We start from the raw sequence: 576,716 nt of genomic DNA on the forward strand, positions 1-576,716 counted from the left end.
AAATAAATAGTGGGAGATAAAGATTGGCAAGTCTGCCTTTGTGGCAGTGCTGTGTGTGGCATCTGTCTCTCATTGTGTGCCACAGAAAACCTAATGTGTAATACTGGGCCATTTTTTTTTTAATTCTCCCTGAAAAAAAAAATAGTGGGAGATAAAGATTGGCAAGTCTGCCTCTGTGCCAGTGCTGTGTGTGGTATCTGTCTCTCATTGTGTGCCACAGAAAACCTAGTGTGTAAAACTGGGCCATTTTTTTTTAATTCTCCCTGAAAAAAAAAAAATAAATAGTGGGAGAAAAAGATTGGCAAGTCTGCCTCTGTGCCAGTGCTGTGTGTGGCATCTGTCTCCCATTGTGTGCCACAGAAAACCTAGTGTGTAAAACTGGGCCATTTTTTTTTTAATTCTCCCTGAAAAAAAAAATAGTGGGAGAAAAAGATTGGCAAGTCTGCCTCTGTGCCAGTGCTGTGTGTGGCATCTGTCTCTCATTGTGTGACACAGAAAACATAGTGTGTAATACTGGGCCATTTTTTTTTTTAAATTCTCCCTGAAAAAAATAACAGTAAATAGTGGGAGATAAAGATTGGCAAGTCTGCCTCTGTGGCAGTGCTGTGTGTGGCATCTGTCTCTCATTGTGTGCCACAGAAAACCTAGTGTGTATTACTGGGCCATTTTTTTTTAATTCTCCCTGAAAAAAATAAATAAATAGTGGGAGATAAAGACTGGCAAGTCTGCCTCTCTGCCAGTGCTGTGTGTGGCATCTGTCTCTCATTGTGTGCCACAGAAAACCTAATGTGTAATACTGGGCCATGGTTTTTTTTTTTATTCTCCCTGAAAAAAAAATAGTGGGAGATAAAGATTGGCAAGTCTGCCTCTGTGCCAGTGCTGTGTGTGGCATCTGTCTCTCATTGTGTGCCACAGAAAACAGTGTGTAATACTGGGCCATTTTTTTTTTAATTCTCCCTGAAAAAAATAACAATAAATAGTGGGAGATAAAGATTGGCAAGTCTGCCTCTGTGCCAGTGCTGTGTGTGGCATCTGTGTCTCATTGTGTGCCACAGAAAACATAGTGTGTAATACTGGGCCAATTTTTTTTTTTATTCTCCCTGAAAAAAAAAAAAATAAATAGTGGGAGATAAAGATTGGCAAGTCTGCCTCTGTCCCAGTGCTGTGTGTGGCATCTGTCTCTCATTGTGTGCCACAGAAAACCTAGTGTGTAATACAGGGCCATTTTTTTTTAATTCTCCCTGAAAAAAAAAATAGTGGGAGATAAAGATTGGCAAGTCTGCCTCTGTGCCAGTGCTGTGTGTGGCATCTGTCTCTCATTGTGTGCCACAGAAAACCTAGTGTGTAATACTGGGCCATTTTTTTTTATTTCTCCCTGAAAAAAAAAAAAATAAATAGTGGGAGATAAAGATTGGCAAGTCTGCCTCTGTCCCAGTGCTGTGTGTGGCATCTGTCTCTCATTGTGTGCCACAGAAAACCTAGTGTGTAATACAGGGCCATTTTTTTTTAATTCTCCCTGAAAAAAAAAATAGTGGGAGATAAAGATTGGCAAGTCTGCCTCTGTGCCAGTGCTGTGTGTGGCATCTGTCTCTCATTGTGTGCCACAGAAAACCTAGTGTGTAATACTGGGCCATTTTTTTTTATTTCTCCCTGAAAAAAAAAAATAAATAGTGGGAGATAAAGACTGGCAAGTCTGCCTCTGTGCCAGTGCTGTGTGTGGCATCTGTCTCTCATTGTGTGCCACAGAAAACCTAATGTGTAATACTGGGCCATTTTTTTTAATTCTCCCTGAAAAAAAAATAAATAGTGGGAGATAAAGATTGGCAAGTCTGCCTCTGTGCCAGTGCTGTGTGTGGCATCTGTCTCTCATTGTGTGCCACAGAAAACCTAGTGTGTAATACTGGGCCATTTTTTTTTATTTCTCCCTGAAAATAAATAAATAAATAGTGGGAGATACAGACTGGCAAGTCTGCCTCTGTGCCAGTGCTGTGTGTGGCATCTGTCTCTCATTGTGTGCCACAGAAAACCTAATGTGTAATACTGGGCCATTTTTTTAAAATTCTCACTGAAAAAAAAATAAATAGTGGGAGATAAAGATTGGGAAGTCTGCCTCTGTGCCAGTGCTGTGTGTGGCATCTGTCTCTCATTGTGTGCCACAGAAAACCTAGTGTGTTATATTGGGCCATTTTTTTTTTATTCTCCCTGAAAAAAATAAATAAATAGTGGGAGATAAAGATTGGCAAGTCTGCCTCTGTGGCAGTGCTGTGTGTGGCATCTGTCTCTCATTGTGTGCCACAGAAAACCTAGTGTGTAATACTGGGCCATTTTTTTTTAATTCTCCCTGAAAAAAAGTAGTGGGAGATAAAGATTGGCAAGTCTGCCTCTGTGCCAGTGCTGTGTGTGGCATCTGTCTCTCATTGTGTGCCACAGAAAACCTAGTGTGTATTACTGGGCCATTTTTTTTTAATTCTCCCTGAAAAAAAAAAAATAAATAGTGGGAGATAAAGACTGGCAAGTCTGCCTCTGTGCCAGTGCTGTGTGTGGCATCTGTCTCTCATTGTGTGCCACAGAAAACCTAATGTGTAATACTGGGCCATGGTTTTTTTTTTTAATTTTCCCTGAAAAAAAAAATAGTGGGAGATAAAGATTGGCAAGTCTGCCTCTGTGCCAGTGCTGTGTGTGGCATCTGTCTCTCATTGTGTGCCACAGAAAACCTAGTGTGTAAAACTGGGCCATTTTTTTTTTATTCTCCCTGAAAAAAAAAAAAATAAATAGTGGGAGAAAAAGATTGGCAAGTCTGCCTCTGTGCCAGTGCTGTGTGTGGCATCTGTCTCTCATTGTGTGCCACAGAAAACCTAGTGTGTATTACTGGGCCTTTTTTTTTAATTCTCCCTGAAAAAAAATAAATAAATAGTGGGAGATAAAGACTGGCAAGTCTGCCTCTGTGCCAGTGCTGTGTGTGGCATCTGTCTCTCATTGTGTGCCACAGAAAACCTAATGTGTAATACTGGGCCATGTTTTTTTTTAATTCTCCCTGAAAAAAAAAAATAGTGGGAGATAAAGATTGGCAAGTCTGCCTCTGTGCCAGTGCTGTGTGTGGCATCTGTCTCTCATTGTGTGCCACAGAAAACATAGTGTGTAATACTGGGCCAATTTTTTTTTTAATTATCCCTGAAAAAAATAAATAAATAGTGGGAGATAAAGATTGGCAAGTCTGCCTCTGTGCCAGTGCTGTGTGTGGCATCTGTCTCTCATTGTGTGCCACAGAAAACCTAGTGTGTAAAACTGGACCATTTTTTTTTTAATTCTCCCTGAAAAAAAATAAATAAATAGTGGGAGATAAAGATTGGCAAGACTGCCTCTGTGCCAGTGCTGCGTGTGGCATCTGTCTCTCATTGTGTGCCACAGAAAACCTAGTGTGTAATACTGGGCCATTTTTTTTTTATTCTCCCTGAAAAAAAAATAGTGGGAGATAAAGATTGGCAAGTCTGCCTCTGTGCCAGTGCTGTGTGTGGCATCTGTCTCTCACTGTGTGCCACAGAAAACATAGTGTGTAATACTGGGCCATTTTTTTTTAATTCTCCCTGAAAAAAAAAATAGTGGGAGATAAAGATTGGCAAGTCTGCCTCTGTGCCAGTGCTGTGTGTGGCATCTGTCTCTCATTGTGTGCCACAGAAAACATAGTGTGTAATACTGGGCCATTTTTTTTTAATTCTCCCTGAAAAAAATAACAATAAATAGTGGGAGATAAAGATTGGCAAGTCTGCCTCTGTGCCAGTGCTGTGTGGGGCATCTGTCTCTCATTGTGTGCCACAGAAAACCTAGTGTGTATCACTGGGCCATTTTTTTTTTTAATTCTCCCTGAAAAAAAAATGAATAAATAGTGGGAGATAAAGATTGGCAAGTCTGTCTCTGTGCCAGTGCTGTGTGTGGCATCTGTCTCTCATTTTGTGCCACAGAAAACCTAGTGTGTAACACTGGGCCATTTTTTTTTTTTAATTCTCCCTGAAAAAAAATAAATAAATAGTGGGAGATAAAGATTGGCAAGTCTGCCTCTGTGCCAGTGCTGTGTGTGGGATCTGTCTCTCATTGTGTGCCACAGAAAACCTAGTGAGTAATACTGGGCCATTTTTTTTTTAATTCTCCCTGAAAAAAAAAAACAGTGGGAGATAAAGATTGGCAAGTCTGCCTCTGTGCCAGTGCTGTGTGTGGCATCTGTCTCCCATTGTGTGCCACAGAAAACCTAGTGTGTAAAACTGGGCCATTTTTTTTTAATTCTCCCTGAAAAAAAAAAAAATAGTGGGAGAAAAAGATTGGCAAGTCTGCCTCTGTGCCAGTGCTGTGTGTGGCATCTGTCTCTCATTGTGTGACACAGAAAACATAGTGTGTAATACTGGGCCATTTTTTTTTAAAATTCTCCCTGAAAAAAATAACAATAAATAGTGGGAGATAAAGATTGGCAAGTCTGCCTCTGTGCCAGTGCTGTGTGTGGCATCTGTCTCTCATTGTGTGCCACAGAAAACCTAGTGGGTATCACTGGGCCATTTTTTTTTTAATTCTCCCTGAAGAAAAATAAATAAATAGTGGGAGATGAAGATTGGCAAGTCTGTCTCTGTGCCAGTGCTGTGTGTGGCATCTGTCTCTCATTTTGTGCCACAGAAAACCTAGTGTGTAACACTGGGCCATTTTTTTTTTTAATTCTCCCTGAAAAAAAAAAATAAATAGTGGGAGATAAAGATTGGCAAGTCTGCCTCTGTGCCAGTGCTGTGTGTGGCATCTGTCTCTCATTGTGTGCCACAGAAAACCTAGTGTTTAATACTGGGCCATTTTTTTTTTTAATTCTCCCTGAAAAAAAAAATAAATAGTGGGAGATAAAGATTGGCAAGTCTGCCTCTGTGCCAGTGCTGTGTGTGGCATCTGTCTCTCATAGTGTGCCACAGAAAACCTAGTGTGTAATACTGGGCCATTTTTTTTTTAATTCTCCCTGAAAAAAAAAAATAGTGGGAGATAAAGATTGGCAAGTCTGCCTCTGTGCCAGTGCTGTGTGTGGCATCTGTCTCTCATTGTGTGCCACAGAAAACCTAGTGTGTAATACTGGGCCATTTTTTTTTTTAATTCTCCCTGAAAAAAAAAATAGTGGGAGATAAAGATTGGCAAGTCTGCCTCTGTGCCAGTGCTGTGTGTGGCATCTGTCTCTCATTGTGTGACACAGAAAACATAGTGTGTAATACTGGGCCATTTTTTTAAATTCTCCCTGAAAAAAATAACAATAAATAGTGGGAGATAAAGATTGGCAAGTCTGCCTCTGTGCCAGTGCTGTGTGTGGCATCTGTCTCTCATTGTGTGCCACAGAAAACCTAGTGTGTATCACTGGGCCATTTTTTTTTTTAATTCTCCCTGAAAAAAAATAAATAAATAGTGGGAGATGAAGATTGGCAAGTCTGTCTCTGTGCCAGTGCTGTGTGTGGCATCTGTCTCTCATTTTGTGCCACAGAAAACCTAGTGTGTAACACTGGGCCATTTTTTTTAATTCTCCCTGAAAAAAAAAAAATAAATAGTGGGAGATAAAGATTGGCAAGTCTGCCTCTGTGCCAGTGCTGTGTGTGGCATCTGTCTCTCATTGTGTGCCACAGAAAACCTAGTGTGTAACACTGGGCCATTTTTTTTTAATTCTCCCTGAAAAAAAATAAAATTTGTGGGAGATAAAGATTGGCAAGTCTGCCTCTGTGCCAGTGCTGTGTGTGGCATCTGTCTCTCATTGTGTGCCACAGAAAACCTAGTGTTTAATACTGGGCCATTTTTTTTTTTATTCTCCCTGAAAAAAAATAAATAAATAGTGGGAGATAAAGATTGGCAAGTCTGCCTCTGTGCCAGTGCTGTGTGTGGCATCTGTCTCTCATTGTGTGCCACAGAAAACCTAATGTGTAATACTGGGCCATTTTTTTTTAATTCTCCCTGAAAAAAAAAAATAGTGGGAGATAAAGATTGGCAAGTCTGCCTCTGTGCCAGTGCTGTGTGTGGCATCTGTCTCTCATAGTGTGCCACAGAAAACCTAGTGTGTAATACAGGGCCATTTTTTTTTTTAATTCTACCTGAAAATAAATAAATAAATAGTGGGAGATAAAGATTGGCAAGTCTGCCTCTGTGGCAGTGCTGTGTGTGGCATCTGTCTCTCATTGTGTGCCACAGAAAACCTAGTGTGTAACACTGGGCCATTTTTTTTTTAATTCTCCCTGAAAAAAAAAATAGTGGGAGATAAAGATTGGCAAATCTGCCTCTGTGCCAGTGCTGTGTGTGGCATCTGTCTCTCATTGTGTGCCACAGAAAACCTAGTGTGTAACACTGGGCCATTTTTTTTTAATTCTCACCGAAAAAAAAAAAAAATTGTGGGAGATAAAGATTGGCAAGTCTGCTTCTGTGCCAGTGCTGTGTGTGGCATCTGTCTCTCATTGTGTGCCACAGAAAACCTAGTGTGTAACACTGGGCCATTTTTTTTTTAATTCTCCCTGAAAAAAAATAAATAAATAGTGGGAGATAAAGATTGGCAAGTCTGCCTCTGTGGCAGTGCTGTGTGTGGCATCTGTCTCTCATTGTGTGCCACAGAAAACCTAATGTGTAATACTTGGCCATTTTTTTTTTAATTCTCCCTGAAAAAAAAAAATAGTGGGAGATAAAGATTGGCAAGTCTGCCTCTGTGCCAGTGCTGTGTGTGGCATCTGTCTCTCATTGTGTTGCACAGAAAACCTAGTGTGTAAAACTGGGCCATTTTTTTTAATTCTCCCTGAAAAAAAAAATAAATAGTGGGAGAAAAAGATTGGCAAGTCTGCCTCTGTGCCAGTGCTGTGTGTGGCATCTGTCTCTCATTGTGTGCCACAGAAAACCTAGTGTGTATTACTGGGCCATTTTTTTTTAATTCTCCCTGAAAAAAATAAATAAATAGTGGGAGATAAAGACTGGCAAGTCTGCCTCTGTGCCAGTGCTGTGTGTGGCATCTGTCTCTCATTGTGTGCCACAGAAAACCTAATGTGTAATACTGGGCCATGGTTTTTTTTTTTTATTCTCCCTGAAAAAAAAATAGTGGGAGATAAAGATTGGCAAGTCTGCCTCTGTGCCAGTGCTGTGTGTGGCATCTGTGTCTCATTGTGTGCCACAGAAAACATAGTGTGTAATACTGGGCCAATTTTTTTTTTAATTCTCCCTGAAAAAAATAAATAAATAGTGGGAGATAAAGATTGGCAAGTCTGCCTCTGTGCCAGTGCTGTGTGTGGCATCTGTGTCTCATTGTGTGCCACAGAAAACCTAGTGTGTATCACTGGGCCATTTTTTTTTTAATTCTCCCTGAAAAAAAATGAATAAATAGTGGGAGATAAAGATTGGCAAGTCTGTCTCTGTGCCAGTGCTGTGTGTGACATCTGTCTCTCATTTTGTGCCACAGAAAACCTAGTGTGTAACACTGGGCCATTTTTTTTTTAATTCTCCCTGAAAAAAAAATAAAAATATTGGGAGATAAAGATTGGCAAGTCTGCCTCTGTGCCAGTGCTGTGTGTGGCATCTGTCTCTCATTGTGTGCCACAGAAAACCTAGTGTGTAGTGTTGAGCGATACCGTCCGATACTTGAAAGTATCGGTATCGGAAAGTATCGGCCGATACCGGCAAAATATCGGATCCAATCCGATACCGATACCCGATACCAATACAAGTCAATGGGACTCAGGTATCGGACGGTATTCCTGATGGTTCCCAGGGTCTGAAGGAGAGGAAACTCTCCTTCAGGCCCTGGGAACCATATAAATGTGTAAAAGAAAGAATTAAAATAAAAAAAATCGCTATACTCACCTGTCCGACGCAGCCGGGACCTCGGCGATTGTAAGCGGCAGCGTTGTTTCTTTAAAATTCGCGCTTTTACTTGCTTACGTGAATTCCCGGCTTCTGATTGGTCAGGGCGGCCATGTTGCCGGGACTCGGACCAATCACAGCAAGCCGTGACGAAATTACGTCACGGCTTGCTGTGATTGGTCCGCGTCCCGGCAATATGGCGCCGTGACCAATCACAAGCCGTGACGTCACGGGAGGCTGGACACGCGCGCTTTTCAAAATAAGCGCGTGTCCAGCCTCCCGTGACGTCACGGCTTGTGATTGGTTAATGGCGGCCATGTTCCTGGGACGCGGACCAATCACAGCAAGCCGTGACGTAATTTCGTCACGGCTTGCTGTGATTGGTCCGCATCCCGGCAATATGGCGCCGTGACCAATCACAGGCCGTGACGTCACGGGAGGCTGGACACGCGCGCTTTTCAAAATAAGCGCGTGTCCAGCCTCCCGTGACGTCACGGCTTGTGATTGGTTAATGGCGGCCATGTTGCCGGGACGCGGACCAATCACAGCAAGCCGTGACGTAATTTCGTCACGGCTTGCTGTGATTGGTCCGCGTCCCGGCAACATGGCCGCCCTGACCAATCAGAAGCCGGGAATTCACGTAAGCAAGTAAAAGCGCGAATTTTAAACAAACAACGCTGCCGGTTCCTTCGCTGAGGTCCCGGCTGCGTCGGAGAGGTGAGTATAGCGATTTTTTTTATTTTAATTCTTTCTTTTACACCTTTTTACATTAATGTTGTTTCGATACCGATATCCGATATTACAAAAATATCGGATCTCGGTATCGGAAATTCCGATACAGCAAGTATCGGCCGATACCCGATACTTGCAGCATCGGAATGCTCAACACTACTAGTGTGTAATACAGGGCCATTTTTTTTTTAATTCTCCCTGAAAAAAAAAATAGTGGGAGATAAAGATTGGCAAGTCTGCCTCTGTGCCAGTGCTGTGTGTGGCATCTGTCTCTCATTGTGTGCCACAGAAAACCTAGTGTGTAATACTGGGCCATTTTTATTTATTTCTCCCTGAAAAAAAAAAAATAAATAGTGGGAGATAAAGACTGGCAAGTCTGCCTCTGTGCCAGTGCTGTGTGTGGAATCTGTCTCTCATTGTGTGACACAGAAAACATAGTGTGTAATACTGGGCCATTTTTTTTTAAATTCTCCCTGAAAAAAAATAACAATAAATAGTGGGAGATAAAGATTGGCAAGTCTGCCTCTGTGCCAGTGCTGTGTGTGGTGTCTGTCTCTCATTGTGTGCCACAGAAAACCTAGTGTGTATCACTGGGCCATTTTTTTTTTAAATTCTCCCTGAAAAAAAATAAATAAATAGTGGGAGATGAAGATTGGCAAGTCTGTCTCTGTGCCAGTGCTGTGTGTGGCATCTGTCTCTCATTTTGTGCCACTGAAAACCTAGTGTGTAACACTGGGCCATTTTTTTTTAATTCTCCCTGAAAAAAAATAAATAAATAGTGGGAGATAAAGATTGGCAAGTCTGCCTCTGTGCCAGTGCTGTGTGTGGCATCTGTCTCTCATTGTGTGCCACAGAAAACCTAGTGTGTAAAACTGGGCCATTTTTTTTTTTAATTCTCCCTGAAAAAAAATAAAATTTGTGGGAGATAAAGATTGGCAAGTCTGCCTCTGTGCCAGTGCTGTGTGTGGCATCTGTCTCTCATAGTGTGCCACAGAAAACCTAGTGTGTAATACAGGGCCATTTTTTTTTTAATTCTCCCTGAAATTAAATAAATAAATAGTGGGAGATAAAGATTGGCAAGTCTGCCTCTGTGGCAGTGCTGTGTGTGGCATTTGTCTCTCATTGTGTGCCACAGAAAACCTAGTGTGTAACACTGGGCCATTTTTTTTTTAATTCTCCCTGAAAAAAAAAAATAGTGGGAGATAAAGATTGGCAAGTCTGCCTCTGTGCCAGTGCTGTGTGTGGCATCTGTCTCTCATTGTGTGCCACAGAAAACCTAGTGTGTAACACTGGGCCATTTTTTTTTAATTCTCCCTGAAAAAAAATAAATAAATAGTGGGAGATAAAGATTGGCAAGTCTGCCTCTGTGGCAGTGCTGTGTGTGGCATCTGTCTCTCATTGTGTGCCACAGAAAACCTAATGTGTAATACTGGGCCATTTTTTTTTTAATTCTCCCTGAAAAAAAAAATAGTGGGAGATAAAGATTGGCAAGTCTGCCTCTGTGCCAGTGCTGTGTGTGGCATCTGTCTCTCATTGTGTGCCACAGAAAACCTAGTGTGTAAAACTGGGCCATTTTTTTTTAATTCTCCCTGAAAAAAAAAAAATAGTGGGAGAAAAAGATTGGCAAGTCTGCCTCTGTGCCAGTGCTGTGTGTGGCATCTGTCTCTCATTGTGTGCCACAGAAAACCTAGTGTGTATTACTGGGCTATTTTTTTTTTAATTCTCCCTGAAAAAAATAAATAAATAGTGGGAGATAAAGACTGGCAAGTCTGCCTCTGTGCCAGTGCTGTGTGTGGCATCTGTCTCTCATTGTGTGCCACAGAAAACCTAATGTGTAATACTGGGCCATGGTTGTTTTTTTTTATTCTCCCTGAAAAAAAAATAGTGGGAGATAAAGATTGGCAAGTCTGCCTCTGTGCCAGTGCTGTGTGTGGCATCTGTCTCTCATTGTGTGCCACAGAAAACATAGTGTGTAATACTGGGCCATTTTTTTTTAATTCTCCCTGAAAAAAATAACAATAAATAGTGGGAGATAAAGATTGGCAAGTCTGCCTCTGTGCCAGTGCTGTGTGTTGCATCTGTGTCTCATTGTGTGCCACAGAAAGCATAGTGTGTAATACTGGGCCAATTTTTTTTAATTCTCCCTGAAAAAAATAAATAAATAGTGAGAGATAAAGATTGGCAAGTCTGCCTCTGTGCCAGTGCTGTGTGTGACATCTGTCTCTCATTTTGTGCCACAGAAAACCTAGTGTGTAACACTGGGCCATTTTTTTTTTAATTCTCCCTGAAAAAAAATAAATAAATAGTGGGAGATAAAGATTGGCAAGTCTGCCTCTGTGCCAGTGCTGTGTGTGGCATCTGTCTCTCATTGTGTGCCACAGAAAACCTAGTGTGTAATACAGGGCCATTTTTTTTTTAATTCTCCCTGAAAAAAAAATAGTGGGAGATAAAGATTGGCAAGTCTGCCTCTGTGCCAGTGCTGTGTGTGGCATCTGTCTCTCATTGTGTGCCACAGAAAACCTAGTGTGTAACACTGGGCCATTTTTATTTATTTCTCCCTGAAAAAAAAAAAATAAATAGTGGGAGATAAAGACTGGCAAGTCTGCCTCTGTGCCAGTGCTGTGTGTGGCATCTGTCTCTCATTGTGTGCCACAGAAAACCTAGTGTGTAATACAGGGCCATTTTTTTTTAATTCTCCCTGAAAAAAAAAATAGTGGGAGATAAAGATTGGCAAGTCTGCCTCTGTGCCAGTGCTGTGTGTGGCATCTGTCTCTCACTGTGTGCCACAGAAAACCTAGTGTGTAATACTGGGCCATTTTTATTTATTTCTCCCTGAAAAAAAATAAATAAATAGTGGGAGATAAAGACTGGCAAGTCTGCCTCTGTGCCAGTGCTGTGTGTGGCATCTGTCTCTCATTGTGTGCCACAGAAAACCTAGTGTGTATTACTGGGCCATTTTTTTTTAATTCTCCCTGAAAAAAATAAATAAATAGTGGGAGATAAAGACTGGCAAGTCTGCCTCTGTGCCAGTGCTGTGTGTGGCATCTGTCTCTCATTGTGTGCCACAGAAAACCTAATGTGTAATACTGGGCCATGGTTTTTTTTTTTATTCTCCCTGAAAAAAAAATAGTGGGAGATAAAGATTGGCAAGTCTGCCTCTGTGCCAGTGCTGTGTGTGGCATCTGTCTCTCATTGTGTGCCACAGAAAACAGTGTGTAATACTGGGCCATTTTTTTTTTAATTCTCCCTGAAAAAAATAACAATAAATAGTGGGAGATAAAGATTGGCAAGTCTGCCTCTGTGCCAGTGCTGTGTGTGGCATCTGTGTCTCATTGTGTGCCACAGAAAACATAGTGTGTAATACTGGGCCAATTTTTTTTTTTATTCTCCCTGAAAAAAAAAAAAATAAATAGTGGGAGATAAAGATTGGCAAGTCTGCCTCTGTCCCAGTGCTGTGTGTGGCATCTGTCTCTCATTGTGTGCCACAGAAAACCTAGTGTGTAATACAGGGCCATTTTTTTTTAATTCTCCCTGAAAAAAAAAATAGTGGGAGATAAAGATTGGCAAGTCTGCCTCTGTGCCAGTGCTGTGTGTGGCATCTGTCTCTCATTGTGTGCCACAGAAAACCTAGTGTGTAATACTGGGCCATTTTTTTTTATTTCTCCCTGAAAAAAAATAAATAAATAGTGGGAGATAAAGACTGGCAAGTCTGCCTCTGTGCCAGTGCTGTGTGTGGCATCTGTCTCTCATTGTGTGCCACAGAAAACCTAATGTGTAATACTGGGCCATTTTTTTTAATTCTCCCTGAAAAAAAAATAAATAGTGGGAGATAAAGATTGGCAAGTCTGCCTCTGTGCCAGTGCTGTGTGTGGCATCTGTGTCTCATTGTGTGCCACAGAAAACATAGTGTGTAATACTGGGCCAATCCTTTTTTTAATTCTCCCTGAAAAAAATAAATAAATAGTGGGAGATAAAGATTGGCAAGTCTGCCTCTGTGCCAGTGCTGTGTGTGGCATCTGTCTCTCATTGTGTGCCACAGAAAACCTAGTGTGTAATACTGGGCCATTTTTTTTTATTTCTCCCTGAAAATAAATAAATAAATAGTGGGAGATACAGACTGGCAAGTCTGCCTCTGTGCCAGTGCTGTGTGTGGCATCTGTCTCTCATTGTGTGCCACAGAAAACCTAATGTGTAATACTGGGCCATTTTTTTAAAATTCTCACTGAAAAAAAAATAAATAGTGGGAGATAAAGATTGGGAAGTCTGCCTCTGTGCCAGTGCTGTGTGTGGCATCTGTCTCTCATTGTGTGCCACAGAAAACCTAGTGTGTTATATTGGGCCATTTTTTTTTTATTCTCCCTGAAAAAATAAATAAATAGTGGGAGATAAAGATTGGCAAGTCTGCCTCTGTGGCAGTGCTGTGTGTGGCATCTGTCTCTCATTGTGTGCCACAGAAAACCTAGTGTGTAATACTGGGCCATTTTTTTTTAATTCTCCCTGAAAAAAAGTAGTGGGAGATAAAGATTGGCAAGTCTGCCTCTGTGCCAGTGCTGTGTGTGGCATCTGTCTCTCATTGTGTGCCACAGAAAACCTAGTGTGTATTACTGGGCCATTTTTTTTTAATTCTCCCTGAAAAAAAAAAAAAAAATAGTGGGAGATAAAGACTGGCAAGTCTGCCTCTGTGCCAGTGCTGTGTGTGGCATCTGTCTCTCATTGTGTGCCACAGAAAACCTAATGTGTAATACTGGGCCATGGTTTTTTTTTTTAATTTTCCCTGAAAAAAAAAATAGTGGGAGATAAAGATTGGCAAGTCTGCCTCTGTGCCAGTGCTGTGTGTGGCATCTGTCTCTCATTGTGTGCCACAGAAAACCTAGTGTGTAAAACTGGGCCATTTTTTTTTTATTCTCCCTGAAAAAAAAAAAAATAAATAGTGGGAGAAAAAGATTGGCAAGTCTGCCTCTGTGCCAGTGCTGTGTGTGGCATCTGTCTCTCATTGTGTGCCACAGAAAACCTAGTGTGTATTACTGGGCCTTTTTTTTAATTCTCCCTGAAAAAAAATAAATAAATAGTGGGAGATAAAGACTGGCAAGTCTGCCTCTGTGCCAGTGCTGTGTGTGGCATCTGTCTCTCATTGTGTGCCACAGAAAACCTAATGTGTAATACTGGGCCATGTTTTTTTTTAATTCTCCCTGAAAAAAAAAATAGTGGGAGATAAAGATTGGCAAGTCTGCCTCTGTGCCAGTGCTGTGTGTGGCATCTGTCTCTCATTGTGTGCCACAGAAAACATAGTGTGTAATACTGGGCCAATTTTTTTTTAATTATCCCTGAAAAAAATAAATAAATAGTGGGAGATAAAGATTGGCAAGTCTGCCTCTGTGCCAGTGCTGTGTGTGGCATCTGTCTCTCATTGTGTGCCACAGAAAACCTAGTGTGTAAAACTGGACCATTTTTTTTTAATTCTCCCTGAAAAAAAATAAATAAATAGTGGGAGATAAAGATTGGCAAGTCTGCCTCTGTGCCAGTGCTGCGTGTGGCATCTGTCTCTCATTGTGTGCCACAGAAAACCTAGTGTGTAATACTGGGCCATTTTTTTTTTATTCTCCCTGAAAAAAAAATAGTGGGAGATAAAGATTGGCAAGTCTGCCTCTGTGCCAGTGCTGTGTGTGGCATCTGTCTCTCACTGTGTGCCACAGAAAACATAGTGTGTAATACTGGGCCATTTTTTTTTAATTCTCCCTGAAAAAAAAAATAGTGGGAGATAAAGATTGGCAAGTCTGCCTCTGTGCCAGTGCTGTGTGTGGCATCTGTCTCTCATTGTGTGCCACAGAAAACATAGTGTGTAATACTGGGCCATTTTTTTTTAATTCTCCCTGAAAAAAATAACAATAAATAGTGGGAGATAAAGATTGGCAAGTCTGCCTCTGTGCCAGTGCTGTGTGGGGCATCTGTCTCTCATTGTGTGCCACAGAAAACCTAGTGTGTATCACTGGGCCATTTTTTTTTTAATTCTCCCTGAAAAAAAAATGAATAAATAGTGGGAGATAAAGATTGGCAAGTCTGTCTCTGTGCCAGTGCTGTGTGTGGCATCTGTCTCTCATTTTGTGCCACAGAAAACCTAGTGTGTAACACTGGGCCATTTTTTTAATTAATTCTCCCTGAAAAAAAATAAATAAATAGTGGGAGATAAAGATTGGCAAGTCTGCCTCTGTGCCAGTGCTGTGTGTGGGATCTGTCTCTCATTGTGTGCCACAGAAAACCTAGTGAGTAATACTGGGCCATTTTTTTTTTAATTCTCCCTGAAAAAAAAAAACAGTGGGAGATAAAGATTGGCAAGTCTGCCTCTGTGCCAGTGCTGTGTGTGGCATCTGTCTCCCATTGTGTGCCACAGAAAACCTAGTGTGTAAAACTGGGCCATTTTTTTTAAATTCTCCCTGAAAAAAAAAAAAAAATAGTGGGAGAAAAAGATTGGCAAGTCTGCCTCTGTGCCAGTGCTGTGTGTGGCATCTGTCTCTCATTGTGTGCCACAGAAAACCTAGTGGGTATCACTGGGCCATTTTTTTTTTAATTCTCCCTGAAGAAAAATAAATAAATAGTGGGAGATGAAGATTGGCAAGTCTGTCTCTGTGCCAGTGCTGTGTGTGGCATCTGTCTCTCATTTTGTGCCACAGAAAACCTAGTGTGTAACACTGGGCCATTTTTTTTTTTTATTCTCCCTGAAAAAAAAAAATAAATAGTGGGAGATAAAGATTGGCAAGTCTGCCTCTGTGCCAGTGCTGTGTGTGGCATCTGTCTCTCATTGTGTGCCACAGAAAACCTAGTGTTTAATACTGGGCCATTTTTTTTTTTAATTCTCCCTGAAAAAAAAAATAAATAGTGGGAGATAAAGATTGGCAAGTCTGCCTCTGTGCCAGTGCTGTGTGTGGCATCTGTCTCTCATAGTGTGCCACAGAAAACCTAGTGTGTAATACTGGGCCATTTTTTTTTTAATTCTCCCTGAAAAAAAAAAATAGTGGGAGATAAAGATTGGCAAGTCTGCCTCTGTGCCAGTGCTGTGTGTGGCATCTGTCTCTCATTGTGTGCCACAGAAAACCTAGTGTGTAATACTGGGCCTTTTTTTTTTTTAATTCTCCCTGAAAAAAAAAATAGTGGGAGATAAAGATTGGCAAGTCTGCCTCTGTGCCAGTGCTGTGTGTGGCATCTGTCTCTCATTGTGTGACACAGAAAACATAGTGTGTAATACTGGGCCATTTTTTTAAATTCTCCCTGAAAAAAATAACAATAAATAGTGGGAGATAAAGATTGGCAAGTCTGCCTCTGTGCCAGTGCTGTGTGTGGCATCTGTCTCTCATTGTGTGCCACAGAAAACCTAGTGTGTATCACTGGGCCATTTTTTTTTTTAATTCTCCCTGAAAAAAAATAAATAAATAGTGGGAGATGAAGATTGGCAAGTCTGTCTCTGTGCCAGTGCTGTGTGTGGCATCTGTCTCTCATTTTGTGCCACAGAAAACCTAGTGTGTAACACTGGGCCATTTTTTTTAATTCTCCCTGAAAAAAAATAAATAAATAGTGGGAGATAAAGATTGGCAAGTCTGCCTCTGTGCCAGTGCTGTGTGTGGCATCTGTCTCTCATTGTGTGCCACAGAAAACCTAGTGTGTAACACTGGGCCATTTTTTTTTAATTCTCCCTGAAAAAAAATAAAATTTGTGGGAGATAAAGATTGGCAAGTCTGCCTCTGTGCCAGTGCTGTGTGTGGCATCTGTCTCTCATTGTGTGCCACAGAAAACCTAGTGTTTAATACTGGGCCATTTTTTTTTTTATTCTCCCTGAAAAAAAATAAATAAATAGTGGGAGATAAAGATTGGCAAGTCTGCCTCTGTGCCAGTGCTGTGTGTGGCATCTGTCTCTCATTGTGTGCCACAGAAAACCTAATGTGTAATACTGGGCCATTTTTTTTTAATTCTCCCTGAAAAAAAAAAATAGTGGGAGATAAAGATTGGCAAGTCTGCCTCTGTGCCAGTGCTGTGTGTGGCATCTGTCTCTCATAGTGTGCCACAGAAAACCTAGTGTGTAATACAGGGCCTTTTTTTTTTTTAATTCTACCTGAAAATAAATAAATAAATAGTGGGAGATAAAGATTGGCAAGTCTGCCTCTGTGGCAGTGCTGTGTGTGGCATCTGTCTCTCATTGTGTGCCACAGAAAACCTAGTGTGTAACACTGGGCCATTTTTTTTTTAATTCTCCCTGAAAAAAAAAATAGTGGGAGATAAAGATTGGCAAATCTGCCTCTGTGCCAGTGCTGTGTGTGGCATCTGTCTCTCATTGTGTGCCACAGAAAACCTAGTGTGTAACACTGGGCCATTTTTTTTTAATTCTCACCGAAAAAAAAAAAAAATTGTGGGAGATAAAGATTGGCAAGTCTGCTTCTGTGCCAGTGCTGTGTGTGGCATCTGTCTCTCATTGTGTGCCACAGAAAACCTAGTGTGTAACACTGGGCCATTTTTTTTTTAATTCTCCCTGAAAAAAAATAAATAAATAGTGGGAGATAAAGATTGGCAAGTCTGCCTCTGTGGCAGTGCTGTGTGTGGCATCTGTCTCTCATTGTGTGCCACAGAAAACCTAATGTGTAATACTGGGCCATTTTTTTTTTAATTCTCCCTGAAAAAAAAAAATAGTGGGAGATAAAGATTGGCAAGTCTGCCTCTGTGCCAGTGCTGTGTGTGGCATCTGTCTCTCATTGTGTGCCACAGAAAACCTAGTGTGTAAAACTGGGCCATTTTTTTTTAATTCTCCCTGAAAAAAAAAATAAATAGTGGGAGAAAAAGATTGGCAAGTCTGCCTCTGTGCCAGTGCTGTGTGTGGCATCTGTCTCTCATTGTGTGCCACAGAAAACCTAGTGTGTATTACTGGGCCATTTTTTTTTAATTCTCCCTGAAAAAAATAAATAAATAGTGGGAGATAAAGACTGGCAAGTCTGCCTCTGTGCCAGTGCTGTGTGTGGCATCTGTCTCTCATTGTGTGCCACAGAAAACCTAATGTGTAATACTGGGCCATGGTTTTTTTTTTTTATTCTCCCTGAAAAAAAAATAGTGGGAGATAAAGATTGGCAAGTCTGCCTCTGTGCCAGTGCTGTGTGTGGCATCTGTGTCTCATTGTGTGCCACAGAAAACATAGTGTGTAATACTGGGCCAATTTTTTTTTTAATTCTCCCTGAAAAAAATAAATAAATAGTGGGAGATAAAGATTGGCAAGTCTGCCTCTGTGCCAGTGCTGTGTGTGGCATCTGTGTCTCATTGTGTGCCACAGAAAACCTAGTGTGTATCACTGGGCCATTTTTTTTTTAATTCTCCCTGAAAAAAAATGAATAAATAGTGGGAGATAAAGATTGGCAAGTCTGTCTCTGTGCCAGTGCTGTGTGTGGCATCTGTCTCTCATTGTGTGCCACAGAAAACCTAATGTGTAATACTGGGCCATTTTTTTTTAATTCTCCCTGAAAAAAAAAAATAGTGGGAGATAAAGATTGGCAAGTCTGCCTCTGTGCCAGTGCTGTGTGTGGCATCTGTCTCTCATAGTGTGCCACAGAAAACCTAGTGTGTAATACAGGGCCTTTTTTTTTTTTAATTCTACCTGAAAATAAATAAATAAATAGTGGGAGATAAAGATTGGCAAGTCTGCCTCTGTGGCAGTGCTGTGTGTGGCATCTGTCTCTCATTGTGTGCCACAGAAAACCTAGTGTGTAACACTGGGCCATTTTTTTTTTAATTCTCCCTGAAAAAAAAAATAGTGGGAGATAAAGATTGGCAAATCTGCCTCTGTGCCAGTGCTGTGTGTGGCATCTGTCTCTCATTGTGTGCCACAGAAAACCTAGTGTGTAACACTGGGCCATTTTTTTTTAATTCTCACCGAAAAAAAAAAAAAATTGTGGGAGATAAAGATTGGCAAGTCTGCTTCTGTGCCAGTGCTGTGTGTGGCATCTGTCTCTCATTGTGTGCCACAGAAAACCTAGTGTGTAACACTGGGCCATTTTTTTTTTAATTCTCCCTGAAAAAAAATAAATAAATAGTGGGAGATAAAGATTGGCAAGTCTGCCTCTGTGGCAGTGCTGTGTGTGGCATCTGTCTCTCATTGTGTGCCACAGAAAACCTAATGTGTAATACTGGGCCATTTTTTTTTAATTCTCCCTGAAAAAAAAAAATAGTGGGAGATAAAGATTGGCAAGTCTGCCTCTGTGCCAGTGCTGTGTGTGGCATCTGTCTCTCATTGTGTGCCACAGAAAACCTAGTGTGTAAAACTGGGCCATTTTTTTTTAATTCTCCCTGAAAAAAAAAATAAATAGTGGGAGAAAAAGATTGGCAAGTCTGCCTCTGTGCCAGTGCTGTGTGTGGCATCTGTCTCTCATTGTGTGCCACAGAAAACCTAGTGTGTATTACTGGGCCATTTTTTTTTAATTCTCCCTGAAAAAAATAAATAAATAGTGGGAGATAAAGACTGGCAAGTCTGCCTCTGTGCCAGTGCTGTGTGTGGCATCTGTGTCTCATTGTGTGCCACAGAAAACCTAGTGTGTATCACTGGGCCATTTTTTTTTTAATTCTCCCTGAAAAAAAATGAATAAATAGTGGGAGATAAAGATTGGCAAGTCTGTCTCTGTGCCAGTGCTGTGTGTGGCATCTGTCTCTCATTGTGTGCCACAGAAAACCTAATGTGTAATACTGGGCCATTTTTTTTTAATTCTCCCTGAAAAAAAAAATAGTGGGAGATAAAGATTGGCAAGTCTGCCTCTGTGCCAGTGCTGTGTGTGGCATCTGTCTCTCATAGTGTGCCACAGAAAACCTAGTGTGTAATACAGGGCCTTTTTTTTTTTTAATTCTACCTGAAAATAAATAAATAAATAGTGGGAGATAAAGATTGGCAAGTCTGCCTCTGTGGCAGTGCTGTGTGTGGCATCTGTCTCTCATTGTGTGCCACAGAAAACCTAGTGTGTAACACTGGGCCATTTTTTTTTTAATTCTCCCTGAAAAAAAAAATAGTGGGAGATAAAGATTGGCAAATCTGCCTCTGTGCCAGTGCTGTGTGTGGCATCTGTCTCTCATTGTGTGCCACAGAAAACCTAGTGTGTAACACTGGGCCATTTTTTTTTAATTCTCACCGAAAAAAAAAAAAAATTGTGGGAGATAAAGATTGGCAAGTCTGCTTCTGTGCCAGTGCTGTGTGTGGCATCTGTCTCTCATTGTGTGCCACAGAAAACCTAGTGTGTAACACTGGGCCATTTTTTTTTTAATTCTCCCTGAAAAAAAATAAATAAATAGTGGGAGATAAAGATTGGCAAGTCTGCCTCTGTGGCAGTGCTGTGTGTGGCATCTGTCTCTCATTGTGTGCCACAGAAAACCTAATGTGTAATACTGGGCCATTTTTTTTTTAATTCTCCCTGAAAAAAAAAAATAGTGGGAGATAAAGATTGGCAAGTCTGCCTCTGTGCCAGTGCTGTGTGTGGCATCTGTCTCTCATTGTGTGCCACAGAAAACCTAGTGTGTAAAACTGGGCCATTTTTTTTTAATTCTCCCTGAAAAAAAAAATAAATAGTGGGAGAAAAAGATTGGCAAGTCTGCCTCTGTGCCAGTGCTGTGTGTGGCATCTGTCTCTCATTGTGTGCCACAGAAAACCTAGTGTGTATTACTGGGCCATTTTTTTTTAATTCTCCCTGAAAAAAATAAATAAATAGTGGGAGATAAAGACTGGCAAGTCTGCCTCTGTGCCAGTGCTGTGTGTGGCATCTGTCTCTCATTGTGTGCCACAGAAAACCTAATGTGTAATACTGGGCCATGGTTTTTTTTTTTTATTCTCCCTGAAAAAAAAATAGTGGGAGATAAAGATTGGCAAGTCTGCCTCTGTGCCAGTGCTGTGTGTGGCATCTGTGTCTCATTGTGTGCCACAGAAAACATAGTGTGTAATACTGGGCCAATTTTTTTTTTAATTCTCCCTGAAAAAAATAAATAAATAGTGGGAGATAAAGATTGGCAAGTCTGCCTCTGTGCCAGTGCTGTGTGTGGCATCTGTGTCTCATTGTGTGCCACAGAAAACCTAGTGTGTATCACTGGGCCATTTTTTTTTTAATTCTCCCTGAAAAAAAATGAATAAATAGTGGGAGATAAAGATTGGCAAGTCTGTCTCTGTGCCAGTGCTGTGTGTGACATCTGTCTCTCATTTTGTGCCACAGAAAACCTAGTGTGTAACACTGGGCCATTTTTTTTTTAATTCTCCCTGAAAAAAAAATAAAAATATTGGGAGATAAAGATTGGCAAGTCTGCCTCTGTGCCAGTGCTGTGTGTGGCATCTGTCTCTCATTGTGTGCCACAGAAAACCTAGTGTGTAATACAGGGCCATTTTTTTTTTAATTCTCCCTGAAAAAAAAAATAGTGGGAGATAAAGATTGGCAAGTCTGCCTCTGTGCCAGTGCTGTGTGTGGCATCTGTCTCTCATTGTGTGCCACAGAAAACCTAGTGTGTAATACTGGGCCATTTTTATTTATTTCTCCCTGAAAAAAAAAAAATAAATAGTGGGAGATAAAGACTGGCAAGTCTGCCTCTGTGCCAGTGCTGTGTGTGGAATCTGTCTCTCATTGTGTGACACAGAAAACATAGTGTGTAATACTGGGCCATTTTTTTTTAAATTCTCCCTGAAAAAAAATAACAATAAATAGTGGGAGATAAAGATTGGCAAGTCTGCCTCTGTGCCAGTGCTGTGTGTGGCGTCTGTCTCTCATTGTGTGCCACAGAAAACCTAGTGTGTATCACTGGGCCATTTTTTTTTTAAATTCTCCCTGAAAAAAAATAAATAAATAGTGGGAGATGAAGATTGGCAAGTCTGTCTCTGTGCCAGTGCTGTGTGTGGCATCTGTCTCTCATTTTGTGCCACTGAAAACCTAGTGTGTAACACTGGGCCATTTTTTTTTAATTCTCCCTGAAAAAAAATAAATAAATAGTGGGAGATAAAGATTGGCAAGTCTGCCTCTGTGCCAGTGCTGTGTGTGGCATCTGTCTCTCATTGTGTGCCACAGAAAACCTAGTGTGTAACACTGGGCCATTTTTTTTTTTAATTCTCCCTGAAAAAAAAATAAAATTTGTGGGAGATAAAGATTGGCAAGTCTGCCTCTGTGCCAGTGCTGTGTGTGGCATCTGTCTCTCATAGTGTGCCACAGAAAACCTAGTGTGTAATACAGGGCCATTTTTTTTTTAATTCTCCCTGAAATTAAATAAATAAATAGTGGGAGATAAAGATTGGCAAGTCTGCCTCTGTGGCAGTGCTGTGTGTGGCATTTGTCTCTCATTGTGTGCCACAGAAAACCTAGTGTGTAACACTGGGCCATTTTTTTTTTAATTCTCCCTGAAAAAAAAAAATAGTGGGAGATAAAGATTGGCAAGTCTGCCTCTGTGCCAGTGCTGTGTGTGGCATCTGTCTCTCATTGTGTGCCACAGAAAACCTAGTGTGTAACACTGGGCCATTTTTTTTTAATTCTCCCTGAAAAAAAATAAATAAATAGTGGGAGATAAAGATTGGCAAGTCTGCCTCTGTGGCAGTGCTGTGTGTGGCATCTGTCTCTCATTGTGTGCCACAGAAAACCTAATGTGTAATACTGGGCCATTTTTTTTTTAATTCTCCCTGAAAAAAAAAATAGTGGGAGATAAAGATTGGCAAGTCTGCCTCTGTGCCAGTGCTGTGTGTGGCATCTGTCTCTCATTGTGTGCCACAGAAAACCTAGTGTGTAAAACTGGGCCATTTTTTTTTAATTCTCCCTGAAAAAAAAAAAATAGTGGGAGAAAAAGATTGGCAAGTCTGCCTCTGTGCCAGTGCTGTGTGTGGCATCTGTCTCTCATTGTGTGCCACAGAAAACCTAGTGTGTATTACTGGGCTATTTTTTTTTTAATTCTCCCTGAAAAAAATAAATAAATAGTGGGAGATAAAGACTGGCAAGTCTGCCTCTGTGCCAGTGCTGTGTGTGGCATCTGTCTCTCATTGTGTGCCACAGAAAACCTAATGTGTAATACTGGGCCATGGTTGTTTTTTTTTATTCTCCCTGAAAAAAAAATAGTGGGAGATAAAGATTGGCAAGTCTGCCTCTGTGCCAGTGCTGTGTGTGGCATCTGTCTCTCATTGTGTGCCACAGAAAACATAGTGTGTAATACTGGGCCATTTTTTTTTAATTCTCCCTGAAAAAAATAACAATAAATAGTGGGAGATAAAGATTGGCAAGTCTGCCTCTGTGCCAGTGCTGTGTGTTGCATCTGTGTCTCATTGTGTGCCACAGAAAGCATAGTGTGTAATACTGGGCCAATTTTTTTTAATTCTCCCTGAAAAAAATAAATAAATAGTGAGAGATAAAGATTGGCAAGTCTGCCTCTGTGCCAGTGCTGTGTGTGACATCTGTCTCTCATTTTGTGCCACAGAAAACCTAGTGTGTAACACTGGGCCATTTTTTTTTTAATTCTCCCTGAAAAAAAATAAATAAATAGTGGGAGATAAAGATTGGCAAGTCTGCCTCTGTGCCAGTGCTGTGTGTGGCATCTGTCTCTCATTGTGTGCCACAGAAAACCTAGTGTGTAATACAGGGCCATTTTTTTTTTAATTCTCCCTGAAAAAAAATAGTGGGAGATAAAGATTGGCAAGTCTGCCTCTGTGCCAGTGCTGTGTGTGGCATCTGTCTCTCATTGTGTGCCACAGAAAACCTAGTGTGTAAAACTGGGCCATTTTTTTTTAATTCTCCCTGAAAAAAAAAAAAATAGTGGGAGAAAAAGATTGGCAAGTCTGCCTCTGTGCCAGTGCTGTGTGTGGCATCTGTCTCTCATTGTGTGCCACAGAAAACCTAGTGTGTATTACTGGGCTATTTTTTTTTTAATTCTCCCTGAAAAAAATAAATAAATAGTGGGAGATAAAGACTGGCAAGTCTGCCTCTGTGCCAGTGCTGTGTGTGGCATCTGTCTCTCATTGTGTGCCACAGAAAACCTAATGTGTAATACTGGGCCATGGTTGTTTTTTTTTATTCTCCCTGAAAAAAAAATAGTGGGAGATAAAGATTGGCAAGTCTGCCTCTGTGCCAGTGCTGTGTGTGGCATCTGTCTCTCATTGTGTGCCACAGAAAACATAGTGTGTAATACTGGGCCATTTTTTTTTAATTCTCCCTGAAAAAAATAACAATAAATAGTGGGAGATAAAGATTGGCAAGTCTGCCTCTGTGCCAGTGCTGTGTGTTGCATCTGTGTCTCATTGTGTGCCACAGAAAGCATAGTGTGTAATACTGGGCCAATTTTTTTTAATTCTCCCTGAAAAAAATAAATAAATAGTGAGAGATAAAGATTGGCAAGTCTGCCTCTGTGCCAGTGCTGTGTGTGACATCTGTCTCTCATTTTGTGCCACAGAAAACCTAGTGTGTAACACTGGGCCATTTTTTTTTTAATTCTCCCTGAAAAAAAATAAATAAATAGTGGGAGATAAAGATTGGCAAGTCTGCCTCTGTGCCAGTGCTGTGTGTGGCATCTGTCTCTCATTGTGTGCCACAGAAAACCTAGTGTGTAATACAGGGCCATTTTTTTTTTAATTCTCCCTGAAAAAAAATAGTGGGAGATAAAGATTGGCAAGTCTGCCTCTGTGCCAGTGCTGTGTGTGGCATCTGTCTCTCATTGTGTGCCACAGAAAACCTAGTGTGTAACACTGGGCCATTTTTATTTATTTCTCCCTGAAAAAAAAAAAATAAATAGTGGGAGATAAAGACTGGCAAGTCTGCCTCTGTGCCAGTGCTGTGTGTGGCATCTGTCTCTCATTGTGTGCCACAGAAAACCTAGTGTGTAATACAGGGCCATTTTTTTTTAATTCTCCCTGAAAAAAAAAATAGTGGGAGATAAAGATTGGCAAGTCTGCCTCTGTGCCAGTGCTGTGTGTGGCATCTGTCTCTCATTGTGTGCCACAGAAAACCTAGTGTGTAATACTGGGCCATTTTTATTTATTTCTCCCTGAAAAAAAATAAATAAATAGTGGGAGATAAAGACTGGCAAGTCTGCCTCTGTGCCAGTGCTGTGTGTGGCATCTGTCTCTCATTGTGTGCCACAGAAAACCTAGTGTGTAATACTGGGCCATTTTTTTTTTAATTCTCCCTGAAAAAAAAAATAGTGGGAGATAAAGATTGGCAACTCTGCCTCTGTGCCAGTGCTGTGTGTGGAATCTGTCTCTCATTGTGTGACACAGAAAACATAGTGTGTAATACTGGGCCATTTTTTTTTAAATTCTCCCTGAAAAAAATAACAATAAATAGTGGGAGATAAAGATTGGCAAGTCTGCCTCTGTGCCAGTGCTGTGTGTGGCGTCTGTCTCTCATTGTGTGCCACAGAAAACCTAGTGTGTATCACTGGGCCATTTTTTTTTTAATTCTCCCTGAAAAAAAATAAATAAATATTGGGAGATGAAGATTGGCAAGTCTGTCTCTGTGCCAGTGCTGTGTGTGGCATCTGTCTCTCATTTTGTGCCACAGAAAACCTAGTGTGTAACACTGGGCCATTTTTTTTTAATTCTCCCTGAAAAAAAATAAATAAATAGTGGGAGATAAAGATTGGCAAGTCTGCCTCTGTGCCAGTGCTGTGTGTGGCATCTGTCTCTCATTGTGTGCCACAGAAAACCTAGTGTGTAACACTGGGCCATTTTTTTTTTTAATTCTCCCTGAAAAAAAAATAAAATTTGTGGGAGATAAAGATTGGCAAGTCTGCCTCTGTGCCAGTGCTGTGTGTGGCATCTGTCTCTCATTGTGTGCCACAGAAAACCTAGTGTTTAATACTGGGCCATTTTTTTTTAATTCTCCCTGAAAAAAAAAAATAGTGGGAGATAAAGATTGGCAAGTCTGCCTCTGTGCCAGTGCTGTGTGTGGCATCTGTCTCTCATTGTGTGCCACAGAAAACCTAGTGTGTAATACTGGGCCATTTTTATTTATTTCTCCCTGAAAAAAAATAAATAAATAGTGGGAGATAAAGACTGGCAAGTCTGCCTCTGTGCCAGTGCTGTGTGTGGCATCTGTCTCTCATTGTGTGCCACAGAAAACCTAGTGTGTAATACTGGGCCATTTTTTTTTTAATTCTCCCTGAAAAAAAAAATAGTGGGAGATAAAGATTGGCAACTCTGCCTCTGTGCCAGTGCTGTGTGTGGAATCTGTCTCTCATTGTGTGACACAGAAAACATAGTGTGTAATACTGGGCCATTTTTTTTTAAATTCTCCCTGAAAAAAATAACAATAAATAGTGGGAGATAAAGATTGGCAAGTCTGCCTCTGTGCCAGTGCTGTGTGTGGCGTCTGTCTCTCATTGTGTGCCACAGAAAACCTAGTGTGTATCACTGGGCCATTTTTTTTTTAATTCTCCCTGAAAAAAAATAAATAAATAGTGGGAGATAAAGATTGGCAAGTCTGCCTCTGTGCCAGTGCTGTGTGTGGCATCTGTCTCTCATTGTGTGCCACAGAAAACCTAGTGTGTAATACAGGGCCATTTTTTTTTTAATTCTCCCTGAAAAAAAAATAGTGGGAGATAAAGATTGGCAAGTCTGCCTCTGTGCCAGTGCTGTGTGTGGCATCTGTCTCTCATTGTGTGCCACAGAAAACCTAGTGTGTAACACTGGGCCATTTTTATTTATTTCTCCCTGAAAAAAATAAAATAAATAGTGGGAGATAAAGACTGGCAAGTCTGCCTCTGTGCCAGTGCTGTGTGTGGCATCTGTCTCTCATTGTGTGCCACAGAAAACCTAGTGTGTAATACAGGGCCATTTTTTTTTAATTCTCCCTGAAAAAAAAAATAGTGGGAGATAAAGATTGGCAAGTCTGCCTCTGTGCCAGTGCTGTGTGTGGCATCTGTCTCTCATTGTGTGCCACAGAAAACCTAGTGTGTAATACTGGGCCATTTTTATTTATTTCTCCCTGAAAAAAAATAAATAAATAGTGGGAGATAAAGACTGGCAAGTCTGCCTCTGTGCCAGTGCTGTGTGTGGCATCTGTCTCTCATTGTGTGCCACAGAAAACCTAGTGTGTAATACTGGGCCATTTTTTTTTTAATTCTCCCTGAAAAAAAAAATAGTGGGAGATAAAGATTGGCAACTCTGCCTCTGTGCCAGTGCTGTGTGTGGAATCTGTCTCTCATTGTGTGACACAGAAAACATAGTGTGTAATACTGGGCCATTTTTTTTTAAATTCTCCCTGAAAAAAATAACAATAAATAGTGGGAGATAAAGATTGGCAAGTCTGCCTCTGTGCCAGTGCTGTGTGTGGCGTCTGTCTCTCATTGTGTGCCACAGAAAACCTAGTGTGTATCACTGGGCCATTTTTTTTTTAATTCTCCCTGAAAAAAAATAAATAAATATTGGGAGATGAAGATTGGCAAGTCTGTCTCTGTGCCAGTGCTGTGTGTGGCATCTGTCTCTCATTTTGTGCCACAGAAAACCTAGTGTGTAACACTGGGCCATTTTTTTTTAATTCTCCCTGAAAAAAAATAAATAAATAGTGGGAGATAAAGATTGGCAAGTCTGCCTCTGTGCCAGTGCTGTGTGTGGCATCTGTCTCTCATTGTGTGCCACAGAAAACCTAGTGTGTAACACTGGGCCATTTTTTTTTTAATTCTCCCTGAAAAAAAAATAAAATTTGTGGGAGATAAAGATTGGCAAGTCTGCCTCTGTGCCAGTGCTGTGTGTGGCATCTGTCTCTCATTGTGTGCCACAGAAAACCTAGTGTTTAATACTGGGCCATATTTTTTTTTAATTCTCCCTGAAAAAAAAAAATAGTGGGAGATAAAGATTGGCAAGTCTGCCTCTGTGCCAGTGCTGTGTGTGGCATCTGTCTCTCATTGTGTGCCACAGAAAACCTAGTGTGTAATACTGGGCCATTTTTATTTATTTCTCCCTGAAAAAAAATAAATAAATAGTGGGAGATAAAGACTGGCAAGTCTGCCTCTGTGCCAGTGCTGTGTGTGGCATCTGTCTCTCATTGTGTGCCACAGAAAACCTAGTGTGTAATACTGGGCCATTTTTTTTTTTTAATTCTCCCTGAAAAAAAAAATAGTGGGAGATAAAGATTGGCAACTCTGCCTCTGTGCCAGTGCTGTGTGTGGAATCTGTCTCTCATTGTGTGACACAGAAAACATAGTGTGTAATACTGGGCCATTTTTTTTTAAATTCTCCCTGAAAAAAATAACAATAAATAGTGGGAGATAAAGATTGGCAAGTCTGCCTCTGTGCCAGTGCTGTGTGTGGCGTCTGTCTCTCATTGTGTGCCACAGAAAACCTAGTGTGTATCACTGGGCCATTTTTTTTTTTAATTCTCCCTGAAAAAAAATAAATAAATAGTGGGAGATGAAGATTGGCAAGTCTGTCTCTGTGCCAGTGCTGTGTGTGTCATCTGTCTCTCATTTTGTGCCACAGAAAACCTAGTGTGTAACACTGGGCCATTTTTTTTTAATTCTCCCTGAAAAAAAATAAATAAATAGTGGGAGATAAAGATTGGCAAGTCTGCCTCTGTGCCAGTGCTGTGTGTGGCATCTGTCTCTCATTGTGTGCCACAGAAAACCTAGTGTGTAACACTGGGCCATTTTTTTTTTTAATTCTCCCTGAAAAAAAATAAAATTTGTGGGAGATAAAGATTGGCAAGTCTGCCTCTGTGCCAGTGCTGTGTGTGGCATCTGTCTCTCATTATGTGCCACAGAAAACCTAGTGTTTAATACTGGGCCATTTTTTTTTTTAATTCTCCCTGAAAAAAAATAAATAAATAGTGGGAGATAAAGATTGGCAAGTCTGCCTCTGTGGCAGTGCTGTGTGTGGCATCTGTCTCTCATTGTGTGCCACAGAAAACCTAGTGTGTAACACTGGGCCATTTTTTTTTTAATTCTCCCTGAAAAAAAAAAATAGTGGGAGATAAAGATTGGCAAGTCTGCCTCTGTGCCAGTGCTGTGTGTGGCATCTGTCTCTCATTGTGTGCCACAGAAAACCTAGTGTGTAACACTGGGCCATTTTTTTTTAATTCTCCCTGAAAAAAAATAAATAAATAGTGGGAGATAAAGATTGGCAAGTCTGCCTCTGTGGCAGTGCTGTGTGTGGCATCTGTCTCTCATTGTGTGCCACAGAAAACCTAATGTGTAATACTGGGCCATTTTTTTTTAATTCTCCCTGAAAAAAAAAATAGTGGGAGATAAAGATTGGCAAGTCTGCCTTTGTGCCAGTGCTGTGTGTGGCATCTGTCTCTCATTGTGTGCCACAGAAAACCTAGTGTGTAAAACTGGGCCATTTTTTTTTTAATTCTCCCTGAAAAAAATAAAAAATAAATAGTGGGAGAAAAAGATTGGCAAGTCTGCCTCTGTGCCAGTGCTGTGTGTGGCATCTGTCTCTCATTGTGTGCCACAGAAAACCTAGTGTGTAATACTGGGCCATTTTTTTTTTAATTCTCCCTGAAAAAAAAAATAGTGGGAGATAAAGATTGGCAAGTCTGCCTCTGTGCCAGTGCTGTGTGTGGCATCTGTCTCTCATTGTGTGCCACAGAAAACCTAGTGTGTAAAACTGGGCCATTTTTTTTTTAATTCTCCCTGAAAAAAAAAAAATAAATAGTGGGAGAAAAAGATTGGCAAGTCTGCCTCTGTGCCAGTGCTGTGTGTGGCATCTGTCTCTCATTGTGTGCCACAGAAAACCTAGTGTGTAAAACTGGGCCATTTTTTTTTAATTCTCCCTGAAAAAAAAAAATAAATAGTGGGAGAAAAAGATTGGCAAGTCTGCCTCTGTGCCAGTGCTGTGTGTGGCATCTGTCTCTCATTGTGTGCCACAGAAAACATAGTGTGTAAAACTGGGCCATTTTTTTTTTAATTCTCCCTGAAAAAAAAAAATAAATAGTGGGAGAAAAAGATTGGCAAGTCTGCCTCTGTGCCAGTGCTGTGTGTGGCATCTGTCTCTCATTGTGTGCCACAGAAAACCTAGTGTGTAAAACTGGGCCATTTTTTTTTTAATTCTCCCTGAAAAAAAAAATAAATAGTGGGAGAAAAAGATTGGCAAGTCTGCCTCTGTGCCAGTGCTGTGTGTGGCATCTGTCTCTCATTGTGTGCCACAGAAAACCTAGTGTGTAATACTGGGCCATTTTTTTTTTAATTCTCCCTGAAAAAAAAAATAGTGGGAGATAAAGATTGGCAACTCTGCCTCTGTGCCAGTGCTGTGTGTGGAATCTGTCTCTCATTGTGTGACACAGAAAACATAGTGTGTAATACTGGGCCATTTTTTTTTAAATTCTCCCTGAAAAAAATAACAATAAATAGTGGGAGATAAAGATTGGCAAGTCTGCCTCTGTGCCAGTGCTGTGTGTGGCGTCTGTCTCTCATTGTGTGCCACAGAAAACCTAGTGTGTATCACTGGGCCATTTTTTTTTTAATTCTCCCTGAAAAAAAAAAATAAATAGTGGGAGATGAAGATTGGCAAGTCTGTCTCTGTGCCAGTGCTGTGTGTGGCATCTGTCTCTCATTTTGTGCCACAGAAAACCTAGTGTGTAACACTGGGCCATTTTTTTTTAATTCTCCCTGAAAAAAAAAAAATAAATAGTGGGAGATAAAGATTGGCAAGTCTGCCTCTGTGCCAGTGCTGTGTGTGGCATCTGTCTCTCATTGTGTGCCACAGAAAACCTAGTGTGTAACACTGGGCCATTTTTTTTTTAATTCTCCCTGAAAAAAAAAAAAAATTTGTGGGAGATAAAGATTGGCAAGTCTGCCTCTGTGCCAGTGCTGTGTGTGGCATCTGTCTCTCATTGTGTGCCACAGAAAACCTAGTGTTTAATACTGGGCCATTTTTTTTTTAATTCTCCCTGAAAAAAAATAAATAAATAGTGGGAGATAAAGATTGGCAAGTCTGCCTCTGTGCCAGTGCTGTGTGTGGCATATGTCTCTCATTGTGTGCCACAGAAAACCTAATGTGTAATACTGGGCCATTTTTTTTTAATTCTCCCTGAAAAAAAAAATAGTGGGAGATAAAGATTGGCAAGTCTGCCTCTGTGCCAGTGCTGTGTGTGGCATCTGTCTCTCATAGTGTGCCACAGAAAACCTAGTGTGTAATACAGGGCCATTTTTTTTTAATTCTCCCTGAAAATAAATAAATAAATAGTGGGAGATAAAGATTGGCAAGTCTGCCTCTGTGGCAGTGCTGTGTGTGGCATCTGTCTCTCATTGTGTGCCACAGAAAACCTAGTGTGTAAAACTGGGCCATTTTTTTTTAATTCTCCCTGAAAAAAATAAAAAATAAATAGTGGGAGAAAAAGATTGGCAAGTCTGCCTCTGTGCCAGTGCTGTGTGTGGCATCTGTCTCTCATTGTGTGCCACAGAAAACCTAGTGTGTAATACTGGGCCATTTTTTTTTTAATTCTCCCTGAAAAAAAAAATAGTGGGAGATAAAGATTGGCAAGTCTGCCTCTGTGCCAGTGCTGTGTGTGGCATCTGTCTCTCATTGTGTGCCACAGAAAACCTAGTGTGTAAAACTGGGCCATTTTTTTTTTAATTCTCCCTGAAAAAAAAAAAATAAATAGTGGGAGAAAAAGATTGGCAAGTCTGCCTCTGTGCCAGTGCTGTGTGTGGCATCTGTCTCTCATTGTGTGCCACAGAAAACCTAGTGTGTAAAACTGGGCCATTTTTTTTTAATTCTCCCTGAAAAAAAAAAATAAATAGTGGGAGAAAAAGATTGGCAAGTCTGCCTCTGTGCCAGTGCTGTGTGTGGCATCTGTCTCTCATTGTGTGCCACAGAAAACATAGTGTGTAAAACTGGGCCATTTTTTTTTAAATTCTCCCTGAAAAAAATAACAATAAATAGTGGGAGATAAAGATTGGCAAGTCTGCCTCTGTGCCAGTGCTGTGTGTGGCGTCTGTCTCTCATTGTGTGCCACAGAAAACCTAGTGTGTATCACTGGGCCATTTTTTTTTTAATTCTCCCTGAAAAAAAAAAATAAATAGTGGGAGATGAAGATTGGCAAGTCTGTCTCTGTGCCAGTGCTGTGTGTGGCATCTGTCTCTCATTTTGTGCCACAGAAAACCTAGTGTGTAACACTGGGCCATTTTTTTTTAATTCTCCCTGAAAAAAAATAAATAAATAGTGGGAGATAAAGATTGGCAAGTCTGCCTCTGTGCCAGTGCTGTGTGTGGCATCTGTCTCTCATTGTGTGCCACAGAAAACCTAGTGTGTAACACTGGGCCATTTTTTTTTTAATTCTCCCTGAAAAAAAAAAAAAATTTGTGGGAGATAAAGATTGGCAAGTCTGCCTCTGTGCCAGTGCTGTGTGTGGCATCTGTCTCTCATTGTGTGCCACAGAAAACCTAGTGTTTAATACTGGGCCATTTTTTTTTAATTCTCCCTGAAAAAAAATAAATAAATAGTGGGAGATAAAGATTGGCAAGTCTGCCTCTGTGCCAGTGCTGTGTGTGGCATATGTCTCTCATTGTGTGCCACAGAAAACCTAATGTGTAATACTGGGCCATTTTTTTTTAATTCTCCCTGAAAAAAAAAATAGTGGGAGATAAAGATTGGCAAGTCTGCCTCTGTGCCAGTGCTGTGTGTGGCATCTGTCTCTCATAGTGTGCCACAGAAAACCTAGTGTGTAATACAGGGCCATTTTTTTTTAATTCTCCCTGAAAATAAATAAATAAATAGTGGGAGATAAAGATTGGCAAGTCTGCCTCTGTGGCAGTGCTGTGTGTGGCATCTGTCTCTCATTGTGTGCCACAGAAAACCTAGTGTGTAACACTGGGCCATTTTTTTTTTAATTCTCCCTGAAAAAAAAAATAGTGGGAGATAAAGATTGGCAAGTCTGCCTCTGTGCCAGTGCTGTGTGTGGCATCTGTCTCTCATTGTGTGCCACAGAAAACCTAGTGTGTAACAGTGGGCCATTTTTTTTTAATTCTCCCTGAAAAAAAATAAATAAATAGTGGGAGATAAAGATTGGCAAGTCTGCCTCTGTGCCAGTGCTGTGTGTGGCATCTGTCTCTCATTGTGTGCCACAGAAAACCTAGTGTGTATTACTGGGCCATTTTTTTTTTAATTCTCCCTGAAAAAAATAAATAAATAGTGGGAGATAAAGACTGGCAAGTCTGCCTCTGTGCCAGTGCTGTGTGTGGCATCTGTCTCTCATTGTGTGCCACAGAAAACCTAATGTGTAATACTGGGCCATGGGTTTTTTTTTTTTATTCTCCCTGAAAAAAAATTAGTGGGAGATAAAGATTGGCAAGTCTGCCTCTGTGCCAGTGCTGTGTGTGGCATCTGTCTCTCATTGTGTGCCACAGAAAACATAGTGTGTAATACTGGGCCATTTTTTTTTAATTCTGCCTGAAAAAAATAACAATAAATAGTGGGAGATAAAGATTGGCAAGTCTGCCTCTGTGCCAGTGCTGTGTGTGGCATCTGTGTCTCATTGTGTGCCACAGAAAACATAGTGTGTAATACTGGGCCAATTTTTTTTTTAATTCTCCCTGAAAAAAATAAATAAATAGTGGGAGATAAAGATTGGCAAGTCTGCCTCTGTGCCAGTGCTGTGTGTGGCATCTGTGTCTCATTGTGTGCCACAGAAAACCTAGTGTGTATCACTGGGCCATTTTTTTTTTAATTCTCCCTGAAAAAAAATGAATAAATAGTGGGAGATAAAGATTGGCAAGTCTGTCTCTGTGCCAGTGCTGTGTGTGACATCTGTCTCTCATTTTGTGCCACAGAAAACCTAGTGTGTAACACTGGGCCATTTTTTTTTAATTCTCCCTGAAAAAAAATAAATAAATAGTGGGAGATAAAGATTGGCAAGTCTGCCTCTGTGCCAGTGCTGTGTGTGGCATCTGTCTCTCATTGTGTGCCACAGAAAACCTAGTGTGTAATACAGGGCCATTTTTTTTTTAATTCTCCCTGAAAAAAAAAATAGTGGGAGATAAAGATTGGCAAGTCTGCCTCTGTGCCAGTGCTGTGTGTGGCATCTGTCTCTCATTGTGTGCCACAGAAAACCTAGTGTGTAATACTGGGCCATTTTTATTTATTTCTCCCTGAAAAAAAATAAATAAATAGTGGGAGATAAAGATTGGCAAGTCTGCCTCTGTGCCAGTGCTGTGTGTGGCATCTGTCTCTCATTGTGTGCCACAGAAAACCTAATGTCTAATACTGGGCCATTTTTTTTTAATTCTCCCTGAAAAAAAAATAAATAGTGGGAGATAAAGATTGGCAAGTCTGCCTCTGTGCCAGTGCTGTGTGTGGCATCTGTGTCTCATTGTGTGCCACAGAAAACATAGTGTGTAATACTGGGCCAATCCTTTTTTTAATTCTCCCTGAAAAAAATAAATAAATAGTGGGAGATAAAGATTGGCAAGTCTGCCTCTGTGCCAGTGCTGTGTGTGGCATCTGTCTCTCATTGTGTGCCACAGAAAACCTAGTGTGTAATACTGGGCCATTTTTTTTAATTTCTCCCTGAAAATAAATAAATAAATAGTGGGAGATAAAGACTGGCAAGTCTGCCTCTGTGCCCGTGCTGTGTGTGGCATCTGTCTCTCATTGTGTGCCACAGAAAACCTAATGTGTAATACTGGGCCATTTTTTTTTAATTCTCACTGAAAAAAAAAATAAATAGTGGGAGATAAAGATTGGGAAGTCTGCCTCTGTGCCAGTGCTGTGTGTGGCATCTGTCTCTCATTGTGTGCCACAGAAAACCTAGTGTGTTATATTGGGCCATTTTTTTTTTTTTATTCTCCCTGAAAAAAATAAATAAATAGTGGGAGATAAAGATTGGCAAGTCTGCCTCTGTGCCAGTGCTGTGTGTGGCATCTGTCTCTCATTGTGTGCCACAGAAAACCTAGTGTGTAATACTGGGCCATTTTTTTTTAATTCTCCCTGAAAAAAAAATAGTGGGAGATAAAGATTGGCAAGTCTGCCTCTGTGCCAGTGCTGTGTGTGGCATCTGTCTCTCATTGTGTGCCACAGAAAACCTAGTGTGTATCACTGGGCCATTTTTTTTAATTCTCCCTGAAAAAAATAAATAAATAGTGGGAGATGAAGATTGGCAAGTCTGTCTCTGTGTCAGTGCTGTGTGTGGCATCTGTCTCTCATTTTGTGCCACAGAAAGCCTAGTGTGTAACACTGGGCCATTTTTTTTTTAATTCTCCCTGAAAAAATAAATAAATAGTGGGAGATAAAGATTGGCAAGTCTGCCTCTGTGCCAGTGCTGTGTGTGGCATCTGTGTCTCATTGTGTGCCACAGAAAACCTAGTGTGTATCACTGGGCCATTTTTTTTTAATTCTCCCTGAAAAAAAATGAATAAATAGTGGGAGATAAAGATTGGCAAATCTGTCTCTGTGCCAGTGCTGTGTGTGGCATCTGTCTCTCATTTTGTGCCACAGAAAACCTAGTGTGTAATACAGGGCCATTTTTTTTTTAATTCTCCCTGAAAAAAAAAATAGTGGGAGATAAAGATTGGCAAGTCTGCCTCTGTGCCAGTGCTGTGTGTGGCATCTGTCTCTCATTGTGTGCCACAGAAAACCTAGTGTGTAATACTGGGCCATTTTTATTTATTTCTCCCTGAAAAAAAATAAATAAATAGTGGGAGATAAAGACTGGCAAGTCTGCCTCTGTGCCAGTGCTGTGTGTGGCATCTGTCTCTCATTGTGTGCCACAGAAAACCTAATGTGTAATACTGGGCCATTTTTTTTTAATTCTCCCTGAAAAAAAAATAAATAGTGGGAGATAAAGATTGGCAAGTCTGCCTCTGTGCCAGTGCTGTGTGTGGCATCTGTGTCTCATTGTGTGCCACAGAAAACATAGTGTGTAATACTGGGCCAATCCTTTTTTTAATTCTCCCTGAAAAATATAAATAAATAGTGGGAGATAAAGATTGGCAAGTCTGCCTCTGTGCCAGTGCTGTGTGTGGCATCTGTCTCTCATTGTGTGCCACAGAAAACCTAGTGTGTAATACTGGGCCATTTTTTTTTATTTCTCCCTGAAAATAAATAAATAAATAGTGGGAGATAAAGACTGGCAAGTCTGCCTCTGTGCCAGTGCTGTGTGCGGCATCTGTGTCTCATTGTGTGCCACAGAAAACATAGTGTGTAATACTGGGCCAATCCTTTTTTTAATTCTCCCTGAAAAAAATAAATAAATAGTGGGAGATAAAGATTGGCAAGTCTGCCTCTGTGCCAGTGCTGTGTGTGGCATCTGTCTCTCATTGTGTGCCACAGAAAACCTAGTGTGTAATACTGGGCCATTTTTTTTTATTTCTCCCTGAAAATAAATAAATAAATAGTGGGAGATAAAGACTGGCAAGTCTGCCTCTGTGCCAGTGCTGTGTGTGGCATCTGTCTCTCATTGTGTGCCACAGAAAACCTAATGTGTAATACTGGGCCATTTTTTTTTAATTCTCACTGAAAAAAAAAATAAATAGTGGGAGATAAAGATTGGGAAGTCTGCCTCTGTGCCAGTGCTGTGTGTGGCATCTGTCTCTCATTGTGTGCCACAGAAAACCTAGTGTGTTATATTGGGCCATTTTTTTTTTTTTTATTCTCCCTGAAAAAAATAAATAAATAGTGGGAGATAAAGATTGGCAAGTCTGCCTCTGTGCCAGTGCTGTGTGTGGCATCTGTCTCTCATTGTGTGCCACAGAAAACCTAGTGTGTAATACTGGGCCATTTTTTTTTAATTCTCCCTGAAAAAAAAATAGTGGGAGATAAAGATTGGCAAGTCTGCCTCTGTGCCAGTGCTGTGTGTGGCATCTGTCTCTCATTGTGTGCCACAGAAAACCTAGTGTGTATTACTGGGCCATTTTTTTTTTAATTCTCCCTGAAAAAAATAAATAAATAGTGGGAGATGAAGATTGGCAAGTCTGTCTCTGTGTCAGTGCTGTGTGTGGCATCTGTCTCTCATTTTGTGCCACAGAAAGCCTAGTGTGTAACACTGGGCCATTTGTTTTTTTTAATTCTCCCTGAAAAAATAAATAAATAGTGGGAGATAAAGATTGGCAAGTCTGCCTCTGTGCCAGTGCTGTGTGTGGCATCTGTGTCTCATTGTGTGCCACAGAAAAACTAGTGTGTATCACTGGGCCATTTTTTTTTAATTCTCCCTGAAAAAAAATGAATAAATAGTGGGAGATAAAGATTGGCAAGTCTGTCTCTGTGCCAGTGCTGTGTGTGGCATCTGTCTCTCATTTTGTGCCACAGAAAACCTAGTGTGTAATACAGGGCCATTTTTTTTAAAATTCTCCCTGAAAAAAAAAATAGTGGGAGATAAAGATTGGCAAGTCTGCCTCTGTGCCAGTGCTGTGTGTGGCATCTGTCTCTCATTGTGTGCCACAGAAAACCTAGTGTGTAATACTGGGCCATTTTTATTTATTTCTCCCTGAAAAAAAATAAATAAATAGTGGGAGATAAAGACTGGCAAGTCTGCCTCTGTGCCAGTGCTGTGTGTGGCATCTGTCTCTCATTGTGTGGCACAGAAAACCTAATGTGTAATACTGGGCCATTTTTTTTTAATTCTCCCTGAAAAAAAAATAAATAGTGGGAGATAAAGATTGGCAAGTCTGCCTCTGTGCCAGTGCTGTGTGTGGCATCTGTGTCTCATTGTGTGCCACAGAAAACATAGTGTGTAATACTGGGCCAATCCTTTTTTTAATTCTCCCTGAAAAATATAAATAAATAGTGGGAGATAAAGATTGGCAAGTCTGCCTCTGTGCCAGTGCTGTGTGTGGCATCTGTCTCTCATTGTGTGCCACAGAAAACCTAGTGTGTAATACTGGGCCATTTTTTTTTATTTCTCCCTGAAAATAAATAAATAAATAGTGGGAGATAAAGACTGGCAAGTCTGCCTCTGTGCCAGTGCTGTGTGTGGCATCTGTGTCTCATTGTGTGCCACAGAAAACATAGTGTGTAATACTGGGCCAATCCTTTTTTTAATTCTCCCTGAAAAAAATAAATAAATAGTGGGAGATAAAGATTGGCAAGTCTGCCTCTGTGCCAGTGCTGTGTGTGGCATCTGTCTCTCATTGTGTGCCACAGAAAACCTAGTGTGTAATACTGGGCCATTTTTTTTTATTTCTCCCTGAAAATAAATAAATAAATAGTGGGAGATAAAGACTGGCAAGTCTGCCTCTGTGCCAGTGCTGTGTGTGGCATCTGTCTCTCATTGTGTGCCACAGAAAACCTAATGTGTAATACTGGGCCATTTTTTTTTAATTCTCACTGAAAAAAAAAATAAATAGTGGGAGATAAAGATTGGGAAGTCTGCCTCTGTGCCAGTGCTGTGTGTGGCATCTGTCTCTCATTGTGTGCCACAGAAAACCTAGTGTGTTATATTGGGCCATTTTTTTTTTTTTTATTCTCCCTGAAAAAAATAAATAAATAGTGGGAGATAAAGATTGGCAAGTCTGCCTCTGTGCCAGTGCTGTGTGTGGCATCTGTCTCTCATTGTGTGCCACAGAAAACCTAGTGTGTAATACTGGGCCATTTTTTTTTAATTCTCCCTGAAAAAAAAATAGTGGGAGATAAAGATTGGCAAGTCTGCCTCTGTGCCAGTGCTGTGTGTGGCATCTGTCTCTCATTGTGTGCCACAGAAAACCTAGTGTGTATTACTGGGCCATTTTTTTTTAAATTCTCCCTGAAAAAAATAAATAAATAGTGGGAGATGAAGATTGGCAAGTCTGTCTCTGTGTCAGTGCTGTGTGTGGCATCTGTCTCTCATTTTGTGCCACAGAAAGCCTAGTGTGTAACACTGGGCCATTTTTTTTTTAATTCTCCCTGAAAAAATAAATAAATAGTGGGAGATAAAGATTGGCAAGTCTGCCTCTGTGCCAGTGCTGTGTGTGGCATCTGTGTCTCATTGTGTGCCACAGAAAACCTAGTGTGTATCACTGGGCCATTTTTTTTTAATTCTCCCTGAAAAAAAATGAATAAATAGTGGGAGATAAAGATTGGCAAGTCTGTCTCTGTGCCAGTGCTGTGTGTGGCATCTGTCTCTCATTTTGTGCCACAGAAAACCTAGTGTGTAACACTGGGCCATTTTTTTTTAATTCTCCCTGAAAAAAAATAAATAAATAGTGGGAGATAAAGATTGGCAAGTCTGCCTCTGTGCCAGTGCTGTGTGTGGCATCTGTCTCTCATTGTGTGCCACAGAAAACCTAGTGTGTAATACAGGGCCATTTTTTTTTAATTCTCCCTGAAAAAAAAAATAGTGGGAGATAAAGATTGGCAAGTCTGCCTCTGTGCCAGTGCTGTGTGTGGCATCTGTCTCTCATTGTGTGCCACAGAAAACCTAGTGTGTAATACTGGGCCATTTTTATTTATTTCTCCCTGAAAAAAAATAAATAAATAGTGGGAGATAAAGACTGGCAAGTCTGCCTCTGTGCCAGTGCTGTGTGTGGCATCTGTCTCTCATTGTGTGCCACAGAAAACCTAATGTGTAATACTGGGCCATTTTTTTTTAATTCTCCCTGAAAAAAAAATAAATAGTGGGAGATAAAGATTGGCAAGTCTGCCTCTGTGCCAGTGCTGTGTGTGGCATCTGTGTCTCATTGTGTGCCACAGAAAACATAGTGTGTAATACTGGGCCAATCCTTTTTTTAATTCTCCCTGAAAAATATAAATAAATAGTGGGAGATAAAGATTGGCAAGTCTGCCTCTGTGCCAGTGCTGTGTGTGGCATCTGTCTCTCATTGTGTGCCACAGAAAACCTAGTGTGTAATACTGGGCCATTTTTTTTTATTTCTCCCTGAAAATAAATAAATAAATAGTGGGAGATAAAGACTGGCAAGTCTGCCTCTGTGCCAGTGCTGTGTGTGGCATCTGTCTCTCATTGTGTGCCACAGAAAACCTAATGTGTAATACTGGGCCATTTTTTTTAATTCTCACTGAAAAAAAAAATAAATAGTGGGAGATAAAGATTGGGAAGTCTGCCTCTGTGCCAGTGCTGTGTGTGGCATCTGTCTCTCATTGTGTGCCACAGAAAACCTAGTGTGTTATATTGGGCCATTTTTTTTTTTTTATTCTCCCTGAAAAAAATAAATAAATAGTGGGAGATAAAGATTGGCAAGTCTGCCTCTGTGCCAGTGCTGTGTGTGGCATCTGTCTCTCATTGTGTGCCACAGAAAACCTAGTGTGTAATACTGGGCCGTTTTTTTTTTAATTCTCCCTGAAAAAAAAATAGTGGGAGATAAAGATTGGCAAGTCTGCCTCTGTGCCAGTGCTGTGTGTGGCATCTGTCTCTCATTGTGTGCCACAGAAAACCTAGTGTGTATCACTGGGCCATTTTTTTTTTAATTCTCCCTGAAAAAAATAAATAAATAGTGGGAGATGAAGATTGGCAAGTCTGTCTCTGTGCCAGTGCTGTGTGTGGCATCTGTCTCTCATTTTGTGCCACAGAAAGCCTAGTGTGTAACACTGGGCCATTTTTTTTTAAATTCTCCCTGAAAAAAAAAATAAATAGTGGGAGATAAAGACTGGCAAGTCTGCCTCTGTGCCAGTGCTGTGTGTGGCAACTGTCTCTCATTGTGTGCCACAGAAAACCTAATGTGTAATACTGGGCCATGGTTTTTTTTTTAATTCTCCCTGAAAAAAAAAATAGTGGGAGATAAAGATTGGCAAGTCTGCCTCTGTGCCAGTGCTGTGTGTGGCATCTGTCTCTCATTGTGTGCCACAGAAAACCTAGTGTGTATCACTGGGCCATTTTTTTTTTAAATTCTCCCTGAAAAAAATAAATAAATAGTGGGAGATAAAGATTGGCAAGTCTGCCTCTGTGCCAGTGTTGTGTGTGGCATCTGTATCTCATTGTGTGCCACAGAAAACCTAGTGTGTAATACTGGGCCATTTTTTTTTTAATTCTCCCTGAAAAAAAAATAGTGGTAGATAAAGATTGGCAAGTCTGCCTCTGTGCCAGTGCTGTGTGTGGCATCTGTCTCTCATTGTGTGCCACATTAAACCTAATGTGTATCACTGGGCCATTTTTTTTTAAATTCTCCCTGAAAAAAAATGAATAAATAGTGGGAGATAAAGATTGGCAAGTCTGCCTCTGTGGCAGTGCTGTGTGTGGCATCTGTCTCTCATTGTGTGCCACAGAAAACCTAGTGTGTAATACAGGGCCATTTTTTTTTAATTCTCCCTGAAAATAAATAAATAAATAGTGGGAGATAAAGATTGGCAAGTCTGCCTCTGTGGCAGTGCTGTGTGTGGCATCTGTCTCTCATTGTGTGCCACAGAAAACCTAGTGTGTAACACTGGGCCATTTTTTTTTTAATTCTCCCTGAAAAAAAAAATAGTGGGAGATAAAGATTGGCAAGTCTGCCTCTGTGCCAGTGCTGTGTGTGGCATCTGTCTCTCATTGTGTGCCACAGAAAACCTAGTGTGTAACACTGGGCCATTTTTTTTTAATTCTCCCTGAAAAAAAATAAATAAATAGTGGGAGATAAAGATTGGCAAGTCTGCCTCTGTGGCAGTGCTGTGTGTGGCATCTGTCTCTCATTGTGTGCCACAGAAAACCTAATGTGTAATACTGGGCCATTTTTTTTTAATTCTCCCTGAAAAAAAAATAGTGGGAGATAAAGATTGGCAAGTCTGCCTCTGTGCCAGTGCTGTGTGTGGCATCTGTCTCTCATTGTGTGCCACAGAAAACCTATTGTGTAAAACTGGGCCATTTTTTTTTAATTCTCCCTGAAAAAAAAAAAATAAATAGTGGGAGAAAAAGATTGGCAAGTCTGCCTCTGTGCCAGTGCTGTGTGTGGCATCTGTCTCTCATTGTGTGCCACAGAAAACCTAGTGTGTATTACTGGGCCATTTTTTTTTAAATTCTCCCTGAAAAAAATAAATAAATAGTGGGAGATAAAGACTGGCAAGTCTGCCTCTGTGCCAGTGCTGTGTGTGGCATCTGTCTCTCATTGTGTGCCACAGAAAACCTAGTGTGTAATACTGGGCCATTTTTATTTATTTCTCCCTGAAAAAAAATAAATAAATAGTGGGAGATAAAGAGTGGCAAGTCTGCCTCTGTGCCAGTGCTGTGTGTGGCATCTGTCTCTCATTGTGTGCCACAGAAAACCTAATGTCTAATACTGGGCCATTTTTTTTTAATTCTCCCTGAAAAAAAAATAAATAGTGGGAGATAAAGATTGGCAAGTCTGCCTCTGTGCCAGTGCTGTGTGTGGCATCTGTGTCTCATAGTGTGCCACAGAAAACATAGTGTGTAATACTGGGCCAATCCTTTTTTTAATTCTCCCTGAAAAAAATAAATAAATAGTGGGAGATAAAGATTGGCAAGTCTGCCTCTGTGCCAGTGCTGTGTGTGGCATCTGTCTCTCATTGTGTGCCACAGAAAACCTAGTGTGTAATACTGGGCCATTTTTTTTTATTTCTCCCTGAAAATAAATAAATAGTGGGAGATAAAGACTGGCAAGTCTGCCTCTGTGCCAGTGCTGTGTGTGGCATCTGTCTCTCATTGTGTGCCACAGAAAACCTAATGTGTAATACTGGGCCATTTTTTTTTAATTCTCACTGAAAAAAAAAATAAATAGTGGGAGATAAAGATTGGGAAGTCTGCCTCTGTGCCAGTGCTGTGTGTGGCATATGTCTCTCATTGTGTGCCACAGAAAACCTAGTGTGTTATATTGGGCCATTTTTTTTTTTTTATTCTCCCTGAAAAAAATAAATAAATAGTGGGAGATAAAGATTGGCAAGTCTGCCTCTGTGCCAGTGCTGTGTGTGGCATCTGTCTCTCATTGTGTGCCACAGAAAACCTAGTGTGTAATACTGGGCCATTTTTTTTTAATTCTCCCTGAAAAAAAATAGTGGGAGATAAAGATTGGCAAGTCTGCCTCTGTGCCAGTGCTGTGTGTGGCATCTGTCTCTCATTGTGTGCCACAGAAAACCTAGTGTGTATCACTGGGCCATTTTTTTTTAATTCTCCCTGAAAAAAATAAATAAATAGTGGGAGATGAAGATTGGCAAGTCTGTCTCTGTGCCAGTGCTGTGTGTGGCATCTGTCTCTCATTTTGTGCCACAGAAAGCCTAGTGTGTAACACTGGGCCATTTTTTTTTTTAATTCTCCCTGAAAAAATAAATAAATAGTGGGAGATAAAGATTGGCAAGTCTGCCTCTGTGCCAGTGCTGTGTGTGGCATCTGTGTCTCATTGTGTGCCACAGAAAACCTAGTGTGTATCACTGGGCCATTTTTTTTTTAATTCTCCCTGAAAAAAAATGAATAAATAGTGGGAGATAAAGAGTGGCAAGTCTGTCTCTGTGCCAGTGCTGTGTGTGGCATCTGTCTCTCATTTTGTGCCACAGAAAACCTAGTGTGTAACACTGGGCCATTTTTTTTTTTAATTCTCCCTGAAAAAAAAATAAATAAATAGTGGGAGATAAAGATTGGCAAGTCTGCCTCTGTGCCAGTGCTGTGTGTGGCATCTGTCTCTCATTGTGTGCCACAGAAAACCTAGTGTGTAATACAGGGCCTTTTTTTTCTAATTCTCCCTGAAAAAAAAAATAGTGGGAGATAAAGATTGGCAAGTCTGCCTCTGTGCCAGTGCTGTGTGTGGCATCTGTCTCTCATTGTGTGCCACAGAAAACCTAGTGTGTAATACTGGGCCATTTTTATTTATTTCTCCCTGAAAAAAAAAAAATAAATAGTGGGAGATAAAGACTGGCAAGTCTGCCTCTGTGCCAGTGCTGTGTGTGGCATCTGTCTCTCATTGTGTGCCACAGAAAACCTAATGTGTAATACTGGGCCATTTTTTTTTAATTCTCCCTGAAAAAAAAATAAATAGTGGGAGATAAAGATTGGCAAGTCTGCCTCTGTGCCAGTGCTGTGTGTGGCATCTGTGTCTCATTGTGTGCCACAGAAAACATAGTGTGTAATACTGGGCCAATCCTTTTTTTAATTCTCCCTGAAAAAATAAATAAATAGTGGGAGATAAAGATTGGCAAGTCTGCCTCTGTGCCAGTGCTGTGTGTGGCATCTGTCTCTCATTGTGTGCCACAGAAAACCTAGTGTGTAATACTGGGCCATTTTTTTTTATTTCTCCCTGAAAATAAATAAATAAATAGTGGGAGATAAAGACTGGCAAGTCTGCCTCTCTGCCAGTGCTGTGTGTGGCATCTGTCTCTCATTGTGTGCCACAGAAAACCTAATGTGTAATACTGGGCCATTTTTTTTTAATTCTCACTGAAAAAAAAAATAAATAGTGGGAGATAAAGATTGGGAAGTCTGCCTCTGTGCCAGTGCTGTGTGTGGCATCTGTCTCTCATTGTGTGCCACAGAAAACCTAGTGTGTTATATTGGGCCATTTTTTTTTTAATTCTCCCTGAAAAAAATAAATAAATAGTGGGAGATAAAGATTGGCAAGTCTGCCTCTGTGCCAGTGCTGTGTGTGGCATCTGTCTCTCATTGTGTGCCACAGAAAACCTAGTGTGTATCACTGGGCCATTTTTTTTTTAATTCTCCCTGAAAAAAATAAATAAATAGTGGGAGATGAAGATTGGCAAGTCTGTCTCTGTGCCAGTGCTGTGTGTGGCATCTGTCTCTCATTTTGTGCCACAGAAAGCCTAGTGTGTAACACTGGGCCATTTTTTTTTTAAATTCTCCCTGAAAAAATAAATAAATAGTGGGAGATAAAGACTGGCAAGTCTGCCTCTGTGCCAGTGCTGTGTGTGGCAACTGTCTCTCATTGTGTGCCACAGAAAACCTAATGTGTAATACTGGGCCATGGTTTTTTTTTTTAATTCTCCCTGAAAAAAAAAAAAATAGTGGGAGATAAAGATTGGCAAGTCTGCCTCTGTGCCAGTGCTGTGTGTGGCATCTGTCTCTCATTGTGTGCCACAGAAAACCTAGTGTGTATCACTGGGCCATTTTTTTTTTAAATTCTCCCTGAAAAAAAAAAATAAATAGTGGGAGATAAAGATTGGCAAGTCTGCCTCTGTGCCAGTGTTGTGTGTGGCATCTGTCTCTCATTGTGTGCCACAGAAAACCTAGTGTGTAATACTGGGCCATTTTTTTTTTAATTCTCCCTGAAAAAAAATAAATAAATAGTGGGAGATAAAGACTGGCAAGTCTGCCTCTGTGCCAGTGCTGTGTGTGGCATCTGTCTCTCATTGTGTGCCACAGAAAACCTAATGTGTAATACTGGGCCATTTTTTTTAATTCTCACTGAAAAAAAAATAAATAGTGGGAGATAAAGATTGGGAAGTCTGCCTCTGTGCCAGTGCTGTGTGTGGCATCTGTCTCTCATTGTGTGCCACAGAAAACCTAGTGTGTTATATTGGGCCATTTTTTTTTTTTTATTCTCCCTGAAAAAAATAAATAAATAGTGGGAGATAAAGATTGGCAAGTCTGCCTCTGTGCCAGTGCTGTGTGTGGCATCTGTCTCTCATTGTGTGCCACAGAAAACCTAGTGTGTAATACTGGGCCGTTTTTTTTTAATTCTCCCTGAAAAAAAAATAGTGGGAGATAAAGATTGGCAAGTCTGCCTCTGTGCCAGTGCTGTGTGTGGCATCTGTCTCTCATTGTGTGCCACAGAAAACCTAGTGTGTATCACTGGGCCATTTTTTTTTTAATTCTCCCTGAAAAAAATAAATAAATAGTGGGAGATGAAGATTGGCAAGTCTGTCTCTGTGCCAGTGCTGTGTGTGGCATCTGTCTCTCATTTTGTGCCACAGAAAGCCTAGTGTGTAACACTGGGCCATTTTTTTTTAAATTCTCCCTGAAAAAAAAAATAAATAGTGGGAGATAAAGACTGGCAAGTCTGCCTCTGTGCCAGTGCTGTGTGTGGCAACTGTCTCTCATTGTGTGCCACAGAAAACCTAATGTGTAATACTGGGCCATGTTTTTTTTTTTAATTCTCCCTGAAAAAAAAAATAGTGGGAGATAAAGATTGGCAAGTCTGCCTCTGTGCCAGTGCTGTGTGTGGCATCTGTCTCTCATTGTGTGCCACAGAAAACCTAGTGTGTATCACTGGGCCATTTTTTTTTTAAATTCTCCCTGAAAAAAATAAATAAATAGTGGGAGATAAAGATTGGCAAGTCTGCCTCTGTGCCAGTGTTGTGTGTGGCATCTGTATCTCATTGTGTGCCACAGAAAACCTAGTGTGTAATACTGGGCCATTTTTTTTTTTAATTCTCCCTGAAAAAAAAATAGTGGTAGATAAAGATTGGCAAGTCTGCCTCTGTGCCAGTGCTGTGTGTGGCATCTGTCTCTCATTGTGTGCCACATTAAACCTAATGTGTATCACTGGGCCATTTTTTTTTAAATTCTCCCTGAAAAAAAATGAATAAATAGTGGGAGATAAAGATTGGCAAGTCTGCCTCTGTGGCAGTGCTGTGTGTGGCATCTGTCTCTCATTGTGTGCCACAGAAAACCTAGTGTGTAATACAGGGCCATTTTTTTTTAATTCTCCCTGAAAATAAATAAATAAATAGTGGGAGATAAAGATTGGCAAGTCTGCCTCTGTGGCAGTGCTGTGTGTGGCATCTGTCTCTCATTGTGTGCCACAGAAAACCTAGTGTGTAACACTGGGCCATTTTTTTTTTAATTCTCCCTGAAAAAAAAAAATAGTGGGAGATAAAGATTGGCAAGTCTGCCTCTGTGCCAGTGCTGTGTGTGGCATCTGTCTCTCATTGTGTGCCACAGAAAACCTAGTGTGTAACACTGGGCCATTTTTTTTTAATTCTCCCTGAAAAAAAATAAATAAATAGTGGGAGATAAAGATTGGCAAGTCTGCCTCTGTGGCAGTGCTGTGTGTGGCATCTGTCTCTCATTGTGTGCCACAGAAAACCTAATGTGTAATACTGGGCCATTTTTTTTTAATTCTCCCTGAAAAAAAAATAGTGGGAGATAAAGATTGGCAAGTCTGCCTCTGTGCCAGTGCTGTGTGTGGCATCTGTCTCTCATTGTGTGCCACAGAAAACCTATTGTGTAAAACTGGGCCATTTTTTTTTAATTCTCCCTGAAAAAAAAAAATAAATAGTGGGAGAAAAAGATTGGCAAGTCTGCCTCTGTGCCAGTGCTGTGTGTGGCATCTGTCTCTCATTGTGTGCCACAGAAAACCTAGTGTGTATTACTGGGCCATTTTTTTTTAAATTCTCCCTGAAAAAAATAAATAAATAGTGGGAGATAAAGACTGGCAAGTCTGCCTCTGTGCCAGTGCTGTGTGTGGCATCTGTCTCTCATTGTGTGCCACAGAAAACCTAGTGTGTAATACTGGGCCATTTTTATTTATTTCTCCCTGAAAAAAAATAAATAAATAGTGGGAGATAAAGATTGGCAAGTCTGCCTCTGTGGCAGTGCTGTGTGTGGCATCTGTCTCTCATTGTGTGCCACAGAAAACCTAGTGTGTAACACTGGGCCATTTTTTTTTTAATTCTCCCTGAAAAAAAAAAATAGTGGGAGATAAAGATTGGCAAGTCTGCCTCTGTGCCAGTGCTGTGTGTGGCATCTGTCTCTCATTGTGTGCCACAGAAAACCTAGTGTGTATCACTGGGCCATTTTTTTTTTAAATTCTCCCTGAAAAAAATAAATAAATAGTGGGAGATAAAGATTGGCAAGTCTGCCTCTGTGCCAGTGTTGTGTGTGGCATCTGTATCTCATTGTGTGCCACAGAAAACCTAGTGTGTAATACTGGGCCATTTTTTTTTTTAATTCTCCCTGAAAAAAAAATAGTGGTAGATAAAGATTGGCAAGTCTGCCTCTGTGCCAGTGCTGTGTGTGGCATCTGTCTCTCATTGTGTGCCACATTAAACCTAATGTGTATCACTGGGCCATTTTTTTTTAAATTCTCCCTGAAAAAAAATGAATAAATAGTGGGAGATAAAGATTGGCAAGTCTGCCTCTGTGGCAGTGCTGTGTGTGGCATCTGTCTCTCATTGTGTGCCACAGAAAACCTAGTGTGTAATACAGGGCCATTTTTTTTTAATTCTCCCTGAAAATAAATAAATAAATAGTGGGAGATAAAGATTGGCAAGTCTGCCTCTGTGGCAGTGCTGTGTGTGGCATCTGTCTCTCATTGTGTGCCACAGAAAACCTAGTGTGTAACACTGGGCCATTTTTTTTTTAATTCTCCCTGAAAAAAAAAAATAGTGGGAGATAAAGATTGGCAAGTCTGCCTCTGTGCCAGTGCTGTGTGTGGCATCTGTCTCTCATTGTGTGCCACAGAAAACCTAGTGTGTAACACTGGGCCATTTTTTTTTAATTCTCCCTGAAAAAAAATAAATAAATAGTGGGAGATAAAGATTGGCAAGTCTGCCTCTGTGGCAGTGCTGTGTGTGGCATCTGTCTCTCATTGTGTGCCACAGAAAACCTAATGTGTAATACTGGGCCATTTTTTTTTAATTCTCCCTGAAAAAAAAATAGTGGGAGATAAAGATTGGCAAGTCTGCCTCTGTGCCAGTGCTGTGTGTGGCATCTGTCTCTCATTGTGTGCCACAGAAAACCTATTGTGTAAAACTGGGCCATTTTTTTTTAATTCTCCCTGAAAAAAAAAAATAAATAGTGGGAGAAAAAGATTGGCAAGTCTGCCTCTGTGCCAGTGCTGTGTGTGGCATCTGTCTCTCATTGTGTGCCACAGAAAACCTAGTGTGTATTACTGGGCCATTTTTTTTTAAATTCTCCCTGAAAAAAATAAATAAATAGTGGGAGATAAAGACTGGCAAGTCTGCCTCTGTGCCAGTGCTGTGTGTGGCATCTGTCTCTCATTGTGTGCCACAGAAAACCTAGTGTGTAATACTGGGCCATTTTTATTTATTTCTCCCTGAAAAAAAATAAATAAATAGTGGGAGATAAAGAGTGGCAAGTCTGCCTCTGTGCCAGTGCTGTGTGTGGCATCTGTCTCTCATTGTGTGCCACAGAAAACCTAATGTCTAATACTGGGCCATTTTTTTTTAATTCTCCCTGAAAAAAAAATAAATAGTGGGAGATAAAGATTGGCAAGTCTGCCTCTGTGCCAGTGCTGTGTGTGGCATCTGTGTCTCATAGTGTGCCACAGAAAACATAGTGTGTAATACTGGGCCAATCCTTTTTTTAATTCTCCCTGAAAAAAATAAATAAATAGTGGGAGATAAAGATTGGCAAGTCTGCCTCTGTGCCAGTGCTGTGTGTGGCATCTGTCTCTCATTGTGTGCCACAGAAAACCTAGTGTGTAATACTGGGCCATTTTTTTTTATTTCTCCCTGAAAATAAATAAATAGTGGGAGATAAAGACTGGCAAGTCTGCCTCTGTGCCAGTGCTGTGTGTGGCATCTGTCTCTCATTGTGTGCCACAGAAAACCTAATGTGTAATACTGGGCCATTTTTTTTTAATTCTCACTGAAAAAAAAAATAAATAGTGGGAGATAAAGATTGGGAAGTCTGCCTCTGTGCCAGTGCTGTGTGTGGCATATGTCTCTCATTGTGTGCCACAGAAAACCTAGTGTGTTATATTGGGCCATTTTTTTTTTTTTATTCTCCCTGAAAAAAATAAATAAATAGTGGGAGATAAAGATTGGCAAGTCTGCCTCTGTGCCAGTGCTGTGTGTGGCATCTGTCTCTCATTGTGTGCCACAGAAAACCTAGTGTGTAATACTGGGCCGTTTTTTTTTAATTCTCCCTGAAAAAAAAATAGTGGGAGATAAAGATTGGCAAGTCTGCCTCTGTGCCAGTGCTGTGTGTGGCATCTGTCTCTCATTGTGTGCCACAGAAAACCTAGTGTGTATCACTGGGCCATTTTTTTTTTAATTCTCCCTGAAAAAAATAAATAAATAGTGGGAGATGAAGATTGGCAAGTCTGTCTCTGTGCCAGTGCTGTGTGTGGCATCTGTCTCTCATTTTGTGCCACAGAAAGCCTAGTGTGTAACACTGGGCCATTTTTTTTTAAATTCTCCCTGAAAAAAAAAATAAATAGTGGGAGATAAAGACTGGCAAGTCTGCCTCTGTGCCAGTGCTGTGTGTGGCAACTGTCTCTCATTGTGTGCCACAGAAAACCTAATGTGTAATACTGGGCCATGGTTTTTTTTTTAATTCTCCCTGAAAAAAAAAATAGTGGGAGATAAAGATTGGCAAGTCTGCCTCTGTGCCAGTGCTGTGTGTGGCATCTGTCTCTCATTGTGTGCCACAGAAAACCTAGTGTGTATCACTGGGCCATTTTTTTTTTAAATTCTCCCTGAAAAAAATAAATAAATAGTGGGAGATAAAGATTGGCAAGTCTGCCTCTGTGCCAGTGTTGTGTGTGGCATCTGTATCTCATTGTGTGCCACAGAAAACCTAGTGTGTAATACTGGGCCATTTTTTTTTTTAATTCTCCCTGAAAAAAAAATAGTGGTAGATAAAGATTGGCAAGTCTGCCTCTGTGCCAGTGCTGTGTGTGGCATCTGTCTCTCATTGTGTGCCACATTAAACCTAATGTGTATCACTGGGCCATTTTTTTTTAAATTCTCCCTGAAAAAAAATGAATAAATAGTGGGAGATAAAGATTGGCAAGTCTGCCTCTGTGGCAGTGCTGTGTGTGGCATCTGTCTCTCATTGTGTGCCACAGAAAACCTAGTGTGTAATACAGGGCCATTTTTTTTAATTCTCCCTGAAAATAAATAAATAAATAGTGGGAGATAAAGATTGGCAAGTCTGCCTCTGTGGCAGTGCTGTGTGTGGCATCTGTCTCTCATTGTGTGCCACAGAAAACCTAGTGTGTAACACTGGGCCATTTTTTTTTTAATTCTCCCTGAAAAAAAAAAATAGTGGGAGATAAAGATTGGCAAGTCTGCCTCTGTGCCAGTGCTGTGTGTGGCATCTGTCTCTCATTGTGTGCCACAGAAAACCTAGTGTGTAACACTGGGCCATTTTTTTTTAATTCTCCCTGAAAAAAAATAAATAAATAGTGGGAGATAAAGATTGGCAAGTCTGCCTCTGTGGCAGTGCTGTGTGTGGCATCTGTCTCTCATTGTGTGCCACAGAAAACCTAATGTGTAATACTGGGCCATTTTTTTTTAATTCTCCCTGAAAAAAAAATAGTGGGAGATAAAGATTGGCAAGTCTGCCTCTGTGCCAGTGCTGTGTGTGGCATCTGTCTCTCATTGTGTGCCACAGAAAACCTATTGTGTAAAACTGGGCCATTTTTTTTTAATTCTCCCTGAAAAAAAAAAATAAATAGTGGGAGAAAAAGATTGGCAAGTCTGCCTCTGTGCCAGTGCTGTGTGTGGCATCTGTCTCTCATTGTGTGCCACAGAAAACCTAGTGTGTATTACTGGGCCATTTTTTTTTAAATTCTCCCTGAAAAAAATAAATAAATAGTGGGAGATAAAGACTGGCAAGTCTGCCTCTGTGCCAGTGCTGTGTGTGGCATCTGTCTCTCATTGTGTGCCACAGAAAACCTAGTGTGTAATACTGGGCCATTTTTATTTATTTCTCCCTGAAAAAAAATAAATAAATAGTGGGAGATAAAGAGTGGCAAGTCTGCCTCTGTGCCAGTGCTGTGTGTGGCATCTGTCTCTCATTGTGTGCCACAGAAAACCTAATGTCTAATACTGGGCCATTTTTTTTTAATTCTCCCTGAAAAAAAAATAAATAGTGGGAGATAAAGATTGGCAAGTCTGCCTCTGTGCCAGTGCTGTGTGTGGCATCTGTGTCTCATAGTGTGCCACAGAAAACATAGTGTGTAATACTGGGCCAATCCTTTTTTTAATTCTCCCTGAAAAAAATAAATAAATAGTGGGAGATAAAGATTGGCAAGTCTGCCTCTGTGCCAGTGCTGTGTGTGGCATCTGTCTCTCATTGTGTGCCACAGAAAACCTAGTGTGTAATACTGGGCCATTTTTTTTTATTTCTCCCTGAAAATAAATAAATAGTGGGAGATAAAGACTGGCAAGTCTGCCTCTGTGCCAGTGCTGTGTGTGGCATCTGTCTCTCATTGTGTGCCACAGAAAACCTAATGTGTAATACTGGGCCATTTTTTTTTAATTCTCCCTGAAAAAAAAATAGTGGGAGATAAAGATTGGCAAGTCTGCCTCTGTGCCAGTGCTGTGTGTGGCATCTGTCTCTCATTGTGTGCCACAGAAAACCTATTGTGTAAAACTGGGCCATTTTTTTTTAATTCTCCCTGAAAAAAAAAAAATAAATAGTGGGAGAAAAAGATTGGCAAGTCTGCCTCTGTGCCAGTGCTGTGTGTGGCATCTGTCTCTCATTGTGTGCCACAGAAAACCTAGTGTGTATTACTGGGCCATTTTTTTTTAAATTCTCCCTGAAAAAAATAAATAAATAGTGGGAGATAAAGACTGGCAAGTCTGCCTCTGTGCCAGTGCTGTGTGTGGCATCTGTCTCTCATTGTGTGCCACAGAAAACCTAGTGTGTAATACTGGGCCATTTTTATTTATTTCTCCCTGAAAAAAAATAAATAAATAGTGGGAGATAAAGAGTGGCAAGTCTGCCTCTGTGCCAGTGCTGTGTGTGGCATCTGTCTCTCATTGTGTGCCACAGAAAACCTAATGTCTAATACTGGGCCATTTTTTTTTAATTCTCCCTGAAAAAAAAATAAATAGTGGGAGATAAAGATTGGCAAGTCTGCCTCTGTGCCAGTGCTGTGTGTGGCATCTGTGTCTCATAGTGTGCCACAGAAAACATAGTGTGTAATACTGGGCCAATCCTTTTTTTAATTCTCCCTGAAAAAAATAAATAAATAGTGGGAGATAAAGATTGGCAAGTCTGCCTCTGTGCCAGTGCTGTGTGTGGCATCTGTCTCTCATTGTGTGCCACAGAAAACCTAGTGTGTAATACTGGGCCATTTTTTTTTAATTCTCCCTGAAAAAAAAATAGTGGGAGATAAAGATTGGCAAGTCTGCCTCTGTGCCAGTGCTGTGTGTGGCATCTGTGTCTCATAGTGTGCCACAGAAAACATAGTGTGTAATACTGGGCCAATCCTTTTTTTATTTCTCCCTGAAAAAAATAAATAAATAGTGGGAGATAAAGATTGGCAAGTCTGCCTCTGTGCCAGTGCTGTGTGTGGCATCTGTCTCTCATTGTGTGCCACAGAAAACCTAGTGTGTAATACTGGGCCATTTTTATTTATTTCTCCCTGAAAAAAATAAATAAATAGTGGGAGATAAAGAGTGGCAAGTCTGCCTCTGTGCCAGTGCTGTGTGTGGCATCTGTCTCTCATTGTGTGCCACATTAAACCTAATGTGTATCACTGGGCCATTTTTTTTTAAATTCTCCCTGAAAAAAATGAATAAATAGTGGGAGATAAAGATTGGCAAGTCTGCCTCTGTGGCAGTGCTGTGTGTGGCATCTGTCTCTCATTGTGTGCCACAGAAAACCTAGTGTGTAATACAGGGCCATTTTTTTTTAATTCTCCCTGAAAATAAATAAATAAATAGTGGGAGATAAAGATTGGCAAGTCTGCCTCTGTGGCAGTGCTGTGTGTGGCATCTGTCTCTCATTGTGTGCCACAGAAAACCTAGTGTGTAACACTGGGCCATTTTTTTTTTAATTCTCCCTGAAAAAAAAAAAAATAGTGGGAGATAAAGATTGGCAAGTCTGCCTCTGTGCCAGTGCTGTGTGTGGCATCTGTCTCTCATTGTGTGCCACAGAAAACCTAGTGTGTAACACTGGGCCATTTTTTTTTAATTCTCCCTGAAAAAAAATAAATAAATAGTGGGAGATAAAGATTGGCAAGTCTGCCTCTGTGGCAGTGCTGTGTGTGGCATCTGTCTCTCATTGTGTGCCACAGAAAACCTAATGTGTAACACTGGGCCATTTTTTTTTTAATTCTCCCTGAAAAAAAAAAATAGTGGGAGATAAAGTTTGGCAAGTCTGCCTCTGTGCCAGTGCTGTGTGTGGCATCTGTCTCTCATTGTGTGCCACAGAAAACCTAGTGTGTAATACTGGGCCATTTTTATTTATTTCTCCCTGAAAAAAAATAAATAAATAGTGGGAGATAAAGACTGGCAAGTCTGCCTCTGTGCCAGTGCTGTGTGTGGCATCTGTCTCTCATTGTGTGCCACAGAAAACCTAATGTGTAATACTGGGCCATTTTTTTTTAATTCTCCCTGAAAAAAAAATAAATAGTGGGAGATAAAGATTGGCAAGTCTGCCTCTGTGCCAGTGCTGTGTGTGGCATCTGTGTCTCATTGTGTGCCACAGAAAACATAGTGTGTAATACTGGGCCAATCCTTTTTTTAATTCTCCCTGAAAAAATAAATAAATAGTGGGAGATAAAGATTGGCAAGTCTGCCTCTGTGCCAGTGCTGTGTGTGGCATCTGTCTCTCATTGTGTGCCACAGAAAACCTAGTGTGTAATACTGGGCCATTTTTTTTTATTTCTCCCTGAAAATAAATAAATAAATAGTGGGAGATAAAGACTGGCAAGTCTGCCTCTGTGCCAGTGCTGTGTGTGGCATCTGTCTCTCATTGTGTGCCACAGAAAACCTAATGTGTAATACTGGGCCATTTTTTTTTAATTCTCACTGAAAAAAAAAATAAATAGTGGGAGATAAAGATTGGGAAGTCTGCCTCTGTGCCAGTGCTGTGTGTGGCATCTGTCTCTCATTGTGTGCCACAGAAAACCTAGTGTGTTATATTGGGCCATTTTTTTTTTAATTCTCCCTGAAAAAAATAAATAAATAGTGGGAGATAAAGATTGGCAAGTCTGCCTCTGTGCCAGTGCTGTGTGTGGCATCTGTCTCTCATTGTGTGCCACAGAAAACCTAGTGTGTATCACTGGGCCATTTTTTTTTTAATTCTCCCTGAAAAAAATAAATAAATAGTGGGAGATGAAGATTGGCAAGTCTGTCTCTGTGCCAGTGCTGTGTGTGGCATCTGTCTCTCATTTTGTGCCACAGAAAGCCTAGTGTGTAACACTGGGCCATTTTTTTTTTAAATTCTCCCTGAAAAAATAAATAAATAGTGGGAGATAAAGACTGGCAAGTCTGCCTCTGTGCCAGTGCTGTGTGTGGCAACTGTCTCTCATTGTGTGCCACAGAAAACCTAATGTGTAATACTGGGCCATGGTTTTTTTTTTTAATTCTCCCTGAAAAAAAAAAAAATAGTGGGAGATAAAGATTGGCAAGTCTGCCTCTGTGCCAGTGCTGTGTGTGGCATCTGTCTCTCATTGTGTGCCACAGAAAACCTAGTGTGTATCACTGGGCCATTTTTTTTTTAAATTCTCCCTGAAAAAAATAAATAAATAGTGGGAGATAAAGATTGGCAAGTCTGCCTCTGTGCCAGTGTTGTGTGTGGCATCTGTCTCTCATTGTGTGCCACAGAAAACCTAGTGTGTAATACTGGGCCATTTTTTTTTTAATTCTCCCTGAAAAAAAATAAATAAATAGTGGGAGATAAAGACTGGCAAGTCTGCCTCTGTGCCAGTGCTGTGTGTGGCATCTGTCTCTCATTGTGTGCCACAGAAAACCTAATGTGTAATACTGGGCCATTTTTTTTAATTCTCACTGAAAAAAAAAATAAATAGTGGGAGATAAAGATTGGGAAGTCTGCCTCTGTGCCAGTGCTGTGTGTGGCATCTGTCTCTCATTGTGTGCCACAGAAAACCTAGTGTGTTATATTGGGCCATTTTTTTTTTTTTATTCTCCCTGAAAAAAATAAATAAATAGTGGGAGATAAAGATTGGCAAGTCTGCCTCTGTGCCAGTGCTGTGTGTGGCATCTGTCTCTCATTGTGTGCCACAGAAAACCTAGTGTGTAATACTGGGCCGTTTTTTTTTAATTCTCCCTGAAAAAAAAATAGTGGGAGATAAAGATTGGCAAGTCTGCCTCTGTGCCAGTGCTGTGTGTGGCATCTGTCTCTCATTGTGTGCCACAGAAAACCTAGTGTGTATCACTGGGCCATTTTTTTTTTAATTCTCCCTGAAAAAAATAAATAAATAGTGGGAGATGAAGATTGGCAAGTCTGTCTCTGTGCCAGTGCTGTGTGTGGCATCTGTCTCTCATTTTGTGCCACAGAAAGCCTAGTGTGTAACACTGGGCCATTTTTTTTTAAATTCTCCCTGAAAAAAAAAATAAATAGTGGGAGATAAAGACTGGCAAGTCTGCCTCTGTGCCAGTGCTGTGTGTGGCAACTGTCTCTCATTGTGTGCCACAGAAAACCTAATGTGTAATACTGGGCCATGGTTTTTTTTTTAATTCTCCCTGAAAAAAAAAATAGTGGGAGATAAAGATTGGCAAGTCTGCCTCTGTGCCAGTGCTGTGTGTGGCATCTGTCTCTCATTGTGTGCCACAGAAAACCTAGTGTGTATCACTGGGCCATTTTTTTTTTAAATTCTCCCTGAAAAAAATAAATAAATAGTGGGAGATAAAGATTGGCAAGTCTGCCTCTGTGCCAGTGTTGTGTGTGGCATCTGTATCTCATTGTGTGCCACAGAAAACCTAGTGTGTAATACTGGGCCATTTTTTTTTTTAATTCTCCCTGAAAAAAAAATAGTGGTAGATAAAGATTGGCAAGTCTGCCTCTGTGCCAGTGCTGTGTGTGGCATCTGTCTCTCATTGTGTGCCACATTAAACCTAATGTGTATCACTGGGCCATTTTTTTTTAAATTCTCCCTGAAAAAAAATGAATAAATAGTGGGAGATAAAGATTGGCAAGTCTGCCTCTGTGGCAGTGCTGTGTGTGGCATCTGTCTCTCATTGTGTGCCACAGAAAACCTAGTGTGTAATACAGGGCCATTTTTTTTTAATTCTCCCTGAAAATAAATAAATAAATAGTGGGAGATAAAGATTGGCAAGTCTGCCTCTGTGGCAGTGCTGTGTGTGGCATCTGTCTCTCATTGTGTGCCACAGAAAACCTAGTGTGTAACACTGGGCCATTTTTTTTTTAATTCTCCCTGAAAAAAAAAAAATAGTGGGAGATAAAGATTGGCAAGTCTGCCTCTGTGCCAGTGCTGTGTGTGGCATCTGTCTCTCATTGTGTGCCACAGAAAACCTAGTGTGTAACACTGGGCCATTTTTTTTTAATTCTCCCTGAAAAAAAATAAATAAATAGTGGGAGATAAAGATTGGCAAGTCTGCCTCTGTGGCAGTGCTGTGTGTGGCATCTGTCTCTCATTGTGTGCCACAGAAAACCTAATGTGTAATACTGGGCCATTTTTTTTTAATTCTCCCTGAAAAAAAAATAGTGGGAGATAAAGATTGGCAAGTCTGCCTCTGTGCCAGTGCTGTGTGTGGCATCTGTCTCTCATTGTGTGCCACAGAAAACCTATTGTGTAAAACTGGGCCATTTTTTTTTAATTCTCCCTGAAAAAAAAAAATAAATAGTGGGAGAAAAAGATTGGCAAGTCTGCCTCTGTGCCAGTGCTGTGTGTGGCATCTGTCTCTCATTGTGTGCCACAGAAAACCTAGTGTGTATTACTGGGCCATTTTTTTTTAAATTCTCCCTGAAAAAAATAAATAAATAGTGGGAGATAAAGAGTGGCAAGTCTGCCTCTGTGCCAGTGCTGTGTGTGGCATCTGTCTCTCATTGTGTGCCACAGAAAACCTAATGTCTAATACTGGGCCATTTTTTTTTAATTCTCCCTGAAAAAAAAATAAATAGTGGGAGATAAAGATTGGCAAGTCTGCCTCTGTGCCAGTGCTGTGTGTGGCATCTGTGTCTCATAGTGTGCCACAGAAAACATAGTGTGTAATACTGGGCCAATCCTTTTTTTAATTCTCCCTGAAAAAAATAAATAAATAGTGGGAGATAAAGATTGGCAAGTCTGCCTCTGTGCCAGTGCTGTGTGTGGCATCTGTCTCTCATTGTGTGCCACAGAAAACCTAGTGTGTAATACTGGGCCATTTTTTTTTATTTCTCCCTGAAAATAAATAAATAGTGGGAGATAAAGACTGGCAAGTCTGCCTCTGTGCCAGTGCTGTGTGTGGCATCTGTCTCTCATTGTGTGCCACAGAAAACCTAATGTGTAATACTGGGCCATTTTTTTTTAATTCTCACTGAAAAAATAAATAAATAGTGGGAGATAAAGATTGGGAAGTCTGCCTCTGTGCCAGTGCTGTGTGTGGCATATGTCTCTCATTGTGTGCCACAGAAAACCTAGTGTGTTATATTGGGCCATTTTTTTTTTTTATTCTCCCTGAAAAAAATAAATAAATAGTGGGAGATAAAGATTGGCAAGTCTGCCTCTGTGCCAGTGCTGTGTGTGGCATCTGTCTCTCATTGTGTGCCACAGAAAACCTAGTGTGTAATACTGGGCCATTTTTTTTTAATTCTCCCTGAAAAAAAATAGTGGGAGATAAAGATTGGCAAGTCTGCCTCTGTGCCAGTGCTGTGTGTGGCATCTGTCTCTCATTGTGTGCCACAGAAAACCTAGTGTGTATCACTGGGCCATTTTTTTTTAATTCTCCCTGAAAAAAATAAATAAATAGTGGGAGATGAAGATTGGCAAGTCTGTCTCTGTGCCAGTGCTGTGTGTGGCATCTGTCTCTCATTTTGTGCCACAGAAAGCCTAGTGTGTAACACTGGGCCATTTTTTTTTTAAATTCTCCCTGAAAAAATAAATAAATAGTGGGAGATAAAGACTGGCAAGTCTGCCTCTGTGCCAGTGCTGTGTGTGGCAACTGTCTCTCATTGTGTGCCACAGAAAACCTAATGTGTAATACTGGGCCATGGTTTTTTTTTTTAATTCTCCCTGAAAAAAAAAAAAATAGTGGGAGATAAAGATTGGCAAGTCTGCCTCTGTGCCAGTGCTGTGTGTGGCATCTGTCTCTCATTGTGTGCCACAGAAAACCTAGTGTGTATCACTGGGCCATTTTTTTTTTAAATTCTCCCTGAAAAAAATAAATAAATAGTGGGAGATAAAGATTGGCAAGTCTGCCTCTGTGCCAGTGTTGTGTGTGGCATCTGTCTCTCATTGTGTGCCACAGAAAACCTAGTGTGTAATACTGGGCCATTGTTTTTTTAATTCTCCCTGAAAAAAAATAAATAAATAGTGGGAGATAAAGACTGGCAAGTCTGCCTCTGTGCCAGTGCTGTGTGTGGCATCTGTCTCTCATTGTGTGCCACAGAAAACCTAATGTGTAATACTGGGCCATTTTTTTTAATTCTCACTGAAAAAAAAAATAAATAGTGGGAGATAAAGATTGGGAAGTCTGCCTCTGTGCCAGTGCTGTGTGTGGCATCTGTCTCTCATTGTGTGCCACAGAAAACCTAGTGTGTTATATTGGGCCATTTTTTTTTTTTTATTCTCCCTGAAAAAAATAAATAAATAGTGGGAGATAAAGATTGGCAAGTCTGCCTCTGTGCCAGTGCTGTGTGTGGCATCTGTCTCTCATTGTGTGCCACAGAAAACCTAGTGTGTAATACTGGGCCGTTTTTTTTAATTCTCCCTGAAAAAAAAATAGTGGGAGATAAAGATTGGCAAGTCTGCCTCTGTGCCAGTGCTGTGTGTGGCATCTGTCTCTCATTGTGTGCCACAGAAAACCTAGTGTGTATCACTGGGCCATTTTTTTTTTAATTCTCCCTGAAAAAAATAAATAAATAGTGGGAGATGAAGATTGGCAAGTCTGTCTCTGTGCCAGTGCTGTGTGTGGCATCTGTCTCTCATTTTGTGCCACAGAAAGCCTAGTGTGTAACACTGGGCCATTTTTTTTTAAATTCTCCCTGAAAAAAAAAATAAATAGTGGGAGATAAAGACTGGCAAGTCTGCCTCTGTGCCAGTGCTGTGTGTGGCAACTGTCTCTCATTGTGTGCCACAGAAAACCTAATGTGTAATACTGGGCCATGGTTTTTTTTTTAGTTCTCCCTGAAAAAAAAAATAGTGGGAGATAAAGATTGGCAAGTCTGCCTCTGTGCCAGTGCTGTGTGTGGCATCTGTCTCTCATTGTGTGCCACAGAAAACCTAGTGTGTATCACTGGGCCATTTTTTTTTTAAATTCTCCCTGAAAAAAATAAATAAATAGTGGGAGATAAAGATTGGCAAGTCTGCCTCTGTGCCAGTGTTGTGTGTGGCATCTGTATCTCATTGTGTGCCACAGAAAACCTAGTGTGTCATACTGGGCCATTTTTTTTTTTAATTCTCCCTGAAAAAAAAATAGTGGTAGATAAAGATTGGCAAGTCTGCCTCTGTGCCAGTGCTGTGTGTGGCATCTGTCTCTCATTGTGTGCCACATTAAACCTAATGTGTATCACTGGGCCATTTTTTTTTAAATTCTCCCTGAAAAAAAATGAATAAATAGTGGGAGATAAAGATTGGCAAGTCTGCCTCTGTGGCAGTGCTGTGTGTGGCATCTGTCTCTCATTGTGTGCCACAGAAAACCTAGTGTGTAATACAGGGCCATTTTTTTTTAATTCTCCCTGAAAATAAATAAATAAATAGTGGGAGATAAAGATTGGCAAGTCTGCCTCTGTGGCAGTGCTGTGTGTGGCATCTGTCTCTCATTGTGTGCCACAGAAAACCTAGTGTGTATCACTGGGCCATTTTTTTTTTAATTCTCCCTGAAAAAAAAAATAGTGGGAGATAAAGATTGGCAAGTCTGCCTCTGTGCCAGTGCTGTGTGTGGCATCTGTCTCTCATTGTGTGCCACAGAAAACCTAGTGTGTAACACTGGGCCATTTTTTTTTAATTCTCCCTGAAAAAAAATAAATAAATAGTGGGAGATAAAGATTGGCAAGTCTGCCTCTGTGGCAGTGCTGTGTGTGGCATCTGTCTCTCATTGTGTGCCACAGAAAACCTAATGTGTAATACTGGGCCATTTTTTTTTAATTCTCCCTGAAAAAAAAATAGTGGGAGATAAAGATTGGCAAGTCTGCCTCTGTGCCAGTGCTGTGTGTGGCATCTGTCTCTCATTGTGTGCCACAGAAAACCTATTGTGTAAAACTGGGCCATTTTTTTTTAATTCTCCCTGAAAAAAAAAAATAAATAGTGGGAGAAAAAGATTGGCAAGTCTGCCTCTGTGCCAGTGCTGTGTGTGGCATCTGTCTCTCATTGTGTGCCACAGAAAACCTAGTGTGTATTACTGGGCCATTTTTTTTTAAATTCTCCCTGAAAAAAATAAATAAATAGTGGGAGATAAAGAGTGGCAAGTCTGCCTCTGTGCCAGTGCTGTGTGTGGCATCTGTCTCTCATTGTGTGCCACAGAAAACCTAATGTCTAATACTGGGCCATTTTTTTTTAATTCTCCCTGAAAAAAAAATAAATAGTGGGAGATAAAGATTGGCAAGTCTGCCTCTGTGCCAGTGCTGTGTGTGGCATCTGTGTCTCATAGTGTGCCACAGAAAACATAGTGTGTAATACTGGGCCAATCCTTTTTTTAATTCTCCCTGAAAAAAATAAATAAATAGTGGGAGATAAAGATTGGCAAGTCTGCCTCTGTGCCAGTGCTGTGTGTGGCATCTGTCTCTCATTGTGTGCCACAGAAAACCTAGTGTGTAATACTGGGCCATTTTTTTTTATTTCTCCCTGAAAATAAATAAATAGTGGGAGATAAAGACTGGCAAGTCTGCCTCTGTGCCAGTGCTGTGTGTGGCATCTGTCTCTCATTGTGTGCCACAGAAAACCTAATGTGTAATACTGGGCCATTTTTTTTTAATTCTCACTGAAAAAAAAAATAAATAGTGGGAGATAAAGATTGGGAAGTCTGCCTCTGTGCCAGTGCTGTGTGTGGCATATGTCTCTCATTGTGTGCCACAGAAAACCTAGTGTGTTATATTGGGCCATTTTTTTTTTTTTATTCTCCCTGAAAAAAATAAATAAATAGTGGGAGATAAAGATTGGCAAGTCTGCCTCTGTGCCAGTGCTGTGTGTGGCATCTGTCTCTCATTGTGTGCCACAGAAAACCTAGTGTGTAATACTGGGCCATTTTTTTTTAATTCTCCCTGAAAAAAAATAGTGGGAGATAAAGATTGGCAAGTCTGCCTCTGTGCCAGTGCTGTGTGTGGCATCTGTCTCTCATTGTGTGCCACAGAAAACCTAGTGTGTATCACTGGGCCATTTTTTTTTAATTCTCCCTGAAAAAAATAAATAAATAGTGGGAGATGAAGATTGGCAAGTCTGTCTCTGTGCCAGTGCTGTGTGTGGCATCTGTCTCTCATTTTGTGCCACAGAAAGCCTAGTGTGTAACACTGGGCCATTTTTTTTTTTAATTCTCCCTGAAAAAATAAATAAATAGTGGGAGATAAAGATTGGCAAGTCTGCCTCTGTGCCAGTGCTGTGTGTGGCATCTGTGTCTCATTGTGTGCCACAGAAAACCTAGTGTGTATCACTGGGCCATTTTTTTTTTAATTCTCCCTGAAAAAAAATGAATAAATAGTGGGAGATAAAGAGTGGCAAGTCTGTCTCTGTGCCAGTGCTGTGTGTGGCATCTGTCTCTCATTTTGTGCCACAGAAAACCTAGTGTGTAACACTGGGCCATTTTTTTTTTTAATTCTCCCTGAAAAAAAAATAAATAAATAGTGGGAGATAAAGATTGGCAAGTCTGCCTCTGTGCCAGTGCTGTGTGTGGCATCTGTCTCTCATTGTGTGCCACAGAAAACCTAGTGTGTAATACAGGGCCATTTTTTTTCTAATTCTCCCTGAAAAAAAAAATAGTGGGAGATAAAGATTGGCAAGTCTGCCTCTGTGCCAGTGCTGTGTGTGGCATCTGTCTCTCATTGTGTGCCACAGAAAACCTAGTGTGTAATACTGGGCCATTTTTATTTATTTCTCCCTGAAAAAAAAAAAATAAATAGTGGGAGATAAAGACTGGCAAGTCTGCCTCTGTGCCAGTGCTGTGTGTGGCATCTGTCTCTCATTGTGTGCCACAGAAAACCTAATGTGTAATACTGGGCCATTTTTTTTTAATTCTCCCTGAAAAAAAAATAAATAGTGGGAGATAAAGATTGGCAAGTCTGCCTCTGTGCCAGTGCTGTGTGTGGCATCTGTGTCTCATTGTGTGCCACAGAAAACATAGTGTGTAATACTGGGCCAATCCTTTTTTTAATTCTCCCTGAAAAAATAAATAAATAGTGGGAGATAAAGATTGGCAAGTCTGCCTCTGTGCCAGTGCTGTGTGTGGCATCTGTCTCTCATTGTGTGCCACAGAAAACCTAGTGTGTAATACTGGGCCATTTTTTTTTATTTCTCCCTGAAAATAAATAAATAAATAGTGGGAGATAAAGACTGGCAAGTCTGCCTCTGTGCCAGTGCTGTGTGTGGCATCTGTCTCTCATTGTGTGCCACAGAAAACCTAATGTGTAATACTGGGCCATTTTTTTTTAATTCTCACTGAAAAAAAAAATAAATAGTGGGAGATAAAGATTGGGAAGTCTGCCTCTGTGCCAGTGCTGTGTGTGGCATCTGTCTCTCATTGTGTGCCACAGAAAACCTAGTGTGTTATATTGGGCCATTTTTTTTTTAATTCTCCCTGAAAAAAATAAATAAATAGTGGGAGATAAAGATTGGCAAGTCTGCCTCTGTGCCAGTGCTGTGTGTGGCATCTGTCTCTCATTGTGTGCCACAGAAAACCTAGTGTGTATCACTGGGCCATTTTTTTTTTAATTCTCCCTGAAAAAAATAAATAAATAGTGGGAGATGAAGATTGGCAAGTCTGTCTCTGTGCCAGTGCTGTGTGTGGCATCTGTCTCTCATTTTGTGCCACAGAAAGCCTAGTGTGTAACACTGGGCCATTTTTTTTTTAAATTCTCCCTGAAAAAATAAATAAATAGTGGGAGATAAAGACTGGCAAGTCTGCCTCTGTGCCAGTGCTGTGTGTGGCAACTGTCTCTCATTGTGTGCCACAGAAAACCTAATGTGTAATACTGGGCCATGGTTTTTTTTTTTAATTCTCCCTGAAAAAAAAAAAAATAGTGGGAGATAAAGATTGGCAAGTCTGCCTCTGTGCCAGTGCTGTGTGTGGCATCTGTCTCTCATTGTGTGCCACAGAAAACCTAGTGTGTATCACTGGGCCATTTTTTTTTTAAATTCTCCCTGAAAAAAATAAATAAATAGTGGGAGATAAAGATTGGCAAGTCTGCCTCTGTGCCAGTGTTGTGTGTGGCATCTGTCTCTCATTGTGTGCCACAGAAAACCTAGTGTGTAATACTGGGCCATTTTTTTTTTAATTCTCCCTGAAAAAAAAATAGTGGTAGATAAAGATTGGCAAGTCTGCCTCTGTGCCAGTGCTGTGTGTGGCATATGTCTCTCATTGTGTGCCACAGAAAACATAGTGTGTAATACTGGGCCATTTTTTTTTAATTCTCCCTGAAAAAAATAACAATAAATAGTGGGAGATAAAGATTGGCAAGTCTGCCTCTGTGCCAGTGCTGTGTGTGGCATCTGTCTCTCATTGTGTGCCACATTAAACCTAATGTGTATCACTGGGCCATTTTTTTTTTTAATTCTCCCTGAAAAAAAATGAATAAATAGTGGGAGATAAAGATTGGCAAGTCTGCCTCTGTGGCAGTGCTGTGTGTGGCATCTGTCTCTCATTGTGTGCCACAGAAAACCTAGTGTGTAATACAGGGCCATTTTTTTTTTAATTCTCCCTGAAAATAAATAAATAAATAGTGGGAGATAAAGATTGGCAAGTCTGCCTCTGTGGCAGTGCTGTGTGTGGCATCTGTCTCTCATTGTGTGCCACAGAAAACCTAGTGTGTAACACTGGGCCATTTTTTTTTTAATTCTCCCTGAAAAAAAAAAATAGTGGGAGATAAAGATTGGCAAGTCTGCCTCTGTGCCAGTGCTGTGTGTGGCATCTGTCTCTCATTGTGTGCCACAGAAAACCTAGTGTGTAACACTGGGCCATTTTTTTTAATTCTCCCTGAAAAAAATAAATAAATAGTGGGAGATAAAGATTGGCAAGTCTGCCTCTGTGGCAGTGCTGTGTGTGGCATCTGTCTCTCATTGTGTGCCACAGAAAACCTAATGTGTAATACTGGGCCATTTTTTTTTTAATTCTCCCTGAAAAAAAAAATAGTGGGAGATAAAGATTGGCAAGTCTGCCTCTGTGCCAGTGCTGTGTGTGGCATCTGTCTCTCATTGTGTGCCACAGAAAACCTAGTGTGTAAAACTGGGCCATTTTTTTTTTAATTCTCCCTGAAAAAAAATAAATAAATAGTGGGAGAAAAAGATTGGCAAGTCTGCCTCTGTGCCAGTGCTGTGTGTGGCATCTGTCTCTCATTGTGTGCCACAGAAAACCTAGTGTGTATTACTGGGCCATTTTTTTTTTAATTCTCCCTGAAAAAAATAAATAACTAGTGGGAGATAAAGACTGGCAAGTCTGCCTCTGTGCCAGTGCTGTGTGTGGCATCTGTCTCTCATTGTGTGCCACAGAAAACCTAATGTGTAATACTGGGCCATGTTTTTTTTTTTTTATTCTCCCTGAAAAAAAAATAGTGGGAGATAAAGATTGGCAAGTCTGCCTCTGTGCCAGTGCTGTGTGTGGCATCTGTCTCTCATTGTGTGCCACAGAAAACATAGTGTGTAATACTGGGCCATTTTTATTTATTTCTCCCTTAAAAAAAATAAATAAATAGTGGGAGATAAAGAGTGGCAAGTCTGCCTCTGTGCCAGTGCTGTGTGTGGCATCTGTCTCTCATTGTGTGCCACAGAAAACCTAATGTCTAATACTGGGCCATTTTTTTTAAATTCTCCCTGAAAAAAAAATAAATAGTGGGAGATAAAGATTGGCAAGTCTGCCTCTGTGCCAGTGCTGTGTGTGGCATCTGTGTCTCATTGTGTGCCACAGAAAACATAGTGTGTAATACTGGGCCAATCCTTTTTTTAATTCTCCCTGAAAAAAAATAAATAAATAGTGGGAGATAAAGATTGGCAAGTCTGCCTCTGTGCCAGTGCTGTGTGTGGCATCTGTCTCTCATTGTGTGCCACAGAAAACCTAGTGTGTAATACTGGGCCATTTTTTTTTATTTCTCCCTGAAAATAAATAAATAAATAGTGGGAGATAAAGACTGGCAAGTCTGCCTCTGTGCCAGTGCTGTGTGTGGCATCTGTCTCTCATTGTGTGCCACAGAAAACCTAATGTGTAATACTGGGCCATTTTTTTTTAATTCTCACTGAAAAAAAAAATAAATAGTGGGAGATAAAGATTGGGAAGTCTGCCTCTGTGCCAGTGCTGTGTGTGGCATCTGTCTCTCATTGTGTGCCACAGAAAACCTAGTGTGTGATATTGGGCCATTTTTTTTTTTTTTATTCTCCCTGAAAAAAATAAATAAATAGTGGGAGATAAAGATTGGCAAGTCTGCCTCTGTGCCAGTGCTGTGTGTGGCATCTGTCTCTCATTGTGTGCCACAGAAAACCTAGTGTGTAATACTGGGCAATTTTTTTTAATTCTCCCTGAAAAAAAATAGTGGGAGATAAAGATTGGCAAGTCTGCCTCTGTGCCAGTGCTGTGTGTGGCATCTGTCTCTCATTTTGTGCCACAGAAAACCTAGTGTGTAACACTGGGCCATTTTTTTTTAATTCTCCCTGAAAAAAAATAAATAAATAGTGGGAGATAAAGATTGGCAAGTCTGCCTCTGTGCCAGTGCTGTGTGTGGCATCTGTCTCTCATTGTGTGCCACAGAAAACCTAGTGTGTAATACAGGGCCATTTTTTTTTTAATTCTCCCTGAAAAAAAAAATAGTGGGAGATAAAGATTGGCCAGTCTGCCTCTGTGGCAGTGCTGTGTGTGGCATCTGTCTCTCATTGTGTGCCACAGAAAACCTAGTGTGTAACACTGGGCCATTTTTTTTTTAATTCTCCCTGAAAAAAAAAAATAGTGGGAGATAAAGATTGGCAAGTCTGCCTCTGTGCCAGTGCTGTGTGTGGCATCTGTCTCTCATTGTGTGCCACAGAAAACCTAGTGTGTAACACTGGGCCATTTTTTTTAATTCTCCCTGAAAAAAATAAATAAATAGTGGGAGATAAAGATTGGCAAGTCTGCCTCTGTGGCAGTGCTGTGTGTGGCATCTGTCTCTCATTGTGTGCCACAGAAAACCTAATGTGTAATACTGGGCCATTTTTTTTTTAATTCTCCCTGAAAAAAAAAATAGTGGGAGATAAAGATTGGCAAGTCTGCCTCTGTGCCAGTGCTGTGTGTGGCATCTGTCTCTCATTGTGTGCCACAGAAAACCTAGTGTGTAAAACTGGGCCATTTTTTTTTTAATTCTCCCTGAAAAAAAATAAATAAATAGTGGGAGAAAAAGATTGGCAAGTCTGCCTCTGTGCCAGTGCTGTGTGTGGCATCTGTCTCTCATTGTGTGCCACAGAAAACCTAGTGTGTATTACTGGGCCATTTTTTTTTTAATTCTCCCTGAAAAAAATAAATAACTAGTGGGAGATAAAGACTGGCAAGTCTGCCTCTGTGCCAGTGCTGTGTGTGGCATCTGTCTCTCATTGTGTGCCACAGAAAACCTAATGTGTAATACTGGGCCATGTTTTTTTTTTTTTATTCTCCCTGAAAAAAAAATAGTGGGAGATAAAGATTGGCAAGTCTGCCTCTGTGCCAGTGCTGTGTGTGGCATCTGTCTCTCATTGTGTGCCACAGAAAACATAGTGTGTAATACTGGGCCATTTTTATTTATTTCTCCCTTAAAAAAAATAAATAAATAGTGGGAGATAAAGAGTGGCAAGTCTGCCTCTGTGCCAGTGCTGTGTGTGGCATCTGTCTCTCATTGTGTGCCACAGAAAACCTAATGTCTAATACTGGGCCATTTTTTTTAAATTCTCCCTGAAAAAAAAATAAATAGTGGGAGATAAAGATTGGCAAGTCTGCCTCTGTGCCAGTGCTGTGTGTGGCATCTGTGTCTCATTGTGTGCCACAGAAAACATAGTGTGTAATACTGGGCCAATCCTTTTTTTAATTCTCCCTGAAAAAAATAAATAAATAGTGGGAGATAAAGATTGGCAAGTCTGCCTCTGTGCCAGTGCTGTGTGTGGCATCTGTCTCTCATTGTGTGCCACAGAAAACCTAGTGTGTAATACTGGGCCATTTTTTTTTATTTCTCCCTGAAAATAAATAAATAAATAGTGGGAGATAAAGACTGGCAAGTCTGCCTCTGTGCCAGTGCTGTGTGTGGCATCTGTCTCTCATTGTGTGCCACAGAAAACCTAATGTGTAATACTGGGCCATTTTTTTTTAATTCTCACTGAAAAAAAAAATAAATAGTGGGAGATAAAGATTGGGAAGTCTGCCTCTGTGCCAGTGCTGTGTGTGGCATCTGTCTCTCATTGTGTGCCACAGAAAACCTAGTGTGTGATATTGGGCCATTTTTTTTTTTTTTATTCTCCCTGAAAAAAATAAATAAATAGTGGGAGATAAAGATTGGCAAGTCTGCCTCTGTGCCAGTGCTGTGTGTGGCATCTGTCTCTCATTGTGTGCCACAGAAAACCTAGTGTGTAATACTGGGCAATTTTTTTTAATTCTCCCTGAAAAAAAATAGTGGGAGATAAAGATTGGCAAGTCTGCCTCTGTGCCAGTGCTGTGTGTGGCATCTGTCTCTCATTTTGTGCCACAGAAAACCTAGTGTGTAACACTGGGCCATTTTTTTTTAATTCTCCCTGAAAAAAAATAAATAAATAGTGGGAGATAAAGATTGGCAAGTCTGCCTCTGTGCCAGTGCTGTGTGTGGCATCTGTCTCTCATTGTGTGCCACAGAAAACCTAGTGTGTAATACAGGGCCATTTTTTTTTTAATTCTCCCTGAAAAAAAAAATAGTGGGAGATAAAGATTGGCCAGTCTGCCTCTGTGCCAGTGCTGTGTGTGGCATCTGTCTCTCATTGTGTGCCACAGAAAACCTAGTGTGTAATACTGGGCCATTTTTATTTATTTCTCCCTGAAAAAAAAAAAATAAATAGTGGGAGATAAAGACTGGCAAGTCTGCCTCTGTGCCAGTGCTGTGTGTGGCATCTGTCTCTCATTGTGTGCCACAGAAAACCTAATGTGTAATACTGGGCCATTTTTTTTTAATTCTCCCTGAAAAAAAAATAAATAGTGGGAGATAAAGATTGGCAAGTCTGCCTCTGTGCCAGTGCTGTGTGTGGCATCTGTGTCTCATTGTGTGCCACAGAAAACATAGTGTGTAATACTGGGCCAATCCTTTTTTTAATTCTCCCTGAAAAAAATAAATAAATAGTGGGAGATAAAGATTGGCAAGTCTGCCTCTGTGCCAGTGCTGTGTGTGGCATCTGTCTCTCATTGTGTGCCACAGAAAACCTAGTGTGTAATACTGGGCCATTTTTTTTATTTCTCCCTGAAAATAAATAAATAAATAGTGGGAGATAAAGACTGGCAAGTCTGCCTCTGTGCCAGTGCTGTGTGTGGCATCTGTCTCTCATTGTGTGCCACAGAAAACCTAATGTGTAATACTGGGCCATTTTTTTTTAATTCTCACTGAAAAAAAAAATAAATAGTGGGAGATAAAGATTGGGAAGTCTGCCTCTGTGCCAGTGCTGTGTGTGGCATCTGTCTCTCATTGTGTGCCACAGAAAACCTAGTGTGTTATATTGGGCCATTTTTTTTTTTTTATTCTCCCTGAAAAAAATAAATAAATAGTGGGAGATAAAGATTGGCAAGTCTGCCTCTGTGCCAGTGCTGTGTGTGGCATCTGTCTCTCATTGTGTGCCACAGAAAACCTAGTGTGTAATACTGGGCCATTTTTTTTTAATTCTCCCTGAAAAAAAAATAGTGGGAGATAAAGATTGGCAAGTCTGCCTCTGTGCCAGTGCTGTGTGTGGCATCTGTCTCTCATTGTGTGCCACAGAAAACCTAGTGTGTATCACTGGGCCATTTTTTTTTTAATTCTCCCTGAAAAAAATAAATAAATAGTGGGAGATGAAGATTGGCAAGTCTGTCTCTGTGCCAGTGCTGTGTGTGGCATCTGTCTCTCATTTTGTGCCACAGAAAGCCTAGTGTGTAACACTGGGCCATTTTTTTTTAAATTCTCCCTGAAAAAAAAAAAAATAGTGGGAGATAAAGACTGGCAAGTCTGCCTCTGTGCCAGTGCTGTGTGTGGCAACTGTCTCTCATTGTGTGCCACAGAAAACCTAATGTGTAATACTGGGCCATGGTTTTTTTTTTAATTCTCCCTGAAAAAAAAAATAGTGGGAGATAAAGATTGGCAAGTCTGCCTCTGTGCCAGTGCTGTGTGTGGCATCTGTCTCTCATTGTGTGCCACAGAAAACCTAGTGTGTATCACTGGGCCATTTTTTTTTTAAATTCTCCCTGAAAAAAATAAATAAATAGTGGGAGATAAAGATTGGCAAGTCTGCCTCTGTGCCAGTGTTGTGTGTGGCATCTGTCTCTCATTGTGTGCCACAGAAAACCTAGTGTGTAATACTGGGCCATTTTTTTTTTAATTCTCCCTGAAAAAAAAATAGTGGTAGATAAAGATTGGCAAGTCTGCCTCTGTGCCAGTGCTGTGTGTGGCATCTGTCTCTCATTGTGTGCCACAGAAAACATAGTGTGTAATACTGGGCCATTTTTTTTTAATTCTCCCTGAAAAAAATAACAATAAATAGTGGGAGATAAAGATTGGCAAGTCTGCCTCTGTGCCAGTGCTGTGTGTGGCATCTGTCTCTCATTGTGTGCCACATTAAACCTAATGTGTATCACTGGGCCATTTTTTTTTTTAATTCTCCCTGAAAAAAAATGAATAAATAGTGGGAGATAAAGATTGGCAAGTCTGTCTCTGTGCCAGTGCTGTGTGTGGCATCTGTCTCTCATTTTGTGCCACAGAAAACCTAGTGTGTAACACTCGGCCATTTTTTTTTTAATTCTCCCTGAAAAAAAAAAAAATAGTGGGAGATAAAGATTGGCAAGTCTGCCTCTGTGCCAGTGCTGTGTGTGGCATCTGTCTCTCATTGTGTGCCACAGAAAACCTAGTGTGTAATACTGGGCCATTTTTTTTTATTTCTCCCTGAAAATAAATAAATAAATAGTGGGAGATAAAGACTGGCAAGTCTGCCTCTGTGCCAGTGCTGTGTGTGGCATCTGTCTCTCATTGTGTGCCACAGAAAACCTAGTGTGTTATATTGGGCCATTTTTTTTTTTTTATTCTCCCTGAAAAAAATAAATAAATAGTGGGAGATAAAGATTGGCAAGTCTGCCTCTGTGCCAGTGCTGTGTGTGGCATCTGTCTCTCATTGTGTGCCACAGAAAACCTAGTGTGTAATACTGGGCCATTTTTTTTTAATTCTCCCTGAAAAAAAAATAGTGGGAGATAAAGATTGGCAAGTCTGCCTCTGTGCCAGTGCTGTGTGTGGCATCTGTCTCTCATTGTGTGCCACAGAAAACCTAGTGTGTATCACTGGGCCATTTTTTTTTTTAATTCTCCCTGAAAAAAATAAATAAATAGTGGGAGATGAAGATTGGCAAGTCTGTCTCTGTGCCAGTGCTGTGTGTGGCATCTGTCTCTCATTTTGTGCCACAGAAAGCCTAGTGTGTAACACTGGGCCATTTTTTTTTTTAATTCTCCCTGAAAAAATAAATAAATAGTGGGAGATAAAGATTGGCAAGTCTGCCTCTGTGCCAGTGCTGTGTGTGGCATCTGTCTCTCATTGTGTGCCACAGAAAACCTAGTGTGTAATACTGGGCCATTTTTTTTTAAATTCTCCCTGAAAAAAAAAATAGTGGTAGATAAAGATTGGCAAGTCTGCCTCTGTGGCAGTGCTGTGTGTGGCATCTGTCTCTCATTGTGTGCCACAGAAAACCTAGTGTGTATTACTGGGCCATTTTTTTTTAAATTCTCCCTGAAAAAAAAAATAAATAGTGGGAGATAAAGACTGGCAAGTCTGCCTCTGTGCCAGTGCTGTGTGTGGCATCTGTCTCTCATTGTGTGCCACAGAAAACCTAATGTGTAATACTGGGCCATGGTTTTTTTTTTTAATTCTCCCTGAAAAAAAAAAATAGTGGGAGATAAAGATTGGCAAGTCTGCCTCTGTGCCAGTGCTGTGTGTGGCATCTGTCTCTCATTGTGTGCCACAGAAAACCTAGTGTGTATCACTGGGCCATTTTTTTTTTAATTCTCCCTGAAAAAAATAAATAAATAGTGGGAGATAAAGATTGGCAAGTCTGCCTCTGTGCCAGTGCTGTGTGTGGCATTTGTCTCTCATTGTGTGCCACAGAAAACCTAGTGTGTAATACTGGGCAATTTTTTTTTTAATTCTCCCTGAAAAAAAAATAGTGGGAGATAAAGATTGGCAAGTCTGCCTCTGTGCCAGTGCTGTGTGTGGCATCTGTCTCTCATTTTGTGCCACAGAAAACATAGTGTGTAATACTGGGCCATTTTTTTTTAATTCTCCCTGAAAAAAATAACAATAAATAGTGGGAGATAAAGATTGGCAAGTCTGCCTCTGTGCCAGTGCTGTGTGTGGCATCTGTCTCTCATTGTGTGCCACAGAAAACCTAGTGTGTATCACTGGGCCATTTTTTTTTAATTCTCCCTGAAAAAAAATGAATAAATAGTGGGAGATAAAGATTGGCAAGTCTGTCTCTGTGCCAGTGCTGTGTGTGGCATCTGTCTCTCATTTTGTGCCACAGAAAACCTAGTGTGTAACACTGGGCCATTTTTTTTTTAATTCTCCCTGAAAAAAAATAAATAAATAGTGGGAGATAAAGACTGGCAAGTCTGCCTCTGTGCCAGTGCTGTGTGTGGCATCTGTCTCTCATTGTGTGCCACAGAAAACCTAATGTGTAATACTGGGCCATTTTTTTTTAATTCTCCCTGAAAAAAAAAAATAGTGGGAGATAAAGATTGGCAAGTCTGCCTTTGTGCCAGTGCTGTGTGTGGCATCTGTCTCTCATTGTGTGCCACAGAAAACCTAGTGTGTAATACTGGGCCATTTTTTTTTATTTCTCCCTGAAAATAAATAAATAAATAGTGGGAGATAAAGACTGGCAAGTCTGCCTCTGTGCCAGTGCTGTGTGTGGCATCTGTCTCTCATTGTGTGCCACAGAAAACATAGTGTGTAATACTGGGCCAATTTTTTTTTAATTCTCCCTGAAAAAAATAAATAAATAGTGGGAGATAAAGATTGGCAAGTCTGCCTCTGTGCCAGTGCTGTGTGTGGCATTTGTCTCTCATTGTGTGCCACAGAAAACCTAGTGTGTAATACTGGGCAATTTTTTTTTTAATTCTCCCTGAAAAAAAAATAGTGGGAGATAAAGATTGGCAAGTCTGCCTCTGTGCCAGTGCTGTGTGTGGCATCTGTCTCTCATTTTGTGCCACAGAAAACATAGTGTGTAATACTGGGCCATTTTTTTTTAATTCTCCCTGAAAAAAATAACAATAAATAGTGGGAGATAAAGATTGGCAAGTCTGCCTCTGTGCCAGTGCTGTGTGTGGCATCTGTCTCTCATTGTGTGCCACAGAAAACCTAGTGTGTATCACTGGGCCATTTTTTTTTAATTCTCCCTGAAAAAAAATGAATAAATAGTGGGAGATAAAGATTGGCAAGTCTGTCTCTGTGCCAGTGCTGTGTGTGGCATCTGTCTCTCATTTTGTGCCACAGAAAACCTAGTGTGTAACACTGGGCCATTTTTTTTTTAATTCTCCCTGAAAAAAAATAAATAAATAGTGGGAGATAAAGACTGGCAAGTCTGCCTCTGTGCCAGTGCTGTGTGTGGCATCTGTCTCTCATTGTGTGCCACAGAAAACCTAATGTGTAATACTGGGCCATTTTTTTTTAATTCTCCCTGAAAAAAAAAAATAGTGGGAGATAAAGATTGGCAAGTCTGCCTTTGTGCCAGTGATGTGTGTGGCATCTGTCTCTCATTGTGTGCCACAGAAAACCTAGTGTGTAATACTGGGCCATTTTTTTTTATTTCTCCCTGAAAATAAATAAATAAATAGTGGGAGATAAAGACTGGCAAGTCTGCCTCTGTGCCAGTGCTGTGTGTGGCATCTGTCTCTCATTGTGTGCCACAGAAAACCTAGTGTGTTATATTGGGCCATTTTTTTTTTTTATTCTCCCTGAAAAAAATAAATAAATAGTGGGAGATAAAGATTGGCAAGTCTGCCTCTGTGCCAGTGCTGTGTGTGGCATCTGTCTCTCATTGTGTGCCACAGAAAACCTAGTGTGTATCACTGGGCCATTTTTTTTTTTAATTCTCCCTGAAAAAAATAAATAAATAGTGGGAGATGAAGATTGGCAAGTCTGTCTCTGTGCCAGTGCTGTGTGTGGCATCTGTCTCTCATTTTGTGCCACAGAAAGCCTAGTGTGTAACACTGGGCCATTTTTTTTTTTAATTCTCCCTGAAAAAATAAATAAATAGTGGGAGATAAAGATTGGCAAGTCTGCCTCTGTGCCAGTGCTGTGTGTGGCATCTGTCTCTCATTGTGTGCCACAGAAAACCTAGTGTGTAATACTGGGCCATTTTTTTTTAAATTCTCCCTGAAAAAAAAAATAGTGGTAGATAAAGATTGGCAAGTCTGCCTCTGTGGCAGTGCTGTGTGTGGCATCTGTCTCTCATTGTGTGCCACAGAAAACCTAGTGTGTATTACTGGGCCATTTTTTTTAAATTCTCCCTGAAAAAAAAAATAAATAGTGGGAGATAAAGACTGGCAAGTCTGCCTCTGTGCCAGTGCTGTGTGTGGCATCTGTCTCTCATTGTGTGCCACAGAAAACCTAATGTGTAATACTGGGCCATGGTTTTTTTTTTTAATTCTCCCTGAAAAAAAAAAATAGTGGGAGATAAAGATTGGCAAGTCTGCCTCTGTGCCAGTGCTGTGTGTGGCATCTGTCTCTCATTGTGTGCCACAGAAAACATAGTGTGTAATACTGGGCCAATTTTTTTTTAATTCTCCCTGAAAAAAATAAATAAATAGTGGGAGATAAAGATTGGCAAGTCTGCCTCTGTGCCAGTGCTGTGTGTGGCATTTGTCTCTCATTGTGTGCCACAGAAAACCTAGTGTGTAATACTGGGCAATTTTTTTTTTAATTCTCCCTGAAAAAAAAATAGTGGGAGATAAAGATTGGCAAGTCTGCCTCTGTGCCAGTGCTGTGTGTGGCATCTGTCTCTCATTTTGTGCCACAGAAAACATAGTGTGTAATACTGGGCCATTTTTTTTTAATTCTCCCTGAAAAAAATAACAATAAATAGTGGGAGATAAAGATTGGCAAGTCTGCCTCTGTGCCAGTGCTGTGTGTGGCATCTGTCTCTCATTTTGTGCCACAGAAAACCTAGTGTGTAACACTGGGCCATTTTTTTTTTAATTCTCCCTGAAAAAAAATAAATAAATAGTGGGAGATAAAGACTGGCAAGTCTGCCTCTGTGCCAGTGCTGTGTGTGGCATCTGTCTCTCATTGTGTGCCACAGAAAACCTAATGTGTAATACTGGGCCATTTTTTTTTAATTCTCCCTGAAAAAAAAAAATAGTGGGAGATAAAGATTGGCAAGTCTGCCTTTGTGCCAGTGCTGTGTGTGGCATCTGTGTCTCATTGTGTGCCACAGAAAACATAGTGTGTAATACTGGGCCAATTTTTTTTTAATTCTCCCTGAAAAAAATAAATAAATAGTGGGAGATAAAGATTGGCAAGTCTGCCTCTGTGCCAGTGCTGTGTGTGGCATCTGTCTCTCATTGTGTGCCACAGAAAACCTAGTGTGTAATACTGGGCCATTTTTTTTTTATTACTCCCTGAAAATAAATAAATAAATAGTGGGAGATAAAGACTGGCAAGTCTGCCTCTGTGCCAGTGCTGTGTGTGGCATCTGTCTCTCATTGTGTGCCACAGAAAACCTAATGTGTAATACTGGGCCATTTTTTTTTAATTCTCACTGAAAAAAAAATAAATAGTGGGAGATAAAGATTGGGAAGTCTGCCTCTGTGCCAGTGCTGTGTGTGGCATCTGACCTCTCATTGTGTGCCACAGAAAACCTAGTGTGTAATACTGGGCCATTTCTTTTTTATTTCTCCCTGAAAAAAAATAAATAAATAGTGGGAGATAAAGACTGGCAAGTCTGCCTCTGTGCCAGTGCTGTGTGTGGCATCTGTCTCTCATTGTGTGCCACAGAAAACCTAATGTGTAATACTGGGCCATTTTTTTTTAATTCTCCCTGAAAAAAAATAAATAGTGGGAGATAAAGACTGGCAAGTCTGCCTCTGTGCCAGTGCTGTGTGTGGCATCTGTCTCTCATTGTGTGCCACAGAAAACCTAATGTGTAATACTGGGCCATTTTTTTTTAATTCTCCCTGAAAAAAAAAAATAGTGGGAGATAAAGATTGGCAAGTCTGCCTTTGTGCCAGTGCTGTGTGTGGCATCTGTGTCTCATTGTGTGCCACAGAAAACATAGTGTGTAATACTGGGCCAATTTTTTTTTATTTCTCCCTGAAAATAAATAAATAAATAGTGGGAGATAAAGACTGGCAAGTCTGCCTCTGTGCCAGTGCTGTGTGTGGCATCTGTCTCTCATTGTGTGCCACAGAAAACCTAATGTGTAATACTGGGCCATTTTTTTTTAATTCTCACTGAAAAAAAAAATAAATAGTGGGAGATAAAGATTGGGAAGTCTGCCTCTGTGCCAGTGCTGTGTGTGGCATCTGTCTCTCATTGTGTGCCACAGAAAACCTAGTGTGTGATATTGGGCCATTTTTTTTTTTTTATTCTCCCTGAAAAAAATAAATAAATAGTGGGAGATAAAGATTGGCAAGTCTGCCTCTGTGCCAGTGCTGTGTGTGGCATCTGTCTCTCATTGTGTGCCACAGAAAACCTAGTGTGTAAAACTGGGCCATTTTTTTTAATTCTCCCTGAGAAAAAATAGTGGGAGATAAAGATTGGCAAGTCTGCCTCTGTGCCAGTGCTGTGTGTGGCATCTGTCTCTCATTTTGTGCCACAGAAAACCTAGTGTGTAACACTGGGCCATTTTTTTTTTAATTCTCCCTGAAAAAAAATAAATAAATAGTGGGAGATAAAGATTGGCAAGTCTGCCTCTGTGCCAGTGCTGTGTGTGGCATCTGTGTCTCATTGTGTGCCACAGAAAGCCTAGTGTGTAATACTGGGCCATTTTTTTTTTATTTCTCCCTGAAAATAAATAAATAAATAGTGGGAGATAAAGACTGGCAAGTCTGCCTCTGTGCCAGTGCTGTGTGTGGCATCTGTCTCTCATTGTGTGCCACAGAAAACCTAATGTGTAATACTGGGCCATTTTTTTTTAATTCTCACTGAAAAAAAAAATAAATAGTGGGAGATAAAGATTGGGAAGTCTGCCTCTGTGCCAGTGCTGTGTGTGGCATCTGTCTCTCATTGTGTGCCACAGAAAACCTAGTGTGTGATATTGGGCCATTTTTTTTTTTTTATTCTCCCTGAAAAAAATAAATAAATAGTGGGAGATAAAGATTGGCAAGTCTGCCTCTGTGCCAGTGCTGTGTGTGGCATCTGTCTCTCATTGTGTGCCACAGAAAACCTAGTGTGTAAAACTGGGCCATTTTTTTTAATTCTCCCTGAGAAAAAATAGTGGGAGATAAAGATTGGCAAGTCTGCCTCTGTGCCAGTGCTGTGTGTGGCATCTGTCTCTCATTTTGTGCCACAGAAAACCTAGTGTGTAACACTGGGCCATTTTTTTTTTAATTCTCCCTGAAAAAAAATAAATAAATAGTGGGAGATAAAGATTGGCAAGTCTGCCTCTGTGCCAGTGCTGTGTGTGGCATCTGTCTCTCATTGTGTGCCACAGAAAACCTAGTGTGTAATACAGGGCCATTTTTTTTTTAATTCTCCCTGAAAAAAAAAATAGTGGGAGATAAAGATTGGCAAGTCTGCCTCTGTGCCAGTGCTGTGTGTGGCATCTGTCTCTCATTGTGTGCCACAGAAAACCTAGTGTGTAATACTGGGCCATTTTTATTTATTTCTCCCTGAAAAAAAATAAATAAATAGTGGGAGATAAAGACTGGCAAGTCTGCCTCTGTGCCAGTGCTGTGTGTGGCATCTGTCTCTCATTGTGTGCCACAGAAAACCTAATGTGTAATACTGGGCCATTTTTTTTAATTCTCCCTGAAAAAAAAATAAATAGTGGGAGATAAAGATTGGCAAGTCTGCCTCTGTGCCAGTGCTGTGTGTGGCATCTGTGTCTCATTGTGTGCCACAGAAAACATAGTGTGTAATACTGGGCCAATCCTTTTTTTAATTCTCCCTGAAAAAAATAAATAAATAGTGGGAGATAAAGATTGGCAAGTCTGCCTCTGTGCCAGTGCTGTGTGTGGCATCTGTCTCTCATTGTGTGCCACAGAAAACCTAGTGTGTAATACTGGGCCATTTTTTTTATTTCTCCCTGAAAATAAATAAATAAATAGTGGGAGATAAAGACTGGCAAGTCTGCCTCTGTGCCAGTGCTGTGTGTGGCATCTGTCTCTCATTGTGTGCCACAGAAAACCTAATGTGTAATACTGGGCCATTTTTTTTTAATTCTCACTGAAAAAAAAAAAAAAATAGTGGGAGATAAAGATTGGGAAGTCTGCCTCTGTGCCAGTGCTGTGTGTGGCATCTGTCTCTCATTGTGTGCCACAGAAAACCTAGTGTGTTATATTGGGCCATTTTTTTTTTTTATTCTCCCTGAAAAAAATAAATAAATAGTGGGAGATAAAGATTGGCAAGTCTGCCTCTGTGCCAGTGCTGTGTGTGGCATCTGTCTCTCATTGTGTGCCACAGAAAACCTAGTGTGTAATACTGGGCCATTTTTTTTTAATTCTCCCTGAAAAAAAAATAGTGGGAGATAAAGATTGGCAAGTCTGCCTCTGTGCCAGTGCTGTGTGTGGCATCTGTCTCTCATTGTGTGCCACAGAAAACCTAGTGTGTATCACTGGGCCATTTTTTTTTTAATTCTCCCTGAAAAAAATAAATAAATAGTGGGAGATGAAGATTGGCAAGTCTGTCTCTGTGCCAGTGCTGTGTGTGGCATCTGTCTCTCATTTTGTGCCACAGAAAGCCTAGTGTGTAACACTGGGCCATTTTTTTTTTAAATTCTCCCTGAAAAAAAAAATAAATAGTGGGAGATAAAGACTGGCAAGTCTGCCTCTGTGCCAGTGCTGTGTGTGGCAACTGTCTCTCATTGTGTGCCACAGAAAACCTAATGTGTAATACTGGGCCATGTGTTGTGAATTTGGATTCTGGGCTCCCCCGGTGGCTACTGGTGGAATTGAACTGGTGTCTTCATCTTCTCTGTTCACCTGTTCCCATCAAGATGTGGGAGTCGCTATATAGCCTTGCTGCTCTGTTAGTTGCTTGCCGGTCAACAATGTTATCAGAAGCCTCTCTGTGCTTGTTCCTGCTCCTAGACAACTACTAGATAAGTTGGACTCTTGTCCATGTTTGTTTTTGCATTTTTGTTCCAGTTCACAGCTGTAGTTTCGTTACTGTGTCTGGAAAGCTCTTGTGAACAGGAATTGCCACTCTGGTGTTATGAGTTAATGCCAGAGTTTTAAAGTAATTTCTGGATGGTGTTTTGATAGGGTTTTCAGCTGACCATGAAAGTGTCCTTTCTGTCTTCTGCTATGTAGTAAGTGGACCTCAAATTTGCTAAACCTATTTTCATACTACGTTTGTTATTTCATCTTGATTCACCGCCAATACATGTGGGGGGCCTCTGTCTCCTTTCGGGGTATTTCTCTAGAGGTGAGCTAGGACTAATATTTTCCTCTGCTAGCTTTATTTAGTCCTCCGGCTGGTGCTGGGCATCTAGAATCAACGTAGGCATGCTACCCGGCCACTGCTAGTTGTGCGTTAGGTTTAGTTCATGGTCAGCTCAGTTTCCATCTTCCAAGAGCTAGTTCCTATATATGCTGATGCTATGATCTCTTGCCATTGAGATCATGACAGTTTGACCGGCCCACTAAAGGGTTAAAATCCTTGGCTGAGAAAGGAGAGAAATAAGTAGTCTGCTGATATTTTTTTTTTTTTTTCTCTCTCTCTTTGAATGGCTCTGTGTTCACCTGTTTGCAATGGATCTTCAGAGTGTAACTGCAGGTTTGAATAATCTCGCCACGAAGGTACAAAATTTGCAAGATTTTGTTTGTCATGCACCTGTATCTGAGCCGAGAATTCCTTTGCCGGAATTTTTCTCGGGGAATAGATCTGGGTTTCAGAATTTTCGAAATAATTGCAAATTATTTTTGTCCCTGAAATCTCGCTCTGCCGGAGATCCTGCACAGCAGGTCAGGATTGTGATTTCCTTGCTCCGGGGCGACCCTCAAGACTGGGCTTTTTCATTGACACCAGGGGATCCTGCGTTGCTCAATGTGGATGCGTTTTTTCTGGCCTTGGGGTTGCTTTATGACGAACCTCATTTGGAGCTTCAGGCAGAAAAAACTTTGATGTCCCTATCTCAGGGGCAAGATGAAGCGGAAATTTACTGCCAAAGATTCCGTAAATGGTCTGTGCTTACTCAGTGGAATGAGTGCGCCCTGGCGGCGACTTTCAGAGAGGGTCTCTCTGATGCCATTAAGGATGTTATGGTGGGGTTCCCTGTGCCTGCGGGTCTGAATGAGTCCATGACAATGGCTATTCAGATCGATAGGCGTTTGCGGGAGCGCAAACCAGTGCACCATCTGGCGGTGTCCACTGAGAAATCGCCAGAGAGTATGCAGTGTGATAGAATTCTGTCCCGAAGCGAGCGGCAGAATTTTAGACGGAAAAATGGGTTGTGTTTCTATTGTGGTGATTCTACTCATGTTATATCAGCATGCTCTAAGCGCACTAAGAAGCTTGGTAAATCTGTTTCCATTTGCACCTTACCGTCTAAGTTTATTCTATCTGTGACCCTGATTTGCTCTTTGTCATCTATTACCACGGACGCCTATGTCGACTCTGGCGCCGCTTTGAGTCTTATGGATTGGTCCTTTGCCAAACGCTGTGGGTATGATTTAGAGCCTTTGGAGACTCCTATTCCTCTGAAGGGGATTGACTCCACCCCATTGGCTAATAATAAACCACAATACTGGACACAAGTAACTATGCGTATTAATCCGGATCACCAGGAGATTATTCGCTTTCTGGTGCTGTATAATCTACATGATGATTTGGTGCTAGGATTGCCTTGGCTGCAATCTCACAACCCAGTCCTCGACTGGAAAGCTATGTCTGTGTTGAGCTGGGGATGTAAGGGGGCTCATGGGGATGTACCTGTGGTTTCCATTTCATCATCTATTCCCTCTGAAATTCCTGAGTTCCTGTCTGACTATCGTGACGTCTTTGAAGAATCCAAGCTTGGTTCGTTACCTCCGCACCGAGAGTGCGATTGTGCCATAGATTTAATCCCGGGTAGTAAATACCCAAAGGGTCGTTTATTTAATCTGTCTGTGCCTGAACATGCTGCTATGCGTGAATATATAAAGGAGTCCTTGGAAAAGGGACATATTCGTCCATCGTCATCTCCCTTAGGAGCCGGTTTTTTCTTTGTGTCAAAAAAAGACGGCTCTTTGAGACCATGTATTGATTATCGGCTTTTGAATAAAATCACTGTTAAATATCAATACCCATTGCCGTTGCTGACTGATTTGTTTGCTCGCATAAAGGGGGCCAAGTGGTTCTCTAAGATTGACCTTCGTGGGGCGTATAATTTGGTGCGAATCAGGCAGGGGGATGAGTGGAAAACCGCATTTAATACGCCCGAGGGCCACTTTGAGTATTTAGTGATGCCTTTTGGTCTTTCAAATGCTCCGTCAGTTTTCCAGTCCTTTATGCATGATATTTTTCGCGATTATTTGGATAAATTTATGATTGTGTATCTGGATGATATTCTGATTTTTTCTGATGACTGGGACTCTCATGTCCAGCAAGTCAGGAGGGTTTTTCAGGTTTTGCGGTCTAATTCTTTGTGTGTGAAGGGTTCTAAGTGTGTTTTTGGGGTACAGAGGATTTCCTTTTTGGGATATATTTTTTCCCCCTCTTCCATTGAAATGGATCCTGTCAAGGTTCAAGCTATTTGTGATTGGATGCAGCCCTCTTCTCTTAAGAGTCTTCAGAAATTTTTGGGCTTTGCTAACTTTTATCGTCGATTTATTGCTGGTTTTTCGGATATTGCTAAGCCATTGACCGATTTGACTAAGAAGGGTGCTGATGTTGCTGATTGGTCCCCTGATGCTGTGGAGGCCTTTCGGGAGCTTAAGCGCCGTTTTTCCTCTGCCCCTGTGTTGCGTCAGCCTGATGTTGCTCTACCTTTTCAGGTTGAGGTCGACGCTTCTGAGATCGGAGCTGGGGCAGTGTTGTCGCAGAAAAGTTCTGACTGCTCCGTGATTAGGCCTTGTGCCTTCTTTTCCCGTAAATTTTCGCCCGCTGAGCGGAATTATGATGTTGGGAATCGGGAGCTTTTGGCCATGAAGTGGGCTTTTGAGGAGTGGCGCCATTGGCTTGAGGGGGCCAGACATCAGGTGGTGGTATTGACTGACCACAAAAATTTGATTTATCTTGAGACCGCCAGGCGCCTGAATCCTAGACAGGCGCGCTGGTCATTATTTTTCTCTCGGTTTAATTTTGTGGTGTCATTCCTACCGGGTTCTAAGAATGTTAAGGCGGATGCCCTTTCTAGGAGTTTTGAGCCTGACTCGCCTGGTAACTCTGAGCCCACAGGTATCCTTAAGGATGGAGTGGTATTGTCAGCCGTTTCTCCAGACCTGCGGCGGGCCTTGCAGGAGTTTCAGGCGGATAGACCTGATCGTTGCCCACCTGATAAACTGTTTGTTCCTGATGATTGGACCAGTAGAGTCATCTCTGAGGTTCATTCTTCTGCGTTGGCAGGTCATCCTGGCATTTTTGGTACCAGGGATTTGGTGGCAAGGTCCTTCTGGTGGCCTTCCCTGTCACGAGATGTGCGAGGCTTTGTGCAGTCTTGTGACGTTTGTGCTCGGGCCAAGCCTTGTTGTTCTCGGGCTAGTGGATTGTTGTTGCCCTTGCCTATTCCTAAGAGGCCTTGGACGCACATCTCGATGGATTTTATTTCAGATCTGCCTGTTTCTCAGAAGATGTCTGTCATCTGGGTGGTGTGTGACCGTTTCTCTAAGATGGTCCATTTGGTTCCTCTGCCCAAGTTGCCTTCTTCTTCCGAGTTGGTTCCTCTGTTTTTTCAAAATGTTGTTCGTTTGCATGGTATTCCTGAGAATATCGTTTCTGACAGAGGGACCCAATTCGTGTCTAGATTTTGGCGGGCATTCTGTGCTAGGATGGGCATAGATTTATCTTTTTCGTCCGCTTTCCATCCTCAGACGAATGGCCAGACCGAGCGGATTAATCAGACCCTGGAGACATATCTGAGGTGTTTTGTGTCTGCTGACCAGGATGATTGGGTTGCTTTTTTGCCATTGGCGGAGTTTGCTCTCAATAATCGGGCCAGCTCTGCCACTTTGGTGTCCCCGTTTTTCTGTAATTCGGGGTTTCATCCTCGATTTTCCTCTGGTCAGGTGGAATCTTCAGATTGTCCTGGAGTGGATGCTGTGGTGGAGAGATTGCATCAGATCTGGGGGCAGGTGGTGGACAATTTGAGGTTGTCCCAGGAGAAGACTCAGCTTTTTGCCAACCGCCACCGTCGTGTTGGTCCTCGGCTTTGTGTTGGGGATTTGGTGTGGTTGTCTTCTCGTTTTGTCCCTATGAGGGTCTCTTCTCCTAAGTTTAAGCCTCGGTTCATCGGCCCATATAAGATATTGGAGATTCTTAACCCTGTTTCCTTCCGTTTGGACCTCCCTGCATCCTTTTCTATTCATAACGTTTTTCATCGGTCATTATTGCGCAGGTATGAGGTACCGGTTGTGCCTTCCGTTGAGCCTCCTGCTCCGGTGTTAGTTGAGGGTGAGTTGGAGTACGTTGTGGAGAAAATCTTAGACTCTCGTGTTTCCAGACGGAGACTCCAGTATCTGGTCAAGTGGAAGGGATACGGCCAGGAGGATAATTCTTGGGTGAATGCATCTGATGTTCATGCCTCTGATCTGGTTCGTACCTTTCATAGGGCCCATCCTGATCGCCCTGGTGGTTCTGGTGAGGGTTCGGTGCCCCCTCCTTGAGGGGGGGTACTGTTGTGAATTTGGATTCTGGGCTCCCCCGGTGGCTACTGGTGGAATTGAACTGGTGTCTTCATCTTCTCTGTTCACCTGTTCCCATCAAGATGTGGGAGTCGCTTTATAGCCTTGCTGCTCTGTTAGTTGCTTGCCGGTCAACAATGTTATCAGAAGCCTCTCTGTGCTTGTTCCTGCTCCTAGACAACTACTAGATAAGTTGGACTCTTGTCCATGTTTGTTTTTGCATTTTTGTTCCAGTTCACAGCTGTAGTTTCGTTACTGTGTCTGGAAAGCTCTTGTGAACAGGAATTGCCACTCTGGTGTTATGAGTTAATGCCAGAGTTTTAAAGTAATTTCTGGATGGTGTTTTGATAGGGTTTTCAGCTGACCATGAAAGTGTCCTTTCTGTCTTCTGCTATGTAGTAAGTGGACCTCAAATTTGCTAAACCTATTTTCATACTACGTTTGTTATTTCATCTTGATTCACCGCCAATACATGTGGGGGGCCTCTGTCTCCTTTCGGGGTATTTCTCTAGAGGTGAGCTAGGACTAATATTTTCCTCTGCTAGCTTTATTTAGTCCTCCGGCTGGTGCTGGGCATCTAGAATCAACGTAGGCATGCTACCCGGCCACTGCTAGTTGTGCATTAGGTTTAGTTCATGGTCAGCTCAGTTTCCATCTTCCAAGAGCTAGTTCCTATATATGCTGATGCTATGATCTCTTGCCATTGAGATCATGACAGCCATGGTTTTTTTTTTAATTCTCCCTGAAAAAAAAAATAGTGGGAGATAAAGATTGGCAAGTCTGCCTCTGTGCCAGTGCTGTGTGTGGCATCTGTCTCTCATTGTGTGCCACAGAAAACCTAGTGTGTATCACTGGGCCATTTTTTTTTAAATTCTCCCTGAAAAAAATAAATAAATAGTGGGAGATAAAGATTGGCAAGTCTGCCTCTGTGCCAGTGTTGTGTGTGGCATCTGTCTTTCATTGTGTGCCACAGAAAACCTAGTGTGTAATACTGGGCCATTTTTTTTTTAATTCTCCCTGAAAAAAAAATAGTGGTAGATAAAGATTGGCAAGTCTGCCTCTGTGCCAGTGCTGTGTGTGGCATCTGTCTCTCATTGTGTGCCACAGAAAACATAGTGTGTAATACTGGGCCATTTTTTTTTAATTCTCCCTGAAAAAAATAACAATAAATAGTGGGAGATAAAGATTGGCAAGTCTGCCTCTGTGCCAGTGCTGTGTGTGGCATCTGTCTCTCATTGTGTGCCACATTAAACCTAATGTGTATCACTGGGCCATTTTTTTTTTAATTCTCCCTGAAAAAAAATGAATAAATAGTGGGAGATAAAGATTGGCAAGTCTGTCTCTGTGCCAGTGCTGTGTGTGGCATCTGTCTCTCATTTTGTGCCACAGAAAACCTAGTGTGTAACACTGGGCCATTTTTTTTTTAATTCTCCCTGAAAAAAAAAAATAGTGGGAGATAAAGATTGGCAAGTCTGCCTCTGTGCCAGTGCTGTGTGTGGCATCTGTCTCTCATTGTGTGCCACAGAAAACCTAGTGTGTAATACTGGGCCATTTTTTTTTATTTCTCCCTGAAAATAAATAAATAAATAGTGGGAGATAAAGACTGGCAAGTCTGCCTCTGTGCCAGTGCTGTGTGTGGCATCTGTCTCTCATTGTGTGCCACAGAAAACCTAGTGTGTTATATTGGGCCATTTTTTTTTTTTTTATTCTCCCTGAAAAAAATAAATAAATAGTGGGAGATAAAGATTGGCAAGTCTGCCTCTGTGCCAGTGCTGTGTGTGGCATCTGTCTCTCATTGTGTGCCACAGAAAACCTAGTGTGTAATACTGGGCCATTTTTTTTTAATTCTCCCTGAAAAAAAAATAGTGGGAGATAAAGATTGGCAAGTCTGCCTCTGTGCCAGTGCTGTGTGTGGCATCTGTCTCTCATTGTGTGCCACAGAAAACCTAGTGTGTATCACTGGGCCATTTTTTTTTTAATTCTCCCTGAAAAAAATAAATAAATAGTGGGAGATGAAGATTGGCAAGTCTGTCTCTGTGCCAGTGCTGTGTGTGGCATCTGTCTCTCATTTTGTGCCACAGAAAGCCTAGTGTGTAACACTGGGCCATTTTTTTTTTAATTCTCCCTGAAAAAATAAATAAATAGTGGGAGATAAAGATTGGCAAGTCTGCCTCTGTGCCAGTGCTGTGTGTGGCATCTGTCTCTCATTGTGTGCCACAGAAAACCTAGCGTGTAATACTGGGCCATTTTTTTTAAATTCTCCCTGAAAAAAAAAATAGTGGTAGATAAAGATTGGCAAGTCTGCCTCTGTGGCAGTGCTGTGTGTGGCATCTGTCTCTCATTGTGTGCCACAGAAAACCTAGTGTGTATTACTGGGCCATTTTTTTTAAAATTCTCCCTGAAAAAAAAAATAAATAGTGGGAGATAAAGACTGGCAAGTCTGCCTCTGTGCCAGTGCTGTGTGTGGCATCTGTCTCTCATTGTGTGCCACAGAAAACCTAATGTGTAATACTGGGCCATGGTTTTTTTTTTTAATTCTCCCTGAAAAAAAAAAATAGTGGGAGATAAAGATTGGCAAGTCTGCCTCTGTGCCAGTGCTGTGTGTGGCATCTGTCTCTCATTGTGTGCCACAGAAAACATAGTGTGTAATACTGGGCCAATTTTTTTTTAATTCTCCCTGAAAAAAATAAATAAATAGTGGGAGATAAAGATTGGCAAGTCTGCCTCTGTGCCAGTGCTGTGTGTGGCATTTGTCTCTCATTGTGTGCCACAGAAAACCTAGTGTGTAATACTGGGCCATTTTTTTTTTAATTCTCCCTGAAAAAAAAATAGTGGGAGATAAAGATTGGCAAGTCTGCCTCTGTGCCAGTGCTGTGTGTGGCATCTGTCTCTCATTGTGTGCCACAGAAAACATAGTGTGTAATACTGGGCCATTTTTTTTTAATTCTCCCTGAAAAAAATAACAATAAATAGTGGGAGATAAAGATTGGCAAGTCTGCCTCTGTGCCAGTGCTGTGTGTGGCATCTGTCTCTCATTGTGTGCCACAGAAAACCTAGTGTGTATCACTGGGCCATTTTTTTTTAATTCTTCCGAAAAAAAATGAATAAATAGTGGGAGATAAAGATTGGCAAGTCTGTCTCTGTGCCAGTGCTGTGTGTGGCATCTGTCTCTCATTTTGTGCCACAGAAAACCTAGTGTGTAACACTGGGCCATTTTTTTTTTAATTCTCCCTGAAAAAAAATAAATAAATAGTGGGAGATAAAGACTGGCAAGTCTGCCTCTGTGCCAGTGCTGTGTGTGGCATCTGTCTCTCATTGTGTGCCACAGAAAACCTAATGTGTAATACTGGGCCATTTTTTTTTAATTCTCCCTGAAAAAAAAAAATAGTGGGAGATAAAGATTGGCAAGTCTGCCTTTGTGCCAGTGCTGTGTGTGGCATCTGTGTCTCATTGTGTGCCACAGAAAACATAGTGTGTAATACTGGGCCAATTTTTTTTTTATTCTCCCTGAAAAAAATAAATAAATAGTGGGAGATAAAGATTGGCAAGTCTGCCTCTGTGCCAGTGCTGTGTGTGGCATCTGTCTCTCATTGTGTGCCACAGAAAACCTAGTGTGTAATACTGGGCCATTTTTTTTTTTATTACTCCCTGAAAATAAATAAATAAATAGTGGGAGATAAAGACTGGCAAGTCTGCCTCTGTGCCAGTGCTGTGTGTGGCATCTGTCTCTCATTGTGTGCCACAGAAAACCTAATGTGTAATACTGGGCCATTTTTTTTTAATTCTCACTGAAAAAAAAAATAAATAGTGGGAGATAAAGATTGGGAAGTCTGCCTCTGTGCCAGTGCTGTGTGTGGCATCTGTCTCTCATTGTGTGCCACAGAAAACCTAGTGTGTAATACTGGGCCATTTTTTTTTTAATTCTCCCTGAAAAAAAATAAATAAATAGTGGGAGATAAAGACTGGCAAGTCTGCCTCTGTGCCAGTGCTGTGTGTGGCATCTGTCTCTCATTGTGTGCCACAGAAAACCTAATGTGTAATACTGGGCCATTTTTTTTTAATTCTCCCTGAAAAAAAATAAATAGTGGGAGATAAAGACTGGCAAGTCTGCCTCTGTGCCAGTGCTGTGTGTGGCATCTGTCTCTCATTGTGTGCCACAGAAAACCTAATGTGTAATACTGGGCCATTTTTTTTTAATTCTCCCTGAAAAAAAAAAATAGTGGGAGATAAAGATTGGCAAGTCTGCCTTTGTGCCAGTGCTGTGTGTGGCATCTGTGTCTCATTGTGTGCCACAGAAAACATAGTGTGTAATACTGGGCCAATTTTTTTTTTAATTCTCCCTGAAAAAAATAAATAAATAGTGGGAGATAAAGATTGGCAAGTCTGCCTCTGTGCCAGTGCTGTGTGTGGCATCTGTCTCTCATTGTGTGCCACAGAAAACCTAGTGTGTAATACTGGGCCATTTTTTTTTTATTTCTCCCTGAAAATAAATAAATAAATAGTGGGAGATAAAGACTGGCAAGTCTGCCTCTGTGCCAGTGCTGTGTGTGGCATCTGTCTCTCATTGTGTGCCACAGAAAACCTAATGTGTAATACTGGGCCATTTTTTTTTAATTCTCACTGAAAAAAAAAATAAATAGTGGGAGATAAAGATTGGGAAGTCTGCCACTGTGCCAGTACTGTGTGTGGCATCTGTCTCTCATTGTGTGCCACAGAAAACCTAGTGTGTTATATTGGGCCATTTTTTTTTTAATTCTCCCTGAAAAAAAAAATAAATAGTGGGAGATAAAGATTGGCAAGTCTGCCTCTGTGCCAGTGCTGTGTGTGGCATCTGTCTCTCATTGTGTGCCACAGAAAACCTAGTGTGTAATACTGGGCCATTTTTTTTAATTCTCCCTGAAAAAAAAATAGTGGGAGAAAAAGATTGGCAAGTCTGCCTCTGTGCCAGTGCTGTGTGTGGCATCTGTCTCTCATTGTGTGCCACAGAAAACCTAGTGTGTATCACTGGGCCATTTTTTTTTTAAATTCTCCCTGAAAAAAATAAATAAATAGTGGGAGATAAAGATTGGCAAGTCTGCCTCTGTGCCAGTGCTGTGTGTGGCATCTGTCTCTCATTGTGTGCCACAGAAAACCTAGTGTGTAATACTGGGCCATTTTTTTTTTAATTCTCCCTGAAAAAAAAATAGTGGTAGATAAAGATTGGCAAGTCTGCCTCTGTGCCAGTGCTGTGTGTGGCATCTGTCTCTCATTGTGTGCCACAGAAAACATAGTGTGTAATACTGGGCCATTTTTTTTTAATTCTCCCTGAAAAAAATAACAATAAATAGTGGGAGATAAAGATTGGCAAGTCTGCCTCTGTGCCAGTGCTGTGTGTGGCATCTGTCTCTCATTGTGTGCCACATTAAACCTAATGTGTATCACTGGGCCATTTTTTTTTTTAATTCTCCCTGAAAAAAAATGAATAAATAGTGGGAGATAAAGATTGGCAAGTCTGTCTCTGTGCCAGTGCTGTGTGTGGCATCTGTCTCTCATTTTGTGCCACAGAAAACCTAGTGTGTAACACTGGGCCATTTTTTTTTTATTTCTCCCTGAAAAAAAATAAATAAATAGTGGGAGATAAAGACTGGCAAGTCTGCCTCTGTGCCAGTGCTGTGTGTGGCATCTGTCTCTCATTGTGTGCCACAGAAAACCTAATGTGTAATACTGGGCCATTTTTTTTAATTCTCCCGGAAAAAAAAAATAAATAGTGGGAGATAAAGATTGGCAAGTCTGCCTCTGTGCCAGTGCTGTGTGTGGCATCTGTCTCTCATTGTGTGCCACAGAAAACATAGTGTGTAATACTGGGCCAATTTTTTTTTTAATTCTCCCTGAAAAAAATAAATAAATAGTGGGAGATAAAGATTGGCAAGTCTGCCTCTGTGCCAGTGCTGTGTGTGGCATCTGTCTCTCATTGTGTGCCACAGAAAACCTAGTGTGTAATACTGGGCCATTTTTTTTTTTATTTCTCCCTGAAAAAAAATAATTAAATAGTGGGAGATAAAGACTGGCAAGTCTGCCTCTGTGCCAGTGCTGTGTGTGGCATCTGTCTCTCATTGTGTGCCACAGAAAACCTAGTGTGTAATACTGGGCCATTTTTTTTTAATTCTCCCTGAAAAAACATAAAAAAAATAGTGGGAGATAAAGATTGGCAAGTCTGCCTCTGTGCCAGTGCTGTGTGTGGCATCTGTCTCTCATTGTGTGCCACAGAAAAACTAGTGTGTTATATTGGGCCACTTTTTTTTTTTTATTCTCCCTGAAAAAAATAAATAAATAGTGGGAGATAAAGATTGGCAAGTCTGCCTCTGTGCCAGTGCTGTGTGTGGCATCTGTCTCTCATTGTGTGCCACAGAAAACCTAGTGTGTAATACTGGGCCATTTTTTTTTTAATTCTCCCTGAAAAAAAAAAAAGAATTAGTGGGAGATAAAGATTGGCAAGTCTGCCTCTGTGCCAGTGCTGTGTGTGGCATCTGTCTCTCATTGTGTGCCACAGAAAACCTAGTGTGTAATACTGGGCCATTTTTTTTTTAATTCTCCCTGAAAAAAAAAATAAATAGTGGGAGATAAAGATTGGCAAGTCTGCCTCTGTGCCAGTGCTGTGTGTGGCATCTGTCTCTCATTGTGTGCCACAGAAAACCTAGTGTGTAATACTGGGCCATTTTTTTTTAAATTCTCCCTGAAAAAAAAAATAGTGGGAGATAAAGATTGGCAAGTCTGCCTCTGTGCCAGTGCTGTGTGTGGCATCAGTCTCTCATTGTGTGACACAGAAAACATAGTGTGTAATACTGAGCCATTTTTTTTTTAATTCTCCCTGAAAAAAAATAACAATAAATAGTGGGAGATAAAGATTGGCAAGTCTGCCTCTGTGCCAGTGCTGTGTGTGGCATCTGTCTCTCATTGTGTGCCACAGAAAACCTAGTGTGTATCACTGGGCCATTTTTTTTTAATTCTTCCGAAAAAAAATGAATAAATAGTGGGAGATAAAGATTGGCAAGTCTGTCTCTGTGCCAGTGCTGTGTGTGGCATCTGTCTCTCATTTTGTGCCACAGAAAACCTAGTGTGTAACACTGGGCCATTTTTTTTTTAATTCTCCCTGAAAAAAAATAAATAAATAGTGGGAGATAAAGACTGGCAAGTCTGCCTCTGTGCCAGTGCTGTGTGTGGCATCTGTCTCTCATTGTGTGCCACAGAAAACCTAATGTGTAATACTGGGCCATTTTTTTTTAATTCTCCCTGAAAAAAAAAAATAGTGGGAGATAAAGATTGGCAAGTCTGCCTTTGTGCCAGTGCTGTGTGTGGCATCTGTGTCTCATTGTGTGCCACAGAAAACATAGTGTGTAATACTGGGCCAATTTTTTTTTTATTCTCCCTGAAAAAAATAAATAAATAGTGGGAGATAAAGATTGGCAAGTCTGCCTCTGTGCCAGTGCTGTGTGTGGCATCTGTCTCTCATTGTGTGCCACAGAAAACCTAGTGTGTAATACTGGGCCATTTTTTTTTTTATTACTCCCTGAAAATAAATAAATAAATAGTGGGAGATAAAGACTGGCAAGTCTGCCTCTGTGCCAGTGCTGTGTGTGGCATCTGTCTCTCATTGTGTGCCACAGAAAACCTAATGTGTAATACTGGGCCATTTTTTTTTAATTCTCACTGAAAAAAAAAATAAATAGTGGGAGATAAAGATTGGGAAGTCTGCCTCTGTGCCAGTGCTGTGTGTGGCATCTGTCTCTCATTGTGTGCCACAGAAAACCTAGTGTGTAATACTGGGCCATTTTTTTTTTAATTCTCCCTGAAAAAAAATAAATAAATAGTGGGAGATAAAGACTGGCAAGTCTGCCTCTGTGCCAGTGCTGTGTGTGGCATCTGTCTCTCATTGTGTGCCACAGAAAACCTAATGTGTAATACTGGGCCATTTTTTTTTAATTCTCCCTGAAAAAAAATAAATAGTGGGAGATAAAGACTGGCAAGTCTGCCTCTGTGCCAGTGCTGTGTGTGGCATCTGTCTCTCATTGTGTGCCACAGAAAACCTAATGTGTAATACTGGGCCATTTTTTTTTAATTCTCCCTGAAAAAAAAAAATAGTGGGAGATAAAGATTGGCAAGTCTGCCTTTGTGCCAGTGCTGTGTGTGGCATCTGTGTCTCATTGTGTGCCACAGAAAACATAGTGTGTAATACTGGGCCAATTTTTTTTTTAATTCTCCCTGAAAAAAATAAATAAATAGTGGGAGATAAAGATTGGCAAGTCTGCCTCTGTGCCAGTGCTGTGTGTGGCATCTGTCTCTCATTGTGTGCCACAGAAAACCTAGTGTGTAATACTGGGCCATTTTTTTTTTATTTCTCCCTGAAAATAAATAAATAAATAGTGGGAGATAAAGACTGGCAAGTCTGCCTCTGTGCCAGTGCTGTGTGTGGCATCTGTCTCTCATTGTGTGCCACAGAAAACCTAATGTGTAATACTGGGCCATTTTTTTTTAATTCTCACTGAAAAAAAAAATAAATAGTGGGAGATAAAGATTGGGAAGTCTGCCACTGTGCCAGTACTGTGTGTGGCATCTGTCTCTCATTGTGTGCCACAGAAAACCTAGTGTGTTATATTGGGCCATTTTTTTTTTAATTCTCCCTGAAAAAAAAAATAAATAGTGGGAGATAAAGATTGGCAAGTCTGCCTCTGTGCCAGTGCTGTGTGTGGCATCTGTCTCTCATTGTGTGCCACAGAAAACCTAGTGTGTAATACTGGGCCATTTTTTTTAATTCTCCCTGAAAAAAAAATAGTGGGAGAAAAAGATTGGCAAGTCTGCCTCTGTGCCAGTGCTGTGTGTGGCATCTGTCTCTCATTGTGTGCCACAGAAAACCTAGTGTGTATCACTGGGCCATTTTTTTTTTAAATTCTCCCTGAAAAAAATAAATAAATAGTGGGAGATAAAGATTGGCAAGTCTGCCTCTGTGCCAGTGCTGTGTGTGGCATCTGTCTCTCATTGTGTGCCACAGAAAACCTAGTGTGTAATACTGGGCCATTTTTTTTTTAATTCTCCCTGAAAAAAAAATAGTGGTAGATAAAGATTGGCAAGTCTGCCTCTGTGCCAGTGCTGTGTGTGGCATCTGTCTCTCATTGTGTGCCACAGAAAACATAGTGTGTAATACTGGGCCATTTTTTTTTAATTCTCCCTGAAAAAAATAACAATAAATAGTGGGAGATAAAGATTGGCAAGTCTGCCTCTGTGCCAGTGCTGTGTGTGGCATCTGTCTCTCATTGTGTGCCACATTAAACCTAATGTGTATCACTGGGCCATTTTTTTTTTTAATTCTCCCTGAAAAAAAATGAATAAATAGTGGGAGATAAAGATTGGCAAGTCTGTCTCTGTGCCAGTGCTGTGTGTGGCATCTGTCTCTCATTTTGTGCCACAGAAAACCTAGTGTGTAACACTGGGCCATTTTTTTTTTAATTCTCCCTGAAAAAAAAAAAATAGTGGGAGATAAAGATTGGCAAGTCTGCCTCTGTGCCAGTGCTGTGTGTGGCATCTGTCTCTCATTGTGTGCCACGGAAAACCTAGTGTGTAAAACTGGGCCATTTTTTTTTAAATTCTCCATGAAAAAAAAATAAAAATAGTGGGAGAAAAAGATTGGCAAGTATGCCTCTGTGCCAGTGCTGTGTGTGGCATCTGCCTCTCATTGAGTGCCACACAAAACCTAGTGTGTAATACTGGGCCATTTTTTTTTTATTTCTCCCTGAAAAAAAATAAATAAATAGTGGGAGATAAAGACTGGCAAGTCTGCCTCTGTGCCAGTGCTGTGTGTGGCATCTGTCTCTCATTGTGTGCCACAGAAAACCTAATGTGTAATACTGGGCCATTTTTTTTTAATTCTCCCTGAAAAAAAATAAATAGTGGGAGATAAAGATTGGCAAGTCTGCCTCTGTGCCAGTGCTGTGTGTGGCATCTGTCTCTCATTGTGTGCCACAGAAAACATAGTGTGTAATACTGGGCCAATTTTTTTTTTAATTCTCCCTGAAAAAAATAAATAAATAGTGGGAGATAAAGATTGGCAAGTCTGCCTCTGTGCCAGTGCTGTGTGTGGCATCTGTCTCTCATTGTGTGCCACAGAAAACCTAGTGTGTAATACTGGGCCATTTTTTTTTAATTCTCCCTGAAAAAATAAATAGTAGTAGATAAAGATTGGCAAGTCTGCCTCTGTGCCAGTGCTGTGTGTGGCATCTGTCTCTCATTGTGTGCCACAGAAAACATAGTGTGTAATACTGGGCCATTTTTTTTTTAATTCTCCCTGAAAAAAATAACAATAAATAGTGGGAGATAAAGATTGGCAAGTCTGCCTCTGTGCCAGTGCTGTGTGTGGCATCTGTCTCTCATTGTGTGCCACAGAAAACCTAATGTGTATCACTGGGCCATTTTTTTTTAATTCTCCCTGAAAAAAAAAATAGTGGGAGAAAAAGATTGGCAAGTCTGCCTTTGTGCCAGTGCTGTGTTTGGCATCTGTCTCTCATTGAGTGCCACACAAAATCTAGTGTGTAATACTGGGCCATTTTTTTTTTATTTCTCCCTGAAAAAAAATAAATAAATAGTGGGAGATAAAGACTGGCAAGTCTGCCTCTGTGCCAGTGCTGTGTGTGGCATCTGTCTCTCATTGTGTGCCACAGAAAACCTAATGTGTAATACTGGGCCATTTTTTTTAATTCTCCCGGAAAAAAAAAATAAATAGTGGGAGATAAAGATTGGCAAGTCTGCCTCTGTGCCAGTGCTGTGTGTGGCATCTGTCTCTCATTGTGTGCCACAGAAAACATAGTGTGTAATACTGGGCCAATTTTTTTTTTAATTCTCCCTGAAAAAAATAAATAAATAGTGGGAGATAAAGATTGGCAAGTCTGCCTCTGTGCCAGTGCTGTGTGTGGCATCTGTCTCTCATTGTGTGCCACAGAAAACCTAGTGTGTAATACTGGGCCATTTTTTTTTTTATTTCTCCCTGAAAAAAAATAATTAAATAGTGGGAGATAAAGACTGGCAAGTCTGCCTCTGTGCCAGTGCTGTGTGTGGCATCTGTCTCTCATTGTGTGCCACAGAAAACCTAGTGTGTAATACTGGGCCATTTTTTTTTAATTCTCCCTGAAAAAACATAAAAAAATAGTGGGAGATAAAGATTGGCAAGTCTGCCTCTGTGCCAGTGCTGTGTGTGGCATCTGTCTCTCATTGTGTGCCACAGAAAAACTAGTGTGTTATATTGGGCCACTTTTTTTTTTTTATTCTCCCTGAAAAAAATAAATAAATAGTGGGAGATAAAGATTGGCAAGTCTGCCTCTGTGCCAGTGCTGTGTGTGGCATCTGTCTCTCATTGTGTGCCACAGAAAACCTAGTGTGTAATACTGGGCCATTTTTTTTTTAATTCTCCCTGAAAAAAAAAAAAGAATTAGTGGGAGATAAAGATTGGCAAGTCTGCCTCTGTGCCAGTGCTGTGTGTGGCATCTGTCTCTCATTGTGTGCCACAGAAAACCTAGTGTGTAATACTGGGCCATTTTTTTTTTAATTCTCCCTGAAAAAAAAAATAAATAGTGGGAGATAAAGATTGGCAAGTCTGCCTCTGTGCCAGTGCTGTGTGTGGCATCTGTCTCTCATTGTGTGCCACAGAAAACCTAGTGTGTAATACTGGGCCATTTTTTTTTAAATTCTCCCTGAAAAAAAAAATAGTGGGAGATAAAGATTGGCAAGTCTGCCTCTGTGCCAGTGCTGTGTGTGGCATCAGTCTCTCATTGTGTGACACAGAAAACATAGTGTGTAATACTGAGCCATTTTTTTTTTAATTCTCCCTGAAAAAAAATAACAATAAATAGTGGGAGATAAAGATTGGCAAGTCTGCCTCTGTGCCAGTGCTGTGTGTGGCATCTGTCTCTCATTGTGTGCCACAGAAAACCTAGTGTGTATCACTGGGCCATTTTTTTTTTTAATTCTCCCTGAAAAAAAAAAAATAAATAGTGGGAGATGAAGATTGACAAGTCTGTCTCTGTGCCAGTGCTGTGTGTGGCATCTGTCTCTCATTTTGTGCCACAGAAAACCTAGTGTGTAACACTGGGCCATTTTTTTTTTTAATTCTCCCTGAAAAAATATAAATAAATAGTGAAAGATAAAGACTGGCAAGTCTGCCTCTGTGCCAGTGCTGTGTGTGGCATCTGTCTCTCATTGTGTGCCACAGAAAACCTAGTGTGTAATACTGGGCCATTTTTTTTTAATTCTCCCTGAAAAAAAATAAATAAATAGTGGGAGATAAAGATTGGCAAGTCTGCCTCTGTGCCAGTGCTGTGTGTGGCATCTGTCTCTCATTGTGTGCCACAGAAAACCTAGTGTGTAATACTGGGCCATTTTTTTTTAAATTCTCCCTGAAAAAAAAAATAGTGGGAGATAAAGATTGGCAAGTCTGCCTCTGTGCCAGTGCTGTGTGTGGCATCAGTCTCTCATTGTGTGACACAGAAAACATAGTGTGTAATACTGAGCCATTTTTTTTTTAATTCTCCCTGAAAAAAAATAACAATAAATAGTGGGAGATAAAGATTGGCAAGTCTGCCTCTGTGCCAGTGCTGTGTGTGGCATCTGTCTCTCATTGTGTGCCACAGAAAACCTAGTGTGTATCACTGGGCCATTTTTTTTTTTAATTCTCCCTGAAAAAAAAAAAAATAAATAGTGGGAGATGAAGATTGACAAGTCTGTCTCTGTGCCAGTGCTGTGTGTGGCATCTGTCTCTCATTTTGTGCCACAGAAAACCTAGTGTGTAACACTGGGCCATTTTTTTTTTAATTCTCCCTGAAAAAATATAAATAAATAGTGAAAGATAAAGACTGGCAAGTCTGCCTCTGTGCCAGTGCTGTGTGTGGCATCTGTCTCTCATTGTGTGCCACAGAAAACCTAGTGTGTAATACTGGGCCATTTTTTTTTAATTCTCCCTGAAAAAAAATAAATAAATAGTGGGAGATAAAGATTGTCAAGTCTGCCTCTGTGCCAGTGCTGTGTGTGGCATCTGTCTCTCATTGTGTGCCACAGAAAACCTAGTGTGTAATACTGGGTCATTTTTTTTTAATTCTCCCTGAAAAAACATAAATAAATAGTGGGAGATAAAGATTGGCAAGTCTGCCTCTGTGCCAGTGCTGTGTGTGGCATCTGTCTCTCATTGTGTGCCACAGAAAACCTAGTGTGTAATACTGGGCCATTTTTTTTTAAATTCTCCCTGAAAAAAAAAATAGTGGGAGATAAAGATTGGCAAGTCTGCCTCTGTGCCAGTGCTGTGTGTGGCATCAGTCTCTCATTGTGTGACACAGAAAACATAGTGTGTAATACTGGGCCATTTTTTTTTTAATTCTCCCTGAAAAATATAACAATAAATAGTGGGAGATAAAGATTGGCAAGTCTGCCTCTGTGCCAGTGCTGTGTGTGGCATCTGTCTCTCATTGTGTGCCACAGAAAACCTAGTGTGTATCACTGGGCCATTTTTTTTTAATTCTCCCTGAAAAAAAATAAATAAATAGTGGGAGATGAAGATTGACAAGTCTGTCTCTGTGCCAGTGCTGTGTGTGGCATCTGTCTCTCATTTTGTGCCACAGAAAACCTAGTGTGTAACACTGGGCCATTTTTTTTTTAATTCTCCCTGAAAAAATATAAATAAATAGTGGGAGATAAAGATTGGCAAGTCTGCTTCTGTGCCAGTGCTGTGTGTGGCATCTGTCTCTCATTGTTTGCCACAGAAAACCTAGTGTGTAACACTGGGCCATTTTTTTTTAATTCTCCCTGAAAAAAAAAAATAAATAGTGGGAGATAAAGATTGGCAAGTCTGCCTCTGTGCCAGTGCTGTGTGTGGCATCTGTCTCTCATTGTGTGCCACAGAAAACCTAGTGTGTAATACTGGGCCATTTTTTTTAATTCTCCCTGAAAAAAAATAAATAAATAGTGGGAGATAAAGATTGGCAAGTCTGCCTCTGTGCCAGTGCTGTGTGTGGCATCTGTCTCTCATTGTGTGCCACAGAAAACCTAGTGTGTAATACTGGGCCATTTTTTTTTAATTCTCCCTGAAAAAAACATAAATAAATAGTGGGAGATAAAGATTGGCAAGTCTGCCTCTGTGCCAGTGCTGTGTGTGGCATCTGTCTCTCATTGTGTGCCACAGAAAAACTAGTGTGTTATATTGGGCCATTTTTTTTTTTTAATTCTCCCTGAAAAAAATAAATAAATAGTGGGAGATAAAGATTGGCAAGTCTGCCTCTGTGCCAGTGCTGTGTGTGGCATCTGTCTCTCATTGTGTGCCACAGAAAACCTAGTGTGTAATACTGGGCCATTTTTTTTTTTAATTCTCCCTGAAAAAAAAAAAAGAAATAGTGGGAGATAAAGATTGGCAAGTCTGCCTCTGTGCCAGTGCTGTGTGTGGCATCTGTCTCTCATTGTGTGCCACAGAAAAACTAGTGTGTAATACTGGGCCATTTTTTTTTAAATTCTCCCTGAAAAAAAAAATAGTGGGAGATAAAGATTGGCAAGTCTGCCTCTGTGCCAGTGCTGTGTGTGGCATCAGTCTCTCATTGTGTGACACAGAAAACATAGTGTGTAATACTGGGCCATTTTTTTTTTAATTCTCCCTGAAAAAAATAACAATAAATAGTGGGAGATAAAGATTGGCAAGTCTGCCTCTGTGCCAGTGCTGTGTGTGGCATCTGTCTCTCATTGTGTGCCACAGAAAACCTAGTGTGTATCACTGGGCCATTTTTTTTTTAATTCTCCCTGAAAAAATAAATAAATAAATAGTGGGAGATGAAGATTGACAAGTCTGTCTCTGTGCCAGTGCTGTGTGTGGCATCTGTCTCTCATTGTGTGCCACAGAAAACCTAGTGTGTATCACTGGGCCATTTTTTTTTAATTCTCCCTGAAAAAAAATAAATAAATAGTGGGAGATGAAGATTGACAAGGCTGTCTCTGTGCCAGTGCTGTGTGTGGCATCTGTCTCTCATTTTGTGCCATAGAAAACCTAGTGTGTAACACTGGGCCATTTTTTTTTTAATTCTCCCTGAAAAAATATAAATAAATAGTGGGAGATAAAGATTGGCAAGTCTGCCTCTGTGCCAGTGCTGTGTGTGGCATCTGTCTCTCATTGTTTGCCACAGAAAACCTAGTGTGTAACACTGGGCCATTTTTTTTTAATTCTCCCTGAAAAAAAAAAATAAATAGTGGGAGATAAAGATTGGCAAGTCTGCCTCTGTGCCAGTGCTGTGTGTGGCATCTGTCTCTCATTGTGTGCCACAGAAAACCTAGTGTGTAATACTGGGCCATTTTTTTTAATTCTCCCTGAAAAAAAAAAAATAAATAGTGGGAGATAAAGATTGGCAAGTCTGCCTCTGTGCCAGTGCTGTGTGTGGCATCTGTCTCTCATTGTGTGCCACAGAAAACCTAGTGTGTAATACTGGGCCATTTTTTTTTTAATTCTCCCTGAAAAAACATAAATAAATAGTGGGAGATAAAGATTGGCAAGTCTGCCTCTGTGCCAGTGCTGTGTGTGGCATCTGTCTCTCATTGTGTGCCACAGAAAAACTAGTGTGTTATATTGGGCCACTTTTTTTTTTTTAATTCTCCCTGAAAAAAATAAATAAATAGTGGGAGATAAAGATTGGCAAGTCTGCCTCTGTGCCAGTGCTGTGTGTGGCATCTGTCTCTCATTGTGTGCCACAGAAAACCTAGTGTGTAATACTGGGCCATTTTTTTTTTAATTCTCCCTGAAAAAAAAAAAAGAAATAGTGGGAGATAAAGATTGGCAAGTCTGCCTCTGTGCCAGTGCTGTGTGTGGCATCTGTCTCTCATTGTGTGCCACAGAAAACCTAGTGTGTAATACTGGGCCATTTTTTTTTAAATTCTCCCTGAAAAAAAAAATAGTGGGAGATAAAGATTGGCAAGTCTGCCTCTGTGCCAGTGCTGTGTGTGGCATCAGTCTCTCATTGTGTGACACAGAAAACATAGTGTGTAATACTGGGCCATTTTTTTTTTAATTCTCCCTGAAAAAAATAACAATAAATAGTGGGAGATAAAGATTGGCAAGTCTGCCTCTGTGCCAGTGCTGTGTGTGGCATCTGTCTCTCATTGTGTGCCACAGAAAACCTAGTGTGTATCACTGGGCCATTTTTTTTTTTAATTCTCCCTGAAAAAATAAATAAATAAATAGTGGGAGATGAAGATTGACAAGTCTGTCTCTGTGCCAGTGCTGTGTGTGGCATCTGTCTCTCATTGTTTGCCACAGAAAACCTAGTGTGTAACACTGGGCCATTTTTTTTTAATTCTCCCTGAAAAAAAAAATAAATAGTGGGAGATAAAGATTGGCAAGTCTGCCTCTGTGCCAGTGCTGTGTGTGGCATCTGTCTCTCATTGTGTGCCACAGAAAACCTAGTGTGTAATACTGGGCCATTTTTTTTTAATTCTCCCTGAAAAAAATAAATAAATAGTGGGAGATAAAGATTGGCAAGTCTGCCTCTGTGCCAGTGCTGTGTGTGGCATCTGTCTCTCATTGTGTGCCACAGAAAACCTAGTGTGTAATACTGGGCCATTTTTTTTTTAATTCTCCCTGACAAAAAAAAAAGAATTAGTGGGAGATAAAGATTGGCAAGTCTGCCTCTGTGCCAGTGCTGTGTGTGGCATCTGTCTCTCATTGTGTGCCACAGAAAACCTAGTGTGTAATACTGGGCCATTTTTTTTTTAATTCTCCCTGAAAAAAAAAAATAAATAGTGGGAGATAAAGATTGGCAAGTCTGCCTCTGTGCCAGTGCTGTGTGTGGCATCTGTCTCTCATTGTGTGCCACAGAAAACCTAGTGTGTAATACTGGGCCATTTTTTTTTAAATTCTCCCTGAAAAAAAAAATAGTAGGAGATAAAGATTGGCAAGTCTGCCTCTGTGCCAGTGCTGTGTGTGGCATCAGTCTCTCATTGTGTGACACAGAAAACATAGTGTGTAATACTGAGCCATTTTTTTTTTAATTCTCCCTGAAAAAAAATAACAATAAATAGTGGGAGATAAAGATTGGCAAGTCTGCCTCTGTGCCAGTGCTGTGTGTGGCATCTGTCTCTCATTGTGTGCCACAGAAAACCAAGTGTGTATCACTGGGCCATTTTTTTTTTTAATTCTCCCTGAAAAAAAAAAAAAATAAATAGTGGGAGATGAAGATTGACAAGTCTGTCTCTGTGCCAGTGCTGTGTGTGGCATCTGTCTCTTATTTTGTGCCACAGAAAACCTAGTGTGTAACACTGGGCCATTTTTTTTTTAATTCTCCCTGAAAAAATATAAATAAATAGTGAAAGATAAAGACTGGCAAGTCTGCCTCTGTGCCAGTGCTGTGTGTGGCATCTGTCTCTCATTGTTTGCCACAGAAAACCTAGTGTGTAACACTGGGCCATTTTTTTTTAATTCTCCCTGAAAAAAAAATAAATAGTGGGAGATAAAGATTGGCAAGTCTGCCTCTGTGCCAGTGCTGTGTGTGGCATCTGTCTCTCATTGTGTGCCACAGAAAACCTAGTGTGTAATACTGGGCCATTTTTTTTGAATTCTCCCTGAAAAAAAAAAAATAAATAGTGGGAGATAAAGATTGTCAAGTCTGCCTCTGTGCCAGTGCTGTGTGTGGCATCTGTCTCTCATTGTGTGCCACAGAAAACCTAGTGTGTAATACTGGGTCATTTTTTTTTAATTCTCCCTGAAAAAACATAAATAAATAGTGGGAGATAAAGATTGGCAAGATTTCCTCTGTGCCAGTGCTGTGTGTGGCATCTGTCTCTCATTGTGTGCCACAGAAAACCTAGTGTGTAATACTGGGCCATTTTTTTTTAAAATTCTCCCTGAAAAAAAAAATAGTGGGAGATAAAGATTGGCAAGTCTGCCTCTGTGCCAGTGCTGTGTGTGGCATCAGTCTCTCATTGTGTGACACAGAAAACCTAGTGTGTAATACTGGGCCATTTTTTTTTTAAATTCTCCCTGAAAAAAAAAAAGAAATAGTGGGAGATAAAGATTGGCAAGTCTGCCTCTGTGCCAGTGCTGTGTGTGGCATCTGTCTCTCATTGTGTGCCACAGAAAACCTAGTGTGTAATACTGGGCCATTTTTTTTTAAATTCTCCCTGAAAAAAAAAATAGTGGGAGATAAAGATTGGCAAGTCTGCCTCTGTGCCAGTGCTGTGTGTGGCATCAGTCTCTCATTGTGTGACACAGAAAACATAGTGTGTAATACTGGGCCATTTTTTTTTTAATTCTCCCTGAAAAAAGTAACAATAAATAGTGGGAGATAAAGATTGGCAAGTCTGCCTCTGTGCCAGTGCTGTGTGTGGCATCTGTCTCTCATTGTGTGCCACAGAAAACCTAGTGTGTATCACTGGGCCATTTTTTTTTTTTAATTCTCCCTGAAAAAATAAATAAATAAATAGTGGGAGATGAAGATTGACAAGTCTGTCTCTGTGCCAGTGCTGTGTGTGGCATCTGTCTCTCATTGTTTGCCACAGAAAACCTAGTGTGTAACACTGGGCCATTTTTTTTTTTAATTCTCCCTGAAAAAATATAAATAAATAGTGAAAGATAAAGACTGGCAAGTCTGCCTCTGTGCCAGTGCTGTGTGTGGCATCTGTCTCTCATTGTTTGCCACAGAAAACCTAGTGTGTAACACTGGGCCATTTTTTTTTAATTCTCCCTGAAAAAAAAATAAATAGTGGGAGATAAAGATTGGCAAGTCTGCCTCTGTGCCAGTGCTGTGTGTGGCATCTGTCTCTCATTGTGTGCCACAGAAAACCTAGTGTGTAATACTGGGCCATTTTTTTTGAATTCTCCCTGAAAAAAAAAAATAAATAGTGGGAGATAAAGATTGTCAAGTCTGCCTCTGTGCCAGTGCTGTGTGTGGCATCTGTCTCTCATTGTGTGCCACAGAAAACCTAGTGTGTAATACTGGGTCATTTTTTTTTAATTCTCCCTGAAAAAACAAAAATAAATAGTGGGAGATAAAGATTGGCAAGTCTGCCTCTGTGCCAGTGCTGTGTGTGGCATCTGTCTCTCATTGTGTGCCACAGAAAACCTAGTGTGTAATACTGGGCCATTTTTTTTAAAAATTCTCCCTGAAAAAAAAAATAGTGGGAGATAAAGATTGGCAAGTCTGCCTCTGTGCCAGTGCTGTGTGTGGCATCAGTCTCTCATTGTGTGACACAGAAAACATAGTGTGTAATACTGGGCCATTTTTTTTTTAATTCTCCCTGAAAAAAATAACAATAAATAGTGGGAGATAAAGATTGGCAAGTCTGCCTCTGTGCCAGTGCTGTGTGTGGCATCTGTCTCTCATTGTGTGCCACAGAAAACCTAGTGTGTATCACTGGGCCATTTTTTTTTAATTCTCCCTGAAAAAATATAAATAAATAGTGGGAGATGAAGATTGACAAGTCTGTCTCTGTGCCAGTGCTGTGTGTGGCATCTGTCTCTCATTTTGTGCCACAGAAAACCTAGTGTGTAACACTGGGCCATTTTTTTTTAATTCTCCCTGAAAAAATATAAATAAATAGTGGGAGATAAAGATTGGCAAGTCTGCCTCTGTGCCAGTGCTGTGTGTGGCATCTGTCTCTCATTGTTTGCCACAGAAATCTTAGTGTGTAACACTGGGCCATTTTTTTTTAATTCTCCCTGAAAAAAAAAAATAAATAGTGGGAGATAAAGATTGGCAAGTCTGCCTCTGTGCCAGTGCTGTGTGTGGCATCTGTCTCTCATTGTGTGCCACAGAAAACCTAGTGTGTATTACTGGGCCATTTTTTTTAATTCTCCCTGAAAAAAAATAAATAAATAGTGGGAGATAAAGATTGGCAAGTCTGCCTCTGTGCCAGTGCTGTGTGTGGCATCTGTCTCTCATTGTGTGCCACAGAAAACCTAGTGTGTAATACTGGGCCATTTTTTTTTAATTCTCCCTGAAAAAACATAAATAAATAGTGGGAGATAAAGATTGGCAAGTCTGCCTCTGTGCCAGTGCTGTGTGTGGCATCTGTCTCTCATTGTGTGCCACAGAAAAACTAGTGTGTTATATTGGGCCACTTTTTTTTTTTTAATTCTCCCTGAAAAAAATAAATAAATAGTGGGAGATAAAGATTGGCAAGTCTGCCTCTGTGCCAGTGCTGTGTGTGGCATCTGTCTCTCATTGTGTGCCACAGAAAACCTAGTGTGTAATACTGGGCCATTTTTTTTTTAAATTCTCCCTGAAAAAAAAAAAAGAAATAGTGGGAGATAAAGATTGGCAAGTCTGCCTCTGTGCCAGTGCTGTGTGTGGCATCTGTCTCTCATTGTGTGCCACAGAAAACCTAGTGTGTAATACTGGGCCATTTTTTTTTAAATTCTCCCTGAAAAAAAAAATAGTGGGAGATAAAGATTGGCAAGTCTGCCTCTGTGCCAGTGCTGTGTGTGGCATCAGTCTCTCATTGTGTGACACAGAAAACATAGTGTGTAATACTGGGCCATTTTTTTTTTAATTCTCCCTGAAAAAAGTAACAATAAATAGTGGGAGATAAAGATTGGCAAGTCTGCCTCTGTGCCAGTGCTGTGTGTGGCATCTGTCTCTCATTGTGTGCCACAGAAAACCTAGTGTGTATCACTGGGCCATTTTTTTTTTTTAATTCTCCCTGAAAAAATAAATAAATAAATAGTGGGAGATGAAGATTGACAAGTCTGTCTCTGTGCCAGTGCTGTGTGTGGCATCTGTCTCTCATTGTTTGCCACAGAAAACCTAGTGTGTAACACTGGGCCATTTTTTTTTAATTCTCCCTGAAAAAAAAAATAAATAGTGGGAGATAAAGATTGGCAAGTCTGCCTCTGTGCCACTGCTGTGTGTGGCATCTGTCTCTCATTGTGTGCCACAGAAAACCTAGTGTGTAATACTGGGCCATTTTTTTTTAATTCTCCCTGAAAAAAAATAAATAAATAGTGTGAGATAAAGATTGGCAAGTCTGCCTCTGTGCCAGTGCTGTGTGTGGCATCTGTCTCTCATTGTGTGCCACAGAAAACCTAGTGTGTAATACTGGGCCATTTTTTTTTAATTCTCCCTGAAAAAACATAAATAAATAGTGGGAGATAAAGATTGGCAAGTCTGCCTCTGTGCCAGTGCTGTGTGTGGCATCTGTCTCTCATTGTGTGCCACAGAAAAACTAGTGTGTTATATTGGGCCACTTTTTTTTTTTTTATTCTCCCTGAAAAAAATAAATAAATAGTGGGAGATAAAGATTGGCAAGTCTGCCTCTGTGCCAGTGCTGTGTGTGGCATCTGTCTCTCATTGTGTGCCACAGAAAACCTAGTGTGTAATACTGGGCCATTTTTTTTTTTAATTCTCCCTGAAAAAAAAAAAAAGAAATAGTGGGAGATAAAGATTGGCAAGTCTGCCTCTGTGCCAGTGCTGTGTGTGGCATCTGTCTCTCATTGTGTGCCACAGAAAACCTAGTGTGTTATATTGGGCCACTTTTTTTTTCTTATTCTCCCTGAAAAAAATAAATAAATAGTGGGAGATAAAGATTGGCAAGTCTGCCTCTGTGCCAGTGCTGTGTGTGGCATCTGTCTCTCATTGTGTGCCACAGAAAACCTAGTGTGTAAAACTGGGCCATTTTTTTTTTAATTCTCCCTGAAAAAAAAAAAAGAAATAGTGGGAGATAAAGATTGGCAAGTCTGCCTCTGTCCCAGTGCTGTGTGTGGCATCTGTCTCTCATTGTGTGCCACAGAAAACCTAGTGTGTAATACTGGGCCATTTTTTTTTAAATTCTCCCTGAAAAAAAAAAATAGTGGGAGATAAAGATTGGCAAGTCTGCCTCTGTGCCAGTGCTGTGTGTGGCATCTGTCTCTCATTGTGTGCCACAGAAAACCTAGTGTGTAATACTGAGCCATTTTTTTTAATTCTCCCTGAAAAAACATAAATAAATAGTGGGAGATAAAGATTGGCAAGTCTGCCTCTGTGCCAGTGCTGTGTGTGGCATCTGTCTCTCATTGTGTGCCACAGAAAACCTAGTGTGTAATACTGGGCCATTTTTTTTAAATTCTCCCTGAAAAAAATAAATGCATAGTGGGAGATAAAGATTAGCAAGTCTGCCTCTGTGCCAGTGCTGTGTGTGGCATCTGTCTCTCATTGTGTGCCACAGAAAACCTAGTGTGTAATACTGGGCAATTTTTTTTAATTCTCCCTGAAAAAAATAAATAAATAGTGGGAGATAAAGATTGGCAAGTCTGCCTCTGTGCCAGTGCTGTGTGTGGCATCTGTCTCTCATTGTGTGCCACAGAAAACCTAGTGTGTAATACTGGGCCATTTTTTTTAATTTTCCCTGAAAAAAAAAAATAGTGGGAGATAAAGATTGGCAAGCCTGCCTCTGTGCCAGTGCTGTGTGTGGCATCTGTCTCTCATTGTGTGCCACAGAAAACCTAGTGTGTAATACTGGGCCATTTTTTTTTAATTCTCCCTGAAAAAAAAAATAGTGGGAGATAAAGATTGGCAAGTCTGCCTCTGTGCCAGTGCTGTGTGTGGCATCTGTCTCTCATTGTGTGCCACAGAAAACCTAGTGTGTAATACTGGGCCATTTTTTATAATTCTCACTGAAAAAAAAAATAAATAGTGGGAGATAAAGATTGGCAAGTCTGCCTCTGTGCCAGTGCTGTGTGTGGCATCTGTCTCTCATTGTGTGCCACAGAAAACCTAGTGTGTGATACTGGGCCATTTTTTTTTAATTCTCCCTGAAAAAAAAATAGTGGGAGATAAAGATTGGCAAGTCTGCCTCTGTGCCAGTGCTGTGCGTGGCATCTGTCTCTCATTGTGTGCCACAGAAAACCTAGTGTGTAATACTGGGCCATTTTTTTTTTAATTCTCCCTGAAAAAAAAATAAATAGTGGGAGATAAAGATTGGAAAGTCTGCCTCTGTGCCAGTGCTGTGTGTGGCATCTGTCTCATTGTGTGCCACAAAAAACCTAGTGTGTAATACTGTTCCATTTTTTTTTTTAATTCTGCCTGAAAAAAATAAATAATTAGTGGGAGATAAAGATTGGCAAGTCTGCCTCTGTGCCAGTGCTGTGTGTGGCATCTGTCTCTCATTGTGTGCCACAGAAAACCTAGTGTGTAATACTGGGCCATTTTTTTTAATTCTCCCTGAAAAAAAAAAAAATAGTGGGAGATAAAGATTGGCAAGTCTGCCTCTGTGCCAGTGCTGTGTGTGGCATCTGTCTCTCATAGTGTGCCACAGAAAACCTAGTGTGTAATACTGGGCCATTTTTTTTTTTAATTCTCCCTGAAAAAAAAAATAGTGGGAGATAAAGATTGGCAAGTCTGCCTCTGTGCCAGTGCTGTGTGTGGCATCTGTCTCTCATTGTGTGCCACAGAAAAACTAGTGTGTTATATTGGGCCACTTTTTTTTTTTTATTCTCCCTGAAAAAAATAAATAAATAGTGGGAGATAAAGAATGGCAAGTCTGCCTCTGTGCCAGTGCTGTGTGTGGCATCTGTCTCTCATTGTGTGCCACAGAAAACCTAGTGTGTAATACTGGGCCATTTTTTTTTTAATTCTCCCTGAAAAAAAAAAAAGAAATAGTGGGAGATAAAGATTGGCAAGTCTGCCTCTGTGCCAGTGCTGTGTGTGGCATCTGTCTCTCATTGTGTGCCACAGAAAACCTAGTGTGTTATATTGGGCCACTTTTTTTTTTCTTATTCTCCCTGAAAAAAATAAGTAAATTGTGGGAGATAAAGATTGGCAAGTCTGCCTCTGTGCCAGTGCTGTGTGTGGCATCTGTCTCTCATTGTGTGCCACAGAAAACCTAGTGTGTAAAACTGGGCCATTTTTTTTTTAATTCCCCCTGAAAAAAAAAAGAAATAGTGGGAGATAAAGATTGGCAAGTCTGCCTCTGTGCCAGTGCTGTGTGTGGCATCTGTCTCTCATAGTGTGCCACAGAAAACCTAGTGTGTAATACTGGGACATTTTTTTTTCAATTCTCCCTAAAAAAAAAAAATAGTGGGAGATAAAGATTGGCAAGTCTGCCTCTGTGCCAGTGCTGTGTGTGGCATCTGTCTCTCATTGTGTGCCACAGAAAACCTAGTGTGTAATACTGGGCCATTTTTTTTTTAATTCTCCCTGAAAAAAAAATAGTGGGAGATAAAGATTGGCAAGTCTGCCTCTGTGCCAGTGCTGTGTGTGGCATCTGTCTCTCATTGTGTGCCACAGAAAAACTAGTGTGTTATATTGGGCCACTTTTTTTTTTTATTCTCCCTGAAAAAAATAAATAAATAGTGGGAGATAAAGAATGGCAAGTCTGCCTCTGTGCCAGTGCTGTGTGTGGCATCTGTCTCTCATTGTGTGCCACAGAAAACCTAGTGTGTAATACTGGGCCATTTTTTTTTTAATTCTCCCTGAAAAAAAAAAAAGAAATAGTTGGAGATAAAGATTGGCAAGTCTGCCTCTGTGCCAGTGCTGTGTGTGGCATCTGTCTCTCATTGTGTGCCACAGAAAACCTAGTGTGTTATATTGGGCCACTTTTTTTTTTCTTATTCTCCCTGAAAAAAATAAGTAAATTGTGGGAGATAAAGATTGGCAAGTCTGCCTCTGTGCCAGTGCTGTGTGTGGCATCTGTCTCTCATTGTGTGCCACAGAAAACCTAGTGTGTAAAACTGGGCCATTTTTTTTTAATTCCCCCTGAAAAAAAAAAGAAATAGTGGGAGATAAAGATTGGCAAGTCTGCCTCTGTGCCAGTGCTGTTTGTGGCATCTGTCTCTCATTGTGTGCCACAGAAAACCTAGTGTGTAATACTGGGCCATTTTTTTTAAAATTCTCCCTGAAAAAAAAAATAGTGGGAGATAAAGATTGGCAAGTCTGCCTCTGTGCCAGTGCTGTGTGTGGCATCAGTCTCTCATTGTGTGACACAGAAAACATAGTGTGTAACACTGGGCCATTTTTTTTTAATTCTCCCTGAAAAAAAAAATAAATAGTGGGAGATAAAGATTGGCAAGTCTGCCTCTGTGCCAGTGCTGTGTGTGGCATCTGTCTCTCATTGTGTGCCACAGAAAACCTAGTGTGTAATACTGGGCCATTTTTTTTTAATTCTCCCTGAAAAAAAAAATAGTGGGAGATAAAGATTGGCAAGTCTGTCTCTGTGCCACTGCTGTGTGTGGCATCTGTCTCTCATTTTGTGCCACAGAAAACCTAGTGTGTAACACTGGGCCATTTTTTTTTTAATTCTCCCTGAAAAAATATAAATAAATAGTGAAAGATAAAGACTGGCAAGTCTGCCTCTGTGAGAGTGCTGTGTGTGGCATCTGTCTCTCATTGTGTACCACAGAAAACCTAGTGTGTAACACTGGGCCATTTTTTTTTAATTCTCCCTGAAAAAAAAAAAAATAGTGGGAGATAAAGATTGGCAAGTCTGCCTCTGTGCCAGTGCTGTGTGTGGCATCTGTCTCTCATTGTGTGCCACAGAAAACCTAGTGTGTAATACTGGGCCATTTTTTTTTGATTCTCCCTGAAAAAAAATAAATAAATAGTGGGAGATAAAGATTGGCAAGTCTGCCTCTGTGCCAGTGCTGTGTGTGGCATCTGTCTCTCATTGTGTGCCACAGAAAACCTAGTGTGTAATACTGGGCCATTTTTTTTTAATTCTCCCTGAAAAAACATAAATAAATAGTGGGAGATAAAGATTGGCAAGTCTGCCTCTGTGCCAGTGCTGTGTGTGGCATCTGTCTCTCATTGTGTGCCACAGAAAAATTAGTGTGTTATATTGGGCCACTTTTTTTTTTATTCTCCCTGAAAAAAATAAATAAATAGTGGGAGATAAAGATTGGCAAGTCTGCCTCTGTGCCAGTGCTGTGTGTGGCATCTGTCTCTCATTGTGTGCCACAGAAAACCTAGTGTGTAATACTGGGCCATTTTTTTTTTTAATTCTCCCTGAAAAAAAAAATAGTGGGAGATAAAGATTGGCAAGTCTGCCTCTGTGCCAGTGCTGTGTGTGGCATCTGTCTCTCATTGTGTGCCACAGAAAAACTAGTGTGTTATATTGGGCCACTTTTTTTTTTTTATTCTCCCTGAAAAAAATAAATAAATAGTGGGAGATAAAGAATGGCAAGTCTGCCTCTGTGCCAGTGCTGTGTGTGGCATCTGTCTCTCATTGTGTGCCACAGAAAACCTAGTGTGTAATACTGGGCCATTTTTTTTTTAATTCTCCCTGAAAAAAAAAAAAGAAATAGTGGGAGATAAAGATTGGCAAGTCTGCCTCTGTGCCAGTGCTGTGTGTGGCATCTGTCTCTCATTGTGTGCCACAGAAAACCTAGTGTGTTATATTGGGCCACTTTTTTTTTTCTTATTCTCCCTGAAAAAAATAAGTAAATTGTGGGAGATAAAGATTGGCAAGTCTGCCTCTGTGCCAGTGCTGTGTGTGGCATCTGTCTCTCATTGTGTGCCACAGAAAACCTAGTGTGTAAAACTGGGCCATTTTTTTTTTAATTCCCCCTGAAAAAAAAAAGAAATAGTGGGAGATAAAGATTGGCAAGTCTGCCTCTGTGCCAGTGCTGTGTGTGGCATCTGTCTCTCATAGTGTGCCACAGAAAACCTAGTGTGTAATACTGGGACATTTTTTTTTCAATTCTCCCTAAAAAAAAAAAATAGTGGGAGATAAAGATTGGCAAGTCTGCCTCTGTGCCAGTGCTGTGTGTGGCATCTGTCTCTCATTGTGTGCCACAGAAAACCTAGTGTGTAATACTGGGCCATTTTTTTTTTAATTCTCCCTGAAAAAAAAATAGTGGGAGATAAAGATTGGCAAGTCTGCCTCTGTGCCAGTGCTGTGTGTGGCATCTGTCTCTCATTGTGTGCCACAGAAAAACTAGTGTGTTATATTGGGCCACTTTTTTTTTTTATTCTCCCTGAAAAAAATAAATAAATAGTGGGAGATAAAGAATGGCAAGTCTGCCTCTGTGCCAGTGCTGTGTGTGGCATCTGTCTCTCATTGTGTGCCACAGAAAACCTAGTGTGTAATACTGGGCCATTTTTTTTTTAATTCTCCCTGAAAAAAAAAAAAGAAATAGTTGGAGATAAAGATTGGCAAGTCTGCCTCTGTGCCAGTGCTGTGTGTGGCATCTGTCTCTCATTGTGTGCCACAGAAAACCTAGTGTGTTATATTGGGCCACTTTTTTTTTTCTTATTCTCCCTGAAAAAAATAAGTAAATTGTGGGAGATAAAGATTGGCAAGTCTGCCTCTGTGCCAGTGCTGTGTGTGGCATCTGTCTCTCATTGTGTGCCACAGAAAACCTAGTGTGTAAAACTGGGCCATTTTTTTTTTAATTCCCCCTGAAAAAAAAAAGAAATAGTGGGAGATAAAGATTGGCAAGTCTGCCTCTGTGCCAGTGCTGTTTGTGGCATCTGTCTCTCATTGTGTGCCACAGAAAACCTAGTGTGTAATACTGGGCCATTTTTTTTAAAATTCTCCCTGAAAAAAAAAATAGTGGGAGATAAAGATTGGCAAGTCTGCCTCTGTGCCAGTGCTGTGTGTGGCATCAGTCTCTCATTGTGTGACACAGAAAACATAGTGTGTAACACTGGGCCATTTTTTTTTAATTCTCCCTGAAAAAAAAAATAAATAGTGGGAGATAAAGATTGGCAAGTCTGCCTCTGTGCCAGTGCTGTGTGTGGCATCTGTCTCTCATTGTGTGCCACAGAAAACCTAGTGTGTAATACTGGGCCATTTTTTTTTAATTCTCCCTGAAAAAAAAAATAGTGGGAGATAAAGATTGGCAAGTCTGTCTCTGTGCCACTGCTGTGTGTGGCATCTGTCTCTCATTTTGTGCCACAGAAAACCTAGTGTGTAACACTGGGCCATTTTTTTTTTAATTCTCCCTGAAAAAATATAAATAAATAGTGAAAGATAAAGACTGGCAAGTCTGCCTCTGTGAGAGTGCTGTGTGTGGCATCTGTCTCTCATTGTGTACCACAGAAAACCTAGTGTGTAACACTGGGCCATTTTTTTTTAATTCTCCCTGAAAAAAAAAAAAATAGTGGGAGATAAAGATTGGCAAGTCTGCCTCTGTGCCAGTGCTGTGTGTGGCATCTGTCTCTCATTGTGTGCCACAGAAAACCTAGTGTGTAATACTGGGCCATTTTTTTTTGATTCTCCCTGAAAAAAAATAAATAAATAGTGGGAGATAAAGATTGGCAAGTCTGCCTCTGTGCCAGTGCTGTGTGTGGCATCTGTCTCTCATTGTGTGCCACAGAAAACCTAGTGTGTAATACTGGGCCATTTTTTTTTAATTCTCCCTGAAAAAACATAAATAAATAGTGGGAGATAAAGATTGGCAAGTCTGCCTCTGTGCCAGTGCTGTGTGTGGCATCTGTCTCTCATTGTGTGCCACAGAAAAATTAGTGTGTTATATTGGGCCACTTTTTTTTTTATTCTCCCTGAAAAAAATAAATAAATAGTGGGAGATAAAGATTGGCAAGTCTGCCTCTGTGCCAGTGCTGTGTGTGGCATCTGTCTCTCATTGTGTGCCACAGAAAACCTAGTGTGTAATACTGGGCCATTTTTTTTTTAATTCTCCCTGAAAAAAAAAAAAGAAATAGTGGGAGATAAAGATTGGCAAGTCTGCCTCTGTGCCAGTGCTGTGTGTGGCATCTGTCTCTCATCGTGTGCCACAGAAAACCTAGTGTGTTATATTGGGCCACTTTTTTTTTCTTATTCTCCCTGAAAAAAATAAATAAATAGTGGGAGATAAAGATTGGCAAGTCTGCCTCTGTGCCAGTGCTGTGTGTGGCATCTGTCTCTCATTGTGTGCCACAGAAAACCTAGTGTGTAAAACTGGGCCATTTTTTTTTTTAATTCTCCCTGAAAAAAAAAAAGAAATTGTGGGAGATAAAGATTGGCAAGTCTGCCTCTGTCCCAGTGCTGTGTGTGGCTTCTGTCTCTCATTGTGTGCCTCAGAAAACCTAGTGTGTAATACTGGGCCATTTTTTTTAAATTCTCCCTGAAAAAAAAATAGTGGGAGATAAAGATTGGCAAGTCTGTCTCTGTGCCAGTGCTGTGTGTGGCATCTGTCTCTCATTTTGTGCCACAGAAACCTAGTGTGTAACACTGGGCCAAATTTTTTTTAATTCTCCCTGAAAAAATATAAATAAATAGTGAAAGATAAAGACTGGCAAGTCTGCCTCTGTGCCAGTGCTGTGTGTGGCATCTGTCTCTCATTGTGTGCCACAGAAAACCTAGTGTGTAACACTGGGCCATTTTTTTTTAATTCTCCCTGAAAAAAATGAATAAATAGTGGGAGATAAAGATTGGCAAGTCTGCCTCTGTGCCAGTGCTGTGTGTGGCATCTGTCTCTCATTGTGTGCCACAGAAAACCTAGTGTGTAATACTGGGCCATTTTTTTTTAATTCTCCCTGAAAAAAAAAATAAATAGTGGGAGATAAAGATTGGCAAGTCTGCCTCTGTGCCAGTGCTGTGTGTGGCATCTGTCTCATTGTGTGCCACAGAAAACCTAGTGTGTAATACTGGGCCATTTTTTTTTAATTCTCCCTGAAAAAACATAAATAAATAGTGGGAGATAAAGATTGGCAACTCTGCCTCTGTGCCAGTGCTGTGTGTGGCATCTGTCTCTCATTGTGTGCCACAGAAAACCTAGTGTGTAATACTGGGCCATTTTTTTTTAATTCTCCCTGAAAAAAAAAAAAAAAATAGTGGTAGATAAAGATTGGCAAGTCTGCCTCTGTGCCAGTGCTGTGTGTGGCATCTGTCTCTCATTGTGTGCCACAGAAAACCTAGTGTGTAATACTGGGCCATTTTTTGTTTAATTCTCCCTGAAAAAACATAAATAAATAGTGGGAGATAAAGATCGGCAAGTCTGCCTCTGTGCCAGTGCTGTGTGTGGCATCTGTCTCTCATTGTGTGCCACAGAAAACCTAGTGTGTAATACTGGGCCTTTTTTTTTTTTAATTCTCCCTGAAAAAAAAATAAATAGTGGGAGATAAAGATTGGCAAGTCTGCCTCTGTGCCAGTGCTGTTTGTGGCATCTGTCTCTCATAGTGTGCTGTTGTGATCCGCTTTTTGGCTCCCCTGGTGGTGGCTGGTGGTACTGGAGACTTGTGTGTGCTTTTCTGCCTCAGCTCACCTGCTTCCATCAGTTTTGGGAGTTCCCTATTTAGCCTTGCTCTCCAGTCACTTCCTTGCCGGTCATCATTGTAACCTGAGTCATTCAGTTGCATGTTCCTGCTACTAGTCTGCTGATCAGCTAAGTGGACTCTTGTCCTTATTGTTTTGTTTTTCTTGTCCAGTTTACAGTTTTGTCATTTCCTGTTACTGGAAGCTCCTGAGGACTGAAATTGCCACTCCTGTGTCATGAGTTGACACAGGAGTCTTAACCCCTTCCCGACCTTTGACGCATACGCTGCGTCATGAAAGTCTGTGCCTTCCCGACCTATGACGCAGCGTATGCGTCATGGAGGGATCGCGTCCCTGCAGATCGGGTGAAGGGGTTAACTCCCATTTTACCCGATCTGCAGAGACAGGGGGAGTGGTGCTTCAGCCCAGGGGGGGTGGCTTCACCCCCCTGTGGCTACGATCGCTCTGATTGGCTGTTGAAAGTGAAACTGCCAATCAGAGCGATTTGTAATATTTCACCTAAAAAACTGGTGAAATATTACAATCCAGCCATGGCCGATGCTGCAATATCATCGGCCATGGCTGAAGTGACCACCCCCCACCCCACCGATCGCCCCCCCAGTGCTCCGGTGCGTGGTCCATTCCCCTCCGTCCTGTGCTCCGCTGCCCCGTGCTCCTGCCCGCTCCCCCGTCCTGCTGTCCGCTCCCCCCGTCCTCCGATCACCCCCCCTGTGCTCAGATCCACCCCCCCACCACCCCTTCATACTTACCGATCCTCCCGGTGTCCGGCCGTCTCCTCGCTGGGCGCCGCCATCTTCCAAAATGGCGGGCGCATGCTCAGTACGCCCGCCGGCCGGCAGATTCCTTACAGGTACATTTTGATCGCTGTGGTAGGTTCTACCACAGCGATCAAAATAAAAAAAATAATAAATAAACCCCCCCCTTTATCACCCCCATAGATAGGGACAATAATAAAATAAAGAAAATATATATATTTTTTTTTCCACTAGGGTTAGGGTTAGAACTAGGGTTAGGGTTAGAACTAGGGTTAGGGTTACGGGTAGGGTTAGGGTTATGGCATGTGCGGATTTGGCAGCGGATCCGCAGCGGATCGGCCGCAGATCTGCAGCGGATCGGCCGCGGATCCGCAGCGGATCGGCCGCGGATCCGCAGCGGATCGGCCGCGGATCCGCAGCGGATCGGCCGCGGATCCGCAGCGGATTGGCCGCTGCGAATTCGTAGCAATTTTCCATCAGGTTTACAGTACCGTGTACACCTATGGAAAACCAAATCCGCTGTGCCCATAATGCGGAAAATTCCGTGCAGAAACGCTGCGTTGTATTTTCCACAGCATGTCAATTCTTTGTGCGGATTCCGCAGCGTTTTACACCTGTTCCTCAATAGGAATCCGCAGGTGAAATCCGCACAAAAAAACACTGGAAATCTGCTGTAAATCCGCAGGTAAAACGCAGTGCCTTTTACTTGCAGATTTTTCAAAAGTCGTGCGGAAAAATCTCACACGAATCCGCTACGTGGGCACATACCCTTAGGGTTAGGGTTGGAATTAGGGCTAGGGTTGGAATTAGGGTTACGGGTGTGTTGGGGTTAGGGTTGTGGTTAGGGGTGTGTTGGGGTTAGGGTTGGGATTAGGGTTATGGCTACAGTTGGGATTAGGGTTAGGGGTGTGTTGGGGTTAGTGTTGAAGTTAGAAATGAGGGGTTTCCACTGTTTAGGCACATCAGGGGTCTCCAAACGCAACATGGCGCCACCATTGATTCCAGCCAATCTTGCATTCAAAAAGTCAAATGGTGCTCCCTCCCTTCCAAGCCCCGACGTGTGCCCAAACAGTGGTTTACCCCCACATTTGGGGTACCAGCGTACTCAGGACAAACTGGGCAACAACTGTTGGGGTCCAATTTCTCCTGTTACCCTTGCAAAAATAAAAAATTACTTGCTAAGACATAATTTTTGAGGAAAGAAGAATGATTTTTTATTTTCACGGCTCTGCGTTGTAAACTTCTGTGAAGCACTTGGGGGTTGAACGTGCTCATCACACATCTAGATAAGTTCCTTGGGGGGTCTAGTTTCCAAAATGGGGTCACTTGTGGGGTGTTTCTACTGTTTAGGCACATCAGGGGCTCTGCAAATGCAACGTGACGCCCGCAGACCATTCCATCAAAGTCTGCATTTCAAATGTCACTACTTCCCTTCCGAGCCCTGACGTGCGCCCAAACAGTGGTTTACCCCCACATATGGGGTATCACTGTACTCACAACAAACTGGGCAACAAACATTGGGGCCCAATTTCTCCTGTTACCCTTGTGAAAATAAAAAATTGCTTGCTAAAACATCTTTTTTGAGGAAAGAAAAATGATTTTTTATTTTCACGGCTCTGCGTTGTAAACTTCTGTGAAGCACTTGGGGGTTGAATGTGCTCATCACACATCTAGATCAGTTCCTTGGGGGGTCTAGTTTCCAAAATGGGGTCACTTGTGGGGTGTTTCTACTGTTTAGGCACATCAGGGGCTCTGCAAATGCAACGTGACGCCAGCAGACCATTCCATCAAAGTCTGCATTCCATAACGTCACTACTTCCCTTCCGAACCCCGACGTGTGCCAAAACAGTGGTTTACCCCCACATATGGGGTATCAGCGTACTCAGGAGAAACTGGACAACAACTTTTGGGGTCCAATTTCTCCTGTTACCCTTGCAAAAATAAAAAATTCTGGGCTAAAAAAATATTTTTGAGGAAAGGAAACACATTTATTATTTTCACGGCTCTGCGTTATAAACTTCTGCGAAGCACTTGGGGGTTCAAAGTGCTCACCACACATCTAGATTAGTTCCTTGGGAGGTCTAGTTTCCAAAATGGGGTCACTTGTTAGGGAGCTCCAATGTTTAGGCACACAGGGGCTCTCCAAACGTGACATGGTGTCCGCTAATGATTGGAGCTAATTTTCCATTCAAAAAGCCAAATGGCGTGCCTTCCCTTCCGAGCCCTGCCGTGTGCCCAAACAGTGGTTTACCCCCACATATGGGGTATCATCGTACTCAGGACAAACTGGACAACAACATTTGGGGTCCAATTTCTCCTATTACCCTTGGAAAATTAAAAAATCCTGGGCTAAAAATCATTTTTGAGGAAAGAAAAATTATTTTTTATTTTCACGGCTCTGCGTTATAAACTTCTGTGAAGCATCTGGGGGTTATAAGTGCTCACTATGCATCTAGATAAGTTCCTTGGGGGGTCTAGTTTCCAAAATGGGGTCACGTGTAGGGGAGCTCCAATGTTTAGGCACACAGGGGCTCTCCAAACGCGACATGGTGTTCGCTAACGATTGGAGCTAATTTTCCATTCAAAAAGTCAAATGGCACGCCTCCCCTTCCGAGCCTTGCCGTGCACCCAAACAGTGGTTTACCCCCACATATGAGGTATCAACATACTCAGCAGAAATTGCCCAACAAATTTTAGGATCCATTTTATCCTGTTGCCCATGTGAAAATGAAAAAATTGAGGCTAAAAGAAATTTTGTGTGAAAAAAAAGTACTTTTTCATTTTTACGGATCAATTTGTGAAGCACCTGAGAGTTTAAAGTGCTCACTATGCTTCTAGATAAGTTCCTTGGGGGGTCTACTTTCCAAAATGGGGTCACTTGTGGGAGCGCTCCAATGTTTAGGCACACGGGGGCTCTCCAAACGTGACATGGTCTCTGCTAGCGATGGAGATCATTTTTCATTCAAAAAGTCAAATGGCGCTCCTTCCCTTCCGAGCCTTACCATGTGCCCAAACAGTGGTTTACCCCCACATGTGAGGTATCAGTGTACTCAGGAGAAATTGTCCAACAAATTTTAGGATCCATTTTATCCTGTTGCCCATGTGAAAATGAAAAAATTGAGGCTAAAATAATTTTTTTGTGAAAAAAAAGTACTGTTTCATTTTTACGGATCAATTTGTGAAGCACCTGGGGGTTTAAAGTGCTCACTATGCTTCTAGATAAGTTCCTTGGGGGGTCTAGTTTCCAAAATGGGGTCACTTGTGGGGGAGCTCCAATGTTTAGGCACACGGGGGCTCTCCAAATGCGACATGGTGTCCGCTAAAGATTGGAGCCAATTTTTCATTCAAAAAGTCAAATGGCGCTCCTTTCCTTCCAAGCCCTGCCGTATGCCCAAACAGTGGTTTACCCCCACATATGAGGTATCAGCGTACTCAGGACAAATTGGACAACATCGTTCGTGGTCCAGTTTTTCCTTTTACCCTTGGGAAAATAAAAAAATTGTTGCTAAAAGATCATTTTTGTGACTAAAAAGTTAAATGTTCATTTTTTCCTTCCATGTTGCTTCTGCTGCTGTGAAACACCTGAAGGGTTAATAAACTTCTTGAATGTGGTTCTGAGCACCTTGAGGGGTGCAGTTTTTAGAATGGTGTCACTTTGGGGTATTTTCAGCCATATAGAACCCTCAAACTGACTTCAAATGTGAGGTGGTCCCTAAAAAAAATGGTTTTGTAAATTTTGTTGTAAAAATGAGAAATCACTGGTCAAATTTTAACCCTTATAACTTCCTAGCAAAAAAAAAATTTGTTTCCAAAATTGTGCTGATGTAAAGTAGACATGTGAGAAATGTTATTTATTAACTGTTTTGTGTCACATACCTCTCTGGTTTAACAGAATAAAAATTAAAAATGTGAAAATTGCGAAATTTTCAAAATTTTCGCCAAATTTTCGTTTTTTTCACAAATAAACTCAGAAATTATCGACCTAAATTTACCACTATCATGAAGCCCAATATGTCACGAAAAAACAATCTCAGAATCGCTAGGATCCGTTGAAGCGTTCCTGAGTTATTACCTCATAAAGGGACACTGGTCAGAATTTCAAAAAACGGCAAGGTCATTAAGGCCAAAATAGGCTGGGTCATGAAGGGGTTAAAGTAATTTCAGGATGGGTTTTTTTGAAAGGGTTTTTCAGCTGACCGTGAAGTCCTCTTTTGTATCCTTCCTCTATCTAGTAAGTGGACCTCACTTTGCTAAATCTACCTTCATACTGTGTATGTCTTTTCCTCTGAACTCACCGTTAATATACGTGGGGGCTACTATCATCTTTGGGGAATTTCTCTAGAGGTAAGCCAGGTCTGTTCCTTCCTCTTCCAGGCGTAGTTAGTTCTTCGGCTGGCGCATGGCATCTAGGCAGCCGTAGGAATGCTTCCTGGCTACTGTTACTTGTGTGGTAGATTTAGTTTCCATCACCCGAGAGCTAGTCTGTTATTTTTGTGTTTCTGATGTTCCCATGCCATTGGGGAATCATGACAGTGTGCCACAGAAAACCTAGTGTGTAATACTGGGCCATTTTTTTTTTTTAATTCTCCCTGAAAAAAATAAAATAAATAGTGGGAGATAAAGATTGGCAAGTCTGCCTCTGTGCCAGTGCTGTGTGTGGCATCTGTCTCTCATTGTGTGCCACAGAAAACCTAGTGTGTAGTGTTGAGCATTCCGATACCGCAAGTATCGGGTATCGGCCGATACTTGCGGTATCGGAATTCCGATACCGGGATTCCGATACTTGCCGCGTATCGGATACCGGAATCGGAAGTTCTAAGATTCAAAAAGCAGAAATTCAGCCAATGAGATTGATTCCAAGTGTGGGCACATCCTGTTTAGCATGGAGGGCATGAAACTACTGGCAAGGCTGTGATTGGCTGGTGTAATGATGTCATGATGCAGTTTAAAAGTCGCTGGCGCCATTTTGCGATCACTCTGCTGTGAATTCAGTTAGTGACAGGACGCTGTTTGCTGACTGAGGGACAGTTTAGAGATAGCGATTTGCTTCTTTGTGCTTTCCAAAGGCTAATTTAGCAACCGCTGTGTTCACCTACTATTCACCTTGCTTTTGCCTTGTAGCGCTGTTTTCACAGCGATCTGCAGGGTCTGTGTGTGTGTGTGTGTGAGTGCAGCCCAGTCTCCAGTCTGAGTGCAGCCACATAGGCCATCCATAGTTGGTTGTATTCAGTTCAGGGAGGGTGGTTCATTGCCTCATACTGTTCCTTTTTTTTTTTTTTTCCCAAGTAGTGTAGTCTGCTGCTAATTTATTCAAAAAAATCCTATTAGTGTCTTTCCACCCGTCTCCAGCTAATTTGTGGAAAAACACTACATAGGATAAAGTAGAGGAGGGTTTTTGGGCCTTGCAGCGCCGTTTACGGCTGTCTGCACGGTCTCCGTGTGACTGCAGCTCGCCCTGTAATCTGTGAGCAGCTGTAGCCTGGTTGTCTCCAGCTCAGGGTTTTTCACTGCGTCATACCGCCAAATCAATTTTCTTTTTTTTCAAAGTAGTGTAGTCTGCTGCTAATTAATTTTAAAAAATCCTATTAGTGTCTTTCCACCCGTCTCCAGCTAATTTGTGGAAAAACACTACATAGGATAAAGTAGAGGAGGGTTTTTGGGCCTTGCAGCGCCGTTTACGGCTGTCTGCACGGTCTCCGTGTGACTGCAGCTCGCCCTGTAATCTGTGAGCAGCTGTAGCCTGGTTGTCTCCAGCTCAGGGTTTTTCACTGCGTCATACCGCCAAATCAATTTTCTTTTTTTTCAAAGTAGTGTAGTCTGCTGCTAATTAATTTTAAAAAATCCTATTAGTGTCTTTCCACCCGTCTCCAGCTAATTTGTGGAAAAACACTACATAGGATAAAGTAGAGGAGGGTTTTTGGGCCTTGCAGCGCCGTTTACGGCTGTCTGCACGGTCTCCGTGTGACTGCAGCTCGCCCTGTAATCTGTGAGCAGCTGTAGCCTGGTTGTCTCCAGCTCAGGGTTTTTCACTGCGTCATACCGCCAAATCAATTTTCTTTTTTTTCAAAGTAGTGTAGTCTGCTGCTAATTAATTTAAAAAAATCCTATTAGTGTCTTTCCACCCGTCTCCAGCTAATTTGTGGAAAAACACTACATAGGATAAAGTAGAGGAGGGTTTTTGGGCCTTGCAGCGCCGTTTACGGCTGTCTGCACGGTCTCCGTGTGACTGCAGCTCGCCCTGTAATCTGTGAGCAGCTGTAGCCTGGTTGTCTCCAGCTCAGGGTTTTTCACTGCGTCATACCGCCAAATCAATTTTCTTTTTTTTCAAAGTAGTGTAGTCTGCTGCTAATTAATTTAAAAAAATCCTATTAGTGTCTTTCCACCCGTCTCCAGCTAATTTGTGGAAAAACACTACATAGGATAAAGTAGAGGAGGGTTTTTGGGCCTTGCAGCGCCGTTTACGGCTGTCTGCACGGTCTCCGTGTGACTGCAGCTCGCCCTGTAATCTGTGAGCAGCTATAGCCTGGTTGTCTCCAGCTCAGGGTTTTTCACTGCGTCATACCGCCAAATCAATTTTCTTTTTTTTCAAAATAGTGTAGTCTGCTGCTAATTTATTCAAAAAAATCCTATTAGTGTCTTTCCACCCGTCTCCAGCTAATTTGTGGAAAAACACTACATAGGATAAAGTAGAGGAGGGTTTTTGGGCCTTGTAGCGCCGTTTACGTCTGTCTGCACGGTCTCCGTGTGACTGCAGCTCTATCTGTTGTCAGTTCAGCCCCCAAAAAATAAATAAATAATAAAGTTCACCAAACACACCAGTTACACCACTTTACATTTCTGTAGGCCACATTAGCTCATATTTGTGTCTAGTCCACACTTTAGATAATTAGTGCTTCTTATACCTGTTAGGAGGAGTTGCTCAGGAATAAGCACACAAATCCGTTAGTACTTTTCTGCTTATCTTTATCAGTCAACCAAGATGAAGAAGGCAGTGAGTAAGGCACGGGGGCGTGGGAGCCGTCGCGGAGCAGGGAGGGGACGTGGGGATTCTGTGCCTGCTGCGGGCACCGGTGACTCATCAGCACCCACTTTCACCAGGCAACAGTCGTTCATGCGAAGCTTTGTGTCCGAGCGCCGTACACCGCTGCTGCGTGAAGAACAAATTGAAGCTGTTGTCGGATGGATGGCAGCTAATGCATCAACTTCCATTAGTGCCACATCCTCTCAGACACAGAGCACTGGAGAGCAGCCATCTGTCTCTTCACCACCTGCCAAATTGCCCAGGCAGACAGAGAGCCCAGGACAGGAGCCGTCTCTACTTCTGTTCTCTGAATCTCTTGGCTTGGAAACAGGGGGCCAGCCAAGCAGCATTGGAGAAATGGAAGAAGAGGCAGGGTGCAGTGATGCCCAACAGCTTTTTCTGTCTTCCTCTGAAGAGGCGGGTGGGCCAGTGGCTCCGGTCACCACATCGCAGGCCGCATCAGCTGATGATGACACTCAGGTGCCACTTACTGGTGCGTGCTCTGCTGCTGAGACTACCCAGGAGGAGCAGTTGGGGGCAGAGGGTAGTGTAGATGATGAGGTCCTCGACCCATCTTGGCGTGAGGGACAGGAAGGTGGTGGGAGCAGCTCTGAGGAAGAGATTCCCCGTACGGCCCAAAGAGGGAGAGGGAGGGGGAAGACTGCGGATCCTGCAGCCTCCGCTTTGGCACCCGTTAGGAGCATGTCTCTTCCAAAAGCCAAAAAGGGCGCTCCCAAGACTTGCAGTGCCTGGTCCTTTTTTGACACAGTTGCAGATGACATTTGCTATGTCAGATGCAACGTGTGTCATCAAAAAGTCAAAAGAGGTCGAAATGTCAGCAACCTCAATACCTCCAACATGTGGAAACATGTGCGCAACAGGCACCCGGCGGAGTTAGAAAAACACACTGAAGAGGTAGGCCAACCAACAGCGGCAGCTACCACCTCTTCAGCTCGTGTTGCCTCTTCCTCTACCTCACACGCAGCTGGTTCGGCGTCCTCCCAGGATCGCCGTGGAAGAACCTCTGCCCCTGTTGTCCAGAGACCCGCTGTAATTCCACCCGCAGCGCCACTTTCCCAGTCATCCACACACTCCCAGCCCAGTCTACAGCCATCGGTAGTACAGGCATGGGAGAAAAGGCGGCCTTTCTCGTCAAACCACCCACGAGCACAGGCTCTGACTGCAGGCATTGCCAAACTTCTGTCACTGGAAATGCTGTCATTCAGGCTGGTGGAGACTGACAGCTTCCGTGACTTCATGTCATTGGCAGTCCCACAGTACAAAGTGCCCAGCCGCTTTTACTTCAGCAGGCAAGCCGTCCCTGCCCTGCAGAAGCATGTGGAGGGACACATAAAACACGCGCTACTGAACGCCGTCAGTAGCAAGGTCCACCTCACCACCGATGCGTGGACCAGTCAACATGGACAGGGGCGATACCTTTCCCTCACTGCCCATTGGGTTAATGTCGTTGAGCCGGGTACAGACCGTGCGAGTGGCGCAGGACGTGTCCTGCCCACTCCAAGGATTGCAGGAATCCATTCTGTACGCATTGACTCCTCCTCTTACACCAGTTCCTCAGAATCATCGCTGCAGGAGCCGTCACAGTCCACCTCCACATGGACCCGTGATGAACGTGTACCTGTTACGACCGACATGAGCACAGCCGTGGCCAAACGTCAACAGGCCGTCTTGAAATTAATTTTCTTGGGGAATCGTAGCCACACAGCGCAGGAGCTCTGGAATGCCATCAAGCAGGAGAGCGATGTGTGGTTTGTGCCAGCGAATCTCCAGCCAGGCATGGTAGTGTGTGATAATGGCCGAAATCTGGTGGCAGCTCTGGGCCTCGGCAACCTCACTCACATCCCATGTCTGGCACATGTGCTCAATTTGGTCGTGCAGAGCTTTTTGAGGGACTATCCGGATCTTGATGCACTGCTGCACAAGGTCCGCCTAGAGTGTGCTCACTTGCGGCGTTCCAGCACGGCAAAAGCGCGCATTGCGGCTCTGCAGCGCCGACACCGCCTGCCGGAACATCGCATCATATGTGACCTACCTACCAGGTGGAATTCCACGTTACATATGTTGGAGCGGTTGTGTGAGCAGCAGCAAGCTGTAATGGAGTACCAGCTGCTTCAGGCGCAAAAAAGTCGCAGTCAGCGCCGTACAGACTTCACAACCACAGAGTGGGCCACTATGAATGACGTCTGCCAGGTTTTGCGTCCCTTTGATTATTCCACGCGGATGGCGAGTGCAGATGATGCACTAGTCAGCATGACTGTCCCCCTTATCTGCCTGCTTGAAAAATCACTGCAAGCGCTAAGGGATGATGTTGTGGAAGAGGTGGAGGATGAGGATTCACCATTTCCATCATCTTCTGGACAGTCAGCGCCACGTGGTTCCTCACAAACGCGTAGGCAGGGGACCGTTTGTGAGGAGGATGAGGAGGAGTCAATGGAGGAGGAAGACATCCGTCCAGAGGAGGGAGTTACACAATTGTCCAGTACTCAGTGTGTACAGCGAGGGTGGGGTGATGACGAGCGGGCAGAGATCACGCCTCCAGCAGGGGACAGCGTTTCTTGGGCAGTTGGCAGTCTGCAGCACATGGTGGATTACATGCTGCAGTGCCTGAGAAACGACCGCCGCATCGCCCACATTCTCAACATGTCTGATTATTGGGTGTTCACCCTCCTCGATCCTCGCTACCGGGACAACGTAGAAAGCCTCATCACACCGTTGAACCGGGAGCGAAAAATGCGGGAGTACCAAGACACACTGGTCAATTCCATCATCTTCTCCATTCCAACTGAGAGAAGTGCTGCTAGTGCATTCCAAAGCAGCTCAGTGCGTCCAGGCCGTGGTGGAGGCTCTGCACAAAGAGGGAGCAGAAGCAGTGCCTCTGCCCAAGGCAAGACCAGTATGGCCGAACTGTGGCACAGTTTTCTGTGCCCGCCACAAAAGTCTACACCATCACAGACGGCTCCAGTCAGCAGGAGGCAACGGTTCCGTCAGATGGTGACAGACTACATGTCTTGCCCTCTTGCTGTACTCCCAGACGGCTCTTCCCCTTTCAAGTTTTGGGTCTCAAAGCTGGATACATGGCCAGAGCTAAGCCAGTATGCATTGGAGGTGCTGTCTTGCCCTGCGGCCAGTGTATTATCGGAACGTGTCTTTAGTGCTGCAGGTGGTGTACTAACTGACCGTCGCATGCGACTATCCTCCGATAACGTTGACCGGCTTACTTTCCTGAAAATGAACAAGGCCTGGATCTCGCCGGAATTTGCCACTCCTCCTCCTGATTGAATAATTAGGTCACTGTATACGTTATCCAGGTCTCCTGTTGTGTTCATCTTTCTACCACCTGAACTTAAATTCCTGGGCTCCAACACCGCCAGTTGAGGCTCAGACGTGCCGTCTGCACAGTCAAAACATACGACCCAGTGTTATTGGGTTTCAGTAATGTCAGCTGATCCCCAGCTGTGTAGCCGGCAATGTGTCCTGCGACCGCCACGCTGACACAACAACTGAAATGTAAGGGAATCTGTCCCCCCCCCCCCAAGGCGTTTGTTACTGAAAGAGCCACCTTGTGCAGCAGTAATGCTGCCCAAGGAAAAGGTAGCTATTTTTGTTTAGCTCCTTGCACACGCAGAACTTAACACTTATAAAATGTGTCCACTGATACCGTAAAACCGTCCCGGAGGTGGGACTTTACTTCGTAATGTGACGCAGCCCAGCCGTCATTCCTACCCCCCCGGCGCCGCGCACCGGCTCCTCAGCGTTGTTTTATTCCGTCCTGGAGCCTGCGCTGTTATGTTATCCCGTGGCCAGGCACACTTAGCGCTGCCCGTCTTCTGGCATCATTTGGTGTCTGGATGGCTGCGCCTGTGCGGCCGCGCTGGCAGAGAGCCCGCCTCGCAGTGTCTTCTGATTTAATCCCACTGGGGGCCTGGGATCCATGGACATGCGCAGTGCATATCTGAACCTCCACCTCTCACTCATTTCCCTATGGCTTCTTCAGACTGTTCGGTGTCAGCTGGTCCCTAACAGCATGCCACGGCCGTGACACCGCACAGTCTGAAGAAGCCATAGGGAGATGAGTGAGAGGTGGAGGTTCAGATATGCACTGCGCATGTCCATGGATCCCAGGCCCCCAGTGGGATTAAATCAGAAGACACTGCGAGGCGGGCTCTCTGCCAGCGCGGCCGCACAGGCGCAGCCATCCAGACACCAAATGATGCCAGAAGACGGGCAGCGCTAAGTGTGCCTGGCCACGGGATAACATAACAGCGCAGGCTCCTTGACGGAATAAAACAACGCTGAGGAGCCGGTGCGCGGCGCCGGGGGGGTAGGAATGACGGCTGGGCTGCGTCACATTACGAAGGAAAGTCCCCCATCCGGGACGGTTTTACGGTTGCAGGGGACACATTTTATAAGTGTTTAGTTCTGTGTTTGCAAGGAGCATGATGAAAAGAGCCACCTTTTCCTTTTGCATCTTTTGTGCTGCACAAGCTGGCTCTTTCAGCTACAAACGCCTTGGGGGGGGGTTAAAGGTTCCCTTTCGACTTTCTCAGGCTTCGGCCTACATTGTGTTCCTCTGCTTTTCCACCTGTCCCTGGGCTCCAACACCGCCAGTTGCCGTCCAGAAGTGCTGTACGCACAGTCAACAGTCCCTCCTCTGTTATTGGGGTTCAGTAACGTCAGCTGTTCCCCTGCTGTGTGTGTGGCAATCCCTCCTACCTCCTCCAACCTCCTCCTCCTCCACCCGTCCCTGGGCTCCAACACCGCCAGTTGCCGTCCAGAAGTGCTGTACGCACAGTCAACAGTCCCTCCTCTGTTATTGGGGTTCAGTAACGTCAGCTGTTCCCCTGCTGTGTGTGTGGCAATCCCTCCTGCCTCCTCCAACCTCCTCCTCCTCCACCCGTCCCTGGGCTCCAACACCGCCAGTTGCCGTCCAGAAGTGCTGTACGCACAGTCAACAGTCCCTCCTCTGTTATTGGGGTTCAGTAACGTCAGCTGTTCCCCTGCTGTGTGTGTGGCAATCCCTCCTACCTCCTCCAACCTCCTCCTCCTCCACCCGTCCCTGGGCTCCAACACCGCCAGTTGCCGTCCAGAAGTGCTGTACGCACAGTCAACAGTCCCTCCTCTGTTATTGGGGTTCAGTAACGTCAGCTGTTCCCCTGCTGTGTGTGTGGCAATCCCTCCTACCTCCTCCAACCTCCTCCTCCTCCACCCGTCCCTGGGCTCCAACACCGCCAGTTGCCGTCCAGAAGTGCTGTACGCACAGTCAACAGTCCCTCCTCTGTTATTGGGGTTCAGTAACGTCAGCTGTTCCCCTGCTGTGTGTGTGGCAATCCCTCCTACCTCCTCCAACCTCCTCCTCCTCCACCCGTCCCTGGGCTCCAACACCGCCAGTTGCCGTCCAGAAGTGCTGTACGCACAGTCAACAGTCCCTCCTCTGTTATTGGGGTTCAGTAACGTCAGCTGTTCCCCTGCTGTGTGTGTGGCAATCCCTCCTACCTCCTCCAACCTCCTCCTCCTCCACCCGTCCCTGGGCTCCAACATCGCCAGTTGCCGTCCAGAAGTGCTGTACGCACAGTCAACAGTCCCTCCTCTGTTATTGGGGTTCAGTAACGTCAGCTGTTCCCCTGCTGTGTGTGTGGCAATCCCTCCTACCTCCTCCAACCTCCTCCTCCTCCACCCGTCCCTGGGCTCCAACACCGCCAGTTGCCGTCCAGAAGTGCTGTACGCACAGTCAACAGTCCCTCCTCTGTTATTGGGGTTCAGTAACGTCAGCTGTTCCCCTGCTGTGTGTGTGGCAATCCCTCCTACCTCCTCCTACCTCCTCCTCCTCCACCCGTCCCTGGGCTCCAACACCGCCAGTTGCCGTCCAGAAGTGCTGTACGCACAGTCAACAGTCCCTCCTCTGTTATTGGGGTTCAGTAACGTCAGCTGTTCCCCTGCTGTGTGTGTGGCAATCCCTCCTACCTCCTCCAACCTCCTCCTCCTCCACCCGTCCCTGGGCTCCAACACCGCCAGTTGCCGTCCAGAAGTGCTGTACGCACAGTCAACAGTCCCTCCTCTGTTATTGGGGTTCAGTAACGTCAGCTGTTCCCCTGCTGTGTGTGTGGCAATCCCTCCTACCTCCTCCAACCTCCTCCTCCTCCACCCGTCCCTGGGCTCCAACACCGCCAGTTGCCGTCCAGAAGTGCTGTACGCACAGTCAACAGTCCCTCCTCTGTTATTGGGGTTCAGTAACGTCAGCTGTTCCCCTGCTGTGTGTGTGGCAATCCCTCCTACCTCCTCCAACCTCCTCCTCCTCCACCCGTCCCTGGGCTCCAACACCGCCAGTTGCCGTCCAGAAGTGCTGTACGCACAGTCAACAGTCCCTCCTCTGTTATTGGGGTTCAGTAACGTCAGCTGTTCCCCTGCTGTGTGTGTGGCAATCCCTCCTACCTCCTCCAACCTCCTCCTCCTCCACCCGTCCCTGGGCTCCAACACCGCCAGTTGCCGTCCAGAAGTGCTGTACGCACAGTCAACAGTCCCTCCTCTGTTATTGGGGTTCAGTAACGTCAGCTGTTCCCCTGCTGTGTGTGTGGCAATCCCTCCTACCTCCTCCAACCTCCTCCTCCTCCACCCGTCCCTGGGCTCCAACACCGCCAGTTGCCGTCCAGAAGTGCTGTACGCACAGTCAACAGTCCCTCCTCTGTTATTGGGGTTCAGTAACGTCAGCTGTTCCCCTGCTGTGTGTGTGGCAATCCCTCCTACCTCCTCCAACCTCCTCCTCCTCCACCCGTCCCTGGGCTCCAACACCGCCAGTTGCCGTCCAGAAGTGCTGTACGCACAGTCAACAGTCCCTCCTCTGTTATTGGGGTTCAGTAACGTCAGCTGTTCCCCTGCTGTGTGTGTGGCAATCCCTCCTACCTCCTCCAACCTCCTCCTCCTCCACCCGTCCCTGGGCTCCAACACCGCCAGTTGCCGTCCAGAAGTGCTGTACGCACAGTCAACAGTCCCTCCTCTGTTATTGGGGTTCAGTAACGTCAGCTGTTCCCCTGCTGTGTGTGTGGCAATCCCTCCTACCTCCTCCAACCTCCTCCTCCTCCACCCGTCCCTGGGCTCCAACACCGCCAGTTGCCGTCCAGAAGTGCTGTACGCACAGTCAACAGTCCCTCCTCTGTTATTGGGGTTCAGTAACGTCAGCTGTTCCCCTGCTGTGTGTGTGGCAATCCCTCCTACCTCCTCCAACCTCCTCCTCCTCCACCCGTCCCTGGGCTCCAACACCGCCAGTTGCCGTCCAGAAGTGCTGTACGCACAGAGCCAAACACCTCGCCAATGTGTTAGTGGGGTTCAGCACCGCCAGCTGTTCCCCTGCTGTGTATACGGCAACGTGTACTGCGACCGCCACGCAGACACAACAAGTTAAATGTAAGGGAACCTGACCCCCCCCCCCCCCCCCCAGGCGTTTGTTACTGAAGGAGCCACCTTGTGCAGCAGTAATGATGATGCAAAGGGAAAAAGTGCCTCTTTTCGTGATGCTCCTTGCACATGCTGAACCAAACACTTATGAAATGTGTCCCCACACAGCGTTACACCGTCCGGTAGGTGGAACTTTCCTTTGTCGTGTGACGCAGCACAGCCATCATTTTTACCCCCTTGGCGCCGTGCGCCCCCTCCTCAGCGTTGTTTGAATCTGTCCCGGAGCCTGCGCTGTTAGGTTAGCCCTTGGCCATGCACACATGTTGCGCTGCCCGTCTTCTGACCTCATTTGGTGTCAGGCTGGCTGCGCCTGTGCGGGTGCGCTGGCCGAGATCCCGCCTCGCAGTGTCGTCTCATGTAATCCCACCGCGGGCCTGTGATCCGTGCCCGTGCGCAGTGCATATCCTCTCCTCTCACTCCCCTCCCTACGGCTTCTTCAGACTGTGCGATGTCAGCTGGTCCCTAATAGCATGCCACGGCCGTGACACCGCACAGTCTGAAAAAGCCGTAGGGAGGGGAGTGAGAGGAGAGGATATGCACTGCGCACGGGCACAGATCACAGGCCCGCGGTGGGATTACATGAGACGACACTGCGAGGCGGGATCTCGGCCAACGCACCCGCACAGGCGCAGCCAGCCTGACACCAAATGAGGTCAGAAGACGGGCAGCGCAACATGTGTGCATAGCCATGGGCTAACCTAACAGCGCAGGCTCCGGGACAGATTCAAACAACGCTGAGGAGGGGGCGAACGGCGACAAGGGGGTAAAAATGATGGCTGTGCTGCGTCACACGACAAAGGAAAGTTCCACCTACCGGACGGTTTAACGCTGTGTGGGGACACATTTCATAAATGTTAGGTTCCGCATGTACAAGGACCATAATTAAAAGAGCTAAGTTTACCTTTTCCAGCATTAGTGCTGTACACAATGGCTCTTTCAGCTACAAACGCCTGGGGGGGGGGGGGGTTAAAGGTTTCCTTTCAACTTGCTCGAGTGCAGGCTTCGGCCTACACTCCGCTCCCCCTGCTCCTCCTGCTGTCCCTGGGCTCTAACACACCGCCAGTTTTTGCCCAGATGTGCTAGCTGCACAGAGAAAAACACCAGCCAATGTGTCAGTGGGGTCCAGCACCGCCAGCTGTTCCCCTGCTGTGTAGCCGGCAAAGTGTCCTGCGACCGCCACGCAGACACAAGAACTGAAATTGAAGGGAACCTGTCCCCCCTCCCCCAGGTGTTTCTATGTTTTACAGCTACCTTGAACAGCAGTAATGCTGCATGTGTTCAAGGTGGCTCAGAAACTTATTCTCCTTGCCCATGTTGAAGTGAACACGTCTAAAATGTGTCCTCTGTGACCATTAAAACGTCCCTCAGGTGTGATTTGACTTTGTATTGACACACGCAACAAGCTCCTTGGTAACGCTGCCCGTCTTCTGGCATCATTGTTTGGCTGGCTGCGCTTCTGCGGCCGCCCTGACCCACACAACGCCCCTCGGTGTCTTATTTATTGGGACTGCGAGGGTGTGATTGATGGGCAGGATCAGTGCATCAGTTCGCCTGTCCCTCCTCTCCTTCCGCCTTGTTCGGACTGTGCGGCTTCATGGCCGTGGCATGCGATAAGGGATCAGATGACGCCGCACAGTCTGAAGCGGGTGTAAGGACCCGAGTGTGAGAGGCCAACATATGTGCTGCGCCAGGCCCTGAATCCCAGCCCCGCAGTGTTTTAACAATGTTAAGACACTGCGGGGCTGGGATTCATGGTCATCGCGAACCGCACCGGCCGACATTACATGATGCCAGAAGATGGGCAGCGCTAACGGCGCTAGGCCAGGGGATAACACGACAGCGCAGACTCCTGTACAGCAAATAACAACGCTCGGGAGGCTGCACCCAGCACCAAGGTGGGATTCTTGACACCTGTGCTGCGTCTCATTACAAAGGGAACTCGCGCCTCCATTACACAGTTTGACTGTATAAAGGGCTAAATGTTATACGTGTTTCATTCAGCGTGTGCAAGGAGAAAAATTAAAAGAGCAACCTTTGACTTGTGCAGCACTACTGCTGCATAAGCTGTGGCTCTTCTACTTTCTAACCCCTGAGGGGGGGTTAAAGGTGACCTTTGAAATCGGTTCAAGTAGGCTTCGGCCTACACTCTGCTCCACCTGCAGAGCCCGGGCTCCAACAACGCTAGTTGCTGTCCGGAAGTGCTGGCTGCACAGAGCCAAACACCTCGCCAATGTGTCAGTGGGGTCCAGCACCGCCAGCTGTTCCCCTGCTGTGTAGCCGGCAACGTGTCCTGCAAAAGCCACGCAGACACAACACACCCAAAGCTGCCGCCAGTGCAGGCTTCGGCCTACACTCCCCTCCCCCTGCTCCTCCTCCTCCTGCTCCTCCTCCTGCTGTCCCTGGGCTCTAACACACCGCCAGTTTTTGCCCAGATGTGCTAGCTGCACAGAGAAAAACACCAGCCAATGTGTCAGTGGGGTCCAGCACCGCCAGCTGTTCCCCTGCTGTGCAGCCGGCATCGTGTCCTGCAAAAGCCACGCAGACACAAGAACTGAAATTGAAGGGAACCTGTCCCCCCTCCCCCAGGCGTTTTTACGTTATCCAGCCACCTTGTACAGCGGTAATGCTGCATGTGTGCAAGGTGGCTCAGAAACGTATTCTCCTCGCACATGTGGAACTGAAAACACGTCCGCAATGTGTCCTCTGTGTGACCATTTAACCGTCCCGGTGGTGTGACTTTCCTTTGTAATGACACGCTGCAACCCCCTTGGTAGCGCTGCCCGTCTTCTGGCATCATTGTTTGGCTGGCTGCGCCTCTGCGGCCGCCCTGACCCGCACAACGCCCCTCGGTGTCTTATTTATTGGGACTGCGAGGGTGTGATTGATGGGCAGGATCAGTGCATCAGTTCGCCTGTCCCTCCTCTCCTTCCGCCTTGTTCGGACTGTGCGGCTTCATGGCCGTGGCATGCGATAAGGGATCAGATGACGCCGCACAGTCTGAAGCGGGTGTAAGGACCCGAGTGTGAGAGGCCAACATATGTGCTGCGCCAGGCCCTGAATCCCAGCCCCGCAGTGTTTTAACAATGTTAAGACACTGCGGGGCTGGGATTCATGGTCATCGCGAACCGCACCGGCCGACATTACATGATGCCAGAAGATGGGCAGCGCTAACGGCGCTAGGCCAGGGGATAACACGACAGCGCAGACTCCTGTACAGCAAATAACAACGCTCGGGAGGCTGCACCCAGCACCAAGGTGGGATTCTTGACACCTGTGCTGCGTCTCATTACAAAGGGAACTCGCGCCTCCATTACACAGTTTGACTGTATAAAGGGCTAAATGTTATACGTGTTTCATTCAGCGTGTGCAAGGAGAAAAATTAAAAGAGCAACCTTTGACTTGTGCAGCACTACTGCTGCATAAGCTGTGGCTCTTCTACTTTCTAACCCCTGAGGGGGGGTTAAAGGTGACCTTTGAAATCGGTTCAAGTAGGCTTCGGCCTACACTCTGCTCCACCTGCAGAGCCCGGGCTCCAACAACGCTAGTTGCTGTCCGGAAGTGCTGGCTGCACAGAGCCAAACACCTCGCCAATGTGTCAGTGGGGTCCAGCACCGCCAGCTGTTCCCCTGCTGTGTAGCCGGCAACGTGTCCTGCAAAAGCCACGCAGACACAACACACCCAAAGCTGCCGCCAGTGCAGGCTTCGGCCTACACTCCCCTCCCCCTGCTCCTCCTCCTCCTGCTCCTCCTCCTGCTGTCCCTGGGCTCTAACACACCGCCAGTTTTTGCCCAGATGTGCTAGCTGCACAGAGAAAAACACCAGCCAATGTGTCAGTGGGGTCCAGCACCGCCAGCTGTTCCCCTGCTGTGCAGCCGGCATCGTGTCCTGCAAAAGCCACGCAGACACTTGCTCTTGTACCTTCTGCTCCCCATCCTGGTTCCAGTACCGTCAGCTGGTTCCGGGCAGAGCCTTTGGCTTAGGTGCCTCCCTCTGGGTATCTGAGTTCCACCAACGTCAGGTGGTCCTTGGTAGTGCTTTCAGGCACGGGTACCTCCTGCTTAGTAACCGGGTTCCAGTAACGTCAGCTGGTCCTCGGTAGTTCCATTGGCTCTTGGACCTTCGGCTACCCATCCGGGTTCCAGCACCGTCAGCTGGTTCTCGGCAGTGTCTTTTGCTCTTGTACCTTCTGCTCCCCATCCTGGTTCCAGTACCGTCAGCTGGTTCCGGGCAGAGCCTTTGGCTTAGGTGCCTCCCTCTGGGTATCCGAGTTCCACCAACGTCAGGTGGTCCTTGGTAGTGCTTTCAGGCACGGGTACCTCCTGCTTAGTAACCGGGTTCCAGTAACGTCAGCTGGTCCTCGGTAGTTCCATTGGCTCTTGGACCTTCGGGTAGCCATCCGAGTTCCAGTTCCATCAGCTGGTTCTCGGCATTTTCTCAGCCTTCTTGTACCTTCTGCTACATTTCCAAGTTCAAGAGACTAAACACGATGACCCGGAAGAACACCCCTAAGATGACGACGACACCAGAGACGACAACCACCGTGATGACGACGACCCTGGAGACGATGACCCTGAAGACCACCCCGATGACGACGACCCCGGAGACCACCCCGATGACGACGACCCCGGAGACGACGACCCTGGAGACGACGACGACCTGGAAGACCGAGAAGCAGAAGAACAAGAGGCTGCAGAACAAAGAGCAGAAGGACATTAAGCATAACACAAAATATCAGAGCAAAAAAATATTATGTAAATTATAAGCAGAAGAAGACTAAGCAGTGTATGGGGGTGAGTCCGTTCCTCCTCGTGGTGCCCCTGGATAAAGCCTGATGCTGCAGGCCAAACTGAACGCGGACAAATGTAACTGGTTTGTGACAGGCAGAACGGAAGGTGTAATCTTCAAACTTTTATAGATAACAACTACGGGAATGCCTGTCACAAATAAGAATATGATGAAGAAGTTGAATATGATGAAGATAATAGTAAAATAAAAAGAATATGAACAATGTAACCCAAAAAATAATAGGTAGAAGATGAAGAAGAAGATGAATAAGGTGAAGAAGTTGATGTCAAAGAAGCTGATGATGAGGATAATGAAGAAGAAAGCGTGGGAGAAGTAAAAAAGAAGGTGAAGGGCGTGGAAGTAGTGAAACATCAATATCTGACATAAAAAAAAAAAAAAATAACATAGTCAAATTCTTTCTAACGCCGAACTTCATAAAAAAAAATTAAAAATCCTGCTATTCTATTACATTGGGCTAAACCTCTGTCCCTTTAATATCTCCGCCACGTCCCCCAATACATCCTACATTATTCTTAGTTGTTTTCCTTCATGTAGAATGAACCTACAAGTTTATAAAGGGTTTATTTTAATTCCGATATTTTCGTCCCATTGACTTGCATTGGGATCGGGTATCGGTATCGGATTGGATCCGATATTTTGACGGTATCGGCCGATACTTTCCGATACCGATACTTTCCGATATCGGAAAGTATCGCTCAACACTACTAGTGTGTAATACTGGGCCATTTTTTTTTAAATTCTCCCTGAAAAAAAATAAATAAATAGTGGGAGATAAAGATTGGCAAGTCTGCCTCTGTGCCAGTGCTGTGTGTGGCATCTGTCTCTCATTGTGTGCCACAGAAAACCTAGTGTGTAATACTGGGCCATTTTTTTTAAATTTTCCCTGAAAAAAAAATAGTGGGAGATAAAAATTGGCAAGTCTGCCTCTGTGCCAGTGCTGTGTGTGGCATCTGTCTCTCATTGTGTGCCACAGAAAACCTAGTGTGTAATACTGGGCCATTTTTTTTAATTCTCCCTGAAAAAAAATAAATAAATAATGGGAGATAAAGATTGGCAAGTCTGCCTCTGTGCCAGTGCTGTGTGTGGCATCTGTCTCTCATTGTGTGCCACAGAAAACCTAGTGTGTAATACTGGGCCATTTTTTTTAATTCTCCCTGAAAAAAAAAATAAATAGTGGGAGATAAAGATTGGCAAGTCTGCCTCTGTGCCAGTGCTGTGTGTGGCATCTGTCTCTCATTGTGTGCCACAGAAAACCTAGTGTGTAATACTGGGCCATTTTTTTTTTAATTCTCCCTGAAAAAAAAAATAAATAGTGGGAGATAAAGATTGACAAGTCTGTCTCTGTGCCAGTGCTGTGTGTGGCATCTGTCTCTCATTGTGTGCCACAGAAAACCTAGTGTGCAATACTGGGCCATTTTTTTTTTTTTTTAATTCTCCCTGAAAAAAAAAATAAATATTGGGAGATAAAGATTGGCAAGTCTGCCTCTGTGCCAGTGCTGTGTGTGGCATCTGTCTCTCATTGTGTGCCACAGAAAACCTACTGTGTAACACTGGGCCATTTTTTTTTTTTAATTCTCCGTGAAAACAAAAAATAGTGGGAGATTAAGATTGGCATTTCTGCTTGAGTGCCGGTCCTGTGTGTGCCATCTGTCTCAAATTATTGGGGCCCATAAAACCTAGTGTGTAACATTGGGCCTGATTTTCCTTTCAGTGTCAGCCACCTATAAAGGTATATATAAATCGTACAGAAGTTTGAGTTCACCTTATAAGTTGTTTTACAGTAACAAATACTGTTACTTTGGTTACGTTTTGCAAACAATGAGGAAGTCTGGTGGAAGAGGTCGTGGCCGTGGGTGGTCATTGTCAGCTGGTAATGATGGTAGTGGTGGTATGAGCATCAGGTGGTCGTGGTAAAAGCAGTACAGCACCTAAGTCTCAAGTTGTTGAGCCAGGTTCGTCATCTGGCTACACAAGGCCTCGAACGCTCCCTTTTCTGGGAGTAGGAAAACCGCTTTTAAAGCCGGAGCAGCAAGAACAAGTTTTGGCTTTCCTTGCTTACTCAGCCTCTAGTTCTTTTGCCTCCTCTTCTGAAAGTGCTAAATGTAAAAGCAGCGCGTTGTTAGTGGATGTTCACGGTCAGGGACAAGTCACTTCCTTGTCTTCTTCACCTAGAACAAGAGAGAAGGATGCATCAGGAGACACAACGGGTTACTCCATGGAGCTCTTTACACATACCATTCCTGGGTTAAACAGTGAAACAGTTAACAGGCCATGCCCATTAGAAGTTGAATCGGACATGGAGTGCACTGATGCACAGCCACAGCCAGATTACTATGCTGTTCCTTTGACTCAGACCAGAACATTGCCCTCGCAGTGTGCAGAGCCAGAATCAAACCTAGCTGAGACTATGGTGCCCCGTCACGAACGCTATACCACCGGCTTACACGGTGACACAGACGAAGTTGCACATGAGATAGAAGAGGAGGTCATAGATGACCCAGTTGTTGACACCGATTGGCAGCCATTGGGGGAACAGGGTGCAGGCGGCAGTAGTTCTGAAGTGGAGGAGGAGGAGGAGCCGCAGCAGGCATCAACATCACAACAGGTTCCATCTGCCGGGCCCGTATCTGGCCAAAAACGCGTGGCAAAACCAAAACCAGTTGGAGGACAGCATGGCCATCCGGATAAAGAAGCTCAGTCTGCAATGCCTGAAAAGGTATCCGATAGTAGAAAGAGTGCAGTCTGGCATTTTTTTAAACAACATCCAAATGATCAGCGCAAAGTCATCTGTCAAAAATGTTCAACTACCTTAAGCAGAGGTCAGAATCTTAAAAGTCTAAATACAAGTTGCATGCATAGACATTTAACCACCATGCATTTGCAAGCCTGGACTAACTACCAAACGTGCCTAAAGGTTGCAGCACCCTCGGGCAATGAAGCTAGTCAGCAATGCTACATCCCTTCCCTCACTGTAAGCCCACCATTTCCTGCACCACCTGCAGTATCTGTGCAGCTTTTGTCTCCAGGCCAAAGCAGTCAGGGAATCACCAGGTTCGTAGTAGGAAACACTGCATGTAGGGCACCGGCAAGAATACCATCTCCAACCCTCTCTCAGTCTGCCATGTCCACCGGCACCACCGCTAGTTCCACGATATCCAGCTCTCCAGTCCAGCTCACCCTACATGAGACTCTTGTTAGGAAAAGGAAGTACTCATCCTCGCATCCACGTACACAGGGTTTGAACGTCCACATTGCTAGACTAATCTCATTAGAGATGATGCCCTACCGGTTAGATGAAAGCGAAGCTTTCAAAGCGCTGATGGACTACGCTGTACTACGCTACAAGCTACCCAGTCGACACTTCTTTTCTAGAAAAGCCATCCCAGCCCTCTAACAGCATGATAAAGACCGCATCTTACATGCACTCAGGCAGTCTGTGACTACAAAGGTGCACCTGACAACAGATGCATGGACCAGTAGGCATGGCCAGGGACGTTACGTGTCCATCACGGCACACTGGGTGAATGTGGTGGATGCAGGGTCCACAGGGGACAGCAATATTTGGCCAGTTCTGCCTAGCCCACCATCAAGGAAACAGTTGGCTGGAGGCGTTTGCCCCCCTCCTCCTCTTCCTCGTCCTCCTGCAGAAGTGAGAGCTCGTCCACAGACTGCAGTCGCACATCCACTCCATCCGCAGCTGACACTGTTGCACACCAGGTGTGCCATTATGGGACAGCTAGTGGCAAGCATCAGCAGGCTGTATTGGCAATGAAGTGTTTGGGCGACAACAGACACACCGCGGAAGTTCTGTCCGAGTTCTTGCAGAAAGAAACTCATTCATGGCTGGGCACTGTACATCTTGAGGCAGGCAAGGTAGTGAGTGATAACGGAAGGAATTTCATGGCTGCCATAGCCCTTTCCCAACTGAAACACATTCCTTGCCTGGCTCACACCTTAAACCTGGTGGTGCAGTGCTTCCTGAAAAGTTATCCGGGGTTACCCGACCTGCTCCTCAAAGTGCGCAGACTTTGCTCGCATATCCGCCGTTCGCCCGTACACTCCAGCCGTATGCAGAACTATCAGCGGTCTTTGAACCTTCCCCAGCATCGCGTAATCATTGACGTTGCAACAAGGTGGAACTCCACATTGCACATGCTTCAGAGACTGTGCGAAAAGAGGCGTGCTGTTATGTTTTTGTGGGAGGATACACGGGCAGGCAGTTGGATGGCAGACATGGAGTTGTCAGGTGTGCAGTGGTCGAAGCTACAAGACCTGTGTCAAGTCCTTCAGTGTTTTGAGGAATGCACACGGCTGGTTAGTGCAGACAACGCCATAATAAGCATGAGCATCCCCCTAATGCGTCTGCTGATGCAAAGTTTGACGCACATAAAGGAGCAGGCGTCTGCAGTCGAGGAAGAGGAAAGCCTTGATGACAGTCAGCCATTGTCTGGTCAGGGCCGTGTAGAGGACGCGGTAACGGGCGAAGAGGAGGAGGAGGACGAGGAGGATGATGGGGATGAGTACTTTTTTAATGAGGAAGCTTCTCCTGGGCCAACAGAAATTAGTGGCGTTGCAAGGCCGGGTTCTGGTTTTTTAAGGGAGACAAGTGACGTAGATTTGCCTGTAACTGCCCCTCAAACCAGCACAACCGCAGATTTGACAACTGGAACTTTGGCCCACATGGCAGATTATGCCTTACGTATCCTCAAAAGGGACCCACACATTATTAAAATGATGACCGATGACTAGGGTTGAGCGACTTTCATTTTTTTAAGATCGAGTCTGGTTTTGTGAAACCCGATTTAGTCCAGAGTCGAGTCGAGTGAAGTCGGCCGATTATCGCTAAAAGTCGGGGATCGACCGAAACACGAAACCCAATGCAAGTCAATGGGGAAGCATAGCCGGCAGTGAGTGGAGGCCAGGAAAACACCTACAGTGCACATTTTACTGCCAAAAACATCCATTCTTGTTTTCTGAAGCTTGTCAATCTTAATTAACTTTATAATAATAGTTGGGCACTGGAAATTGTGGGTCATTTGGCAAAAGTTGTGGGGGTAGGGCTGGTTCAAGGTTTTAGTGGGCCCAGGAAACATGGACTACGTCATGGCGGTGGAGCAGGGAGAGGTAAGTATTTCAACGTTGCAAGTGCTGTGATCCTGAGCAAGCAGGGGGGGCCCACTCGTTCGCATTGGCACTGGCACAGGGCCCCTCAAAGTACGGCGGTGTGTTTGCATGGCGGGGGCGCCTCCCACCAGCAGCGACACTTTTGCGTACTCTGAGTGGCCCTGTGCCAGTGACGTCGCCAACGAGTATGCCCCCCCACCTGATGAAGGAACCTGCACTTTCATCTGCACCTTCCTCTTTGTCCCTGTGTAAGGTGGTATAATATGCGGGAAGGGGAACCTTACTTTCAGCAGGGTCAGATTCTGGCTGTGTAGAGTACAAGGGGAATGTAGTGGTCTAGGTCAATGTACCAGCAGACTCATCTAGCAGTGGCTGGGCAATGGGCAGGATGATGAGGAAACAGATATAGGGCCAAAGAATAAAGTAGGCTAAATGCAGATCAAAATTGGTAACAGGACTAAACAGGCGGCATTGCTTTGTTCAGTGGAGTAGCAAACCCAAGAGCAGCAGACACTGTTTCAAGGGCCTAACCACACTAGTAGGCCAAATGCAGTTTAATATCTGATAGTATAGGCCGAAAGCCAGAATGTGGAAGCTCAGCTTTGTTCAGTTGAGGACAACACCAGGGAGGGGCAGACACCGTTAGTAGGCCCTAACCACCATTTTGTTTTTTAAACAACACTTAATGAGAGCCAGAAGGTTGAAGCTCAGCTTTATTCAGTTGAGGGCAACACCAGGGAGGGGCAGACACCGTTAGTAGGCCCTAAACACCATTTTGTTTTTTAAAAAACACTTAATGAGAGCCAGAAGGTTGAAGCTCAGCTTTATTCAGTTGAGGGCAACACCAGGCAGGGGCAGACACCGTTAGTAGGCCGGAACCACCATTTTGTTTTTTAAAAAACACTTAATGAGAGCCAGAAGGTTGAAGCTCAGCTTTATTCAGTTGAGGGCAACACCAGGCAGGGGCAGACACCGTTAGTAGGCCGGAACCAGCAATGTGTTTAAAAACAGCAGTTAATCAGAGCCGGAAGGTAGAAGCTCAGCTTTATTCAGTTGAGGGCAACACCAGGGAGGGGCAGAAGCCGTTTGTAGGCCCTAACCACCATTTTGTTTTTTAAAAAACACTTAATGACAGCCAGAAGGTTGAAGCTCAGCTTTATTCAGTTGAGGGCAACACCAGGCAGGGGCAGACACCGTTAGTAGGCCGGAACCACCATTTTGTTTTTTAAAAAACACTTAATGAGAGCCAGAAGGTTGAAGCTCAGCTTTATTCAGTTGAGGGCAACACCAGGCAGGGACAGACAACGTTAGTAGGCCGGAACCAGCAATGTGTTTAAAAACAGCAGTTAATCAGAGCCGGAAGGTAGAAGCTCAGCTTTATTCAGTTGAGGACAACACCAGGGAGGGGCAGAAGCCGTTAGTAGGCCCTAACCACCATTTTGTTTTTTAAAAAACACTTAATGACAGCCAGAAGGTTGAAGCTCAGCTTTATTCAGTTGAGGGCAACACCAGGCAGGGGCAGACACCGTTAGTAGGCCGGAACCACCATTTTGTTTTTTAAAATACACTTAATGAGAGCCAGAAGGTTGAAGCTCAGCTTTATTCAGTTGAGGGCAACACCAGGCAGGGGCAGACACCATTAGTAGGCCGGAACCAGCAATGTGTTTAAAAACAGCAGTTAATCAGAGCCGGAAGGTAGAAGCTCAGCTTTATTCAGTTGAGGGCAACACCAGGGAGGGGCAGAAGCCGTTAGTAGGCCGGAACCACCATTTTGTTTTTTAAAAAACACTTAATGAGAGCCAGAAGGTTGAAGCTCAGCTTTATTCAGTTGAGGGCAACACCAGGCAGGGGCAGACACCGTTAGTAGGCCGGAACCAGCAATGTGTTTAAAAACAGCAGTTAATCAGAGCCGGAAGGTAGAAGCTCAGCTTTATTCAGTTGAGGGCAACACCAGGGAGGGGCAGAAGCCGTTAGTAGGCCCTAACCACCATTTTGTTTTTTAAAAAACACTTAATGACAGCCAGAAGGTTGAAGCTCAGCTTTATTCAGTTGAGGGCAACACCAGGCAGGGGCAGACACCGTTAGTAGGCCGGAACCAGCAATGTGTTTAAAAACAGCAGTTAATCAGAGCCGGAAGGTAGAAGCTCAGCTTTATTCAGTTGAGGGCAACACCAGGGAGGGGCAGAAGCCGTTAGTAGGCCCTAACCACCATTTTGTTTTTTAAAAAACACTTAATGAGAGCCAGAAGGTTGAAGCTCAGCTTTATTCAGTTGAGGGCAACACCAGGCAGGGGCAGACACCGTTAGTAGGCCGGAACCAGCAATGTGTTTAAAAACAGCAGTTAATCAGAGCCGGAAGGTAGAAGCTCAGCTTTATTCAGTTGAGGGCAACACCAGGGAGGGGCAGAAGCCGTTAGTAGGCCCTAACCACCATTTTGTTTTTTAAAAAACACTTAATGAGAGCCAGAAGGTAGAAGCTCAGCTTTATTCAGTTGAGGACAACTTGAATTAGGGACTGCATACAGACTTAGCAGGCTGTCCCCTGTGTGGACCATGCATCCAATACATTAACCCATTGAGCCACAAAGGACACGTAACCTTCCGTGGCCATGCCTACAGGTCCATGTGTCTGTTGTCAGGTGTACCTTTGTCAGTGTAGGCCTATTGGAAGGAGGGACCGCAGACAGGCTTCGAAGGCCTAACACAATAAAATGGGCTGGCTGTAGGCACTTTAAAATTGGTTCCAGGGGTACACGGGCAGCAGTGGTCTGGTCAGTGGAGGCCTAGTGGAAGGAGGGACCGCAGACAGGCTTCGAAGGCCTAACACAATAAAATGGGCTGGCTGTAGGCACTTTAAAATTGGTTCCAGGGGTACACGGGCAGCAGTGGTCTGGTCAGTGGAGGCCTAGTGGAAGGAGGGACCGCAGACAGGCTTCGAAGGCCTAACACAATAAAATGGGCTGGCTGTAGGCACTTTAAAATTGGTTCCAGGGGTACACGGGCAGCAGTGGTCTGGTCAGTGGAGGCCTAGTGGAAGGAGGGACCGCAGACAGGCTTCGAAGGCCTAAAATAACAAACAATAGGCTCATGGCAGTTTTACAGCGGTTACATGGATACACGGGCAGGCAGCTTGGTGGTGAGTGGAGGAGTATTTAAAGTAGGGACCGCAGACAGGCTATCAAAGGCCTAAAATAACAAACAATAGGCTCATGGCAGTTTTACAGCGGTTACATGGATACACGGGCAGGCAGCTGGTGATGAGTGGAGGAGTATTTAAAGTAGGGACCGCAGACAGGCTATCAAAGGCCTAAAATATCAAACAATAGGCTCATGGCAGTTTTACAGCGGTTACATGGATACACGGGCAGGCAGCTTGGTGGTGAGTGGAGGAGTATTTAAAGTAGGGACCGCAGACAGGCTATCAAAGGCCTAAAATAACAAACAATAGGCTCATGGCAGTTTTACAGCGGTTACATGGATACACGGGCAGGCAGCTGGTGATGAGTGGAGGAGTATTTAAAGTAGGGACCGCAGACAGGCTATCAAAGGCCTAAAGTAACAAACAATAGGCTCATGGCAGTTTTACAGCGGTTACATGGATACACGGGCAGGCAGCTTGGTGGTGAGTGGAGGAGTATTTAAAGTAGGGACCGCAGACAGGCTATCAAAGGCCTAAAATAACAAACAATAGGCTCATGGCAGTTTTACAGCGGTTACATGGATACACGGGCAGGCAGCTGGTGATGAGTGGAGGAGTATTTAAAGTAGGGACCGCAGACAGGCTATCAAAGGCCTAAAATAACAAACAATAGGCTCATGGCAGTTTTACAGCGGTTACATGGATACACAGGCAGCTTGGTGGTGAGTGGAGGAGTATTTAAAGTAGGGACCGCAGACAGGCTATCAAACGCCTAAAATAACAAACAATAGGCTCATGGCAGCTTTACAGCGGTTACATGGATACACAGGCAGCTTGGTGGTGAGTGGAGGAGTATTTAAAGTAGGGACCGCAGACAGGCTATCAAAGGCCTAAAATAACAAACAATAGGCTCATGGCAGTTTTACAGCGGTTACATGGATACACGGGCAGGCAGCTGGTGATGAGTGGAGGAGTATTTAACCCCTTAGTGACAGCCAATACGTCTTTTAACTGACCTAAGATATAGGGGAATAGCCTCCCCATACAGGTGACAATCCAGCAGCTGTCAGCTGTACACTATAGCTGACAACTTGCTGCATCAGCCACAATCAGTGTTTGCACCGTCCATATCTGTTTAACCCCTTAGATGCTGCTGTCAATAGTGACTACATCATTATAAATGGTCAACAGAGTGTAGGGGTTTCCTCTTTATCCAAACTGGTGCCCTCAGATCATTATTTTGTGGTCCTGATGTTTGCGATGGCAATTCACGACCAAATAGCAGCCTTACAGTCTAACAGCTCTAGTAATCTGTTCAGAAGTTAGAGGCATTTAGGTGGTAAAAATACACATTTTCATTTCTGTCATACCACTTTGCATTAATTCCTGAAAAGCACCTGGAGGGTTAATAAACTATCTGACTGCAGTTTTCAATATGTCAGGGGGTGCTGTTTTTAAAATGGTATCCCGTTTGGGGGTTTCCCAACATATGGGACCCCTAAAGCTACTTCAAACATGGATAAGTCACTAAAAAAAATAAATTTTGTAAATTTCCTTGAAAAAATTAAAAATTGCTGCTACATTTTTAAACCTCCTAAAATGCTAACAAAATAAAATAACATTTTAAAAATGGTGCTGATGTAAAGCCGACATGTGGGAAATGTTATTTATTAATGGTTTGCTGTGGTAGGACCATCTGGATTAAAGGGATAATCATTCAAATTTAGAAAATTGCTAATTTTTTAACATTTTTCTAAAATTTTTGTTATTTTTTATAAATAAGCACAAAACATATTGATCTAAATTTACCATTATCATAAAGTATAATTTGGCACGAAAAAACAGTCTCAAAATCACTGGGATTTGTTGAAGCGTTGCAGAGTTATTACCACATAAAGTGACACTGGTCAGATTTAAAAAATTTGGCTCCGTCACTAAGGGGTTAAAGTAGGGACCGCAGACAGGCTATCAAAGGCCTAAAATAACAAACAATAGGCTCATGGCAGTTTTACAGCGGTAACATGGATACACGGGCAGGCAGCTGGTGATGAGTGGAGGAGTATTTAAAGTAGGGACCGCAGACAGGCTATCAAAGGCCTAAAATAACAAACAATAGGCTCATGGCAGCTTTACAGCGGTTACATGGATACACAGGCAGCTTGGTGGTGAGTGGAGGAGTAGTGCAAGGAGTGTCTGTCTCAGTACTCCCAAAATATAAATAGATGTTAATGTCTCGCAAAACAACCAAAACAAAAAAAAAGGTGGCATACTTAGGTACAGGGGTGGGCTCATCTACTGAGTTTCTGACATAGTAATTTGGCAGTAACTATTTAATGGTGCCAATATAGGACACAGACACAGACTACTTTAAGTTGCATCATAGATGTCTACAAATTTGTATTGTCAGTGCCAGACATTGAATGATGTCAGCGAATAGACTAAAGATTGGTGGAGCTGTGCGACATAATTTTGCACGTGGTAGAGCACATTTTGAGCTGGGGTAGGGGAGAACTCTCTTGAGGCCGGCGGGACCGCCCCAGGGCCCCTCATGTTACAACGGTGTGTCTGACGTTGGGTGCGCACCGCCACCGCCAGAGACACTACATTGTACTATGAGGGACCCAGTAGCAATGCCGTCAACCAAAAGCGAGCACACCCACCTCTTCAGACAAACAGCAGTCTCACGGGTGCTTGCGCCAAGTCGCGATACCACGGCCCCGTGTGGGGAGTTTTGCCATTTAGGGAGGTGTAAACATGTCGTATGCTGTACAATCAGCTGCAGCAAATTAGACATTAGAAAAGTAATTCACAGGCAAGAGCTTTTCATAGGAAAGCTAGGTGTCGGCCGGGCAAGGTGGGGCAAAAGATTTCGAAATCCAGTTGTGGTTCATCTTAATGAATGTTAGATCGTCAACATTTTGGGTAGCCAGACGAGTCCTTTTTTCGGTTAATATTGAACCTGCAGCACTGAATACTCTTTCTGATAGGACACTTGCTGCCGGGCAAGCAAGCTCCTGCAATGCATATTCTGCCAATTCTGGCCAGGTGTCTAATTTGGAGGCCCAGTAATCAAATGGGAATGACGGTTGAGGGAGAACATCGATAAGGGCTGAAAAATAGTTAGTAACCATACTGGACAAATGTTGTCTCCTGTCACTTTCAATTGATGCAGCAGTACCTGTCCTGTCTGCGGTCATAGCAAAATCACTCCACAACCTGGTCAGAAAACCCCTCTGTCCAACGCCACTTCTGATGTGTGCACCCCTAACACTCCTAGTCTGCTGCCCCCTGGAGCTCGTGTGAGAACGATCACGTGCGCTGTGTGCTGGGAATGCCTGAAGCAAACGGTCAACAAGAGTTAATTGTTTGGTTGCTAATATTAGTTCCAAGTTCTCATGTGGCATAATATTTTGCAATTTGCCTTTATAGCGTGGATCAAGGAGGCAGGCCAACCAGTAATCGTCATCGTTCATCATTTTCGTAATGCGTGTGTCCCTTTTTAGGATACGTAAGGCATAATCCGCCATGTGGGCCAAAGTTCCAGTTGTCAAATCTCCGGTTGTGATTGGTTGAGGGGCAGTTGCAGGCAAATCTACGTCACTTGTGTCCCTCAAAAAACCAGAACCCGGCCGTGACACGCAACCAATTTCCTGTGCCCCCGGGAAAGGTTCGGCATTAAAAATATACTCATCCCCATCATCCTCCTCGTCCTCCACCTCCTCTTCGCCCGCTACCTCGTCCTGTACACTGCCCTGACCAGACAATGGCTGACTGTCATCAAGGCTTTCCTCTTCCTCTGGTGCAGACGCCTGCTCCTTTATGTGCGTCAAACTTTGCATCAGCAGACGCATTAGGGGGATGCTCATGCTTATTACGGCGTTGTCTGCACTAACCAGCCGTGTGCATTCCTCAAAACACTGAAGGACTTGACACATGTCTTGTATCTTAGACCACTGCACACCTGACAACTCCATGTCTGCCATCCTACTGCCTGCCCGTGTATCCTCCCACAAATAAATAACAGCACGCCTCTGTTCGCACAGTCTCTGAAGCATGTGCAGTGTTGAGTTCCACCTTGTTGCAACGTCTATGATGAGGCGATGCTGGGGAAGGTTCAAAGACCGCTGATAGGTCTGCATACGGCTGGCGTGTACAGGCGAACGTCGGATATGTGAGCAAAGTGCACGCACTTTGAGGAGCAGGTCGGAGAACCCAGGATAAGTTTTCAATAAGCACTGCACCACCAGGTTTAAGGTGTGAGCCAGGCAAGGAATGTGTTTCTGTTGGGAAAGGGAGATGGCAGCCATGAAATTCCTTCTGTTATCACTCACTACCTTGCCTGCCTCAAGATCTACTGTGCCCAGCCACGACTGCGTTTCTTGTTGCAAGAACTCGGACAGAACTTCCGCGGTGTGTCTGTTGTCGCCCAAACACTTCATAGCCAATACAGCCTGCTGACGCTTGGCAGTAGCTGGCCCATAATGGGACAACTGGTGTGCAACAGTGTCATCTGCCGATGGAGTGGTTGGCAGACTGCGTTCTGTGGAAGAGCTGTAGCTTCTGCAGGAGGACGAGGAGGAGGAGGAGGAGGGGGTGCGAACGCCTACAGCCAACTGTTTCCTAGACCGTGGGCTAGGCACAACTGTCCCTAAATTGATGTCGCCTGTGGACCCTGCATCCACCACATTCACCCAGTGTGCCGTGATGGACACATAACGTCCCTGGCCATGCCTACTGGTCCATGCATCTGTAGTCAGGTGCACCTTTGTACTCACAGATTGCCTGAGTGCATGGACGATGCGCTGTTTAACATGCTGGTGCAGGGCTGGGATGGCTTTTCTGGAAAAAAAGTGTCGACTGGGTAGCTCGTATCGTGGTTCAGCGTACTCCATCAGGGCTTTGAAAGCTTCGCTTTCAACTAACCGGTAGGGCATCATCTCTAACGAGATTAGTCTAGCTATGTGGGCGTTAAAACCCTGTGTACGCGGATGCGAGGATAAGTACTTCCTTTTTCTAACCAGAGTGTCATGTAGGGTGAGCTGGACTGGAGAGCTGGAGATCGTGGAACTTTCGGGTGTGCCGGTGTACATGGCAGACTGAGAGACGGTTGGAGACGGTATTGTTTCCGCCGGTGCCCTAGATGCAATATTTCCTCCTACAAAACTGGTGGTTCCCTGACCCTGACTGCTTTTGGCTGGCAAAGAAACCTGCACAGATACTGCCGGTGGTGCGGAAAATGGTGGCCTTACAGTGACGGAAGGGATGTTGCGTTGCTGACTAGCTTCATTGGCCGAGGGTGCTACAACCTTAAGGGACGTTTGGTAGTTAGTCCAGGCTTGAAAATGCATGGTGGTTAAGTGTCTATGCATGCAACTAGTATTTAGACTTTTCAGATTCGGACCTCTGCTTAAGCTAGTTGAACATTTTTGACAGATGACTTTGCGCTGATCAGTTGGATGTTGTTTAAAAAAATGCCAGACTGCACTCTTCCTAGACTCGGATCCCTTTTCAGGGATTGCAGACTGAGCTTTAACCGGATGGCCACGCTGTCCTCCAACAGGTTTTGGCTTTGACACGCGTTTTGGGCCAGATACGGGCCCGGCAGATGGAACCTGTTGCGATGTTGATGCCTGCTGCGGCCCCTCCTCCACCTCCGCTTCTGAACTACTGCCGCCTGCACCCTGTTCCCCCAATGGCTGCCAATCGGGGTCAATAACTGGGCCATCTATTACCTCCTCTTCGAGCTCGTGTGCAACTTCGTCTGTGTCACTGTGTCGGTCGGTGGTATAGCGTTCGTGGCGGGGCAACATAGTCTCATCAGGGTCTGATTGTGGATCTGTACCCTGAGAGGGCAATGTGGTGGTCTGAGTCAAAGGAGCAGCATAGTACTCTGGCTGTGGCTGTGCATCAGTGCACTCCATGTCAGAATCTACTTGTAATGGGCATGGCCTGTTAAATGTTTCACTTTCTAAGCCAGGGACGGTATGTGTAAAGAGCTCCATGGAGTGACCCGTTGTGTCGCCTGCTGCATCCTTCTCTCTTGTTGTAGTTTTTGATGAGGAGGACAAGGAAGCGACTTGTCCCTGACCGTGAACATCCACAAGCGACGCGCTGCTTTTACATTTACCAGTTTCGGAAGAGGAGGCAAAAGAGCTAGAGGCTGAGTCTGCAATGTAAGCCAAAACTTGCTGTTGCTGCTCCGCCTTTAAAAGCAGTTTTCCTACTCCCAGAAAAGAGAGCGTTCGAGGCCTTGTGTAGCCTGACGACGAAACTGGCTCCACAGCTCCAGACTTAGGTGGAATATTTTTATCCCCACGACCACCTGATGCTCCACTACCACTACCATCATTACCAGCTGACAATGAACGCCCACGACGACCTCTTCCACCAGACTTCCTCATTGTTTTAAAATCTTAACCAAAGTAACTTTATTTGTTGCTGTCAAACAACTTACACGGTGAGCTATAACTTCAGTATGATTTCAATATCCCTTAACAGGTTGGTGAGACCACAAGGAAAATCAGGCACAATGTTACACACTCTGTTTTCTGTGGCACAAAATCACAGAGATGACACACACGCAGGACTGTCACTCAAGCACTAATGTCAATATTAATCTCCCACCTAATTTATTTTTTTTTTTTCTCAGGGAGACTTTAGAAACCAAATAATATTAAAAAAAAAACAAAAAAAAAAAGGCTTCCTATGGCCCACAATTAGAGAGAGAGAGGTGGCACACCCAGGAGTCAAGACTGGCGCACAAGCTGAAAGGGCAATATTACTCTCCCACTGTTTTTTTAAGTTTTTTTTTTTTTTTTTTCAGGGAGACTTTAGAAACCAAATAATATTAAAAAAACCAAAAAAATAAATAGCCTTTCTATGGCCCACTGAATGAGAGAGAGAGGTGGCACACCCAGGAGTCAAGACTGGCACACAAGCTGAAAGGGCAATATTACTCTCCCACTGTTTTTTTATGTATTTTTTGTTTTTTAAGGGAGACTTTAGAAACCAAATAATATTAAAAAAAAACCAACAAAAAAAAGGCTTTCTATGGCCCACAATTAGAGAGAGAGAGGTGGCACACCCAGGAGTCAAGACTGGCGCACAAGCTGAAAGGGCAATATTACTCTCCCAGTTTTTTTATGTTTTTTTTTTTTTCAGGGAGACTTTAGAAACCAAATAATATTAAAAAAACCAAAAAAATAAATAGCCTTTCTATGGCCCACTGAATGAGAGAGAGAGGTGGCACACCCAGGAGTCAAGACTGGCACACAAGCTGAAAGGGCAATATTACTCTCCCACTGTTTTTTTATGTATTTTTTGTGTTTTAAGGGAGACTTTAGAAACCAAATAATATTAAAAAAAAAACAACAAAAAAAAGGCTTTCTATGGCCCACAATTAGAGAGAGAGAGGTGGCACACCCAGGAGTCAAGACTGGCGCACAAGCTGAAAGGGCAATATTACTCTCCCACTGTTTTTTTAAGTTTTTTTTTTTTATTTTCAGGGAGACTTTAGAAACCAAATAATATTAAAAAAACCAAAAAAATAAATAGCCTTTCTTTGGCCCACTGAATGAGAGAGAGAGGTGGCACACCCAGGAGTCAAGACTGGCACACAAGCTGAAAGGGCAATATTACTCTCCCACTGTTTTTTTATGTATTTTTTGTTTTTTAAGGGAGACTTTAGAAACCAAATAATATTTAAAAAAAAACAACAAAAAAAAGGCTTTCTATGGCCCACAATTAGAGAGAGAGGTGGCACACCCAGGAGTCAAGACTGGCGCACAAGCTGAAAGGGCAATATTACTCTCCCACTGTTTTTTTAAGTTTTTTTTTTTTATTTTCAGGGAGACTTTAGAAACCCAATAATATTTAAAAAAAAAAAAAAAAGGCTTTCTATGGCCCACTGAATGAGAGAGAGAGGTGGCACACCCAGGAGTCAAGACTGGCACACAAGCTGAAAGGGCAATATTACTCTCCCACTGTTTTTTTATGTATTTTTTGTTTTTTAAGGGAGACTTTAGAAACCCAATAATATTTAAAAAAAAAAAAAAAAAAGGCTTTCTATGGCCCACAATTAGAGAGAGAGGTGGCACACCCAGGAGTCAAGACTGGCACACAAGCTGAAAGGGCAATATTACTCTCCCACTGTTTTTTTATGTATTTTTTGTGTTTTAAGGGAGACTTTAGAAACCAAATAATATTAAAAAAAAAACAACAAAAAAAAGGCTTTCTATGGCCCACAATTAGAGAGAGAGAGGTGGCACACCCAGGAGTCAAGACTGGCGCACAAGCTGAAAGGGCAATATTACTCTCCCACTGTTTTTTTAAGTTTTTTTTTTTTTATTTTCAGGGAGACTTTAGAAACCAAATAATATTAAAAAAACCAAAAAAATAAATAGCCTTTCTTTGGCCCACTGAATGAGAGAGAGAGGTGGCACACCCAGGAGTCAAGACTGGCACACAAGCTGAAAGGGCAATATTACTCTCCCACTGTTTTTTTATGTATTTTTTGTTTTTTAAGGGAGACTTTAGAAACCAAATAATATTTTAAAAAAAACAACAAAAAAAAGGCTTTCTATGGCCCACAATTAGAGAGAGAGGTGGCACACCCAGGAGTCAAGACTGGCGCACAAGCTGAAAGGGCAATATTACTCTCCCACTGTTTTTTTAAGTTTTTTTTTTTTATTTTCAGGGAGACTTTAGAAACCCAATAATATTTAAAAAAAAAAAAAAAAGGCTTTCTATGGCCCACTGAATGAGAGAGAGAGGTGGCACACCCAGGAGTCAAGACTGGCACACAAGCTGAAAGGGCAATATTACTCTCCCACTGTTTTTTTATGTATTTTTTGTTTTTTAAGGGAGACTTTAGAAACCCAATAATATTTAAAAAAAAAAAAAGGCTTTCTATGGCCCACAATTAGAGAGAGAGGTGGCACACCCAGGAGTCAAGACTGGCACACAAGCTGAAAGGGCAATATTACTCTCCCACTGTTTTTTTATTTATTTATTTTTTTTCAGGGAGACTTTAGAAACCAAATAATAAGAAAAAAAATAAATAAATAAATAGGCTTTCTATAGCCCACTGAATAAGAGATAGCACACACAGCAGTGGCACACAAGCCCTGACTGAGGCCAATATTTTTCTACCACTGATTGATGTAGTGTTTTTGTGTTGAGGTAGAATTTAGAACACAAATCACGGAAAAAATAAATAGGCTTTCTATGGCCCACTCAGTGAGAGATGGCACACACAGGGATGGCACTGTAGCAGAAATGCCAATCTTAATCTCCCACAAAAAAAAAAAAAAAAAAAAAAAAAACAGGGACTGTCCTACAATTACTATCTCCCTGCAGTAATCTAAGCCAGGTATGGCAGGCAGCAATAGGAGTGGACTGATGCACAAATTAAATAAAAAGTGTGGACAAACAAAAAAGATAGCTGTGCAGAAAGGAACAAGAGGATATGTGCTTTGAAAAAAGCAGTTGGTTTCCACAGTGGCATACACACAGCAATACAGCTATCACGGAGCCTTCTAGGGCAGCCCAATGAGCTACAGCGCTGAGGAAAAAAAAAAAATAGCTTCCACTGTTCCTGCACACCGAAGGTGGTGTCGGACAGTGGAAATCGCTACAGCACAAGCGGTTTGGTGGTTAGTGGACCCTGCCTAACGCTCTCCCTGCTTCTGACGAAGCGGCAGCAACCTCTCCCTAAGCTCAGATCAGCAGCAGTAAGATGGCGGTCGGCGGGAACGCCCCTTTATAGCCCCTGTGACGCCGCAGACAGCAAGCCAATCACTGCAATGCCCTTCTCTAAGATGGTGGGGACCAGGATCTATGTCATCACGCTGCCCACACTCTGCGTTCACCTTCATTGGCTGAGAAATGGCGCTTTTCGCGTCATTGAAACGCGACTTTGGCGCGAAAGTCGCGTACCGCATGGCCGACAAGCACAGGGGTCGGATCGGGTTTCATGAGACGCCGACTTAGCCAAAAGTCGGCGACTTTTGAAAATGATCGACCCGTTTCGCTCAACCCTACCGATGACGATTACTGGTTGGCCTGCATCCTTGACCCTCGCTATAAAGGCAAATTGCAAAATATTATGCCACATGAGAACCTCGAACAAATATTAGCAACCAAACAAGCAACTCTTGTAGACCATTTGATTCAGGCATTCCCAGCACACAGCGCCGGTGATGGTTCTCACACGAGCTGCAGGGGGTTACAGGGCAGAGGTGTTAGGCCGGAGACACACTGGTGCGAGAGACGGCCGAGTCTCGCTGGTTAAAAGCAAGCTGTGGCACCTGCACTCCGGAGCGGAGCGTGCGGCTCCATAGCAATACATGGAGCTGCACGCTCAGCTCCGGAATGCAGGTGCCACAGCTTGCTTTTAACCAGCGAGACTCGGCCGTCTCTCGCACCAGTGTGTCTCCGGCCTTAGAGGTGCACAAATCAGAAGTGGCGTTGGACAGAGGGGTTTTCTGACCAGGTTGTGGAGTGATTTTGCAATGACCGCAGACAGGACAGGTACTGCAGCATCTATTCAAAGTGACAGGAGACAACATTTGTCCAGTATGGTTACTAACTATTTTTCAGCCCTTATCGATGTTCTCCCTCAAGCGTCATTCCCATTTGATTACTGGGCATCCAAATTAGACACCTGGCCTGAATTGGCAGAATATGCATTGCAGGAGCTTGCTTGCCCAGCAGCTAGTGTGCTATCAGAAAGAGTATTCAGTGCTGCTGGTTCAATATTAACCGAAAAAAGGACTCGTCTGGCTACCCAAAATGTGGATGATCTAACCTTCATTAAAATGAACCACTCCTGGATTTCAAATTATTTTGCCCCACCTTTCCCGGCTGACACCTAGCTTTCCTATAAAAAGGTCTTGCTTGTGGACTGGTCTTACTGAGTGTTCCAATCTCTTAATTTGCAGCAGTTGTTTGTCCAGCATACGACATGTTTACACCTCCCTCAATGGGAAAACTCCCCCCATGGGGCCGTGGTCTCGCCACTTGGTGCAAGCACCCGTTAGAGTGCCGTTTGTCTGAAGAGGTGGGTGTGCCCGCTTTTGGTCGACGGCACTGCCACTGGGTCCCTCATAGTACAATAAAGTGTCTCCGGCGGTGGTGGCGGGCACCCAACATCAGACGCACCGTTGTAACATGAGGGGCCCTGGGACGGTACCACCGGCCACAAGAGAGTTCACCCCCCCAGCTCAAACTGTGCTCTACCACGTGCAAAATTATCTCTCACAGCTCCACCAATGTTTAGTCTATGCGCTGACATCATTCAATGCCTGGCACTGACAATACCAATTTGTTGACATCTATGATGCTAGTTAAAATAGTCTGGGTCAGTGTCCTATATTGACACCAGTAAATACTTAGTGCCAAATTACTATGTCTGAAACTCAGCAGAGGAGCCCACCCCTGTACCTAAGTATGCCACACTTTTGTTTTTTTGTTTTGTTGTTTTGCGAGACATTAACATCTATTTATTTTTTGGGAGTACTAACTGTGTCAGACACTCCTTGCAATCGTCCTCCGCTGACCACACCAATGCTGCCTGTGTACCCATGTAACCTATTTTAACCCCTTCACCCCCGGAGCTTTTTCCGTTTTTCCGTTTTCGTTTTTCGCTCCCCTCCTTCCCAGAGCCATAACTTTTTTATTTTTCCGTCAATTTGGCCATGTGAGGGCTTATTTTTTGCGGGACGAGTTGTACTTTTGAATGACATCATTGGTTTTACCATGTCATGTACTAGAAAACGGGAAAAAAATTCCAAGTGCAGTGAAATTGCAAAAAAAGTGCAATCCCACACTTGTTTTTTGCTTGCCTATTTTGCTAGGTTCACTAAATGCTAAAACTGACCTGCCATTGTTATTTTCCAGGTCAGTACGAGTTCATAGACACCTAACATGACTAGGTTATTTTTTACCTAAGTGGTGAAAAAAATTCCAAACTTTGCAAAAAACAAAACAAAACAAAATTGCGCCATTTTCCGATACTCGTAGCGTCTCCATTTTTCGTGATCTGGGGTCACGTGAGGGCTTATTTTTTGCGTGCCGAGCTGGCATTTTTAATGATAGCATTTTGGTGCAGATACGTTCTTTTGATCGCCCGTTATTGCATTTTAATGCAATGTCGTGGCGACCAAAAAAACGTAAATCTGGCGTTTCGATTTTTTTTCTCATTACGCCGTTTAGCGATCAGGTTAATGCTTTTTTTTTATTGATAGATCGGGCGATTCTGAACGCGGTGATACCAAATATGTGTAGGTTGGGTTTTTTTTTATTGATTTATTTTGATTGGGGCGAAAGGGGGGTGATTTAAACTTTTATATTTTTTTTATTTTTTTCACATTTTTTTTAACTTTTTTTTTTAACTTTTACCATGCTTTTATAGCCTCCATGGGAGGCTAGAAGCAGGCACAGCCCGATCGGCTCTGCTACATAACAGCGATCATCAGATCGCTGTTATGTAGCTAAAATGCAGGTGTGCTGTGAGCGCCGGCCACAGGGTGGTGCTCACAGCCACCGGCGATCAGTAACGATAGAGGTCTCCAGGACCTCTATGGTTACAATGTACAAGCATTGCCGACCCCCGATCATGTGCCGCACGGCCGGATGCAGTAGTTAAATGCCGCTGTCTGCGTTTGACAGCGGCATTTAACTAGTTAATAGCGGCGGGTGATGGCGATTTCACCCGCCGCTATTGCGCGCACATGTCAGCTGTAAAAAACAGCTGACATGTCGCGACTTTGATGTGCGCTCACCGCCGGAGCGCACATCAAAGCGGGGGTCCCGACATGTGACGTACTATACCGTCACATGTCGGGAAGGGGTTAAAGTGCATATAGCCTATTTTTATTTATTTTAGGCCCAGTAAGCCTGTCTGCGGTCCCTCCTCGCAATCGTCCTCCGCTGACCACACCAATGCTGCCTGTGTACCCATGTAACCTATTTAAAACTGCATAGAGCCTATTTTTATTTATTTTAGGCCCAGTAAGCCTGTCTGCGGTCCCTCCTTGCAATTGTCCTCCGCTGACCACACCAATGCTGCCCGTGTACCCCTGGAACCTATTTAAAAGTTCATAGAGCCTATTTATATATTTTATTTAATATTAATAAAGCCATGATGGACTACGCTGTACCACGCTACAAGCTAACCAGTCAACACTTTTTTTGCGAGAAAAGCCATCCCAACCATCCACCAGCATGTAAAAGACCGCATTGTCCATGCACTCTGGCAATCTGTGAGTACAAAGGTGCACCTGACAACAGAGGCATGGACCGGTAGGCATGGCCACGGAAGGTTACGTGTCCATTACGGTGCAATGGGTTAATGTGGTGGATGCATGGTCCACAGGGGACAGCCTACTAAGTCTGTCTGCAGTCCCTAATTAAAATTGTCCTCAATTCAGGTTTTCGGGCTTTTTAAAAAAATAGGAAACTGCATTTGGGCTACTAGTTTGGTTGGGGCCTACTAGTGATGTCTGCCGCTCCTGGGTGTTCTCCTCCTCCTGGGTGTTCTCCTCCTCCTTGGTGTTCTCCTCCAGGTTTCCTTGTCTGAGCTTCAACCTTCAGGCTCTCATTAAGTATTTTTAAATGTAACACTACAGTTGCCATACTACTTGGGTTGGGGCCTAGTAACGGTGTTCTCCTTCTCCTTGGTATTCTCCTCCAGGTTTCCTTGTCTGAGCTTCAACCTTCAGGCTCTCATTAAGTATTTTTAAATGTAACACTACAGTTGCCATACTACTTGTGTTGGGGCCTAGTAACGGTGTTCTCCTCCTCCTTGGTGTTCTCCTCCAGGTTTCCTTGTCTGAGCTTCAACCTTCAGGCTCTCATTAAGTATTTTTAAATGTAACACTACAGTTGCCATACTACTTGGGTTGGGGCCTAGTAACGGTGTTCTCCTCCTCCTTGGTGTTCTCCTCCTCCTTGGTGTTCTCCTCCTCCTTGGTGTTCTCCTCCAGGTTTCCTTGGTTTCCAGGTCAGTACGAGTTCATAGACACCTAACATGACTAGGTTATTTTTTACCTAAGTGGTGAAAAAAATTCCAAACTTTGCAAAAAACAAAACAAAACAAAATTGCGCCATTTTCCGATACTCGTAGCGTCTCCATTTTTCGTGATCTGGGGTCAGGTGAGGGCTTATTTTTTGCGTGCCGAGCTGGCATTTTTAATGATAGCATTTTGGTGCAGATACGTTCTTTTGATCGCCCGTTATTGCATTTTAATGCAATGTCGTGGCGACCAAAAAAACGTAAATCTGGCGTTTCGATTTTTTTTCTCATTACGCCGTTTAGCGATCAGGTTAATGCTTTTTTTTTATTGATAGATCGGGCGATTCTGAACGCGGTGATACCAAATATTTGTAGGTTGGGGTTTTTTTTATTGATTTATTTTGATTGGGGCGAAAGGGGGGTGATTTAAACTTTTATATTTTTTTTATTTTTTTCACATTTTTTTTAACTTTTTTTTTTAACTTTTACCATGCTTTTATAGCCTCCATGGGAGGCTAGAAGCAGGCACAGCCCGATCGGCTCTGCTACATAACAGCGATCATCAGATCGCTGTTATGTAGCTAAAATGCAGGTGTGCTGTGAGCGCCGGCCACAGGGTGGCGCTCACAGCCACCGGCGATCAGTAACGATAGAGGTCTCCAGGACCTCTATGGTTACAATGTACAAGCATTGCCGACCCCGATCATGTGCCGCACGGCCGGATGCGGTAGTTAAATGCCGCTGTCTGCGTTTGACAGCGGCATTTAACTAGTTAATAGCGGCGGGTGATGGCGATTTCACCCGCCGCTATTGCGCGCACATGTCAGCTGTAAAAAACAGCTGACATGTCGCGACTTTGATGTGCGCTCACCGCCGGAGCGCACATCAAAGCGGGGGTCCCGACATGTGACGTACTATACCGTCACATGTCGGGAAGGGGTTAAAGTGCATATAGCCTATTTTTATTTATTTTAGGCCCAGTAAGCCTGTCTGCGGTCCCTCCTCGCAATCGTCCTCCGCTGACCACACCAATGCTGCCTGTGTACCCATGTAACCTATTTAAAACTGCATAGAGCCTATTTTTATTTATTTTAGGCCCAGTAAGCCTGTCTGCGGTCCCTCCTTGCAATCGTCCTCCGCTGACCACACCAATGCTGCCCGTGTACCCCTGGAACCTATTTAAAAGTTCATAGAGCCTATTTATATATTTTATTTAATATTAATAAAGCCATGATGGACTACGCTGTACCACGCTACAAGCTAACCAGTCAACACTTCTTTTGCGAGAAAAGCCATCCCAACCATCCACCAGCATGTAAAAGACCGCATTGTCCATGCACTCTTGCAATCTGTGAGTACAAAGGTGCACCTGACAACAGAGGCATGGACCGGTAGGCATGGCCACGGAAGGTTACGTGTCCATTACGGTGCAATGGGTTAATGTGGTGGATGCATGGTCCACAGGGGACAGCCTACTAAGTCTGTCTGCAGTCCCTAATTAAAATTGTCCTCAATTCAGGTTTTCGGGCTTTTTAAAAAAATAGGAAACTGCATTTGGGCTACTAGTTTGGTTGGGGCCTACTAGTGATGTCTGCCGCTCCTGGGTGTTCTCCTCCTCCTGGGTGTTCTCCTCCTCCTTGGTGTTCTCCTCCAGGTTTCCTTGTCTGAGCTTCAACCTTCAGGCTCTCATTAAGTATTTTTAAATGTAACACTACAGTTGCCATACTACTTGGGTTGGGGCCTAGTAACGGTGTTCTCCTCCTCCTTGGTGTTCTCCTCCAGGTTTCCTTGTCTGAGCTTCAACCTTCAGGCTCTCATTAAGTATTTTTAAATGTAACACTACAGTTGCCATACTACTTGGGTTGGGGCCTAGTAACGGTGTTCTCCTCCTCCTTGGTGTTCTCCTTCTCCTTGGTATTCTCCTCCAGGTTTCCTTGTCTGAGCTTCAACCTTCAGGCTCTCATTAAGTATTTTTAAATGTAACACTACAGTTGCCATACTACTTGTGTTGGGGCCTAGTAACGGTGTTCTCCTCCTCCTTGGTGTTCTCCTCCAGGTTTCCTTGTCTGAGCTTCAACCTTCAGGCTCTCATTAAGTATTTTTAAATGTAACACTACAGTTGCCATACTACTTGGGTTGGGGCCTAGTAACGGTGTTCTCCTCCTCCTTGGTGTTCTCCTCCTCCTTGGTGTTCTCCTCCTCCTTGGTGTTCTCCTCCAGGTTTCCTTGTCTGAGCTTCAACCTTCAGGCTCTCATTAAGTATTTTTAAATGTAACACTACAGTTGCCATACTACTTGGGTTGCGGCCTAGTAACGGTGTTCTCCTCCTCCTTGGTGTTCTCCTCCTCCTTGGTGTTCTCCTCCAGGTTTCCTTGTCTGAGCTTCAACCTTCAGGCTCTCATTAAGTATTTTTAAATGTAACACTACAGTTGCCATACTACTTGGGTTGGGGCCTAGCAACGGTGTTCTCCTCCTCCTTGGTGTTCTCCTCCAGGTTTCCTTGTCTGAGCTTCAACCTCCAGGCTCTCATTAAGCATTTTTAAATGTAACACTACAGTTGCCATACTACTTGGGTTGGGGCCTAGTAATGGTGTTCTCCTCCTCCTTGGTGTTCTCCTCCTCCTTGGTGTTCTCCTCCAGGTTTCCTTGTCTGAGCTTCAACCTTTAGGCTCTCATTAAGTATTTTTAAATGTAACACTACAGTTGCCATACTACTTGGGTTGGGGCCTAGTAACGGTGTTCTCCTCCTCCTTGGTGTTCTTCTCCAGGTTTTCTTGTCTGAGCTTCAACCTTCAGGCTCTCATTAAGTATTTTTAAATGTAACACTACAGTTGCCATACTACTTGGGTTGGGGCCTAGTATCGGTGTTCTCCTCCTCCTTGGTGTTCTCCTCCAGGTTTCCTTCTCTGAGCTTCAACCTTCAGGCTCTCATTAAGTATTTTTAAATGTAATACTACAGTTGCCATACTACTTGGGTTGGGGCCTAGGAACGGTGTTCTCCTCCTCCTTGGTGTTCTCCTCCTTGGTGTTCTCCTCCAGGTTTCCTTGTCTGAGCTTCAACCTTCAGGCTCTCATTAAGTATTTTTAAATGTAACACTACAGTTGCCATACTACTTGGGTTGGGGCCTAGTAACGGTGTTCTCCTCCTTGGTGTTCTCCTCCAGGTTTCCTTGTCTGAGCTTCAACCTTCAGGCTCTCATTAAGTATTTGTTGGTAAAAATTGGTGGTTGGGGCCTACTAACGGTGTGTGCCGCTCCCTGGTGTTGTCCTCCACTGTATAAATCTGAGCTTCAACCTTCAGGCTCTCATTAAGTAGTTGTTTTTAAAAATTGGTGGTTGGGGCCCTACTAACGGTGTCTGCCGCTCCCTGGTGTTGTCCTCCACTGTATAAAGCTGAGCTTCAACCTTTTGGCTTTCGGCCTATAGTAGCAGATATTAAACTGCATTTGGCCTTCATCTTTGGTTGGGCCCTACTAACGGTGTCTGCCGCTCCCTGGTGTTGTCCTCCACCGTATAAATCTGAGCTTCAACCTTCAGGCTCTCATTAAGTAGTTGTTTTTAAAAATTGGTGGTTGGTGCCTACTAACGGTGTGTGCCGCTCCATGGTGTTGTCCTCCACTGTATAAAGCTGAGCTTCAATCTTAAAGCTCTCATTAAGTAGTTGTTTTTAAAATGTGTGGTTGGGCCCTTAAAATGGTGTCTGATGCTACTGGGTTTTCTCCTGTTTTGTTGTCCCGACCTTCAATGTTCAGGCTTTCGGCTTACATTTTAAATAATTAAACTGCAGTTGGCCTACTACTTTGGTTGGGCCTAGTAACGGTGTGTGCCGCACCTTGGTGTTGTCCTGTGTTATTTTCATGACCTTTAATCTTCAGGCTTTCGGCCTTCATTTGTAATATTAAACTGCATAGGGCCTACTAGTGTGGTTCGGCCCTACTAATGGTGTCTGTCTGCCGCTCCTGGGTTTTCTACTCCACTGAACTAAGCAATGCCACCTGGTTAGTCCTGTTACCAATTTTGACCTGCATTTTACCCACTTTATTATTTGGGCCTATATCAGTGTTTCCGCCTCATCCTGCCCATTGCCCAGCCGGTGCTAGATGAGTCTTGTGGTACTTTGACCCAGACCACTACATTCCCCTTGCACGCTACACAGCCACAATCTGACACTGCTGAAAGTCAGGTTCCCCTTCCCGCATACTATACCACCTTACACAGGGACAAAGAGGAAGGTGCAGATGAAAGTGCAGGTTTCTTCAACAGGTAGGGGGGCATACTCGTTGGCGATGTCACAGGCACATGGCCCCTCAGAGTACGCAAAAGTGTCGCTGCCAGTGGGAGGCGCCCCCGCCGTGCAAACACACCACCGTACTTTGAGGGGCCCTGTGCCAGTGCCAATGCGAACGAGTGGGCCTCCCTGCTTGCTCAGGATCACAGCACTTGCAAAGTTGAAATACTTACCTCTCACTGCTCCACCGCCGTGACGTACTTCACGTTTCCTGGGCCCACTAAAACCTTGAACCAGCCCTACTCCCCACAACTTTTGCCAAATGACCCGCAATTTCCAATGCCCAACTATTATTATAAAGTTAATTAAGATTGACAAGCTTCAGAAACAAGAATGGATGTTTTTGGCATTAAAATGGGCACTGTAGGTGTTTTCCTGGCCTCCACTCACTGCCGACTATGCTTCCCCATTGACTTGCATTGGGTTTCATGTTTCGGTCGATCCCCGACTTTTCGCGATAATCGGCCGACTTCACTCGACTTGACTTTGGACAAAGTCGGGTTTCGCAAAACCCGACTCGATCTTAAAAAAATGAAAGTCGCTCAACCCTAGTAGGGACTATGTGTTTTCTATTGTTGGCATAAGCATGCCCTTAGCATGTGCTTGGGAGTTGTGGATATGTTCTGATCCATACCAATAACACAGATAGTATTTTGTAAATACTGGATTATTCTTTTTGATTGATAATATGTAATACTTTGTTTGAGTATATATGCACTTCAATATCACCTAAAAGACCATTTGGATATAGTGAAGAAATTGTATAGTAACTTTTTTGTCCCCTTATATTATGCTGGCCTCTCTTTTTGCTTGGTCTGAGGCACCAATCTGTTCTATTTTTGTATGGTTTATATTTGTTGAATTAATAAATTTATTGTTTTAATTTTTGGTCTAGAAACACTTTTTGATCTTAAATATGGATTTCTATAGAAGGATCTATATGTTTTATATGTGCTGTGGAGTGTTGCCTATCCTCGTGTAGGATTTATGGGCATGGGTAGTGTGCTTACTTAAAAAGTAGGTGGCAGAAAATAAGGAAAAAAAAAACTTACTCCCGCTTGCAGGACCACTTGTCTCAGACTCACCCTTGCATGGGATGGGCTTAACAAAGTGGCAGCCTGGTCACCACTAGTGATGTGGTTAGGTGCTGGCCACTGGCGACCGCCAGGTGTCATTCCCAGAGTTGCTATGAGTCTTGTTGCAAACTTTTGCAGCATGCGTATCCAAACAATACAAATCCAGGCTAAATCCAGCCTAGCTGCTCACACACAGATATTCCCCCACTAACTGGCTTATGCAGGCTTGATTGCTGCAGCTGTGTATGTCAGGTGTTGCCCTGAAAACCCGGAGACTTAGGGAAAATCCAGGCCAAATTTTATCCTGCTGGGAGAAATAAATCTTCCATCCAGCACTACACCTTTCACTGAACCACACTACACACAGAATATTGATTTTCAAATAGTTCTCCAAACATTATAATGGCGCCCACATATCTCTACAAACAGCATAGTAGCTCTAACACAGCCTTCAAAGGAATATGCCCCCATGCACATAGATGTGCTTCTTACAAAATTAGGATATAATCAAAAAGTTAATTTATTTCATTTATTCAATACAAAAAGTGAAACTCATATATCATGTAGAGTCATTACCAACAGAGTGATCTATTTCAAGTGTTTATTTCTGTTCATATTGATGATTTGGCTTAAAGCCAATGAAACCCAAAAGTCATTTTCTCAGTAAATTAGAATAATTAACAAAAAACACCTGCAAAGGTTTTGTAAGCATTTATTAATGTCCCTTAGTCTGTTTGAGTAGGCTCCACAATCATAGGGAAGACTGCTGACTTGACAGATGTCCAGAAGTCAATCATTGACACACTCCACAAGGAGGGTAAGCCACAAATGGTTATTGCTAATGAAGCTGGCTGTTCACAGAGTGCTGTATCCAAGCATATTAGGCCTCTTTCACACTTTTGTTTTTTACAATCAGTCACAATCCGTCAAAATGTTGAAAAGATTGATCCTGTGCAGATTGTAAAAAACGGGTGCACTGGGTCCGTTTTTTTGATGGATCCGTTGAGGCTATGTGCACACGTTGTGCATGCGTCTTCGCCATGTTTTTCTGCTGAGAAAACGCATGCACAATACAATCCATGTTAAAAATAATTAAAAAAATAAAAAATTGTGATATTCTTACCTTCCAGCATCCCTCACAACCTTCCCGATGCTTGTGATGCTCCCAGAAGCTCCCGCTCCCAGTAATGCCTTGCGAGACAATGACCTTTGATGATGGAATGGGAGCGATAGCTGAGCGATATTCCGACGTACACAAATAACATCTCTATGTGCGTTGTCTCCGCCCGATGGACAGCAATTTTATGACAGATCCAGTGCACGACGGATGAAACGAAAGGCCATCTGTCACAATCAGTCGCTAATACAAGTCTAGGAGAAAAAAACGGATCCAACAGAAACATTTTCTAGATCCGTTTTTTTCACAAAACGACGCATTGTGAGGGAAAAAGAAAGCCGTAAGTGTGAAAGAGGCCTTAATAGAAAGTTGAGTGGAAGGAAAAAGTGTGGTAGAAAAATGTGCACAAGCATTCGGGATAACCGCAGCCTTGAAAGGATTTGTAAGAAAAGGCCATTTGAAAATTTGAGGGAGATTCACAACGAGTGGTGTCACGATCCATGTTTGAATCTGAGGCAGGTTTCCCCTCTCAGATTAAAACTTTTTTCCTTTCAGACTATTGGAGGTTAATGCAGTTTTTCCCCGGTGGTGTAATTGTATTGCTGGTAGTTCTGCTGATGTGGTGGTGACCACTCCCACCTTCCTTTAAAAGGTCACCTGATGCATCAGCTGATTGCTGGTTATACAGGTCCTTTTGGATATCAACCGTGCTGAAGATTGGTGCAGTGGTGCTTCAGCTGAATGCTGTAACTTGGTGCCTTACTCTGCTGTGCAGTGCAATTCAGCAGAGAAAGCTAAGTGTGGTTTAGTGTTTCCTTTTCCCTGTGGTGTTTGTCTTACCTTATCTTGTGTTATATTAGTGCAGTGCTGGGACCAGTGCTCTAACCTGCCAGTTCCCTACTTAGGGATAAGAGCAGGGCAAGTGAGGAGCTAGGTATCCTGCTCAGCGATGGGTTGAAAGAACCCATATAGGGACGCTAGTGAGAGCAGGGCACATCCTCAGGTGAGTGCAGAAGTTGTCCATTCCCCGTTCCCTTCCGACAGGGCCCACCATTGTTAAAGTGCCCCCGGTGTACTCTTGTGTGTTTCACCGTTTGGTGGCCGACCACTCGTTGGGTCGTGTCATGCTAGGACAGTCACTTCGTGACAAGTTGACTGCCACCACACACAGATGTATCCTGGACATGAGCTACAAGTGTTGCATTCCTTGTGTCAAGCCAATCATGACCAATAGACAACACCAGAGGCGTCTTACCTGGACCAAGGAAAAAAAGACCTGCGCTGTTGCTCAGTGGTCCAAGGCGTTGTTTTCAGATGTAAGTAAATTGTGCATTTTATTTGGAAATCAAGGTCCCAGAGTCTGGAAAAAGAGTGGAGAGGCACACAATCCAAGCTGCTTGAGGTCTAGTCTGAAGTTTCCACAATCACTAATGGTTTGGGTAGCAATGTCATCTGCTGGTGTAGGTCCACTGTGTTTTATCAAGAGCAAAGTCAATAGAAACAAACTGAGGGCACTAGGGTTGAGCGACTTTCATTTTTTTAAGATCGAGTAGGGTTTTGGGAAACCCGATTTTGTCCAGAGTCGAGTCGAGTGCAGTCGGCCGATTATCGCTAAAAGTCGGGGATCGACCGAAACACGAAACCCAATGCAAGTCAATGGGGAAGCATAGTCGGCAGTGAGTGGAGGCCAGGAAAACACCTACAGTGCCCATTTTAATGCCAAAAACATCCATTCTTGTTTCTGAAGCTTGCCAATCTTAATTAACTGTATAATAATAGTTGGGCATAGGGAATTGGGTGAAAGTTGTGGGGGGAGTAGGGCTGGCTCAAGTTTTTCGTGGGCCCAGGAAATGCGGACTACGTCACGGCGGTGTTGCAGGGAAAGGTAAGTATTTAAAAGTTGCAAGTGCTGTGATCCTGAGCAAGCAGGGGGGGGGCCCACTCGTTCGCATTGCCACTGGCACAGGGCCCCTCAAAGTACGGCGGTGTGTTTGCATGGCGGGGGCGCCTCCCACCAGCAGCGACACTTTTGCGTACTCTGAGGGGCCCTGTGCCAGTGACGTCGCCAACGAGTATGCCCCCCCACCTGATGAAGGAACCTGCACTTTCATCTGCACCTTCCTCTTTGTCCCTGTGTAAGGTGGTATAACATGCGGGAAGGGGAACCTTACTTTCAGCAGGGACAGATTCTGGCTGTGTAGAGTACAAGGGGAATGTAGTGGTCTAGGTCAATGTACCAGCAGACTCATTTAGCAGTGGCTGGGCAATGGGCAGGATGAGGAGGAAACAGATATAGGGCCAAAGAATAAAGTAGGCTACATGCAGTTCAAAATTGGTAACAGGACTAAACAGGCGGCATTGCTTTGTTCAGTGGAGTAGCAAACCCAAGAGCAGCAGACACTGTTTCAAGGGCCTAACCACACTAGTAGGCCAAATGCAGTTTAATATCTGATAGTATAGGGCGAAAGCCAGAATGTGGAAGCTCAGCTTTGTTCAGTTGAGGACAACACCAGGGAGGGGCAGACACCTTTAGTAGGCCGGAAAAGCCTATTGCATTTTTTAAAATGGTAATTTGGAGCAGAAGGTTGAAGCTCAGCTTTATTTACTTGAGGGCAACACCAGGGAGGGGCAGAAGCCGTTAGTAGGCCCTAACCACCATTTTTTTTTTTTAAACCACATAATGAGAGCCGGAAGGTTGAAGCTCAGCTTTATTTAGTTGAGGACAACACCAGGGAGGGGCACACAGACAGACACCTTTAGTAGGCCTGAAAAGCCTATTGCATTTTTCAAAATGGTAATTTGGAGCAGAAGGTTGAAGCTCAGCTTTATTTAGTTGAGGGCAACACCAGGGAGGGGCAGAAGCCGTTAGTAGGCCCTAACCACCATTTTTTTTTTAAAACCACATAATGAGAGCCGGAAGGTTGAAGCTCAGCTTTATTTAGTTGAGGACAACACCAGGGAGGGGCAGAAGCCGTTAGTAGGCCCTAACCACCATTTTTTTTTTTTAAACCACATAATGAGAGCCGGAAGGTTGAAGCTCAGCTTTATTTAGTTGAGGACAACACCAGGGAGGGGCACACAGACAGACACCTTTAGTAGGCCTGAAAAGCCTATTGCATTTTTCAAAATGGTAATTTGGAGCAGAAGGTTGAAGCTCAGCTTTATTTAGTTGAGGGCAACACCAGGGAGGGGCAGAAGCCGTTAGTAGGCCCTAACCACCATTTTTTTTTTAAAACCACATAATGAGAGCCGGAAGGTTGAAGCTCAGCTTTATTTAGTTGAGGACAACACCAGGGAGGGGCAGAAGCCGTTAGTAGGCCCTAACCACCATTTTTTTTTTTAAAACCACATAATGAGAGCCGGAAGGTTGAAGCTCAGCTTTATTTAGTTGAGGACAACACCAGGGAGGGGCAGAAGCCGTTAGTAGGCCCTAACCACCATTTTTTTTTTTAAAACCACATAATGAGAGCCGGAAGGTTGAAGCTCAGCTTTATTTAGTTGAGGACAACACCAGGGAGGGGCACACAGACAGACACCTTTTGTAGGCCTGAAAAGCCTATTGCATTTTTCAAAATGGTAATTTGGAGCAGAAGGTTGAAGCTCAGCTTTATTTAGTTGAGGGCAACACCAGGGAGGGGCAGAAGCCGTTAGTAGGCCCTAACCACCATTTTTTTTTTTTAAACCACATAATGAGAGCCGGAAGGTTGAAGCTCAGCTTTATTTAGTTGAGGACAACACCAGGGAGGGGCACACAGACAGACACCTTTAGTAGGCCTGAAAAGCCTATTGCATTTTTCAAAATGGTAATTTGGAGCAGAAGGTTGAAGCTCAGCTTTATTTAGTTGAGGGCAACACCAGGGAGGGGCAGAAGCCGTTAGTAGGCCCTAACCACCATTTTTTTTTTAAAACCACATAATGAGAGCCGGAAGGTTGAAGCTCAGCTTTATTTAGTTGAGGACAACACCAGGGAGGGGCAGAAGCCGTTAGTAGGCCCTAACCACCATTTTTTTTTTTTAAACCACATAATGAGAGCCGGAAGGTTGAAGCTCAGCTTTATTTAGTTGAGGACAACACCAGGGAGGGGCACACAGACAGACACCTTTAGTAGGCCTGAAAAGCCTATTGCATTTTTCAAAATGGTAATTTGGAGCAGAAGGTTGAAGCTCAGCTTTATTTAGTTGAGGGCAACACCAGGGAGGGGCAGAAGCCGTTAGTAGGCCCTAACCACCATTTTTTTTTTAAAACCACATAATGAGAGCCGGAAGGTTGAAGCTCAGCTTTATTTAGTTGAGGACAACACCAGGGAGGGGCAGAAGCCGTTAGTAGGCCCTAACCACCATTTTTTTTTTTTAAACCACATAATGAGAGCCGGAAGGTTGAAGCTCAGCTTTATTTAGTTGAGGACAACACCAGGGAGGGGCACACAGACAGACACCTTTAGTAGGCCTGAAAAGCCTATTGCATTTTTCAAAATGGTAATTTGGAGCAGAAGGTTGAAGCTCAGCTTTATTTAGTTGAGGGCAACACCAGGGAGGGGCAGAAGCCGTTAGTAGGCCCTAACCACCATTTTTTTTTTAAAACCACATAATGAGAGCCGGAAGGTTGAAGCTCAGCTTTATTTAGTTGAGGACAACACCAGGGAGGGGCAGAAGCCGTTAGTAGGCCCTAACCACCATTTTTTTTTTTAAAACCACATAATGAGAGCCGGAAGGTTGAAGCTCAGCTTTATTTAGTTGAGGACAACACCAGGGAGGGGCAGAAGCCGTTAGTAGGCCCTAACCACCATTTTTTTTTTTAAAACCACATAATGAGAGCCGGAAGGTTGAAGCTCAGCTTTATTTAGTTGAGGACAACACCAGGGAGGGGCACACAGACAGACACCTTTTGTAGGCCTGAAAAGCCTATTGCATTTTTCAAAATGGTAATTTGGAGCAGAAGGTTGAAGCTCAGCTTTATTTAGTTGAGGGCAACACCAGGGAGGGGCAGAAGCCGTTAGTAGGCCCTAACCACCATTTTTTTTTTAAAACCACATAATGAGAGCCGGAAGGTTGAAGCTCAGCTTTATTTAGTTGAGGACAACACCAGGGAGGGGCAGAAGCCGTTAGTAGGCCCTAACCACCATTTTTTTTTTTAAAACCACATAATGAGAGCCGGAAGGTTGAAGCTCAGCTTTATTTAGTTGAGGACAACACCAGGGAGGGGCAGAAGCCGTTAGTAGGCCCTAACCACCATTTTTTTTTTTAAAACCACATAATGAGAGCCGGAAGGTTGAAGCTCAGCTTTATTTAGTTGAGGACAACACCAGGGAGGGGCACACAGACAGACACCTTTAGTAGGCCTGAAAAGCCTATTGCATTTTTTAAAATGGTAATTTGGAGCAGAAGGTTGAAGCTCAGCTTTATTTAGTTGAGGGCAACACCAGGGAGGGGCAGAAGCCGTTAGTAGGCCCTAACCACCATTTTTTTTTTTTAAACCACATAATGAGAGCCGGAAGGTTGAAGCTCAGCTTTATTTAGTTGAGGACAACACCAGGGAGGGGCACACAGACAGACACCTTTAGTAGGCCTGAAAAGCCTATTGCATTTTTTAAAATGGTAATTTGGAGCAGAAGGTTGAAGCTCAGCTTTATTTAGTTGAGGGCAACACCAGGGAGGGGCAGAAGCCGTTAGTAGGCCCTAACCACCATTTTTTTTTTTTAAACCACATAATGAGAGCCGGAAGGTTGAAGCTCAGCTTTATTTAGTTGAGGGCAACACCAGGGAGGGGCAGAAGCCGTTAGTAGGCCCTAACCACCATTTTTTTTTTTTAAACCACATAATGAGAGCCGGAAGGTTGAAGCTCAGCTTTATTTAGTTGAGGACAACACCAGGGAGGGGCAGAAGCCGTTAGTAGGCCCTAACCACCATTTTTTTTTTTAAAACCACATAATGAGAGCCGGAAGGTTGAAGCTCAGCTTTATTTAGTTGAGGACAACACCAGGGAGGGGCAGAAGCCGTTAGTAGGCCCTAACCACCATTTTTTTTTTTAAAACCACATAATGAGAGCCGGAAGGTTGAAGCTCAGCTTTATTTAGTTGAGGACAACACCAGGGAGGGGCACACAGACAGACACCTTTAGTAGGCCTGAAAAGCCTATTGCATTTTTTAAAATGGTAATTTGGAGCAGAAGGTTGAAGCTCAGCTTTATTTAGTTGAGGGCAACACCAGGGAGGGGCAGAAGCCGTTAGTAGGCCCTAACCACCATTTTTTTTTTTTAAACCACATAATGAGAGCCGGAAGGTTGAAGCTCAGCTTTATTTAGTTGAGGACAACACCAGGGAGGGGCACACAGACAGACACCTTTAGTAGGCCTGAAAAGCCTATTGCATTTTTTAAAATGGTAATTTGGAGCAGAAGGTTGAAGCTCAGCTTTATTTAGTTGAGGGCAACACCAGGGAGGGGCAGAAGCCGTTAGTAGGCCCTAACCACCATTTTTTTTTTTTAAACCACATAATGAGAGCCGGAAGGTTGAAGCTCAGCTTTATTTAGTTGAGGGCAACACCAGGGAGGGGCAGAAGCCGTTAGTAGGCCCTAACCACCATTTTTTTTTTTTAAACCACATAATGAGAGCCGGAAGGTTGAAGCTCAGCTTTATTTAGTTGAGGGCAACACCAGGGAGGGGCAGAAGCCGTTAGTAGGCCCTAACCACCATTTTTTTTTTTTAAACCACATAATGAGAGCCGGAAGGTTGAAGCTCAGCTTTATTTAGTTGAGGGCAACACCAGGGAGGGGCAGAAGCCGTTAGTAGGCCCTAACCAAAGTTGAAGGCCAAATGCAGTTTAATTTCTGATACTATAGGCCGAAAGCCAGAAGGTGGAAGTTCCGATTTAGACAGTGGAGGACAATTTGAATTAGGGACTGCAGACAGACTTAGTAGGCTGTCCCCTGTGGACCATGCATCCACCACATTAACCCATTGCGCCGTAATGGACACGTAATCTTCCGTGGCCATGCCTACAGGTCCATGCGTCTGTTGTCAGGTGCACCTTTGTACTCACAGATTGCCAGAGTGCATGGACAATGCGGTCTTCTACATGCTGGTGGAGGGTTGGGATGGCTTTTCTCGCAAAAGAAGTGTCGACTGGTTAGCTTGTAGCGTGGTACAGCGTAGTCCATCATGGCCTTATTAATAGTAAATAAAATATATAACTAGGCTCTATGAACTTTTAAATAGGTTCCAGGGGTACACGGGCAGCATTGGTGTGGTCAGTGGAGGAGTATTGCAAGTAGGGGCTGCAGACAGGCTATCAAAGGCCTAAAATAACAAACAGTAGGCAGTCATGGCAGTTTTACATCGGTTACATGGATACACAGGCAGGCACTCCAGGCAGCATTGTGGTCAGTGGAGGAGTATTGCAAGTAGGGGCCGCAGACAGGCTATCAAAGGCCTAAAATAACAAACAATAGGCTCATGGCAGTTTTACAGCGGTTACATGGATACACGGGCAGGCAGCTTGGTGGTCAGTGGAGGAGTATTTAAAGTAGGGACCGCAGACAGGCTTCAAAGGCCTAACATAAGAAAATGGGCTGGCTGTAGGCACTTTATAATTGGTTCCAGGGGTACACGGGCAGCAGTGGTCTGGTCAGTGGAGGAGTATTTAAAGTAGGGACCGCAGACAGGCTATCAAAGGCCTAACATAACAAACAATAGGCTCATGGCAGTTTCACAGCGGTTACATGGATACACGGGCAGGCAGCTTGGTGGTCAGTGGAGGAGTATTGCAAGTAGGGGCTGCAGACAGGCTATCAAAGGCCTAAAATAACAAACAGTAGGCAGTCATGGCAGTTTTACATCGGTTACATGGATACACAGGCAGGCACTCCAGGCAGCATTGTGGTCAGTGGAGGAGTATTGCAAGTAGGGGCCGCAGACAGGCTATCAAAGGCCTAAAATAACAAACAATAGGCTCATGGCAGTTTTACAGCGGTTACATGGATACACGGGCAGGCAGCTTGGTGGTCAGTGGAGGAGTATTTAAAGTAGGGACCGCAGACAGGCTTCAAAGGCCTAACATAAGAAAATGGGCTGGCTGTAGGCACTTTATAATTGGTTCCAGGGGTACACGGGCAGCAGTGGTCTGGTCAGTGGAGGAGTATTTAAAGTAGGGACCGCAGACAGGCTATCAAAGGCCTAACATAACAAACAATAGGCTCATGGCAGTTTCACAGCGGTTACATGGATACACGGGCAGGCAGCTTGGTGGTCAGTGGAGGAGTATTGCAAGTAGGGGCTGCAGACAGGCTATCAAAGGCCTAAAATAACAAACAGTAGGCAGTCATGGCAGTTTTACATCGGTTACATGGATACACAGGCAGGCACTCCAGGCAGCATTGTGGTCAGTGGAGGAGTATTGCAAGTAGGGGCCGCAGACAGGCTATCAAAGGCCTAAAATAACAAACAATAGGCTCATGGCAGTTTTACAGCGGTTACATGGATACACGGGCAGGCAGCTTGGTGGTCAGTGGAGGAGTATTTAAAGTAGGGACCGCAGACAGGCTTCAAAGGCCTAACATAAGAAAATGGGCTGGCTGTAGGCACTTTATAATTGGTTCCAGGGGTACACGGGCAGCAGTGGTCTGGTCAGTGGAGGAGTATTTAAAGTAGGGACCGCAGACAGGCTATCAAAGGCCTAACATAACAAACAATAGGCTCATGGCAGTTTCACAGCGGTTACATGGATACACGGGCAGGCAGCTTGGTGGTCAGTGGAGGAGTATTGCAAGTAGGGGCTGCAGACAGGCTATCAAAGGCCTAAAATAACAAACAGTAGGCAGTCATGGCAGTTTTACATCGGTTACATGGATACACAGGCAGGCACTCCAGGCAGCATTGTGGTCAGTGGAGGAGTATTGCAAGTAGGGACCGCAGACAGGCTTCAAAGGCCTAACATAAAAAAATGGGCTGGCTGTAGGCACTTTATAATTGGTTCCAGGGGTACACGGGCAGCAGTGGTCTGGTCAGTGGAGGAGTATTTAAAGTAGGGACCGCAGACAGGCTATCAAAGGCCTAAAATAACAAACAATAGGCTCATGGCAGTTTCACAGCGGTTACATGGATACACGGGCAGGCAGCTTGGTGGTCAGTGGAGGAGTATTGCAAGTAGGGGCCGCAGACAGGCTATCAAAGGCCTAAAATAACAAACAATAGGCTCATGGCAGTTTTACAGCGGTTACATGGATACACAGGCAGCTTGGTGGTGAGTGGAGGAGTAGTGCAAGGAGTGTCTGTCCCAGTACTCCCAAAATATAAATAGATGTTAATGTCTCGCAAAACAACCAAAACAAAAAAAAAAGGTGGCATACTTAGGTACAGGGGTGGGCTCATCTACTGAGTTTCTGACATAGTAATTTGGCAGTAACTATTTAATGGTGCCAATATAGGACACAGACACAGACTACTTTAAGTTGCATCATAGATGTCTACAAATTTGTATTGTCAGTGCCAGACATTGAATGATGTCAGCGAATAGACTAAAGATTGGTGGAGCTGTGCGACATAATTTTGCACGTGGTAGAGCACATTTTGAGCTGGGGTAGGGGGGAACTCTCTTGAGGCCGGCGGGACCGCCCCAGGGCCCCTCATGTTACAACGGTGTGTCTGACGTTGGGTGCGCACCACCACCGCCAGAGACACTACATTGTACTATGAGGGACCCAGTAGCAATGCCGTCAACCAAAAGCGAGCACACCCACCTCTTCAGACAAACAGCAGTCTCACGGGTGCTTGCGCCAAGTCGCGATACCACGGCCCCGTGTGGGGAGTTTTGCCATTTAGGGAGGTGTAAACATGTCGTATGCTGTACAATCAGCTGCAGCAAATTAGACATTAGAAAAGTAATTCACAGGCAAGAGCTTTTCATAGGAAAGCTAGGTGTCGGCCGGGCAAGGTGGGGCAAAAGATTTCGAAATCCAGTTGTGGTTCATTTTAATGAATGTTAGATCGTCAACATTTTGGGTAGCCAGACGAGTCCTTTTTTCGGTTAATATTGAACCTGCAGCACTGAATACTCTTTCTGATAGGACACTTGCTGCCGGGCAAGCAAGCTCCTGCAATGCATATTCTGCCAATTCTGGCCAGGTGTCTAATTTGGAGGCCCAGTAATCAAATGGGAATGACGGTTGAGGGAGAACATCGATAAGGGATGAAAAATAGTTAGTAACCATACTGGACAAATGTTGTCTCCTGTCACTTTCAATTGATGCAGCAGTACCTGTCCTGTCTGCGGTCATAGCAAAATCACTCCACAACCTGGTCAGAAAACCCCTCTGTCCAATGCCACTTCTGATGTGTGCACCCCTAACACTCCTAGTCTGCTGCCCCCTGGAGCTCGTGTGAGAACGATCACGTGCGCTGTGTGCTGGGAATGCCTGAAGCAAACGGTCAACAAGAGTTGATTGTTTGGTTGCTAATATTAGTTCCAAGTTCTCATGTGGCATAATATTTTGCAATTTGCCTTTATAGCGTGGATCAAGGAGGCAGGCCAACCAGTAATCGTCATCGTTCATCATTTTCGTAATGCGTGTGTCCCTTTTTAGGATACGTAAGGCATAATCCGCCATGTGGGCCAAAGTTCCAGTTGTCAAATCTCCGGTTGTGATTGGTTGAGGGGCAGTTGCAGGCAAATCTACGTCACTTGTGTCCCTCAAAAAACCAGAACCCGGCCGTGACACGCAACCAAATTCCTGTGCCCCCGGGAAAGGTTCGGCATTAAAAATATACTCATCCCCATCATCCTCCTCGTCCTCCACCTCCTCTTCGCCCGCTACCTCGTCCTGTACACTGCCCTGACCAGACAATGGCTGACTGTCATCAAGGCTTTCCTCTTCCTCTGGTGCAGACGCCTGCTCCTTTATGTGCGTCAAACTTTGCATCAGCAGACGCATTAGGGGGATGCTCATGCTTATTACGGCGTTGTCTGCACTAACCAGCCGTGTGCATTCCTCAAAGCACTGAAGGACTTGACACATGTCTTGTATCTTAGACCACTGCACACCTGACAACTCCATGTCTGCCATCCTACTGCCTGCCCGTGTATCCTCCCACAAATAAATAACAGCACGCCTCTGTTCGCACAGTCTCTGAAGCATGTGCAGTGTTGAGTTCCACCTTGTTGCAACGTCTATGATTAGGCGATGCTGGGGAAGGTTCAAAGACCGCTGATAGGTCTGCATACGGCTGGCGTGTACAGGCGAACGTCGGATATGTGAGCAAAGTGCACGCACTTTGAGGAGCAGGTCGGAGAACCCAGGATAAGTTTTCAATAAGCACTGCACCACCAGGTTTAAGGTGTGAGCCAGGCAAGGAATGTGTTTCAGTTGGGAAAGGGAGATGGCAGCCATGAAATTCCTTCCGTTATCACTCACTACCTTGCCTGCCTCAAGATCTACTGTGCCCAGCCACGACTGCGTTTCTTGTTGCAAGAACTCGGACAGAACTTCCGCGGTGTGTCTATTGTCGCCCAAGCACTTCATAGCCAATACAGCCTGCTGACGCTTGGCAGTAGCTGGCCCATAATGGGACAACTGGTGTGCAACAGTGTCATCTGCCGATGGAGTGGTTGGCAGACTGCGTTCTGTGGAAGAGCTGTAGCTTCTGCAGGAGGACGAGGAGGAGGAGGAGGAGGGGGTGCGAACGCCTACAGCCAACTGTTTCCTAGACCGTGGGCTAGGCACAACTGTCCCTAAATTGATGTCGCCTGTGGACCCTGCATCCACCACATTCACCCAGTGTGCCGTGATGGACACATAACGTCCCTGGCCATGCCTACTGGTCCATGCATCTGTAGTCAGGTGCACCTTTGTACTCACAGATTGCCTGAGTGCATGGACGATGCGCTGTTTAACATGCTGGTGCAGGGCTGGGATGGCTTTTCTGGAAAAAAAGTGTCGACTGGGTAGCTCGTATCGTGGTTCAGCGTACTCCATCAGGGCTTTGAAAGCTTCGCTTTCAACTAACCGGTAGGGCATCATCTCTAACGAGATTAGTCTAGCTATGTGGGCGTTAAAACCCTGTGTACGCGGATGCGAGGATAAGTACTTCCTTTTTCTAACCAGAGTCTCATGTAGGGTGAGCTGGACTGGAGAGCTGGAGATCGTGGAACTTTCGGGTGTGCCGGTGTACATGGCAGACTGAGAGACGGTTGGAGACGGTATTGTTTCCGCCGGTGCCCTAGATGCAATATTTCCTCCTACAAAACTGGTGATTCCCTGACCCTGACTGCTTTTGGCTGGCAAAGAAACCTGCACAGATACTGCCTGTGGTGCGGAAAATGGTGGCCTTACAGTGACGGAAGGGATGTTGCGTTGCTGACTAGCTTCATTGGCCGAGGGTGCTACAACCTTGAGGGACGTTTGGTAGTTAGTCCAGGCTTGAAAATGCATGGTGGTTAAGTGTCTATGCATGCAACTAGTATTTAGACTTTTCAGATTCTGACCTCTGCTTAAGCTAGTTGAACATTTTTGACAGATGACTTTGCGCTGATCAGTTGGATGTTGTTTAAAAAAATGCCAGACTGCACTCTTCCTAGACTCGGATCCCTTTTCAGGGATTGCAGACTGAGCTTTAACCGGATGGCAACGCTGTGCTCCAACAGGTTTTGGCTTTGACACGCGTTTTGGGCCAGATACGGGCCCGGCAGATGTAACCTGTTGCGATGTTGATGCCTGCTGCGGCCCCTCCTCCACCTCCGCTTCTGAACTACTGCCGCCTGCACCCTGTTCCCCCAATGGCTGCCAATCGGGGTCAATAACTGGGTCATCTATTACCTCCTCTTCGAGCTCGTGTGCAACTTCGTCTGTGTCACTGTGTCGGTCGGTGGTATAGCGTTCGTGGCGGGGCAACATAGTCTCATCAGGGTCTGATTGTGGATCTGTACCCTGAGAGGGCAATGTGGTGGTCTGAGTCAAAGGAGCAGCATAGTACTCTGGCTGTGGCTGTGCATCAGTGCACTCCATGTCAGAATATACTTGTAATGGGCATGGCCTGTTAAATGTTTCACTTTCTAAGCCAGGGACGGTATGTGTAAAGAGCTCCATGGAGTGACCCGTTGTGTCGCCTGCTGCATCCTTCTCTCTTGTTGTAGTTTTTGCTGAGGAGGACAAGGAAGCGACTTGTCCCTGACCGTGAACATCCACAAGCGACGCGCTGCTTTTACATTTACCAGTTTCGGAAGAGGAGGCAAAAGAGCTAGAGGCTGAGTCTGCAATGTAAGCCAAAACTTGCTGTTGCTGCTCCGCCTTTAAAAGCGGTTTTCCTACTCCCAGAAAAGAGAGCGTTCGAGGCCTTGTGTAGCCTGACGACGAAACTGGCTCCACAGCTCCAGACTTAGGTGGAATATTTTTATCCCCACGACCACCTGATGCTCCTCTACCACTACCATCATTACCAGCTGACAATGAACGCCCACGACGACCTCTTGCACCAGACTTCCTCATTGTTTTAAAATCTTAACCAAAGTAACTTTATTTGTTGCTGTCAAACAACTTACACGGTGAGCTATAACTTCAGTATGATTTCAATATCCCTTAACAGGTTGGTGAGACCACAAGGAAAATCAGGCACAATGTTACACACTCTGTTTTCTGTGGCACAAAATCACAGAGATGACACACACGCAGGACTGTCACTCAAGCACTAATGTCAATATTAATCTCCCACCTAATTTATTTTTTTTTTTTTCTCAGGGAGACTTTAGAAACCAAATAATATTAAAAAAAAAAAAAAAAAAGGCTTTCTATGGCCCACAATTAGAGAGAGAGAGGTGGCACACCCAGGAGTCAAGACTGGCACACAAGCTGAGAGGGCAATATTACTCTCCCACTGTTTTTTTATGTATTTTTTGTTTTTTCAGGGAGACTTTAGAAACCCAATAATATTTTAAAAAAAAAATAAATAGGCTTTCTATGGCCCACTGAATGAGAGGGAGAGAGGTGGCACACCCAGGAGTCAAGACTGGCACACAAGCTGAAAGGGCAATATTACTCTCCCACTGTTTTTTTAGGTTTTTTTTTTTTTTTCAGGGAGACTTTAGAAACCCAATAATATTTTAAAAAAAAAATAAATAGGCTTTCTATGGCCCACTGAATGAAAGGGAGAGAGGTGGCACACCCAGGAGTCAAGACTGGCACACAAGCTGAAAGGGCAATATTACTCTCCCACTGTTTTTTTATGTATTTTTTGTTTTTTCAGGGAGACTTTAGAAACCCAATAATATTTAAAAAAAAAAATAAATAGGCTTTCTATGGCCCACTGAATGAGAGGGAGAGAGGTGGCACACCCAGGAGTCAAGACTGGCACACAAGCTGAAAGGGCAATATTACTCTCCCACTGTTTTTTTAGGTTTTTTTTTTTTTTTCAGGGAGACTTTAGAAACCAAATAATATAAAAAAAAAAAAAAAAAAAAAATAGGCTTGCTATAGCCCACTGAATGAGAGATAGCACACACAGCAGTGGCACACAAGCCCTGACTGAGGCCAATATTTTTCTCCCACTGATTGATGTAGTGTTTTTGTGTTGAGGTAGAATTTAGAACACAAATCACGGAAAAAATAAATAGGCTTTCTATGGCCCACTGAATGAAAGGGAGAGAGGTGGCACACCCAGGAGTCAAGACTGGCACACAAGCTGAAAGGGCAATATTACTCTCCCACTGTTTTTTTATGTATTTTTTGTTTTTTCAGGGAGACTTTAGAAACCCAATAATATTTAAAAAAAAAAATAAATAGGCTTTCTATGGCCCACTGAATGAGAGGGAGAGAGGTGGCACACCCAGGAGTCAAGACTGGCACACAAGCTGAAAGGGCAATATTACTCTCCCACTGTTTTTTTAGGTTTTTTTTTTTTTTTTCAGGGAGACTTTAGAAACCCAATAATATTTTAAAAAAAAAATAAATAGGCTTTCTATGGCCCACTGAATGAGAGGGAGAGAGGTGGCACACCCAGGAGTCAAGACTGGCACACAAGCTGAAAGGGCAATATTACTCTCCCACTGTTTTTTTAGGTTTTTTTTTTTTTTTCAGGGAGACTTTAGAAACCCAATAATATTTAAAAAAAAAAATAAATAGGCTTTCTATGGCCCACTGAATGAAAGGGAGAGAGGTGGCACACCCAGGAGTCAAGACTGGCACACAAGCTGAAAGGGCAATATTACTCTCCCACTGTTTTTTTATGTATTTTTTGTTTTTTCAGGGAGACTTTAGAAACCCAATAATATTTTTAAAAAAAAATAAATAGGCTTTCTATGGCCCGCTGAATGAGAGGGAGAGAGGTGGCACACCCAGGAGTCAAGACTGGCACACAAGCTGAAAGGGCAATATTATTCTCCCACTGTTTTTTTAGGTTTGTTTTTTTTTTTCAGGGAGAATTAGAAACCAAATAATATTAAAAAAAAAAAATAAATAGGCTTTCTATGGCCCACTGAATGAGAGGGAGAGAGGTGGCACACCCAGGAGTCAAGACTGGCACACAAGCTGAAAGGGCAATATTACTCTCCCACTGTTTTTTTAGGTTTTTTTTTTTTTTTCAGGGAGACTTTAGAAACCAAATAATATTAAAAAAAAAAAAAAAAAAAAAAAAAATAGGCTTGCTATAGCCCACTGAATGAGAGATAGCACACACAGCAGTGGCACACAAGCCCTGACTGAGGCCAATATTTTTCTCCCACTGATTGATGTAGTGTTTTTGTGTTGAGGTAGAATTTAGAACACAAATCACGGAAAAAATAAATAGGCTTTCTATGGCCCACTGAATGAAAGGGAGAGAGGTGGCACACCCAGGAGTCAAGACTGGCACACAAGCTGAAAGGGCAATATTACTCTCCCACTGTTTTTTTATGTATTTTTTGTTTTTTCAGGGAGACTTTAGAAACCCAATAATATTTTTTAAAAAAAATAAATAGGCTTTCTATGGCCCACTGAATGAGAGGGAGAGAGGTGGCACACCCAGGAGTCAAGACTGGCACACAAGCTGAAAGGGCAATATTACTCTCCCACTGTTTTTTTAGGTTTTTTTTTTTTTTCAGGGAGACTTTAGAAACCAAATAATATTAAAAAAAAAAAAAAAAAATAGGCTTGCTATAGCCCACTGAATGAGAGATAGCACACACAGCAGTGGCACACAAGCCCTGACTGAGGCCAATATTTTTCTCCCACTGATTGATGTAGTGTTTTTGTGTTGAGGTAGATTTTAGAACACAAATCACGGAAAAAATAAATAGGCTTTCTATGGCCCACTCAGTGAGAGATGGCACACACAGGGATGGCACTGTAGCAGAAATGCCAATCTTAATCTCCCACAAAAAAAAAAAAAAAAAAAAAAAAAAAAACTGTCCTACAATTACTATCTCCCTGCAGTAATGTAAGCCAGGTATGGCAGGCAGCAATAGGAGTGGACTGATGCACAAATTAAATAAAAAGTGTGGACAAACAAAAAAGATAGCTGTGCAGAAAGGAAGGAACAAGAGGATATGTGCTTTGAAAAAAGCAGTTGGTTTCCACAGTGGCGTACACACAGCAATACAGCTATCACGGAGCCTTCTAGGGCAGCCCAATGAGCTACAGCGCTGAGGGGAAAAAAAAAAAAAAATAGCTTCCACAGTCCCTGCACACCGAAGGTGGTGTTGGACAGTGGAAATCGCTGCAGCACAAGCGGTTTGGTGGTTAGTGGACCCTGCCTAACGCTCTCCCTGCTTCTGACGAAGCGGCAGCAACCTCTCCCTAAGCTCAGATCAGCAGCAGTAAGATGGCGGTCGGCGGGAACGCCCCTTTATAGCCCCTGTGACGCCGCAGACAGCAAGCCAATCACTGCAATGCCCTTCTCTAAGATGGTGGGGACCAGGATCTATGTCATCACGCTGCCCACACTCTGCGTTCACCTTCATTGGCTGAGAAATGGCGCTTTTCGCGTCATTGAAACGCGACTTTGGCGCGAAAGTCGCGTACCGCATGGCCGACAAGCACAGGGGTCGGATCGGGTTTCATGAGACGCCGACTTAGCCAAAAGTCGGCGACTTTTGAAAATGATCGACCCGTTTCGCTCAACCCTAGAGGGCACTAATAAGATGTAAATATGTGGGATCACTGGTCACACACTTAAAAAGGGCAAATAGAATGAAGAACAAGAAGTGTATAAGAGGCAAGGATCACCATTAATAAACAAAAATTAAATTTATTAAAGTTTAAAATAACAAGCAAAACAAGACATACATTAAACAACTAATAAATACAGATAGACTAAGGGTTAATAACATCTGGAGGGGGCATCTAAGGACCCACCAGTCTCCTCTACTATGTGCAGTGGGGTGCTAGAATATTGCACAGTGAAGGAATTCAGTATATAAAATACAATTTGTATGTCCTGAACTTGACAATGTAAGAAAATGCAAAGTTTCTAAACCATTAAGCCCCTAAAAAAGATTATTATTTTAAGGAAATAGGGAGAATAGAGGCAGATGTGGGTGTATCCCAAAAATAAGGGATACAAAATCACAAATGGAAGGGCATAAAAGAGAACTGGTAAATAAGACTATATGGGACCTGTTGATTGAGATGCTTGAATAAAGTTCACCTGGTTACATCATGGTATGTGGAGGAAAGAAACCCCATGTATATCGCCAAACAGCTTGGCTTCCTCAGAAAAAGTCCAAAGTCAGCGCAACCGTCTACCAAGAAATTTTAGAGCAATTCATGCTTTCCTCTGCTGACAAACTTTTTGGAGATGAAAATTTCATTCTCCACCATGACTTGGCTCCTGTCCACACTGCCAAAAGAAGCAATACCTGGCTTAAAAACAACAGTATAACTGTGCTTGATTGGCCAGCAAGCTTTCCTGACCTTAACCCCATAGAGAATCTATGGAGTATTGTCAAAAGGAAGTTGAGAGACACCAGATCCAACAATGCAGACAAACTGAAGGCTGCTATCAAAGGAATCTGGGGTTCCATAACACCTCAGCTCAGCAGTGCCGCAGGCTGATCATCTCCATTCCATGCTACAGTAATTGATTCAAATGGAGCCCCAACCAATTATTGAGTGCATTTACTGAACATGCATTTCAGTAAGCCAACATTTCGGAATTTAAAATCATTTTTCAAGTTGGTGTTATAAAGTTTTATAATTTAATGAGATAATGATGTTTGGGCTTTCATTGGCTGTAAGCCATAATCATCAACATTAACAGAAATGAACACTTGAAATAGATCACTCTGTTTGTAATGACTCGATATATGAGTTTCACTTTTTGCATTGAAGAACAGCAAAAATTAACTTTTTGATGATATTTTAATTTGTGAGAAGCACCTGTAGCACTCCAAAAAGTATAATGCCACCCTCACATAGCCCTCTGATACAACATGATGCCCCCAAACAGTATAAAAGCCTCACACACAGCTTTCCAGAAGTATAATGGTCTCCCACATATCTTCCCAAACAAGTTAATAATTTTCCCCAGATAGTCCTCAAAAATATTATCATGGCCCTCCCAATAATATAATGGCACCCAAACAACCCACCTAACACTATGATCTCGCCAAAAGTACAATGTATTAAATTATTATTTTTTTTTAAGTTTATGTCATTGAGCTTTCTCCGCTGAGACATAAAAGCTCAGGCGCATAGATGGTAGTGCGAACTGTAGACTCCAAGTTTCACAATTGTTTGTGTACCGCATCTTCATCTATGCTGAAAGTATGATGAATGGGAAAGAGGGCTGAATGTCGATTCTGGGTCACCGTGAATCTCAGGCCACATAGCATAATACACACACACACGCGCACACACATGCACACACACACACACACACACACTGCATTTTGTTTGATTGTAGGTAATTACTAGATGTTCACAATGGTTTTCTTGTTTTGTTTTTCTTTACATTGCTAGTATTTTCATTGCTATCATATTTGTGGCTCTATCAGTTTGGTTTTCAATTGCACTAGGATGGCAGCTCTCATTCCAAAAATGTATTTCTGAGGCTGCCATAGTGTTTGTCTGTCTGTGCAGTTGGAACATGTGGGGCTGTACCTAATAGCTTAACATTAACCATTTCTTTATGTATTTAAGATGAAAACTGTATCATCAAATATTGACTTTTTGTACAGTGAAATTTATAATTTATTGTGCTGTAAGTTTATGATAATGCAAAAAACGTGATTTTGCTTTCTTCTGCACAGTGGAGAAAATAAGTATTTGATGCAGTGCCTATTTTGCAAACTTCCCCACATACAAAGAATGGAGAGGTCTGTAATTATAAAAGATAACTGTCAATCTCCTCAGTCTCGGGCTGCATGCTAAATCTCACCTCATCAGGTAAGAATAATTCAGAGAAAGGTTAGGAATCAGCCCAGAACTACACAGGAGGATCTGTTCAATGACATGAAGATAGCAGGGACAACAGTCTCAAACATTACCATTTTAGTAAAACACTACAATGGCATGAATTAAAATCGTTTTGGGCATGCAAGGTCCTTTTAATTCCAGCACATGTCCAGGCCTGTTTGAAGTACACCAATAACCACCTGGATGATCCTGAGGAGGCACGGGAGAAGTTCATGTGGTCAGATAAGACCAAAATAGAAATTTTTTATATCAACTCCACTTGCATTGTTTTGACGAAGAAAAAGGATAAGTACAACCCAAAGAACACTGTCCCAACCGTGAAGCATGGTCTGGGAAACATCATTCTCTGGGAGTGCTCTTCCTGCAAAAGTGACTGAACGACTGCTGTTATGATCCGGTGACCTTGGAGCCGCATGAGAGACTTTCTCAGGAGTAGGTGGTACCTGTACTGACCGCAAACCCTAAACTAACACCGCAACTAGAAGTAGCCGTGGGATGTACCTAACACGTCCTAGACACCTCGACACAGCCGGAGGACTAAATACCTGTATAGATGGAAATGGGAATTCTATCTTGCCTCAGAGCAGAACCCCAAAGGATAGGCAGCCCCCCACAAATATTGACTGTGAGTATAAGAGGAAAGACACACGCAGGCAGAAAAACAGGATTTAGCAAAAGAGGCACTTCTAGCTAAATAGAAAAGGATAGGACAGAATTCTAAGCGGTCAGTATTAAAATCCTAAAAATATCCACAGCAGATAATACAAAAATTCTACATCTAACTAAAGACATAGAAAGTATATCTGCATCTCCTGAGAATCCAGCATGACTGAAAAATCCAAACAAAGTCTAAGCTGGACAAAACACAATGAATTGCACTGAATTGCAAAGCACACTGCATGTGTGCACAGAGACAAAAAACCAGACACTTATCTTAGCTGAATTGGCAGCAGGGCATGAGGAACCAGAGAGAGATGCAATCCCTCCAAGAACAATGGACAACTGGCAAGGACTCATGGATCCTGCAAACCGTAATACCTAGTAGAGCTGCAATCAGCAGAAACACCTGCCCTGGATTACAACCCCAAGACAACTGCACTACCACCAACAACCACCGGAGGGAGCCCAAGAGCAGAATTCACAACAGACTGCACTGTATTAAAGCCAAGATGGATGGGGTCATGTTTCGCAAGATTTTAGTCAACAACTTCCTTCACTCAGCATGAACGTTAAAGATGGGTTGTGACTTGGTCTTTCCTCATGACAACGACCAGAAACATGCAGAGAGGGAAACTAAGGTCCTGGAGTGGCCTCCAGTCTCCAGGCCTGAGCCCAATAGAAAATATTTGGAGGAAGCTGAAGCTCAATGTTGCCCAGAGACAGCCCTGAAACTTGAAAGATCTGGAGATGATCTATATGGAGGAGTGGGCCAAAATTCCTGCTGCAGTGTGTGCAAACTTGGTCAAGAACTACAAGAAATGTCTGACTTCTGTAATTGTAAACAAAGGTTTCTGTTCCAAATATTAAGTTCTTTTTCTCTGTTGTGTTAAAAACTTATTTAATACAGGGTGGAGTGCGGTAATTTGCTTTTTTGCACTGCATGCTGTGGCGGCACTGTCGGTCGAAGAGAGGGGAGAGTGGGTGTGGCTTACAGTGGCTGATGGGAGATTTGTATTCCTCCGCCTTTCAGTTGCCATCATGCAGTGGACACGTGAGGAGAGGTCATTTTGTGTTGAAGCGTATTTTTCAAATGCCCACTCGATCATTGCAGTGCAGCGTGCTTTTCGTTTACAATTCGCTGTTCCTCCACGCGGACGTGTTCCTGGACGGCAATCAATTGTAAATTGGGTGAATGCATTCAGAACAGCAGGGAATGTGTCATGTGTACGAAGGGGACCTGAGAGAAGGATTACAACACCACAAAACATCGAGAGAGTTAGAGCAGCAGTACTGCAATCTCCGAAACGCTCTGCTCGGAAGCAATCATTTGCTCTTGGCATTTCAAGACGTTCTCTCCACCGGATTCTTCATGATGAACTGAATTTTCACCCGTATAAAATGTGCGTGGTCCAACAATTGTCAGCACGGGACTATTTGACACGGCGGACCTCTTGTGAAGACATGTTAGCAACTATACCCCGTGACGCAATTGTGTTTTTTTCTGATGAGGCACATTTTCACCTCAGTGGGTGTGTAAACAAACAAAATATGCGTTACTGGAGTGAAACAAACCCCAGAGAAGTTCACGAGAGACCTCTGCATTCGGACCGCGTCACTGTGTGGTGCGCCATATCACGAGTAGGCATCATTGGTCTTTACTTTTTTCAGGAAAACGGTCGTGCCATAACTGTGAACTCCGAATGGTACTTGTCTATGATACAGGATTATTTTCAGCCGGCTCTTGAGGCAATGGAACTAGAGGATACATGGTTCCAACAGGATGGTGCCACTGCACACACAGCGAGGGTTACCATGAATTGTTTGAGGCAAATGTTTCCTGGATGGCTTATCTCTTTGAGGGGAGATGTGAACTGGCCAGCACGCTCACCAGATTTAGCCCCATGCAATTTTTTCCTTTGGGGTTACCTGAAGTCTAAGGTGTATATCAACCGTCCCAACACCTTGGAAGACCTAAGGAACAATATTGAAGCTGAAATTGGCAGAGTACCAGTGGACATGCTTGTTAGAGTTCATGAAAACTTCAGAAAACGTATGCAGCAGTGTGTGGATAGCGAAGGTCGACATTTGCCAGATACACTATTTAAAACCATGTAATTTAAAAATTCCATTACTGTTCAGTATAATTAAAATATAAAATAAATTTTTCTAATGATCATAATTTTTTTATTTCATTCCCAAATCAGCAAATTACCGCGCTCCACCCTGTACAATAAAATGCAAATTATTTATGTAAAAACCATACAGTGTGATTTTCTGTTTTTATTTTTTAAAGATTCTGTCTCTCATAGTTTAAATGTACCTATGAAATAAAAGGACAGACCTTTCCATTCTTTTTACTGTATGTGGGAAAGCATTGTATCACATACTGCACTTATTTTCCCCACTGAATATTAACATACAGTGGCCACATTTTGGTGCAAAGTTGGCCGCATAAACTGTATTTTGTGACTTTAATCTTATTTTTTATACCTTCTCTGCTGTCTTAAAGGTTTGCAGTAGAGATGCATCAGCGACCATGCAACACAGTGTGCTAACAACTGCATTTCTAAGTGCATATATGATTCCATTTTAACCCCTTCCGACCTGTGATGCCACGTAGGCTTCATGAAAGTCGCTGCCAATCTGACCTGTGATGCATATGTGGCGTCATGGTAGAATTGCGTTCCCTCAGATCGGGTGAAATGGTTAACTAAAATTTCACCTGACCTGCAGGAATGGGGGAGTGGTACTATAGCCCGGGGGGGGGGGGTTGCCCCCACATGGCTACGATCACTCTGATTGGCTGTTGAAAGTGAAACAGCCAATCAGAGAGATTTGTAATTTTTCACCTGTGAAACTTGTTGAAATATTACAATCCAGCCATGGCCGATGATGCAATATCATTGGCCATGGCTGAAGACCGCGATCTGCCACCTCACCGACTGACAGTGGCGATCTGCCACCGCTGTCAGTCTTTCCTCCCCTCCATCCTTTCCACTGCTGCCCTCTTCTCCCCTCCGGCTGCCCCTGGCCTCCACTCCGCCACCCGCGCTGCCTGATCCAACCCCCCATACTTACCGAGTCCTGGTGTCCGGCCATCTTCAGCGAATGGCAGATTCATACCAGGCACATTTTGATCATTGTGATAGAACCTATCACAGTGATCAAAATGAAAAAGTAAATAAAGCCCAACCTTATCACCCCCATAGGTAGGGAAAATAATGAAATAAAGAAAATATATTTATTTTTAATTTTCCACTAGGTTTAGGGTTAGGGTTGCAATTAGTGTTAGGATTAGGGTTAGGGTTGCAATTAGGGTTAGGGTTGGAATTATGGTTAGGTTTGCAATTATGGATAGGGTTAGGGTTGTAGTTAGGGTTAGAATTAGGGTTAGAATTAGAATTAGGCTATGTGCACATGGTGCGGATTGGCCACTGCGGATTTGTGGCAGTTTTTTTATCACGTTTACAGTACCATGTAAACTGTTGTGAATTAGACTTTTTGGCTCCCTCTTGTGGTTACTAGTGATATGACTCTGGGATTGTCTTTCCTCAGTTTGGCACCCACTTGGGTCGTTAGTCCAGGGGTGTTGCTATATAAACTTCCTGGATCCTTAGTCCAGTGCCTGGCATCGTTGTAATCAGATCCTTTCTGTTTGCTCCTGTCTGCTGTCCTGGTTCGTGCAAAATTAAGCTAAGTCCTGCTTCTTTGTTTTTTGGTTATTTGCTTTGCTCTTATTTTTGTCCAGCTTGTACTAAATGTGATTCCTGACTTTGCTGGAAGCTCTAGGGGGGCTGGTGTTCTCCCCCCGGGCCGTTAGACGGTTCGGGGGTTCTTCAATATCCAGCGTGGATATTTTGATAGGGTTTTTGCTGACCATATAAGTCATCTTACTATATTCTGCTATTAGCTAGTGGGCCTCTCTTTGCTAAATACCTAGCTCATTCTTACGTTTGTCTTTTCCTCTTACCTCACCGTTATTATTTGTTGGGGGCTTGTATCCAACTTTTGGGGTCTTTTCTCTGGAGGCAAGAAAGGTCTTTCTTTTCCCTTCTAGGGTTAGTTAGTTCTCCGGCTGGCGCGATACGTCTAGAACCAACGTAGGCACGTTCCCCGGCTGCTGCTATTTGTGGTGCTAGGATTAGATATATGGTCAGCTCAGTTACCACTGCCCTATGAGCTGTTTTTTTGTGTTTGCAGACTTAGTAATTAATTCTGAGACCCTCTGCCATTGGGGTCATAACAGTATGCCAGGCCAACATTGAATGTTTAATGCGTTGCAGAAGTGGGATAATAAGAAAGGAAATTCTGAGTTGTTTTTTTTTCCTCTCTTCCTGCCCTTTACCTCTGAGTGGCTTGTGCTTGCTGCAGACATGAATGTCCAGACCTTGATTACAAGTGTAGACCAGCTTGCTGCTCGTGTGCAGGGCATACAAGATTTTGTTACCAGTAGTCCAATGTCTGAACCTAAAATACCTATTCCTGAACTGTTTTCTGGAGACCGATTTAAGTTTAGGAATTTCAGGAATAATTGTAAATTGTTTCTATCTCTGAGACCCCGTTCATCTGGAGATTCAGCTCAGCAAGTTAAAATTGTTATCTCTTTTTTACGGGGCGACCCTCAGGATTGGGCTTTCTCGCTAGCGCCAGGAGATCCGGCATTGGCAAATATTGATGCGTTTTTTCTGGCGCTCGGATTGCTTTACGAGGAACCCAATCTTGAAGTTCAGGCAGAAAAAGCCTTGCTGGCTATTTCTCAGGGCCAGGATGAAGCTGAAGTGTATTGCCAAAAATTTCGGAAATGGTCCGTGCTTACTCAGTGGAATGAGTGTGCTCTGGCCGCAAATTTCAGAAATGGCCTTTCTGAAGCCATTAAGAATGTGATGGTGGGTTTCCCCATTCCTACAAGTCTGAATGATTCCATGGTGCTGGCTATTCAAATTGACCGGCGTTTGCGGGAGTGCAAAACCGCTAATCCTCTGGTGGTGTTGTCTGAACAAACACCTGATTTAATGCAACGTGATAGAATTCAGACTAGAAATGAGCGGAAAAATCATAGACGTCAGAATGGGTTGTGTTTTTACTGTGGTGATTCTACACATGTTATATCAGCATGCTCTAAACGCCTAACAAGGGTTGTTAGTCCTGTCGCCATTGGTAATTTGCAACCTAAATTTATTTTGTCTGTGACTTTAATTTGCTCATTGTCTTCTTACCCTGTTATGGCGTTTGTGGATTCAGGTGCTGCCCTGAGTCTTATGGATCTGTCATTTGCCAAGCGCTGTGGTTTTGTTCTTGAACCGTTGGTAAATCCTATTCCTCTTAGAGGTATTGATGCTACGCCATTGGCGGAAAATAAACCGCAGTTTTGGACGCAGGTAACCATGTGCATGACTCCTGAACATCGGGAGGTGATTCGTTTTCTTGTTCTGCATAAAATGCATGATTTGGTCGTTTTGGGTCTGCCATGGTTACAGACCCACAATCCAGTCTTGGATTGGAAGGCAATGTCTGTGTCAAGTTGGGGCTGTCAGGGAATTCATGCTGATTCCCCGCCGGTGTCTATTGCTTCCTCTACTCCTTCGGAAGTTCCTGAGTATTTGTCTGATTTTCAGGATGTATTCAGCGAGTCCAGGTCCAGTGCTCTGCCTCCTCATAGGGACTGTGACTGCGCCATAGATTTGATTCCAGGTAGTAAATTTCCTAAGGGAAGACTATTTAATCTGTCTGTACCTGAGCATGCCGCAATGCGTTCGTATATCAAGGAGTCTCTGGAGAAGGGGCATATCCGTCCATCCTCTTCCCCTCTTGGTGCGGGATTCTTTTTTGTGGCCAAGAAGGACGGATCTTTGAGACCTTGTATTGACTATCGGCTTCTGAATAAAATCACTGTTAAATTTCAGTATCCTTTGCCTCTGTTGTCGGACTTGTTTGCCCGGATTAAAGGTGCCAAGTGGTTCACCAAGATAGATCTTCGTGGTGCGTACAACCTTGTGCGCATTAAGCAAGGAGATGAATGGAAGACAGCATTTAATACGCCCGAAGGTCATTTTGAGTACTTGGGGATGCCTTTTGGGCTCTCTAATGCTCCCTCAGTGTTTCAGTCCTTTATGCATGATATTTTCCGGAAGTATCTGGATAAATTTATGATTGTATATCTGGATGATATTCTGGTTTTCTCTGAATATTGGGACTCACATGTGGAGCAGGTCAGGATGGTGTTTCAGGTTTTGCGTGAGAATGCTTTGTTTGTTAAGGGCTCAAAGTGTCTCTTTGGAGTACAGAAGGTTCCCTTTTTGGGGTTTATTTTTTCCCCTTCTGCTGTGGAGATGGACCCAGTCAAGGTCCGAGCTATTCATGATTGGACTCAACCCACGTCAGTTAAGAGTCTTCAGAAGTTCTTGGGTTTTGCTAACTTCTACCGTCGTTTTATCGCTAATTTTTCTAGCGTTGTTAAACCTTTGACGGATATGACCAAGAAAGGTTCTGATGTTGCTAACTGGGCTCCTGCAGCCGTGGAGACGTTCCAAGAGTTGAAGCGCCGGTTTACTTCGGCGCCTGTTTTGTGCCAGCCTGATGTCTCACTTCCCTTTCAGGTCGAAGTGGATGCTTCTGAGATTGGGGCAGGGGCCGTTTTGTCGCAGAGAGGCCCTGGTTGCTCGGTAATGAGACCATGTGCTTTCTTCTCTAGGAAGTTTTCGCCTGCTGAGCGGAATTATGATGTTGGCAATCGGGAGTTGCTGGCCATGAGGTGGGCATTTGAGGAGTGGCGTCATTGGCTCGAGGGTGCTAAGCATCGTGTGGTGGTCTTGACTGATCACAAAAATTTGATGTATCTCGAGTCTGCTAAATGCCTGAATACTAGACAGGCCCGCTGGTCATTGTTTTTCTCCCGTTTTGACTTTGTGGTCTCGTATTTACCAGGTTCAAAGAATGTGAAGGCTGATGCTCTTTCAAGGAGCTTTGTGCCTGACTCTCCTGGAGTCGCAGAACCAGTTGGTATTCTTAAAGAGGGAGTTATCTTGTCGGCCATTTCTCCTGATTTGCGACGTGTGTTGCAGAGATTTCAGGCTGGTAGACCTGACTCTTGTCCACCTGACAGACTGTTTGTTCCTGATAAGTGGACCAGCAGAGTCATTTCCGAGGTTCATTCCTCGGTGTTGGCAGGGCATCCGGGAATTTTTGGCACCAGAGATCTGGTGGCTAGGTCCTTTTGGTGGCCTTCCTTGTCACGGGATGTGCGGTCATTTGTGCAGTCCTGTGGGACTTGTGCTCGAGCTAAGCCTTGCTGTTCTCGTGCCAGCAGGTTGCTCTTGCCCTTGCCTGTCCCGAAGAGGCCTTGGACACACATTTCCATGGATTTCATTTCAGATCTCCCGGTGTCTCAGGGCATGTCTGTCATCTGGGTGGTATGTGACCGCTTTTCTAAAATGGTCCATTTGGTGCCTTTGCCTAAGCTGCCTTTCTCTTCCGATTTGGTTCCTGTGTTCTTTCAGAATGTGGTTCGTTTACACGGCATTCCTGAGAATATTGTGTCTGACAGAGGATCCCAGTTTGTTTCCAGGTTCTGGCGATCCTTTTGTGCTAGGATGGGCATTGATTTGTCGTTTTCGTCTGCCTTTCATCCTCAGACTAATGGACAAACGGAGCGAACTAATCAGACTCTGGAGGCGTTTTGTTTCGGCAGATCAGGATGATTGGGTGACCTTCTTGCCGTTGGCTGAGTTTGCCCTTAATAATCGGGCTAGTTCCGCTACTTTGGTTTCGCCATTTTTCTGCAACTCTGGTTTCCATCCTCGTTTTTCCTCGGGACATGTGGAGCCTTCTGACTGTCCTGGGGTAGATTCTGTGGTGGATAGGTTGCAGCAGATCTGGAATCATGTGGTGGACAACTTAAAGTTGTCACAGGAGAAGGCTCAGCGTTTTGCCAACCGCCGCCGCGGTGTGGGTCCCCGACTTCGTGTTGGGGATTTGGTATGGCTGTCTTCTCGATTTGTTCCTATGAAGGTCTCCTCTCCTAAATTTAAGCCTCGCTTCATCGGTCCTTACAAGATATTGGAAATCCTTAATCCTGTGTCCTTTCGCTTGGATCTTCCGGTGTCGTTTGCCATTCACAACGTGTTCCATAGATCTTTGTTGCGGCAGTACGTTGTACCTGTGGTTCCTTCTGTTGAGCCTCCTGCTCCGGTGTTGGTTGAGGGCAAGTTGGAGTACGTGGTGGAGAAGATCTTGGATTCTCATCTCTCCAGACGGAGGCTTCAGTATCTGGTCAAGTGGAAGGGCTATGGTCAGGAGGATAATTCCTGGGTGGTTGCTTCTGATGTGCATGCGGCCGATTTAGTTCGTGCCTTTCACGCTGCTCATCCTGATCGCCCTGGTGGTCTTGGTGAGGGTTCGGTGACCCCTCCTTCAGGGGGGGGTACTGTTGTGAATTAGACTTTTTGGCTCCCTCTTGTGGTTACTAGTGATATGACTCTGGGATTGTCTTTCCTCAGTTTGGCACCCACCTGGGTCGTTAGTCCAGGGGTGTTGCTATATAAACTTCCTGGATCCTTAGTCCAGTGCCTGGCATCGTTGTAATCAGATCCTTTCTGTTTGCTCCTGTCTGCTGTCCTGGTTCGTGCAAAATTAAGCTAAGTCCTGCTTCTTTGTTTTTTGGTTATTTGCTTTGCTCTTATTTTTGTCCAGCTTGTACTAAATGTGATTCCTGACTTTGCTGGAAGCTCTAGGGGGGCTGGTGTTCTCCCCCCGGGCCGTTAGACGGTTCGGGGGTTCTTCAATATCCAGCGTGGATATTTTGATAGGGTTTTTGCTGACCATATAAGTCATCTTACTATATTCTGCTATTAGCTAGTGGGCCTCTCTTTGCTAAATACCTAGCTCATTCTTACGTTTGTCTTTTCCTCTTACCTCACCGTTATTATTTGTTGGGGGCTTGTATCCAACTTTTGGGGTCTTTTCTCTGGAGGCAAGAAAGGTCTTTCTTTTCCCTTCTAGGGTTAGTTAGTTCTCCAGCTGGCGCGAGACGTCTAGAACCAACGTAGGCACGTTCCCCGGCTGCTGCTATTTGTGGTGCTAGGATTAGATATATGGTCAGCTCAGTTACCACTGCCCTATGAGCTGTTTTTTTGTGTTTGCAGACTTAGTAATTATTTCTGAGACCCTCTGCCATTGGGGTCATAACAGTAAACCTATGGAAAACCAAATCCACTGTGCCCATGATGCGCAAAATACCATGCGGAAATGCTGCGTTGTATTTTCCGCAGCATGTCAATTCTTTGTGCGGATTCCGCATTGTTTTACACCTGTTCCTCAATAGGAATCCGCAGGTGAAATCCGCACAAAAAACACTGGAAATCTGTGGTAAATGAGCAAGTAAATCCACACACAAATCCGCAACGTGGGCACGTATCCTTAAGGTTAGGTTTTGAACTAGAGTTACGGTTGGAATTAGGGTTAGGGTTGGAATTAGGGTTAAGATTAGGGTTAGGGGTGTGTTGTGTTTATGGTTAGGGGTGTGTTGTGTTTATGGTTAGGCTTGTGGTTCGGGTTATGGTTTGGGTTGGGATTAGGGTTGGGTGTGTGTTGGGGTTAGGGTTGTGGTTAGGGTTAAGATTAAGGTTAGGGGTGTGTTGGGGTTAGGGTTGTGATTACAGTTATGGTTAGAGTTGGGATTAGGGTGAGGGGTGTGTTGGGGTTAGTGTTGGAGTTAGAATTGGGGGGTTTCTACTGTTTAGGCACTTCAGGGGGTCTCAAATCGCAACATGGCACCACCATTGATTCCAGCGATTCTTGCACCTATTGCAGCTATGGTGCACCTTCCCTTCCGAGCCCAGACGTGCACCGAAACAGAGGTTTACCCAAACATATGGGGCACAAGCATACTCAGGAAAAATTGTACAATAACTTTGGGGGTCTAATTTCTCCTGTTAACCTTGGAAAAATAAAAAATTGGAGGCCAAAAAATATTTTTGTGGGAAAAAAGTATTTTTTATTTTCACGGCTCTGTGTTATAAAATTCTGTGAAGCACTTGGGGTTCAAAGTGCTCAACACATATATAGATAAGTTCCTTGGGGGTCTAGTTTCCAAAATAGGGTCAATTGTGGGGGGTGTCTACTGTTTAGGCACATCAGGGGCTCTGCAAATGTAACATGATGCCCGCAGACCATTCCATCAAAGTCTGCATTCCAAAACATCACTACTTCCATTCTGAGCTCTGCTATGTGCCCAAACAGTGGTTTACCCCCACATATGGGGTATCAGCGTACTCAGGACAAACTGCAAAACAAATTCTGGAGTCCAATTTCTCCTGTTATCCTTGTAAAAATAAAAAATTGTGGGGTAAAAATAATTTTTGAGGAAAGAAAAATGATTTTATATTTTCACGGCTCTGCGTTATAAACTTCTGTGAAGCACTTGGGGGTTCAAAGTGCTCACCACACATCTAGGTAAGTTCCTTGGGGGGGTCTAGTTTCCAAAATGGGGTCACTTGTGGGGGGTTTCTACTGTTTAGGTACATCAGGGGCTCTGCAAACGCAACATGACGCCCCAGACAATTCCATGAAAGTCTGCATTTTAAAACGTCACAACTTCCCTTCCAAGCCCCGTTGTGTGCCCAAACAGTGGTTCCCCCCACATATGGGGAATCTGCGTACTCAGGACAAACTGGACAACAACTGTTGAGGTCCAATTTCTCCTGTTACGCTTGTGAAAATAAAAAATTGCGGGCTAAAAAATTATTTTTGAGGAAAGAAAAATGATTTTTTATTTTCACGGCTCTGCGTTATAAACTTCTGTGAAGCATTTGGGGGTTTAAAGTGCTCATCACACATCTAGATAAGTTTCTTGGGGGGTCTAGTTTCCAAAATGGTGTCACTTGTGGGGGAGCTCCAATGTTTAGGCACACAGTGGCTCTCCAAACGTGACATGGTGTCCGTTAACGATTGGAGCTAATTTTTCATTCAAAAAGTCAAATGGCGCTCCTTCCCTTCTGGGCCTTGCCGTGTGCCCAAACAGTGGTTTATCCCAACATGTGAGGTATCGGTGAACTCAAAAGAAATTGCACAAGAAAATTTAATATCCAATTTATCCTGTAGCCAATGTGAAAATGAAAAAATTGAGGCTAAAAATTTTTTTGGGTGAAAAAAAAGTACTTTTTCATTTTTACAGATCAATTTGTGAAGCACCTGGGGGTTCAAAGTGCTCACTATGCATCTAGATAAGTTCCTTGGGGGTTCTAGTTTCCAAAATGGCATCACTTGTGGGGGAGCTCCAATGTTTTGACACACAGGGGCTCCCCAAACTTGACATGGTGTCCACTAACGATTGGAGCTAATTTTTTTATTCAAAAAGTCAAATAGCGCTCCTTCTCTTCTGATTCTTGCCGTGCGCCCAAGCAGTGGTTTACCCCCACATGTGAGGTATTGGTGTACTCAGGAGAAATTGCTGACCAAACTTTAGGATCCATTTTATCCTGTTACCCATGTGAAAACAAAAAAATTGATGCTAAAATAATTTTTTTGTGAAAAAAAGTATTTTTTCATTTTTACGGATTAATTTATGAAGCACCTGGGGGTTGAAAGTGCTCACTATGCCTTTAGATAAGTTACGTGGGGGATCTAGTTTCCAAAATGGTGTCACTTGTGGGGAGCTCCCATCTTTAGGTACATAAGGGCTCTCCAAACGCGACATGATGTTCGCTAAAGATTGGAGCCAATTTTTCATTGAAAAAGTCAAATGGCGCTTCTTCCATTCCGAGCCCTGTCATGCACCCAAACAGTGATTTTCCAACACATATGGCATACTCAGGACAAATTGTACAACTTTCGGGGTCCAGTTTCCCCTTTTACCCTTGGGAAAATAAAAAAAATGTTGCTAAAATTTCATTTTTGTGACTAAAAAGTTCATTTTTTCCTTCCATGTTGCTTCTGCTGCTGTGAAACACCTGAAGGGTTAATAAACTTCTTCAATGTGGTTTTCAGCACCTTGAGGGGTGCAGATTTTAGAATGGTGTCACTTTTGGGTATTTTCAGCCATATAGACCCCTCAAACTGACTTTAAATGTGAGGTGGTCCCTAAAAAAAATGGTTTTGTAAATTTTGTTGTAAAAATTAAAAATCGCTGGTCAAATTTTAACCCTTATAACTTCCTAGCAAAAAAAAAAAAATGTTTCCAAAACATTGTGCTGATGGAAAGTAGACATGTGGGTAATGTTATTTATTAACTATTTTGTGTCACATAACTCTCTGGTTTAACAGAATAAAAATTCAAAATGTGAAAATTGCTAAATTTTCAAAATTTTTGCCAAATTTCCGTTATTTTCACAAATAAATGCAAAAATTATCGACCTAAATTTACCACTAACTACCACTAATAAGCTCAATATGTCACGAAAAACATTCTCAGAATCGCTAGGATCAGTTAAAGCGTTCTTGAGTTATTACCTCACAAAGGGACACTGGTCAGAATTGCAAAAAATGGCCAGGTCATTAAGGTCAAAATAGGCTGGGTCATGAAGGGGTTAAAGCAGTAATCCAGAACCTCACACTTCCACATTGAAAGATGAAATATGCTGCAGTTGTGACTTCCAAATAGCTTCTTGAAAGCTATTATTCTCACCTGTAAAGTATCATGTAACCATCCTATTTCAGTTAATCAATTCAACCCAAGTGATTTTGTTTTACCTTGTCTTCTTCCAAGAGCCATATCTTTTTTTTATTTTTCCATCTATATAGCTATATTAGGGCTTTTTTTTTCTGGAAGAGTTGTACTTTTGAATAACATAATTCATTCAGTCACATAATGTACTGGAATATGGGAAAACAATTCCAAGTGCCATGACATTGTGAAAAATCTGCAGTTCTACAATGTTTTCTTTAGAATTTTTTTATTTACCATGTTCAATATATGGTAAAATTGACCTGACAATATGATTCTCCGGGTTAGTATGAGTAAGCAGATATCAAAGATGTATCTTTTTTCATTTAAGTGGTAAAAAAATCAGAAATTTGTCACAAAACACATTTCGCTTTCATTGCCATTTTTTTGTTGGGATCGTGGGCTCTGTATTTTTTTTACCCTGAGCCTACGCTTTTATTGATTCCATTTTGGGGTGGACACAATGTTTTAATCGCCTTTTACTGCATCCTATTGCAATGTTGCAGCGACCAATAAATAAGTGATTCTGGTGTTTTGATTTTTTTCTTGTTTACCAATCAGACTAATTTACTGTATTTTCTGGCGTATAAGACTACTTTTTAACCCCTGAAAATCTTCTTAAAAGTCGGGGGTCGTCTTATACGCCGGGTGCCGTCTTGTACGCCGAGTGCAGACACCAATGTGTATATGGTGGGTGGGGGGGGAGTGGTCCCGATGACGAAGAGGGGGCGTCTCACAGGAAAGTGTGAGTGGAGTATCCCCCCTTACCTCATTGTAGCTGCAGCATGGGGTCTCTGTGCTGGGGAGAGGCGGCAGCTGCTGCTCCTCTTTGTGCTGCATGGGTGCTGTGCTGTGGGGCGGTGGCCGCAGCCGCTCCCCAGCACCCCACACTGCAGCTACAATGAGGTAATGGGGGATACTCCACTCACACTTTCCTGTGAGATGCCCCCTCTTCGTCATCAGGACCACTCCCCCCCCGAAAAGGCACATTAGTCACCGGCCCTATAAGACGACATACGGCGTATAAGAAGACCCCCGACTTTTAAGAAGATTTTATATTTTAACTGGAAAAGTTGGGGGGGTCGTCTTATACGCCCAGTCGTCTTATATGCCGGAAAATACGGGTATTTTATATTTTGATAGTTTGGACATTTGTGAAAGCAGCGATACCATATATGTGCATCTTTTATTTTTTTAGCATTTTATTTTTAATGGGGAAAAAAAGAGGGGTGATTTAAACTTGTGTTTTTTTATTTTTTTCATATTTTTTTAAAACATTTTTTTTACTTTTAATTTATTCAATAGATCCCTTAGAAGACTTGAAGCCACAATCACCCGATTGCCTCTGCTACAAGTAGAAGTGCTTCAGCAAATATTTTGGATTTTAGATACACCGGCAGCTGTTAGAGGCACTTGATGGTTGAATCCATCAGGGACACAGCCGATGATGTAAATATACGTCATCGCTTGGGAAGAGATTAATAGGACAAACACTCACTGCCTATTGGTTGATGCACAATACTGCAATACCCAGCACAGAGAATACTATGTAAACTGGTTCACGTAAAGAAAATCAGAACAGTCTATTTCAAACAGCTAATCAGTTATTAGAGAATACCATCAAGGTAATATATATTTTGATCCTTTAACTTCTATTATATATTTTCTTTTTCAAAAGGGGTGAAATATTTTGTTACACATTTCTGACAAAGATTCAAGTTTACTAATAATTGATGTAAATTTAAATATTTCAATTTGTTTAGTAAAAAAAATCTATACTTTTTTCAAGAGTCGCTGTATTGTATTGCTTTTTCCCTTGTTTTGCAGGCCTGTCCTAGTTATTACACTTTTCATGCTTACTTTTTGATGATACTTGAATCTCTTGCTGCCCATACAGAATTTTCTTTCTGTTTCATTTGGATGTTTTGTACCCTAGTGAAATATTATATCACAGATTGCTAGGTGGGGTAAAGATATATATAAATACTTTTTTTGTCATTGAAAAAATAGTACCTTCAGTTGTTTGGCAGATGAACCAACTTTGGAAGATAAACTATCGGAAGTGAGCAACAAAATATTTTTTATTTCTATCACAAAATACAATTCCATTGTCCCCTGATCCCTGCTTGCAGCTCACCTGTGACCATAATCCTTACAGAAGGAGTCACTCATAACATTAATAAGAAAAGAAGGAAATCAGTTTTTCTTGTCCTAGAAGGATAACAAGCCACTAATGTCCCGTATCTGTTCACCAAGGTAATTCAGGATATTGCTTCAGGAACCTGGCAGACAAAATTTACAGTTATAGTGAGGTGACAATGTACAATGCTTTCTTGCACCTCTGAAAAACATGCTATAAAAGAGTGTCAATACAATTTCCTTTACTAACTAAAAATATCAAGATCAAGCAAGTAAAATATCAACTTTAAGTTCCACTTTCAAACAAGCATAAGATTGAGAATTTATTTCCATGCAATCATTTTATTATTTGCTTCAGGATTTATACTTGTACCAAAATAAATAATAGGAGGTGCAAGTAAAAATGGAGAACAGAGGGATACTTGCTGCAAAAAAACCGAACAACACACAACTCAAGTTGTTGAAAAAGATTATGTAAATGAATGCATAGTTATTTCCGCAAACAATATCCCTTTAGTGTCAAAAAATCCCAACGTCTCAGATATATAGCCACTCAGAGTAATGCGTCAAGATCATACCAAAAAATACACCTTAATACTGGATAAAGTCAGGTAATTTACCTTACTGGTGAATAGGTATCCCTAGCTCTGAAGTGTAAGTAAATCTTCCTGAGCGCTGCCCCGGCCGGTGGCAGATGCTCCGCCGCTCCTGTTTCCCACATTGCGCTAGTGTGTAGTCGTGTAGTGCTGACTCTCTGTCTGCAGTTGCTGCAGGACCTTCCGTGATGTCAGCGGTCACGTGGTATACCTGAAGCGTGTATCGGACCAATACCTTCCAACTAGTTTCAGAAAGAACACGGTTTTCTTCATCAGGGCCTATTCACATGAATGTTATATATGAGAGTGAGCTGTCCAAGAAAAAATCAGATGGTACACCAACCACTTTAAATCAATAAGATTGTTCAGATGACAATTTTTTCACCAAGTGAAAGAAAATCACAGCATTTGCTAATCTGGTCTGATTTATGAACCAGATGAGTACATGTTAATTAGTAGGCTTCTCCAGCACTCTTCTACACTCATCTTGGGGCTCACAGATCTCCACATTGTGGATGTGACAGTCTCAAATTTTCATATGTCCATCTGAACCAGCTAAAAATTATTATTCTCCCAGACATGCTTCTTCACAAGGGGTGTATGATAGCATCAAATAAGTAAAACTTATAATTAGAAAAATATTTTTTTAGTAAATTGAAGAGATGAATGAAACTTTTCAAATTCGAATTTGACAATATCACAAAAATGTGATTTGCGGCATACTGATTTGAGACGAATTACAGATACTTAATTTGCCCTGAAAGGACATATATAACATTCTGAGGCCTAGAACTTTAAATAAAGCCTTCTAAGCTCCTTAATGGAAGCACAGTCTTTGTAATGTCAAAGCAACCCCCACATATATGGCTATGAGTAAGCATATGGTAACTGTCCTTCACTACTGTACTGTTACATAGTATATGAACTGTTTATTTAGTGTTTTATGGCTTTATCTCAATATCGGTGATGAGCGAGCACTAAAATGGTAACACTCAAGTGCTGGACTTGAGTAACAAGTGTAACAAAAATCAAAGGGAGACTCGAGCATTTTTTCCTGCAGCCCCTCGGAGGTCTGGAGGGGTCTAAAAACTGCTCAAACATGGAAACAGTGCTGAAATGGGAGGGGAACAGGATGGGGAAGACACCTGGAAGGATCTATAAATCCCAAGTAACTGCTGGGAACAATGTTGTCAGTGTATTGCACTACTTTTACGGACTGACAATACGGCCTTGTTCACACGATCCTTTTTTCGTTGCGGATTTTTCAGGTCCTGATTTGTGAAAACCGCAGTGCAAAACCTGCGGTGGTTTTCACTGCGGTTTTCAGTCCTTTTTCTTCTGCGGATTCCACTGCGGGTTTCCAGCTGCATTTTCCTATTGGTGCAGGTGGAAACCCGCTGCGGAATCCGCAGAAAGAATTGACATGGTACTTCTTTTTTTCCGCAGAAAATCAGCGCGGATTTTCCAGCAGATAAAAGGAACGTGGGAACAGCGTTTTTTTTTTCCATAGGGTAACATTGTACTGTACCCTGCATGGAAAAAGGATGCGGATCCGCAGCTGCAAATCCGCTGCGGATCCGCAGCAAAAACCGCATCGTGTGAACATAGCCTAAAACCTACAAAACCAAAGATTAAATGTATTTTGCTGGAAAAAAATGTTAAGAAACATTCTTTCCAGGATAAAGACTTCTATACAAGGAAAAATAAATAAGATGAAAAAATACTCCTCCACACCTTGGGTTATGTCAGTTTTTTTGCTGTGCTTTTGCATATTTGCATTGCTTTCAACGGTGAAAAAAAATTCACCATGAAATGTAATTTTAACATTTTACCATCTTTTCTAGCCATGTGGTGTGTGAGACAATGATAATAATAATAATAATTTTATTTCTATAGCGCCAACATATTCCGCAGCACTTTACATTTTAGAGGGGACTCCTACAGACAATAAAAGACATTACAGCATAACAATAATCACATACATCAACAGATACCTAGAGGAGAGAGGGTCATACTCGCAAGCTAACAATCTATGTTGAAATAGGGAAGACATGAAAGGTGGATGCTAACAATTGCTTTCATTGTTCTGACGAGCTGTAATAAATCGGGTGTTCATGTAATGCTGCATGAACTGGTTACCAATCAGAGTGTGTAAAAGTACAGACATAGAGCACTATTACACACATAAAGTGTGTAGGAACATGATACAAGGGTCCTGGTTATGAAGAAAATTTTTGAATGGGCAACACAGGGATAGTTAGATAAATGTGTTGAGGTGGTAGGCATTCATATGTTGGCATGGGTTAATGAGCAGCAGATAGCAGTGTCTGAATTGCAGCTTCTCAATGCCCATAAGAGTAATACCCAGCTCCCACACATAACAACTGCCGAGTGGGTGTGGATCAATGACATCTCTGATGTTATTCAAAACTTTGAGTACTACACCAAGATAGTGAGCGCTGATGACATTACTGTCATCTTAACCATCTTGCTGCTCTGTCTATTAAAACATTTGCTGCAGAATGGTTTGCACTACAGAGGGGATTCCCAATCCCAGCTTTATGCCTGTTCAGCATGGATGGCCTGAAAATGAGAAGGAGAAGGAGGCTATGCATTATGAGGAAGAGAGGATGGTTAGTGTTCTTCCTGGCGAGGACACTGAACGTTTGACTCTGTAGTCTGCCACACATTTCAGAGTTTATGTCCAGATGCCTTTCCCAAGACCCTTGCGTGAAAGACCTTTTGTTCAACATGAAATACTGTTTATGCACCTTTCTTGACCCATCATACAAGGAAAAATATGCTTTCATGTCAGAGGCAAACATGCCATTTTCAGAGCATGTATGCCAGAGGGTCATTGTGGAAGACTTGCCAAAAAGATTACCCGCAGACAATGCTGCTGGCAGACGTACCGGGTTTTCACCAACAAGGATTACAGGGGAGGGCCACAAACACCAGGTGCAACTCAGGGGGGAAAATGTCCACTAACTAACACATTTTCATGACACTGTCACATCAGCAAGGGCTAACTGTGAGTGTAACCTATGACAAGGAGGGAGACGTTGACCAAAATGGTGAATGACTACTTTAGTTACCATACCAGCATCCTTCCTTATTCTTTAGTGCCCTTTATCTATTGGTTATTCAAACTCCACATTTAACCTGACCTCTCCTTCTACATTTCAGAAGTGCTTCCATTCCCTGCTTCAAATGTGTTTTCTGAGGAGGTTTTTAGTTTGGCTGGTGCAATCAAAATGGATAGGCACACATTCCTGTCAACGAAAAATGCAGACAGGCTGAGTCTTCTAAAATTGAACAAGAACTTGATTTCCGGCAACTTTGTAAGCCCTATGGATAACAGCAATGTAATGTAAAAGCAGCCCAAATGTTTTGTTTGGGAAGTTGTCTTAATATCTATCCCTTACCATCCAAACCCATTTTGTTCATGAAATCACCTCCTCCTCCTGCTTCTGCAACCAACAATTAGTGATCATGTATGTATACTCCATGTTGCTAATGGTTTGTACTTTGGGAAAACTTGGCACTAGGGTTGAGCGACTTTTACTTTTTTAAGATCGAGTCGGGTTTCGTGAAACATGACTTTATCAAAAGTCGAGAAGAGTGAAATCGGCAGATTATCGCGAAAAGTCGGGCATCGACCGAAACACGGAACCCAATGCAAGTCAATGGGGAAGCATAGTCGGCAGTGAGTGGAGGCCAGGAAAACACCTACAGTGCCCATTTTAATGGCAGAAACATCTATTCTTGTTACTGAAGCTTGTCAATCTTAATTTACTTTATAATAATAGTTAGGCATTGGAAATTGGGGGTCATTTGGCTAAAGTTGTGGGGGGTAGGGCTGGTTCAAATTTTAGTGGGCCCAGGAAACGTGGACTACGTCACGGCGGTGGAGCAGGGAGAGGTAAGTATTTCAACTTTGCAAGTGCTGTGATCCTGAGCAAGCAGTGGGGGCCCACTCGTTTACATTGGCACTGGCACAGGGCCCCTCAAAGTACGGCGGTGTGTTTGCATGGTGGGGGCGCCTCCCACTGGCAGAGACACTTTTGCGTACTATGAGGGCCCTGTGCCAGTGACGTCGCCAACGAGTATGCCCCCCACCTGATGAAGGAACCTGCACTTTCATCTGCACCTTCCTCTTTGTCCCCGTGTAAGGTAGTATAGTATGCGGGAAAGGGAACCTGACTTTCAGCAGGGTCAGATTCTGGCTGTGTAGCGTGCAAGGGGAATGTAGTGGTCTGGGTCAATGTACCAGCAGACTCATCTAGCACTGGCTGGGCAATGGGCAGGATGCGAAGGAAACAAAGATATAGGCCCAAATAATAAAGTGGGCTAAATGCAGTTCAAAATTGGTAACAGGACTAACCAGGCGGCATTGCTTTGTTCAGTGGAGGACAACTGTAATGAGAGGCTGACACAGTGAGTAGGCCCAAATAAGTAACTAGGCTAAATGCAGTTCAAAATTGGTTACAGGACTAACCAGGCGGCATTGCTTTGTTCAGTGGAGGACAACTGTAATGAGAGGCTGACACAGTGAGCAGGCCCAAATAAGTAACTAGGCTAAATGCTGTTAAAAATTGGTAACAGAACTAACCAGGCGGCATTGCTTTGTTCAGTGGAGGACAACTGTAATGAGAGGCTGACACAATGAGCAGGCCCAAATAAGTAACTAGGCTAAATGCTGTTAAAAATTGGTAACAGGGCTAACCAGGCGGCATTGCTTTGTTCAGTGGAGGACAACTGTAATGAGAGGCTGACACAGTGAGTAGGCCCAAATAAGTAACTAGGCTAAATGCAGTTCAAAATTGGTAACAGGACTAACCAGGCGGCATTGCTTTGTTCAGTGGAGGACAACGGTAATGAGAGGCTGACACAGTGAGTAGGCCCAAATAAGTAACTAGGCTAAATGCAGTTCAAAATTGGTAACAGGACTAACCAGGCAGCATTGATTTGTTCAGTGGAGGACAACTGTAATGAGAGGCTGACAGTATAAAATAATAACAAAGACAGCCCAAATAATAAAGTGGGCAAAATAAAGTTCAAAATTGGTAACAGGAGTAAACAGGCGGCACTGCTTTGTTCAGTGGAGAACACCAAAGAGCGGCAGACACCGTTAGTAGGCCCCAACCAAACTAGTAGGCCAAATGCAGTTAAATATCTGATATAGGCCGAAAGCCTGAAGATTGAAGCTCAGCTTTGTTCAGTGGAGGAGAACACCAAGGAGCGGCAGACACCGTTAGTAGGCCCAACCAAACTAGTAGGCCAAATGCAGTTTAAAATTTGTAAATATAGCCTGAAAGCCTGAAGATTGAAGCTCAGCTCTGTTCAGTGGAGGAGAACACCAAGGAGTGGCAGACACCGTTAGTAGGGCCCAACCAAAGTAGTATCCCAAATGCAGTTTCAAATTAAAAATATAGGCCGAAAGCCTGAAGATTGAAGCTCAAGAAAAAAAAACCTGGAGAACACCAAGGAGAGGTAGACACCGTTAGTGGGGCCCAACCAAACTAGTAGCCCCAATGCAGTTAAATATCTGATATAGGCTGAAAGCCTGAAGATTGAAGCTCAGCTATATTCAGTGGAGGAGAACACCAAGGAGCAGCAGACATCGTTACTAGGGCCCAACCAAACAAGTAGCCCAAATGCAGTTTAAAATTCCCTATAGGTCGAAAGCCTGAAGATTGAAGCTCAGCTTTATTCAGTGGAGGAGACAAGCAAGGAGTGGCAGACACCATTACTAGGGCCCAACCAAAGTAGTAGCCCAAATGCAGTTTAAAATTCCCTATAGGCCAAAAGCCTGAAGATTGAAGCTCAGCTTTATTCAGTGGAGGAGACAAGCAAGGAGTGGCAGACACCGTTACTAGGGCCCAACCAAAGTAGTAGCCCAAATGCAGTTTAAAATTCCCTATAGGTCGAAAGCCTGAAGATTGAAGCTGAGCTTTGTTCAGTGGAGGACAGCACCAAGGAGCTACAGACACAGTTAGTAGGCCCAACCCAACTAGTAGCCCCAATGCAGTTTTCAAATTCCTATAGGCTGAAAACCTTACAATTGAAGCTCAGCTTTTTTCAGAGGAGGACAGCTGTATTGAGTGGCGCAGACAGACACAGGTAGTAGACCTTAAACCAAAAAGTTGGCTCAATGCAGTTTAAAAAAGGTTACAGGGGTACACAGGCAGCATTGGTGTGGTCAGCGGAGGACGACTGGAAGGAGTGGCGCAGACTTACTAGGCCTAAAATAAAAAAGTAGGCTCTATGCAGGTTTAAATAGGTTACAGAAGTACACAGGCAGCATTGGTGTGGTCAGCGGAGGACGCTTGCAAGGAGTGGCGCAGACTTACTAGGCCTAAAATAAAAAAGTAGGCTCTATGCAGGTTTAAATAGGTTACAGTGGTACACAGGCAGCATTGGTGTGGTCAGCGGAGGACGATTGCAAGGATGGACCGCAGACAGACTTACTAGGCCTAAAATAAAAAATTAGGCTCTATGCAGGTTTAAATTGGTTACAGGGGTACACAGGCCGCATTGGTGTGGTCAGCGGAGGACGCTTGCAAGGAGTGGCGCAGACTTACTAGGCCTAAAATAAAAAAGTAGGCTCTATGCAGGTTTAAATAGGTCACAGGGGTACACAGGCAGCATTGGTGTGGTCAGCGGAGGACGATTGCAAGGAGGAACCGCAGACAGACTTACTAGGCCTAAAATAAAAAAGTAGACTCTATGCAGGTTTAAATAGGTTACAGGGGTACACAGGCAGCATTGGTGTATCAGCGGAGGACAATTGCAAGGAGGGACCGCAGACAGACTTACTGGGCCTAAAATAAAAAAGTAGGCTCTAAGCAGGTTTAAATAGGTTACAGGGGTACACAGGCAGCATTGGTGTGGTCAGCGGAGGACAATTGCAAGGAGGGACCGCAGACAGACTTACTAGGCCTAAAATAAAAAAGTAGGCTCTATGCAGGTTTAAATTGGTTACAGGGGTACACAGGCAGCATTGGTATGGTCAGCGGAGGACGATTGCAAGGAGGGACCACAGACAGACTTACTAGGCCTAAAATAAAAAAGTAGGCTCTATGCAGGTTTAAATAGGTTACAGGGGTACACAGGCAGCATTGGTGTGGTCAGCGGAGGACGATTGCAAGGAGTGGCGCAGACTTACTAGGCTTAAAATAAAAAAGTAGGCTCTATGCAGGTTTAAATAGGTTACAGTGGTACACAGGCAGCATCGGTGTGGTCAGCGGAGGATGATTGCAAGGAGGGACCACAGACAGACTTACTAGGCCTAAAATAAAAAATTAGGCTATATGCAGGTTTAAATTGGTTACAGGGGTACACAGGCAGCATTGTTGTGGTCAGCGGAGGACGATTGCAAGGAGGGGCAGACACAGTTAGTAGGGCCAAAAAAGTAATAGGCAAAATGCAGTTAAAAATAGATTATAGGAGTACGCAGGCGGCCTAGCTTTGTTCAGTGGAGGACAACTGTAAGGAGTGTCAGTAGGCCAATATAATAAAGTGAGGTTAATGTCTGGCAAAAAAAAAAAAAATCACAAATAAACAGGTGGCATACCTAGGTACAGGGGTGGGCTCCTCTGCTGACTTGCAGACAGTGGTAGTTGGCGCAAAGTATTAACTAGTGTAAATGTAGGACAGGGCCCCTGAATATTTTTACTAGCATCAATCATGTCAACAAATGGTATTGGCAGTGCCATTGAAGGATTTAACAGCACAGACTAAACAGTGGTGGAGCAGTGAGAGGTAATTTTGCAAGTGGTAGAGCACTGTTTGAGCTGGGGGGGGAACACTATCTCGTGGGTGGCGGTACTGGCCCAGGGCCCCTCACGTTACAACGGTGTGTCTGACGTTGGGTGTGCACCACCACCGCCAGAGACACTTCATTGTACTATGAGGGACCCTGTGCCAGTGCCGTCACCCAAAAGTGGGCACACCCACCTGTTCAGCCAAATGGCACTCGCACGGGTGCTTGCGCCAAGTGGTGCCCACGGCCCCGTGGGGGGAGTCAGCCCATTTAGGGAGGTGTAAAAATGGCCTATGGTGGACATACAGCAGCTGCAAATGGAGAAATTGGAGCAGTCAGTAAGACGAGTCCAAAAGCAAAACCTTTTTACAGGAAAGCTAGGTGTCAGCCGGGAAAGGTGGGGCAAAATAATTAGAAATCCATGATTGGTTCATTTTAATGAAGGTTAGATCATCAACATTTTGGGTAGTCAGACGAGTCCTTTTTTCGGTCAGTATTGAACCAGCAGCACTGAATACTCTTTCTGATAGCACACTAGCAGCTGGGCAAGCAAGCTCCTGTAAAGCATATTCTGCCAATTCAGGCCAGGTGTCTATTTTGGATGCCCAGTATTCAAATGGGAATGACGTGTGAGGGAGAACATCGATAAGGGAGGAAAAATAGTTAGTAGCCATACTGGACAAATGTTGTCTCCTGTCACTTTGAATTGATGCTGCAGTACCTGTCGTGTCTGCGGTCATTGCGAAATCACTCCACAACCTGGTCATAAAACCCCTCTGTCCAATGCCACTTCTGATTTGTGCACCTCTAACACCTCTGCCATGTTGCCCCCTGCAGCTCGTGTGAGAGCCATCACTGCCGCTGTGTGCTGGGAATGCCTGAACCAAGCGGTCTACAAGAGTGGCTTGTTTGGTAGCCAATATTTGTTCGAGGTTCTCATGTGGCATGATATTTTGCAATTTCCCTTTATAGCGTGGATCCAGGAGGCAGGCCAACCAGTAATCGTCATCGGTCATCATTTTGAGAATGCGGGGGTCCCTTTTTAGGATACGCAAGGCATAATCCGCCATGTGGGCCAATGTTCCAGGTGTCAATTCACTGCTTGTGCTGGGTTGAGGAGCACTTTCTGGCAAATGAACATCACTTGTCTCCCTCAAAAACCCTGTACCTAACCTTGCAAAGCCACCAGTTTCTATTCCCCCCTGAGAACCTTCCTCCTCCCATAAATATTCACCCCCATCATCATCCTCCTCCTCCTCCTATTTGTCCACCACCTCATCCAGGAGACTTCCCTGAGCAGACAATGGCTGACTGTCATCAAGGCTTCCCTCGTCCTCAGCTGCAGATGCCTGCTCCTTTATGTGAGTCAAACTTTGCATAAGCAGACGCATTAGGGGGATGGTCATGCTTATGATGGCGTCATCTGCACTAACCAGTCGTGTGTATTCCTCAAAACACTGAAGGACTTGACACAGGTCTTGTACCTTTGACCACTGCACACCTGACAACTCCATGTCTGCCATCCAACTGCCTGCCCGTGTATGTGTATCCTCCCACAAATACATAACAGCATGCCTCTGTTCGCAGAGGCTCTGAAGCATGTGCAGTGTGGAGTTCCACCTTGTTGCAACGTCAATTATTAGGCGGTGCTGGGGAAGCTTCAAAGATCGCTGATGGTTCTGCATACAGCTGGAGTGTACGGGCGAACAGCGGATGTGCGAGCAAAATCTTTGCACCTTCAGGAGCAGGTCGGGTAACCCCAGATAACTTTTCAGGAAGCACTGCACCACGAGGTTCAAGGTGTGAGCCAGGCAAGGAATGTGTTTCAGTTGTGAAAGGGCTATGGCAGCCATAAAATTCCTTCCGTTATCACTGACTACCTTGCCTGCCTCAAGATGTACACTGCCCAGCCATGACTGAGTTTCTTGCTGCAAGAACTCGGCCAGAACTTCCGCGGTGTGTATGTTGTCGCCCAAACACTTAATTTCCAACACAGCCTGCTGACGCTTACCACTAGCTGTTCCATAATGGGACACCTCGTGTGCACACTGGCAGCTGTGGATGGAGTGGTCGTGCGACTGCGGTCTGTGGACGAGCTCTCGCTTCTGCTGGAGGCGGAGGAGGAGGGGTGGCAAACGCCTAGAGCCAACTGTTTCCTAGACCGTGGGCTAGGCATAACTGTCCCACTATGGCTGTCCCCTGTGGACCCTGCATCCAGCACATTAACCCAGTGTGCCATGATGGACACGTAACGTCCCTGGCCATGCCTACTGGTCCATGCATCTGTTGTGAGGTGCACCTTTCTACTGGCAGATTGCCTGAGTTCATGGACAATGCGGTCTTTGACATGCTGGTGGAGGGCTGGGATGGCTTTTCTCGCAAAGAAGTGTCGACTGTGTAGGTCATAGCGTGGCACTGCGTAGGCCATTAGGGCTTCAAAAGCTTCGCTTTCAACCAACCGGTAGGGCATCATCTCTAACGAGATTAGTCTAGCAATGTGGGTGTTCAAACCCTGTGTACGCGGATGAGAGGATGAGTACTTCCTTTTCCTAACAAGAGTCTCTTGTAGGGTGAGCTGGACTGGAGAGCTGCATATGGTAGAACTAGTGGGGGTGGTGGTGGACATGGCAGGCTGAGAGAGGGTTGGTGATTGTATTCTTGCTGTTGGCCTACATACAGTGTTTCCTCCCAAGAACCTGGTGATTCCCTGACTGCTTTGGCCTTGTGATGATACCTCCACATTTGCTGCAGGTGGTGTCGTAAACGGTGGGCTTACAGTGAGGGAAGGAATGTAGTGTTGCTGACTAGCTTCATTGTGAGCGGGTGCAACAATGTTGCGGGACGTTTGGTAGTTAGTCCAGGCTTGCAAGTGCATGGTGGTTAAATGTCTATGCATGCAAGTTGTATTAAAATTTTTGACATTCGGACCTCTGCTAAAAGTCCTTGAGCATATCTTACAGATCACTTTGCACTGATCATTCGGATCTTGGTTAAAAAATGCCAGACTGCACTCTTCCTACTATCGAATACCTTTTCAGGCATTGCACACTGTGCTACTTTAACCAGATGGCCACGCTGTCCTACAACTGTTTTTTGTTTTGCCACACGTTTTTTGCCAGATACTGGCCTGCCAGATGAAAGCTGTTGCGATGTTAATCCCTGCTGCGGCTCCTCCTCTTCCTCCGCTTCAGAGCTACTGCCAGCGGCACCCTGTTCCCCCAATGGCTGCCAATCGGGGTCAACAACTGGGTCATCTATCACCTCCTCTTCAATCTCATGTTCAGCTATCTCTGTGTCACCATGTAAGGTGCTATAACGTTCGGGAAGGGGCACCATCGTCTCATCAGGGTCAGTTTCTGGCTCAGTACACTGCGAGGGCAATGTAGTGATGTGAGTCAATGGAACAGCATGACAATCTAGCTGTGGCTGTGCATCAGTGCACTCCATGTCCGAATCATCTTCTAGTGGGCTGTTAACTATTTCCCTTTCTAACCCAGGCACGGTATGTGTAAAGAGCTCAATGGAGTAACCTGTTGTGTCGCCTGATGCATCTTTCACTGTTGTTTTGGGGGAAGGACACAATGAATCAACTTGTTCCTGACCGGGAGCATCCACCGACGACTGGCTACTTTTCAATTTTGAACTATCCGAAGAGGAGGTGAAAGAGCTAGAGGCAGAGTCATCAAGGAAAGCCAAAACTTTTTCCTGCTGCTCTGGCTTTAACAGCGGTTTTCCTACTCCCAGAAAATGTAGCGTTCGAGGCCTTGTGTAGCCGGACGATGACGCTGGCTCAACAACTCGAGACTTAGGTGCTATTTTGATTTTCCCTCTACCACCCGATGCTCCACCAGCACCACCACCACCACCATCAGCATTACCAGATGGCAATGACCGCCCATGGCCACGACCTCTTCCAACAGCCTTCCTCATTCTTGGAAAAATGTAACCTAACTAACAACCATTATATGGTACTGAAAAACAAGGTAGAAGGTGTATGTTAACTTGTTGTGAATATAAATCTCCCTTTTTATGTGTGGGTGAGTGCTGAATAAATCTGGCCCACTCTATTACAGTATAGTTTCAGTGGCAGAAAATTACTGACAGAGATACCACAGACAGGACTGGCGCAGATGCACAGATTTGGCAATATTAAACTCCCTTTTTTTGTTTCTGGGAGACTTGTGAATAAATCTGGCCCACTGTATTACAGTATAGTTTCTGTGGCAGAAAATGATTGACAGAGATACCACAGACAGGACTGGCGCAGATGCACAGATTTGGCAATATTAAACTCCCTTTTTTTTGTTTCTGGGAGACTAGTGAATAAATCAGGCCCACTGTATTACAGTATAGTTTCTGTGGCAGAAAATGACTGACAGAGATACCACAGACAGGACTGGCGCAGATGCACAGATTTGGCAATATTAAACTCCCTTTTTTTGTTTTTGGGAGACTAGTGAATAAATCTGGCCCACTGTATTACAGTATAGTTTCTGTGGCAGAAAATGACTGACAGAGATACCACAGACAGGACTGGCGCAGATGCACAGATTTGGCAATATTAATCTCCCTTTTTTTATTGTTTTTGGGAGACTAGTGAATAAATCTGGCCCACTGTATTACAGTATAGTTTCTGTGGCAGAAAATGACTGACAGAGATACCACAGACAGGACTGGCGCAGATGCACTGATTGGCAATATAAATCTCCCTTTTTAGGTGTGGGACAGTGCAGAAAAATACAGGCCCACTGTTTTACACTACACAGTTTCAGGGGCAGAAAGTGGCTGGAATATATATATATATATATATATATATATATATATATATATATATTGTAGCATGGCTAAAGGGTGTGTAGTCGACGGGAGGTATGTGCCACATAAGTGCCTTGTTGCTGTAATGTAGCCCGGAGTATTTCTTTGTTGTATATAACCATGTATATATGCGTGTTCCAGGACCTGTGGTGATGTCAGACCACATGGCTAATCATGTGATGGGTTACTGGGTGTGGTTAGCTCTATATAAGACAGGGGATATTAACACAGGGGATATGTGTGGAGGTGAAACCCTCCTGAGTGTGTTAACGCTACAGGACTGAGCCTGGTGGACTGGACACTTTGTTATGCTTTTCCTGAACTTAAGGGTATTTTGTTTGCTGTTATTTTTCCATGTGGTTTATGACATAATAAACCCTGTGAACTTTAAAGGAACGAGCCTCCTGAGTGTCAGCCATCGCACCTGAGTGAGTGAAATCCCTACAATTGGTGGTAGACATGCGGGTAGCTTTCCCAGCGGAGACAAAAGTCTGTTATTGAATGTCCTGGGTCAAGTCTGTTGTAAGCCAGCCGGGGAAAATGGAGGAACTGCTGAAACACTTGGTCCAGTTGCAATCACAGCAGGAGCAAGGGCAGCATGTACAGCAAGAGACCAACAGGCTGTTGATGCAGCAGATACAACAGAGCCAGCAGGAGCAACGGCAGATCCAGCAGGAGCAACGGCAGCAGATGCAACAGAGCCAGCAGGAGCAACGGGAGCAGATGCAGCTTCTGGCAACCGCCATCCAGGGCAAGATGGGTGCCCCAACCCCAGGTCTGGCTGATGACACCCACGTCCGGAAGACGGTAAGACGCGCATTGCAGAAAATGACCCCCGGGGATGATGTTGAGGCCTTCCTGATGGTATTTGAGAGGGTCGCTGAGAGGGAAAAACTACCGCCAGAGCAGTGGGCAGAGGTGCTGGCGCCATACCTGACGGTAGAACCCCAGAAGGCGTACTATGATTTGACCTTGCAGGATGCCAAAGAGTATCACAAATTGAAAGTCGAGATTCTCGCACGTTTGGGGGTGACACTGACTGTCAGGGCACAGCGAGTTCACAGCTGGGCCTATCACCGGGACAAACCGCCTCGCTCTCAAATGTTTGATCTGTTGCACCTGGTCCAGAAATGGCTGCAGCCAGAGTCATGTACACCTGCACAGATGGTGGAACGAGTGATGATGGATCGGTTTGTGCATTCCCTCCCGAGGTCCATACAGACTTGCGTTGCCCAGGGTGATCCCCAGAATGCCGACGAACTGATCGGACTGGTCGAGAGATACCAAGGGATGGAAGGCTCCTTTGGGAGGCAGCCCGTGCCGTACTGGGGGTCCCAGAAAGCTGCTGAGTCCCAAAAAGGGGTGGCGCGTCCAAGGTCACAAAGGATGGGGGAGGTGGTGCCCAAGGTCCCTACGGGTGATATTATTTGCTGGAGGTGCCACGGGCCAGGACATATAGCTGCTCGTTGTTCCCAGACCACTGAGCAGATGGACTGCAGCATGGGACGCCGTTGTTCATACTATGCGTATCCAGCCTGCAGTGTGAACTCTCCGCCCAACGAGGGACCTCAAGCATGTCCCGTAAGGGTGAACGGTCGAGCAGCAATGGCGCTGTTAGACTCAGGGAGCTTAGTGACCCTGGTGAGGGCCACTTTCCCTCTCCACCTGCTCCAGGGAAAGAGGGTCGGCGTGCGGTGCATGCATGGTGATGCCAAGGACTACCCTTTGGCAAGGGTGAACATTGAAACGGCATGTGGCACTGAGTCCCACATAGTCGGCGTCGTGCAGGACTTGTTGCACCCTATAATTATTGGCCGGGATTTCTGTCTGTTTTGGGATTTGTGGGGAAAAGGTTCTGAGCTCCCTAGCAAGTGTAGGGAACCAATGAACCCTGGAAGGGTGTCACCACACCCAGAGACAGATAGGTTTCCTTTTTGTGTGCTGGTTGGGGATGAGGAGGAAGTATCCCCTGCATCTGACACTATGGAGTTAGAGGTAACCGGTGAAAATTTTAGGACTGCCCAACATAGGGACCCCACTCTGAGGGAAGCCTTTAATAATGTCACAGTTATTGACGGGGTGGTACAGGAGCCTGGGGCAGACACAAGATTTCCCCATTTTCTGATGAGAGGGGAGTTGTTGTACCGGGTCACGAAGATAAGGGAGGAGTTGGTAGAGCAGTTGGTAGTGCCGGGTCCATATAGACGGAAGGTGTTGGACATGGCCCATTCACACATCTTGGGTGGACACCTAGGGGTGGAAAAAACGCAGGAACGGGTTGTGCAGAGGTTCTATTGGCCTGGGTGTCACCAGGAAATAGTGAACTACTGCAGGTCCTGCCCTACATGTCAGCTAACTGCTCCCACTCCTCATTTCCGGAACCCCCTTGTGCCCCTGCCCATTATTGAGGTGCCGTTCAAGAGAATTGCCATGGACTTGGTCGGTCCCTTAGTTAAATCAGCCCGGGGCCATCAGTATATATTAGTCATCCTGGACTATGCCACACGCTATCCTGAGGCAATTCCTCTGAGAAATTCTTCCTCGAAGAGTATAGCCCGCGAGTTGGTCCATGTCTTTTCCCGGACAGGTCTGCCGAAGGAGATCCTGACTGACCAGGGGACACCTTTCATGAGCAAAGTGATGAGGGAGTTGTGCAAAGCCCTGAAAATCTCCCAGTTGAGGACCTCGGTGTACCATCCCCAGTCAGATGGCCTTGTTGAGAGATTTAACAAGACACTGAAGAGCATGCTGAGAAAAGCTATAGAGAGAGATGGTAGAGACTGGGATTGTCTCTTACCCTACCTGATGTTTTCCATTCGTGAAGTTCCACAGGCCTCCACAGGATTCTCACCGTTTGAGCTTCTATATGGCCGACATCCGCGAGGACTAGGGTTGAGCGAAACGGGTCGGCAATTTTCAGAAATCGCCGACTTTTGGCAAAGACGGGTTTCATGAAACCCGACCCGACCCCTGTGTGGTGTCGGCAATGAAGTCGGCGATCTTCTGAATCTGGAATCGGAATTCCGATACCGATTCCCGATATGTTTAAGATATCGGGAATTGGTATCGGAATTCAGATTTAAGTGTAAAATAAAGAATTAAAATAAAAAAATATCGCCATACTTACCATCTGACGGGCCCTGGTACTAACCGGGAACCTTCCTTCCTTAGAATCAGCCTTCCAGGACCTCGCGGTGACGTCGCGGCTTGTGATTGGTCGCGCGGCCGCCCATGTGACCGCTCGCGCGACCAATCAGAAGCCGCGACGTCACCGTGACGTCACCGAAGGTCCTGGAAGGGCTGATTCTTAGGAAGGAAGGCTGCTGGAACGAAGCCGAGGGTGAGTATATTCCTATTAGGTATATACTCACCCTCGGACACGCCCTGCTTCTTTCCGGCAGCCTTCCTTCCTAAGAATCAGCCCTTCCAGGACCTTCGGTGACGTCACGGTGACGTCGCGGCTTGTGATTGGTCGCGCGAGCGGTCACATGGGCGGCCGCGCGACCAGTCACAAGCCACGACGTCACCGCGAGGTCCTGGAAGGCTGATTCTAAGGAAGGAAGGTTCCCGGTTAGTACCAGGGCCCGTCAGATGGTAAGTATGGCGATATTTTTTATTTTAATTCTTTATTTTACACTTAAATATGGATCCCAGGGCCTGAAGGAGAGTTTCCGCTCCTTCAGACCCTAGGAACCATTGGAAACCCAATGCACTGCATTGGGTTTCGAGTTTCGGCCGACCCCGACCCTGACTTTTTTATAGGATTGGCCGATTTCACTCGACCCGACTTTTGAAAAAGTCGGGTTTCGTGAAACCCAACCCGATCCTATAAAAGTAAAGGTCGCTCAACCCTAGCGAGGACTCCTGGATATAGCCAAGGAAACCTGGGAAGCCGAAGTCACGCCCCACAGAAGCGTCATTGAGCATGTGGCCCTGATGCAGCAGAGGATTGCAAAGGTGATGCGTATTGTGAAAGAACACCTACTCCAGGCACAAGAAGCTCAGGCCAGAGTCTACAACCGGTCTGCAAGAGTGAGGCAGTTCAATCCGGGAGACTGAGTTCTTGTGTTAGTCCCGACGGTGGAGAGCAAGTTCTTGGCCAAATGGCAAAGGCCATATGAGGTTGTCGAGAAACTTGGTGAAGTAAATTATAAAATTCACCAACCAGGAAGACGGAAACCATTCCAAGTATACCATGTCAACCTTATCAAGCCGTGGCAAGATAGAGAGCCGACAGTATCTCCATCATTGTTAAGCAACCCAGAAGGTGAGGTTGGAGTGGTTACTATAGCGGAGACGCTATCGAAGTCCCAGAAACAGCAGTCCCGGGAGTTACACCAGAAAAACAGGGACCTGTTTTCAGAGTTGCCAGGACACATGAAGGTCATAGAGCACGAGGTCCTAACAGAGCCACATGTGCGGGTGAACGTGAAGCCCTATCGTATTCCTGAGGCTCGTCGAGAAGTTATCTCCAAGGAAGTGGAGCGTATGTTGAAGCTTGGCGTTATCGAGGAATCCAAGAGCGGTTGGTCGAGCCCAATTGTCCTGGTACCAAAACCTGATGGAGAATGGAGGTTTTGCAACGACTATCGGAAGTTGAATGAGGTCTCCAAGTTTGACGCTTATGCCATGCCCCGCGTTGATGAGCTCATCGAAAGGCTTGGGCATGCCAGATATATATCCACCTTGGACTTGACAAAGGGGTATTGGCAGATCCCCATGGCACAGGAAGCCAAGGAGAAGACGGCCTTTTCGACACCTGATGGATGCTTCCAGTATGTCCGGATGCCGTTTGGCCTACAGGGAGCTCCGGCGACCTTCCAGAGGGCTATGGATAGAGTCCTTGCACCCCATAAGGCCTACGCTGCTGCGTACCTAGATGATATCGTCATCTTTAGCCCGGACTGGGAGAGTCATCTGGAGAAAGTCCAAGCGGTGTTTGATGCTCTAAGAGAGGCGGGGTTTACAATAAACCTGAAGAAGTGTGCCTTGGGTAAGGAAGAAGCTAAATACCTAGGCTATATAGTGGGTCGTGGAGAAATAAAGCCCCAAATCAGGAAAGTGGAGGCAATCCAAACATGGCCGAAACCACTCTCCAAAAAGCAAGTTAAAGCCTTTCTGGGAATCGTGGGATATTACAGGAGGTTCATCCCGAACTTCGCCACAGTGGCTGCGCCTCTGACGGATCTACTAAAGGGGACAAAATCAGTGATGGTTAAATGGTCCGAAGAAACAGAGTCAGCCTTCCAAGAGTTGAAAGGGGCTCTATGTAAGCAGCCCGTTCTGATGGCCCCAGACTTTAATAAAGAATTTATTCTTCAGACAGATGCCTCAGATGTTGGGGTAGGAGCAGTCCTTTCCCAAGAGCTACATGGGGAGGAGCATCCTGTCCTCATCTGAGAAGAACTACTCAGTCGTGGAAAAAGAGTGTTTGGCCATAAAGTGGGCGGTGGATACGTTACGGTACTATCTGCTGGGTCGTAAATTCAGATTGATATCTGACCATGCCCCACTAAGATGGATGAGGGAAACAAAGGGTAGAAATGCTAGGGTCACCCATTGGTTCTTAGCCCTGCAGGACTTCAGTTTCCATGTGGAACATAGGGCCGGAAAGCTGCACGGTAATGCGGATGCCCTATCAAGAATCCCTTGTTTAGTGGGGAAAAGTGCCAAGCCCCACGTTTTTAGGCAGAGGGGGGAGGTATGTAGCATGGCTAAAGGGTGTGTAGTCGACGGGAGGTATGTGCCACATAAGTGCCTTGTTGCTGTAATGTAGCCCGGAGTATTTCTTTGTTGTATATAACCATGTATATATGCGTGTTCCAGGACCTGTGGTGATGTCAGACCACATGGCTAATCATGTGATGGGTTACTGGGTGTGGTTAGCTCTATATAAGACAGGGGATATTTACACAGGGGATATGTGTGGAGGTGAAACCCTCCTGAGTGTGTTAACGCTACATGACTGAGCCTGGTGGACTGGACACTTTGTTATGCTTTTCCTGAACTTAAGGGTATTTTGTTTTCTGTTATTTTTCCATGTGGTTTATGACGTAATAAACCCTGTGAACTTTAAAGGAACGTGCCTCCTGAGTGTCAGCCATCGCACCTGAGTGAGTGAAATCCCTACTATATATATATATATATATATATATATATATATATATATATATATAAAAAAGGGACTGTACTACAATTACTATCCCCCTACAATAATCTCAGAAAAGTATGGCAGGCAGCAATAAAAAGGACTGCTCCACACAAAAGTGTGGACAAACAAACAAGATAGCTGTGCAGAAAGGAAGGAGCAACAGGATTTGTGCTTTTAAAAAAGCAGTTGGTTTGCACAGCGGCGTACAAACAGCAATGCAGCTATCAGGGAGCCTTCTAGGGCAGCCCAATAAGCTACAGAGCTGATGAAGAAAAATCTAGCCTCCACTGTCCCTGCAAAGAAAAAGTGGTGTTGGACAGTGGAAATCGCTACAACACAAGCGGTTTGGGGGTTAATGGACTCTGCCTAACGCTATCCCTGCTTCTGACGAGGCGGCAGCAACCTCTCCCTATGCTCAGATCGGCAGCAGTAAGATGGCGGTCGGCGTGCACGCCCCTTTATAGCCCCTGTGACGCCGCAGAGAGCAAGCCAATCACTGCCATGCCCTTCTCTAAGATGGTGGGGACCGAGACCTATGTCATCACGCTGCCCACACTCTGCGCCCTCCTTCATTGGCTGAGAAAAGGCGCTGAAAGCGTCATATGAAACTCGACTTTGGCGCGAAGATTGCCAACCGCGTGGCCGACCCCACACTAGGATCGGGTCGGGTTTCACGAAACCAGACTTTGCCAAAAGTCGGCGATTTATGAAAATGACCGATCCGTTTTGCTCAACCCTACTTGGCACATTGTGCAATGATGAAACTTGTACTCCCTATCAATTCCTTTGCTGACACACTCCAAATGTGGAGTAATGAAGATTAATGCCCCTGCTAAATTGTCACACAAGATCAGCTGTACCCAGATTGCGCCAATCGCACAAATGCTAAAGATATGCTAGTTTTTAAACCTATAGAAAATTATGATTTTTTTTCAATCATCTTGCTGACACACTCCAAATGTGCAGTAATGAAGATCTTTGCCCCTGCTAAATTGTCACGTACGATTATCTGTACCCAGATTACGCCAGACGCACAACTACTAGATACAGTAATGCAATTTTTTAAAGCAATAAAACATTATGATTTTTTTTCAGTCGCTTTGCTGACACACTTCAAATGTGGAGTAATAAAGATTGTTGCCCCTGCTAATTTGTCATGTACGATTATCTCTACCCAGATGGTGCTAGTCACACTACTGCTAGACAAGTATTAGGTATTTTAAGTGGAAAATAGCAGAGAGTTACAGCATGTACTTACAATGATGAGAATACCCCAGTGGCTACCTTTCACTCACCCTCCCTCCCTCCTTTTAAATCTTTCTCTATTTAATTGGTTTATCATCTAAGCAGATTTACCCCAGCAGAGCCTGTTGCCTCTTGGCCAAGGCAGCGCTTCCAGCTTGAGACTGATGTTAACGTTTTGGAGATGGAGGGTGAGGAGGATGAGGAGGTGCTGAAACTGCTATAGAATGTGGGGGAAATCCTGAATGAACCAGGGTCTCCTATCCTGGGTGTCAGTAGCACGTGTTCTATCCCAGGGTCTGACTGGGTTTGGGCTTTCATAATGCTCACCCAGTGTGCCGACAGGGAAATTAAATGTCCCTGGTCGAAATCCCGTTTCCACATGTCCATGGTTAAGTGGATCTTCTAAACTCAGCCAGTGGTTTAATCCAACCAGTAGTGTGTATATGCGTTTTGGATTAAAAATAACCTTTAATATAAATCTTTAAAAGGTAAAAGCTATCAAACTGATCAATAACCAAAAAGTGCAAGGTGTATAGGACAGACAACACTAAAAAATTATGGATTGCACATGAACCAATGGCATAATTTAAACCCCTCAATACACAATAGTCTGTTTTCTGAACCCAAATGTTGCATAACCTGCAATGCTTGTTACCTTACTTACATGAGGTCTCTAATGGGTCAGACTTCAATAGACGATTCCAATAATATGGTTTTGCCTGTTTAGTGCATACTCCACACAATACACATAGTTTAAATACTCATTAGACAGGCTATATCATTAATGACTCCATAGAGATATAGATATTATACCGACTGTAGTGAGTGTGACTACTGTATATGACGGATCCCCGTAAATGATGTCAGGTCCGTCTATTTGTCACAAGTAAGACCCTTTCCTATAGCCAAATGACCACTAGGACTAATGCAAAGCAAATTAAAAGGGTGCAATGTCAGCAATATTCAATCCCCGGGTGGTGCTACCTATTGATGCAACATATCTCTTCCCTAGTGCATCCTAAGGGTGTACTGTTCCCACTTCTCTCCTTTTTCAGGACTCTGAACATTTTTTATTACCTTTTTGTGCATTACTGCCCTTTTCCAAGATGGCGTCTTTGGTCTCATGTGTACTGTGTCTTCCTGCTATAAAACTCCACCCCAGCCTTCAGTCTGTGCTAGAGTACTCAGCCTTGCATCCAGCTCCTGACCTCTGGTGACTCCCTGGCTATACACCTGCTCCTGTGAACCTGTGGGGTTATCCTGCTACTCGGCTCTGAGTTCCTGCTGCATACACCAGTTCCAGTAATCCTCCTTCATCTGCTGCTCGTGTTTGCTTCCATCTGCATTTGCTGGACATGTAAGCTGTTTCTGCTCTGCAAGAACCTGAGACTTTTACCCAGACCTCCCTGGTTGAGCTAAGATATTATTTGAACTGATTTATAAGCATATCTATCTGTGTTTTGGACTAAGCAAGGATTTATTCGTGTCAAGTATCCTCAAGAATAATTGTGCTTCATAGACTTTCTGCTTGATTGCATTTTCCTCCGAAGTTTCCTATAGACTGCTAAGCTGCATTTAATATTCACTCCAAGTGTTGTGGACTTGAGTTTCTCTCTTCACCTGTTTGAATCACCATGTGATAATATAGACTTTACCACTTATAAAACTCTGTCCTGTAGTTGTCTTGTTCCACGCAAAGAGTCTCCTGAGTTATCCCCTAAAATTATTACAGTAGGGTGCTTAGCTGTCATATGCCTGAGCATGCTGGTGGTGGTCAAGCAAGTAGTTTTGCTGCCCCTGCTGATGCTGGCACGGCAGTTGTTACAAATAGGCTTTTTTGGGTTAACTGGACTGTTTTAAAAAAAACACCAGAGTAGGGTACTGGGGACTAAGAACCTAGTGTTCGAAACGCATTCAGTCATGACTGCCGTGTGATCTTTTCTCCGTTTTTTTGTCAGCCTTTTCTATTTTAAATTATGGAATAAAGATACAATATTTTTATATTTACATCCTGGAGCCGGAAATCTTGCTTTGTTTGGTACTGGGGATCATTTGCCCGTTTTGTGTCTCTGGTCACCCCACTGTCCCCTCCTGTCTGTTGTGGAGCTGAGGATCCTTCTCTCTCTGTGCTGCTGTTCTCTATCTGCATGTCACCTTCCCTGTTTGGGTCAGTAAGTTTATCGTCCAAAATATCATCTTCCACTTTAGCAAACTCGTCCTCCTCTTGACTTATTGACTTAACAACATCTCTTGTTGGCAATTGTGTCTCATCATAATCCACCTCTTGTAACAGTAATTGCTTTTTCCTACCATCACCTTCTTTTGTCAGTGGCTGCTCAAATATTTGGGCATCACTACTTGCAATCTCCTCATATCCTGCTTGAAACAGCACAGCAATGTTTTATAATGTTACTAGAATGTTATTGAACAGATATTAGCTTATACTAAGGATCAGTCATAAATATTTTGATTCAGAAATTCTTTTAACTTTCATTATATATTCTTTTTTTAAAATAAGCAAAACTTTGCAAGAAATGTTATTCTTAGAATAAAAAAGTTAGTTTTAAAAACTTACAATAAATTACATCATGTTTTTATCTCTATTTAAATAATTTATTAGAAATAACCTGCAGCTATATATATATTTTATTATAACTAAAAAAGAAATGTACATGCCAAATTTGTAAAAATATGAAAATTACTTTGGCACGAAAAGCAAGTAACCTCATATGTTGCATCTTTCTTAATATATTGTTTGTATATCGTTATGTGAACAGAAAATGAAATTTTACAAAAAATAAGCAAAGTTTGAAAACTAAAGTTGTGAAGAATTCTTCAATATTACTAAAAATGAAGAAAAGACAGAGGGCATGCTGTATAATAAAACGTTGAAAACCTCAGGGTGTTAAGTTTAAAGTCAAATATGTTTCAGCAAAAACTCAAACAATCTTGAACAAGAGGTCAAACTTTGAAGTTGCAATAAAAGAATATAAAAATAGCATGTCAGGCTTTCCTATGACAATATCACAATCCTTTTCATGTATAATAGAGGTGTTACTAATTTATTTGTTATAGATTGCTGAACTGACAAAATGAAAAGTGAATGAACAAGATAGAAATCTAAAATCAAATCAATATTTTGCGTGACCATCGTTTGCGTTCAAAATGGCATACATTTTTTTACATATCTGTATACAATTGTTTAAAAAAATTCCACAGTTCTGTTGTTACAAACATCTTGGAAGACCACAGATCTTTTTAGGATGTATGTTTACATATTTCCTTCTGTCTCATCATGTAGCCCCATAGAGACTCACTGATGTTGAGATCGTGGCTCTGTGAGGGCCACATCATCACTTCCAAAAATCCTTGTTCTTCTTGACACTGAAGACATCATTTTATCCCCTTACTGACATTGCACTTACTGAAATACTTTTTGCAGTACGTTCCCATAAATGGACGTACCAATACATCCTGGAAATTGTGCAGGCACACTCGACCCCAGGAGCTTGGTTTTAGTGACAGCTGAGATCCAGCGCTCACTTCCAGGAGCAGTGCCCACTAGTGGTGAGCGAGTATGTCTAGCATTCGCAAATCATGCAGCTGCGTTGGCATAAACTAAATCTCCGAGCATGCCAAAATACTCAGAGACAACCCGGGGGCAATATGGTTACCATGTCAGCAGTAGGTCACAAGATTATAGATAACAGATCAGGTAGAGACCTGCTCACATCATGTCTGCAGCATGGTCTTAGAGGCTTCTGGTAGTGTAAAACTGACAGGAGTAGTACATTGCTATGCTGGTCCTTGAAAATGCATTTTACCAGTGATAACACTAAAAAAATTAGAGGGACTAAGTAAACAATTAAAAAAATATACAAAAATATTTTTAAAAATATTAAAAAAATGAAAAAGATCATACTAATAAATAATTTTATTTATGTAAATGCAAAAATCAACAAAAAAGTACATATATTTGGTATCAACGCATCTGGAAAGACCCAACTTATAAAAAAGTGGAATAAAATGCGATCACAAAGTTGAATGTAAATAAAATTGGTATCTCTGAATACATCATTTTGTGCTGCAAAAAATAAACAGCCATTAGTGCAGAAATAAAAATCTAATAGCTCTCAGAATAAAATAAATATTTTTATTGTGCAAAAGCAGCAAAACATAAATAAGTGATATTAATGTGGTATTGTCAAATCGTACTGACAAGAAGTATACAGCCGACTTTTCATTTTTAGCACAGGGTGAATGACATAAAAGACTAAAAAAACACAATTACTGAATTAATATTTTTTTGCTTTGCCTTCCAAAAATCAGAATAGACAGTGATCAAAAAATGTTATGTACTTAAAAATGGTACCAATAAAAGCATCAACTGGTCCTACAAAAAACAAGGCATCACATTACTCTTGTCGGCAAACATATAGGAAAATTATAGCCCAAAAGATCAAAATCTGACAATGCAAAACTTTGCTTTGTAAAAAAAAAAATCATTTTTTTCACAAAGCAAAACTATAAAACTGATATTGCTGTAATCCCACTCACCAGAAGAATAAAGTTGTCTAATCATTCATGCCGCACGAGGAACAGCATAAAAAATAAATAAATAAAACCAATTATTGACCTGCTATTGATATGTTCATTCTGCCTTGCAAAAATTGCAGTAAGGCCCATCTCACATTTATCGTGCGCTCTACGCTGAGCACTTACATTGGGGTTTTCATGTCAATTTCTGAAATACGTTATTCAAATTGAAACGTGGTGGGAAGTTTCCATTAAAGGGAACCTGTCACCCCCAAAATTGATGATGAGTTAAGCCCACCGTCATCAAGGGCTTATCTACAGCATACTGTAATGCTGTAGATAAGCCCCCGATGTTACCTGAAAGAGGAGAAAAAGAGGTTAGATTATACTCACCCAGGGGAGGTCCCGCTGAGGTCCGGTGCGATGGGTGTCTCAGGTCCGCTCCGGCGCCTCCTATCTTAATTCCATGATGTCCTCTTCTGGTCTTCACGCCACGGCTCCAGCGCAGGCGTACTTTGTCTGCCCTGTTGAGGGCAGAGCAAAATACTGTAGTGCGCAGGCGCCGGGCCTCTCTGACCTTTCCGGCGCCTGCGCACTGCAGTACTTTGCTCTGCCCTCAACAGGGCAGACAAAGAACACCTGCGCCGGAGCCGCGGCGTGAAGACCAGAAGAGGATGTCATGGAATAAAGATGGGAGGTGCTGTACTGGACCTAAGACACCCATCGGAGCGGGACTGCCCCTGGGGGAGTATAATCTAATGTCTATTTCTCCTCTTTCAGGTAACATCGACGGCTTATCTTTAGCATTCCAGAATGCTGTAGATAAGCCCCTGATGACAGTGAGCTTACCTCACCATCGATTTTGGGGGTGACAGGTTCCCTTTAATAAGGCAGAGGGAGACACTATGTCCTTTAAAGCACAGTCAGCCACAATTTTAAGCACCTCTCAAAAGACCAAAGCTTCCAGAAGGCCAGATGCAGTCCAGAGTAACTCTGCTGCTTCATTATAGTAAATAAATCCCACCATTGGATGGATGGAAATCCCGATTTTAGTGCTCAATGTAGAACGAAATATAAATGTGATCTAAAATCTTATGTAAAATGTTTTTGGTAAAAGTTACAAATCAATTCACAAAAAAGCAAGTGTTCATTCACGTCTGTCATCTGTTAATGGAAATATAGGGAGCTTCCACATTACTAGTGTTAGGGCTAGCGGAACGCACCAAATTATAAGAGAGATGGTATAAGGTGCGTTCGCAGCCCGGGGTCCACCATGCAGAGATGGAACCTGCTGCTGAGTAATGACGGACTATATGGTGGTACAATGTGGTTATCTTCACCCTGTGTGAAGGAAGCAAACCATGTTGCATCACAGGGCTGCGGTACCGCACCAAGAGCGCAAGCAAGGAGTCTCAGGACTCTATCCCAAGACACAGGATTAGAGTATGTTCAGACAACTTGCGCTCGACACTGCAACTGGGGTGTCAAAGTAATAGAAAATATAACTTAAAGCACAAGAGTGTGTGCTGTGCCGCTTTGGCGGACGCCACTAACCACCTAGACTTGGGATAGGAAAGCGCTCTATAAGCGCACGATGCTGCACTGGCGGTTACAGCAATAGATGCTGTATCATGTGTCTTTATGTTGACAGCTTAGTCGGGCGCTAGACAGCAGGCATCCTCCTTTTGCGAACAGTCATACACAAGTGAGGAGATTTTAAAGAACGACTTGTACTCATTAACACACACAATTCCAAATATACACTAGCACATGGCCGTGCGGCCATGCAAACCTTTTATAGCTGCAGCAAGAACAGGACCTTCCCAGAAGGACCCATAGAATCACCTTCAGGACCTTCCCAAAGGACCAATGGGATTTGCTGCAGTATCTAAGCATCTGAACCTTGATCTCCAACGAGAGATCTTGTCCTGGGCATGCTCAGAAAGGGAAGAGCAGGACTTATTCCCAAACACATCTGCTTGCTGATGCCCAGTACTGGCTACAATGGCAGAAGCTGGAAAGGCAGCAGTAACCAGTCGTCCAGTATCAGCCTGAGCTAGATGGTGGGACCGACGTCTCTGCTGAGCAGACTCCACTGCTGCTGGAGAAGAATGGGAGACCGCAGCGGAGATGGTTCGAGATTCCCCATGTGCAGAGGCGGGATCTCAACACCTAACAACTAGTAGCACAAAGGCTCTGGAAAAGCACTATGGCTGCTTTCCATCCAAAAGAAATCCAGTAAATTTTGCCCTCTCAAATCAGAATGCCCCTCTCCCTTCAGAGCCCCAGTGTGGCTAAAACACATTTAGCGTCCACATGTTGAGCATTTCTGTAGCCATGATAGCCCACTTATCGTACTAGTGCATGTCTATAGAATCATGAGCTGAGCATAATATATGGGCACTACAATGTATGGACACTGCAAAGTATTGTTCATCACAATGTGCTGGGGATTTGCAATGTTTACTCAGAAACATGCACTAGTGCTTGTTTCTGTAAAATACTCTTGAAGTGAAAATAGTCACTACATCTGTAGACAAATTTTAAGAGTGTATACTTTCCAAAATTGGTTCAGTAGAGGGAGGATTCTGATCTTCTTAGACTTAGGAGCTCTTCATGGAGTCTGCAAGCTATTCTACGATAATTTGTTCTCCAAGGGTACTTCCCTTCAAAGTCTTGCCGTGTGGCTAAACAGCACTGTACAGCCACATATAGGGTATTGCCACGTTTAGCCAAAATTATGTGATAAGTTTTGGGTCAATTTTACCCATTACACTGGCTAAATATGTAAAGTCTGGGGTTAAAACAAAAATGGTATAAAATTCTGTGACACATCTGTGGTGTCAATATGATCACTGGACCCTTTGATTAATTCATTGAGTAAGGTTTATAAATTGGGTCTCTTAAGTGGAGTTCCACTGTTTTGTCACCTAAAGGGGGCATCAAAGGGACTCTGTCAGTATGACATTTCACCCTCAAGCTATTCCAGAAATGGAATCCCCCTATTTTTCATAACCAGCTACTGTAAAGCAGACAGCTGGAAGCTGGTATTCTCAAGCTAGGAAGACCCACGGATATTTGGCTTACCCAAGCCAAGCAGCCACCTCAGAAAAGGCACATTCTTTAGATGCACCAATTCTGGAACTTTGCCTGGCTCTTTTCACTTGGCCTGCTGTTTTGACAAGCGGGATAATATTCTAGGGTTGAAGTCAGCTTTGTTATGTCAGCTTATCTCAAGCTCAGGTGTTAGTAATGGAGAGGCATCTATAAGACACCCCCATTGATAACCCTGTAAGTTTAAAACAAAAAACACTCTCAGAGAAAAAGTATTTATTTGCACAAAGCACTCCCCTCTTTTACCCATTTATTACTTTTAAAAAATCAAGTAATCAAAAGGGGTATGCAGTAAATCCATACCACATCCCACAGCGATCCCCAACTCTGTTACATCAAGATGCAATGCAAAGCGGTAATGTGACAGCTCAGCACGACAGCCAGAACACACTGACATTAGTGCATGAATCCGGCTGCTGCAAAGAGCCCTGATATCAGCAAGCTAATGATGGTTCATAAACAATGAACTGTGATAAACTTACGTTACAGCTCACAGTGTGAGAAATTTGACTGAGCTGGGTATTAAAAATAAGAATAAGGGGGACCCCACTCCATTTTTTTATTTTATTTCTTAATTTATTAGCTAAATAAATGTACAGTAGACTACACAGGCACTGCACTAACTACAGTGGCATGAAAAAGTTAGGGCACCCCAGGTCAAATTACCATTATTATGAACTGTTAATCACGCTGAAGATGAAATGAGCCTTAAAAAGGCTAAAGTTAAAGATGACACATGTCCTTGTTATTTAAGACAAAACAAATATATAAGGTAGTCACTTTTTTATTTGAAAAATTACAAAAAGGAAAATGGTCTAATGAAAAAGTCCAGGCACTCTGCATGGTTAGTACCTAGTAGTACCCCATTTTTCAAGTATCGCAGTTTGTAAATGCTTTTTGTAGCCAAGAGTCTTTTAAATCTTGTTTGAGGGATTTTCGTCCATTTTTCCTAGGAAAATTATTCCAGTTCTGTGAGATTTATTGGTTGTCTTTCATGCACAGCTATTTTGAGGTCTAGCACAAATTTTCAATGATGTTCAGATCAGGAGATTGTGAGGGCCATTGTAAACCCTTCAGCTTGCGCCAGTAGTCTATTGTGGATTTTGTGTTTAGGATCATTATCCATTTGTAGATGCCATCCTCTTTTTATCTTCAGTTTTTGTAATGTTTGCATCAAGATTTTGTTGAAATTTTATTGAATCCTTCCTTCCCTCTACTCTTGAAATATTCCCCAAGTCATTGGCTGCAACAAAACCCCAAAGCATGTGAAAAAGAGTGCTGTAGAACTTAGTGCATACAGCCCCTATATACTGTTCTTTACAGCTTGAAGATTAGTTTCTGTGCAGCCTAGTACACAGTGAAGATCCAAAATTGTCCAGAGTGCCCATACACCTGGGTGTACAGTGCATTTCCAGCCTGGTGTATAGTGATCATTTAGCCTGATGCCAGTGCATTTCCAGCTTAGTGTATAGTGCCCATACAGCCTGTTGCATAGTGAATTCCAGCCTGATGTGTAGGGCCCATACAGCTTGTTGCATATTGCACCTACAGCCTGGTGTATAGTAATGGTAAGCAGAAGGAGAGCATCAAATAGAGGTTGTGGTCATGGTGCAGATGGTGTTGATGTTGGAGCTACTCCAAAGGGAAGACATCATTGTTCTGTGCCTATTACATGCTCAAATGAAACACCTTCCTTAGGTGCTCTCAGGCAACAGGATGTTCTGTGTCATTTCATAGGCTCGTGTACCGCCGGACACATGGTGAGTCAGTGGTAGATTGGATCACTGAGAGTGCCTCCAGTTCCTTCACAATGTCCCCAGCAGAAAGCGCAAAGTGAATACATGAGAACTAGGGTTGAGCGACTTTTACTTTTTTGGGGTCGAGTCGGGTTTTACGAAACCTGACTATCTCAAAAGTCAAGTTGAGTGCAATCGGCCGATTATCGCGAAAAGTCGGGGATCGACCGAAACACGAAACCCAATGCAAGTCAATGGGCAAGCATAGTCGGCAGTGAGTGGGGGCCAGGAAAACACCTAAATACAGTTCAAAATTGGTAACAGGACTAACCAGGCGGCATTGGTTTGTTCAGTGGAGTAGAAAACCCAGGAGCGGCAGACACCGTTTTAAGGGCCCAACCACAGTACTAGGCCCAATGCAGTTTAATATTACAAATAAAGGCCGAAAGCCTGAAGATTGAAGCTCGGGAAAACAAAACAGGAGAAAACCCAGGAGTGGCAGACACCATTTTAAGGGCCCAACCACACTAGTAGGCCCAATGCAGTTTAATATTACAAATCTAGCCCGAAAGCCTGAAGATTGAAGCTCTGGGAAATAACACAGGACAACACCAAGGTGCAGCAGACACCGTTACTAGGCCCAACCAAAATAGTAGGCCAACTGCAGTGTTATATAAACAACTTAATGAGAGCCTGAAGATTGAACCTCAGCTCTTTTCAGTGGAGAACAGAAAGCAGCGGAAGACACCGTTAGCAGGCCCCAACCACACTAGTAGGCCAACTGCAGTGTTATATTAACAACAACTACTTAATGAGAGCCTGAAGATTGAAGCTCAGGCAAGTAAGCCTGGAGAACACCTTGGAGTGGCAGACACCGTTAGTAGGCCCCAAACAAAATAGTAGGCCAACTGCACTGTTATCTTAACAACAACTACTTAATGAGAGCCTGAAGATTGAAGCTCAGCTTTGTACAGTGAAGGACAACACAAGGGAGCGGCAGACACCGTTAGTAGGCCCCAAACAAAATAGTAGGTAAACTGCACTGTTATCTTAACAACAACTACTTAATGAGAGCCTGAAGATTGAAGCTCAGCTTTGTACAGTGGAGAACAACACCAGGGAGCGGCAGACACCATTAGTAGGCACCAACCACACATATTAACAACTTCTTAATGAGAGCCTGAAGATTGAAGCTCAGCTTTGTACAGTGAAGGACAACACAAGGGAGCGGCAGACACCGTTAGTAGGCCCCAACCACACATATTAACAACAACTACTTAATGAGAGCCTGAAGATTGAAGCTCAGCTTTGTACAGTGAAGGACAACACAAGGGAGCGGCAGACACCGTTAGTAGGCCCCAACCACACATATTAACAACAACTACTTAATGAGAGTCTGAAGATTGAAGCTCAGCTCTGTACAGTGGAGGACAACAACAGGGAGCGGCAGACACCGTTAGTAGGCCCCAACCGAAATAGTAGGCCAACTGCACTGTTATCTTAACAACAACTACTTAATGAGAGCCTGAAGATTGAAGCTCAGCTTTGTACAGTGGAGGACAACACCAGGGAGCGGCAGACACCGTTAGTAGGCCCCAACCACACATATTAACAACAACTACTTAATGAGAGCCTGAAGATTGAAGCACAGCTTTGTACAGTGAAGGACAACACAAGGGAGCGGCAGACACCGTTAGTAGGCCCCAACCAAAATAGTAGGCCAACTGCACTGTTATCTTAACAACAACTACTTAATGAGAGCCTGAAGATTGAAGCTCAGCTCTGTACAGTGGAGGACAACAACAGGGAGCGGCAGACACCGTTAGTAGGCCCCAACCGAAATAGTAGGCCAACTGCACTGTTATCTTAACAACAACTACTTAATGAGAGCCTAAAGATTGAAGCTCAGCTCTCTACAGTGGAGGACAACAACAGGGAGCGGCAGACACCGTTAGTAGGCCCCAACCACACATATTAACAACAACTACTTAATGAGAGCCTGAAGATTGAAGCTCAGCTTTGTACAGTGGAGGACAACTGTAAGGGAAGACAGACACAATAAGTAGGCCTAAATAAGTAATTAGGTAAAATGCAGTTCAAAATTGGTAAGTGGAGTACACTTGCAGCATAGCGTGGTTCAGTGGAGGAGGGCATGTGTAATTAGTGGCTCTGACACAGGAAGTAGGACTAAAATAAAAATGAAGGCCATATTAAGTTCAAAATTGGTAAAAGGAGTACACAAGTGGCATAGCTGGATTCTTTGGTGGAGGACAACTGTTATTTGTGCCTAGTAACTGTGTAAGCCTGTCATAAGTAAGTAGGATAAATGCAGTTCACAATTGGTCACAGGAGTACACAGGCGGCATAGCTTTGTTCAGTGGAGGACAACTGCAAGGAGTGGACTGGCCGAGACAGACACAGGTAGTAGGCCTACAATAGAAAGTAGGCTCTATGCAGTTTAAAGTAGGCTACAGGGGTACACAGGCAGCATTGTTGTGGTCATCGGAGGACGATTTCAAGGAGGGACCGCAGACAGACTTCCTAGGCATAAAATAATAAAGCAGGCTCGATGCGGTTTAAATTAGGCTACAGGGGTACACAGGCATTGGTGTGCTCAGCGGAGGACAATTGGAAGAAGGGACGGCAGACAGACTTAGTAGGCCTAAAATAACAAAATAGGCACTATGCAGCTTCCATTACGTGGCAGGGGTACACAGGCAGCATTGGTGTGGTCGGCGGAGGACAACTGGAAGGAGGGACCGCAGACAGACTTAGTAGGCCTAAAATAACAAAATAGCCTCTATGCAGCTTCCATTATGTGACAGGGGTACACAGGCAGCATTGGTGTGCTGAGTGGAGGACAATTGGAAGGAGGGACCGCAAACAGACTTAGTAGACCTAAAATTACAAACTAGGCACTATGCAGCTTCCATTATGTGGCAGGGGTACACAGGCAGCATTGGTGTGCTGAGTGGAGGACAATTGGAAGGAGGGACCGCAGACAGACTTAATAGGCCTAAAATAACAAAATAGGCTCTATGTAGCTTCCATTATGTGACAGTGGTACACAGGCAGCATTGATGTGCTCAGTGGAGGACAATTGGAAGGAGGGACCGCAGACAGACTTAGTAGGCCTAAAATAACAAAATAGGCACTATGCAGCTTCCATTATGTGGCAGGGGTACACAGGCAGCATTGGTGTGGTCGGCGGAGGACAATTGGAAGGAGGGACCGCAGACAGACTTAGTAGGCCTAAAATAACAATGTAGCCTCTATGCAGCTTCCATTATGTGGCAGGGGTACACAGGCAGCATTGGTGTGCTGAGTGGAGGACAATTGGAAGGAGGGACCGCAAACAGACTTAGTAGACCTAAAATAACAAACTAGGCACTATGCAGCTTCCATTATGTGGCAGTGGTACACAGGCAGCATTGATGTGCTCAGTGGAGGACAATTGGAAGGAGGGACCGCAGACAGACTTAGTAGGCCTAAAATAACAAAATAGGCTCTATGCAGCTTCCATTATGTGGCAGGGGTACATAGGCAGCATTGGTGTGCTGAATGGAGGACAATTGGAAGGAGGGACCGCAAACAGATTTAGTAGGCCTAAAATAACAAAATAGGCTCTATGCAGCTTCCATTATGTGGCAGGGGTACACAGGCAGCATTGGTGTGGTCGGCGGAGGACAATTGGAAGGATGGACCGCAGACAGACTTAGTAGGCCTAAAATAACAAAATAGGCACTATGCAGCTTCCATTATGTGGCAGGGGTACACAGGCAGCATTGGTGTGCTCAGTGGAGGACAATTGGAAGGAGGGACCGCAGACAGACTTAGTAGGCCTAAAATAACAAAATAGGCACTATGCAGCTTCCATTATGTGGCAGGGGTACACAGGCAGCATTGGTGTGCTGAGTGGAGGACAATTGGAAGGAGGGACCGCAAACAGACTTAGTAGACCTAAAATTACAAACTAGGCACTATGCAGCTTCCATTATGTGGCAGGGGTACACAGGCAGCATTGGTGTGCTGAGTGGAGGACAATTGGAAGGAGGGACCGCAGACAGACTTAATAGGCCTAAAATAACAAAATAGGCACTATGTAGCTTCCATTATGTGGCAGTGGTACACAGGCAGCATTGATGTGCTCAGTGGAGGACAATTGGAAAGAGGGACCGCAGACAGACTTAGTAGGCCTAAAATAACAAAATAGGCACTATGCAGCTTCCATTATGTGGCAGGGGTACACAGGCAGCATTGGTGTGGTCGGCAGAGGACAATTGGAAGGAGGGACCGCAGACAGACTTAGTAGGCCTAAAATAACAAAATATCCTCTATGCAGCTTCCATTATGTGGCAGGGGTACACAGGCAGCATTGGTGTGCTGAGTGGAGGACAATTGGAAGGAGGGACCGCAGACAGACTTAGTAGACCTAAAATAACAAACTAGACACTATGCAGCTTTCATTATGTGGCAGTGGTACACAGGCAGCATTGATGTGCTCAGTGGAGGACAATTGGAAGGAGGGACCGCAGACAGACTTAGTAGGCCTAAAATAACAAAATAGGCTCTATGCAGCTTCCATTATGTGGCAGGGGTACACAGGCAGCATTGGTGTGGTCGGCGGAGGACAATTGGAAGGAGGGACCGCAGACAGACTTAGTAGGCCTAAAATAACAAAATAGCCTCTATGCAGCTTCCATTATGTGGCAGGGATACACAGGCAGCATTGGTGTGCTGAGTGGAGGACAATGGGAAGGAGGGACCGCAAACAGACTTAGTAGGCCTAAAATAACAAAATAGGCACTATGCAGCTTCCATTATGTGGCAGGGGTACACAGGCAGCATTGGTGTGCTCAGTGGAGGACAATTGGAAGGAGGGACCGCAGACAGACTTAGTAGGCCTAAAATAACAAAATAGCCTCTATGCAGCTTCCATTATGTGGCAGGGGTACACTGGCAGCATTGGTGTGCTCAGTGGAGGACAATTGGAAGGAGGGACCGCAGACAGACTTAGTAGGCCTAAAATAACAAAATAGGCACTATGCAGCTTCCATTATGTGGCAGGGGTACACAGGCTGCATTGTTGTGCTCAGTGGAGGACAATTGGAAGGAGGGACCGCAGACAGACTTAGTAGGCCTAAAATAACAAAATAGGCACTATGCAGCTTCCATTATGTGGCAGGGGTACACAGGCAGCATTGGTGTGGTCGGCGGAGGACAATTGGAAGGAGGGACCTCAGACAGACTTAGTAGGCCTAAAATAACAAAATAGCCTCTATGCAGCTTCCATTATGTGGCAGGGGTACACAGGCAGCATTGGTGTGTTCAGTGGAGGACAATTGGAAGGAGGGACCTCAGACAGACTTAGTAGGCCTAAAATAACAAAATAGGCTCTATGCAGCTTCCATTATGTGGCAGGGGTACACAGGCAGCATTGGTGTGCTCAGTGGAGGACAATTGGAAGGAGGGACCGCAGACAGAATTAGTAGGCCTAAAATAACAAAATAGGCTCTATGCAGCTTCTATTATGTGGCAGGGGTACACAGGCAGCATTGGTGTGCTCGGCGGAGGACAATTGGAAGGAGGGAGCGCAGACAGACTTAGTAGGCCTAAAATAACAAAATAGCCTCTGTGCAGCTTCCATTATGTGGCAGGGGTACACAGGCAGCATTGGTGTGCTGAGTGGAGGACAATTGGAAGGAGGGACCACAGACAGACTTAGTAGGCCTAAAATAACAAAATAGGCACTGTGCAGCTTCCATTATGTGACAGGGGTACACAGGCAGCATTGGTGTGCCCGGCGGAGGACAATTGGAAGGAGGGACCGCAGACAGACTTAGTAGGCCTAAAATAACAAAATAGCCTCTATGCAGCTTCCATTATGTGGCAGGGGTACACAGGAAGCATTGGTGTGCTGAGTGGAGGACAATTGGAAGGAGGGACCGCAAACAGACTTAGTAGGCCTAAAATAACAAAATAGGCACTATGCAGCTTCCATTATGTGGCAGGGGTACACAGGCAGCATTGGTGTGCTCAGTGGGGGACAATTGGAAAGAGGGACCTCAGACAGACTTAGTAGGCCTAAAATAACAAAATAGGCTCTATGTAGCCTCCATTATGTGGCAGGGGTACACAGGCAGCATTGGTGTGCTCAGTGGAGGACAATTGGAAGGAGGGACCGCAGACAGATTTAGTAGGCCTAAAATAACAAAATAGGCTCTATGCAGCTTCTATTATGTGGCAGGGGTACACAGGCAGCATTGGTGTGCTCGGCGGAGGACAATTGGAAGGAGGGAGCGCAGACAGACTTAGTAGGCCTAAAATAACAAAATAGCCTCTATGCAGCTTCCATTATGTGGCAGGGGTACACAGGCAGCATTGGTGTGCTGAGTGGAGGACAATTGGAAGGAGGGACTGCCGACAGACTTAGTAGGCCTAAAATAACAAAATAGGCACTATGCAGCTTCCATTATGTGGCAGGGGTATACAGGAAGCATTGGTTTGCTCGGCGGAGGACAATTGGAAGGAGGGACCTCAGACAGTAAGTACTCCAAAAAACTAAATAGATGTTAATGTCTCGCAAAAAAAAAAAAGGTGCCATACTTAGGTACAGGTGTGGACTCCTATGCTGACTTTCAGACATTGTAATTTGGCGCAAAGTATTTACTGGTGTAAATGTAGGACAGGGCCCCTGCCTATTTTAAATAGTATCATACATGTCAACAAATTATTGTCAGTGCCAGGCATTGAAGGATTTCAGCGCATAGACTAAACAATGGTGGAGCAGCGAGAGATAATTTTGCAAGTGGTAGAGCACTGTTTGAGCTTGGGGGGACACTCTCTCGTGGCCGGCGGTACAGGCCCAGGGCCCCTCATGTTACAACGGTGTGTCTGACGTTGGGTGCGCGCCACCACCACCAGAGACACTTCATTGTTCTATGAGGGACCCAGTGGCAGTGCCGTCGACCAAAAGTGGGCACACCCACCTCTTCAGACAAACGGCACTCTGACGGGTGCTTGCGCCAAGTGGCGAGACCACGGCCCCGTGGGGGGAGTTAGGCCATTTAGGGAGGTGTAAACATGTCGTATGCTGTACAAACAGCAACTGCAAATTAAGAGATTGGAACAGTCAGTAACACCAGTCCCAAAGCAAGACCTTTTTTCAGGAAAGCTAGGTGTCAGCCGGGAAAGGTGGGGCAAAATAAGTAGAAATCCATGAGTGGTTCATTTTAATGAAGGTTAGATCATCAAAATTTTGGGTCACCAGACGAGTCCTTTTTTTGGTCAGTATTGAACCAGCAGCACTGAATACTCTTTCTGATAGCACACTAGCTGCTGGGCAAGCAAGCTCCTGCAATGCATATTCAGCCAATTCAGGCCAGGTGTCTATTTTGGATGCCCAGTAATCAAAGGGGAATGACGGTTGAGGGAGAACATCGATAATGGAGGAAAAATAGTTAGTAACCATACTGGACAAATGTTGTCTCCTGTCACTTTGAATTGATGCTGCAGTACCTGTCGTGTCTGCGGTCATTGCAAAATCAATCCACAACCTGGTCAGAAAACCCCTCTGTCCAACGCCACTTCTGATTTGTGCACCTCTAACACCTCTGCCCTGTTGCCCCCTGCAGCTCGTGTGAGAACCATCACCGGCGCTGTGTGCTGGGAATGCCTGAATCAATCGGTCTACAAGAGTAGCTTGTTTGGTTGCCAATATTTGTTCGAGGTTCTCATGTGGCATGATATTTTGCAATTTGCCTTTATAGCAAGGATCAAGGAGGCAGGCCAACCAGTAATTGTCATCGGTCATCATTTTTATAATGCGTGGGTCCCTTTTGAGGATACGCAAGGCATAATCCGCCATGTGTGCCAATGTTCCAGTCGTCAAATCAGTGCATGTGCTGGGTTGAGGAGCACTTTCGGGCAAATCAATGTCACTTGTCTCCCTCAAAAAACCTGAACCCGGCCTTGCAACGCCAGCAGTTTCTATTGCCCCCTGAGAAGCTTCCTCATCCAAAAAATACTCATCCCCATCATCCTCCTCGTCCTCCTCCTCTTCGCCCCCCACCTCGTCCTGTAGACTTCCCTGAGCAGACAATGGCTGACTGTCATCTAGGCTTCCCTCGTCCTCGGCTGCAGATGCCTGCTCCTTTATGTGCGTCAAACTTTGCATCAGCAGGCACATTAGGTGGATGCTCATGCTTATTATGGCGTTGTCTGCACTAACCAGCCGTGTGCATTCCTCAAAACACTGAAGGACTTGACACAGGTCTTGTAGCTTCGACCACTGCACACCTGACAACTCCATGTCTGCCATCCAACTGCCTACCCGTGTATGTGTATCCTCCCACAAATACATAACAGCACGCCTCTGTTCGCACAGTCTCTGAAGCATGTGCAGTGTGGATTTCCACCTTAGTTTAAAGAATAGTTTAACTACCAATCCAAAATTAGTAAACAGCAATGGTAGAAATGGTATCGACTAGAATAAAATATAGCTTTTAATATAAATATTTAAAATTATTTTAGACAAAAACAACCAAACAGACATCCATAACAAAAATTTACACCCAGACTATATGTCTAATTCTTCTTGGTGCATCAAAAAATTGCTCAAAAATATACCATGGTGTTACCACGCTCATTAACATTTGCAATTTGAGCAATACTGAAGCAATGACCTATGGCCTTATACAAATATTAATTTGTGTTCACACAACCATAGATATATATCATAAAGTGCATGACAGCCATAAATACAAAGGGCAAATGCTTAAAAAAATGGGACAATCTCACCAAGATAGTGTGCGTTGATATCGGCTCGACTGCTCCACCTGAATGCCGTGAATACTTCCCAGGAAAAAGTGGGGAAACAGGACAAAAACCAAATCCCGTCTACTTCAGGACCCACCAATAGGATTGTAAGGCATCAGAAATATAATCCCCATGGCCTCCATATTTATGGTTGTGTGAACACAAATTAATATTTGTATAAGGCCATAGGTCATTGCTTCAGTATTGCTCAAATTGCAGATGTTAATGAGCGTGGTAACACCATGGTATATTTTTGAGCAATTTTTTGATGAACCAAGAAGAATTAGACATATAGTCTGGGTGTAAATTTTTGTTATGGATGTCTGTTTGGTTGTTTTTGTCTAAAATAATTTTAAATATTTATATTAAAAGCTATATTTTATTCTAGTCGATACCACTGGATTTCCACCTTGTTGCAACGTCAATGATTAGGTGATGTTGGGGAAGTTTCAAAGACCGCTGATGGTTCTGCATACGGCTGGAGTGTACGGGCGAATGGTGGATGTGCGAGCAAAGTCTGCGCAGTTTCAGGAGCAGGTCGTGTAACCCCGGATAACTTTTCAGAAAGCACTGCACCACCAGGTTTAAGGTGTGAGCCAGGCAAGGAATGTGTTTTAGTTGTGAACGGGCTATGGCAGCCATAAAATTCCTTCCGTTATCACTCACTACCTTGCCTGCCTAAAGATGTACAGTGCCCAGCCATGACTGAGTTTCTTGCTGCAAGAACTCGGACAGAACTTCCGCGGTGTGTCTGTTATCGCCCAAACACTTCATTGCCAAAACAGCCTGCTGATGCTTGCCACTAGCTGTTCCATAATGGGACATCTCGTGTGCAACAGTGCAAGCTGCGGATGGAGTGCTCGTGCGACTGCGGTCTGTGGACGAGCTCTCGCTTCTGCTGGAGGACGAGGAGGGGGGACGAACGCCTACAGCCAACTGTTTCCTAGACCGTGGGCTAGGAAGAGCTGTCCCAATATTGCTGTCCCCTGTGGACCCTGCATCCACCACATTCACCCAATGTGGCGTGATGGAGACGTAACGCCCCTGGCCATGCCTACTGGTCCCTGCATCTGTTGTCAGGTGCACCTTTCTACTCACAGATTGCCTGAGTGCATGGACAATGCGGTCTTTTACATGCTGGTGGAGGGCTGGGATGGCTTTTCTCGAAAAGAAGTGTTGACTGGGTAGCTTGTAGCGTGGTACAGCGTAGTCCATCAGGGCTTTGAAAGCTTCAGTTTCAACTAACCGGTAGGGCATCATCTCTAACGAGATTAGTCTAGCAATGTGGGCGTTCAAACCCTGTGTATGCAGATGGGAGGATGAGTACTTCCTTTTCCTAATGAGAGTCTCATGTAGGGTGAGCTGGACTGGAGAGCTGCATAGGGTGGAACTAGCGGGGGTGCCGGTGGACATGGCAGACTGAGAGAGGGTTGGTGATGGTATTCTTGCTGTTGCCCTACATACAGTATTTCCTACCATGAACCTGGTGATTCCCTGACTGTTTTGGCCTTGCGACGAAACCACTACATTTACTGCAGGTGATGTGGTAAACGGTGGGCTTACAGTGAGGGAAGGGATGTAGCGTTGCTGACTAGCTTCATTGTGAGAGGGTGCTAGAACGTTAAGGGACGTTTGGTAGTTAGTCCAGGCTTGCAAGTGCATGGTGGTTAAATGTCTACGCATGCAACTTGTATTTAGATTTTTTACATTCTGACCTCTGCTGAAGGTCCTTGAGCATTTCTTACAGATGACTTTGCACTGATCATTTGGATCTTGGTTAAAAAAATGCCAGACTGCACTATTCCTACTATCGGATACCTTTTCAGGCATTGCACACTGAGCTACTTTAACCGGATGGCCACGCTGTCCTACAACTGGTTTTGGTTTTGCCACACTTTTGACCAGATACGGGCCTGCCAGATGGAACCTGTTGCGATGTTGATGCCTGCTGCGGCTCCTCCTCCTCCGCTTCAGAGCTACTGCCACCTGCACCCTGTTCCCCCAATGGCTGCCAATCGGGGTCAACAACTGTGTCATCTATGACCTCCTCTTCTATTTCCTGGGCACCTTCCTCTGGGTCACCGTGTAAGCCGGTGCTATAGCGTTCGTGACGGGGCTTAATAGTGTCATCAGGGTCAGATTCTGGATCAGTACACTGCGAGGGCAATGTTCTGATCTGTGTCAAAGGAACAGCATAATAATCTGGCTGTGGCTGTGCATCTGTGCACTCCATGTCCGATTCATCTTGTAATGGGCATGGCCTGTTAACAATTTCCCTTTCTAACCCAGGAACAGTATGTGTAAAGAGCTCCATGGAGTAACCTGTTGTGTCGCCTGATGCATCCTTCTCTGTTGTTCAGGGTGAAGAACACAAGGAAGCGACTTGTCCCTGACCGGGAACATCCACTGACGACGCGCTGCTTTTACATTTTGCACTTTCCGAGGAGGAGGCGAAAGAGCTAGAGGCAGAGTCAGCAAGGAAAGTCAAAACTTGTTCCAGCTGCTCCGGCTTTAAAAGCGGTTTTCCTACTCCCAGAAAAGGGAGCGTTCGAGGCCTTGTGTAGCCAGACGATGACGTGGGCTCAACAACTCAAGACTTAGGGTCTATATTGCTTTTCCCACGACCACCTGATGCTCCACGACCACCACCACTACCATCATTACCAGATGGCAATGACCGCCCATGGCCATGACCTCTTCCACCAGACTTCCTCATTCTTGGAAAAATGAAACCAAACTAACAACCGTTATGTGGTCCAGTACAATCAGGTAGAAGGTGTACTTAAACTTGATGTGAATTTAAATCTCCCTTTTTTATGTGTGGGAGAATGCAGGAAAAAATCAGGCCCACTGTATTACACTACACAGTTTGATTGGCAGAAAGAGGCTGGCAGATATGCCACGAACAGGACTGCCGCACTCAGATGCACACACTGGCAATAGAAATCTCCCTCTTTATGTGTGGGAGGATGCAGGGAAAAATCAGGCCCACTGTATTACACTACACAGTTTGATTGGCAGAAAGAGGCTGGCAGATATGCCACTAACAGGACTGACGCACGCAGATGCACACACTGGCAATAGAAATCTCCCTCTTTATGTGTGGTAGAATGCAGGGAAAAATCAGGCCCACTGTATTACACTACACAGTTTGATTGGCAGAAAGAGGCTGGCAGATATGCCACTAACAGGACTGACGCACGCAGATGCACACACTGGCAATAGAAATCTCCCTCTTTATGTGTGGGAGAATGCAGGGAAAAATCAGGCCCACTGGATTACACTACACAGTTTGATTGGCAGAAAGAGGCTGGCAGATATGCCACTAACAGGACTGACGCACGCAGATGCACACACTGGCAATAGAAATCTCCCTCTTTATGTGTGGGAGGATGCAGGGAAAAATCAGGCCCACTGGATTACACTACACAGTTTGATTGGCAGAAAGAGGCTGGCAGATATGCCACGAACAGGACTGACGCACGCAGATTCACACACTGGCAATAGAAATCTCCCTCTTTATGTGTGGGAGAATGCAGGAAAAAATCAGGCCCACTATATCACAGTATAGTTTCTGTGGCACAAAATGACTGACAGATACCACAGACAGCACTGGCACAGATGCACATATTTGGCAATATTATTCTCCCTTTATTTTATTTTATTTTTTTATATGGGAGACAAGTGATTTAATCAGGCCCACTATATCACAGTATAGTTTCTGTGGCACAAAATGAATGACAGATACCACAGACAGCACAGGCACAGATGCACAGATTTGGAAATATTATTCTCCCTTTATTTTAATATTTTTTTTTTGTGATATGGGAGACAAGTGATTTAATCAGGCCCACTATATCACAGTATAGTTTCTGTGGCACAAAATGACTGACAGAGATAACACAGACATCACTGGCACAGATGCACTGATTGGCAATATAAATCTCCCTTCTTAGGTGTGGGACAGTGCAGAAAAATACAGGCCCACTGTTTTACACTACACAGTTTCAGGGGCTGAAAGTGGCTGGAAGAAAAGGACTGTACTACAATTACTATCTCCCTACAATAATCTCTGAAAAGTATGGCAGGCAGCAATAAAAAGGACTGCTGCACACAAAAAATGAGGACAAACAAACAAGATAGCTGTGCAGAAAGGAAGGAGCAACAGGATTTTTGCTTTTGAAAAAGCAGTTGGTTTGCACAGCGGCGTACACACAGCAACGCAGCGATCAGGGAGCCTTATAAGCTACAGAGCTGTTGCACAGAAATCTTGCCTCCACTGTCCCTGCAAAGAAAAGGTGGTGTTGGACAGTGGAAATCGCTACAGCACAAGCGGTTTGGGGGTTAAATTACCCTGCCTAACGCTATCCCTGCTTCTGACGAAGCGGCAGCAACCTCTCCCTATGCTCAGATCAGCTGCAGTAAGATGGCGGTCGGCGGGAACGCCCCTTTATAGCCCCTGTGACGCCGCAGAAAGCAAGCCAATCACTGCCATGCCCTTCTCTAAGATGGTGGGGACCAGGACCTATGTCATCACGCTGCCCATACTCTGCGTGCACCTTCATTGGCTGAGAAATGGTGCTTTAAGCGTCATATGAAAAGCGACTTTGGCGCGAAGATCGTGTACCGCATGGCCGATCCCACGCTGGGATCGGGTCGGGTTTCATGAAACCCGACTTTGCCAAAAGTCGGCGACTTATGAAAATGACCGATCCGTTTCGCTCAACCCTACTGAGGACCATGGTCATCATTCTTCCACCTGGCACTATGGCAAAACAACCAAGCTGTCTGAGCTCCAAGTCATGCTGCAGTCTCTTTTGCTTTCTGTAGTGTTCAGACTGGTAAGGAGGACAAGGGTGCAAAATAGGTGGAAGATGATACCAGAGATGATGAGGTCTTAGACCCTACAAGGAGTGAAAGCCATCATAGCAATGTGCTCAGTTTGGAGGAAGAGGAGTTGGTAACATTTCCCCAGCAGTACAGCAAAAGAGGGATCAGAGTGAATAATCAAAGTGGCCAGCTCTTAGTCATTACATCAGCTGCTACTGCAAACCATGCCACGGAAATTAGCACACAAGAGGTAGCTCAAAGCATGGGATTTCTTCAGACAATGTACTGACGACAATCAATGGATGGCTTGCATACTGTGCTGTCAGAGCCTGAAGCTAAGCATAAATCTTCTGAACCTGAGCACCACCTGCATGAAGAAGCATCTGAAATCTAAACACGAAGTACTGTGAAGCACACATCTTAACAAAAAATACTGATCAGAGCCACTTCCTGCTCTCTCTTCTAACGCGGTATCTGCCTCTTTTTCCTGCTAATGATCAACACAGAGCCTCCAGCCTCCCCGCAAAGAGAGGATGTGACAACACCACCAGTACTGTCACTGAACTTCTCCACACTGTCCCATGGAAGTCTTCAATCCCCCAAACACTTAAGATAAAGAGGAAATACCCCCTTCCGCCATGAGCTATGGTCCTAAATGACATAATTTTCAAATGACTGGCCTTCAAAATTCTGGTATTCCTGCTGGTGTAGACAGGCAATTTAAAAACACTGATGGTAGTGACTATCCCTTAGTAAGTTGTTGCCAGTCTTTACTACTTTACTAGGCTGGCCATCCCTGCCCTGCACACACATATGGCTGACCAAATCAGTCAAAAAATAAACAATAAAAAAGTGTTGGCAACTTCCTTTTCATCCTCTTCCACCTACACTGCCACTTCCACCTCCACCTCCACTTGAAGCCTCTGCATCATTGTTCTATTTTTTTTAATTCTGTTATTTTAAGCCATTTGCCTTAAAAATAAGTGATGCCCCCTCTCTCCAATCTACACCACCATGTCCACTTCTACCACTACATGGACTTCTGACTCATGGTTCTATTTTTTTATGTTGTTAATTTTTTACCTAAATTTTTTTTTGTTTTGGCCCTCCAGTTCCTCGTCTACCTCCACCTCCTCCTCCACTTTATAGCTCTGAAATCTGGGTGTACTCTCCTTTTTTAATTAAGTATTAAAAAATTAAAATAAAATAAATCCAAGTGTGATACCTCCTATTTTTAATGACCTTCCAAGGTAACGCAAAATAACTGGGGGCTGCAGCTCTGAGCTGTCTGTTTTATCTTGGCAGCTTATCAAAAAGAATGGCATCCATTGATAGGGTTGGCGGAACGCACCGAATATATAAATATGAGATAGTAGATGCTTTCGCAACTCGGGGTCCACCGTGCAGGAGAGAAACCTGCTGCTCTTAACAGGCGGTACTATATGGTGTTATAAGCGAACTCTGTTACTTCACAGATTCACTACGAAAAGAGAACGCCATGCCCTGTTAACCTCACAGGAGATCACAGCTACCTAATAGAGCAAACAGTGGTCATGCAGTCAGAATAGCACACAAGTAACTCCTCTCCGGTGGAGCCGGAATTCTAATGACTATATGCAAGCCCTGAATCCACATACACAAAACTCCTCACCGGAGGTGCCGTTATTCTAGGGGCTTATTTCAGCCAAACCCTGACCACATACAACCATGACCACACTGGCACTGAGCTCATAACATAGGTTTGATACTAGCCGCATGGACATGCAAACCTTTTATAGTTTTAGCACTCAAGGACCTTCCTAGTGGTCCAACAGGACCTGCGCATGTGACCCCGATCTTCAATGGGACATCATCCCGTGGACATGCCCAGTATGGGAAAAGCAGGACTTAGTCCCAGAAAGATCTGCTCGCCGCTGATCAGCTCTGGCCACAAAGGCAGAGCCTGGACGAACAGTAGTAACCAGTCACCTAGCATCAGCCTGAGTCAGATGCTGGGACCAATGTCTCCACTGAGCAGGCTCCACTGCGGCTGGAAAAGAATGGGAGACCACAGCGGAGATGGCTCGAGATTCCCCCTGTGCAGAGGCGGGAACTCGACACCTAACATCCATAGCTTTTTTTAAATTATTTAAAAAAAGAATTTAAAAAACATGGGGTCCCCCATTTTTCATAACCAGACAAGGTAAAGCACACAGCTTGAGGCTGAAATCCTCAAGTTGGAAAGTCCCATGGTAATCCGGCCTTTCATAACCTAAAAGCAGCAGTCTTCAGCTACCTTAGAAAGCATGCATCCATTAGATGCACCAATTATGAGCTTTGCCCGACTCTTCCATTTTGCCCTCGTGCAGAGCAAAATGGGGTAATATTTTAGGGTTGATGTCAGCTGTCAATTCATAGTTGTCATTATTCCCAGAGGTTAGGAATGGGGCAGCATCTATCAGACACCCCCATTACTAACACAGTAAGTGAATAGTTAAAAAAACACATAGGAAAATATATTTTAGAATCATAGAATGTTGAAGTTGGAAGGGAGTTCAAAGGTCATCGTGTCCAACCCCCTGTTCAATGCAGTGCATTATTCCCTAAATCATCTCAGACGGATGTCTATCCAGCCTCTGTTTGAAAACTTCCATTGAAGGAAAACTAACCACCTCTCATGACAGCCTGTTCCACTCATTGATCTCCCTCACTGTCACAAAGTTTTTTCAAATATCTAATCTATATATTCTACCTTTCAGTTTGATTCCACTGCTTCCTGTGTTTCCATGTGCAAATGAGAATTATGTTGATCCACCTACACTTTGACATCCCTTCAGATATTTGTAGACTGTAGAGATGGGCGGACACCTGGATGTTCAGGTCCAGCGGGTTCAGCCAAACAGTGACACAAAGTTTGGGTCCCAGAACAGTACTCGGACCTGAGCCTGAACCTGGACCCCATTCACATGAATGGGGGGCCTAAACATCCAGTGTTTCCCACGCTGTCATGTGCATGACAGCGCTGCAAGAACCGCTTCTGATCATCCCCGCCGGTGAGAGAGCCACGGTTCCCACACTGTAAAAAGATACAGTAGTGTGAGTGCTCAACTGTGATCAGGGGTATATAGCTTACCTCCGGTTACTGCTGTCAGCGTATTGGAAAACAGCTCCTATTATCAGACACATGCTGCCGCTAATAACAGCGAGAGAAGGAGGGGCTGATGCGTGTATTCATTAGTCAGCTCCTGTGCTGTAAATAAATAATTAAAAAAAACACTTGACGTGGATTCCCCTGTATTTTTGATAACCAGCCAGGCAAAACTCTCAGCTGGGGACTGCAACCCTCAACTGCCAGCTTCAACAAGGCAGGTTATCAAGATAGAGGGGTTCCCATGCCATATTTTTTAATTGTTTAAATAAATAATGAAAATAAATTATGTGGGGTCCCCCCATTTTTGACAACAAGCCTTGCTAAATCAGACAGTTGGGGCTGATAAGGGGCCATGGATATTGCCCCCAGCCTAAAAATAGCAGCCCGCAGCTGCCCAGAAAGGGCACATTTATAAAATGTGTAGATTCTGGTGCTTTGCCCAGCACTTGCCCTTTAGCTGTAGCAAGTGAGATTCATATTGGTGGGGTTGATGACACCTTTGTATTGTCAGGTGACATCATGCCCACAGCTTAGTAATGGAGAGGCGTCTATAAAACACCTATCCATTACTTATCATATAGTTGTATTGTAAATAAAGACGCAGCCAGAATAAAGTCCTGTATTGGAAATAAACAAAACATAATTTTACTTTTTTATATAAAAATAACAAACACAGTTATACTCACCAAGCAACTGTTCCACCGAAGCCCTCATTATCCAAAAAACAAAAATAAAAAACAATAATATCCCTCACCTATCTGTTGTTCTGTCCCATGTCCAGGGAAAAACAGTTTTCAACCTGGACGGTGTCAAGATCCAACTGTCCAGGCTGAGAACCACTGGTGAATGAGCTGCTGCGAGTGGACAGTGGTGACATCATCAAGGTTACTTCCGGTCACTGAGGCTGCATTCACAAAAAGTGAAACTAATATATCATGTAGAGTCATTACAAACAGAGTGATCTATTTCAAGTGTTTATTTCTGTTAATATTAATGATTATGGCTTACAACCAATGATAACCCAAAGGTCATTATCTCAGTATATCAGAATGATTTACAAAAAACACCTGCAAAGGCTTCCTAAGCTTTTAAAAAGGTCTCTTAGTCTGTTTCAGTAGGCTCCACAATCATAGTGAAGACTGCTGACTTGACATATGTCCAGAAGGCAGTCATTGACACACTCCGCAAGGAGGGTAAGCTACAAAAGGTCATTGCTAAAAAAGTTGGCTGTTGACAGAGTGCTGCATCCAAGCATTTAATGGAAAGTTGAGTGGAAGGAAAAAGTGTGGTAGAAGAAGGTGCACAAGCAACCAGGATAACCGCAGCCTGGAAAGGATTGTTAAGAAAAGGCTATTCAAAATTTGGGAGAGATTCACAAGTAGTGGACTGCTGCTGGAGTCATTGCTTCAAGAGCCATCACACACAGACATATCCAGAACATGTGCTACAAGTGTTGCATTTTTTGTGTCAAACCACACATGACCAATAGAAAACACCAGAAGTGTCTTACCTGGGCCAAGGAGAAAAAGAAGTGGACTGTTGCTCAGTGTTCCAAGGTTTTGTTTTCAGATTAAAGTATATTTTGCACTTCATTTGGAAATCAAGATCCCAGAGTCTGGAGGAAGAGTGAAGAGGCACACAATCCAAGGTGCTTGAGGTCCAGTGTGAAGTTTCCACAATCAGTACTCGTTTGGGGAGCCATGTCATCTGCTGGTGTTGGTTCACTGTGTTTTAGCAAGACCAAAGTCAGCTCAGCCGTCTACCAGGAAATTTTAGAGCACTTCAAGCTTCTCTCTGCTGTCAAGCTTTTTTGAAGTGGAAATTACATTCTCCAGCGAGACTTGGCACCTGTCCACACTGCCAAAAGTACCAAACAACAGTATCACTGTGCTTGATTGGCCAGCAAACTCGCCTGACCTTAATTCCATAGAGAATCTAGGGGGTATTGTGAAGAGGAAAATGAGAAACACCAGATTCAACAATGCAGACTAGCTGAAGGCTGCTATCAAAGGAATCTGGGGTTCCATAACACCTCAGCTCAGCAGTGCCGCAGGCTGATCATCTCCATTCCATGCTGCAGTAATTGATTCAAATGGAGCCCCAACCAATTATTGAGTGCATTTACTGAACATACATTTCAGTAAGCCAACATTTCGGATTTTAAAATCATTTTTCAAGTTGGTGTTATAAAGTTTTCTAATTTAATGAGATAATGATGTTTGGGCTTTCATTGGCTGTAAGCCATAATCATCAACATTAACAGAAATAAATACTTGAAATAGGTCACTCTTTTTGTAATGACTCTATATAATATGAGTTTCACTTTTTGTATTGAGGAACCATAATAAATTATCATTTTGATGATATTGTAATTTTGTGAGAAGCACATGTATGTATTAAACAACAGCAGGGTATATACCAGACTGAAAGAGCATATAATAGGATTGGGATCCTGGCTGGTGATGCATATGATAGGATGTAGGACCAGACTAGGGGAGCATTTACCAGAATGAGGGAGCATATACCAGGATGGGAGGCCAGGCTGAGGGAGCATATAATAGGATGGTGGACCAGGCTTGGTGAGCATATACCAGGATTACTGACCAGGCAAGGGGACCATATAATAGGATGGGGGACCAGGTTGGGGGAGCAAATAATAGGATGGGAGACCAGAATGGGGAAGCATACACCAGGACAGAGGAGCATATAATAGGATGGGGGACAAGGCTGGGGAACCATATACCAGGATGGGGGACCATATACTAGGATAGGAAAGGATATATACCAGGCTGGGGGAGCAGATAATAGGATTGGGGAACAGGAGGGGGAACCAGGATGGGGAGCATATACCAGAAAGGGGAGCATAAACCAGGCTAAATGAGCCTATAATACGATGAAGGACCATTCTGTGGGAGCATATACTAGGATGGGGAACCATATACAATGATGGGGGACCATATACGAGGATGGGGGCATATACCAGGACTAGCTATTCAACCCGTTCTACACCTGTGTGGTGAGCATTTTTATTAGTACATTTTTATACTGTGATAAAGGGAACCTGTCCCCAGAAATAATGCTGTTAACCTGCAGATATGCATTTAATCTACAGGTTAATAGCATTATTATGCTGCCCTGCTCCTACACGCAGCCAAATGTAGCGGGGAGAAAATGAACTTTATTCTGTCCGCCAGCATTCGGCTTCAGTCCTGGTGGCAGGTTCAGTTGTTGCACTGAGAATATAGAGCGTACACTTTAACTGCGACCCTGGCCCTGACTGACAGTAGGCCTCAATGTAGAGCCAGTGTCAGTAAGGGCCGTGGTGACTGTTTCACCCGCTGCTCTGTATGCTCAGAAGTATGACTGAACCAGCACCTCCCGTGCCCTCATGACTGAAGCCAAACACTAGCAGGAAGAATAAAGTTAACAATCTCATGCCAGGCAGCGTGGTAAAGTTGCTAAAGTAGATAATCTGCAGATTAACCGCATATCTATTTCTTTTTCCTATATCTGGTGACAGGTTCCCTTTAATTTTGCAGTACAAAATTTCAATAAAATGGCACCAGTGTCAGCACGTGCACATACCAGGATTTGTGGTGCCATTTTATTAAAAACACTGCGTGTGCAAATTTGCAGACACAGTGTCTTAAAAAATGGTGCCGGAAATGTACCAATAAAAATGCTTTGCACCCGGGCATAGAAAGGGTTCAACAGCTAGTGATTATTTGACTGTTATGCTCACCTGGGTGAGGTAGATTCTCTAAGCCATTTGGTCAGTGCACAATATAGGCAGAAATAATTGATTTTCTGGATGACTTTTGGATCAGCAAGGACAAGGACTTTATGGTATGCAGGACAGCAATCAGATAAGCAGAATAGGAAACACCAGAAGACTAAGGGTACCGTCACACAGTGCAATTTTGATCGCTACGACGGCACGATCCGTGACGTCGCAGCGATCGTATGATTATCGCTCCAGCGTCGTAGACTGCGGTCACACGTTGCAATCACGGCGCTGGAGCGATGCCGAAGTCCCCGGGTAACCAGGGTAAACATCGGGAAACTAACGGACGGACATCAGATGGTGAGCATGTACGTTTTTTTTTTTTTTACTTTTACGCTGGTAACCACGGTAAACATCGGGTTACTAAGCGCGGCCCTGCGCTTAGTTACCCGATGTTTACCATGGTTACCAGCGAACGCATCGCTGGATCGCTGTCACACACAACGATCCAGCGATGTCAGCGGGTGATCAAGCGACGAAAGAAAGTTCCAAACGATCTGCTACGACGTACGATTCTCAGCAGGATCCCTGATGGCTGCTGCGTGTCAGACACTGCGATATCGTAACAATATCGCTAGAACGTCACGAATCGTACCGTCGTATCGATCAAAATTGCACTGTGTGACGGTACCCTTAGAGACAATAGTGTGGACATGTGTATTGTAAATACAGTGTAATGATTCCACCCCTCAGTGCTGAGCTGTCTGGGCAGTCATTGACAACTCCCTAGTCTAGTCTATTCCAAGGGCATGCTGAGCTGTCTGTGCAGTGATGGACAGCTCAGTTGTCCTGTCTGTTGCAAGGGCATGCTGAGCGATCTGTGTTTTTATTAAGGGTATGTGCACACGTCCGGATTTCTTGCAGAAATTTCCTGAAGAAAACCGGAAATTTTCTGCAAGAAATCCGCATTTTTTTTTTTGCGTTTTTTTTCCGTTTTTTTCGTGTTTTTTTTAGCATTTTGCAAGCGTAATTAGCTTGCAGAATGCTAAAGTTTTCCAAGCGATCTGTAGCATCGCTTGGAAAACTGACTGACAGGTTGGTCACACTTGTCAAACATACTGTTTGACAAGTGTGACCAACTTTTTACTATAGATGCTGCTTATGCAGCATCTATAGTAAAAGATAGAATGTTTAAAAATAATAAAAAAAATAAAAAAATGGTTATACTCACCCTCTGCAGCCTCCGTTCCTATAGATGCCGGTGTGGTTCAGGACCTTCGGTGACGTCACGGCTTGTGATTGGCCGCGAGCGGTCACATGAGCGGTCACGCGACCAATCACAAGACAGTGACGTCATCGCAGGTCCTGAACCACACCATCTATAGGAACAGAAGCGGCAGCATGCAGCAGTGAGAGGTGGGAACACTCCGGGGACATCGAAGGTGAGTATATGACTATTTTTTATTTTAATTCTTTTTTTTTTACCAATTATATGGTGCCCAGTCCGTGGAGGAGAGTCTCCTCTCCTCCACCCTGGGTACCAACCGCACATAATCTGCTTACTTCCCGCATGGTGTGCACAGCCCCGTGCGGGAAGTAAGCAGATCAATGCACTCCTGTGCGGAATCCCCGCAATTCCGCATTTTTAATGAACATGTTGCTTTTTTTTCCGCGATGCGATTTTTTTGCGGAAAAAAATCGCAACATTTGCACAAAAAATGCGGAATACACTGTAAATAATAGGAGGCATAGGTTAGCGTTTTTTTCGCGTTTTTATCACATTTTTATAGCGAAAAAACGCGAAAAAAACACGAAAAATCCTGAACGTGTGCACATGGCCTAACAGTTTGGCCATCCAATCTGAGACCGGGAGGTGCCGAACTCTTGTCAGGTGCTATCAGTTCCCATAATTGCTCAGTTATTTAACTGAGCTTGCAGTCCCAGATAGCTGTCAGGTGTTGCATTAGCTAAGTGTAGTTTGTTTGGCCGGCGTCACACTGGCGAGTTTTACGGACGTAAGAGCGCAGAAACTACGTCCGTAAAACTCGCATTACACACGGCACAATTATTCTCAATGGGGCTGCTCCTATCAGCCGTATATTACGGATCCGTAATATACGGTTTTCTACGGCCGTACAAAATCGCAGCACGCTGCGTTTGTCAGCGTATTGCGCAAAAAAATCGCCAATGAAAGTCTATGGGGGCGAGAAAAATACGGATTCCACACGGACCAGCAGTGTGACTTGCGAGAAATACGCAGCGGTGTTAGTGAAAAGTCGGTAATTCAATTGCCGGCTTTTCATTTCTCCTTCACAAACCTGACAGGATATGAGACATGGTTTACATACAGTAAACCATCTCATATCCCCATTTTTTTTGCATATTTCACACTACTAATGTTAGTAGTGTGTATGTGCAAAATTTCAGTGCTGTAGCTGCTAAAATAAAGGGTTAAATGGCGGAAAAAAATGGCGTGGGCTCCCGCGCAATTTTCTCTGCCAGAATGGTAAAGCCAGTGACTGAGGGCAGATATTAATAGCCAGGAGAGGGTCCATGGTTATTGCCCCCCCCCCCCCCGTGGCTACAAACATCTGCCCCCAGCCACCCCAGAAAAGGCGCATCTGGAAGATGCACCTATTCTGGCACTTGGCCACTCTCTTCCCACACCCTGTAGCGGTGGGATATGGGGTAATGAAGGGTTAATGCCACCTTGCTATTGTAAGGTGACATTAAGCCAGATTAATAATGGAGAGGCGTCAATTATGACACCTATCCATTATTAATCCAATTGTTTGAAAGGGTTAAAAAAAACACACACACACATGATTTAAAAGTATTTTAATGAAATAAACACAGCGGTTGTTTTAATAATTTATTGCTCTCTCAATCCATCAGGAAACCCTCGCTTGGCAAAATAATAAACGCACAAGATACATACCTTCTGATGTCCGATCACGTCCCACGAAGTAATCCATCTGAAGGGGTTAACTAATATTACAGGCACGAGCTGTGATAATCCACTCGCTCGTGCCTGTAATCCCCGGGTGCTGAAAGGAAAGCAGTGATCTATACTTACATTCAGTTGCGGTGATGCGCCCCTGCTGGATGTTCTCATGAACTGCAGCCTGGGAACTTTTTCCCACGCTCATATGAGGACATCCACCAGGGGGCGCATCACCGCGACTGAAGGAAATGTAGGTCAATGACCTACATTTCATTCATTCGCCGGGGATTACAGGCACGGAGCACAGCTGCATTTGCAGGGCTCCTGCCTGTAAAATAATTAACCCCTTCAGATGGATTACTTCGTGGGACGTGACGGTTCAGCTGAGGGTATGTATCTTGTGCGTTTATTATTTTTCCAAGCGAGGGCCTGGAAATGGATTGAGAGAGCAATAAATTATTAAAACAACCGCTGTGTTTATTGCATTAAAATACTTTTAAATCATGTGTGTGTGTGTTTTTTAACCCTTTCAAACAATTGGATTAATAATGGATAGGTGTCATAATTGACGCCTCTCCATTATTAATCTAGCTTAATGTCACTTTACAATAGCAAGGTGGCATTAACCCTTCACTACCCCATATCCCACCGCTACAGGGAGTGGGAAGAGAGTGGCCAAGTGCCAGAATAGGCGCATCTTCCAGATGTGCCTTTTCTGGGGTGGCTGGGGGCAGATGTTTTTAGCCACGGGGGGCCAATAACCATGGACCCTCTCCTGGCTATTAATATCTGCCCTCAGTCACTGGCTTTACCATTCTGGCGGAGAAAATTGCGCGGGAGCCCACGCCAATTTTTTCTGCCATTTAACCCTTTATTTGAGCAGCTACAGCGCTGAAATTTTACACATACACACTACTAACATTAATAGTGTGGAATATGCAAAAAAAAGGGGGATATGAGATGGTTTACTGTATGAAAACCATGTCTCGTATCCTGTCGGGTTTGTGCAGGAGAAATGAAAAGCCGGCAATTGAATTACCGGCTGTTCACAGATATCGCGCTGAATGAAATTTAAATACAGAATATATATATATATGTGTCTCAATGACATATATATATATATATATATATATATATATATATACTGTATATATGTTTTCCCGAACATTTGAGCACATAAATCCATTAGATGTCGGTTTTGCAAGCCTGTGCGAAAATCTCGCAGTACGGATGCCATACGGATTACATACGGAGGATGCCATGCGCAAAATACGCTGACACACCCTGACTACGGATCAATATTTTGGGAACATTTCTCTGTATTACGGCCGTAGTACGGACGTATAATACGTGGCGTATTGTCTTACGCCAAGTGTGACGCCGGCCTTACTAGGTGCCTGGTATTTTTCTCATTGATCTATTGCTGTCCTTGTACTTCGTTCTGACCTTCCATCTGTTTAACCCAGTGATCTGATATCCTCCTGATACTTTGACCTTGGGCCATTAACTCACTATGACTTTGTTTCTGCCCTCTGTTTATGCCGTACCTTCCTGGCTATTGATCTTGGACTCAGGTATCTCAACTCACGGCTTGTCCGAGAAGTGAATCAGCATTACATCCAGGACTTGCAGCAAGCAACTGGTTAATGGCAGAGTTATATGATATCAGCAGACTGATGGTCAGTGGCAGAGACATATACCATGATGAATGGGAAAACTGGATACTAAAGATTACACACTGTTGTAGCAGCATTGCAGTGTGAACAGCAAGATCATTTTAAGAGAAAAGTTATGTATTCTTACAGTAAGGCTGCCATCACACTAGCAGTGTTGGGTCAGTATTTTACATCAGTATTTGTAAGGAAAAACCAGGAGTGGAACAATTAGAGGAAAAGTATAATAGAAACATTTGCACTGCTTCTGCATTTATCACCCACTCCTGGTTTTGGCTTACAAATACTGATGTAAAATACTGACCAAATACTGCTAGTGTGACGGCAGCCTAAGTCTGAACAAAAAGTAAATGCAAAAGCATATTAAACAATTAGGCGTTTGCTGAAGAAATGGATGGTGAAGCAAATTTATGACATACATTTAGTAACTAAATGCAAAGCTTACTAAATATTCAGCATATAGCTGGGTGATGATGTCAAAGGAGCTTGCCTGGCTACTTTTAGACTGCAGAAAAGGGAGATGGAGACTGTGGGTGAGTAACACTGATCCTCCACCCAGAAAAATATAGGAGCAACAGTGACTTGTGAGACTATATCATACCTTATTAAGCATCCAATTTCATGTAATGGTATATAATGGCTTTTTGTCCATAAAAAGTTATAGGAAAAAATTGTGTTCCATTAGATATCATATTTCAAAGATTGTCTCAAAAATAGAGTTCTTTAATATGGTGCATTACAGACCCACTATATAGTGACTCGCAGTGTCTAATGCTCTTCAATGGGGATATGATAAATTATTATTGGAATGCGGAATATGTTTCCGTTATTTAAAGAAAAAGTTAATACTTTTCAAGGGTAATGTGAGCAAATATAATTTTTGGATATAGATGGTCATTCCATTCAGCTTTTTTAGTATAGCTATTCAAGACACTAGTACAAAAACAACCACTTAGCAGATTACATGGTTTGTGGTAGCTTTGTACAAAACAATATCCCTTCTTTCAATATCTGTGTTCTAGCATGAAGGTAATAGCTGCCCATGGCTCACATTAATGACAACAGGCTATTTTCTGCCTTTTAGATGTTATATATTTGCATATTTGTACTGTATACAGCATATTATTAAGTAGACTTTTCTTGTTACTTTTTTGTTATTTTTACAGAATAAGCTCATACTTGAAATGAGTACAGAATCTCACAGCCAGGCAGTAGTTTTTCCCTTTCATGTAACTATAATTTTGAAAATGACCATTGACATTTTCTACCCGACTATGGGACTAAGAAAGATTTCTAAATTCTATTGCTGCATTTCTTTTTTTCATACCATTTTTTTATTTAAAGACCAATGATTCAATCAGAATATTATAGAAAGCTTTAAGAAAAGGAATGTTATTAGTTATCACCGACTGATAATATTGTCAGTCCAGTACTACAAAACCTTATATTTCATATGATTAGTGATGATCGAATAGTGAAATATTCAGATTTGGGAAAATTGACACAAATAATTTATAATATCCGTGTGTTCGTACCAAATAATGAATTCAATACAAGTCAATGGGAAAGCCGAATATTTTTCTGCTGGACCCAATAAACAGATCTGGGGACATAGGAAAAAAAGCTAAAATTGATTGGAAAGAGCTAAAACTAAATGGGACCAGCATGGAGAAGATGGCTGTATGCCTTTCTGACTCACATATGGTATCTGAGAATAATGTTGTCAGACTATTGCGCCTATTTTATGGATTTTTAAAAAACAACCAAACTTTTTTCAAAGGGAAAAATGCTAAGAAACATTATTTCCATGCATAATTACATGTATATAATGCAAATTTTTTTTTAAAAAATGTATACCTCTCATTTAGCATATGTTCACGCTAAGGCTTTATTTTTTACTTTAGCATTTGTAAGGGCTCTCACTCCTACATTTGGGAGGACCCTCCCTCATACAAAATAGTTAGCAAGATAGTGGAATACATTCCCCATTCCTTTACAATGCCATTTCAAACATGCACATTTGAAATTTGGTAATTGTCCGCCACTACTGCCATGTCATTATGCGGTCCTCACTGACAATTAACAGAATACCAGCAGGTGACGTGAAACCTGAGTTTTGTTAAGGGCCCCCAGGTGGCCCTGTATCATACATTTGAGGAGCTCTCACTCCTTCATTCGGGAGGTCCGCTCCTCATGCCAAATAGTTAGCCATATAGTGGAATACATATTCCCCATTACTCTCATGCTGCTAGCGGGGATCTCCCTGAGGTCACCGCAGTTCAGCACAGCTAGGAACGGAGCCTCGGTGACCGTAGGTAACCTGGATGACGTCACCTCCATTCACTGAGGCTGCGCTCGCAGCAGTTCATTCCCCAGTGGTTCTCAACCTGACGGTCGCATCTTTGCACCATCCAGGTTGAAAACTATTTAGCCTCCAGACATGGATTACAGAGTGGGACAAAACGACAGACAGGAATGGTATATTGTTATATTATTATTTGGTTTATTACTGGAGATCAAGGGCTTTGGTGGAATTAGGCGAGGTCGTAAGTGTTGTTGCTGTTTTGTTCTGATCCAAAGTCAGATATGCCAGATCACCAGTGAGACCAAATTAAGAGATTACAACCTCAAATAACAAGCACTCAGAGAAAAGAATGTGCACGGGTTGTGAGCAAGTCACTTTTTTTAGTTTATTGAAACAAGAAGCAATATTTTATACCATTTACTGCAATGTAACTCATGTAGCCCTCCTGTTACCCCAGGTCATGTTGACCTTTATTTACCATGTACCCAGAACATGTTCTTGCTAACTCTTGAAAACATTTCATTTGAGATAAGAAGTATAATATCCTTGAATTGGAGACTATAGGGCTGCAACAATATAAGAACAAATTTTAGAAAAGAAGAAAAAACATTAACCCTTCTATACAGTATCATAAGTATGGTTTAATTAAGATTATTAAAGGGGTCTGTGTTGTTCTTTCAATTACAGGACTTTATTCTTGCTGTGTCTTTATTTACAAAACAACTGTAGGATTAGAAATGGATAGGTGTCTTATAGATGCCTTTCCATTACTAAGCCATGGGCTTGATGTCAACTGAAAATACAAAGGTGACATCAACCCCACAAATATTAACCCCACTGTTATGATCCGGTGACCTTGGAGCCACATGAAACTTTCTCTGGAGTAGGTGGAAACTATACTGACCGCAGATCCTGAACTAACACCGCAACTAGAAGTAGCCGTGGGGTGTGCCTAACAAACCCTAGACACCTCGAGTCATTATTAAAACCCTTCAAAAAATATCTACAGCAGATAATACAAAAAATTCCACAATCTAACTAAAGATGTGGAATGAATATCTGCAACCCCAGAGAATCCAACAAGACTGAGAAAATACTGACACAATCTAAGCTGGTCAAGAAAACACAAAAGAATAGCACTGAATCATGAAGAACACAGCATGTGTGCCACAGAAAAAAAACCAGACACTTATCTTTGCTGATTTGGCAGAAAGGCAGGAGGAACCAGGCAGAGGTCCAACACCTCCCAACAACAATTGACAACTGGCAAGGACTAATGGATCCTGCACACCTAAATACCCCAGTCAGAACTGCAATCAGCAGAAACACCTGACCAGGACTGCAACTCAGGGACAACTGCATTACCACCTACAACCACCGGAGGGAACCCAAAAGCAGAATTCACAACAGTTCCCCCCCTTGAGGAGGGGTCACCGAACCCTCACCAGCGCCCCCAGGCCGATCAGGATGAGCCAGATGAAAGGCACGGACCAAATCAGCAGCATGAACATCAAAGCAAAAACCCAAGAATTATCCTCCTGGCCATAACCCTTCCATTTGACAAGGTACTGAAGCCTCCGCCTCGAAAAACGAGAATCCAAAATCTTCTCAACCACATACTCCAACTCCCCATCAACCAACACAGGGGCCGGAGGATCAACAGAGGGAACAACGGGCACCACATATTTCCGCAATAAAGATCTATGGAAGACATTATGGATAGCAAAAGAGGCCGGAAGCGCTAATCGAAAAGACACTGGATTAATAATCCCAGAAATCCTAAAAGGACCAATAAACCGAGGCTTAAACTTAGGGGAAGAAACCTTCATTGGAACATGACGGGAAGACAACCAAACCAAATCCCCAACCCGAAGCCGGGAACCAACACACCGACGACAGTTAGCAAAACGTTGAGCCTCCTCCTGAGACAACACCAAATTGTCCACCACATGAGCCCAAATCTGCTGCAACCTGTCAACCACAGAATCCACACCAGGACAGTCAGAAGGCTCAACCTGCCCAGAAGAAAAACGAGGATGAAAACCAAAATTACAAAAGAAAGGCAAAACCAAAGTAGCTGAACTAGCCCGATTATTAAGGGCAAACTCGGCCAATGGCAAAAAGGCCACCCAATCATCCTGATCAGCAGACACAAAGCATCTCAAATAGGTCTCCAAGGTCTGATTAGTTCGCTCGGTCTGGCCATTTGTCTGAGGATGAAATGCAGAAGAAAAAGACAAATCAATGCCCAGCCTAGCACAAAAGGCCCGCCAAAACCTAGAAACAAACTGGGAACCTCTGTCGGACACAATATTCTCCGGAATACCATGCAAACGAACCACATGCTAAAAAAACAATGGAACCAAATCTGAAGAGGAAGGAAATTTAGGCAAAGGCACCAAATGAACCATCTTAGAAAACTGGTCACAAACAACCCAGATAACCGACATCCTCTGGGAAACAGGAAGATCAGAAATAAAATCCATAGAAATATGCGTCCAGGGCCTCTCAGGGACCGACAATGGCAAAAGTAACCCACTAGCACGGGAACAACAAGGCTTGGCCCGCGCACAAGTCCCACAGGACTGCACAAAAGAACGCACATCACGCGACAAGGAAGGCCACCAAAAGGACCTACCAACCAAATCTCTGGTACCAAAAATACCAGGATGACCAGCCAACACGGAACAGTGAACCTCAGAAATCACTCTACTAGTCCATCTGTCAGGAACAATCAATTTCCCCACAGGACAGCGGTCAGGTCTGTCAGCCTGAAATTCCTGAAGAACCCGCCGTAAATCAGGGGAAATGGCAGAAAGGACCACCCCTTCTTTCAGAATGCCGACCGGTTCATGGACCTCAGGAGAATCAGGCAAAAAACTCCTAGAAAGGGCATCAGCCTTAATATTCTTAGAACCCGGAAGATACGAAACCACGAAATCAAAACGGGAAAAAAACAAGGACCATCGAGCCTGTCTAGGACCATTTGGCAGACTCGGGGTAAATCAGATTCTTATGATCAGTCAGGACCACAATACGATGCTTAGCTCCCTCAAGCCAATGTCGCCACTCCTCAAACGCCCACTTCATAGCCAACAACTCCCGATTGCCGACATCATAATTGCGTTCAGCAGGCGAAAACTTGTGGGAGAAGAAGGCACACGGTTTCATCAAGGAACCCACAGAATCCCTCTGAGACAAAACGGCCCCTGCCTCAATCTCAGAGGCGTCAATCTCAACCTGAAACGGAAGGGAAGCATCCGGTTGGCGCAACACCGGAGCAGAAGTAAATCGGCGTTTAAGCTCCTGAAAGGCAGAGACAGCCGCAGAGGACCAATTCGCCACATCAGCGCCTTTCTTCATCAAATCGGTCAAGGGTTTAACCACGCTGGAGAAATTAGCAATGAAACCGCAATAAAAATTAGCAAAACCCAAAAATTTCTGAAGGCTCTTCACGGATGTGGGTTGAATCCAATCATAAATGGCCTGAACCTTAACCGGATCCATCTCCATAGATGAGGGAGAAAAAATGAAGCCCAAAAAAGAAACCTTCTGCACCCCAAAGAGGCACTTAGACCCCTTCACAAACAAAGCATTGTCACGAAGGATCTGAAATAACATCCTGACCTGTTCCACATGAGACTCCCAATCATCGGAAAAAATCAAAATATCGTCCAAATATACAATCAAGAACTTATCAATATAAGTCCGGAAGATATCATGCATGAAGGATTGATAAACCGATGGAGCATTAGTGAGCCCAAATGGCATCACAAGGTATTCAAAATGGCCTTCGGGCATATTAAATGCAGTTTTCCATTCATCACCCTGTTTAATACGAACAAGATTATATGCCCCCCGAAGGTCAATCTTAGTAAACCAACTAGCCCCCTTAATCCTAGCAAACAAATCAGAACGCAAAGGTAAAGGGTATTGAAACTTGACCGTGATCTTATTCAAGAGGCGATAATCAATACAAGGTCTCAAGGAGCCATCCTTCTTAGCAGCAAAAAAAAATCCCGCTCCCAATGGTGAAGAAGATGGCCGAATATGCCCTTTCTCCAAAGACTCCTTAACATAACTCCGCATGGCGGTATGTTCAGGCACAGACAGGTTGAAAAGTCGGCCCTTAGGAAACTTACTGCCTGGAATCAAGTCAATCGCACAATCACAGTCCCTGTGCGGTGGAAGGGAACTGGACTTGGGCTCATCGAATACATCCTGAAAATCAGACAAAAACTCTGGAATTTCAGAAGAGGAAGAAGAGGAGATTGACATCAAAGGAACATCATTATGAACCCCCTGACAACCCCAACTAATCACAGACATAGACTTCCAATCCAACACAGGATTATGTACCTGCAACCTCGGAAAACCCAGCACGATAACATCATGCAAATTATGCAACACCAGAAATTGACAATCTTCCTGATGGGCTGGCGCCATGTGCATGGTCACCTGTGTCCAAAACTAAGGCTTATTTTTAGGTGTAGCATCAATCCCCCTTAAAGGAATATGGTTCTGCAAAGGCTGCAAAGGAAAACCACAACGCCTGGCAAACTCAAAATCCATTAAGTTCAAGGCGGCGCCTGAATCCACAAATGCCATGACAGAAAATGATGACAATGAGCAGATCAAGGACACCGATAACAGAAATTTGGGTTGTACAATACTGATGGTAAATGAACTAGCGATCTTTTTTGTCCGCTTAGGGCAGACTGAAATGACATGAGAAGCGTCGCCACAATAATAACACAACTTATTCTGATGTCTGAGTCCTTGTTGTTCTGTCCTAGACAGAATCCTGTCACACTGCATTGGCTCAGGAATTGGCTCTGAGGACGACGCCACAGCGCGCACAGTTCTACGCTCCCACAAACGCCGATCAATCTGAATGGCCAGAGACATAGAATCACTGAGACCGGAAGGCGTGGGAAACCCCACCATAACATCTTTAACGGATTCAGAAAGACCCTTTCTGAAAATTGCCGCCAAAGCATCATCATTCCATTTAGTCAACACAGACCATTTTCTGAATTTCTGACAATACAATTCTGCCGCCTCTTGACCCTGAGACAGGGCCAACAAGGTCTTCTCCGCTTGATCCACAGAATTTGGTTCATCATATAATAATCCTAAAGCCTGAAAAAAGGAGTCTACATTAAGCAAAGCAGGATTCCCAGATTCCAGGGAAAATGCCCAATCCTGTGGATCACCACGCAGCAGGGAGATGACGATTTTAACCTGCTGAATGGATCACAGGAGGATTGAGGTCTCAAAGCAAAAAACAGTTTACAATTGTTTTTAAAACTCTAAAATTTGGACCTGTCACCAAAAAACAAATCAGGAGTAGGAATCTTCGGTTCTAAAACATGAGTCTGAACAATATAATCAGAAATACCCTGTACCCTAGCAGCAAGCTGGTCTACACGAGAAGCTAATTCCTGAACATCCATGCTAGCACAAGACTCCTCAGCCACCCATAGATAAAGAGGGAAAAAAGACAAAACAGACTGCAGAAAAAAAAATGGCTCAACACCTTCCTTCCCTTCTTCTGAGATGCATTTAGCTCAATATTGGCCAGTTGTACTGTTATGATCCGGTGACCTTGGAGCCGCATGAAACTTTCCCTGGAGTAGGTGGAAACTATACTGACCGCAGATCCTGAACTAACACCGCAACTAGAAATAGCTGTGGGGTGTGCCTAACAAACCCTAGACACCTCGAGTCAGTATTAAAACCCTTCAAGAAATATCCACAGCAGATAATACAAAAAATTCCACAATCTAACTAAAGATGTGGAATGAATATCTGCAACCCCAGAGAATCCAACAAGACTGAGAAAATACTGACACAATCTAAGCTGGACAAGAAAACACAAAAGAATAGCACTGAATCATGAAGCACAAAGAATGTGTGCCACAGAAAAAAAAACAGACACTTATCTTTGCTGATTTGACAGAAAGGCAGGAGGAACCAGGCAGAGGTCCAACACCTCCCAACAACAATTGACAACTGGCAATAACTAATGGATCCTGCACACCTAAATACCCCAGTCAGAACTGCAATCAGCAGAAACACCTCACCAGGACTGCAACTCAGGGAAAACTGCATTACCACCTACCACCACCAGAGGGAACCCAAAAGCAGAATTCACAACACCCCACCGCTACAGCGCAAGTTGGAAGACCCAGGCAAAGCGCCAGAATTTGCTGATCTAATAAATGTGCCTTTTCTGGGCAGCTGTGGGATGCTATTTTTAGGGCTGGGGGGGCAATATCCATGGCCCCTTACCAGCATGAGAATACTTGCCCCCGGTTGTTTGCTTTAGCAAGGTTAAATAATTTAAAAATATGACGTGAGGACACCTCTATCCTTGATAACTAGCCTTGCTAGCTTTTTATTACAAAAATTGCGCGCCTTTTCCAATTCTTCATCTCGTTAATTATTTTAATTTCTTAAGACATGGTAATAAACCTGGTACTGCCTCCTTAACGGCAACAATATCCATTTATTATGGTCTAACTAACATAGTAACATAGTTAGTAAGGCCGAAAAAAGACATTTGTCCATCCAGTTCAGCCTATATTCCATCATAATAAATCCCCAGATCTACGTCCTTCTACAGAACCTAATAATTGTATGATACAATATTGTTCTGCTCCAGGAAGACATCCAGGCCTCTCTTGAACCCCTCGACTGAGTTCGCCATCAACACCTCCTCAGGCAAGCAATTCCAGATTCTCACTGCCCTAACAGTAAAGAATCCTCTTCTATGTTGGTGGAAAAACCTTCTCTCCTCCAGACGCAAAGAATGCCCCCTTGTGCCCGTCACCTTCCTTGGTATAAACAGATCCTCAGCAAGATATTTGTATTGTCCCCTTATTGTTGTGAATTTACCTTTTGGCTCCCTCTAGTGGCTACTAGTGTTTTTACTCTGGGTATGTCTATCATCCCTTGTATGCTCACCTGGGTCGTTAGGTCAGGGGTGTTGCTATATTAGCTCCCTGGACCTTCAGTTCAATGCCTGGCAACGTTGATATCAGAGCTAATCTGTAGTGCTCTTGTCTACTGATCCTGGTTCCTGCTTGATTAAGCTAAGTCTGCTTTCTTGCTTTTTGCTATTGTTTTTGTTTGCATTTTTGTCCAGCTTGTACATAATCTGTATCCTATCCTTGCTGGAAGCTCTAGGGAGGCTGGAGTTCTCCCCCCGGGCCGTTAGACGGTTCGGGGGTTCTTGAATCTCCAGTGTGGATTTTTGTAGGGTTTTTGTTGACCATATAAGTTATCTTACTACATTCTGCTATTAGTTAGTGGGCCTCTCTTTGCTAAACCTAGTTCATCTCTGTGTTTGTCATTTCCTCTTACCTCACCGTTATTATTTGTGGGGGGCTTGTATCCAACTTTTGGGGTCTATTCTCTGGAGGCAAGAGAGGTCTGTGTCTTCCTCTTCTAGGGGTAGTTAGTCCTCCGGCTGGCGCGAGACATCTAGCGACCAACGTAGGCATGTTCCCCGGCTACTTCTAGTGTTGGCGTTAGGAGTAGATATATGGTCAACCCAGTTACCACTGCCTTATGAGCTAGATTTTTGTACTTCGCAGACTTGCTGATATCTCTGAGACCCTCGCCATTGGGGTCATAACAGTTTGCCAGGCCAGTATTAAATGTTAAATGCATTGCAGAAGCGGGATTATAAGAAAGAAAGTTCTGAGTTTTTTTTTCTCTCTCTCATTTTTTTTTTCTTTTCCCCTTTACCTCTGAGTGGCTTGTGATTGCTGCAGACATGAATGTACAGACCTTGATTACAAGTGTGGACCAGCTTGCTGCTCGTGTGCAGGGCATACAAGATTATGTTACCAGAAATCCTATGTCAGAACCTAAGATGCCGATTCCTGAACTGTTTTCCGGAGACCGATTTAAGTTTAGAAATTTCAGGAATAATTGTAAATTGTTTTTGTCCCTGAGACCCTGTTCCTCTGGAGACTCCGCTCAGCAAGTGAAAATTGTTATTTCTTTTTTACGGGGCGACCCTCAGGATTGGGCTTTCTCGCTGGCGCCAGGAGATCCGGCATTGGCTGATATTGATGCGTTTTTTCTGGCGCTCGGTTTGCTTTATGAGGAACACAATCTTGAGATTCAGGCAGAAAAAGCCTTGCTGGCTATGTCTCAGGGACAGGACGAGGCTGAAGTGTATTGCCAAAAATTTCGGAAATGGTCCGTGCTGACCCAGTGGAACGAGTGTGCATTGGCTGCAAATTTTAGAAATGGTCTTTCTGAAGCCATTAAGAATGTGATGGTGGGTTTTCCCATTCCCACAGGTCTGAATGATTCTATGGCCCTGGCTATTCAAATCGACCGGCGGTTGCGGGAGCGCAAAACCGCAAATTCCCTCATGGTGTTGTCTGAACAGGCACCTGAATTAATGCACTGTGATAGAATCCTGACTATAAATGAGCGGAAAATTCATAGACGCCAGAATGGCTTGTGTTACTACTGTGGTGATTCTACACATGTTATCTCAGCATGCTCTAAACGTCTTACTAAGGTTGTTAGTCCGGTCGTCATTGGTAATTTGCAACCTAAATTTATTCTATCTGTAACTTTGATTTGCTCACTATCATCGTATCCTGTCATGGCGTTTGTGGACTCAGGTGCGGCCCTGAGCCTTATGGATCTGTCATTTGCCAAGCGCTGCGGATTTGTTCTTGAGCCATTGGAAAATCCTATCCCTCTTAGGGGTATTGATTCTACGCCATTGGCAAAAAATAAACCGCAGTTTTGGACACAGGTTACCATGTGCATGACTCCCGAACATCGGGAGGTAATACGTTTTCTTGTTCTGCATAAAATGCATGATTTGGTTGTTTTGGGTTTGCCATGGTTACAGACCCATAATCCAGTCTTGGACTGGAAGGCTATGTCAGTGTCAAGTTGGGGCTGCCATGGAATTCATGGAGATTCCCTGCCCTTGTCTATTGCTTCTTCTACGCCTTCGGAAGTTCCGGCGTATTTGTCTGATTATCAGGATGTCTTCAGCGAGTCTAAGTCCAGTGCACTGCCTCCTCATAGGGAATGTGACTGTGCAATAGATTTGATCCCTGGCAGTAAGTTTCCTAAGGGGAGACTGTTTAATCTGTCGGTACCTGAACATACCGCGATGCGTTCATATATCAAGGAGTCTCTTGAGAAGGGGCATATCCGTCCTTCTTCTTCCCCTCTTGGTGCGGGATTCTTTTTTGTGGCCAAAAAGGACGGATCTTTGAGGCCTTGTATTGACTATCGGCTTTTAAATAAGATCACTGTCAAATTTCAGTATCCTTTGCCGTTGTTGTCAGATTTGTTTGCCCGGATTAAAGGTGCCAAGTGGTTCACCAAGATAGACCTTCGTGGTGCGTACAACCTTGTGCGCATTAGGCAGGGCGATGAATGGAAAACCGCATTCAATACGCCCGAAGGTCATTTTGAGTACTTGGTGATGCCATTTGGGCTCTCTAATGCACCTTCAGTTTTTCAGTCCTTCATGCATGACATTTTCCGGAAGTATCTGGATAAATTTTTGATTGTTTATCTGGATGATATTCTGGTTTTTTCTGATGATTGGGACTCGCATGTGGAGCAGGTCAGGATGGTTTTTGAGATTTTGCGTGAAAATTCTTTGTTTGTAAAAGGCTCAAAGTGTCTCTTTGGTGTACAGAAGGTTCCCTTTTTGGGGTTCATTTTTTCCCCTTCTGCTGTGGAGATGGATCCAGTCAAGGTCCGAGCTATTTATGATTGGACTCAACCCTCGTCAGTTAAGAGTCTTCAGAAGTTCTTGGGTTTTGCTAACTTCTACCGTCGTTTTATCGCAAATTTCTCTAGCGTTGTTAAACCGCTGACGGATATGACCAAGAAAGGCTCTGATGTAGCTAACTGGGCTCCTGCTGCCGTGGAGGCTTTCCAGGAGTTGAAACGCCGGTTTACTTCGGCGCCTGTTTTGTGCCAGCCTGACGTCTCACTTCCCTTTCAGGTTGAGGTGGATGCTTCGGAGATTGGGGCAGGGGCCGTTTTGTCGCAGAGAGGCCCTGGTTGCTCTACTATGAGACCTTGTGCCTTTTTCTCTAGGAAGTTTTCGCCGGCAGAGCGAAATTATGATGTGGGCAATCGGGAGTTATTGGCCATGAAGTGGGCATTTATGGAGTGGCGTCATTGGCTCGAGGGTGCTAAGCATCGGGTGGTGGTCTTGACTGATCACAAAAATTTAATGTATCTCGAGTCTGCTAAACGCCTGAATCCTAGACAGGCCCGCTGGTCATTGTTTTTCTCCCGTTTTGACTTTGTGGTCTCGTATTTACCAGGTTCTAAGAATGTGAAGGCCGATGCTCTGTCTAGGAGCTTTGTGCCTGATGCTCCTGGAGTCGCTGAACCTGAGGGTATTCTTAAGGAAGGAGTTATCTTGTCAGCGATTTCTCCAGATCTGCGACGTGTGTTGCAGAGATTTCAGGCTGGTAGGCCTGACTCTTGTCCACCTGACAGATTGTTTGTGCCTGCTAAATGGACCAGCAGAGTCATTTCCGAGGTTCATTCCTCAGTGTTGGCAGGGCACCCGGGAATTTTTGGCACCAGAGATCTGGTGGCCAGGTCCTTTTGGTGGCCTTCCTTGTCAAGGGATGTGCGGTCATTTGTGCAGTCCTGCGGTACTTGTGCTCGAGCTAAGCCTTGCTGTTCTCGTGCCAGCGGGTTGCTCTTGCCCTTGCCTGTCCCGAAGAGACCTTGGACACACATCTCTATGGATTTCATTTCGGATCTCCCGGTGTCTAAAGGCATGTCTGTCATCTGGGTGATATGTGATCGTTTCTCCAAGATGGTCCATCTGGTTCCTTTGCCTAAGCTGCCTTCCTCTGCTGATCTGGTTCCTGTGTTCTTCCAGAACGTGGTTCATTTGCACGGCATTCCTGAGAATATTGTGTCGGACAGAGGATCCCAGTTTGTTTCCAGGTTCTGGCGATCCTTTTGTGGTAGGATGGGCATTGAATTGTCGTTTTCGTCCGCTTTTCATCCACAGACTAACGGACAAACGGAACGAACTAATCAGACTCTGGAGGCGTATTTGAGGTGTTTTGTCTCTTCTGATCAGGATGATTGGGTGACCTTCTTGCCGTTGGCTGAATTTGCCCTTAATAATCGGGCTAGTTCTGCCACCTTGGTTTCGCCATTTTTCTGCAACTCCGGTTTCCATCCTCGTTTTTCCTCGGGACATGTGGAGCCTTCTGACTGTCCTGGAGTGGATTCTGTGGTGGATAGGTTGCAGCGGATCTGGAATCATGTGGTGGACAACTTGAAGTTGTCACAGGAGAAGGCTCAGCGTTTTGCCAATCGCCGCCGCGGTGTGGGTCCCCGACTTCGTGTTGGGGATTTGGTATGGCTGTCTTCTCGATTTGTTCCTATGAAGGTCTCCTCTCCCAAATTTAAGCCTCGATTCATTGGTCCTTACAAGATATTGGAGTTCCTTAATCCTGTATCCTTTCGCCTGGATCTTCCGGTGTCGTTTGCCATTCACAACGTATTTCATAGGTCCTTGTTGCGGCGGTACGTTGTGCCTGTGGTTCCTTCTGCTGAGCCTCCTGCTCCGGTGTTGGTTGAGGGCGAGTTGGAGTACGTGGTGGAGAAGATCTTAGATTCTCGTCTCTCCAGGCGGAGGCTTCAGTACCTGGTCAAGTGGAAGGGCTATGGTCAGGAGGATAATTCCTGGGTGGTTGCCTCTGATGTGCATGCGGCCGATTTAGTTCGCGCCTTTCACGCCGCTCATCCTGATCGCCCTGGTGGTCTTGGTGAGGGTTCGGTGACCCCTCACTAAGGGGGGGGGGTACTGTTGTGAATTTACCTTTTGGCTCCCTCTAGTGGCTACTAGTGTTTTTACTCTGGGTATGTCTATCATCCCTTGTATGCTCACCTGGGTCGTTAGGTCAGGGGTGTTGCTATATTAGCTCCCTGGACATTCAGTTCAATGCCTGGCAACGTTGATATCAGAGCTAATCTGTAGTGCTCTTGTCTACTGATCCTGGTTCCTGCTTGATTAAGCTAAGTCTGCTTTCTTGCTTTTTGCTATTGTTTTTGTTTGCATTTTTGTCCAGCTTGTACATAATCTGCATCCTATCCTTGCTGGAAGCTCTAGGGAGGCTGGAGTTCTCCCCCCGGGCCGTTAGAAGGTTCGGGGGTTCTTGAATCTCCAGTGTGGATTTTTGTAGGGTTTTTGTTGACCATATAAGTTATCTTACTACATTCTGCTATTAGTTAGTGGGCCTCTCTTTGCTAAACCTAGTTCATCTCTGTGTTTGTCATTTCCTCTTACCTCACCGTTATTATTTGTGGGGGGCTTGTATCCAACTTTTGGGGTCTATTCTCTGGAGGCAAGAGAGGTCTGTGTTTTCCTCTTCTAGGGGTAGTTAGTCCTCCGGCTGGCGCGAGACATCTAGCGACCAACGTAGGCATGTTCCCCGGCTACTTCTAGTGTTGGCGTTAGGAGTAGATATATGGTCAACCCAGTTACCACTGCCTTATGAGCTGGATTTTTGTACTTCGCAGACTTGCTGATATCTCTGAGACCCTCGCCATTGGGGTCATAACACTTATATACTTATACATGGTTATTAGATCGCCCCTCAGTCGTCTTTTTTCTAGACTAAATAATCCTAATTTCGCTAATCTATCTGGGTATTGTAGTTCTCCCATCCCCTTTATTAATTTTGTTGCCCTCCTTTGTACTCTCTCTAGTTCCATTATATCCTTCCTGAGCACCGGTGCCCAAAACTGGATACAGTACTCCATGTGCGGTCTAACTAGGGATTTGTACAGAGGCAGTATAATGCTCTCTCATCATGTGTATCCAGACCTCTTTTAATGCACCCCATGATCCTGTTTGCCTTGGCAGCTGCTGCCTGGCACTGGCTGCTCCAGGTAAGTTTATCATTAACTAGGATCCCCAAGTCCTTCTCCCTGTCAGATTTACCCAGTGGTTTCCCGTTCAGTGTGTAATGGTGATATTGATTCCTTCTTCCCACGTGCATAACCTTACATTTATCATTGTTAAACCTGCTACCTTTTAGCCCAAGTTTCCAACTTATCCAGATCCATCTGTAGCAGAATACTATCTTCTCTTGTATTAACTGCTTTACATAGTTTTGTATCATCTGCAAATATCAATATTTTACTGTGTAAACCTTCTACCAGATCATTAATGAATATGTTGAAGAGAACAGGTCCCAATACCGACCCATGCGGTACCCCACTGGTCACAGCGACCCAGTTAGAGAATAGACCATTTATAACCACCCTCTGCTTTCTATCACTAAGCCAGTTACTAACCCATTTACACACATTTTCCCCCAGACCAAGCATTCTCATTTTGTGTACCAACCTCTTGTGTGGCACGGTATCAAACGCTTTGGAAAAATCGAGATATACCACGTCCAATGACTCACCGTGGTCCAGCCTATAGCTTACCTCTTCATAAAAACTGATTAGATTGGTTTGACAGGAGTGAATTCTCATAAACCCATGCTGATATGGAGTTAAACAGTTATTCTCATTGAGATAATCCAGAATAACATCCTTCAGAAACCCTTCAAATATTTTACCAACAGTAGAGGTTAGACTTACTGGCCTATAATTTCCAGGTTCACTTTTAGAGCCTTTTTTGAATATTGGCACCACATTTGCTATGCGCCAGTCCTGCGGAACAGACCCCGTTGCTATAGAGTCCCTAAAAATAAGAAATAATGGTTTATCTATTACATTACTTAGTTCTCTTAGTACTCGTGGGTGTATGCCATCCGGACCCGGAGATTTATCTATTCTAATCGTATTTAGCCGGTTTCGCACCTCTTCTTGGGTTAGATTGGTGACTAGTGTTGAGCGATACCGTCCGATACTTGAAAGTATCGGTATCGGAAAGTATCGGCCGATACCGGCAAAATATCGGATCCAATCCGATACCGATACCCGATACCAATACAAGTCAATGGGACTCATGTATCGGACGGTATTCCTGATGGTTCCCAGGGTCTGAAGGAGAGGAAACTCTCCTTCAGGCCCTGGGAACCATATAAATGTGTAAAAGAAAGAATTAAAATAAAAAATATCGCTATACTCACCTCTCCGACGCAGCCGGGACTTCAGCGAGGGAACCGGCAGCGTTGTTTGTTTAAAATTCGCGCTATTACTTGGTTACGTGAATTCCCGGCTTGTGATTGGTCAGGTCGGCCATGTTGCCGGGACGCGGACCAATCACAGCAAGCCGTGACGAAATTACGTCACGGCTTGCTGTGATTGGTCCGCGTCCCGGCAATATGGCCGCCCTGACCAATCACAAGCCGTGACGTCACGGGAGGCTGGACACGCGCTCATTTTAAAATGGGCGCGTGTCCAGCCTCCCGTGACGTCACGGCTTGTGATTGGTTGCGCCGCGGTCAACCAATCACAAGCCGGGAGGCTGGACGCGCTCATTTTAAAATGGGCGCGTGTCCAGCCTCCCGTGACGTCACGGCTTGTGATTGGTTGCGCCGCGGTCAACCAATCACAAGCCGGGAGGCTGGACGCGCTCATTTTAAAATGGGCGCGTGTCCAGCCTCCCGTGACGTCACGGCTTGTGATTGGTCAGGGCGGCCATATTGCCGGGACGCGGACCAATCACAGCAAGCCGTGACGTAATTTCGTCACGGCTTGCTGTGATTGGTCCGCGTCCCGGCAACGTGGCCGACCTGACCAATCACAAGCCGGGAATTCACGTAACCAAGTAATAGCGCGAATTTTAAACAAACAACGCTGCCGGTTCCCTCGCTGAAGTCCCGGCTGCGTCGGAGAGGTGAGTATAGCGATATTTTTTATTTTAATTCTCTCTTTTACACATTTTAACATTAATGTTGTTGCGATACCCGATACCCGATACCACAAGAGTATCGGAATCCCGGTATCGGAATTCCGATACAGCAAGTATCGGCCGATACCCGATACTTGCAGCATCGGAATGCTCAACACTATTGGTGACCCTTAATATAGGGTTTTCATTGTTTCTTGGGATTTCACCTAGCATTTCATTTTCCACCGTGAATACCGTGGAGAAGAAGGTGTTTAATATGTTAGCCTTTTCCTCGTCATCTGCAACCATTCTTTCCTCACTATTTTTTAAGGGGCCTACATTTTCAGTTTTTATTCTTTTACTATTGATATAGTTGAAGAACAGTTTGGGATTAGTTTTACTCTCCTTAGCAATGTGCTTCTCTGTTTCCTTTTTGGCAGCTTTAATTAGTTTTTTAGATAAAGTATTTTTCTCCCTATAGTTTTTTAGAGCTTCAATGGTGCCATCCTGCTTTAGTAGCGCAAATGCTTTCTTTTTACTGTTAATTGCCTGTCTTACTTCTTTGTTTAGCCACATTGGGTTTTTCCTATTTCTAGTCCTTTTATTCCCACAAGGTATAAACCGCTTACAGTGCCTATTTAGGATGTTCTTAAACATTTTCCATTTATTATCTGTATTCTTATTTCTGAGGATATTGTCCCAGTCTACCAGATTAAGGGCATCTCTAAGCTGGTCAAACTTTGCCTTCCTAAAGTTCAGTGTTTTTGTGACTCCCTGACAAGTCCCCCTAGTGAAAGACAGGTGAAACTGTACAATATTGTGGTCGCTATTTCCTAGATGCCCGACCACCTGCAGAAAGACCAATATCACTCATTAATATAGACCTTAAGATCTTAGCTAAAATCCTATCTCAACGCCTAAACTCGGGCCTTGGATCTTTAATACACAAAGACCAGGTTGGTTTTGTTCCCTGCAGACAGGCCTTGGATAATATACATATAATCTCCCATTTACTGCACCTCTGCAAACAACAGTGCCTAGCGAGTATGCTATTATCGCTGGATATTAAAAAGGCCTTTGATTCTGTTTCTTGGCTGTATCTGTTTGCAGTCCTGCAAAAATGGAAGTTCCCAGACCACTTTCTTTCATGGGTTCGAGCTCTCTATAGCTTCCCTTCAGCTTATGTTCACTATAATGGCTTTTCTTCAGGGCTCTTTCCAATTAGAAGAGGTACTCGTCAGGGTTGCCTCTTATCACCCCTTTTATTCCTTCTCGCAATTGAACCGTTAGCTATCCATTTCCATCTCAATGCAGCATTCAAGGTTTAGATATTGCATCAACTTCCCATAAACCTTTCATGTTCGCAGACGATATACTACTTTTCCCATCAGACCCTCAAACATCCCTGCCTGCTCTGCTTCAACCTTTCAATAACTTTGAAAAAATTTCTGGCTTGCAGAAAAAAATACAAAATAGTATGCCATGAATATATCCCTCCCCCTTGACATTATCCCACAACTCCAACAAAACTTCCCTTTTCAATGGGTTACCGACCACCTGGACTACTTAAGAGTGAAACTGACAGCTAATTTGGCCTATCTCTTTTCAGCTAACTACCCTGAAATGCTCCTCAAAATCCTCTTGCTACTTCAGACATGGGGAAACTACACCTCTCCTGGCTCGGTTGAGTACGTGCACCTAAAATGACCATACTCCCCTAAATTGCTCTACCTATTTTGAGTCTTGACAATTTCTGTCCCCTCACATTACCTAAAAATGGCCCAACTACTTTTCAACACTTTTATTTGGAAAGGTGGTCTCCCTAGGGTAAATAGAGTTACTCTTTATCAACATCACCTAAAAGGAGGCTTGGGAGTCCCTAACCTCTCCAAGTACTATCAAGCAGCCCAGCTAGCCCAGTTATCTTTATATCATGCATATTCAGAAGCTCCCCTGTGGCTTTCACTGGAAGCTCCTGAATACCACTCGGTTACCCTTGATGCTTTATTGTGGACTCTCCCAGCTCATCGTAAACATATCTTGAACCCTATCATGACACATTCCCTTAAAATTTAGGACTCACTAACATACCCCTCAAGTTTGATATCACCATTCCTACCTCTAGCTCCCCTCTGGGGTAATCCCCAGTTTCCCTCGGGCTTAGAGACCCTTGTGAGTCCCTCACACAGATACATACACGCAGACCCCCGCACATTATACATGCACATAGCTCCACCCACGCTCCAGCCACACTCCACCCACACACTCCCTCCTCCTGATGTACAGCGCATCATCCGCAGCTAAACCGCAGATCTTTTTTACATCTGCGGGTTTGCTGCGGATGTGCCTGACTCAATGGAAGTCAATGGTGCAGAAATGCTGCAGATCTGCCAAAAGAATTTACATGCTGTGGAAAGAAAACAGCAATTCCGCACATTTTTTTCCACAGCATGTGCACAACAAATGTCAATTTCACATAGACTTACATCGACTGTGCACTACACTGTGGATTTGATGCAAATCCATGTGGCCAAAAAATCAGAGGAAGCGCATCAAAATCTGCAACTTGTGCACATAGCCTAAAGCCAGTCATAGACATTAGATGTCTTCCAAATTATGCTTTGGCCGATTATTCGGCCAATTGCCATCTGAGCCGACCCTCCAACACAAATTTGATTGTTCGACCAAGTGCCGTGTGTTTTCCATGAGAATGCCACAGGGTGACAAGATTTAATCAATGTTGATTGACATTTTCCCCAACAATCAGTCAGCCGGCACCACATACAGATTACATGATTGACTCAACTTGTCGATATCTGCTGGTTTTGCCAACATTAGTCAAATGTGCATGGGGGGCTTGTGATTAAGCCCGTCCATCGGAGATACTAAATATTTTGTCCCAGAATTTAAAGATAATTGGGCAGTACCAGAATATATGGACTAGGGAGCCCGTGGATTTCAAACATCTCCAGCAGAGAGGGGAGTCAGTCAGACCTAGGTGGTAGAGTTTTTCAGGTGTTCTATACCATTGTGAAAGGATTTTAAATGTATTTTCCTGCAACAAAACACATCTTGAAAAACCATGTGAGTTACTCAGAACCTGTCTCGTCTCCCGATATGACAAGGACAAGTGTAGTTCAGTTTCCCAGGAAGATATGTAAAGGGGCTTGAAATGGGTGGTTGGGGAGATGAGGTTAGAATAAAGTTTAGAGATCAATTTAGTAGGCATGGTTTTCAGCCTGAAAAGTAGTTTCAACCAGAGCCAACCTGCGTCATACTGGATATCAGACTTAAGTTTCGAAATAAAATGTTGAACATGATGTATTTGTAGGAAGTCATAAGGTCGTTTTTTGGCTTCCTGAGGCCAATTGTCCACACATCGAATCTGGTTGGAAAGGAGATGTGAAATTGGAAGAGTCAGCAATGAGTTCCATAGATCAAAGGCATCTACATAGTTCGAATCAATGAGCCAAGGGATAATTTTCAAAGGAATGTTATCTAAAAAAGGCAATGTGGGCACCTATTTGGGATAAGAGCTCTTCTAATAGCTAAGGTGTTATTGGTTATTGTATCTAATGAAATTTGTGGGGGGACGGCGGAGGTCCAGAGATATATCTCCGCATTCCTTTCCATCAACTTAAGTTCGAGGTTAAAGGTTTTGTGATCGGATCCTATTTTAGTCAGTTTCATCCATGAAATAGTGAATTGCCTGGTAATAAATTTTAAAGTTGGGAAGGCTGAGGCCACCAGCATTTTTTGGGAGGGAAAGAATTTTAAAGGGAAGTCTAGCTCTCCTATCCCTCCAAACAAATCTAGCTACCAGTCTAATAGCATTTACAAAGAAGGACTTGGGGAGAGGTATGGGTATCATTCATAAAATAGAAAATTTTGGGGATAATACAGGATTTTATTATGTTTATCCTACCAATCCACGAGAGGTATGGCAGGTCATATGATTTGAGTAATGTTCGAAGACTGTCTAGCAGAGGGAGAAAGTTGTGTTTGTATAAATTAGCGGGGTCTGCTGTAAGAAAGACTCCTAAGTATTTCAGTTTTTCAGTGGGCCACTTAAAGGGGGTAATCTGTTTAAGTTCTGAAACCACTTCCACTGATGCCGAAATGTTCAAAACCTCGGATTTGTTCATATTGACTTTGAAATTAGAAACAACTCCAAACTCATCATGCAGTTCTAGAAGATTAGGGAAAGCTGCTTTGGGGTTCGATATTAGAATCAAAAGATCATTCACAAAACCTGCTGTTTTAATATCCATTTGGTCTATCACAAGCCCCCTAATCTCTTCACTTTGTCTTATTTTTTGTATTAGGGTCTCCATTACCAACACAAAAAGGGTGGGGGAGAGAGGACAGCCCTGTCTAGTACCATTTCCAATCGCCAGTGGGTCCGAGAGTAACCCATTGACTCTAACTCTAGCAGTTGGGGTTGAGTACAGCATCATAATGGCATCAATAAACAGAAGGGGAAAGTCAAACTTCTGTAAGGTGCAAAACATGTAATGCCAGCTGACTCTATCGAAGGCCTTCTCGGCATCAGTTGATAGAATGGTCAATGGGGCACCGGAGCGCCTGGCGTGTGAAATGGCTAAGAGAATTTTTGTAGCGTTATCCTTACCCTCCCTTCCTCTAACAAAACCCACATGATCAGAGTGAATCAAAGAATCCAGTACAGTATTCTGGACGCAAGGATTTTTGCCCATAGTTTTAAGTCAGTGTTTAATAAAGAGATGGGACGGTTGTTGCCGCATAAGCTGTCATCTCTCCCCTCCTTAGGTAAAATGAAAATGTGAGCCTCCAAACTCTGTTTGGCTGGGGAGTTTCCTGCCTGGAATGAGTTAAATAAAGAGACCAAGTAAGGGAGGAGCATATCTGAAAATTTTTTATAGTAAGAAACAGGGAAACCGTCAGGTCCAGGTGTCTTGTTAGTTGCCATGGTCTGTAAGGTATCATTAACTTCTTGGAAGGTAATTTTAGATATAAGGCTGGATGGTCTTTGGGTTGGATTTTGGGGAGGGAAAGAGTAGCCAAAAAATTCTGGATCCTATCTTCCGCGGCTAAGTGATCTTTTATAGGGTCTGGTGGGTCTAAATTGTAAAGCGATTCATAGTAATGTCTGAATGCCTCCGCAAGTTCATCCGACTTATCAACCTTTAAATTAGGGTTTTTATAAATATGTTTTATAAATTTGTTTTCCTTTTGATTTTTGAGTAGTCGAGAGGTCAGTTTACTATTTTTATTCCCATGGACATAGAATCTATGTCTACAGTACATAAATAACTTTTCTGAATTAATATTAAGAAGGTCTTTCAATTTATCACGAAGAGAAGAGAGGTCCTGTAGTAGTTTTTGAGCATTAGGTTTTTTGTGTAGACGCTCTGTGATGGCGATCTGATGTAGAAGTGACATGATCTCTTTATCTCTTTGGTTTTTAGCGTGAGAGCCAATGGAAATAAGTTCCCCCCTAAGTACAGCTTTATGCGCTTCCCAGATGTTAGGTGTTAGACGGCCCTCTGCAACATTTTCTGTGAAATAATGTGAGATTGTAAATTTTATTTTCTCAAGATTTTGTGAGTTATCCATTAGAAGTGCACTCAACTTGTTTAACAATTTTTGTCTCAATCTTTGGGAAATAAGAGAAGAGTCACTTGACAAGTCTATATCAGGGTTGAGAGTCAGGTTGAAGTCACCTCCAACCACCAAAAGTCCTTCTTTAACCCCTTAACGACCGCCGATACGCCTTTTAACGGCGGCCGCTAAGGGTACTTAAACCACAGCGCCGTTAATTAACGGCGCTGTGGAAAAAGTGAATAGCACCCCCCAGAGTCGGATTTTCTCTGGGGACTCGGTTGCCGAGGGTAGCCGAGACAACAGAGAACATGATTCGGGGGGTTTTTACCGACCCCCGAGTTGCGATCGCCGGTAATTAACCGTTTACCGGCGGTCGCAACAAAAAAAACCCGCGATTTGCCATTTAATTTCTCTGTCCTCCGATGTGATCGCACATCGGAGGACAGAGAAACAGTGTCCCCGATGGCCCCCAATAGCCCCCCAATACTCACCTATCTCCCCCGGTGCTCCTCGTGGCTCCCAATGGGCGCCGCCATCTTTTTTCCGGGAAAAAATGGCGGGCGCATGCGCAGTGCGCCCGCCGCCCGGCACCCGGAAGATCTTTGGGGTCTCGGCTGCCGGGGGTAGCCGAGACCCCAAAGAACATGATCGGGGTCGGTTTTTACCGACCCCTGTTTTGCGATCGCCGGTAATTAACTGTTTACCGGCGACCGCAAAAAAAAAAAAAAAAAAAAAAGCGATCTGTAATTCTCTGCCTCTGATGTGATCGCACATCAGAGGACAGAGAAATAGGGGGATTCGGGGACCCTATCATACTCACCTGGTGTCCCCGGGTCCTCCTGCGTCTCCTCTTGCCGGCCGGCTTCTTCCTCTGCAAAGAAAATGGCGGGCACATGCGCAGTGCGCCCGCCATCTGCTGCCATCTGCCGGCCGGCAGGAGAGACGAGTTGGGGCTAAAATTAGGGTTAGGGTTAGGGCTAGGGTTAGGGTTATGGCTAGGGTTAGGGTTAGGGCTAGGGTTAGGGCTAGGGTTAGGGTTAGGGCTAGGGTTGGGGCTAAATTTAGGGTTAGGGTTAGGGTTAGGATACTTTCACACTAGCGTTTCTTGGCTTCCGTCGCAATGCGTCGTTGGAGAAAAACGCATCCTGCAAAAGTGCTTGCAGGATGCATTTTTTTCTCTATTGACTTGCATTAGCGACACATTGTGACGGATTGCCACACGTTGCATCTGTCGTGCGACGGATGCGTCGTGCTTTGGCGGACCGTCGGCACAAAAAAACGGGCTAGGGTTAGGGTTAGGGCTAGGGTTGGGGCTAAATTTAGGGTTAGGGTTAGGGTTAGGATACTTTCACACTAGCGTTTCTTGGCTTCCGTCGCAATGCGTCGTTGGAGAAAAACGCATCCTGCAAAAGTGCTTGCAGGATGCATTTTTTTCTCTATTGACTTGCATTAGCGACACATTGTGACGGATTGCCACACGTTGCATCTGTCGTGCGACGGATGCGTCGTGCTTTGGCGGACCGTCGGCACAAAAAAACGCTACATGTAACTTTTTTGTGCGACGTGTCCGCCATTTCCGACCGCGCATGCGCGGCCGGAACTCCGCCCCCGCCTCCCCGCACCTCACAATGGGGCAGCGGATGCGTTGAAAAAACAGCATCCTCTGCACCCGTTGTGCGACGCTTACAACGCTAGCGTCGGTACGTCGGCCCGACACACTGCGATGGGCCGAGTACTATGCTAGTGTGAAAGTAGCCTTAGGGTTAGGGTTGGGGCTAAAGTTAGGGCAAGGGTTAGGGTTAAATTTAGGTTTAGGATTGGGGCTAACGTTAGGGTTAGGGCTAGGGTTGGGGCTAAAATTAGGGTTAGAGTTAGGGTTGGGGCTAAAGTTAGGGATAGAGTTGGGATTAGGGTTAGGGTTTGGATTAGGGTTGGTATTAGGGTTACGGTTGGGATTAGGGTTAGGGTTGGGATTAGGGTTAAGGTTAGGGTTGGGATTAGGGTTAGGGGTGTATTGGGATTAGGGTTAGGTTTGAGGTTAGGGTTGAGATTAGGGTTAGGGGTGTGTTGGATTTAGGGTTTTGATTAGGGTTATGGTTAGAGTTGAGATTAGGGCTGTTTTGGGGTTAGGGTTGTGATTATCGTTAGGGTTGTGATTAGGATTATGGATCGGGTTGAGATTAGGGTTAGTGGTGTGTTGGAGTTTGGGTTGGAGTTAGAATTGGGGGGTTTCCACTGTTTAGGTACATCAGGGGGTCTCCAAACACGACAGACAATTTTGCGCTAAAAAAGTCAAATGGTGCTCCCTCCCTTCTGAGCTCTGCCGTGCGCCCAAACAGTGGTTTACCCCCACATATGGGGCATCAGCGTACTCGGGATACATTGGACAACAACTTTTGGGGTCCAATTTCTCCTGTTACCCTTGTGAAAATAAAAACTTGGGGGCTAAAAAATCTTTTTTTGTGGAAAAAAAATATTTTCTATTTTCACTACTCTGCATTATAAACGTCTGTGAAGCACTTGGGCATTCAAAGTTCTCACCACATATCTAGATAAGTTCCTTGGGGGGTCTAGTTTCCAAAATGGGGTCACTTGTGGGGGGTTTCTACTGTTTAGGTACATCAGTGGCTCTGCAAACGCAACATAACGCCTGCAGACCATTCTATCAAAGCCTGCATTCCAAAATGGTGCTCCTTCCCTTCCGAGCTCTGCCGTGCGCCCAAACAGTGGTTTACCCCCACATATTGGGTACCAGCATACTCAGGACAAATTGGACAACAACTTTTGGGGTCCAATTTCTCCTGTTACCCTTGTGAAAATAAAAACTTGGGGGCTAAAAATCTTTTTTGTGGGAAAAAAATATTTTTTTATTTTCACTACTCTGCATTATAAACTTCTGTAAAGCACTTGAGCATTCAAAGTTCTCACCACATATCTAGATAAGTTCCTTAGGGGGTCGAGTTTCCAAAATTTGGTCACTTGTGGGGGGTTTCTACTGTTTAGGTACATCAGGGGTCTGCAAACGCAACATAACACCCACAGACAATTCTATCAAAGTCTGAATTCCAAAATGGCGCTCCTTCTCTTCCGAGCTCTGCCGTGCGCCCAAACAGTGGTTTACCCCCACATATTGGGTACCAGCATACTCAGGACAAATTGGACAACAACTTTTGGGGTCCAATTTCTCTTGTTACCCTTGTGAAAATAAAAATTTGGGGGCTAAAAAATCTTTTTTGTGGGAAAAAAATATATTTTTTATTTTCACTACTCTGCATTATAAACTTCTGTGATGCACTTGGGCATTCAAAGTTCTCACTACACATTTAGATAAGTTCCATGGGGAGTCTAGTTTCCAAAATGGTGTCCCTTTTGGGCGGTTTCTACTGTTTAGGCATCAGGGGCTCTCCAAACGCGACATGGCGTCCGATCTCAATTCCAGTCAATTTTGCATTGAAAAGTCAAATGGCGCTCCTTTGCTTCCGAGCTCAGCCATGCGCCCAAACAGTGGTTTACCCCCACATATGGGGTGTCGGCGTACTCAGGACAAATTGTACAACAACTTCTGGGGTCCATTTTCTCCTGTTACCCTTGGTAAAATAAAAATTTGGAGGCAAAAATATCATTTTTGTAGAAAAAAATGTGATTTTTTTATTTTCACGGCTCTACATTATAAACTTCTGTGAAGCACCTGGGGGTTTAAAGTGCTCACCACACATCTAGATAAGTTCCTTAAGGGGTCTAGTTTCCAAAATGTTGTCATTTGTGGGGGGTTTCCACTGTTTAGGCACATCAGCGGCTCTCTAAACGTGACATGGCGTCCGATCTCAATTCCAGCCAGTTCTACATTGAAAAAGTAAAACGACACTCCTTCTCTTCCAAGCTCTGCGGTGCGCCCAAACAGTGGTTTACCTCCACATATGGGGTATCGGCGTACTCAGGAGAAATTGCACAACAAAATTTGTGGTTAAATTTCTGTTTTTACTCTTGAGAAAATTAAAAAAAATGGTTCTGAAGTAAAATGTTTGCAAAGAAAATTTAAATGTTCATTTTTTTCTTCCACATTGTTTCAGTTCCTGTGAAGTACGTAAAGGGTTAATAAACTTCTTGAATGTGGTTTTGAGCAGCTTGAGGGGTGCAGTTTTTAGAACGGTGTCACACTTGGTTATTTTCTATCATATAGACCCCTCAAAATGACTTCAAAGGTGATGTGGTCCCTAATAAAAACATGGTGTTGTAAAAATGAGAAATTGCTAGTCATCTTTTAACCCTTATAACTCCCTAACAAAAAAAATTTTGTTTCCAAAATTGTGCTGATGTAAAGTAGACATGTGGGAAATGTTATTTATTAACTGTTTTTCATGACATATCTCTCTGATTTAAGGGCATAAAAATACAAATTTTGAAAATTGCAAAAGTTTAAAAATTTTCGCCATATTTCAGTTTTTTTCATAAATAATCGCAAGTAATATCGAAGAAATGTTACCACTAACTTGAATTGAGTTATAACCTCATAAAGTGACAGTGGTCAGAATTGTAAAAATTGGCTCGGTCATTAAGTACCAAATTGGCTCTGTCACTAAGGGGTTAAAGAGTTGTAACATGTCCAGTGTTTTTGTGATCCATTGGACCTGATGTTTGTTAGGTGCATATAAATTGGTGAACGTTATCACAGTGTTAGCCAGCACCCCTTTAACAAAAATATATCACCCTTCACGGTCACTTAAAGTATCCCTAAGAGAGAATGGAAGACCCTTTGTTAATGCAGTACTAACCCCTTTAGATGCTGGAATTACAGCTATTAAACCATATAGGATAGGAGGAAAAGGAAGTGCTAGGAACTCTACCAGCTCTGAAATGGGTTTCCTGGAGAAAAGCAACTTGGGTTTTTTGTTTTTTAAAAGTGTAAGAATTTGGTTTCGCTTTGTGGGCGAATTTAGACATTTATCATTGAAAGAGGCCACAGTGATGGAACCCGAGCTCACCTGACTATTCATATTCGGCACATCTTGAAAAGATTTCTGTCTCACCCTGGAATCTGGGGAAAAAAGAGAACAACATAAACAACAAACTTTGTACAATCAAAGACTCGCCTAACGCAGGGGGGGGGGTAGGTATACCCAAACAAAGGCGAGGTAGTCCAAGTTGTGAATATGGAGTGCTGAAATAAAAAGAGAACAAAGAAAAAACAAAAAGTATATCAAAGCAGATGAGAGTACCCAACACTACCAAGAAAACAAGAGAGAGACTGAATCATTACTATGAAATCATGTAGTGTGTTTTTCTGGTGGATGTTTCTTGGGGTCTTGTTTCTTAACTTTAGGAGAGGTGTGCTTCTTCTTTAGGGACCACTCTTGTGGCCTTGTCAGCAAAGGGAGGCTCCAGTTGGTATCGATTGGCATCCAGGAAGGTAAATTGATTGGCGAAATGCCCAAAGTTTCCCATGCCTTATGAAGATCCTCCGATGTGCGCACTACAGTTTGTCGGCTAACGACATTTACTGCAAGGCCAAAGGGGAATAGCCATTTGTAAGGCAAATGTTTGGCTTTCAGAGCAGATAGTAGAGGCCTAAGAATCCGCCTCTTCGACAGGGTGGAAGGGGCACAATCCTGGAAGAGTTGTAGTAGAGAGTTGTCGTATAGAATTTTATCCTGTTCTCTGGCACTTTCTAAGATAGCGGCAGTGTCCACATAGCTTAGAAGGCCGCAAATGACATCCTTAGGCGGTTCCTCTGCTTTTGGTTTAAGTCTCAGTGCGCGGTACACTCTTTCAATGATAATAACAGAGGTTCTTTCTTGACCTAGAAGATTGGCAAAAATTTCCCTAGAAACTTTATCTAAAGATTCTCGTGCAAAGGATTCAGGGATAACTCTTATGCGGATATTTTTTCTTCTGCTCCTATTTTCTTGATCTTCTGCGGCTAATAACTAGTGTTGAGTGATACCTTCCGATATTTGAAAGTATCGGTATCGGATTGGATCGGCAGATATCCAAAAAATATCGGATATCGCCGATACTGATACCCGATACCAATACAAGTTAATGGGACACAAATATCGGAAGTGATCCTGGATGGTTCCCAGGGTCTGAAGGAGAGGAAACTCTCCTTCAGGCCCTGGGATCCATATTCATGTAAAAAATAAAGAATAAAAATAAAAAATATTTGGATATACTCTCCCTCGGATGAGCCCTGGCTGTCACCGCTGCAAGCGTCTGCCTCCGTTACTAAGAATGCAGAGTGAAGGACCTTTGATGACGTCGCGGCTTGTGATTGGTCGCGTGACCGCTCATGTGACCACTCACGCGACCAATCACAAGCCGCGACGTCATCGCAGGTCCTACACTCACTGCATTCTTAGGAACGGAGGCTGCCGGTTGCACTGCTGAGGTCCAGGGTCTGTCGGAGGGGTGAGTATATCCATATTTTTTATTTTTATTCTTTATTTTTTACATGAATATAGATCCCAGGGCCTGAAGGAGAGTCTCCTCTCCTCCAGACCCTGGGAACCATACGCACTGCACACGCCTGGGAAGTTATAGGAACTTCCGTTTCCGATTTCCGATATCACAAAAATATCGGAACTCGGTATCAGAATTCTGATACAGCGAATATCGGCCGATACCCGATATTTGCAGTATCGGAATGCTCAACACTACTAATAACTCAACGTTGAGATGTTATTGTTGCTTAAGTGACTGATCATGGAGGCAATTTAAAGCATCAACCGTGTTGGTATTTATGGATTCCAGTGCCTCAACCCTATGGCCCATTTGTTGGAGATCTGAGCGCATTCCTGTCAGCTCTTCCAGTAGGGGTTTCATATTTTGAGCCAATAATTTTTTCATAAAAGCTCTGGAAATGGGAGCTACATCTCCCGTTGCAGAGTCTGTTATGATCTGGAGACCTTGGAGCCACATGAAACTTTCTCTGGAGTCGGTGGAACCTGTACTGACCGCAAATCCTGAACTAACACCGCAACTAGAAGTAGCCGTGGGGTGTGCCTAACATACCCTAGACACCTCGACACAGCCGGAGGACTAAATACCTCTATAGATGGAAATAGGAATGCTACCTTGCCTCAGAGCAGACCCCCAAAGGATAGGCAGCCCCCCACGAATAATGACTGTGAGTAGGAGAAGAATAGACACACGCAGGTAGAAAACAGGATTTAGCAAAAGAGGCCACTCTAGCTAAATAGGAAAGGATAGGACAGATTACTAGGCGGTCAGTATTAAAACCCTTCCAAAAATATCCACAGCAGATAATACAAAAAGTTCCACAATCTAACTAAAGACATGGAATGTATATCTGCCACTCCAGAGAATCCAACAAGACTGAGAAAATACTGACACAATCTAAGCTGGACAACAAAACACAAAGAATAGCACTGAATTGTGAAGCACACAACATGTGTGCCACAGGAAAAAAAACAGACACTTATCTTTGCTGATTTGGCAGAAAGGCAGGAGGAATCAGGCAGAGGTCCTACACCTCCCAACAACAATTGACAACTGGCAAGGACTAATGAATCCTGCATGCCTAAATACCCCAGTCAGAACTGCAATCAGCAGATACACATGAACAGGACTGCAACTCAGGGGCAACTTCATTACCACCTACAACCACCGGAGGGAGCCCAAAAGCAGAATTCACAACAGGAGTCGCTGTCGGATTCAGCTTCGCTGAGATCAGAGTCATCCAAATTTTCAAAGGAGATTGACTTTTTAAGGGTATGAGGAGGGTCTGTTTTTTTTTTAAATATGAATTCAGAGCGCCATGGGAATTTTTTTTCTGTTCGTCTGCAATAGCTTTGTTCGCTAATTTTTCACGTTCTTTCTTTGATTTAACCATATTGAGATTTTCTGTTAATGTGAATGGCTGTAAACACAACTGAGGAAACAACTTATTTGCACTTTATATTGGATTTAGAGCAAATGTTTGACATGGACACTAGAAGTCACTGTAGGATCAGTCGAAAAAAAATTGTTTCTTGCTGAGCACAGCCCATATCCATTTATGAAAAAAATAAGCATGTATAGTCTCTATTAACACTTTAAATGAAGGACAAACACTCACAATGGTTCAACAAAGTGCTTAGGAGTCAAAACAACTCCAGCTCCAAGGCAACTGATCACAGCGTTCCAAATTGATACTTAAGATGGATCTGACCTGTTGCTGTGCTCTGGAGTGCAGCCCTCACACAAAGTCTGCCCGTATGGTTTATATCCTGTTAAAGTTGGGTATGGGGCAGCAAGAGAGATGGAACATATAGGGACCTGCTAAGAAAGAACGTCTTCCTCACATAGGCTGTTTGTTAAGAAGTCTCTCTGCAGCAGAGAATGGACCCAAGATGGCATCTGTTTTGGTGGGAAAACCTCCGGGTCCTTCACCCTTCCCGCAGATACACGCCGTTCCAAGGATCCCCCGCCAGACAGAGAGGGGCTCAGAGCGCCACACCGGACGGTAAGCCCAACCAGCGCCCCACATATAGGAGCGTCCCGCTCCCCGCCGGCCGCTGCGAGCAGGGAGCAGCGGTCAGAGCACAGAGGCAGCCACACACACCAGACAGAGCACCGCAGAAAGCATCGGGTCTCCAGGAGCGGCGGAGCACCGAAGTAGGTGAGCGGTAAGCTGGGGCGGAGGAGTAAATTCTGGGCAGGGTGTTATGATCCTAGTGGCAAGGATCGCAAATCTGACTAGCTAAGAAACTGAACCGACGACTGGCTCTGGGGAAGTGGTAACTGAATTGACCGCAACCTGATCCTATCCGCAAACAACTATAAGTAGCCGTGGAACATTACCTGGAAATCCTAGACGTCTCGTCACGGCCTGAGAAACTGACTATTCCTAGAGAGAAAGTAAGTCCTCACTTGCCTCACAGAAATGACCCCCAAAGATATAGAAAAGTCCCCCACAAATATTAACGGTGAGTTAAGGGGAAAGCACATACGCAGAGATGAAATAGATTTAGCAAATGAGGCCCACTAACACTAGATAGCAGAAAATAGGAAGAGAACTGTGCGGTCAATGAAAAACCCTATTCAAACTATCCACGCAGAGATTGCTCGAGCCCCCGCACCAACTAACGGTGCGGGGGAAGCAACTCCGTACCCCAGAGCTTACCAGCAGCAAGAAATCACATATTAGCAAGCTGGACTAAACTCATCATAAACAGAAATCATATTGCAGACAGATGAGCAAAAAATAATCAAACAGAACTTAGCTTCTCATGAAGAGACAGAAAACCAAGATAGTCAGGAGTAATCAGAATAGCACTGAATACATCGACAGCCGGCAACAAGTGGAGGTGAAGCAGAGCTAAATAGGAACCTCCCTAGAGAATAACGAGGCAGCTGATCCGGCCACAGACCCGCAAGATAACAAACAAAGCCACCAGGGGGAGCCCAAAAATAAAACTCACGCAATACCACCTGTGACCACAAGAGGGAGCCCGAAAACAGAGTTCACAACAGCAGGGGTAGACCGTACCTCACCGCGGGTGCCTTAGTCCGCAGCACATTCGATATGGAAGGGGTCCAAGATGGCGATATCACACACCGCTGTCCTCTCTCTCCTTAGAGCCGTTAGTCCGTGGCTGAGGTAAAGTGTTCCACGCCGCTTCAGGCTCTCTCACATAAAGCTGCTGTGTGACAGCTCATCTAGGGAGCAGTAATGTGAAGTGCGACTGGTCCCTTGTGCAGTCAGGCCACGCCCCCTATGCCTTTATATTCTAACCCACACTGTGGTTGGTTTTCTGAATGTCCTTGTTGCCCCAACGCACATTTCTCCCTTCTACTTCAGAGGGTGTATGCATAGTTATTTGTAGTAACTCAGAACATTAATTTCAACGTTTAGCACAAAGTAGTAGATTAAATTCATATAACATGTGCACTATGCACAGGGGGCAGATGTACAAGCACCTAGCTTTTTATTCAGCTCCTTAAGTGACATAACATTATTTGCTAGGCTGTGACTAATGGCATGTGGCAGACTTGAAATATATCAGCCATGCTACCATATACAGTAGTGTCATGATCTCTGCAGGCAGAGATCATAGCAAGCCTATAGAGGGACAAGCTCTCGGAAGATGGAACTATACTGACCATGAACTAAGCCTGCCGCGCAACTAGAAATAGCCAGGTAGCATTTCCTATTTATCGCTAGATGCCCAGCTCTGGCCTAAGACCTAAATAGCTAGCAGAGGGAAATATAAGACCTGGCTCACCTCTAGAGAAATATTCCAAAGAAGACAGTAGCCCCCCACATATAATGACGGTGAGTTCAGATGAAACAACAAACGCAGCAGGAAAATAGTCTTAGCAAATTTGAGGTCCGCTTACTAGATAGCAGAAGACAGATAGTATACTTTCATGGTCAGCAGAAAAACACTAACAAAACACCATCCAGAGATTACCTTAAACTCTGGCATTAACTCATAACGCCAGAGTAGCAATCCCTGATCAACGAGAGCTTTCCAGACACAGTAACAAAACTTCAGCTGTGAACTGGAACAAATAGGCAAAACAAAACATGGACAAAAGTCCAACTTATCTAGTAGTAGTCTAGAAGCAGGAACAAGCACTGAGAGGCATCAGATAACATTGTTGACCGGCAAGAAACCACCAGAGAAATGAGCTTAAATAGCGACACCCACTACTGATGGAACCAGGTGAAACAGGAAAGAGGATGACAAGTCCAATTCCACAAGCGGCCACCGGGGGAGCCCAGAATCCAAATTCACAACAGTACCCCCCCCTCAAGGAGGGGGCACCGAACCCTCACCAGATCCACCAGGGCGACCAGGATGAGCCCTATGGAAGGCACGAACAAGATCAGAAGCATGAACATCAGATGCATTGACCCAAGAATTATCCTCCTGGCCGTAACCCTTCCAGTTGACCAGATACTGGAGTCTCCGTCTGGAAACACGAGAGTCCAAAATTTTCTCCACAACGTACTCCAACTCACCCTCAACCAACACCGGAGCAGGAGGCTCAACTGAAGGTACCACAGGTACCTCATACCTGCGCAATAACGACCGATGAAAAACGTTATGAATGGAAAAGGACGCAGGGAGGTCCAAACGGAAAGAAACAGGATTAAGAATCTCCAATATTCTATAAGGGCCGATGAACCGAGGTTTAAACTTAGGAGAAGAGACCCTCATAGGGACAAAACGAGAAGACAACCACACCAAATCTCCAACACAAAGCCGAGAACCAACACGACGATGACGGTTGGCAAAACGCTGAGTCTTCTCCTGGGACAACTTCAAATTGTCCATAACCTGCCCCCAGATGTGATGCAATCTCTCCACCACCGCATCCACTCCAGGACAATCCGAGGATTCCACCTGACCGGAGGAAAATCGAGGGTGAAACCCCGAATTACAGAAAAACGGGGACACCAAGGTGGAAGAGCTGGCCCGATTATTGAGGGCGAACTCTGCCAATGGCAAAAAAGCAACCCAATCATCCTGGTCAGCAGAGACAAAACACCTCAGATATGTCTCCAGGGTCTGATTAGTCCGCTCGGTCTGGCCATTAGTCTGAGGGTGAAAAGCAGATGAAAAAGACAAATCTATGCCCATCCTAGCACAGAATGCCCGCCAAAATCTAGACACAAATTGGGTACCTCTGTCAGAAACAATATTCTCAGGAATACCGTGCAATCGGACAACATTCTGAAAAAACAGAGGAACCAACTCAGAAGAAGAAGGCAACTTGGGCAGAGGAACCAAATGGACCATTTTAGAGAAACGGTCACAGACCACCCAGATGACAGACATCTTCTGGGAAACAGGCAGATCTGAAATAAAATCCATCGAGATGTGTGTCCAAGGCCTCTTAGGAATAGGCAAGGGCAACAGCAGTCCGCTAGCCCGAGAACTACAAGACTTGGCCCGAGCACAAACGTCACATGACTGCACAAAGACTCGCACATCTCGTGACAGGGAAGGCCACCAGAAGGATCTTGCCACCAAATCCCTGGTACCAAAAATTCCGGGATGACCTGCCAATGCAGAAGAATGTACCTCAGAGATGACTCTGCTGGTCCAATCATCCGGAACAAACCGTCTATCAGGCGGACAACGATCCGGTCTATCCGCCTGAAACTCTTGCAAGGACCGCCGCAGATCAGGAGAAACGGCCGACAAAATTACTCCCTCCCTAAGGATACCTGTGGGTTCAGAATTACCAGGAGAGTCCGGGTCAAAACTCCTAGAAAGGGCATCTGCCTTAACATTCTTAGAACCCGGTAGGTATGACACCACAAAATTAAAGCGAGAAAAAAATAAAGACCAGCGCGCCTGTCTAGGATTCAGGCGTCTGGCAGTCTCAAGATAAATCAAATTTTTGTGGTCAGTCAATACCACCACCTGATGCCTAGCCCCCTCGAGCCAATGGCGCCACTCCTCAAACGCCCACTTCATGGCCAAAAGCTCCCGATTCCCAACATCATAATTCCGCTCTGCGGGCGAAAATTTGCGAGAAAAGAAGGCACAAGGCCTAATGACGGAGCAGTCGGAACCTTTCTGCGACAACACTGCCCCAGCTCCGATCTCCGAAGCGTCAACCTCAACCTGAAAAGGCAGATTCACATCAGGCTGACGCAACACAGGGGCAGAGGCAAAACGGCGCTTAAGCTCCTGAAAGGCCTCCACAGCATGAGGGGACCAATTAGCAACATCAGCGCCTTGTCTGGTCAAATCAGTCAGTGGTTTAACGACATCCGAAAAACCAGCAATAAATCGGCGGTAAAAGTTGGCAAAGCCCAAAAATCTCTGAAGACCCTTAAGAGAGGAGGGCTGAGTCCAGTCACAAATAGCTTGCACCTTGACGGGATCCATCTCAATGGAAGAGGGAGAAAAAATATACCCCAAAAAGGAAATTCTCTGGACCCCAAAAACGCACTTAGACCCCTTCACACATAAAGAATTAGACCGCAGAACCTGAAAAACTCTCCTGACCTGCTGGACATGAGAGTCCCAGTCATCAGAAAAAATCAGAATATCATCCAGATATATTATCATAAATTTATCCAGAAAATCGCGGAAAATATCATGCATAAAAGACTGGAAAACTGAAGGGGCATTAGAAAGACCAAAAGGCATGACCAAATACTCAAAGTGGCCCTCGGGCGTATTAAATGCGGTCTTCCACTCATCCCCCTGCCTGATCCGCACCAAATTATACGCCCCACGAAGATCAATTTTAGAGAACCACTTAGCACCCTCTATACGAGCAAACAAATCAGTAAGCAATGGCAATGGGTATTGATACTTAACAGTGATCTTATTCAGAAGCCGATAATCAATACATGGTCTCAAAGAGCCGTCTTTTTTTGAGACAAAGAAAAACCCAGCTCCCAAGGGAGAAGAAGATGGACGAATATGTCCCTTTTCCAAAGACTCCTTTATATATTCCCGCATAGCAGCATGTTCCGGCACAGACAGATTAAACAAACGACCCTTTGGATATTTACAACCCGGTATCAAATCTATGGCACAATCGCACTCACGGTGCGGAGGTAACGACCCAAGCTTGGGTTCGTCAAAGACGTCTTGATAATCAGAGAGGAACTCAGGGACTTCAGAGGGAATGGACGACGAAATAGAAACCAAAGGTAAGTCCCCATGAATACCCTTACATCCCCAGCTCAACACAGACATTGCTCTCCAGTCCAAGACTGGGTTGTGAGACTGCAACCATGGCAATCCCAGTACCAAATCGTCATGTAAATTATACAGCACCAGGAAACGAATAATCTCCTGGTGATCCGGATTGATACGCATGGTTACTTGTGTCCAGTATTGTGGTTTATTATTAGCCAATGGGGTGGAGTCAATCCCCTTCAGAGGAATAAGAGTCTCCAAAGGCTCTAAATCAAAACCACAACGATTGGCAAAGGACCAATCCATAAGACTCAGAGCGGCGCCAGAGTCAACATAGGCGTCCGTGGCAATGGATGACAAAGAGCAAATCAGGGTTACAGACAAAATAAACTTAGACTGAATGGTGCCAATGGAAACAGACTTATCAAGCTTCTTTGTACGCCTAGAGCATGCTGATATAACATGAGTAGAATCCCCACAATAGAAACACAATCCATTCTTCCGTCTAAAATTCTGTCGCTCGCTCCTGGACAGAATTCTATCACACTGCATACTTTCTGGCGTCTTTTCCATAGACACCGCCAGATGGTGCACCGGTTTGCGCTCCCGCAGACGCCTATCAATCTGAATAGCCATTGTCATGGACTCATTCAGACCTGCAGGCACAGGGAACCCCACCATAACATCCTTAACGGCATCAGAGAGACCTTCTCTGAAAGTTGCCGCCAAGGCGCACTCATTCCACTGAGTAAGCACAGACCATTTACGGAATTTTTGGCAGAAAACTTCAGCTTCGTCTTGCCCCTGAGATAGTGCCATCAAAGTTTTTTCTGCCTGAAGTTCCAAATGAGGTTCCTCATAAAGCAAGCCCAAGGCCAGAAAAAACGCATCCACATCGCGTAACGCAGGATCCCCTGCTGGCAATGAGAAGGCCCAATCTTGAGGGTCACCCCTGAGCAAGGAAATCACAATCCTAACCTGCTGAGCAGGGTCTCCAGCTGAACGAGACTTCAGGGACAAATAAAGCTTACAATTATTTCGGAAATTCTGGAAGCTAGCTCTATTCCCTGTGAAGAACTCCGGCAAAGGAATTCTCGGCTCAGATACCGGAGCATGTACCACAAAATCTTGTAAATTTTGTACTTTCGTGATGAGATTATTCAAACCCGCAGTTACACTCTGGAGATCCATTATTGTCAGGTGCACACAGAGCCATACAGAGATTAGGAGGAGAGAGAGAAAAAGGACTGCAGCAAGGCAGACTGGAGGAAAGAAAAAAAAAAAAAAAAAAATTCCAGCAGACTTCTTATAACTCTCCTTTCTCAACCTGGGTCTTTAACACTTTATGGGCCGGTCAAACTGTCATGATCTCTGCAGGCAGAGATCATAGCAAGCCTATAGAGGGACAAGCTCTCGGAAGATGGAACTATACTGACCATGAACTAAGCCTGCCGCGCAACTAGAAATAGCCAGGTAGCATTTCCTATTTATCGCTAGATGCCCAGCTCTGGCCTAAGACCTAAATAGCTAGCAGAGGGAAATATAAGACCTGGCTCACCTCTAGAGAAATATTCCAAAGAAGACAGTAGCCCCCCACATATAATGACGGTGAGTTCAGATGAAACAACAAACGCAGCAGGAAAATAGTCTTAGCAAATTTGAGGTCCGCTTACTAGATAGCAGAAGACAGATAGTATACTTTCATGGTCAGCAGAAAAACACTAACAAAACACCATCCAGAGATTACCTTAAACTCTGGCATTAACTCATAACGCCAGAGTAGCAATCCCTGATCAACGAGAGCTTTCCAGACACAGTAACAAAACTTCAGCTGTGAACTGGAACAAATAGGCAAAACAAAACATGGACAAAAGTCCAACTTATCTAGTAGTAGTCTAGAAGCAGGAACAAGCACTGAGAGGCATCAGATAACATTGTTGACCGGCAAGAAACCACCAGAGAAATGAGCTTAAATAGCGACACCCACTACTGATGGAACCAGGTGAAACAGGAAAGAGGATGACAAGTCCAATTCCACAAGCGGCCACCGGGGGAGCCCAGAATCCAAATTCACAACACAGTAGGTGAACACTATAATATTTAAATCGATTTGAAACATTTATGAACTGTTATTTTATACTTCTATGGTGTTGGAATCCTACTATATTCTGTGACAATCAATTTAAATTACACAATAGGTGTCGACGTTTGGAACAGGTTCAGGCACTAAGCCAACTTCACACAGGGTTGGTGCCAGCTGGGTCAAACAGTCATCTGATGCCTCTAAAGGCAAAGACTAGAGCTAGTTCTGAATTCTGATGTTTAATCATGAAAATGCCACTGGCAATCTATATTAATAGCATTTAAATGCAGTGATTCCTTATGCAATTGTTCCAGCAGCAAGCTCAGTCTCAACACTCATGATGCAATTACCATGTTGAATTGATGGCCCGTGTCGGCATTATATTGATCCTCTTATTAAGTCCACTATATGGCTGGGTTTCATAGAAGATCAAAGGGATGACTAGATCTGACAATAATCACATTTGTCAAAAACTGCAAATTAATTGTGCCTTATTACTCTCTTGGGTCTGGAAAGACACCAGGGTATATTAACCACATGATGTTGAAAAAACAACTAATATGCACCTCACTGCTCACTGTCTCCCGTATGGCCCTTAGCACATATTTTTAGCTCCATCATGCAATGTAACTTCCCACGAAGCCAAGAGTTTCGGCTGTGACTAAGTTTGATATGACCTTGCCATGCTCTTGCTCAGGGTTGTGTTGGTCCTATTTCCATCAACAAATCCTGGCCTACACCATCATAAAGTAGTGGTGTTTGTCGTGAATTCATGACATTGCTACAATCTTACAATGCATATGTGCAGTGCCATGGCTGGAAGTCCCAGCCTAGAGTGCATGTAGGGATGTCCTGATGTCACTGTGACCTTACAGTGCACATGCTCAGAAATATACTAGGTTTAGTCATGCACTCTACTCTGAGATTTCCATTTACGACTTTGCCCAGGACAACTGTGCGTGTTGTAAGCTCATGACAACATAGTGACAACACGAAATGTACCGTGAACTTAAGAGTCTTCCTTCCTTGTTGCAGAAATAAGTCTGTGCCTAGATTACGTGTCTTAAGTTAAGACACGTAACCTAGGCAGAGACTTATTTCTGCAACAAGGACTAAGAATGATCCTCGACATTAGCAAGTTGGTCTTGGGCCTGGCTACGGATAGAGGTTCTGGCCTACTGAGAAGAAGCAGAGTTCGGCTGTGGTAAGAGAAGGCACTAAGTATAGGGGAGCAAGTGCATTGAAGATAGGATGTAAATCAAATCTCAGACACCAAAAGCAGTTTGCTCATAAATACTGGGTCAAAATACCTGTGGAAATGCAAAGGAATCTCATTGAGAGCTATACATAGCTCTCAATGCAGTGATTGCCTCAAAAGGTTGTTCAACAAAATATTAAGTTAATGTGTCATCATCTTTGTCCACTCCATTTTCATTACCTTTTTTTTTTCTGTTGAACCACAATTGATTCAAAACCAATATCTGATTGATGTTCACTGGTCTATATTCAGTTTTTTAAAATATTTTTGTCAGTTTCAAGTTATTTCAAGTTGACCATTGTTACTGTGTAAGTATATACAGTGCGTATAAAAATATATATATATATATATATATATATATATATATATATATATATACAGTATATACATATATATAGACATCTATTTATGTATATTTATGTAAATATATGCAGTATATAACAATAGTGAGTTCACTCCTCACATTTTTGCAAATATTTAATTGTATATAACAACACTGAAGATATGGCATTTTGATACAAGATGAAGTAGTCAGTGTACAGCTTGTATATCATTTTAAATGTGGAGGGCCGTCTAAATAACTTAACACACTGTTAGGGCTAGCGGAACGCACCAAGTATTGGAAGGAAACAACAAGGTGTGTTCGCACCCGGGGTCCACCGTGCAGGGATGTCTGCTGCAAAGTAATTGGTGGCACTATATGGTGGTATAAGCGAACTCTGTTAACTTCACAGAATCGCCAAGATATGAAAACGCTGTGCCCTGTTAATCTCACAGAGGAACACAGCTTGCCCGCTCTGTAGGAAAACGTGCAGACAGAAGCTCGAGGTGTTTACCGCATTGGCTTACGAAACCCCTACAGGTTTTACTGTCACCAGAGTATTTCTCTGGCAGTGTGAGATTGGATAAAGTCAGAACAGAGGTGGCAGTGGACAAAGTTGCTGCAGCCATGCTAGCAGCCTGAACAGCTATTGCGGTTACATCCACATCTGAGGTCGCATGCTCGAGAGTTGCCAACCTGCCCTCCAGCTGCTGGATGTGCCCCTGCAATCACTGTTTGTCCGCCATTCCTTATCCAGACACTGGTGCTAGAATACTGTTAGGGCTAGTGGTTAAGCACCGAGTATAGGAAGGAAACAACAAGGTGCGTGCGCAGCCCGGGGTCCACTGTGCAGGGATATCTGCTGCAAAGTATTTAGCAGCACTATATGGCGGTATAAGCGAACTCTGTTAACTTCACAGAATTGCCAAGATATGAAAATGCTGTGCCTTGTTAATCTCACAGAGGATCACAGCTACCTAACTGAGCAAAGCAAAGAGTGGTCATGCAGTCAGCCTAGCATACAAAACTCCTCACCGGAGGTGCCAGTATTCTAGGGGCTTATTTCAGCCAACCCTAACCACATGTAGACATGACCACCAAGTAGCAAAGCTCATAGCACAGGTTGATACTAGCGCATGGCCGTGCGGCAATGCAAACCTTTTATAGCTGCAGCATACAAGGACCTTCCTAGTGGTCCAATGGGAGCTGCTACAGGGCCTGAGCGTGTGAGCCCCCGACCTCCAATGAGAAGTCCTCCCATGGGCCTGCTCAGTGTGTGCAAAGCAGGACTTAGTCCCAGAAAAGTCTGCTCGCCGCTTTCCAGTGCAGGCTACAACAGCAGAGCCTGGAAAGGCAGCAGTAACCCTTTGCACAGTATCAGACTGAGTGAGACACTGGGACCGACTTCTCCACTGAGCAGGCTCCACTGTAGCTGATGTAGAATGGGAGACTGCAGCAGACATGGTTTGAGATTCCCCCTGTGCAGTGGCGGGAGCTCGACTCCTAACACACACAACCATTAATGTATAAACCTCTGGCAATAATAGTGAATATACCCCTAAGTGAAAATGGCCACATTGTTCCAATTAGCCATTTTCCCTCCCCAGTGTTATGTGACTCATTGGTGTTGCAGGGTCTCAGGTGTAAGTGGGGAGCAGTTGTTTTAAATTTTGGTGTGGTGCACAGTGATATTGTATAAAAAACACACACACAGAAGGTTCTTTCTTTGAAATAATGAAACAGACTCCTTTATTGACTCTGAATTAAACCATACTCACATCATTGCGTAGTCCACTGAAGCCAATGTCCCCTGCAAATGAATTAAAATAATAAACAACTATATTTCTTACCTGAATAAACATGAAGAACAAAAACCGAACTATTGTCCATATAGTAATTAATTTTATTAAAGAACAAAATAAAAATAAAAAAGATGGTACTACATGAATTGGTAGGGGCGAGAAAGAGACCAAAAAATATGGCACAAAGAGGATACAGCAGTATGGAGTACTCAGTCAAAATTTATAACAATACTGTATGAATCAATAAATAGATAAATAAATAAATAAATAAATAAAGATGTACATATCATACAGAAAAGACTGGATAAGATTTAAAGTGTCAGTCTGTTTTATATATGTATACACATATATATACACATACCCATGGGCAAAGTGCAGAAACTAGTACAAAAATAGTAATAATAAAGTGCATGGTGCAAAAATTACCATTGTTAGAGTGCACTGCTCAGGTAACAACTGACTGCAGGTTACTGCCATCTAAATATACGGGCACAGATCCAAATTTGGCTTCCATTATTCCCCATGAGTGATTGTAATGTTCACAACTGTGATAATCATAATACAAGGAAACAAAGAAAAAAAGGGGAAGGGAAAGAAGGAAAAAGTGCCCTGGGCAAATCTATACCTGCAATGCCGCTGTGTCCAGGATGTGCCAGTCCCCGACGCGCGTTTCGGCGCTAGCCTTCGTCAGGGGGTGGCAACATCCAGCAGGGAGGAGGATTATAAAGAAAGGGCGTCCAATAGGCGGCGGACACGAATGTGGGGCGACGCACAGAGCAGCTGGATGGAATCCCGGCACGCACACCGCCGCCGGACCATGTGGACCCCAGCGTCGCGTACCAGTGACGCAGCGCCGGGGGACATGAGACCGGAAGGCGGGGATGCCAGGACTCCAGCCACAATGCGCGTACCATCCGGTCCGCCGTCATTGGTTGGCCGGGAACACGTGACTTAAGGTCCTGGAGGGGTAAAGAGGACAGAACAAGACATGTGACCACAGGTCCTAGAAGGGTAAAATGAAAAATAGGAGAAACAACGGAACACTATGGCAATGGGAACCTGGTAATAATATATGCATAGAGAAAGGAACTGAAAAAGATTTGTAATGGACAGTTTGAATGCACATTTAACTGAATAAATATATAAATATATATATGTATATGTGGGCGAGTTAAATAACTCTATATATACCAAATATCTAACCAAAAATTAACGGAAATAATAAAAGAAAAATGATTGAATAAATATAAAATACTAAATGAAATAAACACAGGCTAAATAATGGAAACTAAAAAATAAAAATAAAAAATAAAAAATAATAAATGAAAAATAAAATAAATATATTATATGAAAAGAATAAGTGTAAATGTGTATATGAATAAATAAAAAGAGAAGGTGAAAGTGTATATATATATATATATATATATATATATATGAGCATATTACGAAATAAAATGAATAAGTGAATGGATGAATAGTATAAAATGTAAAAAATGTGTAAAAGAAGTGTAGAAAAATATATACATACAAAAGTGAGGTGACACATATGTAAACGTACAATATTGATACCAACAATAAAAAACCATAATGGTAGAGTGAAAATTATAAACTTGTGCATACAAATATAAAACCATCATACAAATGTGCAAGAAAAACAAAAAATAATAAATTTAATAATGAAAATTAAATTATTATTAGTTAATAAAAAATTAATAATAAATAAATAATGAAAATGAATAAATATAAACTAATAATAAAAAATACATAAATAATAAATAATAAATAATAACTAAATGAAAAATAATAAAAAATAATAAAATATAAAAAAAAAATAATAAATAATAAATTAATAAAAAATAAATAAATAATAAATTTATTTATTTATTTTTTATTAATTTATTATTTATTATTTTTTTTTATATTTTATTATTTTTTATTATTTTTCATTTAGTTATTATTTATTATTTATTATTTATGTATTTTTTATTATTAGTTTATATTTATTCATTTTCATTATTTATTTATTATTAATTTTTTATTAACTAATAATAATTTAATTTTCATTATTAAATTTATTATTTTTTGTTTTTCTTGCACATTTGTATGATGGTTTTATATTTGTATGCACAAGTTTATAATTTTCACTCTACCATTATGGTTTTTTATTGTTGGTATCAATATTGTACGTTTACATATGTGTCACCTCACTTTTGTATGTATATATTTTTGTATATATTTTTCTACACTTCTTTTACACATTTTTTACATTTTATACTATTCATCCATTCACTTATTCATTTTATTTCGTAATATGCTCATATATATATATATATATATATATATATATACACTTTCACCTTCTCTTTTTATTTATTCATATACACATTTACACTTATTCTTTTCATATAATATATTTATTTTATTTTTCATTTATTATTTTTTATTTTTTATTTTTATTTTTTAGTTTCCATTATTTAGCCTGTGTTTATTTCATTTAGTATTTTATATTTATTCAATCATTTTTCTTTTATTATTTCCGTTAATTTTTGGTTAGATATTTGGTATATATAGAGTTATTTAACTCGCCCACATATACATATATATATTTATATATTTATTCAGTTAAATGTGCATTCAAACTGTCCATTACAAATCTTTTTCAGTTCCTTTCTCTATGCATATATTATTACCAGGTTCCCATTGCCATAGTGTTCCGTTGTTTCTCCTATTTTTCATTTTACCCTTCTAGGACCTGTGGTCACATGTCTTGTTCTGTCCTCTTTACCCCTCCAGGACCTTAAGTCACGTGTTCCCGGCCAACCAATGACGGCGGACCGGATGGTACGCGCATTGTGGCTGGAGTCCTGGCATCCCCGCCTTCCGGTCTCATGTCCCCCGGCGCTGCGTCACTGGTACGCGACGCTGGGGTCCACATGGTCCGGCGGCGGTGTGCGTGCCGGGATTCCATCCAGCTGCTCTGTGCGTCGCCCCACATTCGTGTCCGCCGCCTATTGGACGCCCTTTCTTTATAATCCTCCTCCCTGCTGGATGTTGCCACCCCCTGACGAAGGCTAGCGCCGAAACGCGCGTCGGGGACTGGCACATCCTGGACACAGCGGCATTGCAGGTATAGATTTGCCCAGGGCACTTTTTCCTTCTTTCCCTTCCCCTTTTTTTCTTTGTTTCCTTGTATTATGATTATCACAGTTGTGAACATTACAATCACTCATGGGGAATAATGGAAGCCAAATTTGGATCTGTGCCCGTATATTTAGATGGCAGTAACCTGCAGTCAGTTGTTACCTGAGCAGTGCACTCTAACAATGGTAATTTTTGCACCATGCACTTTATTATTACTATTTTTGTACTAGTTTCTGCACTTTGCCCATGGGTATGTGTATATATATGTGTATACATATATAAAACAGACTGACACTTTAAATCTTATCCAGTCTTTTCTGTATGATATGTACATCTTTATTTATTTATTTATTTATTTATCTATTTATTGATTCATACAGTATTGTTATAAATTTTGACTGAGTACTCCATACTGCTGTATCCTCTTTGTGCCATATTTTTTGGTCTCTTTCTCGCCCCTACCAATTCATGTAGTACCATCTTTTTTATTTTTATTTTGTTCTTTAATAAAATTAATTACTATATGGACAATAGTTCGGTTTTTGTTCTTCATGTTTATTCATGTATTCTCCGAGTTGTCTAGTACCACGTCCATTATTTTAGGTATATGCGCACATATAAATATTGACCATCTATGTACATGTGGAGTTTTGCATATCCGTTGCCTTGAGTAATTTATTTATATTTCTTACCTGTCCGATGTGAAGAGTTAATCAATAATGTCCCACGATGACCCTGATGACAGATAGAGCAATAACTAATTTGACTGATTTTACCTGGCAGCCGGTGACACACTGATAGTAGAGTGCAATCACTCTGCAGTGGGTAGTACAGAGCTGTGGTAAGAGAGTTCACTGGAGTTCATCAGCTGATGAGCCTCGGTGATCTTACTTATGGCACTTGTGCTGCATGAGAACTTTCTCATGCAGCGGTGTCATAAGTGAGATCACCAGGGCTCACCAGCTGATGAACTCCAGTGAACTTTCTCACCAAAGCTCAGCACTACATACTGCAGGAGTGATTACAGGTTGATATGACTGCTTTAAAAGTTATCCGAATTGTTATGGGACAGTATGGATTACTGCGGATAGGTAAGGGATATGGTGGCTTATTATTTTTTCTCTTTTTAAGGAGACATGGGCATCGGGGATTATGCGTTAATTAAGGTGAGTATATGTTTTGTTTGTTTTTTTTACACAAGACCAGGGCTTCAGAGATTAGGTGTAAGGTGAGTATATACTGGGTTTTTATTTTTATTTTAATATTTATTTATTTATTTTAACTTTTTCCTGCTGAGCACAGGTGACAGCTGAAGAAAATGCCCATCAACTACTGCCTGTTCACGCTGTTATCAGCAACAGCAGAAGTAGACTGATGAGAGTAGTAGTCTCTCATCATCTGATGGCTCTGATCTGCATTAAGCTTTTTACCATAGGTCACAGTCACAGCTGTGGGGTCATGGTGACATCTGACTGTATGACCCCGCAGCCCTATGAATGACAAAAACAATCTTAAAGGCAGTAACTAGCAATGAGCGAATATACTCGTGACTCGAGATTTCTTGAGCATGCTCGGGGGTCCTCCAAGTATTTTTAAGTGCTCAGAGTTTTAGTTTTTCGTGCCGCAGCTGAATGATTTACATCTGATAGCCAGCATAAGTACATGTGGGGGTTGCCTGGTTGCTAGGGAATCCCCACATGTACTTAAGCTGGCTAACAGATGTAAATCATTCAGCTGCGGCAAGAAAAACTAAAACTCCAAGCACTAAAAAATACTCGGAGGACCCCTGAGCGTGCTCGGGAAATCTCGAGTAACGAGTATATTCGCTCATCACTAGCAGTAACATTACTACCACAGAGCCGCAGAGTGCACACAGTCAATCATTTACTGAACTTTGTCAAAATGTTGCCAATTTTGAGGAAAATGCTTGGGAATGCGAACACAAATATGAATATGTGAGGTTCGTGCTGACTTTCAGATTGGTGAGCATTTTCTGAGCAAGTTCGCTAATCTCTAGTGCTCAACATCATATCCAGAGTTTGTCTTTTCAAAATAGAAATATGAGTGCTGCCCTCATTGATGCAGGGGATAAAGGGGTGGGGGGTCAGCCTGTCAGTGCTCAGACCATACTTAGCACAGTGTATGATTCCTGGAAAGCAGAGATGAAAAAAGAAAAGAGAAAGCCTTGCAAAACTGATAGGAAGACTAACTACTGCAGTAAAAGGAAGTTTGGATGAAAAGGTCATTTAGGCATTAATATAGGAAAAGGTTCTTTACAGATACAGTGTTAAAAAATAGAATGACCTACAACAAAATGCAGTAAAAATCTAATTTAATGTCAGTATTCAGACATAGAATGACATTTATGTCATTTAAATAGGTGCTGATTAAATTTTTGGGACTCCCACATATTAAAAGGGTAGAGGTACACTGTCCAATTCAAAATCCAGAAATGAAGAGCCCATGGATTTAGCTTATCTCTAATGTAGGTTATGGCATTAACAGAGTTGAGTTTTTTTTGCTTCTCCCATAAGCTACGATGATTACGGCAGCACTCTTGCATAGACAACTCTTTACTTAATCTACTCCTTACCTGAATATTAACTTGGACTAATAGTAGTTACCCATCCCTATAGTGCTACCTGCCACTCCTTTCCTCCTCAACTTGGATAACACCTATTGCACTCTGTTGCCCATGTCTGTGATTAGAAAGACATTGAGGGTTGCATGTTGGCCCTGGGGTAAAGATTGTGTGCTACTGACCCAAAAGTTTATTTATTTATTTATTTAATATTTTCAATTTCATAATGCTTACTGAAAAAAATCAAACTACAGTTATAAAATAGACTGTCAATAAAAGTTATACTTGCAAGTGAATACATGGGACATGAGAAATGCATGACTGAGGACATGTAGCAAACAAAAGTATGATAATAAAACATTGGAGATATTTCAAAATTAAAACATGATAAAACCAAAAGGAGTAATGTTAACATGCATGAACCTAAGCAGGTAATTTAATTGTAACATGTAAATACTCAATTAGTGGTCACAGAGGCAAGCAAAGCTACAACAGAAAACGTTTTTAATATTTTCAATGAATTTGACGAACGCTGGTCTAGTAGGGATTTCTGGTTCATGATTTTCTCCAGTCTGTAAGGGTGATTTACCTGTTCAGTGGTCTACAAAAGGGATAATGTTGGAGAGTCAAAATGACAAAATGAGGATGCAAGTTGCAGTAATCAATTGCATGAAACACTTTTCTGATATTTTATATTTTTTAGTGAACAGCCATTTATTAGCTCAACAACGATAAGCCATATGTTTAATGTCCTACATGTCTGGCCTACATGTGCTACCATAGCATGCAGCATCACTGGTCTTGTCTCTCATCAATCACAGCTGGGATTTCATTGAAACGTGCAAGAAGCAAAATGAGCAAAAACCCTGTGGTAACTAAATAAGTAAAAAGCAAAAGTGCATTTAAATAACACAGGGTTCTTAATAATACTGTTTTGATCAAAAGTAGCATAAAAGCCATCCCACCATCAACAAAGTGACCCTGATCGGGACGGTCCTACGCTGTCTAATATTAAACACATTACCATGTGTCAAAGCTGACCTCAGTGTGTGAATAAGGGCAGACAAAAGGACCAGGTCCCAATCTATGGACACCTGTCTGGGGAAGCCTTTAAATATAATTTCCAGCTCAGGAGAAGGAGGCCACACCCCGGCTTGCACAGAATGCAAAAATTCTAAGAAAAAACACAAACATTGAGCTTGGCTTAAGTTGGTATAGATGTAGCACATAAATTCATGTTCACATTGGCCATAAAGCATACCAAACCTACAAGAAGCAAATTGAGCAAAAAAAAAAAAGATCCTCCGGTTTTGTCTCTCATTAAGCACAGCTGAAATTTCATTGATCAACTGTTGTAAAGGGAGCTACTAGAAAAGGATCTTGATTATATGCATGCCCAAGTGATTTCAGCATGGTGGAACATTCTTTACACAACATTTAAAACAAATCTGTCAGCAGGATGTTTTCTATAAAATCTGAAAGCAGCATAATATATGGCAATGAAGCCTGTTTCCAGAAATTAATCACCTAATAAACTGCTCAGTATAGTTTTAATAGAATCCTTGCTTTGTTTGATGTAGATGTGGAAAAGCCTAGACTTTTGGGCTGCGTAAAACTTCACCCACTCCCCTGTCAGCTTCTTGTGTGCAATGTGAATTGTCATCAAGCTGCCAATCAGTGGTGGGGGTGGGATTATAAGGATTGGCCTGACTGCCTGCCACATGAGATGTAGTCCTGTAGTGTTAATTCCTGATGATAAAATACTGATTGTATTGAAGCTACAACCCACAATTTCCCACAATTTACTAAGTGACACATTTCTGTAATCAGATTAATGTGCCCTATTTGATGCTGTTCTCACATTAAATAACAAAAACCCACTTACAGATTTCATTTAGTAAGCACAATGATAGAATGCCAATAGCAAGTAAGGATACTGAATAAATCAAAGTATTTTGAAATTTTGTTTTCTTTTTTCATCATTTGCATATCATTAACATGTCTATCAATTCTGTGATTTTCATAATTCCACAACTTTTTTTTCTTGATGTTGCAAATTTAATGTTGAGGAGCGTATAAAATGAAGCACCAGAATGGTAGCGTCAGCAACAAGTAAAGTAAAGGTGTAGATGAGTGCCTAAATTGACACAGAGAACTGACAAATTCTTATGGATCACTGTTTAGACTGGCAGTGGCAATTAAATTGTTAAACAGCAGTGATATAACACAGCAGCATCTCTCTTTTATGGAGGGGCTAAGTTTTGAGCCTTCTCCATAAATATAAACTATACTTGTAGAACGTATATGCGTGTTCAATCTTGTAAAGGGGTTAATAAAAAAAATAGATTTATTACTAGTAAATATTAGTAAATATTCTGAATGTTATAAAAATCGAGAAACTACGGTAAATATTTTAAAAATGCGTTTACCTTTTTATATAGATCAAACTTAAAGGTTAGAAATTGGCTTTTAAAAAAAACAATAGACACATTAGGTTGCTAATGCTATAAAAGCAACAATTCAATCTTAATAAAAAGCAAATGAGTAGGTCTATAGTACATACATTCGAGCACACATTTCTGAATATTTATTTATGTTTCTTCACTTGACCAAACTTATTTTCAAGCATGAGTCATTTTTAATTGCAAATACATGCACGAAGAAGCTGTATTATTAATCAATCTGGCCAGCAACCTGGCATTTCTACAACTGAATACGTACAACTCTAATGCCACAAAAGGAGTGAAAGCATTACAAAGTACTAAAAAAGCCTAATATGCAGGAAAAAATAAATTAACTCAAATTATTAATTTGATATTATAAAGGCAAAGACTTTAACAATATTATAGTTGCTTGCAAAAGTATTTACCCTACTGGCATTTTTCCGTGTGTTGCTACCTTACATACTCTATACTAGACTGGTTGTAGACTGGCACCACCACTTATCTGCTGTTTGCAGGTCCAAGGGTGACCAGAAGTAAATGGTGTATGGCACTGGGACACTATAGCTTTGTACACTGTGTAGTAACCATACCATATTCAGGTACTTTGTCTCAGTTCCTATTCACTTCAATGTGATGGACTTTTCCCACCATCAAACACAACTTGTACGTAGACTTGGGAACTCAAGGCCTGCTGAAAGTATTCATCTCCCTTGGTATTTTCAGTTTTTTATTTCCTCAAAATTTGTAATTTCACGGTTTTTTGGAAGCTTTGCATCAGTTTATGTACTGATGGTACTCCTTGGGATCATCAGAGATTGGTATATTTTTTATAACCCAACTCTGACTTGTACTCCTCAACAACTTTGTCCCTGACTTTCTTGGAGATCTCTTTGGTTTTCATGGTGTTGTTTGGTTAGTGGTGCCTCTTGCACAAATATATATTACACTGCAGGTCTTCTCACAGTGGGAAATCCATCAATGCTCGCGTTACATTTATGGAACTCAAGCAATGGTAGACCTGCAGTATACATCAAATAGGGGATACTGAGACTGCTGTATATACATCATATAGTAGATGCTGGTACCACCATATACACTTCAAATACGAGACACAAAGAGGAACAAACAACACTGTCATATACATCACATGGAGGACACTGAGACTGTTGTATTTACAACACATAGAAAACACTGAGACTTCTGTATATATACATGACATAAGAGACATCAAGACTATTGTACATATATCACATAAGAGACACCGGGGTTGGAGTAAATACATCACTGGAGATGCTGGGGATGCAGTATAGACATCACAGTAGATGCTGGGGCTGTGGAATAGATATCACAGGAGATGCTTGAGCTGCAGTGTAATCATCACAGAAACTGCTGGGGCTGCGGTATAATCACAGGAAATTCTGGGGCTGCAGGATAATCATCACAGGAAACATAGAACTGCAGTATCCACATCACAGGAGATGCTGGGGCTGCATTTTAAACATCACAGGAGATGCTCAGGCTGTGATATAATCATCACAGGAGACATGGGGCTGTGGTAAAGCCATTACTGGATATGCTGGGTCTGCAGTATAGACATTAAATGAGACATGGAGCTGTGGTATAGAAATCACATGAGATGCTGGGGCTGTGCTATAAACATCACAGGAGACATAGGCCTGCTGTATCAACATCACTACAGATGCTGGGGCTTTGGAATAATCAATACAGGAGATGTGGGGCTGCAGTGTAGACATTATAGGAGATGCTAGGGCTGTGGTATATACCTCACAGGGGACATGGGATTGTGGTATATACATCACAAGAAATGCTAGGACTGCAGTATAGTCATTAAGGGAGATAAGGGTCTGCAGTCTAGAAATCATAGGAGATGCTTGGGCAGGAGCTGCTTTCTTCTCCTGTGGGATGGAAGTGCAACAGATGTTAATTCTGCCGACAGAGTAAAGGCCCCGTTTCACATAGCGATTTACCAACGATCACGACCAGCGGTACGACCTGGCCGTGATCGTTGGTAAGTCGTTGTGTGGTCGCTGGGGAGCTGTCACACAGACAGCTCTCTCCAGCGACCAACGATCAGGGGAACGACTTCGGCATCGTTGAAACTGTCTTCAACGATGCCGAAGTCCCCCTGCAGCACCCGGGTAACCAGGGTAAACATCGGGTTACTAAGCGCAGGGCCGCGTTTAGTAACCCGATGTTTATGTTTATGTTTAAGAGATAGAATAACAAAAAAAGTCACATTGTATAATTTATAAAAGATGTATTTGCATTTTGCAGTGAGAAATAAGCATTTGATCCCTCTGGCAAAACCCTTGTTGGCAAGCATCACAGGCAGACATTTTGTGTAGTTGATGATGATGTTTGCGCACATGTCAGGAGGATTTTTGGTCCACTCGTCTTTGCAGATCATCTGACCGGTTGTCTGCATAGGGAAAGCTTCAACTCCTTGAATGACATCTCCATTTCATAGGACCATTTGGCCATCGACATTTTTGTGGATTTAACAAGGTTAGTCACAATTCCCAGAAACACCCGAACTTGTTTCTTGGAGACAGGTTGTGGAGAATTTTGGATTGCCTCCATCTTATTTACTTGCATCTTTATTTCACCCAAGTATTATGCCTCTTCTTTCCCTATTGTGCATGTAATGATCTGAGGTTGTGGGTTGTAATAATCACCTAGTCAGGTTAACAATGCAACTATTTTTTATTCCTTACATCCATGGTTTTACAACAACTCCAGGTAGATGGTCAAAATACATTGTCCCCAGTCCACAAGATCCCCTCCCGGAGACCCACTGCCCCCTTGCCAGGCAATACTCACTGCCTCCCAACTTTTGGCTGGCCCACAGATTTCACATCTCTTGCCAGTAGATTCTGTAGTCACAGTCCACACTCCTCTAGACAACAGGTAACACAACTAAAGCCGATGTATCCAGCACTAACAGTCCTTAAGAATGTTCCTGATATCCAGATGACAGATACCTCAACAGTAGCACGTGGGTCCAGCTCAGCCAGCAAATGATCTCCAAATGCCGTAGGCCATCCTTCCATGTGCTCCAGGACATCATCCTAGATCATCCACCTTTTTTTGCACTGTGTATCATAATTTAATCATTAGTTCTTAATGATCTAATGTATTGACAATGTGCAGAAGTGAGATTGTCCTTACCCTTGGCTAGAATAAAATTCCTAAATTCCTTCTGGAAAAGATGATAAAAATAATCAAGTTTGTAATCTCGATAATGTGTAGGATAAAAATTGGAATGTCCCTTCATATCAAAATGCTGTGAACCCCCATAGGGATTTTGCAGTTATGATCCCGTCCATTTGCACTAAGTTGATTAGTTGTATGCTCATTAGTAGTAGCTTTATTTTTATTTTTTAAAAAAATGATGCTTGAGAGTTAATTTGTGCAAAAAATTGTTTAGACCCAAGAACATCCAAATGGAATCAGGGTCATGCATTGTACAAAACAAGTAGTTGAAACTCATTATTATAGAGGGTATAATCTGAAAGATTGAAAATACCTAAATTTTGTCCTTGCTATAGTTTTGGCATACTTGATAGGTTTTTGGAAAACATAGCCAGGCTTTTATGTTTCACTTAAGCAAAGGCTTTCATCTTTACGAATGTTTCCCTTGTCAAAGCTCAGGCGAAACGCACGTTGGGCAGGTGCATGCTGCCACGGGGCTCTGGTATTAGTCAGTATTACATTGGATCTCCTTTCCTTATGGCACTATGACACTTTGTTTCTTCAAAACCAGGTACTTATACTGGTAATATATGCACATACTGTAGTGACTAGGGTTGAGCAAAACGGATCGGTCATTTTCATAAGTCGCCGACTTTTGGCAAAGTCGGGTTTCATGAAACCCGACCTGATCCCAGCGTGGGATCGGCCATGCGGTACACGATCTTCGCGCCAAAGTCGCGTTTCATATGATGCTTAAAGCTTCATTTCTCAGCCAATGAAGGTGCACGCAGAGTGTGGGCAGCGTGATGACATAGGTCCTGGTCCCCACCATCTTAGAGAAGGGCATGGCAGTGATTGGCTTGCTTTCTGCTGCGTCACAGGGGCTATAAAGGGGCGTTCCCGCCCACCGCCATGTTACTGCTGCTGATCTGAGCATAGGGAGAGGATGCTGCCGCTTCGTCAGAAGCAGGGATAGCGTTAGGCAGGGTATATTAACACCCAAACCGCTTGTGCTGTAGCGATTTCCACTGTCCAACACCACCTTTTGTTTGCAGGGACAGTGGAGGCAAGATTTCTGTGCAACAGCTCTGTAGCTTATAAGGCTCCCTGATCGCTGCGTTGCTGTGTGTACGCCGCTGTGCAAACCAACTGCTTTTTTAAAAGCACAAATCCTGTTGCTCCTTCCTTTCTGCACAGCTATCTTGTTTGTTTGTTTGTCCTCATTTTTTGTGTGCAGCAGTCCTTTTTATTGCTGCCTTTTCAGAGATTATTGTAGGGAGATAGTAATTGTAGTACGGTCCCTTTATTTATTTTTTTATATATCTTCCAGCCACTTTCAGCCCCTGAAATTGTGTAGTGTAAAACAGTGGGCCTGTATTTTTCTGCACTGTCCCACACCTAAGAAGGGAGATTTATATTGCCAATCAGTGCATCTGTGCCAGTACCCTCTGTGGTATCTGTCATTCATTTTGTGCCACAGAAAATATACTGTGATATAGTGGGCCTGACTTATTCACTTGTCTCCCATATAAAAAAAATAAATAAATAAAGGGAGAATAAACTTGGCAAATCAGTGCATATGTGCCAGTGCTGTCTGTGGTATCTGTCATTAATTTTTTGCCACAGGAAATATACTGTGATATAGTGGGCCTGATTTATTCACTTGTCTCCCATATCAAAATAAAAAAAAACTTAAATAAAGGGAGAATAATCTTGGCAAATCTGTGCCAGTGCTGTCTGTGGTATCTGTCATTCATTTTGTGCCACAGGAAATATACTGTGATATAGTGTTAGGGCTAGCGGAATGCACGAGTAAATATAGATGTTATTATTGGTGCGATCGCAGCCCGGGGTCCACTGTGCAGGAGGAACCTGCTGCTAGCAAATGAGACGGCACTATATGGCGGTTTAAGCAAACTCTGTTACTTCACAGAGTCGCACGGAAACAAGACGCTGTGCCCTGTTAACCCCACAGGAGTACACAGCTAACTGCCGAGCTGAAGGCAGTCTGTGGTCACGCACACATACAATCTCCTCACCGGAAAAGCCGGTATTCTAGGGGATTATTTCAGCCGGGGCCCTAGATCCATACACACAATCTCCTCGCCGGAGGTGCTGGCATTCTAGGGCCTTATTTCAGCCGAGTCCCTGAACACACACATAAATGTGACCACACAGACGCATGCACAAAACTGATTCAATACTAGCGCATTGGCGTGCGGTCATGAGAACCTTAAATAGCTGCAGCAAGAACAGGACCTTCCTAGAAGGACCAATGAAAGGCTGCTACAGAGCCCGAGCACCTTCAGGACCTTCCTGGAGGACCAATGGATTTAGCTGCAGTATCTGAACTTGTGACCCTCGATCTTCACTGAGAGATCTTACTCTGGGCATGCTCAGAACGAGAAAAGCAGGACTTAGTCCCAGAAGCGTCTGCTCGCCGCTGCCCAGTACTGGCTTTAATGGCAGAAGCTGGAAAAGCAGCAGTAACCCTTTGGACAGAGTCAGACTGAGCAAGACGCTGGGACCGACATCTCTGCTGAGCAGGCTCCACTGCAGCTGGAGAAGGATGGGAGACCACAGCGGAGATGGCTCAAGATTCCCCCTGTGCAGAGGTGGGATCTCGACCCCTAACATTACCCCCCCTAGGGCCCCCCTCCTTGGACCTCACTACGTTCGAAGGCAGCAATGAGCTGCGGAGCTCGAATATGCTCAGCAGGTTCCCAAGACCTGTCCTCTGGGCCATAACCCCTCCAATCCACCAAAATAAAAAATTTTGAAACGTACCACCTTGCACCCCAAGATAACGTTCACCTCATAATCATCCGAAGATGAACCCGATGTCCTGGCAGATGACTCGGAAAACCGGGACATGAATACGGGCTTCAAGAGGAACACATGAAAGGTGTCGGTGATATCCAGGCGTGGCGAAGGGCTAAACGGTAGACCACAGGCTTAACCTGTTTGAGGACCTTGAAAGGACCCAAGTAGCAAGGTGCAAACTTAGGCTACTTTCACACTAGCGTCGGGAACAACCCGTCGCTGTGCGTCGGGCCGAGGTTCCCGACGCTAGCGTGGTCTCCGCCGCACAACGGGGGCAGCGGATGCATTTTTCCCATGCATCCGCTGCCCCATTGTGAGGTGCGGGGAAGTGCGGGGAGGTGGGGGCGGAGTTCCGGTCGCGCATGCGCGGTCGGAAAAAGCGGACCGTCGGGAGCAAAAAACGTTACATGTAACTTTTTTTTTCCCGACGGTCCGCTAACACACGCCCAAGCGTCGCAAAACGGACGCGACGTTTTGCAATGCGTTGCAAATGCGTCGCTAATGTAAGTCTATGACGAAAAAACGTATCCAGCAAGAACTTTTGCTGGATGCGTATTTTCGGCAAAACGACGCATTTGCGACGTATTGCAGTTAACGCTAGTGTGAAACTAGCCTTAGTGGACTCAACTCGCAGCCTGATGTTATGGGCGGAGGGCCACACTAAATCGCCAGGAGCAAAGGTCGGAGCGGGGCGCCGATGTGTATCGGCGGAGGACCTCATTCTCTCCTTGGAGGCCCGAATGGCATCCTGAGTGCGGTCCCAAATGTCCCGTGCCTCCACAGCCCAGTCTGCCACCCTGGAGTCTGCGGAAGACACGGGCATGGGCACAGGTACCCGCGGATGCTGACCATAGTTATGGAGGAATAGAGTCTGTCCAGTGGAGTCAGCTACAGCGTTGTTCAGTGCAAACTCTGCCCACGATAGCAAAGATGCCCAGTCATCCTGCCTGGCTGAGACAAAATCTCGCAGATATGTGACCAAGGTCTGGTTGGCCCTCTCTACCAACCCATTCGTCTCAGGATGATACGCAGAAGAGAGATTCAACTCAATGCTGAGAAGATGACAAAGCTCTCTCCAGAACCGAGACGCAAACTGGGGACCCCGGTCACTGACAATTTTGTCCGGCATACCGTGTAGACGGAAGATGTGTTTTATGAACAACGCTGCCAAAGCCCATGCAGAAGGTAGCCGGGGAAGCGGCACCAAGTGCACCATCTTAGAAAAATGATCGGTGATAACCCAAATGATGGTACAGCCACGAGACTTGGGCAAACCCACCACAAAGTCCATCCCGACCATCTCCCAGGGCCTGTCTGCCACCGGCAGGGGACATAATAACCCAGCTGGCCGTTGTCGAGAAGGCTTATATTTGGCGCAGGAGACACACGCCGAAATATAGTCTCCGACATCACGGACCATATGTGGCCACCAGTACGTTCTCGACAGCAGCTCAGATGTCCTTTTAGTCCCAAAGTGCCCACCCACTCTGGAAGAATGAGCCCAAGAGAGAACCTCCGGTCACAAATTTGCTGGCACGAAAGTCCTACCCGGTGGCACAGACTCAAGCGAAACCGTAGCCACGGTCCTCAGACTCTCAGAAGGGACAATAAGCCGAGGTTCCTCCTCCTCTGCTGATGACACTACGGAGCGGGAGAGAGCATCTTCATGAATGTTCTTCTCCCAGAGAGAAAATGGAGGGTGAAATGGAACCGGGAGAAGAACAGGGACCATCTGGCCTGGCGAGAATTTAGCCGCCGGGCAGTCTGAATATAGACCAAATTCTTGTGGTCGGTGAAAACTTGGAAGGGAAAACGAGCCCCCTCCAAGAGATGTCTCCACTCCGAGAAGGCCAACTTCATAGCTAGCAACTCCCTGTCCCTGATGGAATAATTCCTCTCTGCCAGTGTGAAGGTCTTAGAGAAAAAGAAGCAGGGATACTTCCGACCTTGAGCATCCTTTTGGAATAGGACTGCACCTGCACCGACAGAAGAGGCATCCACCTCCATTATGAAAGGTTTATCTACATCGGGGCGATGTAGAATGGGAGCACTAGCAAAGTGGGACTTAATAGAGAGGAATGCCTTGGAGACCTCTTCTGACCACAATTTGGGATTTGCTCCCTTTTTGGTGAGGGCAACCAAAGGAGCTACCAAAGTTGAGAAGTGGGGAATGAACTGGCGATAGTAATTAATGAACCCCATAAAGCGCTGCACCGCTTTGAGAGAATGGGGTTCCTGCCAGTCCATCACAGCCTGTAGCTTGGCAGGATCCATAGCCAATCCTTGGACCGAGATGATATAGCCCAGGAAAAGCAAAGACTCCTGCTCAAACACACACTTCTCCAACTTGGCATAGAGGGAATTTGCCCGTAGGAGGTTGAAGACTTTGCACACATCTCTCCGGTGGGAGTCTATATCTGGAGAGTAGATGAGAATATCATCCAGGTAGACTACCACCGAGGTGGAGAGCATATCCCAGAAGATATCGTTTACAAAGTCTTGGAAAATGGCTGGGGCATTACAGAGCCAAAAGGGCATCACCAGATACTCATAGTGCCCATCCCTGGTGTTAAAAGCCGTCTTCCATTCGTCCCCCTCACGGATGCGAATCAGGTTGTAAGCACCCCGCATATCTAGTTTAGTAAACACTCTTGCTCCCCGAAGCCTGTCAAAAAGCTCAGATATCAGGGGCAGAGTGTACTTGTTCTTAACGGTAATGGCGTTAAGACCCCTGTAATCAATGCATGGACGTAATTCTCCGTTCTTCTTCTGCACAAAGAAGAACCCAGCCCCTGCAGGTGATACAGACTTCCTAATGAATCCCCTTGCCAAATTCTCCTGGATGTACTGAGACATAGCCTCCATCTCTGGGAGAGACAATGGGTAGACTCGACCCCGGGGAGGCTCAGCACCAGGCAAGAGGTAAATAGGACAGTCACAGAGGCGGTGAGGTGGAAGATTCTCCGCAGCCCTTTTGGAGAACACGTCTGCATAGGGCCAATATTGCTTGGGGAGAGAGGAGAGATCTGCGGGTACCTCAGTTGTAGCAACCTGAACGCATTCCCTCTGACATCTACCCCCACAAGATTTACTCCATCTCAAAATCCTGCCAGTGGACCACTCAATATGAGGAGAGTGGTACCGTAGCCAAGGTATCCCTAACAGGACCTCATCAATTCCCTCTGGAATGACGGGCAGAGATATTATCTCCTGATGAGATGGCGACATGGATAGCGTAAATGGGATGGTCTGGTGTGTAATCTGTGAGGGCAGTGTCAACCCATTCACCACTCGTACGGTCACTGGTTCGGCGAGCATCACCAGAGGTATTGCGTGTCGTTGGGCGAAGGCAGAAGACATAAAATTGCCCTCCGCCCTGGAGTCCACGCAAAGCTCTACCGAATGAGTGGATGGGCCAAAGGTAATTGTCCCCTTAAAGGACAATTTGGAGGCAAACGTCGCTGTGTCTAGTGAACCTCCACCCACTACCACTAGACGGTGACGTTTCCCCGACCGCTGAGGACATCTGGTGGCAAAATGTCCTGACTGCCGGCAAACATGACAGACCCTAAGTGCACGAGCAGTCCGGGACTTAGGTCCCACTCGTGGCAACTCGATGGCCTCATGTGACTCGGTTGCCTGAACCGGAGATTCCAAAGGTTTGGCAAAGGTGGGAGCCAGCCGAAACCTCTGCCTACACTGGGCTCGCTCTAACCTCCGCTCGTGAAAACGGAGGTCAATACGAGTAGATACAGTTATTAACTCCTCCAGTGTGGCAGGAATCTCCCTAGTGGCCAGAGCGTCCTTAACATGGTAAGCCAGCCCCCTCCAAAATATAGGGATGAAGGCTTTATCCGACCACTCCAGCTCAGATGCCAAAGTGCGGAAGTGGACGGCAAAATGGCTGACCAAGGACGAGCCCTGAGTCAATACCAACAGTTGGAGCGCTGTATCATGGGTGACTCGAGGTCCTAAAAAGACCTGTTTCAGAGTGCTCAGAAACAGTGGAGCACTCTGCACCACATGATCGCCACGCTCCCACAGCGGCATAGCCCACTCCAACGCCCAGTCCGACAGGAGGGAAATAATGAATCCCACCTTTGCCCGCTCTGTAGGGAAACGTGCAGCCAGAAGCTTGAGGTGTATTGAGCACTGACTCACGAAACCCCTACAAGATTTGCCATCACCAGATAATTTTTCTGGCAGCGGAAGGCGAGATAGGGTCGGAACAGGAGTAGCAGTGGACAAAGTTGCTGCAGCCACGCTAGCAGCCTGAACAGCCACTGCGGTAACATCCACAGCTGAGGTTGTGCGCTCGAGAGCCGCCAACCTACCCTCCAGCTGCTGGATGTACCGCAAAATTGCTGTTTGTCCGCCATTGCTAGCCAGACCCTGGCGCTAGTATTATGTTAGGGCTAGCGGAACGCATGAGTAAATATAGATGTTGTTATTGGTGCGCTCGCAGCCCGGGGTCCACCGTGCAGGAGGAACCTGCTGCTAGCAAATGAGACGGCACTATATGGCGGTTTAAGTGAACTCTGTTACTTCACAGAGTCGCACGGAAACAAGACGCTGTGCCCTGTTAACCCCACAGGAGTACACAGCTAACTGCCAAGCAGAAGGCAGTCTGTGGTCACGCACACATACAATCTCCTCACCGGAAAAGCCGGTATTCTAGGGGATTATTTCAGCCGGGGCCCTAGATCCACACACACAATCTCCTCGCCGGATGTGCCAGCATTCTAGGGGCTTATTTCAGCCGAGTCCCTGAACACACACATAAATGTGACCACACAGGCGCATGCACAAAACTGATTCAATACTAGCGCATGGCCGTGCGGTCATGAGAACCTTAAATAGCTGCAGCAAGAACAGGACCTTCCTAGAAGGACCAATGAAAGGCTGCTACAGAGCCCGAGCACCTTCAGGACCTTCCTGGAGGACCAATGGATTTAGCTGCAGTATCTGAACATGTGACCCTCGATCTCCACTGAGAGATCTTACTCTGGGCATGCTCAGAATGAGAAAAGCAGGACTTAGTCCCAGAAGCGTCTGCTCGCCGCTGCCCAGTACTGGCTTTAATGGCAGAAGCTGGAAAAGCAGCAATAACCTTTTGGACAGAGTAAGACTGAGCAAGATGCTGGGACCGATATCTCTGCTGAGCAGGCTCCACTGTGGCTGGAGAAGGATTGGAAACCGCAGCGGAGATGGCACGAGATTCCCCCTGTGCAGAGGTGTGATCTTGACCCTTAACATATAGTGGGCCTGATTTATTCACTTGTCTCCCATATCATAAAAAGAAATATAAATAAATAAAGGGAGAATAATCTTGCCAAGTCTGTGCCAGTGGTATCTGTCATTCATTTTGTGCCACAGGAAATATACTGTGATATAGTGGGCCTGATTTATTCACTTGTCTCCCATATCAAAATAAAAAAAAATTAAATAAAGGGAGAATAATCTTGGCAAATCTGTGCCAGTGCTGTCTGTGGTATCTGTCGTTCATTTTTTGCCACAGAAAGTATACTGTGATATAGTGGGCCTGATTTATTCACTTGTCTCCCATATATATATATAAAAAAAAAATAAATAAAGGGAGAATAATCTTGGCAAATCTGTGCATCTGTGCCAGTGCTGTCTGTGGTATCTGTCATTCATTTTTTGCCACAGGAAATATACTGTGATATAGTGGGCCTGATTTATTCACTTGTCTCCCATATCAAAATAAAAAAATAAATAAATAAAGGGAGAATAATCTTGGCAAATCTGTGCCAGTGCTGTCTGTGGTATCTGTCATTCATTTTGTGCCACAGGAAATATACTGTGATATAGTGGGCCTGATTTATTCACTTGTCTCCCATATATATAAAAAAAAATTCAAAAAGGGAGAATAATCTTGGCAAATCTGTGCATCTGTGCCAGTGCTGTCTGTGGTATCTGTCATTCATTTTGTGCCACAGGAAATATACCATGACATAGTGGGCCTCATTTATTCACTTGTCTCCCATATATATATAAAAAAATAAATAAATAAAGGGAGAATAATCTTGGCAAATCTGTGCATCTGTGCCAGTGCTGTCTGTGGTATCTGTCATTCATTTTTTGCCACAGGAAATATACTGTGATATAGTGGGCCTGATTTATTCACTTGTCTCCCATATCAAAATAAAAAAAAAATTTAAATAAAGGGAGAATAATCTTGGCAAATCTGTGCATCTGTGCCAGTGCTGTCTGTGGTATCTGTCATTCATTTTGTGCCACAGGAAATATACCATGATATAGTGGGCCTGATTTATTCACTTGTCTCCCATATAAAAAAAAAATAAATAAAGGGAGAATAATCTTGGCAAATCTGTGCATCTGTGCTAGTGCTGTCTGTGGTATCTGTCATTCATTTTGTGCCACAGGAAATATACCGTGATATAGTGGGCCTGATTTATTCACTTGTCTCCCATATCAAAATAAAAAAAAAATTAAAAGGGTACCCTGACGAAGAAGGCCGGGAACCTTCGAAACGCGTTGGTTAGTCATTCCTTTGTGGCCCCAATGCCGCTCCGTACCTTTTGTGACATCACATTACAGGCACTCGTGAGCCGGCGCTAGCAGCCATCTTCCTCCTCGAGGTTGCCAGGGACGCCTTCGGCCGGGGCTCCCAGGCACCGTGTTAGCTGCTACATACTCCTGCCCCTTCATTCCCCGTACAAGCTGCTACAGCCTTCAGCGGTCACCGGATCAGGTAGTCCTGTAGGTCTCTCACTGGGACCACTAGCGCATTCACCTGTCGGGTAATCATTTTCCCGCTACGCATCATTCATGCACATATATACTTGTACACAGGTTTGGGGCATTTCTAAATAGATTTTATTATTCACTCTGTGTTACATACATGAACCCCTGAGCGCGGGATCACCTCGTTCTTTTAGGATTACCTTCTTTGTTTTTCCAGGATAGGCACAGATCCTGGTTCTGGTCCCAGCAGCTAGGGGTGTGTAACTCACGTTCTCTTCCCCCCCTTTTTCTCGGTCTCTGCCACCGACCTCTACTCCTAATTGTGGTGAGCGCCAGTGAGAGTTAATTGATTTACATTAAAAAAAAATTAAATAAAGGGAGAATAATCTTGGCAAATCTGTGCCAGTGCTGTCTGTGGTATCTGTCATTCATTTTGTGCCACAGGAAATATACTGTGATATAGTGGGCCTGATTTATTCACTTGTCTCCCATATCAAAATAAAAAAAAAATTAAATAAAGGGAGAATAATCTTGCCAAATCTGTGCATCTGTGCCAGTGCTGTCTGTGGTATCTGTCAGTCATTTTGTGCCACAAAAAATATACTGTGATATAGTGGGCCTCATTAAATCCTGCATTCTCCCACACATAAAGAGGGAAATTTCTATTGCCAGTGTGTGCATCTGCGTGCGTCAGTCCTGTTAGTGGCATATCTGCCAGCCTCTTTCTGCCAATCAAACTGTGTAGTGTAATCCAGTGGGCCTCTTTTTCCAGCATTCTCCCACACATAAAAAATGGAGATTTTAATTCACAACAAGTTTACGTACACCTTCTACCTGCTTATACAGGACCACATAACGGTTGTTAGTTTGGTTTAATTTCTCCAAGAATGAGGAAGTCTGGTGGAAGAGGTTGTGGCCGTGGGCGGTCATTGCCAGCTGGTAATGATGATGGTGGTGGTGGTGGAGCATCTGGTGGTAGTGGTAAAAGCAAAATAGCACGTAAGTCTCAAGTTGTTGAGCCAGCGTCATCGTCTGGCTACACAAGGCCTCGAAGGCTCCCTTTTCTGGGAGTAGGAAAACCGCTTTTAAAGCCGGAGCAGCAGGAACAAGTTTTGGCTTTCATTGCTGACTCTGCCTCTAGCTCTTTCGCCTCCTCCTCGGAAAGTGCCAAATGTAAGAGCAGTGCATCATCAGTGGATGTTCCCGGTCAGGGACAAGTCGCTTCCTTGTGTTCTTCACCGAGAACAACAGAGAAGGATGCGTCAGGCGACACAACAGGTTACTCCATGGAGCTATTTACACATACCGTTCCTCTGGGTTAGAAAGGGAAATTGTTAACAGGCCATGCCCATTACAAGATGAATCGGACATGGAGTGCACAGATGCACAGCCACAGCCAGATTATTATGCTGTTCCTTTGACTCAGATCAGAACATTGCCCTCGCAGTGTACTGATCCAGAATCTGACCCTGATGACACTATTAAGCCCCGTCACGAACGCTAAAGCACCGGCTTACACGGTAACCCAGAGGAAGGTGCCCAGGTCATAGAAGAGGAGGTCATAGATGACACAGTTGTTGACCCTGATTGGCAGGCATTGGGGGAACAGGGTGCAGGCAGCAGGAGCTCTGAAGCAGAGGAGGAGGAGCCGCAGCAGGCATCAACATCGCAACAGGTTCCATCTGGCAGGCCCGTATCTGGTCAAAAACAAGTGGCAAAACCAGTTGTAGGACAGCGTGGCCATCCAGTTAAAGTAGCTCAGTGTGCAATGCCTGAAAAGGTATCTGATAGTAGGAAGAGTGCAGTCTGGTATTTTTTTAACCAAGATCCAAATGATCAGTGCAAAGTCATCTGTAAGAAATGCTCAAGGACCTTCAGCAGAGGTCAGAATGTTAAAAATCTAAATACAAGCTGCATGCGTAGACATTTAACCACCATGCACTTGCAAGCCTGGACTAACTACCAAACGTCCCTTAATGTTGTAGCACCCTCTCACAATGAAGCTAGTCAGCAACGCTATATCCCTTCCCTCACTGTAAGCCCACTGTTTACCACACCACCTGCAGCAAATGTGGCGGTTTCGTCGCAAAGGCCAAAGCCGTCAGGGAATCACCAGGTTCGTGGTAGGAAACACTGTATGTAGGGCAACAGCAAGAATACCATCACCAACACTCTCTCAGTCTGCCATGTCCACCGGCACCCCCGCTAGTTCCACCCTATGCAGCTCTCCAGTCCAGCTCACCCTACATGAGACTCTCATTAGGAAAACAAAGTACTCATCCTCGCATCTGCGTACACAGGGTTTGAACGCCCACATTGCTAGACTAATCTCGTTAGAGATGATGCCCTACCGTTTAGTTGAAACCGAAGCTTTCAAAGCCCTGATGGACTATGCTGTACCACGCTACGAGCTACCCAGTCGACACTTCTTTTCGAGAAAAGCCATCCCAGCCCTCCACCAGCATGTAAAAGACCGCATTGTCCATGCACTCAGGCAATCTGTGAGTAGAAAGGTGCACCTGACAACAGATGCATGGACCAGTAGGCATGGCCAGGGGCGTTACGTCTCCATCACGGCACACTGGGTTAATGTGGTGGATGCAGGGTCCACAGGGGACAGCAATATTGGGACAGTTCTTCCTAAGCATGGTCTAGGAAACAGTTGGCTGTAGGCATTCGTCCCCCCTCCTCCTCCTCGTCCTCCAGCAGAAGCGACAGCAGTCACACGACCACTCCATCTGCAGCTGCCACTGTTGCACACGAGGTGTCCCATTATGGAACAGCTAGTGGCAAGCATCAGCAGGCTGTATTGGCAATGAAGTGTTTGGGCGACAACAGACACACCGCGGACGTTCTGTCTGAGTTCTTGCAGCAAGAAACTCAGTCACGGCTGGGCACTGTACATCTTGAGAGAGGCAAGGTAGTGAGTGATAACGGAAGGAATTTTATGGCTGCCATAGCCCTTTCCCAACTGAAACACATTCCTTGCCTGGCTCACACCTTAAACCTGGTGGTGCAGTGCTTTCTGAAAAGTTATCCGGGGTTACACAACCTGCTCCTGAAAGTGCGCAGACTTTGCTTTCACATCCGCCGTTCGCCCGTACACTCCAGCCGTATGCAGAACCATCAGCGGTCTTTGCAACTTCCCCAGCATCGCCTAATCATCGACGTTGCAACAAGGTGGAACTCCACACTGCACATGCTTCAGAGACTGTGCGAACAGAGGCGTGCTGTTATGTATTTGTGGGAGGATACACATACACGGGTAGGCAGTTGGATGGCAGACATGGATATGTCAGGTGTGCAGTGGTCAAAGCTACAAGACCTGTGTCAAGTCCTTCAGTGTTTTGAGGAATGCACATGGCTGGTTAGTGCAGACAACGCCATAATAAGCATGAGCATCCCCCTAATGCGTTTGCTGATGCAAAGTTTGACGCACATAAAGGAGCAGGCGTCTGCAGCCGAGGACGAGGGAAGCCTAGATGACAGTCAGCCATTGTCTGCTCAGGGAAGTCAACAGGACGAGGTGGCGAGCGAAAAGGAGGAGGACGAGGAGGATGATGGGGATGAGTATTTTTTGGATGAGGAAGCTTCTCAGGGGGCAACAGAAACTGCTGGCGTTGCAAGGCCGGGTTCAGGTTTTTTGAGGGAGACAAGTGACGTTGATTTGCTCGAAAGTGCTCCTCAACACAGCACATGCACAGATTTGACAACTGGAACATTGGCACACATGGCGGATTATGCCTTGCGTATCCTCAAAAAGGACCCACACATTATAAAAATGATGACCGATGACGATTACTGGTTGGCCTGCCTCCTTGATCCTCACTATAAAGGCAAATTGCAAAATATCATGCCACAAGAGAACCTCGAACAAATATTGGCAACCAAACAAGCTACTCTTGTAGACCATTTGATTCAGGCATTCCCAGCACACAGCGCCGGTGATGGTTCTCACACGAGCTGCAGGGGGCAACAGGGCAGAGGTGTTAGAGGTGCACCAATCAGAAGTGGCATTGGACAGAGGGGTTTTCTGACCAGGTTGTGGAGTGATTTCGCAATGACCGCAGACATGACAGGTACTGCAGCATAAATTCAAAGTGACAGGAGACAACATTTGTCCAGTATGGTTACTAACTATTTTTCCTCCATTATCGATGTTCTCCCTCAACCGTCATTCCCCTTTGATTACTGGGCATCCAAAATGGACACCTGGCCTGAATTGGCTGAATATGCATTGCAGGAGCTTGCTTGCCCAGCAGCTAGTGTGCTATCAGAAAGAGTATTCAGTGCTGCTGGTTCAATACTGACCAAAAAAAGGACTCGTCTGGTGACCCAAAATTTTGATGATCTAACCTTCATTAAAATGAACCACTCATGGATTTCTAATTATTTTGCTGACACCTAGCTTTCCTGAAAAAAGGTCTTGCTTTGGGACTGGTATTACTGACTGTTCCAATCTCTAAATTTGCAGCTGCTGTTTGTCCAGCATACGACATGTTTACACCTCCCTAAATGGCCTAACTCCCCCCAAGGGCCATATTCTCGCCACTTGGTGCAAGCACCCATCAGAGTGCCGTTTGTCTGAAGAGGTGGGTGTGCCCACTTTGGGTCGTCGGCACTGCCAATGGGTCCCTCATAGTACAATGAAGTGTCTCTGGTGGTGGTGGCGCGCACCCAATGTCAGACACACCGTTGGAACATGAGGGGCCCTGGGCCTGTACCGCCGGCCACGAGAGAGTGCACCCCCCAGCTCAAACAGTGCTCTACCATTTGCAAAATTATCTCTCGCTGCTCCACCACTGTTTAGTCTATGCGCTTATATCCTTCAATGCCTGGCACTGACAATAATAATTTGTTGACATGTATGATGCTATTTAAAATAGGCAGGGGCCCTGTCCTACTTTTACAACAGTAAATACTTTGCGCCAAATTACAATGTCTGAAAGTCAGCATAGGAGCCCACCCCTGTACCGAAGTATGCCCCCCCCCTTTTTTTTTTTGGGCGAGACATTGAAATCTATTTAGTTTTTCAGAGTACTTACTGTCTGCGGTCCCTCCTTCGAATTGTCCTACGCTGAGCACAGCAATCCTGCCTGTGTACCCCTGCTACGTAAAGGAAGCTGCATAGAGCCTATTTTCTTAGTTTAGGCCTACTAAGTCTGTCTGTGGTCCCTCCTTCGAATTGTCCTCTGCTGAGCACACCAATGCTGCCTGTGTACCCATGCCACATAATGGAAGCCGCATAGAGCCTATTTTGTTATTTTAGGCCTTCTACGTCTGTCTGCGGTCCCTCCTTCGAATTGTCCTCTGCTGAGCACACCAATGCTGCCTGTGTACCCCTGCCACGTAAAGGAAGCTGCATAGAGCCTATTTTCTTATTTTAGGACTACTAAGTCTGTCTGCGGTCCCTCCTTCGAATTGTCCTCCGCTGAGCACACCAATGCTGCCTGTGTACCCCTGTAACCTACTTTAAACTGCATAGAGCCTACTTTCCATTGTAGGCCTACTACCTGTGTCTGTCTTGGCCAGTCCACTCCTTGCAGTTGTCCTCCACTGAACAAAGCTATGCCGCCTGTGTACTCCTGTTACCAATTGTGAACTGCATTTATCCTACTTACTTTTTTGTGCCTAGTAACTGTGTAAGCCTGTCATAACAGTTGTCCTCCACCACAGAACCCAGCTATGCCACATGTGTACTCCTTTTACCAATTTTGAACTTAATATAGCCTTCATTTTTATTTTAGGCCTACTTTGTGTGTCAGAGCCACTAATTACACATGCCCTCCTCCGCTGAACCACGCTATGCTGCAAGTGTACTCCACTTACCAATTTTGAACAGCATTTTGCCTAATTACTTATTTAGGCCTACTTATTGTGTCTGTCTCTTATTACAGTTGTCCTCCACTGCACAAAGCTGAGCTTCAATCTACAGGCTCTCATTAAGTAGTGGTTGTTAATATGTGTGGTTGGGGCCTACTAACGGTGTCTGCTGCTCCAAGGTGTTCTCCATGTTTTCTTGCCTGAGCTTCAATCTTCAGGCTCTCATTAAGTAGTTGTTGTTAATATGACAGTGCAGTTGGCCTACTATGTTGTTTTGGGCCTACTAACGGTGTCTGCCGCTCCCTGGTGTTGTCCTTCACTGTACAAAGCTGAGCTTCAGTCTTCAGGCTTTCGGCCTATAGTATCAGATATTTAACTGCATTTGGCCTACTTGTCTGGTTGGGCCCTACTAACGGTGTCTGCCGCTCCTGGGTTTTCTCCTGTTTTGTTTTCTTGAGCTTCAATCTTCAGGCTCTCATTAAGTAGTTGTTGTTAATATAACACTGCAGTTGGCCTACTAGTGTGGTTGGGGCCTACTAACGGTGTCTGGCCCTCAAAGGTGTTCTCCAGGTTTACTTGCCTGAGCTTCAGTCTTCAGGCTCTCATTAAGTAGCTGTTGTTAATATGTGTGGTTGGGGCCTACTAACGGTGTCTGCCGCTCCCTGGTGTTGTCCTCCACTGTGCAAAGCTGAGCTTCAATCTTCAGGCTCTCATTAAGTAGTTGTTGTTAATATGTGTGGTTGGGGCCTACTAAAGGTGTCTGCCGCTCCCTGGTGTTGTCCTCCACTGTACAAAGCTGAGCTTCAATCTTCAGGCTCTCATTAAGTAGTTGTTGTTAATATGTGTGGTTGGGGCCTACTAACGGTGTCTGCCGCTCCAAGGTGTTCTCCAGGTTTACTTGCCTGAGCTTCAATCTTCAGGCTCTCATTAAGTAGTTGTTGTTAATATGACAGTGCAGTTGGCCTACTATTTCGTTTGGGGCCTACTAATGGTGTCTGCCGCTCCCTGGTTTTGTCCTTCACTGTACAAAGCTGAGATTCAGTCTTCAGGCTTTCGGCCTATAGTATCAGATATTTAACTGCATTTGGCCTACTTGTCTGGTTGGGCCCTACTAACCGTGTCTGCCGCTCCTGGGTTTTCTCCTGTTTTGTTTTCTTGAGCTTCAATCTTCAGGCTCTCATTAAGTAGTTGTTGTTAATATAACACTGCTGTTGCCCTACTAGTGTGGTTGGGGCCTACTAACGGTGTCTGCCGCTGCTTTCTGTTCTCCACTGTACAGAGCTGAGCTTCAATCTTCAGGCTCTCATTAAGTTGTTGTTTATATAACACTGCAGTTGGCATACTATTTTGGTTGGGCCTAGTAACGGTGTCTGCCGCACCTTGGTGTTGTCCGGTGTTATTTTCCAGAGCTTCAGTCTTCAGGCTTTCGGGCTAGATTTGTAATATTAAACTGCATTGGGCCTACCAGTGTGGTTGGGCCCTTAAAACGGAGTCTGCCGCTCCTGGGTTTTCTCCTGTTTTGTTTTCCCGAGCTTCCATCTTCAGGCTTTCGGCCTTTATTGGTAATATTAAACTGCATTCGGCCTACTACTGTGGTTGGGCCCTTAAAACGGTGTCTGCCGCTCGTGGGTTTTCTACTCCACTGAACAAACCAATGCCGCCTGGTTAGTCCTTTTACCAATTTTGAACTGCATTTAGCTCACTTTATTATTTGGGCCTATATCTGTGTTTCATCCTCATCCTGCCCATTGCCCAGCCAGTGCTAGATGAGTCTTGTGATACATTGACCCAGACCACCACATTCCCCTTGCACGCTACACAGCCACAATCTGACCCTGCTGAAAGTCAGGTTCCCCGTCCCGCATACTATACCACCTTACACAGGGACAAAGAGGAAGGTGCAGATGAAAGTGCAGGTTCCTTCATCGGGTGGGGGGGCATACTCGTTGGCGATGTCACAGGCACAGGGCCCCTCAGAGTACGCAGAAGTGTCGCTGCCAGTGGGAGGTGCCCCCACCGTGCAAACACACCGCCATATTTTGAGGGGCCCTGTGCCAGTGCCAATGCCAACGAGTGGGCCCCCCCTGCTTGCTCTGGATCACAGCACTTGAAAGTTGAAATACTTACCTCTCACTGCTCCACCGCCGTGACGTAGTCCATGTTTCCTGGGCCCCCTAAAAACTTGAACCAGCCCTACCCCCCTCAACTTTAGCCAAATGACCCCCAATTTCCAATGCACAACTATTTTTATAAAGTTAATTAAGATTGACGAGCTTCAGAAACAAGAATGGATGTTTTTGCCATTAAAATGGGCACTGTAGGTGTTTTCCTGGCCCCCACTCACTGCCGACTATGCTTCCCCATTGACTTGCATTGGGTTTCGTGTTTCGGTCGATCCCCGACTTTTTGCGATAATCGGCCAATTGCACTCGACTCGACTTTTGAGATAGTCGGGTTTCGCAAAACCCGACTCGACCCCAAAAAAGTAAAAGTAGCTCAACCCTAGTAGTGACTCCATAAGCACTACAGGGCAATCTTTATTTGCACTTTTTTGCACTATGACACTTTATCTTTATATTTTCATATGAGTATGTCGTACTATATTGAATATATGTGCATTCATTAGATATTATTGACCTGTAATATCCACTCTATACTATATATATACTTGGCACTTTTATTGTAATATATTATTTTTTTTTTACAGTATGTGGATTTTATAGTCAATAATAGTGTTGAGCGATACCTTCCGATATGCAAAGGTATCGGTATCGGTTTGGATCGGCCGATACCCAAAAAATATCGGATATCGCCGATACCGATACCCGATACCAATGCATATCAATGGGAAACAAAATATCGGAATGGTTCCCAGGGTCTGAAGGAGAGGAAACTCTCCTTCAGGCCCTGGGATCCATATTCATGTATAAAATAAAGAATAAAAATAAAAAATTTTGATATACTCACCCCTCTGACGGCCCCGGCTCTCACCGGTCCAAGCGTCTGCCTCCGTTCCCTAAGAATGCAGAGTGAAGGACCTTTGATGACGTCGCAGCTTGTGATTGGTCGCGTGACCGCTCATGTGACCGCTCATGCGACCAATCACAAGCTGCGACGTCATCGAAGGTCATTCACTCCCTGCATTCTTAGGAACCGAGGCACCGCTAAGCGCCAGGGTCCGCCGGAGGGGTGAGTATATCAATATTTTTTATTTTTATTATTTATTTTTTACATGAATATGGATCCCAGGGCCTGAAGGAGAGTCTCCTCTCCTCCAGACCCTGGGAACCATATGCACCGCACACTTCCGATTCCGATTTCCGATATCGCAAAAATATCGGAACTCGGTATCGGAATTCCGATACAGCAAATATACTTGCAGTGTCGGAATGCTCAACACTAGTCAATAATTATCACTTTATACATCATATTTTATACTTTGGTTCAGGAGATCATACTATATAGGTACCACATATGAGCTATACTGTATACATCTTATTGTTCACATTACTACTATTATCTATTATATTTATATGTTTGATGTTTGTATAATATAATTTATTGGAACTATCCGAGTTGTACGATACTATGTATAGTAAGACATCTCTATAATCCAGTGACCCCGTATTTTATTTTTATTTTCATCTGTCTTGTTCTTTCCCCTATATTATGTATTTTGTCATATTTTTATGATATAATAAAATGATCTGTTCTAATACATATGTTGTAGTTGTGCATCATCTGTATGTATTAGAATCTTGAGTGGATGCATCTTATATATTCTCTTTTGGTGTATATGTATATTGAATGTTTCCCATAGGCAAGACATATGAAAAAAAATAACGGGAGATTGTTATCACATGCAGTACACAATCAGTACTGGCAAAATAGTCCTACAGCTCCTTTAATGTTACTGTAACCCTATTGGCAACCTCCTTAACCAATATTTTTCTTGTCTTTTTATAAATTTCTAAAGAACATTCAGTTCTAGGTAATGTCAATGTTGTGTCATATTTAGGCCACTACTTGATGACCAACAAGCTCCAGTACGAGAACTAGCCTGTATGGGGTGACTTTAGTACCTTTCTTTCATGGAAAGGATATGCTGCCTCACATTTCTTTATTTTAGTATCTGTGAGGAGGTTACCAGCCTGGTTAAGCTATCTAAGTTATTTTTCAGGAATCATACGGTATAAAGGGCTGTTGGGGATGTCATATTATATATATTGCGGTGCTGTTGTGGACATCATAGTGTATGTCACGATATTGTATGAAATATAATATAAGTTTTAGTCTCTCATTGCCAGCACCTATAGGGTGGGCGTTGAACCCCCTTCACTTCAGGATTTAGCTTTTCTTTTCAATGGGTGTAGAAGAGCTTTTATTGCTCTGGCTGTAAATTCTTGACTTTGAGCAACTTACTCTTCATGCCCCTCCCAAAAGAATTTTTACGATCTCTTGTGTTGGCTCAAACTTTCCTCCAGCTAGAACTGGTATACAAGTTCTCCAAAATCCATGAGGGTCTTTGTTCTAATATGATAAGATATTGGGCCAATGGTTTAAGCTAGGAAAATAATACATCCAGTTTGTGAATCTCCATTGGCAGATCTATCGGCCACGGTAAACGCGGGCTTCTAGTTCCAACAGGGACAGAGTATGGATTTCTCTGGAACTACACATCCCATCAAACCCAAATTTGGTCTCATTCGAACGCCAATGTTAATATAAGATGAATGCTGGGTGTGTTATGATTCTGACATGTTCTGTAGCGGAGATACAGGCATTAGACAAACTTGTGTTAAATTTACTAAGATTGAAAAGATAGGAGGGTCTGAGGAAGCCAGCCCTGTTCGTGATGTCAAAAGGCTGTGGTTATTTAAGTGACTCCACTTTACCCAGCCTCCAGAGTCTGTGAGAGTCTTTGTCTGAGTTTTGCCTGAGGAGCTGAAATATGCACTGGGACATTTGGGAGCTCTGCCACCATGGGTTTGCCTGCAATGTCCTGAGAACATGTGAGTGTTACCTTTTCTCATTTAATCCCTTTATTTTATAATTACCTTGCACATTTTCAATTGTCTCATTTTGTAACATCTTTTATACCTTTTTATAAACACTGCCTTAATCTTTAATGGAGTAAAATATTTGAAATACTATATTCGTTCTTCATGCTCTAAAACATACCCTATGGCTTCTGAAGGGAATTACGCTACTGTTTTCGGTTAGATTCGGACCTGTTTAATCAAAGCTGGTGGCAGCATACGGTGTGCAGGGCCTTTGGGTGTCATTGTAGCGACTGCTGCATTGATAATTATTGCTCCTGCCTGAGTGGGAGTAGTTATATCGCCTCGCTGCAGCGTGCCCAATAGCCAGCACATAGCAGGCAGCCTTTCTGGCGACTAATTACCCTAGGTGCAGTACCTAATCTGACCTGAGGGTAAGGGGGTGCCAGAGAGTTGCAAGTTCAAGCAGAGCTGTAAAGTGGGATATACATAAATCACTGCAGCTTGTGGTATATTGAAGAGCAGTGGGATACCTAAAATAAGCCCCTGCTGTAAACTAGGAGGTCAATAGCCTTGTGTGTGTTTTTTCATCACATTGTAGCAGTGGAGGGATAACTAGGATAAGCCCCCCTGCACATGTGATAGCCGTCTGTTGGCCTAAGGTCACCCCGATCTGTGACGTAGGGGGTGAAGGTCACGGTGTAAACCGTGACAAATTGGTGGCAGTGGTGTGGATGCCTGACAGTGTATGTTGGGGGGATGTTGAGAATATCACACTGTATGGACTGCCTGTCATGCTATGTACTTTTGCCCTGTCCTGTATTTGAATAATATGCCATTTGATGTATGTAACTGTTCTCTGGTTTCTATTAGCTGTAGTTTATGTATTTTCTTGTGCTGGGAGTTTACCTGTAACAATGTCTCCTTCCCCCAATACTTGCAGCCCTAAGCTATAATGTAATTAAGCTTTGTCAACTAGTGAAGGAATAGCCATTCTTCCTCACAGCAGGTGGCTAGTCAAATGTACATACTACCTAGACTAAGCAGAGCCAACCAGTGTAGAATCTTCTGATGGACCCAACCATTGAATAGAAGGTGTGACCCCTACCCCCCTTCATGGGCGGATCCCAGGAGCTCAGACAATCCATTCTTATTTTGAGATCAGATGTGAGTTGATCCTAAAAGGAGAAGGAGTGGGGATTCTTAGCTGAGGCAAGACCCCACGTCCATCTGTGACTGCGGAAGCGAACGGGGCGAGACTTGAGCTGAGGACATATCTTGTCATTCGTGAGATTGTTTTGGGATCCCTTGGACTCGTGTGGACTATTGCTTTGTTAGCTGGCACAAGGATTATCGGGGGGTGCCCCCGTATCTGTTCTGTGGGACTCGTGAAAGGACTATTGTTTTGTTTATCGGGTGCGGGATTACTGGAAAGCACGCAAGATGACGCTGAGGAAGGATCCTCGCAGCAAACGGAGGAAAGACTGCAGCCGGAGGTAAATACCCAAAAAAGTAAGTGGGTTGTGTGGTACGAGGAGGAGTTGGCATTGCTGGGAAAGGAGGCCACCATAGACGATAAGAGAGAGGCCATTCACAGAGCTCAGGAGAGGGAGAGGGAGGCCATTCACAGAGCCGAGGAGAGGGAGAGGGAGGCCATTCACAGAGCCGAGGACAGAGCTCAGGAGATGGCATTGCTGGAGAGGCAGATCGCTTTGGAAGCAGCTAGAAGCTCCAGACAGACTGTAACCCCAGCACCCACCATGAGGGAACTCCCCAGAGTGTCCCGCAAAGACTTCAAGCCCTTTAATGAGGCTGCAGGCGACATTGAGGGCTTCTTCCAGGACTTTGAACATCAGTGTCGATTAATGGAAGTCCCGGAAAGGGAGCGAGTCCGACATCTGGTGGGGCTCTTAGAGGGTGGAGCTGCCGAAGCCTATAGAGCTATGGACCCTCGGGGGAACCATGAGTATGTGGAGATTAAACAGACTATTCTAGAACATTATGCTGTGACGCCAGACACTTACAGGACTCAGTTCCGTACTTTAGCCTGTGATGGGGAAGTGTCTTTTAAGATATATGCTCATAGACTCAAACAAATATGTAATCGCTGGCTGGAGGCAGAGGAGGCCTTAACCTGAGAGACCTTCCTCCAGGTTATCCTAAAAGAGCAGTTTTACTTCAAGTGCCCTGCTGAGATCCGGGAATGGGTGCGTGAGAGGAGACCAGCGACAGTGGAAGAAGCTGCATCTCTCACTGATGAGGCTCTCACCATCAAGCCTCAGTGGAGGGTTCTGTTGGAGGATGGAGAGAGGCCTACCAGCTCCACAACATCGGTGGCCCCCAGTTCTTCTGTCCCCATTGTTCCCTGTTCCTCTAAGCCACCACCTCATGCTGATACCTGTGTAAATGTGCCTCCAGTTGCTTCTACTGCATTTTCTGGAATACGACGAGGAGAGGAAGTAGCAGAGTGCAGGTGTTATGGTTGTGGGCATCCGGGGCATCTGCAGGCCTCATGCCCAGCCAGCCCATGGAGGAGTCATCCTCAAACCCCTACAGCACCTTCAGGTGGGAGCCGGCCTCCAGGTTACCTTACCCCTTGCCCAAGAGGACGCCTTGGATGGAGAGAGACCCAGCACAGATGCTATCGATGTGGGCAGCCGGGGCATCTGCAAGCCTCCTGCCCAGCTGTTCAAATGAGGATTGATCCTGTACCCAGTCGTATTATTAATTATGTACAGCCAAGTGCCATGGAGGAAGACATGTCACCACTACGTGAGGACTGGCCTAGTGCCTCACCCACCCATGTTGCACCACTAGGAGTTTATGGTGTGCGACCTGCAGCTATGACGACTTCTGCTCATCAAGGTAAGCACTTGCAGGAGGTCATGCTGGATGGACAGAGACTTATTGGATTTTGTGACTCAGGGGCTTTCCTCACAGTGGCTGATCCCCGAGTGGTTCGGCCTGAGGCAATTCATAGAGGACCTTGGATTGTCATTAAACTGGCTGGTGGACAATGGAGGACTATTCCCACAGCCACTGTGGATCTGAACTTTGGTTTTGGTGTCAGGCGATGGTGTGTGGTTGGGGTGATGGGTGGTCTGCCTGCAGATGTTCTCCTGGGCAATGATGTGGGAGAGCTACGATGCCAATTCGTGGCTGCATGAAGCCACATGTAAGTTATGCTCTGCCTGTGTGTACTTAACCAGTGACCTGTAGAGGTCCCTAGTACGTACAGAAATTGGGAGGGGAAGGGATTGTCATGATATGTACTTTTGCCCTGTCCTGTATTTGAATAATATGCCATTTGATGTATGTAACTGTTCTCTGGTTTCTATTAGCTGTAGTTTATGTATTTTCTTGTGCTGGGAGTTTACCTGTAACAATGTCTCCTTCCCCCAATACTTGCAGCCCTAAGCTATAATGTAATTAAGCGTTGTCAACTAGTGAAAGAATAACCATTCTTCCTCACAGCAGGTGGCTGGTCAAATGTACATACTACCTAGACTAAGGGTACCATCACACAGTGCAATTTTGATCGCTACGACGGCACGATTCGTGACGTCGCAGCGATCGTATGATTATCGCTCCAGCGTCGTAGACTGCGGTCACACGTTGCAATCACGGCGCTGGAGCGATGCCGAAGTCCCCGGGTAACCAGGGTAAACATCGGGTTACTAAGCGCAGGGCCACGCTTAGTAACCCGATGTTTACCGTGGTTACCAGCGTAAAAGTAAAAAAAAACAAACCGTACATGCTCACCATCTGATGTCCGTCCGGTCCCTTGCCGTCCGCTTCCTGCTCTGACAGATCCGGCCGTACAGTGAGAGCAGAGTGCAGCGGTGACGTCACCGCTGTGATCTGCTCTCACTTTCCGGCCGGCAGACAGTCAGAGCGGGAAGCGGACAGCAAGGGACCGGACGGACATCAGAAGGTGAGCATGTACGGTTTTTTTTTTTTACTTTTACGCTGGTAACCACGGTAAACATCGGGTTACTAAGCGCGGCCCTGCGCTTAGTTACCCGATGTTTACCCTGGTTACCAGCGAACGCATCGCTGGATCGCTGTCACACACAACGATCCAGCGATGTCAGCGGGTGATCAAGCGACGAAAGAAAGTTCCAAACGATCTGCTACGACGTACGATTCTCAGCAGGATCCCTGATCGCTGCTGTGTGTCAGACACTGCGATATCGTAACGATATCGCTAGAACATCACGAATCGTACTGTCGTAGCGATCAAAATTGCACTGTGTGACGGTACCCTAAGGGTACCGTCACACAGTGCAATTTTGATCGCTACGACGGCACGATTCGTGACGTTCTAGCGATATCATTACGATCTCGCAGTGTCTGACACGCTACTGCGATCAGGGACCCTGCTGAGAATCGTACGTCGTAGCAGATCGTTTGGAACTTTCTTTCGTCGCTGGATCTCCCGCTGTCATCGCTGGATCATTGTGTGTGACAGCGATCCAGCGATGCGTTCGCTGGTAACCAGGGTAAACATCGGGTAACTAAGCGCAGGGCCGCGCTTAGTAACCCGATGTTTACCGTGGTTACCAGCGTAAAAGTAAAAAAAAAAAAACCGTACATGCTCACCATCTGATGTCCGTCAGGTCCCTTGCCGTCCGATTCCCGCTCTGACTGTCTGCCGGCCGGAAAGTGAGAGCAGATCACAGCGGTGACGTCACCGCTGTGCTCTGCTCTCACTGTACAGCCGGATCTCAGTCAGAGCAGGAAGCGGACGGCAAGGGACCTGACGGACATCAGATGGTGAGAATGTACGGTTTGTTTTTTTTAACTTTTACGCTGGTAACCACGGTAAACATCGGGTTACTAAGCGCGGCCCTGCGCTTAGTAACCCGATGTTTACCCTGGTTACCCGGGGACTTCGGCATCGCTCCAGCGCCGTGATTGCAACGTGTGACCGCAGTCTACGACGCTGGAGCGATAATCATACGACGCTGCGACGTCACGAATCGTGCCGTCGTAGCAATCAAAATTGCACTGTGTGACAGTACCCTAAGCGGAGCCAACCAGTGTAGAATCTTTTGATGGACCCAACCATTGAATAGAAGGTGTGACCCCTACCCCCCTTCATGGGCGGATCCCAGGAGCTCAGACAATCCATTCTTATTTTGAGATCAGATGTGAGTTGATCCTAAAAGGAGAAGGAGTGTGGATTCTTAAGGCCCCGTCTCACATAGCGATTTACCAACGATCACGACCAGCGATACGACCTGGCCGTGATCGTTGGTAAGTCGTTGTGTGGTCGCTGGGGAGCTGTCACACAGACCGCTCTCTCCAGCGACCAACGATCAGGGGAACGACTTCGGCATCGTTGAAACTGTCTTCAACGATGCCGAAGTCCCCCTGCAGCACCCGGGTAACCAGGGTAAACATCGGGTTACTAAGCACAGGGCCGCGCTTAGTAACCCGATGTTTACCCTGGTTACCAAAAAAAACAAACACTACATACTCGCCTTTTGGTGTCCGTCAGGTCCCTTGCCGTCTGCTTCCTGCTCTGACTGAGCCGCCGTACAGTGAGAGCAGAGCGCAGCGGTGACATCACTGCTGTGCTGCGCTCTCACTGTACGGCGGCACTCAGAGCAGGAAGCAGAGGGCAAGGGACCTGACGGACATCAGAAGGCGAGTATGTACTATTTGTTTTTTTTTACATTTACGCTGGTAACCAGGGTGTAAACATCGGGTTACTAAGCGCGGCCCTGCGCTTAGTAACCCAATGTTTACCCTGGTTACCAGTGAAGACATCGCTGGATCGGTGTCACACACACCGATTCAGCGATGTCAGCGGGACCTCAACGACCAAAAAACGGTCCAGGCCATTCCGACATGACCAGCGATCTCACAGCAGGGGCCTGATCGCTGGTACGTGTCACACATAGCGAGATCGCTACTGAGGTCGCTGTTGCGTCACAAAACTAGTGACTCAGCAGCGATCTCGCTAGCAATCTCGCTATGTGAGACGGGGCCTTTAGCTGAGGCAAGACCCCACGTCCATCTGTGACTGCGGAAGCGAACGGGGCGAGACTTGAGCTGAGGACATATCTCGTCATTCGTGAGATTGTTTTGGGATCCCTTGGACTCGTGTGGACTATTGCTTTGTTAGCTGGCACAAGGATTATCGGGAGGTGCCCCCGTATCTGTTCTGTGGGACTCGTGGAAGGACTATTGTTTCGTTTATCGGGTGCGGGATTACTGGAAAGCACCTCCAGATCTGTTTCTTTACTTGGACTTATTGTGGACTTCTTGTGAACTTGAAGGACATTATGGATATTTGATGTTGTATGCTCCCTGCTTTAATAAATCTCGTTGGATCGTCCCTCGGCCTGTTGTCCCTTCCTGCTCTGCCGTACACCCCGTCACACTGCCGTCATCACTATCATACCTGGTAGTGGAACAGTGTGAGGGGAGACACAGTTTGGAGAGGACAACATATGGGCACTATGAGGGCACATTGTGGAAAGGAGCACAGAATGGATATGGGAAGAGGGCATCTGCAAGCCTCCTGCCCAGCTGTTCAAATGAGGATTGATCCTGTACCCAGTCGTATTATTAATTATGTACAGCCAAGTGCCATGGAGGAAGACATGTCACCACTACGTGAGGACTGGCCTAGTGCCTCACCCACCCATGTTGCACCACTAGGAGTTTATGGTGTGCGACCTGCAGCTATGACGACTTCTGCTCATCAAGGTAAGCACTTGCAGGAGGTCATGCTGGATGGACAGAGACTTATTGGATTTTGTGACTCAGGGGCTTTCCTCACAGTGGCTGATCCCCGAGTGGTTCGGCCTGAGGCAATTCATAGAGGACCTTGGATTGTCATTAAACTGGCTGGTGGACAATGGAGGACTATTCCCACAGCCACTGTGGATCTGAACTTTGGTTTTGGTGTCAGGCGATGGTGTGTGGTTGGGGTGATGGGTGGTCTGCCTGCAGATGTTCTCCTGGGCAATGATGTGGGAGAGCTACGATGCCAATTTGTGGCTGCATGAAGCCACATGTAAGTTATGCTCTGCCTGTGTGTACTTAACCAGTGACCTGTAGAGGTCCCTAGTACGTACAGAAATTGGGAGGGGAAGGGATTGTCATGATATGTACTTTTGCCCTGTCCTGTATTTGAATAATATGCCATTTGATGTATGTAACTGTTCTCTGGTTTCTATTAGCTGTAGTTTATGTATTTTCTTGTGCTGGGAGTTTACCTGTAACAATGTCTCCTTCCCCCAATACTTGCAGCCCTAAGCTATAATGTAATTAAGCGTTGTCAACTAGTGAAAGAATAACCATTCTTCCTCACAGCAGGTGGCTGGTCAAATGTACATACTACCTAGACTAAGGGTACCATCACACAGTGCAATTTTGATCGCTACGACGGCACGATTCGTGACGTCGCAGCGATCGTATGATTATCGCTCCAGCGTCGTAGACTGCGGTCACACGTTGCAATCACGGCGCTGGAGCGATGCCGAAGTCCCCGGGTAACCAGGGTAAACATCGGGTTACTAAGCGCAGGGCCGCGCTTAGTAACCCGATGTTTACCGTGGTTACCAGCGTAAAAGTTAAAAAAACCAAACCGTACATGCTCACCATCTGATGTCCGTCCGGTCCCTTGCCGTCCGCTTCCTGCTCTGACAGATCCGGCCGTACAGTGAGAGCAGAGTGCAGCGGTGACGTCACCGCTGTGATCTGCTCTCACTTTCCGGCCGGCAGACAGTCAGAGCGGGAAGCGGACAGCAAGGGACCGGACGGACATCAGAAGGTGAGCATGTACGTTTTTTTTTTTTTTACTTTTACGCTGGTAACCACGGTAAACATCGGGTTACTAAGCGCGGCCCTGCGCTTAGTTACCCGATGTTTACCCTGGTTACCAGCGAACGCATCGCTGGATCGCTGTCACACACAACGATCCAGCGATGTCAGCGGGTGATCAAGCGACGAAAGAAAGTTCCAAACGATCTGCTACGACGTACGATTCTCAGCAGGATCCCTGATCGCTGCTGCGTGTCAGACACTGCGATATCGTAACGATATCGCTAGAACATCACGAATCGTACTGTCGTAGCGATCAAAATTGCACTGTGTGACGGTACCCTAAGGGTACCGTCACACAGTGCAATTTTGATCGCTACGACGGCACGATTCGTGACGTTCTAGCGATATCATTACGATCTCGCAGTGTCTGACACGCTACTGCGATCAGGGACCCTGCTGAGAATCGTACGTCGTAGCAGATCGTTTGGAACTTTCTTTCGTCGCTGGATCTCCCGCTGTCATCGCTGGATCATTGTGTGTGACAGCGATCCAGCGATGCGTTCGCTGGTAACCAGGGTAAACATCGGGTAACTAAGCGCAGGGCCGCGCTTAGTAACCCGATGTTTACCGTGGTTACCAGCGTAAAAGTAAAAAAAAAAAAACCGTACATGCTCACCATCTGATGTCCGTCAGGTCCCTTGCCGTCCGATTCCCGCTCTGACTGTCTGCCGGCCGGAAAGTGAGAGCAGATCACAGCGGTGACGTCACCGCTGTGCTCTGCTCTCACTGTACAGCCGGATCTCAGTCAGAGCAGGAAGCGGACGGCAAGGGACCTGACGGACATCAGATGGTGAGAATGTACGGTTTGTTTTTTTTAACTTTTACGCTGGTAACCACGGTAAACATCGGGTTACTAAGCGCGGCCCTGCGCTTAGTAACCCGATGTTTACCCTGGTTACCCGGGGACTTCGGCATCGCTCCAGCGCCGTGATTGCAACGTGTGACCGCAGTCTACGACGCTGGAGCGATAATCATACGACGCTGCGACGTCACGAATCGTGCCGTCGTAGCAATCAAAATTGCACTGTGTGACAGTACCCTAAGCGGAGCCAACCAGTGTAGAATCTTCTGATGGACCCAACCATTGAATAGAAGGTGTGACCCCTACCCCCCTTCATGGGCGGATCCCAGGAGCTCAGACAATCCATTCTTATTTTGAGATCAGATGTGAGTTGATCCTAAAAGGAGAAGGAGTGTGGATTCTTAAGGCCCCGTCTCACATAGCGATTTACCAACGATCACGACCAGCGATACGACCTGGCCGTGATCGTTGGTAAGTCGTTGTGTGGTCGCTGGGGAGCTGTCACACAGACCGCTCTCTCCAGCGACCAACGATCAGGGGAATGACTTCGGCATCGTTGAAACTGTCTTCAACGATGCCGAAGTCCCCCTGCAGCACCCGGGTAACCAGGGTAAACATCGGGTTACTAAGCACAGGGCCGCGCTTAGTAACCCGATGTTTACCCTGGTTACCAAAAAAAACAAACACTACATACTCGCCTTTTGGTGTCCGTCAGGTCCCTTGCCGTCTGCTTCCTGCTCTGACTGAGCCGCCGTACAGTGAGAGCAGAGCGCAGCGGTGACATCACTGCTGTGCTGCGCTCTCACTGTACGGCGGCACTCAGAGCAGGAAGCAGAGGGCAAGGGACCTGACGGACATCAGAAGGCGAGTATGTACTATTTGTTTTTTTTTACATTTACGCTGGTAACCAGGGTGTAAACATCGGGTTACTAAGCGCGGCCCTGCGCTTAGTAACCCAATGTTTACCCTGGTTACCAGTGAAGACATCGCTGGATCGGTGTCACACACACCGATTCAGCGATGTCAGCGGGACCTCAACGACCAAAAAACGGTCCAGGCCATTCCGACATGACCAGCGATCTCACAGCAGGGGCCTGATCGCTGGTACGTGTCACACATAGCGAGATCGCTACTGAGGTCGCTGTTGCGTCACAAAACTAGTGACTCAGCAGCGATCTCGCTAGCAATCTCGCTATGTGAGACGGGGCCTTTAGCTGAGGCAAGACCCCACGTCCATCTGTGACTGCGGAAGCGAACGGGGCGAGACTTGAGCTGAGGACATATCTCGTCATTCGTGAGATTGTTTTGGGATCCCTTGGACTCGTGTGGACTATTGCTTTGTTAGCTGGCACAAGGATTATCGGGAGGTGCCCCCGTATCTGTTCTGTGGGACTCGTGGAAGGACTATTGTTTCGTTTATCGGGTGCGGGATTACTGGAAAGCACCTCCAGATCTGTTTCTTTACTTGGACTTATTGTGGACTTCTTGTGAACTTGAAGGACATTATGGATATTTGATGTTGTATGCTCCCTGCTTTAATAAATCTCGTTGGATCGTCCCTCGGCCTGTTGTCCCTTCCTGCTCTGCCGTACACCCCGTCACACTGCCGTCATCACTATCATACCTGGTAGTGGAACAGTGTGAGGGGAGACACAGTTTGGAGAGGACAACATATGGGCACTATGAGGGCACATTGTGGAAAGGAGCACAGAATGGATATGGAAAGAGGGCAGCATGAAATGGGGGCACAGCATGGAGAAAGGTTACAATAGCATTTGGACAGTGTGGAGATATAGAAAGCATAAAGGAAAAGAGTGGAGAGGGGACAGCCATGGTATAGACAGTGGTTCATATTGGTGGACGGTGTGGCGTTTATAACTGATAATGGCAGAGAGTGTTGTGAGTATAGCTCATTAAGACAGACAGTATGGAAGCTATATACTATAGGAGGCTTATTTAGGGCATAGTATGGATAGATATTAATAAGCAGAGGGCATTTTAAAAACACTATTATTTTTAAAGGGCAAGGTGTCAGAATGTGCTGCAGAAGACCAGAGAGGAGGGAAGTCTTCAGAGGCTAGCTGTGAATGTGAAAAGTCATCATGGCGTCTGAACAAGATGCAATTGAAAAGAAAGAAAAGACTCAATCAAAGAAAAGGTCATCCATAAGGTATCTGGATGTAAATATTTACTTGTTAATACTGACTACGTCTCATCAATACTTCTGGTACCTGTTTGGTTTGCAGTCTTAAAGTGAGTTATAAGTAGTGATGAGCTAGCGTGCTCGTCACTACTTGTAACTTGCTTAAGCATCAGTGGCCATTTCTCGGCAAGTATTTTATTAATGCTAGAGCAGGAGCACGAGTCTCTGCCCCGCAAGTTTGGTGCTTTTTAGACAGCCAATAAACATGTGGGGATTTCCTGTCAGTCACTGTAATGCTGTAGCATTACTGTGGTTGGTTGGCCACATAGCTTCATCAGGTCTACAAGACCCGTGATGCCATGCTCATCACACTGTACCCTGGAAACAGGCAGCGTAGGGAGAGGTTCTAATGAGAGAGCTCCAAAATTGTAGCTGCGTGCTAAAAAAACTTGCCTGGCAATGTAATGCAATCTTTTTTTAGCTGTAAAAGTTTATACGCCATTTAACATGCTACAGTTGAGCCTCAACCCCCCCCCCAAAAAAAAAAATAAAAAAAGTAATTGTTGAAACAGTCACAATGTTATATATGTACTGCACTCTCATAATTCTATCTATGGTGTAGAAATTTTCCTGGCATTGTAATAAAGTCTTTTTTTTTAGAGTTATGAAAGTTTATAAACCATATAGCATGCTACAGTTGGGCCTTAAAACATTCCAAAAGATAAATTGTTTGTTAAAAAAATTGCATTATAATACAGTATCAATACTGCAGTCTGATACATCCTTCTGAGGTGTGCAAATTTGACTGCCTTTGAAATACAGCCTTTTTTGGGAGCTGTGAAATTTTGTACACCATTTAGAGTGCTACAGTTGTGCCTCAAATCCCGCCCAAAAATAAATTGCATTGCTATATTTATACTAGAGTCTCATACATCCATCTGAGATATGAAAATTTGCCTAGCATTGTAATACAGTCTTGGCACTTTCTTGCTGTATACTTCATTTGTTTTACTTATCAATGCACTATGACACTTTGATATGGTTTCTAAATTAAAGGTTTTCTTTCTGTACATTTTTCTTGTGGATTTATTTTTTCACAATTTTTTTCACATGCTTTGCACAAATTATTATTAGTGCATTAATATATGTGTGTGTGTATATATATATATATATATATATATATATATATATATATATATATATATATATATATATATATATATATATACTAGTTATTGCATATCATTATTATTTTTTTACAATTTTTCACTTTATTTTGGACCATACACCTGGATCAAAAGCATATTAGTGACCAAATAATCTGTCAGATTTATATAATATTATTTTAAAAAATATTGTTTTTATTGTCATTATTATTCCAGCACAGGCACTTGTTTTCAATCTTAATTATTGTACTACTGATTGCCACTTGTAATAATTAAGGCTTTTTTTATTTCAATATTTTGTGGTCCTTGAGATATTATTATTATATATATTTATATGATTTCTTTTAGGATCCTTGTTTCTTTAAGACAATCTTTTTTGTACATTGATACTATAGTCTTATATGTCCATCTGTCTGCAACGTTTTCTCAACACCGATATATCAAACATAATTTAAAATGTACAAGGCATGTGGTAAGGGCCGGAGGAGTGGACTTGATACTGATGGTGAGCGCAGAAGTCGAAGACATGGACAATGTAAAACTGTGCCAACTGTGGGAGCATGACAAATACATACTGTACATATTGTCGACCTAGCAAACAGTCCCACTTTGTAGGGCGCGCCGAACACCACTCTTGATGTCAGACAAGTGCGAATAGGTTGCTAGATGGATAGAAGATAATGTTTCCAGTCATTTTGCCAGCACCACCCTGTCTACCACACGGTCCAGTCTCCGTAGCTGTGGTTATGTGGTCTGTGATTCTGGACCACATAATCCTCAACCAGATCCTCCTTCCTCCCACTATGTTGAGTGCCCAGAGACAAGTGATCCCACACTTGAACACTCCTAAGAGCTGTTCACATTTCCATTTATAGATTCTGGCATCTGGCCCTGCCCATTCAAACCGGGACATAAGGAGATCTCATGTAGCGATGCTCAAATATTTGAGCAGTCACTCTCACAAGAAGGTGACTGTGGTAAAATTCAATAGCTATTGCAAGAGCTGGATGATGATGAGACACAATTTCCAGCAAGTGGTGTTGTTGCGAAGCAAGTCTGGAGTAGGACAAGGGTGCAAAAGTGGAAGATGAGGTGGTGGACAATGAAGTCACTGATCCAAGCTAGGAAAGTGAAATGCAGAGAAGGGACAGCTGTGCAGTGTGAGGGATCTGCTGCACCACAGCAGGCAGGAAGTTGCAGTGGGGTGGCTAGAGATTCAAGGCAGGCAAATGATTCGCAGAATACCAACACGGTTGAGGTTGCCAAGCCAAGGTTTATGTTTCTCGAGTCTGGCACTTTTTTAAAGACAGTCCAGTATCACAACTACCAGCCTGACCACTACCAGCATGCTCAGGCACATGCAAGCAAAGCACTCAACTACTTGGGCTGAATGCTAGGATCCAGAAACAGTGTTTGCTGATGACACCACTGCCTAATCTCCTGTTTTATGGGCATGCCAATCCTCTGTCCATTATGTTGTCTCCAACACTGCACCTGTCATTGCACACTTGCAACCACCGTCAGCATGTCCTTATCCCAGCACAGCATTCAATTGTCCCTACCCCAGTCTTTGGAATGCAAGCAAAAATGCTCAGCCACCCTCCCACAGGCTACAATGCAAAATGGTCACATTTTCAGACTGTTTGCCCTGGAAATGTTGCCGTTTAGGATTGTGAATATGGAACCTCATGGCGGCGGTCGTTTCTAGGTATGCGGTCCCCAGCCGCCACTATTTCTCCCTGTGTGCCGTCCCCACTTACACCAGTACATATCCCATAACATCAGCTGTGCCCTGACCAACACTGTGACTGGGAAGGTTCATTTATCCATGGAGAGTCAGACAAGTGCTTATGGCCAGGGATGCTATATTTCCCTAATGGCACACTGGGTAAACATTGTGGAAGCTGGGAGCCGGTCAGACCCTGGGAAAAAACTCGTCATACCTATACCAAGGAATGCGGGCCTTGGTTCAATCAGGGTTGCCCCACCTTTTACAGCAGTTCCTACACCTCTTCCTGCTTCTCTTCCTTACCGTCCATCTCACTAACGTCAACATCAGTAGCAAGCTGGAAGCACTGCACAACTGCCTCTGTCAAGCAGCAACAAGCTGTGCTGAAGCTAATCTGTTTAGTTAACAAACCACACATCACCGCGGAGTGGTTGAAAGGTCTAACAGACCAGACTGATCTGTAGCTGTTTCCCTTGAACCTACAATCAGGCATGGTTCATGTGTGACAATGGTTGTAACCCGGTGGTGGCTCTGATGCTTGGCACCTCGCACATGTACCATGCCTGTCCCACATGCTCAACTTAGTGGTTCAGTGGTTTCTCAAAACCTACCCAGATCTGCCTGAGCTATTTGTGAAAGTACACCATATTTGTCCAGTGTGCTCCAACTGCCACCGCCCTGGCAGTGCTGCAGCGGCAATTGCAACTTCCAACTCACCAATTGGTGAACAATGTCACCACCCATTGGAACTCTGCTACACCATGCACGTTGATATTCTGGTCAGCCTCCACACATAAGAGCTGTTTAGTGGGCATGGATGTCTGACATCTGTGCAGTTCTCCAAAACTTTGAGGACTCCACCAATTAAGTGAGCAGCGATGAAGCCATAATAAGTGTTACCATCACCATTCCACTTTTCTGGCTACTGAAACACTCGCTGCTCACAATTATAGAGGAGGCTTTGCAGGCTAATCAAATTAAGATGGAGAAAGAAACTATACTGAGTGATGCTACACAGCCCAGCCTCATCTCATCTTCTCAACGCAGATTGGGTGATAATGAGGAGGAGGTGGAGAACAGAGCTGATTGCCTGCGCTACAGGTTGTAGTATCTACACCACCTTCATCCCTTCTGCTCGGTATGGATGGCCTGAAGACAAGGAGGAGAGAAAGGACAAGGAGGAGGACAACATAGACAGTCGCTCTCTTCATGGGGACAGGGAAGTTTTGGCTGTTGGCAGTCTGGCACACATGGCTGAGTTTATGTTCCACTGCCTTTCCCGTGACCCTTGCATGGTATGATTTTGGCCAACACTAATTATTGGTTGATCACCCTTCTAGACCCATGCTACAAGGAGAACTTTACATTTCTATTTCCAAATTTCCAGTGGCAGAGAAGTCTAATAAAACGTTGCAGTACCAGAAGGCCCTAGTTGAAGAATTATAAAAAAAATCGAATCTGACAATGCTGGCAGAACAGATCACAGTTCCTAGGTCAACCAAGAAGTGTAAACTAGGGAGACACGCACCACATGCTGCAGAACAGGGGAACACACTCAACGGTCTGGGACAGTTTTCCCAATGCCCAGGCCCTGATGCGTGGGGTACACTGACAAGAAGGAAAAAGTTTTGGAAGATGTTGAAGGAGTGCTGTGATGACACAGCATTTTATCTTAATTAAACAGATGTCTATTTTCATTAAGTCAGGAGTAATAGACTGTTATCTATATGTTGACTTTTGAATGTGTTTGTTCTTTTGCTGATTGAGAAAACACAGATTTTTGTTCATACAAGCCTGTAATATTGATTTTTAAGTTGATCTTTGTTGTAACATATTGTGCTGTTATCCTGGATGACAGAGACTCAGGATAACTGAACAGTGATATTTTCGGATACCTTGATTACACATTTTCCAGGCCAGCTAGTTTGTTTACTTGTAATTAGAAAAATGATACAAATAGATTAAATAATCAAACAATGCGCGTTGACCTTATCACCATTTGTCCCCTTTGCATGTGAATGATGGCTTGAAGAACATTTGTGGACTACAAAAAGGGATATATGGCTCTGTGAGATTATAACCATACATTCAGCCATCCAGACTTTTAAAGATCCAAAGAACCAGATACTCTTTGCAAGATATAAGCCTAGATATCATGGCTCCATCATGAGGGAGACAGATTTGGCATTCTTCAGGATGCCAGCTTAGGGGACCACAGCGCCAGCTGACAGAATTTAACTCCGCTCAATTGACCATCGCTGAGCCCATGGATACAATTGGAGAAAGCCAGGCTTAGGACCCACCAGTAACCTGGCCTTGTACCTCAATGGACTGCCATTTTCCTAAGCTTGTCGTTACCTCCTCTTTGTGTGTACCACAGGTGGGGTAGTCAGCAATGGAAGCTCTAAAGTCACAGCTGCTCTTATCCCAGCAAGTCAGCGGAAGGGTGAAACTCTGTAATTTTGCACCACTTTGGTATTGTGCTGGAACTGCTCTACTTGTTATTTGCCTGTTTTGTTTTTCAATAAAGTATTGTCACACTTTTTACCCTCACCCTGTGTTGTCTAAGTAGCATTATGCTAAAAAAGGATAATGGGCATTCGATGGAATGATCCCTTGTCCATGCAAAACTAGCAAACTAGGGCACCCGCTGACCTCCGTGTCTCCACAAGTACCATGCCAACTGTACCAGGGTTCTCTGTGATTCCTCTGTGCCTTACAACTATTGGGTATCCAAACTAAACATGTGTCATGGGCGGTTTCTTTATGCCTTGGAGGTCCTGACCTGTCAACTGAAAATGATGACCGACTGGCTCTTAACAAAATGAACAAAACCCAAAATATAAATGGTCAGCAATGATATGCATTTCCAGTATCAATATACCCAAACAATAAAGAGAAGCAGGAAGGCTAAAAATATGTGTATAAAATTAATGGAAACTATGTTACTACAATAATGCAAATATTAAAATTACCATATAAAGCAGGGAGAAGTATCAAATGAGTGAGCACAGCACCAAGAATACAAAATAAACGCTTTACCCAGGGATATAAATTGGTAACATGTAAAGTAATGGTCCGCAACAGCAGTATTACACCAGACATTATAAATGCATAAATATTAACTAGTGCTGTGACAGAGGAAAAATGTGTGTGTGATCTTAGACATTGGTGTCAGAAATCCAAAGATATTATGAATCCTAGTGGAGACATTGCATAGATGGAAATAAATATTGTAGACACCATATCAACATTAAGATCAATCTGTCCTTATTATTCATAAATAGCATCAGCGGGTCCCATAGGAATAGCAGAACATAAGAGTATGTGGTAAATATTACCTAGTGCTGGGCAAGGACAAACCCCAATGGGTGTTTCGTGTCGGTTTCTTGGGAGGGTGTGTTTTTATGGTATTCAAAATGAACAAAGGCTGAATTGGGCCACACTTCTGAACACCACTGGATGACAGCAGCGGAGCATAAACTTACAGTATATCCAGTGTTTTTTTTTTTTTTTGGAGTCTGTTCATATGCACTCCTTCCCACCCAAACATTGGCTTAAGTTTCAGGATTTCATCTTTTTGTCTCGTCCTCCTCCTTCTGCTCCACCACAGGGTGTTAATGACGCCCGCATTAACAATTTTTAAAGGCCTACCTCGAACATTATTTTATATGAATATGTATATCCCACAGGGATAAACATTTTTTAGCCCATGCAGTTAGTGCATGGGCATGACCAGTCTAGGATACGCACTCCTTAATAATGGTAAAAAAAAAAATGTTTTCTGAGGCCCTCCACTACCTTTCTTCAAAGAGGTATTGAGTGCCTCTTCCTAATTTTTAACACAGAAAGTACAGAGCAGGGGGGTGCTCATAAGATTATACCTGGTGGTCACATTAGGTATCTATTGATACAGAGATCCACTCACCTATCCGGGCTGTGCACCCTTGCACAACCTCAGAAGAAGTCTGCGGTTAGTGGAAGGCCAGCCTTTGAGCTATGGTGCGTGGAGTCCAAGCTGACATGTGACTGAAACACATCACCACAGGTCCTGCAGATCTCCTAGTAGTGATGCCTGTGCTGCTCCATCCTCAAACCTCAAGGGGAGTGTAGATAATGAAAAAAAAAGTCTGCAGTCAAGCGGAGTGCTGGGCATTCAGAGGAGGGAGAAAGGTTAATAAAAATGTACAGACCTTTATTAAAATGCTGAACACACAACGCGTTTTGGCGGCTGAATGCTGCCTTCATCAGGTGTTCAGCATTTTAATGCAATCTAGCCAGGATATGAAGGAAAATGAGAACTTGAAAACTATGGTGTAAAAGAAAACCAAGTAACATAGTAACATAGTAACATACTTAGTAAGGTTGAAAGAAGACTTTAAGTCCATCTAGTTCAACCCATGGCCTAACCTAACGTGCCCTAACATGTTGATCCAGAGGAAGGCAAAAAAAAACCATGTGGCAAAGAGTAAGCTCCACATTGGGGGAAAAAATTCCTTCCCAACTCCACATACGGCAATCAGACTAGTTCCCTGGATCAACGCCCTATCAAGGAATCTAATATATATAACCTGTATCATTATATTTTTCAAGAAAGGTATCCAGTCACCTCTTAAATTTAAGTAATGAATCACTCATTACAACATCATAAGGCAGAGAGTTCCATAGTCTCACTGCTCTTACAGTAAAGAATCCACATCTGTGAATATGCCCCCTTGTTCCTGTCTCAGGTCTACGAGTAAAAAGATCATCAGAAAGGTCTTTTTACTGTCCCCTCATTTATTTATACATTAAATAAGATCACCCCTTAGCCTTTGTTTTCCAAACTAAATAGCCTCAAGTGTAATAACCTGTCTTTGTATTGCAGACCCCCAGTCCTCTAATAACCTTGGTCGCTCTTCTCTGCGCCCGCTCTAGTTCAGCTATGTCTTTCTTATACACTGGGGACCAGAACTGTACACAGTATTCTAAGTGTGGTCGAACTAGTGACTTGTATAGAGGTAAAATTATGCTCTCCTCATGAGCCTCTATGTCTCTTTTAATGCATACCATTAATTTATTTGACTTTGTAGCAGCTGCCTGACACTGGCCACTGAATATGAGTTTGTCATCCACCCATACTCCCAGGTCTTTTTCATTGACGGTTTTGCCCAGTGTTTTACAATTAAGCACATAATAATACATTGTATTTGCTCTACCCAAGTGCATTATCTTTCATTTATCTCCATTAAATCTCATTTGCCATTTATCAGCCCAAGCTTCTAGTTTACATAAATCCTCCTGTAATATAAAATTGTCCTCCCCTGTATTGGTTACTCTGCAGAGTTTAGTGTCATCTGAAAATATTGAAATACTACTCTGTATGCACTCTATAAGGTCATTAATAAATATGTTTAAAAGAAGTGGGTCTAATTCTGACCCCTGTCGTACCGCCTGCTAACTGTGACCCAGTCCGAGTGTGCTCCATTAATAACCACCCTTTGTTTCCTATCCCTGAGCCAGCTCTTAACCCACTTACACATATTTTCCCCTATTCCTATTATTCTCATTTATGTATCAACCTTTTATGTGGCACCATATCAAAAGCTTTTGAAAAGTCCATATAGAGTACGTCCACTGGATTCCCTGAGTCCAATCCGGAACTTACCTCTTCATAGAAATTGATCAGATTAGTCTGACAGGAATGGTTCCTAGTAAACCCATGTTGGTATTGGGTCATGAGGTTATTCCTCTTCAGATACTCCAGCATAGCATCCCTTAGAATGCCCTCCAGGATTTTACCCACAGTAGGTTAAGCTTACTAGCCTATAATTACCGAGTTCAGTTTTTGTCCCCTTTTTGAATATTGGCACCACATTTGCTATACGCCAATCCTGTGGTACAGACCCTGTTATTATGGAGTCTTTAAAGATTAAAAATAATGGTCTATCAATGACTGTACTTAGTTCCTGCAGTACTCGGGGGTGATTTCCATCCAGACCCAGAGATTTGTCAATTTTAGTGATTTTTAGACGCCGCCATACTTCCTGCTGGGTTAAGCAAGGGACATTTAATGGGGAATTTTTCTTATCACTGATCATATTGTCTGCCATGGGATTTTCTTTTGTAAATACTGATTAAAAAAAAAAGTCATTTAGCATATTGGCTTTTTCCTCATCCTCATCCACCATTTCACCCAGACTATTTTTAAGGGGGCCAACACTGTCATTTTTTAGTTTCTTAACATTTATGTAGTTAAAGAATATTTTGGGATTATTTTTACTCTCTCTGGCAATGAGTCTCTCTGTCTCAATCTTTGCTGCCTTGGTTTGCTTTTTACAGAATTTGTTTAAATTTAATGCCTCATCACTACCTACTTGCTTTAATTCTCTAAATACTTTCTTTTTTAAACTTATTGCACCCTTTACAGCTATATTTAGCCATATTGGTTTCCTCCTATTTCTAGTATGTTTATTCCCATACTGTTTATACTGTGCACACGTCCTATTCAGGATGCTAATAAATGTCTCCCATTTTCTTTGTGTATTTTTATTTCTCAGGATATCGTCCCAGTTAATGGCACCAAGATCATAACATAATAGAAACAACAAACAAAAGCAAAATACAACTATATATTCACTTTATAAATGTAAATATTTTTAGAATTTATTTCTTTATCTCCTCGAATGCAAAAAGAAACATGCTACCGTATAAAAAGAAAACTTATTTTAATTATTGTGCAGTTATATGACTAGATTCTGCACTCCATTTGCATTTTATGCTTGATTCCACTTGTGAGCTGTGCGAAGGTAGTGCAAAATACAGCACAAAAAGAAGCCTTAACAATAGTAAACATACAAGAGCATGCATTTGAAAAGTCTAATAACACTCAGGAGAAATTCTTTAAAACCTTCTATGTAGTACTTTAACAGGAACTTGAAAGCCCATAATTTTTCTGTGGGTATTCTATTATTGGAGTTAATGACTGCAACCCCTGCTGCATCTAAAAGGTAATTTGCTTGAAACCTGGCTTAATCATACATTCTATATTTGTAATGGATGTAACCTATTTATTGAAATTACAGCTTTGTGATCTGAAATAAGATGAATTTGAACTCCAGTATAAATTTAAAACCTACTGGAGGTTCTACCATTAATTCTCAAGTGGAAAAATGTGCTTATGAAAATACAGAATACGTCTTTAATATTGTTACACTATTTCAATTGTTAACAATGGAAAGTGAAAATTAGCCTCCACCTTTTATTTCAACTCTATGGTGTACAATTATTTTTAATAATTCAATTTGTGTAGTTGTAGGGATAAAAATATTCTTTATGGACATAGTGAGAAAATACAATTTAAATATACGTTAATTAACCTGAAATTTAGGTTTCATTGTATTATGCATGTGAATTTGCTATTTGAGAATTCAGAAGTGTTAAGGTGGAAAATGTTAGAATTTTCATCTAATGAATGTTTGTTCAAATTGGAATATTCTTTGTAGGAGTTTATAGAAACTATAATCTTAAAAAGAAAGTTTGGACAGCTTTTAAATTTTTTACTAAACTTTGAATAACATAGTAGAGTGTTGTGTATTTATTCTTTTCAGATGTTGATTTCTGACACTGAATTGTATTTTTTAATATTAAAAGCCTACCTTTTACCATATTTATTCTAAACTTTCACTGCTACAATATAATGGTTAGGGACATTTCTGCATGTAGTTTAGTATTTAATCAGTAATTTAGTATGTTTTAAAAAAGTTTAAACACACCTGTGTTTTTTATTTATTCTCTTCTTTCTTTTTTATCAATCATGCATGCCTGTAAGACAGCAGTCACATACTTGCCAGTCATCATCTGCATTCATTTTCAGTCTGCTCTAGCACCATTTGATTGCATTTTAACCTGTGGATGACACAGTGTCTTCTCTGTAAAGTATTGGTTATTTTTTTTTATTTTAAATCTGTAAAACTCAGCAAGGAATTAAAACTTAATTCAGTGTTGCATAGACCTAGATTAGTAACAAATAAAGTTAAACTATGTAGTGCTATAGCATGCAAAGGTGAAATATATGAAACTCTAACAGCATTACTGCTCTAGAAAATAGGAAAAAAACTATAATATTTAGTGTGTGAATTAGCCAATTCATGCAAGCCCAGCAGCCACGACAAAACGATCTTCTATGCTGGGAACCTAGCCTAATGGGAATCCTCTCCTGGGAACTTTTCTTTCTAATAAATCGGTGAATCAAGGAAAGAATCTGGGAGAATTTTTTTAAATAAAGTATTTTTTGTTTGTTTTTTTTCTTTTTAGTACTTGGTTAATAATAGGGGTGTCTGATAGATACCTCTCCATTACTACCACAAGGACTTGGTGTCAACTGTGTTTTTGGACAACTCATAGCTGACATTAACCACAACTACTATTACCCAATTGCCAATGCACCAGGACATCAAGAAGAGTCAAGGTAAAGAATTGGAGTATGTTATGTGATGTGTCACTTATGGGGCGTCTGCAGGCTGGTATTTTTGGAGTGGGAAGGGCCCAATAACCATGGATCACCCCAGCTTCATATTATCAGCTCTCAACTATATGCTTTACCTGGGGGGATCAATGTCATTTTTCATATTTATTTATTAGTTAAAAGCCGAAACATTAGGTCAACATACAAGGCTATAAAAGGAGCCATTTTTTTTTATAATGTGTCCTTATGTTGTGAAAACAGATTACCATCTATTATCAATCTATCTATGAAGGATCTTTGCAAAGTTTACAAACCTTTAACACATAAAAATAATTATTTTTTGCAAGGCATTTTATTTTGGTATGTGACACATTGACAGCCCATGGATGTCACACAAGTTACATACACGTACACAATGATTGCCCACGGATGCCAGACGAATGACGCACATGTACACAGGTATATCACATGGAAACGCAAAACTGATAACACCATAACTGGTTTATCCAGTACCAGTATCACAAGGAAATGTGAAGGGTCAATTGGCTGGATTCCTTGAAGGGTTTATTTTTAGTGTTGAGCATTCCGATACCGCAAGTATCGGGTATCGGCCGATACTTGCGGTATCGGAATTCCGATACCGAGTTCCGATATTTTTGTGATATCGTAAATCGGAATCGGAAGTTCCCAGTGTATGGTTCCCAGGGTCTGGAGGAGAGGAGACTCTCCTTCAGGCCCTGGGATCCATATTCATGTAAAAAATAAAGAATTAAAATAAAAAATATGGATATACTCACCCCTCCGGAGGCCCCTGGACCTTACCGATGTAACCGGCAGCCTCCGTTCCTAAGAATGAGGAGTTTAGGGACTGCGATGACATCGCGGCTTGTGATTGGTCGCGTGAGCGGTCACATGAGCGGTCACGCGACCAATCACAAGCCGCCACGTCATTGAAGGTCCTAAACTCCTCATTCTTAGGAACGGAGGCTGCCGGTTACATCGGTAAGGTCCAGGGGCCGCCGGACGGGTGAGTATATCCATATTTTTTATTTTAATTCTTTAATTTTTACATGAATATGGATCCCAGGGCCTGAAGGAGAGTTTCCTCTCCTTCAGACCCTGGGAACCATCCAGGGTAGCTTCCGATACTTGTGTACCATTGACTTGTATTGGTATCGGGTATCGGTATCGGCGATATCCGATATTTTTTGGGTATCGGCCGATACTATCCGATACCGATACTTTCAAGTATCGGAAGGTATCGCTCAACACTATTTATTTTCTTAAATTTAGTCTCTTATGGGGAATTCTGTTGTTTTGGTATCAAGAGATCTGTAAATGCAAAATGGTATCAAATCTATTTCATTTTTTTGCTCCAAAAAACAAATAGTGCTTCTTCCCTGTGTAACCCTGCTATGTACCCAGCAGAAGTTTTTACACATATCTAGTACATTGCAACATTCAGAAAAAAAAATAACGAATGTTAATGTCCAATTTCCCTATTATTCCTTGTGAAAATGAAAATGTTACATTTTTCTAGTGGTATTTTTTTTTTTCATTTCTAGTTCTATTTTCACTTAGTTTTTGTGCAGTATTTGAAGAGTTAGCACATTTCCCGTCAGTAGTGTAGAACAATATGAGGGGTGCAATGTGTAAATGCTATCCATTCTTGGAGGTTTACAATAAATAGGCCTTTTCTATTTTCTACAAAATTGAATAGGTTCGTAAAAAAATCATATTTTTTAAATGTGCTTGAAAAATAGCAGAAAAGTGTTATCCCTTCTAACAAGAATCAAGAAAATGGATTGGAATTGATTTCTACTCAGTTATTCAAAAACATAATCAGCATTTAATAAGAATAAGGATTTTTGTTAATTGGTGTAAGGAAAATGTATGTCCGATAATGTAAAAAACCATAGCTGAGGGATTGTTGCATGTCTAACCATGGTCCCAAAAGCTGCGGCCTAAACCCCCCCTTCCCTGTGTTTCTGAATGTCTGTGTAGAAGAGCTTTTATGGCTTCTTGCTGCATTCCTGACTTTCAGCTCCCAAATCCCTCATGCCCCTTCCAAAAGAATTATTATGATCGCTTGGGTAAGCTCAAACTCTCCTCCAGCTAGAGCTGGATTAGAAGTCTCTAGAATCCATGAGGGTCTTTGTTCTAATATAATAAGATATTGGGCTCACGGTTTTGTCTAGGAAAATGATGGGTCCAGTTTTTAAAAGTCCATCTGCGCATCTTTCCATCACTGTAAGCAGGAGCTTCTAACTCCATCAGGTAAAAAGTAGGGATTTTTCTGTAATTATGCATCACAAATAGGACATATTTGATCTCATTAGAATGCCAACGTTAATACGAGATGAATGCTGGGTTTGTTATGACTATGACATGTTCGGTAGCGGAGATACAGGCATTAGACAAACTTGTGTTAAATTTACTAAGACTGAAGAGATAGGAGGGACTGTGGAAGCCAGCCCTGTTGGTGATGTCACGGGCTGTGGTTTATAAGTTTCTGCCACTGCCAGGCCCCCAGGAGAGTGAGTTTTGACCTTGGAAGCCTGAATGCCAGTCCTAATGCATTGTGACATATGGGAACTCCACCCACTAGCCTGGTTGCCTGAAATGAACTGAGAACATGTGAGTTTTACCTTTTCTCATTTAATCCCTTTATGTTATAATTACCTTGTACATATTTGCAATTGTCTCATATTGTAACATCTTTATATAACTGTTTATAAACACTGCCTTAAACCTTTTATGGAGTATAATATTTAATACTAGTTTGTTCTTCCTGTTTTAAAACGTACCTTAAGCCTTCTGAAGGGAATTATGCTACTGTTTTGGGTTAGCTTCGGACCCGTTTAATCGAAGCTGGTGGCAGCAATACCGTGCACTGTGCCTTTGGGAGTCGTTGTAGCGATGGCGACATTGATACTTATTGTTCCTGCCTGAGCGGGAGTAGTTAAATCGCCTCGCTGCAGCGTGCCCAATAGCCAGTACATAGCAGGCAGCCTTTCTGGCGACTAATTATTCTAGGTGCAGTACCTAATCTGACCTGAGGGTAAGGGGGGCGCCAGAGAGCTGCAGGTTTCAAGTGGAAATGTAAGCGGGATATACATAAATCCCTGCAGTTTTTGGTATATTGAAGAGCAGTGGGATACCTGAAATAAGCCCCTGCTGTAAACTAAGAGGTCAATAACCTTGTGTGTGTTTTTCATCACATTGTAGCAGTGGAGGGATAACTAAGATAAGCCCCCTGCACACGTGATAGCCGTCTGTTGGCCTAAAGTCACCCCGATCCGTGATGTAGGGGTGACGGTCACGGTGTGAATCCGTGACATATTGGCGGCAGAGGTGAGGAATCGTGACAAATTGGTGGCAAGCCAGTGGGATATTAGAGCATTAGTGATTTGGTTTGAGCAATCATTTCTCTCACTAAAAACTTGCAGAAATTTCTTGCGAGGACTCTGCGCAAATAAGTTTGGAGAACAAACTCAGTGTTTATTAGTCCTGAGATAATTGTGTACTGGTAATTATCCCTTCCCTTTCTCTTCGTTTTTCTATCCTATCTTTTATTTGGCAACCATGGCTGCGAAAGGAGAAGCCTGGTACACCCAGCAGAAGAAGGATGCTCTTGCTGGGATGTGAACGTACCATGGCCTGAACACCCAGGGCAAGTCCAAGGCTCAAATGTTCGCTGAACTGGTGCAATTTGAAGCAGACCAAGCCAGGCCACAGAGCCCAGAGGCCGCAGAAGCCAGTACCAGCGAACATGGTGCTGCAGCAGAGGTCCAACCACTGAATGCCGGCCCTATTAGCAGTCAGGGCAAAGTGGACCCCCACCTGCTGGCGGCCTTGGAAGAACTCCCCACTGACGATCATGATGGATGTCTGCAGCTAATTCAGCAATATCGGCAGGAGGCCCGAGCCTAGCGGCAAGCGGAGCGTGAGTACCAGCTGCAGTTAGCCCGACTGCAAATGCAGGGGTCGTCCCAGTCCAGCCGTGAGCCCAGCAGCTCTCAGATACTGAAGCCCCGGCCTGATCACTTCCCTGTTATGGAAAAGGACGGGGACTTGGACACATTTCTGTGGGCATTTGAGAAAGCCTGCAGACAGTACCAATTGCCTACAGATGAATGGGCCCGGTACCTGACACCAGGGCTGAGAGGCAAAGCTCTGGAGGCGTTTGCTGCACTCCCTCAAGAACAAGATGGTGACTATGAGGCCATCAAGCAGGCCCTGGTAACAAAGTACCAGCTTACACCTGAGGTTTACCATAGAAAGTTCTGGAACCTCCAACGAGGCCCACACGACAGCTACGGCGATGTGGTGCATAGACTCAGGACCCACTTTCACCAGTGGATCCAAGGACTGTCAGTGACCACCTTTCAGCAGCTGGAAGACCTGATGATCAAAGACCAGTTCTTACATCTTTGCCCAGCTGAGTGCGACAGTTCGTGATGGACAGAGAACCCAAAGACATGACGAAAGAAGGCAGATTGCTGATGCCTTTGAGGCCAACCGTAGATCGGAATTGCGGAAGCCAGTCACCAACAGCTGGAGAGGGGGTAAGCCTGCAACCAACGCCAGTACCCCTGCCAGCCAACACACCAGAGGTCCTGTCCCTGTAGCCAACAGCATCAGACCTACCACTGAACCTCGCCACTGTTATGTCTGCAAGTGGACTGGTCATATTAGTCCCCACTGTCCAGACAAGCAGAAGAACACCTCATCCAAGGCCCCAGGGCCTAATGCAGCAGTTCTTTTGGTGGGTGGTGTGGCTGGGAGGGTGTGTGACAACGTACAGCACGTCACCGTGGGAGGCCATGTTGCTACAGGCCTCAAAGACACCGGGGCTGAACGAACCCTCATCCGACCCGAACTGGCGGCCCCTGAAGAAATCATTCCAGGGAAAACCCTAACTGTCACTGGGATTGGGGGCATCAGCTGTCCCTTGCCAATGGCCCGGGTTTATTTTGATTGGGGTGCCGTGAGCGGGGTGAAGGAAGTGGGGCTGTCTGATAATTTGCCCACTGATGTTTTGCTGGGGACTGATTTGGGGAGGATGGTTGCATACTACTTCCCTGACACCCCTCCCCAATCTGCTAATAAGGGTAACGTTAACCCTGATGATGATGATGATGATGATGATGGGAAATCGCATGTGTTACCTGACCATGCTTTATCTTATAATGATGCATCTGATAACCATATTTTCCCTAGGATCGATGGTGAAAATGTTGTACCTGTGCCAACTGAACCTGATAATTATGTTTCTGTGAAAGTTTGTGTGTCCATAGGTACAGGAGTGCTCAACCACGTCGCTCTGCGGAGTGAGACGGCTGAGGAACCCCTAGCAGGGGCAAGTGTCGGTGCTACAGGAAATGGGGAGATACATGGGAACCGTGAGGAAGGTGATGCCATGCAATTGACCAGTGCCACCGAGGAAGGTAACTGGCCCATAAGTAGCAATGCTCCTGAGGTAATGGGGGTGGATGGGGAGGTAGAGCCCATCGCAGCATCGGCTGATGGGTCGGTAGAAATCCCCGGGGAGACAGCCTACATAGCTGCTGTCACCCGCAGTCAGAGTGCCCGAAACATGGATAACTGTCTGCCTTCCGGACCCTCCTCAGTCATCATTGTGACTGAACCAGAGGTGGACCCAGAGCAGGTCCCAGAGGGTTCCTGTGGGGAAGGGACCCTGACGTCACTTCTGGCTTCCCCTAGCCAGGAGTTTCAGGCCGCTCTGCACACAGATGCGAGCCTAGAGAGTTTGAGACAACTCACCGAGATGCTCATCTCTGAGACTGATAAGGAGAGGGTGTTCTGGGAACGAGGAAGGTTGTACCGGGAGACAGTACCCAGAGAATCACAAAAGGAGTAGTTGAGGGAAAGACAGCTGGTCGTCCCGCAGCAATTCCGAGGTGAGTTGTCACGGATTGCCCAAAAGATCCCGCTAGCTGGACACTTGGGCATCAGCAAAACAAAGGCCCGGCTGTCTCAACACTTCTATTGGCCTAAGATGGGGACAGATGTGTCTAACTACTGCCACTCCTGTATCACCTGTCAAAGAGTGGGGAAGGCGGGGCCTGCTCTTAAGGCTCCCCTGATCCCTTTGCCAGTGATAGAGGAGCCTTTCCAGAGGATCGCGGTGGACATTGTGGGCCCGCTGGCCGTCCCTAGCAGCTCTGGAAAGCGATACATCCTTACTGTGGTAGACTACGCTACCCGGTACCCAGAGGCAGTAGCTCTGTCGTCAACTAGGGCATATAAGGTGGCGGATGCCCTGTTGGCTATCTTTTCACGTGTAGGATTTCCCAGGGAGATGCTCACTGATCAAGGGACCCAATTCATGTCTCGCCTAATGGAGGCTCTCTGTAAGAGAATACAGGTGAAGCACCTGGTATCGAGTGCATATCACCCACAGACCAATGGCTTGTGTGAACTCTTCAATGGTACCCTCAAACAGATGCTATGCATGCTGGTTGAGACACAAGGGCGCAACTGGGAGCGGTACCTCCCACACCTGTTGTTCACTTACCGAGAGGTTCCGCAGGCCTCGACGGGGTTCTCCCCCTTTGAGCTCCTGTACGGCAGACGAGTCCGGAGACCCCTTGGGTTGGCCAGAGAATCCTGGGAAGAGGAGCCGAACCCTTCTGAAGTGTCCATAGTGGAGTATGTCATGTGCTACCGTGACAAGATGCAGACCTTGACGCAGTTGGTGCATGACAACATGACGCAGGCTCAGGCTGACCAGAAGCACTGGTACGAGCAGAACGCCAGGGAGCGGACCTACCATGTGGGTCAAAAGGTGTGGGTGCTGGTCCCCGTACCAACAGATAAGCTTCAGACAGCCTGGGAGGGCCCGTACGTTGTCCACCAACAGCTCAACCCGGTCACCTACGTGGTCACGCTTGACCATGCTCGGGGTAGGCGAAAGGCCTTTCATGTCAACATGATGAAGGCTCATCATGAACGTGAACCTTTCGTCCTACCGGTCTGCAGCGTACCCGAAGACGGGGAGGAAGACACCCTCCTGGACATGCTGGCCCAAGCCAAAGCTGGTGGGTCCATCGAGGACGTGAAGGTAAGCGCCTCGCTAACTGAGCCACAGTGGTTGCAGTTGCAAACCACACTGGAACCCTTCCAGGTCGTGTTCTCCAACCAGCCTGGAAGGACTGAGTTAGCAGTCCACGAGGTGGACACCGGGAATCATGCCCCACTACGGCAAACACCCTATTGAATCTCCGACCAGGTGCAGCAGGTTATGCGCCAGGAGATCGATGAGATGTTACAGCTGGGGGTGATTTGACGGTCAAAGAGCACGTGGGCCTGACCTGTAGTTCTCGTGCCAAAGAAGGACCGGACCACCCGGTTCTGCGTGGACTACAGGGGGCTCAACGCCATTACAGCCTCTGACGAGCACCCAATGCCACGCATCGAGGAGCTGCTTGAGAAGTTAGCTGGGGCAAAATAACTGACAATAATGGATCTGAGTTGAGGATACTGGCAGATTCCCCTGAGCCTCGAGGCGCAGGAGAAGTCCACCTTTATCACACCCTTTGGACTGTACGAGTCCACGGTCATGCCCTTCAGCATGAAGAATGCCCCTGCCACTTTCCAGCGGATGGTCAACCTCCTGCTTTAGGGACTGGAGAAGTACGCAGTGGCGTACTTGGATGACATTGCCATCTTCAGTCCCTCCTGGAAGGAACACCTGCAGCATCTCGAGGAGGTGCTCAGGCGAATTCACCAAGCGGGACTGACTATCAAGCCCAGAAAGTGCCAGATGGGCATGAGGGAGGTTCACTACCTGGGGCACCGGGTAGGCGGACACACCCTAAAGCCAGAGCCTGAGAAAGTGGGAGCAATCATGGACTGGCCTACTCCCAGGACAAAGAAACAGATGATGTCCTTCCTGGGCACTGCAGGGAACTATAGCCGCTTCGTACAGCATTATAGTAGCCTGGCAAAACCTTTGACGGACCTTACCAGGAAGAAGCTACCCCACATCGTCAACTGGACAGATGGCTGTGAGGGGGCCTTCCAGGCGATGAAAACCGCTCTGTGCAATGCCCCTGTGTTGAAAGCAGTCGACAGCAGTTGACCGTTCTTGGTACAGACTGATGCCAGCGAGTTTGGCCTCGGTGCTGTGCTCAGCCAGGTTGACTCGGAAGACCAAGAGCACCCCGTGTTGTACCTGAGCCGTAAACATTTGCCGAGGGAAGTGACCTACTCCACCATTGAGAAGGAGTGCCTGGCCATAGTCTGGGCCCTGCAGCGCTTGCAGCCCTACTTGTACGGTCGTACCTTCACCGTGGTGACCGACCACAACCCTCTGCGCTGGCTAAACGCCATGTGTGGAACCAACGGCAGGTTGCTACGCTGGAGCCTTGCCCTTCAGCAGTTTGACTTTACCATTAAACACAAAACGGGCAGGGAGCATGGGAATGCAGATGGACTGTCCCACAAGGGTGAACCTACTGAGGTGCGCATGGAGGCATACCTGCCTCCCTAGCGCAGACCAAAAGGGGGAGGTGTAAGGAAAATGTATGTCCGATTATGTAAAAAACCATAGCTGAGGGATTTTTGCATGTCTAACCATGGTCCCAAAAGCTGTGGCCTAAACCCCCCCTTCCCTGTGTCTCTGAATGTCTGTGTAGAAGAGCTTTTATGGCTTCTTGCTGCATTCCTGACTTTCAGCTCCCAAATCCCTCATGCCCCTTCCAAAAGAATTTTTACGATTGCTTGGGTAAGCTCAAACTCTCCTCCAGCTAGAGCTGGATTAGAAGTCTCTAGAATCCATGAGGGTCTTTGTTCTATTATAATAAGATATTGGGCCCACAGTTTTGTCTAGGAAAGTGATGGGTCCAGTTTGTGAAAGTCCATCGGCGCATCTATCCATCACTGTAAGCAGGAGCTTCTAACTCCATCAGGTAAAAAGTAGGGATTTCTCTGTAATAATGCATCCCAAATAGGACATATTTGATCTCATTAGAATGCCAACGTTAATATGAGATGAATGCTGGGTTTGTTATGACTATGACATGTTCGGTAGCGGAGATACAGGCATTAGACAAACTTGTGTTAAATTTCTAAGACTGAAGAGATAGAAGGGACTGTGGAAGCCAGCCCTGTTCGTGATGTCACAGGCTGCGGTTTATAAGTTTCTGCCACTGCCAGGCCCCCAGGAGAGTGAGTTTTGACCTGGGAGGCCTGAATGCCAGTCCTAATGCATTGGGACATATGGGAACTCCACCCACTAGCCTGGTTGCCTGAAATGAACTGAGAACATGTGAGTTTTACCTTTTCTCATTTAATCCCTTTATGTTATAATTACCTTGTACATATTTGCAATTGTCTCATCTTGTAACATCTTTATATAACTGTTTATAAACACTGCCTTAAACCTTTTATGGAATATAATATTTAATACTAGCTCGTTCTTCCTGTTCTAAAACGTACCTTAAGCCTTCTGAAGGGAATTACGCTACTGTTTTGGGTTAGCTTCGGACCCGTTTAATCGAAGCTGGTGGCAGCAATACTGTGCATTGTGCCTTTGAGAGTCGTTGTAGTGACGGCGGCATTGATAATTATTGTTCCTGCCTGAGTGTGAGTAGTTAAATCGCCTCGCTGCAGCGTGCCCAATAGCCAGTACATAGCAGGCAGCCTTTCTGGCGACTAATTATTCTAGGTGCAGTACCTAATCTGACCTGAGGGTAAGGGGGGCGCCAGAGAGCTGCAGGTTGCAAGTGGAAATGTAAGCGGGATATACATAAATCCCTGCAGTTCGTGGTGTATTGAAGAGCAGTGGGATACCTAAAATAAGCCCCTGCTGTAAACTAAGAGGTCAATAACTTTGTGAGTGTTTTTCATCACATTGTAGCAGTGGAGGGATAACTATGATAAGCCCCCTGCACATGTGATAGCCGTCTGTTGGCCTAAAGTCACCCCAATCCATGACGTAGGGGTGACGGTCATGGTATGAATCCGTGACATATTGGCGGCAGTGGTGAGGAATCGTGACAATTGGCTTTTTTTTACAGATTCAGTAAAATGTCAGAAGGATGACTACCATTTTGCTGAGCCATAAATGACTGTCAATAGTTTTAAAGCAAAAAAGTATACTCGCCACAGCACTCACCTACCCACCACAACCACCGCTTGCTGATGTCTAGTCATCAGAGACGCATCTTCTTTACCCATCACAAGCTGCATCTCTCTACTTATTCACTCTAGGTCAGGATTTCAGGCCTCAACCAGGCTTTGGAGGTTACCGTGCATTGCACATTGAAGATGCAGCATCGTAAAAGAGGACCAGATGAACAACAGCACTGCTCACCATCCAGTCATCATGGCTTCTTCTTTCAGCCATTGTAGTTCTGCCTTGTTAACTTGTGGCATTGACTTCTGTTCACAACCTTTCCTTCGGGGTAATGGTGACACCCGATAATCACCCAGGCCTGGTCATGGCCAGAAATACCAGCTTACAATAAACAAGCCTGCCAATGCAGCTCATGATGGGGGAAATAAGCGGTGGCTCTGATGTCTGAATGGTGGACAGAAAACAAAGATGGGACCAGGCAGTTGTGCAGAACTTTTTTTTATTAGTTTTTCACAACTTTCGTATCATATTTTCTGTAGTCTGGTGTTCTTAATGGTAAAGAAATTTTGAATAATTTTGGGGGCTTTTTTTCAGTACTTTTAACAGTAACATGTAATCCTTTGGGTTTGCAGATTCGAGATAATTATGTGATAGGGTAGCGGAGCAAAATCCTAACATGATGAGCATAGGAATGACATTAGTTGTAGTGTTTGATTTCTATATCCTTGTTTTTTCCTCAGGTGAACTTGGATCTGGTCATTTTTGTGTCACAGGAGCACAAGCAGGATTCATCTCACACAGTCTCCATGATGTTGTACTAAAAATCTAAAGCCTTGATTCTTCTAAATAATTACATCAGGATTGTGATATAAATAGTTTTTAAAAGACTCAATTTTTTTTATGTGTAGCAACTTTTAGCGTCTTAAAAAGGGCAGAACTGGGGCAGGAGCAGTATGGGGATGTGACAACACATCATCTAATTAATGATGAGTTTTGTCATTCCTTATACTAGATTTCTTACTCCAGCCCCTGCCTGAAATAAGTCACATGCCACTTTTCAGATGCTCCTGATTCATAAAAGGAAAACTTTCTGCAAGTTTTTGCTATGTAACCTGAGGACAGCATGAGGTAGTGGCTAAGACATAGATTTCAGCTATGTGTCATTTCTTTTCCACTTCACCACCCATGTCGACTTGACTACTCCATCTATTTTTTTATTCCTCTTACATGTATCATGCTTATTTTTTTTCATGTTTGTTTTAATGTGTATTATTTTGTGAATAAAAATTTGTTTATTTTACTTACATGTTACTATCTCTCTTTTTTAGATACTTGCTATCCGCTTTTTGGTAATATAGGTCTTGGAAAATGGCGCCTTTTTTTAGCAAAGTATGGATTTTTTTTTCACCACTTAAATAAAAAAGAACCTAGACATGTTTGGTGTCTATGATCTCACAATGACCTGGGGAATCATAATGTCAGGTCAGTTTTTGCATTTAGTGAACATGGTAAAAAAAAATTGTGGAATTGCACTTTTTTTGCAATTTCACTGCACTTGGAATTTTTTTACAGCTTTCTAGTACACAATATGTTAAATTGTGTTGTTCAAAAGAACATCTCGTCCCACAAAAACAAGCCCTCACATGGCCATTTGGGCAGGAAAATAAAAAAGATATGGCTCTGGGAAGAAGGGGAGCAAAAAACGAAAATGCAAAAACAAAAATACCTATGGTCATTAATGGGTTAAGAGACATTCACCTCTTCATGAATCATAACCATCTGACTCCACCACAGCCTTACTTGGGGACTGCATCATTGCTGGCCAGTATTGGTAAGCAAACGTGCTCGGATAATGTGTTATCATGTTAATGTGTTAACATGGTATGCTCGAATAATATGTTCAAGACCCTGCCGCTGCATGTTTTGCAGCTGATAGATGAAACACATGCAGGGATTCCCTTACAAACAGGCAATCCCCGCATGAGTTGCCGCTGTCTAATAGCCACAAATCATGTAGTCATGGTGACTCAAGTATGTTATTGGAGCATGACAAGATACATGGATGACACCCAAGCATGCTTGGATAACACATTATCCGAGCACATTTGCTCATCACTACTGGATGGTTGTTAGCTGTATTATTAATCTAAGATATGGCTCTGACAGAACTGAGTGGAGCTAAACCCAACATGCTGCTGAAAACCACTTAAATGCCTCTTTATAATCTTATTGTGATGTTTCATGTGCATGGTTCTGGGGGCTCACAGTTTCATGCTCACCCACCCACATCACAGGTTGCAGATGGCTTGCTATAACTACCGATGGTCTGTATCCCAAAATGTGAACACTGCAGGAAGTAAAGGCTCACATTACTAAGAAAACTGAAAGTGAAAATAGAGGACTAGGTAACATGGATGAAGTATTAAGAGACCATCTGGTTGTAGGCCTAAGATGCACTTACCTGAGATAGGCCCAGATGGAACATCTGCATGAAAATCCCAACATGAGCCTCTCTGTTATGATCCTTAGTGGCTGAGGATCACGAATAGACCAGCAAGTGAATAAACTAAGGACAAGCTCTAGGGAGATGGTAACTGGACTGATCGCAAATCTGAACCTATGTAACACAACTAGAGGTAGCCGGTGAACGTGCCTAAAAAATTTCCTAGATGTCTCGAGCCAGCCTGAGGAACTAGCTACCCCTAAAGAGAAAGAGAGACCTCGCTTGCCTCCAGAGAAATAATCCCCAAAGATATAGAAGCCCCCAACAAATATTAACGGTGAAGTAAGAAGAAGGCACATACGTAGGGATGAAATCAGATTCAGCAAAAGAGGCCCACTAGTACTAGAAAGCAGAAAATAGAGCAGGGGTCTATGCGATCAATAAAAAACCCTTACAAAATATCCATCCTGAGATTTCAAGAACCCACGCACCAACTAATGGTGTGTGGGGAGAAACTCAGTCCACTAGAGCATCCAGCAAGCAAGGGAATCACATTTTAGCAAGCTGGACAAGACAACATGATAAACACTGCTGATCAAAAAATGAGCAAACAAAACTTAGCTTGTCCTGGATGGACTGGGAGCAAGGTAGTCAGAAGGAATCTGAGTAGCACTGATTACATCGACAGCCGGCAACAAGTGTAAGTGAAACAGAGCTATATAGGAACCTCCCAGAGGATAATGAACCAGCTGATAGCCAGAGACCAGCAGGATAACAAACAAAGCCACCAGGGGGAGCCCAAAGCAAAAGTCACACCATACCACCAGTGACCACAAGAGGGAGCCTGAAAACAGAGTTAACAACAGTACCCCCCCCCCTTAAGGAGGGGTCACCGAACCCTCATGAAAGCCCCCAGAGCGATCAGGATGAGCCGCATGGAAGGCACGAACCAAATCGGCCACATGAACATCAGAGGCGACAACCCAAGAATTATCCTCCTGACCATAGCCCTTCCACTTGACCAAATACTGGAGCCTCCATCTAGAAACACGAGAATCCATGATCTTCTCCACCATGTATTCCAATTCTCCCTCAACCAGCAACGGGGCAGGAGGCTCAACCGGAGGAACCATAGGTACCACATACCTCCGCAACAACGAGCGATGGAACACATTATGAATAGCAAATGATGCCGGGAGGTCCAGACGGAATGACACAGGGCCAAGGACTTCCAGAATCTTATAAGGACCGATAAACTGAGGCTTGAACTTAGGAGAGGAGACCTTCATAGGAACGAAGCGAGAAGACAACCACACCAAGTCCCCAACGCGAAGTCGGGGACCCACACAGCGACGGCGGTTGGCAAAGAGCTAAACCTTCTCTTGTGACAACTTCAAATTGTCCACCACATGATTCCAAATCTGATGCAACCTATCCACCACAACATCCACTCCAGGACAGTCAGAAGGCTCCACCTGACCCGAGGAAAAACGAGGATGAAACCCTGAATTACAAAAGAAAGGAGAAACCAAAGTAGCAGAACTAGCCCGATTATTAAGGGCAAACTCGGCCAACGGCAAAAAAGTAACCCAGTCGTCCTGGTCAGCAGAAACAAAACATCTTAAATAAGTCTCCAAGGTCTGATTAGTTTGCTCGGTTTGGCCATTCGTCTGAGGATGGAAGGCAGACGAAAAAGACAATTCAATGCCCAACTTAGCACAAAAGGTCTGCCAAAATCTAGACACAAACTGGGATCCTCTGTCAGAAACAATGTTCTCAGGAATCCCGTGCAAACGAACCACATTTTGAAAAAACAGTGGAACCAACTCGGAGGAGGAAGGCAACTTAGGCAAGGGCACCAAATGGACCATCTTAGAAAAACGATCACACACCCTGTTTTATACGCACAAGGTTATACGCACCACGAAGATCTATCTTGGTGAACCAACTAGACCCCCTAATGCGAGCAAACAAATCAGTTAACAATGGAAAAGGATACTGAAATTTGACCGTGATTTTATTCAAAAGGCGATAATCAATACAGGGTCTCAGGGAACCATCCTTTTTAGCCACAAAAAAGAATCCTGCACCAAGAGGGGATGAGGACGGGCGAATATGTCCCTTCTCTAAAGACTCCTTTATATAACTCCGCATGGCAGCATGCTCCGGCACAGATAAATTGAAAAGTCGTCCCTTAGGAAACTTACTACCAGGAATCAAATTTATAGCACAATCACAGTCCCTATGAGGAGGTAAAGAATTGAGTTTGGGCTCCTCAAATACATCCTGGTAGTCTGACAAAAACGTAGGGACTTCAGAAGGAGTGGACGAAGCAATTGACACCACAGGAGCGTCACCATGAATTCCCTGACAACCCCAACTTGACACCGACATAGCTTTCCAATCCAGGACTGGATTATGAGTCTGCAATCATGGTAGACCCAACACGACGACGTCATGCAAATTATGCAGTACAAGAAAGCGAATCACCTCCTGATGAACAGGAGTCATGCACATGGTCACTTGTGTCCAGTACTGAGGTCTATTCGTAGCCAATGGTGTAGAATCAATTCCCCTTAGTGGAATAGGGAATTTTAAAGGCTCCAAATCAAAACCACAGCGCCTGGCAAATGACCAATCCATCAGACTCAGGGCGGCACCTGAATCTACAAAAGCATTAACCAGGTAAGATGACAGGGAACAAATCAGGGTAACAGACAAAATGAACTTAGGCTGTAAAGTACCAATAGTGACAGATTTATCAACCTTTTTTTTGCGCTTAGAGCATGCTGAGATAACATGAGCTGAGTCACCACAGTAAAAGCACAACCCATTTTGCCGTCTATAATTTTGCCGTTCACTTCTGGTCAGAATTCTGTCACATTGCATAGATTCAGGTGTCTGTTCAGAAGACACCGCCAAATGGTGCACAGGTTTGCGCTCCCGCAAACACCGATCAATCTGAATGGCCAGAGTCATTGACTCATTCAGACCTGCAGGCGTAGGGAACCCCACCATGACATTCTTAATGGCTTCAGAAAGACCTTCTCTGAAATTTGCAGCCAGGGCACACTCATTCCACTGAGTAAGCACCGACCATTTCCGAAATTTCTGGCAGTACACCTCTGCTTCATCTTGCCCCTGCGAGAGGGCCAATAACGTTTTTTCAGCCTGGTTCTCAAGGTTAGGTTCCTCATAGAGCAATCCAAGGGCTAGAAAAAAACGCATCTACACTAAGCAATGCAGGATCCCCTGGCGCCAATGCGAAGGCCCAATCTTGAGGGTCGCCGCGCAAGAAATAAATAATAATCTTAACTTGCTGAACGGAATCACCAGAGGAACGAGGTTTCAAAGAAAGAAACAATTTACAATTGTTCTTAAAATTCAGGAACCTAGATCTATCTCCAGAAAACAACTCCGGAATAGGTATTCTAGGCTCTGACATAGGACTGTGAACAACAAAATCCTGAATACTTTGAACCCTAGCAGCAAGATGATCCAGACTGGAAGCCAAGCTCTGGACATCCATGTCAGCAGCTGAACTCAGAGCCACACCAAGATTAAGAGGAGGAGAGAAGCTAGCCACAGCAGCTAGACACACGGCAAAAAAAAAAAAAAAAAAAAAAATTCTCAAGGCTTCTTTTCTCCTGCTTCTGCCATGCAATTAACACTTTAGTGGGCCGGCTGTACTGTTATGATCCTTAGTGGCTGAGGATCACGAATAGACCAGCAAGTGAATAAACTAAGGACAAGCTCTAGGGAGATGGTAACTGGACTGATCGCAAATCTGAACCTATGTAACACAACTAGAGGTAGCCGGTGAACGTGCCTAAAAAATTTCCTAGACGTCTTGAGCCAGCCTGAGGAACTAGCTACCCCTAAAGAGAAAGAGAGACCTCGTTTGCCTCCAGAGAAATAATCCCCAAAGATATAGAAGCCCCCAACAAATATTAACGGTGAAGTAAGAAGAAGGCACATACGTAGGGATGAAATCAGATTCAGCAAAAGAGGCCCACTAGTACTAGAAAGCAGAAAATAGAGCAGGGGTCTATGCGATCAATAAAAAACCCTTACAAAATATCCATCCTGAGATTTCAAGAACCCACGCACCAACTAATGGTGTGTGGGGAGAAACTCAGTCCACTAGAGCATCCAGCAAGCGAGGGAATCACATTTTAGCAAGCTGGACAAGACAACATGATAAACACTGCTGATCAAAAAATGAGCAAACAAAACTTAGCTTGTCCTGGATGGACTGGGAGCAAGGTAGTCAGAAGGAATCTGAGTAGCACTGATTACATCGACAGCTGGCAACAAGAGTAAGTGAAACAGAGCTATATAGGAACCTCCCAGAGGATAATGAACCAGCTGATAGCCAGAGACCAGCAGGATAACAAACAAAGCCACCAGGGGGAGCCCAAAGCAAAAGTCACACCATACCACCAGTGACCACAAGAGGGAGCCTGAAAACAGAGTTCACAACACCTCTCCAAGGGGATCTGAGTAGAAGCTAGAGTCTAGGAACAAGAGACTTCAATGGTGTCTGCTTTGGTCCAAAGCCAGGAAGTAATTGCCTAAAGGTTGCACAATGCTGAACCAGAGTGGGCGCTTGAGCTATGGCAGGAAATGCAAGAAATTGGTTTAGAGCTACAGAGCATAAGAATAATCCCTATAGCTATCTCAGAACCAAATCCTGTACCCCAGAATTAAAAACAGCTAGTGAAAGTACCCCTGTCCTGGAGAACAGCGGCATAGGCCTAGGCAATCACCAGATGAGCCCATAGTTGAATTTTGGACTTGTGGAGGTAAGGGACATACTGTATTTCGAGGGACCAACCACTTGAGTCTGTCAACAGGGAGCATACTGCGGTGCTAGGTCAAATCAGATATAGGACCAAAGGCTCCAATGACATTGTTTTTGAGAGTACCACTTCATGGGCTGAGTTAAATGGACACAGGATTCGCTGCTTAAAGAACACCAGATCACAAGTGACCACAATGCAAGATGCATAGTTCCATTAACATTTCCCTAATGTCACCCAATCCACACAGGGCTAAGTTATCTGACTGATGGCTGCCAACCAATTACCTATCCCCGTGGTGGGGATGGTAAGGATGAAGATGTGTGCCTGTGGGAAGAATTTGGGAAAGAAAGGGATCATACTGGGGAAATGCCCCATCAAAAGTGGACCTATTGTGACATTGGGAATGAATGGATTATAGGAAGTATGACAGTTCTTGATGAACAGCGGCACAACACAAAGCAAAAGCTCCTCTCATCATGGGTGTTGCAGAAAAGAAAAGTACGAAAGATTCGCTCAGCCCTGCTAAAGTTTTGCATACTGATGGGGAGTGCCATGCCTGGGAGACTTGGTCCATGGTGAGGATTGACTACCCCCATAGGGTGAAGTGGAGAGAGAAGGGCTGCTCATTGCAGAGTGACCACAGATTATGGGCAGAGGCCTGGTGGAATCAAAATGGTAAGCAGAGAAGAACCTCACACAATGCAAGACAGAGCAGTGATGCAGAATGCCAAAGGTTGACAAAGATATTGTCAGTTGCCTGCAGAAAAACGTCTCCATTTCCCTTTTGCTTGAAAGTGACTTGAGTGAAACCAGTATGCACCATGAAAGTTAAAGAAGATGAAAATCCCAGAGAAGAATCGAAGATAGGAATTATAACTAATGCACAGTCTGGTGTTGGAGACATGATGCTAATGCAACTGAAAAAGGTACCACGTATGAGAGTGTCACCTCATGTTCTAGACTGCTGTGGGGCTGGAAAGATCAAAGCCCTGCAGCCTGATGGTGAAGTTCCATCAGATGGCCAGGTGGAGAAGGACATTGAGTTCCATGGAGAAGAGCCAGAGGTTGAACTTTCACATGAGATATTCCTGACAAGACAGCCTAAGAGTAGCCTTGAAGAACTCAGCATTTCCACACTGGTGACTCACCTACAAGATATGCACAGGATGATTTCCAATGGCAACACAAAGTGCAAAAGATGCCAGAATGGGTGCAAGAAGTGTGAAAATCTGACCCGCCTTCAAACATTGAGGGGCGCAAACACTTTTCTTGCCCAAGGACTGGCAAGGTTAAAGAAGAGAGGAATGTAAGGAACTGTAAAAGAGTGAAAAAGAGTACAATTGAAGCTGATGCCTACCTAAGTAGTTGCAAGGGATCATCACCATCTGCTTGTCAAAGGTGAAAGTTAAAGTAATGAAATAATTGCTTTAGTAGAAATTTAAGAGTGGAAATCTTAAAGCCACCATGGTGGACTTAAAGCCACCATCACCACAGAAGGATCAAAGATGCCTGGAGAAGGCCTAAGCTGTGAGGAAGATGCATAAGCAGTGCTGGTAGAATTTTTTGACCAATGCCTGCAGAAGAGTGCGATCAGAGTCAGTAGTAGTCCATTAGTAGCACAAGTGAAAGTCTGTAAGCAGAGCAATTAAAAGTCCGAATTCAACCCCAGTAGAAGTACGTAACCAGATCTTAACCAAGTTTGGGAGATTAGCAGAGGACTATTTCTGTAGGTCATTACTTTGACTGAATATAAACGTAAGGATGAATGACCTCGTGGAGATCAAAACATCCAACACCGCAGAGACACCATCACGTGTTTCTCAACGCAGTGATCCAGAACACTGCCCCCATCCCTTATAGGAAATATGCAAATGCATGTAGAAAAGCTGTGGAGACACAATCATGTGTTTCTCAACGCAAGCAATGAATAGCCAGGTCTTTCACCGGGAAGGAACAACCATGGGAAGGGCAGCATCCAATAAAGGAAAACCACCTATGCCAAAACATGGTATCCATCCGCAGACAGCTGTTTCGGGGTATTCATCAGTGTGGAGTAGGAAACTGGCTATTAGGAGCAGTGCCTAGTGAAAAGGCTATAAACGTAAGGATGAATGACCTCGTGGAGCTCAAAACATCCAACACCGCGGAGACACCATCACGTGTTTCTCAATGCAGTGATCCAGAACACTGCCCCCATCATTACTTTGAGTGAAGACATACGGTACTGAGTATGTGCTGGGGTCATGCTTCAAGGAACGGAGACAGCCAGTGTGCCAAGTACACTGTGTACCCAGTGATTCGCATATTTAAAACTTGTTGCCTAGAGGAAAATACCGGAGACCCCTACTATGGACAGTGTAACGATCAGAGGTGTTATGATGAGGATGGACCTTGTGCTGAGAGAGACGCCCGTGAAGTTGAGACATAAAGGCATTAAGTCATTTAATAGTTAGTTTACAAGTACAGAGTATGAAATAGAACTTTGCAGAGATATTGTATTTAGTCATATTGCTTTGTCATTATATACTGTATTAACCCTGTTACTGTAACCAGCTAAATAGTGCTTTCTTGCATATATACATAGAAAAAGATTTTCTTTTTTCTGTTAGTTAAATAAATAGTTTTAGCTAAGTATCACTGTCTCCCCATTGTCTGTGCTATTGCATCCAATTACTCTGATTACATAAAATTCAATGTGTGAACAAAGTCTAAGGGCTTTATCCACCGAATAAAATAAAAATAAGACTGGACTTAAAAACTTAATGAAAAAAGAAAGCGGATCTTTACTCGTCTATGTGCAGTGATTGGCTTTCTGAATAGAGGAAAGGCTTCATTATGAATAGTAATCACATTCACAAATTAAATCGTAAAAACAAACACCAATAATTTTGGAGAACTTTGGATGTTACTTGTTTTCATATTGTTTTCATAGTCCTAGATTATATACCTTTCCAAATGTCTAACCAAAAATCATGTTTGAGGAAAGTCAGCAGTAATTATTATATTCTCCTTCAGCTTTTTTGGGGAAATAAAAGATTATACAGTATTCAATGGAAAAACATGTAGGAGACTCCCTTCATGGGTACTCTCTGCACTGCTGGTATAAACAATGAACATTGCATTTTATTTAAACAAAACATGATTATGTCTCTTGTTTCAAAATCTTTAAAATTTTTATCTTATACTAATTTGCATGTTATAGATGTGACTATTTTCATCTTCTATATTGCCTCTCTTCCTCAGCTTGGGCTAATTAATGTTTTTATTTTGCTTGTCTTACCTGTCATAAGTATTCATCTACCCCTGTGAAAACCCTTTCATATCATAAGATTCAAAACAAAGCTTAATCAGCACCACGCTGCCATTTTCTTTCTTTTTATATTCCCTAGATAAGTGTCCTACAATGTCTTATGATTCAACAATATATGTTTATAAAGCAGCAACATATACAGTATTGTTGTGGCATACAGACTGCCATATCTCACAATCCCTGTCCATGTCCCCTTTAAGGCTCACAATCTAAATACCCTATCTGAAACACAAGTGTTCTGATAGGTTCCAGTTAGTTTTAAAATATTAATGTTAAGCTAGGGTCGCATGATGATGTTTTCTTTCATTTAAGAAATTTGGATGCTTATTAGAGATGAATCACTGTCTCATCATGGTGTGATCCAATTTTTCTGAACGTGGAGAAGATGGAAAAAAAAAATACTCTATCTTTTCCATTCCATCAGTCCATGAAAATCGGACCACACTTGGATTTTCTCTGAGTTTGGTTCAAAATTTTGATGCACCCATTAACTTACATGGCTGAGTTTTATCCAATTTAAGGATGCAAATTGTGCATGCTGCAACTATTTTCCTCACAGACTCAGTCCTAAGAAACGTTCCCACATGTACACAGACTTAGGCCGGCGTCACACTCAGCGTAAGACAATACGGTCCGTTTTATACGGCCGTACTACGGCCGTAATTCGGAGAAATGTTCCCAAAATAGTGATCCGTAGGCAGGGTGTGTCAGCGTATTTTGCGCATGGCATCCTCCGTATGTAATCCGTATGGCATCCGTACTGCGATATTTTCTCGCAGGCTTGCAAAACCGACATCTAATGGATTTATGTGCTCAAATGTTCGGGAAAACATATATACAGTATATATATATATATATATATATATATATATATATATATATATATATATATATGTCATTGAGACACATATATATATATTCTGTATTTATATTTAATTCAGCGCGATATCTGTGAAAAGCCGGTAATTCAATTGCCGGCTTTTCATTTCTCCTGCACAAACCCGACAGGATATGAGACATGGTTTACATACAGTAAACCATCTCATATCCCCTTTTTTTTGCATATTCCACACTACTAATGTTAGTAGTGTGTATGTGCAAAATGTGGGCGCTGTAGCTGCGCAAATAAAGGGTTAAATGGCGGAAAAAATTGGCGTGGGCTCCCGCGCAATTTTCTCCGCCAGAATGGTAAAGCCAGTGACTGAGGGCAGATATTAATAGCCAGGAGAGGGTCCATGGTTATTGGCCCCCCCGTGGCTAAAAACATCTGCCCCCAGCCACCCCAGAAAAGGCACATCTGGAAGATGCGCCTATTCTGGCACTTGGCCACTCTCTTCCCACTCCCTGTAGCGGTGGGATATGGGGTAATGAAGGGTTAATGCCACCTTGCTATTGTAAGGTGACATTAAGCCAGATTAATAATGGAGAGGCGTCAATGATGTCACCTATCCATTATTAATCCAATTGTCTGAAAGGGTTAAAAAACACACACACACATTATTAAAAAATATTTTAATGGAATAAACACACAGGTTGTTTTAGTATTTTATTGCTCTCTCAATCCATCAGAACACCCTCACTTGGCAAAATAATAAACACACAAGATACATATCCTCAGATGAACCGTCACGTCCCACGAAGTAATCCATCTGAAGGGGTTAATTATTTGACAGGCAGGAGCTGTGCTAATGCACTCGCTCGTGTCTGTAATCCCCGGCTAATGAAGGAAATCTGAGTGATCTGTACTTACATTGAGTTGCAGTGAGGCGCCCTCTGGTGGATGTTCTCATGAACTGCAGCCTTGGAAAAGTTCCCATGCTCGAGTTCATATGAGTTCATCCACCAGAGGGCGCCTCACCGCAACTCAATGTAAGTACAGATCACTCAGATTTCCTTCATTACCCAGGGATTACAGACACGAGCGAGTGCATTAGCACAGCTCCTGCCTATCAAATAATTAACCCCTTCAGATGGATTACTTCGTGGGACGTGACGGTTCATCTGAGGGTATGTATCTTGTGCGTTTATTATTTTGCCAAGCGAGGGTGTTCTGATGGATTGAGAGAGCAATAAAATACTAAAACAACCTGTGTGTTTATTTCATTAAAATAATTTTTAATAATGTGTGTGTGTGTTTTTTAACCCTTTCAGACAATTGGATTAATAATGGATAGGTGTCATCATTGACGCCTCTCCATTATTAATCTGGCTTAATGTCACCTTACAATAGCAAGGTGGAATTAACCCTTCATTACCCCATATCCCACCGCTACAGGGAGTGGGAAGAGAGTGGCCAAGTGCCAGAATAGGCGCATCTTCCAGATGTGCCTTTTCTGGGGTGGCTGGGGGCAGATGTTTTTAGCCACGGGGGGGCCAATAACCATGGATCCTCTCCTGGCTATTAATATCTGCCCTCAGTCACTGGCTTTACCATTCTGGCGGAGAAAATTGCGCGGGAGCCCACGCCAATTTTTTCCGCCATTTACCCCTTTATTTTAGCAGCTACAGCGCCCACATTTTGCACATACACACTACTAAGATTAGTAGTGTGGAATATGCAAAAAAAAAGGGGATATGAGATGGTCTACTGTATGTAAACCATGTCTCATATCATGTCGGATTTAGGCAGGAGAAATGAAAAGCCGGCAATTGAATTACCGACTTTTCACTAACACCGCTGCGTATTTTTCGCAAGTCACACTGCTGGTCCTTGTGGAATCCGTATTTTTCTCGCCCCCATAGACTTTCATTGGCATATTATTTGTGCAATACTCTGACAAACGCAGCATGCTGCGATTTTGTACGGCCGTAGAAAGCCGTATAATACTGAACCGTAATATACAGCTGATAGGAGCAGCCCCATTGAGAATAATTGTGCCGTTTGTTTGGCGAGTTTTACGGACTTATTTTCTGCGCTCTTACGTCTGTAAAACTCGCTAGTGTGATGCCGGCCTTATACTGTCGAATAATATTGGAGTGGAATCCAATATTTTATCATATTTCACTCGGATCGAAAATACAGTCGTTGACAGGACCCTTTAAGGTGTGTACTAGAACTTCAAAGTATGCAACATTATTAGGAGTGATAAGTAACTAACAAGCTTATCATGTGTATATTGCAACCATCTATCTTTCTGTGTCTTTTATGAACACTTTCCAATGTGCAAAAATAGAAAACAGCTGCCAACAGATGCACCATTAGAACTGAGAATGAAGTTAATTAATTATTAATATTTTGATTATGACAACTTATTTTGAGATCGGTCTGACCAAAAAGGACAACATTTTAAATCACAATTTAAATTAGTGAATAAATATCATCTGATAAAAAAAAGGATAACAATTAATTTGGAAACAAATTTTTTTAACCCCTTCATGACCTTGGGATTTTCCGTTTTTCCGTGTTCGTTTTTCACTCCCCTCCTTCCCAGAGCCATAACTTTTTTATTTTTCCGTCAATTTGGACATGTGAGGGCTTATTTTTTGCGGGACGAGTTGTACTTTTGAACGACATCATTGGTTTTACCTTGTCGTGTACTAGAAAATGGGAAAAAATTCCAAGTGCAGAGAAATTGCAAAAAAAGTGTTTTTTTTTGGCTTTTTTGCTAGGTTCTCTAAATTCTAAAACTGACCTACCATTATAATTCTCCAGGTCATTACAAGTTCATAGACACCTAACATGACTAGATTATTATCTATCTATTATTATTATTATTATCTAAGTGGTGAAAAACAATTCCAAACTTTGCTAAAAAAAAAATTGCGCCATTTTCTGATACTCGTAGCGTCTCCATTTTTCATGATCTGGGGTCGGTTGAGGGCTTATTTTTTGCATGCCCAGCTGGCATTTTTAATGATACCATTTTGGTGCAGATACGTTCTTTTGATCGCCCGTTATTGCATTTTAATGCAATGTCGTGGCGACCAAAAAAACGTAATTCTGGCGTTTCGTTTTTTTTCTCGCTACGCTGTTTAGCGATCAGGTTAATGCTTTTTTTATTGATAGATCGGGCGATTCTGAATGCAGCAATACCAAATATGTGTAGGTTTGATTTTTTTTATTAATTTATTTTGATTGGGGCGAAAGGGGGGTGATTTAAACTTTTATATTTTTTTTATTTTGTTCACATTTTTTTTTACTTTTTTTTACTTTTGCCATATTCTATAGCCTCCATAGGAGACTAGAAGCTGGCACCACTCGATAGGCTCTGCTACATAGCAGCGATCTGATGTTCGCTGCTATGTAGCAGAAATGCAGGTGTGCTGTGAGTGCCGACCACGGTGGCGCTCACAGCTACCGTGGATCAGTAACCATAGAGGTCTCAAGGACCTCTATGGTTACAATGCTGAAGCATCGCCGACCTCCGATCATGTGACGGGGTCGGCGATGCGATCATTTCCGGCCGCCCGGCCGGAAGCGTTAGTTAAATGCCGCTGTCTGCGTTTGACAGCAGCATTTAACTAGTTAGTAGGTGTGGGCAGATCACGATTCTGCCCGCGCCTATTACGGGCACATGTCAGCTGTTTAAAACAGCTGACATGTCCCGGCTTTGATGCGGGCTCACTGCCGGAGCCCGCATCAAAGCGGGGCTTCTGACCTCGGACATACTATCCCGTCCGAGGTCAGAAAGGGGTTAATAGTATTTTTGACTTACTTTAATTTTATTTTAATATGTTGTTTTTACTATTATCTCTTGATGTTTTGTGTTCGGTTCACTAACCACTATATTTGGCACACATATTTTCTCTTTTGTCTTATATCTAATGTAAGTCATGCCAACTTAAATTCCTAACAATTTTCAGCATTTTAGTAGAGGCTTCAAAATTTTGATGCAAAATTGATGGATATTTGGAGGTTTTCATAATTCCCTCCACCTTGACTAAAGTCCTAGTTCCAGCTACTGAAACACCAGCCAAAATCATTACACTGCTTTATTTGTGGGTTTGGTGTTCCTTTAGTGAGGCGCAGTGTTGGCTTTGCACCAGACATATTTTAGAATTAAGCTGTTTGCGGACAATGGCTTTTGCTGTAAAATGAAGATAACAAAATTAAATTAATTAAATTCTACTAAAACTGACAAATTTTATATGCAGTTGATAAAAATAACTTTGATTAGTTTTAATTGATTATATTTGACTAGCTATTGAACCCGTTCTACGACCGGGTGGCGAGCATTTATATTGGTATATGGTCTCCATCCTGGTATGTGCTGCTCCCATCTTGCTCTCCCATCCTGTCATGTGCTGCTCCATCCTGCACCCCCATCCTGTCATGTGCTGCTCCATCCTGCACCCCCATACTATCATGTGCTGCTCCATCCTGCTTCCTCTGTTATAGACCTGGTGGTTAGGAGCACCTGGAATGACCTGATGAGTAAACTCAAAATCGGGACTAGCTCTGGGGAAGTGGGAACTCTGCTGACCGCAAACCCTACTTCTATCACACACAATAGAAATGGAGCGTACCTAACTCTCCCTAGACGCCTCTTCACAGCCTAAGAGCTAACTACCCCTAAAGATAGAAATAGAAGCCTAACCTTGACTCAGAGAAATTCCCCAAAGGTAAAGGCAGCCCCCCACATATATTGACTGTGAGTTAAGAGGAAAGTCACAAACACAGGAATGAAACAGGTTTTAGCAAAGGGGGCCAGACTTCACTAAATAGTCAGAGGATAGAAAAGGAAACTATGCGGTCAGCACAAAAAACTACAAAAACCACGCAGAGTATGCAAAAAGACCCCCACACCGACTCACGGTGTGGAGGTGCAACACTGCACCCCAGAGCTTCCAGCTAGCAAGGAAATATCATGATAGCAAGCTGGACTAGAATTTAGCAGTACTAAGAAATATATTCAGGCAGCAGTAACAACAAATGAACTAGCAGGGACTTAGCTTCTGCTGGAGTAGACAGGTCCTCAGAGAAGTCCAAGAGAGATCTGAACCAATACTGAAACATTGACAGCTGGCATGAAGTAACGATCTGAGTGGAGTTAAATAGGGAAGCGAGCATAGCAATAAATGAGAGCAGCTGATAAAGCCAACCTCAGTGACCAGCAGTTTCGCTCGAAGCCACCAGAGGGAGTCCAAGAGCAGAACTAACCAAAGTACCATTCATGACCACAGGAGGGAGTCCGAGAACGGAATTCACAACATTCCCCATCCTGTCATGTGCTTCCATTCCTGCGCCCCCATCCTGTCATATGCTGCTCCATCCTACACCCCCATCCTGTCATGTGTGTGCCCCCATTCTGTCATGTGCTGCTCCCATCCTGTGCCCCCATTCTGTCATGTGCTGCTCCCATCCTGTCATGTGCTCCCATCCTGCACCCCCATCCTGTCATGTGTGCGCTCCCATTCTGTCATGTGCTGCTCCCATCGTGCGCAATCATTCTGTCATGTGCTGCTCCCATCCCATGCCCCCATTCTATCATGTGCTGCTCCCATCCTGCACCCCCATTCTGTTGTAATGTGCTGCACCCATTCTGCCTGTTCCTGTTTCCATTCTGCCATATGTTGCTCCCATCTTTCTCTCTCCGGCTCTACTGCCCGAGTGCGGCTGTGCTGAGTGCGGGTGGCTGTGCTGATTGCGGGCAGCTGTGCTGAGTGTGGGCGGTTGTGCTAAGTGCGGGGGGCTGTGCTGAGTGCGGGGGGCTGTGCTGAGTGCGGGGGGCTGTGCTGAGTGCGGGTGGCTGTGCTGAGTGCGGGCGGCTGTGCTGAGTGCCGGCGGCTGTGCTGAGTGCGGGCGGCTGTGCGTGGCGGTGCTGAGTGCGGGCGGCTGTGTGTGGCTGTGCTGAGTGCGGGCGGCTGTGCGTGGCGGTGCTGAGTGCGGGCGGCTGTGCGTGGGCGGCTGTGCATGGCGGTGCTGAGTGCGGGCGGCTGTGCGTTGCTGTGCTGAATGCGGGCGGCTGTGCGTGGTGGTGCTGAGTGTGGGCGGCTGTGCGTGGCGGTGCTGAGTGCGGGCGGCTGTGCATGGCTGTGCTGAGTGCCGGCGAATGTGCGTGGCTGTGGTGAGTGCCGGCGGCTGTGCGTGGCTGTGGTGAGTGCAGGCGGCTGTGCGTGGCTGTGGTGAGTGCGGGCAGCTGTGCTTGGCTGTGGTGAGTGCGGGTGGCTGTTCGTGGCTGTGCTGGGCGCCGAGTGCTGGGGCCTGAGCAGGCGGGGACACCGGCGCGCTGTGGGGGTCAGGTGCTGGAGTCGCCGCTAGCTCAGGCCCCCGGCACTTGCTATATTTACCTGTCCCCCGTTCCACCGATGCGCGCTGCTCCATCCTCTGGCTGTGACTGTTCAGTTAGAGGGCGCATTAAGCGCGTCATCGTGCCCTCTGAACTGAACGTCACAGGCAGAGGATGTGGAGGATGGAGCAGCGTGCATCGCTGGAACGGGACAGGTAAATATTGCATACTCACCCTCCTGGCTCGTCCCTGCTTCTCCGTTGGAGATCGCGGTGTGCGTTCAGTGCTTACGCATACCGCAATCTCCTGGGAGCGTCACTCTGTGGGGTCCAGACTGCGCTGGCGCTTGCGCAGTCTATAAAGGCTTCGGACAGAGTGACGCTCCCAGCGTTATATTATAGATATGACAAAAACATGACATTTTAACAGTGGTGTAGTTTTTTTAATATCTCCTGTACACTGTGTTGAGGCCACTCTGACCTAAAGGCTATGTTTCTGTTATAGAGCTTGAAAGGGGTTGAATTCAGTGTTTGGAGACCTCTGATTTGCTCATCTGTAACATGCATGTTAATTTGTGTTTTGATCCGAGGAAGAGCTCAACTCAATCTAAAAATGCATTGTACTAATCATCATAATAATAATAATCTTGCACTTCATCATTCCTAGCAGGACTTCTATTGATGGTGATTGACCTTTTTTGTACATAAGTATTTTCCACTCCAGACCAATGAAATCCACTTAGGTGCAATAATTTTATCCCATCTGCTTTGACTAGAATTGTGTCTAATTGTACGACTTCAATAAGGGAGTGCAAACTATATATCCTTTAATATTTATAACTAAAGATGAACAAATCATACACAATTTGAATTCTCTAGCTTCACTGAATTTTCTCCCAAAATCTGATTTGCTTTAAATAAATTCACAGTGAAACTCAATGCTGAAAAAGTCAATAAAGGCCACTGCCTCATTAAGCCCATGTGTCTTAAACCTTTCTGGCTAGATGTGATCGGATTATAAGCAGTGGTGTTGGTGGCAGGGGAAGTTTCTCTTTTGGAAGGAATATATATATATATATATATATATATATATATATATATATATATATATATATATATATCAGCCCTCCTGATTAGCTGTGCCTGTGTTAGCCTCACTTTGTGAAGTGGACCCACTAAGCTCCAGGGCCAGGTGGGTATATGGTCACAGGCATCGGTACAGCTGGTGGAATGCCACATGGAGACCGAGGATGTGGTACACTCAGGAGTCTGTGGATCAATAGGACAGATGAAATGAAGTCAGCATGGATAAAGGCAGGCTAGCATTGTGCATTCAGGAGGTATAGAAAATAAAATAACAGTCTCTCTGTCAGTGAGCTTTAAATAGGACTGTGAAGAACTGCACCTCACAGCCCCATCTGAGTTCACTAATACGTCGGGGGGCTCATGCAGTACACTCTCCTCACTTTCACCAACATGAGGTTCCACAATCCTTGCATACATTTAATGTCAGTTTTGCACAGTTTTGCAGTTTTAAACAGACATGCCATGTCCACACAGGTACAGGGAGGCAAAGGAAATGAGAGAGGGTTGCCCACGCATCACAACACTGACTCACAACCTTGACAGTCTGAGAGATCCATTTTACTAGCAGCAGTGAAACAGATCTTTGCGAGCTCCATAGGGCTGCCACCAGTTCTTCTTTGGATTAAGCCCGGCCAGTTAACAGTATTATATCAGGACAGAAACCATCCCAAGTATTATGTGAAGTTTAATCGAGAAAACGGACATGTGGATTCATGGATGAAGATAAAAAAGCAGCCCAAGGCTAAATTGAATATTTAATCGCCCTAAGGGCACACTAGGCAAAACACTCTATACACAACAAATATACTTATAAAATGGTCAGATATGCAAATACAGGTAGTAGAACGATAAGTATAAACAGATGATACACAAGTCAGTTATCGGCTTGATGATTGTCTTGGTGCTGGCAGCCACATGGAAGGTGTGGAATGCCAGCAGTTTCCAACATGATTCACAGTGTGACCTTCCTTAAAAATGAACAAAAGGCAACAGCCTCGCATGAATACTTAACCCCTTTTCCCACCCCCGGGATGGCCCCAGCCCATCCCCCTTGGCTTTGACAGCTGACACTCAAAAACCTATGATAGATCATAACTTTTCAATGGAAGGTAATAGGAAAGCAGTTTTGTCACCATCAGACCCAGCCGGGCCCCCATTACATTTGGAGACCAAACACAGCTTCACTACCTGGCCTCTACTAGCCACTCTATGCAACTCCCCACCGTAGGGTGCTAGAAAGGGCTGAGACCCAAGGAGGTGTTCAGCCTGTTTCTGAGATCTCAAAAATATAACTGGTATATGACTAGGATGCATGACAATTATTATGTCCCCCTTTTGTCTAGGAAATTTGCTTGAAGCAGTTAAGCAGCTAGAACTCCCAGAAGGGGTTCATCCTGCCAGGAAGGCCTTGATACAAGCTAAGCTGCAGGGATCGTGAGCTTTTTCACCTTGAGAGAGTGCTTGTCTAGGACTGTATATGCACAGTATATCAGAGTGCTGTAGTGTTGATACTGGTGCTGAAGTTGAACCATCATGCTAACAGCCCTTCTAAGGGATGTTTGTCTTACATAAGTTCTGCATTTAGCTAAGGGAGGGAGAGAGAGTTGCAAGAGCAGGGATAGTGACAGGATACAGTCTGCAGGCAGGGATTTGGGATGTGCAGTTCCTTGCAAAATGTAGAGCTGCAGCATTTTTTTTTGTGGAACCATAGTACTCTGGATCCAATAACCCCCTCCTATCTTGTTGAGAATGTTCCTTTATTAACACACAGTCAAGAAGTTTATTATGGGTCATGCTAAGTGGTTTGATGATTTTTCCATTTTGTAATTGTGCTGCAGTGGATTAAAAGGCACCAGATAGGGGGCGTGGCCTGGTTGCACATGAGACAAGTCGTGTTAGCAAGGAGCTCTTCTGCAAATCAGGGAAATCTTAAGAAAAAAGACCCAACAACTGCAATTTTACACCCAAAGCAGCTAAAATATCCTCCAGCACCCCGAGAGAGGATTTTTGAAGTGAAAGACCCGTCTCCTAATAGCCCTGGACAGACATTTAGCCCAGAGGTGGACAACAACTGAACTGACAAGCGCCATCTTTGGAGCTGGTAAAAGACAGCTTGCGGCAGCGGGCAGAAGACACATCGAAGGTATTATCTGACCAAGCTCCAGGCTCTCCTGCTTCTCCTTTATCCCACTGCTGCCAATTTATCTCCTGCTCTTCCGCCTGGTTACTAACCTGGATCGGCTCCCCGCCGCTCCTCTGGACTCTGGCGTGGCATCCTCTGCGGCGCCTCATGGCAAGCGGCCCACAGGCTCTCCGGTTCTCCTGCCTGCTACATACAGGTAGGAGCATCCCAGCTGTGGATGGCGGTGCGATGTGGGCTCAATGCGGGACCCGGTGTTCTGCCCCTGTTTTCACTCCTAGCCTCGCTTGGTCCGGCGGTGAGGCCACTTGAGATCAAGCTCTGAGCTGAGGACAACAATCTCTGCAGTTTTCCCACCTTAGCCGGCGCCATCTTGAGATCTGCACCACTCTGCAGAAAGTGTCTGTCCAGCTCCAGCTCCGGCTCTTGTGAGGACACAATAAACATCCCAGTCACTCCTGCTGGTGCACTTTCCTGGACCACCATATAACATGCTCTTGTGCATAAAGTTCTAAGGGCTAATCCAATGTAGTGCTGACGTTTTCACATCCCAGCACTATTATAGAAAAACCCTACAAGTATCTAGTGCATAATCTGAGACACCAAACAACATCATATTAGGAGGGCAGATCATAATAGTCCTCAAATCTATTCCTGGTCATTTATTATTCTGTCACACTATAAAGGAGAACTCTGTGAGACTCTCTACAGCATTTCAAAATCACTGCTGGAGAACAAAAATCGCACAACTACTGCCTTGTGGTGTTATACTGCCATCTTGTGTCCACCAGAAGGAATTATTTCTACCTGTATACTACCAGAACATCTCTTCCCTGAATTCCATTATTTTGGTTTCCTATAATTGACTTGCATTTCTCGTATTCATGATAGATCTCTTGTAATATGGTATACTAGTAAGCCTTCTTGCTAAATAGAGAAGGTACTAGAAGTGTTGCTACTTGATCCAACATTCCACACAATGGTTAAATCCAGGGCTAACATACCCAGATCTCCCAAAGCAAAAAAACCTAGCTACTCAATCAGATCTGGACAAATACTTAAAAAAAGCCTTACAACCCCAGATGCCGTTGAAACGAACTATCCATCTAATTCAGCACAAGAGGGAGAAACAGACACAGATATAGAGAATTACTCTGATATGGGCTCCAGCTGCAAAGACCAGCCCGTGACACGTTCCTTCATTAAACAAATTTTAGCTAAAGCCCTTGAACCTATTGGAAAGGAATTAATAGATATTAAATAAGAAATATCTCAACAAGGTCATAGACTTGAGTCCTAGGAAAGTGCACAATCTACCTATGCAGAACACTCTAATGCCACCCTATCCTGTATCAAGCCCAGGAGGAACAACTTCAACTTGTCCATTCCACACTAGAGGACCATGAAAATTGGGAGCGCAGAAATAATATCCGGATTAAAGGTCTACCCGAATCTGTTGCCTCCGACGCCTTAAATAAAGCGGCAACTGAGATATTCTGCTCACTTCTACTGGAACAAGACCCTCAAGACATTGAAATGATAAGAATCCACAGGGCACTACACCCTAAGCCTAAACAAGGAGAACCACCTTGAGATGTACTGTGCAGGTTCCTAGACTTTCGCACCAAAGATTTGATACTAAAACGCGCAAGAGAAGCGCAGGAAATTCAATTTGAAGCATCACACGCACCTTAAACTATTCCAGGACATTTCAGCAATCACTCTGAAGAAGCATCAATTACTTAAACCATTTACTGAAGCTGTTCTCCAGAAAAAACTACAATACCACTGGCTATTTCCATTTGGGATTCAGATTGTCACTGAAGACAAAGGATTACAAGCCAGATCTTCAGTTGAAATCCGAAAACTATGCAAAGAACTAAATATATCCCTGGACCAATACCCAGACATTGAGACTTTCCCTCTACCTGAAACTGAACCTGTCAAAAACTGAACTCCTCGTGTTCTCTCCCTCTACTAACCTACCTTTGCCTGACATTGCCATCTCCGTGTGCGGTTCAATCATTACTCCAAAGCAACATGCCAGCTGTCTTGGGGTCATCCTTGATTCCGAGCTTTCATTCACCCCCCACATCCGATCACTGGCTCGCTCTTCTTATCTGCATCTCAAAAACATTTCTAGAATTCGCCCTTTTCTTACTTTCGACTCTGCAAAAACTCTTACTGTTTCTCTTATTCATTCCCGTCTGGACTATTGTAACTCTCTACTAATCGGCCTCCCTCTTACCAAACTCTCCCCGCTCCAATCTGTCCTGAATGCTGCTGCCAGGATCATATTCCTCACCAACCGTTACACCGATGCCTCTACCTTGTGAAAGTCATTTCACTGGCCACCCATCCACTCCAGAATCCAGTACAAAACTACTACCCTCATCCACAAAGCACTCCATGGCTCAGCACCACCCTACATCTCCTCTCTGGTCTCAGTCTACCACCCTACCCGTGCCCTCCGCTCCGCTAATGACCTCAGGTTAGCATCCTCAATAATCAGAACCTCCCACTCCCGTCTCCAAGACTTTACACGTGCTGCGCCGATTCTTTGGAATGCACTACCTAGGTTAATACGATTAATCCCCAATCCCCACAGTTTTAAGCGTGTCCTAAAAACGCATTTGTTCAGACTGGCCTACCGCCTCAACGCATTAACCTAACTATCCCTGTGTGGCCTATTAAAAAAAAAAAAATAACATAATCAGGTTCCTCGCATCATACACTTTATGCAGTTAATAGCCTCTGTGTCTGTACTGCTACATACTTAGGCAGTGAACTGGTTCATGCAGCTTTACATGAACACCCGAGCCTTACACTATGGCTGGTCCAAATAACTAAAGCAATTGTTACCATCCACCTCTCGTGTCTCCCCTCTTCCTCATAGGTTGTAAGCTTGCGAGCAGGGCCCTCATTCCTCCTGGTATCTATTTTGAACTGTGATTTCTGTTATGCTGTAATGTCTATTGTCTGTACAAATCCCCTCTATAAGTTGTAAAGCGCTGCGGAATATGTTGGCGCTATATAAATAAAAATTATTATTATTATATATTATTATTGGTGGCCAATGTGTAGTAATGTACATTTGTGGCCAGTGGTAAAAATAAATAAATTATTTTTTCCCCCTGTCATGTCCCTATTTTTTAATAGTCCATTAAATTCATTTTCATTGGTGGCCAGTGGATACCTGTGGAAATAAATTATATATAGCTGTCCCCGCCGATCGCCACCTAAAATAAATAAAAAAACCAAGTCCCCTCTATAAGTTGTAAGGCGCTGCGGAATATGTTGGCGCTATATAAATGAAAATTATTATTATTATTATTATTATGCGGCTTCCTTTTTACAATCCCTACCCCTACCGACCCCATGGCACTCTGTCTCCACCCCTAAGTCACAGAAATCAAGGCATAAAATCCTGAGACTGACTCCTACTAAAGACCCGGACACCTGAAGAGGACACCTTCACCGGTGACAGAAATGACTTGATATGGGAAATAATTCCCCAGATAATTTCATTATCGGTTCCAACAGGACTTTGATCTCTCCTGTGAATCTTCCTAACAAAGAACCTTTTCTTGCTAACCATTTGTGGGAAATGTCTAAGTTGTTTAGAAGTTATGTTTTCAGTTAAACAGTAGAACACAATGAAGTTACCTTCCCTACTAGCTGGCAGTAATTAGCTACTCTCAGCTCTTTAGATTTCAATATATTGCACTTAGTTAAATGTCATTTTCTGATTCAACATAATGTAATAATTCATCCTTGCAAACTTTCTACATCTTTTTTCTCCACCCCCTTCCTTGCTCCTTTCTCCTTCTCTCCCTTCCCTCACGCACATTCGGATGACCACTATTGACGGATAACACTCCCAGATGGCTGACAACCAGAAGGTATTTAAATTACACACTCTTAACACGAATGGGTTTAATTCTCCAACATCCAGTGGCCAAACCCTATCACATTTTAAGAAAAAAGGTATAGACCTGCTGCTTCTACAAGAGACTCACTTCACTAAGAACAAAATTCCTTCATTTGGGAAAGCATATTATGACAGATGGTTCCATGCCACTTTGCACCAAACAAAATCAAAAGGAGCATCAATAGCCATAGCTAAAGATATTCCATTTCTTCTTCATGACCAGCTGGCAGACGCAAATGGCAGCTTTTTACTGATTAAGGAAATCTTGGCTGGTGTGGCTGTTACCATATGTAATATATATGCACCAAATAAGAAACAATTAAAATGGCTTTTGCCAATATTTAAAAAGATAAGAGATTTCAGGGCAGGTACGCTTATTTTAGTAGGAGACTTTAATCTAGCCATGGAACCCTCAATAGACACAACGAAGAAAAAAAGGGCAATCTTTCTGAGAGATTTGGCAAGATTAAAATAAGGTCTTCACTCTTTAAACCTAATAGACATATGGCACTACATGCACCCGGCTTAACGTGACTTCACATTTTTCTCCCACCCACATAGCTTATACCATCAAATTGATTATCTATTCACCCCTAGATCTCTCTTACCCAAAATATTCAACAAACAGATATAGTCCCCTCTCTCTTCTCCGACCACTCATACATAACTGCTGCTTTAATTTTATCTAGACAATTTTCTCCAAGCAGGTCATGGCAACTGAACGAATCCTTACTGGATAACCCCTCCACTAAACTTTGGATTAATAAGGCTATTCAAACATATTTGAATTGAATAATAATACTGAGACATCACAATTAATACTTTGGGAAGCACATAAAACTGTGATACAGGGATAACTCATTTCTCCTACTTAAATAAAATTTTTAAAAAAGGAATTAGACTCTCTTCATGGAGAAATAATCCGCCTAGAGTCCCAACACAAGAAAACATTACTATCACAAACACTTGTAGAGCTTACAGCCAAAAGGCAAAAATTAAAAGACATCCTTAGAGAACAATGTGCTAAGTTTTTCGCTTCTTGGAGAAACCGCATATTTGTACATGGAGATAAAGCCTCCAAATTAACCATGTCACCAATCAAGAAGAGGAAGGCACGAACCTATATACATGCCATTAAGACTAATGCTGGCTCTAGAACCCAAAACTACTCCCAAATAGGAAAATAATTCTTACACTATTACAAATCTTTATGCCAATTATGTCCAAATGAAGGGGAAGAGGAAAAAATTCTAAGAAAACAGGACATCAAAACTTTCTTAAAAAATCTAAATCTCCCAACCCTAACTATTTCTCAACAACAACAATTGGCCAGACCATTCACTCTTGCGGATCAGCAGTCCGCCCTGTCAAAATGCCCCAAAGGGAAAGCCCCAGGACCAGACTGCTTCACGGCATACTATTACAAATCCAATTCTGAAACTCTACTTCCCCATCTCCTCAATATGTGTAATTCTCTTCAGGGAGGTGAAAAGGCACCACGCCTGATAACATAGTAGATCACCTCAAATCTACATTCCCCTTTCCCTGGCAATCTAAAAGTTTTACGTACTTAGGTATCCAGTTATGTGCATCCGATAAAGATCTCTTCACACTTAATTTTATTCATCTACTAGAAACTTCATCCGCTTCCCTCCACTCTTAGAAAGATGAATTTATATCCTGGATAGGAAGGAAAAATATTCTAAAAAGCTTATTTCTACGAAAATGCTTCCAATAAAAATTCCCATTTATTTTTTTTTAAATAAAGTACATTCCCTATTCTTCAATTATATTTGGCACAAGAATAAATCATGCATTATCTCTAAAACCTTTACTCTACCAACAGATATGGGTGGGATGGGAGCTCCAGACTCTGTAAAATATCATCAAGCAGCTCATTTAACTAGAACAATCGACTGGATCAGAAAATTAGAAGGTAAACAGTGGCTCAATATAGAGGAAGCAATGTCTCCTCTCCCCCTGTGCTCCATATTACTTGGACACAATAAAGACCCAACTCTAATTAAATACAAAAATATAAATACATTAGCCACAATAAAAATCTGGTAAAAAACTCTGTTGCGCCTTAGCTCCTCCTCTCTCTCCATTATCTAAAGTCACTGACTTTTTCGATTCCATCCCTCTTCGTGCCACAAATATCCCGATTGAACAGTTATTCAAGGATGGGACATTCCTTTCACTACAAGAAATACACAAAATACCTGAGCTTTCGGGGCTAACCTTCTTGCAACATGGCAAACTCTCCCACCTCTTTTGCCAAATGAACCACCCGATTGATTTCAATAGACCTTTAACCCCTTGTGAAGTCTTATGTGCCAGGATGAAAACTCCTACCAAATCTCTCTCAACAATTTACCAGTCCTTACTTAAGACGGATTTACCTCTGAAGCGGGCATATTTAGCCTGATGGGAAAGAGACATGGGCACCTCCCTTTCTGAACCACAGATCAAATATATATACAGGAATTCCCCCCGCCCTTCAAAATATGTACTTATTCAGGAGAACTCATTCAAAATTATTTCCATATGGTATATCACGCCTAAACGGATCCACAGATGGCACAAGAACACAACCATTAACTGTTGGAGATGTGGAGCTAATGATGGTAGCTATATACACATCTGGTGGTTTTGTCCGATGCTTTGTCCCCTTTGGAATGAGGTAGCCTCAACCATACACAAGTTATTGGGCAAGCGTACTATCCTGAACCCGGAAAATGTCTTTCTAAATATTCCAATTTGGCCAAATGATAAGTATGCTACAAAATTAGCTCAGTTCATTATGGCGGCGGGGAAATCATTGATCCCGTCAAACTGGAACTCCTCTACCGTACCCAATGCTCAACAACTTTTCTCCAAAATCGAACAATTATACCATATAGAGGAATCAGCAGCTAGAGTCAACCACAACTCTGCTAACTTCCATAGTATATGGAAGTCTTGGACCCAATTCAGGACACAGTCCTTATTTTACTCTGCAATAATGCCATAATTTCTTATTCATCCCAAGTTGCTTCTTCAATTCCCCTGGGTCTTCCCCCTTTCGTTTTCTCACTCACCCACTTTACCCCTACTGCTTCTACTCGCTCTCTACTATTCTGTCGATAAAGATATTTTCTCGACTAAATTGAAAGTATCTGTTAATGCAATATTAATGGTAAATACAGTATGTTCTCATATGATAAATACTAGAAGTTTATTCTACCAGTAATACAACTGAATATATGCATTCTATTATGGTTACTTTTTTTCAGAAGATGTATGTTATTCATTATCTCTCAATAAAAAGAACATTGAAAGAAAGAAAAGGCACCAGTGTCACGGGGATACAAGGAGGGCGAGAGCTAATAACCCGGGACCCTGCAATTTCCCTCAGACTAGGGTAACCCTGTCTGACCCTCTACCTGAAGTTTACACTGAAGGTGTGCATGTTCAGGCCTCCACCCTCACCCTGATTCCTGGTTCAGCCCTAGACTGAACACCACCGCCCACCACCCAGTGAATGCAATAGACCAATACCCACAATAATAACAAACAAGGATAAAGGAAAATATACACCACGCCGCAGTCAATCAGGAATACACTATAAAGGTGCAGGGCAAAATAAATACAAATATAGGAAGGAGTAAATAGACAAAGGAAAATACACCACCAGCAATGATTCTCCAACAACCAGCTCTCCACTCCGGACCGAGATAACTACGGATAAGACAGAAGCTATAATCGGCGACGCCCAAAGATCAGGAGAACCATTTAAAGGAAACGAGCATGGCCCAGCTTCCAATCCTAGGATCAGATAAATTAACCCCGGAGCAGCCAGACGAAAACTAGCCGACGCCAATGAGCAAACAGTGGTCAAACGCGGAATTACCACTGTCTGTCAGATGACCTGGTCTGAACAGTGTCTGACATGACAACCAGATCATGCACTATCTTGGATGCTTTTCACATATACATGGTTTCTTCAAGTATGAGGATCTATCGCCTTGTCTGTGTCTGCCATATCCTTAGGTTTGCTTTCTATAAGGATGTTTGTGGTCTATAATGAGCATGCTATAAGGAGAAACTATTCAGTAGCAGAAAAAACAGTCCTATTATTGAAGTTTGGTATAACAAGGATTCATTGAGCCTCCAATGCACCCACAGTTTGGCCCACTTTACAGGACCCAATGGGGCAATGTTAGTAAGCTCTACTTTACTTGCTAAGCAACTGTATCTCTGAATATTGGGTCTATACACCCATACCCTGACCTTCTGAGCTTTGCTTGCGTCCGTTTGCACTTATTCACTTGCACACAGCACTTTTTATCATAATAAGTCATAATTGACTTTTTTATTCTTGATTTATTGAAAGTTCTATTTTACCCATCTAATACTCCCCATTAAAATACTGACCCATATAGTATTCCATGGCCTGGGGTATATTTTTGTGATATCTAATACTCCAACACAGCATTAAAAGATGTTTCTCAGTTACATTTTTCATATCTCTCTCTCTCTTAAAAAGGGTTAAAAAACTTTTCCGGGTTTAATTTTTCAGCCATACAGTAATCTGTCATCTGGGGTACATTTATGTGATATGCAACACTACAAAAAAGCATTTAAAATTTTTTGGGGTTCAATTACTAACTCGTAAAGTATCCCATGGTATGGGGTACATTTCTGTGACATCTAAAACTTCCAAAAAGCGTTCAAAATTTTTTCTGGGTTAACTTGCTCTCCATTCAGCATTGCATATTCTGGAGTACATTATTGTGAAATATAACTTTCCAAAAAAGATGGTTTAATTTTTTTGGTGGGCTAAATTTCTTGTCCATACTGTATTCCGCTGGCTGGGGTACATTTTTGTTATGTATTACAATAAAAAAGAGTAGAAATTTTTTTCTGGGTTAAATTTTTCAGCTATGCAGTATTCCGTAGTCTGAGGTACATTATTGTGATATCTATTAAAACAAAAAAGGGTTCAAAAATTTTGCTGGGTTAAATTTCTCACCCATACAGTTTTCCTTGATGTGAGGTGCATTACTGTAATATCTATCACGCCAAACAAAGGGTTAAAATATTTTTCTGGGGTCATTTTTCAGCCATACAGTATTCAGTGGTCTGGGGTACATTTTTGTGATATTTAACACTTCCAAAAAGCTTTGAAACATTTTCCTGGATTCAGTTCCACATCATGATACATTATTATTGACAGTATTTTATTTCTATTACATTTCTTTGGTATATATTTTGTTGGTACATAACACTCACAAAAAGCGTTGTAAAATTATTCCTGAATCAATTACTCATCCATACGGTATTATGTGCTCTGTGGTACATAATGGTGGTATTAAACTCCAGAAAAATGCCTTGACTGCAGTCGGTGACCAAATATTTTATTTGTAGAAAAAAAATTGGTTTAAAGAGACTTAGCAATTAAAAAATGCGAAATGCATCTGATAATGGACTTGGAAATGCTGATGATGGTACATGTAGACGCAGGGGATGTGAGGCAGATGCGACTGCACCTGTTTCTGGAGAAGAAGAAACATACAAATCCATGACACAGTTTCCTGCCCCACTTTGCAGAAAGGCACGGTATACCACTTCTGAAGACAGAGCAGTGTTTTCAGGTTGTTGGTTGGATCTAAGACAATACTTTCAGTATGATTGGCAGCACCACCATGTCTACTACATAGTCCATTTTCACCAGCCAACAGTCTTGACCACTTCATCCTCACCCTGATCGTCCTTCCTCCCACCATGTTGAGTCACAGAAGACAAGTGATCTCTCCCTAGGACACTCTGATGAGCTCTTTTCAACATAATTTCTTGATTGTGGCAACTCATCCTGCATGTTCCAAAAAGACAGGCGGACATACTGTTTATTGATACACAAAACTTAGAGCAGCCTTGGCCATAAGAAGACAACAATGGGGAATTGCAAATTTTGTCAATAGAGGAAGATGTTAATGAGACAGTTGCCGACAAATCAGCTTGTTGTTCTCAAGTCACCAAGTCAGGAGGACCAGGGTTCGGCAGCGAAAGACGAGTGGTAAATGATGAAGCAATAAGCCCAACCTGGAATCTGGCATGCAGAGCGAGGCCAGCAGCATTGAGGGGGAGGGATTGGCAGTGCTCCTTCCATTCAGCATTTTTATCAACCCTTTCTACATTTTCACTGCCCTCAGACCTCCTTGCAGTGTCTCCTGGAAAATCTAAAGATCCTGTTCTGAGGTTTCTGAGGTCATTTTCCGAGACCTGTAGCATCTCCATTTTTCATGATCTGGGGCTGGGTGACGACTTATGTTTTGCATGCCAAGCTAATGTTTTTAATTTTACCATTTTGGTGTGAATAAAATCTTTTGATTGCCCATCATTGCATTTTAATGCAATGTTGTGGCAACCAAAACAAATGTAATTCTGGCTTTTTGACTTTTTTTTACTATGTCTACCGATTGGATTATTTTAAAATATTGATAGATCGGGCGATTCTGAATGCGGCAATGCCAAATATGTGCATCTTTTAAATTGTTTTATTTTGAATTGGGCAAATGGGGGGTGATTTGATCTTTTATATTTTTAAATATTTTTAAAAACTTTTTTTTACTTTTTGAATGCTTCAATAGTCTCCATGGAAGACTTAGAAGCTGCGATAATCTGATCATCTCTGCAACACACAGGCGATTATCAGATCGCCTGTGTGTAGCAGAAATGCTCACTTGCTATGAGCGCTGATCCCTTGGTGGCACTTATAGCAATCCGGCAATGACAAACATAAGGGTCTGCTGCAGTCATGGTCATGTGACACGGGTTCCAATGGGCGGGATTAGTGATACGACACATCAAAGGGAGGAACACGACATGCACAGTACATGTATAGCGCATGTTGTGAAGGGGTAAAAATTCAACACAGTTTCCACAGGTCATTGCTCAAAAAATATGTAGAGCCTGTTGAGCTGTCACCCTTGCCATCGAGACCAATTATTGTTGATAGGAATTTGCAGTTTCAGGTTGCAGAAATTGTAGATTCTCATATAGCTCACAGCTCTTTACAATACTTGGTGCACTGGAAGGGGTATGATACTTAGGAGAGGATGTGGTTACTGGCATGTGAAGTTAATGCCAGTAAACTAATTTAGTCCTTCCATGCAGCCCATCCACATAAACCTGATCCCCAGAGTTCAGTGGCCCCATGTAGAAGTGGGGGTACTGTCCCGAGGGTTTCAAATCCCTCAGGAAGATCTGGAGTTAGATGGTCACGTCAGGAAAATCAATCGCTGGTCATATTTAGAGATGGTGTGATTTGTGTCCCATATTAAATGGATTTAGTTTTCTCTGGTGCTGAAGAGGTTAACGACCCATTCTATGCTGTTCAGTAACATGCAGATCTATTTCAGCTGCTTATGATCTGTTCATTTATACCTTAGAGGACGTCCGCAGCTTCTGATTGGTCGCGTTACGGTCGCGTGACCGCTACGCGACCAATCACAAAGCCATGACGTCACCTAAGGTCTTTCAAGCGCTTGAAAGACTTTAGGTGACGTCACGGCTTTGTGATTGGTCGCGTAGCGGTCACGCGACCACTACGGACCAATCAGAGTGCAGTGACCTCATCTAAGGCCCTTCAAGCGCGCATTCTTAGGTACAACGGCTCCAGGTTACGGCGGTAAAGTCCGGGAGCCGCCGGAGAGGTGAGTATATCCCTATTTTTTATTTTAATTCTTTATTTTACACATTGATATTAATCCCGATACTGATTCCCGATACCACAAAAGTATCGGATCTCGGTATCAGAATTCCGATACGGCAAGTATCGGCCGATACCCGATACTTGCGGTATCGGAATGCTCAACACTACTTATGACTCATCTATGAAAGCAATATTTGTGCAGGTGTCTCTGAACATGTAATAATTATAGGGGATAACTCAGGAGACTCTTTGCGTGGAACAAGACAACTACAGGACACAGTTTTATAAGTGGTAAAGTCTATATTATCACACGGTGATTCAAACAGGTGCAGAGAGAAACTCAAGTCCACAACACTTGGTGCAAATAATAAACGCAGCTTAGCAGTCTATAGGAAACTTCAGAGGAAAATGCAATCAATCAGAAAGTCTATGAAGAACAGTTATTCTTGAGGATACTTGACATGAATAAATCCTTGTCTTAGTCCAGACACAGATAGATATGCTTATAGGCAGTTCAAATCATATCTTAGCTCAACCAGGGAGGCCTGGTTAATAGTCTCAGGTTAATGCAAAGCAGCAGCAGCTTACATGTCCAGCAAATGCAGATGAAGTACACACGAGCAGCAGATGAAGGAGGATTACTGGAAACTTGTGTATGCAGCAGGAACTCAGAGCAGAGTAGCAGGATCACCACACTGGTTCACTGGAGCAGGTGTATAGCCAGGGAGTAATCAGAGGTCAGGAGCTGGAAGCAAGGCAGAATACTCTAGCACGGACTGATGGCTGGGGTGGAGTTTTATAGCAGGAAGACACAGTGCACATGAGACCAAAGACGCCATCTTGGAAGAGGGCAGTAATGCACAAAAGGTAAATAATGTTCAGAGTCCTGTCAGAACAGTAGAGCAAAGTACAACATCGCCAGAACCTGCTAAATCTTTCTGAAGGTCTTTCGCAGTAAAGTGGGGGTTCTGATTTATCTCTCTAACAATCCTATGAGCAGCTTTCACCAAATTTTTGTTTGGTCTTCCAGACCTTATCTTGCCAGCCATTGTTCCTGTTAATTTCCAATTCCTAAATACATTTCAAATTGATTAAAGGGAAACTTGAAAATTCTTTGCTATTGTAGCCTTTTCCTGCTTTGTGGGCCTCCACCATTTTCATTTTCAAAGTGCTGGGCAGTTAGTTAGAAGATCCCATGGCTGCTGTTTTTGGCACAAGGTTGGAAGAGGATGGGTTTTTATAAAGCTTGGAAATTTGCATCACCTGGCCTTACTTAACAATGACAGTGAACAAAGCCATAACCCAAACAGGCTAATTAAGGTATGATAGCTTGATTAACCCCTTTCTGACATCTGACATACTATCCCGTCGAGGTGGGGTGGGCCCGTATGACCACCGACGGGATAGTACGTCATACGCGATCGGCCGCGCTCACGGGGGGAGCGCGGCCGATCGCGGCCGGGTGTCAGCTGCATATCGCAGCTGACATCCGGCACTATGTGCCAGGAGCGGTCACGGACCGCCCCCGGCACATTAACCCCCGGCACACCGCGATCAAACATGATCGCGGTGTACCGGCGGTATAGGGAAGCATCGCGCAGGGAGGGGGCTCCCTGCGGGCTTCCCTGAGACCCCCGGAGCAACGCGATGTGATCGCGTTGCTCCGAGGGTCTCCTACCTCCCTCCTCGCCGCAGGTCCCGGATCCAAGATGGCCGCGGCATCCGGGTCCTGCAGGGAGGGAGGTGGCTTACCGAGTGCCTGCTCAGAGCAGGAGCTGGTAAGCCTGCAGCCCTGCACAGCAGATCGCAGATCTGACAGAGTGCTGTGCACACTGTCAGATCAGCGATCTGTGATGTCCCCCCCTGGGACAAAGTAAAAAAGTAAAAAAAAAATTCTCCACGTGTAAAAAAAAAAAAAAAAATCCTAAATAAATAATAAAAAAAAAATATTTATTATTCCCATAAATACATTTCTTTAGCTAAATAAAAAAAACAAAACAATAAAAGTACACATATTTAGTATCGCCACGTCCGTAATGACCCAACCTATAAAACTGCCCCACTAGTTAACCCCTTCAGTAAAAACCTTAGCAAAAAACAACGCTTTATTATCATACCGCCGAACAAAAAGTGGAATAACACGCGATCAAAAAGACTGATATAAATAACCATGATACCGCTGAAAACGTCATCTTGTCCCGCAAAAAACGAGCCATGACAAAGCATCATCAGAAAAAAAATAAAAAAGTTATAGTCCTGAGAATAAAGCGATACCAAAACAATTATTTTTTCTAGAAAATAGTTTTTATCGTATAAAAGCGCCAAAACATAAAAAAATGATTTAAATGAGATATCGCTGTAATCGTACTAACCCGACGAATAAAACTGCTTTATCAATTTTACCAAACGCGGAACGGTATAAACGCCTCCCCCAAAAGAAATTCATGAATAGCTGGTTTTTGATCACTCTGCCTCACAAAAATCGGAATAAAAAGCGATCAAAAAATGTCACGTGTCCAAAAATGCTACCAATAAAAACGTCAACGCATCCCGCAAAAAACAAGATCTCACATGACTCTGTGGACTCACATATGGAAAAATTATAGCTCTCAAAATGTGGTAACGCAAAAAATATTTTTAGCAATGAAAAGCGTCTTTCAGTGTGTGACGGCTGCCAATCATAAAAATCCGCTAAAAAACCCGCTATAAAAGTAAATCAAACCCCCCTTCATCACCCCCTTAGTTAGGGAAAAATAAAAAAAATTAAAAAATGTATTTATTTCCATTTTCCCATTAGGGTTAGGGTTAGGGCTAGAGTTAGGACTAGAGTTAGGGCTAGGGTTAGGGTTAGGGTGAGGGCAAGGGTTAGGGCTAGGGTTAGGGTTAGGGCTAGAGTTGGGGCTAGGGTTAGGGCTAGGGTTAGGGTTGGGGCTAGGGTTAGGGTTAGGGCTAGGGTTAGGGCTAGGGTTGGGGCTAGGGTTAGGGCTAGGGTTAGGGTTAGGGCTAGGGTTGGGGCTAGGGTTAGGGCTAGGGTTAGGGTTAGGGTTAGGGCTAGTGTTAGGGCTAGTGATAGGGCTAGGGTTATTGCTAGGGTTAGGGCTAGGGTTAGGGCTAGGGTTGGGGCTAGGGTTGGGGCTACAGTTAGGGTTGGGGCTAAAGATAGGGTTAGGGTTTGGATTACATTTACGGTTGGGAATAGGGTTGGGTGTGTCTGAGTTAGAGGAGTGGTTAGGGTTACTGTTGGGATTAGGGTAAGGGGTGTGTTTGGATTACGGTTTCAGTTATAATTGGGGGGTTTCCACTGTTTAGGCACATCAGGGGCTCTCCAAACGAGACATGGCATCCGATCTGAATTCCAGCCAATTCTGCGTTGAAAAAGGAAAACAGTGCTCCTTCCCTTCAGAGCTCTCCCGTGTGCCCAAACAGGGGTTTACCCCAACATATGGGGTATCAGCGTACTCAGGACAAATTGGACATCATCTTTTGGGGTCCAATTTCTCCTGCTACCCTTGGGAAAATACAAAACTGGGGGCCAAAAAATAAGTTTTGTGGGAAAAAAAAGGATTTTTTATTTTCACGGCTCTGCGTTGTAAACTGTAGTGAAACACTTGGGGGTTCAAAGTTCTCACAACACATCTAGATAAGTTCCTTGGGGGGTCTAGTTTCCAATATGGGGTCACTTGTGGGGGGTTTGTACTGTTTGGGTACATCAGGGGCTCTGCAAATGCAACGTGACGCCTGTAGACCAATCCATTTAAGTCTGCATTCCAAATGGCGCTCCTTCCCTTCCAAGCTCTGTCATGCGCCCAAACAGTGGTTCCCCCCCACATATGGGGTATCAGCGTACTCAGGACAAATTGTACAACAATTTTTGGGGTCCAATTTATCCTGATACCCTTGTGAAAATACAAAACTAGGGGCTAAAAAAATCATTTTTGTGAAAAAAAAAATAATTTTTATTTTCACGGCTCTGCGTTATAAACTGTAGTGAAACACTTGGGGGTTCAAAGTTCTCACAACACATCTAGATAAGTTCCTTGGGGGGTCTTGTTTCCAATATGGGGTCACTCTTGGGGGGTTTGTACTGTTTGGGTACATCAGGGGCTCTGCAAATGCAACATGACGCCTGCAGACCAATCCATTTAAGTCTGCATTCCAAATGGCGCTCCTTCCCTTCCAAGCTCTGTCATGCGCCCAAACAGTGGTTCCCCCCACATATGGGGTATCAGCGTACTCAGGACAAATTGGACAACAACGTTTGGGGTCCAATTTATCCTGATACCCTTGTGAAAATACAAAACTGGGGGCTAAAAAATCATTTTTGTAAAAAAAAAAAGGAATTTTTATTTTCACGGCTCTGCGTTATAAACTGTAGTGAAACACTTGGGGGTTCAAAGCTCTCAAAACACATCTAGATAAGTTCCTTAGGGGGTCTACTTTCCAAAATGGTGTCACTTGTGGGGGTTTTTAATGTTTAGGCACATCAAGGGCTCTCCAAACGCAACATGGCATCCCATCTTAATTCCAGTCAATTTTGCATTGAAAAGTAAAATAGCGCTCCTTCCCTTCCGAGCTCTGCTATGCGCCCAAACAGTGGTTTACACCCACATATTGGGTATCGGCGTACTCAGGACAAATTGCACAACAACTTTTGTGGTCTAATTTCTTCTCTTACCCTTGGGGAAATAATAAAATGGGGGCGAAAAGATCATTTTTGTGAAAAAATATGATTTTTTATTTTTACGGCTCTGCATTATAAACTTCTGTGAAGCACTTGTTGGGTCAAAGTGCTCAACACACATCTAGATAAGTTCCTTAAGGGGTCTACTTTCCAAAATGGTGTCACTTGTGGGGGGTTTCAATGTTTAGGCACATCAGGGGCTTTCCAAACGCAACATGGCGTCCCATCTCAATTCCAGTCAATTTTGCATTGAAAAGTTAAATGGCGCTCCTTCCCTTCCAAGCTCTGCCCTGCGCCCAAACAATGGTTTACACCCACATATGGGGTACCAGCGTACTCACGACAAACTGCACAACAATTTTTGTGGTCCAATTTCTTCTCTTACCCTTGGGAAAATAAAAAATTGGGGGCGAAAAGATCATTTTTGTGAAAAAATATGATTTTTTATTTTTACGGCTCTGGATTATAAACTTCTGTGAAGCACTTGTTGGGTCAAAGTGCTCAACACACATCTAGATAAGTTCCTTAGGGGGTCTACTTTCCAAAATGGTGTCACTTGTGGGGGGTTTCAATGTTTAGGCACATCAGGGGCTCTCCAAATGCAACATGGCATCCCGTCTCAATTCCAGTCAATTTTGCATTGAAAAGTCAAATGGCGCTCCTTCCCTTCCAAGCTCTGCCCTGTGCCCAAACAATGGTTTACACCCACATATGGGGTATCAGCGTACTCAGAACAAATTGCACAACAATTTTTGGGGTCCAATTTCTTCTCTTACCCTTGGGAAAATAAAAAAGTGGGGGCGAAAAGATCATTTTTGTGAAAAAATATGATTTTTTATTTTTATGGCTCTGCATTATAAACTTCTGTGAAGCACTTGTTGGGTCAAAGTGCTCACCACACATCTAGATAAGTTCCTTAGGGGGTCTACTTTCCAAAATCGTGTCACTTGTGGGGGGTTTCAATGTTTAGGCACATCAGGGGCTCTCCAAATGCAACATGGCGTCCCATCTCAATTCCAGTCAATTTTGCATTGAAAAGTCAAATGGCGCTCCTTTCCTTCCGAGCTCTGCCATACGCCCAAACAGTGGTTTACCCCCACATATGGGGTATCAGCGTACTCAGGACAAATTGTACAACAAATTTTGGGGTCTATTTTCTCCTGTTACCCTTGGTAAAATAAAACAAATTGGAGCTGAATTAAGTTTTGTGTGAAAAAAAGTTAAATGTTCATTTTTATTTAAACATTCCAAAAATTCCTGTGAAACACCTGAAGGGTTAATAAACTTCTTGAAAGTGGTTTTGAGTACCTTGAGGGGTGCTGTTTTTAGAATGGTGTCACACTTGGGTATTTTCTATCATATAGACCCCTCAAAATGACTTCAAATGAGATGTGGTCCCTAAAAAAAAATGGTGTTGTAAAAATGAGAAATTGCTGGTCAACTTTTAACCCTTATAACTCCGTCACAAAAAAAAATTTTGGTTCCAAAATTGTGCTGATGTAAAGTAGACATGTGGGAAATGTTACTTATTAAGTATTTTTTGTGACTTATGTCTGTGATTTAAGGGCATAAAAATTCAAATTTGGAAAATTGCAAAATTTTCAAAATTTTCGCCAAATATTCATTTTTTTCACAAATAAACGCAAGTTATATCGAAGAAATTTTACCACTATCATGAAGTACAATATGTCATGAGAAAACAGTGTCAGAATCGCCAAGATCCGTTGAAGCGTTCCAGAGTTATAACCTCATAAAGGGACAGTGGTCAGAATTGTAAAAATTGGCCCGGTCATTAACGTGCAAACCACCCTTGGGGGTGAAGGGGTTAAAGTTATCTGTGCACTCAGATTTTCAAGGATGCCCAAAGCTTTTCATGGGCTAATTTTCCTTTTTGGAATGTTTATAATGTAAAAAATGACAATATATGTATATTTTTTTGCCTAAAATACAAAGCAAATGTGACGTCTTTAATTGTAGGCCTTTTAGAGATCATTTCATCCTCAACTTGCTTAACTGTTCACAACAGTTATTTTGACAAGGAGTGCCCAAACTTTTATTACTGTGTATGTGTATTTACAGTATATATTTAAATATACAGTATGTTGATATGTAGATATTTAGCAACAGAATAATGAGAATCACTTTTCCATTTTCCCTCTCTGGGGTAAATTTATTAAGGTTTGTTAAGTCAGTGAAAGTAATGTGCAGTTAGCTGAACCAATATTGGCTGTTGCTGTTCCTGACTTAACACTGATAAACCAACCTAATATGCAAAAATCGAATCTCTTTCTTTTGCAAACAATGATACATAGCAGTTATCTAACATGACTTGAATAATACTGAGACATGTTTAAATGCAATAATGTACCACCTAAATGAAATCAATAATTTTTAATTACAAATATTGACTCGCATCTACTGTATAACGCTGAGAGGAATTGTGTGGAGACTAAAACCACAGCCAATGACAATTAGGAAAAGATGAACTTTCTTAATCCATTTCTGTAGTGTATGTAGTGTACAGTTCCAACTGTAACAGTTGACACAGTGTCACTGGGACCCAATTATAAATACTATACTGATAATTGTAATAATCCATAAAATATATTAAAATAATTAGGTTTGCCAATTAAAAAGCTTCTCTATAAGTTTCATTGGGTAAACATATGATTCAATAAGCATTTTGCCTAAGATATGTTGCCTAATTAATGTCAACGATGTTTTGTAAACACATAGAATGAACAGATCACAGATGAGTCCATGCCTATGTTTTACCTTAGCTGACAGTTCTGCTTATCGTTATTGGCATCCATGAAATTTAAGTACATAATGTGGAATATCGCCTGAAAAAAATAAATCAGGTGAAACAATCTTTTTGTATTGAGCACTTATGTTAAATAAAAAAGAACATATGATAAACAATTATTTAACCCCTTTCTGCCATCTGATGTACTATTCCGTCCATGTGACCTGGGACTTACTTCCAATGGACAGAATAGTACGTCATCGCGATCGGCCGCACACACGAGGGAGCTTACCATTTTCCTTGGATGGTTACTATTAAACAACAACAAATTGTTTTTGTCCGTACCCTTTAAATATAGATCAGTATTCAATCTCCCACCTTCTTTATACACCAAAGTATCTAAAAATTGTATCTGGGTCATTAAGTGCATCAAAGTAAATTGTACCGTCCCATTCTGGCTGTGTCTTTATTTAACATTACAGCTATAGGATTAGTAATGGATAGGCGTCTTTTAGACGCTTCTCCATTACTAAGCCGTGGGCATGATGTCACCGGTGACATCAACCCCACAACTATTACCCCACTTGCCACCGCTACAGGGCAGGTGTGAAGAGCCGGGCAAAGCTCCGGAATTGGCACATCTAATAGATGTGCCTTTTCTGGACAGCTGTGGGCTGCTATTTTTGGGCTGAGGCGCTCAATATCCATGGCCCTTTACCTGCCGGAGAATACCAGCCCCCAGCTGTGAGCTTTAGCAAGACTGGTTGTCAATAATGGGGAGGACCCCACAACATTTTTTTTTTAATTATTTATTTAAGTAATTAAAAAATATGGCGTAGGGACCCCTCTAATCTTGACATCCAACCTTGCTGAAGGTCACAGCTGAGGGTTGCAGTCCTCAGCTGTGAGTTTCGTCTGGCTGGTTATGAAAAATAGAGGGGAACCCAAGCCATTTTTTTAAATTACTGTATTTATTTACAGCGCAGGAGCAGCAGATGAATACTCTCATCCTCCGCTCCTGCTGTCACTGCTATTAGCAGCAGCAGGGGTAGGCTGATGGGAGTAATTGTCCAATCAGCTGCCACCTGTTGTCTCTTTTATTACTTATATGTAACTCTCATCATTCTCCCCTGCTCATGCCGATCGCCACCCGGCGTTGGAGAACAGCACTTACTGTAACGCTTCTTCCCGGGCGCCGATGGGTGTTACATGGATGACATCCATGTGTTATGTGTATGCACGTGTGCAGGACATTTTATGGCCCGTGCTGACATAAAAAAATGGACATGTCAGCGTGTTTTGACCACAGACACATGGTCCGTGGAAACACACTGACATATGCACAGACCCATTCACTTGAATAGGCAAATAGCACTCCGTTCCTCCTGAGTCTCTCTGCATGGCTAAGTAGCACTGTACAGCCCAGCCACTTGTGGAGTATTACCAGGGTCAGTAGAAATTTTGGAACAAATTTTGCTGCCATTTTTACCCACTTCTTGGGTGAAAATGTTAAATCTTTGGCTAAATCAATATTTTGGTGGTAAAAATTTAGTTATTTTGTCCTCACTGCCCAATGGTATAAAATTCTGTTACACATCCATGGTGTCAATATGATCACTGCACCACTAGATGAATTCATTGAGATGTGTTGTTCGTAAAATTGGATCACTTCTGGGGGTTCTGCTGTTTTGACACCTCATGGGCTGTCCCAATGGGTCATGGCACCTGCAAACCATAACAGCAAAATCTGGCGCTCCTTCCATTCTGAGCTCTGCCATGCACCCAAACAGTGGTTTATCCCCACATATGGAGTATCAGCGTACTCAGGACAAATTGATAAATAACTTTTGGGGTCCAATTACTTCTGTTACCCTTGGGAAAATAAAAAATTGGGGACACAAAATAATTTTTGTGAAAAAAATATGATTTTTCATTTTTATGGCTCTGCGTTATAAACTTCTGTGAAGCACTTGGGGGTTCATAGTGCTCACCATACATATAGATTAGTTCCTTAGGGGTTCTAGTATCCAAAATGGTGTCATTTGTGGATGATTTCCACTGTTTAGGTACATCAGGGGCTCTCTAAATGCGACATGGCATCCGATCTTAATTCCAGCCAATTTTGCGTTGAAATAGTAAAACGGTGCTCCTTCCTTCCCGATCTCTGCAATGCACCCAAACAGTGGTTTAACCCTCCATTTGGGGTATCAACATACTCAAGACAAATTGAAAAACAACCTTTAGGGTCCAATTTGTCCTGTTACCCTTGAAAAAATACAACATTAGTTCCAAAAGATAATTTTTGTGAAAAAACTATATATTTTTTTTTTTGCGGTTTAAAGTGCTTAGCAAACACATAGATAAGTTCCATAGGGGGTCTAGTTTCCAAAATGGTGTAACTTGTGGGGGGTTTCCACTGTTTAGGCACATCAGGGGCTCTCTAAACGTGACATGGCATCCAATCTTAATTCCAGCCAATTTTGCATTGAAAAAGTAAGATTGAGCTCCTTCCCTTTCGAGCTCTGCCATGCTCCAAAACAGTGGTTTAACCCTACATATGGGGTATGAGCATACTCAGGATGAATTGCACAACAAAGTTTGAGGTCCAATTTCTCCTGTTACCCTTGGGAAAATAAAAATTTGGGGCAAAAACTTCATTTTTGTGAAAAAAATATGATTTTTTATATTTTTACGGCTCCATGTTATTAACTTCTGTCAAGCACTTGGGGGTTCAAAGTGCTCACCACACATCTAGTTAAGTTCCTTTGGGGGTCTAGTTTCCAAAATGGTGTCACTTTTGGGGGTTTCCAGTGTTTAGGCACATCAAGGGCTCTTCAAACGCGACATGACATCCGATCTTAATTCCAGCCAATTTTGCATTGAAAAGTCAAACAGCACTACTTCCCTTCTGAGCACTGCCATACGCCCAAAAAGTGGTTTACCCCCACATATGGGGCATCAGCATACTCAGGACAATGTTCACAACAACTTTTGTGGTCCAATTTCTCCTGTTACTCTTAGGAAAATAAAAAATGGGGGAAAAATATCACTTTTGTGGAAAAACTATGATTTTTTATTCTTACGGCTCTATGTTATAAACTTAAGTGAAGCATTTGGGGGTTCAAAGTGCTTGCCACAGATCAAGATAAGTTCCGTGGGGGGTCTAGTTTCCAAAATGGTGTAACATGTGGGGTTTTTTCACTGTTTAGGTACATCAGGGGCTCTCCAAACACCACATGGTGTCTGATCTCAATTCCAGTCAATTTTGCATTGAAAAGTCAAACGGCGCTGTTTAAATTTTAATCCTTATAACTTTCTAATAAAAAAAATGTTGGCTCCAAATTTGTGCTGATGTAAAGTAGAAAAAATGGGAAATGTTATTTATAAACTATTTTGTGTGACATATTTATCTGTTTTAAGGGCATAAAAATTAAAAGTTTGAAAACTGCTAAATTTTCCAAATTTTTGCCAAATTTTTGTTTTTTACACAAATAAACACAAGTTGTATCAAAGAATTTTTACCACTAACGTGAAGTACAACATGTCACAAAAATCACATCTCAGAATCGCCAAAATCCGTTAAAGTGTTTTAGAGTCATTACCTCATAAAGGGACAATGGTCAGAATTGTAAAATTTGGCTTTGTCATTAACATGCAAACAGCCCTCCGGAGTAATGGGGTTAAAATGAAAAACAGTTGGAGGAAAAAAATAGAAAAACCTTAAGCTTGATAATGTCTGTAAAGTGCTGTGGATTTAATGGCACTATATAAGTGAGTAAACTAAATAAACAGGCTTGCTGTGACACTGGTATTGGCACTAGTGATGAGCGAGTGTGCACGTTACTCGAGGTTTCTGAGCATGCTCGGGTGTTGTCCAAGTATTTTGGGCGTGCTTGGAAATTATGTTTGAGTCCTTGCATCTGCATGATTTACGGCTGCTTAACAGCCTGAATACATGTGGGAATTCCCTAACAGACAGGCAAATCCTGCATGTGTTCAGGTTGTCTAACAGCCGTAAATCATGCAGCTGTGAGACTCAAACATAATTTCTGAGCATGCCCAAAATACTCGGAGACCACTCAAGAATACTCGAAAATCTCAAATAACAAGAACACTCGTTCATCAATACTTGGCACCATTTAAATTAAATTAGTATGGAAACACATTTTGACTTGCTTGTGGTAAACCACAAATGATAATCAATTATGATTATTTGGCAGTGCCCATGTGACATGAATTAGTCAATGATTGATGACTTCAGTGTTTTAAAAAGTCACATGGTAGGCTTTGTTTCATTGTCACAATGGTGACAACAAAGGAGCTGTCTGTGGACATCAGAACTGCTATTATTAGCAAGCACAAGACTTCCAAAGGATATAAAAGCATCTCCAAAGACCATGGTATCACAATTTCAACAGCGCACTATGTTATTGAGAAGTTTGCCAAGCATATAGCCATCAAGAATATTCCTGGATTTGGGGGAGAAAAGAAAATTGACAAGGAATGACTGATCTTTGAAAAAGAGTTTCTTGACAAACCACAATGTTTCCGGGAAAGTGCTCTGTTGACAGATGTAACAAAAATAGAGCTTTTAGGCAATGCAAGCAACAGTTTGGTTACAGAAGGGGCAATGAAGCTTATAAGGAAGAAAACACCCTACCAACAGTTATGCATGGTGGAGGATCTATAATTCTGTTGGTGTTGCTTTGCTGTGTCTGGTACTGGAGGCCTTGACCACATCACAGGAATCATGAAATCAGAAAATTATTAAGAGATTTTAGAGAGAAATGTCCTATCAAGTGTAGGAAAACTTGATTTGAGTTGAAGATCATGGGTCCTCCAGCAAGGCAATGACAGAAGGCATACATCCAAAAGTACACAGGAATTGCCCCCCCAAAAAATGGACTGTTTTGAAAAGGCAAACAATGAGTCCTAACCTCAATCTCATTGAAAATCTTTGGGGTGAGCTGAAATCTTACACTGGTAGAGCTTGAACAAACTGCAAAGAAAGAGTGGGAGAAAATTTCACTTGATAAGTGCAAGAAGCTTACTGATGGCTACAAGAAATGTTTGTCGGCTCAATGCCAAAAGGGTGTGCAACAAGTATTAATTAGCAGTACATTGTTGCTGCACATGCGGTTTATCCTGATTTCTCTTTAAAATTGCAACATGTAAGTTTAAAAGGAATGTTTTATATTTGCATTAATTTGGATCATTAAATAAACAATCCTGGGAATATAAATTGTTTACTTTTCCATTTATTTCTGAAGATATTGTACAGTCTATGAAAAAAATTAAAGTCTGCCAATAATGATGAGCAGGACTGTAGCATATTCTCCTTCCAAAATAAAATGTCTCTCTCTCTTGTGCCTTCTCCCTCTCTCATATATATACCGTATATACTGGAGTATAAGCCGACCCGAGTATAAGTCAACCCCCCCTAATTTTGCCACAAAAAACTGGGAAAACTTAATGACTCGAGTATAAGCCTATGGTGGAAAATGCAGCAGCTACCGGTAAATGTCAAATGTAAAAATAGATACAAATAAAAGTAAAATTATTTGAGACATCAATAGGTTAAGTGTTTTTGAATATCCATATTGAATCAGGAGCCCCATTGTTGTGAATTTACCTTTTGGCTCCCTCTAGTGGCTACTAGTGTTTTTACTCTGGGTATGTCTATCATCCCTTGTATGCTCACCTGGGTCGTTAGGTCAGGGGTGTTGCTATATTAGCTCCCTGGACCTTCAGTTCAATGCCTGGCAACGTTGATATCAGAGCTAATCTGTAGTGCTCTTGTCTACTGATCCTGGTTCCTGCTTGATTAAGCTAAGTCTGCTTTCTTGCTTTTTGCTATTGTTTTTGTTTTGCATTTTTGTCCAGCTTGTACATAATCTGTATCCTATCCTTGCTGGAAGCTCTAGGGAGGCTGGAGTTCTCCCCCCGGGCCGTTAGACGGTTCGGGGGTTCTTGAATCTCCAGTGTGGATTTTTGTTAGGGTTTTTGTTGACCATATAAGTTATCTTACTACATTCTGCTATTAGTGAGTGGGCCTCTCTTTGCTAAACCTAGTTCATCTCTGTGTTTGTCATTTCCTCTTACCTCACCGTTATTATTTGTGGGGGGCTTGTATCCAACTTTTGGGGTCTATTCTCTGGAGGCAAGAGAGGTCTTTGTTTTCCTCTTCTAGGGGTAGTTAGTCCTCCGGCTGGCGCGAGACATCTAGCGACCAACGTAGGCATGTTCCCCGGCTACTTCTAGTGTTGGCGTTAGGAGTAGATATATGGTCAACCCAGTTACCACTGCCCTATGAGCTGGATTTTTGTATTTCGCAGACTTGCTGATATCTCTGAGACCCTCGCCATTGGGGTCATAACAGTTTGCCAGGCCAGTATTAAATGTTAAATGCATTGCAGAAGCGGGATTATAAGAAAGAAAGTTCTGAGTTTTTTTTTCTCTCTCTCATTTTTTTTTCTTTTCCCCTTTACCTCTGAGTGGTTTGTGATTGCTGCAGACATGAATGTCCAGACCTTGATTACAAGTGTGGACCAGCTTGCTGCTCGTGTGCAGGGCATACAAGATTATGTTACCAGAAATCCTATGTCAGAACCTAAGATGCCGATTCCTGAACTGTTTTCCGGAGACCGATTTAAGTTTAGAAATTTCAGGAATAATTGTAAATTGTTTTTGTCCCTGAGACCCTGTTCCTCTGGAGACTGCGCTCTGCAAGTGAAAATTGTTATTTCTTTTTTACGGGGCGACCCTCAGGATTGGGCTTTCTCGCTGGCGCCAGGAGATCCGGCATTGGCTGATGTTGATGCGTTTTTTCTGGCGCTCGGTTTGCTTTATGAGGAACCCAATCTTGAGATTCAGGCAGAAAAAGCCTTGCTGGCTATGTCTCAGGGCCAGGACGAGGCTGAAGTGTATTGCCAAAAATTTCGGAAATGGTCCGTGCTGACCCAGTGGAACAAATGTGCATTGGCTGCAAATTTTAGAAATGGTCTTTCTGAAGCCATTAAGAATGTGATGGTGGGTTTTCCCATTCCCACAGGTCTGAATGATTCTATGGCCCTGGCTATTCAAATCGACCGGCGGTTGCGGGAGCGCAAAACCGCAAATTCCCTCATGGTGTTGTCTGAACAGGCACCTGAATTAATGCAATGTGATAGAATCCTGACTAGAAATGAGCGGAAAATTCATAGACGCCAGAATGGCTTGTGTTACTACTGTGGTGATTCTACACATGTTATCTCAGCATGCTCTAAACGTCTTACTAAGGTTGTTAGTCCGGTCGTCATTGGTAATTTGCAACCTAAATTTATTCTATCTGTAACTTTGATTTGCTCACTGTCATTGTATCCTGTCATGGCGTTTGTGGACTCAGGTGCGGCCCTGAGCCTTATGGATCTGTCATTTGCCAAGCGCTGCGGATTTGTTCTTGAGCCATTGGAAAATCCTATCCCTCTTAGGGGTATTGATTCTACGCCATTGGCAAAAAATAAACCGCAGTTTTGGACACAGGTTACCATGTGCATGACTCCCGAACATCGGGAGGTAATACGTTTTCTTGTTCTGCATAAAATGCATGATTTGGTTGTTTTGGGTTTGCCATGGTTACAGACCCATAATCCAGTCTTGGACTGGAAGGCTATGTCAGTGTCAAGTTGGGGCTGCCATGGAATTCATGGAGATTCCCTGCCCTTGTCTATTGCTTCTTCTACGCCTTCGGAAGTTCCGGCGTATTTGTCTGATTATCAGGATGTCTTCAGCGAGTCTAAGTCCAGTGCACTGCCTCCTCATAGGGAATGTGACTGTGCAATAGATTTGATCCCTGGCAGTAAGTTTCCTAAGGGGAGACTGTTTAATCTGTCGGTACCTGAACATACCGCGATGCGATCATATATCAAGGAGTCTCTTGAGAAGGGGCATATCCGTCCTTCTTCTTCCCCTCTTGGTGCGGGATTCTTTTTTGTGGCCAAAAAGGACGGATCTTTGAGGCCTTGTATTGACTATCGGCTTTTAAATAAGATCACTGTCAAATTTCAGTATCCTTTGCCGTTGTTGTCAGATTTGTTTGCCCGGATTAAAGGTGCCAAGTGGTTCACCAAGATAGACCTTCGTGGTGCGTACAACCTTGTGCGCATTAGGCAGGGCGATGAATGGAAAACCGCATTCAATACGCCCGAAGGTCATTTTGAGTACTTGGTGATGCCATTTGGGCTCTCTAATGCACCTTCAGTTTTTCAGTCCTTCATGCATGACATTTTCCGGAAGTATCTGGATAAATTTTTGATTGTTTATCTGGATGATATTCTGGTTTTTTCTGATGATTGGGACTCGCATGTGGAGCAGGTCAGGATGGTTTTTGAGATTTTGCGTGAAAATTCTTTGTTTGTAAAAGGCTCAAAGTGTCTCTTTGGTGTACAGAAGGTTCCCTTTTTGGGGTTCATTTTTTCCCCTTCTGCTGTGGAGATGGATCCAGTCAAGGTCCGAGCTATTCATGATTGGACTCAACCCTCGTCAGTTAAGAGTCTTCAGAAGTTCTTGGGTTTTGCTAACTTCTACCGTCGTTTTATCGCAAATTTCTCTAGCGTTGTTAAACCGCTGACGGATATGACCAAGAAAGGCTCTGATGTAGCTAACTGGGCTCCTGCTGCCGTGGAGGCTTTCCAGGAGTTGAAACGCCGGTTTACTTTGGCGCCTGTTTTGTGCCAGCCTGATGTCTCACTTCCCTTTCAGGTTGAGGTGGATGCTTCGGAGATTGGGGCAGGGGCCGTATTGTCGCAGAGAGGCCCTGGTTGCTCTACTATGAGACCTTGTGCCTTTTTCTCTAGGAAGTTTTCGCCGGCAGAGCGAAATTATGATGTGGGCAATCGGGAGTTATTGGCCATGAAGTGGGCATTTGAGGAGTGGCGTCATTGGCTCGAGGGTGCTAAGCATCGGGTGGTGGTCTTGACTGATCACAAAAATTTGATGTATCTCGAGTCTGCTAAACGCCTGAATCCTAGACAGGCCCGCTGGTCATTGTTTTTCTCCCGTTTTGACTTTGTGGTCTCGTATTTACCAGGTTCTAAGAATGTGAAGGCCGATGCTCTGTCTAGGAGCTTTGTGCCTGATGCTCCTGGAGTCGCTGAACCTGAGGGTATTCTTAAGGAAGGAGTTATCTTGTCAGCGATTTCTCCAGATCTGCGACGTGTGTTGCAGAGATTTCAGGCTGGTAGGCCTGACTCTTGTCCACCTGACAGATTGTTTGTGCCTGCTAAATGGACCAGCAGAGTTATTTCCGAGGTTCATTCCTCAGTGTTGGCAGGGCACCCGGGAATTTTTGGCACCAGAGATCTGGTGGCCAGGTCCTTTTGGTGGCCTTCCTTGTCAAGGGATGTGCGGTCATTTGTGCAGTCCTGCGGTACTTGTGCTCGAGCTAAGCCTTGCTGTTCTCGTGCCAGCGGGTTGCTCTTGCCCTTGCCTGTCCCGAAGAGACCTTGGACACACATCTCTATGGATTTCATTTCGGATCTCCCGGTGTCTAAAGGCATGTCTGTCATCTGGGTGATATGTGATCGTTTCTCCAAGATGGTCCATCTGGTTCCTTTGCCTAAGCTGCCTTCCTCTGCTGATCTGGTTCCTGTGTTCTTCCAGAACGTGGTTCGTTTGCACGGCATTCCTGAGAATATTGTGTCGGACAGAGGATCCCAGTTTGTTTCCAGGTTCTGGCGATCCTTTTGTGGTAGGATGGGCATTGATTTGTCGTTTTCGTCCGCTTTTCATCCACAGACTAACGGACAAACGGAACGAACTAATCAGACTCTGGAGGCGTATTTGAGGTGTTTTGTCTCTTCTGATCAGGATGATTGGGTGACCTTCTTGCCGTTGGCTGAATTTGCCCTTAATAATCGGGCTAGTTCTGCCACCTTGGTTTCGCCATTTTTCTGCAACTCCGGTTTCCATCCTCGTTTTTCCTCGGGACATGTGGAGCCTTCTGACTGTCCTGGAGTGGATTCTGTGGTGGATAGGTTGCAGCGGATCTGGAATCATGTGGTGGACAACTTGAAGTTGTCACAGGAGAAGGCTCAGCGTTTTGCCAATCGCCGCCGCGGTGTGGGTCCCCGACTTCGTGTTGGGGATTTGGTATGGCTGTCTTCTCGATTTGTTCCTATGAAGGTCTCCTCTCCCAAATTTAAGCCTCGATTCATTGGTCCTTACAAGATATTGGAGATCCTTAATCCTGTATCCTTTCGCCTGGATCTTCTGGTGTCGTTTGCCATTCACAACGTATTTCGTAGGTCCTTGTTGCGGCGGTATGTTGTGCCTGTGGTTCCTTCTGCTGAGCCTCCTGCTCCGGTGTTGGTTGAGGGCGAGTTGGAGTACGTGGTGGAGAAGATCTTAGATTCTCGTCTCTCCAGGCGGAGGCTTCAGTACCTGGTCAAGTGGAAGGGCTATGGTCAGGAGGATAATTCCTGGGTGGTCGCCTCTGATGTGCATGCGGCCGATTTAGTTCGCGCCTTTCACGCCGCTCATCCTGATCGCCCTGGTGGTCTTGGTGAGGGTTCGGTGACCCCTCACTAAGGGGGGGGGTACTGTTGTGAATTTACCTTTTGGCTCCCTCTAGTGGCTACTAGTGTTTTTACTCTGGGTATGTCTATCATCCCTTGTATGCTCACCTGGGTCGTTAGGTCAGGGGTGTTGCTATATTAGCTCCCTGGACCTTCAGTTCAATGCCTGGCAACGTTGATATCAGAGCTAATCTGTAGTGCTCTTGTCTACTGATCCTGGTTCCTGCTTGATTAAGCTAAGTCTGCTTTCTTGCTTTTTGCTATTGTTTTTGTTTTGCATTTTTGTCCAGCTTGTACATAATCTGTATCCTATCCTTGCTGGAAGCTCTAGGGAGGCTGGAGTTCTCCCCCCGGGCCGTTAGACGGTTCGGGGGTTCTTGAATCTCCAGTGTGGATTTTTGTTAGGGTTTTTGTTGACCATATAAGTTATCTTACTACATTCTGCTATTAGTGAGTGGGCCTCTCTTTGCTAAACCTAGTTCATCTCTGTGTTTGTCATTTCCTCTTACCTCACCGTTATTATTTGTGGGGGGCTTGTATCCAACTTTTGGGGTCTATTCTCTGGAGGCAAGAGAGGTCTTTGTTTTCCTCTTCTAGGGGTAGTTAGTCCTCCGGCTGGCGCGAGACATCTAGCGACCAACGTAGGCATGTTCCCCGGCTACTTCTAGTGTTGGCGTTAGGAGTAGATATATGGTCAACCCAGTTACCACTGCCCTATGAGCTGGATTTTTGTATTTCGCAGACTTGCTGATATCTCTGAGACCCTCGCCATTGGGGTCATAACACCCCATATAATCCTGCATAAAGGTTAATAATGGCCCCATAAGATGCTCCACTGACACATTTTCCCAATATAATGCTGCACAAATGTTGATTATGGCCACATAAGACGCTCCATAAAGATATTAACCCCATATAGTGCTGCACAAACCTTGATTATGGCCCCTTAAGATGCTCCATACAGACACTTGCCCCATATAATGCTCCACAAACTTTAATTATGGCCCCATAAGATGCTCCATAAAGATATTTGCACCATATAGTGCTGCACAAACATTGATTATGGCCCCATAAGATGTTCCATACAGACACTTGCCCCATTTGCTTTTGCTGCGATAAAAAAAGAAAAATCACATACTCACCTCTCCATCGCTCAGGCCCCCAGCACTTGCAATATTCACCTGACTTCACTGATGTTCAGGCAGAGAGTGCGCACTAACCACGTCATCGCGCCCTCTGACCTGAGCGTCACTGCAGAAGACACTGAAGACGGAGCAGCGCCCGGAATGAGAAGCAGGTGGATATCGTGCAGTGCTGCGCTCCCCTCCCCATTATACTCACCTGCTCCTGGCACGGTGCAGTCCCTTCTTCCCCGGCGCTGCAGCATCTTCCTGTATTGAGCGCTCACCGTTACCGCTCATTACAGTAATGAATATGTGGCTCCACTCCATGGGAGTTGGAGCCGCATATTCATTACTGTAATGAGAGGTACCATGTGAATGCTCAGTACAAGAAGAAGCTGGGGCGCCGGGGAGCCAGGGACCTGCAGGGATCGGGCCAGGAGCAAGTGAGTATTATTAGACAGCCCCCGCTCCCCCTCCCCTGCCGACCCCTGGGTATGACTCGAGTATGAGCCGAGAGGGGGACTTTCAACTCAAAAAAATGGACTGAAAATCTTAGCTTATATGCGAGTATATACGGTATATATACTGTATATATATATATATATATATATATATATATATATATATATATACAGTGGGGCAAAAAAGTATTTAGTCAGTCAGCAATAGTGCAAGTTCCACCACTTAAAAAGATGAGAGGCGTCTGTAATTTACATCATAGGTAGACATCAACTATGGGAGACAAACTGAGATAAAAAAATCCAGAAAATCACATTGTCTGTTTTTTTATCATTTTATTTGCATATTATGGTGGAAAATAAGTATTTGGTCAGAAACAAACAATCAAGATTTCTGGCTCTCACAGACCTGTAACTTCTTCTTTAAGAGTCTCCTCTTTCCTCCACTCATTACCTGTAGTAATGGCACCTGTTTAAACTTGTTATCAGTATAAAAAGACACCTGTGCACACCCTCAAACAGTCTGACTCCAAACTCCACTATGGTGAAGACCAAAGAGCTGTCAAAGGACACCAGAAACAAAATTGTAGCCCTGCACCAGGCTGGGAAGACTGAATCTGCAATAGCCAACCAGCTTGGAGTGAAGAAATCAACAGTGGGAGCAATAATTAGAAAATGGAAGACATTCAAGACCACTGATAATCTCCCTCGATCTGGGGCTCCACGCAAAATCCCACCCCGTGGGGTCAGAATGATCACAAGAACGGTGAGCAAAAATCCCAGAACCACGCGGGGGGACCTAGTGAATGAACTGCAGAGAGCTGGGACCCATGTAACAAGGCCTACCATAAGTAACACACTACGCCACCATGGACTCAGATCCTGCAGTGCCAGACGTGTCCCACTGCTTAAGCCAGTACATGTCCGGGCCCGTCTGAAGTTTGCAAGAGAGCATTTGGATGATCCAGAGGAGTTTTGGGAGAATGTCCTATGGTCTGATGAAACCAAACTGGAACTGTTTGGTAGAAACAAAACTTGTCGTGTTTGGAGGAAAAAGAATACTGAGTTGCATCCATCAAACACCATACCTACTGTAAAGCATGGTGGTGGAAACATCATGTTTTGGGGCTGTTTCTCTGCAAAGGGGCCAGGACGACTGATCCGGGTACATGAAAGAATGAATGGGGCCATGTATCGTGAGATTTTGAGTGCAGACCTCCTTCCATCAGCAAGGGCATTGAAGATGAAACGTGGCTGGGTCTTTCAACATGACAATGATCCAAAGCACACCGCCAGGGCAACGAAGGAGTGGCTTCGTAAGAAGCATTTCAAGGTCCTGGAGTGGCCTAGCCAGTCTCCAGATCTCAACCCTATAGAAAACCTTTGGAGGGAGTTGAAAGTCCGTGTTGCCAAGCGAAAAGCCAAAAACATCACTGCTCTAGAGGAGATCTGCATGTAGGAATGGGCCAACATACCAACAACAGTGTGTGGCAACCTTGTGAAGACTTACAGAAAACGTTTGACCTCTGTCATTGCCAACAAAGGATATTTTACAAAGTATTGAGATGAAATTTTGTTTCTGACCAAATACTTATTTTCCACCATAATATGCAAATAAAATGGTAAAAAAACAGACAATGTGATTTTCTGGATTTTTTTTTCTCAGTTTGTCTCCCATAGTTGAGGTCTACCTATGATGTAAATTACAGACGCCTCTCATCTTTTTAAGTGGTGGAACTTGCACTATTGCTGACTGACTAAATACTTTTTTGCCCCACTGTATATATATACTAGATGGTGGCCTGATTCTAAAGCATCGGGTATTCCAGAATATGTATGTACGTCGCGCTATGATTGGGGGTTAAATTCTGCGCCAAGATCGCTGATTGGTCGCCGCCAGCCGGGCAAGACCAATCAGCAAAGCGTGGTTGAAATCCCGCACCAATTTGCGGCCGGACTGCGTTTCGCTGACTGGTCGCGGTTGGCCGGGCACGATTAATCACCGAAGCAGTGTTTAAATCCTGCGGGAATATTGCTGATTGGCCACGGACGGCTGCGTAATATATTGCACAGCCACGTAGTATATAGCAGCAATGTAGTATATAGCACAGCCACATAGTATATAGCAGCCACGTAGTATATAGCAGCCACATAGTATATAGAACAGCGATGTAGTATACAACACAGTCATGTAGTATATCCTTCCTCTAGTGTCAGGTTTCTGTTACTCTTTCTTATGTTAACGGGTCGCTTTTGACCCGTGTCTTAAATCACCCCTAGGATACCCTAAAAACTGCTATTTATGATCCAATTTGTTTCTTACCTCTTAGTTACCTTGTTAGGGTTTCTCATCCATGGAAGAATTTATTTTAATATTTTTGTTGTGGCCCCCTGGGCCTTTCATTTGAGAGCATACCCTTCATTTTCAATATAAAAATATTGTCAAATGAACCTCAAGAGAATAATATAAACTTAAAAAAGTTTGTTATATTACCTGACTATTACTGAAGGGTTTTAGAACACATTTCTTAAATGTAAAAAAAATATACATATACATATTATATTATTAACTCTAGTAACATCTATGGTGTTGCGGGTCAATTTTGACCCATTTATAACTACTTTATGAAAAAGGCGAAAAACAGATTTTTTTTTTTTATAGAACTTTAATACAAATAAAAGATGAAAATTATATTAACATTAATAGCAATAATAATAAAACGTAGCTTTTCTAGGTCAAACAAACAAATAACAATCAATCAAGCAAATCAAATCAACAGGAATCAAGTACTAGTTTTTAGATGCATTAGTATTTAGATGCATGTGTGGCGAAAAGTGACACTTTTTGTGTGTTCTTTGCAGAGGTATTTTTTGCAGGCGAAGCACGGTGTTTGTCTTTCTGTCCTTATTGCTAGGGCAGACCTGACACCTCTTTCTTTTAGAATCAGGTGGTCTCACTGGGGTTGTGGCTGTTGTGGTTGATGTTGAGGCAGGCCTGGTTGAGGAGGATGTTGGTGATGATGCTCTTTGTGTTGCTGTGGGTGTGGACGAAGCACTTGTTGAGCTCTGGAGTTGTCGGACCAAGGCTGCAGCGGCTGGGTCTCGGGGCACTCATTCCCTTTGGTCAATGTGCGCCTTGACAAGGGATCTTCCTAGTTCCTCAAGAAACATCCTCTGCTTGTTTTTTTTTCTTTGAATTCCATCCTTGTTGAATGTGGGTCCACAACACAAATGAATTGCATACTGACACATCAAGGATGTTGTAAAATACAACCATTGGCCATCTCCTAGTCATTCGCTGGCAACTGTAGGTGGCAGTCAGCTTGTCCAGGTTGTCCACTCCTCCTTTGTTTTTGTTATAGTTCAGGATGATTCTGGACTTTTTGTCACTTCCTGATGACACAGCTGCATCTTTGTGAAGTGTGGACATCAGTACCACATTCTGTCATTTTTGGGGGCAGTATGAAACAGCAGTGGTGGTGTCTGTAAAAACAAACTTTGAGGAAAGTGGAGTCCTGTCCTTCATCTGCAACAATTCAGCGGGCAGCTCAGGTTTGTTTTTTTTCACTGTGCCCACCATGGTGATTTTCCTCCTGAGAAGTTCTTGTCCAAGGTCATAGCTGGTAAAAAAATTGTCACAAGTAATGTTGTGACCCTGCAGTCCAGTAGTCATATCGAGGACGACACGTTTTCCTTGGTTTTTTTCAGGGATGCCGCTTGCAGACTTCCCTGTGTAAATCTGTAGATTCCATGCATAGCTTGTTTTTGCATCACAGGCTGCCCAGATTTTTATGCCGTATTTGCCTGGCTTACTTGGCATGTATTGCCGGAAAGGGCATTTTCCGTGGAAACGGAGAAAACGTTTGTCTACTGTCACCTCTGGCCCTGGATTGAACATCGGTGGAAGGAGCTGCACCCATTTCTCCCAAACATCCCTGATGGGAGCAAGTTTGTCAGATTTTGTTCTGGTGTCTCTGTTGTCAAATCTGAGGACTCTTGATATCATTTGAAACTTTTGAAGTGACATTGTTGCCCGGAAAATATTCCTGCCTGTTGATGCATCCCAGAGACTATCAGTGGCCTCATTGCAGGATTTGTACACTCCAGCAAGGAGAAGAACACCAATGTAGGCATCCAGGACATAATCATGAAGGTCATTCCACGTGTTGCCATGGACTTTTTTTCCTTCAAGGTTGGTCATAGCAATAATGACTTTTTTTTATTGACAATGGCATAAGCAGATCAAAACATGTCTTGATGTCACTTACTCTTGTCACAGCAAACCTTGTGATCCCAGGGGTCATTTTTATGACATTTGCAGCATCTGCCCTGCCATGTACATCTGGAGGTACTGAGCTCCAACTGATCTTGCCACTTTTGGATTTGAATCTTTTAGCGGGAGCAGCTTCAGCACCAGTGACCTCCTCATCAGACTGATCAGAACTGTCTGTGTCTTCCGGTTGATACTCCACATCATCTTCTTCTCAGAAACCTGTTCATCTGTATCAGTTTGCTGATGTGTGTCCTCTGATTCATTATCATCTAAGATATAATCCAGAATTTGGCTTACATCAAATCTTCTCCTCATTGTTGCATGTGTAAACTGGAGATGTATACTCTGCAAAGTACCAACTCTAAGCTGATTTGGCCATACATGCCTGGACATGTCCCTAAGTCAAGTTGTTGGAGGTAGAGCTGGCTGTGGGCTGTTGGTTTATATTGTGTTTATGAGTTCAGTTTTGGGACTTATTATTGTTTTTTTACTCTTATATTAGACCTGGGTCAAAATTGACCCCAACAACACAAATGTTATAATTTTAATAAGAACATTTCACAATTTAGTAAAATAGTTTTATTTTATTGTATTTTGTTTTAAAGTAAGATCCTGAAAAAGTCAAAAAGTCTTGATGCAATAAACAAATGTATGTAGAATTTGTATGCATTTAAAACCTAAAATGGGTCGGTCACGACCCTAACACTAGAGGAAGGATAAATATAGCACAGCCACGTAGTATATAGCCCAGCCACATAGTATATAGCACATCCACGTAGTATATAGCACAGCCACGTAGTATATAGCACAGCGATGTAGTATATAGCAGCCACGTAGTATATAACAAGCCCACGTAGTATATAGCACAGCTACATAGTATATAGCACAGCCTCATAGTATATAGCACAGCGATGTAGTATATAACACAGCCCATGCAGTAGATAGCACAGCCATGTAGTATATAGCACAGCCATGTAGTATATAGCACAGCCATGCAGTATATAGAACAGCCACATAGTATATAGCACAGCCACGTAGTATAACACACAGTGATGCAGCATATAGCAGCCACATAGTATATAACACAGCTTACATAGTATAAAGCACAGCCACATAGTATATAGCACAGCGATGTAGTATATAACACAGCCCATGCTGTAGATAGCACAGCCATGGAGTATATAGCACATAGTATATGACAGAGCAATGTAGTATATAGCAGCCACGTAGTATATAACACAGCCAGCATAGTATATAGCACAGCGACATAATAAATAGCAGCCACATAGTATATAACTCAGACAGCTACGTAGTATATATCAGTCTCATAGTATATAGCATCCATGTAATATACAGCAACCAAGTAGTATATAGCACAGCCACGTAGTAAATAGCACAGCCCACGTAGTATATAGCATAGAAATGTAATGTATAGCAGCCACGTAGTATATAACACAGACAGCCACGTAGTATATAGCAGCCACGTAATATATAGCACAGCCACGTATTATATAGCACAGCCCACATAGTATGTAGCACAGCCCACGTAATATATAGCACAGACAGCCACGTAGTATATAGCAGTCACGTAATATATAGCAGCCACGTAGTATATAGCACAGCCATGTAGTGTACAGCACAGCAATGTAGTATATAGCAGCCATGTAGTATATAACACAGCCCACATAGTATATAGCACAGCCACGTAGCATATAGCAGCCACGTAGTATATAACACAGACAGCCACGCAGTATATAGCAGTCACATAGTTTATAGCAGCCACATAGTATATAGCAGCCACATAGTATATAGCACAGCCCACGTAGTATATAGCAGCAACATAGTATATAGCAGCCACATATTATATAATACAGCTCACGTAATATATAGTACAGCCCACGCAGTATATAACACAGGCCACATAGTATATATCACAGCCTATGCAGTATATAGCACAGCCCACGTAGTAAATAACACAGCTCACGTAGTATATAACACAGCCCACACAGTGTATAACACAGCCCATGTAGTATATAGCAGTTTGGGCACCATATCCCTGTTAAAAAAAGAATTAAAATAAAAAAATTGTTATATACTCACCCTCAGTCGTCCAGCAAAGCTGTCCCGATGCGCGCGATGCGGCCGCCAGCTTCCGTTCCCAGAGATGCATTGCGAAATTACCCAGATGACTTAGCAGTCTCGCGAGACCACTAAGTCAGCTGGGTAATTTTGCAATGCATATCTGGGAACGGAAGCTGGCAGCCGCATCGTGTGCATCGGTGGACATCAGAAGGTGAGAACAGCACATTTTTTATTTTTTTAAATTATTTTTAACATTATATCTTTTTACGATTGATGCTGCATATGCAGCATCAATAGTAAAAAGTTGGTCCGGGATGGGGCGACACACTGGCACTGGCTGGAGGGGAGTAGGGAGGGGGCACTGACTGGAGGAGAGTAGGGAGGGGCCAATTTGCTGCCGAACTAAACCTGTCGCTTGTCGGCCGCGACCAATCAGTGACAAGTGTCACTGATGAACAAGTGAACAAGTACACAGGTGGTCAAAATTCTTGGTACCCCTCATTTAATGACAGAAAAACCCACAATGGTCACAGAAATAACTTGAATCTGATAAAAGTAATAATAAATAAAAAATCTATGAATATGAACAAATGAAAGTCAGACATAGCTTTTTAACCATGCTTCCACATAATTAATAAAAAATAAATCAATCATGAAATAGGCCTGGACAGAAATGATGATACCGTTTGCTTAATATTTTGTTGCATAACCTTTTGAGGCAATCACTGCAATCAAACGATTCCTGTAACGGTCAATAAGACTTCTGCACCTCTTGACAGGTATTTTGGCCCACTCCTCAAGAGTAAACTTCTTCAGTTGTCTCATGATTGAGGGTTGCCTTTTCCAGGTGGCATGTTTAAGCTCTTTCGAAAGATGCTCAATAGGATTTAGGTCAGGGCTTATAGAAGGCCACTTAAGAATAGTCCAATGTTTTCCTCTTAGCCATTCTTGGGTGTTTTTAGTTGTGTGTTTTGGGTCACTATCCTATTTCAAGACCCATGACCTGCAACTGAGACTTAGCTTTCTGACACTGGGCAGCACATTTCTCTCTAGAATCCCTTGATAGTCTTGAAATTTCATTGTACCCTGCACAAATTCTAGACACCCTGTGTCTAGAGCCCCCTCCATGTTTCACAGTAGGGACGGTGTTCCTTTCTTGATATGCTTCATTTTTCCATCTCTGAACATACAGCTGATGTGTTTTGCCAAAAAGTTTCATTTGTGTCTCATCTGTCCATAGGACATTCTCCCAGAAGCTTTGTGGCTTGTCAACATGTAGTTTGGCAAATTCCAGTGTTGCTTTTTTATTATTTTTTCTTCAACAATGGTGTCCTCCGTGGTCATCTTCCATGAAGTCCACTTTTTCTCTCACAGTGATGTATCTGCCATTGATGTTCCTTGAGCTTGAAGTTCATGTTTAATCTGTTTAGACATTTTTCTGGGCTCTTTTGTTACCATTCATATTATCTGTCTCTTTGATTTGTCATCAATGTTCCTCCTGCAGCCACATCCAAGGAGGTTAGCTACAGTCCCATGGATCTTAAATTTCTCAATAATATGTACAACTGTAGTCACAGGAACATCAAGCTGCTTGGAAATGGTCTTATAACCTTTACCTTTAACATGTTTGTGTATAATTGTCTTTATAATCTCCTGAGACAACTATTTCCTTTGATTCCTTTGGTTCTTGTTGAGTGTGATACACACCATGTCACCAAACAGCACAGTGAGAATCTGTAGCCATATACACAGGCCCACTCACTGATTCCAAGATTGTAGATGTTAGGGCAAGCGGAATGCACCGAGTAATCAGAGCTAGATACGAGGTGCGTTCGCAGCCCTGGGTCCACCGTGCAGAGATACCTGCTGCTAAGTAATGGCGGATGGACACTGAGCTCACACGTGGGTTAACCTCACCCCATGTGAAATGTATGTGACCTCTGTTGCTTCACAGAGTCACGCTGTACACAGAAAACTATTACCCTAACTAGGGTTTTGCTTGCTCTGTAACTCTTCTGTGCTAACCGCACACATGAAGGAACCAGATGCTAAGCCAAGGCTAATTGCCCCCACAGATGCTAGCTGCCTGCCTGAGTGTACAGACTCTCCACATATGACTGATTGGTAGAGTATCCACTGGCAACAGCCAAACACAATTGAAACTAGCGCATGGCCGTGCGGCCATGCAAACCTTTTTTAGTTGTAGCTTCTTCAGGACCTTCCTAGTCGACCAATAGGAGCTGCTACAGGACCTGAGCATGCGACCCCCGACCTCCAATGTGAGGTCTTCCCTTGGGCATGCTCAGAAGGAGAAAAGCAGGACTTAGTCCCAGTAGCGTCTGCTCACCGCTGACCAGTACTGGCTACAATGGCTGAGCCTGGAAGGGCAGCAGTAACCAAGCGCACAGTATCTGCCTGAGCCAGACTCTGGGACTGACGTCTCCGCTGAGCAGGCTCCACTGCGGCTGGAGAATGGGAGACCACAGCGGAGGTGGTTCGACATTCCCCCTGTGCAGCGGCAGGAACTCGAGACCTAACTGTAGACACCTGTGATGCTAGTTAGTGGTCACACCTTGATTTAACATCTCCCTTTGGTCACATTATTTTCAGGGGTGCCATCATATCTGTCCAAGCCTAGTTCATGAGTTTTATTTTATTTTTAATTATGTAATAGCATGGTTGAACAGCAATGTCTGACTTTTAATTGTTCATTTTCATAGATCTTTTATTTATTATTACTTTTGTCAGATTATAATTATTTCTGCGACCATTGTGGGATTTTTTGTCACTAAACGAGGGGTACCAACAATTATAACCATGTGTGTATTTAAATAAATCCCACATGTGTGCAATTTGAACTATCACACAGTTTGTCAGAATGTGCACATATTTTCTGACATAACAACATGAAGACTGAGGAGATCTCCAAACAAGTTAGGGACAAAGTTGTTGTGAAGTACAAGTCTGGGTTGAGTTGTAAAAAAAATCCCAATTTCTGATGATCCCCGGAGCATCATCAAATCCATTACCATCAAATGGAAAAAATATGGTACTAAAACAAAACTGCCAAGAGAGGGCCACCCACTATATTTTGACCTTTCACTGCCTGACCTTGGACTTCGTTCTGGCCATCCATTTGTTTAACTCCTTCAGCTCTATGATGGTCTCAAAACATAGTTTTATGGTCCCCCACACCACTAATACAGTATGAAGGTTTCCTCACATCTTCAATACAGGATGATGGTCCACCTACAGTCCTCTTTATAATATCATGGACCCCAATACTGAATGATTGTTCTCCACAGTATTATGGGCACTACAGCTCACAAGAAAAAAAAGACAAAAAATGTTATACTCACCTGATCCATCCTCTGTGTCTAAAGAAGCTGCTGCCTGTTCCATCGCGTCTTGGAGTGAAATCCGGGTACAAGATGCAGTGATGTCATTGCACTACTGACATCATCTGCGTGGCACTGGCCTCCAGTAGGTTATGGGCTGAAAGTGCCCTGCGGCCTGCTGGAGAAAATGAAGGTTCATGGAGAGAAGGCTTGGAGCTCTGCCACTGCTGTCAACAGTACTGGCATCTTAGGGATGGCAATACTGTTAACTGAATCCCAATTGATATGGCCCATGGCTTGACTGGTCCATCTGGCATTTGGCAGAATTGCCAGATGGCCAGTCTGGTCCTCCCTATAAGGTTCTACAAAAAAGAATATAGCAACATGTTTCAGGCAGAACTAGCCCTTAGTCATAGTAGGAAAAAAAAGAAAGAAAGCAAACAGTGGTATAAAATCATTGGACATGAAGTCACATGGTAAGCAAATTGTTATGTCCATTAGTTACATCTACCGTATATACTCGAGTATAAGCCGACCCGAGTATAAGCCAACCCCATAATTTTGCCACAAAAAACTGGGAAAACTTATTTACTCGAGTATAAGCCTAGGGTGGAAAATGCAGCAGCTACCGGTGAATTTCAAAAATAAAAATAGATGCTCCATACCGTTCATTATGGCCCCATAGATGCTCCTTATAAAGCTGTGCCATATAGAATGCTCTGCACCGTTCATTATGGCCCCATAGATGCTCCTTATAAAGCTGTGCCATATAGAATGCTCTGCACCATTCATTATGGCCCCATAGATGCTCCTTATAAAGCTGTGCCATATAGAATGCTCTGCACCGTTCATTATTGCCCCATAGATGCTCCATATAAAGCTGTGCAATATATAATGCTGCTGCTGCAATATAAAAAAATGACATACTCACCTCTCTTGCTGCCCGCAGCTCCTCAGCTCCTCAGCGTCCCGTCTCTCCGCACTGACTGTTCAGGCAGAGGGCGGCGCGCAGATTAATACGTCATCGCGCCCTCTGACCTGAACAGTCAGAGCAAGAGGACGGGAAGACGGAGCGGCGCCCGGCGGGTGGAACGTGGACAGGTAAATATGTAATACTCACCTGCTCCCGGCGTCCCTGGCTCCTTATCCCGGACAGATGGTCTCCGGGTGCCGCAGCCTCTTCCTCTGTCAGTAGTCACCGTTACCCCTCATTAGAGGAATGAATATGCAGCTCCACCCCTATGGGAGTGGAGTCCATATTCATAACTTTAATGAGCGGTCCCACGTGACCGCTGAACAGGGGAAGAGCTGGGGCACCCGAAGACCATGGGACAGGCAGGGGGAGCGCCAGGAGCCCTGGAAGCAGGTGAGTATATGACAGTCCTCACCCACCAACCCTGCCGCCGACAGTGACTCGAGTATAAGCTGAGAGGGGTACTTTCAGCCCAAAAATTTGGGCTGAAAATCTCTGCTTATACTCGAGTATACGGTAATAAAAATCAATGAAATAAAGATTTCTTAAAAAACTATAATTAACTGAGATGATTTTCGACAGGAATGGTGACAATTAGGGTTGAGCGAAACGGGTCGATCATTTTCAAAAGTCGCCAACTTTTGGCTAAGTCGGCGTCTCATGAAACCCGATCCGACCCCTGTGCTTGTCGGCCATGCGGTACGCGACTTTCGCGCCAAAGTCGCGTTTCAATGACGCGAAAAGCGCCATTTCTCAGCCAATGAAGGTGAACGCAGAGTGTGGGCAGCGTGATGACATAGGTCCTGGTCCCCACCATCTTAGAGAAGGGCATTGCAGTGATTGGCTTGCTGTCTGCGGCGTCACAGGGGCTATAAAGGGGCGTTCCCGCCGACCGCCATCTCACTGCTGCTGATCTGAGCTTAGGGAGAGGTTGCTGCCGCTTCGTCAGAAGCAGGGAGAGCGTTAGGCAGGGTCCACTAACCACCAAACCGCTTGTGCTGTAGCGATTTCCACTGTCCAACACCACCTTCGGTGTGCAGGAACAGTGGAAGCTATTTTTTTTTTTTTTCCCTCAGCGCTGTAGCTCATTGGGCTGCCCTAGAAGGCTCCGTGATAGCTGTATTGCTGTGTGTACGCCACTGTGGAAACCAACTGCTTTTTTCAAAGCACATATCCTCTTGTTCCTTTCTGCACAGCTATCTTTTTTGTTTGTCCACACTTTTTATTTAATTTGTGCATCAGTCCACTCCTATTGCTGCCTGCCATACCTGGCTTAGATTACTGCAGGGAGATAGTAATTGTAGGACAGTCCCTGTTTTTTTTTTTTTTTTTTTTTTGTGGGAGATTAAGATTGGCATTTCTGCTACAGTGCCATCCCTGTGTGTGCCATCTCTCACTGAGTGGGCCATAGAAAGCCTATTTAATTTTTCCGTGATTTGTGTTCTAAATTCTACCTCAACACAAAAACACTACATCAATCAGTGGTAGAAAAATATTGGCCTCAGTCAGGGCTTGTGTGCCACTGCTGTGTGTGCTATCTCTTATTCAGTGGGCTATAGAAAGCCTATTTATTTATTTATTTTTTTTCTTATTATTTGGTTTCTAAAGTCTCCCTGAAAAAAAAAAAAAAAAAAAAAAAACAGTGGGAGAGTAATATTGCCCTTTCAGCTTGTGTGCCAGTCTTGACTCCTGGGTGTGCCACCTCTCTCTCATTCAGTGGGCCATAGAAAGGCTATTTATTTTTTTGTTTTTTTAATATTATTTGGTTTCTAAAGTCTCCCTGAAAATAAAAGAAAAAAAACTTAAGAAAACAGTGGGAGAGTAATATTGCCCTTTCAGCTTGTGCGCCAGTCTTGACTCCTGGGTGTGCCACCTCTCTCTCTCTAATTGTGGGCCATAGAAAGCCTTTTTTTTTTTGTTTTTTTTTTAATATTATTTGGTTTCTAAAGTCTCCCTTAAAAAACAAAAAATACATAAAAAAACAGTGGGAGAGTAATATTGCCCTTTCAGCTTGTGTGCCAGTCTTGACTCCTGGGTGTGCCACCTCTCTCTCTCATTCAGTGGGCCATAGAAAGGCTATTTATTTTTTTGGTTTTTTTAATATTATTTGGTTTCTAAAGTCTCCCTGAAAAAAAAAAAACATAAAAAAACAGTGGGAGAGTAATATTGCCCTTTCAGCTTGTGTGCCAGTCTTGACTCCTGGGTGTGCCACCTCTCTCTCTCATTCAGTGGGCCATAGAAAGGCTATTTATTTTTTTGTTTTTTTTAATATTATTTGGTTTCTAAAGTCTCCCTGAAAATAAAAGAAAAAAAACTTAAGAAAACAGTGGGAGAGTAATATTGCCCTTTCAGCTTGTGCGCCAGTCTTGACTCCTGGGTGTGCCACCTCTCTCTCTCTAATTGTGGGCCATAGAAAGCCTTTTTTTTTTTGTTTTTTTTTAAATATTATTTGGTTTCTAAAGTCTCCCTTAAAAAACAAAAAATACATAAAAAAACAGTGGGAGAGTAATATTGCCCTTTCAGCTTGTGTGCCAGTCTTGACTCCTGGGTGTGCCACCTCTCTCTCTCATTCAGTGGGCCATAGAAAGGCTATTTATTTTTTTGGTTTTTTTAATATTATTTGGTTTCTAAAGTCTCCCTGAAAAAAAAAAAAACATAAAAAAACAGTGGGAGAGTAATATTGCCCTTTCAGCTTGTGTGCCAGTCTTGACTCCTGGGTGTGCCACCTCTCTCTCTCATTCAGTGGGCCATAGAAAGGCTATTTATTTTTTTGGTTTTTTTAATATTATTTGGTTTCTAAAGTCTCCCTTAAAAAACAAAAAATACATAAAAAAAACAGTGGGAGAGTAATATTGCCCTTTCAGCTTGTGTGCCAGTCTTGACTCCTGGGTGTGCCACCTCTCTCTCTCTCATTCAGTGGGCCATAGAAAGCCTATTTATTTATTTTTTTAAATATTATTGGGTTTCTAAAGTCTCCCTTAAAAAACAAAAAATACATAAAAAAACAGTGGGAGAGTAATATTGCCCTTTCAGCTTGTGTGCCAGTCTTGACTCCTGGGTGTGCCACCTCTCTCTCTCATTCAGTGGGCCATAGAAAGCCTATTTATTTTTTTGTTTTTTTTAATATTATTTGGTTTCTAAAGTCTCCCTTAAAAAACAAAAAAAACATAAAAAAACAGTGGGAGAGTAATATTGCCCTTTCAGCTTGTGTGCCAGTCTTGACTCCTGGGTGTGCCACCTCTCTCATTCAGTGGGCCATAGAAAGCCTATTTATTTATTTTTTTAAATATTATTGGGTTTCTAAAGTCTCCCTTAAAAAACAAAAAATACATAAAAAAACAGTGGGAGAGTAATATTGCCCTTTCAGCTTGTGTGCCAGTCTTGACTCCTGGGTGTGCCACCTCTCTCTCTCATTCAGTGGGCCATAGAAAGGCTATTTATTTTTTTGGTTTTTTTAATATTATTTGGTTTCTAAAGTCTCCCTGAAAAAAAAAAAAACATAAAAAAACAGTGGGAGAGTAATATTGCCCTTTCAGCTTGTGTGCCAGTCTTGACTCCTGGGTGTGCCACCTCTCTCTCTCATTCAGTGGGCCATAGAAAGGCTATTTATTTTTTTGGTTTTTTTAATATTATTTGGTTTCTAAAGTCTCCCTTAAAAAACAAAAAATACATAAAAAAAACAGTGGGAGAGTAATATTGCCCTTTCAGCTTGTGTGCCAGTCTTGACTCCTGGGTGTGCCACCTCTCTCTCTCTCATTCAGTGGGCCATAGAAAGCCTATTTATTTTTTTTTTTAAATATTATTGGGTTTCTAAAGTCTCCCTTAAAAAACAAAAAATACATAAAAAAACAGTGGGAGAGTAATATTGCCCTTTCAGCTTGTGTGCCAGTCTTGACTCCTGGGTGTGCCACCTCTCTCTCTCATTCAGTGGGCCATAGAAAGGCTATTTATTTTTTTGGTTTTTTTAATATTATTTATTTTCTAAAGTCTCCCTGAAAAAAAAAAAAACATAAAAAAACAGTGGGAGAGTAATATTGCCCTTTCAGCTTGTGTGCCAGTCTTGACTCCTGGGTGTGCCACCTCTCTCTCTCATTCAGTGGGCCATAGAAAGGCTATTTATTTTTTTGGTTTTTTTAATATTATTTGGTTTCTAAAGTCTCCCTTAAAAAACAAAAAATACATAAAAAAACAGTGGGAGAGTAATATTGCCCTTTCAGCTTGTGTGCCAGTCTTGACTCCTGGGTGTGCCACCTCTCTCTCTCTCATTCAGTGGGCCATAGAAAGCCTATTTATTTATTTTTTTTTAAATATTATTGGGTTTCTAAAGTCTCCCTTAAAAAACAAAAAATACATAAAAAAAACAGTGGGAGAGTAATATTGCCCTTTCAGCTTGTGTGCCAGTCTTGACTCCTGGGTGTGCCACCTCTCTCATTCAGTGGGCCATAGAAAGCATTTTTTTTTTCCTTGATTTGTGTTCTAAAATCTACCTCAACACAAAAACACTACATCAATCAGTGGGAGAAAAATATTGGCCTCAGTCAGGGCTTGTGTGCCACTGCTGTGTGTGCTATCTCTCATTCAGTGGGCTATAGAAAGCCTATTTATTTATTTATTTTTTTTCTTATTATTTGGTTTCTAAAGTCTCCCTGAAAAAAAACAAAAAAAAAAAAAAACAGTGGGAGAGTAATATTGCCCTTTCAGCTTGTGTGCCAGTCTTGACTCCTGGGTGTGCCACCTCTCTCTCTCATTCAGTGGGCCATAGAAAGCCTATTTATTTTTTTGGTTTTTTTAATATTATTTGGTTTCTAAAGTCTCCCTGAAAAAAAACATAAAAAAACAGTGGGAGAGTAATATTGCCCTTTCAGCTTGTGTGCCAGTCTTGACTCCTGGGTGTGCCACCTCTCTCATTCAGTGGGCCATAGAAAGCCTATTTATTTTTTTTAAAAAATATTATTGGGTTTCTAAAGTCTCCCTTAAAAAACAAAAAATACATAAAAAAACAGTGGGAGAGTAATATTGCCCTTTCAGCTTGTGTGCCAGTCTTGACTCCTGGGTGTGCCACCTCTCTCTCTCATTCAGTGGGCCATAGAAAGGCTATTTATTTTTTTGGTTTTTTTAATATTATTTGGTTTCTAAAGTCTCCCTTAAAAAACAAAAAATACATAAAAAAACAGTGGGAGAGTAATATTGCCCTTTCAGCTTGTGTGCCAGTCTTGACTCCTGGGTGTGCCACCTCTCTCTCTCATTCAGTGGGCCATAGAAAGCCTATTTATTTTTTTGGTTTTTTTAATATTATTTGGTTTCTAAAGTCTCCCTGAGAAAAAAATAAAAATAAATTAGGTGGGAGATTAATATTGACATTAGTGCTTGAGTGACAGTCCTGCGTGTGTGTCATCTCTGTGATTTTGTGCCACAGAAAACAGAGTGTGTAACATTGTGCCTGATTTTCCTTGTGGTCTCACCAACCTGTTAAGGGATATTGAAATCATACTGAAGTTATAGCTCACCGTGTAAGTTGTTTGACAGCAACAAATAAAGTTACTTTGGTTAAGATTTTAAAACAATGAGGAAGTCTGGTGCAAGAGGTCGTCGTGGGCGTTCATTGTCAGCTGGTAATGATGGTAGTGGTAGTGGAGCATCAGGTGGTCGTGGGGATAAAAATATTCCACCTAAGTCTGGAGCTGTGGAGCCAGTTTCGTCGTCAGGCTACACAAGGCCTCGAACGCTCTCTTTTCTGGGAGTAGGAAAACCGCTTTTAAAGGCGGAGCAGCAACAGCAAGTTTTGGCTTACATTGCAGACTCAGCCTCTAGCTCTTTTGCCTCCTCTTCCGAAACTGGTAAATGTAAAAGCAGCGCGTCGCTTGTGGATGTTCACGGTCAGGGACAAGTCGCTTCCTTGTCCTCCTCAGCAAAAACTACAACAAGAGAGAAGGATGCAGCAGGCGACACAACGGGTCACTCCATGGAGCTCTTTACACATACCGTCCCTGGCTTAGAAAGTGAAACATTTAACAGGCCATGCCCATTACAAGTAGATTCTGACATGGAGTGCACTGATGCACAGCCACAGCCAGAGTACTATGCTGCTCCTTTGACTCAGACCACCACATTGCCCTCTCAGGGTACAGATCCACAATCAGACCCTGATGAGACTATGTTGCCCCGCCACGAACGCTATACCACCGACCGACACAGTGACACAGACGAAGTTGCACACGAGCTCGAAGAGGAGGTAATAGATGACCCAGTTATTGACCCCGATTGGCAGCCATTGGGGGAACAGGGTGCAGGCGGCAGTAGTTCAGAAGCGGAGGTGGAGGAGGGGCCGCAGCAGGCATCAACATCGCAACAGGTTCCATCTGCCGGGCCCGTATCTGGCCCAAAACGCGTGTCAAAGCCAAAACCTGTTGGAGGACAGCGTGGCCATCCGGTTAAAGCTCAGTCTGCAATCCCTGAAAAGGGATCCGAGTCTAGGAAGAGTGCAGTCTGGCATTTTTTTAAACAACATCCAACTGATCAGCGCAAAGTCATCTGTCAAAAATGTTCAACTAGCTTAAGCAGAGGTCAGAATCTGAAAAGTCTAAATACTAGTTGCATGCATAGACACTTAACCACCATGCATTTTCAAGCCTGGACTAACTACCAAACGTCCCTTAAGGTTGTAGCACCCTCGGCCAATGAAGCTAGTCAGCAACGCAACATCCCTTCCGTCACTGTAAGGCCACCATTTTCCGCACCACCGGCAGTATCTGTGCAGGTTTCTTTGCCAGCCAAAAGCAGTCAGGGTCAGGGAACCACCAGTTTTGTAGGAGGAAATATTGCATCTAGGGCACCGGCGGAAACAATACCGTCTCCAACCGTCTCTCAGTCTGCCATGTACACCGGCACACCCAAAAGTTCCACGATCTCCAGCTCTCCAGTCCAGCTCACCCTACATGAGACTCTGGTTAGAAAAAGGAAGTACTTATCCTCGCATCCGCGTACACAGGGTTTTAACGCCCACATAGCTAGACTAATCTCGTTAGAGATGATGCCCTACCGGTTAGTTGAAAGCGAAGCTTTCAAAGCCCTGATGGAGTACGCTGAACCACGATACGAGCTACCCAGTCGACACTTTTTTTCCAGAAAAGCCATCCCAGCCCTGCACCAGCATGTTAAACAGCGCATCGTCCATGCACTCAGGCAATCTGTGAGTACAAAGGTGCACCTGACTACAGATGCATGGACCAGTAGGCATGGCCAGGGACGTTATGTTTCCATCACGGCACACTGGGTGAATGTGGTGGATGCAGGGTCCACAGGCGACATCAATTTAGGGACAGTTGTGCCTAGCCCACGGTCTAGGAAACAGTTGGCTGTAGGCGTTCGCACCCCCTCCTCCTCCTCCTCCTCGTCCTCCTGCAGAAGCTACAGCTCTTCCACAGAACGCAGTCTGCCAACCACTCCATCGGCAGATGACACTGTTGCACACCAGTTGTCCCATTATGGGCCAGCTACTGCCAAGCGTCAGCAGGCTGTATTGGCTATGAAGTGTTTGGGCGACAACAGACACACCGCGGAAGTTCTATCCGAGTTCTTGCAACAAGAAACGCAGTCGTGGCTGGGCACAGTAGATCTTGAGGCAGGCAAGGTAGTGAGTGATAACGGAAGGAATTTCATGGCTGCCATCTCCCTTTCCCAACTGAAACACATTCCTTGCCTGGCTCACACCTTAAACCTGGTGGTGCAGTGCTTATTGAAAACTTATCCTGGGTTCTCCGACCTGCTCCTCAAAGTGCGTGCACTTTGCTCACATATCCGACGTTCGCCTGTACACGCCAGCCGTATGCAGACCTATCAGCGGTCTTTGAACCTTCCCCAGCATCGCCTAATCATAGACGTTGCAACAAGGTGGAACTCAACACTGCACATGCTTCAGAGACTGTGCGAACAGAGGCGTGCTGTTATTTATTTGTGGGAGGATACACGGGCAGGCAGTAGGATGGCAGGCATGGAGTTGTCAGGTGTGCAGTGGTCTAAGATACAAGACATGTGTCAAGTCCTTCAGTGTTTTGAGGAATGCACACGGCTGGTTAGTGCAGACAACGCCGTAATAAGCATGAGCATCCCCCTAATGCGTCTGCTGATGCAAAGTTTGACGCACATAAAGGAGCAGGCGTCTGCACCAGAGGAAGAGGAAAGCCTTGATGACAGTCAGCCATTGTCTGGTCAGGGCAGTGTACAGGACGAGGTAGCGGGCGAAGAGGAGGTGGAGGACGAGGAGGATGATGGGGATGAGTATATTTTTAATGCCGAACCTTTCCCGGGGGCACAGGAAATTGGTTGCGTGTCACGGCCGGGTTCTGGTTTTTTGAGGGACACAAGTGACGTAGATTTGCCTGCAACTGCCCCTCAACCAATCACAACCGGAGATTTGACAACTGGAACTTTGGCCCACATGGTGGATTATGCCTTACGTATCCTAAAAAGGGACACACGCATTACGAAAATGATGAACGATGACGATTACTGGTTGGCCTGCCTCCTTGATCCACGCTATAAAGGCAAATTGCAAAATATTATGCCACATGAGAACTTGGAACTAATATTAGCAACCAAACAATCAACTCTTGTTGACCGTTTGCTTCAGGCATTCCCAGCACACAGCGCACGTGATCGTTCTCACACGAGCTCCAGGGGGCAGCAGACTAGGAGTGTTAGGGGTGCACACATCAGAAGTGGCGTTGGACAGAGGGGTTTTCTGACCAGGTTGTGGAGTGATTTTGCTATGACCGCAGACAGGACAGGTACTGCTGCATCAATTGAAAGTGACAGGAGACAACATTTGTCCAGTATGGTTACTAACTATTTTTCATCCCTTATCGATGTTCTCCCTCAACCGTCATTCCCATTTGATTACTGGGCCTCCAAATTAGACACCTGGCCAGAATTGGCAAAATATGCATTGCAGGAGCTTGCTTGCCCGGCAGCAAGTGTCCTATCAGAAAGAGTATTCAGTGCTGCAGGTTCAATATTAACCGAAAAAAGGACTCGTCTGGCTACCCAAAATGTTGACGATCTAACATTCATTAAAATGAACCACAACTGGATTTCGAAATCTTTTGCCCCACCTTGCCCGGCCGACACCTAGCTTTCCTATGAAAAGCTCTTGCCTGTGAATTACTTTTCTAATGTCTAATTTGCTGCAGCTGATTGTACAGCATACGACATGTTTACACCTCCCTAAATGGCAAAACTCCCCACACGGGGCCGTGGTATCGCGACTTGGCGCAAGCACCCGTGAGACTGCTGTTTGTCTGAAGAGGTGGGTGTGCTCGCTTTTGGTTGACGGCATTGCTACTGGGTCCCTCATAGTACAATGTAGTGTCTCTGGCGGTGGTGGTGCGCACCCAACGTCAGACACACCGTTGTAACATGAGGGGCCCTGGGGCGGTCCCGCCGGCCTCAAGAGAGTTCCCCCCTACCCCAGCTCAAAATGTGCTCTACCACGTGCAAAATTATGTCGCACAGCTCCACCAATCTTTAGTCTATTCGCTGACATCATTCAATGTCTGGCACTGACAATACAAATTTGTAGACATCTATGATGCAACTTAAAGTAGTCTGTGTCTGTGTCCTATATTGGCACCATTAAATAGTTACTGCCAAATTACTATGTCAGAAACTCAGTAGATGAGCCCACCCCTGTACCTAAGTATGCCACCTTTTTTTTTGTTTTGGTTGTTTTGCGAGACATTAACATCTATTTATATTTTGGGAGTACTGGGACAGACACTCCTTGCACTACTCCTCCACTCACCACCAAGCTGCCTGTGTATCCATGTAACCGCTGTAAAGCTGCCATGAGCCTATTGTTTGTTATTTTAGGCCTTTGATAGCCTGTCTGCGGTCCCTACTTTAAATACTCCTCCACTGACCACCAAGCTGCCTGTGTATCCATGTAACCGATGTAAAACTGCCATGAGCCTATTGTTTGTTATTTTAGGCCTTTGATAGCCTGTCTGCGGTCCCTACTTTAAATACTCCTCCACTCATCACCAGCTGCCTGCCCGTGTATCCATGTAACCGCTGTAAAACAGCCATGAGCCTATTGTTTGTTATTTTAGGCCTTTGATAGCCTGTCTGCGGTCCCTACTTTAAATACTCCTCCACTCATCACCAGCTGCCTGCCCGTGTATCCATGTAACCGCTGTAAAACTGCCATGAGCCTATTGTTTGTTATTTTAGGCCTTTGATAGCCTGTCTGCGGTCCCTACTTTAAATACTCCTCCACTCACCACCAAGCTGCCTGCCCGTGTATCCATGTAACCGCTGTAAAGCTGCCATGAGCCTATTGTTTGTTATTTTAGGCCTTTGATAGCCTGTCTGCGGTCCCTACTTTAAATACTCCTCCACTCACCACCAAGCTGCCTGTGTATCCATGTAACCGATGTAAAACTGCAGTATTTTGCTTATAAAAAAGAAAATACTGGAGAGATATCAAATGCAGACATTTTAACATTAAAAACAAAAACACATACAACAAAAAACTGGTACAGTACAAAAATTGGCCACCAGCTACAAAAACTTGCTCCTGCAAGTAGTTAACTGAAAGGTTTTTTTCCATTGAAAACACAGATATGGCATCCACCGAGTGTTGTCCTGTCGCGTCTTCTTTATATTATTGCCAAGAAGCTGCAACTGAATAAAGCTGAGCTTCTACCTTCTACCTCTTATTAACTGCTTTTTTTAAAAAAAATTGTCCACCAGCTACAAAAACTTGCTCCTGCAAGTAGTTAACTGAAAGGTTTTTTTCCATTGAAAACACAGATATGGCATCCACCGAGTGTTGTCCTGTCGCGTCTTCTTTATATTATTGCCAAGAAGCTGCAACTGAATAAAGCTGAGCTTCTACCTTCTGCCTCTTATTAACGGCTTTTTTTTAAAAAAATTGTCCACCAGCTACAAAAACTTGCTCCTGCAAGTAGTTAACTGAAAGGTTTTTTTCCATTGAAAACACAGATATGGCATCCACCGAGTGTTGTCCTGTTGCGTCTTCTTTATATTATTGCCAAGAAGCTGCAACTGAATAAAGCTGAGCTTCTACCTTCTGCCTCTTATTAACTGCTTTTTTTTAAAAAAATTGTCCACCAGCTACAAAAACTTGCTCCTGCAAGTAGTTAACTGAAAGGTTTTTTTCCATTGAAAACACAGATATGGCATCCACCGAGTGTTGTCCTGTCGCGTCTTCTTTATATTATTGCCAAGAAGCTGCAACTGAATAAAGCTGAGCTTCTACCTTCTGCCTCTTATTAACTGCTTTTTTTTAAAAAAATTGTCCACCAGCTACAAAAACTTGCTCCTGCAAGTAGTTAACTGAAAGGTTTTTTTCCATTGAAAACACAGATATGGCATCCACCGAGTGTTGTCCTGTCGCGTCTTCTTTATATTATTGCCAAGAAGCTGCAACTGAATAAAGCTGAGCTTCTACCTTCTGCCTCTTATTAACTGCTTTTTTTTAAAAAAATTGTCCACCAGCTACAAAAACTTGCTCCTGCAAGTAGTTAACTGAAAGTTTTTTTTCCATTGAAAACACAGATATGGCATCCACCGAGTGTTGTCCTGTCGCGTCTTCTTTATATTATTGCCAAGAAGCTGCAACTGAATAAAGCTGAGCTTCTACCTTCTGCCTCTTACTAACTGCTGTTTTTTTTAAAAATTGGCTGTTCCGGCCTACTAAAGGTGTCTGTCTGCCCCTGCCTGGTGTTGACCTCAACTGAATAAAGCTGAGCTTCTACCTTCTGCCTCTTACTAACTGCTGTTTTTTTAAAAAATTGGCTGTTCCGGCCTACTAAAGGTGAATGTCTGCCCCTGCCTGGTGTTGTCCTCAACTGAATAAAGCTGAGCTTCTACCTTCTGCCTCTTACTAACTGCTGTTTTTTTTAAAAATTGGCTGTTCCGGCCTACTAAAGGTGTCTGTCTGCCCCTGCCTGGTGTTGTCCTCAACTGAATAAAGCTGAGCTTCTACCTTCTGCCTCTTACTAACTGCTGTTTTTTTAAAAAATTGGCTGTTCCGGCCTACTAAAGGTGTCTGTCTGCCCCTGCCTGGTGTTGTCCTCAACTGAATAAAGCTGAGCTTCAACCTTCAGTTCCAAATTACCATTTTTAAAAATGCAATTGGCTGTTCCGGCCTACTAAAGGTGTCTGTCTGCCCCTGCCTGGTGTTGTCCTCAACTGAATAAAGCTGAGCTTCAACCTTCAGTTCCAAATTACCGTTTTTAAAAATGCAATTGGCTGTTCCGGCCTACTAAAGGTGTCTGTCTGCCCCTGCCTGGTGTTGTCCTCAACTGAATCAAGCTGAGCTTCTACCTTCTGCCTCTTACTAACTGCTGTTTTTTTTTAAAATTGGCTGTTCCGGCCTACTAAAGGTGAATGTCTGCCCCTGCCTGGTGTTGTCCTCAACTGAATAAAGCTGAGCTTCAACCTTCAGTTCCAAATTACCATTTTTAAAAATGCAATTGGCTGTTCCGGCCTACTAAAGGTGTCTGTCTGCCCCTGCCTGGTGTTGTCCTCAACTGAATAAAGCTGAGCTTCTACCTTCTGCCTCTTACTAACTGCTGTTTTTTTAAAAAATTGGCTGTTCCGGCCTACTAAAGGTGAATGTCTGCCCCTGCCTGGTGTTGTCCTCAACTGAATAAAGCTGAGCTTCTACCTTCTGCCTCTTACTAACTGCTGTTTTTTAAAAAAATTGGCTGTTCCGGCCTACTAAAGGTGTCTGTCTGCCCCTGCCTGGTGTTGTCCTCAACTGAATAAAGCTGAGCTTCAACCTTCAGTTCCAAATTACCATTTTTAAAAATGCAATTGGCTGTTCCGGCCTACTAAAGGTGTCTGTCTGCCCCTGCCTGGTGTTGTCCTCAACTGAATAAAGCTGAGCTTCTACCTTCTGCCTCTTACTAACTGCTGTTTTTTTAAAAAATTGGCTGTTCCGGCCTACTAAAGGTGAATGTCTGCCCCTGCCTGGTGTTGTCCTCAACTGAATAAAGCTGAGCTTCTACCTTCTGCCTCTTACTAACTGCTGTTTTTTAAAAAAATTGGCTGTTCCGGCCTACTAAAGGTGTCTGTCTGCCCCTGCCTGGTGTTGTCCTCAACTGAATAAAGCTGAGCTTCTACCTTCTGCCTCTTACTAACTGCTGTTTTTTTAAAAAATTGGCTGTTCCGGCCTACTAAAGGTGTCTGTCTGCCCCTGCCTGGTGTTGTCCTCAACTGAATAAAGCTGAGCTTCAACCTTCAGTTCCAAATTACCATTTTTAAAAATGCAATTGGCTGTTCCGGCCTACTAAAGGTGTCTGTCTGCCCCTGCCTGGTGTTGTCCTCAACTGAATAAAGCTGAGCTTCAACCTTCAGTTCCAAATTACCATTTTTAAAAATGCAATTGGCAGTTCCGGCCTACTAAAGGTGAATGTCTGCCCCTGCCTGGTGTTGTCCTCAACTGAATAAAGCTGAGCTTCTACCTTCTGTTCCAAATTACCATTTTTAAAAATGCAATTGGCTGTTCCGGCCTACTAAAGGTGAATGTCTGCCCCTGCCTGGTGTTGTCCTCAACTGAATAAAGCTGAGCTTCTACCTTCTGTTCCAAATTACCATTTTTAAAAATGCCATTGGCTGTTCCGGCCTACTAAAGGTGTCTGTCTGCCCCTGCCTGGTGTTGTCCTCAACTGAATAAAGCTGAGCTTCAACCTTCAGTTCCAAATTACCATTTTTAAAAATGCAATTGGCTGTTCCGGCCTACTAAAGGTGTCTGTCTGCCCCTGCCTGGTGTTGTCCTCAACTGAATAAAGCTGAGCTTCTACCTTCTGCCTCTTACTAACTGCTGTTTTTTTTAAAAATTGGCTGTTCCGGCCTACTAAAGGTGAATGTCTGCCCCTGCCTGGTGTTGTCCTCAACTGAATAAAGCTGAGCTTCTACCTTCTGCCTCTTACTAACTGCTGTTTTTTTAAAAAATTGGCTGTTCCGGCCTACTAAAGGTGTCTGTCTGCCCCTGCCTGGTGTTGTCCTCAACTGAATAAAGCTGAGCTTCTACCTTCTGCCTCTTACTAACTGCTGTTTTTTTTAAAAATTGGCTGTTCCGGCCTACTAAAGGTGAGTGTCTGCCCCTGCCTGGTGTTGTCCTCAACTGAATAAAGCTGAGCTTCAACCTTCAGTTCCAAATTACCATTTTTAAAAATGCAATTGGCTGTTCCGGCCTACTAAAGGTGTCTGTCTGCCCCTGCCTGGTGTTGTCCTCAACTGAATAAAGCTGAGCTTCTACCTTCTGCCTCTTACTAACTGCTGTTTTTTTAAAAAATTGGCTGTTCCGGCCTACTAAAGGTGAATGTCTGCCCCTGCCTGGTGTTGTCCTCAACTGAATAAAGCTGAGCTTCTACCTTCTGCCTCTTACTAACTGCTGTTTTTTTAAAAAATTGGCTGTTCCGGCCTACTAAAGGTGTCTGTCTGCCCCTGCCTGGTGTTGTCCTCAACTGAATAAAGCTGAGCTTCTACCTTCTGCCTCTTACTAACTGCTGTTTTTTTAAAAAATTGGCTGTTCCGGCCTACTAAAGGTGAATGTCTGCCCCTGCCTGGTGTTTTCCTCAACTGAATAAAGCTGAGCTTCAACCTTCAGTTCCAAATTACCATTTTTAAAAATGCAATTGGCTGTTCCGGCCTACTAAAGGTGTCTGTCTGCCCCTGCCTGGTGTTGTCCTCAACTGAATAAAGCTGAGCTTCTACCTTCTGCCTCTTACTAACTGCTGTTTTTTAAAAAAATTGGCTGTTCCGGCCTACTAAAGGTGAATGTCTGCCCCTGCCTGGTGTTGTCCTCAACTGAATAAAGCTGAGCTTCTACCTTCTGCCTCTTACTAACTGCTGTTTTTTTAAAAAATTGGCTGTTCCGGCCTACTAAAGGTGTCTGTCTGCCCCTGCCTGGTGTTGTCCTCAACTGAATAAAGCTGAGCTTCAACCTTCAGTTCCAAATTACCATTTTTAAAAATGCAATTGGCTGTTCCGGCCTACTAAAGGTGTCTGTCTGCCCCTGCCTGGTGTTGTCCTCAACTGAATAAAGCTGAGCTTCTACCTTCTGCCTCTTACTAACTGCTGTTTTTTTAAAAAATTGGCTGTTCCGGCCTACTAAAGGTGAATGTCTGCCCCTGCCTGGTGTTGTCCTCAACTGAATAAAGCTGAGCTTCAACCTTCAGTTCCAAATTACCATTTTTAAAAATGCAATTGGCTGTTCCGGCCTACTAAAGGTGAATGTCTGCCCCTGCCTGGTGTTGTCCTCAACTGAATAAAGCTGAGCTTCTACCTTCTGTTCCAAATTACCATTTTTAAAAATGCAATTGGCTGTTCCGGCCTACTAAAGGTGAATGTCTGCCCCTGCCTGGTGTTGTCCTCAACTGAATAAAGCTGAGCTTCTACCTTCTGTTCCAAATTACCATTTTTAAAAATGCCATTGGCTGTTCCGGCCTACTAAAGGTGTCTGTCTGCCCCTGCCTGGTGTTGTCCTCAACTGAATAAAGCTGAGCTTCAACCTTCAGTTCCAAATTACCATTTTTAAAAATGCAATTGGCTGTTCCGGCCTACTAAAGGTGTCTGTCTGCCCCTGCCTGGTGTTGTCCTCAACTGAATAAAGCTGAGCTTCTACCTTCTGCCTCTTACTAACTGCTGTTTTTTTAAAAAATTGGCTGTTCCGGCCTACTAAAGGTGTCTGTCTGCCCCTGCCTGGTGTTGTCCTCAACTGAACAAAGCTGAGCTTCCACATTCTGGCTTTCGCCCTATACTATCAGATATTAAACTGCATTTGGCCTACTAGTGTGGTTAGGCCCTTGAAACAGTGTCTGCTGCTCTTGGGTTTGCTACTCCACTGAACAAAGCAATGCCGCCTGTTTAGTCCTGTTACCAATTTTGAACTGCATTTAGCCTACTTTATTCTTTGGCCCTATATCTGTTTCCTCCTCATCCTGCCCATTGCCCAGCCACTGCTAGATGAGTCTGCTGGTACATTGACCTAGACCACTACATTCCCCTTATACTCTACACAGCCAGAATCTGACCCTGCTGAAAGTAAGGTTCCCCTTCCCGCATGTTATACCACCTTACACAGGGACAGAGAGGAAGGTGCAGATGAAAGTGCAGGTTCCTTCATCAGGTGGGGGGGCATACTCGTTGGCGACGTCACTGGCACAGGGCCCCTCAGAGTACGCAAAAGTGTCGCTGCTGGTGGGAGGCGCCCCCGCCATGCAAACACACATCGCTGTACTTTGAGGGGCCCTGTGCCAGTGCCAATGCGAACGAGTGGGCCCCCCCTGCTTGCTCAGGATCACAGCACTTGCAACGTTGAAATACTTACCTTTCCCTGCAACACCGCCGTGACGTAGTCCGCATTTCCTGGGCCCACGAAAAACTTGAGCCGGCCCTACTCCCCCCACAACTTTTGCCAAATGACCCCCAATTCCCTATGCCCAACTATTATTATAAAGTTAATTAAGATTGACAAGCTTCAGAAACAAGAATGGATGTTTTTGGCATTAAAATGGGCACTGTAGGTGTTTTCCTGGCCTCCACTCACTGCCGACTATGCTTCCCCATTGACTTGCATTGGGTTTCGTGTTTCGGTCGATCCCCGACTTTTAGCGATAATCGGCCGACTGCACTCGACTCGACTCTGGACAAAATCGGGTTTCACAAAACCCGACTCGATCTTAAAAAAATGAAAGTCGCTCAACTCTAGTGACAATGCTATACCAACTCCAATGTTTCAATAATAACAATCCCAATATAAATGTCACTTATACTGTACATCATCCCATCAGTTCTCCCATACACTTAAAAGTATATATGTTAGGGAATTAATAAGCATCAAAATTAATTGTTTTACAAATATCAATTTTCTTGTTCAAAATAATAAAATATTTGAATGACTATGATAAAAACAATATTTGTATGGATTCTACATAGATCTGTTCATGTGGCCACTAATAGAGATTGATTAGTAATGCTATCCTTTTATAAAAGCAAAAATCATCTATTTCATTCCTACTCATTTCTCACATTTTATTCAGCTACAGTATTAAAACAAATACAATTTTTTATAATGACTTAATTGTGTCATCAGAAGCTAAATTTCTACAATAAAAGGAAACTTAAATTGGTCAGTTGTTATCACCAAATTAACTAAACTGATTTAAAAGCAGACCCTTCTACTTAGTTACATTAAAAAGGCAGTTACAAATGTAGTCATTTGTGATGCAGATGATGCCAAGTTATGTCAATTTATCAGTCATCTGAAATCACTGTCACAGGAAATAATTACAATATAAATAATCCATTAAATGTAACACAAAATATGTTGTGCACGGTATTTGGACACATGTGCCCGTTGTCAAATTCAGTATGGTGGATGGACAACCTGCCCATTAAAGAACAGGATTAAAAAACATAATTTTTGACATGAATATGTGAGCATTTGATTAAATCTCAAAGTACAAGCTATTGAAAGAGTTGACAAACCACAAAGAAGTAAAACCATTATAGAAAATAGTAAAATAGTGCATTTTTTATATTATTGCTAAAAAAATGTGTTCCTAATGACCTTAATACAAGAGATGATCTCATTCAACAATATTAGAGAATTCAGCATTGTGTGTTTTGTCTCAATTAATTAGTGTTGGAAGTATTTGTTTAGTTAAGGGGTAAGGTTTCTCCTTGTTGAGAGTGACATATCAGCTCTGGTTTGTCAAGGTAAGGAGGCTTATTCGCCGTGCAATGCTCCTCTGGTAAATTTAATATGCAAATTGCCTCTTCAGAGAAAAAGAGTAATTGAACTTTATATTTGTTTAGTTAGAAATGTATCACATATAACTAATGAATTACTGTATTTTTTGGATTACAAAACACACTTTTTTCCCAAAATATCTGAGAGGAAAATGTGGGTACATCTTATAATCTGAATGTAGTTTACCTGTGGGGAGGGTGGCTATGGTGAAATGGGACCCTGGGAGGCAGGGTCTCTGCTGCAGAAAGCTGTCCGAGGTAAAAGGACTGGGGTACCGTTGCAGGTCCTGGGCTGATGGGAGGGGATGTTTGGCTGAATGAGGCTGTGGTGGACTGGACTGTTACAAAATGTCTATGGAGTCCCCACACTTCCCAACGTTTTCACTGCGGTGGACTTCGTGAAAATGGCCGCCAGATTCAAAGAAAAGCTCCAACTATTAGACTTTAAAAAGCACTTTATATAGTTAGGGTATTACCTCACACACCTTTTCCTTCAGTTATAGAGCTGTTAATTTTATCTTTTTTAGTCACGGATCAGTCAGTGTGTTTTTTGAAATGATGCACGCCATGTAGGAGGTGAAGGAAACCCTGATAGATGTAGGGCCAGCAATCCTCGGCATTGGTAGCACATGTGCAGTGCTAGGGTTGGACTCAACCCCGGTCTCCACAATGTTCACCCAGTTTGCCATCAGTGAAATCTAGCATCTCTGGCCACAAGCGCTTGTCCATGTATCGGTCATTAAGTGGACAGTCCCAGTAAGTGCATATTGGTAAGGCCATGGGTGATGTTTCTGGACTTATGTTCTTGCAAAGCGGGGATGATGCACTGGAATAAATAGTGGTTGCCAGGGACTGAACACCTAGGGATGGCTGCTGCCATGTGTCGGCAGAAGTCATCCCTGTCCACAAACCTAAACAGCAAAATTTCCATGGTAAAGAGTCTGGAAATGTGCGAGTTTAGAGTTTGAGGCTGTGGGTGGGTGGCTGGGAACTTTCTTTTGTATTCTAATGCCTGGGGTAGGGACAGCTGAATGCTGTATTGGGATAAGGAATTGGAAGTGCCTGATGGTGCTTCAGAATGTGCAAAGACATGTGAAGGGTGGGAGGCATCTGTGCCAGTGTCATGGACAGTGGATTGGCAAGCAGCTAGCACAGGAGAAGAGGCAGTGATGACACCCACTGGCACCAATTGTAGACCCAACCATCGGCCCACCGAATTGGGTGCTTAGATGACATATGGTTGATCGTGCTGGTGGTGGTGGTTAGGCTCTTAGTGGTCAGATCCCTGCTGATCTTGGCATTGCACGGGTTTCAAATGACCATTTTTTTTTCTTAGAACTCTCAAAAAGTCTCAGACTAGGGAACACATACCTTTTTGATAGAAAAATTCACGAGTGTCGGTGCTCTGTGGAACAATTGCACGCCTACTCCTTCTGGTCCCCCACTGCTTGTTCCTACCTGTTTCAGTGCTGCTGGTCCCTCCCTCTCAGCACTGCTGGCCTGACTCTGTATGCCAACTTCACAAGTTAGGTCAATGACTTTTTGTCCACCACCTTGTTTTCCTTCGCCAAACCCTGGTCCTCTTGACTTGGTGACTTAACAACAACCTGACTTATCGGCAAATGCAACCAAACATATGGTCAAAGAAGAATTAGGACAACAGAATTAAGGTTAAAATACCTTTAAAGGGAACCTGTCACCCCCAAAGTCGAAGGTGAGCTAAGTCCACTGGCATCAGGGGCTTATCTACAGCTTCTGTAATGCTGTAGATAAGCCCCAATGTATCTTGAAAGATGAGAAAAAGAGGTTAGATTATACTCACCTGGGTGGGCGGTCCAATCCGATGGGCATCGCGGTCCGGTCCGGGGCCTCCCATCTTCATAGGATGACGTCCTCTTCTTGTCTCATGCTGCGGATCTGGCGCAGCCATACCTTGTCTGCCCTGTTGAGGGCAGAGCAAAAAACTGTAGTGCGCAGGCGCCGGGCCTCTCTGACCTTTCCCGGCGCCTGTGCACTGCAGTACTTTGCTCTGCCCTCAAACAGGGCAGACAAATTACGCCTGCGCCAGAGACGCAGTGTGAAGACAAGAAGAGGACGTCATCGTAAGAAGATGGGACGCCCCAGATCAGACTGTGACGCCCATTGGACCGGACCGCAGCGGGACCGCCCCAGGGTAAGTATAATCTAACCTCTTTTACTCATCTTTCAGGATACATCGGGGGCTTATCTACAGCATTACTGAATGCTGTAGATAAGCCCCTGATGCCAGTGGGCTTAGCTTACGTTCGATTTTGGGGGTGACAGGTTCCCTTTAATAGTGAGGGAAGTAAGAAGTAGCACTACATGCAAAAGAGGTGCCTGCACAATTTAAAAAATCATGATTATACAAAAAAATTAAATTATACCATCCTGTAGAATGTAAGCTTGCAAGGCAGGGTCCTCGCCCCTCTGTATCAGTCTGTAATTGTTAGTCTGCTTACTGTAAGTGATATCTGTAATTTGTATGTAACCCCTTCTCATGTACAACACCATGGAAGCAATGGTGCTATATAAATAAATAATAATAATAATAATGATAATAATAATAATCAAACCACTAGGTAATGGCTGAAAAAATAATATGCAGATATATCAGCAAAAATAACAGGACAGTCAACAAAAAAGCCCACAAGAAAAGTGCCTCACAGTATTAATGTGACAAAAAATGACTCACAGTATTAGTATGACTGAAAAATTGGAACAGTCATGTAGATATCAGAGTATCAAAGATAAAAAAAAAATAATAATTAAAAAAAATAAATAAATAATAATAATAATAACTAGGTTATACACAATGGAAGAAAACACCACTAGGGTGTAAATCCATACAGAGGCAAAAGCTATACTTCACTGAATTGTTGTGTGGCCTGCCCAAAGTTAAGGAGAGCAAGTGAATAAGAATAGGAGATGCAAAACCAACAAAGGAGTAGTTGTAATTGCAATGAATCAATAAGGCAAGTAAGTACGAGCAGGAGATGCAAAGCCTGTGAGGTACATTTAATCCAGAGTGAGATAGAATATTGTGGGCATGGGCACAATGGATTATCTGTGCGTATGACAACTACTGGTGTGGTGCACACCCCATTGCGTGTTTCAGAACGTGTCCTTCATCAGGGGAAGGACACAATCCGAAATGCGCATTGGGGTGTGTGCCGCACCAGTGACCATCATACACACAGTTATTTCTTCTTTGACTATATGTTCGGTTTCCTTCTCTTTGTTCTTCACAATTCCCGAATGGTCTTCCATTCTCCTTTGTACAGCAAATATATGTCACTCACTTTTATGACATCTACTATGCCATCTTTTATGATTAGAGATATATATCCATTGCTGTGTTCAGTGAGCATTTGAATTATCGGCAAATCTATATCATCATAATATACCTCCTTAGTATAATTTACCTACTTTATCGTGGATGGGGCGTATCAATATATTCAAAGCATATCTGATGCCTATATTGTTATACTGCATGAACATGGTCCCCATTCGTCTCCCCCTTACTTTCTTCAAAATTATATTGTCCTTAATATCTAAATTTATATGGAGGAATAAACCTGCTAGGCTACCCTTTAATTGTTAACATATCCCACTTCCTGCAGTAGTTTGGGAGTCCTTGACCCTTATATCTACTATAAAGTCATACATTTATGTAGGTGGTTGAGAATTGCACTTAACTTCGAGAGGGGTACGTCGGACATGATTGATATAGCTTTATTGGGCAATAGGGGAATTCCTTTTCTATGTTCGCGTGCAAAGCCCTTAGAATCGTTGGGCCTGGATGATATCTCCTTGGCTACCCTACATATCAAACGCTCTATACTAAACGAATTACCACCGGAATCTTGTCCCTCATCATTAACCCCTATTGCAGCCATCCCATATCTTGTAAATCCTAACTTCAAGAATTCATATAACCTTTGGTCTAAGATCCCTATGGATTCTCTTGCTAATTTTTATGACAAAAAAACTCTTAAAAATGATATCTGGCCTAGTAGCGCCCTGACTTTCCCAAAGAATTTCCTTCAAGAACACCATATCAAACGTATTCTTATACAATTCAGAAAACAATTTCAGCATAAGTCCAGCTGGTCGTGGTTAAATTTGTTGCTTAAAACAGGTTTAGCTAGATATAGAGTAATACCTCATATATACTCCCGGCTCATTACCCCTCCCCAGAACTCTAAACCCTCCTTTATTTATTCCTGGGAATCTGAACTTAATATTACTTTTTCAGATGACCAGATTTCCAAAATGTTGATGTATGCTCGAGGTTTTTCTCGTTGTATCCTACTGCAGGAAAATTCATACAAAATACTAACCAGATGGCATATGACTCCGGTTAAACTTCACCATCTGGGCTTATCGGATGCTGGAGGTGACAGGACAGCCAAAGTAACCATGCACACATATTTTGGCAATGTTCTCAGATTAGAAATTTCTGGGAGGAAATAAACCACACTCTTAAAAGCAAAAACTTATTAAAACCAACTTGATGGCCTTTGAGGCCATTCTCTCATGCCCGACGAACAACTTTAAACCATCTAAACATGGCCTTCTTCCTCTGTTGCTAAGTGCTGCAAAACATTGAATAACTATTCATTGGAAGAGCGAGTCCCCCCCAACAATAGGTGAGTAACTTAACAAAATAGACCATATCTACAGACTAGAGGAACTTTCAAGTTGGGAAATGCATGCCCATGAACGTTTTAGAACTAATTGGCTCCCTTGGAAAACGTTCCGATCTGATGCGCCTTAACACTGCCTTTGATTTCTCTTTGCTCTCTTGCGAATTTCCTGCTACCGTACTGCTTACTTTAGAGTGATGTCCACATGTGTACTTGAATTGTTCTGTTCATTTGTTTCTTTCATTTTTTTTTCCCTACCCGACTTAATCCCTCTGCCTTCCTGCCCTGCCCTGCCAACCCTCCTTTCCTCCCTCTCCTACCCTCCCTTAATGATGTTAGTTTATATTTGCTCATTGTTTTTTATTGCAACAGACATGGCTTAATTACTCAGCTATAAAATGTTTGTAATGTTGCCAGTTCTTTCTATAAATAAAGAATTTACAAAAAAAAAAATACCTCCTTAGTGAAAATTTGGCGTTCCCCACCATTATCTTCTTGTGACTTTGGCTACTCTAAGTTTTGTGCATCGCTACATAGCATATCCTCCTTTCCCTTTTGGAACATGCAGGGTGAGAGACTACAATCGAGACATAATTATGTAAAGAGCTCCTCGGAGTGTCCTAGCGTGGGATCACAAGGCTCCTGAGACTCAACATGGTGGGATGAAGGATCATCAGGGTGACAATTAAGTGATTTAGAGTCTTTTCTGGTGAGTCTGGAGAGTGTGGCAGATGGGTGTGCTGGCAATCATCCTGAAAGCATTATTTGCTATACACTGCTATACAATCGACTTCCTGTTCACACTGCTGTTGTTTCAGAAGTCCTGTTCATCCCTGTAAAGTGGCCCAGGAAGCTATGTGATATGGATGGGTGTGTTGCCTGTGCTCAAGCAACAGGCGTAGTCACACTTGCCTCACGTACTCACTATCTGAGTTGCCCATAATCAGCACTTCCACTTACCTGTCCCTTGCCGCATGCATGCATTTTCTAATTGCTAGGTCTCTGTTAACCAAGTTTCCTTGATTAATTGAAAATACATTTTTTTCATTAAAAGCAAAATTGGTCATGTGTAGCAGGCGAACTTTTTTTTAGATTTCAAACCACCGTAAATTCACATAAAGCAGGTTAAGCTGTATGGATGACAATAGTCAATTTTTGAACCAAAAAAATCTGGTCACCTATAGCAGGTCAAGAGTTTTTTCCTATTTAAACCACCATAATTTTACACAAAGCAGGTTAAACTGTATGGATGACAATAGTAAATTTTTCGACAAAACATATGTGGTCAACTGCAGAAGCTATATATTTAGCAATGGACTGCAAAGTCCTAAGCCCTGCCTAAAGGTTGTACTCAGCCACTTTCCCTGCTCCATCTGCTGTTCCTGGGCTAAATGCAGAATGTTTCACATAGAATCAGCAAAGAACAAAATTTACCTTTAGGCTGGGATCACACATGCGTGAAAGTTGGCCAAGTCTCGCATGTTAAAACCTGGTCCTACCGCCTGCACTCCGGAGCAGAGCATGCGGCCGCATAGCAATACATGGAGCCACATGCTCCGCTCTGGAGTGCAGGTGGCAGGGCCAGGTATTAAAATGCGAGACTCAGCCGACTTTCTTGCATGTGTGATCCCGGCCTTAGAAGGACTTTTAGTATAATAGTTCAGCAAAGTATCATCACTAGAGGACTTTGATTCCTACAACTGTACTCACAGACCTAGACAACAACTCTCTACCTCCATTCAAAACTGTCCCTGTGCAATGGGGTCAGTGTGCCGAGCATGGCGACACTGGTCCTTTTATAACCTCTGATGAGGTAAAGCGGCCAGCCAATCACAGTAGTGCCACTAACAAGATGTCTAAGGTATTACAATCCATGAGGAGCGAGGATTCAAACATTAACCCCTTCACAAATTTGAATGTATAGGTACATCTGAGGTCACCTCCCTCTGCTTTCTGCTGGCTCTGGTGAAGAGCCTGCCACTTTTCCTACATATGTCAACTCATTTAATCAGCTGACATGTACCCCTAACATCCGCAGGTGGAATTGTGATCCAACCTGCTGCTATTAACATGTTAAATACCGCTGTCAATTTCTGAGAGTGGCATTTCACATGATCGCGCCGGAAGCACATCATAAACCTCGCCCATTGGCACCCGTGTCACATGACTCTGGGTCACTGATGGGTTGACATGATAACCTGGGGTCTGTAGGAGACCTCTGTGGTTGCCATTGCCGGATAGCTTTGTGTGCCGCCCAGTGATCAGTTCATCATTTTAGTTAGGTCAGTCTCACACATCCAGATAATTGCGGTACCGGAGAAATCGGTACTGGAGTTATCCGTGTCCGCGTGTCCATGTGCTCACGTGGCACACCAGTGTGGCACACGTGCAGAAGCCATGAGCCACCTGAGGACCACACAGACCATGCAGGAGAGACAGCGCTACAGTAAGCGCTGTGCCCTGCATGTGGTGCTGAAGGCGGCATTCATCTCTTCTCCCCTGCAGGAGAGAAGAGATAAGAAATCAAGTTTTTTTTGTTAAAAATAAAGTTTGGGGGTCACCTCCCGCCTCCCACCCCCCGTGCGCCCACCTGCTTGCAGAGAAATACTCACCCAGCTCCTGCCATGTTTCCTCTCAGCACCGACAGCTTGTACTGTGTGAGCGGTCATGTGGTACCGCTCATTACAATGATGAATATATGCATATTCATATATATATATATATATATATATATATATATATATATATGTCAGTGAGATACAGTGATAGGGGAGTGGGAAGAGAGAGGCTAAGTGCCAGAATGTGCCTTTTCTGGGGTGGCTGGGGGCAGATGTTTTTAGCCGGGGGGGCAATCACCATGCTCCCTCTCTGGGCTATTAATATCTGCCCTCAGTCACTGGCTTTCCCACTCTGGAGGAGAAAATTGTGTGGGAGCCCACACCAGTTTTTTCCATGAATTAACCCTTTATTTTAACAGCTAGAGCTGCCAAATTTTGCACACACACTACTAACATTAGCAGTGAGGAATATGCAAAAAAAGGGATATGAAATGGTGTACTGTATGTAAACCATGTCTCATATCCTGTCGGGTTTGGGAAGGAGATAGCAAAAGCCGGTAATTGAATTACCGGCTTTTCTGCTATCTTGTGCTGTATGAAAAATAAATAAATATATATATATATATATATATGTGTCTCACTGCCATATATATATATATATATATATATATATATATATATATATATATATATATATACAGTGGGGCAAAAAAGTATTTAGTCATTCAGCAATAGTGCAAGTTCCACCACTTAAAAAGATGAGAGGCGTCTGTAACTTACATCATAGTTAGACCTCAACTATGGGAGACAAACTGAGAAAAAAAAATCCAGAAAATCACATTGTCTGTTTTTTTATCATTTTATTTGCATATTATGGTGGAAAATAAGTATTTGGTCAGAAACAAACAATCAAGATTTCTGGCTCTCACAGACCTGTAACTTCTTCTTTAAGAGTCTCCTCTTTCCTCCACTCATTACCTGTAGTAATGGCACCTGTTTAAACTTGTTATCAGTATAAAAAGACACCTGTGCACACCCTCAAACAGTCTGACTCCAAACTCCACTATGGTGAAGACCAAAGAGCTGTCAAAGGACACCAGAAACAAAATTGTAGCCCTGCACCAGGCTGGGAAGACTGAATCTGCAATAGCCAACCAGCTTGGAGTGAAGAAATCAACAGTGGGAGCAATAATTAGAAAATGGAAGACATTCAAGACCACTGATAATCTCCCTCGATCTGGGGCTCCACGCAAAATCCCACCCCGTGGGGTCAGAATGATCACAAGAACGGTGAGCAAAAATCCCAGAACCACGCGGGGGGACCTAGTGAATGAACTGGAGAGAGCTGGGACCAATGTAAAAAGGCCTACCATAAGTAACACACTACGCCACCATGGACTCAGATCCTGCAGTGCCAGACGTGTCCCACTGCTTAAACCAGTACATGTCCGGGCCCGTCTGAAGTTTGCTAGAGAGCATTTGGATGATCTAGAGGAGTTTTGGGAGAATGTCCTATGGTCTGATGAAACCAAACTGGAACTGTTTGGTAGAAACACAACTTGTCGTGTTTGGAGGAAAAAGAATACTGAGTTGCATCCATCAAACACCATACCTACTGTAAAGCATGGTGGTGGAAACATCATGCTTTGGGGCTGTTTCTCTGCAAAGGGGCCAGGACGACTGATCCGGGTACATAAAAGAATGAATGGGGCCATGTATCGTGAGATTTTGAGTGCAAACCTCCTTCCATCAGCAAGGGCATTGAAGATGAAACGTGGCTGGGTCTTTCAACATGACAATGATCCAAAGCACACCGCCAGGGCAACGAAGGAGTGGCTTCGTAAGAAGCATTTCAAGGTCCTGGAGTGGCCTAGCCAGTCTCCAGATCTCAACCCTATAGAAAACCTTTGGAGGGAGTTGAAAGTCCGTGTTGCCAAGCGAAAAGCCAAAAACATCACTGCTCTAGAGGAGAACTGCATGGAGGAATGGGCCAACATACCAACAACAGTGTGTGGCAACCTTGTGAAGACTTACAGAAAGCGTTTGACCTCTGTCATTGCCAACAAAGGATATATTACAAAGTATTGAGATGAAATTTTGTTTCTGACCAAATACTTATTTTCCACCATAATATGCAAATAAGATGATAAAAAAACAGACAATGTGATTTTCTGTTTTTTTTTTTTCTCAGTTTGTCTCTCATAGTTGAGGTCTACCTATGATGTAAATTACAGACGCCTCTCATCTTTTTAAGTTGTGGAACTTGCACTATTGCTGAATGACTAAATACTTTTTTGCCCCACTGTATATATATATATATATATATATATATATATATATATATATATATATAGAGAGAGAGAGAGAGAGAGAGAGAGAGAGAGACTGTATATATGTTTTCACGAATATTTGAGCCCATGGATCCATTGTATGTCCATTTTGCAAGCCGGCGAGAAAATCTTGCCGTACGGATGCCATACGGGTTACATACGGATGTTTACATAAGCAAAATACGCAGCCACACCCTGCCTACAAATGACATACGGATCACTGTTTTGTGATCATTTCTGCGTATTATGCATGTACAGCAAAATGTGACACCGGCCTAAGTCTATGGGAGCCGCAGACTTGTGCACATGCTGTGAAAAAAGTCACACCGAAACGCAGCTTTTTTTCCACAGCATGCCACTTCTTTTGTGCGGAACTGCAGCATTTTTGCATCCATAGATTTGCATTGAGTTGGGCACATCCGCAGCAAAACCGCAGATGTAAAAAAGATCTGCAGTTTTGCTGCAGAGGTGGGTCAGAGAAAAGCTGCAGTTTGGGAGGAGAGAAGTGTGTGGGTGGAATGTTGGCAGTGACTGTGTGCGTGTATGTGTGTGCAGGTGGGGTTTGTGGGCTGTTTGGATGTGTGTGGGTGTATGCGGGACTGTTCGGGTGTGTGTGGGACTGTTCGGGTGTGTGCGGAACTGTTTGAGTGTGTGGGGGACTGTTCAGGTGTGTGGGGGACTGTTCAGGTGTATGAGGGGCTGTTCGGGTGTGTGCGGGACTGTTCGGGTGTGTGCGGGACTGTTTGGGTGTGTGCGGGGCTGTGCGAGTGTGTGCGGCGCTGTCAGGGTGTGTTTGGGTCTGTGCCGGGGTCTTTGGGGGTGTATGTGCAGGCATCATCCAATGGGACTACAAGTACGCAGCATCCAATCTGCAGCTAATCCGGATGTAATCAGGACAGTGGACACGCACCCTACACTATCCATACATCTATCAATAGCTTGAGAAAGGTTCCTGTTGGGACCAAAATGTCGCTTTCTGGGCTGATCAAGTAGCTCCTTTTCACTACAAAATGGTGTGCTGCCTCCAATGTTTCTGGATTTTTATAATTGAGGTTTGGTATTTGCCTTGGGGGGCTCTGCACCTGGACTCTTTCTTTGTGCTGCTCTAATTTTCTTTATCTTACATCTATCAATAGATATATCTATCCATAGACATATCTATCCAGATACAGTGGGGCAAAAAAGTATTTAGTCAGTCAGCAATAGTGCAAGTTCCACAACTTAAAAAGATGAGAGGCGTCTGTAATTTACATCATAGTTAGACCTCAACTATGGGAGACAAACTGAGAAAAAAAAATCCAGAAAATCACATTGTCTGTTTTTTTATCATTTTATTTGCATATTATGGTGGAAAATAGGTATTTGGTCAGAAACAAACAATCAAGATTTCTGCCTCTCACAGACCTGTAACTTCTTCTTTAAGAGTCTCCTCTTTCCTCCACTCATTACCTGTAGTAATGGCACCTGTTTAAACTTGTTATCAGTATAAAAAGACACCTGTGCACACCCTCAAACAGTCTGACTCCAAACTCCACTATGGTGAAGACCAAAGAGCTGTCAAAGGACACCAGAAACAAAATTGTAGCCCTGCACCAGGCTGGGAAGACTGAATCTGCAATAGCCAACCAGCTTGGAGTGAAGAAATCAACAGTGGGAGCAATAATTAGAAAATGGAAGACATTCAAGACCACTGTTAATCTCCCTCGATCTGGGGCTCCACGCAAAATCCCACCCCGTGGGGTCAGAATGATCACAAGAACGGTGAGCAAAAATCCCAGAACCACGCGGGGGGACCTAGTGAATGAACTGCAGAGAGCTGGGACCCATGTAACAAGGCCTACCATAAGTAACACACTACGCCACCATGGACTCAGATCCTGCAGTGCCAGACGTGTCCCACTGCTTAAGCCAGTACATGTCCGGGCCCGTCTGAAGTTTGCAAGAGAGCATTTGGATGATCCAGAGGAGTTTTGGGAGAATGTCCTATGGTCTGATGAAACCAAACTGGAACTGTTTGGTAGAAACAAAACTTGTCGTGTTTGGAGGAAAAAGAATACTGAGTTGCATCCATCAAACACCATACCTACTGTAAAGCATGGTGGTGGAAACATCATGCTTTGGGGCTGTTTCTCTGCAAAGGGGCCAGGACGACTGATCTGGGTACATGAAAGAATGAATGGGGCCATGTATCGTGAGATTTTGAGTGCAAACCTCCTTCCATCAGCAAGGGCATTGAAGATGAAACGTGGCTGGGTCTTTCAACATGACAATGATCCAAAGCACACCGCCAGGGCAACGAAGGAGTGGCTTCGTAAGAAGCATTTCAAGGTCCTGGAGTGGCCTAGCCAGTCTCCAGATCTCAACCCTATAGAAAACCTTTGGAGGGAGTTGAAAGTCCGTGTTGCCAAGCGAAAAGCCAAAAACATCACTGCTCTAGAGGAGATCTGCATGGAGGAATGGGCCAACATACCAACAACAGTGTGTGGCAACCTTGTGAAGACTTACAGTAAACGTTTGACCTCTGTCATTGCCAACAAAGGATATATTACAAAGTATTGAGATGAAATTTTGTTTCTGACCAAATACTTATTTTCCACCAGAATATGCAAATAAAATGATAAAAAAACAGACAATGTGATTTTCTGGATTTTTTTTTCTCAGTTGTCTCCCATAGTTGAGGTTTACCTATGATGTAAATTACAGACGCCTCTCATCTTTTTAAGTGGTGGAACTTGCACTATTGCTGACTGACTAAATACTTTTTTGCCCCACTGTATATCTATAGCTAGCTATATGAATAGATAGATGTATGCATCTATAGATCTAACTATATGTAGATCTATCCATCTCATCTATCATCTATCTGTCTATCTGTGTGTTTAATGGAGTGTGGGTTGGACAAATGTAAAAGAGGATGTTGGACAATAATGACAGCACAAATCTTTTTTTTTGTTCAATCATTTATCTTTATTTAGCTTTCAAAAACGCGTACAAAAACGCATTAAAAAATGCACAAAAATGCATAAAAAACGTGCAAAAACCGCACCAAAAGCTGCATAAAAAACGAATCAAAAACGCATCAAAACTGCACAAAAACCGCACCAAAAAATACATCAAAACCATGCAAAAAACGCACCAAAAAATGGACCAACAACTCTATCAAAAATGCATCAAAACTGCACCAAAAACTGAATCAAAACTGCACAAAAACTGCACCAAAAATGCATAACAGCAAAAGAAGCATCAAAATTGCATCAAAACTGCTCAAAAACCGCACCAAAAACGTATTAAAAATGCTCAAAAAAGCACCAAAAACTGCATCAAAAATGCATCAAAACCACACCAAAAAATGAATCAAAACGGTGCGAAAAAAGCACCAAAAACTGCACCAAAACGCATCAAAACTGCACCAAAAACTGCATCAAAACCGAGCAAGAAAACGCACCAAAACTGCATCAAAACTGCACAAAATCTGCACCAAAAACTGCATCTAAACAGCGCAAAAAGCACCAAAAACCGCACCAAAACCGCTTAAAAGCCGCACAAAAAAACGCACCAAAAACTGCAGCAAAACGCATCAAAACTGCACCAAAAACTGAAACAAAACTGCAAAAAAAACACAAAACACATCAAAACCGCTCAAAAAGCGCACCAAAAACGCATTAAAAATGCATCAAAACTACACCAAAAGCTGAATCAAAACCATGCAAAAAAGCACCAAAAACTGAACGAAAACGCATCAAAACTGCACGAAAAACTGCATCAAAACCGAGCAAGAAAATGCACCAAAATTGCATCAAAACTGCTCAAAAAACGCACCAAAAACTGAATCAAAACAGTGCAAAAAAGCACCAAAAACTGCAACAAAAACGTATCAAAACCCGGGTAAAATAATACACCAAAAACTGCATCAAAACTGCATGTAAACCGCACAAAAAACACAACAAAAATCGCAACAAAAACTGCATAAAAAGGCATCAAAACGCCACCAATAAACGCATCAAAACCATGCAAAATATGCACCAAAAACTGCATCAAAACCGTGCAAAAACTGCACCAAAAACTGAATTAAAAAACTCATCCAAACCGTGCCAAAAACGTGCAAAAAAGCATAAAAAACGCAGCTGCGTTTTCTGGCAGGAGCTGCTGATTTTGTGCAGAAAATTTTGCACCCAAATCTGCAACATGTGCACACAGCCTAAAACTGACCTGCCTTTATGATTCTACAGGTCATTACGAGTTTATAGACACCAAACATGTCTAGGTTATTTTTTATCTAAGTGGTGAAAACAAAATCCAAACTTTGCTAAAAGAAAATAAATAAAATAATTGTGCCATTTTCAGATACCCGTAGCGTCTATATTTTCTGAGATATTGGGTTGTGTGAGGGCTATTTTTTTGAGTGCCGAGCTGACGTTTTTAATGATACCACTTTTGTGCATATACATTCTTTTGATCGCCCGTTATTGCATTTTAATGCAATGCCACGAAGACCAAAAAAACATAATTTTGGCTTTTGATTTTTTTTCTCGCTACGCCGTATAGCGATCATGATTTTTTTTTTTAAAACAGCTGACATGTTGCTGCCTTTAAGTGGGCTCACCGCCGGAGCCCACCTCAAAGCGGGGGATACTGCCAGCTGACATACTATTCTGTCAGCTGGCAGAAAGGAGTTAATGAACAATATGTTACAATTAAAAAAAATGAAAAACAAAATGGCGTGAGCTCCCACGCAATTTTCTGCACCAGAGGGGGCAATCCAACAGCTGGGGGCCAATATTTGTTGCCTGGGAAGGGGTTAATACCATAGCCCCTCCCAGGCTATGAATATCAGCCCACAGCTGTCTGCGTAGCCTTTACTGGCTATTAAAATAGGGGGACCCCACAAAAAATGATGTGGGGTCCCCCTATATGTTATAGCCAGAAAGGCTACGCAGACAGCTGCAGGCTGATATTCATAGCCTAGAGATGGGCCATGGATATTGCCCCCCTGGCTAAAAATACCAGCCCGCAGCCACCCCAGAAATGGTGCATATGTTAGATGCACCAATTCTGGCACTTAGCCCCTCTCTTCCCACTCCCCTGTGGTGGTGGGATATGGGGTAATGATGGGTTAATGTCACCTTGCTATTGTAAGGTGACATTAAGCCCGGTAAATAATGGAGAGGCGTCAATAAGTCGCCTATCCATTACTAATCCTATAGTAGTCAAAGGGTTAAAAAAAATTAAAGACACAGACAGAAAAAAGTATTTTCATATTCTTAATTTAACCATACTTACCATACTCGATTGCCTGCAAAAAAAAATTAAAATAATAAACCAACCATATACTACCTGTCCGCCGTAGTCCAATTAATAACGAATGTCCCATGACAATCTCCTCTATAGAACAGTGACATCAGGTGATGTCACTGCTCTATAGACCTTCAGTGACACACTGACAGGAGACAATGGCTCCTGCAGTGCATCACTGAAGAGGTTACCTGAGTTCAGACGCTCTCACTTTATGAAATCGAACAGCAATAAAGGATAACGTCATGCAACCAGGAAAAATGAGGTCATATAAAAAATATTATCAAACACATAAAACCCTAAGTAGTGTCCCCAGTCCATATATGGACAATTGCAGGACTAACTTCATAATTCAATAAGACAAAAAACAAAGCACCAGAAAAACAGTTTGCATAGTCCAAAAAGGTAAAAATGTATATAATTTATTTAAATTGTATAACAACCAGATAAATGGCATAGTAGGAGAAAAACACATAAAAAAGCAGCACATAAAGAACAGACCAGGGCAGTTGAACAGCACAGGGAGTCAATCCAATTTGTAGGTATCAAGGCAATTCCACCAGTGATAGTATAGAGCAAACATAGTCAAAATATATCTTAGCCTACAATGGGCTTCCATCAATATGTACACTGTACACTGCCACATCAGTGGAGATATCACTAGAGAAAGGGATTGACAGTAAACATACAGTAGGATCAAAACCCCACGCCGTGCACAGCCCACCCCGACGTGGGTTTTGGAATGACTCCTTCCTCAGGGGGCGTGTCAAAGTGCCGAGACCGTGAGTTTATATAGTATGGCCGCAACAGGAAATTAAACAATGTTGTCATAACAACAGCGAGTGCGCCAGTGCACTGCATCACTGCCCGATCAGCTGATGCTGGAACACGTGGGGCCCCATGTGACCAGACAGCAGACATTCCACGAGAGCAGAGACCGGAGGAATATAAGAAAAGTGAGGTGGCGCTTGTGCAATAAAGTAAAATAAGAAAAAACAGACATATTATTATAGACAAAAAAGAATATAAAGAAAATGAGGCAGTGCTTGCGCAATAGAGTAAAAGAAAAAAGAGCGGACATATTTATTATGGGCAGAAACAGGGCAACTACATTAGTTCAAGTTTCATATAGATAATAGGGGACAAAGTATAAACAGATTGAGGATATGCATGTGCAAACCGCAAATGGAGACTAAAATGCAAGAATATATAAGAGGCAAAAAACCCTCACAGGCATAAGGATCAGTGGATCGCCCCCATAGGGCAGTGGGGTACTCGGTACCAGGTCCTTTGGTTCTCAAGGGGGATGTCACGGTGGCTGACCCGGTCCATGGCCCTAGGGATATCCGTTGTAAAAGGGGAAAGGTCTTTAAAGGGGAAATGTTCGTGATGGCACCTGTGGTATTTGGTCAGGGTGACCGATTCTGCTTAGGGGTCCGCTGGGGAGATGTTATGGCAGCTAGATGGTATACCTTCCCACAGGTGAAGTATGTCCCCAGGGCTTCCCAGTGTGTAGATGGTGGATGGTGAGAGGCTCAGTGAAGAATGAAGACACAAGGTTGCAGTCTCTTTACCTTTACTGAAGGCTTCAGCATCCACAGTCCAGGGTAACAGACCACAGGGTAGGCAGAGTCTGGCCGGTCTGAAGACAAATCCAGAGTCCACTTATCCAGGTGGAAATCATTATGCTTCCTCTAGCGCCTGGGTGCTGAGCCTCTCATAAGGTTCTCATAACTGTTGTAGATGTTCCAGATGTTAGGTCTCTTTCTCTGTCCCCCAGATGGTAAGTATAGGACAAACCCGTATGACTGATGGCCTGAGGCTTTTTACAGGGACTCTAGTACGCCCCGGCCCCCACAAGTTGCCACGGTGCCTCCTGGGTATAGGGCGGATCAGTAACTTGGAATTAGCTGTCCTGCCATTCTCTGGAGCAAGGCATAGAGACTGTTGCTCCCTTGGTGCTCCGCCTACCTGATCCTGCACCTCAGAAGGATGCAGCCTTTTGCAGGGCAGAACTCCTTCTGGTTTCCTTTCCTTTTGCTATGACTTCGTTTCTCACCCTCTACAATAAATAAATTATTTATCTTTTTACCTTTTTGGACTATACAAACTGTCTTTCTGGTGCTTTGTTTTTTGCTCTCACTTTATGGCAAAGCTGTGTGAGAATTTTCCCACACAGCAGTGCCACAAGTGAGAGTAGTGGCTATTTCTCACAGGGGGCGGAGGAATACAGTGCGAAAGGATACTTTCCGTCCTTGTATTCCTGGAGCCCCTGGAGAGCTGTCACATCAGCTGTTGCTGCTGCTCTCCACGGGAGATCATTGTGGGACACTCGTTTTAATTGGATATCTGAGGACCCAGGGAGTATAGTGTTGTTTATTATTTTAATATTTTTACAGGTGACAATGGCATCGGGGATCAAGTCGACAAGGTGATGGTGCGTATGTACTCTATGTTTTATGTATTGAATGTCTATATGTATGCACTGCATGTCTATATGTATGTTGTATGTACTGTATATATGTACTGTATGTGGCATGTTATATGTTGCATGTTGTATGTGGCATGTTGCATGTTGCATGGTGCACGTTGTATGTAGCATGTGGCATGTTGCATGTCGCATGTTGTATGTCGCATGTCACATGTTGCATGTCACATGTTGTATTTTGCATGGTGCATGATGTATGTTGTGTGTTGCATGTCACATGGTGCATGTTGTATGTTGCATGTCACATGTTGTATGTTGAATGGTGCATGTTGTATGTCACATGTTGCATCCTATATGTCACATTGTGCATGTTATATGTTGCATGTCACATGGTGCATGTTGTATGTTGCATGTCGCATGGTGCATATTGTATGTCGCATGTCGCATGTTGTACGGCGCATGTTGCATGTTGTATGTCGCATGGTGCATGTTGTATGTCACATGTTTCATGGCGTATGTTGTATGGTGCATGTTGTATGTCACATGTTGCATATCGCATGTCACATGTCAAATTTTGCATGCCACATGCTGTATGTCACATGGTGCATGTTGTATGTTGTATGTTGCATGTTGTATGTCACATGGTGCATGTTGTATGTTGCATGTTGCATATCGCATGGTGCATGTTGTATGTCACATGTTGCATGTCACATGTTGATTGTCGCATGGTGCAAGTTGTATGTTGCATGTCGCATTGTTCATGGTGTATGTTGCATGGTGCATGATGTATGTCACATGTCACATGTTGCATGTCACATGTTGTATGTTGTATGTTGCATGGTGCACATTGTATGTTGCATTGTGCATGTTGCATTGTGCATGTTGTATGTTGTATGTACTGTATGTGTGTAATGTATGTTGTATGTACTGTATGAGTGTAATGTATGTTGTATGTATGTACTGTATATGTGTATGTGTTTTTTTTCATTCAACACATTAGCTGGATTATGGGACTATAACTGTCCCATCATTGGCTAATGATCCACTGCCCCACCGACCCCCCGCCCTGCCCGCACATCCCAGCACCACCAGCAGATCCCAGCGCCGCCTTCAGACCCACTGTGCAGACCACCCCGCATGCAGATCCCAGCACCGGCTGCACATCCCAGCACAGCCAGCAGACTGCCACGCCCGCAGATCCCAGCGCAGACCCGCACACATCCCCCAGCACCGCCCACAGACCAGTCACTCTTGATGAGTGACTGCTGTCTGTGGAGGCTGGGTCACACCTGCTGATGACGTCACGTCAATTTCCAGAGTCTGGAAATTGACATGACATCGGCGGAAATTAGCGGCGGCAACAGCCTGGGGGTCACGTGACCCAGACTCAGCCGCCGGCATAGTGCCGCTCACAGGCTAAAATGGCAAGATAAAGTATTTACAAAATTCAGTAGGGGCCCTGGGGGGATACATTGGGGGGTTAATTGAAAGTAGTGGACAACCCCTCTAAAGCCGAGCACCAGCCAATGCTCGACAAGTGCCTAGCACATCTGAGCACCCAGATACTAGAATGATATGGTATCACTGAGAACGTTTGCTCATCACTATTGTTGGAGGAATGTTGTGACACACTAAGTTCACTTGGACGTGAAAATCATCCTGATCCATGGTTGACAGCTCCCTTTGCAATTTCCAATCAATTACATTCCATGTGTGCTGGATGGGAGACAAGTTCAGAGAGGCTGCAGGCCATGGTGATTTGTTTAGGCAGCATTGGCTACTTACACTATTAAGAGCCACATAATCAATAAATATTTTAACCCTATCAAGCTTAACAATGGCCTCTGGGCCTGTAATGTTTGAAAGCTTATAATTAGAAGTTTTACTGACCAGCAACATTAGAAATGTAGTGCATGTGCATTGATCAAATTGCATGTTCAAGTTTCCTAGTTGGAGCAATTTAGGGCCTAGATATATTGTTATGGTACCATAAGCAGAATTCACCTTGTGACATCCATTTCCCAGTTGCCCACTTAGCAAAGGACTGTATGTATGATAGATATAGACACAAAGTCAAAGAGGAATATCTCAGCATCTGGAGGAACGACATAAACAAATCTAAGAAACTAACAATATACCAGAATCTACAGAGGGAGTACAAACTGGCCCCATATCTAGAGAAAATAGAAACCCCCAAAGATTTACAGATCCTGAGCCGGTACAGACTGAGCGCCCACAGCCTACTCATCGAATCCTGGTGGCACCGACAGAACTACAAGCCCCGAGAGAGCAGACTCTGCCAGCAGTGCCCCCAGGAGGCCATGGAGGATGAGGCCCACTTCCTGCTGAGGTGCCCCAAATACTCCGCAGTGAGGGACACTCACTTCAAGAGACTGTCTGATCTCCTCCCAGACTTCACCTCCATGGAGGAGGAAGAGAAACTGCTGATAATACTGGGGGAAGAGGAAAGTGCAGTGGCCATAGCAGCGGAATATGTCAGTGCCTGCCACAGACTAAGAGGAGCCTGATATGTCATGGACTCCTGTACCTCAACACTGGAGATATCCCTATCCGCCAACTAAAGAGCCTGATATGTCATGGACTCCTATACCCCACCCTGGAAACATCCCCTATCCTCTAAAAGGAGTCTGATATATCCTGGACCTCTATATGCCTCTCCCCCACCCCCGTATTTTTACCATATGCTTTGGCAATGCTACTTAGTACTTAGTCCTGCCAATAAAGCTCATTTGAATTGAATTGAAAAATAGAGAGAAAGGTCATATGACTAGTGTTGAGCGATACCATCCGATACTTGAAAGTATCGGTATCGGAAAGTATCGGCTGATACCGGCAAAGTATCGGATCTGATCCGATACCGATACCCGATACCAATACAAGTGAATGGGTCTCAAGTATTGGAAGGTATCCCTGATGGTTCCCAGGGTCTGAAGGAGAGGAAACTCTCCTTCAGGCACTGGGATCCATATTAATGTGTAAAATAAAGAATACAAATAAAACATATTGATATACTCACCTTTCCGACGCAGCCTGGACCTTACCGCTGTGAACCGGCAGCCTTCTTTGCTTAAAATGAGCGCGTTTATGGCCTTCCATGATGTCACGGCTTCTGATTGGTCGCGTGCCGCTCATGTGACCGCCACGCGACCAATCACAAGCCGTGATGTAATTCTCAGGTCCTAAATTCCTAGAATTAGGAATTTAGGACCTGAGAATTACGTCACGGCTTGTGATTGGTCGCGTGGTGGTCACATGAGCGGCACGCGACCAATCAGAAACCGTGACATCATGGAAGGCCATAAACGCGCTCATTTTAAGCAAAGAAGGCTGCCGGTTACCAGCGGTGATGTCCAGGGGCCTCCGGACAGGTGAGTATATCAATATTTTTTATTTAAATTCTTTATTTTACACATTAATGTTGTTTCGATACCGATTCCCGATACCACAAAAGTATCGGATCTCGGTATCGGAATTCCGATACCGCAAGTATCAGCCGATACCCGATACTTGCGGTATCGGAATGCTCAACAATACATATGACCCATACAGCATCACCCCACAAATGAGTCAGGAAACAAGCTCAGGTGACCAATTTGCCTTTTTTGCCAAAAACAAATGGTGAAATTAATGAAATGAATACAGAACCAGAACTATCATAAGTCAGAAATACAGTGGCTTGCTAATGTATTCACGCTCCTTGGCATTTTTTATGCTTTGTTATCTAACAACCTGGAATTTTGCTGTTTTTTTCTAGGGTTTGCATTAATTCATATAAACAACTTGCCTACAGCTGTTAAGGTTTGGTTTACTTTTTCTTGTGAAGCAAACAACAAATAGGGCAACATAGCTGAAAACATCAGTGTGGATAACTATTTATCCCCTAAAGTTAATATTTTGTAGTGCAAAAGTAGTAATTACTGCTGCAAGTGTCTGGATAAGTCTTTATTAGTGTTGAGCGATACCTTCCGATATCCAAAAGTATTGGTATCGGATTAGATCGGCCGATATCCAAAAAATATCGGATATCGCCGATACCGATACCCGATACCAATGCAAGTCAATGGGACACAAATATTGGAATGTAAATAAGCCCTTTCTGTGCTTCTACATCCTGTTCTTCACATTTCTTATGTCTTCAGCTGTTGCTACGTCTGGGTCAGGACGGGTTCACGTGCTCCTGTGATCTGTTGGTGAGCTGACTGGGCCCTTGGCCCCTGTATTTTTCTCTGTATGTGCTGCCAGTGGCTGTGCGGGCCTCCCGGGGCTCTGTATGGGCTGCCGGTGGTCTGTGCAGGCCTCCCGGGGCTCTGCATGGGCTTCCGATGGTCTGTGCAGGCCTCCCGGGTCTCTGTATGGGCTGCCGGTGGTCTGTGTGGGCCTCCCAGGGCTCTGTATGTGCTGCCGGTGCTCTATGCGGGCCTCCCGGGGCTCTGTATGGGCTGTCGGTGGTCTGTGCAGGCCTCCTGGGGCTCTGCATGGGCTTCCGATGGTCTGTGCGGGCCTCCCGGGGCTCTGTATGGGCTGCCGGTGGTCTGTGTGGGCCTCCCAGGGCTCTGTATGTGCTGCCGGTGGTCTGTGCGGGCCTCCCGGGGCTCTGTATGGGCTGCCGGTGGTCTGTGCGGGCCTCCCTGGGCTCTGTATGGGCTGCTGGGGCTCTGTTTGGGGCTCTGTGTGGCGTGCCGGGGCTATCTATGGGCTGCCGGGGCTCTGTGTGGGCTGCCGGGGCTCTGTGCGGTGTGTAGGTATCGTCCAATGGGACTACAGGTCCCATCGGACGATGCCTGCTACAGTGACAGTGATTGACACATTAGCCAATGATGGGACAGTAGTAGTCCCATCATCCGGCTAATGTGTTAAATGTAAAAAAAAAATGCTACATACATGCTACAGACATGCTACATACATGCTCTACATACATACTACATGCCACATACATGCTACATGCATGCTACTTACATACTACATACATACTACATGCTACATACATGCTACATACATGCTGCATACATACTACATACATGCTACATACATACTACATGCAACATACATGCTACATACATGCTACATACAGTACATGCTACATACATGCTACATACATGCTACATACATACTACATACATACTACATGCTACATACATGCTACATACATGCTACATACATGCTACATACATACTAAATACATACTACATACATGCTACATACATACTACATGCTACATACATCCTACATACATACTACATACATACTACATGCTACATACATGCTACATACTGCATGCATTACATACATACTACATAAAACATACATACATTCTACATACATACATACTACATACAACATACATACTACATACATACATACATACCACATACATACTACATACAATACATTCATACATTACTGTTATGATTGAACTGGTGGTTAGGAGCACTAGAAATGACCAGATGAGCAAACTAGTAATACAGGACGAGCTCTGGGAAGTGGGAGCTCTGCTGACTGCAACCCCTAATCCTATCACAACAACTAGAAATAGCCGTGGAGCGTTCCTGACTCTGCCTAGACGCCTCTTCACAGCCTAAGAGCTAACTACCCCTAAAGATAGAAAATACAGCCTACCTTGCCTCAGAGAGATCCCCCAAAGAAATAGGCAGCCCCCCACATATATTGACTGTGAGTTAAGATGGAAGTCACAAACACAGGAATGAAATAGGTTTCAGCAAATGAGGCCAGACTTAACTAAATAGACTGAGGATAGAAAAGGTATCTTTGCGGTCAGCATAAAAAACTAACAAAAAACCACGCAGAGTGTGCAAAAGAGAGCACCGCACCGACTTACGGCGCGGTGGTGCCACTCTGCATCCCAGAGCTTCCAGCTAACAAGACAAAATCATAATAGCAAGCTGGACAAAAACATAATGGTAACAAATAAGCTAGCAGGGACTTAGCTTTTGCTGAAGTAGACAGGTCATCTGAAAGATCCAAGAAAACTGAACCAGTACTAGGACATTGACAGCTGGCATCAGGTAACGATCTGACTGGAGTTAAATAGAGCAGCCAGCCAAGGCCTAAACGAGATCAGCTGGAGAAGGAACCTCAGAACCAGCAGCTCCACTCACAGCCACCAGAGGGAGTCCATGGACAGAACTTGCCGAAGTACAATTCATAACCACAGGAGGGAGTTCGAGAACAGAATTCACAACACATTACATACATTACATACATACAGACATACAGTACCTTAAACATAGATTATATACTCACCATTACGTGTCACTTTGTTCCCCGAAGCCAGTGTCATCTGTAAAAAAGGTTAAAATAACAAACAACCAATATACTCCCTGTCCGCAGAAATCCACGAGTGTCCCATGACAATCTCCCGTGGAGAACGGCAGCAGCAGCTGGTGCGACCGCTCTCGAGGGGCTCCAGGAACACAATGACGGGAGGAAGGTATCCTTCCACACTGTATTCCTCCGCCGCTGTTAAAAAAAGTCCCTAGTCTCACTTTATGCCATTGCTGTGTGAGAAATTTTCCCAGGCAGCAATTGCCATAAAGTAAGACTTTGAACTCAGGTAACCTCAGTGATGCACTGCAGGAGCCATTGTCTCCTGTCAGTGTGTCACTGAGGGTCCTATAGAGCAGTGGCATCACCCGATGTCACTGTTCTATAGGGGAGATCGTCATGGGACACTTGCTATTAATTGGACTACGGCGGACAGGTAGAATACGGTTTATTATTTTATGTTTTTTGCAGGCGCTGAAGTATGGTAAGTATGGTTAAATGAAGAATATTAAAATACTTTTTTCCTAATGTGTGTGTGTTTTATTAACCTTTATTATTATTGGATTAATAATGAATAAGCGTCTTAATGATGCCTCTCCGTTATTAACCCGGCTTAATGTCACCTTACGATAGCAAGGTGACATTAACCCCTTATTACTCCATATACATGGGAGAGGGAAGAGAGGGGCTAAGTGCCAGAATTGGTGCATCCTACAGATATGCCATTTCTGGGGCAGCTGCGGACTGGTATTTGTAGCCGGGGGGGTGGCAATATCCATGGCCCCTCTCTAGGCTATGAATATCAGCCTGCAGCTGTCTGCGTAGCCTTTCTGGTTATAAAATATAGGGGGACCCCATGTCATTTTTTGGGGGTTCCCCCTATTTTAATAGCCAGTAAAGGCTACGCCGACAGCTGCGGGCTGATATTCATAGCAGGCTACAAATATTGGCCCCCGGCAGTCGGCTTTCCCCCTCTGGCACAGAAAATTGCGCGGGAGCCCACACCATTTTTTCCGTTTTTTTTTAAATTAAACACTCATTAAGGCCTCTTTCACCCTTGCGTCGGTACAGGTCCGTCACTATGCGTCGGGCTGACGTACCGACGCACGTTCTGAAATTTGTGTACGTCGTGGGCAGCGGATGCAGTGTTTCAACGCATCCTCTGCCCCTTCTGAAGTCCGGGGAGGATGGGGCAGAGTTTCAGCCGTGCATGCGCGGTAGAAAATGGCTGACACGACGGACAAAAAAACGTTCACTTGAATGTTTTTTTGTGCCGACGGTCCGACAAAACACGACGGATCCATTGCATGATGGACGCGACGTGTGGCCATCCGTCACAATCTCTCGCTAATACAAGTCTATGGGTAAAAAACACATCCTGCGAGCACATTTTCAAGATCAATTTTTTTCCACCGGATCCGTTTTTTAAAGCCGGATCCGTTTTTTCCGCCGGATCCGTTTTTTCTCGTTGTATTAGCGCCAGATTGCGCCTGATGGCCACACATTTCATCCATTTTTTGCAGGATCCATCAAAAAAGCTGTTTCTGCCTGATGGATAACACATACAGAGGAATGTTTTTTCTGTCCAGCAAAACATGCACAGCGACAGATCCCGCAAAAAACGTATGAAACTGAGATGTTGAATGATGAATCTGGCCTCCGAATCCATTTTTTCATGCATGTTTCCATTGAAATCATGCACATTTTCTGTTTATTCATTTTCCAAAAACCGCATAAAAACCTGCATCAAAAACTGCATCAAAACTGCACCAAAAACTGCATCAAAACTGCACCAAAAACTGCATCAAAAACCGCATCACAAACCGCACAAAAAACCTGCATCAAAAAATCACCAAAAACTGCATAAAAAGCAGCATCAAAAGCCGCAACAAAAACCTACATCAAAAACAGCACCAAAAACTGCATGAAAAACTGCACCAAAAACTGCACCAAAACCTGCATCAAAAACTGGGGCAGTTTTGATGCGGTTTTTCATGCAGTTTTTGTTGCAGATTTTTGGCTCGGTTTTTGATGCTGTTTTGATGCTGTTTATGATGCTGTTTTGATGCTGTTTTTGATGCAGTTTTTGGTGCTGGTTTTTGGCGCAGTTTTTGATGCTGTTTTTGATGCTGTTTATGATGCTGTTTTTGGTGCAGTTTTTGGTGCTTTTTTGAGGCAGTTTTTGGTAGAGTTTTGATGCAGTTTTTGATGCAGGTTTTGATGCGGTTTTTGGAAATAAATGAATAAATAAATACATGGAAAATGTGCATGATTTGAATGGAAACATGCATGAAAAAACGGATTCGGAGGTCGGATTCATCATGTCACATCTCAGTTTCATATCTTGCTTGCCGGATCCGTTGCTGTGCGTTTTTTCGCTGGTCAGAAAAAACGTTCCTCTGTATGTGTTTTCAATCCAGGGGAAACAGCTTTTTTGACGGATCCAGCAAAAAAACGGATGATTCCGGCTTTCTTCCCCTTGAGAAAGCGGGTGCTGACAGCGGCGAAAGGCGCGTCGGGGTGCGTGCCTTGGTCCCCTCATGTTTTGGTGAGACATGCTTCTCTCAGGTATTTTCGCTCAGACCTACATAGCTGAGTGGTAGTATGTAAACACAGGTTACCTTGTTATATCTGTTAACATTTGCACTCCTATAGAGTACTCAATGGTGTGACCTGACGTTTTATAATTGGGAGATTGTGTTTGTTTATATATCTTGAGGAGTATTTGATTCTCACCGCATGGACTGATATAAAGCATGGATGCTATAATTCATGAGGGCCAGGCATATCTGGTGTCTTTGTATTCAAGCACTTTCAATACGTTGTTTGTGTGTTTTTAATGTTTTGTATTTGTTAATTAATAAACTTGCTAAGCATTTTACATAGAAAAAGCTTATGCTATTTTTCTCCGTTTCTTTGATTATGTGGCATATATGTAGTATGTATGTAGTATGTAGTACGTATGTAGCATGTAGTATGTATGTAGTATGTATCATGCATGCAGCATGTATGTAGTATGTAGCATGTATGTATCATGTATGTAGCATGTATGTAGTATGTATGTAGTATGTATGTAGCATGTATGTAGCATGTCATATGTATGTAGTATGTATGTAGTATGTAGTATGTATGTAGTATGCATGTAGTATGTATCATGTATGTAGCATGTATGTAGCATGTAGTATGTATGTAGTATGTAGCATGTATGTAGTATGTATGTAGCATGTATGTAGTGTGTATGTAGCATGTAGTATGTATGTAGTATGTAGCATGTATGTAGTGTGTATGTAGTATGTAGCATGTATGTAGCATGTATGTAGCATGTAGCATGTATGTAGCATGTATGTAGAATGTAGCATGCATGTAGCATGTATGTAGTATGTATGTAGCATGTAGCATGTATGTAGTATGTATGTAGTATGTAGCATGCTTGTAGCATGTATGTAGTATGTAGCATGTACAGTATGTAGCATGTATGTAGTATGTAGCATGTATGTTGTATGTAGCATGTATGCAGCATGCATGTAGTATGTATGTAGCATGTATGTAGTATTTTTTTTACATTCAACACATTAGCCGGATGATGGGACTACTACTGTCCCATCATTGGCTAATGTGTCAATCACTGTCATTGTAGCTGGCATCGTCCGATGGGACTTGTAGCCCCATCGGACGATGCCTGCACAGACACAAAGACTCCCGGCAGCCCGCACAGACCCCCCGGCAGCCCGCACAGACCCGGCAGCCCACACAGAGCCCCCGGAAGCCCGCACAGAGCCCCCGGCAGGCCACACAGACCCCCCGGCAAGCTGCACAGAGCCCCCCAGCAGGCCACACAGACCCCCCGGCAGGCCGCACAGACCGCCAGCAGGCACGCACAGACCACCCACGGTCCCTCACAGACCCTGCCCACACAGAGACACGCAGTCTCCACCCACACACCGCCCACACTCCATTATAGTGCATTTTTGCACTGTGGGAACTTCCGATTCCGGTATCCGATATCGCAAAAATATCGGAACTCGGTATCGGAATTCCGATACAGCGAATATTGGCAGATACCCGATATTTGCAGTATCGGAATGCTCAACACTAGTCTTTATATGCTTTCCACATCTTGCCACTGGGATTGTTGACCATTTCTCAAAGTAAAATTGATCCAGCTCCTTCAAGTTATATGGTTTTCTCTGATGAACAGCAATTATCAAGTCTGATAACAGATTCTTAATTGGATTAAGGTCCAGGCATTAACTAGTCCACTCCAGAACAATTACACTTTTCCCTTTAAACGACTCGACTGTTTTTTTAGCAGTATGCTTTGGGTTATTGTCTTGTTGGAAGGTGAACCTCTGTCCCAGTGTTAAGGATATGTATTTTAATTGGAAATATCCAAAATGAATGCTTGCAGACAAAATGGATGCTTAGCTAAATAAATACATACATGCTGCTTTGTGGTGTGGGGGGCTCCCCTGGCATTTTGCAACAGGTCCTCTGTGGGGCATTGGTGCTCTGTGGGGCTGCGGTGGCCTGTGGGACTGTGGAGGCCTGTGAAGCTGTGGTGCTCTGTGTGGCTGCGGTGGCCTGTGGTGGCCTGTGGGGCTGTGGTGGCGGTGCTCTGTGGGATGGGGGCAGCGATGATCTGTGGATCTGTGGTGGCCTGTAGGGCTGTGGTGGCATTGCTCTGTGGGACAGGGGCGGTGGTTGTCTGAGGGGCAGCACATTTCGTGAATTCTGGGAAAATGGCCGTCGGGGGCAGCGCATGCTCAGATTCAAATCTTGGCAACGAGATCTCGTTTCCCAAGATAATGAGATGAGATGTCGCTGCCAAGATCTGAATTTGAGCATGCGCCGACTCCCTGGCAGCCATTTTCCCAGATGCCACTGCATCGCAGGAGTGGGTCTGTGCGGGCCTCCGGGCATTCACGAAATGCCGGCGGAGCCCCACCACCTCACAGACCACCGTCGCCCCATCCCACAAAGCACCAACACCGCCTCCCCACCGGCCACAACCATTCCGGTCAAACAGAGCACTGCCATCACCGTCCAACAGGCCACCGCTGCAACAGAGAGACACACCAGCCTGGGAAGGGAGGCTGCAGCGTCAGACCGGGACAGCCGCCACGGTATTTATAAGTATATTCAAACTATAAGACTTACCCCCCTTTTTCACAAAAAATTGTTTGAGAAAAAAGGGCGTCTTATAGTCCGAAAAATACTGTATCTCTTGTTTGTGAGGAGGAAAAAAAAAATAATACAAAAAAAAGAGATATATTTGAATTTTTCTTTTTTTCTATTTTTCCTTCCTTCCCTTCTTTCTCCCTTTTCATCCTCTTTATTAAACCTCTCCTACCACATAATTTAGCCCATCAGGATGTAATATACTTAATCGAAAGATCCAAAAAGATTTTTGCCAGTTAAGCTTTTGCATTCTGTTTAAACAATTTGAAGTAATTTGTTCAACAGGGGTGACAAAAATATTGAATTGTTTATTATTGTTTTAAACTTAGGTGTCTGGACAGACTGTGTTCTAGTATTCCACTTTTTGCATTGTGCCTGTGGCCATTCATGCTGGCCTGCAAGGATTGTGTTGTGCGGCCCACATATTGTAGACCACAGGCACAAGTAATCGCATACAGTATATGACAAAGTCTTTATCACAAGTTACATTTTGTGTGATTTTGTATGTCTCACCGAAGCTGTAGGATGTAAGTGATCTGCTATTATGTCCAATGATGTTACAACTACCGCATTTTCTAGAATCACATTTACACACCCCTGGTTCTACATCTATATGTTTTTTTAAAGATTTTTTTTCTCTTTCTTTATTGGTTTTTGTCCCTTGTTCAATGTTTTTCTGAGGTTACTTGCTGCCATAATGCTCTTAACTGTACGGCCCCTACGAAAAGGTAATCTTAGCTTTTCTGGTATATATATTTTTGTTTAAAATATTTCTTATTTGAACATTGTCACTATTGAAGGCAGTAATAAAGTTATATTGCCACTTTCTACTGTTTTCCTCCCCTTTACCATCTATTTCTTGATATTCATTAACCTCTTTCCTGCTGAGACATTCATCCTCACTTTTTTTCAAATTGGATTTTTATGCCCCCATAACAAGTTTTTTAGGGAATCTTATGTCCATAAATCTATTGTATAATATTTTAGATTGTTCTATATAATCTTTTTCTCTAGTATTGTTCCTTCTGATACGGTGAAACTGACTAAAAGGAATATTTTGTTTCCATTTTGGATAATGGGAACTGCTATAGTCCAGAAAGCCGTTAGTATCAGTTTTTAAAAAAAAAAAAAGGTTTTAGTAATGATTTTTTTGTTTTGATGGCTGACTTCTAGGTACAAAAAGTTTATTTCTTCTTTGTTTAACTCTGCGGAGAAGGAGATCCCTCAGGTGTTCATGTTCATTGCTCTAATAAATTCTTGTGCCTCCTTCTCTTCACCCTTCCAAAAAAGATTCAATCATGTATATAGCAAAGATAATATATTATGTGATGGCAATATGGTGGCTAGCTCATCTCTGCAGAGAAGAGCCAGCTGCAAAATGTGAAAAGGCCAAACCCTCCCTGATGGTATTGGTATTTAGTTCTAGATACTCCTGCACCATGCTCTCCATTCATTCACCACATGTAAGACTTGGAATCTGCTGTGTTGGTGCACAAGCTAGTCTAAAAAAAGTGTCAAAGGACTCACAAAAAATTGCTTTTTCCACTTACACCTCTACTGCTACTGCTAATGTTTTGGCTTTGACAAATTTATGTGCAGGAGGTTGGAAGTCTAGAGCTGCTATGCGAACTGTGTGCTTCACTTCTGTCTTGGGGAAAAGCTCTCTTAAGGTTTTGTAAAAGTGGGTTTTGATACTCCAGCATTCTCGGGTCCCTTTCCAGGGTGGGAAGCATCTATCAAAATTTGGTTTTATAACGTGGATCTAACAGATTGGCAACCCAGTAGTCAGCAGTATTCCTAATCAGAACTATATTAGGATCATGTTGCAGATAATGCAGCAAGAATACACTCATATGTCAGGCTCTGCCATGAGGTCCAAGCCCATGCTGTGTTGGAGGCTGGGTTACAATGAGGCTTGCTTCCTCTGTCCTCTCCTGCCAACCATAAACAACAGAGAGGGGATGATTATCCTCTCCATAATAATATAATAATAACTTTATTTCTATAGCACCAACATATTCCACAGCACTTTACATTTTAGAGGGGACTTGTACATACAATAGACATTACAGCATAACAATAAGCACATAGATCATAGAGGAATGAGGGCCCTGCTCGCAAGCTTACAATCTATGAGGAAAAGGAGAGACACACAAGGAGGAAGGTAACAATTGCTTAGTTGTTCAGACCAGCCATAGTGTAAGATGTAAGGTGTTCATGTAATGCTGCAAGAACCGGCTATCAGCCTAATTATTTAACAGTACAGACACAAAGGGCTATTAAATGCATAAAGCATGTGAGAACATGATGTGAGGAACCTGGCTGTGGTAAACATTTTGAATGGGCAACACAGAGATAGTTAAGTTAAAGCATTGAGATGGTAGGCCAGTCTGAACAAATGCATTTTTAGGTCATGCTTAAAACTGTGTGGATTGGGGATTAATCATATTAACCTGGGTAGTTTATTCCAAAGAATTGACACAGCACGTCAAAAGTCTTGGAGACGGAAGTGGGAGGTTCTGATTATTGAGGATGCTAACCTCAGGTCATAGCAGAATGGAGTAAATCAAAACACGTGAGCACAGCTATAATGGTGCACAGGTAGGTTCCCAACCCATATGCATATAATTATAAAGAACCTGGCACTCAACTTGAAGTGAGATTTTTTTATTCAGTAGTACGATCAACAAAACGTTTCGGCCTGGTATGGCCTTCATCAGTTACATACAGTAGAATGACTGAGAGTCCGCTCAGTAGATCTGATGATTCTATGTTTTATCTGTATTATTCTTTCTGAGGCAAGCAGAGAGCACGTCTGAGTGCTGATGTTGTGCGGGTCTTGACGCGGTATCCACCGCTGTCGGCGTGATGCCCGAATGACGTGCTCTCTGCTTGCCTCAGAAAGAATAATACAGATAAAACATAGAATCATTAGATCTACTGAGCGGACTCTCAGTCATTCTACTGTACGTAACTGACGAAGGCCATACCAGGCCGAAACGTTTTGTTGATCGTACTACAGAATAAAAAAATCTCACTTCAAGTTGAGTGCCAGGTTCTTTATAATTATAGCAGAATGGAGGGCACTGGTAGAGTAGAAGAGTGAGACGAGAGAGGAGATGTAGGGCCATGGAGTGCTTTGTGGGTGAGGGTAATACATTTGTACTGAATTCTGGAGTGGATGGGTAACCAGTGTGATGACTCGCACAAGGTAGAGGCATCGGTGTAACGATTGGTGATGATTATGATCCTGGCTGCAGCATTCAAGACAGATTAAAGAGGGGAGAGTTTGGTAAGAGGGAGACCGATTAGTAGAGTTACAATAGTCCAGATAAGAATGAATAAGAGAAACAGTGAGAGTTTTTGCAGAGTCAAAAGAAAGAAAGGATCGAATTCTAGAAATGCTTTTGAGGTGCAGATAACAAGAGCGAGCCAGTGATCGGATGTGGGGGAGAATGAAAGCTCTGAATCAAGTATGACCCCAAGACAGTGACCATGTTACTGGGGAGTAATGGTGGAACCACACACAGAAATGGCAATGTCAGGCATAGACACAGTAGTAGAGGGAGGACACACAAGAAGTTTAGTTTTTGACTGGTTCAGTTTCATATAGAGGGAGAACATGATGTTAGAGACAGCAGTAAGACAATGACTAGTATTTTCTAAAAAGACAGGCGTGATATCAGGAGTAGAGGTGTATAATTGTGTGTCATCAGCATAGAGATCCTACTGGAAACCAAATCTGCTAATTTTTTGTCCAATAGGGGCAGTATGCAAAGAGAAGAGGAGGGGGCCTAGAACCGATCCTTGAGGAGCTCCAACAGTAAGGGAAAGATGAGAGGAGAAGGATCCAGCAAAAGATACAGTGAAGGAGTGGTCAGAGAGATAGGAGGAGAAGCAGGAGAGAACAGTGTCCTTGAGGCAGCTGGAGCGGAGCATAGTGAGGAGGAGCTGATGATCTAGTGTCAAATGCTGAAGAGAGATCCAAGAGAATTAGCAGGGAGCAGTGACCATTAGATTTACCTGTTAGTAGATCATTAGAGACTTTAGTAAGGGCAGTTTCAGTAGAGTGTAAAAAGCGGAAACAGGATTGTAGAGGGTCAAGAAGAGAGTTATCGGAGAGATAGCGGATAAGACGGGAGTGGACCAGGCATTCCAGGAGTTTAGAGATAAAGGGAAGATTATAGAAAGATCTATAGTTAGCGGCACAGTTTTGCTCGAGGGATGTTTTTTAAGTAATGGATGTATGATGGCATGCTTAAATGAGGAGGGAAATATATCAGAAGAGAGAGAGGTTGAATATTTTGTTAGGTGGGTGGTGACCGCAGGTGAAAGGGACTGGAGGAGATGTGACAGAATGGGGTCATTAGTGCAAGTGGTCATGCAAGGAGCCTGATCACTTCTTCTTCTGTGATTGGTTCAAAGTCAGAGAGTGAGCTAGATGCAGTGGGGGAGGGAGGAGAGTGCATGGTATGAGAGGATTTGCACATAATTTCCTGTTTGATTTGGTCAATTTTTTCTTTGAAATAATTAGCCAGATCATCAGCGCGGAGATCCGTGGTTAGGGCCTGCACTCTTGGGTTGAGTAGGGAATGAAAAGTGTCAAAGAGACGTTTCGGGTTATTGGATAGTGAAGTGATGACAGTGCTGAAATAGGTTTGCTTGGAGAGGTGAAGGGCAGCGTTGTATGTTTTAAGCATAAACTTATAATGGATGAAATCGTCGGTTAGATAGGATTTTCTCCACAGACGTTCGGCACACCTGGAGCAATACTGTAGGAAATGTGTTTGCCGTGTGTGCCAGGATTGTCACCATCTGTGCCATGTTTTTCTATGTATAGGAGGTGCAGCAGCATCCAGGGCATGTTGTAGTGTTTCAAAATAATGCTTCAAGGCAGAATCAGGATATGAGAGGGAGGAGATAGGGGACAATGATGACGGCAAGTTCTTCATAAGTTTCTGGGTGTTAATGGCCTGTATATTTCTATATGTGTAGAAAGTAGGGGTGACCTGATCGGGATGGCAGTTCTTGATAGAGAATGAAAGAAGTTTGTGGTCAGAGTGCCGGAGAGGGGAGTGTGTTAAATCATCCACTCAGCAAATCCGGGAGAAGACAAAGTCAAGGGAGTTTCCATCTTCATGCATTGGAAAGTTAGTAGGCTGCGAGAGGCTGAAGGAGGAGGTTATAGATAAAAAGGTGGGTAGCAGGTGGGTGTGGAGAAAAGCAATGGGGATGTTGAAATCACCCATGATGAGGGTGGGGATCTTTCAAGAGAGAAAGTGTGGAAGCCAGGTAGCAAAGTGATCTTATGGGAGGGGCCCAGAGGATGATACCACTGCCACTCGCATGGAGAAGGGGATGTAGAGTCTGACGGCATGGACCTCAAAAGAAGGGAAGGCAAGTGAGGGTTCTTGAGGGATAACCTGAAAGGATCATTTGGGTGATTGGAGCATACCAACGCCTCCACCTGCTCTGTCTTCTGATCTTGGGGAATGAGATAAGTGTAGTCCACCATATGAGAGAGCAGCAGCAACTGTGGTGTCTGACTGCTGGATCCAGGAGGTTAAGAGAATTAGAAAGAAAGAAGTCATGGATGAAGGAGAGTTTATTACACACTGAGCGTGAATTCCAAAGGGCACAATTGAAAGAGATAGAAGGCATGCAGGGAATATTAATAAGGTAAGAGCAGTTTCTGAGTGTAGAAGTTGGGGGGTTTGACTTGCTGCAACATAAGGGGCAAGGGTTGGGAGAGATATCTCCTGAGACTAGGAGGAGGATAGATAGAGTGAGCAGATGGTTAAGTGATTTGTGAGAGCGTCACTTGGGTTGGATAGTGGGACTGAATGGCTCAGTGCAATTTAACAATATGAAAAGAGCGTGAGTGGTGTACATAGGAGAGGAGTGAGAGGCCAATAAGGATGGAGTGTAAAGCTAGTGCAAGGACAGTGGATGTGAATGAATGCAGCAGCCAGGATATAAATTATGCAAATGCATATGGTAAATATTTGTTGCAATCCAAATGTACTGGGAGTAGGTTTGTTTAAGTGTCTTACCTGTCTCCTGCCCTGTCTAACTGCCATGGTATAACTGCCGGTACTTTGATAAAATGTACTTAGATTAAATGGGCATAAATGCTAACTCTTGTATAAATGCCTCTCCAGGCTATGTCTCAATATATAGGAGGCTAGCTCTAGGATCTCTAACAATAGTTCCTCGTTAGCATTAAATCAAACTAAGTTGAGGCAGCAGGACACAATAAATGTAGTGAACAGATAAACAAGTGTCCAGGACTACATGGATCATGATCCACTTTGAAAAAAGTTACTTAACCTCACAGCATAAGGAGACCAGTTGAAATAGCTATATACCATAACATAAGCTTGCTAAGATGGATAGCATTGGCTGGATACATGCAGGTTTCTGTTGCAATAGATTGAAAGAGTTAAATACCATAACACAAGCTTGCTAAGATGGATAGCAGTAGCTGGATACATTCAGGATTCATATGCAATAGATTTAATGAGTTCAATACCTGTATGAAGAGAATAGAGATGAATATTAGATTGTGCCATGGTATAACTGCAGGTAGTTTGATAAAATGTACAAAGAATAAAGGTACATAAATGCTAACCCCTGCATCTTCATCTGACAGTTGCTCGCCCATCACTTTTTCCTCCTCCTCGGATCTTGCACCTTCGATAACAGTTTGTCTGTTATCATCAGCCCCCCTTGATGGCAGTAATCCACCCTCCATTGACACCCGCCTGCTTGACAACAGTCTGGAACTAAGAAACAATGTTATCCCTTCCACATCCTCCTCTATTTTTTCCTCTTCTTCTGGGACCACCATCGACTCCCGCAGGCTATTGAAAGTTTGCTCCAGCATATAGATGTCCAGAACAGTGATACTGATGATGGAGTCATCAGCGCTAACCATCTTAGTAGCCATTTCAAAACTGTGCAGGAAAGGTGCAGAGGTCCTTAATCTGTGCCCAATCTGTAAACTTGAAATGTGCCACATCCGTTCTGTGTTGGCCCAGGCTATATGACATGACATTCTGTGTCAGGGCTCGTTGCTGCTGCCACAGTCCCTGCAACATGCACAGAGTGGAATTGCACCATGTCGGCATATCATATATAAACCTGATAACTGGCATGGACAAAGAGCTCTGTATCGATGCAAGTCGATGAGCAGAGGGTGTGACCGACGGAAATGAGCACACAACTTATGTGCTATCTGGAACAGCTCACCGAGGCCAGGATAGCGGCTGAGAAAAAGCTGTACCAGTAGGTTGAGGACATGAGACATGCAAGGCAAGAGTGTGCTTGCCTCACTGTAGGGCCATCACCAGGTTTGCACCATTATCGGACACATCCTTCCCTAGATGCAGGTTCAGCAGAAATAGCCATGGATCAAACTCAGCCTGGATAGCTGTCCATAACTCTTCAGTTGTATGACTGTAATCTCCAAGGCATAACAATTTTAATACTGTCTGATTATGGTGAGCCCTTGTTGCGCAGTATAGAGGTGGTGGGGATTTGTTCTGAACCCGTGTCTCACTAAGGCAGTGGCTGAGGGCGCAGGAGGATTCCCTAGAGGAGATTGAGGAGGAGGCAGACGCAGTGGAGGAAGTGTTAAATGTAGATGTTTGTCCTGCAAGCCTTCGTGATTCCAAAACTTGTGGAGCCGCGCCTTCCCCCACATCCACCAGAGTCACCCAGTGCCCAGTCAACGAGATGTAATGCCCTTGGCCATGCTATCTAATCCAAATGTCTGTTGTGAAATGCACCCTGGAAGACAGAGATTTAGTCAAGGAATGGGTGATATTGTCTGCCTCTATGTTCATGCCAACTGGGATCTAACACCTCATAATCATCATCATCCTCTGTGTTATCACATTCCTCGCCATTGGAGTCACTTTCCTACTCTTCCTGCCCTGACACCACAGTACAGTCCATGTGAGCCTCAGATAATTGAGTCTCATCAGGATCACCCCCCCAGGGCTTAACATCTTATGAAGAGGGTCAGGATGCTGTTCAGACCCTACTTCGTCCTGTCTTGGATCCAAGCTAAAATAAATGTGGGCATCATTCAGATTTCCTCCTCTTGACTCTTGGAGGCTCTTAAGTTCACTTCTAATGACCATGACATAGACTGTGTGAACAGCTTTTCAGACTCACCCATCTGTGGTTCCGTACAGTAGGTTGTATGGTTGGAGAGTTGGGACGCGGGGGGGAAGCAAGGAGAATTTGGGTGCCAGCTCTGTACTGGGTGTACAAGAGAAAACACAGTAGCTTCACTCAACCACTAACCATGAGTGGAGAAAAAGTCTTAGTGTTATCATTCATATTCTCTAAAAAAAAGGCCAAGAAAGCAAACATTCTGCTGGGGTATGTAAACTTTTAAGCACAACTGTGTATATATTAATTTTATTTAACCATTTCATGACCTTGGGATTTTCCATTTTTTCGTGTTCGTTTTTCGCTCCCCTCCTTCCCAGAGCCATAACTTTTTTATTTTTCTATCAATATGGCCAAGTGAGGGCTTATTTTTTGTGAAACAAGTTGTACTTTTAAACAACATCATTGGTTTTAGCATGTCATGTACTAGAAAATGGGAAAAAAATTCCAAGTGCGGTGAAATTGCAGAAAAAGTGCAATCCCACACTTGTTTTTTGCATGGCTTTTTTGCTAGGTTCACTAAATGCTAAAACTCACCTTCCATTATGATTCTCCAGGTCATTACAAGTTCATAGACACCTAACATGACTAGGTTATTTTTTATCTAAGTGGTGAAAAAAATTCCAAACTTTGGTAAAAAAAATTGTGCCGTTTTCCGATACCCGTAGTGTCTCCATTTTTCATGACCTGGGGTCGGCTGAGGGCTTATTTTTTTGGCGTGCTGAGCTGGCATTTTTAATGATACCATTTTGGTGCAGATAAGTTCTTTTGATCCCTCGTTATTGCATTTTAATGCAATGTCGCGGCGACCAAAAAAACGTAATTCTGGCATTTCACATTTTTTTCTCGCTCCGCTGTTTAGCGATCAGGTTAATGCTTTTTTTTTTATAGATCGGGCGATTCTGAACCCGGCGATACCAAATATGTGTAGGTTTGATTTTTTTTATTGATTTATTTTGAATGGGGCGAAAGGGGGGTGATTTAAACTTTTATATATTTTTTATTTTTTTCACATTTTTTTTACTTTTGCCATGCTTCAATAGCCTCCGTTGGAGGCTAGAAGCTGGCACAACTTGATTGCCTCTGCTACATAGCAGCGATCATCAGATCACTGCTATGCAGCAGAAATGCAGGTGTGCTATGAGCGCCGACCACAGGGTGGCACTCACAGCAAACCTGCATCAGTAACCATAGAGGTCTCAAGGACCTCTATGGTTACTCTGCAGAAGCATCGCTGACCTCCGATCATGTGACAGGGGTCAGCGATGCGCTCATTTCCGGCTGCCCGGCCGGAAGCGCTGGTTAAATGCCGCTGTCAGCGTTTGACAGCGGCATTTAACTAGTTAGTAGCGGCGGGTGAATCGCGATTTTACCTGCCGCTATTGTGGGCTCATGTCAGCTGTTCAAAACAGCTGACATGTCCTGGCTTTGATGCGGGCTCACCGCCGGAGCCCTGCATCAAAGTGCAGTATCTGACCTCGGACGTACTATCCCGTCTGAGGTCAGAAAGGTGTTAAATTGCAACTACCTTTGCTAAACCCTTATTCATGGCCCTGGACTAATTAATATAGTAAAAAATACATAAAAATCACAATTTAGCAACAAAACCATTTACCCAAAATTATTATCACCTGTTTATGATAAGTGTTACATGTCAATATAATCCTACCAAATACTTGACTGTGTATTTGATGCTGTTTTGAAGGCAAAGGATGGTAACATCAAATATTGGTTTGTTTTAGATTCTCTTTTACACATTCACTTTGCATCTTTTTAACTGATAGATCAAATTTAACATTTATATTTTTTAAAACATTCATACTTTCATCATTTTTTCCAATCCTGCTTATATATTTTTCTCCTTTCTGTATGCATACACAGGGGCGTAACTACCGCGGTCGCAGCGGTCGCCATTGCGACCGGGCCCCGCAGGTCAGGGGCCCCGGGCCGGCAGGTCTGAGCAGGGCCAGGCTGGCCATCGGGCACTTCTGGCAAATGCCAGAAGAGCCGATGCCAGTAGTGGGCCGCTGCACTGTTCCTCCCCCGGAACCCCCCCCAGTGCCGCCGCCGCCGCCGCATTTAACTATACCGGCGTCTATGACACCGGGATAGTTCAATGCAATGATGGGAGGAGAGAGCGTCACCTGACGCTTCCTCTCCCATCATTCCCCGCTCTGCCTCTGACAGTACACTGCGGGTGCGCGATGACGTCATATCATCGCGCACCTGCAGTGTCCTGGGCAGACTGCAGCCGCCAGGAGCAGCGCGGGCAAAAGGAAAGGTGAGGAGAGTTTTTTTTTTTTTCTTTTTAACCGGACTGTGGGGCCATTATCGGGGGGGGGGGGGGATGAGATGAGATGTGGGCTTTGCTCTATATATCCCTGTGCGGGCTCTGCTGTATATACCCCTGTGGGGGCTGTGCTGTATATATCCCTGTGCGGGCTCTGCTGTATATATCCCTGTGCGGGCTCTGCTGTATATACCACTGTGCGGGCTCTGCTGTATATAACACTGTGCGGGCTCTGCTGTATATACCACTGTGCGGGCTCTGCTGTATATACCACTGTGCGGGCTCTGCTGTATATACCACTGTGCGGGCTCTGCTGTATATACCACTGTGCGGGCTCTGCTGTATATACCACTGTGCGGGCTCTGCTGTATATACCACTGTGCGGGCTGTGCTCTATATACCACTGTGCGGGCTCTGCTGTATATACCACTGTGCGGGCTGTGCTCTATATACCACTGTGCGGGCTCTGCTGTATATAACACTGTGCGGGCTGTGCTGTATATACCACTGTGCGGGCTCTGCTGTATATAACACTGTGCGGGCTGTGCTCTATATACCACTGTGCGGGCTCTGCTGTATATACCACTGTGCGGGCTGTGCTGTATATACCACTGTGCGGGCTGTGCTCTATATACCACTGTGCGGGCTCTGCTGTATATACCACTGTGCGGGCTGTGCTCTATATACCACTGTGCGGGCTGTGCTCTATATACCACTGTGCGGGCTGTGCTCTATATACCACTGTGCGGGCTGTGCTCTATATACCACTGCGGGCTGTGCTCTATATACCACTGTGCGGGCTGTGCTGTATATAACACTGCGGGCTGTGCTCTATATACCACTGTGCGGGCTGTGCTCTATATACCACTGTGCGGGCTGTGCTCTATATACCACTGCGGGCTGTGCTCTATATACCACTGTGCGGGCTGTGCTGTATATACCACTGTGCGGGCTCTGCTGTATATACCACTGTGCGGGCTGTGCTGTATATACCACTGTGCGGGCTCTGCTGGATATACCACTGTGCGGGCTGTGCTCTATATATCCCTGTGCGGGCTCTGCTGTATATACCACTGTGCGGGCTGTGCTGGATATACCACTGTGCGGGCTGTGCTGTATATACCACTGTGCGGGCTCTGCTGGATATACCACTGTGCGGGCTGTGCTCTATATATCCCTGTGCGGGCTCTGCTGTATATACCACTGTGCGGGCTGTGCTGGATATACCACTGTGCGGGCTGTGCTGTATATACCACTGTGCGGGCTGTGCTGTATATACCACTGTGCGGGCTCTGCTGTATATACCACTGTGCGGGCTCTGCTGTATATACCACTGTGCGGGATCTGCTGGATATACCACTGTGAGGGCTGTGCTGTATATACCCCCTGTGCTGGCTGTGCTGTATATACCCCCGTGCGGGCTGTGCTGTATATACCCCTGTGCGGGCTGTGCTGTATATACCCCTGTGCGGGCTGTGCTGTATATACCACTGTGCGGGCTGTGCTGTATATACCCCTGTGCGGGCTGTGCTGTATATACCACTGTGCGGGCTGTGCTGGATATACCACTGTGCGGTCTGTGCTGGATATACCACTGTGCGGTCTGTGCTGGATATACCACTGTGCGGTCTGTGCTGGATATACCACTGTGCGGTCTGTGCTGGATATACCACTGTGAGGGCTGTGCTGGATATACCACTGTGCGGTCTGTGCTGGATATACCACTGTGCGGTCTGTGCTGGATATACCACTGTGCGGTCTGTGCTGGATATACCACTGTGAGGGCTGTGCTCTATATACCCCCTGTGCTGGCTGTGCTGTATATACCCCTGTGCGGGCTGTGCTGTATATACCCCTGTGCGGGCTGTGCTGTATATACCCCTGTGCGGGCTGTGCTGGATATACCACTGTGAGGGCTGTGCTGGATATACCACTGTGCGGTCTGTGCTGGATATACCACTGTGCGGTCTGTGCTGGATATACCACTGTGCGGTCTGTGCTGGATATACCACTGTGCGGGCTGTGCTGGATATACCACTGTGCGGGCTGTGCTGGATATACCACTGTGCGGGCTGTGCTGGCACCCAACACCATGTTGCAGTGCAGGAGATTCCTGCAACAGTCCGAGGCGTATCTAGGGGAAGCGGGGCGGGGAAAGGTGGGGGGGTTGTGGGGGCGGGGGAAGGTGGGGGGGGTAGGGGGGGGTAGGGGGGGGGGGCCCATTTGGAAGTTCGCACCGGGGCCCATAACTTTGTAGTTACGCCACTGTGCATACATATAAGTTAGCAGAACTAAACTCCAGATAACTAGCATGAAGGTCACAGAGTGAGTTCTCATAGGATGAGTTCATAGTCTGTTATTTCTGTTTTATATCAAATTAGCTAACCACTATAATTATGGAATGAAGAGTACACAGAAAAACAAATTTCTAGAATTCATCTGTGTTAATTGTTGTTGCTACCTTTTTAACTAATTTAGGAATGTGGTTACCAAAATATCTGTATTTATTTTTTACTTTGTGCTGAACAGCACTGTAGAATATTATTGCATTACATAAATAAAAGATAATAATAATTTCCCAGATGGCTTCTTTCTCATGCAGAAGATTAAATACCGGAAAGTAATTCATGGAGGAGACACAAGGAGTAAGCAATAACAGCCTAGAGGTTTATTTCATGCCGAGGTTGGTTTATCTGCCTTAAATAAACTGCTTGGCTAGTTTTTCAGCTTACCACTTTCTCATTTTGATTATGTGTGGTTACAAAATAAATGAAATGCATGATATATATATATATATATATATATATATATATATATATATATACATATGTATATATATATATATATATATATATATATATATATATGTATGTATGTGTGTGTGTGTGTGTGTGCGTTGATATCTGACATGTCTTAAGATGAAGACATTTTATGATAAAATTTTCCAATATCTGCTCCATAAATTCCTTTACTACACTCTTATGTACGGATAACATTTACCAATTATTAAATTTACATGCAGTATTAATTCACTGATTCACTTTATGTTCAAAGATAGAATTTCAATCATGGGCAAAGACATAATATATCACATTGAAAATGTGTCAAGATATTAAAGACTATGAGAAACATACAAATATAAGGCTGTTAGACTTACCAGATACGATGAATCCTCCAAGCCCGTGGTCCAGGTAGACACATGGGCCACGGGCGTCTGTGCAGCAGATAGGTGGTGCACGTGGAACATGGACAGCTGAGGGACAGAAAACAGCAGATACTCAAAAGATGTCCAGAAAACCACATACAAGCAGTTTGAATACTGGAAACTGTGTCTGGTAAGAGACATCCAGGAGAAAGCAGGCGAGGAGGTAGGATGCAGGAAGCTGCAGGCAGGTAGGAGATGTATAGGAGAACACATACATTCAGAATCTAGTAAACTGCAGGCAGGTGGGAGAAGTCCAGGAGACCGCAGGCAGGTAGGTGGAAGACTGGAAACCACAGGCAGGTAGGAGGCATCCAGGACACCGCAGGAACCTGGGATTTGTCCAGGAAACTGCATGCAGAGGAAAGTTGTCCGGGAAGCTGGAGGCAGGTGGGATATGCCCAGGAGACCAGAGACAGGTATTTGGGATGCAAGAAATCACAAGCAGGTGGAAGACATCCATGAGACTGCAGAGAACAGCTGAGAATATGATGGGTGTATGGAGCAAGCTAGAATCTTAACACCAAGACCCAGGTGTGTGTTTGGTGAGTCTTATATAGGCCACGGGAGATGCTCACATGGGATTACACAGCAGTGACTAGTGGATCAAGGTGAGGGAAGCAAGGCACAGACCCGAGACAGGTGCATAACAGAGGCAATAGATAATATATCATTGGAGTAACTGTAGCATGATATCTATCAGAATAAAGCTATGAATTTATTAGCTCCATGAGACTAAGTGTACCATGCTTTATTTTATGCTGTAAAAAGGCTGCAGAGTTTGCTTTAGATATGTTTGTGCTTCTTTTTCCCAGACTTGCTACAGACTTTATCCTTTATAATGACTTGTAAAGAGAGATGAGTGGACAGTTTTAAATTTCAATTTGCCTTCTTCCAAGTTTTCAAAGAATCATAATACTGAAAACATGTATAACACTTTGGGGTCTCCAAAGTGTGTACTGAACCGATTTTGAACTCTGTGCAAACACAGCCTTTGTAATTTCCAGGTGACCTCAACCTATCTGAATAGATAAACAGATGGTAAATGGATGGCATCCGGTGGTTACAGACAATTTAACCTCAAACTAAAATTTCAGATATTTTAGACTACTTAAATTATATAAACAGGTAAAAACTAACCCTCTTTAGATTCAAAAAGCCTACCTTACTGATGCTTATACACAAGAAGTGCAAAAGGTATATCAAGTGCTTTTTTTCTTTGGAGAAGGTTAGATATGTAGATGCACATGTCAAAAGAAAGCATCTGCAATAGACTTCTGAATTCAGCTAGCATGCATACGTGTCTAATACTGGACTTTCATAACAAATATTTTATTTTACAATGCATATACCTTGTCAGGTAGACATTTGTATTTAAATTTCTGGATTATAGAGAACTTTTAGGATGCAAAAAATATGGCTCATCTGTCTTAAAATTAAAAAAAGAACACTTTCTGTGACACACAGGCTTTGGATTCAGAATTTTGTTTCGTAGAAAAAAAGAACTTAGGGGTTTATTACAACCCTCCTTGATTGCAGTGTGTGAAGAAAATTAAAAAGGTTATTTTTAAGGTGGTAATACTACTGCATACCTAAGATCAGTCAATCATAGATACAATGACTGAATATACAGGTACAGAGCTTTAATATATATCATTTAATCAATGTATTCCAGTCAGTGGCAATTGAATTGTAGTGTTTAATTTGCAAGCATCTGTGAATTTCAGGAATTTAAACTCAAAGTCAATCCATATTCTGTACAAAGGTCTACATTCTGGGCCCTTTCCAGGTATATACTGTTGTGAATTCTGTCTGGGCTCCCTCTGGTGGCCTTTAGCGATACTGCGGGTCTGGAGATGGGCTCAGCTGCCTCATTTCCTGCTATGCTGGTTCCTATTTAACTCCACCTGCACCTTTGTTTGTTGCCTGCTGTCGTTGTATTCAGTACTGGTTCTGATCTCTCTGGACTTCCTTGTGACCTGTCTCCATCTGGAGAAGCTAAGTCTTGCTAGTTCATGTTTGCTCATTTTTCTCTTGAAAATATGTTTCATTATATGATGAGTTCAGTCCAGCTTGCTTATATGTGATTTTTTGCTTGCTGGAAGTTCTGGGGTGCAGAGTGCGCCCCTCACATCGTGAGTCGGTGTGGGGGTTCTTGTATTTTCTGCGTGGATAGTTTTTGATAGTTTTTGTACTGACCGCACAGATCCCTTGCTATCTTCTGTCTATTTAGCATTAGCGGGCCTCATTTGCTTAAACCTGTTTTTCATTACTACGTTTGTATTTTCCCCTTAACTCACCGTTATTATTTGTGGGGTCTGTCTAAACTTTGGGGTCATTTCTCTGAGGCAAGTGAGGCTTGGCTTTCTCTCTAGGGGTAGTTAGTTCCTCAGGCTGTGACGAGGCGTCTAGGTTTTTAGGTTACGCTCCACGGCTGCCTTTAGTGTGTATTGGATAGGTTCAGTGTTACGGTCAATATAGTTTCCACATCCCCAGAGCTCGTCCTAATATTCTGCTTTACCTATCAGGTCAGTTTGGTGATCCTACCACCGGATCATAACAATATACGTCCCCCATCCTGGCCCCTTACAGTATATGTCCCACATCATACGCTCCTTCTTGGTATGTTTTTCCCCTATCCTGAGCCCCTTCCAGGCATATACGCCTGTCATTATGTGCCCCTTCCCTTTTTTGTCCTCATCCTAGGCCCTTTCTAGGTAAATATGGTGCCAATAAATTGGCCATCGTCGTATGTATGTTATCCATCCTGGGCTCCTTCCGGGTTTATATGTCTGCAATCCTGGGCCCCCATCATGGGCTCCTTCTTTTTATATATTTCCCCATCCTTGATTCCTTCTTGGCATATACAGTGGGTACAGAAAGTTGTCAGACCAATTAAAATGTTTCATTGCAGCCATTTGGTAAATTCAAAAAAGTTCATTTTTTTCCCATTAATGTACACTCTGCACCCCATGTTGACTGAAAAAATAGAAATGTAGAAATTTTTGCAAATTTACAAATTTAGTAAAAAAGAAAAACTGAAACATCATATGGTCATAAGTATTCAGACCCTTTGCTCAGACACTCATATTTAAGTCACATGCTTTCCTTGTGATCCTCCTTGAAATGGTTCTACTCCTTAATTGGAGTCCAGCTGTGTTTAATTAAACTTATAGGACTTGATTTGGAAAGGCACTCACCTGTCTATATAAGACCTCACAGCTCACAGTGCATGTCAGACCAAATGAGAATCATGAGGTCAAAGGAACTGGCTAAGGAGCTCAGACACAGAATTGAGGCAAGGCACATATCTGGCCAAGGTTACAACACAATTTATGCTGCACTCAAGGTTCCTAAGAGCACAGTGGCCTGCACAAACCTTAAATGGAAGAAGTTTGGGACCACAATGAGTCTTCCTAGACCTGGCCGTCCAGCCAAACTGAGCAATCATGGGAGAAGAGTCTTGATGAGAGAGGTAAAGAAGAACCCCAAGATCGCTGTGGCTGAGCTCTAGAGATGCAGTAGGAAGATGGGAGAAAGTTCCACAAAGTCAACTATCACTGCAGCCCTCCAACAGTCAGGCCTTTATGGCAGAGTGGCTCGACGGAAGCCTCTCTTCAGTGCAAGACATATGATTGCCTACATAGAGTTTGCTAAAAAAAACACATGAAGGACTCCCAGACTATGAGAAATAATTTTAAAATTTTTGGTGATAATTAGTGATGGGCGAGCACTAAAATGCTCGGGTGCTCGTTGCTCGGGTCGAGCAAATTGGAATACATGGGTACTCGGCAAGAACTACGATCCCAATGTAAGTCTATGGGAGACCCGAGTATTTTTACCGTGATCCCCCCACCCCCTGTGGTCCTTTTAAGGTCTAAAAACATCTGAAAATAATGGAAACACTGCTCAAATGACACAGGGACATCATGGAGATCACCCCTGGAAGCATTCCTGACTGCTAGTTCACAGCCTTAATCATTTTTTTCTGAGATTCATGCCATTTTTCCCGGTGCCACAAAAAACACATGAAAACGAAACCAAAACGGGTTTTGCTTGGAAATATGTCAAGGTACATCCTTTGCAGGCTAATGACTTGCCTGTAAGGCCAAATATTTAACCCCAGACTGAAAATTTCCTCTCCCACTTAGGCATAGTTCAGACGCAGCGTTTTTGAAGCATTTTTCAACTTTAACATTGCTTTAACCACTACAAATGCATTCACTGGGAAATATCATTGTAACATTTAACACCCCTAGCTAACCATGTGGTGTGTGACACATAAGCAGACCCATCTTGTTTCATTTATGAAGGAGTGACTCGTAAAGTCATAGAGACTCTTTTTACTGATGCATCAGGCGGCATTAATCTTCTTAAAGGGCCATTATGAAACAATGGGTCTCCTAAGCTGTTGTAGCCTATGCTGTGAGTGGATGGGCTGCCAAGAATTACGATGCACCACAATTCCCCTGTCATAAGATGTCCAGGGGGGACTCCTGAAATAGTGTTGCATTGAATTCAAGGCCTGCCCTGCTACCAATTCATATGCACCCCAACAAGCCTTTGAACCCACATAGTGGATGGGCCAATGAAAATCTACTTCACAATATGCATTTTTTACTCTGTACTCCTTGGTATTACTCATTGGCGGCAAGGCCAGCCCTGCTGCATAGTCAGTCATATGCACCCTATTAGGCCTTGGGACCCACATACTGGATGGGCCCATGAAAATCCACTTCACAATATGCATTTTGTGCTCCATACTCCTTTGTTTTATACATTGGCAGGAAGGCGAACCCTGCTGCATAGGCATATGCACCCCATTAGGCCTTGGAACCAACATACTGGATGTGCCCATGGAAATTCACTTCACAATATGCATTTTGTACTTCCATACTCCTTGGTTTTACACATTGGTGGCAAGACCATCCCTGCTGCATAGTCAGTCATATGCACCCCATTAGGCCTTGGAACCCACATACTGGATGGGCCTAGGAAAATTCACTCATAATTTTTATTGGTATGATGGTTCCCTCTTTGCACAATTATTTACAGGAGAATTTTGCAATTTTATTTGACATGTTTTTAACACTAAGGTTCAGATACGGCTTTAAAAAAGGCTAATACTTGCAGTACAAGGCAATTTTTACTTGCAGTACAAGGCAATTTTATTGCAGCAAACTACAAAATTCAAGGAGTAGTATGATTGAATAGTGTGAGTGCATACACTTTTTTTTGTGTTAACATACACAGGTTAATAAGTACATATATGGATTAAATAAATATAGTGATTACGTATATATGAAGATTAACTACATACAGTATAGTTAGATCATCAACAAGAGGCTTTTAAACATCCGTCTGGAATATCAGAGAAGGAATAACAAGATAGAGAACCCCTGGGAGATTACCTGCACTGCATGCGCATCCCCAATTATGCAGGTATCAGCATCTGTCTTAGTCATGTTTCTCTCGTCTTATATAGTGAATAACACTATGTAGTAACTCTAGTTTCACCCACACCTTCAAGTGGCCACTTTTCAAGGTTGGATGAAACTGAGATATCATTGAGTCATCAGATGAGGGGCCATAAACCCCTAGAAAATAAAAGCCACAAGTAGTTAGATCAAACCACCAATGGCATAGTTTCAGTAAACCTTAAGGTTTTACCATGACAAACAGCAAACAGGCTTAGAATTGTTTGTGAAGTGAATAAACAAACATTTATCAAAATTGTGTCACTATGAGCATTGTCTGTCACATTTCTAAATATTTTACAAGAAATGCAGCTATGTGATTGTCTGAATGCATTTGGTATACAGTATTTCAATCTTGTTTACAAATTGCCATTTGTATATTCTCCATTTGTACATTTGAGGCAGACAAAGTTAAAGTTCACAAGGAGAGAAACTAATATAGTGGACAAAGCTATATTTTTATTAAACTACTGAGGCAAAGTAACAGCATTGCTTTATCAAATTTATATGAAGTGTATTGTGTCCAATGTTAGCAACCAGGCAACACAAAAAGGAGTGTTTGCCAACAAGGATGTGGTTTCACCAATGGGGGGTACCATTTGTAAAAATAGACTGGTGCCATCACAGCCCCCCTTGAACAAACTTCACCGGCCTATAACAGTACAAAGCACGTTCGCCCTGGTGATCTAGTTGCAGTTAAACAAGAGACATTGCAGGAGACAGATTTAAGAAGTAGGCCCAATGGAAAGCCATGCCCAATTCCCAAATGTAGGGTCCTTTTTGGACTGATTAAAATAGTGCCATCACAGCCCCCTAGACCTAAATGCCCCGTACAGACCACGTTCACCCTAGTGATCTACTGGCAGGAACTGAACAGATTGCAGGAGACAGAGTTAAGAAGTAGGCCCAAAGTAATGTAATGCCGAATTCCCCAATGTAAAATCCTTTTTTTTAAATAAAAGAGTGCCATTACAGCCCCCTTGGCCAAAATGCACTGTACAGAGAATGTTGACCCTGGAGATCTAGTGTCAGGAACAGGACAGATTGCAGGAGACCGAGTTAAGAAGTAGGCCCAAAGTAATGTCATGCCCAATTCCCCAATGTAAAATCCTTTTTTTTTAAATAAAAGAGTGCCATTACAGCCCCCTTGGCCAAAATGCACTGTACAGAGCATGTTGACCCTGGAGATCTAGTGTCAGGAACAGGACAGATTGCAGGAGACCGAGTTAAGAAGTAGGCCCAAAGAAATGTCATGCCCAATTCCCCAATGTGTTGTCCTTTTTGGACTTAAAAATATAGTGCCATCACAGCCGACTTTCCCAAAATTCACAGGCCTATAACAGTACTAAGCATGTGCACCCTGGTCATCTAGTGGCAGTTAAAGGACACAGACTTAAGAAGTAGGCCCAATGTTAAGTAATGCCAAATTCCCCAATGTGGGGTCCTGTTTTTACAAAATGAAATAGTGCCTTCACAGCCCCTGTCCCCAAAAATCACTGGCCTATAACAGTACTGAGCACGTGCACCCTGGTCGTGTCGTCGGAGATAAGGAAGAGACATTGCAGGAGACAGAGTTAAGAACTAGGGCCAATGTAGTGGTGTGGGTCTCTGAGACTTGTAATGCAGTGCATGATCTGCCAAACAATTCCCCAATGGGGGTACCTTTTTAAAAAATACACTAGTGCCATTGCATGCCCTTAGCCCAAGCTTCAACGGCCAATAACTGTACTGAGCACGTTCACCCTGGTGATCTAGTGGCAGGTACATTTTAGATTGCAGGAGACCAAGTTAAGAAGTCGGCCCAATGGAATGTCATGCCCAATTCCCCAATGTGTTGTAATTTTTTTTAAAAATAAAAGAGTGCCATCACAGCCCCCTTGCCCAAATTGCACTGTACAGACCACATTGAACCTGGTGATCTACTGGCAGGTACAGGACAGATTGCAGGCGACCGAGTTAAGAAGTAGGCTAAATGTAATGTCATGCCCAATTCCCCAATGTGTTGTCCTTTTTTAAAAAAAATAAAAGAGTGCCATCACAGCACCCTTGGCCAAAATGCACCATACAGACCACGCTCACCTTGGTGAGATAGTGGTTCTGGATGAGGAGGATGAGGATAAAGAGGAGGATAAAAACAAACAGACCAAATCTGGAAGCGTATACCCATGTGTGGTTGTGAAGAGATGCATGAGAATATACCTCCCCAAAAGAGAGAATATATTTGAGGTTATGTATCTCTGTTTTCACTTGGTGGTGTACAGAAGTCTTTCCCAATCCAGGCCTTATTCATTTTTATAAGAGTCAGACTGTCAGCATTTTCAGTTGACAGGCGGATGCGCTTATCTATTATAATTCCATCAGCAGCACTTAAACCCCTCTCTGACAGAATGCTAGTAGCAGGGCAAACCAGGACCTCTGAAGCGTAGAGAGCCAGTTCATGTCACGTGTCCAGCTTGGATACCCAATAATTAAAAGGCACAGAGGAATCACGGAGGATGTCTGTACGATCTGCAAGGTACTCCCTCACCATCTTCCCAAACATTGCACTTCTTGTGACAGCACCCCTTGCCTCTGTGCCGCCATGATGGGAGGGTCTGAGAAAACTGTCCCAAAACTTGGCCATTGTTCCCCTGCCTGAGCTGGATTGTACTTCTGTCTCTCTCGCTTGAAGTCCTTGGTTGTACAACAAACTCTGACGTCTGCTGCCAGCATTCTCACATGGGAATTTTCTAAGTAATTCCGCTACAAGGGCCCTTGTTGTGAAATTGGATTCTGGGCTCCCCCGGTGGCCACTTGTGGAATTGTACTTGTGTGCATCATCCCCTCTGTTCACCTGCTCCTATCAGGATGTGGGAGTCGCTATATAACCTTGCTCCTCTGTCAGTTTCATGCCGGTCAACAATGTAATCAGAAGCCTTTCTGTGCATGTTCCTGCTACTAGACAACTCCCAGCTAAGTTGGACTTTTGTCCTTGTGTGTTTTTGCATTTTGTTCCTGTTCACAGCTGCTGTTTCGTTACTGTGTCTGGAAAGCTCTTGTGAGCGGAAATTGCCACTCTGGTGTTATGAGTTAATGCTAGAGTCTTAAAGTAATTTCTGGATGGTGTTTTGATAGGGTTTTCTGCTGACCATGAAAGTGCCCTTTCTGTCTTCTTGCTATCTAGTAAGCGGACCTCGATTTTTGCTAAATCTATTTTCATACTACGTTTGTCATTTCATCTAAAATCACCGCCAATATATGTGGGGGCCTCTGTCTGCCTTTTGGGAAAATTTCTCTAGAGGTGAGCCAGGACTGTCTTTTCCTCTGCTAGGATTAGGTAGTTCTCCGGCTGGCGCTGGGCATCTAGGGATAAAAAAACGTAGGCATGCTACCCGGCCACTTCTAGTTGTGCGGCAGGTTTAGTTCATGGTCAGTATAGTTTCCATCTTCCAAGAGCTAGTTCTCATATATGCTGGGCTATGTTCTCTCGCCATTGAGAATCATGACAGTTTGACCGGCCCAAAAAAAAGGGTTAAATTACTGGCTGAGAAAGGAGAGAAAAAAGAAGTCTGCTACAATTTATTTATTTTTTTTTTTTTCCCTCTAGTTCTGAGTGTGCTCTTAATTGAATCACTTGCTAGTCTGCCTATACTGCAGCCTTCCTCTCTTTCTCTCCTTCTTATCCTTGAATGGCTCTGTGTTCACCTGTTTCAAATGGATCTTCAGAGTGTAGCTACAGGTTTGAATAATCTCGCCACAAAGGTACAAAATTTGCAAGATTTTGTTGTTCATGCACCTATGTCTGAGCCTAGAATTCCTTTGCCTGAATTCTTCTCGGGGAATAGATCTCACTTTCAAAATTTTAAAAATAATTGCAAATTGTTTTTGTCCCTGAAGTCTCGCTCTGCCGGAGACCCTGCACAGCAGGTCAGGATTGTAATTTCCTTGCTCCGGGGCGACCCTCAAGACTGGGCTTTTGCATTGGCACCAGGGGATCCTGCGTTGCTCAATGTGGATGCATTTTTTCTGGCCTTGGGGTTGCTTTATGAGGAACCTCATTTAGAGCTTCAGGCAGAAAAGGCCTTGATGTCCTTGTCTCAGGGGCAAGATGAAGCTGAAATATACTGCCAAAAATTCCGCAAATGGTCTGTGCTTACTCAGTGGAATGAGTGCGCCCTGGCGGCGATTTTCAGAGAAGGTCTCTCTGATGCCATTAAGGATGTTATGGTGGGGTTCCCTGTGCCTGCGAGTCTGAATGAGTCCATGACGATGGCTATTCAGATCGATAGGCGTCTGCGGGAGCGCAAACCTGTGCACCATTTGGCGGTGTCTACTGAGAAAACGCCAGAAAATATGCAATGTGATAGAATTCTGTCCAGAAGCGAGCGGCAGAATTTTAGACGAAAAAATGGGTTGTGCTTCTATTGTGGTGATTCAACTCATGTTATATCAGCATGCTTTAAGCGTACTAAGAAGCCTGACAAGTCTGTTTCAATTAGCACTTTACAGTCTAAGTTTATTCTATCTGTGACCCTGATTTGTTCTTTGTCATCTATTACCGCGGACGCCTATGTCGACTCTGGCGCTGCTTTGAGTCTTATGGATTGGTCCTTTGCCAAACGCTGTGGGTATGATTTGGAGCCATTGGAGGCTCCGATACCTCTGAAAGGGATTGACTCCACCCCATTGGCTAGTAATAAACCACAATACTGGACACAAGTGACTATGCGTGTTAATCCGGATCACCAGGAGGTTATTCGCTTTCTGGTGCTGTATAATCTACATGATGTTTTGGTGCTGGGATTGCCATGGCTGCAATCTCATAACCCAGTCCTCGACTGGAGAGCTATGTCTGTGTTAAGCTGGGGATGTAAAGGAACTCATGGGGACGTACCTTTGGTTTCTATTTCATCATCTATTCCCTCTGAGATTCCTGAATTCTTGTCTGACTTTCGTGACGTTTTTGAAGAACCCAAGGTTGGTTCACTACCTCCGCACCGGGAGTGCGATTGTGCCATAGACTTGATCCCGGGTAGTAAATACCCTAAGGGTCGTTTATTTAATCTGTCTGTGCCTGAACACGCGGCTATGCGAGAATATATAAAGGAGTCCTTGGAAAAGGGACATATTCGTCCTTCGTCATCTCCCTTAGGAGCCGGTTTTTTCTTTGTGTCTAAGAAAGACGGCTCTTTGAGGCCGTGTATTGATTATCGACTTTTGAATAAAATCACGGTTAAATATCAATATCCGTTACCACTGCTTACTGATTTGTTTGCTCGTATAAAGGGGGCCAAGTGGTTCTCTAAGATTGATCTCCGTGGGGCGTATAATTTGGTGCGAATCAAGCAGGGGGATGAGTGGAAAACCGCATTTAATACGCCCGAGGGCCATTTTGAGTATTTGGTGATGCCTTTTGGTCTTTCAAATGCCCCTTCAGTCTTACAGTACTTTATGCATGACATTTTCCGCGATTATTTGGACAAATTTATGATTGTGTATCTGGATGATATTCTGATTTTTTCGGATGACTGGGACTCTCATGTCCAGCAGGTCAGGAGGGTTTTTCAGGTTTTGCGGTCTAATTCCTTGTGTGTGAAGGGTTCTAAGTGTGTTTTTGGGGTTCAAAAGATTTCGTTCTTGGGATACATTTTTTCCCCCTCTTCCATCGAGATGGATCCTGTCAAGGTTCAGGCTATTGGTGATTGGACGCAACCCTCTTCTCTTAAGAGTCTTCAGAAATTTTTGGGCTTTGCTAACTTTTATCGTCGATTTATTGCTGGTTTTTCTGATGTTGTAAAACCATTGACTGATTTGACTAAGAAGGGTGCTGATGTTGCTGATTGGTCCCCTGATGCTGTGGAGGCCTTTCGGGAGCTCAAGCGCCGCTTTTCTTCCGCCCCAGTGTTGCGTCAGCCTGATGTTGCTCTTCCTTTTCAGGTTGAGGTCGACGCTTCTGAAATCGGAGCTGGGGCGGTGTTGTCGCAGAGAAGTTCCGACTGCTCCGTGATGAGACCTTGTGCTTTTTTTTCCCGTAAATTTTCGCCCGCCGAGCGGAATTATGATATTGGGAATCGGGAGCTTTTGGCCATGAAGTGGGCTTTTGAGGAGTGGCGTCACTGGCTTGAGGGGGCCAGACATCAGGTGGTGGTATTGACTGACCACAAAAATTTAATTTACCTTGAGTCTGCCAGGCGCCTGAATCCTAGACAGGCGCGCTGGTCGTTGTTTTTCTCTCGGTTTAATTTTGTGGTGTCTTACCTACCGGGTTCTAAGAATGTTAAGGCGGATGCCCTTTCTAGGAGTTTTGAGCCTGACTCCCCTGGTAATTCTGAGCCCACAGGTATCCTTAAGGATGGAGTGATATTGTCTGCCGTTTCTCCAGACCTGCGGCGGGCCTTGCAGGAGTTTCAGGCGGATAGACCTGATCGTTGCCCACCTGGTAGACTGTTTGTTCCTGATGATTGGACCAGTAGAGTCATCTCTGAGGTTCATTCTTCTGCGTTGGCAGGTCATCCTGGAATCTTTGGTACCAGGGATTTGGTGGCAAGGTCCTTCTGGTGGCCTTCCCTGTCACGAGATGTGCGAGGCTTTGTGCAGTCTTGTGACGTTTGTGCTCGGGCCAAGCCTTGTTGTTCTCGGGCTAGTGGATTGTTGTTACCCTTGCCTATCCCGAAGAGGCCTTGGACGCACATCTCGATGGATTTTATTTCGGATCTGCCTGTTTCTCATAAGATGTCTGTCATCTGGGTGGTGTGTGACCGTTTCTCTAAGATGGTCCATCTGGTTCCCTTGCCTAAGTTGCCTTCTTCTTCCGAGTTGGTTCCTCTGTTTTTTCAAAATGTTGTTCGTTTGCATGGTATTCCGGAGAATATCGTTTCTGACAGAGGGACCCAATTCGTGTCTAGATTTTGGCGGGCATTCTGTGCTAGGATGGGCATAGATTTGTCTTTTTCGTCTGCTTTCCATCCTCAGACTAATGGCCAGACCGAGCGGACTAATCAGACCTTGGAGACATATTTGAGGTGTTTTGTGTCTGCGGATCAGGATGATTGGGTTGCTTTTTTGCCTTTGGCGGAGTTCGCCCTCAATAATCGGGCCAGCTCTGCCACCTTGGTGTCCCCGTTTTTCTGTAATTCGGGGTTTCATCCTCGATTTTCCTCCGGTCAAGTGGAATCTTCGGATTGTCCTGGAGTGGATGCTGTGGTGGAGAGGTTGCGTCAGATTTGGGGGCAGGTGGTGGACAATTTGAAGTTGTCCCAGGAGAAGACTCAGCTTTTTGCCAACCGCCGTCGTCGTGTTGGTCCTCGGCTTTGTGTTGGGGACTTGGTGTGGTTGTCTTCTCGTTTTGTCCCTATGAGGGTTTCTTCTCCTAAGTTTAAGCCTCGGTTCATCGGCCCGTACAAGATATTGGAGATTCTTAACCCTGTGTCCTTCCGTTTGGACCTCCCTGCATCCTTTTCGATTCATAATGTTTTTCATCGGTCATTGTTGCGCAGGTATGAGGTACCGGCTGTGCCTTCCGTTGAGCCTCCTGCTCCGGTGTTGGTTGAGGGTGAGTTGGAGTACGTTGTGGAAAAGATCTTGGACTCTCGTGTTTCCAGACGGAAACTCCAGTATCTGGTCAAATGGAAGGGATACGGTCAGGAGGATAATTCTTGGGTCACTGCCTCTGATGTTCATGCCTCCGATCTTGTCCGTGCCTTTCATAGGGCTCATCCTGATCGCCCTGGTGGTTCTGGTGAGGGTTCGGTGCCCCCTCCTTGAGGGGGGGGTACTGTTGTGAAATTGGATTCTGGGCTCCCCCGGTGGCCACTTGTGGAATTGTACTTGTGTGCATCATCCCCTCTGTTCACCTGCTCCTATCAGGATGTGGGAGTCGCTATATAACCTTGCTCCTCTGTCAGTTTCATGCCGGTCAACAATGTAATCAGAAGCCTTTCTGTGCATGTTCCTGCTACTAGACAACTCCCAGCTAAGTTGGACTTTTGTCCTTGTGTGTTTTTGCATTTTGTTCCTGTTCACAGCTGCTGTTTCGTTACTGTGTCTGGAAAGCTCTTGTGAGCGGAAATTGCCACTCTGGTGTTATGAGTTAATGCTAGAGTCTTAAAGTAATTTCTGGATGGTGTTTTGATAGGGTTTTCTGCTGACCATGAAAGTGCCCTTTCTGTCTTCTTGCTATCTAGTAAGCGGACCTCGATTTTTGCTAAATCTATTTTCATACTACGTTTGTCATTTCATCTAAAATCACCGCCAATATATGTGGGGGCCTCTGTCTGCCTTTTGGGAAAATTTCTCTAGAGGTGGGCCAGGACTGTCTTTTCCTCTGCTAGGATTAGGTAGTTCTCCGGCTGGCGCTGGGCATCTAGGGATAAAAAAACGTAGGCATGCTACCCGGCCACTTCTAGTTGTGCGGCAGGTTTAGTTCATGGTCAGTATAGTTTCCATCTTCCAAGAGCTAGTTCTCATATATGCTGGGCTATGTTCTCTCGCCATTGAGAATCATGACAGGCCCTGTGGTAGTGCAACATTTTAGTGCACCTCTCTGCCTCAGGCAGAAGAGATTGAAATTTCTCCTTGTAGTGTGGGTCTAGAAGTGTCACCAACCAGTAATGAGTGTCACCTAAAATTTTGATAATCCGAGGGTCATGTGAAATGCAGCGCAACCTAAAGTCAACAATGCGTGCCAGACTGCTAACAGGCAAGACTTCCGTTTCCTCACCAACAGGATGACTGACCATGCTGTCCTCCTAATCATCATCTGCCTCCTCCTTGTCCTCAGGCCATCCCCGCTGGACAGAAGCTAATACAGATGTGTTTGTAGTACCGTCTATAGTGCATGATAGTAGCTGCTGTTTTTCCTCCTCCTCCTCATTGCCTACCAATCCATGTTGAGAAGACATGAGGCTGGGCTGAATGTAATCCCCCTGCATGTTTCCTTGCTCCTTCCTTGAATGCTGAGAAGCGAGATGGTGATGCTAATTATGGCACCGCTCACCATCTTGATGCAGTCCTCAAAGTTTTGGAGGATGTTACATACATCTTACATCCATGTCCACTTCTGTGGTCTTATGTGTGGAGTCTGACCTGAAATTTGATGGCCTTGTTGATGTTGGCAGTCAACAACGGCCCTCAAATCCTTTCCAACATCTGCAGCGTAGAGTCCCAGCTCATGGGGACATCACACAACAGTCTGTAAATGCTGCTGAAGCACGGCATGGGCAGCTGAAGCTGTAGCTGACTTTCTAAAATGGGCAGACAGACGGCATACTTTCACTAGCAGATCTGGCAGCTCCAGGTAGCTTTTTCAGAAAACATTAAACCACGAGGTTAAGCACATGGGCCAAGCAAGGTACGTGTGTGAGCTCACCTTGCCTCAGAGCCTCCACCAGGTTATGGCCATTGTCACACACGATCATGCCTGGCTGTAGGTTCAGCAGTGTCAACCAAACATCTGACTACTCTTTGAGCGCTGTCCACAACTCTTCTGCATTGTGCGGTTTGTCACCTAGGCAGATTAGCTTCAAGCACAGCCTGTTGCCACTTGGCTGAGGCGGTGCTGCAGTGCTTCCAGTTACTGACTAATGTGTTGATTTCAGAGATGGTGGATGAAGAGGAGGAGGTGCAGGAGCTGTAGACTGTGGTGGCAACCCTGATTGATGTAGGGCCAGCAATCCTCAGCATGGGGAGGACATGTTCCATCCCAAGGTCCGACTGGGTCCCAGCTTCCACTATGTTAACCCAGTGTGCCGTCATTGAGATATACCATCCCTGCCCACAAGCACTTGTACGTGTCTGTGGTTAGTAGGACTTTCCAGGTAACAGCAAACAGCATTGTTGAGGGCATGAGTAAGGTTGTGAGATACATGCTGGTGTAAGGCCTGTATGGCACACCGGGAGAAATAATGGCGACTGGGGACCGAGTACCTTGGGATGGCCGCTGCCATCAGGTTGCGGAAAACTTACATCTCAACAAGCCTAAAAGGCTGCATTTGTAGCGCAAGCAGAGGAGAAATATTAGAATTGAGGACTATGGCCTGTGAGGCTATAAACAACTAAACGTTGTGCTGGGACAAGGACATGGACTGGCTTGCTAATGGTGCTGCTTGACTGGCAACAACAGGTGCAGGGCTAGAGGCATCTTCACATGCACAGTGTACTGGGGATTGGCTTCTACTCAAAACAGTGGAAGAAGCAGTGGTGTGACCAGTAGGCAGTGGTCCTGGAGAATGGGGTTCGGCCCACAAAGTTAGGTGCTTTGCTTGCATTTGTCTGATCATGCTGGTAGTGGTCAGGCTGGTTGTTTTGCTACTCCTACTGATGCGGGCATGGCAGGTGCTGCAAATGGCCTGTTTGGGGTTATCGTCAGAGTCTTTAAAAAATATCCAGACTTGGGAAGATCTCACAGGTGGAATGGCAACTTCACTCATGTTGGTGTTACGGGGAACGGATGCACGTCTTCTGTCTGTGGCCACCACACTGCTTCTTCCTGCCTGTTGGGGGTGATATGCCTCCTTCCCCGTTGGTGCTGCAGTCCTCACTATGCATGTCCTCCTGCCAGGTTGGGTCAGTCACTATGTCATCCACCACCTTATCTTACACATCCGCACCCTGCTCCTCCTCCTGACTTTCTGGCAATTGTGTCTCATCATCGTCCTCCTCTTGTGACACTTTCCCACCATCTCCCTCATGTGACTGAGACTGGTCAAAGCTTTGGGCAGCTCTACTTGCGATCTCATCTATCCCCACTTCAAGTTGACCGGCAGAGATTTCTAAATCTTGAAATGGAAAACTGAACAGCTCTTCAGAGTGTTCAAGTGTGGGATCAGTTGTCTCAGGGCACTCAGCACGGTGGGAGGAAGGAGGACCAGGGTGAGGAATATCCTTGCCAAACTCACGGCTACTCAGACTTGACTGTGGGGAAGACAAGGTGGTGGTGGTGGTGGCTAAGTGACTGGAAGCATTATCTGCTATCCAACCATCAATCTTTTCACACTGCTCTGGCTTCAATAGGGGTGTGCTGTGGTCCCGCAGAGACTGGGACAGGAAGACCGAGCAAGAAGATGTGGGTCTTTGTTGTTGCCCACTTTCACCTTGCCCACGGCCTCGTTTCTGGATGCACCATCAGCATCATGTCCACTTCCCCATCCCTTGCCCCTTGCCTTAACCATTTTAAATGGACTACTGCACTATTTCAAATGCTCAACACAAATATCTTTATTAGCAGCGAAATAATATGTGATCAGAATGCCTGCAAATCTACGATTTTTCAAACTCAAACACTAGGCAGGCCTCAGCCTGACCTAACAGACTGTATTCATTTTTTTTAATTTATGAGAAATAAGCCAAAAAATAAGTACACCAGCCTCCAATGCCCAAACTTAGAGCACAGAGATATATGACTTCTGTAACGGAAATACCACACTGGCAAATCTGTGGCCTTTCAATTTTTTTGGATGATAAATAGCGCTGTATAGAATTTGAGTGTCACACAGCCACAAAATAAGTACACTGGCCTCCAATGCCAAACTTAGAGCACAGAGATATATGACGGCTGTAACGGAAATACCACACTGGCAAATCTGGCCTTTCAATTTTTTTGGAGGATGCTAAATAGTGCTGTATAGAATTTGAGTATCACATAGCCACAAAATAAGTACACCGGCCTCCAATGCCCAAACTTAGAGCACAGAGATACATGATGGCTGTAACAGAAATACCACACTGGCAAATCTGTGGCCTTTCAATTTTTATGGATGCTAAATAGCGCTGTATAGAATTTGAGTATCACACAGCCACAAAATAAGTAAACTGGCCTCCAATGACCAAACTTGGAGCACGCAAATATGAGGCCTTTTTCGGTGAATTTAAAACACCAAACCAAAAAAAAGGGGCACAAGGGTATAACACACAACTATGCCACGTATGCCTCACAAACTATCACTTTTCAACAGGCCTCAGTCTGACAGAACAGACTGTATATTTTTTTGGGGGGAGGGGGATTTGTGGGGAAAAAAGGTATATATACAGTAAACAAGCTGCAGCAGCAGGCAGTTATGGAGCTTTGGGAAGGATGAAGTGGGACCAATGGACGCACATACAGTGCCTGCAGCACTTGCACTGATGTGGATATGCTGTGCCCGGCCTGCCTAATGCTGCAATATCGGGACCCACGAATTAGCCCTAAAAAGGACTGTTGGTTTCTCAGGAGTTGTGGGTGTAAGAGTTGCAGACCTACACTAACTCTAAAACCACGATTCTGACCCTATCTCGGCAGCAGCTCTCCCTACACTCGCTGAAACAGGAACAGAATGCGGCAAGCAGGGCAGCACCTGTTCTCTTATACCCGGTTGGCGGCCGGGGTCACTTCCGGTACACCTTATGGTATAAAAACCGGCGTTTTGAGATCCTGACATGCCCCCTGACGAAGGTGCCAACTGAAACGCTCGTTGGGGCGGTCGGGCAGATCCTCTGGGCCACCATCATCACTCCAAACGGCAGGTAATTGGTATACCCTTTATCATATATCATATATGTTGTCTGCAGCGTAGCTATTGTTATAGCTGGTGGTAGGACTATTATGTCCACATTGTGTGTACCTCCTTGCTGCCTATTTTCACCATTTATCATGTGTCTTCATTCCAACTGTAGGTAATCGGTATACCCCTTATCATATATTGCATTTGTTGTCTGCAGCGCAGCTATTTTTAAAGCTGGTGATAGGACTATTAGGTCCACATTTTGTGTACCACTCCGCTGCTCATTTTTCCATCATATAACATGTGTCTTTACTCTTTTTCTGCTATTTATTATAAGTAGACACAATTTTATGGGGTGGTGTTTGCATAATAATCAATATGTACTGTATAAACCCTCTGTATTTTCATTGTTGTTGCTATATCCCTCCACCATGTAATTTTGAATAAAATTTATACCTTTTTATTATACATTGGACTGCTCTTTATCGTGGGGTGTGTAGCCTCTGTTTCTGTACCCAGGATGATGCTGTCCGGCCCAGCCAATCACTGCATAACCACAACAAAGATTGCTGCAGCATTTCATGGCCTGGTAGACAATCCCTGCACCGTGATTGGGTCTCTAAAGTCTGCCAAAAACAAGGGGTTGGAGACTGCAGTTACCACCGAATAATCCCAGAAATGCTCGATGCTCGGCGAGTACCCCGATACTCGGGCGAGTAACGAATAGTATTGTGCATGTTCGCTCATCACTAGTGATAATTCTAAGCGGTATGTGTGGAGAAAAGCAGGCACTGCTCATCACCTGCCCATTACAATCACAACAGTGAAACATGGTGACGGCGGCATCATGCTATGGGAGTGTTTTTCAGCTGCAGGGAAATGATTACTGGTTGTCAAAGTAGGAAACATGAATGCGGTCAAGTACAGAGATATCCTGGATGAAAACCTTTTCCAGAGTGCTCTGGACCTCAGACTTGGCCAAAGGTTCACCTACCAACAAGACAATGACCCTAAGAACATGGCTAAAATAACAAAGGAGTGGCTTTAGAACAACCCTGTGACAATTCTTGACTGGCCCAAGCCAGAGACATGACCTAAGCCCAATTGAGCATCTCTGGAGAGACCTGAAAATGGCTGTCCACCAATGTTCATCATCTAGCCTGATGGAACTGGAGAGGATCTGCAAGGAAGAATGGCAGAGGATCCCCAAATCCAGGTGTGAAAATCTTGTTGCATCATTCCCAAGAAGATTCATGGCTGTACTAGCTCAAAAGGATGCTTCTACTCAATACTGAGCAAAGGGTCTGAATACTCATAACCATGTGATATTTCAGTTTTTCTTTTTTTAATACATTTGTAAAAATTACTACATTTCAGTTTTTTTTCAGGCAAGATAGGGTGCAGAGTGTACAATACTGTGAAAAAAAAACCTTTTTTGAATTTACCAAATTGCTGCAATGAAACAAAGTGAAAAATTTAAAGGGGTCTGAATACTCTCCATACCCACTGTACATCTTGCATCCTGGTATATATGTCTACCATCCTGGGCCCCTTTCTGGTATATATGTCACTCATCCTGATATATGAAGCTATGATGGCTCGCACACGACAAATTTGGAAGTGACGGTGCTAGTGAAAGGAGCACAAAGTTCCGAATATACTAGATATGAAGATCACTGCACACGTACAAGTTGAAGGTATGCTTAGGGTGGAAATTTTATTTATAGTGGTTTTTTGGAGAAAGCGACTGGTAAGCGTTGACGTTTCGGCTAGTATATAGCCTTGGTCACAACGTCGCTGGAAAAAATACAAATATTTACAATTAGATATGTACAATGTTTGGTGTATATACATATATCAAGAGATGTACATTTTTATATACAATATATACAATTGTGATATTCATGTACAGAGAAAAGTCTCTGTGTGACCCTGTAGCGAGATGTCATGGGATAACATACGCAGATCAAGAGAACAATAAGACATATGTATTAAGAGAGATCAGTCCAAGGAAATGCATCTCATAGTGTCTGTGCTATAACGTATGAATAAGGCAATAAGGTGGCCTACCTAAAATATGAAGAGTCTCTCTTGATTTGAGAAATGGTGATGTAGAGCAAGGAAATTTATTATCCTGTCAGAAAAAGATATAAAGAAAGGGGCATGTATACGCGGATGTCCCAGGGGGGGTCACCATGATGCATGAGACAATGTGAAGGGGTAATTGAGACCTACCCTGACAATTTGGTTGATTGTCATATATCATAGGATATTCTTTGCCAATGGTTGGTAGGGATGAGGATGGCAAATCTGTGCCAGGGGCCTGTGGAAAGGTATGTAGATAAGATCACCCTGAGACAATAGGAACAAACCATATAATGTGTCCATAGTGTATGGTAGGCGCCTACCCTGGTGGTATGTATGAAGGCTTGTTTGTCCAATGATGTGGCGTCCAGACCCCAGTGGGCGTAGTACTACAAGGCCCAGTGTTTGTCCGGCAATAACTGTGAAGATTGGTAAAGTTATGATCACGACCGTGAGATATAGTAGTCTGACAGTAATGTGGGTATACTTAGCTTTGTGCTTGTGACCTACATCCATAGGTGGCGCAGCGGTGTGAGGCTGACACTCCCGTGTCTAAGCTGAGACTGGCGCTGGGTGACTGTGCGCGCTTCTAATCATACAGCGCTGCGAGGTCATGTGACCGGAAGTAATGGAGACGCCGGCGCTTGCGCTGTTTAAGCTGCAGGCCGGCAAAGTTTGTGTGTTGTCATGGGGATCGAGTGGTTAAACCGGCGCCTGCGCAATAATGCTCTACTGTGGGCTGAGTTAAATGGAAACTGGAAGGGAGAAGGGGGGCGGAGGGAAGCAGAGACATAGGTAGAAAAAGAGGGCACTATGCTGGACCCATTGTAATTGCGTGTAAGGTGAATACATCCATATATATTAAGTAAATACCGGTCATGTAGATTACAGGATAAGTTTGAGAATATATATTGTCATACAATTATGCTGTATTGGTATTAGAGAATAATTTGCAAAAACATATGTTGAAATCATATATACTGTTGACAATAATTACAACTAAGTAGGAGTCCAAACCATATGAGAAAAAAAAGGGAGGGGGGAAAAAGGGGGAAAAAAAAGGACAAAGAGAGAAGAAAACGGAAACTTAGATAGACTCTATATTGTGGTAGGGGATCTTACCAACTCCACCGGGGGGAATTGCCGAGTGGATGCGTGCGACTATTCAGTGGGTCTAGGGAAAGAAATGCATTATGTTAGCCAATCTATTTCTCGATTGAGGCCTCTTGGGCTGAGTGTGTCCAACGTGTAGATCCAGTAAGTTTCACGCTGTTTTAATAGTTGGGTGTGATTCCCACCCCGCCTTGGTCTGGGAACTTTTTCAAGAACTTGGAATCGTAATTGGGATATATTGTGCCTGGCTTCCTGGAAGTGTGCAGGTAGAGGTAGCCAGGTCTTGCCACATCTGATGGTGGATTTGTGGCTTGAGATACGATCTCTAATGGCCTGGATGGTTTCGCCTACATACAGTAAGCCACATGGACACTTGATAATATACACTACATAGTTGGATTCGCAGGTATGATAGTCCCTAATGGGGTAGGTTTTTTCTGTGCGTGGATGAATTACCTCACTACCTTTTATGATATTAGAACAACACATACAACTTAAACATGGAAATGTGCCCCTTCTTTTTTGTCCACTCAATGTGCGAATTAGTGTTTGTTTACGTGATCCAATGTCGGCCCTAACCAATTTGTCCCTAATGTTCGGTGGTCTACGTAGGCACATTAGGGGGGGATTTCTAAAGATCTCTACTTTGGGATAAGCTTTGGTAAGCAAGGGCCATTGTCTATGGATCAAGTTGTGAATTCTTTGCATGGAGGGATGATGGCCGTGGACAAAAGGTAATCTCGATGGTTTCTGTGGTGGAATTGCTGCAGAGTCTATGTCTGACAGTATCTTGGTCATTTCCGTGTTCAGAAGTGTACATGGGTATTGTCTGTCTTCGAATTTTTTGGACATTTCGCTCAGTCTGGTTTGTCTGACAGTGGGGCTAGATACGATTCTGGAGACTTTTTTAAATTGAGATCGGGGAGGGCTGTTTCTTGTGGATTTAGGGTGGCAACTATTGTACAAAAGGAGGTTGTTACAGTTGGTAGGTTTGCTGTAGATATCGGTGGTAAGGACACCTTGGGTATCTTTGCATATTTTGGTGTCCAGGAAGGTAATAGTTTCCATGTGATGTGAAATTGAAAACTTGAGTTCCGGTCTGACCCTGTTAATGGTATTGTGGAAAGTGGTTAAAGAAGTGTGGTCACCCTGCCAGATACAGAAAATATCATCTATGTAACGGTACCATAGAAGAGCATGTTGTTGAAATAATGAGTTAGGGTAAATAAAGTCCTGTTCAAAGAGGTCCATGTATAGATTGGCGTACGCAGGGGCTACGTTTGAGCCCATTGCGGTCCCGCACGTTTGGACGTAAAAGTCATCCTCAAAAAGGAAATAATTTTCCCTGAGTACCAGATTGAGTAGTTCCAGACAGAGATCGTGGGAACGTGTGTCAATATTGGCTTCAGTTAGTGTGAGGGAGACAGCCTCAATCCCCTTGTCATGTGAGATTGAGGTATATAGGCTGCTAACATCTAAGGTGTATAAGATGCTGTTAGCTGGAACCGTATTGATGTCTTGGATTTTTTTCAGAAAGTCGCTGGTGTCCAGGATGAAAGATTTAATTTTGTGAGTATATGGCGTAAGCAATTTTTCTAAGTAGATGGATATGGGATTGAGAATTGAATCGGTGGATGCTACAATGGGGCGTCCCGGTGGATTTTGCAGGTTTTTGTGGATTTTTGGGAGGATGTATAGTACTGGGGTTACTGGATGTTCATTTGTCAGGTATGTTTTGGTTTTAGCATCAATAGTTTTTAGTTGTGAATGTTTAGTAAGAATGGCATCAATCTTCCTACGAATGTTATAGACAGGATCAGATTGGATTTTTTTGTATGTGGTGGTATCCGATAGCTGTCTTTTGACCTCCGCTGTGTATTGATTTTTGTTCATCACTACGACAGCCCCTCCCTTATCCGCGGGTTTGATGATAATATTGCTGTTGTTTTTGAGTGAAAATAGTGCCTGTTTTTCTGGTGGTGTTAAATTGTGTCGGACTGGGAGAAGACCTACACGTTGGTCATGGATAGTCCATGGATGGTCCATGACCAACGTGTAGGTCTTCTCCCAGTCCGACACAATTTAACACCACCAGAAAAACAGGCACTATTTTCACTCAAAAACAACAGCAATATTATCATCAAACCCGCGGATAAGGGAGGGGCTGTCGTAGTGATGAACAAAAATCAATACACAGCGGAGGTCAAAAGACAGCTATCGGATACCACCACATACAAAAAAATCCAATCTGATCCTGTCTATAACATTCGTAGGAAGATTGATGCCATTCTTACTAAACATTCACAACTAAAAACTATTGATGCTAAAACCAAAACATACCTGACAAATGAACATCCAGTAACCCCAGTACTATACATCCTCCCAAAAATCCACAAAAACCTGCAAAATCCACCGGGACGCCCCATTGTAGCATCCACCGATTCAATTCTCAATCCCATATCCATCTACTTAGAAAAATTGCTTACGCCATATACTCACAAAACTAAATCTTTCATCCTGGACACCAGCGACTTTCTGAAAAAAATCCAAGACATCAATACGGTTCCAGCTAACAGCATCTTATACACCTTAGATGTTAGCAGCCTATATACCTCAATCTCACATGACAAGGGGATTGAGGCTGTCTCCCTCACACTAACTGAAGCCAATATTGACACACGTTCCCACGATCTCTGTCTGGAACTACTCAATCTGGTACTCAGGGAAAATTATTTCCTTTTTGAGGATGACTTTTACGTCCAAATGTGCGGGACCGCAATGGGCTCAAACGTAGCCCCTGCGTACGCCAATCTATACATGGACCGCTTTGAACAGGACTTTATTTACCCTAACTCATTATTTCAACAACATGCTCTTCTATGGTACCGTTACATAGATGATATTTTCTGTATCTGGCAGGGTGACCACACTTCTTTAACCACTTTCCACAATACCATTAACAGGGTCAGACCGGAACTCAAGTTTTCAATTTCACATCACATGGAAACTATTACCTTCCTGGACACCAAAATATGCAAAGATACCCAAGGTGTCCTTACCACCGATATCTACAGCAAACCTACCGACTGTAACAACCTCCTTTTGTACAATAGTTGCCACCCTAAATCCACAAGAAACAGCCTTCCCCGATCTCAATTTAAAAGAGTCTCCAGAATCGTATCTAGCCCCACTGTCAGACAAACCAGACTGAGCGAAATGTCCAAAAAATTCGAAGACAGACAATACCCATGTACACTTCTGAACACGGAAATGACCAAGATACTGTCAGACATAGACTCTGCAGCAATTCCACCACAGAAACCATCGAGATTACCTTTTGTCCACGGCCATCATCCCTCCATGCAAAGAATTCACAACTTGATCCATAGACAATGGCCCTTGCTTACCAAAGCTTATCCCAAAGTAGAGATCTTTAGAAATCCCCCCCTAATGTGCCTACGTAGACCACCGAACATTAGGGACAAATTGGTTAGGGCCGACATTGGATCACGTAAACAAACACTAATTCGCACATTGAGTGGACAAAAAAGAAGGGGCACATTTCCATGTTTAAGTTGTATGTGTTGTTCTAATATCATAAAAGGTAGTGAGGTAATTCATCCACGCACAGGAAAAACCTACCCCATTAGGGACTATCATACCTGCGAATCCAACTATGTAGTGTATATTATCAAGTGTCCATGTGGCTTACTGTATGTAGGCGAAACCATCCAGGCCATTAGAGATCGTATCTCAAGCCACAAATCCACCATCAGATGTGGCAAGACCTGGCTACCTCTACCTGCACACTTCCAGGAAGCCAGGCACAATATATCCCAATTACGATTCCAAGTTCTTGAAAAAGTTCCCAGACCAAGGCGGGGTGGGAATCACACCCAACTATTAAAACAGCGTGAAACTTACTGGATCTACACGTTGGACACACTCAGCCCAAGAGGCCTCAATCGAGAAATAGATTGGCTAACATAATGCATTTCTTTCCCTAGACCCACTGAATAGTCGCACGCATCCACTCGGCAATTCCCCCCGGTGGAGTTGGTAAGATCCCCTACCACAATATAGAGTCTATCTAAGTTTCCGTTTTCTTCTCTCTTTGTCCTTTTTTTCCCCCTTTTTTCCCCCCTCCCTTTTTTTTCTCATATGGTTTGGACTCCTACTTAGTTGTAATTATTGTCAACAGTATATATGATTTCAACATATGTTTTTGCAAATTATTCTCTAATACCAATACAGCATAATTGTATGACAATATATATTCTCAAACTTATCCTGTAATCTACATGACCGGTATTTACTTAATATATATGGATGTATTCACCTTACACGCAATTACAATGGGTCCAGCATAGTGCCCTCTTTTTCTACCTATGTCTCTGCTTCCCTCCGCCCCCCTTCTCCCTTCCAGTTTCCATTTAACTCAGCCCACAGTAGAGCATTATTGCGCAGGCGCCGGTTTACCCACTCGATCCCCATGACAACACACAAACTTTGCCGGCCTGCAGCTTAAACAGCGCAAGCGCCGGCGTCTCCATTACTTCCGGTCACATGACCTCGCAGCGCTGTATGATTAGAAGCGCGCACAGTCACCCAGCGCCAGTCTCAGCTTAGACACGGGAGTGTCAGCCTCACACCGCTGCGCCACCTATGGCTGTAGGTCACAAGCACAAAGCTAAGTATACCCACATTACTGTCAGACTACTATATCTCACGGTCGTGATCATAACTTTACCAATCTTCACAGTTATTGCCGGACAAACACTGGGCCTTGTAGTACTACGCCCACTGGGGTCTGGACGCCACATCATTGGACAAACAAGCCTTCATACATACCACCAGGGTAGGCGCCTACCATACACTATGGACACATTATATGGTTTGTTCCTATTGTCTCAGGTGTTGTGAAATTGGATTTTGGGCTCCCCCGGTGGCCACTGGTGGAATTGAACTGGTGTGCATCTTCCCCTCTGTTCACCTGTTTCCATCAGGATGTGGGAGTCGCTATTTAACCTTGCTCCTCTGTCACTTCCATGCCGGTCATCATTGTAATCAGAAGCCTTTCTGTGCATGTTCCTGCTTCTAGACAACTCCCAGCTAAGTTGGACTTTAGTCCTCGTTTGTTTTTGCATTTTGTTCCAGTTCACAGCTGTAGTTTCGTTTCTGTGTCTGGAAAGCTCTTGTGATCTGAAATTGCCACTCTGATGTTATGAGTTAATACTAGAGTCTTAAAGTAATTTCAGGATGGTATTTTGATAGGGTTTTCAGCTGACCATGAAAGTGCCCTTTCTGTCTTCCTGCTATCTAGTAAGCGGACCTCAATTTTGCTAAACCTATTTTCATACTACGTTTGTCATTTCATCTAAAATCACCGCCAATATATGTGGGGGCCTCTGTCTGCCTATCGGGGAAATTTCTCTAGAGGTGAGCCAGGACTATATTTTCCTCTGCCAGGATTAGTTAGTCCTCCGGCCGGCGCTGGGCGTCTAGGGATAAAAAACGTAGGCAACGCTACCCGGCTACTGTTAGTTGTGCGGCAGGTTTAGTTCATGGTCAGTTTAGTTTCCATCCTTCCAAGAGCTAGTACTTATGTTTGCTGGGCTATGTTCTCTTGCCATTGAGAACCATAACAGTTTGACCGGCCAAAAAGGGTTAAATTAATTGACAGAGAAAGGAGAGAAAAGAGAAGTCTGCTGAAGATTTTTTTTTTTTTTCCCTTCCCTTCAGTTCTGAGTGTGCTTGTAATTGAATCTCTTGCAAGTCTGCCTATATTGCAGCCTTTCTCTCTCTCTCTCTCCTTCTAATCCTGGAATGGCTCTGTGTTCACCTGTTTAAAATGGATATTCAGAGTTTAGCTGCAGGTTTGAATAATCTCACCACGAAAGTTCAAAATTTACAAGATTTTGTTGTTCATGTTCCTATATCTGAACCTAGAATTCCTTTGCCTGAATTTTTCTCGGGGAATAGATCTTGCTTTCAAAATTTCAAAAATAATTGCAAGTTGTTTTTGTCCCTGAAATCTCGCTCTGCTGGAGATCCTGCTCAGCAGGTCAGGATTGTGATTTCCTTGCTCCGGGGCGACCCTCAGGATTGGGCTTTTGCATTGGCTCCAGGGGATCCTGCGTTGCTCAATGTGGATGCGTTTTTTCTGGCCTTGGGGTTGCTTTATGAGGAACCTCAGTTAGAGCTTCAGGCGGAAAAGGCCTTGATGTCCCTATCTCAGGGGCAAGACGAAGCTGAAATATACTGCCAGAAATTCCGTAAATGGGCTGTGCTTACTCAGTGGAATGAGTGCGCCCTGGCGGCGAATTTCAGAGAGGGTCTCTCTGATGCCATTAAGGATGTTATGGTGGGGTTCCCTGTGCCTGCGGGTCTGAATGAGTCCATGACAATGGCTATCCAGATCGATAGGCGTCTGCGGGAGCGCAAACCTGTGCACCATTTGGCGGTGTCTACTGAGAAGACGCCAGAGAATATGCAATGTGATAGAATTCTGTCCAGAAGTGAACGGCAGAATTTAAGACGAAAAAATGGGTTGTGCTTCTATTGCGGTGATTCAACTCATGTTATATCAGCATGCTCTAAGCGTACTAAGAAGCTTGATAAGTCTGTTTCAATTGGCACTTTACAGTCTAAGTTTATTCTATCTGTGACCCTGATTTGTTCTTTATCATCTATTACCGCGGATGCCTATGTCGACTCTGGCGCCGCTTTGAGTCTTATGGATTGGTCCTTTGCCAAACGCTGTGGGTATGATTTGGAGCCTCTTGAAACTCCTATACCCCTGAAGGGGATTGACTCCACCCCATTGGCTAGTAATAAACCACAATACTGGACACAAGTAACTATGCGGATTAATCCGGATCATCAGGAGATTATTCGCTTTCTTGTGCTGTATAACCTACATGATGTGTTGGTGCTTGGATTGCCATGGCTGCAATCTCATAACCCAGTCCTTGACTGGAAAGCTATGTCTGTGTTAAGCTGGGGATGTAAGGGGACGCATGGGGACGTACCTGTGGTTTCCATTTCATCATCTATTCCCTCTGAGATTCCTGAATTCTTGACTGAATATCGTGACGTTTTTGAAGAACCTAAGCTTGGTTCATTACCTCCGCACCGGGAGTGCGATTGTGCCATAGATTTGATTCCGGGTAGTAAATACCCTAAGGGTCGTTTATTTAATCTGTCTGTGCCTGAACATGCTGCTATGCGAGAATATATAAAGGAGTCCTTGGAAAAGGGACATATTCGTCCTTCGTCATCTACCTTAGGAGCCGGTTTTTTCTTTGTGGCTAAGAAAGATTGCTCTTTAAGACCATGTATTGATTATCGGCTTTTGAATAAAATCACGGTTAAATATCAATATCCGTTGCCACTGCTGACTGATTTGTTTGCTCGCATAAAGGGAGCCAAGTGGTTCTCTAAGATAGATCTCCGTGGGGCGTATAATTTGGTGCGAATTAAGCAGGGGGATGAGTGGAAGACCGCATTTAATACGCCCGAGGGCCACTTTGAGTATTTGGTGATGCCTTTTGGTCTTTCAAATGCCCCTTCAGTCTTTCAGTCCTTTATGCATGACATTTTCCGTGATTATTTGGATAAATTTATGATTGTGTATCTGGATGATATTTTGATTTTTTCGGATGACTGGGACTCTCATGTCCAGCAGGTCAGGAGGGTTTTTCAGGTTTTGCGGTCTAATTCCTTGTGTGTGAAGGGTTCTAAGTGCGTTTTTGGGGTACAAAAGATTTCCTTTTTGGGATATATTTTTTCCCCCTCTTCCATCGAGATGGATCCTGTCAAGGTTCAGGCTATTTATGATTGGACGCAACCCTCTTCTCTTAAGAGTCTTCAGAAATTTTTGGGCTTTGCTAACTTTTATCGTCGATTTATTGCTGGTTTTTCTGATGTTGTTAAACCATTGACTGATTTGACTAAGAAGGGTGCTGATGTTGCTGATTGGTCCCCTGCTGCTGTGGAGGCCTTTCGGGAGCTTAAGCGCCGCTTTTCTTCCGCCCCTGTGTTGCGTCAGCCTGATGTTGCTCTTCCTTTTCAGGTTGAGGTCGACGCTTCTGAAATCGGAGCTGGGGCAGTTTTGTCGCAGAGAAGTTCCGATTGTTCCGTGATGAGACCTTGTGCCTTTTTCTCGCGTAAATTTTCGCCCGCCGAGCGGAATTATGATGTTGGGAATCGGGAGCTTTTGGCCATGAAGTGGGCTTTTGAGGAGTGGCGTCATTGGCTTGAGGGGGCTAGACATCAGGTGGTGGTATTGACTGACCACAAAAATCTAATTTATCTTGAGTCCGCCAGACGCCTGAATCCTAGACAGGCGCGCTGGTCGTTGTTTTTCTCTCGGTTTAATTTTGTGGTGTCCTACCTGCCGGGTTCTAAGAATGTTAAGGCGGATGCCCTTTCTAGGAGTTTTGAGCCTGACTCCCCTGGTAACTCTGAACCTACAGGTATCCTTAAGGATGGAGTGATATTGTCTGCCGTTTCTCCAGACCTGCGGCGGGCCTTGCAGGAGTTTCAGGCGGATAGACCTGATCGTTGCCCACCTGGTAGACTGTTTGTTCCTGATGATTGGACCAGTAAAGTCATTTCTGAGGTTCATTCTTCTGCGTTGACAGGTCATCCTGGAATCTTTGGTACCAGGGATTTGGTGGCAAGGTCCTTCTGGTGGCCTTCCCTGTCTCGAGATGTGCGAGGCTTTGTGCAGTCTTGTGACGTTTGTGCTCGGGCCAAGCCTTGTTGTTCTCGGGCTAGTGGATTGTTGTTGCCCTTGCCTATCCCGAAGAGGCCCTGGATGCACATCTCTATGGATTTTATTTCGGATCTTCCTGTTTCTCAGAAGATGTCTGTCATCTGGGTGGTGTGTGACCGTTTCTCTAAGATGGTCCATTTGGTTCCCCTGCCTAAGTTGCCTTCTTCTTCCGAGTTGGTTCCTCTGTTTTTTTCAAAATGTGGTCCGTTTGCATGGTATTCCGGAGAATATCGTTTCTGACAGAGGAACCCAATTCGTGTCTAGATTTTGGCGAGCATTCTGTGCTAGGATGGGCATAGATTTGTCTTTCTCGTCTGCTTTCCATCCTCAGACTAATGGCCAGACCAAGCGGACGAATCAGACCTTGGAGACATATTTGAGGTGTTTTGTGTCTGCAGATCAGGATGATTGGGTTGCTTTTTTGCCTTTAGCGGAGTTTGCCCTCAATAATCGGGCCAGCTCTGCTACCTTGGTGTCTCCTTTTTTCTGTAATTCGGGGTTTCATCCTCGATTTTCTTCTGGTCAGGTGGAATCTTCGGATTGTCCTGGAGTGGATGCTGTGGTGGAGAGGTTGCATCAGATTTGGGGGCAGGTAGTGGACAATTTGAAGTTGTCCCAGGAGAAGACTCAGCTTTTTGCCAACCGCCGGCGTCGGGTTGGTCCTCGGCTTTGTGTTGGGGACTTGGTGTGGTTGTCTTCTCGTTTTGTCCCTATGAGGGTTTCTTCTCCTAAGTTTAAGCCTCGGTTCATCGGCCCGTACAAGATATTGGAGATTCTTAACCCTGTGTCCTTCCGTTTGGACCTCCCTGCATCTTTTTCTATTCATAATGTTTTTCATCGGTCATTGTTGCGCAGGTATGAGGTACCGGTTGTGCCTTCCGTTGAGCCTCCTGCTCCGGTGTTGGTTGAGGGCGAGTTGGAGTACGTTGTGGAAAAAATCTTGGACTCCCGTGTTTCCAGACGGAAACTCCAGTATCTGGTCAAATGGAAGGGATACGGTCAGGAGGATAATTCTTGGGTGACTGCCTCTGATGTTCATGCCTCCGATTTGGTCCGTGCCTTTCATAGGGCTCATCCTGATCGCCCTGGTGGTTCTGGTGAGGGTTCGGTGCCCCCTCCTTGAGGGGGGGGTACTGTTGTGAAATTGGATTTTGGGCTCCCCCGGTGGCCACTGGTGGAATTGAACTGGTGTGCATCTTCCCCTCTGTTCACCTGTTTCCATCAGGATGTGGGAGTCGCTATTTAACCTTGCTCCTCTGTCACTTCCATGCCGGTCATCATTGTAATCAGAAGCCTTTCTGTGCATGTTCCTGCTTCTAGACAACTCCCAGCTAAGTTGGACTTTAGTCCTCGTTTGTTTTTGCATTTTGTTCCAGTTCACAGCTGTAGTTTCGTTTCTGTGTCTGGAAAGCTCTTGTGATCTGAAATTGCCACTCTGATGTTATGAGTTAATACTAGAGTCTTAAAGTAATTTCAGGATGGTATTTTGATAGGGTTTTCAGCTGACCATGAAAGTGCCCTTTCTGTCTTCCTGCTATCTAGTAAGCGGACCTCAATTTTGCTAAACCTATTTTCATACTACGTTTGTCATTTCATCTAAAATCACCGCCAATATATGTGGGGGCCTCTGTCTGCCTATCGGGGAAATTTCTCTAGAGGTGAGCCAGGACTATATTTTCCTCTGCCGGGATTAGTTAGTCCTCCGGCCGGCGCTGGGCGTCTAGGGATAAAAAACGTAGGCAACGCTACCCGGCTACTGTTAGTTGTGCGGCAGGTTTAGTTCATGGTCAGTTTAGTTTCCATCCTTCCAAGAGCTAGTACTTATGTTTGCTGGGCTATGTTCTCTTGCCATTGAGAACCATAACACTCAGGGTGATCTTATCTACATACCTTTCCACAGGCCCCTGGCACAGATTTGCCATCCTCATCCCTACCAACCATTGGCAAAGAATATCCTATGATATATGACAATCAACCAAATTGTCAGGGTAGGTCTCAATTACCCCTTCACATTGTCTCATGCATCATGGTGACCCCCCCTGGGACATCCGCGTATACATGCCCCTTTCTTTATATCTTTTTCTGACAGGATAATAAATTTCCTTGCTCTACATCACCATTTCTCAAATCAAGAGAGACTCTTCATATTTTAGGTAGGCCACCTTATTGCCTTATTCATACGTTATAGCACAGACACTATGAGATGCATTTCCTTGGACTGATCTCTCTTAATACATATGTCTTATTGTTCTCTTGATCTGCGTATGTTATCCCATGACATCTCGCTACAGGGTCACACAGAGACTTTTCTCTGTACATGAATATCACAATTGTATATATTGTATATAAAAATGTACATCTCTTGATATATGTATATACACCAAACATTGTACATATCTAATTGTAAATATTTGTATTTTTTCCAGCGACGTTGTGACCAAGGCTATATACTAGCCGAAACGTCAACGCTTACCAGTCGCTTTCTCCAAAAAACCACTATAAATAAAATTTCCACTCATCCTGATATGCCTCCCTCCTCAGACACTCATATTTAAGTCACATGCTGTCCATTTCCTTGTGATCTCCTTGAGATGGTTCTATTCCTTCATTGGAGTCCAGCTGTGTTTAATTAAACTGATAGGACTTGATTTGGAAAGGTTCACATCTGTCTATGTAAGACTTATCAGCTCACAGTGCATGTCAGACCAAATGAGAATCATGTGTTCAAAGGAACTGGCCAAGGAGCTCAGATTACATGGCTCCCGAAACCATCACTGATGGTGGAAACTTCACATTAGACCTCCAGCAGCTTGGATTTTGGCCTTTCCACCCTTCCTCCAGACTCTAGGACCTTTATTTCCAAATTAAATGCAAAATTGACTTTCATCTGAAGACAACTCCTTGGATCACTGAGCAACAGACCTCAATCAGCTTGATTGTGTCTGTCTTTTCACTCTTCCTCCATACTCTACTGTAGGACCAAGATTTCTAAGGTCTAGTGTGCACAATCAATGATGGTTTCGGGAGCCATGTCATCTGCTGATGTAGGCGCACTGTGTTTTATCAAGACCAAAGTCAGCTCAGCTGTCTAGAAGGAAATTTTAGAGCAATTCATGCTTCCCTCTGCCGTCAAGCTTATTGGAGATGAAAATTTCCTTCTCCAGCAGGAATTGACACCTGTCCACACTGCCAAAAGTATCAATTCCTGATTCATAAACAGCACTATCACTCTGCTTGATTGGCCAGCAAACTTGTCTGACCGTAACCACACACAGAATTTACAATAATACAATCATCTAAAATTATATACTTTATTTTACACCGATAAAATTATATTAACTAAGTTAAATAACCATGCATGGATCAAAACTTTCCTGTTTAACATAAATGAAAAAAGGGAAAAAAGTTCTTAACACCTTAGAGACCGAGCGAATTTTGAGCTTAATGACCAAGCCAGTTTTTTACAATTCTGACCACTGTCAATTTATGAGGTTATAACTCTGGAATGCTTCAACGGATCCCACTGATTCTGAGATTGTTTTTTCATTGACATATTGTACTTCATTTTAGTAGTAAAATTTCTTTGATATGACTTATGTTTATTTATGATAAGAAGAGAAATTTGGCAAAAATTTTGAATATTTTGTAATTTAGAAACTTTTAATTTCTGTGCCTTTAAATCAGAGAAATCTTCAACAGGTCATTTAAAGTATGCCTGCGCAGGATCCGCGACACAAAGCAAGGAGGATGACGACATTGTATGAAGATTGGAGGTGTCGTTCCCGGACCTGTGACGCCCATCGGACCCGGACCACACCGGACCACCCCTGGGTGAGTATAATCTAACTTGTTTTTCTTAACTTTCAGGTTACATCGGGGGCTTATCTACAGCATTACAGAATGCTGTAGATAAGCCCATAATGGCGGTGGCCGCAGCTTATATGCGAAAAATGAGGTGACAGATTCCCTTTAATGTCTCTTGTTAAGTCGAAGTGGATTTTTAATTTAAACACTTTGGTCCTTAATGGATTAAACTGTGACATTGAATTGTTTGCTTTTCACATCAATTATGAGGACAGTTCTTTTGTTTTTATGGTTTATTCCTATTTTCATATATTTAAATTTTTTTTAGATTTTTTTCAATACTTTTTTCCATTTTTTCACTTATTTTTAACAGGGAATTTTGATCCATGCGTGGTTACTTAATTTAGTTAATATAGTTTTATTGTTGTAAACTAAAGTATATAATTTTAGATGATTGTATTATTATAAATTTTCTGCTACATACTATGCATGACATATTCTTATTGGATTAGTGAAACTTACAGGACCTCTATAAAATCTTCAGAGAGCAACGACCCTGTAATACCCTCTGACGAAGGAGACTGCTCTATCTCCGAAACATGTAATATTAATAATAATCATTTTATTTCTATAGCGCCAACATATTCTGCAGCACTTTACATTTTAGAGGGGAATTGTACCCACAATAGACATTACAGCATAACAATCAACACATAGATCAAAACAGATACCAAGAGGAGTGAGGGCCCTGCTCGCAAGCTTACAATCTATGAGGAAAAAGGGGAGACACAAAAGGTGGATGGTAACAATTGATTTCGTTGTTCGGACCAGCCATAATGCAAGAATTGGGTGTTCATACAGTATAATGCTGCATGAACCGGTTATCAGCCTAAGTATGTAACAGTACAGACACATAGGGCTATTAAATGCATAAAGCATGTGAGAACATGATGTGAGGAACCTGGTTATGGTAAAAAATTTTGAATGGGCAACACAGAGATAGTTAGGTAAATGCGTTGAGGCGGTAGGCCAGTCTGAACAAATGTGTTTTTAGGGCACGCTTAAAACTGTGTGGATTGGGGAGTAATCGTATTAACCTGGGTAGTGCATTCCAAAGAATTGGCGCAGCACGTGAAAAGTCTTGGAGATGGGAGCGGGAGGTTCTGATTATTGAGGATGCTAACTTCAGGTCATTAGCAGAACGGAGGGCACGGGTAGGGTGGTAGATTGAGACAAGAGAGAAGATGTAGGGTGGTGCTGAGCCAAGGAGCGCTTTGTGGGTGAGGGAAATAACTTTGCACTAGATTCTTGAGGGGATGGGTAACCAGTGTAATGACTGGCAGAAGGTGGAGGCATCGGTGTAACGATTGATGAGGAATGTGATCCTGGCTGCAGCATTCAAGACAGATTGGAGAGGGGTGAGTTTGGTAAGAGGGAGACCGATTAGTAGAGAGTTACAATAGACCAGATAAGAATGAATAAGAGAAGCAGTAAGAGTTTTTGCAGAGTGGAAAGTAAGAAAGGGTCAAATTCTAGAAATGTTTTTGAGGTGCAGCTAACAAGAGCGAGCTAGTGATTGGCTGTGGGGGGTGAATGAAAGCTTGGAACCAAGTATGACCCCAAGACAGCGGGTATGTTGCTGGGAAGTAATGGTGGAACCACACACGGAAATGGCAATGTCAGGCATAGGCAGGTTAGTAGAAGAAGGGAAAACAAGGATTTCAGTTTTTGACAGGTTCAGTTTCAGATAGAGGGAGGACATGATGTTAAAGACATGTAAAGAAAGTATTTAACCTTCAGTTCTCCATACTTGAGAAACAATGTGATGTCACATGCCTTCTGCTCCTACATGTGGTCCTACAAAGCTTTGGGTGAGTCACTGGCCGGGACTCCCAGAATGGTTTTACTGCACCCACCCAATGCCTGGACTGTCCCATCTACATCAGTGCACACAGTCAGTATCCTCCCATGTACTTTGAGGAACATCACAGACTTTTTTCATACCAGTTTTTATTTCGGTCCAGTGTCAGTGTATATTGTAATTAGCATCAATACATCTATTAACATGCACTGTGTGCCCCAACCTTCTAAGCACCAAGCATACATCTACCCTGGGAAGGGTGCTTATAGGAGGTCAGTGGTACAATCATTTGTATGATTGTACATGCATGTATATATATATATATATATATATATATATATATATATATATATATATATATACACTCACCGGCCACTTTATTAGGTACACCTGTCCAACTTCTTGTTAACACTTAATTTCTAGTCAGCCAATCACATGGCGGCAACTCAGTGCATTTAGGCCTGTAGACATGGTCAAGACAATCTCCTGCAGTTCAAACCGAGCATCAGTATGGGGAAGAAAGGTGATTTGAGTGCCTTTGAACGTGGCATGGTTGTTGGTGCCAGAAGGGCTGGTCTGAGTATTTCAGAAACTGCTGATCTACTGGGATTTTCACGCACAACCATCTCTAGGGTTTACAGAGAATGGTCCGAAAAAGAAAAAAAATCCAGTGAGCGGCAGTTCTGTGGGCGGAAATGCCTTGTTGATGCCAGAGGTCAGAGGAGAATGGGCAGACTGGTTCGAGCTGATAGAAAGGCAACAGTGACTCAAATCGCCACCCGTTACAACCAAGGTAGGCCTAAGAGCATCTCTGAACGCACAGTGCGTCGAACTTTGAGGCAGATGGGCTACAGCAGCAGAAGACCACACCGGGTACCACTCCTTTCAGCTAAGAACAGGAAACTGAGGCTACAATTTGTACAAGCTCATCAAAATTGGACAGTAGAAGATTGGAAAAACGTTGCTTGGTCTGATGAGTCTCGATTTCTGCTGCGACATTCGGATGGTAGGGTCAGAATTTGGCGTAAACAACATGAAAGCATGGATCCATCCTGCCTTGTATGGAGCATCTTTGGGATGTGCAGCCGACAAATCTGCGGCAACTGTGTGATGCCATCATGTCAATATGGACCAAAATCTCTGAGGAATGCTTCCAGCACCTTGTTGAATCTATGCCACGAAGAATTGAGGCAGTTCTGAAGGCAAAAGGGGGTCCAACCCGTTACTAGCATGGTGTACCTAATAAAGTGGCCGGTGAGTGTATATATACTTGATTCGTATTTACTGGAATGCAATGGCATTTTAAGCTCCTGGTGGGCTATTTTTGCCTGTTTGTAATCTTTCTTGCATTGTTTATCGGGGGTCCATTGAAATAGCATGCATAATTTATCATCAATTGCTTGTACTTTCAGTGTCTCCTCTTTTTCCCTGCTACTGGATTTATGTTGTTCATGTCAATATTACCCTGTTTAGTATAAGTAGCAATAGTCTAAATCCATATAGCGAAGAGGCCCATAACCAATTATATATCTAGTATTTTGTATTATTATTATTATTATTATTGTTATTATTATTATTTATTATTATTATAGCGCCATTTATTCCATGGCACTTTAAGTGTGAGGAAGGGTATACATAATAAAAACAAGTACAGTACAATGCAAGTTACAATGGTACAGTAGGAGAGAGGACCCTGCCCTTGAGGGCTCACAATCTACAAGGGATTGGTGAGGATACAATAGGTGTGGGTTTGAGCTGGTCGCGCAACGGTTTGGTCGAGCGGTGGTTAAGGCAGGTTGTAGGCTTGTCGGAAGAGTTGGGTCTTCAGGTTCTTTTTGAAGGTTTCGATGGTAGGCGAGAGTCTAATATGTTGTGGTAGAGAGTTCCAGAGTAGGGGGAAGATGCGTGGGAGAAATCTTGTATGTGATTGTGGGAAGAGGAGATAAGAGGGGAGTAGAGAAGGAGATCTTGTGAGGATCGGAGGTGGCGTGCAGGTAAATACCGGGAGACAAGGTCACAGATGTATGGCGGAAACAGGCTGTGGATGGCTTTGTATGTCATTGTTAGGGTTTTGAACTGGAGTCATTGGGTAATTGTATGATTTTCATGATTTTTAAGGCCAGCACTAAGTCTTCGAGGCATGGAGTGAACAAGTTCATTACACATCTTGTCACATCTACCATGTAACATCTATCTTTCTCCATTCTTCAAGAATGACCTTTTTTAGAGTCTTCATAATGGCTAGAGCGTGATGCACAACTTGTAACTTCAGAATTGCGCACATTGTTTGATTGGATTCAGATCCAGAGACATACTTGACCACTGAATCACTTTCATTCTGTTCCTCTTCAAAAATGCAACAGTTCTTTTAGATGTGTGCTTTGGATCATTGTCAAGTTGGAAAAGTACAGGTCACGATGGGTACAGAGTGATGGTAGCATCGTCTCTTTCAATAGAGCAGTGAATTTATAACGTCATCAATAGTGTTGAGCATTCCGATACTGCAAATATCGGGTATCGGCCGATATTCGCAGTATCGGAATTCCGATACCGAGTTCCAATATTTTTGTGATATCGGAAATCGGAATCGGAAGTTCATATAAGTTCCCAGTCCTCTTCGGCGTGTGCGGTGCGTATGGTTCCCAGGGTCTGGAGGAGAGGAGACTCTCCTTCAGGCCCTGGGATCCATATTTATGTAAAAAATAAAGAATAAAAATAAAAAATATGGATATACTCACCCCTCCGACGGCCCCTGGCTATTAGCGGTGCAACTGGCAGCCTCCGTTCCTAAGAATGCAGTGAGTGTAGGACTTGTGATAGCTTCCGATATTTGTGTCCCATTGACTTGTATTGGTATCGGGTATCGGTGTTGGCGATATCTGATATTTTTTGGATATCGGCCGATCCAATCCGATACCGATACTTTTGAATATCGGAAGGTATCGCTCAACACTAGTCATCGATGAAATGTAGATGTCCGACATTAGCAGCACTTAAGCCAACCCACCTAAGGTTACTGATACCACCATGTTTCATTGTAGCAGAATTCATTTTTCTTTCACTCCTCACCTTTGTGTTGCCATACAGATTTGAAGCCATCAACTCTAAAAAATTTATCTTGATCTCATCACTCCAGATTATAGTCCCAGTAGTCTGATTTTTCAGCATGGCCCCTGGCAAATTATTAGGGCTTTTTTGTACATGGGCTTTAGGAAAGGCTTCATTTGCAGATGACACTCATGCAAGGCATTCCTCCGTATTACATGGTGCACAGATAGGGTCCCAACTTTAATGATACAAAAATTTATGAATACTGCACTCTTATTTGGTGAGTTTTATTAGATAAGACTAGTGTACAAATAACAGCCACAACCGGAATTAACTTGGATCTCTGTATTTTCACCTATTAAATGCTGCTATCAATCTCTGACAGTAACATTGAAATAATGTAATTGCTAATGTAATTGCTAATCCATGCATGGGCTCCCATCAGTGCACAATGACATGATTGCTGCCGGAAAGAAAACTTGATGTTAGGGCTAGCGGAACGCACCAAATAATAAGAAAGATAGAGTAAGGTGCGTTCTCAGCCCGGGATCCACCGTGCAGAGATGGAACCTGCTGCCAAGTAATGACGGACTATATGGCGGTACAATGTGGATACACACACGGGTTAACTTCACCCTGTGTGAAGGAAGCAAACCCTGTTGCATCACAGGGCCACGGTACAGCACCAAGAGCGCAAGCAAGGAGTCTCAGAACTCAATCCCAAGACACAGGATTTGAGTTCATATAGACCTCTTGTGCTCGACACCGCAGCTGGGGTGTCAGAGTGAAAGAAATAATAATAATAATAGAGATGCACGAGAGTGCGTGCGGTGCCGCACTGGCGGACGCCACTAACCACCCAGGCTTGGGTCAGGAAAGCGCTGTGAAAGCGCACGGCACCGCACTGGTGGTCACAGCAATTAGACGCAGTTTTGTGTGTTACGTGCTGATGGCTAAGTCAGGCGCCAGATCACAATCATCCACCTTACGCGAGCAGTCATACCATAGGGAGGGGATAATTAATGAACAACTTTCACACATCAACACACACATGTTTACACTAGCGCATGGCCGTGCAGCCACGCGAACCTTTTATAGCTGCAGCATGTACAGGACCTTCCAAGAAGGACCAATGGGAGGCTGCCACATAAGTTGAGCACTTTCAGGACCTTCCTGGAGGACCAATGGGATCTGTTGCAGTATCTGAGCATGTGACCCTCGATCTACAACAGGAGATCTTGCCCTGGGCATGCTCAGAAGGGGAAAAGCAGGATTTAGTCCCAAAAGCATCTCTTCGCTGCTGCCCAGCACTGGCTTCAAGGGCAGAAGCTGGAAAAGCGGCCGAAGCTGGAAAAGCAGCAGTAACCCTATGCACAGAGTAAGACTGAGCAAGATGCTGGGACCAACATCTCCACAGAGCAGGCTCCACTGAGGCTGGAGAAGAATGGGAGATCACAGCGGAGATGGCCTGAGATTCCCCCTGTGCAGAGGCAGGAACTCAACACCTAACACTTGAAAGCTAGGATTATTGTTGTATGGTCGCTCCACTTACCATAAAAAATACAATGAAAAGATATCAAAATGTCACCTGTACTCCACAAATGTGCTGCAAAGTGAGCTGTCAATCAAAGTGCTGGTGTGTCCTCACAGCTGCCACTCACTGTATACTAAGCAATGACTAATGATACCCCATACACATCTCCATGACAGATCGGGAGGAATGACGTTCATTGCTTTCTTGCAGTAAGGCTATGATGAGGATTTTGTGTTTTTGATGTTGTAGATTTTTTTGCAGTATGTTTGTACCTATTAGGTAAATGATTGTGAAACAGATTACAAAAGACCAGTAACGACCTAAACAATGTGATAGAAATAAATAATGTATTTTCTTTATTTAGGCTCCTACAGATGTCCGTGTACAAATGTCTGAGATAGGACCACTAATCCATGGACCGGTCATGGGTCTCCGGACCTGAGCAGGACAGTTTCATGTAATTCTATGAGGTTATTACGCTTGGGCCGGGATAGATGCTGCCAGTCTATGCATTGCGATCTGATCTTGGACCAATTTTCATGAACCTTTGAATGAGTAGTGATCATATTTGAAGTGTTAGAGCTCACTCACAAGAGTATATACATTGGACATATGCTATCTGATGTTTTATCTCATAGCACTCAAACAAATATTATTCTATGGGGAAGTGCTGATATGGTATGAGAAACAAATTGTGGCATGCTTCAAGTTGCTGCACAAATTGGATTACACTCACCCATACAACTGTAAAGGAGGGTGGAAAACATTGGACTGCACTTGGATGGCATCCGAGTGCAGTCATATTTCCACTAACTCACAGAATGAAGAGGATAGAGAAATTTTTGTCACGCTCACGCCCAGACTGGATGGTACCCAGACTGGATGGCACCCAGACTGGATGGCGCAAGTGGGGGATTGTGGACCCACTGTGCCACAAACCAGACTACCCTGGAAGGGGCATGACTAAGCAGCTACCTTGTTGTTCACTGCCGCCTCTGATGGTGAGGTCAGGCTTGTGCAGCAGGTAGCTGCCCTGGTACCACTCCAGGATGGTGTCTGGCTGTGGCAGCTGATCCCACTGAGGGACAAAACACAATAGGCATGTGCGAGCGAGTATGGATGTGGAGCAAAGAGCAGAGCCACAGGGAGCGAAGCAAAGAGCAGAGCAAAGCCATAGGGTGCGGAGCAAAGAGCAGAGCTGCAGGGTATAGAGCAAAGAGCAGAGTAGTGCTGCAGGGTGCAGAGCAAAAAGTAGAGCTGAGCCGCAGAATGCGGAGCAAAGAGCAGAGCAAAGTTGCAGGGTGCGGAGCAAAAAGCTGAGCAGAGCCGCAGTGTGTGGAGCAAAGAGCAGAGCTGAGCCGCAGGAGGCGGAGCTAAGAGCAGAGCCACAGGGTGCAGAGCAAAGAGCAAAATGCCGCAGGATGCAGAGCAGAGAGCAGAGCAAAGCTGCAGTTTGGAGCCAAGAACAGAGCAAAGCCGCAGAGCGCGAAGCCGAGAGTAGAAGGAGTGAACACATGGAAACATACAGAGAGATAGGGAAGGCTCAAGACAACGATACAAATGGACAGGTATAGGACTTAGTTCAGACAAGGACAAAGGGTGGGACAAGGCACAGAAACAAGGATTCAGACGGCGGAAATGAGAGACACAGTATACAGGCACTGACCAGGGTAAAAAGCCCCACTGGGTGGCAGACATAAGAGATAAAGAGCACAGGTACAGGCCAGGGTACAAAACCCCCACTGGGTGGCAGACACGAGAGTAACAGAACAGAGGTACAGGCCAGGGTACAAAGCCCCACTTGGTGGCTAACACAAGAGATGAAAAACAGGACCTGGCACCTCAGCAGCGAGACACTAATTGAGGAAGTTGCTCAGGCATCCCCCTAGGGGTGGGAATGCTTTAAGTACCTGATGCCTCTTGGCAATTGTCAGGGGACACCTTAGGAAGGTACACACAGTCTCTATAAGAGCCAAAGAGAGCCAGCGCCGCCCCCCTATGCACACAGCCAGGAAGTATGCAGAGAGCAGGCAGGAGAAAAGAGGCACCCAGCATGGAGCCAGCAGAAGACAGAACTCATAGGATGACCTGGGATAGTGAGTAAGTTGGCGTGTAAGGCAGGTGGGGGATGGGAGGCCATGCAGTGATGCCGGCAGGGTTGTTACAATTTTGTTCTCCATCTTCTTCTCACCTGTGATACAATTCTCCCATCCAAGGGTATCAGATTTCACTAAGCTGACATTGATCAAAATCTGTTTAGTTTGACGGGAGTGTCATCACCAAGATGGATGCAAGTGCATATACAGTGGGGACAGAAATTATTCAGACACCTTTAAATTTTTCACTCTTTGTTTCTTTGCAGCCATTTGGTAAATTTAAAAAAGTTCATTTTTTTCTCATTAATGTACACTCTGCACCCCATCTTGACTGAAAAAAAAACAGAAATGTAGCAATGTTTACAAATTTATTAAAAAAGAAAAACTGAAATATCACGTGGTCATAAGTATTCAGACCCTTTACTCAGTATTGAGTAGAAGCACCCTTTTGAGCAAGTACAGCCATGAGTCTTCTTGGGAATGATGCAACAACTTTTCAAACCTGGATTTGGGGATCTTCTGCCATTCTTCCTTACACATTCTCTCCAGTTCTGTCAGGTTGGATGGTGAACGTTGGTGGACAGCCATTTTCAGGTCTCTCCAGAGATGCTCAAATGGGTTCAGGCCAGGGCTCTGGCTGGGCTAATCAAGAATGGTCACAGAGTTGTTCTGCAGCCACTTCTTTGTTATTTTAGCTGTGCGCTAAGGGTAATTGTCTTGTTTGAAGTTGAACTTTCAGCCAAGTCTGAGGTCCAGAGCACTCTGGAAGAGGTTTTCATCCAGGATATCTCTATCCTTGGCCATGTTTCCTTCAATGACAACCAGTCATCCTGTCCCTGCAGATAAAAAAAAACACTCCCATAGCATGATGCTGCCACCACCATGCTTCACTGTTGGCATTGTATTGGGCAGGTGATGAGCAGTGCCTGGTTTTCTCCACACATACTGCTTTGCATTATCACCAAAAATGTCTATTTTCGTCTCATCAGAACAGAGAATCTTACTTCTCATAGTCTGGGAGTCCTTTGTGTGTTTTTTAGCAAACTCTATGCGGGCTTTCACATGTCTTGCTCTGAGAGAGGTTTCCGTTAGGGCACTCTGCCATAAAGGCTCGACTGGTGGATGGGTACAGTGATAGTTGACTTTGTGGAATTTTCTCCCATCTCCCTACTGCATCTCTGGAGCTCAGCCACAGTGATATTTGGGTTCTTCTTTATCGCTCTCACTAAGGCTCTTCTCCCACAATTGCTCAGTTTGGCTGCTCGGCCAGGTCCAGTAGGACTTCTGGTGGTTCCAAACTTCTTCCATTTCAGGATTATGGAGGTCACTTTGCTCTAAGGAACCTTGAGTACTGCAGAAATTATTTTGTAACCTTGGTCAGATCTGTGCCTTGCCACAATTCTGTCTGTGAGCTCCTTGGCCAGTTCCTTTGACCTCATGATTCTCAGTTGTTTTGACATGCACTGTGAGCTGTGAGGTCCTATATAGACAGGTGTGTGCCTTTCCATATCAAGTCCTATCAGTTTAATAAAACACAACTGGACTCGAATGAAGGAGTAGAACCATCTAAAAGAGGATCTAAAGAAAATAAACAGCATGTGACTTAAATATGAGTGTCTGAGAAAATGGTCTGAATATTTATGACCTTGTGATATTTCAGTTTTTCTTTTTCATTACATTTGCATAAATTACTACATTTCAGGGTTTTTTTTCAGTCAAGATGGAGTGCAGATTGTACATTAATGTGAAAAAAATGAACTTTTTTAAATTTACCAAATCCCTGCAATGAAACAAAGAGTGAAAAATTTAAAGGGGTCTGAATAGTTTCCGTACCCACTGTACATATGTCGGGACTACATCAAAGAGAAATATAGTGTGATATATAGATAAATAGATAAGATGTTATCTAATAATGTAATGTGTAACCGGAAAATAGTATATAATAATGTGGATAGTGGAGCGCCCCCTGGTGGAAGAATGACATTACTGCAACGACCAGGACTCTGGGGCGCTGCAGATAGTGCAAGAATCATTTAGGGCAGTTGTGTTTTTCATTGTGCTTATTAGTGTTCTGTCCTCACTAAATGAGGCAGGCTCATTGTAGCTATCCAGTCAGCTAAACCGCTATACCGGGGTCCAATAAGGAGACTGTGGTTGAGTCTGTGCTTTATTAAACATAGTGGTATATTGATGCGGTGAAACTGTGAACAATGATATACATGGAATCAGTACATGGTATAGAACGATACATACTACACATGATAAACATTATGCATTACATTTAGAAGGCTAGTAACTGAACTAGGAGTGCAACTGGTTAAGCTAGGCTAATATAGAGCAGAAATATCTAGAGAAAAAACATAAAGACATACCGGCAATGCAATCGCAAGGGGAATGAAGTGTAAGCGTCTTCCCTGGAAGGCAAACTAGAGGAAGTGAATGAAAACTGGAGGGAAATGTGGGCTGAGCTACCATAATGCATTGCAAAGGAGGATCAGACATAAAAAATACATAGCAGAAAAATAGAACAGTCAACATATCTCTGACCGCTAGAGGGAGCCAAAGCACTACAGATGAATAAAGGCATGAATATATCAATACTGTATACTGAGAAACTGCGATTATGCAAACAAATAATTGGAGGCAACAAATTAGATGGCGGAGACAGAACACTCCCCGTCTGACATCAACGGATGTCACTACTCCTTTCTTCCGAAGGCAACAATAGGACCAGTTCAGATACCGGTCTGGAAAATGTCTTAGGTTCATTCCCTTTGGTCATCCTTAGTTCAACTTTGCGGACATTGCCATCCTTGCTGGGGAACGTTGCGGTAACTAGACCAAGTGGCCACTGGGTCCGGTGAATTTGACAGTCCTTCACAAGAACAAGGTCACCTACGTTCAGATTAGGTTTAGTAGATTGCCACTTCGTACGTGGCTGCAGAGTAGACAAATATTGTTTGCGCCACCTGTCCCAGAAAGTATTTGCAAGACTTTGTACCTGTCTCCATTGGCGCTTGTAGAGGTCCTTAGCGTCGAATCCTCCTGGAGGGGCACTGGACAGTCCCGTTTTCTGGGTAAGTAGAGTAGCTGGAGTCAATAACAAGGGCTCCTCAGGGTCGTTAGGAACTGGAACCAGGGGTCTTGCGTTAATTATAGCTGCAGCTTCTGCCATGAAGGTGATGAGGCTTTCATGGGTGAGCCTCGCTGCCCCTTCTTGAAGAAGAGTGGAGTCAAGAATTCTCCGTACTAGACCAATCATTCGCTCCCAAGATCCTCCCATATGTGAAGAATGAGGTGGGTTGAATGACCATGTGCAACTTTGGTCACTGAGGAACCTCTCAAGAGTCTTATAGTCTAGATTTGAAGGTATTCCCAATTCCTTTGCTGCACCGACGAAGTTGGTACCTCTGTCTGAGCGTATGTGCTTGATAGGACCACGGATGGCAATAAAGCGTCTTAAGGCATTGATGAAGCTTGACGTGTCGAGGGACTCAATGACCTCTATGTGGACGGCTCTGATTGACATGCAAGTGAACATGACTGCCCAACGTTTACAATTGGCTTGGCCGCCTCTAGTACGACGTGTAACAACTGACCAAGGCCCGAACACATCGAGACCAACGCTGGTAAAGGGAGGGTCTGGGCTGAGTCTATCTGCTGGTAGGTCAGCCATCTTTTGAGTTTGAGTCGAACCACGAAGCTTACGGCAGGTAATACATTTGTAGATGACACTACTGATGAGTCTCTTTGCACCAACGATCCACACACCGGCAGACCTGATGGCTCCTTCAGTAAATAGTCTTCCTTGGTGCTTGACCAGATTGTGGTAATGTTGTACGATTAGGTAGGCAACATGACATTTTCCGGGAAGTATAAGAGGGAATTTCTCCACAAACCCCATCTCAGCTTCTTTGAGTCGGCCTCCTACTCTCAGTAGGCCACTGTTGTCGATGAATGGGTCGAGTTTTCTCAATACGCTGCTCACTGGTATTGGAGCTTTGTTGATAAGACATTGGATTTCTGCAAAGTAGGATTCTCTTTGAACAGTGAGGATGATGTGATTTCTAGAGAACTCTAAGTCGGAGGTAACATAGGTATTTTTACAAAGATGCCAACCTTTACATTTTTCTGTGCCGCAAGTTCTGGTGGTCTTGAATGAGCGAGCTATATGAGTCAGGCAGGTAATAGCTCGAGTAAGTGACTTCCAACTTGAGAATCTGTCGAACCTGCAAGATCCAAGCTGGATGACAGAGGTCATTGTATGAAGTGTAGACACCTGAGGGCGGATTTCAACATCTGAGTCCTCTCCTACTAGTTCAAAGGTGTCTGGAAAACATTCCTCAATGTGCAATAATTTTGGTCCTGACAGCCACGTTGTGCTTCCTAGTCGACTTGCGTCAACTGCTCTAGTTGCATGATCTGCAGGATTCTGGTCTGTGGGTATGTAATGCCACTGCTTTGGATGAACTGATCTCCTGATTCGTAGCACTCTGTTATTGACATAAACGTAGAATCGCCTGGTTTCGTTGTGGATATATCCCAGGACTACTTTGCTGTCCGAGTAGAACTTGGCCTGTGTCAGGTCGATATCCATTTCGGATGTGATGAACTCTGCTAACTCAATGGCTAGGACTGCGGCACAAAGCTCTAACCTGGGTATAGTGTGCTCTGGTTGTGGTGCGAGTTTGGCCTTTCCCATAATGAAACCAATGTGGCACTGACATTTGGAATCTACAGTTCTCAGGTAGGCAACAGTGGCAATCGCTTTAACAGAAGCATCTGCAAATACGTACAGTCTTTGGCTTTGTATTTCAGTAGATGGCACAGGGGCGTATGGTCTTGGCACATTCAGGTTGGAGAGTGCCGCTAACGAGTTCTTCCACTCTTCCCACTGGATCCTCTTATCAGGTGGCAGAGGTGCATCCCAGTCAGATGTTTCCCTAGTTAAGTCTCTTAGTAGGGCCTTGCCTTGTATAGTAACAGGAGCTGCGAAACCCAAGGGATCGTACAGACTGTTGATGGTAGACAGGACGCCTCTACGTGTGAAAGGCCTTTCTTCCTGGTTGACCTGAAAGGTGAAAGTGTCTGACTGTAGATTCCAGAGAAGCCCAAGGCTGCGTTGCATTGGTGCGGGGTCTGACCCCAGGTCCAGGTCTCTGAGACCATTACATAGGTCCTGAGAAGGGAACGCTTCCATGAGTTCTTGGCTGTTTGAGGCTATTTTATGAAGCCTAAGGTTCGAGCAGGCAAGCATGTCCTGGGCTCTCCTGAGAAGACTGATGGCAGTCTCAATTGAAGGCATTGCTTTGAGATAGTCGTCGACATAAAAGTCCTTTTCTATGAATCTTCTGACATCTTCTCCGTATTCTGCTTCTCCTTCCTGAGCTGACCTTTTGAGTCCGTAAATGGCGACGGCAGGGGAAGGACTGTTGCCGAAGATGTGCACTCTCATGCGGTACTCTGTGACTTCTTTAGTAGGATCATTGTCTCTGTACCAGAAGAATCTTAGGAAGTTCCTGTCTCTCTCTCTCACAAGGAAACAATGGAACATTTGCTGGATGTCAGCGATGAAGGCAATGGAATCCCTACGGAAGCGCATAAGTACTCCCAGCAGTTTGTTATTGAGGTCTGGTCCTGTTAGTAGAACGTCATTTAGGGAGACATCATTAAATTTGGCACTGGAATCGAACACGACTCTAATCTGGCCTGGTTTCTTAGGGTGGTATACTCCGAACATGGGTAGGAACCAGCATTCTTCAGAGTCTTTGAGAGTGGGAGCTAGTTCTGCGTGACAGTTTTCAAAAATCTTTGACATGAAGGAGAAAAAGTGATCTTTCATCTCTGGTTTCTTTTGCAGATTACGTTTGAGAGAGGAGAAACGTTGTAATGCCTGATTTTTGTTGTTCGGTAGACGTGGTCTGTGGGTTTTGAAGGGAAGAGGTGCGACCCAGCTGTTGGTCTCATCTTTAACGAGTCCCTTGTCCATTACCTCTAAGAACAACTTGTCCTCTACCGACATTGCCACTTGGTTGTCCTGTTTAGTTCTCTGGAAGACTGTGCACCCTAACTGATCCTCATAGCTTCCCGACACTATACTGCTGTCGTGAGTAAAGTCTATTAAATGATTGGGCAGTTGGATGCTGTGTGGCAGTTCCCTGACATGGAACTCATTGTTACAAGGTTGAAACAGAGATGGTCGTCCTTTCTCCAATGTATTTGTCAGCATGCTTGTCACAGAAGATGGGGCGTGCATGTGTCCCAAGCATACGTTGCCAATTATGACCCATCCTAGGTCTAGCTTTTGGGCATAGGGAGCATTGTGGAGTCCATTGATATGACTCTCACTTTATGAACCTGCAGGATATCTCTCCCCAACAGCAGAATTATCTGGGCCTGATGGTCGAGTTCTGGTATAAGGTGTGCTATTTGCTTTAAGTGAGCGTGATGGATTGCTACATCTGGCGTAGGGATTTCAGATCTGTTGTCTGGGATCTGGTTACATTCGATGATCGTAGGTAGTGGTAGGCAGAATTGTCCGTCTAATGACTCGATTTGGTAGTCTGTAGCTTTCCTGCCTGCTGTTGTCACAGTACCTGCACATGTCTTTAATGAGTAGGGAGTGCTTGGCCCTTTGATGTTGAATAGGTCAAAGAAAGTTGATCTAGCCAAGGATCGATTACTTTGATCATCCAAGATAGCATACAGTCTTACAGCCTGGTCTCTATGGCCTTTTGGGTATACTCTGACAAGGCATATTTTTGAACAGGACCTACTGTCTATTGTCCCTTTGCAGACCTCGGTACATTGTGAAGTGATCTCTGGCGTAGCTGTATCAGTGTTCCTTTCCTCCCCGCCATGCTCACTGTCAGCTGGCGTGTTTTGTGCACTCCATGGAGCTGGGCCTGGGTGTAGAGCAGTGTTATGGTCTGTGGTGCCACATTCTGTGCATTTTACACTGACCTTGCAGTCCTTGGCGAGATGAGTTGTGGACGAGCAGCACTTGTAGCAGATACCGTTCTCTTTCAGGAAGCTTCTGCGGTCTGGCATAGATTTTCCTCTGAAGGCTCTGCATTTCAGGAGAGGATGAGGCTTCTGATGAAGTGGGCACTGCTTGTCAGGGTCCTGCACCTTTGTCTCTGATTGGGAGCAGCCAGCAGACCTGTAATTAGAACCTGGAGAAGAAACATAAGTCTTGTGTACTGCCACAGATGTTCTGCGTGGATTTGCAGGTGGTGACGGTGTGGCATATGGCATTGCAAAGTCAAAGCTGGGATCGTTTCTAATTCTCGCTTGTTGGTGTATAAAGTCTACAAAAACGGAGAAGGGGGGAAATGGAACACTGTGTTTGTATTTGTACGTGGAACCATGTGTGAGCCACCTCTCCTGTAGATTGTAGGGCAACTTCTGGACTATAGGGTTAACACCTCTGGCTGTGTCGAGAAATGCAAGTCCCTGTAGGTCGTCCTCGTATTTGGCAACTTGGACTTCCTTTAGTAGGTCGCTTAGCTCTCTAAGTTTCTGGAGACCTTTGTTAGAAATTTTAGGAAAGTCATCGATTCTTTTGAACAAGGCTCTTTCTATTACTTCTGCTGAGCCGTAACACTCATCCAGCCTCTTCCAGATCTCTTTGAGGCCGGTCTCAGGGCGGTTTATATTAATGTCTCTGATCCTTACTGCGTGTTTGACTGACTCTCCTCCCAGGTATTTGACTAACAGGTCTATCTCTTCCCTGTGTTGTAGCCCCAAGTCTCTAATGACATTTTGGAAGGAAGCTTTCCAAGCTCTGTAACCTTCAGCTTGGTCAGTGAATTTCATGAGTCCCTTGGCAACCAGTTCACGTCGTGTGAAGAACTTGGCAAATTCTGTTGTGAACCGGTTGTCGGTGGAGTACACTGGTGATGGATCGCCCTTATAGTGATGTGAGGTGCGTTCATACCTGTTAGTGTCCTCAGGGTGGCGCCAGCCGGTGTCGTATTGCTTCGGTCTGACGTACGGTGTGTCAGCAGGGTGATCCACGTTGGTTACCTGGTGAGGGGCAAGGTAGTCATTAGCAGAGTTGTTTTGTCTCACGTTTTCGAGTTTGTTTCTGTCCTGGAGCTGAGCCTCGTGGTGACTCTCGCTCACTTCGCTGGAGACGTCGTATTCTCGTTCTGGTGCTGGTTCAGGGTTATAGTTTGGATCAGGAAGTTCATTAACATACTGAGATGTGCGTTGTGGTGTGTCTTGTAGTGGAAACTCCAGACTTGACGTACTGCTTTGGCTATGCAGCTTGGGGCTTTGCGCGGCTTCTAGCGATTCCGCTTCAGCGAGGGCTGCGGCAGCTTCCCTTTTTGCTGCTAGGCTTTCTAAGGCGGCATCCACACGTGCCTTTTCTAACTGCATCCTTCTCTCTTGATCGGCTCTCTCATGATCTATGCGTGCTCTCTCTAAGCGTGACCTTCTCTCTTCATCATCTAGGCGTGCTTTTTCTAATTTAAGTTGCATCTCTTGGTCAGCAAAGCTCGCTCGTATTTTGGCGGCTTCAGCATTTGCGCGGGCAATGGCAACCGCGCTGGGGATGGATGTTGTCTTTGAGGAAACGCAAGTAACAGATCTTGTTCTATGCGATTTGTGAGACATGGTGTCTTGGGAAAGTGCTTGGCTGTGCAGAGATTGCTGTAGCTGTATTTAGTCTCTGAGTAGCCGGTGACTTGAATCCCACTAGTTGGATGGCTGCCGTTTCACTGTTCTGTCCTCACTAAATGAGGCAGGCTCATTGTAGCTATCCAGTCAGCTAAACCGCTATACCGGGGTCCAATAAGGAGACTGTGGTTGAGTCTGTGCTTTATTAAACATAGTGGTATATTGATGCGGTGAAACTGTGAACAATGATATACATGGAATCAGTACATGGTATAGAACGATACATACTACATATGATAAACATTATGCATTACATTTAGAAGGCTAGTAACTGAACTAGGAGTGCAACTGGTTAAGCTAGGCTAATATAGAGCAGAAATATCTAGAGAAAAAACATAAAGACATACCGGCAATGCAATCGCAAGGGGAATGAAGTGTAAGCGTCTTCCCTGGAAGGCAAACTAGAGGAAGTGAATGAAAACTGGAGGGAAATGTGGGCTGAGCTACCATAATGCATTGCAAAGGAGGATCAGACATAAAAAATACATAGCAGAAAAATAGAACAGTCAACATATCTCTGACCGCTAGAGGGAGCCAAAGCACTACAGATGAATAAAGGCATGAATATATCAATACTGTATACTGAGAAACTGCGATTATGCAAACAAATAATTGGAGGCAACAAATTAGATGGCGGAGACAGAACAATTAGTGTTTGGGTTTTTCATGCTCCAGTTTTTGTCTCTTTTTGCTATGTAATGTTTTAAGTAATGGTGCTTTATTTTGACACTTTATTGTATTTGGTTTGACAAAACTTTATTAATACAGTCAAGTGCAGGTCACATGAGTTTTTAGTGTCTTTCTGCAGCTTAAATGCACTTAAAATGCATTTGAGATTTTTACTTTTGGATTTTCCAATGCAATTCTATGGGGAAAATCGGCGTGCTGCAGATTTCACGCTTACACCACGGGTCACTTTGTTGGAACAGTAAGAGGCAGCTTTATTTGAGTAGCAATTCTATGCAGTGCCAAACCTCACTGTGGGAATTTCACCATAGGTGGCCAAAGAGAATTGTAATGCTGTTACCTGGATGATTATTCCCATATTTTCAGATTAGTAGAGTTTTGTGACATGACAGGAGGTTACCTTTAGATCAACAAAGTACAAGTATTTGTTCTATACAGAGCCACAATTGGAAATCTGCAACTGACTATACTGGATATTAATGAATTTTTGAAATTATGCATGAACCTGATAAAACATCTGCAGCATTACTTTAGTGAACAACGTGTTTGACACATGGCACCAGGTAAAGCACCATAGGAAAGTTAATAGAGTTCCTCTGGGAAACACCCAACAAGATCCTCGGGGAGTTTGGGATACTGCTCTTTTATATTTCAACACATTTGTTACATTACTATTTTCACCAATTTTTTGTTTTGTGTAGATTTTTTTTTACACTTTCAAACACACTGACTAAAATGAAATTCTGAGGTTTAACATTCTGATAGTTATCTTGACTTATGTTAAAGTACGCTGACATACAAGCAGAACATTTTCAATAAATCGCCTTTATAATACCTAATCCATCTATAAAGAGTAATCTACTACTCCTGGGCTGAGTATATTTCCCACTGATGTCGTTTCTAACCTAATTCATTTTTCAGCACAATCTTTAAATAACTGCATACTTCAAAGCTGATAGAATGGTACACTATCTTCTTTATGATACCCAGAAATCAAGCCTTACACATTACAGCAGAGTTCAAATGAAGGTCGCTGGCATCGCCATTTCCAGCTCTCCTCCACATACTAAATAAAATGTGTTTCACCTGCATCTGAAGAGGATAATTAAAGTCAATTTCGGTGAGTACAAATTCTCATCTAATAGCAAAGGAGAGTATATGAATTAAATTTGTCTGATGAGCTGCAAAAACATAGCGGCAGAATCTTCAGTCAGCATCTAAGGTTTATGGCCCTATTTCTAATTTTATCATAATATTATACGTTGCCAGAAGAAAATTGGTCATTCCATTCTGCAAAACTTGGAGCTTTAAATCATTTTCGAGGAGGAAAAATTGCAAACTGGAATCACTAGACAAATAACCATGAACTACATATGTACATCTATTCTTATGGAAGCATAACTTATATTTGCCGATTCCGTGGCTGATGAACTGTTATAGAAAATTTGTCACTTTCACTAATGTGAGACAAAGATTTGGTTATGTGCCATAGTTGATAAAACTTTTTTGTCACATATTTATTGCCTCATGTACCCAGCAAGAGGTGGCAAAATTGCACACATTTATTATGGAAAGGAAGAAATTGTAGAGACTATTGGCCCGATTCATGAAAGCGTTTACGTAAAACGCTTTGAAAAGTAATCTTGGTGCAACTCAAGGATTATTTAAAATTTTGGGATTTCTAATGCCATTTTTGTTCAGCTCCGACAAATTGGGCAGAGTCAGGACAGGACAAGGCAGGATTGGAGAGTAGAAACTACCACTCATCAACTTCCTGACAAGTGACGGCATTCAAAATACCACAAGTTTTACTCCAGCAGGGACTGTAGTAGGATTTGTGGCAAGGTGCACTCAGTGGTGTATGCTACTTGCCCGACGCTCCTAATTTATGACGAGCTGTGCCCATCAATTTATGAATTAGGAGCATCTGACTCCAGCACATCTAGTTGTTCACACTTGTCTTGATAAATAGCGGCCTTTGTAATGCTGAGTCTTGCTCGTATAGATCTGTGTGAGGGATACATGTGTCAGGACACTGAACATTTTGATTACCTTTTGTGCATTACTGCCCTTTTCCAAGATGGCGTCTTTGGTCTCATGTGCACTGTGTCTTCCTGCTATATAACTCCACCCCAGCCTTTAGTCTGTGCTAGAGTATTCTGCCTTGCATCCAGCTCCTGACGACTCCCTGGCTTTGCACCTGCACCTGCACTTGCTCCTGTGAACCTGTGTGGAGATCCTGCTACTCAGCTCTGTGTTTCTGCTGCATACATCGGTTTCCAGTAATCCTCCATCTGTCTGCTTGTATTTGTTACTATCTGCATTTGCTGGATATGTAAGCTGTTGCTGCTCTGCTTAAACCTGAGACTTTTACCCAGGCCTCCCTGGTTTGCTAAGATATTATTTGAACTGCCTAATAAGCATATCTATCTGTGTTTGGACTACCAAGGACTTATTCGTGTCAAGTATCCTCAAGAATAATTGTGCTTCATAGACTTTCTGCGTGATTGCATTTTCCTCTGAAGTTTCCTATAGACTGTTAAGCTGCGTTTAATATTTACACCAAGTGTTGTGGACTTGAGTTTCTCTCTACACCTGTTTGAATCACCGTGTGATAATATAGACTTTACCACTTATAAAACTGTGTCCTGTAGTTGTCTTGTTCCATGCAAAGAGTCTCCTCAGTTATCCCTTATAATCTTTACAACATGGTAGTGACACAGCATGCCATCCTTCTTCTGTTTAATTAAGTGTGGGGCTGCACAGTTATTTTGGCCATGACACAGGTTGCGTACTCAAATATTCCACTGCCACTTTTCAGGATAATGCTGGTGATTCACAATTTATAGGCATACTACAGCCATGTAATGCAAGTCACAAAAAATCCAACTGGTTCTGACCAGTATGTTGCAAAAAACAATACCAATAGCCTGAATTACACTGCAAAGTAGCAGTGGCGCAGATGAGTCTTTGGCAGCCCAATAGAGAAAAAATTGTACAAACAAAACATTTATTCAACTTGTTTGCATTTTGCTATTATACGATTATCCTAGACCTGCAATTTTACTGTAAAAACAAAACAAAAAACAATCAGAGACAAGTTGCATGCAAGTCTTGGTTAAATCAAACTTGAGATTAAGGCTACAGAAAATGAGTTCCATGCAACTTGCAACCAGCGACATTACATCCAACACATTTATGTGGTTTAGTTAAGATTTATACAGGAAAGATATAGATCTTGGTCTTTTTACATCAATTAAGGAATTTGCTCCTCAGACCGTTGGGGTCATTACAACCTAGAACCAGACCCCAATCATAGGACAATAAGACATTCACACTCCTTATCTATGAACTATTCCAATATTTATGGACATAAACATTTTAACATTATCACATAATGGTGGTTCTGCTTCATATCACCTGTCTTTTCTATGGCATTTTTTTCTGGGCTGTATTTTCCATAAATATGTGTTTTTTCGTAATTTGTATTAGTCTATGCCTGATGAAGGGACCTACGTAGGCTCAAAAGCTTGCAATTTGTTACCATCTTTTCAGTTAGCCATTAAAAGGTATCAACCACTGAGGACTCTCAATTCTAAATATTTTTAGTTAAGGTTGGACACATCTCACATCATAAGGTATTAGATGCAATGACGCAATGGGACAATGCAACACATGTTGCCATATAGCATTAGCCTTATGTTGAATGTAAAGGATAAATATATCTGCATACAAATGTAGGAGAATCTTCATATAACTTCCATTGCAAACAACTGTGACATACATTTTCTTCAAAGGTTACGTGCGGCATCTGTCTGTAACAACATTGACTGTTGTGATCGCAAACTGGCTCCTCTTGGCTATCCCAAGATATGACTGCAAGAAGTAGATGGCATCTGAGAGACCAATTGAAGGCAGAGTTGGTTGAGTGAAATGTTTTTGATTAAATAAGAGCTAAACTTCTGAAAAGTCAGTGAATGACATTGTTCTTTCTTTATTCCATATCTTGGGTATGTTAGGTGCCATCTGTGGTCCAACTTTTATGGAAAACTATAAGGGTACAATATAGATGGCACCTCGGATGATGCAGCACATGATTTGGAACAAGAGCAGTGCCATTTTCTATTCTTTATAGGTCTACCTATGAGCAGAGGGATCACAACTCAAGCCAGAGAGCATTTGAGAAGCAGTGACCATAACATGGTAAGTTTCAATGTAATTTTCAATCAAACATTCAAAAGGGGAAATGCCAAAACCTGGAACTTTAACCCCTTCCCGACATTTGACGTACTATCCCGTCGAGGTGGGGTGGGCCCGTATGACCGCCGACGGGATAGTACGTCATAGCCGATCGGCCGCGCTCACGGGGGGAGCGCGGCCGATCGCGGCCGGGTGTCAGCTGCCTATCGCAGCTGACATCCGGCACTATGTGCCAGGAGCGGTCACGGACCGCCCCCGGCACATTAACCCCCGGCACACCGCGATCAAACATGATCGCGATGTGCCGGCGATGCAGGGAAGCATCGCGCAGGGAGAGGGCTCCCTGCGGGCTTCCCTGAGCCCCCCGCAGCAACGCGATGTGATCGCGTTGCTGCGAGGGTCTTACCTCCCTCCCTGCCTGCTCCAGACCCGGATCCAAGATGGCCGCGGATCCGGGTCCTGCAGGGAGGGAGGTGGCTTCACAGACGCCTGCTCAGAGCAGGCACTGTGAAGCAGCCTGCACTTCTCTCAGATCGGTGATCTGTCAGAGTGCTATGCAAACTGGCAGATCACCGATCTGTATTGTCCCCCCCTGGGGCAAAGTAAAAAAGTAAAAAAAAAAATTTCCAAATGTGTAAAAAAAAATAAAAAAAAATATTCCAAAATAATGAAAAAAAAATATATATATTATTCCCATAAATACATTTCTTTATCTAAATTTAAAAAAAAAAACAATAAAAGTACACATATTTAGTATCGCCACGTCCGTAACGACCCAACCTATAAAACTGCCACACTAGTTAACCCCTTCAGTAAACACCGTAAGAAAAAAAAAAAAAAACGAGGCAAAAAACAACGCTTTATTACCATACCGCCGAACAAAAAGTGGAATAACACGCGATCAAAAAGACTGATATAAATATCCATGGTACCGCTGAAAACGTCATCTTGTCCCGCAAAAAACAAGCCGCCATACAGCATCATCAGCAAAAAAATAAAAAAGTTATAGTCCTGAGAATAAAGCGATACCAAAATAATTATTTTTTCTATAAAATAGTTTTTATCGTATAAAAGCGCCAAAACATAAAAAAAATGATATAAATGAGATATCGCTGTAATCATACTGACCCGACGAATAAAACTGCTTTATCAATTTTACCAAACCCGGAACGGTATAAACGCCTCTCCCAAAAGAAATTCATGAATAGCAGGTTTTTGGTCATTCTGCCTCACAAAAATCGGAATAAAAAGCGATCAAAAATGGTCACGTGTCCGAAAATGTTACCAATAAAAACGTCAACTCGTCCCGCAAAAAACAAGACCTCACATGACTCTGTGGAGCAAATGTGGAAAAATTATAGGTCTCAAAATGTGGAGACGCAAAAACTTTTTTGCTATAAAAAGCGTCGCTGGTTTCACACTTGCGTTTTTGTCTGCAGCGTTTTTTGCACAAAAAAACGCATGCGTTTTTTCCCTATATTTAACATTGAAAACGCATGCGGTTTTTTTGTACGCGTTTGGTCGCGTTTTCAAACGCATGCGGGTTTTTTCTGCATGCGTTCATTTTCAGAAATACAACCTGCAGTATTTTCTTGCGTTTTTAAGCACATGCGTTTGTTTGCGTTAAAAACGCATGCATTTTTATCGAAAAAAAACAGAAAACACACTGAAAAGCCACCCACCACCATCAAGGTGATAAAGGGATCCAAACCCTAACCCTAACTCTACCCCTAACCTCACCCCTAACCGTTTAATGAACATTTTCTGACAGTCATAGTGCCACGTATTTCAGTGCCACGTATTTCAGTGCCACGTATTTCAGTGCCACGTATTTCAGTGCCATGTATTTCAGTGCCACGTATCACGTATTTCAGTGCCACGTGTTTCAGTGCCACGTATTTCAGTGCCACGTATCACGTATTTCAGTGCCACATATTTTAGTACCACGTATTTCAGTTGCACGTATTTCAGTGCCACGTATTTCAGTGCCATGTATTTCAGTGCCACGTATTTCAGTGCCACGTATTTCAGTGCCACGTATTTCAGTCACGTTTAGGGTTAGGGTTAGGGGTAGGGTTAGGGTTAGGGCTAGGGTTGGAGGTAAAGTTAGGGTTGGGGCTAAAGTTAGGGTTGGGGCTAAAGTTAGGGTTAGGGTTTGGATTACATTTACGTTTGGATTAGGGTTGGGATTAGAATTATGGGTGTGTCAGGGCTAGGGGTGTGGTTAGGGTTACCGTTGGGATTAGGGTTAGGGGTGTGTTTGGGTTAGGGTTTCAGGTAGAATTGGGGGGTTTCCACTGTCCAGGCACATCAGGGGCTCTCCAAGCGCGACATGGCGTCCAATCTCAATTCCAGCCAATTCTGCGTTGAAAAAGTAAAACAGTGCTCCTTCCCTTCCGAGCTCTCCCGTGCGCCCAAAAAGGGGTTTACCCCAACATATGTGTTATCAGCGTACTCGGGACAAATTGAACAACAACTTCTGGGGTCCAAGTTCTCTTGTTATCCTTAGGAAAATAAAAATTTGGGGGGCTAAAAATCATTTTTGTGGGAAAAAAAAGATGTTTTATTTTCACGGCTCTGCATTATAAACTGTAGTGAAACACTTGGGGGTTCAAAGTTCTCACAACACATCTAGATAAGTTCCTTGGGAGGTCTAGTTTCCAATATGGGGTCACTTGTGGGGGGTTTGTACTGTTTGGGTACATCAGGGGCTCTGCAAATGCAACGTGACGCCTGCACACCAATCCATTTAAGGCTGCATTCCAAATGGCGCTCCTTCCCTTCCGAGCTCTGTCATGCGCCCAAACAGTGGTTCCCCCCGACATATGGGGTATCAGCGTACTCAGGACAAATTGGACAACAACTTTTGGGGTCTAATTTATCCTGTTACCCTTGTGAAAATACAAAACTGGGGGCTAAAAAATCATTTTTGTGAAAAAAAAAAAAGAATTTTTATTTTCACGGCTTTGCGCTATAAACTTTAGTGAAACACTTGGGGGTTCAAAGTTCTCAAAACACATCTAGATAAGTTCCTTGGGAGGTCTAGTTTCCAATATGGGGTCACTTGTGGGGGGTTTGTGCTGTTTGGGTACATCAGGGGCTCTGCAAATGCAACGTGACGGCTGCTGACCAATCCATTTAAGTCTGCATTCCAAATGGCGCTCCTTCCCTTCCGAGCTCTGTCATGCGCCCAAACAGTGGTTCCCCCCCACATATGGGGTATCAGCATACTCAGGACAAATTGGAAAACAAATTTTGGGGTCCAATTTATTCTGTTACCCTTGTAAAAATACAAAGCTGGGGGCTAAAAAATCATTTTTGAGAAAAAAAAAAAAATTATTTTCACGGCTCTGCGTTATAATCTGTAGTGAAACACTTGGGGGTTCAAAGCTCTCAAAACACATCTAGATAAGTTCCTTAGGGGGTCTACTTTCCAAAATGGTGTCACTTGTAGGGAGTTTTAATGTTTAGGCACATCAGGGGCTCTCCAAACGCAACATGGCGTCCCATCTCAATTCCAGTCAATTTTGCATTGAAAAGTCAAATGGCGCTCCTTCCCTTCCAAGCTCTGCCATGCGCCCAAACAGTGGTTTACACCCACATATGGGGTATCAGCGTACTCAGGACAAATTGCACAACATTTTTTGGGGTCCAATTTCTTCTCTTACCCTTGGGAAAATAAAAAATTGGGGGCAAAAAGATCATTTTTGTGAAAAAATATGATTTTTTATTTTTACGGCTCTGCATTATAAACTTCTGTGAAGCACTTGGTGGGTCAAAGTGCTCACCACACATCTAGATAAGTTCCTTAGGGGGTCTACTTTCCAAAATGGTGTCACTTGTAGGGAGTTTCAATGTTTAGGCACATCAGGGGCTCTCCAAACGCAACATGGCGTCCCATCTCAATTCCAGTCAATTTTGCATTGAAAAGTCAAATGGCGCTCCTTCCCTTCCAAGCTCTGCCATGCGCCCAAACAATGGATTACACCCACATATGGGGTATCAGCGTACTCAGGACAAATTGCACAACATTTTTTGGGGTCCAATGTCTTCTCTTACCCTTGGGAAAATAAAAAATTGGGGGCGAAAAGATCATTTTTGTGAAAAAATATGATTTTTTATTTTTACGGCTCTGCATTATAAACTTCTGTGAAGCACTTGGTGGGTCAAAGTGCTCACCACACATCTAGATAAGTTCCTTAGGGGGTCTACTTTCCAAAATGGTGTCACTTGTAGGGAGTTTCAATGTTTAGGCACATCAGGGGCTCTCCAAACGCAACATGGCGTCCCATCTCAATTCCAGTCAATTTTGCATTGAAAAGTCAAATGGCGCTCCTTCCCTTCCAAGCTCTGCCATGCGCCCAAACAATGGTTTACACCCACATATGGGGTATCAGCGTACTCAGGACAAATTGCACAACATTTTTTGGGGTCCAATTTCTTCTCTTACCCTTGGGAAAATAAAAAATTGGGGGCGAAAAGATCATTTTTGTGAAAAAATATGATTTTTTATTTTTACGGCTCTGCATTATAAACTTCTGTGAAGCACTTGGTGGGTCAAAGTGCTCACCACACATCTAGATAAGTTCCTTAGGGGGTCTACTTTCCAAAATGGTGTCACTTGTAGGGAGTTTCAATGTTTAGGCACATCAGGGGCTCTCCAAACGCAACATGGCGTCCCATCTCAATTCCAGTCAATTTTGCATTGAAAAGTCAAATGGCGCTCCTTCCCTTCCAAGCTCTGCCATGCGCCCAAACAATGGTTTACACCCACATATGGGGTATCAGCGTACTCAGGACAAATTGCCCAACATTTTTTGGGGTCCAATTTCTTCTCTTACCCTTGGGAAAATAAAAAATTGGGGGCGAAAAGATCATTTTTGTGAAAAAATATGATTTTTTATTTTTACGGCTCTGCATTATAAACTTCTGTGAAGCACTTGGTGGGTCAAAGTGCTCACCACACATCTAGATAAGTTCCTTAGGGGGTCTACTTTCCAAAATGGTGTCACTTGTAGGGAGTTTCAATGTTTAGGCACATCAGGGGCTCTCCAAACGCAACATGGCGTCCCATCTCAATTCCAGTCAATTTTGCATTGAAAAGTCAAATGGCGCTCCTTCCCTTCCAAGCTCTGCCATGCGCCTAAACAATGGTTTACACCCACATATGGGGTATCATCGTACTCAGGACAAATTGTACAACAACTTTGGGGGTCCATTTTCTCCTGTTACCCTTGGTAAAATAAAACAAATTGGAGCTGAAATAAATTTTGTGTGAAAAAAAGTTAAATGTTCATTTTTATTTAAACATTCCAAAAATTCCTGTGAAACACCTGAAGGGTTAATAAACTTCTTGAATGTGGTTTTGAGCACCTTGAGGGGTGCAGTTTTTAGAATGGTGTCACACTTGAGTATTTTCTATCATATAGACCCCTCAAAATGACTTCAAATGAGATGTGGTCCCTAAAAAAAAATGGTGTTGTAAAAATGAGAAATTGCTGGTCAACTTTTAACCCTTATAACTCCGTCACAAAAAAAAATTTTGGTTCCAAAATTGTACTGATGTAAAGTAGACATGTGGGAAATGTTACTTATTAAGTATTTTGCGTGACATATGTCTGTGATTTAAGGGCACAAAAATTCAAAGTTGGAAAATTGCAAAATTTTCAAAATTTTCGCCAAATTTCCATTTTTTTCACAAATAAACGCAAGTTATATCGAATAAATTTTACCTTTAACATGAAGTACAATATGTCACGAGAAAACAATGTCAGAATCGCCAAGATCTGTCAAAGCGTTCCAGAGTTATAGCCTCATAAAGGGACAGTGGTCAGAATTGTAAAAATTGGCCCGGTCATTAACGTGCAAACCACCCTTGGGGGTGAAGGGGTTAAGAAAGCTGATTTTAACAAATTAAGGGAAGAGCTTAATCGTATAGACTGGGACTGGTACCAGTATTGAAGAAAGGTAAGAAGGTGGATCCGGGCAACTACCTTCCTAAGCCTAACATCAGTAGTGTGCAAAATTTTTCAGGGCATTATAAGAGATGACCTGCAGAAATATATTGCAGAGAATAATATAATAACTGACAACCAGCATGGATTCATAAAGAATAAGTCTTGTCTAAATAACATGTTGAGTTTCTATGAGGAGGTGAGTGCGAATCTTGGTGTAGGTAATGCGTCTGATGTGATTTATCTGGACTTTGCAAAGGCATTTGATACAGTTCCACATAAAAGACTTATACTTAAGCTATAGAAGCAAGGACTGACTGAAACTATATGCAGATGGGTAAGAAATTGGCTTAATGACAGGAAACAAAAAGTTGTCATAAATGGTACGTTCTCTAAATGGGAAATAGTCAGCAGTGGGGTACCACAGGAATCTGTGCTAGGACCAATTCTTTTTATCCTCTTTATTAATGACCTTGAGGATGGGATTGAGAGTAAAGTGTCAGTCTTTGCTGATGACACCAACTATGTAAGATATTAAAATCTCACCTTGACATTACAATATTGCAAAACAATCTGAATAAGATGACTGAATGGGCAAACACTTGGCAAATGAGATTTAACATAGATAAATGTGAAGTAATGCACCTAGGATGGAGTGATCCTATTGCTGCATGTACATTAAATGGGAGTATACTCATGTCTACATCTCAAGAGAAGGACTTGGGTATTCGGGTTACAAGTAAGCTAAGCAACAGTACTCAATGTCAAGCAGCAGCTGCAAAAGCAAACAAGATTATATGATGTATAAAAAGAGAGAAAAAATCCCGCGATCCCAATGTATTATTACCCCTTTATAAATCACTTGTGAGGGCACATCTAGAATTTGGGATCCAGTTTTGGGCTTCACATTTTAAAAAGGATATTCAGAAGATAGAATCAGTTCAACGACGGGCAACTATATTATTACAAGGGATGGAAGGCCTCTCATTTAAGGAGAGGTTGGAAAAGTTGGGCTTGTTTAACTTAGAAAAAAGACGCCTCAGAGGGGATCTCATTTACATATAAAAATATATGTGTGGCCAGTACAAAACACTGGCACATTACTTATTCCTTCCAAAGACTGTACTGAGGACTAGGGGGCACTTATTACAGGTGGAACAAAGGTGATTCCGACAGCTAAACAGGAAAGGGTTCTTTACAGTTTGAGCAGTCAGACTGTGGAATACCCTACCACAGGAGGTAGTAATAGCAGACACTATAGTAGCTTTTAAAAAAGGGCTGGAAGATTTCCTTTATACACATTACACTGAGGGTTATTATTGTTATTATTATTTATGATTATAGCACCATTTATTCCATGGCACTTTACATGTGAGCAGGGGTATACATAATAAAAAACAAGTACAATAATCTTAATCAATACAAGTCACGACTGGTACAGGAGGAGAGTGGATCCTGCCCACAAGGGCTCATAATCTACAAGGAATGGGTGAGAATACAGTAGGCAAGGGTAGAGCTGGTTGTGCAACTCTTTGGTGGATCAGTGGTTGCTGCAGGTTGTAGGCTTGTCGGAAGAGGCAGGTCTTCAGGTTCTTTTTGAAGGTTTCCATAGTAGGGGAGAGTCTGATGTGTTGGGGTAGGAAGTTCCAGAGTATGGGGGATGTGCGGGAGTAATCTTGTATGCAATTGTGGGAAGAGGAGATAAGAGGAGAGTAGAGAAGGAGATCTTGTGAGGATCGGAGGTTGCTTGCTGGTAAGTACCGGGAGACGAGGTCACAGATGTATGGAGGAGACAGGTTGTAGATGGCTTTGTATGTCATGGTTAGGATTTTGAACTGGAGTCATTGGGTAATGGGGAGCCAGTGCAGGGATTGACAGAGGTGAGAGGCTGGGGATTAGAGGGGGGACAGGTGGTTACTCAGGCAGCAAAGTTTAGAATAGACTGGAGGGGTGCGAGAGTATTAGAGGGGGGGCCACAGAGCAGGAGGTTGCAGTAGTCAAGACAGGAGATGATGAGGGCATGGACTAGAGTTTTTGCAGATTCTTGGTTTAGGAATGTATGGATCCGGGAAATATTTTTGAGTTGAAGTTGGCAGGAAGTTTGAAAGGGCTTGGATATGTGGTTTGAAGGAGAGATCAGTGTCAAGGATTACCCCGAGGCAGCGAGCTTGTGGGAATGGGGAGAGTGGGTAGCCATTTACTTTAATGGATAGGTCTTTTAAGAGAGTCAAGTGAGATGAGGGAAAGATGATGAATTCTGTTTTGTTCATAATAAGCTTCAGAAATCTAGCGGAGAAGGAGGATGAAATAACAGACAGACATTGAGGGATTCTGGTTAGCAGAGTGGTGATATCTGGTCCAGAGATGTAGATCTGTGTGTCATTGGCATAGAGATGATACTGAAAGCCATGGGACTCTATGAGCTGTCCGAGGCCAAATGTATAGATGGTGAAGAGCAGAGGGCACTAGGAATGAACCCTGTGGGACTCCGACAGATAGGGGGCGAGGTGAGGAGGTGGTGTGCAAAGCGAGAAACGCTGAATGTCCTGTCTCTTGGGTGCAACAAAATCCAAGATAGGGCCAAGTCAGTGATGCCAAGGGATGAGAGGGTCTGTAATAGTATGGAATGGTCCACTGTGTCAGAGGACAGGTCTAGTAGGTGGAGTACAGAGTAGTGTTACTTGGCTTTGGCAGTTAATACACTGTGTCCAGAATTATTAGGCAAGTTGTATTTTGATCACATGATACTTTTTATACATGTTTTCCTACTCCAAGCTGTTCAGGCTTGAGAGCCAACTACCAATTAAGTAAATCAGGTGATGTGCATCTCTGTAATGAAGAGTGGTGTTGTCTAATGACATCAAAACCCTATATAAGGTGTGCTTAATTATTAGGCAACTTCCTTTCCTTTGGCAAAATGGGTCAGAAGAGAGATTTGACGGGCTCTGAAAAGTCCAAAATTGTGAGAAGTCTTGCAGAGGGATGCAGCAGTCTTGAAATTGCCAAACATTTGAAGCGTGATCACCGAACAATCAAGTGTTTCATGGCAAATAGCCAACAGGGTCGCAAGAAGCGTGTTGGGCAAAAAAGACTGAGCCAAGAAATATCTTAAGACTGACTTTTCAAAGGTTTTATGGACTGATGAAATGAGAGTGACTCTTGATGGGCCAGATGGATGGGCCAGAGGCTGGATCAATAAAGGGCAGAGAGCTCCACTCCGACTCATACACCAGCAAGGTGGAGGTGGGGTACTAGTATGGGCTGGTATCATCAAAGATGAACTTGTGGAACCTTTTTGGGTTGAGGATGGAGTGAAGCTCAACTCCCAGACCTACTGCCAAGTATCTTAACAAAGACCGCACAAATATCTAAACATACCTACTAAGTCAGCATGCCCTAGCTCTGCCCAACACGTGTCGCTGCCTCAAAGCAGCTTCATCAGTGAAAGTTCTCATAGTGTGAATCAGAACCCTATTTATAGAGAGCAAGTGCACTTGCTAATCAGTCAGGGAACGCCAACACATGTGAGCGGCATTCACTGAGAATTTACAGTCAGATGGAGAGAAAGTCCAATGGCCAATGCGCACGCGCTAATTCAATCATGTGCGTTCCAGAAAAAGAGGCGACTGCGTGTCGAATGCCGGAGCCAAGCATCTGGCCATCAGTGGGCATGCACAAATTAAACCCATACATTCTGCAGTGCCTGGGAAGAAATTGTTTGCATACCAAATACTGGAACAAAAAGTGCGATCAGCAAAGTAGCAGCGCAGGTAAAGTAACTAGGTGACATATCAAAAAAAAAAAGAAAAAAAATGTTTATGAATAAATAGAAAAAATGTATACAAAAAAACAAAATAAGCAATAAAACATACAACACCTAATAAGCACATTTGGATGGCATAAACAAGCTGTGCAGAGCAAAAGTTGGCATACCTTTCATGGGGAATATGGATGAGGGAACCAAGCAACAAAAAATACACCATGTTCCAAAGAAGTATTATCTCTATTATCCTTCATTACGTTATCCCTTAGCTATCCATCCCTTCCTTGTCTCCATATCTCCTCCTAATCCCTTTCTTCTTTCTCACTTATAAGCCAACAACACAGTTGGAGTAATACATTCCACATCAAAAAGGAGGTATGTAAAAAAAACAAACCCAAAAACCTAACACTTCGCCTATACAAACCCGTAGAGAACCCAAATCCACACACAAGGGCAATGAGGCCCCAATTACTTAATCACCCAGGGCCCCCATAACTCATAAGTCATAAGTAAACCTGTAAAAGAAAGATCTTCATTAATACCAAACGGTCTAACAGAATTTAGCTCATAGATCCACCAGGTTCCAATATTAGCAGTTCCCCTTGTCGATCCACTCTACGTATGTTAGGCCTAACCTTTTGAAGACCCAACACCCTTAATCCCCATGTGAGTCCAGCATGGTGCTCCAAAAAATGGGAAGCTACAGTGGTTATAGATTTCCCTTTAGCCACATCTGATCTGGCCAAACCTATATTCGATATATGTTGCTGTATGCATTTCCGCATCTCCTGAGATGTTTGACCAACGTATAACTTAGAGCATGGGCAGATCAGTACATAGATAACATTATGCGCTTTGCAATTTATGTAATCCTTCAATACCTAAGTACACAAGTCAACTGGATTGACAAAGGAAGTTGTACGTTCCACATATCGACAAATATTGCACTCACCGCAAGGGTAGAATCCCCGTAACCGATAGCCGATACCTAACCTTGTGGTAGGCCGAACAAAATGGCTTTTCATCAAGGAATCACAAAAGTTTGGAGCCCCTCTAGCGGTCATTACTGGACGTTCCGGCAGCAAATCAGAAATGCATGAATCGGCCTTAAGAATTTGCCAGTGCGTATGAAAAAGGCCTTTTACCCTTTCCCATTGATTATGGAAAGTGGTTATAAATCTACTATCATTATTAGGAGCACGTGGACTTGGAGTTGGTAGTTGATCTCGAGTCTTGGATACCATTCTACGATAGGCCTGCGATATCACTGATCTGGGATACCCCCTGCTGCGCAGCCGCGCCGAGAGGTCCCCAGATTGGGTCTTGAAGTCCCATATCTCTGAACAGTTGCGACGCAATTTTGTGAATTGTCCATAGGGTATACCACGTTTGAGATGTTCTGGGTGGAAACTCCTGAAGTCCAATAGTTCATTGGTCACTGTCTTCTTCCGTAAAAGGTTTGTGCACAATTGGTTACCTTGGAGAGAGAGCCTGAGATCCAAACATTCTATAGTAGGAAAAGAAAAATGTCAAACAAATATTAAATGAATTCTGATTTAGTGATGCAATGAAATCCTCCCAATCATTTTGAGTACCTGTCAAATGAAAACAACATCATCAATGAAACAAAACCATGAAAAAACATGTGCTTGAAATGCCGGCGATGGGTACACATTCTCCGCCTCCCACCACCCCAAAAAGAGGTTGGCGAAAGACGGAGCTCAGCATGCCCCCATCGCCGTGCCAGAGAGCTGTTGATAATATGAAAAATCAAAAATGAAATAATTATGAGTCAAAATGAATTTCAATAGGCCAAGGAGAAAACAATTATGCTGTAAATCTGAAAAATTCTGATGTTCTAAAAAATATTCTACAGCCTTCAGTCCATGTTGATGCAAAATGTTTGTGTACAATGATTCCACATCTATTGTCTAATAAGACTGACTCAGGTAATTGTAGACTCCTCAATTTTTGAATAAGATCCAACTAATCCCTTAAATATGATGGTAATGTCAAAACCATTGGCTGTAGAAAAAAATCTACATAGATACAGGCTCTCTCTCCAAGGCTCCCAATCCCAGCAACAATAGGTCTGGCGGGAGGACAATAAAGGTCCTTGTGCACTGTAGGCAGGAGGTAGAAAGTCGTTATGACAGGTTTCCTCACAAAAATATATTCCATGTCCTGCTTATTGATGATATCATCAGTCAAAGCCGCCAAAAGTAGGCGCTCAAGTTTTTGAGTAAAACAACTGTAGGATCAGATGGTAACTTGACATAATTTTTTGGATTGTTCAGCTCTCTCCTTGCTTCATGTACATACATCTCAATGGGCCAAAGGACTATGTTACCTCCTTTGTCTGCAGTCTTAATTACAAATATGGTATTGGATTGCAACCCTGAAAGAGCCCTTTTATCAGATGGAGTCAGGTTTTGCTTATCCGAACAATTATCAGGCAGACCCTGTATCTCACTTTTCATAACCTCAAAAAAGGTTCTAACAGAAGGTATCAAAGATAAAGGTGGCGAAGTTGTAGATGGCAATTTAAGTGGAAAACGTCTCCTACCTGTATTCATCTTATTTTATTTTAGTAAATCAAGCAAATCTGAAAAAACTTGTCTGTCAAGTGACGAGGCAGAATCAGGAAGCAAATCTGGTTTTGAATGTAGAGCCTGTAATACAATCTTCCTACAGAATAAGAAAAGATCTTTGATTAATATAATTTTTTCAATTTTTGATTTATTGCCTCTTTTATACAAGATCTATCATGTATTCACAATATTGACTGCCTTTATAATAATTTTTGAAGATTTTTGTCATTTTGCACATTTCCTATTTCACTTGCCTTTCATTGTCTTGCATGTCGCTCCATCATGATTTTAATTGTTTTTAATTTAATTTTTTGTCTGTCTTGGCATTGTTGTTGTTGTAATAAAGCCTCTTTCTATTTATTATTGCCTTGTGTGCACTATATTTTGCGGTCTTTTTCTTTACTCTTTGTAATGTTTTCAAATTCAAGTCCCCTGTCCCAAAAAGTTGGAAAAAAATGCTAGAGATGTAAAAAAAAAACAGCAGTGAAAAAAAAAAACATTATCGGTGTGGTACCCATGGACATCAAATTTTACTAATAAAAGGGGCATGCAAAAAAAACAAATAATAGACATGCACACGTTATGATGTCGACAGTCACATTTAAGGCCCTGAATTTTTTGAAATTCTCTTTTTTTTGTTTTTAACACAATTAATCCTTACCTCCCAAAATGAACTGAATACAAAATCTTAGGAATACATTTCAAAAACAGTAGCTACAACAGGCCACAGTGCTAATGTGGTGTGTACGGACTAATAAAAACCTGTTGTGAAAAAACAAACAAACTGTAGTTTGAATGCTAAATGAAGTAGACAGTTTCTGTTAAATGTCCAGATTTTTAAGTTGACTAGGTTTTCCCAATATAAACTACAGCTACAGTGGGGGAAATAAGTATTTCATCCCTTGCTGATTTTGTAAGTTTGCCAACTGACAAAGACATGAACAGTCTATAATTTTAAGGGTAGGTTAATATTAACAATGAGAGATAGAATATAAAAAATAAAATCCAGAAAAATCATATTGCATAAATTATATAAACTTATCTGCATTTTTCAATGAGAAATAAGTATTTGATCCCCTACCAACCATTAGAGTTATGGCTCCTACAGACCAGTTAGACGCTCCTAATCAACTTGTTACCTGCATTAAAGACAGCTGTCTTACATAGTCACCTTCATAAAAGACTCCTGTCCACAACTCAATTAGTCAGCCAGACTCTAACCTCTACAACATGGGCAAGACCAAAGAGCATTATAAGGATTTCAGGGACCAGAACACAGACCTCCACAAAACTGGAATGGGCTACAAAACCATAAGTAAGATGCTGGGTGATTAGGTATGCTTCTTTTACAGTAGCCTACAAGCTGTATATAAGTCACCAGCTCCCCCATGCATAGCTCAAAAAATACTTTTTAAATTGCATCATATTTTGTGGTCTGGTGGTTGTCTCTGGTCTTGCTTATGTCAGTGGTCTTACTTTGGCACCTCCTCTCTCCTCGAAAACCACAGTCTTCCTGCCTGATTCATGTTCATGACTCATTCTAAGTCATCCACATAATGTCCCCTTTCATGCACCTGTGTAGGTGTACTTCATTATACCCTGGTAAAGCCTGAGCAAAGTACCAAAATGCACATGCACTAGTAGAGGCCAAATAGTGCTGATGACCCAAAAGTAAAGCCAATGCATATGCATTTCAGTACTTTGTTTTGCATTCTGCAGGGCAGTGTGAAGTACGCTTCCACTGGAGCATAACTGGGGACATTGTGTGGATGGTGTAAGATGCATCATCCACATGAATCAAGCAGGATGGCAATTGTGAGGAGAGACCGGTCATCAGAGACCTTATCCGCTCGATACCTGGGCCTCCTAGCCACCCATCATCTTCCTTCCTTCATCACAATTTCAGCGGCATCCACATTCTCAGGTTACAGATGCCGTTGACTAGAATAGTGGATCAGGAAATTTAAGACTTTGTGATCTGCCATTCAGATTATGTCTGTGAGTCCGAATCTTGCAAGTGCATGACGACATCATTACATTGTGCGTGCAAAACCTGACAACTCGCACTTCATAGGCTAAAGCAGAGAATCTGGTTCAATATGCCTGGATGTCACCGGGAAATGCTAAGATATTACAAGCCCTGTCCGACCTGCCAGTTAACCACTTCCATCTCTCACTTCCAAAATCCTCTTGTGCCATTACTCATCAAGGCAAGGCAAGAATGGGACCCTGGTGAAAATCCATGTTGGCTGGACAAGCCAGAAGAGGACATTGTCACTGACCCAGAACCAGCAGTGCCAAGAACTGCTTCAGCAGAACCAGGACCTATATACAGAGTTGCCAGGACATCTGCAGGTTGTTCTACATTAAATACTGATGGAACAATATGTGCAGGTGAACCAAAAGCCATATTTAATCCCCAAAGCCCTCTACTAGGTGATTTTGAAGGATGTGTGAAATATGGTGAGCATGGGCGTCATCAAGGACTCAAAGAGCTACAGGTCCAGCCCCACTATCATTTTGTGGAAGCCTGGAGGAGAGCGGCGTTTCTGCAGTAACCACAGGAAACTGAATGCGGTGTCTCAATATGATTTGTATCCGATGCACTGCACTGATGATCTCACAGAGAAGCTAGGTTCAGCCAGATACACTAACACTCTGGACTTAAAGACAGGTTACAGGCAAATCCTTCTCTCTCAAAGTGCAAAGGAGAAGAACGCACTTTCTACAGCAAATGCTTGCTTCCAGTATTCCTGAATTCCATTTGGGCTGTAAAAGACATACAGTATAATGTGATTTTCTGATTTTTACTTTTAGATTATGTCTCTCACAGTTGAAGTGTACCTACGATAAAAATTACAGACCATTGTTTGTAGATGGGAAAACTTGTTAAATCGTCAGTGTATCAAATGCTTATTTTCCCTGCTGTATATGGGTATTCTGTTTTTTTAACTTTAATTCAGATAGATATATAGATAATGTGTGTGTATTTTTTTCTTTAAATTAAATTAAATTCAATCCATTAATTTTCATTGATTAGTTTCACACTTTTAATCTTGATAAGATTCAGAACTATATTTTCGCTTTGTGACTAAGCAACATTATGCTTGTAGTAAGATGTTCTACCTCATAATTGATTGATTCACTTTTTATTCAGTGATTGAATAGATAGTTTTTTATCAAGGAATGTTGGTAGGAATGCATTTTTATTTTTTTTCTTGTGAAACAGTGACATCTAGCAGACAAATCTAGATTTGTATTTCACACAATGCAGTAAACAAGTAAGTTAATACTGAAAAGCTCCATCACAGTGCTGTTCATAAAATGAAATGTTGTACCGCATGTACTGTATCGTATAAAACTAAGGTACTGCACATATCACATTCACTTTCGTAATCTTTTCTTTGACTTTAGTGGCAAATACAGTATGTGTTTTAAAGAAATGTATAAATATGTTATGCCATTTATTACCCCATTTGCAGAGCTTATGTCAGAAAGTAAAAATGATGAGAAAAGTGGCATGGTTAATCACTTGGATTTAAATATAGTATTTTTTAATACAGAATATTTATATATGTGCCAGTACATAAGTCATAAAAAGTCACATTTTTAACTAGTCACTTTTTTCTATTTAAAGAACAAGACTAAGTGCTGGCATCTTCCCAGGCAGATGATGGAGGTCACAGCAGCAGCATCTCTACTACAGGTCTGTGCAAGTGATGACCCCTCCAGTGAGAGGGAACACTTGAAAGTGGCATCTGTGGCAGCTCAGTTTTCCTAGGAGAAGTATTCCTTGCTGTAGATCACATTGGGCTTGATGGTGCGGCTGCCGGATTTCCATCCTGCAGAACAAACCTCTCCGTGTTTGTTGGTGAAGTGGAATGTCTGCACCAATCACAGCACCTCATCTACACAGAGCCCAATTATTGATAATAATATGATGGATATTGCCCTTGTTGTCACTAGTAAACAGATTCCTGTATGCAACACCTCCTCCTTTAAAAAGCCATAGCCCTAGGGACATTAGTACATGCAAAGTGTGAGATGAGTTTATAGATGCTCCAGTGGCTTTGCATCCAATCTTACGAAATTCCTCTGCATGTTTGCTGAAGGCAATGATCTCTGCAGAGCAGACAAAGGTGAAATATGGATGATAGACGCACCATTTTGCTAGAGAAAAAAACTTGCTTCATCATGATTGCGGTGGCGGAGCCTGCACGCGGTACCATCTATCATGTTCCCAATGATGCTACTGTGTAGGCATGGCCACTGGTGCTATTTTCATATAATATATATGTATACTTTTTTAACAAAATTATATGACACAATCAAATGAAAATATGCATATTATTCATTGTATCATGCTACAGTGCAGGCCCTGCTGCCGGCGCATGCCTGATGAATGTTAAGAAAAGATCAGTGACCTGTCATAAACCATACAGATGAATTGCTAACCAAAACACCAGATGACGGCCCCCCACAAGCCCACCCGAAGCACGAGAATCTCTTTAACTGAAAACTACAAAAAAAGATTAAACAACAACCGCAAGGCAAATTTCATCAACCAAGGTAACATTTAAATGAGCATAACAGTGCCAACCTGACAGTGTCTGTGGTTTACTGAGCACAATCCTGTTGACAGGTTCACTTTAAGTCCATGTGCACAAGTTCATTATTGGACAGTATTTTACATCAGTATTTGTAAGCCAGAACTAGGAATGGGTGAAAAATGAGGAAGTGGCGCACGCGTTTCTATTATACTTTTCCTCCAATTGCCCCAGTTCTGGTTTTGGCTTAAAAATACTGATGTAAAATATTGATCAAATACTAATTGTGTGGAAGTAAAGCTATCAGTGTAAAACAGACAGCTGCCATAAACTGCAGTATATGTACAAGTATCGCCCTGCATGAGGTCAGCAATAAATATGTAAAATACATACAGGTGCTTCTCACAAAATTAGAATATCATTAAAAAGGTAATTTATTTCAGTTCTTCAATACAAAAAGTGAATGATGTAAAGTCATTACAAGCAGAGTGATCTATTTCAAGTGTTTATTTCTGTTAATGTGGATGTTTATGCTTTACAGCCAATGAAAACCCAAACGTCATTATCTCAGTAAATTAGAATGATTAAAAAAAAAAAAAACTGCTAAAGCTTCCTAAGCATTTAAAAAGGTCTCTTAGTCTGTTTCAGTAGGCTCCACAACAATGGGGAAGACTGCTGACTTGACAGATGTCCAGAAGGCAGTCATTGACACACTCCACAAGGAAGGTAAGCCACAAAAGGTCATTGGTAAAGAAGCTGGCTGTTCACAGAGTACTATATCAAAGCATATTTATGTATGTAAGTTGTGTGGAAGTAAAAAGTTTGGTAGAAAAAGTTTCAGAAGCAACCAGGATAACTGCAGCCTTTAAAGGATTGTTAAGAAAACGCCATTAAAAAATTTGGGGGAAATTCACAAGGAGTGGACTGCTGCTGGAGTAATTGCTTCAAGAGCTACCATACACAGACATATCCAGGACATAGACAACAGGTGTCACTTTCCTTGTGTCAAGCCACTCGTGACCAATAGACAATGCCAGAAGCATCTTACCTGGGCCTAGGAGAAAAATAGCTGGGCTGTTCCTCAGTGGTCCAAGGTGTTGTTTTCAGATTAAAGTAAATTTTGCATTTCATTTGGAAATCAAGGTCCCAGAGTCTGGAGGAAGAGTGGAGAGGCACACAATCCAAGCTGCTTGAGGACTAGTGTGAAGTTTCCCCAATCAGTGATGGTTTGGGGAGCCATGTCATCTTCTGGTTTATATCCATTGTGTTTTATCATGCCTAAAGTCATCACCTGTAAATTTTAGAGCACTTCATGCTACACTCTGCCGACAAGTTTTTTGGAGAAGGAAATTTCATTCTCCAGCAGGACTTGCCACATGTCCACACTGCCAAAAATTACCATTACCTGGTTTAAAAATAACAGTATCACTGTGCTTGATTTGCCAGCAAACTCGCCTGACCTTAACCCCATATAGAATCTATGGGGCATTGTCAAGAGGAAGTTGAGAGACATCAAACCCAACAATGCAAACAAGCTGAAGGCTGCTATCAAAGCAACCTGGGCTTCGATAACATCTCAGCAGTGCCACAGGCTGATCACGTCCATGCCACGCTGCATTGATGCAGTAATTGGTGAAAAAGGAACCCCGACCAAGTATTGAGTGCATTTACTGAACATACATTTTAGTAGGCCAACATTTTGGATCTTAAAATCATTTTTCAAGCTGGTGTTAAAAATGTATCTAACTTACAGAGATAATGACTTTTGGGTCTTCATTGGCTGTAAGCCACAATCATCAACATTAACAGAAATAAACATTTGAAATAGATTACTCTGTTTGTAATGTCTCTATAAAATATGAGTTTCACTTTTTCTATTGAAAAACTGAAATAACTAAACTTTTTGATGATATTCTAATTTTGTGACAAGCATCTGTAGTTGTAAAAATAATTAAAACTAGGTAAACATTGAAAAAAATAGTAATGTTTGTAAAAATGAAAAAAAAAAAATCAGGTAAATTTTTTTTCATAATTAATAATGAAGGTTTTATTCAAAACTAAACCAAACTGACCCCAGAATGACCATACCATAAAACTCTAATATTATTTATCCCATATAATGAACAATAAAACATTTAATAATTTTAAAAATGTATCTGTTTCATTCTACTGATAAATCAAAAACAGTAAAAGGTTAAAAATAATCTTATGTAAAAATTATAGTATAGCTAAAAACATCTTCCAAAAAAGAAAAAAAAACAAGCCCTTATACAGCTCAGTCGGTAAAACAAATTGTTATAGCTTTCAGAACATGCCAAAAAAAGATATCATATCTGTCAGTAGGATCATCACTCCTAAGCCACCTATATTGCCATGCAGGTCGTAGAAAGCTGAATGAAGTAATACTTTAACATCTGTTATCCCATGTTTTATTCCAGATAAATCCAAGTTTTTCTTATATGTAACTGAGCTGTTCATGACTGTAGGCCAGGCACTGATCTGCATGAGACTCAGATTATATTTTAAATAAATGGGGGTGTTACATTCCAAATAGTGGATTTTTATGAACTTTCCTCAAATTTCTCATCATTTCATAAAAAATATACACATAATATAATAGTAATAAAATATATGTATTGCCCTAGATGTATAACTAACATATAATATAATGGGTCACAAAATTAAAAGAACAATCTCAAATCATTGGCGTGTTTGCAAGAGCTCTAGAATTATTATAACATAAAGTGACAGCTATCTGAATTGAAAAATATAATTGACAAGTGTGTGCCTTTCCAAATCAAGTTATATCAGTTTAATTAAACACAGCTGGCCTCCAAAGAAGGAGTATTTCTTTTTTTTTTAGTCAGATAGGGTGCAGAGTGTACACTAACCCCTTAACCCCCAAGGTTGTTTGAATGTTAATGACCAAGCCAATTTTTACAATTCTGACCACTGTCCCTTTATGAGGTTATAACCCTGGAATATTTGCATGAAACGTGGTGATTCTGTCACTGTTTTCTCGTGACATATTGTACTTCATGTAATTGGTAACATTTTCTTGACATTACTTGCGTTTATTTGTGAAAAAAGCGGAAATTTGGCGAAAATCTTAAAAATTTTGCAATTTTCCAACTTTGAATTTTCATGCCCTTAAATCACAGAGATATCACGAACACTACTTAATAGGTAACATTTCCCACATGTCTACTTTACATCAACACAATTTTGGAACCAAATTTTGTGTTAGGGAGTTATAAGGGTTAAAAATTGATCAGCAATTTCTCATTTTTACAACACCATTTTTTTTTAGGGACCACATCACATTTGAAGTCACTTTTAGGGGTCTATATGATATAAAATAACCAAGTGTGACACCATTCTAAAAACTGCACCCCTCATGGTGCTCAAAATAATATTCAAGAAGTTTATTAACCCTTCAGGTGTTTCGCAGGAATCTTTGGAATGTTTTAAAAAAATGAACATTTAACTTTTTTAAAATTTTTTTTTTACTTCAGATCAAATTTGTTTTATTGTACCAAGGGTAACAGGAGAAATTGGACCCAAAAAGTTGTTGAACAATTTGTCCTGCGTACGCAGATACCTCATATGTGTGGAGGAACCACTGTTTTAGCTTATGGCAGTGCTCGGAAGGGAAGGAGTGCCATTTGACTTTCCAAAGCAAAATTGGCTGGAATTGAGATAAGATGCCATGTCGCATTTGGAGAACCCCTGATGTGCCTAAACAGTATAAACCCCCACAAGTGACACCATTTTGGAAAGTAGACCCCTAAGGAACTTATTTAGATGTGTGGTGAGCACTTTGACCCACTGTTAGGGGCTGGCGGAACGCACCGAGTAAATAATGAGATGATATTTGGTGCGTTCGCAGCCCCGGGTCCACCGTGCAGGAGAGAACTTGCTGCTGGCAAATGGTGGCACTATATGGAGGTAGAAGCGAGCTCTGTTACTTCTCAGAGTCACCTAAAAGAAAGCACTGTGTCCTGTTTAGCTCACAGGAGTACACAGCAACTGCCGAGCAGATAGCAGTCTGTGGTCACGCAGTCAAAGAGGCACTCATACAATCTCCTCACCGGAGGAGCCGGTATTCTAGTGGCTTATTTCATCTGGGGCCCTGAATGCATACACACAATCTACTCAACGGAGGTGCCGGTATTCTAGTGGCTTATTTCAGCCAGGGCCCTGAATACACACATGTATGACCGCATTGGCGCAAAACTCATGACATGAATTGATACTAGGACATGGCCGTGCGGTCATGTGAACCTTTTATAGCTGCAGCAAGTGCAGGACCTTCCCAGAAGGACCAATGGGAGGCTGCCACAGAACTTGAGCAACTCAAGACCTTCCTAGAGGACCAATGAGAATTTCTGCAGTATCTAAGCATGTGACCTTTGATCTCCAATGAGAGATCTTACCCTGGGCATGCTCAGAAGGGGAAAAGTAGGACTTAGTCTGCTTAGTCTGCTCGCCGCTGCCCAGCACTGGCTAGAATGGCAGAAGCTGGAAAGGCAGCAGTAACCCTTTGCACAGTGTCAGACTGAGCGAGATGCTGGGACCGATGTCTCCACTGAGCAGGCTCCACTGCGGCAGGAGAAGAATGGGAGACCGCAGCGGAGATAGCCCGAGATTCCCCCTGTGCAGAGGCAGGAACTCGACCCCTAACACCCACCAAGTGCTTCACAGAAGTTTATAATTTAGAGCAGTAAAAATAAAAAATCATATTTCTTCACAAAAATGATATTTTCACCCCCAATTTTTTATTTTCCCAAGGGTAACAGGATAAATTGGACACCAAAAGTTGTTGTGCAATTTGTCCTGTGTATGCTGATACCCCATATGTAAGGGTAAACCACTGTTTGGATGCATGGCAGAGCTCGGATGGGAAGGAGCGCCGTTTGACTTATCAATGCAAAATTGACTGGAATTGGAAACACCATGTCGTGTTTGGAGAGTCCCTGATGTGCCTAAACAGTGGAAACCCCCCACAATTGACACCACTTTGGAAAGTAGACCCCTAAGGAATTTATCTAGATGTGTTGTGAGAACTTTGAACCCCCAAGTGTTTCACTACAGTTTATAATGCAGAGCTGTGAAAATAAAAAATCCTTTTTTTACACAAAAATTATTATTTAGCCACTAGTTTGGTATTTTCCCAAGGGTAACAGGAGAAATTGGACCCCAAAAGTTGTAGTCCAATTTGTCCTGAGTACACTGATACCCCATATGTAGGGGAAACCACCTTTTGGGCGCATGGCAGAGCTCAGAAGGGAAGGAGCGTCGTTGGGAATGCAGACTTAGATGGAATGGTCTGCGGGTGTCACATTAGGTTTGCAGTGCTCCTGATGTACCAAAACAGTAGAACCCCCAACAAGTGACCCCATATTGGATATTAGACCCCCCAATGAACTTATCTTCATATGCTGTGAGAACTTTGAAACCCCAAGTGTTTCACTACAGTTTATAACGCAGAGCCGTGAAAATAAAAAATCCTTTTTTTCCACAAAAATTATTTTTTAGCCCCCAGTTTTGTATTTTCCCAAGGGTAACAGGAGAAATTGGACCCCAAAAGTTGTTGTCCAATTTGTCCTGAGTATGCTGATACCCTATATGTTTGGGTAAACCCCTGTTTGGACGTATGGGAGAGTTCATAAGGGAAGGAGCACTGTTTTACTTTCTCAATGCAGAATTGGCTGGAATTGAGATCGGACGCCATGTCGCATTTGGAAAGCCCCTGATGTGCCTAAACAGTGGAAACCCCCCAATTCTAACCCCAACCCTAATCCCAACACACCCCTAACCCTAATTCCAACCCTAACCACCCCCCTAACTCCAACACACCCCTACCACTAATTCCAACCATAACCCTAACCAAAATTGAAGAAAACAACCGCACTCAGAATATGAATTTGCTTCATAAGCGTTAAATTTTTAATAGGGAACACCACAGTGATTTAATCAAGTGTTGAGGTATCGTTTCGACCCCTTGATGGGCCTTTATGAAACCTCACTGTAAAAACATAGAAAATCAGTATATTAGAAATCATATACGAAGAACAAAATCATGAAAAAATATAGACAAAATACAGTAGAATAAAACAAAGTGATGCAAAAAAAACCAAAAAACGCCAAAAAGGGTATCCAGAGTAGGCGGCGTACAAAAGTTTAAGGAGTACCCATATAAATAGACAATAGTACACAAAAAGACAACATATACAATATATACAAGTGATGCCCAAAGAAAATATGTAATAAATGGAATGATCAAGGCTGCAGGATGGCAAGAGCAGAGAAGGCAGACAATGCTGCTTAGCCAATACATGAAACATGAAAATCCTGGTACAGTACATACATGCGGAGTGTAAAGCATAACTGACATTTCAAGTGGAGGGCAATGGAAGGAGAGGAGAACAATGTCCAGGACGGACACAGCGGCTCCTGAGAGGAGTAAAGAGAGTAATATAAATAACAATAGATAAAGGATAAAAGGCCAATAACCTTAAATATGCCATGAATAAAAAGCACACCTACCACTAGAGAAAAGAAGAAAATATGAGGATCTGGAATGGCATGGACAGGGAATAAGATCCCTACAAGCACTATGGATAGAGAGGCACAAATTCAGGGTACTAATAGGTACAGTCATATGAAAAACTTTGGGTACCCCTATTAATCTTAAGCTTAATGTTTTATAAAAATGTTTTTTTTTTTGCAACAGCTATTTCAGTTTCATATATCTAATAACTGTTGGACACAGTAATGTTTCTGCCTTGAAATGAGGTTTACTAACAGAAAATGTGCAATATGCATTCAAACAAAATTTGACAGGTGCATAAGTATGGGCACCCTTATCATTTTCTTGTTTTAAATACTCCTACCTACTTTTTACTGACTTACTAAAGCACTGTTTTTGGTTTTGTAACCTCATTGAGTTTTGAACTTCATAGCTAGGTGTATGCAATCATGAGAAAAGCTACTTAAAGTGGCCACTTGCAAGTTGTTCTCCTGTTTGAATCTCCTCTGAAGAGTGGCAACATGGGCTCCTCAAAACAACTGTCAAATGATCTGAAAACAAAGATTATTCAACATAGTTGTTCAGGGGAAGGATACAAAAAGCTGTCTCAGAGATTTAACCTGTCAATTTCCACTGTGAGGAACATAGTAAGGAAATGGAAGAACACAGGTACAGTTCTTGTTAAGGCCAGAAGTGGCAGGCCAAGAAAAACATCAGAAAGGCAGAGAAGAAGAATGGTGAGATCAGTCAAGGACAATCCTCAGACCATCTCCAGAGAGCTGCAGCATCAACTTGCTGCAGATGGTGTCACTGTGCATCGGTCAACTATACAACGCACTTTTCAAGATCACAGCACTTGCAAAGTTGAAATACTTTACTCTCACTGCTCCACCGCCATGACGTATTCCGCGTTTCCTGGGCCCAAGAAAATCTTGAGCCAGCCCTACCCCCCACAACTTTAGCCAAATGTCCCCCTGCTTTCAATGCATAACTATTATTATAAAGTAAATTAAGATTGACAAGCTTCAGTAATAAGAATTGATGTTTTTGGCATTAAAATGAACACTGTAGGTGTTTTCCTGTCCTCCACTCACTGCCGACTTTGATTCCCCATTGACTTGCATTGGGTTTCGTGTTTCAGTCGGCCCCCGACTTTACGCAATAATTGGCCGATTTCACCAGACCCAACCTTTGAGAAAGTCGGGTTTCGCGAAACCCGACTCGATCCTAAAAAAGTAAAAGTCGCTCAACTCTAGCCACTACCAATATGGCTACGACATTACAGTGACAGGCAGGCAATCCCGACATGTTTACTGGCTATGTGAAAGGCAACAAACATATGGGGTGGGGCCTTGAGATTAGAATTCAAGCACTAACCAATGTTCATCGAGTTCTGAGCACATTCGAGCACCCAAGTACTTGAGTGATAGCTGAGTATCACCTAGCACGTTTGCTTATTTATAGTAATAACCCAAAAGGGGGCATTACAAATGTTTCTGCATTCATAGGAGCCTGTGGAATAATTAATGCTTTGATGTATTCCCAGGTGTCATTCTCTCAGGTTAAATGTAAATTGTTGCTCTGTTATACCACTGGAGACCAGCAGGTGGCAGTTTTACAATCAGGCAAGGGACTGTATTGGAGGCTGTCTGCTCAGCGTCCTCTATAGCCTGGTCACTATGGTGACCAGAGAGGGTTGGCAGTAGTCAGTTGGGAGTTGGAGAGGATCAGGTCTGATTAAAGCAGGAGAGAACAATATCTGCTAAGATTGATTACCTTGTCAGACAGTCTTTTCGGTGCTCTGGCAACCAAGAGCCAACAACAGAAGAAATGTAAAGGCATATTCCTGTCTTTTGCAAAGAGTCTAAATACATAACCCAAACAGGTCTGGACACTGGCGAGTCGCACTCAGCATTCTACTCACAATAGTAGATGGTCCAAGAGATAGAGGGTATAACCTGTTGTGAATTAGACTTTTTGGCTCCCTCTTGTGGTTACTAGTGATTTGACTCTGGGATTGTCTTTCCTTAGTTTGGCACCCACCTGGGTCGTTAGTCCAGGGGTGTTGCTATATAAACTTCCTGGATCCTTAGTCCAGTGCCTGGCATCGTTGTAATCAGATCCTTTCTGTTTGCTCCTGTCTGCTGGTCCTGGTTCGTGCAAAATTAAGCTAAGTCCTGCTTCTTTGTTTTTTGGTTATTTGCTTTGCTCTTATTTTTGTCCAGCTTGTACTAAATGTGATTCCTGACTTTGCTGGAAGCTCTAGGGGGCTGGTGTTCTCCCCCCGGGCCGTTAGACGGTTCGGGGGTTCTTGAATATCCAGCGTGGATATTTTGATAGGGTTTTTGCTGACCATATAAGTCATCTTACTATATTCTGCTATTAGCTAGTGGGCCTCTCTTTGCTAAATACCTAGCTCATTCTTACGTTTGTCTTTTCCTCTTACCTCACCGTTATTATTTGTTGGGGGCTTGTATCCAACTTTTTGGGGTCTTTTCTCTGGAGGCAAGAAAGGTCTTTCTTTTCCCTTCTAGGGTTAGTTAGTTCTCCGGCTGGCGCGAGACGTCTAGAACCAACATAGGCACGTTCCCCGGCTGCTGCTATTTGTGGTGCTAGGATTAGATATATGGTCAGCTCAGGTACCACTGCCCTATGAGCTGTTTTTTTGTGTTTGCAGACTTAGTAATTATTTCTGAGACCCTCTGCCATTGGGGTCATAACAGTATGCCAGGCCAACATTGAATGTTTAATGCATTGCAGAAGTGGGATAATAAGAAAGGAAATTCTGAGTTTTTTTTTTTTTTTTCTTCCTCTCTTCCTCCCCTTTACCTCTGAGTGGCTTGTGCTTGCTGCAGACATGAATGTCCAGACCTTGATTACAAGTGTAGACCAGCTTGCTGCTCGTGTGCAGGGCATACAAGATTTTGTTACCAGTAGTCCAATGTCTGAACCTAAAATACCTATTCCTGAACTGTTTTCTGGAGACCGATTTAAGTTTAGGAATTTCAGGAATAATTGTAAATTGTTTCTATCTCTGAGACCCTGTTCATCTGGAGATTCAGCTCAGCAAGTTAAAATTGTTATCTCTTTTTTACGGGGCGACCCTCAGGATTGGGCTTTCTCGCTAGCGCCAGGAGATCCGGCATTGGCAAATATTGATGCGTTTTTTCTGGCGCTCGGATTGCTTTACGAGGAACCCAATCTTGAAGTTCAGGCAGAAAAAGAATTGCTGGCTATTTCTCAGGGCCAGGATGAAGCTGAAGTGTATTGCCAAAAATTTCAGAAATGGTCCGTGCTTACTCAGTGGAATGAGTGTGCTCTGGCCGCAAATTTCAGAAATGGCCTTTCTGAAGCCATTAAGAATGTGATGGTGGGTTTCCCCATTCCTACAAGTCTGAATGATTCCATGGCACTGGCTATTCAAATTGACCGGCGTTTGCGGGAGCGCAAAACCGCTAATCCTCTGGTGGTGTTGTCTGAACAAACACCTGATTTAATGCAATGTGATAGAATTCAGACTAGAAATGAGCGGAAAAATCATAGACGTCAGAATGGGTTGTGTTTTTACTGTGGTGATTCTACACATGTTATATCAGCATGCTCTAAACGCCTAACAAGTGTTGTTAGTCCTGTCGCCATTGGTAATTTGCAACCTAAATTTTTTTTGTCTGTGACTTTAATTCGCTCATTGTCTTCTTACCCTGTTATGGCGTTTGTGGATTCAGGTGCTGCCCTGAGTCTTATGGATCTGTCATTTGCCAAGCGCGGTGGTTTTGTTCTTGAACCGTTGGTAAATCCTATTCCTCTTAGAGGTATTGATGCTACGCCATTGGCGGAAAATAAACCGCAGTTTTGGACGCAGGTAACCATGTGCATGACTCCTGAACATCGGGAGGTGATTTGTTTTCTTGTTCTGCATAAAATGCATGATTTGGTCGTTTTGGGTCTGCCATGGTTACAGACCCACAATCCAGTCTTGGATTGGAAGGCAATGTCTGTGTCAAGTTGGGGCTGTCAGGGAATTCATGCTGATTCCCCGCCGGTGTCTATTGCTTCCTCTACTCCTTCGGAAGTTCCTGAGTATTTGTCTGATTATCAGGATGTATTCAGCGAGTCCAGGTCCAGTGCTCTGCCTCCTCATAGGGACTGTGACTGCGCCATAGATTTGATTCCAGTTAGTAAATTTCCTAAGGGAAGACTATTTAATCTGTCTGTACCTGAGCATGCCGCAATGCGTTCGTATATCAAGGAGTCTCTGGAGAAGGGGCATATCCGTCCATCCTCTTCCCCTCTTGGTGCGGGATTCTTTTTTGTGGCCAAGAAGGACGGATCTTTGAGACCTTGTATTGACTATCGGCTTCTGAATAAAATCACTGTTAAATTTCAGTATCCTTTGCCTCTGTTGTCGGACTTGTTTGCCCAGATTAAAAGTGCCAAGTGGTTCACCAAGATAGATCTTTGTGGTGCGTACAACCTTGTGCGCATTAAGCAAGGAGATGAATGGAAGACAGCATTTAATACGCCCGAAGGTCATTTTGAGTACTTGGTGATGCCTTTTGGGCTCTCTAATGCTCCCTCAGTGTTTCAGTCCTTTATGCATGATATTTTCCGGAAGTATCTGGATAAATTTATGATTGTTTATCTGGATGATATTCTGGTTTTCTCTGAAGATTGGGACTCACATGTGGAGCAGGTCAGGATGGTGTTTCAGGTTTTGCGTGAGAATGCTTTGTTTGTTAAGGGCTCAAAGTGTCTCTTTGGAGTACAGAAAGTTCCCTTTTTGGGGTTTATTTTTTCCCCTTCTGCTGTGGAGATGGACCCAGTCAAGGTCCGAGCTATTCATGATTGGACTCAACCCACGTCAGTTAAGAGTCTTCAGAAGTTCTTGGGTTTTGCTAACTTCTACCGTCGTTTTATCGCTAATTTTTCTAGCGTTGTTAAACCTTTGACGGATATGACCAAGAAAGGTTCTGATGTTGCTAACTGGGCTCCTGCAGCCGTGGAGGCGTTCCAAGAGTTGAAGCGCCGGTTTACTTTGGCGCCTGTTTTGTGCCAGCCTGATGTCTCACTTCCCTTTCAGGTCGAAGTGGATGCTTCTGAGATTGGGGCAGGGGCCGTTTTGTCGCAGAGAGGCCCTGGTTGCTCGGTAATGAGACCATGTGCTTTTTTCTCTAGGAAGTTTTCACCTGCTGAGCGGAATTATGATGTTGGCAATCGGGAGTTGCTGGCCATGAAGTGGGCATTTGAGGAGTGGCGTCATTGGCTCGAGGGTGCTAAGCATCGTGTGGTGGTCTTGACTGATCACAAAAATTTGATGTATCTCGAGTCTGCTAAACGCCTGAATCCTAGACAGGCCCGCTGGTCATTGTTTTTCTCCCGTTTTGACTTTGTGGTCTCGTATTTACCAGGTTCAAAGAATGTGAAGGCTGATGCTCTTTCAAGGAGCTTTGTGCCTGATTCTCCTGGAGTCGCAGAACCAGTTGGTATTCTTAAAGAGGGAGTTATCTTGTCGGCCATTTCTCCTGATTTGCGACGTGTGTTGCAGAGATTTCAGGCTGGTAGACCTGACTCTTGTCCACCTGACAGACTGTTTGTTCCTGATAAGTGGACCAGCAGAGTCATTTCCGAGGTTCATTCCTCGGTGTTGGCAGGGCATCCGGGAATTTTTGGCACCAGAGATCTGGTGGCTAGGTCCTTTTGGTGGCCTTCCTTGTCACGGGATGTGCGGTCTTTTGTGCAGTCCTGTGGGACTTGTGCTCGAGCTAAGCCTTGCTGTTCTCGTGCCAGCGGGTTGCTCTTGCCCTTGCCTGTCCCAAAGAGGCCTTGGACACACATTTCCATGGATTTCATTTCAGATCTCCCGGTGTTTCAGGGCATGTCTGTCATCTGGGTGGTATGTGATCGCTTTTCTAAAATGGTCCATTTGGTGCCTTTGCCTAAGCTGCCTTCCTCTTCCGATCTGGTTCCTGTGTTCTTTCAGAATGTGGTTCGTTTACACGGCATTCCTGAGAATATTGTGTCTGACAGAGGATCCCAGTTTGTTTCCAGGTTCTGGCGATCCTTTTGTGCTAGGATGGGCATTGATTTGTCGTTTTCGTCTGCCTTTCATCCTCAGACTAATGGACAAACGGAGCGAACTAATCAGACTCTGGAGGCTTATTTGAGGTGTTTTGTTTCGGCAGATCAGGATGATTGGGTGACCTTCTTGCCGTTGGCTGAGTTTGCCCTTAATAATCGGGCTAGTTCCGCTACTTTGGTTTCGCCATTTTTCTGCAACTCTGGTTTCCATCCTCGTTTTTCCTCGGGACATGTGGAGCCTTCTGACTGTCCTGGGGTAGATTCTGTGGTGGATAGGTTGCAGCAGATCTGGAATCATGTGGTGGACAACTTAAAGTTGTCACAGGAGAAGGCTCAGCGTTTTGCCAACCGCCGCCGCGGTGTGGGTCCCCGACTTCGTGTTGGGGGATTTGGTATGGCTGTCTTCTCGATTTGTTCCTATGAAGGTCTCCTCTCCTAAATTTAAGCCTCGCTTCATCGGTCCTTACAAGATATTCGAAATCCTTAATCCTGTGTCCTTTCGCTTGGATCTTCCGGTGTCGTTTGCCATTCACAACGTGTTCCATAGGTCTTTGTTGCGGCGGTACGTTGTACCTGTGGTTCCTTCTGTTGAGCCTCCTGCTCCGGTGTTGGTTGAGGGCGAGTTGGAGTACGTGGTGGAGAAGATCTTGGATTCTCGTCTCTCCAGACGGAGGCTTCAGTATCTGGTCAAGTGGAAGGGCTATGGTCAGGAGGATAATTCCTGGGTGGTTGCTTCTGATGTGCATGCGGCCGATTTAGTTCGTGCCTTTCACGCTGCTCATCCTGATCGCCCTGGTGGTCTTGGTGAGGGTTCGGTGACCCCTCCTTAAGGGGGGGGGTACTGTTGTGAATTTGCTTTTTGCTCCCTCTAGTGGTTACTAGTTTTTTGACTCTGGTTTTTCTGTCATTCCTTTTATCCGCACCTGGGTCGTTAGTTAGGGGTGTTGCTATATAAGCTCCCTGGACCTTCAGTTCAATGCCTGGCAACGTAGTTATCAGAGCTAGTCTGCTGTGCTCTTGTCTACTGATCCTGGTTCCAGTTATATCAGCTAAGTCTGCCTTTTGCTTTTTGCTATTTGTTTTGGTTTTGTATTTTTGTCCAGCTTGTTCCAAATCTATATCCTGACCTTTGCTGGAAGCTCTAGGGAGCTGGTGTTCTCCTCCCGGACCGTTAGACGGTTCGGGGGTTCTTGAATTTCCAGTGTGGATTTTGATAGGGTTTTTGTTGACCATATAAGTTACCTTTCTTTATTCTGCTATCAGTAAGCGGGCCTCTCTGTGCTAAACCTGATTCATTTCTGTGTTTGTCATTTCCTCTTACCTCACCGTCATTATTTGTGGGGGGCTTCTATCCAGCTTTGGGGTCCCCTTCTCTGGAGGCAAGAAAGGTCTTTGTTTTCCTCTACTAGGGGTAGCTAGATTCTCCGGCTGGCGCGTGTCATCTAGAATCAACGTAGGAATGATCCCCGGCTACTTCTAGTGTTGGCGTTAGGAGTAGATATATGGTCAACCCAGTTACCACTGCCCTATGAGCTGGATTTTTGTATTCTGCAGACTTCCACGTTCCTCTGAGACCCTCGCCATTGGGGTCATAACAGTTTGCCAGGCCAGTATTAAATGTTTAATGCATTGCAGAAGAGGGATTATAAGAAAGAAGATTCTGAGTTTTTTTTTTTTTTTTTTTTTTTTTCTTCTTCCCCTTTACCTCAGAGTGGCTATGCTTGCTGCAGACATGAATGTCCAGACCTTGATTACAAGTGTGGACCAGCTGGCTACTCGTGTGCAGGGCATACAAGACTATGTTATCAGAAATCCTAGGTCAGAACCTAAAATACCGATTCCTGAACTATTTTCCGGAGACAGGTTTAAGTTTAGGAATTTCGTGAATAATTGTAAATTGTTTTTGTCCCTGAGACCCTGTTCATCTGGAGATTCTGCTCAGCAAGTAAAAATTGTTATTTCGTTCTTACGGGGCGACCCTCAGGATTGGGCTTTTTTGCTGGCGCCAGGAGATCCGGCATTGGCTGATCTTGATGCGTTTTTTCTGGCGCTCGGTTTACTTTATGAGGAACCCAATCTTGAGATTCAGGCAGAAAAGGCCTTGCTGGCTATGTCTCAGGGGCAGGACGAGGCTGAAGTGTATTGCCAAAAATTTCGGAAATGGTCCGTGCTGACACATTGGAACGAGTGTGCACTGGCCGCTAATTTTAGAAATGGCCTTTCTGAAGCCATTAAGAATGTTATGGTGGGTTTTCCCATTCCCACAGGTCTGAATGATACTATGGCACTGGCTATTCAAATTGACCGGCGGTTGCGGGAGCGCAAAACCGCAAATTCCCTCATGGTGTTGTCTGAACAGACACCTAATTCGGTGCAATGTGATAGAAAAACCGCAAATTCCCTCATGGTGTTGTCTGAACAGACACCTGATTTAATGCAATGTGATAGAATCCTGACTAGAAATGAGCGGAAAATTCATAGACGCCGGAATGGCTTGTGCTACTACTGTGGTGATTCTACACATGTTATCTCAGCATGCTCTAAACGTATAGCTAAGGTTGTTAGTCCTGTCACCGTTGGTAATTTGCAACCTAAATTTATTCTGTCTGTAACTTTGATTTGCTCACTGTCATCTTATCCTGTCATGGCGTTTGTAGATTCAGGTGCTGCCCTGAGTCTCATGGATCTCTCATTTGCTAAGCGCTGTGGTTTTACTCTTGAACCATTAGAAAATCCTTGTCCTCTTAGGGGTATTGATGCTACACCATTGGCAGCAAATAAACCGCAGTATTGGACACAGGTTACCATGTGCATGACTCCTGAACACCGCGAGGTGATACGTTTCCTGGTTTTACATAAAATGCATGATTTGGTTGTTTTAGGGCTGCCATGGTTACAGACCCATAATCCAGTCCTGGACTGGAAGGCTATGTCAGTCTCAAGTTGGGGCTGTCGTGGTATTCATGGGGATTCCCTGCCTGTGTCTATTGCTTCTTCTACGCCTTCGGAAGTTCCGGAGTATTTGTCTGATTATCAGGATGTCTTCAGTGAGTCTGAGTCCAGTGCACTGCCTCCTCATAGGGACTGTGACTGTGCTATAGATTTGATCCCAGGCAGTAAGTTTCCTAAGGGAAGACTGTTTAATCTGTCGGTACCTGAACATACCGCTATGCGTTCATATATCAAGGAGTCTCTGGAGAAAGGACATATTCGTCCGTCTTCTTCCCCTCTTGGTGCGGGATTCTTTTTTGTGGCAAAAAAGGACGGATCTTTGAGACCTTGTATTGATTATCGGCTTTTAAATAAGATCACTGTCAAATTTCAGTATCCTTTACCGCTGTTGTCTGACTTGTTTGCCCGGATTAAGGGTGCCAAGTGGTTCACCAAGATAGACCTTCGTGGTGCGTACAACCTTGTGCGCATTAAGCAAGGTGATGAATGGAAAACCGCATTCAATATGCCCGAAGGTCATTTTGAGTACTTGGTGATGCCTTTTGGGCTCTCCAATGCGCCTTCAGTTTTTCAGTCCTTTATGCATGACATTTTCCGGAAGTATCTGGATAAATTTTTGATTGTTTATCTGGATGATATTTTGGTTTTTTCTGATAATTGGGATTCGCATGTGGAGCAGGTCAGGTTGGTCTTTAAAATTTTGCGTGAAAATTCTTTGTTTGTCAAGGGCTCAAAGTGTCTCTTTGGTGTACAGAAGGTTCCCTTTTTGGGGTTCATTTTTTCTCCTTCTGCTGTGGAGATGGACCCAGTCAAGGTCCGAGCTATTCTTGATTGGACTCAGCCCTCGTCAGTTAAGAGTCTTCAGAAGTTCTTGGGCTTCGCTAACTTCTACCGTCGTTTTATTGCTAATTTTTCTAGCATTGTGAAACCTTTGACGGATATGACCAAGAAGGGCTCCGATGTAGCTAACTGGGCTCCTGCTGCCGTGGAGGCTTTCCAGGAGTTGAAACGCCGGTTTACTTCGGCGCCTGTTTTGTGCCAGCCTGACGTCTCACTTCCCTTTCAGGTTGAGGTGGATGCTTCGGAGATTGGGGCAGGGGCCGTTTTGTCGCAGAGAGGCCCTGGTTGCTCTGTTATGAAACCTTGTGCCTTTTTCTCTAGGAAGTTTTCGCCTGCCGAGCGAAATTATGATGTGGGCAATCGGGAGTTGTTGGCCATGAAATGGGCATTTGAGGAGTGGCGTCATTGGCTCGAGGGTGCTAAGCATCGTGTGGTGGTCTTGACTGATCACAAAAATCTGATGTATCTCGAGTCTGCTAAACGCCTTAATCCGAGACAGGCCCGCTGGTCATTGTTTTTCTCCCGCTTTGATTTTGTTGTCTCGTATTTGCCAGGTTCAAAGAATGTGAAGGCCGATGCTCTTTCTAGGAGCTTTGTGCCTGATGCTCCTGGAGTCGCTGATCCTGTTGGTATTCTTAAAGATGGAGTTATCTTGTCAGCTATTTCTCCGGATCTGCGACGTGTGTTGCAGAGATTTCAGGCTGATAGGCCTGAGTCTTGTCCATCTGACAGACTGTTTGTCCCGGATAAGTGGACCAGCAGAGTCATTTCCGAGGTTCATTCCTCGGTGTTGGCAGGTCACCCGGGAATTTTTGGCACCAGAGATCTGGTGGCCAGGTCCTTTTGGTGGCCTTCCTTGTCAAGAGATGTGCGGTCATTTGTGCAGTCCTGTGGGACTTGTGCTCGAGCTAAGCCTTGCTGTTCTCGTGCCAGCGGTTTGCTCTTGCCCTTGCCTGTCCCGAAAAGACCTTGGACACATATCTCCATGGATTTCATTTCTGATCTTCCGCTATCTCAGGGCATGTCCGTTATCTGGGTGATATGTGATCGCTTCTCCAAGATGGTCCATTTGGTTCCTTTGCCTAAGCTGCCTTCCTCTTCCGATCTGGTTCCTGTGTTTTTCCAGAACGTGGTTCGTTTGCACGGCATCCCTGAGAATATTGTGTCAGACAGAGGATCCCAGTTCGTTTCCAGGTTCTGGCGATCCTTTTGTAGTAGGATGGGCATTGATTTGTCGTTTTCGTCTGCTTTCCATCCTCAGACTAATGGACAGATGGAGCGAACCAATCAAACTTTGGAGGCTTATTTGAGGTGTTTTGTCTCTGCTGATCAGGACGATTGGGTGACATTCTTGCCGTTGGCTGAGTTTGCCCTTAATAATCGGGCTAGTTCCGCCACCTTGGTTTCGCCTTTTTTCTGCAACTCTGGTTTCCATCCTCGCTTTTCTTCGGGTCATGTGGAGCCTTCTGACTGTCCTGGGGTGGATTCTGTGGTGGATAGGTTGCAGCAGATCTGGAATCATGTGGTGGACAACTTGAAGTTGTCACAGGAGAAGGCTCAGCGCTTTGCCAACCGCCGCCGCGGTGTGGGTCCCCGACTACGCGTTGGGGATTTGGTATGGCTTTCTTCCCGCTTTGTTCCTATGAAGGTCTCCTCTCCCAAATTTAAACCTCGTTTTATTGGGCCTTACAAGATATTGGAAATCCTTAATCCTGTATCTTTTCGTCTGGATCTTCCTGTGTCGTTTGCTATTCACAATGTATTTCATAGGTCCTTGTTGCGGCGGTACATTGTGCCTGTAGTTCCTTCTGCTGAGCCTCCTGCTCCGGTGTTGGTTGAGGGCGAGTTGGAGTACGTGGTGGAGAAGATCTTGGATTCTCGCCTCTCCAGGCGGAGGCTTCAGTACCTGGTCAAGTGGAAGGGCTATGGTCAGGAGGATAATTCCTGGGTGGTCGCCTCTGATGTTCATGCGGCCGATTTAGTTCGTGCCTTTCATGCCGCTCATCCTGATCGCCCTGGTGGTCGTGGTGAGGGTTCGGTGACCCCTCACTAAGGGGGGGGTACTGTTGTGAATTTGCTTTTTGCTCCCTCTAGTGGTTACTAGTTTTTTGACTCTGGTTTTTCTGTCATTCCTTTTATCCGCACCTGGGTCGTTAGTTAGGGGTGTTGCTATATAAGCTCCCTGGACCTTCAGTTCAATGCCTGGCAACGTAGTTATCAGAGCTAGTCTGCTGTGCTCTTGTCTACTGATCCTGGTTCCAGTTATATCAGCTAAGTCTGCCTTTTGCTTTTTGCTATTTGTTTTGGTTTTGTATTTTTGTCCAGCTTGTTCCAAATCTATATCCTGACCTTTGCTGGAAGCTCTAGGGAGCTGGTGTTCTCCTCCCGGACCGTTAGACGGTTCGGGGGTTCTTGAATTTCCAGTGTGGATTTTGATAGGGTTTTTGTTGACCATATAAGTTACCTTTCTTTATTCTGCTATCAGTAAGCGGGCCTCTCTGTGCTAAACCTGATTCATTTCTGTGTTTGTCATTTCCTCTTACCTCACCGTCACTATTTGTGGGGGGCTTCTATCCAGCTTTGGGGTCCCCTTCTCTGGAGGCAAGAAAGGTCTTTGTTTTCCTCTACTAGGGGTAGCTAGATTCTCCGGCTGGCGCGTGTCATCTAGAATCAACGTAGGAATGATCCCCGGCTACTTCTAGTGTTGGCGTTAGGAGTAGATATATGGTCAACCCAGTTACCACTGCCCTATGAGCTGGATTTTTGTATTCTGCAGACTTCCACGTTCCTCTGAGACCCTCGCCATTGTGGTCATAACAGTCTTTCCTTAGTTTGGCACCCACCTGGGTTGTTAGTCCAGGGGTGTTGCTATATAAACTTCCTGGATCCTTAGTCCAGTGCCTGGCATCGTTGTAATCAGATCCTTTCTGTTTGCTCCTGTCTGCTGGTCCTGGTTCGTGCAAAATTAAGCTAAGTCCTGCTTCTTTGTTTTTTGGTTATTTGCTTTGCTCTTATTTTTGTCCAGCTTGTACTAAATGTGATTCCTGACTTTGCTGGAAGCTCTAGGGGGCTGGTGTTCTCCCCCCGGGCCGTTAGACGGTTCTGGGGTTCTTGAACATCTAGCGTGGATATTTTGATAGGGTTTTTGCTGACCATATAAGTCATCTTACTATATTCTGCTATTAGCTAGTGGGCCTCTCTTTGCTAAATACCTAGCTCATTCTTACGTTTGTCTTTTCCTCTTACCTCACCGTTATTATTTGTTGGGGGCTTGTATCCAACTTTTTGGGGTCTTTTCTCTGGAGGCAAGAAAGGTCTTTCTTTTCCCTTCTAGGGTTAGTTAGTTCTCCGGCTGGCGCGAGACGTCTAGAACCAACATAGGCACGTTCCCCGGCTGCTGCTATTTGTGGTGCTAGGATTAGATATATGGTCAGCTCAGGTACCACTGCCCTATGAGCTGTTTTTTTGTGTTTGCAGACTTAGTAATTATTTCTGAGACCCTCTGCCATTGGGGTCATAACAGTATGCCAGGCCAACATTGAATGTTTAATGCATTGCAGAAGTGGGATAATAAGAAAGGAAATTCTGAGTTTTTTTTTTTTTTCTTCCTCTCTTCCTCCCCTTTACCTCTGAGTGGCTTGTGCTTGCTGCAGACATGAATGTCCAGACCTTGATTACAAGTGTAGACCAGCTTGCTGCTCGTGTGCAGGGCATACAAGATTTTGTTACCAGTAGTCCAATGTCTGAACCTAAAATACCTATTCCTGAACTGTTTTCTGGAGACCGATTTAAGTTTAGGAATTTCAGGAATAATTGTAAATTGTTTCTATCTCTGAGACCCTGTTCATCTGGAGATTCAGCTCAGCAAGTTAAAATTGTTATCTCTTTTTTACGGGGCGACCCTCAGGATTGGGCTTTCTCGCTAGCGCCAGGAGATCCGGCATTGGCAAATATTGATGCGTTTTTTCTGGCGCTCGGATTGCTTTACGAGGAACCCAATCTTGAAGTTCAGGCAGAAAAAGAATTGCTGGCTATTTCTCAGGGCCAGGATGAAGCTGAAGTGTATTGCCAAAAATTTCAGAAATGGTCCGTGCTTACTCAGTGGAATGAGTGTGCTCTGGCCGCAAATTTCAGAAATGGCCTTTCTGAAGCCATTAAGAATGTGATGGTGGGTTTCCCCATTCCTACAAGTCTGAATGATTCCATGGCACTGGCTATTCAAATTGACCGGCGTTTGCGGGAGCGCAAAACCGCTAATCCTCTGGTGGTGTTGTCTGAACAAACACCTGATTTAATGCAATGTGATAGAATTCAGACTAGAAATGAGCGGAAAAATCATAGACGTCAGAATGGGTTGTGTTTTTACTGTGGTGATTCTACACATGTTATATCAGCATGCTCTAAACGCCTAACAAGTGTTGTTAGTCCTGTCGCCATTGGTAATTTGCAACCTAAATTTTTTTTGTCTGTGACTTTAATTCGCTCATTGTCTTCTTACCCTGTTATGGCGTTTGTGGATTCAGGTGCTGCCCTGAGTCTTATGGATCTGTCATTTGCCAAGCGCGGTGGTTTTGTTCTTGAACCGTTGGTAAATCCTATTCCTCTTAGAGGTATTGATGCTACGCCATTGGCGGAAAATAAACCGCAGTTTTGGACGCAGGTAACCATGTGCATGACTCCTGAACATCGGGAGGTGATTTGTTTTCTTGTTCTGCATAAAATGCATGATTTGGTCGTTTTGGGTCTGCCATGGTTACAGACCCACAATCCAGTCTTGGATTGGAAGGCAATGTCTGTGTCAAGTTGGGGCTGTCAGGGAATTCATGCTGATTCCCCGCCGGTGTCTATTGCTTCCTCTACTCCTTCGGAAGTTCCTGAGTATTTGTCTGATTATCAGGATGTATTCAGCGAGTCCAGGTCCAGTGCTCTGCCTCCTCATAGGGACTGTGACTGCGCCATAGATTTGATTCCAGTTAGTAAATTTCCTAAGGGAAGACTATTTAATCTGTCTGTACCTGAGCATGCCGCAATGCGTTCGTATATCAAGGAGTCTCTGGAGAAGGGGCATATCCGTCCATCCTCTTCCCCTCTTGGTGCGGGATTCTTTTTTGTGGCCAAGAAGGACGGATCTTTGAGACCTTGTATTGACTATCGGCTTCTGAATAAAATCACTGTTAAATTTCAGTATCCTTTGCCTCTGTTGTCGGACTTGTTTGCCCAGATTAAAAGTGCCAAGTGGTTCACCAAGATAGATCTTTGTGGTGCGTACAACCTTGTGCGCATTAAGCAAGGAGATGAATGGAAGACAGCATTTAATACGCCCGAAGGTCATTTTGAGTACTTGGTGATGCCTTTTGGGCTCTCTAATGCTCCCTCAGTGTTTCAGTCCTTTATGCATGATATTTTCCGGAAGTATCTGGATAAATTTATGATTGTTTATCTGGATGATATTCTGGTTTTCTCTGAAGATTGGGACTCACATGTGGAGCAGGTCAGGATGGTGTTTCAGGTTTTGCGTGAGAATGCTTTGTTTGTTAAGGGCTCAAAGTGTCTCTTTGGAGTACAGAAAGTTCCCTTTTTGGGGTTTATTTTTTCCCCTTCTGCTGTGGAGATGGACCCAGTCAAGGTCCGAGCTATTCATGATTGGACTCAACCCACGTCAGTTAAGAGTCTTCAGAAGTTCTTGGGTTTTGCTAACTTCTACCGTCGTTTTATCGCTAATTTTTCTAGCGTTGTTAAACCTTTGACGGATATGACCAAGAAAGGTTCTGATGTTGCTAACTGGGCTCCTGCAGCCGTGGAGGCGTTCCAAGAGTTGAAGCGCCGGTTTACTTTGGCGCCTGTTTTGTGCCAGCCTGATGTCTCACTTCCCTTTCAGGTCGAAGTGGATGCTTCTGAGATTGGGGCAGGGGCCGTTTTGTCGCAGAGAGGCCCTGGTTGCTCGGTAATGAGACCATGTGCTTTTTTCTCTAGGAAGTTTTCACCTGCTGAGCGGAATTATGATGTTGGCAATCGGGAGTTGCTGGCCATGAAGTGGGCATTTGAGGAGTGGCGTCATTGGCTCGAGGGTGCTAAGCATCGTGTGGTGGTCTTGACTGATCACAAAAATTTGATGTATCTCGAGTCTGCTAAACGCCTGAATCCTAGACAGGCCCGCTGGTCATTGTTTTTCTCCCGTTTTGACTTTGTGGTCTCGTATTTACCAGGTTCAAAGAATGTGAAGGCTGATGCTCTTTCAAGGAGCTTTGTGCCTGATTCTCCTGGAGTCGCAGAACCAGTTGGTATTCTTAAAGAGGGAGTTATCTTGTCGGCCATTTCTCCTGATTTGCGACGTGTGTTGCAGAGATTTCAGGCTGGTAGACCTGACTCTTGTCCACCTGACAGACTGTTTGTTCCTGATAAGTGGACCAGCAGAGTCATTTCCGAGGTTCATTCCTCGGTGTTGGCAGGGCATCCGGGAATTTTTGGCACCAGAGATCTGGTGGCTAGGTCCTTTTGGTGGCCTTCCTTGTCA

The sequence above is a fragment of the Ranitomeya variabilis genome, chromosome 6, assembly GCF_051348905.1.
Source record: "Ranitomeya variabilis isolate aRanVar5 chromosome 6, aRanVar5.hap1, whole genome shotgun sequence".
Taxonomy (NCBI): Eukaryota; Metazoa; Chordata; class Amphibia; order Anura; family Dendrobatidae; genus Ranitomeya; species Ranitomeya variabilis.